Source organism: Mesoplodon mirus (genome assembly GCF_964341445.2).
Source record: "Mesoplodon mirus genome assembly, chromosome: 13".
Taxonomy (NCBI): domain Eukaryota; kingdom Metazoa; phylum Chordata; class Mammalia; order Artiodactyla; family Ziphiidae; genus Mesoplodon; species Mesoplodon mirus.
The window spans coordinates 52,032,046-52,608,761 of NC_138989.1; the positions used below are offsets into that span (position 1 = coordinate 52,032,046).

Sequence of the window (576,716 nt, forward strand, 5' to 3'; positions counted from 1 at the left end):
TCCATCTATGCACACCTTTGAGTCCCTTCTTTGTGCTTTTCCCCAAAACTGCTTAGCAAAGAAATGTCTCGGCACTTTGACACAAGAAAAATAGTGTTTCCTAGTTGGCTTTCGGTGCTGGTAGAACATAGGCGAGGGCTTGGGTACCTGAAATGCCCAGTTCAGAGATCACCAAGACAGCCAGTTCTGTGGATTCAACCAAGACAGCCAGAGACTCTATCCTGCCCCTGCTCCCCCAGTCAGCCTGACACCTTCCCCTGAACCAGGAGGCTTTGCAGCTCCCCTCAGAGACAGAGGTGGCAAGGACAAAATCATCACTCAACTGGCTCCCAAGCTGAAAATGAGCAAAGTAATCGTTGCCCCGATTGTAATAAGATAACCCTTGAGTCTAGGAACAAAGCTAGAGATGAGTAGGGTGAGGGTGACACCCTGGTCCTCAGAGGAAGAATAACCTGGCAGCTAGAGAGTCAGTTTCATAAATGAGTAGCCATCTACACAGTTCCTCAGAGTTTCTCAGAGTTGCTATTCAAAGTGGATTGTTCCTGAGCCCCTTGGACTCCATTGTTCCATTTAGAACTGGGATTGTCTACCCTCTCAGGCTTCAGCTCCATAGCTATTCTCCCTCCCATCCACCTCCACCACAGGCACACTCAGAATTGAGTGAGCACCTAGAAAATGCTCAGGGCCTTTTCTACCTCCACTCCTTACCCCCCGCCCCCGCCATCACCTTCCAGAGTCACAGAATTCTGTGGCTGGATTGGACCTTAGAGCCCATAGAATCCATCACTTTCATTTTACAGATGAAGAAAGTTCAGAGAAAGGTGAGCTCTTGCATCCTGTCAGTGGCCAGTCTGGCTGCCAAGCTGGTATCCTCCCCACTGCAGGACATCACTACCTTGATCTGGTATTCCAAGATGAACATTTTTAAGAATCTCAACTAGGACTGAACATTCTACCACCATCTGTTAGAAGTGAGCTCTCACAAACCACTTGGGCCAAGGGGGCAAAAATGCAGCATGTCCATTCCTCAGGGGGGTTTTAGGTCAGTAACCCTCAAGTGCCACTATCTGGAACTTCTTTCTGTTTGTGGAGGTAGAGGCCATGGGAAGGCTATCTCAAGAAATACCCCTGGGAAAAAGATAAATCTCTCCAGGTGGCATAATGGACATCACTGTCTTCTCTAAATAATAAAGGCTGTTACAGCCCTAGTTAAGACTTGTTCTGAAAAGACAGTGGCTACAATGAGGGTGAGGCCCACCTTCAATTGGCAGGGGAGGTGGCTAGTAAAACCAGTAGGAATGACCTATATCATATGTTGCCAATGGGGCGACCACTTTGACCATGACTTGCCAGAACCCAAGGCTTGTCTTCATCAGTGCTCTTGGCCAGCTGAGTGGCTCCCTGGGCCCAGTGTTAGATGTTGTTGATCCCACTAAGGAAGAGGTTAACAGCACAAGCTGTGGAACTCAGTAGACCTTATACAAATCTCAGTTACACTGCTTCCTAGCTGAATCATCTTAGGCAATATATTAACCACACTAAACCTAAATTTCTTAATCTGTAAAATTGGGATGATAACGCATACATCATGGGATGGTTGTAAGGGTGAAATTCAGTGAAATAATGTATGTGAAGGGCCTAGGAATAGTACCTGGCACATACAAAGTGTTCCACTAATGGTAGCTATCATTATTATCATTTATGTCTCAGTTAACTTACAGACTAGATAGAAGAAGACAAAGCTTCGTACTTTAAATTTTTAACAATAATAAAACAAAAGCCATCACAGTATGTCTTCCAGCAACTGGTAGGAAGCTGTAAACACTATGGCTTCAGAGAGCAAATTGCTGGGCTGAGTTTACTTAGGATTTGTGGGAGAAGGAGTAAAAGGAGGGAGATTTGACCTAGGCTTTGCCAGAGTATCTAAGATGGATGGAGAGTGGGGAGGGACTTGGGGGGTGGGAAGGTGCAGAAGTTGAGTGTTCATTGGCAAGAAAGCTCAAGATGTGTTTTGAAAGAATGCTGAGGAGATCACAGCTAGTAGGTGAGGTTCCAGAGAGAAGGCATCGACCTACACTGAGAGAAATATGCTGGGCCCAAATTGTGAAGAATGTTAAATGTCAGGCAGTGGAGTTCCATCCTTCGAGCAACAAAATCCATAAACTATCTTGGAATGACTTGTTTAGAAATATATACCTTGCAGTAGTGTCAGGCTCTATCAGAGGGGATGAGATAAGGTTGGAAGGAAACATCTACTGTGTGCCTACTAAGTGCTGAGCAAGGTCCATAGATACCTTCTTTCATTTAATCCACACAGCAACCCCAAAACATAGGTGATAGTATCCCCCTGTAAGAGATAAGGAAATTGATCTTGGAGAGGTTAGGTGTTGGGCCTCAGCTGCTAAATGGCAGAGCTAGTAAGTGGCCTGGAGACGAGCTGTCTAGTTCCACAGCTGTGCTCTTTCTACTGTACAAACCTTCCTCTAGCCTAAGCAGGTGGCACTTTAGGCAGAGACACCAATTGTTACGAAGCTATTGCCACAGGTCAGGTGAGGTGTTGAGAGACTGCCACCCCCATCTGTAGGACTGGATAGAAGGGTGTAGAGTTGATATGCCACTACCATCAGGCTTGCTAATACCTCCTCCCAAGTGCAGACCTTATGACGACCCACCCAAAGGAGAGTTAGGGGCTGCAGATCAGACAACCTAGGATCCACGTCACATGCCCGGGACTGAGTTGGAAAGAAAGACCTCGAATGCAGCACTTAGATCAGCCTTGCTTCAGTTGAGAATGTGCACCAAAAGTCAGATTGCCACTGGCTGAAAAGATAAATAATAGAGCATCGAGGAGGGAGTGATGAGCAGGGGATGCGGAAAGAAGTCAGAAATTGCTCCAGTGGAGCTCCCTTCACGGAAGCACTAGACAGGAGGGTTGATAAGGTGCTAAACCCCAGTAGTGTCAAAGAGGAAGATCTTAAAGGAAAGTAAGAAATGTCCATGAACCCTCATACCCTGCTGGTGGGAATGTGAAATGCTGCAGCTGCCTTGGAAAACAGTCTGTAATTTCCTCAAAAAGTTAAACATAAAGTTACCATATGACCAGCAATTTCACTCATAGGCGAATACCCAAGAGAAATAAAAGTATATGTCCACACAAAAACTTTTGCATGGATATTCATAGCAGCATTACTCATAATAACCAAAAGGTAGAAACAACCCAAATGTCTATTAGCTGATTAATGGATAAACAAAATGTGGCATATAGACATAGTGGAATATTTGGCCATAAATGGGAATGAAATACGTCCTACAACATGAATTATGCTAAGTGAAAGAAGCCACTCGCAAAAGACCACACATGGTAGGATTTCATTTATATGAAATGTCCAGATAGGCACATCTACAGGGACAGAGAGTCTATTAATGGTTGCCTAGGGCAGGGGTAAATAGAGGTAATGGAGAGTGAGTGCTAAAGAGTATGGGGTTTCTCCTTGATTGTGGTGATGGTTGCGTAACTGTGAATATACTAAAGACCACTGAACTGTACCCTTCAAATTGGTACATTGTATGGTATGTGAATTAGATCTCAGAAAGCTATCACAAAAGAAGTGTCCATGGGCATTGGTTGCTGGCCGGCCAAGGAGTGCTGGAAAGTCAAGAGCAAACACCTGATCACTATGGCTCCGAACTGGGCTTGGGTGAAGCCATTCTGCAAGGTGTTGGGGAGAGTGAGTCCAGGGCCGCTCATCTTAGAAATCAGCCTGTGAAAGGAAGGCGAGACCAGAATGGCTGATGGACGTGAAAGTTCGGGCTGGCTACAGGGCACTTTCCCAACTTGGTGGGGGCCTCCCCTTGATTCCCAGCCTGGTCGCCACAGGGGTTACCAGTAATCCGTGAGCAGTTTTCATGATTTTAGAAAGACTGATGGAAACCTTGCGTGTCTGTGGAGAAGAGCTGCACAGGCCAACTGTAACATTACTTCTTTATGTTCAACTGGAAATCACTCTATCAAGTCATGATGACCTCAGTTATTGGGGCAGGGGGGTCACCTCTGATTTGTTGGCATATCTATATGCGCAACACGTTAATCTGTGCTTAATAAACATGGGCAGATAAATCTATATATGCATTTCAGGAAACAGATTGTTTCCCAACGTGGGGTACTTGGGGGTATCATCAAAGGGGCTCCTTGGAGATGCAAAAATCAGGGACTACTTTCAACAAACAAAGGGGAGAACAAAGCCATGGATAGGAAGAAATAGAGATGGGGAAGAAAAATAACGTCACTGTAGGGTGATGGTGTGGGAGGGACAGAAAGAGCCAGGAAAGAAGGATGGAAACCCAGACCCTGTCAGGCATGTGAGTAGAGGCCGATGGGTGCCAGGAAAACATCAGAAACTCACAAAGCACTAACTGGGCACCAGACCCTGGGCTGGCCCTGTCTGTCTTATTCAGTCCTTATGAGATGGGGCCTCTTTTCATACTTAAAAGAAATCATTTCATCATATGGGGTTTTTCTTGTGAGCCACCTCAAATCCTTTATGGAATGAGGCTAGGCATACGTCGATGCACACCTAAAATTTGAGGGTGATACCTTTGGCACCAATAATGAAAGACTTAACCAAGACTTAACCAAGCTCGTCTGCTAGACCATTCCAAATGGATGGAATTCAGACTCAGAAACTGGGGTTTGGGAGGGTCATTTCTCACTCCTTCCGCCCTCCTACCCTCAGTCTCCAAGTAGCACCACGTCCTCCTACTTCTCAGCCTGCCCACTGCTCTCTCTCTCTCTCTCTCTCTCTCTCTCTCTCTCTCTGCTGACGCTTCTCTAGTACAACAGTCTCTTCACTGGCCTTCCTGTCAGGTGCCCTGGATTCATCCTTCAGTATGCGACTTCACCTCTCTCTGCCTCACTCTTAGCTTTAAGTGGAGACCATAACAGAACCTACCTCACAGGGTTACTGTGAAGGTTAAATGAACCAATGTGTGAAGAGTGCTCAGCAGAGAATAAATCAGCACTGAATATGGGTTACCTGTTATTACCATTCTCCAGAAAACTACCAGGGTCATCGTTATGTCACACCCCAGCTTAACGTGTTAGATAGTTTCCTATTGCCCTTAAGAGAGAGCTTGGACTTCTGAGCGCAGTGCACAAGGCTCCACTGCAGTCTGGAGACCTCCAGCTCCTTTTTCCTGCTCTTTCTTTCTCTTGACTTCTGTCCTCCAACCACCATGAGCTTCTCTTAGTTCCTGAAGGCACTGTAATGTTCGTTTCCTGACTGTCTCATGAGCTCTTTTAGCCCTTTGCGCATCCTTTATCCCTTTGCACACAGTAACATTTACTGTGCTAGGTTACCTATATATCTGATTCCTCCTTTAGACCATACAGTCAGACTAAGTTGTCAGTCTCATTTATCACTAACTCCCCAGAGCTTAGCGTGGTTCCTGGCACATTGCAGGCTCTCATTCATTGTGTATCACACAGATGGATAGGTAAGGTGCATGGGAGGAAGGGAGCCAGGGAGGGAAGAAATGAAACAGAGCTGTGTTTCCAAAGTCCAGCACTCTTGACACTATTCCAGGCTGCTTGCAACTCCCTCATGAGGAAGAGAGGACCGTGCTGAGAGGCCTCGGGGAGAGTGGGGCTTGGGACGCCTCTACTGTGTCCCCGCACTGACTAGGCTTCTCTTTCTGAAACAAATCTGAGATTTGTAACTTCCCTGCCTAAAATCCAAGGACTCGGCAGTGCTTTCGGGCAAGGAGCACACCCCTGAGAGGGGCGTCCCAGGCTCCCGGCGCCTGGCCCACATCCCCGTCCTCCTCACCTCCCTCCCTTCGTCTGCTCCCCTTGCACCTCACAGCCTTCGGCATCTCCCGAAGGCACCGCTCTTTCCTGCCTGCGTGGCTTTTGCAGACCCTTCCTTTGGGGTGAATCTTCCCAGAGCCTGGCTCCAGTGTCACCGCTGCCATGTTTTCCTCTCCGCCCCCCTCCCCCCAGGCAGCAGTATCAACTCTTCTCTGGGCTCCAACAATACCCTGTAGAGCCTTCTGTGACGGCCCACCTCAAACTGTGCTGTACTGTTTTGTGCGCTGTCTGTCCTCCCTATTAGAATGTTAAGTGTCTAAATACAGCATATATTGACCTTGGAATCAACCCAGCCTTACCATTTGTGAGCTGTGTACATTTAAGCAAGTTACTCATACCCACTAGGCCTCAGATATAATAACTTAGAAAATTATTTGCAAAAATGGAGATGATATCCCTACCTTACAAGTTTGGGGCCTGGCATGCTGACCTAGCCCTGGAAACTAGCCCAGAGGAAAGCCAGAATGGTGAAGCCAAAGTGTCCATGAAAGTAGGGCAGGCAGGGTGACCAGTGGGGCCAGAGGAGGCTCTGAGAGGGGCTCCTTGGAACAGGAGGAACCAGAGGCCCAGGAGGGAAGCGCAGGGCTGCGTTTGTGAGGAGTTGAAGAGGTGATTGGCCAGAAGACCAGGCTCCGGCTGAAGTCTGGACAGCGTGTGGCGCTGGCCTCTCCCGCCCCCTCCTCCGCAGCCGACGGCTGGCAGCCTTGGCGGGCACCGCGCTGGCACCGGCACGCAGACCTGACGGCACGGCCTGACGGCTGTGGGGATGCCCAGGACACACTGTCCTTCACCTGTGCAGCAGTTATAAACTCTGGTTTTCCCCCTCTTTGTCCCTCTCTTCCCCCTACTTGAGCCACTTTAAGCTCTGCTGTGGACTTGTCTGGTGCTGAGAGGAGGGGCTGTAGGAAGGCGAGTTTGCTCTCCTGCCTCTTGTGGCTGCCGGTTGAGACAGGATGAGCTTCAGCCCCAGTGGGTGGTGTTCGCCTTCCCGGCTGGAAGTGATTTAAGCTTGCTGGATTTATATAACACTGAGGAATGGTAAACTGTGTAAATTTGCTATGTTTTCCAGGGACAGTTATTTATGGAGGGGCATTTTTAACTCAAGTGCAGGAGTGTTAAATCATTATAATAAATTCGTGCTATTCAGACTTTCTTACATTGTAATAAATTTTTTCTAAGCATGAATGAGGAGATCCATGATTCCTCTAATAAACCATTGTGTATTTCTTCTCAAAATGACACAGCTTACTATATCAACTTTGAGAATAATAGAAGATTTACTGAGTTGGAGAAAAAAGAAAGTTGAGTAGCAATGAGTCTGAGAAGGGACTTGAGAGCGTGACCCCCAGGCAGACCTTCTCCCCGCCTCTCTGCTTGCTTCTCATCCGGCAGGTGGGGCAGCACATGCGGCCGCAGCCCGGGAGGGCCTGGCTAGGGACGCCTCCCCGGAATCTGCCAGCTGAGCCTTTGAACGGAGAAATGTGGCCAGGGACTCCAGCGGCCTTCTGTTCTGTCCTGTCCTGTCCTGTCCAGGGGGAGGTGTTAGAGTGGGGCTCTATTAGAAACGAAAGCTCTCTCTCCCCATGATGTGAAATCCCTTCCCAAAGCATCAGTCTGGCTAGAGAGCTGCCCTGCGTACAGCCCTCTCTCATTACCTGTCTCACCTCCCTCCTCACTTGGATGCTTAGCTGGACCAGAGAATTCATAGTTTTCATCAGATTCTCAAAGGAATCTGTAATCCAAAGAGTTCAAGAATCACTGGTCTTCAGGAAGCTCTGAAGCATCTTTGAACTGTCCATTAGGTACAAGACAAAGTCCAGTGATGTGGTTCCTGGCCTCCAGCAGCACCTAGGAACTGTGTCCAGCTGCAATTAAAGTGCCCAGAAGTCGGTGCAGCCCCAGAGGCCTGAACGGCAGCCCCTAGGAGGGGGACTTCAATCAGAATTTCCTGGAAGATAAGACATTGTTACTGGGCCAGGGCAGGAAGGAAGGGAGGAAGGTGCCCCAGAGAGAGGAACACTGTGTCAAAGGCATGGAGACAGGGACCCCAAGATGAGTGAGCTCATTGCTAGGCCTAGTGTTTAAACTTGGGGAGGAGCGGGGCCCAGTGGAAAGAGAACTGTGTAGATTCCGTTACTCAGCAACAGTTTCCAGTTTACCTAGTGCTCCGTCAGAGGCTGAGGTTCAAGTCCTTGCTGTGCCACTGTAGCTGTGTGACATGTGCAGGTCCCTTCACCAGTGCAAACTCAGTGCCTCTACCCGCAAAATGTAGGGCAGCACAGTCGTGCACAGCTGGCTCTCAGACTACGTGGGGATGCAGTGAAAGGATGCTCAGGCATCTGCTGAGTAAACAACTGCGAAGCACTTTCTACATATCGGGTGCTTTTGTCATTTATCTGAAGGCTGGCAAGGGGCAGCGGGCCCCTCCAGAGCACGGAGAACTGCGGGTTCCATGGCAGCCAGGCAAACCTAGGCCGGCCAGCCCCCCACCGTCTCGCTTACCTGCTGCAGGTCCCCACCTCACAGATGCTCCCAGCGCCCCCTCCTTGGTCTCCAGCAGGGCAGCCCACTGCACACCTGCCTGTTGCAGAATACTGTTTACCTCGGTCTCCCCCCTCAGCCTGGGCTGCCTTCCTGGGAGTCGAGACTGTGCTCTCACCACCTCATACCCTATGCAGCGTCCTGGCCACCTCTGCTTCCACAGCCCTGACTCTCCAGACCCCAGCCTTGAGGGCTGTCTGGAGCAGACAGAGTCAAGAGCTGTTCCAGAGCAGGGGCCCTGGGGCTGCGGTCCACCCACCTCCATAAGGGCACCTGTGAGCGGCTCGCAGCCCTTCCCTCTCCGCCCGTCTCCACTCTCCACCTCTAGTATATTCAAATCTGTCCCATCTCCCTTCAGAACTGATGATGATGTTGTTTTCTTGTTTTGCTAGTCAGGCTGCTCCTGGGGATGAGGGTGGGAATAGGCACCCCCAGGAGCCAGGGCTGGCTAGTGTTTTCTCAGTGGTCTACAGGCAGGAGCCACAGTGGCCCCATCAGGCAGCCCATGACACCAGCTGCTCATGTCCATGTCAGAGGGCTTCTCCTTTCAGATCCCCAGGACGTTTCCAGGGGAAGAAGGGGTGGGAGGGGTGCTGGTCCCTGGAGCACCCAATCCAAACGGCTGACAGCTCTCCCCAGGCTGACCCAGCTAATGCTCAAACGGGCCACATTTTTTTTTTCAGACATTTAATTTTGAAGTCAGACCTACAGAAAATTTTAGAAATAATACAAAGAACTCCTGTACACCCTTCACCCGTATTCCCCAGTGTTAACATTTTAACTCATTTGCTTTATCATTCACTCTTTCTCACACATATATAAACGAACACACATATTACTTTTCTTCTGAAATATTTGAGAGTAAATTGCAGACATAATACTCTTCTTTTTCCTAATAATTCAGCACGTATTTCCTAAAAACAAGGACATCATCTTGCATACCCACAGGACCATGATTGAAATCAGGAAATGAACATTAATAGAACACTAGTATCTAATCTACAGACCATATATAAAATTTTCCAACTTTCCTTTTTAACTTTTTAATTTCCTTCCCTCAAATATCCTTTTCGACAAAAGAAAAATAAAATCTAGCCAGGATGTAATCTATGATCATAAATTGCATTAGTCGTCAAAATGGCTATCATCAAAAAATCCACAAACAATAAATGCTGGAAAGGGTGTGGAGAGAAGGGAACCCTCCCACACTGTTGGTGGAGGTGTAAGTTGGTACAGCCAATATGGAGAACTAGAAATACGGCTACCATACGACCCTGTAATCCCACTCCTGGGCATATACCCAGAGAAAACCATAATTCAAAAGGATACATGCACCCCAATGTTCATTGCAGCACTGTTTACAATAACCAAGACTTGGAAGCAACCTAAATGTCTGTTGACAGAGAAATGAATAAAGAAGATGTGGTACATACATACAATGGAATATTACTCAGCCATAAAAAAGGATGAAATAATGCCATTTGTAGCAACATGGATGGACCTAGAGATTGTCATACTGAGTGAAGTAAGTCAGAAAGAGAAAGAAATATCGTATGATATCACTTATATGCGGAATCTAAAAAGAAATGATACAAATGAACGTATTTACAAAACAGAAACGGACTCACAGACTTAGAGAATGAACTTAGGTTACCGAAGGGGAAGGGGGAAGGGAAGGGATAGTTACAGGGAGTTTGGGATTGACATGTACACACTGCTATATTTAAAAAGGATAACCAACAAGAACCTACTGTATAGCACAGGGAACTCTGCTCAATGTTATGTGGCAGCTTGGATGGGAGGGGAGTCTGGGGGAGAATGGATACATGTATATGCATGGCTGAGTGGCTTTGCTGTACACCTGAAACTATCACACTGTTAATCAACTATACTCCAATTTAAAATAAAAACTTAAAAAAAAAAGTTGTATTTAGTCATTATGTCTCTTTAGATGAGTACAAACCACTTATTTTGTAGGATGTTCCCCAATTTGGGTTTGTTTGTTTTCTTATGACCAAATTCAGCTATGCATTTTCAGCAAGAATAGGTAATGTTGTGTCCTTCTCAGTAATTATACCAGGAGGCCCATGATAGCTATTTCCTTCATTCCAGGTGATATTAACTTTGATCACCAGGTTAAAGTGATGTCTGCCAGGTTACTCCACTGTAAAATCATTACCTTTCCCTGTGTAATTTGTTAGTATCTTGTGTGTGTGTCAGGAGGGGGTTACTTGAGACTATGTAAATACCATGTCTCATCTATCTTTGACCCACGAGTTTCAGCATGCATTGAGGATGACTGGGCACATTCCATTTAAATCCTTAGCCTTCTGCTGTGTTCCCACTGCCCTCTTTGACCATCCCAGCACTAGGAGACAGGTTGGAAAAGGAGACAATGCTTATCCTCAGGGCCTTCAGCTAGGAGGGAGCTACACACTCAGAGCAACGGAGAACAGTCTGAACAAGGGCCCAGTGAAGTGGTCCCCACTCTGAGGGCAACAGGAAGTCAGAAAATAGGTGCTCAGTTTGAGTTGGAGCCCCCCTGGAGCAGATGGACCCTGAACAAAGGGCAGGAGAATTTGAATGGTCAGAGACTTGGGAAAACAGGAGAATCTATGTCCTAAGCCATCTTTGAGGGCCCCAATAGGACCCTCATCCCAGGACGACCCTTGTCATCCCAGGAGCTCCCGGGTACTGAGAAGACCAGGCTTTCTTCTGATTTCTGGTCAGAGTTTGGGCAAGGTAGGGCAGAGGGGCCTTGCCGAGAGGGTGCAGGCGCTGGGTGCTTCAGAAGGGGCTCACAAGAGGCAGTCTCCCCACCCTGCACCTCTTCTCGTTCATTTAGCAAACATCATCGGGCATCGACTCTGTGCCGGGCACTGAGTTCGGTGCTAAAAGTACAAAATGCTCTCAAGTAGTTCTTGATTAAAGAGGATGCCCCAAGCCCAGAGGCCTCTTCGTGTCACCCAGCACTTGGAACAAGGTAGCAAGTGTCATCTGCCCAGTCGAGAGTGGAATAGAGTGGTGGGCAAAGCACTGCTCATCCAGGAGCTCAGTTCCCTCATGCAGGTGACTCTCATCTCGAGAGCTTGACTGAGGGCATTCGGGGCATCCCTCCTCTGCCCTCCCCCTTCTCCCCCCTGGCACTTAGCGGAGAGCTCTGGGCACATGGGAGCTGCGCCGAATCCTTAAGACTCAGGACACCTCACTTTGCAGAGGAGGAAACTGAGGCACAGAGGTCTGAGGCTTTCCAGGCCAGTCCCGACTCCACTCTCCTGTCCTGTAGTTAGGCTGTGCGTCTTTGTTTGAGGCTTGGAAATACAGTCAGTAAGAGGCTTCCAAGTGAAGAGTTCTTACACTTGTGCCTTGGAAAGGTAGCCCCCTCCAAAGTAATACAGTGATTACAAGCATGGAACCTCCTTTCGGGGACCAGGGCTCAAACCCCAGCTCTGCCAAACCATGTGACTTCCAGTACATCACTAAGCCCGCCTGTAAAACAGGGTCAATGCTTCTCTTCTCTCTTTTCTTTTTAAAACATCTTTATCGGAATATAATTACTTTACAATGGTGTGTTAGTTTCTGCTTTATAACAAAGTGAATCAGTTATACACATATACACATGTTCCCATATCTCTTCCCTCTTACGTCTCCCTCCCTCCCACCCTCCTTATCCCACCCCTCTAGGTGGTCACAAAGCACCGAGCTGATCTCCCTGTGCCATGCAGCTGCTTCCCGCTAGCTATCTATTTTACGTTTGGTACTGTATATATGTCCATGCCACTCTCTCACTTTGTCACAGCTTACCCTTCCCCCTCCCCATGTCCTCAAGTCCGTTCGCTAGTAGGTCTGCGTCTTTATTCCCATCCTACCCCTAGGTTCTTCATGACCTTTTTTTTTTTTTTTTTTTTTTTTTAAGATTCCATGTGTATGTGTTAGCATACGGTATTTGTTTTTCTCTTTCTGACTTACTTCACTATGTATGACAGACTCTAGGTCCATCCACTTCACTATAAATAACTCAATTTCGTTTCTTTTTATGGCAGAGTAATATTCCATTGTATATATGTGCCACATCTTCTTTATCCATTCATCTGTTGATGGACACTTAGGTTGCTTCCATGTCCTGGCTATTGTGAATAGAGCTGCAATGAACATTGTGGTACATGACTCTTCTTGAATTATGGTTTTCCCAGGGTATATGCCCAGTAGTGGGATTGCTGGGTCCTATGGTAGTTCTATTTTTAGTTTTGGGTCAAGGCTTCTTGGGAGGGTTAACTGGGATGGTGTCAGTGAAGTAGCCAGGACACTGCCTGGGCAATCAGTAATGGAGTCTTTTTAGACAAGGCCCTGTGTCTTCCCCAGCATATTCCCCACCTACCTGAGACATCTTGCAGTTCTTCAAGTCTGGGGTCCTTTGTTCCTCCATGTTCCCATCCCTTGGGGTCTGTTTAACCCCTGCGCACCCTCCAACACTCGGCCCAAGGGTCTCCTCCTCCCCAGGCTGGGCTACTGGGCTTCCCTCCTCGGGGCTACCCTGGGGGCCCCTGCACAATTTACCACGTCGTCCTGCAGCTGTCTTCTACCTGTCAGGGAACCCCATGGGAGGGGTGAGCACAGCTGATTTTGCAGTGTGACTTGGGGCAAGTTACTTACCTTCCCCAAGCCTCTGATTGGCCATCTGGCAGCACCCTGCAGGATGGCTTCTGGGAGTAGAGAGCCCACCCACAACACACCCGGCCTTGTGCCCAGAAGGCAGCTGCGTGTGTACGTCTTCATCACCCCACCCCCCGATCCTCACCACCCAGCTGGCACTTGGTATGTGCACTTGGTTGAGCAGGTGCAGAAACATATACACACCCATCCCGAGGTGATTTTCATGAAAAAAGCAGAACTAATTGAGGCCCAAGTCTCACCCAAAGAAAAGGGTCTAACCATAGGATCCCAGGCCCTGAGCAGGGCTGGAGTGCAGTGGGGCAGGGGTGTGGGTCTGTCTGGTGGCCCTCATGTTAGTTCCCAGGAGCTGCCTGTGCAGAGTGAAAATGCCCCTTAGTAGCCTTGCTTCTGAAACCCCTCTTCAGGGAGGGGAAGGGAGATCGGTTGACAGCACCTGGCTGTGCTGGATTTCCTGCCACCCGCACGCCCACGGCTCCCAAAGCCAGGCCCCAGGAGGAGGTAGGGAGAGCAGGGCAACAGCAAAGACGATTCATGTGGAGATTCTGGAGACAAGAGGAATCTTCATGCCTCAGTTAGTGGAGTGTGGGGCGTTCAGGATTGGCTACAATTTCCCCTTGAGCTTTAGTGACGGAGAACGAGTTTGCACTGATCTTAACAACGTGCTTGTAGTTTTTTCCAGAGTTTACCGTGCTGGGGAAAATCGAGCTGACACAGCTTAAAAGGGTTTTGAACTTCAGGTAGCTGCATAAAATGTTAACAAATTCTCCATCTATTTCAATTTCATTTCCTCTCCTTGTTCATAATAAAAGCTTAACCGGGTCTTTTTTCTCTCTCCCTCCACCCGTGCTCCCTCTGTCCCCACCAACAGGCGGGGAGGGTCACCTTCAGTAACCTGCACTCCCTCACCTTTAAGAGCTCCGGGCCAGCCCAGATAATCAAGGAGAGGAGGGAAGAAAAGGACAGGTACCTAAGTCCGTAGAGGCGATGCCATTCCCTAAAGGTAGAATTGATATTATTGAGGGAAAAAAGTGAGAAGGAGGGAAAGGAGATGGGAGACACGAGAGAAGGGCTGGAGGGGAGCGACTGTGCAGAGAAGTTACATCTGAGGGAGACAAGATGCTGACATTAAGAGCACAGCTCTGCAGACAGACCTGGGCTGGAACCCCGATGCTGGGTCATCTTGGCCAGGACTTAACCCCTCTGAGCCTGTTGCCTCATCTGTCAAATAAGGATGATGACACCAACCTCAGAGAATTAGATGAGATTATAATTAAGCAGCTCTTAGTGTCTAGCTCAGGGCAAGCACCCCAGCAATGACAGCTCCATCGGGCCTCAAAGGGAAGCACCCAGCTGATTAGTGTGGACTGGAAAGGCCCCAGTTCCTCTACTCAGCCAGGGGGTCGTCAGCAGCCCCAGGCCTGGGCTCATCTCCTGGGAATCCCACGGGCCAGCTTCGGGCCTGGGCATGGCACTGCCTGGCTCTGGGTCTCCCCCCCGAAAGTGAGGGTGATAGCTGAGTTCCTTACACCAAGGCACGTACATCTACACACTAAAGACCAAGTTAAACAAGAACAGCTGGTAACACTGGCTGCCTCTGGAGACAGGAATGGGTGGCTGGATTCAGGGGTGTGAAGAAGACTTTTCATTATACGCTTTTTCATATTTTTTTGAATTTTCAAATATATCAATATGTTACTTATTCCAAAAAATAGATAACACTTTTTTTAAAAAAATTATTTATTTGTTTTTGGCTGCGTTGCGTCTTCGTTGCTGCGCATGGGCTTTCTCTAGTTGTGGCGAGCGGGGGCTACTCTTCTTTGCGGTGCGCAGGCTTCTCATTGCGGTGGCTTCTCTTGTTGCAGAGCGCAGGCTCGGTAGTTGTGGCGCTCGGGCTTGGTTGCTCCGCAGCATGTGGGATCTTCCCGGACCAGGGATGGAACCCATGTCCCCTGCATTGGTAGGCAGCTTCTTAACCACTGCGCCACCAGGGAAGCCCCCCCAAAATAGACAGTACTTTTTAAACGCAAAGACCAAACTAATTTGCAGCCTGAGGCCACACGAACCGGGCGAGGATGGCTGCAGACAACGACAGCCACAGTGGTGTGGGGAAAAGAAAGGGAAAGGGCAGAGGAGTATCCGCGGATCGGGGTCCCCGGGAAGGAGCGTGAGCTGCGAGAGACAGAGGTGTGTGCACCCCAGCATGGCAGGCATTCTCTGGGAGTGTCACGGGCTGACTGAACTCAAGAGAAAACGACTGAAAGTGGTCTGGCGTCAAGTTCAAGCTCGTGTCGGTTGGGACGGGAATTGTCAGGGGAATGGAACTAAGGAAAGGGAAGGAAGAAGGGATCAGAGCCTGACCTACTCGTTCTGAGGATCTGCACTATTAAGGCGTTTACAACTCAGAGGACCCTTGGGATGTGGTCTGGCTGTGTCTGTCTCTGTTTACTGTTCACAACTCTTGGGGGCGGGGTGTATTATTATCCCCCTTTTAGAGATAGGAAACTTGAGGCTCAGGGAGGTTAGGTCATTTTCCAAAGTGACACAGAAGGTATATGCATCCCTGACGTCAAAGCCCATGCCTTTTTCACTCTGATACACAGTCTCCAACCCTCCTCCTGGTCTGCGCAAATCCTGGTTAGATGTCCACAGAGGGTGCAAGCAGGGATGGAGACATGCAGAGGCCCCTGAAGAGATGAGGAGCTAGGCTAGCATGAGGGAAGGGAAGTTGGGGTGATAAGGAGGGGCCTGGGGTGATGGCTGTCCACGAACCAGGCCCCAGGGCATCTGGGAGAGTTGAAGACCAGAGACTGATGGGGGAAGGGGAGATCTGCAGCAGAGAAAGGAAACCAGAAAGCAAAAAACGTATACTTGCAAATAGTTATCTGAGGGGAAGGGAGTGTTGGCTATCCGCTTATTCCACATGTGCTATTACTTTAAAAGCATTTCCCGAACACCTACCTCTTCGGAACATGCTTTCTGTTGTCTGCAGTTTGTTATTTCCTTCCTTCCTTAACCCATTCATTCCTGCAGGCAGTGAATCAACATGGACTGAATACCCGACTGCCTGGAGTGAAGAGTCTATTGAAGGTGGGACGTCAGTGGTGGCCAATAATTCTTGTTTGGGGGCGGATTCCATTTTGGGAGAGGGACAAACGGCACTCACAACCAAGCCTGATGCTGTTACCTCGGGTGGGGCTGGGCCCCTGAGCTCACTGCCCAGATGTTGCTTACCCACCTTACCCAGGGGAGGAATGTCCATTTGGCTTTAACCAGGTGTCATTCAAACACTGACCCTGCAGACCCTGTGCCAGGAGGAGCTGCGTATTTGCCCAGGCCAGGGGCGGCAGAACTTGGAAGGTGGATATTGGACTTGGAGGCACTCGTGTGGGTGGGAGAGCTCTGGGACATCCTGTGTCACTGGACTGGTGCTCTGTGTCCAGGAGAGGGTGGGATCTAGCTCAGAAACACTTTTCTCACATTAACATCAAACAGAACGGAGGGGGGAAAGGAGAGAAAGAAAGAGAAAAGCAAGAGAGAAGATATGAGTACAAAGGGGTGGATGAAGAGCTGAAGGTCCTTTGAAAGTGCTGCCGGAACAGAGGCTGGAGGGAGGCCTGGCCTCACACCAGGCGCCAATGACCACCCATGGATGAGGCTGGGAGAGGCCACAAAGCCCCGCAATTGCCACAGCAAGGGTGCAGCTGCCCGACAGGCCAGAGCCAGCCTGAACACATCAATGCAGCATCGAAACTGTTGCGGGGAAACTGAGGTATCTACCAATGAAATGACTTGATAACTTCAAAATAATTCATGAGTTGATATACGTTAAAGTTAAGTGGTGTGTGCACAGGGGTTTGTTTTGCAAGTTTCTCTACTTTCCATTATGCTTGAAATAAAAGGTTTATAATAATAAATAAAAAGTCTTTTAAAAATAGGGGAGGGACTTCCCTGGTGGTCCAGTGGTTAAGACTCCACGCTTCCAATGAGGGGGAATAGATTTGACCCCTGCTCAGGGAACGAAGATCCCACATGCCACGCGGCGTGGACAAAAGATTAAAAAAAAAATTTTTTTTTAATTTTAAAAAATTAAAAATAAATAAATAAAAATAGGGGAGCTATGAAGGAATCAAACATTGCAGGTAGAACATATCCGGCCCTCCATATCCACGGATGAAGAACCCACGGTTACGGAGGCCCGACTGTACTGCACCATTTTGAGCATCTACAGATTTCGGTATCTGCAGGGGTCCTGGAACGAATCCCCTGCAGATTCCAAGGGATGGCTGTACTAGCAGGGAAATAGAAGCCACAGAATATAAGCAGAAATTAATGAGAATTGTGTCTGGGGTTTTCTTAAATAACACTGCAAACCAGGGGTTCTTAATCAGGGGATGATGGATGAGCCGCGGGATCCCTGCACTCCCTGTAATCGTGTGCAAAGTGACCTGAGAGTTTTCAGCAACTTTTCAAGGAACCTATGGTTTTCCCCCCAGAGGCTAATAAATTACATTCTCTCTTGAATGCGCTGTGCATACATCAGTCACTTGGTGCGTGGTTTTAAATAGAGCTTTCTTTTATAGAACTGGCGGATTCACATCTGGGCCTGGTGTTTTCATCTCTCAGTCAACCGTGCCTGGAACAGAGCAAAGGTGGCCAACCCCCTGCACAGCCCAGCTCCTTGGGGGCAGCTCCCTGGGCCCCTAGTGCCCCTGAGCCGGAGAGGTGGAGGTGGCAGGAGGGCTGTGCCAGAGAGAAGCACCGTGGGGAAGTGGGGACAAAGGCACAGGGGAGGTCTGGGGAGGCCCGTGAGGCTCCCTGGGGTCTGAGAGAGCGACAGGACGCGGTATGGTTGAGGCTGTCATCCTCTGGCAGACTCAGTGCCTTTTGGCGGCAAATGTCCAACAGAAACCACGGTTTTGAATAGTCTGAGGCTCAAAACCCAGAGAACTCCTTAGAAAACACCTGTCTGTTCCTCACAGGGTAGCATAACCCCCAGTGTGACAACCACCCCTTGCAGTGAATTCCTCCAAGAAGTCCAGCCCCTCAGAAGCTCCCCAGAACTGGCAGGTTAAGCGTGGGTTATTTTCACATACTTATGAGGGAAGGTCTCATCTTGGAACTGTCTCCAAGTCTGAAGCCAAGGCTTGAAGGCTTGCCCCGGGTCCTGATGCATAAAGGTCTTTTCTCCCCAGGCTAACAATTCCACAGGCTAGTGTGGGAAACCTGGGATTGGGCCTTGGCCCTGGGAAGCGAGATGGGAGGAGAGGATAGAAGCAGGGTCCGGGTGCTGCTCTGTAGCTGGGGCTCTGCGCGCTGCCCTCCACCAGTCTTCCTGCAGAGAGGACAGGTGGGGCTGAGCCATGCCCCACTTTCTCACGGGAGGGCACAGACAAACACCCGGGTGTCCTAGGACTCTTGTCTTCTCCCCGCCCCACCACAAGGGTTTTCCAAGCTGGAAACCCTTGGTGGAAACTGCCCATTCCTAGACCGAGCTGCAAGGCTGGAGGCTGGGGCGGGGGGGACGAGATGGAATCGAAAGGGTTGTCCTAGGACAGAGTCTGATGAAGGCTTGAGGCTGGTGTGCGTGTCTGGGTTCTCACCTCAGGAGGACCTGTTCCCTCCTCTCCACCTCCCCTCCTCCAAGCCCTGTTTCACATTCTTCCTCCTTTGGAACCCTCCCCTTGACACCTCTCAAACCTCCTGTGGCATTCAGGGTTTGGACATCTCCCTATCTCTGTCTCTGTGTCACGATACAGAGATGGTGGCACCCCAAGCTCCTCTCACCAGAACCCCGCCTCTGAGGATCATCTAGAACCCTCGGCCCTGTCCACCCAGGCACACTGTCAATGCAGTGGGAAGTGCAGGGCAAAGTGCTGGGTGGCAAGTCTGGGGCTGTGTCCTCACCTTCCTTTACTGCCCAGCTCCTCGCAGCACTTCGTCCCCACCCCAGCCCCAGTCTGGTGGCTTGCTTTTCCCCCTGTCAGGGAGGAAAGGGCGACTTCCTGTTAGGTTTGGGCACTGTGGCCAACCCTGCCCAGGAACCTAGGGATGGGCTTGCAGTGGAGACTTTCAGAGGCACACACCAGTCAAGAGAGATTTTTCTAGAGGGTCCAGGTAGCAGACAGATTCCACGGAGGGAAGGATCAAAGCTGCTTCCAGTGGGCCAGCCCTAGGCCCCAGAGGCACGGCTGGCCAGATTGCATGAACCACAGACCACCACGGATAAGGCTTTTTTTTTTTTTAAACTGTGCTTTATTTAGGGCTAAGCTGGAGAAAGCGTCATCCAATAGTTACAGAAGGTTACAAGGAGTTTTAGGGAGTTGAGTGTGAAAAGAGCAGTTGTACTGAACTGCAGCTGTTTTGTTTTTTTCGTTTTTTTTTTTTTTTACAACATCTGGACATCCTAAAAGGAGCCAAGAAAAAGAAAAAGAAAATTTTAAAAATAATAATTACCCAACAAAATAGAAAGAAAGGAAAGGCAGAAGGCCTGAGAGGAACCAGACAGATGTCCTTCTAAAGCAAAAAAGGAAAAAACATGGTAGGTCCGAAGGCCCCCCAGCCTCCAGATGAACAGGACGTCAGTGAGGAGGGCGTCAAGGCAGAAAGCCAAAGCAAGTCCTCCCAATGGTGCAAATAAATTATAATAAATATGTTATACTTTAAAATATATGTGTTCTTAAATAATTGTGTTTTTTTCTGATTCTGAGTTTTTTTAAGCAATGTCTTTTTTAACTGCTCTAAAGTCATTTACCAAAGATAAATATCGTGCTTTCATTAAATAGTTTTCCTTGTTTTTTTTCTCTATCATTACAATTAAAAGTCCTACAAAATATGCAAATTTATTTACAGAAAAACAGAGCCGGCATCATTTAAACATCCCTGTTTTTCAAAATTCCTTGTAAACAGTTTCAGAAATTCTTCAAAGATTGTTTTTTTTTCTTCTCTCTCTTGTTTAAGGTTTTTGTGTGTGTGTGTGTTGCTTAGTTGTTTTAAGATGAAAGTTCCCAGGTCTCCCTTGCCCGGAAAGTCTCTGGAGCAAGCATGGAAGGCGAGTGAAGCGGAGGTGTCGAGGGCTTGCGGAGAGCAGGCGAGCGCGCGCAGCTCCCGGAGCGAAGCGAGGCGAGGGCGGAGGCGGCGGCGGCGGGCCTTCCTGCCAGAGGCGCGGCCTCCACCGGAAGTGGGCAGCCAGGGGCCCACAGGTCTGGGCGGGTCCGGCCTGGCCCTCGGGGTCAACGGCGTCCAACAGCACTCGCGGGGAGAAGGGATTGATGCTCAGTCTAAACTCTACAAAAGTACAGTCCTACAACATCTGGGATTTTAGCAGTAACGCTAACTTCTATAGGTTTTTTTTTTTTTTTTTTTTGCTTTCCTCTAATTTTTCTTCTATTATATAGGCATTTTAAACTTCTCCTTTTTAAAATTCTGTACAACTATTATGATTTTAAGAGGGGGAAGAGTTAGAAGCATTTACAGACTTTTCACAACAATTATCTTGCCTCGTCAGTCCCTTTTTTTCCCCTCCTTTTCTCACACTTCACAGTTAACGAGTTTTCATATTTTGTTACTTTCCCCGAATATCCACCAATTTGTTCATCTTAACAGCTCCATCCAGACATATAATACAGAAAACCATAGGAAAGTGTCATAGACTTGAATGACAGTAATCAAAGCGCCTCTCAAAGTATCAAAGAACTATTATCTTGCTGTTTTAAAAGCATTGAAGCATTATTTTTTTTTTTTGTTTTTTTTTTTTAATTACATTTTTTCATAGAATCGCTCTAAGCTGTTTCAAGAACAGCCATGAGGCAGGAAGGAGGTTCTCCTCCGTTCCCCCTCTATTTGACCTAGAGCTACACATCTGCAATAAAAAGTTTGGTCCTTTGGTCCCTAAATAGCTAAAGGAATGACAGATAGAGATGATCAGTGGCGGCCTCCCAGCCGCCCCCCTGGGGACCAGGCCCCACCAGACACACCGCTTACCCCAGCCTGCCTCAGGCGCCCATGGGCTGGAAAAGCCCCAGGGATCGGGAAGCAGTGGCCCTTCCCGGTTCCCAGCACTGCAGCCTCCCCATCTTGTCTCAAGTTATTTTGTTTTAAAGTTGCCTTTTTTTTTCTCGTTTTTCTTCATCTTCTTCTTCTTTATGTCATATACATTTTTCCCCCAAACACGTGCCCTCTGAACTCCATAGACGCTATACTTTCCTTGAAGAAATATGACAGTCACAGAGGGTGTCTGGAGTCTTCAGCTTGATTGATATTGGCTGATATGTCAAAGGTGTCATCCAACAGTTCTCATTTATAAATATATAGAGAGAGAGGTTTGTTTTTTAATGTAGCCCATTCAGCATCCTGCCCTAAAATGAAGAAAATCAGGGCTGATTAAGCCAAGAGAGGAAACACAAAATGCATCCAAACACCAAACGGAACCTGCCTCGGGGGTTAGGGCGGGAGCTCTGGGGGATAGCGGGAGAGGGGGAAGAGACTAGTATGAGAATTAGTCATGATCATGATACATAAAAAAGAAATCGACTCTTCTATTCAGAGTAAGAAACCACTGGGAGGTCTAGTGGTGATGGTTGTAGCTGAGGTTTGGTTGTTGGGAGAGGGTTTTTGATTTGGGTTCCTTTAGAGTTCTGGATTGGGGGACGGCTAGATCTAAGGGAAGAATTTGGGACTGTGGGATATGAATTCATCATTAAACTGATGTCTAAGGGATCTAGCCCAGATACAATATGTATACAGAAGCCTAGCAAACAAGATAGCAAAAATCTAGCAGCCCAGCCCACTCCCCCCCAAGATCTGTGACATGAATTTTGCAGGATTCTTGCCCAGTTTCCAAGCCAACCACCTCTTTCCCAAGGTCACTATTTGCGAGGCTATGTATATATATGTATATCTGGATATATGTGTAGAATATATTCACCTGCACATATGTGGATATACATGGATATGTGTGTATGTATATGCATAGATACACACATACACACACACACACACGTAATATTTTTCTCATACATGCCAGGGAATTTAGAGGAAATTCAGCACTTCGAGGAAGTGGATGGGGAGAACCTAAAAGAAGTCAGAACGGATTTAATCATCAAAGTTAAATTAACTCAGACAATTCTTGATTTTTGTTTTGAATGGTGGCTTTTTGGTGTTTTGTTTTGCATTTCAAAGAAAAAAAATCATGATCCGACTAGAATCAGAAGGAAAATGCTTAATCATTGTGAATTAACAAATGAGACTTGTCTCCATTCTAGCAAGCAGCTTCCACTTATACATGGGGGTGACCGGTTACATCAAGAGAGTTAGAACTGCAAAGCCCCCAGTTGAGGGGACAACGTCATGCGTATATCAATCCATGCTGGCAGGTTTTTCACACTGTTGATTCAACAAACAGCAAACCGTACACAGCAATCTAAACAATTACAACACCAAATAAAATAATAATAAAATTAAAAAACACTTGTCAAGGACCCTTTTTCAGTTGTAAACAAAAAAGTGCATTTTGCTTTTGTTAGTACTGTTTTTTCCAAACCGACCAAAAAGCCCTCCCAACTCCCAGGCCCCCACCTCCCTCCCCACATTTAATTTAGCAGAAGTGGCTACAATACAAACCTTACAATTGCTACCGGGCTCTCTCTCAGAGGCCCCGGGCTTTGAACTCTAGTTTTTTGGTTTAGAATTTTTTTTTTTTTTATCATTCTGTTACTGTAGAGATTTTGTTTTTGTTTTTTTCTTTTTGTTTTTCCTTTTGAAGTGAGATTTAAAATAGCCTAACTGGAAAAAGACCAGACCTAGGAAAGTGTCAATTGAAAAAGGCCCCCAAATTTCTAGAAAAAAATAAAATCACAATATTTTCAAGTGCAAGTAAATCAACCACGCATAGATACTTTTAAGATGTTTTCCTCATTTTTAAGAAAAAAAAATAATGGTTTGCACAGTTAAATGATCCCATGTCTGATAATTCGGGAATTCATCTTTATTTTTACTATTTTTTTGTTCTTTTGTTTTTTTTCTCTATGTGACATCTAGAGAAGCATAAAAAACGCTGAACAAGAAAAACCAAACAACAGAAAGTAAAACCACTGCAAGCACCAAGAACGAAACGAAAATGAGCACAGCAAAAAAGATTGTGGCAGCACAAAAGTCAAGAAAATGCACGTGTGATCATGACTGGCCAATCATCAACTGATACAACATCCAAGAAAAACGCTCCAATCACAGCACCTCCACGAAACTTGACGGCAATTGTCATGCAACCGATTCTTAGCCTTGTTACATGACGCCATCATGTCACACTGTGAACTTTGAGTTGATTTGAACTTACGGATGGGGGACTGTTTTCTCCACTCTCATGTGATTACGTGAACTTTATTCCTAGCTCAGCGCGAGACTGTGGTGGATTTGACTGGCCCTGGTTGGGTTGTTGGAATTTGATTGAATGACAAAAGAAGAAAAGATTTATATATATATTTATATATGTAGAGAGAGAGAGAAAGAGAGAGAGGACAAGAGAGTGTGGGCAAGGGGGGAGGAGGGGGGGCGGGTTGGGTCGGGGAGTGTGGGGGGTGGGACAGGGAGAGTCGGGTTGAGGGTGAAGAAGGGCAAGGAAGAAGTTAAAACAAAATTAAAAGGAAAAATATTTATACAGCACCAGACCACAGCATTGATCTAAAAGCTCTAATGAGAGAACAGCAGTCAAATCATAAGAGAACTGAAAAAAACTCAAAGGATGGAGGAAGCCGTCAGACAAACAACATGGGCACGTCAACACACACACACACTCACGCACACGCACACGCACACACGGTTGTTTGTGCAGACACATGATACACCGTGAACAGTAGCAGAACCTCACACAGGGCCACTAAGGGCATCCATCATGCGCTGGGAAGAGGAGGGAGGGTGTAGGCAGTTTGGTGAGGGGGCCAGAAAAAAATAAAACAGCCCCTCAAACCACCTTGGCCGGCAAGCAGGTCAGGGAGCAGGCTCTCTGCCTCCGACCACCCTTGATTCTTTCTCTCTCCCCCCCAGGTGCCGAGCTCTCCTCGCCTCCCCAGCCTTCCATGGCTTCAGCCTGTGGACCAGCAGGGGGAGCCCGACAGGGTGGCCCCGATTTGCCGGGTGGGTCAGAGGCTGATTAAGGCGACTGCTGTATCCGTGGGGTCCATCCACGAAACACCCTGCTGCCCAGTACAGTCCACGCAGACAGCAACTCAGCCCTCCCGCCCTGTCCCGTCCCGCCGTGGCCGCCATCCCCAGAGAAGGGCGCCTCCACTAAAAGAGCCCCCACCGCATGAGGTCGTGAGCCTCTCCCCGTCCACTCTGCCTCAACCCTCTTTCCTCAGAGCCTTCAGAAAATGAACACTTGTAGTTCTGAGATTTAGAGTAAATTACATCAACGTTCTCAGAATTCTACAGACACATCCTGGCACAGCTGATTTTATTTCATGATCGCCTTACTCTCTCTGCTTTGCTCTCAAGGTGGCCCACGTGGCCAAAGCAAGGCTGCTTCCTGGCACGTGAAGCCTTTAGACGGCTCTGCAGCTCTGACCCAGGAAACGGCCACGTGGAAGACTAGGGTGCCCTGCAGGGCTGGTCATACGGAACAGGAGACTCCACTGGACAGGGGCGGGCTATGGCCCTGTTTCCCCCGTCTCTCTGCTGCTGGCACTTGTGCTCTGCTGCCCTCCCCCACTCCACCTCCCCCTTCTCCATTCCTTCATACTCTATACCCCTCCACGTACAGCTTTCTAGACTGACCCATCTCACAAGCCCCGACCTGCCTTCTTCACTAATGGAGCCCTAAGTGGTGGAGGCTGAGCTCCCTTCTCTGTCAAGCATCATCCAATTATTCCGTTTTGAGTGGTCTGGAGCACGCTTCATCATTTGGGGTCCTTTGCCCCCACCCAGGGCACCGGGGGCCCCCAGCCCTACGCCCTCCTCACGGTTACCCCTGAGCTCACTTCCCAGTCCCTGCTCCCCTGCAGCCCCCGGGTCTGTGCACCAGGCTTGCAGAGTCTGCAGGGGTTTCCGATGCACCGGGCTTCTACACGCAGCGGCTTCCACTCTCAGCTTTGTGTTTTCCTACAGGGAGTGTGGAAGGGAAGCCTGAGATCATGACATGTCACTGTGGATAAGATGCAAAATAGCTGAGAGGTGACTATTTTAAGCCTGACCCCGGCCTCCAGCTCTGCCTTCTCAGAAGAGCCCCCCGCCCCTCTTCCTCCGCAGAGCCCTGCCCTGCCTGCCCGTCCTGCTCTTCCCACAGCAGATGTCCCTCACCAAGACCAGGGCCCACCAAGGCCCGTCTGCATCTCCAGCCCCTCCAGAAAGAAAGCCCTTAGACCCACCACTCAGGAGAGCCAACTGGCGGGCCCTTGGGGTGGGAGAAGAGGCCTAAGAACTGAGGAGGGGGCAATTCCCCGGCGCTCCGGTGGTTAGGACTGTGCCCTCACTGCCGAGGGCCCGGGTTCAATCCCTGGTGGGGGAACTAAGATCCTGAAAGCCTCACGGCACAGAGGGCAGCGCCATCAGGTGTCAGCCACGGCGACCCAGGGACACGTGCACCCAGTCCTGGGACGCCCACTCCTCCCCACTCCACTGTGCTCCTTTGCCGGCTGCCAGCTTTCCTCCAGCCACCCTTCAGTGCCTGGCACTGCCCAGTGCTGGGGATTCAAGCCTGAATATCACACAGCCCCGCCCCAAATCTCCATCTAGGGAACCTTCTCGTACCCACTCATCTCTCACACACGCTTGGCCCCCAGCACACAAACACTCTCTTAAACTCGCTCAGCCGCTAAGGAGGCTCCCTGGGGTTCTACCTATGCACTGCTGGCCACTTTCTTTATTAGGGAGCAGTGGCACCTCTGCCTGCACAGTGACCCCTGCCTGGCCACCCTCTGGAAGAGCCTCTCCGAGCACAGCCCTAGAGGTGGCAACAGAGTCACCGACCGGCGTAGGGGAGCTTGAATCAGGACTGGGAAGCCCCACCTCATGACCTGGGTGAGGAAATTATGGTCAAGCTGAGCCAGTTCAGATGCCAGGTCCTAAACACAGCTGGCCTCTAGCCAGAGAAGGCCCAGGCCCAAAGCCACAGCCCAGCACTGGGCAGGTCTGACCCGAAGCACCCGTGCCTGCAAAGCTCAGAGCAGACGCTGTGCAAAAGCACACTCAGAACCAAAGCCCAGGGGCCAGAAGAAACGGGGCCCCCAGGGAGTCAGACACACCACTCAGAGGGTTCTCCCTCCAAAGAGCCGGATGCCTGCGCGCCCACCCTCAGCTTGGGCCCAGAGGTGGAACAAGGGACTTGGGTGTCTGCCTGGACCTGGCCACGTTCGTGTTTCTGCCCACTTTCCCTGCCTTTGTTTCCTTCCTCTTAGTTTCCCCGTAAAGATTTCTGGGAGAAACTCCCATCTTAGCGTAAGATGAGGGGCAGGGGCAGCAATGAAGCCTGGAACCCACACTCCCATCCATCAGGGTGCGCAGACCCCACCCTACCCAGGCCTCATTTTATGGAACCAAAGCCCAGCCACACTCCCCCTCCCCACGGCTGCCCTGCCAGGGGCCCTCTCCTTCCCCAGAACCCCCTCACTCCAGTTCTGACCTGGCCACCTATTTGCCTTCTGTCTTTACCACTGGCCATGAGACCACCCTCCCGGTGCCTCTTCACACCTAACTATGGCCCCCGAGCCCCTGCTTAGGCGAGCCCCGCCCTTCCGAGCAACTAGGACCCAGCATCTGTAAACATCCTTTGCTGGCCTGTAAAATCATGCAGTTTTTAAGTTGCCTTTGCGTGCTGCTTCCTCCCTCTCTTACTGGCAGCAGCCACTGCCCACGGCACTCCCCGAGCCTGGCCCTATGGCACCTGCCTTCTGTTACACCCTCTAACAGTCTTGGGTTGGGAACCTGAATGCACCATTTGTTAAAATCCTGTGAATGGAGCTGAAAGGTCAACTTTACTGTAGGAGCTACGCGAGCTCACAGTTTTTTAGAAGACTGCCTAGTGGAGGGCTAGTCAGATGGCTGACCCCAGAGAAATGAGATGTCCTGATGTGTCCCCTCTGATATTCAGGACACTCTGGGGTAGGAGGGGTGAGGTGAAGATAGCAGAGTGGGGTTTATCCATCTCCTTACTTGAAGGGGTTAAGAGCTCAGCCTCTGGAAGTAACCACTCCCCCTTCAAATCATGACTCTACTGCTCGGTAGCTGATTAGCAAGTGACTTAATCTGTCTGTGCTCCATCTATAAAATGGGAATAATGACACTACCTACCTTACAGGCAGCTACAAGTATAGTTATGTCTTAGAGTTGTCACCTACAAGAACAGTCTCTTGCATGGTAAGCGCAGTGTGAAAGTCTGTGGTTCTCATCTTTCTGGCCTTTGTACTCCCTGGTGGAAGAACCACTCTGTTTTTTAGCCACTCCTCTCAAGCCCCCTCCCCAATCATGACTGCTAACTGGTTCTACCCTGAGGGCCACTTCTTACCTTCTGCCTCAAACCACAAGTCTGCCGTCCTCCCCCCTTCATCTGGGAATTTCTCTGACCTAGATGTTCTCTCCTTTCTTGGGGTTTTAGTTGCATCAAGGTCTAGGAGGCTAAGACAAGCTGTTTTGGGGGGAGCCACAAAACACACCCACAGGGGCCCCTCAGAATCTCAGGGCCTGACACTGGAGCATGCCGCCTCCTTAAAAGTCCTCTGATGGATCCAATGCCTGGGTTTCATCACTGAAGAAATGGAAGCCCAAGAGGGAAAGCACCTTGACCCACCCAGGTCATGCCTTCGTGGCAGAGCTAAGCCTGTTTAAGAAAAAGTGCTCCACGTCACGAAAGGGCTGCTTTCACTGCACCGTCCCTCCCCTCCTATGGAAATGTACCCATTGGCTGGCTGCCACCCTGTCGGCGTGAGCACAGAGCTGGAAGCTCCACGCGGGCAGCACGGTGACCATGCATCTCGGCATCCCGGCACTGAGCCAGCATCTGGCACAGGAAAGTGCCCACGCTCTGAATGAACACGTGCGTGTGCATTTCACACAGACCAAAGGCGGACAGGGGCAGGCAATGAGGAAGCACGAGAGGTGGACTCTGCTTTTCTAGCTTTGCGGCGAGTAGAGGCTCAAGCACCCTCTTCGAGAGAAGGTGAGTGTGGCTGCTCCTGCGTGGATGAAGGGGGTCCTGCTGGCAGCGGTGGGACTTGAGAGGAGACTGGGAAGCTGTGGAGACCTCCCTCCCAAACTCCAGACTCCGACCCTCCACTCGGATGTGTAACTGTCACGTGCCTCACCTTTCTCCCAGCCCCTCTCCATCTCAGCCCACGACAACTCTGCTCTTCCAGTTAATCGGGCCAAAAGCCAAGCGGCATCCTTGATGTCTCTTTCTCTCACATCCCCTCTAATTCCTTACAAACAGCACCAACTCCCTCACACCACACCCACTGCTGTCGCCCTGGACTGAGCGGTCCCAGCGCTAGACCTCTGCTTTGGGCCCTACGATCTATCAACATGGCAGCCAGCGAGCCTCCTGAAATACAAGTTAATCACATCACTCTTCTGTGCAGAGCTCTCCAATGGCTCGCCCGCAGCCCCCCATCTCTGAGGAGAGGCCGAAGTCCATGCAACAGCTTGTAGGTCCTACACGAGGTGGCCCTCCTCACCTCTGGGATCTCCTTTGCCACTACACCCCACCGTGCTCGCTCTCCTCCAGTCACCTTGGCCTCCTGCTGGTCCTTGAACACACCGCATTGCCCACACCTTGGAGCCTGTGCACTGGCTGTTCCCTCGGCGCGAGGACGGAGGGAACAGCCAAACCCTGGCGTGGCTCCCTGCCTCCCCTTCTTCAGATCTTTGCTCAGATGTCTCACTTCCTCAACAAGGCCTACCCTGACTACCTGATTTAACTGTAACCAACAATTTTGACACACTATACAATTTACTCTTTGATCCTGTCCTTGTTTGTTGTCTGCCTCCCCTGCTAAGGACAAGGATCCTGATTAGTCTTACTCATGCTGAGTACCTAACAGTGCCTGGCACACAGTACTGCTGAAGCAGCGGAGGCCTGGGCAGCCTGGCCCTGGACTGTGAACGAGCTGGGACGGGTGGAGCGCACCTCAATGGGAGAAACCAGGCTGGGGGTGGACTTCTGATGGCCAGGCACATCTCCTCCCTCCCCCCTTCCCCAGAAAGCTGCTTCACCCAGGGGAGCACGTGGCCTGGAAGAGGAATGGCCGACTCTGTGCCTTCAGCTGTAAGGCAGGACCCAGACAGAGAAGGGAAAGGTGACACCTGCGCACTCATCGTGGTCTCTGTAAAGAGGGCGGGGTAAGTGGCCCCAGTCCCGTACCATCACCCTCCTCAGCGTCTGTCCCATCCTCTTTTGCTTTTTGGTAAAGTTCCCTTTGAAAAGTCCTGTGCCTCCTCTCCAGACTGAGCTGCAGGGAACTGAAGGGGTGAAGGGGTCAAGTGTCTAAAAGCCACCAGCCCTTCAGGCAAGAGAGCTGGGGAGGGGAGAGCCAGGGAGTCTGGGAGAAGGCCCCAGCACAGGCCTACAGCTCCCCACAGGGCCTACTCCTCCCCCAAACTCTCCCAGCCCTGAGCTTGCCATCTGCTCACCCCAGGGTTTTCTGGCAAACAAAACTGCCGGTGTAGACCTTCTCACACCGGTTCCCTCACTCCTGCTCCTCTTGGCTCTGCGGCAGGGGGATGGTCATACCCATTTCTGACGGGGTGACCACAGCTCTGCGCCTGCCCCCTAGGCACCGGGCGAGGAGCAGGTCGAGCCGGGCGCAGCGGGTCCAAGGCACAGCGAGGCTCCATCCGGCCCACAGAGGTCAGGGGAGGCGGCGGGTCCGTCCGGTATCAACCTCCCCAGCCCCCCGTCCCCGCGCCCCGGCCGACCCCGGTTACCTGTGCGAGTCCTGGTCTCCCCCGGGGGACGCTCCCGCCTGCACTCAGTACGGGCGATTGGCGTCTTTGGGCCGCTTCAGCTGCACCTTGAGCCTCTTCATGCCGATCTGGAAGCCGTTCATGGCCTGGATGGCGGTCTGCGCGCTGGCCGGGTTGTCGAAGCTCACGAAGCCTGGCGAGACACGAGGGACGAGGGCCTGGGTTTCCACGGGGCCGCCCCGGCCGGGAGGGGGCGGGGGCGGAGAAGGTCCATGGGGGCCGAGGGCGGGGCGGGCGGCGGTGTCTCCCCGCTCCCGCCGCGCCTCCGGGCGGGGGCGGGGCTCAAGGCTCCTCCCCTTGGGGGCCCCGCCCCCGTCCCGGCCTAGTGCCCCCCACAGCCCGCGTGCTTGCGGCCCCTCCCGGGGCGGGCGCTGCCGAGGTTCCCGGCTCCCCGACCCAGGCGGCCCCGGGTCGGGCCGCCCCGGCTCCACCTCGGCTCTGGGCGGCGCCGCTGTCCCGCGTGCCCTCTCCCCCAGGCGGGGCGCCCGCGGCGCGGCGGGGCTCGGAGAGGCGCCCGCCCCCCACCCGCGCCGGCCCCGGCACCTCAGCCCCCGCCTGCGGTGGGAGAGGGCGGACACACCTGCGGGTGGAGGAGTTTATTGGACACTGTCCTCCCTGACAGGAGGGGGCCTGGCAGCGGGAGGGCACGGGGTGCCGGCCTGGGGAGAGAGAGGAGTGCGAGGGGAGGGAGGGGAGGCGCCACGGAGCGAACTTCGCCGCCGCCGATTCCGGCCGCCCCCCTCGCGAGCGCCGCCCGGCCGCGGGGCAGGGCAGAGGCAGGGTCCCCGCCGCCCCTCCTCCCGCTCCGTCCCTGCCGAGGCTGCCCCCAGCCAGGCTCCGGGTGGCCACCGGGGCCAGTCCACACCGGCTCACATTAACCCGCCATCTCGCTCCCTGGGGCCGTCTGCACCATCCTTTTATTTAGTAAAACTCCACCCCGGGAGCAGGGGCTCTTGCCCCGGACTAAGCACGCGCCCGTTGATGTGTCCCCTGTGAGTCCCTCTAACACTAATAATGGTATAACAATAATAGTACAAATTGACCCTATTAGCGAAAGTTAGCTGAGCGCCTTCTCCGTGTACTACAGACTGCACAAGTTCTTTTCACGTGTTCACTCCTCCCAATATCCCAGGACAGGATATAGAACCATCCGTGGCTCCCAGTCACCTTCTGAAACAAGCAGTTCCCAGGTGGGAACGGATTAGGTTCCCAAAGCTGATTTAGAAGTCACCTTTTGGAACTTCGAATGCATCTCCTTATAGACTACATCAGCATTTCCCAAAAATGGCCCTAAAAGGTGCTCCCTGAGAAAGGGCCTTTGGTGGTCAAGCAAATTTACAGCCAGGCCCCTCTGGGACAGTTCATGGCACATTCACAAATAAAAACATCCCTATACCACCCCAACTTCTCTCTTCTTTATGGCTTTGTTTAACCTAGTATTTCCTGGAATTTATTTGACTTTAGAAGCCTTTTCTCCTGTAAAATGGACTTAGATCCTGCAAAATATATGAAACCAAGCTTGGCGAAGTTCCCAGGCCATCCTGCAAATGCACTTCATTTGGGGTGCTTGTCTCCAAATGGCCATTAGATATATAAGGGATAGGTGTACAGACTCCGTTGAAGTAGAAAGCTGCTTTCTTGGTTAATTGTCTGTGGTACCTTGGGCCTGCCTGTGACCCCTCCCTTACTCTCCCCGTGTGGTGGCCCTTTTACCTCCGCCCCAGACAATGCCTCCACCGGCCTCTTTTCTCTTTCTCCTTCCTGCATTTGTGTGCATTTTCTCTTGAGGCCATGCATCATCAAAGATGGGGGAGGGGTGTGTGTACACGCACGTGAGTGTACTCAAGAGTGGCAGCATGTGAGCTCGGATGAGATTGGTCAGAGATGGGCCCAGGGCAACATAACCAACATCTATGTATTATGTATTAATCTATGGGCGAAAACACAGAGGAAAGATTTCTGATTATCCGTAGCTGGAAATCAATGTGAGTCATCTTTCCACCTCCCCCTCTCATGCCCTCCTGGCCCATCCCTTCCCCACCAACTTCTCTGACTGACTAAATCAAGCTGTCAGCAGAGCAGTTTTCAAATGTGTGAATGGTGAATCTGTTATACTGCTCTCGCCCAGATTAAAGAGGGTGGGCAAACTAAACGCCTCTCTTCCTCCTGGGACAAGATAGCCGAACTGTGGGTGACAGTTCCCCCCACAAAAGAACAAATACGAGCAAAGTGGGGAAGAGATGGGAGAAAGATTAAAACGGCTGGAGATGCTGTCTAGGGTGGAGGTGTAAAGGGAGAGAGGGGGTCCTGGAGGAAGGAAGAAGCCCAGCCTTTGGGTTGAGTTTCTGGAAGCCTGGGGGTTGGGAAGGATTCCGGGCTCAAGAAACTTTTCTTCCTGAACTAGTTTTGTTAACTGGCTAGCAGTCAGGGCAAGGAGCATCTCCCCTGCTGGCCCCCCCTCGGCAAGGCTCTAGGCACCATCTCCCACGTTCACAGTTTCCAGGGCTGTGTCCCTTCTCCCAGAGACCCCTGCCCCATTCCTCCCACTCCCGAGAAGATTCCTGCCTTCCAGACCGTGGGAGTATGTGCAGGTAGGATGCCCTCCTGGTGGCCCTCCAGCCCGTCTTCCAATGAAGAAACCATCTGTGCTGCACATATGTTCACGACGGCCTCTCAAAGATTCTGTTTATGCTTATAAAGAGCAAGCGGGGCCTTTAAGGAGTTCACTTTAACAGAGGACCACGTGTGCAGAAAAATGGCCCTTCCTTTGGGGAATAAAGGGGACCCTAGCACCTCCTGAGGGTCCGGCTCTGGCCAGGTCCCTCACATGGACCATCTCGTATGACCTTCACAACACTGCTGAGAGCTGACTGCTGAAATCCCCATTCCACAAATAAGGACACTGAGGCCCAGAGAGTAAACTTGCCCATGAGTGTGTGCTGGGGAGAGCTGCACAGGCTCGGTTGCCAGAGCAAGGGAGGGAACCCAAGAGGCTGAAGGAGAAGCCATTGGGCCAGCCAGCTTGGCGGGAGCCTGTCCTTTCTCAAGGCCAGTGGATGTTCAGCGCTAGATGTTTGTTCAGGAAGAGAGGAAAGAGCCAGAGTAGAGGTAGGTGGGGATGGACTCCCAGAAGCAGCAGGGCGAAAGCCTTTGCTGGTGAACTTGAATGAGCTAATGGCAAGGGTAGTCCGGGGCTGACTCCAGGGAGTCAAACGCACCCCAGCCCGGGGGCCCAGCATGTTCTGGGCTCTTCAGTTTTCTTCTGATTTATGGAACATCTGAGGCTTACTTAGAGAGCAAAGGCAGCTGATCCCCAGTTTGTCGTTTTTACATACATAATGTAATTCGTCAGAAGAAACACCAAACAGTGGAGGGGTGCAACCTGGTCTTTTCCTTTTGCCTTGTTTTCCCATCTCCCAGAGAAATGAGCTGCTGGGGCAACTCTGTGCCACTGAAATGCCACAGATTGTCAGTGGCAGCTGCCAGAGGGGAAAGGACAATGTGCAAAGACCTTGACTGCCTTGGGGAACATGCTTTCCACCCTGAAGCCCTTCCTGGTCCTGGAAAGCTGGTCTCCAAATTGGAATCTCCTTAACATGTGCTTCCTGGTGCTTCTGCATTTTTGTACCTTCTCCCCTTCCCCACTCCCAAGGGGGGACCCAGGTTCCCTGGCCAAAGCAAGATCCTATTCTGTCCTCACAGCCCCAGAATCTGGGGGTCAACCTGGAGATTCTGAGCTTCTGGCTGACTCAGCTCTGGGGACTGGACTCCTCAATCCTTGGGGAATCATGAGTGGGTCTGGCCCCAGAAAGAAGCTCCCATGGAGGCAGAAGAGGTGGGAGAGGGGCTAAGGAGGAGTGGAGAGGAGAGGTGTGGGGATGAGGTGGGTTTCCAGGAGGTTGGAAGCAAATTGAAACTCAGGATGCCCAGTTGAATTGGAATTTCAGATAAACAATGAATTACTTTTTTAGTATAAGTATATCCCCAATATTGCATGGGACATATTACACATAATATTTGGGATATACGTATGCTAAAAATGTATCCATTGTTTATCCAAAATTCTGATTTAACCGGGCATCCTGTGTTTTATATGACAACCATACTCCTAGATCCTCCCAAACCTTCGTCTCCTATCTAACACCCTGCCCAGGAGAATTTACCAGAAGTATCTTCATCCTGTTACTCCCACCATCTTCCACTACCTACCACACCACATGAAGCATCTTCACCGGAATGGCTGAAACCCTCCCCAGCACAGGCCCGCCCTCACAGCTGGTCTCCCCTGAACCCTCCTTTCTCCCCAAAGCCTCCTGCTTCCTCATTCACTGACCTTTGACTCTTCTCATCACAGCCCCCATGCCCTCATCCATTCTATTCCCCCTGCCTGGAATTTCCTCCCCTTCCTTTTTGTCTATTTGCATCCACCTGCCTTTCTCCTTCCTCCATTACTTGGTGCCTCGCAGATTTCACTGCTGTTGAATAGATGTGATTTTCATCTAAGCTCAGACCTGAGGCTACCTGAGGGCAGGAACCAGTTTCCTCTTCCTGATTCCTCAACAATTTGGCTCTGGTGGCCTGAGGGGGTTGGTAGGGGGAGGAGGGTTCATTGGATGGCAGGAGGGGAGCAAAGAGCAGGGTAGACAGAGAACGGGGGCAGGGGCAGGACAGAGAGATGGACAGAAGAGGCCACGGGGCCGGCGGGGTAGGGGCCTCGGCTGGGCGGATCTCCCACCCCAAGGATCATGCTTGGCTTTTACCCTGGGGCCACTGTGACCCTGAGAGGAGAAGGGCGCTGGGAGAATGGGTGTCGCCAGGCTCCGCTCCCTGCCCTCCCACCCCTGCCCAAGGTGGGTCCCTTCCCCTTCTCAGTCGGTGGGAATGGAACTTTTTGCCTGGGAGGAGAGACTATCTCTTGGACTGGGACAGGGGGTAGGGGGGCTGGATGGGGCGGGGGGGGTGGGCAGAGAAAGCCAAGAAGCCAAAAGAACAGAAGAGAGAAGAGGGGTGAGAGGTGGAGGCTGGAGGCTGGGCACAGGGAGCACTTGGGGGTGGGGCCGATGTGAAGGAGCAGGTTAAAAGCAGTTGGACACCGGTAAGTGGGTGCGAGCACCACCCTGTCCTAGGTGAAGTTGGTTTGTTATCTGTACCCACCAAAGCATTTACTTTGGTTAGTCGCCCGATCCACAAACACTTTCGAGGAGATGACATTACCGAGAGGGAGGAACATCTGCATCAGCTCAGCGTCCCCAAACTCCTGGGGCAGATGGTAGATGAACAGGTTACAGCCCTCGGGCCCTGCGGTGGGGGGGGGGGGCGGGGGAGGAGGGATGGCGGGGTGGGGGAAGAGAGAGACAGAGGAGAGGTGAGCGAGTTAGGCAGCGGCAGCAGGGAGGGGTGGGGGCGAGGTTAGGAGGGGGAGTCTCATTCAAGATCCAAAAGTGGCCACGGAAAAGGGGGGGCTGCTGAGCCCCGGGTCTGAACTCTGGTCTCCGCTCTGCCCTTGGGCAAGTCACTGAACCTCTCTGCGCCTCAGTGACCTTTTCTGCAAAGTGGGTCCATAACAGGGTGCCTCGCAACTCTAGGGCTCCAGGGGTGGAGTCAACCAGTGAATGGGGTGAATGTGCCAAGGCCTGATCAGTCATGGAGGGGAGATGCTGAGAAGAGGCAGGGGTAGGGAGACCTGCCGGGCCCCTGCTCAGGGGACATCGGAGGGAACTGCCCTAGGGCAGCCGTGCCTGTGGTGCTGGGGCCTCTGGAAGCCTCACGTCAGCCCCCAGAGGCAGGACTCTGGGGCCTGGAATCCCCATCCTCCTCGTGGCCAGCAGCCCCTGCTTCCCATCTGGTCTCCAACGGCCCTACCCTCTGCTGCCCCGAACTTTAAAGTCAGTCCTGATCTTGGAGGTGGAAACCAAGATTGATCCCACCGCCTCCAGCAAGCTAGGTGAGCAGAAGGGGCTTCACTGCAAGGCTCCGTGATGGGATACCCACAAGCCAGGGTACCACGAGCCTTATGGTGTAAGTCTTCCCGTTTCATTACAGCAGTAACAGCCCTGCCACTTCTGTAGCATGAATTACATGCCAGGCTGCTCTACACACTTTACGTGAATGTTAACTCACTTAATCCTTACAGCAGCCCTGAGGCTGTTGTCATTCCCACTTCACAGAAGAGAAAACTGAGGCCAGAGAAGTTAAGTCACCTGCCAAGTCACATAGCTAGTAGGCAATGGAGCCAGGATATGAACCCAGACCCAGGCTGTCTGCCTCCGTAGTCTGTGCCCTCCTCTCTCTCTACCTACCTATCACTCATCTCAGTGCCCCAGAAACCCTGAACCCCGCTGAGGTCTTTGGATTTCTGAAATTTGCAGATAGCTAAAGATTCACATGTTTCTTTTTAAATGACCAAAATGCTCAATTTTAACTCTTTGAATGGGAAATCTCTCCAAGCTCCTTCATTTTTTTCCTGCCATCTAAAATAGAGTATGCCACAGATAACTTAACCTTTTAAAGTGTGGACATTTCAATGTTTGTTTCCAGCCTATGGAGGACATGCAGAGGAAACAGCTGCACTTGCTAAGAGTTGGATAAGAACGAGGTTCTGATCAGAGGCTGGTAGAAACTAGGCAGGAACTTAAAAGTGAAGACCGTAAGGCACCGACGTGGGCTGCTGTGTGGCTTTCACAGCCAGCACCCTGGTTCTCTGGGACGCATGAGGCTGCCAGATAACCTGGGTCTGGAGCAAATCATCAGCTCTGGAATCTCTCCGCCCTTTTCTTCCTCTCCTCTCCCCTCCCGCTCTCCTAACTTCCTTCCTCCATCTATCCGCACCCCCTTGAGGTTCACAGCTGATAGCTAAGAGTCCTCTGACCACCAAAGCCTCCCTCTGAACCAACGACCTCCTCGGCCCTGGTCCCTGCCCTGCACCACCTGCCCACCCCCAGCCTCCAGCTTCCCCTCCCTGGACTGCTGGCTCTGCCAGCTGACGGCGCTTTCAGAACCGGCGCAAGCGAGCCCCTTCACCCACTGCCAGGGGTCCCAGGGCCGGATTCCCCAAGCTCTGGTGGCCCTGCCCCCTCCCCTCCAACCATGGAAGGTTCTCACTGGGTCACACTCTGTGAATGTGTCCCTTGATGGTCCCCAGCTAGATGTGAGTCCCCTTGCAGCAGGAACCAGCCTGAAGGCCTCACCTAATCCACACCTCCTCCAGGGTCCCACCCAGATCCTCCCCACACCCTCTCCCTTCCTGGGGCTCCCTGAGTCCATAGCCCATATTCTGCAGTCTGAGGCTCTTTCTCGGGTAGGTCTGGGAAGCTTTCTCTCCAGCCAGAAGCAGGTGCTCTCTAGGGGCAGGGGCATTTGCCTTCTCCCCACCCCACTCCCGTCCTCCTACTCCCCTCCCCCAGCACGTGCCTCCCTTCCTCTCCCATCCCAACTCTTCCAGACTTCCCCCACCCCTCCAACCTACGCTGACACCCGCCTTGAACTTGGGGCCCTCCCTACAAGTTCAAGTTCTGCAAGCTGCTTTGTGTGGATGTTATTTCTGTTCTCCTTAAAGAGACAAGGAGCCTTCGAGGGTAGAGCTTTGGGGCTCAGTCCCATCAGCATGGTGTGTGGCTGAGCCCCACAGGGACGGCTCTTCCAGCCCCCTGCCCCTCACCCCTCAACAGTGAGCCTACACACTGTCTTACTGGGGCTACCTCGGAACCCTAATTCCCAGATTATAGAGCATCCAGGTGGCATAAACGCAGGAGTTTGGAGATCAATCTGGTCCAAACCAGCCTTCTGACAAAGGATGAAACGGAGCTCCAGAGACAGAAAGTGACTGCCCTGGACCACACTGCAGCCCCTGGCACAGTAACCTGGGCTGGTCTGTGGGCAGACAGCCTCAGGGCCTTCAGGCATCTGTTTTCACGCTCAGCTCAAAGACAAGGGAGCTGGAAGGAGGGTCCTGCCCAGCAACCAGTGTGTCCTGGTGTTTCAGTGGCATGACACAAGGCGAGGTGACCACGGTGGAAAGAGGCTAACTACGGGCGTGGCTGGAGGAGCACAGCCTTCTTGTTCATACCTCACGCAATACTGGACACGGCTTTGGTCTGGCTCCAACCCACTCTCAGCCTGTCTCCACCCCATTTCCAGGCTCACCTCAGGCTTTGCAGCACCCATGCCTTTGCTCCTGCTGTTCTCCCAGCCTCAAATGCCCGTCTCCCCACCTCTATGTGCTGGAGGGGAGTCCTCATCCTTCAGGACCCCACAGATTTCCCCGAAGACCCCACTTCCGGCACCATGAGCTCGCCCTCATATGCAGCGTGTTTCTATAGGAATCTAGGCTCACATCTCACTGCTCCCTGTGGCCTGCTCGCGCAGCACACCGACGTCAGGGAGGATGGGGACAACAGTGGGAGATCCTCCTGCCCGATGGGAGGCTGGAGTGGGGACTGGCCACACAGGGTCTGCTCTAGAGAGCAGGGCATGGGGGTGGGGGTAGCTGAAGCTGCTCGGAGATGGAGAGAGGTATGTGAAAGAGTTCAGAGCTAGACTCATGGGTTGGTACAAAGTATGAGGTAGGGGGTGGGGCAGGGAGCAGATGGGGGGACTGTGTTTAAGGACAGTGGTAAGGGCTGTCATATGTGTTGGTCAGAGCAGCACTGACCTGCAGAGGTAGAGGGTGTGTGTGTGTGTGTGTGTGTGTGTGTGTGTGTGTGTGTGTGTGTGTGTGTGTGTGTGTGTGTGTGTGTGTGTGTGTGTGTGTGTGTGTGTGTGTGTGTGTGTGTGTGTGTGTGTGTGTGTGTGTGTGTGTGTGTGTGTGTGTGTCAGGGTTTAGAGACCTCCGAGCCACAGGTCAGAGTGATACAGGGCACTGACTACAAGGTGAGGGCAGGTCAGCCTGAAGCCAGTGGGGTGACAAAAGCAGTAAGGGCCATTGGGCACAGCTCTCTGCTCTGGGCCTGGGACAGGCAATGCTGGACTCTTGGACCCACTGCTTGTGGCCCTGACCCGACTGATGTGGTGCTGGAAGGCATCAATGGAGGGAGGAGGGCGGGGGCAGGGCAGGCTCCAGGGCCACAGCCCAGTGAGGGGACCATCAGGCAGAGGCAGGCTGATGGGCCATCGTCCACCCCCACTTCACCAATGGGCCCAGGTGTGACTCGGGGCTGCAGCATGGCTGCAGGAGTGAGCAGGGGGCCTCACCATGCACCCTCTGGGTTCCTGCAGCTTCATCCTCATGGGCCCAGGGAGGTGATGACACAGGTCTCAGGAGCTGCCCGGTGCATGTGAACTAAGATAATGCCTCACGCACAACTTTGGAGAGGGTGACAAACTGGTGAGGGGAGGGCTGTGTGCATGGTGAGAAATCCGCAGGCGATTGCTGGAGTTTGGAAGGCAGACTTGAGCTAGTCTGATCCTCATACTCCTCTAGGGAATGATCATCACTGTCCTCATTTTACAGGTGAGGACACCAAGGCTGAGAGAGGAGGGGCTGAGCTGGGAGTCAGACCCAGAAGGGTTTGCTTCAAAGACCAGCCTTTCAACCATCCAGGCTCTGGGGCCTGTTCGGGGCCTGTCTGACCACAGGGCTTTGGACCAGCAGACCCCGGGGTCCTCTTCAGGACTAGCCCACATCCCACAGCTCTGGGAGTCTGCCGCAGGGGCTACGAGCCAGCGATAAGGAAACCACTGGAACCCTCTGGCCACGTGGGCTACATGGGCAGGTGTGGTGGCCTCACTGGCAGGCTGACCCTCTTCACGGGGTGGAGAGACAGGACCCCATCAAACTGAGCTCTGTGAGCATCCCTGCACCCCTGAGCGTGGATCTGTTATCCAGCTCCTGTGGGGCTCCGGACTCTGGAATGGGAGGACTCAGATTCTTTATGAGGTTCCAGCCTCCCGAGGCCCACTGGCCTTGCTGCCCTGTTCACACCAGGGCCTCCAGATGTGACTTTCCAGGATCCCCTTCTTTCACTAGGCCTACACTGGGGCACCCCATCCCCTCACCTGCCCATGGAGTCCTGCCCTGGGAGCTCCAGCTGACTCTCCTTCTCACCTAGAAAGCACAACCTCTGTCCCTGATGAACTGGTATCCCCACTCCCACCCACCACCCCAGCCGTGACCATTCATATTTCTCCCCTTCCTTGCCACTGGACAAATGCTGCCCATCGAGGGAGGGGAGATTCTTGGACGCTGCCTCCTCCGGGACCCCACCTTCCTGACCTCCCTCCACCTGGGTTTACAGAGCTGCCCATGACAGTGCACCTCCGCGCCTGGATTGGAGGGCGCTGCCTCTCACCATCCCGCAGCTCCTCTCACCCTCCCGCAACTCCTCTCACCCTCAACACAATGCAGATGTGGTCACCTTGCCAATGGAACACCCCTGCCAAAGGCCCAGGCGCGCAGCCTCTTTGGGGGGAGAAGGGGGGAAGAGGCGTAAGAGCCCCGCTGGCAGACTCACCTTCTCTCTGTTGCTGGGGGATCATTGGAGGTGGCTGAGGAAAGGCCTGGCTTATCTGACCATAGGCAGCAGGGTAGGCAGCTGCTGGAGGGCCAAAGAGAAGAGGCAAGAGACGGTGACAGTGACACAGAGAGGGACAGGGTGAGAGGCAGGAAGAAAGAGAGAAATTTCAGTGTTGAGCAGTAAAAGCAGACCAGCGAAAAAATGCATTTTTAAGACAAAGCCAGTTTTCAGCAGTAATGAAGGAGAAGCGGCAAAGGGAAGACTAGATGTGTATGTGCGCTGGTGTGTGTGTGTGTGTGTGCACGCGCACGCTGGTGTGTGCATGGGGGAGGCGAGTTTAATCTGCAGTGGACAACCCACGTGTGGATAATCCACAATAACGAATAATCAAAAACATCAGAATGCCCTGGAGAGGATCACCCCACACCACCTGGAACCCACGTTTCCCCCTTCTCTGTGCCCCGACTGACCCCGGCCACATACCCTCAATCTCGCTCAGCTGGCGCCTGTGTGGGAGATGGGACCCCCCCAGGTGTGAGCTTGGCCTCTGGGATCCTGCCAATGGGTGGTTCCCCAGGGGCGGAGGGCTGAGTTGAACAAATCTGATGCTTTCTATACTCAACTGGAAAGGGTCAGAGGTGGGACAGGAGTGGCTAGCCCCCTCCTCAGCCTGGCCTGGCTCCCAAAGGGGCTCAGCAGATGAAGGAGAGAGCTTCCTCTGGACTCCAGATGTGAGAAGCCCGCTTTATCCAGGTCCCCATGGTGCCAGGAAGCTCTATCACCCTCAGGGGAGACACTGCTGGCTCCTAAACTCAGCAAGGAGGGACCCTGACCAGGCCAGACAGCAGGACACTGGCTGGGCGGGGATGACTGTGTGTGTGTGTGTGTGTGCGTGCACGTGTGTGCGTGTGTGTGTGTGTGTTTTGCCGAGCCCAGGGGAGGGACAGAAGCGTGGCTGACAGCGGGCCTTGGGCTTCCTACGGTAGCTCAGCACCTTCCCATTCAGTGACCAAAGGCCATCTGCTCGCCTCTCCTGTTTTCTACCTCTGGCCGCCTATCCTCCCTTGTTCCCTGTCCTCCTTGCTCGGGCCCCACTCCTGTTGCCTGTGTATGGCTACGACGGGGGGATGGAAACTGCTTGCCTTCCCTCAAACCCAGGCATCTGTGCTTTCTGAGCCAGTGACACCTAGCTCCGGCCTCACCCCAGTGCTGCTGGGAGGCTTGGTGCTCCAGGACAAGCCAGCCCTGGCAGCACCACGGGGGAGGGAAATCTGGCCTCAAAGATGAGTCACTTCACAGCAAGGTTAAAGCTTAGCCTGGCTCACCAACTCATCGCATGTTCGGACCACCCACCACCGCCGTGTTGGGTTAGGGTTAGGTAAGCTCTGCCTGAAGGCCCAGGGGCACCTGCAGAGAGGGAGGGAGCCCAGCGGGGGTGGGGGATCTCTGTCAGCATAACCCTCCCTCCTTCCACCACAGCTCCTGGCCCGTCCTGCCCTGCACCCCCCTCCCTCACAGTGCTAGGCCCAGGCCTGGCTGGGTAGGGGGCACCGGTGCCCAGGCATGGGGAGGTGCATACAGCCGGGGGACCACCGTGGGGACGCGTGGATACTAACGACCTGCATACTGCTGCACTCCGGCGTAGGCCTGCTGCAGGGGGTCCGCGGCGGTGGGGCTCTGCGCTGCAGGGGAGCCAAGGGGGCAGAGGTCAGCGATGCCTACCCAAACCAGCTCCTCTCCCACCACACCCCTGGAGATGAGGCTGTAGCTGCACTGCCTTCCCAGCCACTGTGGTCTCTGTCCTGGGGCAGGGCATCTGAGGCAGGAACCCTGAATGGGGGTTCCTCTTTCTTCAGCCTGGGGCCCTTGGTAGCGTGGAAAGCTGTTTCCCCTGGCTGGGGGATGCAGGCTGCCGCTGGCTTGGGTCGGGGGTGAGAGGTGTGGTTCATGCAGAAGGCTGGGAAGGGCGGGGAAGGAGACACCAGAGAAGGGCTTGACCATGAGCGGCTTGGTGGGGAGACACCTGAGGGACTTGGCCCTGGAGAAGGGCTGTGGGAAAGCGGACAAGGGTGCTAGAGGCTATCAGGAGGGTGGTTTCCTCCTCACTTATCCCTAGCAGGACTCAGGGGCAGAGCCCAGCTAGGCAAAAGAAAGGGCATGGAGGCCTCATCCTGCCATTCTTCCTGGGCCACCCATGCCTACTCAAATAGAGGGACCCCCTCCCAAATTCTTAGGGAGTTTGCACGAGGCACAGAGGTCTTTCATTCCTGGGCATGCCCTTAGTAGAACTGACCACACAAATAGATCTGCCCCACGGTGCCCACAGACACCAAAGAACAAGAAGACCAAGGACCTTCTGACACCTGATCTCATGACTGGGACATCTACTGTCCAGTGCGCAGGGGCTCTTAGGCTGATAATTTGGCAAGCAACCCAGAGACGCTGGACTTCTTGGTTCACTTCTGTTGCCTTTGTTGTGCCTGCAGATGTGGTGGGCAAAAGCCTGGCTGCAGCATGGACCGATGGTGGGCACTGCCTTTGGTGATCAAGGGCAGTGATGACTGAAGTGGGAGTGGGCTGGCCTTGGGGGCCCAGGGAGATGGGTGGGGACAGATCCAACCTCAGTATATTTGAGGCAAGCTGGAGAACACAGGGAGGCAGAAAGGAAACCATCCAGGCTTATCGGCCTGGTGACCCAGGCCAGCTAAATGGCAGTGCCAGGCTTTGGGGCCTGCAGACCAGGAGGAATTCCCAAATTTCCCTTCTGAGCTCTCTTCCCTGAGCCTCTCAGTAACATTACACTAGAACAATAGCTCCTGGGTCTCTGAGGGACAAGGGAAAGTCCTGGGGCAGAGGTCCTTAGAGATCATGTGGATGGTAGCACGTGAGCTGGGCCCAGGAGGGCACTGCCCAGAGTGGGGAGCTGAAGATGGGTAAGGATGCAGGCTCCTTCCCGCCTGGGGTTGTCCAGGACAAAACCCTATCCCTCTATTTCCCCCACGGTGGACACTGGAGCTCCCAGTGGTGACGTAGCAGTAGTGGTGGTGTTTGGCAGGTAGCCTCCTGCTCCCTCTGCCTGACTCTTCCACCAGCCTGAGCTCCCTGGAGGGAGAGCCACAGCTTGCTTGTCCTCTTGGGCTACCCAGCTGCTCAACCACAGAATGCCTTTATGCCAATTAGAAAAAAGATGTCTCTTCTCTGGGCAGAGTTTTGGTGCCCTGTGCAAAAGATAACCTGCACAACTTCTATGGCAGCTCCCCCAGCACAGTGCCAGGATCATAGCAAGTGCTCAGCAAATACCGTGACATAGGCAAGAAATAACCAGTCCCTATCATTTGCGAGAGCCACCCCTTCAGGGGTGTTTTGTGGCAGTAAAAGCCACACTGTGTGCTTCCAGCATGATCCCGATGAGTAAAGGGGAGAGCAGAGATGCTCCCTGGGGCTAGGAAGTGGAGAAAAGCATTTCTGAGACCCCTCTCTGCTTCTCTGCTTAATGACCTCATTAGTAACTGCCAAAGAATGAGCACTTTGAAGGATCTCGCTCATTACAGCAGCTCCAAACTCTGCATTTAAAGATGGTAAATTAATTTTTTTAATGTACTACTTTTTTCCTTCCCTTCCCTCCATCCCTCCCTCCTGCTCTGGCAGGGGATTGTTTATGGGATGTGACAGATTGTTACAAATGGGGGAGAGAAACGTTTCCAAATTCCACGAGGGAAATAGCTCACAGATGCTGGTAGGGGTGGGGAAGGAACAGGTTTGTCAAAATCCAGAGACCCAGATGGGCTTGTGGGCAGGCGAGGGAGGGGGTGGTGAAACCACCCAGATGTGCTGGGGACTGTATCTCCCAGCCCATGAGCCTGAGTGAGGAGGAGCCCAAGAACCTGAGATAGGTGGGCTCTCTCCCACCTCCAGCTTGCCAAGCCCCTCCCAGCCTGGAGCCTTCACCATTAAACAACACTCCAGAACCCCCTCCAGGCCCTGTCACTTCATTCTCTAGGCTTCTCTGGTCTCTTCGCTATGCACTGAGGGGTGAGTTGTGGGAAAAGCACTGAGATGGGATCATGAACAACTCCAAGTTCAAAGTCAGGAAATTCTCCTCTATTTCTCTCTGGCACACTGAACTTGTACTCTGCTGCTGGTACAACTTTTATATTCTATGGATGTCTGGGCCTCACTCCAGACAGTGAAATCAGAATCTCTGGGCTTCTGTGGTTTTACAAAGCCACACAGTAGATTCTGATGGACAACCAGAGTGGGAAGCACTACTTTGCCCCCCAAGGCTGAACCTCCTCTGCCCTAGTTGGGCCAACCTCCTTACCCACCCTGCCCCTGCCAGGACAGCCCCTCCATAGCAATGTGCTCCTTCCTCATCCGTACTTAATGTTTGATCTGAGCGCCTCCTCAGGAAGCTCTGTTGGGCTTCTTCAGCCTACAGAAAGAAAGAACTCTCCCTTCATTGGAATCCCTAAGCATCTCAAATCAGAGAACACTCACTCTTTACCAAAGTCTACTCTGCCTTATTGCCTCATTATTCTGTTGATGCATATTATGTTCCTGACTGGATTTTGACCTCCCAGGAGATAGGCCCATGTCCTGCCCTCCTTCTGGGCCACCCCCCTTTCATCTGTCATAGACTGGGCACTTACTAGTACTTATGGGGACTCTGTGGCCTCATCCCCTGCCCTCCAGGAAGAAGGACAGTATTCTCCTCATTGCTATTATGCTGCCTCTTGCCGGTCTACTCTAGGGCTTTGGGCCCAGCTTCCCAGCTCCAGTCCTCAAGACCAGGGAGATGAGCTGCTTAAAGTCAACTGGACACTCTTACCACAGGAGAACTGCTAAATTTTAGAGGAACAAAGTTAATCAGGAACAGGCCTCCTGGATCTTCTGGTGCACCAGAATTCATGAAGGTAGGACCCAGGAACTGTCCAAAGTTCTGGTCCTCTGTCCAAAGTTCTGACCGCGGTTTCGTATGCACCAAGGGACCGAACTGGTATGTATTGGCCAGATTGCCAATCTATATACCTCCACTTCCTTCCCAAAAGAGGCTTTTCCTATTTAATACTAAATATGATTATTCTTTTAGCTTCTATCCCCTCACTTCTTTTGGGTCAAATTCACTCTCAAGTAATTTGCAGTTATTAGCCTCTCTCTAGATGAGCTGGACAACTCATCTATTCTCCTTTCCCCTGAGGGAGCTCCAGGAATGGGGTTTTTTCTCACCCGTCAGACTGACAAACCCCCAGGGATCTGTCTTCTCTTCCATCAGGAGCTCCCTGAAGGAAAGCAGGAGGCTAGCTTTCCCTGATCACATTTGGGGTTCCACCAAGGAACAGAGGGCAGGGAGCCACACACTCCCTGTTATAACAGCAAGGGCATGCAGAGAATGGATGAGGAGTGCATGCGGAAGGGCTACCAGATGTTCTTACCTGGGTAGGGGTGAATGCCATTGGCAAACACAGCTTCTGCAGCAGGTTGCCCATTGGCCTGTGGGGGGAGGCCAGTGAAGCCGTTCACCCCAATGGGGGACGGGATGCTAGGCACGGCTGGGGCAGTGATGCCCGGAGGAGTGCTGCCACCTGGTTCCAGAAGTGAAGATGGGTGGAGAAGGGGAGGCAAACAGAACAAAGGTGATGAAGGCCAACCCATGGAGCTCCACCCTGCTGGCTCCAAGGACCTGGGGATAGACTTGGACCTCACACGTCAACTCAATCCTATCTGTGAATCAGGCCTTGGGTTATCATCTCCCTATATGTAATGACTCTACTTATCCCAACTGTATCTATACTTCAAAGCAGAGTCCAAATCTCACCTACCCCACAAAGACTTCTCTTACCACTGACTGCTTGACCTTGGACCTGTAGCACATAGACCTCTAAGTGCCCTTGACTTTGACCACAGTTGGTCTTCCTTTAGTCTTTTTCAATGATTCGTGCTCACCCCAGTTAAGTCAGGATGGACTGGTCTTTGTCTAGCCACCAAGGGGTTTCGAAGCTATGGCTCTGTTCTCTGCTATCTTAATTGGATCACTGAGGGGCTGATTTGCCTCCCTATGAGGGAGTCTTGATACTCAGGTGGAGGAGGTCTTAACTGTGGTGTTCCCTTGCATTGAGGGAGAAAGGCCTTTGCAGAGTCCAGACTCAGCCCTATTCACACAAAAAGTAGACACCCTGGCCTCCTCCCCTTAGGACAGTGGTAATGCTCATTGTGGCAGGGGTAAAGTTGGGGTCAGATGACAATATGCTGTGCCCTCCCTGTGCCATCCAGGTGGATGGAAACCAAGGTGTTGGATGGCATGGTGATTGTACTGAGGCCCCAGAGGCTGGAAAGGCCTTCCCCTTCATGTAGGAAGCAGGGTCTCTCTGCGGATAAGGACCTGAGGCCATCAGGAGTGTCCCTAGATTGGGGATCAGAGCTTTGGGGTGGTGTTCAAGTTGGGGCTAGAGATGGCACAGTCTTTTATAGCTTTTAGCTGGGAAAGGAATAGCTCCTGGATGTCAGGAAGGCTGCTGCTATGGCCTGAGTGCAGATAGCAAAGGAAACTTGGTGAATGAGAACTCAGCCCTTGGGGCTAGACAGGGGTTCTTAACTTTGAAACTACTGGCATCTGTAGCCGCACATTTCCTTGTAGGGAACTGTCCTGTGCATCGTAGGAGGTTTAGCAGCATCCCTGGTCTCTACCTACCAGATTACAGCAGCACCGCCCCCCTTCAGTTGCGACAACCAAAAATGTCCAGGACATTGCCAGATATTTGGGAGGGAGAGGCAAAATTGCCCTGGTTGAGAATCATTGAACTGGATTATAGCCAGGATCCAATTAAAAACATGCTTTGTAAGCGGAGCTGTTTCCAACCCCTCTGACCTTTAGTAACTCTTATAGTTCTCTCTTGCTTGTTGTGAAGCTGTCTTGGAAAAAGTCAGTGAATCTAGGTTGGGTTAAAGGGAAATGAAAAAATGGGGTTCCTTCTGTGCTTGGGCCAGGGGTCACAGGATGGGCAGGGCTGGTCCCCTCTCAAACCTCAAAGGGAGATGTGTTCATGTCAATTTCTTTCCAGATATCTATACCAGAGATCAACATGAATTGCTTCCTGATATGGCTAAACAATCTGAGTGAAATTCTCACCACTCTGAAATCATATCACAGACATCAGGGGTCCACATCCCATCTTCCCATGGGTCCTCAGGAATTAGAACATTTTTGAGACACATTGCCCAAGGATAAGGCCTGCATTGGGCCCAGACACCATCTGCTCTTGACACAGGATGGTCCACTGGTAGCCAAAATTGGCCAAACAAAAGGTACCGATGTGGGTCCAGCTGCTTTCCTGCCAGGCCAGGCCCTGTGTTGGTACCTGCCCACTTACCTGAGGTTGGGGTCATGGGTGCGGCCGCCAGGCCATTCATGTTGAGGGCCGCCATCTGCTGCATCTGGGCGGCGGCGAAGGCAGCCATGGGGTTCAGGTAACCACCCTGTGCGACTGACGCCATTAGTGCCGCTTGCTGCTGCATCAGCTGGGGCAGAGGGAGTGCAAAAAATATCATGCGCTTCCAGGGGGGGCGACCCTCCTCACCAAAGGGTTCAGCTCCCAGAGACCAGCCTCCTAGGCCCTGAACCCCAGGGAGCTCAGACACATCTCCCGACCCCCACCCCCAGAGAGCCCTGATGCCTTCCCCATACCTGCCCTAGCTTTCAGTGGCTGTTAGAGACCACCCCCCTCCCGCCCCCCAAGAGAAAACTGTGTTCAAAAGTAATAGTAAGGTCCTTGGCACTCTAAAGTTGTAGAAGGTGGGGAAGGGGACTGGCTTCATGGGCCTCATGGAGATGTGACATCCAAAGCTCTAGAATCATGTTGGATGAGCCTCTGTAGAACTAAGTTGGAATGGATGTCTGTTCAAAATGGTCCTAACTTGGAGTCTGTAGGGTAGAAGCTACAGGAGAATCACAAATAAAACCTCAGGCACCCCAAGGTTCTCACAGAGCTGAGTGGGGACTGGGGAGGTTGCTGAAAGTGGCCAAGTTTGGACCCTGCTGAACAAGTGAGGGGAGCTTGCATTTTTAGAAGCAGAACCCTGGCCTATCTTAGTGTCACCCATGTGGGGCTACAGGTCTGAGAGGCAGCTGAGGGGAGATGCTGGCAGAGCCCGCCCCAGTGTGGAAGAAAGAAGTTGATGGGCGGGGGCCTGAGCTGGGGCCTGAGAGGACTACAGAGGAGGTGTAGGGGATGAGGGCTTGGGGGCACCTCAAAGGACCCCTGCCAGGAGTAAGCAGAAGGCCTGAGGACACCCTTCCATGAGCGGTGGCGGGGGTGGTGTGGTGTCAGCAGGACACTGAACCTCTCTCCCTGTTCCAGTCAGTGCTTCCTAGGATTTGCGAAGAACTGCCGCCCCCCACCCCACCCTGCTGTGCCCTCACTTACTGCCTGTGCGTAGGCGCCATAGGCCCCGAACGGGATGGCCATGGGGTTGAACATGCCCATTTGGCCAGCCATCTGCTGCATTCGCCGCATTGTGCGCTCCTTGTCCGTGTCGGCGAACTTGACCACCAGACTGGATGAGGCTCCCTGCAGCCAGGACTGTGCGTGAGGCCCGCCAGCCCTAACCGCCTCTGCTCCCTGGCCTGGGCCCACCCAGTCCTCTCCAAGGGGTGCTATGGGGGCGGGGTAGGTGGCATGGTGACAAGCACCAACCCTCCGTCCAGGGGTCTGGAGTCTTAACCCCCCCCCCACCGCCCCGCACCTCAGGCTTTTTCTATCTGGGTGACCTTGGGCCACTTCCTTAACATCTCTGGGTCTCAATGTCCTTGTCTTAGAAGTGCGGATATGGGCAGTGCCTTCCGGTCTCATGGGGAGGCTGTGGGCACCCCAAGCGTTTAGCATCCTGTGGCCGAGCGCGCGCGAGGGCTGGCGGGGCCCTGCGGATGCGTGGGGTGGCCGGGATGTCTCTGTCCCTCATTGCCCCGTTCCCTTCCCCCCTCCCAACTACCCAGGGGCGGCCGCACTCACCGGCATGGTCTGGCTGCCGTGCAGAGCGTTGATGGCGGCTTGCGCCTCGGCGTGGGAGGAGTACTTCACAAAGGCGCACCCTGAGGGGACGGAAGAGGCTGAGCCACGGCGCCAGGGCCCAGAGGAAGGTCTGAGAAGCGGAGGACTGAAAGGCGGGGCACGGGAGGGGCCGAGGGGAGAGGGCGCCTCCCAGAAGAAAGCAGAGTGAGACACAGAAAGAGTGAGAGAGAGCCGACGAACTCAGAGCCACACAAGGAGGCAGAGAAAGACAGGGACCGGCCAGAGTCCTCCAAGGACCCTTAAGTGGGCCCGTCCCCCGCGACTTGGATCGCGGCCTTTCCATCCCCGCAGGCCCAAGCGCCTCGGCCCTTCCAAGTAGCCTTACCCCGCTTGCCCGACGGGGCCAGCCCCAGACGGCTCGGGACTCTGCCATCAGGCTGGCAGAAGACACGCGGCCTCGCCCCGCCCACCCACTCGCCCCACCCACTCCCCGCCCAGCCCCCACGCACCCTTGCTGTTGCCGTCTGGCCCGCGCAGGATGGTACACTCCTCGATGTTCCCGAAGGCCTCAAAGAGGCGGCGCACATCGTCCTCAGACTGCTGCTTGTTGAGCATGCCCACAAAGAGTTTTCTATCTTCTGGAACAAAATTAGGAGATGCTTACCGGGGCCGCGGGCCCGGCTGCGCGGGGTCGGGCCCGGGGGGGAAGGGTTACGGAGGGGAAGGGTAGGAGCTGGGTAGGGGGCGGGAAGGGGGCGCACAGCAGGAGGGGGAGGGAAAACAAAGAGAGGGAGGCGAGTGGGGCACCGCTAGAAGGGGAGGAAGGACGCGGAGTGAGGAGGTTAAGGGGAGAGGAGGGCAAGGCCAGAGGGGGAGGGGAGGCAAGAGGGGTTGGGTCTAAGCGGGGGCAGGATTGCAGCGACTCTGCCCCTTCCTGCCTAGAGAGCAGACCTCACACTGAGGGGCAGGGCCAATGGCAGGCACCTGCACACAGGTCGTATGGGCAGCCCTACGTTCTCTTCCTCCCTCCGCTTAGACACAAACTATCTTCCTCAGCCACTTTCACCCCCAGATGCCAAAATTAATTTCCAACTGGCAAGTCTGCCACAGGGCCTTTGCATATGCTGTTCTCTCTGCCTGGAGTGTCCTCCACATCACAGAGTTGAATCCTCTAATGCTAGGTCTCAGTTTAAATATTGCTTTCTCATCAAAGCCCCTCCTTCCACTTCTTTATTCTCTGTCTCAGCCCTTCCCATGGTCCAAAATTCAAAGGACAAGTATTTACTGCTTTGCCTGAGTAGTGGGTTTCTGTCTAGCTCCCCACCCCTCAATCTATGCTCCCTGAGGCAAGAGGCCAGGCCTCTGCTGGAGCAGTGGTAGCAGGCACATAGTAGGCCCGCAGGACTGAGCTATGGAATGAATGAATGAGTGCCCTATGCCAGTCCCAGGAGCACACCTCCTTTCTGCCTCACATGTTCTTACCTCCATCTGGTGCTCCCTCCTCTTGCCCCTTCCTATTCATGCTTTGAAATTCAGCCCTGGGCACTTTGGAGGGCCTGTTTCTGAAGACTGGGCTCCCTCAGCAGCCTCCCCCCACGCTTGTGTTGAGTACCAAATGGTTTGTTGACAACACTCAGATGTGTGCTTAGGGTGACAGGGATCACGTTAGGCTGTGTGGATTTGTAGTAGCTTGTGACTGCAAAAAGATTTCCCATCCCACGAGCTCTTACTACAGTGTGACTTTCACTCCTCCCAGGGAGGTGGGGTCTAAGTTCCCTCCCCTTGAATCTGGGCGGGGCTGTGACTGCTCTAACCAATAAAGAATGGCAGAAGTGACACGAGCTGCCTTCAAAGGCTCGGTCACAAAAAGGATCAGCTTCCACTCTCAGCTCTCTCTTTTGGGGATGGTTGCTCTGTGGAAGCCAGCCACCATGCTGTGAAGAACCCCCAACTAGCTCATACCGGGAGTCCACACAGAAAGGAACCGAGGCCTCCAGCTGACAGCCAGCATCAGCCACCAGACATGGAGTGAATGAGTCCTGAGATGATTCCAGACCCCAGCCTGTGAGTCTTCCAGCTGAGGCCCAGACATCCTGGAGCAGAGACAGTCCCTCCAAGCTGTGCCCTGTCTGAATTCCTGACCCACAGAATCCATGAGCATAATAAATTGTTGTTTTATACCACTCCGTTTGGGGCTAAGTTGTTAGGCAGCCATAGTTGCTGGAACAGGGTCCCCGTGGTGGCAGACACCCTCTAGATGCTTGTTGACTATTCAATAACTGACACACACAGCCAAAACTGCAGAAATGCTCACCCCAAAATTGCAAATGGCCATGTGTTCATGGTTTCCACAGAATGCAAGGGCACTCCAGGACCATGTCCTTCTGGATTCAGGGTGGTTGGTACCTCCTGCACCAGAGCACCCCCGTCACTCACACAGCCAGGAGAGTTAACATAGAGATGAGGGGCTGACCTGGGGTCTGGAGCAAAGCAGAGGAAACTTCCAGGCCCTGCCCTGCTTCACAAGCCACTGCAGAGTCCTCCTCCTCAGGAAGGCCTGACCACCATGCTGCTGGTACCCCCAGCCTGGAGCACTCAGCACTGGGCAAGCTGTCAGCGATGAGGTGCCCCTTCCGTGCCCACGGGGTATCATTGTCAGTTCCTGTGACCAATGCTGCGTCAGGGCACGCCAGCCTGGACCTCCAACATGGGTGGGCTTCAGCCAAAGCTCTGGGCCCGGAGCCTGCCCTAGCCTGGGCGCTCTGCCTGGTGGCTCAGGCGCTGGCAGGGCTGGGCATGCCCCCACCCCATCTCCAGGCATCCCCAACTCCAAGCTCTGGGCTGGGGGAAGCAGAGACTGAGAGACCAAGAGGAAGGAAGACAGAGGGAGTAGAAGGGGTGAAACTTCCTCCTGAGGAGGGACCGGAGGAGAAAGGGAGGGGAAAAGGCGGAGACAGAGGAAAAAGAACTAGAAACAAAGAGCAGAGAGAAGAGCCAGGCAGGAGGAGAGGGCAGAGACAGAGGCGAGAGGGCCGAGGGCTTACGTTTAACTCCCAGAAGCACAGCAGCATGAACATGAAGTGAATGGAGTTTGGAAGCCTTCAGGAGAGCCTTGAAATTCTGCTCCCCAGGTTGGCCAGGTGCTCCCCCTCCCCCAGCCCCTTTTAAAGGCTCCAATTAAATGGGATTTCCAGGAAGACCAAGAAGTGAAAACCTGCCCCCTGCTCATCCCTGACCCTCCTGCTCAAACATCTCCTCCCAGGAAGGAACTAGGAAAGGAAGAGAAGGCCGGTCCTGCACCCAGCCTGATTTAGATGCTGGAACAGCAGCTCCTGCCTCTCTCCTGATGTCGGAATAGATTCCTCTCGTTTCATTATGAGTCGCTTTCTGATTACATTAAAATTCATCCCCACGTGCCTTTCTATCCAGCCACTTCCCTTTTGCCAGGGTTTTTTTGTTTGTTTGTTTGTTTGTTTTTTCTAATTCCTTCTTCCACTCCCTGAAATCACCCCTTACTGCCAATTCTCCATTCTCCGTTCTAGGCCTGAGCCCTTTCTGTCTGAGGACTTTTCCAATGTGGAGGGGGCCAGGGTCCCACTCTTCCTGCCTGTCCGGACTTCCCCAAGGAAACTACAACCAGCCTGACCTTTCTGGAAGGCTGCCAGAAACCAAATAAACCTGGCTCCAGACTCACTTCTTCTAGGTGATCTGGATTGACCCCACCCAACACAAAGGTTTATTTGTTTCTAGGATGCTCTTTATTTCCAGCTGGCTTTGGTACTGGGTGAGTGATTCTAAGGCTTGTCTTTCAGACCAGGGAGGAGAAGGACTCAGCCTGAGGGTGGATCTCCTCCTTTGGCCCAGGACCACTGGCTCACACCCCAGCTCTGCTGCCTTCCAGCTGCATACCTGTTCGCCCCCTCAGGTTTTTCGGTCTCTAAAATGGGAATAACTCAGCCCTCCTCATGTGGTGGACAATAGGCTCCCAGGAGATGCTGCAGGACAGAGCCCGGCCAGCAGTAACAACAACAGCGATGACCATGACCTGGGGTTCTCTATCCAGGAGGAAGAGGAAATGGGGCTCCCCGCCCTGACTGGAGGGGACAGAGGTCACAGAGAGGGAGAGGCCAGAGGATCCACATCTGGGGGAGGAGCGCTTGAAGTGACAAGTGGGACTGGACTCAGGCTGTGGCTGCTCAGCTGAGATGGACAACCTTTCCTTGTGTCCCCACCCCCCATGCCCTCCTCCCCCCGGCCACTTTCCCAAGGCTCTGTCCCCAAGCTGTGTCAGATGACCAGTGATACCATTTGGCTGGCGTCTTGGATCTTATGCCAACCTAGCGAGAGTCTCAGAGAATGACTCCATTTCCCCAGCTACTTCCCACCCGCTCCATCATGGACACAGACCCCGATTTCCTGGCACAGGCTGAGCAGTCCCTGCCCTCAGCCCTCCTGCCTGAGTGACGCAGGGTCCCTGGCTGATGGTGGGGCTATGATGCTCTCACTCCCCGCCCCGTGAAACCTCAGCCTGAGCCTGTTTTAGGGCTGTGGGGCTGTCGCTGCTCCTCTGAGGAGATGTTCAGGCAGGTATTGCTGGGACTGGGCCACGCAGGCCACCTTGATGGGAGGTGAAGCCAGGACAGACCTCAGGGTCAGGGGGAAAATGGGCTGAAGACATCCCTGAGTGGGAGGTCGCTGAGACCGCATGGGAGCAGTCTCCCTCAGAGATGCAGGAGGCTGGTCTGCAGCCCAGTATCTGCCTCTTGACAGAGCCCAGCTTAGGGCAGGCAGACGGCTCCATTAAGCTCAACTTCTGACTTCCTGGGCTGAGCCCAGTGGCTGGCACAGGAAAGCTTTGGCTGTCACGGGCTCTGCCAGTGACCTGCTGGGTGATGGGCAAATACCCCAACTCTCCCCTGCCCTTGGGTTTTCACATGGGCTCCTCCTGGCCCAGGGGCTGATCAGGGGCTCATGCTCCCGCAGTGATTCAACAACTGTTTGCTGAGCAGCTTCTCTGTGCCAGACACTGTTCCATGCCCTGCTTCTACAGCAGGAAACAAGAGAGGTGAGTCGGCTCACTGGAGCTGACTTCCGGATGGGGACAGAGGCCGTCCACAAGAAACAAGTTCCAGAACAAGACAAAGGCCAGCAGGGCTGCAACAGAGTGGCCCCCAGAGCTGGTGTGCCCTCCCCAGCGGTAACAAGGCCGCAGAATGGCAGAGCTGGGCTGGACCCTGGAAAACACCAAGGCTCCCACCTTTTTTAGATGAGGAGGTCGGGGCAGCTGGGGCCGGGACTAAGCCCGGGTTCTTGGAGTCTCTTGAATTCCTTATCCTGACCCCCTTGCTGCTGCCTTCCTGCTCTTTTAAGCTACGAGTGCCTGTGTCTGCAGGGGTGAGGGAGCACCTGGGGTTCTAGGAGGCAGGGGTGTGACACCCCAGAAGGTTGGCACTAGTCCCGGCCCTTCCTGAACCAGAGCGGGCGACTCAGCTCTCTGTGCCCAGATGTCCTGCTCTCACTGCGGGGGGAGTGGGCACAGGTTATCTTCCTCCCCCTCCCCAGGAGCTGTGGGTGGGGGAAGCCAATAAAATAACGGGTGGGAAAAGTACCATGTTCTGTCAGGTGCACGTGTTTCCAACCACCTGAGAAGGGAATGGACCAGAGCCCCTGGCATCCCGCCTCTGGTCACTCCTTCAGCAAGCATCGACTGAGCACTTACTGTGTGCCTGGGACTCGGCTGATCAGAGAGTCTGGGATGAGCCTTGGGAGCCCTTCTGGTTTTCCTCTTTGGGCAAGTGTGTGTGTGGGGGGGATGCTTGGCTCTCAGATCCCTGGAGAATCCAGTCTTTGGCCCCAGAGCCTCTGCCACGGAGCCCCCCATGAGAGAGGACAGCCAGGTAATAGCTCTGGACCGCAGGTCTGTAGGGGCCAGTTGGGGCAGGGGGCAGTGGCAACACTCTGAAGGCTTCCAGGAGGAGGTGGCCTGGCATCAGGGTCAGGGGCTCCAGACCCACAACAGGATTTGAGCAAAGGCTGAGAGATGGGAGGGCCCTTTTTGGCTGTTCTTTTCACTTGCTCCCAAGTGGCCTCTGCCTGGGGGTTCAGGGGGAGCTGGACTTTGCTTTCCCAACTCCCTCTGGCCTGCCGTACCCCCCGCCAACACACACACATCTCCCAGTCCTCTGACCTCGGGAGTATTCTTCATTTTCCCAGAACCTCAATCTAATTCTGAGTTTCAGTTTCCCAACCTATTAGCATTGGAGGACACCTCCGGGAAGATTTAAGTGCACATGAAAAGGCAGAGGAGTCTAGTTGCCAGAATCTCATGCTTCCTCCAGTCCCTCCAGTTGGGAGACAGACGCCTCTCTCTTGTTCACTTAGAATGTCTGGGCATAGCACAGGGAGATCAGCTCGGTGCTTTGTGACCGCCTGGAGGGGTGGGATAGGGAGGGTGGGAGGGAGGGAGACGCAAGAGGGAAGGGATGTGGGAACAGATGTATATGTATGACTGATTCACTTTGTTATAAAGCAGAAACTAATAAAAAGAAAAAAAGAATGTCTGGGCAAAATGGGGCTCTGGCTGGAAGGATTTGCGTTTTCAAAGGAGAGCCCAGAAAACAGAGAAGCAAGACACTGACAGCAAGTCGAGGACAGGCCCCTCTTGGGGTATATCAGGGTGGCACCTCAGGGCCCCCAGACGTCTCTGCGGGGAGCATCCTGCTGGCTGTGCAGGATGAGTGGGGCCCCGAGGGGGGAGGAGGTGGATAGCAGCAGCACCACTTGACTTGCCAAGTGCCAGCACCCTGGCGCTAATGCTCAGATTCCGGGTTAGTTTCAAAATGTGATTCGCTCATTACCATGGGCATTAAACGATATTTTCTGCTTAAGGATAGATGGCTGCTGGGGCGCCGTGGACGAGTGTTCAGAGGGCTAATGCCTTTATGGACGCAATAGACTTTTACTGTTCTCTTCCCTCCAGCTGCCGAGGGAGGGTTTGTGGGGGGACCTGAGCTGGGGAGAACCGGGGGGCCAGGGGCAGGGGTGGGGAATAAATGGTTTTGAGTTCTGTGGCTGGTGGGGCAGCCAGAGGGGTTGCTAGGAGACCAGGAGGGCCTGGCTGGGGGTGGTGGATGTAGGGCCAGACCTGTAGGAGACACTCTTAAAGGGCCCTGGAGGCTCAAGGGCAGCAGTTTGGGGAGTGAGAAGAAACTTCCAGACACTCCCAGTGACTGAGCCAGAGGACTCTCTCCTGCTCTTGAGCCTTTGGCCCTGGGGGTGGGCAGGACAGGGCCAGAACCCAGAGCCCCGGGTACCCATGCACCTGCCCCTCAGCTGCTGGCAGAGGCCATGCCAGACCCTCAGCATCTCTTAGCCTCTTTACTGTGGGACCAGGGGACTTGCCGGACCACCTTCTGGATCCCAGGACCATCTGCTCTCCCTGGGGAGTGATTTCATGCCTGAAGGGCCACAGGCAGTGAGTCTTAGGGGGAAAAACCTGTTCCTTCTCCCTAACTTCACCCATAGATGAGGAAGGACCTTGAATCTAAGGCACACAGACTTGACAGGAGGGGCGGGGCCGGGGCGTCTTGCAGAGAGTAACTGAGGCTCTTTGTCAAATCCTGGTTGACTGGGCCCCCTTAGGCAAGTCACATACCCTCCCTGGGCCTCCAGTTCCTCATCTGTAGAAGGGGAGAATAATCACACCCACCTCATAGGGCTGCTGGGAGATGAAATTAGTTAAGGTACCTGAGGATTTTAGCCCAGAGCCTGGCACAGGGTAAAATGCTCAATAAATGCAGCTCTGTGCCAGTTACAGCCAGGACTACTGCTCATCCGCAGCAGTGGCAGCTGCTGGGATGGGGATGCCCACACCACCCCTGGGGTGTGGAGAGGACCCCAGGGACACTGAACAGTCATCTACCAGGGGTCAGCCTGAGAAGCCGGGCTTTCCTTTGCCTCCCCTGACCAAATGGCAGCATTTGGGGGCCCTCTGAGATGCTCCCCAGCATCCTCCACATGGTCTGCCTGGATTAATCCACAACAAGAGACATTTCCCCCAAAGTTACACTGAGACCCCTCTGTGCCCTTTCCATGAATTCTCTGTGTCCTGACCTGTCAAGCACCCTGGCTCCTAAGGGACAAGTAGGTGTCAAACTGGTTGTCTGAACTGAAATCTGTGCCATTTTCAAGGTCGCTGACCCCCCTCCCTGACCAGAGGCCTCCTCTTCCCCCTCCTGGCCAGCCCTGAGGTGGGCAGCACGCAGCCCCACGCCTGCCTTTCAAACAGGGGAGCAGTGGGTAGGGCTGGGGGTCTGCACCCCCTCTTCTCCTGCCTGGGGACCCACAACTGCCTGCTCTCCTGCTAGTGCGGGAGTTTCCAGCCTCACCATCCACAACAAGGTTAAGGGCCTGAACTGGGGTCCCTCTGCAGCCGTGTGACCATGTCACTGCCCTCCTGAGACGGGCCAGGCCTGGGAGAGCTCTCCACGTGAAATGCGCCAGTAAGGAGCCGAACGATGCCCCCCTTTGTCCCCACAACTCACACTGTGCCAGAGCCAGGGCCAGGGATGCAGCTGGGTGGGAGCAGCTTCCCAAGGATAAAAGCCTTCCTGCCTGGGAAGAAGGCTGAAGGAGACATCAAACCAGATGAAAGGCTACTGGAGATGGGGCGGTGAGAAGGGCCGAGATGGGGCTCTTGCTCCACTGGGGATGAAAATGAGCACCCTCAGCCGCTCCAGCCCCCAGGGCAGGCGGTGCCAGGCCTTGATCTGTCCAGCTCCCTCCAGACGGTCTCTGTCTGATGTCGGGGTGGGAGGATTCAGAGCACATCCAGTCTCCCCCACTCGCATTCTTTCAGCCAGCTCTGCCTTCCAAATGCTTCGGGGTAGGGCCCAGGCCGTGAGAGTCCCTTTCCTCACTGTCTCCCACCATCCTACCCAGGCCCCTGCTGGCCACTCTCCACAGGGCAGCCACAGGAGTCAGCTACAACCCAAGGCAGATCCTGTCTATCTCCTGCTCAGACCCCGCAGGTGCTCCTATCTCACTGAGCACAAGCCTTGTGAGGGGCTGCGCAGGCACCCCACACCCTGACTCCCCCGATCCCGCCATCCCTCTGCTCAGAAACGTAGGTCTTGCGAAGTCTCGGGAATGCAGGGCACTGTGTGCACTGCAGGTCCTCCTCTTGTCTCCAAGATCATGTCCTCGGCATCTGCAGGACACTGAACTCCAGGATTCCTCAGAAACTGGGAAGTGAGTGTCTCCTGGAGATGAGTGGGCAGCGGCCACGCTGCAGGCACAGAGCCTGCCGGCATGAGCTCTGGGGGTGTGGGGTGTCTAGGAGTCTTGAGCCAGGCCCTAGGGGCTGCACATGCAGGCTTTGCCAGGTGGAAAAGGCACGGGGCAGGCATCCCAGGTCAGGGAGCGTGGCATGTGCAAAGGCAGGGAGTGTGACAGGCACGTGGGACGAGGAGTCACAGGGACACACACACCCCTCCCTCCTTCCTCTTCCCCACCCACCATATTCTCAACAATTCCCTCAGGGTCCAAGCCTGCACCCTCACCGCTGACCACTAGAAGCCTAGCCTGGGACTCAGACCCTGCGTGCAGGCTCCTCCTTGCCTGTGTCCATACTCACTGCCCACCATGTCCTCTCTTGGCTCAGACTGGCTCCTAAGTCATAGCACCCAGGGATTCTCCTGTGGTCCAACTGGACTCCCAGGCCCAACCCCCTCAATGTCACCCCGCTGTCTTCTTCATGACAAGAGCCAGTGGACCGAGCTCCCACATCACAGAGCCTCCGCTGCCCCCAGACAGCACTGGTCAGACTGGCTCCCTCCCCAGGGCTCTGTGGTGCCCCTGCCCAAGGGAGACCACAGCTCTGACCACACCCACTCCTCCACGAGGTGGTTATAACCGCCACAATACTAATAATCAGAATGGTTCTCATTTATCAAATATTTACCATGACGCCCGCACTGAAATAAGCCCTTTGCAAGTATAATGGATATTTTATTCTTTACACCATACAGATGAGGAAACTGAGGCTCAGAGAAGTTAAATATCTTTCCCAAGAATACATAGCCGGTCACTGCGGAAGCCAGGACTCAGACCCAGGGGGTCTGAATGGAGCTGAGCTCTCGGGTCACCCTCCTTCCTGGTAGAAGACAGTGCTACCTGGAGATCTCTCTCTCTCTTCACTCTCCACCCCTCCATGTCTGCACAGACAGCTGGCAAAGGCCTAATAACCCCATTGCTCTGCATGGGCCAGGGCTTCTGTCCAGAGCCCAGAAGAGGGGCCTGGTGGGGCCCTGCTTAGCTCAGATGGAGCAGGCTCCGGTGGTTCCTGAGTGCCCGATGACCCGCAGACATGCCTCACAGCCCCTCCTCAGTTTCACTCGCCCCTCTGCCCAGCGCACGGCTGTCTTGAAGTCTCCCGGGTGACCAAAGATGTTAAGCTCTGTCCTGATGAGTCCCCAGGCCTTCCTCTGCCTGGGATCTAGGCTGCAAGGTCCTCTCCCCTCACCACACAGAGAATCGGACCTGCTGGCAGAATCCCCTCGACTCACAGTCCACACCCCTCCAGCCCCTGGTACCTGCCCAGGGCAGAGGTGTGGCTCTGTGCCCTCGGGGGCTTGCAGCATGACCAGGGAGGCCCAACCAGAAGATTGTCACCACCCTGGGGCGCCACGAATGGCCCCTGCACCCTCTTCTCTTGTGCTTTTCGAGTTGATGGACAGGCGTGGGAGCCCTGAGTTAGGCAAGAGCTAAGCCCTGGAGGGGCAGCATGGGTGAGGGGCCCGGAGGCCATACCCACATCCCTCACTACCTCCTTCTCTGGCCTTCAGCCCATGACCCTCATGCCTGTAAGTCTGCGCCAGGCCTCCCAGAAGGAGCTCAGGGCACGCGGTGGCACTAAGTAGAAGTCACCTTTCAGTGGGGCTGCGGCACGTGGCCGGCTCTCCAGGTAACTGATTATACATTAGATCTGCTACCTTATCCTTCGCAGGCGCGTGGCGCACGACAGACGGCCCTGCGTTCTGTGGGGACTTCTGCAGCCCAACACTGTTGTCTAATGGGGTTTCCGCTGGCGTCTGGCGCAGTCTCCAGCATTTCACCCATCACAGGATAATTTATAGCATAATGGGGCATTTTTTCCTTTATATCATGCAGGAGCATAAATTATGGCCAGTTTGTCCTCAGCTCTCAAGGAGACAGACAAAGCCGGGCTTCATTCCAGCAAAGGGAGGAGGTTTTTGCAGGGGGTGTGTAAGGGCAGGGTGGTCCACAAGGCAGCAGGGGCAACAGGAGGAGAGACCAAGGAACGCCTTAAGAACATCTCATTGACGGGGTGAGAATCTAGTTGAGGCGGCCACAGATACCGAGGAAGAAGTAACAGTACCCACTTGGAGTGCTTGTCGCTATTAACCGTGGAGGGGGCTTTTGTTAGCCGAGCCGTAGAGCTGCACAGTTGTCCGCCACCTGCACATGACCCGGCCATAGACCAACTTCTAACCCTAGCCACGGGCTGACCCTTACCTGGCCGCAGATCTTCCCACAGCCTCACAAAGAGAGTGGTGTTCATGGGTCCACCCCCTTCCTCCCCACCCCCTGCCACAGCCAGAGACAGAATGCAGTGCCCAGCAAACCTCCTGACCCTCTGAGCCATGGCTCATTTTTAACACTGAGGGTGGGGCTCAGCTTCTTGTGGGACGAGGGAGGAGAGGGACACCCCAGCTTCTAATGGCCTGCCCGCTGTCCTCCTGGGGAGGTGCACGCAGCTCAGGGTCAAACTGACTAGTCTAACACAGCAGGAGTCACACCCGAACCAGAGGCTACAACTGTGACAAGGACTTCTGGTGGCCCTGGGTGGGGATGGAGTCTTCAGAGGTCACCTGGCCAGCCTCCTGCAGTATGACCCAAGGTGAGGATGATGCTTTCTGGACACCCTGGCAGAAGTCTCCCTGGCCCCCATGGAGGCAGCCCAGAAGAATATTCCCTCTTTTGCACCCTGGAGAGCTCAACCCTGCCCAGAGCCCAAGTCCTGCCCCTAGAGCACCAAAGTCTGCTCCTTCCTCCTCAAGACACACTTCTGAGAATAATAGCAGGAGTCTTGGATCTTGTAAGATGGTGGTTCTCACCCCTGGATGCTATGATATTCACCTGGGGGCTTTCAAAATACAGGTGTGCCCAGCTGGCCCCTGAGATATGGATTGGTCCAGGCCTCTATGTTTTTGGTTTTTGTTTGTTTCAAAAGCTACTCAGGTGATACCAGCACACAGCCAGGGCCGGGAAGGGCTGGGATGGGTCTTTTCCAGGCTGCTCCTGGCCATCTCTCCTTGGGCACCCCATCTCTGCCCTCGGCCTCCCTGCAGAAGCTTAGCCCTTGAGACTGCAGGATTCTGTGTGTGTTGGTGCTGGTGGAGGGTAGCACCCACCTTCTCTGCCCTGACACCTGAGCCTGGGCATCCCCCCATCCCTCACGGGGTTATCCTTGGAAAGACACTGTACTAATCTGGGGGGGGGTAGACTGAGGGGGGATTATCTAGGTTAGCATGAGGCCCACCCCTCTAATGGCTTAACAGGCCTCCCCCTCTTCTTCTCTTCTCCTCTCTCATGCCCCTCTCCCCTCCATCCATCAGGCCAGGCCAGCTGTGAGAGGAGGGTCCCAGGCCCTTCTTTCATCAGCCCTCCAGTTTCCTTCCCGTCCATCTTTGTTCCAGCCACCCTAGCCCTCCTGGAGTCACCCCTGACCCCACCCCCGTCCCCTTGGAACTAGATGGTCCAGGTTTAAGTACACGCATACTCACTGTATTAACTCATGACTGATAATGGACTACAGATAGACACAGAGATGGACGGATGGCAGACATTATTAATAGATGCTAGATATCCAGATTAAATGTTGGATGATAGATACACAGGTGAGAGAAAAATGATTGCAGAAAGCAGATAGATTTATGATCGGTGGTACATAAATAGTGACAGGTAAATATGGATAGATGGATGGATGGATGGCCAAGATGTTTCTGAGGACTTCAGATAACGGGCTCGAAATGTAAAAGGTGAGAAAACTAGTCACGGCCACCCACACCTGTTGGGGTATCTGCTCCCAGGAACAAGGAACTCTGTTCTGCTCAAGACCTGTCTTAAAGCAACTTCTCTTTCAGCTCAGACCCCTGAACATACACTTGTCTGATGGGTTTGAGGTTAACTTAGGTTGCAGTAGGGCTGGTTTCCTGGGGACACCCGAAGCTTCTCTTTGACGTTTTGCCTCCTGAGTCCCTGCGATACCTAAGGAGGACCTCCCTTCCTGTCTGTCTCCCCTCTAGATGCATGCTCCTCAAAGCCCAAGGCCATGCCCTCCAACCCCACAGAGCAGGTTGGTTTTTGGAGCCGGGTAGGCTGGACTGGCCCCTGCAGTTAGATGGCAGGTGTCAGCCCATATGGTACATGCAGAGATTCATCCATTCACTCCCTCCATTGGGACCCATGCCCTCAGAGAGGACAAGGAGGGCTGACTCATCTGAAGCACTCGCCACGAGCCAGGCACTGCTCCGAGCACTTTAATTTTATGAGGTGGGTACCACTGTCACCCCCACTTTACAGGTGAGGAAACTGAGGCACAGAGAGGTTTGGCAACTTTCTGGACGTCCCAGAGCTAAAAACTGCAGGGCCCAGATTTGAACCCAGGTGGTCTGGCTCCCGAGCTTTCAACCACCACGCAGAAGGTCCCCCTCCCCCAACCAGATGGCTGCGACGCTCTGGTGAGCTCAGGAGAGCATGTGGCTCTGGGAACTGGAAAGAGCTGCACGATTTGCAAGATGTCATTATTTCTAATGACTAATGAGATTGTGAGGGGAGTGTCAGTTTCCTCTAGAGAACAAATTATTTTGAAGGATGGCAGCATATTAACTGTTGGTGCGTGGCTGGCACTGCTAACTACAGAGGACCCTGCTCTTGTCACCCAGAGCGGCCCTCCAAGGCCTTCAGGTTGGCAGTATTTGGTAACCATGAAGTTCAGTTTGCAGGAAGGCAGAAAGCCAGCTGTGGGGCAGCCCCGGACCCCTTCCATTATCCTTGAGTCAGTCACGCAGTCAGTCAGCAAACTGTGTGCAAGGTATACAGTACTGGGAGATGTAAGGAGTAGATCTGAGCCTTGGGCAAAAGTGTTTCCAAATCGGGGCTGGAATGGCCTAGCTATGGAAGGCAGAGCAGGATGGGGCTGATGGGCGGGGGGGAGTTACGCTGCAGAGCACGAAGACTTTGCCGGGGTGGACCATCATGACCATTGAGACCACGAGCGCTGAGGACAGGCTGTCTGCCTCCCTTTTCTGGGAAGAGATGGGCAGGAAGGGGTGGGGATAAGGAAGGAAACCCGGGATGGGAGCACAGAGGAGAGAACGCAAAGACTTTTACTCAACTCCAGTGCCTGTTTGCTGGAGAATTGTGTTTGGAAAAGCCACACTACCCTCCCACCGACAGGTCTGGAAGGTGTGTGGCCGGAAGTGACAGTGCTGTGGGCCCACTATGCCTGCAGCAGGCATGTCCGGAAGTGGAGGAGGGTGAAGACCCCGGCTCGTTGGCTGGGGCACCTCCCCCCGCCCCGCCCCCAGTCCTCCTCAGACTCTTCCGCAAGGGCTGGCGCTGGCTGGGCACTTCCAGCATTCTGTCCACTTCTCCCTGCCATTCTGCAATAACATGATCGTAACCCCACCTGACAGACCAGTCAGCTGAGGCTCAGAGAAGCTGAGGAACAGGCTCAAGCTCACTGGGGCAGTATGTGACATAGGTGGGACCAGAGCCAGGTGTCTCTGCCAGCTCTGGTGCACACGATAGAAAATGACTCCCACGTGTCTGCCCCAGGGCCTGGAACTCTTGTCTTTTGGGCTCTATGCCCTTGGACTCAGCATTGCCCTCTTCTGGGAGGTCTTTGAAATGTGGTGGCTTAGGTAACCTCAACAGGACTGATTTTGCTAGAAAATGTCCCCTATGATCAAAGGGACCAGATAAGCATTTAGGCCTGAGAGTGGAAAATTCGATGCAGGGAAGGCAGCATGAAGGGACAGGGCTGGGAAAGGATCAGAGGGGTCGGGGTCGGGGGTGGCTGGTGGCTGGGAGGAGGGCGATGATGGTGCTGAGGTGGGGGGAGTGGGGGGGGTGGCCACAGAGGGTGGGCGGGGCGAGAGGGGAGGGGAGGGGCTCTGTCATGTAACAGGACACGCAGTGGGGACCGGACGGGTGTGTATGGGCAGTGGGAAGTGTCCCATTTGCTACAGCAGCCCCAGCTAGGGGCCCCCCACCCCCCAACCCTGGGCTTAGGGTGAGAAAGAGGAGGCTGAAGGGGCTGATGAGAGAGGAACAGGAGAAGGAGAAGAAAGGGATGACAAGGACTCTCAGCCTAGGTGCCCCCTTACTGGCTGTGGGAGTGATCCCTGCCAGCCCCGTGCCCCTGCCCTCCTTCCTCTCCTCCTAGCACACAGCAGCCAGATGGCCTAGGGCAGTGGTGCCACATGACCTTGGGGTCCCAGGCACTCAAGCTTTGTCTGTTGACTGCATCAGAAATACTTCACTCCTGGGTACATGTGCCTATTTTTCAAATGCATATAGATGCTGTTGTGATTTAAGAAGTAGCAATTCATTTAAAAGCACTGCTGACTTCCAGGTAGCTTATTGCCATTTTGCATTCTCTCAAACAATGGATACTCAAAGTAAAATATCTGTGGGGGGTGGTGGTGGGATGCTGATGAAATTGTTGATGTTAAACATGGCTCTTAACCTTGAAAAGTCTGGGCATGCAGCTCCAAGGAGGGCAGCTGGAGCTCAAGAAACAGCATGTGCGGTGAGTGAATCCTAGGCCTGACGCCATCTCACCTGCAAGACTGCAGGGCTGTTGCCCAGGAAGGGGAACGTGGTGGACGCGGGCAGCACCCCAGACCTGCAGTTAGGAAACTCGCTTCTAGCCCTGAGTCCCCCAAAGCTGCCAGCTGGGTCGGGTGTCTGCCCTTCTCTGAGCCTCAAACTCAAGCTCATCCTTGGATGCAGCCAGAAGAGCTGGAAGGATTGAGTCCCACAGCAGCTTTCAGATAAAACCGTGAGTGGATGGTGTTCAATGCTGTCGATGCCAGGAAAGGAGCTTGCTGTCTTTCGCTGCTGGGAGTGCCTAGCTTAGGGCCTCACGTGGCACAGGCTCGCTTGATAAATGGTCTTGGAGTGAATAACAGTAACCCACGTATTCATGGGGAGATTTAGTCTGAGAGCACTAAAGGTTAGGAAGGGAGCCTGGGCCCACAGACGCATCTCTTTCTATCCCACACCCAGCGTGACCAGGGTCTACCTTCAGCAAAGGTAAAATGGGAACCCACATTGGGTTTAGTGGCTGGGGCCTGGATTTGGTTCTCACCCGCTGGGATCAGCTCTGTGATTGGGGTTGGGGGAGTCATTCTGGTCTCACCACCTCTCCTGGGTGATGGGATAACTAGGCCTGCATCTGTGGGGAGACCTGAGGCCACCGGGATTTAGAATCCCTTTGATCTAAAAAAATGATACAAATGAACTTATTTACAAAACAGAACTAGAGTCACAGATGTAGAAAACAAACTTATGATTGGGGGGAGGGGTCAACTGGGAGATTGGGATTAACATATACACACTATTATATACAAAATAGGCAACTAATAAGGCTCTAGTGTATAGCACAGGGAACTTTACTCAATACTCTGTAATGACCTATATGGGAAAATATATGTGTCTTGCTGTACAGCAGAAACGAACACAACGTTGTAAATCAACTATACTCTAAGAAAAAATAAAAAAAAATAGAATCTCTCTGAATAAAGGACTGCTCACAGGGTGTTTACCTCTACTCATCTGCCCTGCCTACCCCTACGCCACCACACTGGGGACATCCCTCCCAGGTCTCTAGGTCCACAGGTGTCACCAGGAACATCCTTTTTTGGCCAACTCTATTCAGGTGGCACTCATGATTAGATCCAGCCCCCTTTTTTACCTTCATAAAAAACTGTCCAGTCTCTTGTCCCAAAACAGTAAGGCCCTGTGCTCCCCTTGAAGGCCTTGTCACTTCCAGAGCAATAATGGTGGACATTGAGAGGATGAGGTTTTCTTTCTAAGACAGAAGCATTTTAACAAGGCCCTCGAAAGCCTTAATCCAAAGGAATGGAGGTTTATGGTGACAAGTCAGGCCCTCTGACTGCAGGGGGGAGATGTGTGATGGCTTGGGCAAGGAGACCTTCCTAAGACCCTCAAACTGCCCTTTGGAAGCACCCACCCATTCTGCCTTGGGTGGGGCTGTGCTTGGAGAGGGTTTCCCGGAGAGCTGCCTGCTGCCTGTCTCGCCTGCTCCCTGCCACCCGAAAGTGACCCACGCAGGCCAAGTACTTAGCACAGTCCCTGAAATGGAGGAAAGTTGCCTGGTTATTAGTGGTGCCTAATGACATTTGCATAGATTAACAGACTTTAATGCAATCATGGATGCCACAATCCCGAGAAAATAATGAAGAAATCCATTACAAAGTCATAAAGTAGCTAAGTCAATACAGTCATAATTTGATCCCATATTAGTAATAATTTCATCTCCTGCTGCAAGGCAGTTTTATAATGTGCACCGTTTCTGAACACTTTTATAAATTTCACCTTTGTTTGAGACAATTAATTTAAAAAAATTTACAAATACACTGCTGGTATGTTATACAGTAAATGAGTCATTAGTCTAAACTGGCAGGCTACGATAAAACTTATTAAGATGCTTGTGTTGGGATTGCTAACGTCTCTTCAAGTGGCCTGTAACCCTCTCTTTGGGAAACCCGGGGTCTACCTGGTGGCAGTGGCTCAGGTGGACAGTCTGGACCAACAGAAACCCATGCAGTGTGGTGGGTGAGGGCAGCCCCAGCTTCCTTCGGGCACTGTACTAGTTTCCTAGTGAAACAGAGCAGGACCGACCCCCCAACCCCACACCCCTGCCCTGAACACTGTCCTTCACCTGCCTTTTGTCTCTGGAAAAAATTTAGCCAAAGGATAAGTTTAATCAGAGAAGTGAGAAAATGCAGAAACAAAGGAAAACAGTCAGAGGACACCAAATAATAATAGTCATTAAACATAGTCAAGGACCTTTAGTTCCTCTTCATGGGCTGTAGATAAATATCCTGAGCCATATCCTGTGAGCTGTCTTGTAGATATTGAAACTCACACCAGGTGAAAGCAGTTAACTACATAATGGCCAGATTGTGGCCATGACATAAGCTGCCACAATTCCGAGAATTGGCCTCAAGGAAATGGGAACAAATCGGCCCTGGAACTGAAGATTAAACTGTACTTAAAACAATCAAGATGACGCTGGTCAGGCCACCGCGTGACCAGTTTCAAGGTGACTGTCAGAGCTGACTGTGCTGTTTCTGCATGTAGCCCCATCCCTCTGTCTATAAAAGCCCTTGCCCACTGATAGTCAGGGGTGGGGAGTTGGCCTTTGGACAGGAATCGGCCCTCACCGCCACCCCCCAACCCCTGCTGTTTGCCAGCATCTAAAATAAAGCAAACATTCCTTTCCACCAGCCTTGCCTCTTTAATGGCTTTGGAGCGGCGAGCAGCCGGCCCCCACTTTCAGTTACACTAGGGTGGCCAAAACAGAGTACACAAACTGGGTGTCCTAAAGCAACAGAAATCTATTCTTTCACAGCTCTGGATTCTAGAAGCCGGCAGGGCTGGGATTTCTCTACAGGCTCTAGGGGAGAATCCTCCCTTGCCTCTTCCCAGCTTCTGGTGTTTGCCGGCAATCCTCGGCTTTCCTTAGCTTGCAGTGGCATCACTCCAGTCTCTGCCTCCATCATCACATGGTGTTCTCTCTGTATGTTCTGTGCCTCTGTGCTTGAATTTCCTCCTTCTTCTAGGGGCACCAGTCCTACTGGATCTAGGGCCCACCCTAATCCAGTGTGACCTCATCTGCACTTGATTACATCCGCAAAGACCCTATTTCCAGATAAGGTCACATTCTGAGGTTCCAGGTGGACGTGAATTTTGGAGGGACACTATTTAACTCACAAAAGTCACCAAGGGATTGTATGACCATTGCCCCTCCTCTCCCAGGAAGGAAGGAATAGACTGAGTCAGGCTGAGGGGCTGAACCTGCCAGATGAGGTGGGGGCCAGTTATTGGAAATCTGTGGTTTCCTAGGAGGCTCTCTGACAGGCTAAAGGGGGCCTGTGGATCCCCTAAAGTGGTCAGCACCATTTCATATCTATGCGGATTTCTCCTGGAGAAAGAGTTCATAGCTTCCATCAGATTCTCAAAGGACCCCAAAGGATTCTTGTCTCATTATTTTGTGAAGTATGTAGGGGTCAGGGAGGGAGGGATCATAGAAACTAATCAACCAACCAGCCAGCCAACCGACAAAGAACTCGCAAATACACAATTTTACACAGTTTCCAGAATCTTCCAGTACTCTTCATCCCAACAGGAGTGTAGCTTCTCGGAACTCAGAAAGCAAGCAGTTGGAACCTCAGTACTATTATTGTGGCAAAGGCAGTGGGGAGGCACAGCGGCTCACACAACACTGCATCTGGAATGAGACCTTCACTGGGGAGATGTCTTTGGGTTTTGAATGTATGATCTAGCATCTCATCCTCCAGACCAGCTGTGAGTCATGAGTAATTTAAAATTCAGCTTGTATGACTTCCCCTCCCCCGCTCCCCATATCCTAGATAAAAATGTTCAACAGAAGGACACAAAGACAGAGGCCACGGTTGTCTCCAGGGACCTCCCTCCCCGTTCACCCAGCTCTGAGTGACCCTGGACAACTTTGTCATTTGCCCCCATTAGGTGACACGATGCCAGGTTTTAGGCCCAGCAGTGCCCACTTAAGACAGGCGCCCAGCCCCCAACCCAACCCATTCTGGGTGAACCATAGTGGTTCCTAACTCACCATCACTTTCCCCCAGTTTGACAAATTCATTCTAGAACGTTGCCAAAGATTGTCTTCAAGATTGATAAGCTGCCAGTTTTTGGAATCCAGCCTCTTCACCTTTTGAAAACTTGAATGTTGTTTATTTCCAGGCTCTGCTGATGCCTCAAAGACGACCCCCAGCCGCTCCAAGATCCCGTCTGCCTGTTTCATCTCTTTTCCCAGGGCCACGGCTCACAGTTTGCTCTGGCCTGGAGATTCAATCTAATTTACAGGGCTAGGTTTGATCTCCTTGCCTTGTTGGGATGTTAATTCTCTTTTTACAGTGTTTATCCACATTTCTCATCCTGAGTCCAATCTCTTTGCTGAAGAAGATAGGAGAGATGCAGAAGTTAAACTCTGTTTTCTCTTAGACAGTTTAGAGTTTGTTCTCCAAGCAGATATAATTGGCGAGTCTCAGGCAGGAAGGCACCCCCCAGAGGCATCGTACCAGCCCCGTCAGTGTCCATCTTCCTGAGCCATGTGGGTGAAGGGCAATTCTCTTGCCATCTCTGGGGCTCTGGTTTGACATCGGGGGTGGGGGGAGGCGTTTCCTCACACTGTGCCTCCTCTTCCCCCAGGAGCAGGTGGAAGCAGCTGTCTGCCCTGGATGTTGGCTCGGGCCATTCCAATCTCTGTCCTAGAGGCGGTGATTGAGGAGGGCTGTGAAGGTCCAGTCTCCTCCTCCTGTTTTCCTCAAGGACATCATCCAGTGGTCACTGGTGTCTAAGGCATGTATGATGCCTAAGCCCAGACTTGCAACTTTTCAAGGAGCTTGAATGCAGTTTGGGGTGGAGTGGCTAATAAGCTTGAGAGGACTATACTTTGGGGGTAAATGAGGGGCACTCCATGAACTCAATGCCAGTGACCCCACAGAGGGTTGTGATGAAGCTACACATATTGGCATGGGTAAGAGAATGCTCCATGCAGAGCTGGGGGCAGGGGTGCTCTCCTCCGGGAAAGGACATTGTCTATTTTTGAAGATCCTACAATGCGCCAGCCATCAGAAATGACATTTTTATGGTTACGGTTACTCTACAGATAAAGAAACGGAGGCACATAAAGGGATTAAGAGGCTCACCCACAGCTGCACAGTTAGTAAGGGGTAGAATTTTATGATCTGTACTCACACTCTGGCTGGAAATCCCAGGTTGGGCCTGGGGAGTCCTCCACCCCCAGCAGCAGAAGTGGGACACCCAGCTGTCACTCTTTTCCCAGGTAGATCTCTGTTAGTGATGGAGTGTGGGAGAGGAACCCGGGTTCCACCCTAGGTCATCACCAAAAGGCTGGAGCTGTGTGGTCCATGCTCAATGCAGTCACGTCTCTGGGTCTTTGTCTTCCCTTGGAAAGAGGCGTGTAGGATTGTCAAGACCCACTGGCTTGGGGAGCGGCCCTGCACGGTGCTCTGAGGCCTCCAGCCCCATCTCTGTCCTCCCTGATTGCTCCCTCCTTTTTCCTCTCCTCCTACAGGACCCCTCATTCCAGCTACTTGGCACACCTACGGGCATACCTGCCTCTCAGCTTTGTCATTCTGTTATCAGTTTGTTTTTAATGTATTGGATGACTATATAATTTATTGCTCAAACTGGGACTCTTGTTAGGTTGAAAGGGGACACTATTCGTAATTAGTCCTGGACAATGGCAACTCCGGACCTGTCCTGACTCACAGGGACTCATGGGAACCCTAGTATCGTGCTGTCTCCCTCTTCCTGCTGATTTTGGTCCTCCCCCATCTTGAAAGCCTGTGTAACACCCCTCCCTGGAATCCCTCCCTGACTTCTCCAGCCCACACCAATGCTCCACCCAAGGGACAGCCCCTGGCTCTGGTCCCACCCACAGTCCAGCATCATTTTCTTTTTCTTATTTTTTAAAAAATAATTAATTTATTTTTGGCTGTGCCGGGTCTTTTTTGCGGCATGCGTACTCTTCAGTTGCGACATGTGGACTCAGTTGCGGCAATCGTGCAGGGTCTAGTTCCTGGACCAGGGATCGAACCCCGGGCCCCCTGCATTGGGAGCGTGGAGTCTTACCCACTGGACCACCAGGGAAGTCCCCAGCATCATTTTCTTAAAGAGTGTTTCTCCTTTCAGCCTGGGCAGTGTGTGAGCTCTGGGGCTAAGTCTGCGGTGAGCTGGAGAGGCCCTCCCCGCCCCCGCTGCCAACCAAGGGCTAAATCAAGGAGCAAAATCTCCCCTCCAGGCTTCTCCCACGGACCCACAGGCCTCATCTGAGCAGGGTGAGAAACACAACAGGCTGAAACCAAACTGCAAGAGCTCTGACCTGGACCAGAAATCAATTAGGACGATAGCGACAGCAACTGGGAGATAAGAGGAGAGCAGGGGAAATCAAAGGCTAGACAGACAGGGCCCGGAGGCCGATGGAAAGTCAGCTGGAAGGAGAGGAATGCTTATAAAGTGCTGTCTCTGTCTCTCTGTCTCTCTCCTTTATGCCCATCGTGTTCACAGGGCAGATCATCTACAAGGTGTGACATGTGGCTGAGGGCACTGGGAGACCCCTACTCACTGCCTGCCAAGGGGTCTTGAATCCCACCATTAGGCTCATCTCTTTGGGGTAAGCATGGCTGTCTTCAGGCTTCCCTTTTCAAATGCAAAATCGCGCTATCCCTGTAGTCAACCTCTAACACTTCAACACAGATTCCTTTATCAGATCCCCCTGTTCCTCCTGCTGGCAGCTGCCTCAGAGCACTTGACAGGAGGTGGGGGGGCAGGGGGCAGGGGGCATTTTTCCCAGAGACGGGCATCCTTTTAGGCAGCTGACCCATCCTGGTTCTGTCTGGGACACACCATCCTTCTTAGGTCTCCTTTTTTTTTAAAGATAAAATTTACCAGTAGTGAAATGTATACATCTTAAGTGTATAATTTAATATGTTTTGACCTATACAAACACTGATGTACCCCACACTCCTATCAAGATATAAAACATTTCTATCTCCCCAGAACGTTCCCTCATGACCGTTTCTGGGCAGCATCCCGACCTCCTCAAAGACACCCAGTATTCTGCTTTTTTTCACCACAGTTGGGTTTTGCCTGTTCTAGAACTTTATTCATAATGTACTGATGCGTGTCTGGCTCCTTTCCCTCAGTCTGGGAGATTCATCAATGTTGTCTGGCCCGTCCAGGCATCCCCTGCCCTCTCCAGGTGCTCCGTGGAGCCTGCTGGGTATTGGGCAGGGGCGCTGCCACCAATGGTGAACGGCTCTTGAGGGAGCTGGGAATGGAGCCTGGCTGACACCGGGCTCACCTTCGCTCCACAGATGGCCAAAGGATTAGAGATTTCCAGTGCAGTTAGGGTGAGAGGCCCAGGGGGGGTGGGCTCTGAACCCAGGGCCACAAGACCTTAGGGGGACTATGGCTGAGAACTGGGGTCCTGCAGCATGTTGAGAGTGTGCATAAAATAGCCCAAGGATGCACAAACGCCCCCTCTTCCAGGGCGAAGGACTGTAGTTTTTCTCACCGTGACACCCACCAGCCAGGTTCGAGCCATGCCCATCTCTCCTTTGTCACTGCAGGGACCTCCTAACCGTCCCCTGCTTCCACCTCGTCCTCTATAGTGTCTCCACGCAGCAGCCAGAGCAAGCAGAGCACGTTTCTCCTCTGCTCAAAGCTGCCCGGTGCTCCCTGTTTCACTCTGAATAACATCCAAAGCCTCTTTAACGGTCTGCTAGATCCTACAGAGTCTCTCTCCCCGTGCTCTCTACCCATCCCTTCTGTGTCCTCACTTGTCCCTCTCCAGCCACGCCAGGCCCTGTCCTGACCTTGAGCGCTGGCTGACACACGCAGGAGCTCTGTGTTTGATTGGGGTTCTTGCTACTGTCTGCCCCCTCCCCTAACTGTGAGTCCCGGGAGGGCAGCCCAGCAGTTCGCACACAATTGAATGCATGAATGAAAATCTTCTCTCGGTTTCCCAAAGGAGTCTGGGACCCAGAAAGGTTAAGAACCGCTAGGCAGGAGCACAGCAGCCGGGTCAGCGCCAGGTCAAGGACAGAAGGCTCCCCCATGGGGCAAAGAGGCTGGTGGGAGAGGCCCAACCAGGCAGTCAGAGGAGGCACAGTGAAGAGAAAGAGTGGGGGGCTCCTTATCAGCAAGCGAGGCCAAGAGTACCTGAAGGCAAAACATCCGGGTCTCTTAATGCACTTGTTGCAAAGACTTCCTTGATTTACGCTGTTTTCCTGCGCCATCCGTTAGAATTGAGATGGATGAAGGGGGTGGGGAGGGAATGGTCAGGGGCCCGGGCATCTCCAGGCTGGGAAGCTCCTGAGAGCAAGGGTCCTGGGGTCTGGTGTGGGGACCAGGGACCAGGCAGAAGACCTGGGACAGAAAGGGAGTCTCGGGGACCACTTGGAAGCATCCCTCGTGGAGTGTCTGGTGCATGGGGACAGGAGGAACGAGTGAGAGAGTGGAGGGAAGAGAATCCAGGACGGAGACCCTGGGAGGAAGGAGAGGCGTGGCAGCCTGGCTGAGGACTGAGACACCGCTGGACTTGGCTGGCTCCCGCGGCTATCGCTGCAGCCTCCAGGTCCCTCCCTCCCTCCCAAGTGTCACTTAATGTTTGCAGTTATTTACAGATATGTTCCCATGGCAACCAAGGCTTCAAAGTTACTCTCACAATTCTGTTTTCTCAAATATGTTTCTCTGGTTGATTGCACAGAGTTTTCTGGAAGCTGGCCAGGCCAGTGAGTTGCATTTCCAGCCCTGGGCTTCTGTGCCTTTGACCCTCCGCCTCAAGATTCCTGTGTGGTTTGCCTCCACTTCTTACTTCTAAATAGACCCACTTGGGGCACATCTTCTCCCAGCTGCTGTCAGGCTGTCTCAGGACCTGAGCTTGGAGCCTGCTCCCTTCCACCACCTGGGGAGACCTGAGCCTGGGGACACCCTCTGAGCTCCTTTAGGTTCCTTGAAGGAGGGCCTTCCCCCTTCACTTCTGACCCCTGGCACCTGGCCCAGGGCTTCGTAAATGTAACCCCTGCATTGTAGACTGTCACTAACTGCCCCAGGTGGAGTCCCACACCCCAGCACTTTCACAGCACCGCCTGCGTGGTTCTTATCCTGTGCATCCACACAACCATTCCCGGGCCCCTGCTCTGGGCCAGGCACAGGGCAAGGTGCCAAGATACAGAGAGGAACAAATAGAGTCCCTGCCTGCACAGAGCTCACCTTTGAGTGGGGAGAGGAGGACGATGGGTGAGAAGAGATCAGGATGGTGGCCTGTGCCATGAATAAAATAAAACAAGGTGGCAGCTGGGGCAGCTGAGGCTACATCAGTTGGCAAGTCAGGCAGGCCTTGGTGAGAGGGATGCATAAGCTGAGACGCGATGAAAAGCGATCATGGGGGAGAAGGAAGAGGTGCTGCAAAGGCCGGAGCAGGGATGTTTGAGGAGCTAGGAGGCCAGGGAGCTGGAGCCAGGGAGTGAGGGAGGCTGGGGGCGGAGTCATGGAGGCTGCAGGACTGCAGGGCCAGGGGAGGTAAGGACCTTGGACTCCCACCTGAGTGAGATGAACAGAAGCCTCTGGAGAGTTAACAGCAGAGACACAGGCTCTGCTGGGATCCCTGTGTAGAGAATGGGCTGTGGAGGCCGAGGTGGAGGCAGGGAGATGGAAAGGAAGGGAGGCTCGAGCGGGCAGGGGATGAAGGAGAAGTGCCTCGGCTAGAGTGACGGGCCACCCCAGGGTTGCACAGCCTGCATGTCCTCATATACTCTTGTCCCTGCCTGATTCCTCGTCCCTGTCCTCCACCAGACCTGACGCGGCAAGGGGGCAGAGGCAGGGGCACCGTGCCCCTGCCATTGCAGCCGTTCACTGGTTGCTTGTTGCACTGGCTCCTGTACCCCAGCGCTGCATCCAGCACAGCACTGTCAGAGGCCAAAGCCATCCATCCGCTCCCACACAGCCCCCAAAGCAGTGCTCGCTTGGCCCGGCGGTGAAGCTTATGGGCTGAGGGCTCCAGGAAAGCCCTGAGGACAGGCGTTCTTCCTCCATCTCATTGCGCTCGTGGCTGCTTCAGGCAAGGCAGGGGTTTGGACCAAACGGTTTCTCCCAGCTCAGCCTTGCCTGCCTGCGCCTCCCAGGAGAGCAGACTCACCTGCTCCGTGCTGCCCCTCCTCCCGTTCCATGAGCCCCAGGAGCCCCTCTGGGGAGGTACTGGGAGCCTGAGCCCTGGCTGAACCATTGCTCTGTGTCGGACCCTGCTGAGATCAAGAAAGTGCTAACTCTGCCAATGGTTCATTGAGTGGCCATATCTCTATTAAAAATGATTTAAGTCGCAGGCATTGAATTGATGTTATAAATGTGATACTGGGAAACAATGCATTCTCTTGTCACTGTACATCACGGAGCACGGATGTCTCTCTGACATGCAAACCTTCCACCATCGGCCTTCTCCCTGCTCTGCTGTCCTCACCACCACTGTGCAGACCTCCTGCCTGCTCTGGGCCTGGGCGGGCAAAGGAAAAGGCGGGCTGTTGGTGCGGGAAGGTGGGTGGGCCTTCCTCCACCTTCCTTCACCTGGGCCCAGGTTTGGGGAGGACCTGCAGAGGGGTGTGTGGGCTGGGGCTACTCTCTGACCTTCAGGAACTTATGACCTTATTGATGAACAAACACACACACACACACACACAGCGTGATCAAGGTTGTACAGAGACTAGGAGAGGTCAGGGAGAGCTGATGCAAGCAGGGAAGGTTTTCTGGAGTGAGGAGGCTTTGAACTGGACTTTGTGCCTGGGTAGGATTTGGAGAAAGAATGAAGAGACAAGGGGCTGAGAGCCAAGACTTTGGAGTCACGCACATCTGGATTCCAATCCAGTCGTTACCATTTAATATTTGTGTGGCTCTGGGCAAGTAATTTAGTCCTTACGAGTCACAAATGCCTCATTTGTAAGATGGACCTGTGATCTTGTTATTAAAATAGAACCATCATCTCCTCTATCCTGGACACCATACTTCCCTTAGGATGGCCATACTGCAAGGTGAATCGCAATAGAACTCTTCATGCTGGCTACTCCTAAGTAACTCCATGCCCACCCTGTACTCCCATTGGAGGGGATGAACAACGGGCCAGATTGAGGGGTACTCTTGAAGGTCAGTCAAAGGGAATAGGAAATAGGGAAACATTGTAGATTCTTGCATTTGGGAATAGAGTATCAGGTTAGTTTGAGGAATGCCAATCTGGTGGAGGTACGTAGGGTGTCATCGTAGGAGGAGTTGGAGGCCAAGATGCCTGGCCAGGATGGTTGCTGGCGTCCCACCCCCAGCGCTGCTTTTTGCTCCATCCCTCTGGCATCTTACTCTCTGTAGCAACCTCATCATTTCGGACTGGTCTCATGCCCGCCTGCCCCCCCATCCACCTTTCTCAAGACCTTCTTGGGCAGAGCAAGGATTCCAAGAACTGGACTTGGGCTCAAAGTCGGGTCATAGATGCCACACCATGTCCCCCACCCCACAAGCCCCTCTTTGGACCTCCGAGAGTCCATCTCACCTCTCTTCTCTCCCTCATCCACTGAGCTCCTTTGTGGGAGGTCAAGGAGCTGCCACCCACCCCCAAAGCTCAATCTAGGAGGGGCAGCTGCTGAAATGACTTCTCAACTTCGCAGCTCTAGTTTCCCCCTCAAAGGCAGAGGTCATTCAAAATTAAGGATGATCTAAAAACTCAGGTGATCCAAAGAGTTGGATAGTACGCACATCGTTTTGTTTGGACTTTGGAACATATGTCGACTTTCATGCTGAGCATGTTGGATGCTAAGGGAATATGGCCATTTTAGAAAAAGTCCTAAGAATACACTGTCTGATGCCCATTGGCCACGCCTTCCTGGTAAAGATCTGTGGAGTTACCCACATAACACTCCCACCACAGCAGAGCCCCCTCCCTCACTGCTGCTTCTACCCTCTCCTGCCGCTGGAAGTGGATGGGGAGAGTGGAGCTCTGTCAGTATCTGCAGGACTTGAGCCCCCAAAGTACCCCCTCCATGTAGGGGTCAGAGGCCTCACAACGCCTCTATCCCCTGTCACCATGCCAGACAGCCCTCATGGCCTGTGGGAGCCCCCTTCTGATGTGGAGACAGGCTGAACAGCAGGCAGACTGCCCTGTGGTCACCTAGGAGGGAGGATGCAAGTCGGGGACCACATCGGAAGGTGCTGAGAAGACACCGGGTAGCACAGGACTCCCAGCCCAGGTTTCCTGGAGGTGGCGCAGGGGAGGAAGGGCCAGGACTAGCGAGGACAGAAGCAAGGGGACGTTCTGGGGGCGGGGGCACAGCAGAGTTTCCTGGGGGCTGTGGGGGCAGAGGACAGCGTGTAGAAGCAGTATGGGGGAGTGTGGTGGGTCCAGCTGGTGAGACCCTTCTCCCAGAGCCGCCTGTGTGAGCCTTCGGGAGAGCAGGGGCAGGGGCTTGCAAACGGCCCTCCTCTCCCAGCTTTGCTTCCTCTCCATTCTCCTTCCACATGGTGCTGTCCTGGAGTGGCCAGAAGCAGCCAGGAGCACAGGCTGCATGAGGACAGGGCTACCAGCCAGGTCAGGGCAAAGGGGGCATGAAATGGAGCTGTGCGGCTGCAGAGTGGGGAAGGGGCGCCATCCTGCAGGACCTGGGGGCCCCTGGAGGGTGCTGAGAAGGCAGGGAACTGAACATCACATGTGGATGGCCTCTGGAAGGAGAACAGATGAGGAAGAAAGCTGGAGGAGGAGGGCACTTCCCCGGCTCTTATTCACATGCTCCAGGGTGAGTGAGAGCCTGTTAGGCTGGAGGCTGAGGGCAGAGAGCTCTGGTCTGGGTCTGGCCCGTCCTCTCCTCCTGCCCACGCTGAGCCCCTGCCAGGCAGTGCTGAGCCCGCTCGGTCTTCTCTGTAGGAGAGGCTAACACTCGAAATCCTTGCGGAGGACTCCTTCCTTCACCCCCCACCCCTCACTTCCCCCCCAAAAAGGAAGATAGTCATTGAAACTGAAAAATGGTGCTCAGTGAAGGGTTTAAAGACATTTTGAATTTAAAATATATTTTAAAGGTCATTTTCAGCAGTAATTATGGTATAATGGTGGGGCTCTTAGCAAATGCAGAGTCCCAAAGGAGTATGAGACCAAATGGGAAGCAGCAACAGCCGTTCCACTGGAGCCCTTGGAACTGGGCACAGGCTGGGGTGGGGGGATAGAAGGGGGTGCAATACCCTCCCTTTTAGGGCTGGCTGGGTCACCACCGGCTCCCCAGGAACAGGGGACTAACAGTTAAATTTGGCCCTGGCACGGAAGGGTCCTCCAAGACCTCCCTGGAGTGCGGCGCCTGGGCTTCTGGGGCTCACAGAACCCTCATGGTGACAGAGACTGGTGGATCTGGCCCTCCTTTTGTCCTGCCTGTCCCATCCCACCCTTCCCAACCAGGAACAGCCTCTCTTTCTACTTCCAAGCGCTCACTCAGGGGGCCTCCTGGTGGCAGGCCAACTCCTTGCAGCCTCATGGTGAGGTGTATCCGTGGCTTCCTGAGCTGGGGGGATGGGCCTGCAGGGAGCCCACATCTCTGCACTTCTAGACCGTGACTGTGGTCTACATTTTTGGGAACAGATTGAGGACGTGACTACACTGGCTACTTATTTAAGCCTCAACGCTTTCTATCCTATATCCCCAGCGAACAAACCCACCCACCCCTTGGCCCACTTTTTTCCCTCTCAGCGATTGCACCCATTCTTTGCAGGAAGCCTCACCCACACAGATGCACAAGCTTGTTGAAGCAACACGCGCGTTTGAGTGCCTACTGTTAATTCTAGAAGGGTTGGCCAGGCCCCAGAGGGTTCCTGAAGAAGACTGGCCGGTAGGCTGTGGAGAGAAGAGACGGGGACAGAGAGAAGGCAGTGGAGAAGGGGTGTGTCTGGGCTTGTAGGAAGAGCAGAAAGGGCCATGGGCGGTAACCTGGGAGGGCTTCCTGTAGGAGGTGTGTGGGGCATGAGCACGTGGACAAGCCAACAAAATAATGAAGAGCCAAGGACAGTGAATAAAGATAAAAGTTGTGGCCTCGGCCCCTGGCAAGCTGCAGACACTGCCAGCCCAACTGGGGAGAGGCAGCTTCGCTCACCAGATTTCTGCAGGTCCCCAAAGGCAGCAGAGCCCTGGCTATGGGGTGAGGGGTGCAGAACGTGCCTCGGCCATCTTCTCTGCCCATCGCCCTGCCTTCAGCCTCTCCGTCCCCGTGGGCTTCCCTTGGGGGAGGAGCAACCAGCCAGGTGGTGGTCCCCTCTTCCGAGGCTTGAGACAGTGGCACGGAGGTGGGGGCTGGGGGTCCCGGGGTCCCGGAGAGGAGCCAGCGGGGCGCGGGGAGGGGATGATGGGGTCGTGGCTCTGGGACCGGAGCTCTGGAGGCGGCGGAGGGTGGAGGGAGGCAGGAGGAGGCGAAATATAAAAATATCCGGGAGAAGTGCAGCGCTGGGCTACAGTGTTGTTAAACTAAAGCATCTTATAAAACTCAGGCCATTAATAACAGGCTGCCGCCAAGTCGGGGTAATTTATTCAAACTGCGGGTCCCGGATAGAGGAGCAGATGTTTCAGAGCTGCTGGTGTCACGGAATGAGTTCCAAGGGAGGAGGGGGCGGTGCCGCGTTCCTGGGGAGGGGGGCGCGGGGAGGGGCCCTTCTCACAGATTAGCGACAGTCCCCGCCTTCCTAGGGGGTGGGGACCTCACCCCAGGCTGCCGGAAGCGGGGAGGCGGGATCCCGCGGAGGACAGCTAATTTAGCTCAACAAGTGCCAGGATAGAAAACCGGGGGTTGAGGACAGGCAGGCAGGTCCCTGCCTATAATGTTGCTGCTCCTATCCTATCCAGCTGAAATGCCACCTCCTACTCAAAGTTGTTTTAGGTTTTTCCACACCCACCGCGTGGTGCTGGGAATCAGAGGGACCTGGGTTCCTTTCCAGATGCACCAGCTAGGAAACCTGTGGGCCTCAGTTGCCTCATCTATACAATGGAGCAATGTTATTAGATGATATTATGGAAGTCACAGAACTGGAAGATGGGGAAACAGTCACCCACAGAAAGGACCTGGCCCAAGGCAGAGGGGGTGGGATAAGGTCTGTTGGTTTCTTTACCATACCCAATGGCCCCTTCGTGTGTTAGAGGTCTTTTCTGGTTTCCTAGTAGGCTCATTGTTTTTACCCCAGACCCAGCTAGACTATAAACTGCCTATGGCCAAGAATCATGTCGGCTGGGCTCCTCTGGACCCGTGTGGCGTGCACACAACGAAGGTTCAATCACTCAGCGCTTACAGAACAGAGTCCAGGTGAAGGGGGGCTACTGCGGGGGTAGGACGTCTGCGCCTTTCTTCTCTGATGGGGGAAGAGGCAGCAAAGCTTGCACAGTCCTCCCCTTGGGCTCCCGTTCCTTCAGCACCGTCCCCTGGGTCTTGGTCAGACGTGGGTCCTAGTGGCGGCGGGTGGGAGGGTGGGTGTCAGGGCCTCAGGCTCAGAGTCTGGCCACAGTTTCTGGGACAGAGACCAGGAAAGTCAGCAGGCCCCTGGGATACGGAACTTCTGTAGTTGAAAGCCCTCCTGCCCGATTTTGCCTTTCTGGCAAAGCACACATCTCCCCTATGAAGCTGTTTCAGACTCTCGTTGGCTCCCCTCTGGGAGTGTTAAACGCTGTGGGTGGGAGGGTGAGGTGGGGAGTCTGATCTCCACCAGGCAGGGAATACAGAAGGGGCCCAGCAAATTCTGGGTGCCCTGAAAACTCAGTATTTAAAATGGATGAAAAATGATTTTCTCTGTTTTGCAGATCTGGATGCCTGTTTATTGAGTGGGCTTAGAGTGGGACTCAGCTCAATCAAGGGTTGCTCTCTCACCACCCACCCCGGCTTGGGTGTCCAGCGTTGTGCTTGGGTTCCCATTGCTGACAGGAGGCCTTCTGGGCCCTGACGGCTTGTGCAGTGAGCGGCGCGTGGGTACGAGGGTGACACTCCAGAAATGTCCCAATTGGAGGCAGACACGTCTCTCCCCACAGGCCCAGCCCCGATGGTGCCACCATAACGTGATGAGAGGAGAACCAGGAGGCCCTTCTGTTCCTCACACAGCCCTGACCTGAGATGACACCACTAGAGCGATGTCCTGTTAGGGAGAGAGTGCTTAAGCACGGTCTGCCCTTGGCAGGACAGCATCAGTGCCTTTAGCAGATGCTGATGCCAGAGCAGGGGGCCACCCTTTGCCATCTCTCTGGTCTGGCCTGAGGGCTTCCCTGTATATGAGGGTGAGTGGGGGATTGTCAGACGCCTGGGGGAAACTGTGGAGGCCGCCAATAGCGCCCCCCCACCCCGCACACACCCAGGGGAGGCGAGGGGAGGTGGGAGGACTGTGATGGCAGGGAGGGCTCCCCCCACTCCCACCCTGGCCCTCCCCCAAAGTGCTCTCTGCCCACCTGGCTGGGAGGTCACCGGCCCTGTGCCTTTGCTCCCCTCGAACTGGACCTGCTCATAGCTCAAGGTTCATTTCAAATGAAGGAGAAAGTGCAGCCCCACACTCACGGGGCCATCAGCACGCTCTGTGATGAATGGAGCCTGTGTCACTCAGTGAAAATGAATATTTCTTTGCGATAATGGCCAGATGGTAGCAACTCTCCAATCCAAATTAAAACATGCATGATAAATGCCAGGAAAACAGAGGAAGACAAAACCCCAATCTGGAGTGAATTCTCTCTATAAATCTTCCCCTTGCGCCCCCTGCCCCCCATCACTGCGGCTCTGCTAATAGCCATTAAATTATTAAGACGCACTGCAAGGAGAATGCCAATGTCAGCGGCACCCACCCCGCTGCCCACATCTGCCCCCTGCTTGTGGGCCTGGCTTTGGAGGGGCTGGGGGTGGGGAGATGCAAGAGGGGGCAGCTTTTAGGCCAGCAGAGAGCTGGGATAGTAGAGAAAGTTGCTGTTTAGCGAGATGAGTGGGAGACTGGCCTCTGGTGCAGGGCTGGACACGCCTGCCTGCACCGAGGGCACAGTCTCGACGGAGAGATGGGAAACTAACAACCACTGCTTGACTTCACGGCTCAGACAGAGGACAGGAAAGGGGTTCTGAGCTGGAAAGACCAGCGAGGAACAGCTGGAGAAAGCATTCCAGCAGGGTGGACCCTGACGAGGGCTCTGACCACGTAGAGCTGGGCGGCTGGGAAGGGTCAGAGAGGGCTGTCCGAGGGTGGTCATGTGCCTGAAAGTGGGCATGTACCTGGAGGTCTCAAGGCAGCAGGTAGTGGTCAGGACACAGGTGGCTTTGGGGCTTGTATTTCATGGTGACAAAAGGGCTCTTGAACCTAGGGTTTAATTCCCATGGCCCCTGCCCCTCCCCTCACAGCTGGAGGCTGGAAGAGTCTCTCCCTGGTCTCCTTGACACCCTGTCCAATCCCCCCCTGCAGGTGGCCAGTCTTCCCACATCCAGCTTCCACCAATCACCACTTCCCCTCATCTTCCAGAAAACCTCCAACTCTTTAGCGGGGCCTTCCTTGGAACCCTCTCCTTGGGCCAGCTGGTTTCCTCATCTTACCCTGCATTCTTGTCTCACCGTCTTCTCAGCCTGAATCCCCTCCAGTAGGGAGCCTCCTCCAGAAAGCCTTCCCTGACTGCTTCCGCCTGCACAGCTCTCTCCTCTGCCAGCCGTGGCTCCTGCTGTCTCCACTGCTCATCTGGTGCTCTTGAGGCCGTAAACTGATCTCCTCACCAGACTGTGAGCTTCCCTAGGGTCCAAAGCTCGGCAAAGACTTGAAGACACCTTCCTGACCATGCATCTGACTTTCATGGTCAGCCCTCCAGGGGCAGGGGTCATCTGTCTGCACTTTTGAGTCACTTGCGGTTGGCTGTTCATGTCCAAGCCTTAAACCTCCTAAGTCACCAGGGCCTGTTACTCTGTTGGGATGTGGCATCCGTGATGTCAGGATCATGGGTTTGTCTCTGATATGATCAAAAAGAAAATCTGTGCTGGCTGGTCCCTGCTGACCTCCAGCCTCTGCAAAGCCTTCCTCCTCGTCAGGCCCGGACAGACAACGCCCTGAGTGCCCAGGCTGGCTCTCCTCTGCTGGGCAGACGTGGAGTTTCTCCACCTGCTCCTCCCTGAGAAGGGCCTCCACACTGAGAAGGGCCACAGACAGGCTCCTCCTGCTGCTGACTGGGTTTGCACCTTGGATAGTTCAGCTTCAGACCCTCCCCGATTCCTCCTACACCCACCCCCATTCCCAAAGGACATGGGGGAGGGGAGTGAGGAGCTGGAGGGCTCATCCTTAAGGCTGTGGTCCAGCCTCACCCTTTGTGCCTCTGATGGGTGGCATTGATGCTGGGAGAACTTCCTCTGGGTCTCAGCACCCCAGCCAGACCTGAGAGAAGGCAGCAAGGCATGGGTCCTGCCCAGAAGGGTTGAGGTGTGAAGGCTGATTACTGGCTGTGTGATCTTGGGCAAGTCACCTCTCCTCTCTGAGGAGAATGGGGGTGCTGCTCGATCCACCTTGCGGGGCTGGTGCAGGGCTTGAGGTACTCTTCCTGGAGGCTCTGGAGGACCTAATGAGAGAGCCAAGGCCCTGCTGGCTCTATCCATCTTCCTTCCAGAGCCCTGGCTTGGCTTTAGCAGCAGTTGCTGCAGGCTTTGCCTGGTTCCCCTGTGCGTCATCCTGGGCTGGGTGGGGAAGGACAGTGGACAGGCACATCAGATCAGGAAGACTGGGCCTCGTGAACTTGGACCGAAGGGTGAGAAGATACAGGGCCCCCCTCCCAGATTCAGACACTGTGCGTCCATGGGTGTAGGTGTCCACACCCTGGAATGCGAGCAGCAGTGAGACCCACAATGCATCACATCTGGTCTTCTGACTGCAGGGAGTGGACTCTCTCTTCTTTAGCCAAACCAATTCTTCTAAATTATTTTTTTTAAAGTCTAAGATGCCACATACTTGCCTTGCTTGTCCCTGTTTTCATTTCTTTGCCTGTGACACAGCCCAGATCCTACCTCTTGGTAAACCTGTCATTCCAATAATCACCTCCTCCAGGAAGCCTTCCTTGTCCCACCCCATTCTGGTAAATTCATACGCACAGTAGAGCTCTGGCCCTGGGCAGTATGATTTCTCTTTGCACTTTGTTGATCACACCTTGTCAGAGGTCCTCACCCCCGTCACCTCTCATTTCCCATGGACTGGACTCTAAGAATAAAATAACTGCAGCAGCTGTCATCAAGGAAGATCACACAGCTCACCAACTGTATTCCACCTACGGCAGCTCCAAGGGGCTGTCACCATCCCCTTTGTAACAGGAGGTGGCGAGACATCACTGTGGGAAGGGCAGGACATGTGGGTGCGATGCCAGCATTGGTCCTGCTCTTTCCCCTGCTCCGGCTCCCTTCCCCCATCTGGCTGAGTCTCCCTAAGCTACTGTTTCCAAAGCACGACTTATATCTGCCCCAAAGCCTTAGACGGCTTCCCTTTGCCTAAAGGCATCAAATTACAGCACCTTCTGGAAATCCCTGTTCCCATATCTTGCCCTCCCCCGACAGGAGACCCCTGATTCTGGCCTCTTGGGATCCTCCAAGCTTTCCTTGACTCGGGTTATTTTCCCACCTGGGAAACTCTGCCTTTCCTCGCTCAAATCCTCTCCCCTCTGAAGGTCAATCAGGTGTTACCCTTTCTTTTTTTTTTTTCAAAATAAATTTATTTATTTATTATTTTTGGCTGCCGTGGGTTTTCGTTGCTGGGTGAGGGCTTCCTCTAGTTGCGGCTAGCGTGGGCTACTCTTCGTTGCGGTGCGCGGGCTTCCTACTGTGGTGGTTTGTCTTGTTGTGGAGCACGGGCTCTAAGCGCAGGCTTCTGTAGTTGTGGCATGCGGGCTCAGTAGTTGTGGCTCGCGGGCTCTAGAGTGCAGGCTCAGTAGTTGTAGCACACGGGCTTAGTTGCTCCGCGGCATGAGGGATCTTCCCGGACCAGGGCTCGAACCCGTGTCCCCTGAATTGGCAGGCGGATTCTTAACCCCTGCGCCACCAGGGGAGTCCCAGGTGTTTCCCTTTCTGATCTCTCTGGTCCGTGCTGTCTCTCCCTGCCTCCCATCCCATCCTCCCACTGCACAGCCTCACTGCTCCCATACTGCTCTCAGGCTGTTCCAAGTGGGGTGTGTCGGGGGCCAGGAGGGCACTGGATACATCTTGCCCACGTCAGGGCTGCCTCGCTGAGGAATGCCTGGTCCAGGAAGGACTGCCTGTGACATCCTCTTGCTCATCCTGCCCGTCTCCTGAGGAAGCGGGCATCTTCCTCCTGCATTGTCCACACAGTGCCTGCAGCAGGACTCCGTGGGAGCGGCACGGAGTGGGAGACAGGGCCCCGTGGTTCCCTCTCTCTGTCATTCCTATTCCTGTCATCAGCCCCTTCACCCTGGGCAGCTTTTAAATATCATCCAGGAGCCCATTTGCAATAATTAATATCCCATTTCCCCTGAAACAGTCCTTTGCTAAATTAGCCGGGGCCAGAGGGATTTCGGTGAGGAGCCATGAGTCTCAACTTAACTTGCCGAACGGATTAAAAGAACCTTAAAAACAAAATGCAGATCAATCAACACCCTTTCCCCCAGCTGAAAACCTAAAGTCCATTTAAGCTTGGCAGGTTTGCAGTTAATTATAATTTCACACTTATGACAGGAGTTACCAAGGTATTTATAATGTGTGTCTGCCCCACGGGGCCCTCTCTAGGGACCGTTCCCACCAGCCACCTCCTTCCCTAACCACAAAGACCTGTCTTCATGCAGCTGCTATTTGGGTTCAGTTGTGTCAACCAGAGGACCGTTCTGGAGTTTTAAAATTTCTTTTTAAAAGGAGCTTGGGAAAGAAAGGAGACAAAGATCCTTTTAAGACAGAAGGAACAGGGGTTATGGAGAATAAAACCCAGGGCAGGGGAACCTTGCACCATGATCTAGGGAGCCTAACTTGGAAGTGCTTAAACAACAGTAGGAGAGATTACGGTCAGATATGTGGTAGAACTTCCTGCCCATCAAAGAAGCCAAGCCCTGGTGGGCCACTTGGCCTGGTGATGAAGTGTCTAATCCTCAGTTCTTCCAAAAAGCAGACGGCCGCTGCCCGAGGCTGAGCACCACCACTGTCTGGGAAGTAGGGAAGTGCTGTCTTAGGTCTGACATGAATTTCCCAAGCTGAACACTGTACTGCTTTTTCTTAAACATCAGTCCAAAATACATCAGGGATGCAAGTACTGGGAAGATCTGCCGGGACACTGGCTTTGGGGCTGGTGTTCAAGGGAAAACATAGTCTACAGCTTGAGAAATTCCAGTGGGAATAGGGCAAAGCAGGCTGACAAAACAGGGCTTCTGAGCTCTGATGGAGGCTGAGAGGCCCTGGGGTTGCTCTTCTTCTTGGTGGTTTTTGAAAGTGGGGGGAGCTGGGTGAGAGGCCGACCCACAGGGAAGGCGGACACAGTGGCTCCTTGGGCCCCTCCAGGCCACAGGGTGCTGTGTCCTGGCCAACAGGGCACTTAGCTCTCCTCCAGCCAAAGGTTCACCTTGACGTCTCGCTCCAGGCCCCTGGGCGCAGACACAGCTGCGGGAAGGGAGCACGATGTTGAACCGGAGGATGGAGGATCTGAGGATAGGGGGGCCTGCAGGGTCTGGGAGGGGGATGTGTAGAAAGGAAACACATCCCCATCACACACACTTCCAGGGGTCCACACACTGCCTGCTTCCAGGCGCTTCTGTGGGGACACAGAAAGATCGGGGGGGTGGGGAGGGCGGGGCGTTTTCTGCTCTGAGCTGCAGACCCCTCTCCTTTAGGTGGCTGCTTGGGGCCTCAGTCACTGGACCCCTTCTCAGCCCAGGGTCGCACCCTCTAGTTGGGGTGGGGTTGGCTCCACTCATTCTGAGGTCTCTCCAGCAGGGTACAAACCAGGAGCCCCAAAGTAGAGGTCAGGATGTGCTGGACCTGGGGGGGATGCTCCTGAGGCCCCAAAGTGGGGAGACTGGGGCAGAGGTAGTGGGGGTTCTTGCTGTGGGACTTGACTTCCAGACGGTGGCTTGGCTGTGGCAGAAATGGGGCTGTTCTTGGGGCCAGAGCCTCTGTCCACCCCGCCCCCAGGACCTTCTGCAGGGGTTCACACCTGTCCTCCAAGCCTTTCCTCACACCTTCCGCCTCCCCTCTCCCTGAACTGCACATCGGGTCAGGGGTCATCTAGAGTAACACCGTTTTTTAAAACCTTGTGTCTTACTGTCACGGTATCATTTCAGATGAATCTTCAGTGTGCTGTGCCCCACCCCCACCCTTTAGTCTTATGTTTCTTGTACCCCCTCCTGCCTGGGACAGGGGCTTCCTAGCAGAACCCTGAGGGGTTTCTGTTCACCCAGAAGCTTTTGTCAAGTGAGTCATTTATTGCCTCTCAAGATTGGAAAATGGGAACTTCTGTATATTGAATTTTCCTAAAGCGGGGCCATTTCATCTGCTGCTCACGAAATTGCCTACCTAGAGCATGGGACTAAATAGCTAGAAAAGTCTGGACGTGAGAAGCCCAGCATCGGGGGGTCACCAGTGTGGCCATGGGTCTCGGGGGCCCCAGGACCGCAAGGTGAGGCCCACACCCCTCAGCCGGTCCCCAAAAGACCCTTGAAGGCCTCCCGACAGCACATGGTCTGGGTCTGTTTAGAAATAAAATAATGCTTAGAGGAGAAGTGAGAAACTTAATAGGATTTTAAAAGCCACAGGAACTGATGGGGCTACAGATGGTGGAGGGGCTGGGAAGACGGAGTCAGCCCCGGTTTTATGGTGGGGAATGTGGCCTCGGGGAGGGCCTCAGAGCCACGTCCACATGCATCATGTCCAACCTCATTTGCTGGCCCAGCGGGACGCCGCTGCCACGTGAGCACCAGCTGTGATGAGGGGGACGGACGCCCTGAAGATGCTGTTAAACGGACAGGGAGCCGCGAGAGCCTGCAGGAGCCGCTTGGCTAAGTGACCGGCCCTCACCTGCCTCGGTGGAAATGAGTGACTCACGGGCTGTCGCACCCGCCCCCCAACCCTCCATGCCTTCCTCGCCCTGCCCTTCCGGCCAGAGAGAGAGGGAGACAGGAGCGGGAGACTGAACTGGTGGAGAGACGCAGACATGGGCTCCCAGGTCCGCAAAGGGAGGAGAGGGAGGCAGTGGAAGCTCGGGGGTGGGGGACTTCAGCCCCAGGTGGTTCTGCAGGACTTGGAGGGGTACATAAAAGAAGTTCCGTCACCCTCTAGAAGCTTCCGTGTGTGTGTGTGTGTGTGTGTGTGTGTGTGTGTGTGTGTGTAGGGGTGGGCGGGGGCGGGGGGGACAGTCCATGGCCGCTCCCCTTGACATCGCCCGAGCCTCCTCCAGGCCCTGCCGCCTGGGGCGGGGTCGGGTGGGGGAACCACAGGACTTTATAACGGGGAGCTCAGCCCTCCTGCTGTGTCCACCCTACACCTTTCCTTCCACGATCATCGGGCCTCCGTCCAGGCTCCCCTATCGGGTTCAGTCTCAGCTGACCCTTTGCCTCCCTAGCCTGGGCCTGACCAAGGCCCCCTCCGGAAAACACGCCTGATGGGCCAGAGAGGGACCGTGGGAGCCCCTCGTCGGTCCCCACAGTGGGCATGACCGCTTCCCTAGCTCGGGCTCACATGTCTCACACGTTGCAGGAGGCTGGAGCGTGTCTGTGCTCATTTGGTTTCCAGTCTGGGTGTCTGGAGGGGTGAGAGTGTGGTGGCCACCCGGGAGGGCTGCTTTCACCGTTGCTCCTGTTCCCTCGGAAGGGCTCCCCGGTGCCTCCCTGCTCCCTCTGGGGGGGCGGCCCCTTGGACCCTGAGGCCCCTCTTTCCCAGGACTCCCTCCCAAGCCGTCTTGGTTTCTAACTTCTCCAACGCCTCAGCCTGACATCTTTCTGCTTTGTTCTGTCATTTCATGTAGATGAGATACAAACGGGTGGCCCCAGTCTGTGCCCCGCCCCCAGTCACTGGATCCCTGGTGGGGACGTTCCGTTTCACTTCACCAGGAGTGTGGAATTGGGTGTGTGTCTGTGGGTGCCTTTGTCAGCGCTGAGCGGATAGCGTGCTGGTGGGAAAGGTGTGAGTGCCTCTCTCATCTGGGGCCTGGATGAGGCCTGCATTAGCTGAAACTTCTGACCTGCAGCTGGCTACTGGGAAGAGGTGGGGGTGGTTTCTGGTGATGGGGCCAGAGGGGGGTGGCTTCCTAGGGCACAGCTCACATTTGCTGCTCTGTGGCTGGGACTGGGGGAGGTGGGGTGGGACCAGGCCGACGTCTGCTGTACTGGCCCAGGTCTCAGTCACTCCTTACCTCCTCAAGGGCTCCTACTTGTTTGCTGACCCTCTTGAGCCCCTTGGCGGGGGTGGACCCCAGCCCCGGCCTCCTCCGGTTCAGCCCAGGGAGCCCCCAAGCAGGTTTGCTGCCTGAGGCCAGGCTGCTCAGAGCCTGACTTCCTGAAAGGACCCCCGCATTCTGGCTGCAGGAGCCTTGCCTGGGCGGTGGTGGGGGCGGGGGAAGCTTATCCTGTCTTCAGCTGTAGCACTCATTTGGACTGAGACCAGGGAGGATGGGGAGGGGGTCAGGGCTACAGGGCAGCACACTGCGGGCACCCACCCAGAGGCTGAGAGTGAAACGGAGAGGCTGAAGAGCCCCTGCAGCTGTGAAGACCCAGTTCAGATGGGGACCGTGAACCAGCTCTTGGGGCAGGTACGTCTGGTCTGCCTGCTAGGAGGCAAAGGAAACAACAGTGCACGCCCAAGAAAGCGTCCTTGCCTCTGAGATGGCCAGGGCAGGTGGGAGGGTGCCCTCTACCTGGTTCCTCTCTATCCCCAGCCTGCCTCACTCCCCTGGTGAATGAACTGGCTTGCTTATTTGGGGGTGAATCTGAGTTGATATACGACTTGCTCCAGCAAGTTCTGTGGGGTTAACAGGATCCTCCTTGCAGCAGGATGGGTCCTGGGGAAGCTCTTTCTCCTTTGGTTTTCTTTCTCCACCTAGCTGGAGCCCTGGCTGTTGGTGATGGTATCAGGGGCTGTCTCCTGTCTTCCTGCCCAGGGATGTTACAGCTGTGATGCCCTCTCTTTGCCTGGTCCTCCACGGGGTCAGTGGCTCCTGCTTCTGATGGAGACAAGTGCAACCCCTTGGCCTTGTGTTCAGGGTCCCATTTTCACTTTGGGCCCTCACTGTCTCCTGCCAAGTCTACACCTCTTGGTCCAGTTTTCACCTCCTCCAGGAAGCCCTCCCTGCTTGCTCCAGGCCACAGTGGGTTCTCTCTTCTCTGACCCCTGCAGCCCTGGTCTCTCACGTCTTATGGGTAGGTCCGGGAGCTTCTCGTCCAGCCTGGCCCTGCCTCCCTCACCTGGGACCCTGTTCCTCTCCCCTCATTTACCTTGAGGATAGCCCTAGAGGTCTGACAAACGCCTGCAGCACCTTCCCACTGTCCCCTGAGTCCGAAAGACTATCCTAGGAGTCAGAGGAATGCAGAGCACCTGGGTGCTGGTTACTGACAGGCAGGGCTTTGAATTCTGGCTCTGCCACCACCTAGCTGTGTGACCTGAAACAAGTTACTTAGCCTCTCTGTGCCTTGGTTTGTACCTTTAAGTGGGGCCAATAACTTCCACCTCCCAAAGTTTTTGTATGGATTCAACGTATTTGTTTCAAGTCCCAGCCCTCGGCAGTTGAGGGCCTGGGTTCAATCCCTGGTTGGGGAACTAAGGTCCCACAGGCTGCGTGATGTGACCAAATCCAATCCAATCCAATCCAATCCAATCCAATCCAATCCAATCCAATCCCAGCCCTCAGTGGGTGCTCCGTAAACAGCAGCTTTCCTGGATAGTGAGATCTCCCACCCCTGGGTGGGGGGGTGGAGGCCCAGAGAAGCAGTGTCCGGGCCAGAGCTCATTCCAGACAAAGATGGGATTAGAACCCAGGACCAGAATAAGAGCTGCCGTCCTGTACTCTTCCTGGGGAGCTCCAGCCAAGCACCTAGCCTGTGTAATCCGGGATGAGGAGAGCCCGGGAGGGGCAGACCCACCTCTCCCTCTGGGGCCACTTCCTCTTCCGGCCCCTCCTTCCTCCTCCCAGCTGTGCCCCCAGGTCTTCCCAGCTCCCTGCCGCCTTCCCCTCTCCCCACTTTCTCCCAGGCCTCCCTCCTCCCCCTGCCCCTTTCCCTTCACCTTTCTGGGCTCCTCCTTTCCCATCGTGTTCCTCCCCCGCCCCTTCCACTCCCACCCCTGCCTTCCATACCCTTCTCCTGTTCCCACTTCTTTCATCTTTTTAATGTTCACCTCTCCCCCATCCCCTCCCCCCACTGAAGAAGTATTTAATGGATATTAAATTATTTTAAACTTTCTTTTTTTTTTTCAAATAGCTTGGTGATGATGCTGACTCAGGATCATCTCCCTGTTTAATACCGAATATGCAATTAATAGATAGATGTTTAGGTTTGGCTCTCTTTTCCTCCCTTTCTACTGCAGGAAGAATAAAAAAGCTGATTAATCTGGTTTGGGGCAAGTGTCAGCACAGGAGATATATGGGAGAAAGGAGATGAGGTTAGCAACTTGAAGTCGGAGAGTTAGTGCCTCCAAGGCCGGTGAGGGGAGAAACGGTTTGCATTAGAGCGCAGCGTGGCCTCGCTGGCAGCAGGCTTCCCGACACCCTGCTCCCGTCCTGGGTTAAACTAGGCCTTCTTCATGCCACCCCGACTTCTCCAGGTGTGGAATATCCGCTCCTTCAAGGCAGCTCAGGTCCCACGTCCTCCGAGGTCTCTGGCTGCCCCCACCTCGGGGACCCCTCCTCTGGGACCGCAGGTACCACTTGCCGTCCGAGCTCCCTCCCCACCAAAGCCAGGGGTCTCTGCTGCTTCCTGGCCCTGCTACACGGACAGGGCGTTGCAGGTGAGTCACTGCCTGACAGGTGACCTGGGGGCCAGGTCCTGCTGGTCCTTTCTCCCGGAGACAGTCTCTGGGAGAGGCCCTGCCCCTGCCCCGTGTCACCGAGGGCACCTGCGTGAGGCCAGACCGCACGCCTCTCTCCGCCAGGGCAGGGGGCCTGGCCCTGGGTGTTTGAGGAGCCTCTTGTGCAGAGAAAACCAAGTAACTGGACTGCCAGGAGAGGGGCGGGAGCAAGCAGCGTGACCCAGGTGTCTGCAGCACAAGCCCTTCACACCCGAACCATTTTTACTCTTCAACCAACCTGCCCTCATGATCGGGGTCCTCGGGATGGGGAGCTCGCCTGTGCCCTGGGCACGGGGCCCCTTCGGGCAGCTGGGCTTGTTGGGTGGGATTCGAGGCCTGGGTCAGGAGGGCCCCAGAGCCATAGAGGCCTTGTGCCAAGGTGGAGGCCCTGTTGGGGCCCAGAGGGCAGAGGCCTGTGCTGGAGGGACCACAGGTCCCAGGGGTGGGCAGGCCGCCCGTGGCCACACTACAGTTTCCTCAGGACAAGAGCCTTGACTCTGAATTTGCAAATAGCTTTTGCCTATTTTTCGCTTTTAATTTCCTGGAAAATTGCTGGGGGAGAGAGGGGGAAGGAGAGAGAAGTTCCTCAGCGCCCGGTTGAGCTGAGCTGAGAGTGAGTGTCCAGGCCTAGCCAGGGAGAGCCCAGGGGCAGAGGGCACTGGCTTGGGCATGGTGTGGGCACGGACACCCGGACCAGAAGCCTGGAGGGTGGGCACTCGGCAGAGGAGCCAGAGCCTGGCCTGGTCGAGCCTCTGTGTGCAGTGTTGGGGGGGGGCGGGGGGAAGGCCCCCGCTGTGGACGGAACAGAGCCTCCCCTTGGGGCACAGAGGCCTGAGTCTGGGGGTGAGGCTCTGTCCCCTTCCAGACATCTGCCTGTCCACCTGTATGTAGGTCCAGGATCTTGACTTCGGCACCCCACCTCGCAGTGGGCAGCCCCCCTCAGATTCACCCACTCTGGCCTGAGCCTTCCCAGGGCAGGACTGAAACACATTTCCTGCCTCCCAGCCTGGCACCCTTTCAACTAGTCCAGTCCCATCCCAGTGGGGTTTTCCTTGGTGACACAGAGGTGGGCCTACCCTTTCGGGTGTCTTAAAGGGGGCAGTGGAGTGCCCAGGACATCCTACTTGTTTACTCATGGGAAGGAGGGAACCCCAGCATACGGCAGACCCCAATGCTCCCCCACTCTGTCCCCACATCCGTCACCCAGAGCTCCAAAGCCCTGTCCCAACCCTGGGCCATGAGGTCCCCAGGGGGCAGGGGGAGGCGGCAGGGAGTTGCTGCAACGCTGCATCAGGGGGAGGGAAGGGGGGAGGGAAGGAAAGGAGGGAGGGGGAGGGGCAGAGACAAGTGGGCCCTCACGTGAAGGGGGCTGGCGCAGGCAGCTACTACCTCCTCGGCTCTCGCTGTCCGCTGGCTTCACCTGGATCGGCCGGTTCATCTGCAACAGAGCACAGGGGGGCAGTGTTAGAGCAGACACACCTGCACCCGAAGGTACGCAGGTGTTCACGGGGACATAGCACACGGACCACACCACCGACACATACACCCGCGCACCCGCGCAGCTGCAAACGAGCGGGTCTTCACTAAAGCCCCACCCATCTCCCCTCCCCAGTGTGGTCCCCAGGGTCCCCTGATTTCAGGACGGTTTCTCAGGATTGGAGACCTCCAATCCTGAGAGGGACCGCCAGTGGTCCCTCTCCCAGCTTTGAGCAGCTCTTGCTGTGATACGAGAATCTGAGGTGTCCCCTCTCTGGCCCACCCTGGAGACAGATCGCTTTGCTGAAACTAGCTGGTCTCTGGCCAAAGACTAACTCCTGCCCAGGTTGGGGCATGGCAGTGAGTTGCACCCCATCCCTGCAGTATCCCGCAGACGCTGGCTATGGGTCCCAGGGGTGCCTGAGGCTCTGAACCACCCAGCTCCTTGTCGGAGCAGAGCTCAGGGCCGGGGCTCCTGCCTGCGGCCAGGCTGTCCCCTCGGGGTGTATGTGGAGTGGGCACAGCTACTTGTCTCACGTGGTGTCTGGGTGCCAGGACGACACCAGGCACGGCCTGACGCCCCCAGCCTTTTAGCCGCCGGCCTCTCTCGAGAATCCGTTTCAATGCCTCATTCAGGCCACTAGGGGGCTCTGAACTCCAAGGATCTGGGGCTCCGCAGCCTGTTTTTCATCCTCCGGATGCCGGAGGCATAAGGTGGGCTCTCAGGCCCTGACGATATTTCAAACAATAAAAATGGTAGGAATCACGCAAATGGAATTGTATTTTATGTCTTTGCCAGTGCTTTTGCTTGTCCTGTACCTCTCTTATCCCTTACTCTATTTGCATTTCTCTCACAAACCAACCCTGAGAGGCAGGCAGCGCAGGTACTAAATGCCCCCATTTTGTAGATGGAGAAGCTGAGGCGGGGCCACCTTGTGGCAAGATGTGCCTGGGAACCTGGGTCCGCCAGGGCTATTTTTGGGCTTTTGTCCTGCACCAGGTGACTTTCCGTTGCCAATTCCCCTTGTGTATGGAGGCTGGACTAGCCAGTCACAAGCTTCCTTCTGGTCTAGGATTCGAAGGGAGTTTTGGTTGCGTCAAGACGCTGGGTGGGGGAGTGTGGGTGCCCGTGACTCAGCAAGGTGAAGATGAGGCCAGGGGAAGGTCAGAGCCACGCAAGGAAGGACAGAAGCGGGAGGCAGGGCACAGAACCGAGGAAAAGGAAGCACAGGTGGCCCGGGGGGTAAGATAGGATTCTGCGGGGCCAGTCCACTAAGAGGGGGTCCGGGTGCCATTGTTTGCCAGGAGGTCCCCACTCAGCACCCCTTATGGAGTGGAGGGAAATGAAGGTACTTGGTATGTACGCTCTGCCTGCGGAGGAAGGTGTGGGTTTATGGGAACCTCCAATTAACAGGGAGAAGGAAGAGGGGCATAGGAAATTCCCAGCTTCATTTCGGGGGTCCTGGCTCCCCCATAGACCACCTCCTTTCCAGTCCTTGAGCGAAGGGTCCAGAAGGCTGAGCTTGCACCTGGCTGTGGGAGAAGGGCTGTACTCTCGGGTGCCCGTTCTGTGTCTTCGGAGACTCCACATCCAGCCCTTCCCTAGGCTGTCCCTCCCTTCTGGAACACCCCTTCCTCCTAGTCTCCCCCAAAGCTGCAATAGTCTCTTACTCCAGAAAGGCCCCACGGCTGACCTGGACCCAGTTCTCGACATTGTATTCTCCTGGGTATATTTCTATGGCTTTCTTGCTTATGTAATTATTATAATGCTCCACAGAGGGATTATTATCTCTCTCCTGCCAATGAAAAGCCAAGCTCGGAGGAGTGGCAGATCCAGGCTGCAGCCAGGGTGGGTAGGCACGGTGCTACCATGATAAGGTGGGTTGGACTTCCTATACTTCACCTCATTTGACCCCAAAGCTGCTCTGAAAGGAGGGGGTCAAGGGAAGATGTCCATCTGGCAAGGGTCACCAAATCGAATACAACCTTCTCAGCCTGGTCCCCCAAATCTGGCCCCCACCGCCTCTTGCATCATTCCATTCCTCACGACCGGGCACTTTCCTCCCCGATCTGTTCCTTCGGCCTGTGAGCTCTTTTCCCATACCCCCACCAGCCTCTGGCCCTTGACCCTGAAGCCTTCCTGGTACTTCCAGGGGGCCTTCCAGGGGGAAGGGTCCAGCAGGAATTCTCCCTTTTCCATATAGAATGTACAGTCAAGTTGGGAATGGAGGTGCAAGGGGGGCACCGCACTGCTACACCTGCAGGAACACGAACAGCTGCTACAAAATTATAGTGTTGGATTATCATCACTTCCCCTAGGATGTGTGCAAATAGATGATCCTTAACCAAGGAAATGGAGTTTCAGAGAGGTTAAGAAACTAGCTTGAGGTCACACAGGTGGTACACGGTGATCAAGATGAACCCAGGACTCTTAACACCAGCCTACATGTTCGGGAGATTCTGGGAACCAGACGTGACAGGCTTAAGAAAGGTCCAGGAAAGTTCAAAACAGAGTGTGGGGAAGGGGGTGAGTGGTGGGCTGGTTCAGGCTTCCCCGGTAAGGAGTGGGGCGTGAGGAGGGGCAGGCAGATGAGTGTGAACCAGGCTCAGCTGGGCTCTGCTGCTGTGGAGACGAGGGAAGGAGGAGGCCGCAGAGGAGGCTCCATCCCTGGGGCCAGAGCAGGCCCAGGCCGACCCGAATGCTTAGAGGTAATGCTGGGAGGAAAGGCAGGGACCCTGGGAGGACGCCTCCCCTGGCACCTTGTTTCTGAGTCCCATGGCAAGTCTCTATGGAGAGCAGAGGGGGGGAGTCCTATGGATGGACAAGGGCTGGGGTACAACTGTTTCTGTTATAATGGGGCCCATTTTCCATGGTAAATTAAACAAGGCAAATGGAATCTGCCTGTGCATGGAGCCTTCCACCCTGGGGCATGTCACCCTCAGGCAGCCAGCCACGGTCCCGCTGTCCTTGACACCTGGGCACTCGTGAATGCTCTGCCCCAGGCTCACGGACTTAGCCCTGATTCCCCTCAGTTCCCCCCTCCACCCTCCAGCAAGCCCTCCCTGACCAGGCCAGCCCTGGATGATGCTCCCAGACCTCCTCCATCACTGGGCTCCTGGCAGTGGGGACCCAGGGGCTCATCTAGCCTCCCACCTGCCCTCAGCCATGGTCTGGGCACCCACAATGGAGCAGAATTGCCCTGGTTCCCATGGACCTGTGGCTCCTGGGGTCATATTTCATGTCCTATTATTATCTAGGGATGGTCAGAGTCCATACAGCCTTTGCAGGGCTGTCAGGGTGGTGCCAGGATAGATGGAGAGAGAAAGAAATCCCGTGCTTTCTTAATTCTCAGCAGAAATAAAGTGTCAGGCTCAGCTGGGAAGATTTCTTAGGTAGAGCAGACTCTGTACAGATGCCTCGGACCTGAAGGGAGATCTCCCTCCTTCGGCCTGTGTTTCTCTTCCCTGTTCCAGACTCCAGCCCCATCTAGCCTTGGCTGGGCCTGCTTACATCCTGGGGGCAGAGGGCAGACCATGCCACAGAGATGGGCAGTAAGGCAGGAACGGTGAAGAACGAGAGAGAGGATACTGGTAGGAAGGCGGGAGGGGCATTTGCCATCTCCTTGCCTGTCTTCTAACTTTGACTGTGGCTTCAGGACCTCTTGGCCACATGAGCCCCAGGGCATCCCCTGCAGGTGAATGTCGAGGATGCTGGGGCCCATTTCTTGGTGCCTTTCTTTCCTTTAACCCATCCCTTGCTCCTCTGTGCAGCCATCCTGTCCCTCTCAGCCACTGTATTATCCTTCTGGGAGGGCCTGGGCCTGGGCCTGGGCCTGGGGGCTGGGTCATCAGCATCCCCATGTTCCCCTGTGGCCTTCAGCCCCGGTTGTGCCTCCAGGTGCCTGAGCTGGGCCGCCTTCCCTGGGTCAGGAACAGCTCCCTGAAGCCACCCTCAGGCTTCTGGGGTCAGCCCTCTGGGGACATCACTAACTTCCTTTGTCATCCACTGTGTTCCTGCTTCCAGCCCCAGGGGCCCCTCAGGGGGAGCGAGTGGTCCTGGCCTAGGTCTGGGGTCCTCTCTGCTCCCTGCTGCAGCCAGTGGTGGGTGGCGGGGCCTCCTTCCCTCCCAGGCTCTCTGCCCTGGCCCCGCCTCCCCTCCTCCTCCCCGTCTCTGCCACTTTTTGCATCAACACATACCCATGCATTAAACAAGACATTCCATTAATTTCTTCATCATCATAACTTAAGCTGGGACATACCCTTTAAATATTCATTCAGCTATGAAAACTGGGCATTAAAATTTTAATAATGTCAAGCTCATTTGAACTGGGTTCCTTGGGGACGATTACGATACAATTAGAATAAATACAATGATTGATCTGGTCCAAAGTCTTCACCTGTCCGTCCAGCGTGGCTTCCCGCGTAAGGAGAGGCCTGTGGCCAGTGGGCAGACAGACAGACTGATGGACAGGCCAGCTGGCTCTTTCTTGACTCCCTCTCCCCCTCCCAACACCCCCTCCCATCTCTGCTCCGGGGGCCACGTCTCCCTCCCACAGGGGTCTGCGGGTCTCTGCTGCCCCCTGTGGGCCAGGGTGCAGGGCCGTCCCTCCGCATCTGGGAAGCTGGCCCTGATTAACCCTTGTGGTTCCAGTTGCCGCTTTCCTTGTCCTCCTGGTACAACCTGGGCTGTGCCCCTGGGCTTGTGCCTGTGTGACAGCCATTCTCTTGTCTGTGCGTCTCTTCACCCCGGCCCTGAGAGGGGCTCCCTGAGGCTGGAATGAAACCCCACCAGAGCAGGCCCAGCCTGCGGAGGGGGCCCTTGGTCCCTGAGCGCCCACATGTGTTCTGCCACCAGACCACACTGTCTTCACTCGGCTTCCCTTCTGCTGCAATCACCTTCCTGAGGGCTGGCGTGGAGGTTTTGGGGGGTGGCTGAGCCCCCTCTGTCCCTCACTGCCTGGCACCTGCCTAAGCCAGTGCCAGGGTGAGCCCTGGGGACGTCCGGAGCTCGCCCCTGCTTCACTGGGGACAGCCCTTGCTGCCCGCAGGATCACTTGGGGCCCTTCCCCCTGGAGCTGGGTCCCCCTCCACCTGTTTTCTCAGGACCCTTAGCCCCCTGCTTCACACCGGGCCCCAGTGAGCTGACCCAGAGCTGTCTCAGAAAGAGCCTGGGAAGTTCCCTGTCACTCCTCAAAGGCCATCCAAACCCTCCTCTTCCTCAAAAGACTTCCTGCCCTTCCAATAAGACTTCCTTGGTTATCTCTCAGCCCCCCAGCCACACATGGCCCTATACCACTCTCTCTCTCTCTCAGTGTGTGTGTGTGTGCGTGTGTGTGCGCGCGCGTGTGCGCGTGCGCACGCGTGACTGCGACAGAGAGACACTTGTTTCTCAAGCAAGAGCAGGGCAATGATTTCCTACTCACAGACCCCCAGACCCTAACTCAGGACTGAGCTCCCCTGGAGTATGTGTGTGTGTGTGTGCGTGTGTGTGCGCGCGCGTGTGCGCGTGCGCACGCGTGACTGCGACAGAGAGACACTTGTTTCTCAAGCAAGAGCAGGGCAATGATTTCCTACTCACAGACCCCCAGACCCTAACTCAGGACTGAGCTCCCCTGGAGTATGTGTGTGTGTGTGTGCGCACATGCACCCATGCTCACGCTTGAGTAGTACTTGTGTGACATCACAGACATCATGAAACAATTCATTCAGCTTGGGTGTTGGGATTAACCGAGACGAGGGAGGAAACTAGTGCAGTGCTCCCAACAAACCTCAGCTTCCATGTTGTTTGCCAGTCTGTGACCCAGAAATGCCGCAGGAAGGGCTGGACCAATGCCCTGCACGGGGCTGGGGAGTGGGAGGACAGTTGGGGTGGCAGGGTTACTGGCGTGGCCTATGGAGATGGCCAGCATGCTCTCCAGCCGGCAGCTGAGCCCCCAGATGTACTTCCAGGGTGGGTGTCCAAACCTCAAAGCTGAGGGTCCTTTCTGGCTCCTTTTGGGATGTGTGGGTGTCTGGTGATACCCCGTTTTCTGCTCACCAGGAGGGCTCGCATCTCCCCAAACCATGCAGTAATCTGGTAATGCTGATCCTTCTTCTGCTCAAACCTGCAGTCTGCACTGGAAGCAGCTCTTAGCTCTGTGCGCCCACACATTCCTCAGAGCCTGGCCCCTGCTCTTCATCTGTCCTGCTGTTTGTTCTCATCCCCCCAGAGAACTCAGCTTTTATGCTGTCTGCCCCCCACCCCAGCACACACGACGGTCATGGAAATGGTGAAGCAGCAGACCCTGCATTCTGGAACTGTTGGGGCACCTGTGCCCCATCTTCAGTGGCACTGCTGCTCTGGGAAGAGAGACATAATTTGCAGGGCCCCCTGTTCAAAAAGCAAGGAAAAAAGCATCATTAAAGCACTAAAATATAAAGCTTTCCCTTTCTTTCATGGTCTCTCTCTTTCTTGACTTGTCATGGTATTTTTTTACCTGCTATTTGATGTCGTTTTAAGTAAAGAAAAATATAAATTTTAAATTATTAGCATGGATTCTACCATTCATCTTTATTTTGTGTGATGCCAGTTTTAAGTGCAAACATCAGAACATTTAACGCCTATGCAGAATCACCAAAATTATACAATTCGTTTTTGTGACTCATGCCTGGAGGGTGCCTTGAGCTGGCCAGAGGAGAGAAATGCAAGCCAGACTCAGGAAGGTTAAGAAGAAAGAGAGGGTCTCCTCAGGCATGGAGACCCTCACAGGTACCCAGAGCCCTGCCCTGCAACATGGGGGGCAGGCTGGGCCTGAGGACTGCTGGGTTCTCTCTTCCACTGACTACAGACTGACCTGGTACAATCCAGCCAAGGGTGTGCCCTGGGAAGTAAAGCCAGACTTCACTTGTGCCCATGGTACCCCCTGACCTAACCCACAGTGGGCAGGTGATCCTCAAGGGGATTGTAAATGCTGTGCCAGGGATGCATTAGTCAGCTGGGCAAGATGGTCACTCCTGCTAAGACGATGCCTCTGTTGACCAGACAGACATGCCACAGCGCTGCCAGCCTGGGGTACCACAGGGAAAGTGGGCCCCACCCGCTCCTCCCTATACCCCACCCAGGCCGTTGCTGGCTGGCCTAGAAGGCAGAGTGATTTCATGTGGGGACCAGGATGTAAATGGATCAGGCAGGCGGTGGGAGGCAAAACCGATCATAAGCAGAGGCCCCAAGCCCCCTACACGGGCTCCTTCATGCCACAGACTTCACTTATGAAGCACAAGTTCAAAGATAAAATTTTAAGAATTTCAAGGTGGCAACTGCAGAGCGCTAAACCCTAAGCATGAGACCCTTCTGAGCGTGGGGCCCTGTGTGACAGCCCTGAGCGTGATGCCCTTCTGGGTCCCCATCATCCTGCAAGCTTATCTCTCTCCGCCAGCTCCAGGCATCAGACATATCCTTGACCATCAGGTGTTTTCAGGTGGAGCTGTGCACAAGCTCCTGAAACAGAGAATGGTACTCAAAGATTTATCTTTAAAAAAATTTTTTAAAAAAATTATTTATTTATTTTTGGCCACGTTGGGTCTTCGTTGCTGCGCGCGGGCTTTCTCTAGTTGCGGAGAGCGGGGCCTACTCTTCGTTGCGGTGCACAGACTTCTCGTTGTGGTGGCTTGTCTTGTTGCAGAGCACGGGCTCTAGGCGCTCGGGCTTCAGTAGTTGCAGCACGGGGGCTCAGTAGTTGTGGCGCACCGGCTTAGTTGCTCCGCGGCATGTGGGATCTTCCCATACCAGGGATGGAACCCGTGTCCCCTGCATTGGCAGGAGGATTCTTAACCATTGCGCCACCAGGGAAGTCCCAAGATTTATCTTTTACAGGTGAACTTTGGGCAAGTTTGGGAGGATAGACTGAGAATTTCCAGACTTTGGTGTAAAAGGCTGGTGGTGAGGATGCAACCATCTGATACAGCTAGAGAAGAGAACTCACTAATGAGAGCATGGGGACCACAGGTGGGCGGCTCTACAGTGACCCTGCCCTCCACCAGGATTTTGTCTTCATGGCACTTAGCATTCATAATGAACAAATTAATTAATAGAGAAATTGTTTGTTTAAAGCCCCAGGAGGGCAGATTCTGAATCCTGGGCCCCGCTGGATTCCCCTGGCTGTGCACAGCGGGCCCTCAGTAACCTTGGAAGGAAAGGATGAACCCTTGCTGCAGGGGCCCCCCAGTCCCCCAGAGAGAAGGGATCGAAGGGGAATGGCAGAAGCAGCGCACATTATTTGTAGCTTGTTGTAAATGTATTGTTTTAATTACCTCCTTAATAAATTGTGTTAGGTTCACTCCACAGGGTGGGGTTAGAGATTCAAGGAATCCCGTTTGCTGTCGTCATAAAGTTTTGACTTAAGGACACCCCAGCAATGACTGCAGAGTGACATGTGCCTTTGCTGGAGGCACTCCCCCACCACGGGCCAGACTCCGAGGTGACCCTGGCCAGGCCAGTTGGTGGTGCTGCTCCCAGGGCCTGAGGGCAGGTCCCGAGCCTGCTGTGGGTGCAGCGTGCTTGTTCCCTTCTCGGCTCAGCCACCACCCATGCCTCCCTCAGGTCTCAGCATCCCCCGGCCTTGCAATAAATTAGGGGTCCCCTCAAGCTCCCCGTTCTTTCCTTCATTGCCTTGCCACAATCTGGGACAGTGATAAGCCATTATGGTTCTCAAGCTGTGGATTTATTTGTTTAATATTTGTCTCCTCTTGGGCCTCCCTGGTGGCGCAGTGGTTGAGAGTCCGCCTGCCGATGCAGGGGATACGGGTTCGTGCCCCGGTCTGGGAGGATCCCATATGCCGCGGAGCGGCTGGGCCCGTGAGCCATGGCCGCTGGGCCTGCGCGTCCGGAGCCTGTGCTCCGCAACGGGAGAGGCCACAACAGTGAGAGGCCCGCATACCGCAAAAAGAAAAAAAAAAAAAAAAAAAAAAAAAAAAAAAAAATATTTGTCTCCTCTTTACAAGGGAAGGTCCACACTTGTTCTGTTCCCACTGCACACCCAGAGTCGGGCGTGGCACCCAGTACACCATAGGTGTTCAATAAATGCTCACTGACCAAATGGATGACTGAATCCTCTATTGTGCCTGTCACTGGCACCGTTCCCTCCTGCCTCAGCCACGGTCTGGCGACAGGAGTGTCCAGAGGCCAGAAGTGGTCACCTGCTGAACAGCCCTATTTCTGATCCAGAGAGAAAGGCCCTTTAACCCTCCCATCCTCCAGCAAAGTGGCGATGTTGTACCTCCGGATTAGGAAGGGTTTACTGAACCAGTGATCATGGTTTAGAGAGACAGCCAGTGAGCGCAGACCAGACAGAAGAACCTGGAGGTTATTGTTAAAATATGCAAATCCACAGCCCATTGAAATGCAAACCCTCCAGATAAGATTTTTAATAAATCTGGTTCTGCTCCCATTCCCCGCATCCAGGAGGCCATCTGATGCTTGTTGGGTCAGGCATGTAGGCCCTGTCAGCTCTTCACCCCTCTCCTCATTTAGATGGCCCAGCTCGGAGCTGCCCCTGAAGTGGTTTGTGGGGGGGGTGCCTGCCAGGCAAGGCCCTCTGTTGGTCCCTTGGTAAAACACTTGAGGTCACCTCTGGATCCTTCCCCTTCTTCCCCTTCATCCTCACCTCCTCTCATTGGTCTGAAGGGCAGAGTCCTAAGCCCTTGTGCCCCCCTCCAGCGAGGCTTTGGGATGGGTCCCCCCCAGTCACACCTGTCACTCTGCCAGTCATGGCCTCTAGATCCCTTCAGTCAGCTGCTGTCAAAAGTGGCCCTCAAGGGGATGAAGGAAGGCGGCTGAGAAGCAGCACAGAGGCCTGACTGCCTTAATGACCATCAAGACAGGAGAGTGGGTGGACCTGCATGGCCTCTGCCGTGTGCCTGGATGGAGGACAGGGAGGCATGAGTGACCGTGACAGGTGACAGTTATCGAGTCCTTCGCAACTCCAGACCTTGCACTGACTGCGTGTCTTGGCTATGTCCTTCCATCCTCTCTGACACCAGATGAGCCCGGTGAGCAAACTCACGGGGTGGGGAGGATGTGGAGGGGCTTGGCTGGCAGGCATAAACGCAGACGACGTAGGTGAGTGGAGGGAAGAGCCAGCAGGGTGTCACAGAGTGTGAGGAAAGTCTCAGAGTGTGACGTGCAGGCAGGTCGGGTGGAGGCGGGGGTCCTGGTGTGGCCCCTGGAGGGTCTGAGCCTGTGCAGTGGGCAGTGGTGTCCCCTGTCAGTTTTTGGCAGGAACAGCATTCCACTAGGGCCACATTCAGAAAGAGCAAGAGGGCTTGGGGCAGTGGAGCCTGGTCGGGGGTGAACGTTTAGATCAGGAACGGCCAGTACTATCTTGGCATCTGGTCCCCTCCCCACCTGTAGGCAGGTGGGGTGGGGAGCTAGATGCCCGCGGTGCGGGGAGGGGAGCAGGGCACGGGAGCCTCTGCAGCCTGTACATCGTCCGTGGTCCAGCCCCACAAACAAGGCCCCAGGCAGTTGCTATGCAACAGGATGCTCTGCTCTGCAGTGTCCAGCCAACAGGCGGCGGCGCTGACGGAGCCTATTGGTGGGACTGCCTGGGGTGGCCCCCTCCCCTTCTCTCTGTCTCCTCTCTCTCTCCCATCCCTCTCCCAACCTCCACCCTCTCTGCTCTCTGGCATCTAAGTTTACAGAATGCTTTCCCCTCACCCACTGGGTACAAACAAAGGAGGTGCCCCCTTCCCTGGGCTGGTCAGAGGTCTCTTCTGCTTGTTTCCACAAGGGAGGGTGATCCCCAGTCAGCCTCTTAGTTTTCCTCGTCCCCCCCATTGCCATGGGGCTGGGATTGGGCCCCATCTGCGTGGGTGGAAGCTTCTCTGGGCTGTGGCAGGTAAGGAGATGGAATCCTGGAGATGGAATAGTGCCGCTGGGCTCAGCCCCTACCTGGCAGTCAGGGCTTCCCAGATCCACGTGGCCAAGGGCAGCCTGTCTCTTTGTCTCCAAGCCCCATGTCCTTCTCATCCGCTCCCACCAACGTGCCAGAGCTGCCCTGGCAAGGGTGGGCGGACCCTTGTGGTCCTAATTAAGATCTGCTGCCGTGGAAACGAAGCTCATTAGCCTGCACGGCCAGGCTGGGTCGCTAACCCTCTTCAGGGTGGGGGTGTGGGATTTTTTTAAAAACAGCAGTGGATAGATAATTCTGGATGAAACGAGTCCCGGTTTAGTTGAGAGGCCTGGATTTCAGTCCTAGCCCTGCCCCCTCCTTGTGCATGTGAGGTGGGGCAGTTACCTGACCTCTTAGGGTCACATCCCAGAGGAGGTGTGGGGAGCCCCTCGGCGCCTGGCGCCTAGTAAGTGCTCAAGAAACAAACAACAGCTATGCTCTCCGGCCTTTCCCCTCCCTTCCTGTCCCTGCTCCTTGTCCCCCCAAAGCCTCTCCTCCACCTGCCCCAGCTCTGCCCTCGCTGTGCCCTGTTCCCTGGCACGAGGATGGCACAGCAAACCTTCCCTGGGGGGAGCGCACCATCCAGTCCGCAGAAGGGCCTGGCTGAAAGGCGTTCAAGCCCACCCTTCCTGGACCCCAGCCACGCGGGGTGCCTTCTGCTCTCAGCACAGCAGCAGAAGCAATCCCCCAAACGCCCAGCCCCACAGCCCTGCACTTGGCAGGGCCTAGCCACCCACCACCTGGAAGTCCCTTCCTCGTCTCGGGCGCTGGCTCTTCCGTACCTGCTCCCACACCACAGTGGGAGTTCCTCTTGCATGGGTGTCCCAGTTCCACTCTGGCCAGCTCTAGTGACGAGAGAGAATGTGTTTCCAGCCCGAAAACCCCTCCCCTTTCCTCTCACCAGCCCTGGTACCAGAGCTCCACAGGGCAATGCAAGCCCACCTTCCAAGGCTGCCCTCAGCTACGTGGACCTGAGAACCTGTTTCTTCCATCCCACCATGAGAGCTCACGCCTCCCTAGGGCCCTTGGCTGTGGGGCTCTGCGCCTGGGTGTGACCTTTCCCAGGCCACAGTGGAACCACTGCCTTCTTCATTTAGACTCTGACCCTCCTAACAAGCCGAGAAGGGGAGTGGACACCCTGGCTCCGGGGGGCTGGATGGAGACCTTCGTCTATGTGTCCCACAGCCCACCTTCCCTTCTGCTTCTCCCCATCTCCCTTCAGCCTGCCCCTGAGTCAGATGCGCTGAGTCCTCCTCCACCACCTGCCCCACCAGGCTGCCCTGGACCCTGGACCCTGTTGCCAGCCTCAGCCTCCTCCATGAGCAGAAGGGGGCCTTTCCCACCGCCCTCCCCCAACCCCGGGCCCCTCCTCCCTGTCTCTTAGGGCTCAGTCTCGGGCCTGGAGGGACAGTCCCCACACAAGATAAAGGAAAAAACAAAGCCCACACCACATAAATGACAAATCTAGAGGAAATTGCTCTCAATCCCACACCATAGCCTGACGATGCCAGCCAAGCGCAAGCCTGAGTCATCCTAGAAACAGCACCGACATTGGCTTTTTGGAATTTGTCTCTGGGCTTTAGATTTAATCCTTCCTTCTCTCTCTCCCCCCTCCCCCCACCGCCTCCCTTTGCCCCTTGCTCCCGGTTTTCTAATATGAGGCTGCACCGCCAGCTCATCCAAGTCTGTTTTCCTGGCATTAATTAACACAGCTCTCCAGCCTCCAACAGGCTAAATGATGAATCAGGTTAAATTCCAGACAACAGCCGTGCACCGCCATCAATTAGCCATCTCCGGGGCAGCTTCATTAATAAGCATCGATCATGGCCCTTCTCCTGGAACACGCCAGGGTCTCTGGGTCACGGGCACTGCCCACGAGTGTGTCAGGCTTAGGCGTGAGTGTGATCGCGTGTGCGTGGGGGCTGAAGGGCTTGGCGGGGGTGGACACGTGAGTGCGTGTGCGAGGAGGCAGGGGTGCGGAGGGAGCGGGTGACTGGGAGGGTGTGGTGCCTGTGTGGTGGGTGTGTGGTTGTCAGTGTGTGTGTGTGTGTGTGTGCGCCGTGTGGGCGGTGAGGTGTGTGCGGGTGGGGTGCTGGAGTGCACGGGTTCACTCTCCACGCTGCTGTCCCCTCCTTGCCTGCACTGTGCCCTCCTCTGCTTGTTGATCCCTGTCCCCTGAACTGCGGGGGGGGGGGGGCGGGGTTCTCCCAGGTGCCGCTGGGCACTTACCCCTCCCCTGCTCTCCCCTCAGAGATTTTGCCCATCCCCTTCTCTTCAACTTGCGCCCCATGGAGGCGATCCCCAAATCCCCCTCGCCATCCCCACCCTCTTTCGCTTTGCATTCTGGATCCTCTTGGTCTTTGGCTCTTGGCTGTCCCACAGGTACGCGTGACCTCCAGCCCAAAGCCTGACTCCCTCCCTGGGTTGTCTGGCTTTAGGGACATCACTGCCGCCGCCCAGGGGCCAGGCTCACACCCTCCAATACCTTCTGCACCCGCAGGTTGGAATCTAGCCCTATTCCAGGCACCGCCTCTAACTGGATTGTCCTCTAACTGGAGGACCTCTAACTGGATTGTCCCCTCCTTTTGCCTCGTCCCACATTCCTTGCAGGAAGCAGGATGATTCTGAACCACGAGCCGCTGGAGACACCTCAGGGACTCTCCCTGCCCAGAGGCTAAAGCCCACCTCCTCACAAGGGGACAGGTCCCTGTTAGTCTGACGGCGCCCCACCCCTCCGGCTGCCTCGACGTCACATGCCTCACTGGGGTGGGGGTGGGAGGCTCCCTGCCGGGTTGCGCGCCCCCTATCGGCCGCGGCAGATATCTGCGGCTCTTCTTTCCTTTACCCTAAGTGTGCACAGCGCTACCTCCCCTAGACTTGCGGTGGTTCTGAGTTGGTAGCCTCTGTGGGATGAGTGCTCCAGAGCAGTCTCGAAAACCTGATTCAAATTGGGGGGCTGGAGTCACCCTCAGACTCGCGCGTGGGGCACTTCACTCTGCCCAAGAGAGCCGTGGGCCCTGGCGCGCACGAATGGGGATGGACATGGCCTCTCGAGGCGGCCACAGTGGATCATCTCCTTAAAGGTTAATTAAGAATCTGAAGCCGGACGGCGTGGTGTGGCTGGTGACGGCGGATGCGGCGTCTCTCCAGACCATTAAACACTAATTAGGTTTGGAAAGTCTATATCGAGCTCCCGAGGACTCATCAAGGCAGGCGCTGGCCCCCGGGTGCCCTTCGAAATGCCAGAGCTGTCACCCTTTGACCCCCACGGCTGACCCTCTGGACCGGCCCCGCAACCCCAGGCTTCGGGCGGAGTCCCGCTTCATTTCTCTCCATCTTATGGTGTCTCCGTGGCCCTGGCTGCATCACTGCTCCCCCTGGCTCTCTGGCCTGGCGGTGTCTGTCCGCCCGTCGGATATCTTCCTTCTCCCTGTGTCCCTTTGCACTCACCCGCCAGCATCGCCTCGGTCTCAGGGGCTCAGAGTGCTGATTCGGAAGGGGAATGCAGTGGCCCTTGGTCTGGTGGACAGGAAGCTGACGGTGCATGCAGAGCTGGCCTGGGCCCCGGTGTCCAGAGAGGAGGGCGTGGTAGAGAGATGGGGACACCCACTATCCCGCATCTTGAATCCCACACCCCCTCTTCGGGATCCACCCCACCATTAGAGCCTGATTTAAGAAAGGCTCCTTCCTGAGATGTCCTGGCCTCAGAGCTTCCCTGGGGCTGGACTCTCTGTGCCCTCACAAAGCCCCTCTCCAGCAGCCTGTTCCCCCAGAGACCTGGCTCCCCTGAGGCTGCTCTTCATCAGGGTCCAGTTTCATTCTCTGCCTCTGAATTCAACAAGTGCAGCCAGAAAGAAGCTGCTCCCGACAGCATCCATTCATTCCTTCACTCATTCCTTCATCCCTCCCTGTGATTTAAACCCTGCCTTGTTCTCGGAGGACCTAGGGAGAAAGTGCCCCTTTTAGGAAACTCTCTCAGTTACTGCTGCTCCCCAGGCCAACTCCTCAAGACGGCTGGAACTCAGGTGTGGGATCCTTGGACGTCGTTTTTCCATCACCCCCCCCCGCCCCTCGCTGCCACATCTTTAGCACAAATGGCTTGTCACAAAGTGAAGGGGTTTTTCACTCAGTGACAGAATGCTTATGTCCAGAGCTGCCAGGAAGAAAGATTGCCCCACACATTTCTGGGTCTCCCAGGCCACAGTGCAGAATTCTTGGTTCGGTTCTTCTAGAAATGTTGTGAAGTAGAAATGTTTATCCCCTGACTGTATTTTACCCTGACCCCCTGCCCTTGTTAGTGACAAACATGTCTGAAAACCATCACTGTCACCATCACCGCTGTCACAACTGTCACCATCACCAGTGTCACCACCTCTATTATTGTCACCATCACCACCACCACAACCACTGCATTTTATAAATATGAATAGGATATGGCTTAATTCAAAGGGATATTGCTAATGGTGGAATTCTGAATGCTGGGACAGGCAGGGGACATTTTGGGTGAGGTGGAGCCTTCTTGGGGCCCCTCACACCACATGGCATGGGCAGCCCCCTACAGCCTTTCTGTTTGTGTGATGTTATGGGAACAGCACAACTGGCTCTGCCGTGACTAGCTGTGTGACCTTAACTTAGACACTTCACCTCTCTGTGCTCCAGTTTCGTGGACTTGAAAATGCAGGATAGAATCCTCTACCGTCACAGGATATGTTGTGAGCAGAACAAGTCCTATGGGCAAAAGTGTGTGCCCCAAACCCGGCTTGATGTAGGTTAATTTGCTTCCTTCCATCTTCCTCTTTAGACAAGGCCCTGCACCCCTACTCCCCCCACAGACGGCAGGGGAAGGAGCTGGACAGTGTCCCAATCATTGGGGCCCCTCCACCCACCTTGGTCCAGTCCCCAGGGTCCCCAACACCCTCTGAGAGGCAGGACTGAAGTGGGCCTGTGGGCACGGAAGGCACAGCCCAATTTCACAAGCACAGAGTATTATGATTGCATTGATTTCCATCATAAATCATATTTCCTATCTTCTGCCTCGCTGTCCCGTGTGCCCCGAGTTAAGCCTTCGTATTTTCTTTAGCTGCTGCCACTGTCGATCTTCGAGATATTAGGAGAATGATGATAAATTTTACCCTGCAGCCAAGCCACTCTCTCTGTGTGTCGGAGGGGGGCGTTTGTCCCCCAGATGGATCCCTTTATTGGAACGCAGGGACTTCTGCTGGGTTTTGGGAGGGAGCTCACCTGAGCTTGGCTGTGAGGGTCCTTGCACCTGAACATGCGGACACAAAAGTGCCCGTGAGTCGAGTCACAGGCTTGTAAGTTTTCTTCCTCGATGTATTTTGTGTGGGCACGTGGTGATGCTCTGGCTAGTCACACTTGGCAGGAGGGAGCTGTGGGGAGGTCTGCTCTGAGCTTCCCAAGAGGCAGCTGTCCCAGCCTTGGGATTCCCAGTGACTTGGGATTCTGTGGGTCCCGTTGTTTTCCCCGTACAAGGCATCTCACGTTAACCCTCATGTTGACATCCGGGCTTGCAAGGTGGGTGTCAGCAGCATTTTTCTACAAAGCCCTGGATCACGAAATCCAGTTAACTCTCAGGCTGGGGCATCCTTTCTGACCTCAGAAATGCCACATCTGTTTGGAGGGCGAAGTTGGTTTATGGCTCTCTGAGTTTTGGGGCTTATGCCTCTGCCAGCTAGGCTGGGCTCAGCTCTGACTGAGCTGGGGGTCCCTTAAGAGGGTGACAAAGATACTGGGTCCTGGATGCAACACTGTAGCATTTCTCACGAGGCTTTGGGCTGTGCACCATAGGGTGGGGAGTCCCAGGGGAGCCTACTGGTTCTCTGACTTGGGGGTCTGCCTCAGAGCTGAAAGAGGATTCAGCAGGGATGTGGTCTTGCGGCTGCCCGTTCATTCATTCACCTGCTCATCCACTCAACAAGTATTCTTGAGCCGAGTGCCCTTTCCTGTCCACCAGCCCCACAGGCCTAAGGGTGGACCTCAGTGCCCTCTCCACTGTCTACACCGTGGCCTACTGGTCTGAGATCCCTGGGTCGGGGTCTGGTGAGTTTTCTCAGACGGTCGTGCTAAACATGTCTGGTTCTTGAAGAAAGTGCCCCTGCTGATGGAGATGACGGTGACAGTGAATCATAGACTCAGAAGATGACAGGTGTCTAATCCCACCAGCCTCGAGACACTGACAGCAATCTCACGGCATGGCACCCTCCAGTGCTCATGCAGCCCCGGCTTGGATGCCTCCCATGATGGCACCCTCACTCCACCCGTGAGTCTGCTGTCTCTACTAGACGCACTTTCATGGATGTCAAGCTGAAGCCTGAGCAACTGGAAGTTTCTACTCCTTTCATCTCTTGCCTTCATACAAGAAATGCCTAATTTCTCTTCTTGAGGATAATTGGTCAAAGTAGAGATGATGGTGAGAACCACCTTGGTGGCTAGGGAACAGCACCAGCCTTTGGGACACCCTGGGGCGGGGTCTCAGTGGGATGTGGTGGGCTAGGAAGCTAGGTGTCAGCAGATCTTACTGTAACAGGCAGGAAACTGATCCATCCGCGTGTGAATGGCCAGCTCTGTGGTGTGGCTGTGTGTTCTGCAGGCTGGGCTGTCCCTGGGAAATCAGTAGTCCTGGTGGTTCCAGAGGAGCAGAAGCGGTAGCATCCCCTCACGGCACCAGCTCAGGGTTCTAACTACTGCCGACAGGAAGGGAAGTCTGTGCTGTGGGATGCAGACATTCAGGTGGAAATATGCGGGGTGCTCAGACAGGGGACAAGAACATCCATTTGGACCTACATTGTCTGGAAGCACCTTACATGAGGGTGGTAGGGGCAGGGGTGGGGGCATCACACTCTCTCCAAAGGGCTGGAAAGTGGTGGGTGGAGGGTGTCAGGTTGTGGCTGGAGCATCTCCAGCTCCAACAAGGGGCTGGGCCACCTTGCAGCTGGGGGACTGCTACCTGTCCCATGAGAGGGCTCCAGCGGATCCTGGGCTGCATCTGCACACATGTTCAGTTGGGCCCAACCGCCACTTCGGTTCCTTCTGACACTACGATTATATGATGATGAAAGAAAGTTGCTCCCAGGAGCCAGAGTGGCTAAGGTTTCCATCGCGGCTCTGTCACTTACCGGCTGTGTGACCTTAAATATCTTACTTGACTCTGCTGAGCCTCAGTTTCCTCATCCATAAAAAGGGAAATGATAATTCCTACACGTAAAGATTGCTATGAGTATTAAATAAGGTATTCACACCAAGCTGCTAACGATGCTTGCCTCATAGCAGGTACTTATCTCTCTAATGGATTCCTGGGGCCACTAGGCTCAAGATCCTCCTCCTCCAGGAAGTCTGCCTTGATTAATCCCACCCTTCTCTGACTGATTTGGGTCTCCCTGCTAGGATTCACACGCTCTTCTTATTTGTGGTCTACCCATAAATGGTATCTGCAGGCTGCATTGTCTGTGGGGCTTGGTGTGTGTATATGTGTGTGTGTGTGTGTGTGTCCCAGTCTCTGAGGATGGAGGAGCATTGCAGCTCATCCTAGGTGCCACCCCCAGCTTCTTTCCTCCTTCATCCCCGTCTACCCAGCCGCCTAGAGCCACCCCTGGTTATTCTGTCCTGAGAGGGTTGCGGCCATTTTACATCCATACAGGAATTTAGACCGGGGGAAAATAGTAGTATGTGTGTGCATGTGTGTGCACACACACACATACACACACAGAAGCACGTGGCAGGCTCTCTACCTCCTCCTGAGTCCTCCTGCTCCCTGCCAGCAGTCCCTGGGGGCCCTCAGGGACAGCAACCTTCTCTGAGCAGCTTCAGCTAGGAGTGCAAGGTTGGGCCCTGCTGGTTCCAGGGGCAGCCTTCACCTCTAGCAGAATAACTGTGGCCACTTCTATTTTCTGTTGTGGCGGCCTTGGTGGGGAAGGGTCCCTGCCTCACAGGGTGGGGAGGCCTCCAGAAGGGAGCACAGAGCAGGAGTGAGGAGCTGGCCTCCACACCCCCTGCGCTCTGCAGCCGCACTCTGCCCACCCTGCTTGCACTGGAAACGTCCCTCGGCCTCCGCCCTCCCGGCAGCCCCTCCCTCCCCAGGGAGCACAGGCCAGAGTCCAGGGAAGGGAGGCTGGGGTCCCCGCAGCCAGCTCCTGATCTTGCAACCGTGGGCGAGTTCATCTCTCTGAATCTCAGTGTCTTCATCTGGGAAATAATGGGGGGAATGTAATAACTAGTGTTTGAGCTAGTGTATGTAAAGTTGCATGGTGAGTCTCATGGGACAAAACCAACGCAAGAAGCACTATTTACAATAGCCAGGACATGGAAGCAACCTAAGTGTCCATCGACAGATGAATGGATAAAGAAGATGTGGCACATTCGGAATATTACTCAGCCATAAAAAGAAACAAAATAGAGTCAGTCATACAGAGTAAAGTAAGTCAGAAAGAGAAGAAAAAATACCATATGCTAACACACATATATGGAATCTAAAAAAAAAAAAAAAAAAGAAATGGTTCTGAAGAACCCAGGGGCAGGACAGGAATAAAGATGCTGACATAGAAAATGGACTTGAGGACAGTGGGATTGGGAAGGGTAAGGTGGGACGAAGTGAGAGAGTGGCATGGACATATATACACAACCAAATGTAAAATAGATAGCTAGTGGGAAGCAGCCGCATAGCACAGGGAGATCAGCTCGGTGCTTTGTGACCACCTAGAGGGGTGGGATAGGGAGGGTGGGAGGGAGACGCAAGAAGGAGGAGATATGGGGATATATGAATATGTACAGCTGATTCACTTTGTTATACAGCAGAAACTAACACACCATTGTAAGACAATTATACTCCAATAAAGATGTTTAAAAAAATAAAAGTTTTTTTTCCAAAAAAAAATCAAAACCAAGGCAAGAGAGTGTGTTTCACTTTACCATTCCTATTAGTGAGAGGAAGCCCTTTGGGTGGTAGCATGTGATGGATTACGTGATGGGCACCGAGTGTCCTGTCCCCCATGTGGCCCCCAGGGTGTATGTGTGTCTGTGTGAGCACGCATGCCAGCAGGGGCTGCCTGCGGAAGCATCCCAGGGCTCACATCAAAGGAGGAGGTCCTGGAACCATGTGGACACAGCTAGATGTGCGAGCCTGAAACCGTGTGCAGTATGGCCACAGGAGAGAATGAACAATGTGCTGAAAACAGACCAAGGCCGAGTGGAAACACACAGAAGATGTTCACTGTGGTTATGTTTGTGCTGGGCTATGAATAGTGTTTTCTCTCCTTCCTAAAAATTTTATTTGGTGACAAGAGTAAAAAGAAGTGTGAATGGGAATGACTGTATCTGCGTCCATATGTATCTGCTGGAGTTTTATTGTGAGGCCCTGTGTGCATCTGGGTGGGGCCATTGTGTCATGAACGGCCATTGATAATTCTGTGTGTGAGGACCAGGGATGTCACTTCTCTGTGTGACGTTCCAAAGGCTCCAAGAAGCCAGAAACCTCAGAGGGTGCAGAATTCCAAACAACCACCAGATGGCGCCCAGGTGCAAGCCTAAGGTTCAGCGCTGTCGGCTTGGGCCAGGCTGGGCTTTGTGTTCAACCTCCGCGCCTGCCCCCCTCCCATGGGGGTGGGGAGCGCGCACGCGTGCGCGCGCCTGTGGGGTGTGTGTTGGGGGTGGGCAGGAAGGGACCGCCTGGCTGCAGGGCTGCACCTGCGCGTGTACACAGGGTGGCTATCCTGCACACGGCATCCTCCTCCTGCCATGACCCCTTGGGCACAGCCCACACTCCATGCCCTGCAAACTCTGGCTCCCCTGGAATATGTGTGACAAGCTGGTGGCTGCGTGTGTGTTAAGCAGATCCCATCCAGCCTCCCGCTCCCCAGAGCCTCACCTTTCACTCCTGCCAGGCTGCCCCTCACCATGGTTTGTCCCTCCCTCCTTTACCCACACTGAGAATGTTCCCCTTGCCGAGAGTGGTCTCCCTCCACCTCAGCTCCTACCCATCCTTCAAAGACTTCTACCTAAGAGGCCCTTCTCCGGGAAGCTCATTAGATCTCCCCAGATCAACCCCTTGGCCCTGCCACCCATTTTGCTCTTTCTCTAACCAGCCACGGCTCAGAACTGTCTGTCGGGCCCACACTGTTTAGCAACTGCCTGCTTGAGACAGTTCATTCCTGAATCTCCCCAGAGAGGTTGAGACCTGCAAGGGCAGGTGGTGCCCAGCCCGGGGCCAGGCGCCCAGAGGAAGTGCCAGGTAAAAGCCAGATCATCAAGGGGCACATTTCCCCAACTTGCCTGCCCCATGGGGCCCCAGGAAGCTGGTGCCAAGGACAGACTGTTGGAAGACTCCCTGCAAGCAGCCCCTGGGACACAGGACAAGTGACTTAAGCTGTGGCTGAGCCCTGGGGTGATGAGGGGCAGAGGAAAAAAGTGGTAATGTGGAGGACAGTGGCTCCTGGGGCTGTTTTTAAGACCCACATGTGGGCCATCTGCTTTCTAGGCAGGTACGGAAAGATGGCAGTATTCCTTGGCTGCAGCAGGAGGAACTCCAGTTAGACTCTGGAAGAACTGGTCCTTGCTGCGACAAGGAGAGGCTCTGGTGTGAGGCATGAAAATTCTTGCCCTTGGAGCTAACAAGGGCTTCATTGCCATGTCCATTTGCACGGCTTCCTGTAGTTTCTGATGTGTCTGCTCTCCATGTGCTGACCCCGCGTCACACTTTGGCAAAGGGTTTACAGAGGCACACAGCCACTCGTGAACCTGAAGACAGGAGCTGTCACTGTTCCTGTGTGACAGATGAGGGGCACGTGGCTGGAGAGGGGGACTCGCCCTGGCAGCCCAGCCTGCAAGTGGCCTTGCAGCCTCCTGGATTTCATCCCCGAGGGGTGCATGCAGGGGTCCTTCCCCCATTTTGAAGGCTCTAAGAGGGGAGGTGCCCTTCCCGATCCTGTCAGTGTCTGTAGCCTCAGATTCCACTCCACCCACTGGAACCTCTTCCTGTTTGTCCAGAGTCTGCATAAGGCCAGGTGTGGAGGATGTAGGACATGGGGCGAGGAGGGGAGAATTGAAGCAAGGAGGTGGAGAGGGGCTGTGGAGTGTGAGCCCCTCAGAAGGCAGAGGTAGCTCATCTCCAATGGGGCTGGAGTCCTAGGACTGCGGGCACGTGGGGCACCTATAAGGATCTGGTCCAGGTCTGCATCCCAGCAGGGGCTGCCCCCCCACCAAAGGGTAATGAAAGTAAGAAAGCAAATTGGTTGACTTTCTCTTATCTTAATTGTTCTGCAAAAGACTCTAAATGGGAGACAAAGTCGGGGAGCAGAGAAGGAGAGAGATGAAGGAGAGAGAGAGACAGAGAGAGAGAGAGAGAGAGAGAGAGAGCGCTAGGACTGAGAAAGTGAGCAGGAGAGCGAGGCAGAGATGCCAGGGGTCCGAGGGCAGAGCAAAGAGTCGAACCTGAGAGGAAGGTGTGGCCTGGAAGGCCCGGCCACCGCCAGCCTCAATCTGAACCTGGTGGGAGCGGTGAGGATCCCCTGAGGGAAGGCTGCAGCAGCCCGCACAGGGTAGACGGAGGATGCTTCACAGATGTTTAAATTAAGCAAGTGCTTTGGTTAGAGGATAGGGTGGGCTTTTTGCTCCGTGGAGTGGTGCCTGGGGAAGCACTCGGAGGACTCCTTGGGGAGTGGCTGGGCTCCTGGGAAGCTGGAAGGGAGGAAACTGTAGGGTGGGACCCCCTGCGAACACCTGCCTTTTGGGCGGGGCTCGGGCAGGCATCCTGATGCTCCGGGCTGAAGGGAAAATGGCAAGAGGCCCCAAGGAGGCTGGGGACCCTGAGACAGAGACGCAGGAAGCCCGCCCTGAGGCTGAGGTCTCTCCAGCCCCCCCACCCCCACCCCAGGGGCTTCTCTGGCGCCTGGGGGTTAGCACTTATTCCCGCTCACCCACCCACCCTCCTCAGCGCCTGGGCTGAAGACAGGTCCTGCCCCTCCCAGCATGTGCCGGACCTGCTGCCCCCCCAGGAGTTCTGTCCCAGTTCCTGGAATGGCAGCTGGGCAGGTTACACACATTTAATTACTAGTAATTAAAAAACTGATTACTCCAAATGGTGCCTTCCTGAGGAGAGGCATGCCGTGCCTGTCCTCCTGGCCCTCTGTGGACGCCATCCCTGGGGCGTGGGGCAGGGACGTCCCACAGTCACCTCCTCTGTGTGGGAGGGGAAGGAGGGGTTCCTCTCCTGTGCAGAACAGCGCCCCCCTTCTCCACCTGGCCTGCCCGGCGCCTGACATCACGCCATCTGAGCATCACCTACTGAATGAGTCACAAGTCTCCTTCTCCAAGTCTTCTTCTGAACGCACACCCCGAGGGAGGAGACATGCTCAAAGCACGGTACGTCAGAAGGAAGGCGCCTCCATGGGGAGGCCCAGGGAAGACAGGGCTCTGGGCCCTAGGGAGGAGGTGGGAGATGAACTCAGAGTGGGTCGCAGGTGTGACAGAGCTGTCAGTTTCCTAACCGGCCTCCTGGAATGGACTTGCTTTATCATCATGTGGCCGCCATGCCATGGGTACCTGCTGTGTGACCATTCAGCCCAGCGCAGGAGGCGGAATGCAAGCGAACTGTGTACGAATGATGATGGATTGTAAAAGGGCTGCCGGGCAGGATGGAGGAAAGCGTTGGGGGTCCAGTTTAGCTAGGGCAGTTGGAGAAGGCATCTGTCTCCGTGGTGACACTGAGGGTGAGCACAGGGAGACAGCGGGGGACAGCGGAAGGTGGGAAAAACTCTTGGGGCCACAGGAGCTGCTTGTGCAAAGGCTCTGGGGTCAGCGAGAGGTGGGGTGGGGCGGAGGGAGGCAGGGCTGAGGGGCTTCAGGAAGGCTGGGCTGGGGAATCAGCAGGGCCCCGGGATGCCACCCCAGTGAGTCCTTATCCCAGCAGCCCTGGGGAGTCTTGATGGGGAGCCTTGATGCGTGTGAAGGAGGGGGGCTCCTGACCTGAGCTGTGGGCTGGTGGGGAGAGGTGACCTGGAGATGGGCCTCTAGGACCTGCTGATGGAGGGGTTACCGCCTGAGGAAGCGGTTCCCAGCCGCAGCAAGAGCCTTTGGAGGAGACCTCAGGGCACTCGCTAGGATGCCCCATGGTGGGGCCTGCGGAGAAGCCTGCAGGCTCTGAGGCATCGCTGGGAAGAGAAGCGGGAGCCCAGAGCACTAGGGGCGCACCGGGAGTCTCCACCTCCCTGGCCAAGTGGGTTGGTGACAGTGGCCACGCAGGGAAGCTTTATGTGTGGTCTCATGTGGGAGATGCTGACACACGGCTGGGGCTCATCCATCAGGGGACCATGATGCCGATTCTTCATTTACTAATAAGGAGTTTAGGGAGCCTCCCCTGCCCTGCCCCGGCCTCTCTGTGCCTGAGTATCTGCTTTTATCCTGGAAAGTGTCCCGGAGACGATCGCTCTGCCCTCCGCCTGGGCAGGCTCTCCTCACCCACAGACAAGACTGAGCAGCTGCACACGCTCTGCTGGAGGGTCCTCCCGGCCCTGCCCCTGCCTCATTCCCACCTGAGCGCCGCTCTGGGGGCATCAGAGCCAGCCCTACACCTGCCTACACCTGCCCACACCTTCCCCACACCTGCCCACACCTGCCAGGCCTTCCTGGCCCCACTGGGAGAGGAGGCTCAACAGGAAGTATGAGGATTTGGGGTGTGAGGGTGCACAGGGTCTGACTCCAGGGTGGGGTGCTGGTTGGTGGTGGAGAAGCCAGTGGGTCCTGGGAGCAGGTGGAAGGGCTTCCTGGAGGAGGAGAAGGGCAGAGAGCAGAGTCTGACCCTCCTGGGCTCACCTGTTGCTGCCTGGCCTGCCAGGGCAAGCGTTGGTCCCAGAGCCTCAGATTAGGGCTCAGTGCACCCTCCCTGAGGGCTCCATTTGTCCTTTCTTCCGGCTGATTCTAACTCTCCCCGCTCAAATAGGGGCCAGTCAGGTGGCTGGGGGTGCCCAGGAGAGAGGTGGCGGGCCTGGCATGGGTGTGGAGGGGGTGCCCGAGGTCGGCTCGGGTGCTTCTCTCCCAGCCTGGCCTCCAGGCCTGCCCATCCCTGCCCGCTTGCCCGGCGCCCTGGACCCCCAGTTCCCCGCTCTGCCTCCATCTACCTCTGCCTTTTGCTTGGGCTGTTCTTTCTTGATCCCCTTTTCTCTCCTTTCAACAGCTTTGCAGAAAGAGCACAGGAATCAGCTGCCATTTAACCCCCCTTAGCCTCAGTTTCCTCCTCTGCTAGACAGGGTCACACGTCCTTCACCCGGGCGATGTGAAAGTCAGATCACACACACACACACACACACACACACACACACACACACACACACCTGGGACCCCCAAATCGTCCAGTGTCGTTATTCCTCCCACTAGGGTGTGTCCTCCCAACTTGCTCCCCACAGATGCGGAGCCCTGTCCACACGCACAGCAGGAGCCTGTGCAACAGGCCCATCTCACTCTATAGCCCCCTATGCCCCCCATCACGAAGGCTATCTCCTTCCCCTTTTCCCTCTGCCTGGATCTGCAGCTCAAGGGACAGGACCGGGGCCTTTGAAAGTCTGGGGCGGAATTCCTTTGTGGATTCGCTCAGCATCCAAAACAATCCAGGACCCCAGGACCCCAGGGCCGGTCCCCAGCTCCCTCGTTCTTCATTCTTTTCTCACCCCTCCTTCCTTTCCTTCTCTTCTTCAAGGAAGCTTTATTATCCCACATACAATGTGAGGCACAGGCCCACCCTCCGCTCCAGGAAGCCAGAGGGCAGTCACCCAGGGCGGCTCTCGGGTGGTACAGCCCTGAGAGCCACTATCCCTGAGAGGAGCGGGGCTGGGTGGGGAGAAGCTGCAGTCGGACGAACCCCCAACCCCAGCCCCTGCCCCCCGACAGTGCTGGCCGCGCTGCCCCACACACCCCTCCCCCGGTGGGTCTAACAGGAGCAGGACAGAGGTTGTGGAGAAACTAGGATGCCTCCAGATCCCGGGCACAGAGGCCCGGGTGGCCTGTCAGCATGCAGATGCGGCTGTAGAGGGGCTGGGTCCTTTCCACGGTGGGTTTATGGAGGAAGGAGGTGACAGGCAGAGGACGCGGGGCTCACAGTAGAGCAGGAGGGGTTACAGTGGGCCTCAGGAAGAATTCCTCTTTTTATCCAAAAGGCAATAGAAAGATGTACCCATTCGCTCCACAAGCACATATGGGCATGAATCATGCAGGCAGAGATGCACGAGGCCACAAGGCAGCAGGTGACGGAGGACCTGCTCTCGGGTGGGCGGTGCAGCTGACTCCTGAGGACAGACAGGAGTTGGCCAGGAGCACAGGCTGAGAAGGGCATTTGGGCAGAGGGGTGGCAGGTGAAAGCTTCAGAGACAGAAAACTGCACGGGGTGGGGGTGGGGGGCGGGGCTGCCGGGAGGGGGAGGGGAGGCGCGGCCCAGAGAGAAGAGAGGAGGTGGAGGCGGGTGGGGAGAAGCCCGGAGGGACCAGGGTGAGGCAGCTCTGGGTGTCAAGGCCAGGGGAGCGGGCTTGGTCGCTCTGACTGGGTTTGTAGGGCCACTCCTGCGGCCTCCATGAGGAAGGGCCCAGCGAGGTCCTGAAGTCAGGGGTGGGGCTAGGTAGTGGGATGTAGGAGAGGAGCATGCTGGGGATTGAGTTAGAGCAAGACTTGAGAGAATTCAGCGTCCGGCTGGGCGGACGGGGGCCGTTAGCAACCAGGACCAGGCACATGACGGGCAGAACTGTGTTCCCACCCTGACGAACGCGTACAGCTGCACCGCTGGATGGGCAGGGACCATGCCGTCCACATAATCGTGACCATTCCAGAAACTTCTCAACCCAGGAAGAGAGAGTTGCAAGTAACTTTGCGGTTTGTTCCAGGAACTTCCTGAAAAATCCACGTTTGTAGGTAGTAAACACCTCAAGCTCCCTTTCTTGGGACAATACATCACTCACCTGGGCAAACCTGCTCGCCTGCATGTGAGTGGCTGTTCCCTCATCCTCACCTGCTGAAAACCCTCCCCTGGCAGAAGGCATCATGTTGATTAATGCAATTTATCTTGCAAACCAGTGGCAATTCCAAGCCGTCATACCACGGGGCCTGCAAGGACTGGCTCCTTGACTCAACTTCAGCCAAGCGCCTCTAAGACCACTAGGCACTCTTGGTGTCTGTCCTTATGAGGCCTCATCACCCAATTTTAGCAAGAATCCTGTCAAGTCAGTTTAGAAAGAATTCCCCACCCTCGTATCTGACCAAATTCCTCACTTCCCCCACCCTCCAGGTGATGTCTGACCGCCCTGGCCTGCCTTCATCAAGAGCCCTGTCAAGTAGGAATCTCCCTTAACCCTGATGTCTCCCCTTAGGAATTTTCCATCCACTGCCCCCATCCCCCGACCCTTCTCCTTGGCTATAAATCCCCCCCTGCCCTACTGTATTTGGAACTGAGCTCAGTTCTCAGCTGAGGTCTCTTGTCTCCTACTGCAACAGTCCCTGAATAAAATCTGTTTTTACTGCTTTAACCACTGTCTGGCTCTGGTTTTATTTTGACAACCCTCCCCAATACCAATCAGGTAGGGATTAATCTTCAACCAGACCCCCAACCTTATAAATACTTCCCCCTTCTCAGACAGCACTAAGACCGCCAAGATGGTGGGCAATGGACTTGGCATTGCTTGATCAGTGGGTTATTTTGCTGGTTTTTTCAGGGAGACAGGCTGAAATCAGATGGCTTTTCAAGGATTCTTTGATATCTCAGAGTCTAGAAGATTTGAAATGTCTGGTTCTGGGATTGTGGGCTTTCCTCATCCAAGACCCTAGGATTCTGGGATCCCCATTCCCAGGGTTCATGCTGTGTCTGACCTGAGTCCTGCAGGTCACCCAGGGGTAGGAGGATGGGTCAGGATTCTACCCTGGCAAGCTGCAGGCCTGGTCTTTGATTTACCACCTCCTCCAGGGAGCCCCCACCCAGACGGCTCCTCCCTACGGCCTTCAAGGTGACCTGAGTCTTCCTATCCATCACATCCTTACCCATTTCCACCCTTCTTCCTTCAAGGTTTTATTTTTGGCCAGGTAATTAGCATAGCTCTTCTCATTCATTTCATATTTAAAAAAGAAAAGGTGATGGTGGGGGAGAGAGGGGGTTGGGAGGGAGGGGCTTGCACATGCCAGTAACTGTCTTGACAGCCCGAGATCCTGGTGCAATGAAAGTCTACTTTAAGTGGCCCAATTAGCATAAGAAACGGCTCCCCAAAAGTTCTGAAGTCATCGTGTTGATTAATGCAATTTATCTTGCAAACCAGTGGCAGACAGCTGAATCGCTACTAATGATTTTTTTAAAGAAATTTATTTATTTAGTTATTTATTTTTGGTTGCATTGGGTCTTCATTGCTGCACACATGCTTTCTCTAGCTGCAGCAAGCAGGGGCTACTCTTCCTTGCGGTGCACGGGCTTCTCATTGTGGTGGCTTCTCTTGTTGTGGAGCACGGGCTCTAGGCGCGCAGGCTTCAGTAGTTGAGGCTCGCAGGCTCTAGAGCGCGGGCTCAGTAGTTGTGGCTCACGGACTCTAGAGCACAGGCTCAGTAGTTGTAGCGCACGGGCTTAGTTGCTCCGCGGCATGTGGGATCTTCCCAGACCAGGGCTCGAACCCGTGTCCCCTGCATTGTCAGGTGGATTCTTACCCACTGCACCACCAGGGAAGTCCTAAGGATTATTAGGACATGCGGCCTCCTCTCCAAGAAACGGCACCTCTCCCCTCTCCACCTGCCTGTGCCACCAGCCTCGTAGATCCCCATGTGGTTCCACCTGCCCTAAACCTCCTGCCCAGGTCTCCAAAGGTGTCCTCACTGCCTGGTTGCTGAAATGGGTTGCCTGTGATATGAAGGGGCTGGTTTCACCCTGAGATTGAGCAGGTGTCTAGAAAAAGCTCTTTCAAGAAGACCTTTTCACTGCTCAGGTGAAGCTCCAGGTGGCCACAGGAGTGGCCAGCAGGTGAAGTCAGGATAGTGAAAACTGGACATACAACTAGGTTCTAAATGCTCAGCCAATGGCGCAGTTTGAACCAGGGGTGTGTGCCGTGGGATGCTGCCAGCAACCCTCCCTTCTAGCTCAAACGTCAAGTTGTGAACTGTGATCCTGGGTTCCACACCAGGGTTCTGGTAGCTGGAAGTGCAGGAGCCAGGCGAAGGCAAGGCCAGGGCAAGAACACCAAAGCAAGCCACCAGACAGAGTGACCGTGACGGCTGCCAGTTCTGAGTGTTCATGTAGTTCCAGGACCATCCTCTGAGCTTACACATACCACTCCATCCATCCTCCACATCACCTCCTGCCCATTCTACAGAACAGAAATGTATCTGGTGTGGAGCCCAGGGAGTCTGGCCTCTGAGCTGGTGCACCCTTGGTTGCCCTTCTCAGCAGCCAAATTCAGGTCAGAATCTGGGAGTTGGATCAGCGGTGGGGGAGGGTGGGGAACTGGCTCAGATGATGGAAGCTGCCACTTGGAGCCTCAGGTACGCAAGACTCCTGGGAGTGGGTGCGGGACTCAGCCAGCCGAGGGCAGGCAGCTGGGAAGGCAGGGAGATAGAGGCTATGGCACAGAGGTTGGGCTGGGCAGAACAATGCCGTTGGTGTGACTCTGTGCCAGGGCCGGGCGTTACAAGAAGGCATCAGGAAGGACCCTTTCTCAAGGGGCTAAGGGGCCAGAGGTAAACTTGATTGGGAATATGGTTTTACAGATAGAGTGAAACTCCCAGGGGGCCAGACTGAGCAGTCCCAGGGGACAGCAGTGGAGCAGTGAGGTTGGCTCCTGGGGAAGGGTCTGAGGTGATGGGGTGTGGACTTGGGAGAACCGAAAGGGCTTGGAGCTGGCTGGCAGCAATGGGGTAGGGGGGAAGGACCACTGGGATGGGTCAGCAGCAGGGGGGACCAGGAGCCACCCAAGGGGACTCAAATGCTTGATAGCAGCGATGCCTTTGACAGTAATAAGGACGTCAGGAGGGTGGGTGATGGGGGATCGCGGAGGATGGGGACGTGATGAGCTTGCATTTAACTATGCTAAGACTCCAGGTGCAGATGTCAGATGGACCCATGGGGTGGTGGAGCCTGTTCCTTCCTTAGGACGGTGATTGGAACCCGGGGTATGGGTTTGGAATTTTATTCTTTTAAGACTTAGACTCTTAGGGGAGGACCTGAAGTTTGCTGAGCACCTACTGTGTTCCAGGCAGAGCATCAGGAGCTCACTTCCCCTCCCAACAGCTGTAGGAGGAAGTGGTACTATTGTCCCATTTTACAGACAGTCAAACTGAGTCTAGGTGAGTAGTCTACCAAGTTCACTCCAAGTAAGGGAGAACAAATCTAACCTTGCCAGATGCAGCTTGGCTCCAAGTTCACCGCAGGGGAAATGGGGTGCAGGATGAGGGGTGGATGCATCAGGTTGGAGGGGGTGCAGGGGACTTGGACAGTTCCATCGTCATCTGGGGGAGCTTCGAGACACCTCCGTGAGGATGTTTCTTCCATGGGCCCATGAGTGGCTATACACAATGTAAACTGGAAAACACCCTGGTGCCCATGAGTAGGTAAAAATTCACCTATTCTCTCAGCAAACGCCTGGGCTGTTTTGAGCCAGGTTCTCAGACTGGAGGCGGCAGGAACCTTTTGGCTTCTGCATCCCTGACTCCTCACCCTGTGGCCTGCGGGGGGCTTGTGATGGTGGCGCTTTACAGGCTGAGCCGAAGCCCAGGCCTGGGGCTCCGGGGGGAGAGGGCCTGCGAAGGCCTTCCCCTCAGTCCACCGACTCTGTCCCCTTCAGCTACAGGTGCCCGGCTCAGCGCAGGGCCTGGTCCCAGGGCCTCTCTGGAAATGTTGCCATGGGTGTGCTGAAGACTCCTTATTTTCTGATTAGGTGGCATCCCCATGGCCCAGGAGAACACCCTCACCTTCTCGTTTTCTATCGAGGAGCACAGACCTGTGGGCAAAACCACCTTGGGGCCATCCTGGCCACTCTGTTGTTCAGTCTTTGCTTTTTAATAGGAAAATACAGTGTGGCACTCATCCACTTTACAAATGAAAAACAGGGAATAGAAAACCTGATTTAATAAAGACACCAAATAATAAAATATTCTTCTGTTCTGCGTTATGCTAATTGAAAGGAGAGTGACCAAAGGGTAGGGAGGCAGCAAAGAGAAAGGGGTGGCGGGGGCGTGTGGAGCAGGGGTCCCGAGAGAGGCTCAGAGAGATGGACATGGAAGGAAGCAGGGGAAGGACAGAGGTGCAGAGAGAGAAGGGAGTGGAGGAGAGAAAGCCCAGACCTAGGCACACGGGGGAACCCTAGTCTCTGGAGGGGCCCCACCAATGAGGGCCCCTGAGGCCCAGGAATGGCTGTGCATTTCATGCCTGTTCCACCCAAATCCTGTCCATGGTCCTGAAAGGCATCATTCTAGGAGAGAAGCGTGGAGGCCTTGAGCTTTGGCAACTCACTCAAACCTCCGGCTAAGCCACGTTCTGACCTTGGTCTTGCTGACCCTGATCCAGATCTCTCCACCGGCCGGTGGCCCAGCTCGTGCCAGGCTCTCTGGGTCACCCGTGTGCTTTTGTGGTCCAACGTTGGCCTGAAATGCCCAAGGGGCCCATGGAGGTTTGTGCAAGGCCCAGCGGGAGCCTTAGACGAGGTTGTGGAGGTGTCAGAGGAAGTTTCCAGAGGAGCTGAGGTCTGAGCTTGGGGCCTGCAGGCAGCTGAAGGTCCGAGGGCATCCAGGTGAGGGAACAGCAAGTGAAAAGGTGAGGAGGGTGAAAGTGTGGGCTACGTGGCTGGAGCAGGACTGGTGAGGGCAGAGGCAGGACACGGGGAGCCTGGCAGGGAGACCGGCCCCCCAAAACTATCCTTGTCTGTGCTCTCCTGAGCCCAGGTGTACTTTACATCTGGCTGTGAATCTTGGCTGGACCACACAGGCGCAGGCCCTCCCTCCAGGGCTGACCCACGTGCTTGCAGGCTGTGCCCAGTCAGCTCCTGGTTGCCTGGTAGACCGCAGGCTCCAGGAGTGCACACAGTGTGCCTGACTTGTTCCCTGTGGCCTGACACATAATAGAAACTCAGTAAAGACCGGTGAGTGAGTGAAGGGACGGTGAGCCTCAAGGAGAAAGATAAAGGTCAGGTACACTGGAGCCTTGGCCCATGTGGGAGGCTCTCAGGGGTGCCTGGGGAAGGGCTGCTCAGTGGCCATTTCTGAGCCTGGAGCTAAGCAGCCCTGGGCTGCCTGGACCCCAGTGCAGCCATCAGTCATTGCCTTTGAGGCTGGAGCTGCCTGCTACACTCGCTCAGGTCTGCCCAGTGCCCCCTCTCCACTCTCCAGCCACCGCCACCCGGGCTCTCACCATCTGACCCAGGGATGGAGCCTCAGAGATACCAGAGACCTGAGGGCTCCAGGCTAGCGCCATGTCATCACTGCTGGGCCGGGGACCTCACCCCAGCACCAGCGCCACCAGCTACACAATAACCAGCCTGCACTGAGCAGAGTCCAGACTTCCTTCTGTGGAGCCCTTCAAGTGGAGAAACCCCCAAGTGGTCTCTTGCTAATAACACTGTGAGTGAGATCTTACTGTGTACTAAGCCCCACTCAAGGGTGGGACTACTGATATCATCCCCGTTGGACAGATGAGGAAACTGAGGCCCAGACAGGTGAAATCACTTGCCAAAAGATATGCAGCTGGTCAGGGTGGAGGCTGTCTGGAGGCGGCAACCCAGCTCCAGCCCGTGCTCTTAATGACCACGATGTCCTTCCGGAGGAGGGAAGGTTCCCTGCTGGCTTGATGTCTGGGTTCTGGCCAGATCTGTGGGTAAGTTTTGGGGGAGCACCAGCAGGAGGGTGTGGGAACCGCCTGGGCTTTGCAGCCAGATGGGCTGGAGTTGACTCTCAGCTCCAATCCATGGGTCTCCATGGGGTCATCGCAGGTGAGAATGTTACCGCCTTCCTCGTGGCGGGGTGAGTCTCCGTGAGGGCACACACAGGCTGGCGCGTCACAGGGGCTCACTCAATTCCAGCTATTATTAGCAGCCCTCACAGCGTCCCCAGCAATGCTGGGCACAGACCAGGCCTTGAAAAATTCAGCTTGAGAAGGCCGTTCTTATAGGACAATGGCTGTCGTTTGTACAGGAGCGTTTGCGTTTCCACAAGAGCGTTGACCTTTGGAAGTGTTGCACTCCTGCCCTGGAGTTGGCTCAGCAAACTCATCTACCCAAAGGGCAGGAACTCGCCTTGGGCTATTGGGTTAAGGGATGCACCAGACCTGAAATGGCTAAATGGGGTTTCGGGGAACTCGACTCCCTCACCCCATTGCAGCTGCCCCAGTGGCTCGGGCTCATCCAGAGACGCGGGCAGAGGTCTGAGGTCTGGCAAACACCGGAAAGGCAGGCCGCCCATTAGCAAAGATATTTAGACTCTTGTGTTAATGACTTCCGAGGACCGCACTCCTCCTGGATGTGCAAATCAAGCCCTGGGGGCTAACAAAATTAGCCTGCTTAGTTTACAGTCGGAGGTGTGGCCTGGAGCGGTGGCTGGGCCCCACCCGCAGGTAGACCCCTTTGCAGCAAGGGGGGAGGCGAGCGGGAGGCGGGCTTGCCCTATGGCTCCCCTCAGCTCTGCGCTCTATTCCGGCCTTTTTTCTTCCTGAGGGGTCACTCCTGCTCATCAAGGACATTTTAAGTGGCTTTTAAAGACTTTGCTCCTGTCTTGACGTTAAGGCTCCCCTCGGAGATGCCCAGCCGGGGAGCAACCTGGCCCATTAGAGCTGCTCTAGTGGCAGCCCCTGCCAGGGAGGGCCGGGGAGGGGGACGGGGAGAGTGGGGAGGATTCCTTCCCTTCGCCTCTGAGACACCTGCCGGGGAGGACAGGTGAGGGGAGGACAAGGGGAGCTTCAGAGGGTGGACTGCGTGCACCCCGACGTCCGGGGGCACAAAGGCCAGGCCAGGCCATGGTGCTGCAGGAGTGGAAGCCAGAGGATCAGAGAAGCCCCGCGGTCAGACTCCCACCTGGACTCGTGGTCTGACAAAGGACGGCAAAGGCAAAGACTCTGTGTTTCGGGTGGGCCTGATGGGCAGTGTCTCTCAGTCCTGGCGAAAGGAGCGAAGAGCTTAAGGCAGCGCTGAGCCAGGAGGCTCCGAGGAGGCACAGAGGCCTGGCCACACCCCTTCTGGCCCTCCTCGCCACCTTAAGCCCCAGGACCAGAAAAGGTCTTCACTTCAGAGTCCGCGGAGCGGGCTCCTTGGGCCAGAAGACCCCCTGCATTCCAGCTCCGAGGTTTGTTTGTTCCAGCCCCGCTGCTGCTCCTGCCTCCTCACACCAAATGGCATTTAAATGTTAATCAAGTCAGGCTTGCCGCTGCTCCATTCCCCTACGGCAGCGGAAGGTCGAGGCCAAGCCTGAGAGGCAGCCCCCCCTGCCCACCAGGGCTGGGATTGGCAATTCCACGGGTCCTTCACCCAGGACCTGGGGCCGGCCACACTCCGGGCTCTCAGGAAGGGGCAGGGCAAGCTGGGGTGCGGCCAGGGAGCAGGTACAGCCTGCCCTGCTGGGCACTCCGCTGCCAGGACACAGGGAGGACCGCGGGGCTGCCACAGCCCGGAGTGAACGTACCCTGGACTTATCGGAGGGTCCCACATCCCTGCTTTCCGCTTCAGCCCTCCCTGAGTTCTCTGACCCTCGCTCCCCATCCTGTGTCACCCGCAGCCTTTCCCCTCCATCTCTTGTCCATCACCTCCTGGCTCTCCGTTTGCCTGCCTCCCCAGGCCCTCCTGTCTCACTGTGACAGATCTCTCTGCGTGTGCACACACTGGCTCAGGGCTCAGGAGCGGTCTGGGCAGCCTCCCTGTCTGGACGATGGAGGTGATATTTGCTCACGGTCCGTCCCCCAGGAGATGGAGAGCCTGGCACACAGTAGGTCCCCTCTAGACTCCACCTGGTTTCTTCCTCCATCTTCTCCTCTGATTCTCTCTGAAACTGTGTTCTTTCTTTTTGTCCCTCTAGGCACACACCCCACACAAGGTGGAATCCCACCTCTCCAGCGCAGGCTGGAGGCCACAGGAGCAGAGATGCCCCCTGGGCACAGGTGCTGCGGGGCCTTCAAGGAGGGCCCTGGACCTGCATTTGGAGGGGTGTGCATGTGCTCGAGGGAAGAGGCTGCAAGTCTGGGTGAGGCTGCGAGATGCTGAGCATTGCTTTTGTGCCTCGAAAAAGCCATTAGGAGCCTCACGACAAAGGAAGGGAACTTCCTACCCAGGCAGTATTTCCATGTACAGAAATTTATCACCTCCCAGGACACAGACAAGAAATAGGAAAGGGGGAAACATTTTCCCAGGTATCTAAAATCAACATAAAGAAAATAAGTTACAGGTTATGAAAAAAGAAGTACAAACATTTTTCATACTGTAGATTTTCTCAGGCCTTCTCTTAGAGCTTTATAACTCTTACTTTAGGCAGAATCTTAACATACAAGAGCTCTCAGCATACAAGAGCCTGGAATTAAGACTTATGAGGGGCTGCAGGTGTCAACCCGAGAGTAACCTAGTAGAAGTGGGAACTGTCAGCTGTCAAGCACCTTATAGGGAGAAGGATGTGATCTGGATTATCTTTAGTTATTCAAAGCAAGTTCCTTACAGAAGCTTCTAGATAATGGAGTTTTGGGCCCTAAAGCTGTCTCTGGGAACATCCCCTGAATGGTGCCCAGTCCCCTCCCACCGCTGGGCACTTCGCTGGCCCCCTAGCCTCATGCCCAGCACCCTCCCCATTCTCTGTTCTTCTCCACTTTGTCCCCCATCTGTCTATACTGAGGACTGTCAGGGTGGGGACCACATCTGTCACTGTGTCTCTAGGAACACACCACTCTAAAACCTAGGCCCCTCTGGGTGTGGAGACTGAAGAAAGGGGATAAACAGAGCAGCCTCCTTGCCCAGTGGAGGTTCCTTTGTTCTGTGAAATTCTTCACAGAGGGTGGGTGGAACCCTTCCTGACCACCCCTCTCCCACCCCACCAGGGGCAGAAACCCTCATCAGAAGGGGTAGCATGTCCCCAACCCTCTGACTGAGGTTGGGAGCCAAGGACTGGGGAGGGGTCTTGAGCAAGCAGAGGAGAGAGGGTTCCTTCACTTTCCCTGCAGGGGGATAGGACACACTGCAAACTAAGTCAACGGCACTTCGTGGGGACAATAGTAAAATCCCACTGAGCGTCCAGGTGGTCAACTGCGTGATCAGGAACGAGGGCTCCCTCTTGACAGTCATCTGTGTGAACATGACAAGGGGGTTTCAGTCGGAATTTAGAGAGAGGCAGCCTTTGGCTCAGCCTAAAGTAGAACTTTCGAACTCTTAAAACTGTCTGACCGGGCTTCCCTGGTGGCGCAGTGGTTGAGAGTCCGCCTGCCGATGCAGGGGACACGGGTTCGTGTCCCGATCCGGGAAGGTCCCACATGCCGCGGAGCGGCTGGGCCCGTGAGCCATGGCCGCTGAGCCTGCGCGTCCGGAGCCTGTGCTCCGCAACGGGAGAGGCCACAACAGTGAGAGGCCCGCGTACCGCAAAAACAAACAAACAAACAAACAAAAACTGTCGGACCATGGAATAGAACATCTTGAAAAGTCCATGTGCCCGTGGTCACTGGAAATGTTTGAGAAGGAGAGGACTCGGGTGGGCAATAACTATCACCACTAGCGTTCGCTAGTTCTTAGTCCTGTGAAGACCCTGCCGAGGGAGTTGGGGGAGTTGGTGGAGTTGGTCTCTGTTCTCCCCACACCAGACCTCGAGGTGCTCATCAGAATAGGGCTTTGGCTGGAACAGCGGTGGGTGGACCCAGAAGACCTCTTACAGTGCAGAGTACCACCTAGCCAAGCCTTTATATTACCCTGGTTCTTAAGCACATCCACAGTGACGCCCAAGTCGTGCCCAGATGTCAGCTTTGCTGTGTCCCAGGCCCTCTGCTTCTGACTTCTACCTGCTAGCTCAAAACCCCACCCAGGTCTCGCAGGATAGGTCCCTATCCCTTCTTTGCAAACAATGAACTGGGGCTCAGAGGTGGGCAGCTCGTGTGGAGGTGGCTGCAGTCTGCCCCATCCCATCTGCCCTACACTCTTGTCTGGGGCCCTTGCTTGGTCCACTCCTGGCTCAGAGGGACCTGAAGCTCGGCTCCCATGGAGATGGAGCCAGTAGAGGAGGCATCAATATTTCCAATGGAAGACCAGGAGGCTGAGCTTGAAGAAGGAAGTAGCATCCTTGGGGTCCCAGAACACCTGGGCTGGAATCCGAGACCCGCCTACTTCACGTGCTTCTGCTCTTCCCACTACGCCCGGAGCCTCCCCGTCTGGGGTGGATCTGGTGCCCCACTCTCACTCTGCCCTCCTCTTTTCTTCTGCTTGCACTCATCTCCCCGTTCCCCGTGGAGCTTTTCTGAGTGGCTCCTTACTGGTTTCCCATTTAAGAGATATTTACTAAATGAAAGTGCTAAGCTCTCCTGTATCCAGAAATAGAGGAGCTGGGATCCTGGCCTCTCAGAAGCTTTAAGCTGCCTTAGAGATGAGATCTGGGGGAGGAAACCCGGGAGGCTGTGGGGCCTGTGTCACTGGAGGAGGCGCTGTCACAGGGTGTTTGCAGGAGGAAGTGAGGAAGAGGGGACGCAGGTAGTGGTGGTGGTGGGCTTCCTGGAGGAGGTGTGACCTGAGAGGTGGAGAGGATGGGGCAGGTGGACAGGAAGGAAGCTACGTACTCAAAGGGGCGGGAATGATGGGGCCTGACTGGAGACAAACATGGGGAGGGGAGAGAGGCCGCTGCAAAGGGTTGGGGGCTGGGCCTTTCAACCTCTCGAGCTTGCTTCTCCCAGCCTTGGGGGCTGCAAAGGGTTCCTGAGCTGGGGCGAGGCTGGAAGGGAGGGAAAGGATGCTCTGGGGATGTCTTCCTTGTCCCGTAAGAGACCCTTGGGACAAAAGGCACACGGAAGCCGCATCCCACTTTCTCCTAAGGAGCTCTGGTGTTGGGTACCCACCAGGTGCAAGGTGCTGGACTGTTTCCATCCTCCCTGCTCTAGGAACTGGGAAGCAGAGGAAGGAAAAATGTAAATCAAGTCGGGGAGACTTTTTTTTTCCTTAAGAGAGAGAAAGAGAACGAGAGCACAAGTGACATTTGGAACCATAATACCTTAAAGTCAATATCATTACCTCTGATATTTACTGTCAGCTCCGTGGCGCCCACGAACTGGGAAAGTTCATCCATCTCTCCCTACGCCAACTGTGGCATCGCCCAGAGTTCCCCCGCCCCTTTGTGCAATTCCTGTTAATTGTTTGGCTGCATTAACAGCCCCCCCAGACCCAGCCAGCCTTCCAGCAGGGTCGGGGGAGGGTGGCCTTGGTGAGGAGGTGGGCCAGTGGGGTGGGCACTTAAAACCCAGGGACACAGGCTGGGTGATGTGGGAGGGGTGCCGGCCCTGGTGTTCTCAGAGCCAGGTTCCAGCCCCCACTTAACACGGCCTGTGGGTCATTTGGGTCTCAGAGACTCCATCTGTGACCTGGGTGCGGTGACACTAGATACAGTATGTCCCAGGATATAGATTTCATTCATTATTCATCGATCCGTTAGGCGAGAACACAACCTTCCCCCGCGCCCACACCCCTGTGTGCAATGCAGGTGAAACCACCGTGCGACCCCATCTCTCCTCTGCCTCCCTGCCAGTTTCCCTCCTCTTGCCCTTTTGCCCTCGTACTCATGGTGCACAAATGTCTCTTTCAGCCCTTTCTGCCTGTTTGGCCCTGGGGTCTTGATCCTTTCCCCTAACAGGCAGACAGCAGGGCCTGGCTCCCCGGGGAGGGGAGCGGAGGGCACTGTCTCCCCCACCCTGGCTCCTGGCTGGCCTCTCCGTCCACTGCTTGTCCTGACTGCTGCGGCCTCGGACTGGCCCTCTTCCCAGGGGCCTGGTTTGATTTCAAATCCAATTTTCTGCCATCAAACTTCCTCTTTCTCTGTGTCGGTGGCCAGCCTCCGTCACTTTCAGCCAGCAAAGTCATTTTTCCAGCCTGACCCCAGGGTCTGGGGCCACCCTGGCACGGAGGGAGCAAGCCACTGTGCCCTGCCCCCCAGCGTGTGAGCTCAGGACTGCCTGTCTGCTGGGCCCTTGCCTGGTGCAGGTGGGCGAGCACCATCTGTGTGCGAGCAGGTGCAGGGCTGCGAGGACCTGGGTGAACCCCTGGGTGCCCCTGTGTGGGCGGGCACGCTGATCCCTTCAGCACACAGGCCTGCACACAGGAGCCCGAGCAAACCTCAGAGGCATCTGCCTCCTGGGGGCCGGGTGCTTGTTTGAGCAGCGCTAAGGAGAGGGGGGCAGGCTGGGGGGAGGCTCGTTTAAAGACGCTGCCACAGGGATGAGCAAGTTCCTGCCCCCCAGGCCCTTTCCAATGCTGAGCCTCTGCCCTGGCCTGCAGACACCACCACTGGGTCCTCAGCACCCAAATCTGTGAACATGTAACTCTCTCCAGGACACCATGGGGTATGAGGGACAACAGGAGGCTGGGCTGGGTCCCAGGGTCTGGTGGGACCCAAACTCTCGTCCAGCCATTGCTTAAGGGCCATGCCTACCCTCAGATGCTTCCTCACCCTGATCTCCTGGAGGACTGGCTCTCTGGGCCTCTGGAAGAATCTATGATTGGCTCTGGGGACTCCATGTAGGAGGGAGAGAGATGTAGGGGTGACCCCTCCTTGTGACAGTGTGAGTGTGTGTTTACCCTGGGTTTTCTGAAGTCTCAGGGCAGGATCCTGACCGCTCCCTCTCCTTGCTGAATTGCCCCTTCCTCTCTAGTCTCACCATCTCTGCCCTAGTTTCTCTCCTTATTGCCCCACACCTATGCCTGATTCCACCACTCAACTGCTCAAAGACATGATATGGCTCCCCAGTGCCAGAGGATTAGCTCTAAATTCTCCAGCCTGGCGTTCATGGTCTTGTGTGGTCCGCTCCCAGTGGCTTTGCCAGAATGACTGCTTCCTCTAACCCTGTTCATACCTTCTGCTCCAGCCAGGCCGGGCCATGGTCTTACACTCTCTGGGGACCCAACCACCACAGACCACAGCATATTCTGCGAGACGCTGCCCAGGGAAGGCACCAGGGCACTGTGTCCCTTGCACGAGACCCTTGCTCAGCTCCTCTGTGCCCTGGGGCCTTGGGCTGTGCAAACTGCAGGAAGCCTCAGCTCCCCTCATCCCTGCCTCTGGGTGAGAATATGCAAAACCTTTGCTCTCTCTCCTCAGACCCTCGCCTGATCCCCAGTCAGTGCTCTTCCAAAGCAGACAGTACCTACTTCCTGAAGCAAGAGAGACAAGGATGGAGAGAGTGAGCAGACAAGAGAGACCCCCAGACCCTAACTCCCAAAGCCTACAAGTTGAGGGCCCACTAAGGTTCCCAGCTCCCTGCCCAATAGGTGCCATCCTAGAAAGCTTCTCTGGGCATACAGCCCTTTCATTCCTCCTTCTGAGGGACCAGCCACCCTACTTTCCTGAGCCCAGGGAGAAGCAGGAGAGGATGGTTGCCTCTTTCTGTCCAGGGTGGGGCTGTTTTCCCAGGGTTATATGCTAATGGATTCATTCTGCTGCTCTGAAGCAGAGGTGGAGGGTTCCACTCTTCCCCCCAGCCCCATCCACCTTGGTCTTGGACGTTATTGGAACAATTACACTTAGAAGGTGTATGGCAGGGTGGAGATGCCCCTGGGATTTCTCCACATGCAGGAGGAACTGCGGAACCCAGATGCATTTTGAGGGAACTTTGAGGCCATCTGGCCTCTCTGTGTCCTGACCATAAGTCCTCATAAAATGACCCCAACTCTGAAGTATCCACTTCATCTACGTACAGTAACTTCACCACCACAGTGGCCACGCACCCCTTGTATAGCCAAAAGAACGTCAGCATGCTTTCAGTGTTTACCCAAAATCTGACTACCAGTGGTTTCCATAAGTGGTCCTAATTTCATCCTTTGGAGCCCCAGGAAACTAGCCTTTTCTGTGGAACGACCCTTGCGTGACCATTTTTCCCAGTTGGTCCTCCCTCGGCCTAACAGTGCTGGTTCCTTAAACAATGTCATGTGTCACACGTGTAAATTCTTCCATGTCTTACCTCATGCCTCTGAGCACACCCAGTGTTTACCAGCCTCTCACTGGGCCCCAGACCCGGCTCAACAGCACAGAGCAGAGTTGGACCATGACTTCCTCCTTCCAGACACTGCACTTGTCTTAACACAGTCTGAGGTGCACCCGGGTTCCAGGGCAGCCGAGTTATACTGGAGATTCCCACTGAGCTGCCAAAGCTGCTGGAAGCTGCACCGTCTCCTTTCCGTGTGTCTGCAGTTAGAATGTCAGCTCCAAAGGAAAGCCCCCGAATTTCTCCCTGTTGAACTTGATTTTGTTGGAATCTACCCATCACTTTCATCTGCAGAGATATTTTTGCATTCTTATTCTGTCATCTAATGGAAATACCTTTCCTCTCAGTTTTAAGCCACCTGAAAATTTGGTCAGTCTGACCGACACATCTGCAGCCAAGTCATTGATAACAATGCGGGTCAGGGCAAGACCAAGGCCATAGGCAGCCGCTTGATCTTGGATACCTCTCCCTGGGTTGTTACCCTCCTAATTGCCATGATGCCCTAGCAACAGGTCTTCAACCAATTCCAGACTATACTTTGTTAATTGCCCACAAGATTCCTCATGGGAAAACTGGCTGAGGGTCCCCCAACTCAAATGGACTTATTTGCAAAGGAAACAAATTGTCCGGCCTGGCTGCTTGGGTGGTCTTTGGTAGCTCCAAGGTCCACCACATATTTGTCTAAGCTATCAGATGCCACCTCTTCTAGAATCTTTCTGAGGGGTGACATGTACACACTGGTTTGTTGCTTGAGGAACCACCCTTCTCTTTGGTGGAAATCAGACTTACATTCGCCTGGCTCCACCCCTCGGCATCTTTCCCACTTGCCATGATTTCTCAGAGATCATTAACCAAGAATTCAGTCAACAAACATTTACTGCCCATGCTAGAACAGGCAGTGTAAAGCCAAAAAGTTCATGGTACCAGGCCTTAGTTGTACCAACGTCCTGTGGTGCTCTGCAGGTCCTTTGGGGCATGATTACTGTCCCAGAAGCCCTGGGACCCTGGCCTCTGAGGATGCGTATGGCCCCTCCTGGGGAGGGCTTTTTGTGGACATCTCATCCAACATCCTCTTTTCTTGAGGTCTGTGGCCACGCTTGTCCTGATAGAAAGATCCCTTCTCCCATGCAGTCCTCACACTGAACAGCTAGAGACCTCTCATGATCTGCATGCAGAAAAGCTCCTTGAGCAGTGCCAGGATCCTAGTACGGGTTTTCTTGGTTTGTTGCTGGATTGAGAGGACAGGAGAGGAGAGGCCTGGTCTTGCTTCCAGGACCTGGGATCTTGGAAGCTGGGAGGGGGCAATCAAGGCCCTCTGCTACCCCCAGTGAGGGTGACCACTCACGGGCCCAGGAAGGAATAAGAACAGAGCCAGGGAGGGCTTGGGGCAGTCCTCAAGCAGTGCCAGGCCCTGGGGGTGGCATCGAGGGTGACTGAGACATTTACCCGATTCAAGGGCTCAGAGAGAACAAGGCTCTGGGGCCAGAGAGGTCACAGGACTGACCTGGGGACAGACACTGTTCAGACCCTTGGAAGCACGTATCTCTTTTACTTCTTTCTTTTCCAGTGTGCAGTTGGAGCTTGGTAAAAGCAGCATAAACAGTAGAGCCTTAGAAAGAGAAGCGTTCTCTCTGTGGCAGGGTCCTGCTTAGGCAAGTGACTGGTGCGGTCTGTTGAGGGCTGGGGTGGGGGATGTGCTGAGGCCAAAAGCAAGAGCGCCGAGTGTCAGAAGGTTTCAACCAAAGAGACTCAATCGACAGGACAAGACTCAATCTCCCTTTACTGGATCCTCTAAGGTGCGTCACTGTCTCCTTACATCTCACAGCAAGCCAGGAAGACGGGAAAAGATGACTCCATTTTACAGGCGGGGGGGATGCCTTGGTGGCCCTGAGAGACTGAGGCCGGATTGGACCCCACCTGGTAAGTGGTGGCAGAGCCTCAGTGTACCTCATACGCTCCACCCACCCACTGACCAGAGACTGCAAGAGCCCTGGACCTGGCCCGGACACTGAAGAGCCATGTGAGGGAAATAAACACCCACGAGGCAGAGCCTCTTGCTCCTGGAGGAACTTAGTTGGAGCAAAGACTTGTTACAGTAACAGTGATGATTAGTTACCAATGATCAGCAGATCTGAGTATTTACTCATTTGATTTTCACCACAATCCTGTGAGAGCAGCACTTAGAATCATCATTTTACAGATGAGGAAACTGAGGCACAGAGAGGGTCAGTAGCATGCCCAAGGCCGCCCAGCCCCAGAGCCCACTGTGTCCCCACACCTCCCTGCCTCCAAGGGATGCGGGTGTCAGTCGGAGGAGGCTGAAATGTGAGAACGGGTGGGCACCAGCGAGCCGGACAGGAGCTGGGCAGGCCATCCAGGTGGGGCATCGTGCCAGCTGGGAACGGAGGGCTGGGGGTGTCCAGGCATGAGTGCCCCGCCCGGCTGCTGATGGACATGAGAGGCCCAAGTAGGCAGGTCCCTCCCAGCACTGTAGCCTCAGGCGAGCTGCCCGTGGGCTCCGTGATGGAGGATGATCTACAGCTGCCGGGTTAAAGGCCTGCTTTAATCGAACAATAATACTGGGGAGTGATGAGCCACCATACATCAGCTCTCGTCAAATGAAAAATTCGAGAGGAGAACGTGGGAGGTGAGTGATGGACTGGGAGTGTGCATTTTACCCAAATCGACAGCAATTTACATGCTAGAGAGACAACTGTTCCCACTGCCAAGACAGCAGCTCCCAGCCACAGCGCGGCCCAGAAGTTCCCTGCAGGCCTCCACTGCACCCCCTCCCCCCTAGCCCCTAGCCCAGACTCTTGCAGGCTCAACAAGACTAAATTTCTTTCTTTCTTTCTTTTTTAAAGTTATTGTTTTAAGTTCCCCAATGGCAGAATTTTATTTTATTTTTAAAATTAAGAAATTGTGGTGAAGCACATGACGTAAAATAGACCATCTTAACCCATCTTAGCCCTCCCCTGCAGGAGGCCTCCTCTCTCATCTCCACCCTCTCTGGCCACCATGGTGCTCCCTGCCCCGAGGTCTGAGTGCTGACCACCTCAGGCTAGTGTGCAGAACTGGGGTCTCCCTGGTCTTGCCCTCAGGTGTACACAGGTGCCCCCAAAGTCTCAGGGGGGTTGTTTTGAATTAATCCTGATAGAAAAGCCTCAGGAAGGCCATTGTGTCCCTTCCTGCCTGGTTTCTTTTCCTACAGAGGGTAACTCCCCCATGCGAGGAAGGCACAGAGTAGAGTAATGTTATCCTTGTCCAGCGATGCCCTCAGACCTCACCCCTGCTTCTTACTGGCCCTGGAGCTCTGGGTCCAGCCCTGACTCTCCGAGCCGCGGCCCCTCCTTTGTGGAACAGAGACGGAGTGAACTGGTGGCACAGGGCCAGTCCGGCGGGACGAGGCAGTGCAGGTGGGCACGACTGCGGTGTGGGCCTGGCCAGCCTTGGACGTGTATTTTCAGGTCGAGTGTGTGCACAGGGTGGCCGTCACTCATCCACTAGCTGCAGCTGGCCAGAGAGGGAGGCGGGGGGACCCGAGGACCTGTGTGTGTGTGTGTGTGTGTGTGTGACCTCCAAAACCTCCTTGCTGCAGAGTATAAATATTTATACAGATAACTGCCATAAATCTGCCCGCCTGGCAAACAAATGAACTGCAAACGTAACTTTGGGAGTTTTTATGGAGGTGCTCGGCAGGGAAGGGGTTGGAGAACGGAGGAGCATTATGGTGATGAAGCCTGAAGCTGCAGGGTCCCGTCCCCGGTCCCGGGGCAGGCAGCTGGGTCCCCTCAGGGCTGGTCCCCTCAGCGAAGAGGGAGGGACACACCCTGTGGAGCCCGCCACAAACTGAACTGTGCTGGTGGCAGGGGGTGGACACACAAATTGCCCAGCCAGAACGAGCTGTCACTGACCGCCTGCCCTGTCTGTACAAAGTGCTCATTCAATCCTTCACATCCCCACGAGGTAGAGGAAACTGAGGCACAGAGAGGGAAGTGGCTTCCCTGGGCGGTGGAGCAGGACGCAAACCCAAGTCTGCGTGAGGCTAGACCTGGCTCCTACCAGCACCCGATACCGACTGCCACCTATGGCCTGGCTGGAGCTGGAGCCAGAGCCAAGCTCCTGTACTTTTTCACCCCCAGACAGCTGCTTCTGATGACCTCTCCCCACCCGTTCCCAGTCTCCCAGGTCACCAGCTCCGCCTGCCCCAGCCCAGACCCTCCCCATGGTCTGGAGAAGGTCTCTTTCACTGGGTCCAGGAGAACTTTATTACCTGGGAGCTAGTTCATTTGCTTTTCCTGTAACAAATTATCCTAAGGATGTGACCCAGGACCACACGTTAATTGCAATGGAAAGTAATCAATTTCCTTTACTGAGCCCAGACTTGGGGGCAGGTTAGTCCGGAGCAGAGACTGGGTTTTTAATGAGGAGGGCCCCTGAAGCATCCAGCGGGCTCTGCAGTGCACCCATGGCTGCCTCCGCCTCCCCCCCTCCCCATCAGCCCTCACCCCTTCCTGCAAGGACAACCCCCGCCCAGCCCTGTCCTGACCTGGCAGCCTCCCACTGCTCCAGATCATGTCCCCTCTTGGGACCACCTACCTCTCAGGAGCTTCTATGGCTCCCTGACCCTCATGGAATCAGCTCAGCCCTCCTTCCTCTGTGCTGTGCTCCAAGCCCCTTCCCGGCCTGGTTATCCTCCTTCCAGCTGCGTCCCCTCTGCAGCCCATCCTGGGCACCTCTGCGAACGCTGTACCCATGCCTCCTCTTGCTGCCTCCTGCAACTCGGCCCCACACGGGTGTGCTCCTGCCTTCTCTTATCCCTCTGGCCAAAGCGCAGGCCTCCTCTGGCCTTCAAGGCTTCCAAGGGTCCAGTGCTGGGTGCTGAAGAATTCCAGGAAGGCCTTGAGGAAGACCTGCCTGCAAAAGAGCCCCTCTCCTCTTCTCTCTTGCCATGATGCACCATCCCCGGGAATTTGGGGCTCTGGGCAGGAGAACAGGAGCCTTGGGGTCTAGCCTTGCCTTGGTTGAAAATGGGTCAGGTCCCTGGAGCCACCACAAAGCGGGTGGTAGTGCTGGCCTGGCTCACCTCGAGGGATGCAGGGGGAGGGCAGACCCAGCTTCCCTCTGGCCTGGCGAGATCTAGGGTCCTAACCTGCAGTTCAGTTCATAGGGGTGGATGTGGAAATTTGAAAGCAGAGCAGAGGGTCCCTCCCTACCTCTTGGGTGCCCCTGGGGTTCTATACAAAGTATTGGCTTTCAGCTGGGTGTGCAGTAGGGAGGGCCAGGCTAGAGGGGGGCAGAGAATGGACGAGAGGCTTCCTGAGAGGCAGGAAGGCAGAGGGGTCCAGGCAGGAGGGCAAAGGTCTGGTGTCTAGTGACCCAGGTGGGCATGGGTGCCCGTCCTCCAACGGCCCCTCGGTGGACCGACTGAGGACAGGCTCCGGCAGCTCCAGGAGCCGCCCACCCTGTTTAAGGCTCTGAGGTCTACACAGCTCAAAGGACTACCTCCGTGGGCCCCCGCCCCAGCTGCACTGAGAGCTACCAGAGGAACTCCAAGAAAAGAAAAGAAAAAAGAAAAACACCCATCCCAGACGAACTCAACTGGAATCTATATGTGGGACCCTGGCCTGGGATGTTTTTCAGCTCCTCGGGTGCTTCTCACGTGCTAACGCAGGATGCAGGGTCAGGCGGGGCAGATGCCAGCTGAAGGGTCATTTCTGAAGGCTTTAGAAATGAGGGGGAGGCACTGAGAAAATAGCCATGAGAGGAAATGGAGAAAATGAAATGAATGTACACAAATGGGATGATAACCCAAGTCTTGGGTCTGGGCTGTCAGGAAAAGACAGGTGTGCTCAGGGGGAAATGGTTTGAGTCATTCAAGCCAAATGCTTCTGGGGTTAGAGGAGGGACCCCTGTCTGAGATGGTGCCTGGCTGGTCTGGGACTCAGGCTGCCCAGCCAGGAAGGAGCACTCATTCCCCTGGGCAGGGGTGGGGGATAGAGGAAGGGCAGAGGAGAGGGAGGCATTCTGGGCCATCCCTTGCTTGGGTCACAGGACGTTGGGTCTGGCCTCACAGCGGCTCCGCGCGGGTGGGGCAGCTAGACGGGGGAGCCCAGGGAGGGAGGTGGGCACTGGTAGGCCATAGGGGTGGCCAAGGACAAACCCCCCAGACTTTACAATTTCCCTGAGAGTCAACAATTCTATTAAATAGGATAATGGATTTTAAAATGCTCCGAAAAGCAGAGAGTGCTGTAAGACGGGCAGCATTATTGTTATTAACAACCACATCCTTCTTGGAACGTGGAGAGGAAATAAATCAGACAACGCTTGCAATGAGCAAGTCCCTTGGAAGCATTCATTGCCATGACATAAACACACATATATTATAAACCCCAAATTAAAGGGAAATAGCACTCGGGGGTAAGCCCTGCTTTTATTTTTTAGAGTCTTATGAAAACCCACAGATGTTGGGAGAGCAGATCTTCAAGGAGACAGTGGTGGGGGGGTGCCCAGGCCTGATAGGGAAGGAGAAGCTGGAGGTACATGGCCCCACGTCAACATGGGGGTCCAGGAAGGCCAGACGGCCCCAGGCAGCCAGTACCTCCTGAGCGCCCGATTTCATGGCATAAGCTTGTCCTTTGTACCCTTCAAGGCTGACACGTCTCCTTCCCCAGAAAGTCCTCCACTGTCCTTCCCCCCAACTAACCTCCCGCTCTCCATTCTCAGCCTCCTTGGTCTTCCTGTCCTTGTGTCCGATCACGACACCCTGCTTTTCATCACCTCGTGTCCTGTCCTGGCCAGGAGACACACCTCTCGGCCAGACTTTCGTTAGCCGCTGCTGCCGAGGAAAGGCGGCGGAAGTGCAGGTGCGGTGGACATCCTAAAACGGACTGGAGGTTATTTTTTCCTCTCTTACCTCATTAAACTTAGCTTCCAATTATGTGTTAATGATGCTGGCTGTCTATTGTAGGCTGGAGCTTACTGCAGTGTCTTTAAATTTAATCACCTCCATAATGGCCAGGTCTGGCATCACAATGAGAAAAAAAAAAAAAAAAGTACAGCCCTTTGCTCCTGAATGAGCCAGCAAGATCTGGGGCCCCATTGAGGCCAGAAAAGTCCTTCAATGTCTCCTCGCCCTAGACAAATTCTAGGAAATTCTGAGAACCATCTTTTAGGACCTCCAACAGACTCCCTTTTGTTCTTCATTTGCAAGTGTACCAAGAGGGATGGAGGTGAGACTCAGGGAAGGACTTTCTGCCTGGGCTGGGATGAGCAGAGTTGGAGAGGCTTCTCCCAAGAGAGTGCTTGAGAGATCCCATGGCCCTGCTGCTCCCTCCTTCCTCTGCCCATTTTGTGTGCGTGGTACATGATGTTGAAGAGAAGCAGGGGTGGACTCAATATCAGGCTCTCAAGGAGCCCCAGTGAGGGAGGCTAAACTGCATTCTGTTCTGGGGCCTTCACCCCTAGACACTCATGCAGAGGGTTGATGAGTCCCTGATGTCCATGGATTCAGGACCAGACTTCATGTCTACATTTTCCACTGGGCCCAGAACTTGACATTACTTTCAGCTTGGGGCTGTGGCCCCCACCTTCCTGCCCAGTGCTGTATTTGTTCTGAACCCAACGGTGAGTCACCGGTGACAGGGTGGGCCCTGGGCCCTCCCCTCCCAAAACTGTTGTGATTTTGGAGATGCAGAGAGAAACTCCTCTGACCTTATCTCCTTCTCAGACCAGCTGCCCTCCCTCCCACATCCTGTCAAACACCACTCCCCACTCCCCACTGCATCTGTCCCTTTGGGGAAACTTCTGCTTTCCCCAGTGCCCTTGTGGTGCTGAGGTCTCTGCTCCTGGGCCTTGGATTTCAGATCTGCATGCAGGTTCCCTCTCCCCACTGTTCCCACCAAGCCATCACCCAGTGTCCTTGCCTAACTCCACACCCATATCTTCCTCTCTACCTTACTACTCCTGACATTATTCTACAAGTACTCAATCCTGCACCCCTCCACCTGCCATCCATCCATCCATCCATCCATCCATCCATCCATCCATCTATCCATGCATCCATCCATGCATCTATGCACCCATGCATGCATCCATCCGTCCATCCAACAACCAGTATTGAGGGCGTACTTAATGCTGGCTCCTGCACTGGTGCTGGGATAAGGTCCAGTCCCGGTCTTCAGGAGGCCATGCTGGAGTAAAGATTGTAGACAGTTTACTGTGTGATTATGTCACAAAACCAGGTAAGGCTTCTGGAGAAGGGGAGCTTTAAAGGACAACTCACCCTCTGCCTGGGCTCAACTCAGGCCCCCAAGCTCCAGGTTCCAAGCTCTCGGAATGCTGAAGGCTATTATCACACCATATGGGGGCTCCAGAAGGCAAGCAGGCTCCCTTAGGTGGGAGCCTTGCAGGTGCCCTAGGTCGGGACTGACTCATCCATCACGCTAGCACTCCTTTAACAGGAGGTAAAGGAAAGCCTTGCTTCTGCCATTTGAATAGGATCTCGCCGATGACAGGGGTGGCACAATTTATTCCTCCACATCTCTTCCCACTTCCCAGGCCAGGACTCAGATGCTAGAGGTTTTCTTAACCGAGCTCACAGGATATCTCGTGGCTGATTTGCTGACCCCCAGCTGCCATCTGGATTAAGGCTCACATTCTTGTTTGTCCTCCAACCCTCCCTCCGGCTCGACCCACTTTTTATTTTTTTAAATTTTATTTTATTATTTTTTTATTTATTATTTTTTGTGTGTGTGGTACGCGGGCCTCTCACTGTTGTGGCCTCTCCCGTTGTGGAGCACAGGCTCCGGACGCGCAGGCTCAGCGGCCATGGCTCACGGGCCCAGCCGCTCCGCGGCATGTGGGATCTTCCCAGACGGGAGCACGAACCTGTGTCCCCTGCATCGGCAGGCGGACTCTCAACCACTGCGCCACCAGGGAAGCCCCTGACCCACTTTTTACATCTAAAGAAATCATAGCAAGATCCTGCCCTGTCCCAGTCTCAGCCTGAGCTCTTTATCACCCATCAACACTGACTGAATATTTATCGATGGGCCCAGTGGGGGCAAGGACGGGGAGGGAAGAGGCAACCCAGGGTCTTATAAAGGAGGCCTCTACCTGCTCCAAGCCCTGAGAGCAGGAGCCTCAGGCTTGGGAGGCGGCCCAAGGGTAATAACTAGCACTAAAAGACCACTCTTTACATTAAATCTTGTGGGGTCCTTAAAATGACCTGCTAAGGAAGTTAAAGTGAAAAAAAAACCCGGAAATATTTACTTAGAGCTAGTTATGTGCCGACACTGAAAAGTGCTTGGCATCTGTTAACGGAGAACAGCCTGATAATGATGAGATGAGGACTGTTACCATCCCATTTCAAAGATGGGAAAGCCAAGACACAGAGAGGGTAGACAGCTTGCCCAGGCCCACAGAGCTGGTATCAGCCATCAAGCCGGTGCACTCTGGCTCTCGAACACTGAACCACTCTTCTCCTCTGTCTCTCTTGGTAGAAGCCCTTTGTAGGAAACGAGAAACGTGGATCCGGGGGGTTCAGGGTCTCCCCACCCCCACAGTCGGTCCATAACCCAGCCAGGCTCCATCTCATGCATGGCAACTGCAGACTGGGGCTCCTCCCACTCTGCCTTGTACCTTGGGCTTGGGAGAAGAAGGTTCACTGCTTCCAGAGGTCCTGTTTATTCCTTCCAAGGGGGCAAAGGCCAGTGAATTTACGCGTGTGCGCACACAACACACACATCACATGTGCACACTCATGCATGTATAATGCCTTTTCCATCTGCAGTGCAACTAGCAAGCAAGCTTTCCACACTTCAGAACACAAGAGAAGCAGGAAGTAGGTCATAAAGGCCCCTAAGGTTTATTAATCCCTTCATTGATTCGACAAATGTAAAATATTTATGGTCCATGTATTAAAACTCTTGTGTGCTTTGCTCATAGAAAACCTACTCTAGGGCTATTAACTGCTAGTTTACAAACAATGCTGACAAGCTGCTCCCCACTCCCCTCCCCAGAAATGTGAGCACCCTGATCGAGTCACTACTATTTCCCATGCCAGAAAGGAGCCTGGCACACATACTCCTGGATAACTGAGTGAAGCCTAGTGATTCTGGTTTCCATCACTAAAGCTGACGGGCAACTGATTTAATGAAAGACCAAGAGGCCGAGCAGAGCCACCACCACTGGGAGAAGCAAGAACCACCAGAACACATGGGCGGCCACTGCCTGCACAGAGACCGGCCCACCCGCTCTGGCACTTTTGACAACAGCACCCTGCAAAAGACAAACTCGAGTCAGGAGGAAAACTTTAGGTGATGTTTTTATACTGAATAAAAAAACAGGGCACTGGAATGCATTTTAGGAATTAAAATGAGTTTTAATTCCTAAATTAAAGGAGTTAAAATGCATTTTCACTACTACCCTCCAAGTAGTTAAAATGAAAGTTTAAAAGTTTCGATGCTTGGGCTTCCCTGGTGGCACAGTGGTTGAGAGTCCACCTGCCGATGCAGGGGACACGGGTTCGTGCCCCGGTCCGGGAAGATCCCACATGCCGCGGAGCGGCTGGGCCCGTGAGCCATGGCCGCTGGGCCTGTGCGGCTGGAGCCTGTGCTCCACAACAGGAGAGGCCACAACAGTGAGAGGCCCACATACCGCAAAAAAAAAAAAAAAAAAGTTTTGATGCTTGAAGGTGGCAATCCTCAACCAGCTGAGAACTCTATTATACATAATTCTTAATTTCCAGATGGTTCATGTATAATACAGAAGTCTGTAATATACAGCCCCAGGATTTCTTCCTCCCATGCCAAATGTCATGTGGCATCTGTAAACCCCTCCTTTCTTTTCAAAGCATGTCTACATCCGTTATCTCGTTTGATTCCCATGATAGTCCTGTGATGTGGGGAGTCAGGGAGAAACCTATTATTTTACAGAAGAGGAAATAGAGGCCCCAAAAGATCCCAGGTCTTGTGTGAGTTATGACTGAGACCCGCTCAGAGCCAGGGCTCCTGATGTCTCCTGAATCCCTCTCCTTGCTGGTCAGGAAGGCAGGACCCTCAGGATCTCCAGAAAAAATGAATTCTCCCTCAGGACACCATGCCTGTCCTGTCTGGGGGCCTAGATGGCTCTCCCTTCTCTGGTAGACCTTCCAGACACACCGGCCACGCTGACTGCTCCCCGCCAGCTCTGCACAGCTCTTCCGGGGTTCTGAGCTGGTCTCCTGCCTCTTCCAGCTAATTGTGAGACTGGGCTGAGAGGCTCAACGTTGGGCGTAGGGCGGGAGGGTGGGGTGGGGGGTTGGGAGGGTGGGATGGGGGTGGGCGGTGGGGGGGAGCAACCTGTGAGAGAGATAGGTAGATAGGTAGATAGACGGATGATAGAAGGATTGATGAGAGGAAGTTGTGCAGGTTGGGGGATGGGAGGGGGCAAGTTTGCCTTATCAAGTCTGTTTATCTCGCTTATGGAGGGGGGAGGGGAGACTCCCTGTCCTTCCTGAGCTGCTAAATGCTGTCACAAAAACATTTATTAATATGCAAATTCTAAGTGGCAATCTGGACCCAGTCGGGTTGTGCTAATTTGCACATTAATATCTGTCTTCAGGCCGGCCTCAGCTCTGGAGAGGGAGCCAGTGGGGCTGGGAATGGGGAGTGGGGAGGAAGGGAGCAGGTGGGGCAGGGTGGAGGGGGGCCTGTAGGGGGGCCTGTGGCCTGCCCTGACAAAGAGGGGTCTGCAGTGGAAGAACTGGGATGCACCTCAGTTCAGAAAGTTCAGTCCATGATCAAGGCAGGATGCGACACTGGCCTTTTGCCCTTTCTGGTGCCTGGAAGTCCTCAGGGCCATGTTGGGACTTGTGCAAGGAAAGGGAGGCTGCAGAAGCCTTAGCCCAGAGAGGATGCCGGTGCTGACAGAGCAGAGTGAAGGTGGTAAGAGAAATAAGTGGGGAACATCACAGGACACAGGCTGGACAGGGCTACTGCTGTCCCACTCACAGTAATGGGCATCTTGTGAGTGGAGGAAGGGCTAAGGGGCTCCTCCTGATTTACTTGTTCCTTCCTGGACCATTGCCCATCCTCCATCCCCAGAGAGGTGGCCTCCTCTCTCTGCCTTCCTCAGTGGACTCCTATCCCCCATTCTGTACCCATGAGTACAGAGCCATTCATCTCTGATGTGCTGGGTCAAACTCCATCCCAAACCCTCCCTTCATTTGTCCCAGTAAATACAGTTATATTTGTCAGACTCTATCAGGTTTTTATGTTAAGAAAATAGTGATCACTTGTAATGGGTTCAGCAATGGTGGTTTGGGTAGTGATGGGATGTCAAGAGAAAAGTGGGAGCTAGGTGCAGTGGCCTCCCCTCTACCTTAGCTGGTTCACATCCTCGGATAATCAGACAGGCCAGTAGCCATCCGAATTGATGTGCCCCTTCCCTTCAAACTCCCCGAACCTACAACATCTTCCTGTTGACTGGCTATGTTCTGATTTGATTCATTCTTCAAACCCTGCCCTGTGCTATCAAACCCTCTCAACGTCCTGTCCAGAATGGTTTTTTCTGTCACCTTGTGCCACTCACCTGCAGTTTTGAATGTTTCTCTGATCGCTTCATGTGTGAATCTTGTTTTTCTAGCTACATGGGGAGCTTCCTCCTCCACAGTATGTGGCAGGCACCAGACATGTGGCCTGGTTCAACATACACTTATCAATTTTCCAAAGCACTTTTGTCAGTTAACACCCTTCACCTTTGTTCAAGACTGTGAAATGGCCAGGCTGTTACTTTCAGACACTAAACTCATAGTGCTCAAGCGTGATATTTATTGTTACTTCACAAATTTAGATTTACTTCACTTAGTTTATCAAAATAGACTAAACTTGCAATTCTTAAGATGGCCACCAGGTGGTGATATGTGCCTTTGGTACATGCTTTGAGCATATTTTTCTGGAGACCATGAATTAATGTATTTCCCTTTCTTATTTTTCTACAATTTTAATTTACCTGCCTCTATGTTCCAGGTATAACCACCCCCACCCCCAAAAATGTGTCTGCTGTGGGGCTGACAAATGGACAAAGAGGAGGACAATATCATGTGATGTGTGTTGAAATAAACCAAGGGTTCTAGAAGCTTAGAGAAAGGGATAATCAGCTCAAAGAAGGGGAAGTCTTCACAGACGAGGTTAACATCAGAGTGAGCCAAGTAAGAAGAAAACAAGAGTTTGCAAGGAATGTGTGTGTCCATTGGAAGGGATGAGCTCTCAGCAAGAATGAGAAGTCAAAATGTGCAAAGAAATAGAGGTGATGACAGGAGGGATGAGAAGTGATGTGGCTGAAGGGAGAGAGAGTTTCCGGAAGAAGAGCAGGAGCTGAGGGGCTTCATCAGCTCCTGGGCTGGACCATCATGAGCCTTAAACACCTTCCCTTTACCTGTGGGCAGTGTGGAGTGCATCAAGAAAATGGCAATTGTTTTATGTCTAGAGAAGTAGTTCTGGGGCAGAGTGGGTGAAAGCTAAGCATGCTGGCCTTCCGTGGTTGGGAGCCAAGCTGGAGCTTCAGGGTTGCAGGGAGAGATGGAGGAAGGGGATGCAGAGACACAGAGAGGCAAGCCTGGGGAAGGGGGTTAGACTGGATGGTCAAAGAAGGAAGGGATGGGTGAGGCGGAATCAGCACGGATAACACTGAGCGATCTTGATCTGGAGACAGTGTAGATGATGGCACCATTAACCAAGAGAGAACACACGCTTTCCTACTAATTATCCTTAGAAAAAGTCAAAATAGAACCTTTGATTGAATTAAATTAACTTGAACATGGCGCCATTAAACAGGAGATTGGAAAGTCTTATAAAACAAGCCTACAAAGAAAAAACCACCTAGGTACAATTCAGTCCCTTTCTCAATAATCTTTAACTGTTATGGTCCTAAATAGTTTCTTTTTTCCTGAATTGTTTCCCTTCTAGGGTTTCACGAAGAAACCCTTGACTACACACTCACCCCTCACTCTGCTCTCACACCTCAGGGTGGGTACAGGGTTGGGTTCTGTGAATTCTCTTTGCAATAAAAAGGTTTTATTGCCTCCGATGGAATAAGTCTGCACTCTCTTGCAGTGACCTGAAGAAGAAACCACCAGCAGAGGAAAATGAAAAACGTGCCTCTCATCTGTTTCTGGAGCTTTCTCGGCTCTTAGTTTAACTGGTGATGTCAGAGAGGTGGGGTCCCCAGGGCTGCATCCATTACTCACAGCCCTTGGGGCCTCACTTGGGGATATGCGGATATTGCTTTAGCCCTTGCCCAAAGCACAGACTGTAGCAGCTCAGGGAGAGAGGTGACTCCAAGTCTAAGAGAGCAGGACACTATGGGGCCCTCCCCAGGTATACTCCTCCCCCATACCTTCTGCTTTAGCTCCACTCCGGAGCACCTAGATAATAGTATCTGATGCACAGCTCCTGAGCTGTTTCACAGGTGCTAAAACCCCCACCACATGGAAGAAATTAACTACTTGATGACGATGAGCATGTAGCCCCTAGACCTACTAGGGGTCTAAGGATTGATAATGCTAGGCCCTTTGACACTGCCCTGTTATCTCACCATGAACCAATCAGAGAATTGCTCACAAGCTGATCACATAACCTGGGACGCCCCTCCCTCACCGTGCCTTTAAAAATGCTTTGCTGAAACCCACTGGGGAGTTTGGGTGTTTTCAGCACTAGCTACCTGGACTCCTTGCTTGGTGCCTTACAATAAATGCTGCATTTTCCTTCGCCACAACCCAGTGTCAGTAGATTGGCTTTACTGCATGTGAGTGAGTGGACCCAAGTTTTGGTTCAGTAACACAAGTTCCTCTGGTCCCTTGTACTGGGCATTATTTGTGCCCAAGACTCTTTAGCAGAAAGCTGGAGGCCACCCCTCCTTTCCTGTCCTCCTCCTAATTTCCACTTTGCTGGCAGCTGGGTGGTCTGGGTTAGCTGAGCCCCTCAGCGAAGCTGAACTCACACAGCTGGGCCAGGTCCTGCTCCCCACTGAGCAGCAGTGGGGCAGGGGCCCTCAGAACCTCCCCCTGCCCCCACCCTCTGGCTGGCCTCTGCCTCTGTGATCTGGGCCCTGGATGCCCAAAACTACAGCCAATCAACTGCTTCCTTAACCTCCAAGTGCCCTCTTGCCACTCAGATGCTTGCGTTCAATTCTGGAGGTTCAGGATCTGGCAGCCTTGCTGGTGCCAGACCTAAGTCTGAACCAGGTCTCTGCTCCATGGGACTGAACGCAGCTGTTCCTGCTGAACCTCTTTGGGCAAATCTAGAGACTGGCTAGAAACCTGGGGACACTGGACTGGGGCCTTTTCTGGCCTCAAGTGGCTGGTGGAAAGTCCAGGGCTGACCGAAGCCCCTGTTTCTTCTTGTATCCTGGCAGCTCCTTGTGGGCTAGACCTCATTTTTGCAGTATCCTGAGCAGATTACCAAAGGGAGCCCGGGGCAGGGAGGGGCACTGACCCTACAGCTGAGCAGAGCCCTCTCTCCCCAGGCCCTCCTCTTCCCCATCCTATGATGATGCTCTGCATCCCTACTCACTGTCCTCACCTCTGCCTTAATGCAACACCCCCTGGGGGTTACGGTGAGTTAGTTGGTACTTTCTCTGGGGCAGATGTTAGAAAGGGGAGGGATGGTCTGAGGTGGGAACGGGGGCTTCTTAAAAAAGGAAGGTGGGGATGAGGGTGTCCAGGCTAACCTTAGCACATTTGTCAGGCTTGATCCTAGTGGTGCCAGAAGCTGTGTACAGAGATGGGGGTGGGGAATATTGTCCGCCTCACCGAATGGGTCACCCACTGGCCTCTGACTGCTGCTCTGGCTCTTCCCTCTCTGCTTTCCCCTCCTCCTCCTTCCTCTCGGCTTCCTCTACCCCCATCCTCCTCCCCTCTGCTCTTCTCTTCCTTCTCTCCCTCCTCCAGATGTACCAGCGGTGCCTGGGTCCCAGAGGCTACCCTGCAGGTTCCCTCTCCATTGGTCCTGTGGCTGGGGCCCCTCTCCTCCCCCACTTACATCCTTTCTGGCCCGTTGCTGGAATTCATTAGCATCACAGGCCACAGGATAGCTAGTGGGTGGGAGGAGCAGCCAATCCCCTCTATGCAGGAGTGGGGGCCTTTCCAGGCCCTCCACAGGACATCTGAGGGCCCCTCCTAAGCAAGCAGGCTCGCCCCCTCCCCTGGGTTCCCTCTCCCTCTCCAACCCCTCCAACCTGTACCCTCTGCTTCTGCCCAGAGCACCTCAGTACTCTCCATCCTGGTCCCTCTGGTCCAGGAAACCATCCCCAGTGCCCTGGAGAGTGACCTCTGTTCATCAGTGGACAGGGATGCCCTGGGTGCCTGCCATGCACAGGCATGTGGCTCCCTCTCCATAGACTTCCTGAGGCTCCTGCTGATGCTCCCCACACCGCCCCCCCACCCCACACCTGGGACAGAGTCAGCCCCTCGAGAAAAGGCCTGGGATCCTATGCACATGAAATAGAGTGGCAGCTGGCCTTCCAGATACCTCATGGTCAGTATAAAGTGAGAAGAAATGTGGAGGGAGAGAGGGGTCAACGAGTGAGCACTGGGGACACACCTGGCTGGAGCCAGATGCCCAGCTGTGACAGGGACAGCGGAAGAGGGTATGGGTGGGGCAGGCTTCAAACCTCTGTCAAGCTGCCCAGCCCTGCTCCCTGCTGGGAACCCACAATCACAGGCGGCAGGTCTAGCTGCTGAGCACGGCAGGCCACAGGAATGCAGGGCTCCTAAAATTTATGGCTAGACTTTATGACAATGGAAATATTTTTTTAATTGAGGTTTGTACCACCATTACACTGCTAATTTAATTATTCCTTATATTTCATCCATCACCATCTGATCCTCAGGAAGCAACTAGCTTGTCTTCTTGACAAGAAAGCACCAAATTAATTAAAAGTGTGTGTAGAACGGGGGTTGGGCTGTGACTTGCTCACTACGGCCGGACCTCTGGGTGCCCGGGGGGAGGAGGAAGGCGGCAGAAAGCAGAGAGCAGATGTCTACTCCCCACTCCGCTAGGTACCGTCACCTCCCATAAACCCGCACCCTGCAGCCACAGTCACACCCACAGCCACTCACACACAGACTCTCACCCTCACACACATGCTTAGACATATTTACAGACATCACCTCAAGTACACCAGCAAAACACTGGGCCCCACCCATACCCAATCTGTCATCCAGGCCGTGTGCAGGGAATCCATGCTGGTCCCCAATACACATACACACCTGGAGAGACTCACACGGCTGTCTTGCAGAGGACACTGTCGGGACATGGTTTGGGGCTCTCACCCTCCCTCATGCCCCCTGGATCCCTTGGGGTGGGCCCCTGGAGTGTTCTGGGGATAGAGCTTTGCTTCTGCATGGGACTCAGGGTCCTGAGCCTGCCATGTCCCGCTCAGGGCAGAGGAACCAGCAACTCTGGCCCAGGATCTCCTCCATGGTGCCCCTGCCTGCCCCTCCACGTGAGCCGGGGGCACGTATCCACAGGTATGGCTATGCGGGAGCCCGCAGTGTGTTGTGTGGAGGTGCCCCGTGTGGTGAGGCAGTTTCTCCACTGGATTCTTTCTCTTCGTCATTCCATGACACCCTGATGGCCCCTGGAGCCCCAAGAATGAGACAACTGGAAAACACTGGTGGCTGCCCCCCTAGCCCTGGCATGCACACCATCCCTGGGCCCTCCCAGGCTAGGTTTGATTTTTTAACAGTTTTGTGCAGGTGGGTCTTCTTACCCCACCTGGAGGGCAACTCTTTCTGGGCCATTGCTGGGGACGTGGCTCTCTCTTTTCCTCTGCTGGGCACACAGGGCCCGGCTAAGTCAACGCTGGTTGGCTGGGACCATCCCGCTGCTGGGTGAGTGAGGGCTCCTGCAGTGTGCTGGGGCGGATGGGCCGGCAAAGGCGCTGGTGAGCGGGGCTCAGCCGGGGGTGGGGGATGGAGCAGAAGCGTGGAAGGAAGGAAGGAGGGAAGGCAGGAAGGAGCAGTCAGAACCAGAGCCACTTGAGGGGGACCTGGACGTGGACTAATGGAGAGGAGGGAGGTGGAAGTGGGGGTGGGGGAGGGGCGGGGGCTGCGGTGGCGGTACTGCCATCCGTCATTGTGAAAGCTCCAGGTGCCCGGTGCAGGCCCAGCGGACCCCTGACCCAGCCTGATCAATCCTAATGGAATGGAGGAGAGGGGCAGCCGCCGGAGGGAGCGGGCCACCCGTCCTCCCTGACGTCCCCGTCCTTGTAACTTTGTCAGCTGTCGCAGCGGCCCAGAATGCACTGGCTGCCCGCCTCAGTCATGTCTGGTCTCATGGGCTGCCACCGGACAGGGGACATGAGGAGGAGAGGGCAGGGAATGGACGACCTTGGGATAGGGCCCCAAACCATAGCCATAGGTGGCCGGAGACAAAAGCATTAAGGAGCAGGCAGAGGTCCCCTATACTCTAATTCACACTTGTTTCCCAAAAGAAGCAGCGGGGCAGGGACCCCAAACCTTCCCTTAACCATTAGGGCACACGGACACAGCCTCAGGCAAGTGGTCCCTCTTCGAGGTGCAGCCCCCATGCCCACGCCTGCAGGAATCCTCCCTGGCGTCCCTCTCTCCTCTCTGAAGCCCCCAAATAGTGTCTGTCCTGCTTGCTCTGAACTCAGGGCGGTCTTCCGGCTCCAAGTCCCACTGGACAAGTCCCCTGTGCCATCACGATCTCTGTGCACGAGTGGTCCTGTGTTCCAGTCCGGGCACCCAGGAATGTTTCTGTCATTGCTGGGATCTGCTGGTGTGTCTGCCTCTCTCACCAGACCACGGCTTCCCTGACTCCCAGCACAGGGAGAGGAACCCAGCTGCAGCCCAATCAACGCTGGCACCGGAAGTGAGTCGTCCTCTCCGGAGCCCCCTGGGCTCTGCATGGGGCCAGGCACACAGTAAAGGCTGGAGAAGGGCAGGTTTCCTGAGGGTCAGGGGAGGAGCAGAGGGAGCACAGGACTCAGGTGAGGTGGAGGAGGGAGGGAGAGGCGGAGCTGGGCAGACAGGATGAAGGCAGTTGCGGGGAGCCTTTCCAGCTGCATTATTCTGCTTGCTGTACCCCACACTGAGAGCCCAGATCCAGGGCACAACTGGTCCCTGGGCGGCTTTTAGTGTGTGGAGTTAAGCCGGGAGGAGTGAGTGATGCTGCCTGCAACTGGGTCACAGGAACGGAATGTGGGGGACCCCGGGGGCTATGGGCCTCTCTGCTCCCCTTCAACTAGAATCACTTCTGTGATGATGATTCAGCTGCACTTGCTCAGATCTGCTCGTCGCTGTGGTGGGGGAAGCGGGAGAAAGAAAGGTTCTCCCTGAGAACAGGCTGGAAGCTGAGTCCAGTGGGGGCTCCATCACCATGACAGGACCATGATCCCTGTTGCCCACCCAGCCACACTCGGGCCGCATAAGCAAGTGCTTAGAACATCACCCTCAGCCATCCTCATTTTAACTGCTGGGTTTGCACTGGGCTGTCTGCTTTGCATACGGGGCAACCACTGAATGTGCTGTTGAAAGGCTCCTATTTATGTGCACAGCTTGTGAGAGATAGAGGGGGTGCCTGGCCCACATCCTGTTGAATCTGACCCCTAAGAACCCAGCTGAGCTGAGCGAAGAGAGGGGAGCCCACTGCAAGGCTGGGGTCTGCCTTCTTTAAAACAGCAGGCTATTTCCTGCACTTGGAAAATTCCTTTGTGCTCACAGGCAGATGAGATGTTGCCCAGTGTGGCCTGGCAACTCTCCCGAGTGGGCCATTTCCCAGGAATTCTTGGTCTCCAAAGCACTGAACCTGAATGTGCAAAAACCCATTCTGCAATTCACAAACTCAGACGCATTTTGTCAGTTACAGCAGCAGTCGCCAACCTTTTTGGCACCAGGGACCGGTTTCGTGGAAGACAATTTTTCCATGGATGGGGCCGGGGTGGGTGGGTGGGTGGGGGTGGGGATGGTTCAGGCAATAATGCGAGTGATGGGGAGCGGTGGGGAGCGGCAGATGAAGCTTCGCTCGCTCACTGGCCACTCCCCTCCTGCTGTGCGGTCCAGTTCCTAACAGGCCTCAGACTGGTACCAGTCTGTGGCCCGGGGGTTGGGGACTCTTGGTTACAGTGATGTGTTCAGGCACACACACATAGATACGTACACAGACACACACATAACACACACACACACACCACACTGCATCTTCTGTGGTTGGATGGAGCTGGGGTCTCTGTTTTGGTACATCTGAGAGAACTTCCTGAAGAAGGTGAGCATTGAAGGAAAGGGTAGGGTTCAAGGAGGTGAGGAAGAAGGAAGAGGAAGAAGAGAAGCAGCCTGTTGTGCTGCTGACCGTGTTGGGGCCCCATCAGGTCTCAGCCTAAAGTCTCTTCAGAGGGGACTTCCCTGCCACCCCAGCTCAAACTGCCCCTTCCCTCTCTGACCCCGTCACCTGCCTCATTCTTTGTGGTGGTATTAGGAGGTGGGGCCTTTGGGAGGTAATTAGGTTTAGATGAGGTCATGAGGGAGGGGCCTTCATGATGGGATTAGTGCCCTTATAAGAAGAGACACCAGAGGGTTTGCTTCTCTCTCTGCTGTGTGAGGACACAGTGAGAAGGCAGCTGTCTGCAACCCAGGAAAAGAGCCCCCCTCAGCAGGTGACCAACCCTGTCAGCATCTTGATCTTGGATTTCTCAGCCTCCAGATAACTTTCTGTTGTTTCAGCTGCCTATAGTCTGTGGTAGTCTGTTACACAGCCTGAGCTGACTGATTCAGGCACTATGCGTTAAACGAACACCTGGATTGGGGGAACAGAACAGAGGCTTGGGGAACAGCTCTGATCCCCTCAGGAAGACCCTGGTGCCCTCCCAGTACCTTCTGGGCAAGGGGTAACCAGTTTAGCTGGTCTCAGCTTAGCTTAGATGATGTAAATATTACATAAAGGGGACATTCTTTGCTTTCCAGGGATTATCACTCTTGCCAAGAATTCACCAAAAATCCCTTTGGAGAATCAGCTGTCTCCCTGCATACATGGGAATCTGACACAAAATGACTTTTTGGGGCCAAACTTTCACCATCAGGAGGGTCTGTGTAGCTACATGTGGAGGAAGTGGCCCGGGTCTGCAGGAACCAGTGCTCCGGGCACCCAGGCCCGGGTCAGTGTGGACAGTAGTGGACTTGGGCTGCCAGGGATCTGGGGGGAGCACAGTGCCCATGGAGGGAGGGCTTTGCTGGCAGCCCGAGGCCCCGCCCTCCCTGAGGTCCTCATCACTGACGCAAGCCACAATAGTAGAGGCCTGTGGGGGGGTGGGGGCGGGGAGGTAGGGCGTTTCCTGCCAGGGCGCTGGTTTTTGGAGTTGGGATTCGGTGCCCCAGCCCACTGTCTGAGTCTGTCTTGGTGATGGGGGTGCCCCTCTAGGCGGACTCCTTCACCTCCTAACCAGCACCCCCCACCCCAGCCTTGGCATCCTCTGAAGGTGAGCTGCACGCTGGGGAGCCACACACGCTCAGTGCAAAGAAAATTAAATAAGTGATATTCCTTTTTTTTTTGGAACGACACTAACAATTGCGACGGCAAAGGCCAAGGGAAGGGGAAAAAAAAGGCAAAAACACCCCACCTCCTCCGAGCGTAGCGCCAGCGGCCGGCTCTGGGATTTGCATGACAAAAGCACTCGACAAACAACAACAAATTGCCAGTTTGTCGGAGGCCGCGGGGAGCTCTAGACAACTGGCGCGCTCTCTGGGCGGCGATCGGCTCCCGGGCCCGCAGGAGGGGCCCGCGGCAGATGCTCGGGACCGGAGGCGGCCGGCCTCGTTGCCAACGCAGCCGTGACCGTGGCCACAGCGCGCTGCGCAAAGGCCGCCCACCACCCCGGGACCAGGCGCGAGGGGCGGGGCGGAGGGCGCGGGCTGCGGAGCGGCGGCGTGGATCCCGAGGGGGCGCGGAATTGTCCGCCTTTCTCCTCCGGTTCACAGGCCATCGCCTGGCCCCTGGACCTGGCCTGCGACCCCGGCATACCCGGACGCACCGCAGGCGTCCACCCCAGGCCGGCTGTGGGATGGAATCCCGACGACAGGCTGCCCTCAGTCCAGCGTCCCCACCTGTGGGCGGCCCGGGACCGTCTCTGGCCGCTCCTCTAGCCCCAAGGTTGGGCTGGGAAGGGAGAGCGCAGCGGCCCCTCCCTTCGATGGTCTGGCTCCCACCACGTGAGGCCCGGGCAGACGGCTGGCCGGAGCTAAATTGATTCATAATGATTTGTGTCTCTCCCCTGGCCGGCAAAGGGTAACTTTTCATTAGAGTCGCAGATGTCTTAATACCGCTATGCCAGTGTCCTCCCAGGATCCACACACAGAGGTCCGGGTGCAGAGGGGTTAAGGGATGGGAAGACTGGAGCGCGCCCCCTCCAGGCCCCAAATGTGTGTGGCCCATTTCCCTACAAGGGAGCTCCTGACCTGCCCCTACTCTGGCCACTGGGGCCACCTCCTAGCCTGTGGCTGAGTGGGTGCCCCCAGCATGACTCCTGCAGCCTTCTTCCCAGCCTCCCTGCCCTTCCCAAGGCATGACCCTAAGTGAGCCCCACCCTCCACAACTCCCAGGGCCTCCACTCCTGCTTCCGGATAATCCTCAAACTCCAGCCCCCCAAATCTGTCCAGATGAATGTTCTTCCATAATGGAAAATGGCACCCCAGCCTCACAGTTGCCCACTATTTCTCTGTCTAAATATGCCCTCACCGGGGCACCTCCCCTGTGGCATGTCTACTCTTCTTCCCAGCAGAGCCGAGCCGCAGGGGGAGGGTGGGGATCACTCCCATGGTGGCTTCTCTGCATCCTTCCCGTCACTGTGCCCCAAACCTGGTGCATGCTAGGTGCTTAGTGGAGATGTGTCGACAAAATGAGTGGTTTCCCCACTAGCAACTCATCATTTTGGGATTGGGATCTCCTCTCTGGGCTCCCCTTGTAAAATATCAAGCCCCCTGAGAGGTCGGGTCAGGGAGGGGTGAACACTAGGGTCCCCACCTCCAAGTGTGACTGTGTCACCCAGAGGTCTCCAGCCTGGGGGGAAGACTCCTTCAGCTGCTGGGGGTACTGAAGGCCAATCCAAGCCTGCGTGATTGGCGGGGGCCAGCTCTGCCTGCCGGGTGAGAGGACTCCAAGGACCACACACCAGTACCAGACCCAGTTCTGATACCCCTGCCCGTGGTGGCGATGCTCCCACCAGAGGAGGAAGGAGCAGGCATCAGGGCGCTCTGCCTTCAGTGCTCCCCACAGCCCGTGGTGCCAGCCTGGGAGCCAGGGCCCCCAGCCCCATGCCACATCCTGCTCTCCTGTTGCAGTGCCGCCTCACGGACCCCCAGCAATTGCCTCTCACTCTTCCATGGAATCTTTGCTTTGTTCCACCTGCTACCTCTCCCTGTTCTTGCCTGTCTAGGTAAACCCAACTCACAGTTCCAGGCCAGGTTATGGACCCTGTTGTATTGTTTGTGAGGGCAAGTTCTTTCTCTCCATCCAGACCATGAGCACAAAGCCTCTGACTTCTTAAATTTCCCTGGAGACCGGAGGTATATTTGAGTGAACTCGTGGGATGCCTCCTGTGAGGCTGGAAGCTCCTTTACTCCCCCCACCGACTCTCCCCAACCCCACACACCCTGACATCTGGCCTCGGATTCCCTTGTGCAGCCCCCTGGGTGCAACCACACAGTATGTGCTGCAAGGCTCCAAGAATGTGTGGTTACAAGACGGGAACCCAAATTCTTGTCCTAGCTGTGCTGCCCTTTTCCCATCTGTAAATTTTGGCTGTTGAGAATATTCCTGAACATGGTAGATGGGAAGAGGCTTTGAAAGGACTAGAAACAGACGGACACAAACAAGGGTGAGTCACATCTGAAGGGCAGGGAGCTTGCATGGCTCACTGCTATGGCTCCTGAACTGGGCTCAGCTTAGTAGGTGCTTAAACAACCCTGATGGAGGGAATGCAGTGGCCCTTGTGAGAGGCGGCAGGGATGAGGCCGGTGGCCAGACAGAATGAGGGTCACTTGGAGGCCATGGTTGGCGTCAGTCTCAGACAGGGGATTTGGGTTCTTTCCCTGTGCCTTGTGGGTTGTAAAACGTGACTTCAGTGTCACTGACAGCACGACCAAACCACCAAGTGTTCCTTACAGACAGCCCTCCTGGAGGAAGCCAAGAACCCATCCTTTTCACCTCCCCCGGCATCTCCCAGGCACACTTGCCCTGCTCATGTCTTTTGTTTTTCTTAATTAAAGTAGCACGAGCCAGGATTCCGTCTCAGAAGGTGCAGCCTCGTGTCTGGATGTCTTCATTTTGGCTGTGCCATTGCTATGCCCGCCTGCTCTGGCAGCTGGACGCTGCGGCTCATGGGACCGGTGGGGAGGTGAGCGCAGGAGCCCTGACCCACTGCAGCTTGGCCCACAGGCCTCCCCACTGCCCCCATCACCCCTAGCTTCCTGCAAACCCTCACCCCTCCCAAACCTTAAAGGGCCCGGGGCTCTCCCCTCCGTGATGCGGAGTGGCTGTTCAGTGCTGGACGCCTGGCCGTGGCCCTGACTTTCTGAGCTCCCTCAGTGCCGACACACCCAGCCCCTCACCTCATTCAAGGAGGTTGAGGTGCATCCGTGCACAGGGAGTCTTGGAGGACCCTTCATTCTTTCAGGGAGGTTTGCAGGACCCTGTGGTGTGCCTGGTGCCGGGCTGGACAAAGCATGGTCCCTGCCCTCTGGGAGTTTCCAGTCTAAACTGGGAAGGGGTGGGACTGGCTTAGTAGCTCAGGGAGGATCTCCTGCCTTCTTTAGGCCTCCATTTCCTCACCTGCAGATTGGAGGTGTTGGTTGGGATCTGTACACTGTACCTTGAGGGGCCCTGGGGAATCCACGGAGGTGGGATCTGGGCTCTGAGCCCCTTCTGGCTACATCCTGTTGAGCCGCACAGGTCATGCGGAACCGGAAACTGGACCCAGCGTGGGGAGACACTGCCTGATCGTAAATAATGACTGTGCAAGAACCCAGGTCTGTCTCTGAGCCCGGCGCCTCCTGGGAATCCTGTGCCCCAACCCTGGGGTGGGGCGGTAACTTTGGATGTGCTTTGCTCCGACACAAGGTCGCTCTGCCTTTGAAGCAGGGGCTTTTCTGGCCCTCTGTCCTGATTACGGGCTGCGTCCTCCCTCCTGTCCCTCCCAGGCCAGGCCTGGGCCAGGCAGCAGGGCTGTAAAGGGGCCCTGGGCCCATCCAGAGTGTAAAGGGCAGGCGCGTCAGGGAGGACGAGTGTGCCAGGTGAGGGACGGGAGCTGCCAGCCCCCGCTGCTGGGAGAGCTTTTACGGCCCAGGAGGCCAGGCTTTCCTTCCCTTTTAATAATAGTCCGGCCAAATTGCTTCCTCCTCTAAAGTTCTGGAGTTTGGAGGTCAGAAGGGAGTGGAGCTGGGAAACATTAGCCAAAGCATGCAGGGATGACAGTGAAGATCCTGTCCTGGGAGGATGGGCTGGTGCATCCCGACCAGGAGAGCTGTTCTATTCCGGACGATGACTTCTGCGGAGAAGGGATCCTTCCTGCTCGGCCGTGGCACCATGCACAGGGCTGCTCCATGGCCTGGCTCTGGACTGTGAGGGGCCGTGGGGAGCAGACCTGCTTCCATCTTGAGGAAGAAGCTGGCCCATGATCCGCGGGAGGAGGCTTTTTGCTGTGGTCCAGGAGCGGGGCGGCTGGCTCCCCAAAAGCTGCGGCCAGTTGCCTCCATCTCCTCTCCTCCCTGGTCCACGGGGTCCTCCGAAGGATAGGTAGGTGGAGAGGGGCAGGAACAACTCCACCATGGACACTGCCTGGAGTCCCCGGCCTTTGCCTCCAAGGTGTGGGGACTCACGGAGAGGTGGGCTTGGTGGGCAGAGTACCGTGCTTGTAGCCACCCAGCTGCCACCATAAGCCGGGCCACCTTGGGCAGTCCCGTGCTCTTCAACTGTGCAGTGGGGTGAACACATACCCCCGGGGCGGGTGGGATGCTGAGAGGACTAACCGTTATGGCTCCCCCGTGTGGTAGGCCTGCCCCTCCTTTCACGCCAGGAGACCCTCTTTTGGGTCAGCAACTATGAGGCTCCGTTCTATGCCAGGCGCTGTGCCAGACGACACGGCACCCCATCTGATTCATGAAGAGAAGAATAGTTCGCAGTCGTTTTTATTCAGAAATACTCGATCGCCAGCACGATGGGCATGCTGAGGGGGCTTTTAGTAACAGCTGGATGACTGTCGGTCAAAAAGTCCCCAAACAACAGAAACACTGGGCGCCCGAGACCCACCAGTCATTGTCCGCTGGCCCAGGGTTGGTGTGTAACAGAGCCACACACGTGGAGCCCGTGCGCTTCCCGTGTCTTCCTAGACGCTCAACCCTGTCCAGGACCGAAGGCAGGAGCAAGTACTTCGTCCAGGTGGCCAGTGAGAACACTGTGGTCCTGGCCTCTGAACACACCTGCCCATCTAGGTAGCCATGTGACCTGAGGCAAACAGATTCAGAGCTCTTGGCTTTAGTCTCCCCAGTCACATCCTCCTGGGGTCTGCGCTGTCACACACCTTCCCTGATGCGGTGCTTCTCACCCATGCAGGGGGGCCTCACTGGTTTAGGCTGGTTGGGGGCGGAGACACCAAGGAAGAGCAGCCACCAAGGCAGACCTGGAGAGGTGGTTCATTCATGGGTCAGCCTGGCGAGGCTCTGGCACCCAGTTAGCTAACCACACACTAATCTAGGTGGTGTAGTGATGGAATTTTGAAGATGTGGGTAACATCCACATCGATTGACTTTTTTTTTTTTTTTTTTGCGGTCCGCGGGCCTCTCACTGCTGTGGCCTCTCCCGTTGCGGAGCACAGGCTCCGGACGCGCAGGCCCAGCGGCCATGGCTCACGGGCCCAGCCGCTCCGCGGTATGTGGGATCTTCCCGGACCGGGGCACGAACCCGTGTCCCCTGCATCGGCAGGCGGACTCTCAACCACTGCGCCACCAGGGAAGCCCACATCAATTGACTTTGAGTAAAGTCATATTCTCCATTATCTGGGTGGGCCTCATGCAACCAGTTGAAAGGACTTAAAAGCAAGCAGAGGTTTCCCTGAGGAGGAAGAAATTCTGCCTCAGGACTGCAGTGATAGCTCCCACCTGAGAGCTTCTGTCTGCTGCTGCACTGCAGACTTCAGACTTATCACAGTCCCGTGAGCCAACCCCTTGAAATAGATCTTTTAATATATATTAATATATATTATGTATGTATATATACTTTTAATCTATATTAACATAGATATATGTGTATGTGTTTGTGTGTGTGTGTGTGTATATATATTTCCTATTGGTTCTGTTTCTCTAGAGAACTCTGCTGATATACCTGGGCCCAAGAACTCTTCAGAGAAATGCGTTTGTTGCTTTCACATTCTTTCAGCAATACCCAGAAAAACAAATCAGGTGGACTTCGGTAATGGAGACTCATTTGCAGTTGGGTGCATCCACTGGTCTTAAGTATGTCCTCTTCTTCTTCAGTGAACCACTTGCCCAGCCCATTTCTCAGGCCAGACTTGGAATTCTTGGTCCACCCTGTCTGCTTAGATTCCTAGAGGCAACCCGGATTCCATGATCCCAGACCCCAAATGCATGAGGTTCCCTGGGCTATATTTTTTAAAAAATTTGGTATCTATTTTACTGTTCTGAGCAGATGATGTTCTTTGTTTATGAGAGAAATTAGGCCAAATCCAACTTTTCCACAGATGGAGAAGCCTGAATTATTTATCAGAGGATCATGAATTTGGTTCTGGCAAATGGCAGGGCTGAGGGTGGCTGATTTGTGTTTCATTGTTGGAACAGCTTGATCCCAGCAGGTCCTGGGCACTCTTGACACAGAGCTGGCTCCGGGCAGAGGCTGGTGGTGGGGACCCTTCTGCAGCTGTTTCTGCTGGACTCCACTGGTCCCAGAGGCTGTGGGAGGGGCCCTGCCTAGGGATTTGACCAGCCACTGGGATGCTTGGGCTTCATGAGGTCCCAGCAGGTGGGCCCAGGTGGGTCTTCTTCAATTAGAAAAGAAAGTGATGGAAATGGAAAAGATGGGCATGGCAATTTCCCTTCTCCCATCAGGCCATTCTTTCCTTTCAAATTGAACCCCTTCATGCGGGGGCTGTGTCTGGCAGCTCAGCAAGCAACTACGAAGGCCTCATCCTCAGCTCCTGTTGGGCACAGCATCATCATGGAAGTGAGAGTGGGCTTTGCTTTTATTGGGGAAGACCTCAGAAAAGCACCTTTCATTGTGACCTGGGCCATCTTAGGAACTAATACTAACTCATGTTGACCTAGCCCTGATCACGGGTCAAGTGCTGTCCAGGCATGAACTCATTTAGTCCTCAGAACAGCCCTATGAGCCAGTTCCACAGACAACATGGCCAGGGAAAGTTCAGGTGCTTGTCCAAGACCTCCCAGCCAGTGAGACACGGGGCTCAGCTCCTGCTCCCATGTGACGTGGGTCTGGGGGTTCCCTGGCACCAGCCAAGGGCCAGAAAGGCCCCAGCCTTTAAGGTGCTTGCAGATGATTGGGGAGATAGAGGAAATAATCCAGAATCCTTCCCAGCCACTGCACTCACAAGGGGCTGACTCCCACCTCCCTGGCACAGCAGGCTGTCACTCAGCCCAGTAAAGAGACGAGAACTTTGTGCTTCAAGCCCAGAGTTGCCTTGACCAGGGCCTTCAGTGATCTGTAAGGAGGCAGAACCAGACCCCAGGTCTTCCTGCTTATCCAGGTATGTCACTCCCTGGCCATGCCTTGGCCTTAAAACCTCAGAATGAGTTTTCCACCAGTTTGCTTGTGGCCTGAGACAAATCCCTGCACCTCTCTGGGCCTCAGCCTCCCCCATTCAGTCCCTGGGCATCTGGACTCCTTGCCTCTGGGCTTCCTTCCTTTTTTATTTGCAGGGCTGCCTGGAGGGGGCCGGTCCCTTCTCATGATTTAGTGGGAAGGAGCAAGGAGTTTGCCAAGAGGAGTCTTTAAGTGTTTGATTTGAACCATTTTCATTTGCATTCAAGTTTGATTACCATCTCCTTTCATGTTGCCAATGTGGGAGAAGAGGCATTTGGGCCCCCTGGATGCTTGCTCCTGCTTCTAAACCCTCCTTCCCCTGTAACTGCTTGGGATGTATGCCTGGCTTCCCACCTCCGACGGCCCACCGCCTTCGGGCCCCATCGGGCATGCTGACCCTTCCCTGACCCCTCCTGCGCTGAGGTGCCACTGGCTCCTCCTCTCCTTGTGGCCTAAGCAGGAGCCCCCTTCCCAATCTCTGCAGCTCAGAAGTGGCAGATGGGGTGTGGGTATGGGATGGAGTGAGGCTAGAAGCTCTTTGTCATTCTTTATTTCAGCGAAGAGCCAGGGTCTGGGTGGGGAAAAGGTGAGGAGGAAAGACAACAAATAAGTATAGGAATAAATCCAAGTTCAAGTCAAAGGGAACTTCTAAAATTCAAAATGGTCTTCCTTCCAACTTCACAGAACTCATCCCTGATCCTCCATGCCCAGTTCATTCCGCCCCGGGGACGGTGATGCTGCTCCTTCTCTGGGCAGCCTTGTGCCCTTTCATCACCTACCAAGTTCAAGGTCCCTTTCAGGCCGAACTCAAGTGCCCCTCCTTCCGTGGCGCCTTCGCCGGCTCCTGCCCCCACCTCAACATTGTCCTGACCTCCCCGCCCTCCACGCACACCCAGGCCCCCACCCCACTTCCTGTGGCTGGTGTGGGGTGGCGTTTTTCCCTCTCTGGGCAGCCTTGCCAGCTCCAGGGGACGGGGGGCATGACGGGTACCCAAGAAGGGAAGGAGGCGGGTAGAGAAAGATGCTTGGGCTGAGACAGCCAGAGCAAGGGGAGAGAGGCAGGGAGCGGGGCAAAGGGCAGAAATGGGGGAGGCACAGAAAAGGAAGAGGAAGGTGAGGGAGGAGGGATGAGCCAGCAACGCTTATTGGACTAAACACAGTCCCGGGACAGCAAGTAATCCAGGCCTGAGTCAGCAAATTTCACCCATAATTTCTTAAGCATCTGTCAGGCCACTGCCTCCCCACCCCCCGCCGTGAAAGGAGCAACCGTTTCTAAGGGAGCTAGAGCGAAAGCCTCATTTAGCAAATGAGGAAAAGGCTTAAAAATACCTCAAGGAGTCACCCTCCATGAAGGCGAGGCCACCCCCTTTCCTGCTGCTCTCCACACCCCTCCCCCAGTTCAGCAAGGCCCATGAGAAGGGCTGGGGACAAATGGCTGGAGTGGAGGAGCGGGTCACAGTGTTTGCATGTGACATTGTGTGACCCCGGGACCGTGGGGTCGTGTGCTGCTGGGATGGCCTGTGTTGCTGTGCCAGCGTGTGAAGGTGCAGTGGGGAGAGGCCTGGCCCTGCCTGTGTGGGGCTGAGGGGAGGGGCTTGTAACAGGGTGTGATAGCACAGGCGGAGGTGACGGATGCCATCTTGTATGTTCCCGCCCGGCAGACGGGTGGCGCTGGGCACATGCGTGAGTGACACAGGTCAGTGTTTCCATAAGTACACATTCAAATGATGTGTGATGGGTCATGTGTGTGAGACAGACGGACAGACAGACATCGTGGCAGGGAAAGAAGCACATAGATCTTCTGGGCTGGGACTGTCCTCAAGAAACAGGCCACCATCCCCTCTTCCGAGATGGTCTTGGCTAAAGGCTCCCCCAGATTTGGCCCCAATTCTCCCATCCTGTTTCCAGAGGCCACTCCCCAACTTCGGCTTCAGTGCCAATGGCTGGCCTTGCTCTGGTCTTGCCCCTGCTGTGAGGCCATCTGTCCAGGGAGCCAGGATGGTTCAGAGCCAACATCTTCCCCCCAAGTGGGATCTTGACCACCGTCTACTCATCCTTTTTTCCCTCCCAGGGCTTGGCCAGGCCTCCACGTGCCTCATCTCCGTTACTCCCACGACAGCCCCACCACCAGGTGAAAACTGACCGTGTTTCATAGACAAGACAATGACAGCTCAGCTCGGAGAGGCCACGGCACACGCCTGGCGGCAAACATGAGGACCCGCCATGCTCCTGCCCAGCTCGTGGCCAGTTCACTATAAAAGGAGAAGCAGAGGGTCCCAGCCACATGGTGGGGACTTCTCGGCTCTCTGGACCTCACCCTGCAGAGGAGGATGCTGCCTTTTCCAAATAACTCACCCAGGATTCTTCTGAGCAGGCCACTTCTGGAGTTAAGTTTTTGTTTTCAGATTCTTAATTTGCTGACAAAGAGGCTGGATGTGGTCTGAGATGGGAGACAGGGGAGGAAACTTGGAGAGCAGGGGTCCCGGCTTCACCCGACGGAGCATGGGAGCACCTGGATGCCCAGGAACAGTGGGCCCTCCCACACCTGGGTTATGCCTGCTCATCACCCAGCCCTCTCATCCCACACACTCTGGGCTCACAGAGGATTTGGAGGTGTCCCAGGAAGGCTCAGAGAACTAGGTTGGAGGGTGTGTACCTGGCAGCCAAGGCCAATGAGGAGACCTTAACAGTGCAGTCTGAGGTACCTGGAAAGCCCTTGCCCTTCCAGTATTTCCCCTGTGAGTCTGCCCTGGTGGCTGACACACTGCCATTAGCACTTAATTTGGAGGTTAAGCATTGCCTATCCCTTACGCCATGCTTCTTCTTGCTGCAGTATTGCCGTATTTTTATTCATTCTGCAGAATGAGCCTTTCTCTTTATAACCATCGTTTGCTTCATCGATGAAACCGGGTTAAGAGTGTAACCCTGGCTGGGGGGGCACCCTAAGATTGCTTCCGGGTTCAGAGCCCCAGACTGCGTCCTCCCCTCTGGAAAGCAGCAGGAGCCCCTCTCTCTACCTGCTGAGAGAGCGGGGTTGTGGCAGAGGCTGGGGTGAAGCCTGAGAGCAGAGGCAGTGTAAGCCAAGCTCCTGCCTTCCTGGGCCCCCTTCCGTTCCTGTCCTTCCCTTCACACATCATTTCCATCATTTTAGTCAAGAGTGGGGTTGGGGGGGCTGGTCTGGCCCCCCTCCAGCCGGGACTGGGAAAATCCATCACGCCCCTAACATATATTTTAAAATAACTTACACGCAGAACACCCCCATGCTCCCATTTCTGCGTCTCAGATCTGATTATCTGCAGCTCTCTCTCTCTCTCTTTTTTAATAAAAAATTGCTATAAATCTCTTTGACACAGGAGATATAAGAGGCAGGTTTGCTGGAGAAACTGCCTTGCTGAGTTGTTTTGTAGGTGGTTTGGTGCCCTGCTCTGTTTTTTTTTTTTTTTTTAAACTCTCCTACAGCTCAAGCTGAATTTCAAAGAAGATGAGAGTAAAGGAGAGATGTCCCTGGTTGGCGTTAAAGGAGGGAAGGAAGTTAGCAGGTCTGACGAGGCCCGTCCCTCCTCACCCCAGGAATCCCATGCATGTGTCCACACCGCTTCTGGATTTGGTCGGTGGGACCGAGCCTATGTGATATAGCTCGTTAAAAACACACAAAGCGAGAGAGAGGCATGGACATATATACACTACCAAACGTAAGGTAGATAGCTAATGGGAAGCAGCCGCATAACACAGGGAGATCAGCTCGGTGCTTTGTGACCGCCTGGAGGGGTGGGATGCGGAGGGTGGGAGGGAGGGAGACGCAAGAGGGAAGAGATATGGGAACATATGTATATGTATAACTGATTCACTTTGTTATAAAGCAGAAACTAACACACCATTGGAAAGCAATTATACTCCAATAAAGGTGTAAAAAAGAAAAACACACGTTCCTTATATACATATGTATAACTGAATCACTTTGCTGTATACCTGAAACTAACACAACATTGTACATCAACTATATATACTTCAATAGAAAAGAAGAAATATTAAAAAACCCACCCATTACTGTTAGAAAGAATCCTTTGCCTCCCATATCCGTCCCTATCTTTGGGCCTAGGCTGACCGTCATGTGCTGTGGGCCCTTTGGGACTGAGAGGGAAGGGGGGTGGGATGTTGGGCATTGGGGAGCCTGGTCCGTGGAGCCACCAAGGACCTACATCACAAACGATCCACAGATGGACAACTGGCAAGGGAGCTGTTTGCTGGGAAGTTGTCCCAACACACCTGACCCATTTGTTACCCCGTCCACAAAGCAGGTTAAAGGGAGAGAATATTCCCTCAAATGCTCCACTGGAGGTCAGGGTTGAAGAAAAGGAAAACCCAGTGATGCTGCACATGGACTACGGCCCTGTGAGTGCAGGGCCCTCCAGGCCTTGTGTTCCGCAGGTGCTCAGCGGGCGGGGGAAGGGAGGTGTAAGGTGTTCCTCTGGAAGAGAGGCTGGGAAAGGGGTCGTGGGGTGGGAGGGGGAAGGTGGTGAGCCAGGGAGTGGAGGGGGGCATGGCTGGGGGGTGGGGAGAAAGACCAGTCTGAACAAAAGGAACATCTGGGAGAGCTGCCACTGGTCCGCATTCCGGTTCATCCGTCCACGCAGAGTGGACGTCAGGCCCCACGTGGACACCCCTCAGGGCAAAGGACACGCACCTTAGGGTGCAACACATCTGCCACTCACTGTTCTTTGGACCAGGGCCAGTTTCTTTACATCTTTGTGCCTCAGTTTCCTCGCCGGCACAACGAGGATGATGATAGTGGCTTCAGAGTTGCTGTGGGGCTTAGAGGCACCCTGAAGCTACCCCACACACCTAAAACTGGGCGCACGGGGACTCAGCAGTTGTCCCCGCCCCCAACATCACTCCAGGGAGGGCACTGCAGGGCGTTTGTTCCAGGCCCTTCCAGGCCTTCTTTACAACAAGGCGGGTTTTGCCAGCACACCATAAGTGAGCAGGACACAGCGCCACCCGGCCATTCCATGGCCTCTCTGTCTCGCCGGCCGCTGCCAGAGGAGGTGTATTTCATTTGTATTTAATGAAGTCCAGTAACGCGGCAGTATATGAATCACAGTGTAACGCACAAGAGAGGATACCAGATAAATGTATAGGTCTGCGCGTGCGTGTGTCTATCTATGTATACACGCATGCACACATTTATTGGGGTTTTCAGGCCCACTACAGTTATTAATCTGATTCAGAGCCTGCGGCCTGGTTTAATATATTAAGTGAAATGGCAAGTCTGTATCCGTCTTTCCCTCGTCTTGCTCCCTACCTTCTGTCTGCTCTCCAGGACAACACCATGCATATGCCATATTAGATTCCATTTTGGTCCTGTTCTGATAAGCAGGAGATTAAATAATGAATGAGATTCCCATTAGCTGAATTTTTTTTTTGGCATATTTCAGGCAACCTTTTCCCTTTTTAATCAAATTGGCTCTGTATCGCAGAATATTTTTACATTGATTTGAAAGAAAAGGATTTCTTTTAAAAGGCCCGGTTACACTGACATCCCAACGTGTATGAAACTTGGCCGGCACAGGCATCGGTGAGGGGAAGGGGCTGGGGTGCAGCTGGAGGGCAGCGAGTGGGATCTGGAAAAGACCCTGCTCCGTCCACCTTCCCTCCTCCCCACCTCACTCCTTTCCTCTTCTTTTCCAGATTCTTCTGCTCTTAGACTAAGGGGCTCGGGGAGACACGTGGCTCCTTTATTTTTGTTAGAAAGCAGGACTGTTCGTGGAAATGTTATCCCATGCGTGATAAGAACTATGTGTAAGGCACCCATCCTTCTGGAAGCTTCCTTCATTTAGTTGAGGCCACCGCCTTCCTCTTAGGAAGACCCCGAGACACATCCTACCTTTCAGAGAGCTGTGCAAGGGACCCAGTGCCCAAATTCCCAGGAACACAGGGCACGAGAATCTCACTCCTCCACGTGCTCCCCTCCCCCGACACAGGTGCTTGTCATCCACCCTGACTAAAAACATGTCCTTCATGGAAAAATCAAGTTTTGTTTTTCTTTTTTCCCCCAGGGGGGTGGATAAGAGAGGAGAAGGCTTGGTAAATCTGAAGACCTCATCACACCTCGCTATTGGATCCTTCCGCTTTCTAGCTCTGCAGGCAGAGTTCGGAAGACCCAGGTTCCAGGCTGCTTTCTCCTGGGCCCGGCTCACAATGTCCGGGGCTCCCCTTTACTGAGTCCCAACAATGCATGAGGGGGTGTGATAGGTGGTTGAGGGCTAGGCCTCTCCACAAGCTTCAGGCAGGTGTAATCAGTATCACCACTGAAGTGACAGAGGTGACCTGGGCTCACCACACCCAGGTCACTTGTCCACAGACCACAGCTAATAAGTACGAGAGTCTGGATTCAGGCCCGGGCCAAACTCAGGTGCACACACTCTCCCCCGACCCGGCCTTGCTGGTGGTATCCCGTGGTCTTCCTGGTGCAAAGTTCCCATTGCTTCCTGCTCTGTGGTGTGTGAGGTTGTCTCTGTCCCCTTCTCTGCGACCCCTGTCCTCAGCTCTGGTCTCTTGGCTACAGGGGACTAACTGAGGGGGTCAGGATGAGAGCGTGGTAGCTGCAGTAGCCATAACCTAGTCCCGCAGGGGCCCCTCCGGACAGCAGGCGGGAGTAGTCTGCAGGTTCACCACGGGACCCCCTGCACCCAGTGCTCAGGACATATGGGTTGACTGACCGTAAGTGAAGGCTCAGGGGGGCCAGGGTGGGCCCGGCCTGCTGACTCTCCTCAGGTATCTGAGGTCATGCAGGAGAAACGCAGAGCCTGACCTGCCTATCTCGTGTCTTGGGGAGTGTGGCTGTCCCCAGGGATTTCCCACGCGAACAAACACTCCCATGGGCTTTCAGAGATGCCTGGACCAACCCGGAATGCGGTTAGTGCTTCTCCCTCCCCTGAGAACCTGGGCTGCTGGCTGATGAGGGGCAGGTGGTGTGATGCGCTGGTTCCCACTGAGGGGCAAACTGGGTCCTGCAGACAACGCAAAGCGTTGGAGTCGGGAGGAATCAAGGGGGCCTCACGGCCCCCTCGGAGATGCTTCTAGGCTGGGGCAGCTGTTCCCTGCACAGGAGGCTGCCTGTGCTATGGGACAGCCCTGCTCTAAGCAAGCTCTTTTTTTTTTTTTTTTTTTTTTTTTTTGCGCTATGTGGACCTCTCACTGTTGTGGCCTCTCCCGCTGCAGAGCACAGGCTCTGGACGTGCAGGCTCAGCGGCCACGGCTCATGGGCCCAGCTGCTCCGCGGCATGTGGGATCTTCCCGGACTGGGGCACAAACCCGTGTCCCCTGCATGGGCAGGCGGACTCTCAACCACTGTGCCACCAGGGAAGCCCTAAGCAAGCTCTTTACGCTGAGCTAAACCTGCCCGCTCATCCCTCCTACACCCCGGCCCACTCTAGGATATCCTGATAAGGGCTGGGGACCCCACCCTGACCCTGCCATCGAGGTTCCGAAAGCCTAGGGAGGGGGCTGCATCTGGAAGGGGCCGGATGTGGAGGGGGCAGGTCGACAGAGTCTGGCAGCGATGCCCTCCCAGCCTTCTGATTCCCAATACGCGGGCAGTTCACAGCCGGTAACAGGAGTAGGGGGTGGGGAGCTGAGGGTCTGCTGGGGACGACAGACGTACTGGACACTCAGCACCAACACCGGAGACCCACCGCAGGGACGGAGAGGCAGTTCACAGGCGGTTTCTTGCGTTACCCTGCCCAGGCCTAACCGCCATCCTTCCCTGGCTCCCTCTGGGCAACCGAGACACACTTTGTTTTACGAAGTCACCCTTCACTCACGGTGTGTCAGGGCCATGCACACCCCTGGGCAGAGTGAGCTGCTTAGGTCCGGCCTGAAAGTTGTTTTGGTTGTTAGAACTGGGGATGAGAAAGGCCATCGGAGGCAGAGACGGCCTCGGGGAGATTTTCAGGCGTTGACCGGACAGAGGCTGCCCCTCCCTGTGAAGACACACGTGAGATCCTTGGGAGAGTGTGACAAGTAAAGGACAGAAGGAGGAGATAAGAGAAGTGAGCTGTGGATGCCCCGCCCCTGCTCCCCTGGCAGCCCGGGCTTACACAGTCCCTGGTCCATGTTCCAGGTCCAATTAATCTCCTCTCTCCCCTGTCTCCTTCCCCCTCCAGCTCCTGAAGACAAGGGAAGGAGAGCGTGCCCTTTTGGCTGATGCCTCCGCTGAATTATTTGAGAGATGAGACTTTAAATGGATGTTTAAAGGGCCAGAGGCCCAGGCCTCCATTCCAGGGCGCCTGGAGGTCTGGACCTGCAGGAAGGTGTGGGTAGGCAGCCCTGCCCCCTGCCCACCCCTCCCTGTGCTGCCGGGACCTCAGGCTGACGACCCAAGGATGGGGCGTGACATCACCGGTGTGCTCGTGTACACAGGTGGGCATCCCTGCACGTGTGTGTGCTGGTGGGCACTGTCTCAGCACACAGGCCCATACACAGTTTGGGCACACAGTTTTGTGGACGTGTTGGGGAGGGATGGCTGTGGCACGTGAAGGCTCCATTGTGTGCCCGGCAATCACCTTTTGTGTGCACGCGTGTAGGCGTGACTGCATGAATCAGGGTGTGCAAAACTAAGTGAATGGGCATGTTTCCTTACGTGAGCAGAGAGGGGAGGGTCTGGGCAGTGGCTGGCCCCATGGCCTGGCAGGAGCTGACCTGCAGGGAGTGCCGCCCCCTTGTTCTTGGACTTCTGCTTCTGTAACATCCAGAGACAGGGAGAGGGGCTGCTTTCCCAGAGACAGAAACCAAATTGCCCAAATTTTAAGGAGAGAGTCTTGGGATTTATTCTGAGTTCAGAAAGCTAGAAGAGAGAGAGTGTCCCAAAATGTGAGATCTGTGCTTGTCTGTGTGTGCACGTGACTGCAGCTGTGAGACTGTGTGAGTTTGGTACACCCTGATTCCACGTTAGCCACTGGCTCCTGGTCCTGTGTGTGTGTGTATGTGTGTGTGTGTGTGTGTGTGTGTGTGTGTGAGAAGGAGGAGACTGGAGGGCCAGCTTTGGTCAAACCCTCTCCAGGAGATGAGGCTATGGGGCAACTTGTCTGTGGGCGTCACTGCTCTCTCCTTCTCACGCTGAAGTCTCCGGTGAGTGAAAAACTTTGGGAATTGATTGGCACTCAGGAGAAGTAAGATATGTGAAGTCCTACGGCGTCCATCAGGTCCAGCAAACTGAAGGTCTCTGAAATCCAGGAGAACAGCCACCACTGAGGCAGCGCTCTCCTCAGGGTCTCCTCTTATCCAGAGGGACAGCCAGACTGGGGTGAAGACAAGGCTGGGGCTGGATGGGGGGGCTGGCACGGCTCCCTGCGTGCCTGGGTCATGGCCCTCGGCGGTGGGCTCAGCTGTCTGACCGTGCCTCCCTCCCAGCCAGGAGCTCTGCCCACAGCTGCCCCTCCCGGCCACCATTTCTCCACGTTCTGGTGGCCAGGCCTGTGGGCGCCTGCCCTCCCGGTCTACCTCCTCCAAGGAGCAAGTCCTGCCCACTCAGCACCCCTTTCTTTGCTATGTGTTGGGTTTTTTTCCACTCACTTACTCCTATTCTACTGATCAACCATACACACTGCTGCCAGCCAGGTGCTGGGGTTGAGAAAGGGCGAACTTCAATCTCATACAGGTTCATTAAGCGTTCATTGAGCGCCTACTGTGGGTGAGGTGCTGAGGGTCCATTGCTGGACAAGACAGCTATGATGCTTTCTTTCACAGAATTTATAACCTGGTGGGGGAGATTGCTAATGGTGTGGTTATAAACTGGAGTGCCTGGTGCTGTCTGGAGTACAGAGCAGAGGGTTGGAGCACACAGAAGGTCTCCAGGCTGGAGTTCACTGAGTCACACATCTTATCCCAATCAGAGTGGAAACTTCCAGGAGCCCAGGACAGCATTTATCTTCATCACCTCCACAGCCCTTATCTCAGGTCTGTCTGGGTTTTCCTAGACTATGAAGAGATGGATGGATGGATGGATGGATGGATGAATGGATGCATGGAAAGATGGATGGATGGATGGATGTCGCTTCTATCACATTCTGACCTCTTCGCTTTGGAAACATGGACTGCATGACCAGGTCAGAACTCAGTGCTAAGTGGTAGCAGCGACGCTCACTGCCTGCCCCTGGCTCCTCCCAGGAGGTGGCGGCTGGGCAAAGAAGCCTCCCCTTCCAGCCCAGGCTGTGCACACACATTATTGGCTTGCTCCTCAATCATGCCTTTTCCAGCTAGCTGCTCCTGTCACAGCACATCTTGTTAGCCCTGGAGGCTCAATGAAATGGAAATTCATGTTTAAATTTAAAAACAACATATTGACCCTGGGCACCAGCGATGTCTACGTTTTTAATAACTTACTCGGAACAAAGGCTTGGATGAGCATGTGTGTTTCTTCATGTCTGTGTGTCCCAAGTGTGTGGACTTGTGTGTTTCATGGGGTGCCTTTCTGCATTTATGTGGGTGTCTGTAGTGTTTTCACCTGTGTCAGTGAGCGTCTCTGTGTGTGTCAGCATTTGCTCTGGTGCGCCATGTGTCTCACTTTGTGGTTAAGGCTGTGCGAGGCTGTTGTGGGATGTGTTAGAAAGGTTTGATTTGATTGGGGCGTGTTCAGGGAGCTCAGAGAGCCCTTCACCCCTTCCATCTCTTGGCAGAATCAGCATCTACCCCTTGGGACAAATGCTTCCTTCCCACTGAAGCCCCGCAGCCTTCCAGGGCCCCATTCCTCCTTGCTAAGGGACCCATCCTCCTCCCTCTCTGTGTCACCCTCTGCTATGAAGGAAGACCAACAGTCTGATGGTCCAGAGGCCCAGGATCTGGCCCTGTACCACCAGCTGTGTAGCTGAGCTAAAGGTCTGCATCCTCTGTACTCCAGGTCTCCTTTGTAGGGTGGGGGGCGCCACAGTAAGGCCTCCAAAAGGCCCATCCTAGGGTCTGTCAGCTGTCATGTTATGATTTCTACTCTCAAACCCAGTCTGATAACTGTTATCCTGTTCCAAGAACACTCAGTGTTGGGTCATTGACACTTTTTCTGATTTCCAACCTGATGCAGCAGAGATAAACACCAACACTAGATATATGGCAGGGGCTCAGCAAACACTTGCTCATTGACTGAAAGCAGTATGATGCCAGTTTCAAGTGTCTTATTCTTTCATCCATCTATCCATCCACCCAGCAATGGATTCATTCTACAAACATTTCTTTCTTTCTTACTATTGATATATTCAAAGATGTAAAAGAAAGCTTCCACTCCTGAGATTCTTGCAGCCTACTAGGGATGATGGTGTGTAGGGAAGAGCAGGGTAAGAAAGGGCCAGAGTGCTCTGGGGAGGGCTTAGAGGAAGAAAGAGCCTGTTCGAGAGGTGGGATCAGGAAAGGTTTCATGAGGGAGGTGGTGGGAGCAGAACTGAACCCAGAGGGCTGGAAGGGTCAGACGGGGAAGGAAGGAGAAAAGGAGGGGCCCTCCCTGGTGGGCTCGTGGAAGGCATGTTTAGAGAAGAGCATGAACAAGTAGGGGGCAGCAGTGGAGAAAATTCAGCCCACCTACCCATCCATGGCCTAGAGCACTTTCTTTCCCATCACCGTGCAGTTCTTTCATTACCCTTAGGACAAAAGCAGAGAGGCCCAATCACCTCTCTTTCAGAGATGGGAACCTTGGTCCAGGAGGGTTGAGTGTCGAGGCCAAAGTCATACAGCAAGTGTGTGACAAAGTAGGGACCACAACCCAAGTCTCTGGACCCTGTGACCTGGGGTCTCCTTCTCAATGATGGGCTAAAGAACCCATCCAGAAAGTTTTTAAAAAGCCTTATTTTTTAACTTCAAGAGAAGTGGGAAAGGGTCTGTGAGCACTTTGTTTCTATTACCTCTTGAAAATTGACATAATGCCTTGGCAGCTCCCCTTTAATATTCTGCTGTATATGGAGCCTGACGATTTCCACCATCGAATGTGACAGGTTGGGAAGATTAAAAAGAGGAGCTAAACTAGCACCAGTTGGAACTGAGGAAAAGTATCACATTTATGAATAATTTCAGCTGAATCCTCACAACACGACACTCCCTGGACAGATCACATTCATTATCTTATTCACCACGACTACTGCAATATTAGTGATTTGTTACCGAATCAATTATTAATTCATACAGGAGAACGAGGCTCTGTCACTTAACTCTTCTCTGAATGTTGGGCCCAGGGAGGGGCAGGGAGGGGGAAACAGCCAGATTTAACCTTCATTCCTTGGTTTGGGCTCTTCTAGAACGTGGAAGGACAGCTAAGGGTGGTGGCAAGTGAGACATGTGGTTAGGGGGAGTGTGTCATGCCCCTCAGAGCTGTGGCCTGAAACCACAGACATCCAATACAACAGAGCAATGCAGAGCCCAGAGGTCTGTCGGGGCCAACTGAGGACATCCATCCATCCATCCATCCATCCATCCATCCATCCATCCATCCATCCAATCATCCATCCATCTAATCATCCATCCATCCATCTGTCCATCCATCCAATTTATTGCTAGCCATTTGAAGTATCTGACTCAAATAATTTGCTCTGTAATCCTCCCTGCTCTGACAACCCATGCAAATCCTCCCAACTTTCAGAGCCCAACTCAAGTGATCAACCTCCAGGACAACCCCCCACCCTCGGTTTTCCAGCTCTCCAGCTGCTATCCCAGGAATTCCTCAGCCCTTCGCTTGAGGTGGATCCACACTTGACCGAACACAGTTTTCACATGAATGTCTTGTCTCCTTAGCCCAAGATTCCTCAAAGTATCTTGGGACCTGTTTCATATCACCTGGTCTGTTCCTTAAGAAAGCACATCCTGGAACCCCATCCCGGACACACTGAGTCTGAGCTCTGGGGCTGAGGCCTGGGAACCAGCCTTTTAAAAGAGGACCCAGGGGATCCTTGGGCACACTGCTGGGCCAGCCTGGGAGGTCCCTGTGTCTTCTCAGGCACCACACCCAGGGCTGGGCCTTCAGGCAGCTGAGGGGCTATAGGACTCTCGAGTGTCCAGGCCTTGTTAACAGGCTGTGGCCTTCCTCCTGCTCTTCCTCACTCTGCATATCCCCTGTTGTTGCAACACATCTGCCATGTGTTGAGGGGCAGAAACGCACACTTCTGAAATCAGGGAGGCTTGGAAGCAAGGCAGGTGGAAATGTTAGGGGCGGCAGTGTCTCCCTGGGGAACTGAGAGGGGAAGAGGGAGGGAGGGCAAGAGAGGAGAGAGAGAGAGGAAAGGAAAGGAGAAAGTATGGAAGAAGAAGGAGTAAAGAAAAACATTAACGGGGGAAAGGAAGAAAGGCAGGAAGGAAGGATGGAAAGAAAGCAACAGGAAATAAAGAAGCCGCCTCCGTCACGTGAGGCTGCCCGTAGCCTTTGGTGAGCCGGCACCATTGCAGCTTTCTGGACAGGGAACCTGGGCTCCGAGGGGAGGAGGCTGGGAGCCGGGTCTACGTGTGAACAAGCCCATCTGCAGGGGTGGCTCGTGATGAGTGGGAGCTCCCTCCAGCTGTTCCCTTCCTCACAACCCGCCCAAAGACAGTGCTGGACTTCCCCAGCTTTTCCCTCTTCCTCCCTGTTTCTCTGACTTGACCTGTGGGCAATCTCCTTTTCCGCAGGTTTAGGATCCTTCCCCACATCTTCCCAGGGCCCTGCCAGCAAAATACAACAGCCCCAGTGAACACCTGCCATTGGCCAAGTGGTGCTGACTCGCTTTGGCAGCCTGAGGGCGGGGCCCACCGGGGCCCACCCTCAGGCCTCCCGGGGTGCTTCTTGCCTGTCTGACCAGTAGCTGGAACCCTCTCCCAGAAGCATGCCCTGCCCCAGAGCCCACCGGGAAATCAGGAGAGAGATAAAGCTAGGAGGAGAGAGTTACAGGTACCAGGGTTATGAGCCCAATCTGATCCTAATCTTGGCCACCTCCGGACCCTGGCAACCCCACCTCGTTGTCCCGTCAGACCCTCTGGGCATCCCAGTCTTTCTGCAAAGACCACTTAGAGCCCAGACCCACAGAGGGGCGGGTAAGAAATGTCACCTGCTCATAATGAGTTGTGTGGGTGACAGTTTATCTGAAGGATGGTCTGAAGGATGTTTTGGGGCCAACTGAGCTCCAAGCTCCTAAATCCTTCCTCTTAACCCCTCAGTTCCCTCAGTTCAACGGCTGGCACCTGGCCACACCCTTGGTGGGTCTGATCTCTTGGAAGTGCCACCAGTTAGGGATATCATGGAAACTCTTCTCTCCTTCAAGGCAAAGCGGTTTGACCAAAGGCCCCAGTCATGTCCCCGCCCGGCCTCTCCGTCTGTCCCCCTCCACACGGTGGGGATGCAGAAAAGTAAGCATGTGGTTGGAGAAGGCCAGAAACTCCAGTGCCCAGCTCCGCCGGCTATAATTACCGCTGTATAAATAAACCAGAGGGGGAACATCGTTGAAAAATCTAATTACTGTGTGGCTTGGAGGTTTCAACCTTGGTCAAGTTCGGGCAGGTCTACTTTTTTGTGGAGTCCTAAACCCCGAGCACTTAGGCCGTCCTGGCTGGTCACTCCTGGTGGCTCTGCTTCCTTTGTTCAGAACCACTGCCCCCTCCGAGCCTCCAAACATAATTTTCAGAGTGAAAGGGGCTTTAGAGACCACCTAACCCAACCCTGAAAGAGCCATGAAGAAGGAACCAGAAGTTTTGGGTTTGGCTCCAGTCCCCCCGTTGTGTGGTGCAAGTCGAGTCACTTGCCTCACCTATGTTTTCCTCATTTTCAAATTTTTTTTTTTTTTTTTTTTTTTTTTTTTGCGGTACACAGGCCTCTCACTGTTGTGGCCTGTCCCGTTGCGGAGCACAGGCTCTGGATACGCAGGCTCAGCGGCCATGGCTCACGGGCCCAGCCACTCTGCGGCATGTGGGATCTTCCCAGACCGGGGCACGAACCTGTGTCCCCTGCATCGGCAGGTGGACTCTCAACCACTGCGCCACCAGGGAAGCCCTCATTTTCAAAATTTAACGTGGAATAAAAACATATCCCTGACTGTCTCATAGGGTTGCTGTGAGGATAATCAAAAAATGTTGCAAAGCATCTCTCAGACAGGAAGAAGACCACTGAACATTCTTTTTAGAGGAGAAACTAATGCCCAGAGAGATTTGGTAACTTGCCAGAGGCACAGAGCTTCTCGAATCATCAACGGGGCGCCCACTGTCAGGGAGTGTGTGGGTCCCCTGAGAGCCAGACTGTCCACCTGAGCCAAGGTTAGGTGCACTTGACACTTCCTTTCTGGAAGGCTTAGTTGACTTTCATGCTAATCTGGTGTCTGGCATGGAGCTGGTGCACAGAGTAGGGTGGAAGGGGGGCCGGATGGAAGGGACCTACTGGATTCCTTTGATGAGGCTGAAGGGTCCAGCTGTGAGCACCTGGGATGCAGGTCCCCTCTGTCCTCAAGGGCGGGCAGTGCCCTAGTCCTCTTTATTTCCTCAGCGCCTAGTGCGGGGCCTCACACCCAGGAGGGGCTCAATCAGTGTGATGGAACGTATAGGCTAACTGCTAATCAATATTGGTTTTACTCTTCTATGTTTGATTACATGGGTTTACAAATGAATTGCACATTTAAGTGATGAAACTGCATTTCTTTAAAATGATGCCAGAATTATCTTCGTGGTTGCAACTCAAGAAAGATGTACTGGGGAGGGGTTTAATCTCCCGGCAATGTTCTACTTGGGGAACCACAGGCACTCTGAGAATCAGGACAAAAGGCAGGGGAGAAGGGGCTGGGGCTGAGGTCTGTGACCCCAGAGAAACCTCCCACCAGGGCCCCGGCGTCAGGGCTGCTGGGAGCTAGAGCGGAGTCCAAGCCTGAGGATTCGCAGCAATTCCGGATGGGTGGAGCCCCTATCCCATCCTTCCCAGGGGGAGGGGGCAGGGAGAGACCTTGGTGCTCCCACTGGGGAGAGGCCCAAAGAGCTGCCTCAGGGTGTGGTCAGGGCCAGGAGGGGAGGGACGTGGCTCTGTGGCCTGGACCGCTGGTCAGGAAGTCAGCTGGGTGCCCTCTCCCTGGCAGAGTGGAGACAATAAAACCCTCAGGAAAACTCTCGGGTACCTACAGTACAGGACCCAGGGGCCAACACGGTCCACTCTACACTGGGAGGGTCCCTACAGGATTTTTTTAAGGACAAAGAGAGCAACAGTCCTGCTGGGTTCCTGGCCTGTCTGCTTCTCCTCGCAAGTACCCGGACCTCTGGCAGGGCCAGTTCACAGAAGGATCTCAGGGAGGGACGGAGCCCTGTGGTGGCACAGCGTCAGTGGGAGGGGTGTCCTCTGTGAAGGACTCACAAAACGGCCACTCTGGGCTTCTGGCAGCTGCATCTCGTGCTCGTGTGAGCCATCTGCTATCCTAATCCAGCAGCACATCGATCCACCAGCTTTTGGCACCCTGCTGTGAGGCTTGGGGGTGGGGACGAGGACCAAGGACCGAAGACTTCGCAGCCCTGATCTTGCCTGAAAGAAGACGGCCATGCAGCGAGGGGAAAACTGGCCCTCTGCAGGGAAGGAGCTGCAGGGGCTGATTCTTGTCTGGTGCCTGATGGCCGGCAGCAGCTGTGAGAAGCAGTGTGGCCTCACCATGAGGGTGCGGCCCTCACCGGCCACGTGACTCTGGGCAGCTACTGCACTTATTGGCGCCTCAGTTTCTTCATCTGGTAAAAGGGATGACAGCCCTTAGCTCACAGAGCTGTTAGGAGGAGTGAATGAAGCGTCTGAGAATGGGACTGCAGGCCTGTGGACGGAATCCTCAGGGAAGGCTGTGTGTAGGAGGTGGGACTTGAGCCGGTGGCGAGAGAGGGAAGTGCAGGGAACTGCCTGAGCCAAGTGTGGAGGCGGGACAGGCCCTGGGAGCCCTATGGGGGGGGCGCCGTGTCCCCCTCCTGCCTGCAAGGATGCTCTGCACAGCAGAGCAGGGGTCCGGGTGGCGTGGGCGCCATCAGGATGGCCCAGCTCCTGGCAGAGAACAGGGCACAGTGCTTGTCCCCTGAGCTTGGGGGCTGGGCCTGCCCAGAGGTATGACTGCTTCAGCCAACAGGCAGAGCAACGGTTTTCCTGAGCCTCACGAAGGGAATTTTCGGAGCACAAGCCGCAGGCCCAGAGCGTTGCCAACACTAGGAAAAGTGCAGTGCCCGCAGCAGATCAGTTTCCTCCCAGCTCCTGGAGCCCTGCCTCCTGGTCTCCCTGGGAGCCTCAACTGTCTGGATGCCTGTGAGGGACCATAGGGCCTAGCCTTCCCCAGTAAGAGCCTAATGCCATGTCTGATTGCCCTGCTCTGGTCCAGCTTGAGTACGGACTTGGCTTGAGCCTGGGACATTCCAAGTCTCCTTGGCCAATTTTCCCCCTTCCCCCAACTCGCTCTTTCCTGTAGGATCTGCTGGTTCTTCAGTCTTGACCCTCCCACCTCTGACCCCATCACCTCCCTCCCAGCCCTCTCAGGGCACATGCCAGCCCGCATTCTGCCAAGAGTCTCCCAGCCCATGGTTGGAGGCAGGATCTCCCCATACCCCTAGTTTGCAGAGGTGGAAACTCAGGTTCTGAGGAAGCATTATAGGCAGGGCTGTAACCAGAACACGGCTCCCCGGCTCCCCAGCTCCCTGGCTCTTCCTGCTCAGCCCGCCTTCTCTACCTCCCTGGGCTCTGGCTGGCCCGGCTTCAGATGCCACGGGGTCTCTGCCACCTTCTTAAATACGGGGGACCTCGTCGCTGCCACCCCGGGCCCCGCAAAGCTTTTCTTTAACCACGTCAGCACACACGCACCTCTGCCTGCAATGGAGGAGGCACTTGGAGTCCTCCTGCTCTGATGGATGGCCGCCCCTGCTCTTGCTTGTGTCATGAGTGTGAGTCATGTCTCCCCAGCCAGACAGTGACCTGGCCGCCTGCCGTTGCAGCCACGCGCTCCTTTCTCCAGAGTCCGGGGGCCTGAGCGCACAGTGGGGACTCAGTGGGAGCCACTGAGTGATAAATGGACTGGAGACTCAGGCGTGAGTCTGCGTCTGAGGCGTGAGGGTGATTGAGGTCGACCTTTGCTCTCTGCGCAGAAAATGCACTCCTGGAGCAAACTGATGGTCAAACCACCCGAGGACAGTCACGTGAAGCCTATGGAACGTGAACTGTAAACATCTGATGTGAATTCAAGCTTCCCTCAGTCCGTGTGGATTAGTGTGGCCTGATTCTCTCCGTGGAAGGCAATCCTCACGTCTCTCTCCGATCACCCACGTTAGTGTCTTTTTAGAAGGAACGCAGCAGAGTGTGAGCAAACACGGAGAGGGGATATTCCTGGGTCCTTGCCCTTAAGAGCTCTCATTTCCAAAAGCCAGCCCTTTGTGTCTAGCTCAAATCCCTCTTGCTGTAAGAGACGCCACTGTGCTGCTGGTAACAAATTACTACGTCCATTCGACAGGTGAGGAGACTGAGTCTAGGGGGCAGGTGATTCCCTCAAGATCACAGAAGGGTTTAGTGCCTGAGCAGGGACCAGACTCCTGGCCTCATTAGGCACTTTCAGCATCCCTTCTTTCATCAGCAAGTGCAGAGCAGGAGGGGATGGCAGCCTGCCTCACCCTGGGAGGGCCGGGCAGTGGCAACCCTTGTGGCCCATTAAGAAAAACAGCTGCCTTTTCCCCGCTCCAACAGGCCGCCAGTGAAACAAACAGGATATTTACCAGGGAGAAAGGAGGAGCCTCTTGGCTCCCAGTGCCCCCTTCCCTCACACTCCTTGTAGCTTTGACACCAAACCCCTGCCTTTATTAAGTGCACCACTCAAAAGGCAAAGTCATTCCTGCAAGTGTCAGGGATAAGTGGGGGAACCGGGAGAGGAGACTGAAGCCTGGGGGAGGGAGCAGCTGTACCCAAAAACGTGAGACTGAATGTGTATTATTGCACGTGGGAGCCTGTGAGTGTGTATGTGAATGTGTGTGAGTGCATGTGAGTGTGTATGTGAATGTGTGTGAGTGTGTATGTGTGTGTTCCTGCACATGGGTGGGGTGAGGGAGAGTCCTGTGACTAGGGGACGCTGCCTCTTACAGTTGCCCTGGTGACATTCATGGCCCGTACCCTGCCATGTTTTGCCAAGGAAACTGGCCAGAGACCACCCCCATTGCTGCCTTTCTCAATGGAAAAGACTCCCTTGCTTTACTTCTCCAACAGAAATGACCCACAAATGCTCCTGTTCCTCCTAGCTTCTGCAATGAGCACAGCCCACCCCCAAACCTCTCCTGGGCTCTTCAGAGGACACGCAGTACCCATCCCTCTGTCTCGTTTTCCCAAGCCACGTTCTCTGATGCTCAGTAGGGCTGGAAAGGATACAGGAACAGCTGGTGCTCCTAGTGTGCAGGTCTTCCAGTTAGAATGGACACTCCTCCCACACACAGGAGCTTGCTCGTCAGCTCAAGACAAGCCCGTGTAATGCCCCAGTGCAGTGCTGAGAGTTCTAGCAGGTGGGCTGGGGGCAGAGGAAGCAGACAAGTTGGGCCCGGTCCTTGGCTCATCCACATCTGATTGGGCTGTGAGAGTCTTCCTGGTGAAATAAACGGCACTAAAGATTTGACTGGAATTTCTCAAGTCTTGTGGGGTGCTGACTCCAGCGGGGACTGGCTTTCACAGGGAAGGAAGACCCTGTGGGACCAAACATGGGCTGGGAAGGCTGCCTGGAGGCAGTGGGGTTAAGAAACGTTGTTGGCAGAGGCGGGGTCTGAGTGCAGCGCCCTTGAATTCATCCTTGGCAGACAGCGGGATGCCTGCCTTCCTACTCTCCCCCTGTTGTTGGCACATGTGTCCTTGGGTCACTAGCCTATTGTCCCCGCCCAAACCCAGGGCTGAGAGGTGGTGTGAAACTATTGCAGTGAGAAATCAAAATAGTGGAGGTACCCATAGTCCTGGCAACAGTCGTGGCCTTGGTCTACTGAAGCCACCCCCAAGCCCTCTGAAAAAGTGCAGGAAGCCTGCCTGTCCTCCTTTCTCCTTCTCTCCACTCAAAACCTTCAGGAGAATGGCTTTGGGAGGCTCAGGGAGACTGGCCATGGCTGAGACCGTCACGGATCTTCCACTGGGGGTCATCGTGCTACGCGGTCTACCCCAAATAAGGAGCGGCTCCTTGGCCAGATGCCAGACTGGTCATATGCCAGGCCACCTCCTCCTCTTCTCTGAGCGTCTCCCTCCTCCACCCTCCTAAGTCCTCTCCTTTGAGAAGCCCTCCAGGACTCACATCTGCCCTCCCGTCCAGCTTCCCAGCCAGGTGATTAGGATATTCCGCCCCCGCCCCGCCACCAAGCTCCCGCTGTCTCCAGCCCCTGCCCCTTCTCATGCCTCCTCCATTCTGGCTAGAAGAGGAGGTCCAGACTCCCCACTCAAGCTCTCAAGTCCGGGGCCCTGGGCTCCAGAGCCTCCTCTCTTGCTCCTTGATTTGCTGTCATCTGGACCCCTCCGTGCCACCCCTCACTCTGCTCTTTCAGACCCAAGTGCTTCCTCTGTCCCTCCACATCTGGCCATCACCCCACGCAGGTCCCCCCGCGCCCTCTCCAGGAGTGTCCTCTGAGCACTGTGGTCCACACGGCAGGCTCTCCGTTCCCGACACTCCTGTCTCTTAAAGCCTACGCTCCTCTTTGGACATCTGGTCTCGCCCCATCTTGTCGTGGGACCTGTCAGGTGTGAATGTGGGACTCCCTAGGAGAGAGACAACTTGTTCCAATGATCTGGGTTTCCCATCCTGCCAAGTCCAGGGCTGGCACCTGAACATGCTTTGCCCATGACTGAAAAGATGGATCATCTGACCATGTCATCTGTCCCTCGCGGGCTGGTGACGTGGGCAGAATCCCTCAGGTTAAAATGGGGAAGCTGTGTACACATCTATTAATATCTTGGCTTTGCAGCAAAGACAAGGCACTTCCAGGGTTCTAACTCTCTCCCTGTGCCTCAGCCAGGCTGACTGAGGAGGTCTCTGAGAGCGGCCACCTCAAGAAACCCCCATGCCTCGCCTACCAGCTTGCCACTTAACTTTATTTAATTGCCCCCTGGCTTTATTGGTACCTAGAATACCTGAGACCTGGAAAATCCATAATCACATGATTTCTTTAAAAAAAAGAAAGGGGGCTTCCCTGGTGGCGCAGTGGTTGAGAGTCCACCTGCTGATGCAGGGGACACGGGTTCATGCCCCGGTCCGGGAAGATCCCATGCTGCGGAACGGCTGGGCCCGTGAGCCATGGCCACTGAGCCTGCGCTCCTGGAGCCTGTGCTCCGCAACGGGAGAAGCCACAACAGTGAGAGGCCAGCATACCGCAAAAAAAAAAAAAAAAAAAGAAAAAAGAAAAAAAGAAAGGACAGGAGAAAAAAAGAAAGTGCATTTCCTTTCCACCGACTTGTCCATAATTACCTAATTAGAGCGGGCACCGTACAGTTGTCCGTGGGGAAGAAACCTCATGTAGATTCAGGAAGGAAAAGAGTGGGTTCCCTGGGAGAGTTCTAGGGGCAAGAACCAGCTCCCCTGGCACAGGTCAGACCATCTGTATCTGCAAAAGCTAAAGCTGTTGGCAAAAGCCCTAGGGCTACTGTCCTCGCCAGCTTCGGGACACGGTGGAAGATGGGCACGCCAGTGGGCTCAGAACAGGGCTGCCTGTTGAGGGGACCTTTGTCCATACGTTGGTTCTCTGTTAGGTGCTGGGGGTAGGGCCTCCATCACTCAGAGAGGACACAGGTGAGGGCAGAGCTGGCTCCTGTACCGCTGACAACGGCTGGAGGGATAGAAGGCAGGTCAGCAGTGATAGACAGTGGCCACGGCGGGAGGAGGAGGACACAGCCCCTTCCCTCAGGTGAGTGTGGTCCCAACTCTGGCTAGGGGTTGCCCCCAATAGCACAGGACTGGCACCTCAGCTCCCAGCTAGATCTGCCCCCAAGCACGGGTCCTGGCTGTGGGGAGGGGTGGCAGGCTCTCACTCCCTCATCCCGGCTACGTGGCCACGTCCTCCCACTCCTGAATTTGGCTCCGTGATTCTACCACCGTAAGAGCTGTGATGCGTGCTGGCAGGTGGCAGCCCAGACTGCCATTTTCAGTGTTCTCAGAAGAGTGGGACTGGACGGAGAACTGGGTCGGGGTGGAATATGGGGGCACTGGTCCTCTGCCTGCCATGGACACTCGAGGGGAAGCCAGGTCCCCTCTCTGGGCTTCAGTTTCCCTTTATGGAAAGCGCTGGCCCCAGGGGCCAGTCTTTTCAGCCCCAGCTCTGGTCCTAGGGTTTGGTGGCAGGTTGAGGGCTGGACAGGATCAGGGTCTGGAGGGAGACAGACTGTCCTGTGACAGAGCCTTAAGGCAGGGCACAGGGCCACACGAGACCTTACTGGTGACCACATGGGGGCTGAGCTGTGGGAGAGCCCATGGAGGAAGCCACGACGGCCCACAAAGACAATAACAAACCTGCAGTAAATTGAGAGGGATGATTGCCTTTCCTGAGTGCGCTGAGCAAGGCCAGGCTTCATGGTTTCTAGGGCACCAACCTCCTTCCTCCATCAGAAAAACCGCGGAACCGCTCAGCTTAGGAAGGTGAGGAAGGGGGTTGGAGGGTGTGGAGGACTGGGGGCAGGGCAGCCTAATGGGGGTCCTGTTTCCCTAAAAGTGTCATTATGACACGTGGAAAACAATTTGCCTGGTCATGTTGCGTTACTGCCTGTGCGGTTTGCTACACATTAAATTCATTATTTTAACAGGTCAGTGCCTCTGACAGATATTCATTTGTGGGAGATGAGCACGGCTGCTTCTTTAATCCCCGTGGATTACTTGGCTCTTCTGAAAAGCGATACCAGTAACTTGCAGAGACTTTAATCCCGATCACTCCAGACTGTTTACAAGGAGGAAAAAAAAAAAAAAAAAAACCTGCCCGCATGGAGCCAAGTGCCCGTCTCCCAGTCCTGTCCCCTCTGCAGGGCAGAGACTCAGCCTTAGCAGGGACACGTATGGACACGGAAGCTGGGCATCCCAAGGGAAGCCCCCAGGCCCAGCAGCCTAGAGCACATCCTGGTGGGGATCCGGGGAAGATCCTTTTTCTGCTGAGCCCTCTTTCTTCCATCAGCTGGAAGCTGGTCCCACCCAAAGCGACTGTGCAGGATCACTGGCCTGGGTAGGAGGTGGGCGTCCTGGGGTGACATTTCGAACACATTACCATTTTTCTCTAAAGGTCTCAGTAGCACAGGTGGGAAACAGCACAGGGGGCCGAGCAGTTGAGTGACAGGGGACCGCTCCAGAGGGGCTCCCACAGGCCAATGTCCAGCTCCTCCCAGGGCTGCTGGGGCATCTGCTCTGTGGACAGTGTAAGACCATAATGGATCTGCCAATGTCCCCAGCTGGGTCCCTCTGGGGAGCTGAGTCCCTCACACAGTCGCAAAGAGGAGGGGACCCGGAGAGCCGCAGTCCTGCAGAGTCCTTAGTGTGACAGCAAGAGAGACTGGCCTGGTGCCAAAGACCTGCCGTGCAACGCTTTGCTCTCCTTGCGGTCTCCCAGCTTTGCACAGACCCACTCTACCAACCAGGCTTGACTTCTACTGGGGAAGGCGTCCACGGTGTGTGTGTGTGTGTGTGTGTGTGTATGTGTGTGTGTGTGCACTCACGCATGTCCGCATGCATCTGTTGTGTGTGTGGCCTCACCTACCTGTGACTATGTCCATCCATGTTCTGGGGGTAGTGGCTAACTGTCCAGTGGATGAGTAATTAATTGGAGAGTGATAAAGCAATTAGCCCCAGAGCTTTCGAAAATAATGAATGAGGGTCCTGTAGATGTCAATATTTGAAAATACTAATTTAAGGCCTATTAGCTGAAACAAATTTTAATTAAACAGGGAATAATCAGGGTGATGAGAAGAAAATAAAAGCTTTGGCCAGTGACTGAGTCCTCCTGAACGCAGAGCAAGGGAAAGGAGCAGGACGGTTTAGATATGAAGCTTGGACCTGGCCAGTCGTCACTTGGGCGATGAGCCAAGGGTGGGCAGGGGTCGGATAGAGAAGGCGATGCCACATTTCTGCTCTGGGTCTCAATCTTCTCATCTGTAAAACGAGAGGGGCCCCCAGGGCCGTTCTCAGGTAGACTTTTGACTGTGAGGGCGGAGGCACAGGGTGGGGGGTAGGGGGGTAGCAGCTGAGCAGAGAGGTTCTCTTCTGTGAGCGTATCCACTGGGGTGTGGCTGTGTTTCCAAGGATGATGTCTATGGGGTGTCACCCCACAGGAGCTGGAACAGAAGAGCGTCACCAGCAGTAGTTGATGGGACACATAAGCCTTTGGAAAGACTCACTACTTGGGTTTTCCTGAACAGGATCATGCAATTCCCTAAAATCTCAGCTTGGTACAAACTTCAACTCTGCACCCCAAGGAAGAAGATCTGCTGTCAGTGGGGTTACGTGGGACAAGAGGGTCTGCTGGAAAGGTCACTCTGTACCCTGCCAGGGGACACCTAGGACTCCTGACAGCATGCTTTTCCAGGAGAGCACGTTTATTCACAGTTCCCTCTCCCCACACTCCAACCAACCTTCTCTTGGGAGAAGGCTCCCCACCCCCCAGCTCTCCCTGCCGAGGGCGGAAAGGTGTGTGTATAAGTCTGTGTGTGTGTGTGTATTTGTGTGTGCCTCTTTATGTGTGCCTATGTGTTTGTGTGTGTCTATACCTGTGTTTATGTGCGCAGATCTGTGTGTATTCGTGCCTGCGTCATTGAATATCTCTGTGTGTCTACATGTATGTTGATGTGTGTCTGTGTGTACATTTGTATGTCAAGGGTCCTGGAGTTTCCAGGCAGGCAGTGCCACCCCCACAGGACTGCCCTCTCCCCAGGGCCTCAGCCCTAGAGGACAGAGGCAAGAACTTCAGCTCACACCACAGCACCTTTGTTTGGTTATTTATTTATAAGCTACCACGTTCCACAAATAATCGGAGGTGGAGATCTTGGATAGCCTGGGGCTCCCCTCTGGCCGTGCATGGAGGCTGTCCTCTAAGGCTTACTTCAGGAACCCAGAACAACCTCATCTCCTCTGCGGACTGATCTCTGCTGAAGACAACACACTTGGCCTCATCCCTCCGCCTCCTGAGTCAGGCACCTACCTGCAGTTTCTGTTTCCCACTTAGCCTCCAGCATCCCTCCCTGCCCAGGCCCTCTGTCTCCTGACTCTGAAACCAAAAGTCTAGGCTGGCTCGTTCCTTTGAAGATCGTGCCCTTTTCTCGGATTTTTCCTCTGGCAGCATCTTGCCCCAGGGGCTGTGGCTTGATGCTCACTCTCCTCCTGTCCGACCCTCGCAGGAGGTGGACTTCGGATCTGCACCCTGTCCCCAGCCACCCCAGCCTCACCTCGAGCCTGGCACGACCTCCTGCCCAATCCCCTGCCCCGATCTTTGCAGCTGAGCGAGGTTGGGGGCCCCATGCACTCAGTCAATGCTGCTGGAATTGAAAGTTGCATAATAACCTGGGGCCCCTTGGAAACTTTTCATCTCAACACGGAGACTGATTAAATAGCAACAAAAATAAATTATGTATACACAGGGTTGTAAAAGCATCCAGAGACTGGAGACTTGGGGTCTGTGCCTCATATAAATGCAAATACTGTAATAGCATTGCAGTGGGTCCCCACCCCCATCCCACACACACCTGGGGAGGGGAAGGTCGGAGCCGGGGAAGATGGTGTACAGCACAGAGTGCCCAAGAGCTCAAGCCTGCTGGGGCTTTAAACAAAACCTAAAGCCAAGCATGAAACCCAACCCAGTGCAGAAAGAAACTGACCCCAGATAACTAAGGTTTAAGGCCTAGTGTGCAAACAAAAGGCTGCAGAAACAGTTTATATGTCTTGAGTCTGCTGGGCAGACGGGGACCAAATCCCGGAGGTGGAGGTGGAGTGATGGGAGGGGTGATGAGCAGGGAGTCAGGGGGCCTGTTTTCCTGGCTCCTTATCAGTTATCGCCTCCTGGCCTCCGCCAGTGACCCCCCTCCGGGGGCGGAGCCAAAGTGACCCCCCCTCCCCAGGATGCCCTGTCCATGCTGCTCCCCTCTTGGGCACCCTAGGGATCTTGGTAGGGTGCTTGCATTAACAGCGTTCACTTGGGCTGAACGGGGGGCGGGAACTTCTTCTAGCTGCAGGTGTCTCTGGGCAGGGCCGCCTCCCCCATGCCCCCTCCATCGCCAGCTTCCCCCTCAGTTCTGGTTCTGGGGCATGAGTCCCTGGGCTCAGCTGCTGGAGGCCTGGGTACTGGGTCCGGCCTGGGTCTGGGGATGAGTAAAGGGAGGAAAGGACTCCATACCCCATTCCGGTTGGGTGTCATGGTGAGCTGTGTGCCAGGAGGCCCCTCCGCTGCCCTCTGCCCGGGGACAGCTCTCTCTTTATTCATCATTGGCCGGCCCACCATCTAGTCACTCTCTCACATACAGTAGGCACCCAATGAGAACTGGCCAACTGACTGATTACAAAGTCATTATGCTGAGGACTAGCACTTTTCTTCATGGTGGGCTATTGTCCCCTTCTGATTTGTGTGTCCCCTTCCCTTTCCATTACACAGCTGCTCTCTCCCTTAAGCTACGTGAAGCCTTCATAAACCAGTCACCGTAATAAGATTAAAGTATTAAATTTCCATGGCAGGTGAGCACCGTACTTTATACTTTTCAAAGTGCTATCTTATTAACTCTCTCATCTTCCTAACACATCTGCAAGGCTGCTGGGGCAGGCACCATCATGCCCAATCTACAGATGAAGAAACTGAGGTCCCAAGAGGCTTGTCTGTGCTCACATAATTAGGCCTCCTGAGTCCTAGACTTCCGTCCTGGGGAAAAGCTGTAAAGGGATGAAATAGGTCTCCCTGCCTTGAACATTTAATTTTCCACTGATTGCAAGGATTGAGGGGCACAAAAGATGCCTGTCCATTGCCATTTCTGCCAGGGCAGGGGGGCTGGGACACCAGGTGGCTCAGCCTTGGGTCCTGCCTGGTCATCCCTTTAGGTCCGCTCTTGCTGTGTCCCCAGGACACTGGCTGAGGCACAGCCAGCACTGCAGTGGACCCCACCTCTCATCTGTGCACCTCATCTCAGTGGGGGGCTGTTGTGAGGGTCACCTGATGGCATGGGGACTCAGCCTCCAGAGCTCACCCCGACGGGCCCCAACCCAGGAGCCCCCCAACACCCCTGCATCCCACTTGGGCCCAGAGAGGGAGCTGGGAGATGGGAAAGAGGGCATTTGCGCTCCTATCTCTTATTTGAAAAGACTGAATTAGAGAAAGAAGGGAACAAAAATAAGAGAACTCAGAGCAGGTGGCACTGACCTCCAACTTTATAAACCACAAGAAGAAACAAAGTGCAATGAAGGCTGTGTGTGGACCAGGCAAAGCAAATCCCAGCAGCAGAGGAATGGAGATGAGTTGTAAGATGCCACGCAAGCATTTTTAGAGTGGAAAATGCAGGGGAGAATACAACATATTCTCACTCACATAGTTTGATAGAAGTGTCCATACAAAGACCACGTGTCCATGTCATACTGAGAATGAGGGGCCGTCGACACTTAGTGTTTCAGGGTTAGTGGTACCATTCAAGGCAGGGTCCTGGGTGTCTCCTGGAAGCCCCAGAGGACACTCTCAGGATCCATGCCAGGGTACCTCGGTGAGGCCCCCACGGAGAGACTGGCTCTGCTGTCCCACACCCGTGGCCGGTGCCTCCCGGTTACTGCTTCACACCCTCCTCAACATCTTCTTGCAGGAAGCCTTCTTGGATTGACCTCCTACCTCCGATGATTTTCTTACTGTGTCCTCCCAGCACCTTCATACTCTTTATATTTTATGCTCTTTTGATTTGTTCTTGGTTAGAAGTGAGCTTGCAAGGACTGCGAAGTTTCCTTCTAATGTCCAGCTCCTGCCCTAATCCATGGGACATACAACACAGGAATGCTATTGCCACGTACAAGTATTTCTGAGCTTGAATGGACTGAGTGAACTGGATGAACCGCCGTTGGAGGTGAGGAGTGATGTAAATTGTGCCCCAGTGGGGCACTGCCCTTCCACCTCCAGGTTCAATGCCCCCCGAGCTGAAGTCTCCCGGAGAAGTGACTGTGCCCCCAAGGAATGCGAGAGCCAGGGTGGGCTTGAGAGAACCTCTGGGTCCCCTCCTTCCTTCTGCAGGTAAGGACACTAGGGGCTGCCTAGGGAAGGAGCTGCTTCACACCACCCAGCAGTTAGAGGTGGGCTGCCTGCAGTCCCGGGCTCTGGTCTTGCCAGCACGGTGTAGCAGGTGGTGTTTCCTCCTCTGCGGGGGCCATCCTTTTTCTATTGTCTGGTCCCCAACTAGACTGAATGCTGCTTCAGGACAGGATCACATCTTTTGCTCTGTCCCCAGGGTCTCCAGCAGAGCACAGAGCACACAGTAGGCAATGAATAGTAACATCAGAGCCATTGTTTTGGACATAATCTCAAAATGCATGTCTTGGCCATGACTATCTTTGTCTGGGAACATCTAGTAAGCACTAGCCAACAGCAGAATGGGTGACCTGCCAAGTGTGGAGTCCCTGTTGGAAGGTGGGTGCAAGCAAAGACCAGTGACCACGCATCAGAGATGGCCCCCAGAAGGGGATTCCCAGAGCGGGCATGGGGATGGACCACAGAGTTTCAGAGTTTCATTCTCTCCCTTAGGTTTTACGATTCTGTCCCTCTGAGGACGAAGGGACAGATAGAAGTTGCCTGGGTGGCACATGTCTGGAGCCCTGAAGACGGCTTGCTCTGTTGAAACCAGTCCTTGAAGTTGGCTAGATCCTTCAGGACTTGAAATGCCTGTGAGAGTTCGGAAGGTTTTAAATAGAGAAATCTCAGCTTTCCCGATATGGGGGGCGTTATTTAGGGCCTCGTTGCCAAGGGTAAGGCAGAAAAATCAGGCCTGGTGTCTGACTTCACTGAGCTTATAGTTTTCTTGGGGAGAAGAGAAGTGAAACATAAACCATAAAAAGCAAATTAATAATAAAGAGTTCAGAAGAAAGAGAGAAACTGTGTTGCAAGGCCATACATGATTAGCTGCCCAATGACAGGCACAGACAACAAGGCCTGGGGTTACTCCGAGGAGGAGGGAGCATCCACTTCTGGCTGCAGGGCTCATGGAAAGCTCTGAAGGCTGGTGTTGGGCATTTTCAGTCTGTTAACTGCTGTTGTGACCACTGGGATTTGACTTCCAAGGACCATCCAGCAGAGCCCGTCAATGGTCCGGAAGCCCTGAGCCACTCCTGCGGCTCCCCTGGGGGACAGGGCGTGTCACCCATCCTCTCCACCGGAGTGGCTGCCTGTGGCTCCGGTCCCCAAGGGCAGAGCTGACAAACAGGGGGCGTGGCCATTGTCCTCCCTGCCCTCCCCGTCTCTGAGAGTGAGGTCTGCCGCCGCATTACACCAGCCAGGTATGGGGAGAGTGGCGTGGGCTTGGGGGCATGCTGCTGCCTCTCCTCCCCAGTGGGTTGAATAAGCAGTGGAGAGGCTGGACGTGCAGGGGCTGGTCTGTTGATGGCAGGAGACCCAGCCGCAATCAACGAACACCTACGGCCAGGAGCCTGTCCCAGCGGAGGGGTGGGGAGGGGACTCTGGTCCCTATACCCAACTCCCCCAAGTGTCTCCATGCCTGGTTTGGGAGGCAGGTGGTAAGCCCACCCTCGAACACCCCGGCCCGGTCCCCAGCCCCACATTCACATCCCGGCTGAAGCCCTGAGCAGGGAAAGTGAGTGTGTCTTCCTTTGCTGCTTCTTGTCACCCCTGGGGGAGGATGGCAGCTCGGCGGTGGGGGCAGTACGGATCCAGATCTTTGGACCGTCTCCTCTGGAACCCCGGGTGGGAAGAGTGACAAGTCCACTTGAGGGGAAACTCTAGGGGGTGTGGTGAGGGTCCAGAGCAGGCCCCGCCCTCTCTTGTGAGGGTTCCCATCTCCCCCAGCCGCCGTCAGGGCTTCCCTCGCCCCCCCCCTTTGGGGGCTCAGGGGTGCTGCCCCTCAGCACATCCCACGTTTCAGGACTTAGATCCTCAGCCTCCTGGTTGCTTGTGAACAAAACCTCTTTTTAGCTGAGCTGAGACAAGGGGGAATTTTTCCAGCTGAACTTTCTCCGAGAGCAACACGGGCATCTAGAAGCCATTGGGGATTGCATATCTCGCAGGAGGCCCAGGGCTTGGCTGGCTGACCAGTTTCAGCCCACTGCCTTGTTCCCTGGGCCTGGAAGGTGTGTGTGCGCGTTTGAGGGGCTGCTTCTGGCTTGTGTGCTGTGTCTGACGTGTCACTGCCCTGTTGTGAGTGGTTCTAGTCTGGTTGTGGTGAGGCTGCCACGCCTTCCCCTCTCCACACCCAGCGGCAGCTCCTGCACCTCGTCTGATTTCTGCTCCCTTGGCCACTAAGCTTCTCTCTCTTGTGGTAGGAAGGTCTCCGATCCTCAGTGTTCCTTGCAGAGCTGAATGAGACGACTGACAGGTTTTGAACTTAACAAACGATCAAGCTCTTCTCAGCTCAGGATCTCAGCAACACCCACTTGCCTGGGTTCTCTGCGGTGATTCATCACTCAGGTGCCTCCCCCCTTACCCCACCTCATCACACACCTACCAAGTCCCACCTCCCTGGCGACTCCCAGCAGAGGAAGCTGCTCCCTTTGGTTCAGCCTCGATGGACACCCTGGTCCTTGGCCCACTAGCCCATCCTAGTACGTCTCCCCAAGGGACAGAACCCTGGAGGAGCCCCCAGTCTCCAGGGCAGAGCCCCACCCCAGCCCTGAGGGAGCCTTCAGGGAGGGGAGGAGAAAACTAATGGATGTGAGGAAATGGGCCCAGACAGTCGCAGAGTGCAGGGGACAGAGGGCAGGTGGGCAGTGCTCCGGGACCCCCAGACTGGTCTCTCCACCTCTGCCCTCACCATCCCAGGGGCTGGGGAGGGCAGGCAGGGTGAGCTGGAGGCAGCAGGAGTGACTTCACATCTTTGTTGCTGTAGTTTCTGGGCTGAAAATAGTCCTCTCTAGGGCAGGCTGGCTCAGGGTGTGAAAAGCTCCACTCCCAGGGAGCAGCAGGAACCAGCCAGAGAGAAAAATTAACCACAGGTCTGGAGCTTGCTTGCTTAGCTGAGGAACACAAGTGTCAACCCTGCCATCCTGCTTACCGTTAAGTTTGTTTAAGGTGGGGGGACCACACACTAGCCCTGCACAGCTCACTGGGACTCTCGTCTGTGCCTCCCCATTTCCTGACGGCTTCCTGCCCTTGGCGCTGAGCTAAAAGCTGCACACCTGGTGGCATCTAACCCTCCAGCTGCTCTGGAAACAGGTGGCAGCGCCCTCATTTTACAGACAGAAACGGAGACTCAGAGAAGGTAATTAGCCTGCCTAAGGCCCCCCAGCCGCAGAGGTGGGGTCGTCTGACCCCAGTACTTCCTCAGCAAACACTTCCGGCTGTAAAGGGTCTCCAGTTTCTGTTCCTATCTCCCAGCTGCTGCCTGCTTCCTGAGCAGGAGGCCAAGTGATGTGAGGAATTTGTGTCCCTGGTTCTCCCTAGAGGAGTGGTCAGAAATGGAAGCATCCTCCCCCTCTGCTGGAGGGAGTTTCTGGGGCAAGACAGAGCGGGGCACTTCCCTACCTCAGCCCAGGGGCCGGCATCTCAGCGCCTGCATCGGTGTGATCACTGGTAACTGTGTCTATTCCCAGCACGATTCCCAACATTCATTTCCACCCTAAAGTACACCAGATAATTAAGTCTCTCTCAGGCCTCCTCAGTATAATGCAGATTAATTTATTATTTAAATCTGAATAGAATATTAGCTCATTGTCTGAATAGTTCTGATAAATATTGGGGGGAGGTACACGAAGGAAATCCTCCCACTCGCCCCTTCCCCTCATCAGAATGGAAAGACCCCATGGGCCTGTGAGCAGCTGGCAGGCTAGGGGGCCGGCTCCAGATCCCGGGGCGCACAGGCAGCTTTGAGCACGGGGTCCTGTGTGTTCACTGATCGGCTCTCGCAATGCAGGCCGGCCTCCGGCCCAAGAGAGAAGGGGAAGGCGGGGAAAGCAGGAACCACGGAGCAATTTCCCAAGCTGGAGGCCTTTCCCCAGCTATCTGGACAGGATGGGGTGAGGGGGCGGGGCGAGAGCACTGGAGACACTTTCTGAGCATCCGCAGAGGGGACTGTGGTCTGAGAGCCGGGAAGCCTCTCAGCAGCTCAGCCTGCCCTTCTCAGAAATGGTTCTGGGATAAAGACTTCTGCACCAAATGATCCAGAAGGTGCTTTCGGTGGGGTTGGTTGTGTGTGTGTGGGCCTACAGAAACAAGGGGCATGGGGTACAAACTGCCTTGGCTTTGCCAGCACTCTGCCTCCCCACGCCCAGCCCCATCCCATGTCCCGGGGACCAAGGCAAGGCCTAGGAGGGCAGCCCCTTCCTTGCCAGGCCCACCTCCTCCCCTGTAACAATCTCTGGTGAAGGGGAATTCAGGCTCGTCCTGCTGCTTCCATCTCCTGCAGAGACATCCTCTCGGCCTCCCGATCTCCACAGCAAGTACAGTGATAATAGGACCCTTAACATCTGGAGTAGCCCACAGCCGTGGGACAGGAGCTGTGGGCCTTCTGGCTGAGCACCTCCGTTATGGACTGAATGTTTGTGTCCCCCCAAATTCATACATTGAAGCCCTAACCCCCAAGGTGATGGTATTAGGAGGAGGGGCCTTTGGTACGTGGTTAGGTTTAGATGAGGTCATGAGGGTGGGGCCCTATGATGGGATTAGTGCCCTTGTAAGAACAGGAAGAGACCAGAGCTTTGTCCTTCTCTGCCAACTGTGAAGGTGACTGTCTGCAAGCCCAGAAGTGGGCTCTCACCAGGACCTGAATCTGCCAGCACCTTGATCCTGGACTTCTCAACCTCTATAACCATGAGAAATAAGTTTCTTTAGTTCGAGCCATCCAGTCTGTGACATTTTATTACAGCAGCCGGAGCTGACTAAGACAGCCTCACTTCATAGATGTGGAGACTGAGGCCAGAGAGGTCAAGTGTTGCCCTCTGGCTGCAGAGTGGGTGGGTGGTCACAGAATAAATGATGTTACTGGTGTTCCAGGTGACACGTTGCCCACTGACACAGGAGCAAGTGTCTACCTTGGGGGTGCTTGGCAAGGCGGGATGGGGCACGAGAGGACTGCCACGTGGTCCTGTGCTCAGAGCACTGACAGAGTAGAAGGCATCTCTTCACAGATAGAATAGACACAGCTCAAGAAGCTATCCTGAGGGATGAGGAAACCTACATGAGGTCATGGCTTGTGGAGGGGAGGGAGGCACCCTGCCTCCTAATGCCATGTGCCCCCACCAAGTCTGAAGCTCCCCTGGCTGCGTCCTAACTTGCGGACAGTTGGTTTAGGGTCATGTTTACCCTAGTGCCCCCTGCAGGTCTGGAGTTGAGTGGGCACCCTTGGCACAGAAGGTATTGAATCCAGACAGGAAAAATATATGGGACACATCGTGGGGCTGTGGTTTCTTCACACCATCCAGGCATACAGCTGGCAATTAATTTCCCCTATAAATGAAACACCTTTCATATCACTTTATCTGGAGAGCTTGAATTGACAGCAGCGGGTGTAATTTATACATACTTTTTACCCATCTGTTAGCATTCAGGCTTCAGGCTGCTTGCGTGTTTTTCCTTCAATTCTCTCCCCAAATTGAAAGGATTAGGTGAGTGTTTTAACCAGATATTCACAAAGATGGATGGCAGTGTTTCCAGACGGCCAGTGCCCAGGGGAGGCCCTCACACAATGGTGGCCAGGTGGGGCTCAGTGATCTGGGAAATTGCTTCCACCTGAGAGCCAGCAGCCCTGCAGTCCGATGCTGGAGCTACAGAGGGCCTCGGGGACTTTTCAGGCCGTCCTTCATCTTACAGACGAGAAAACTGAGGCTCGGAGTAGCAAGGGGACATGTGCGAGGTTGGGCAGCTGGTCCGAGGCAGAGCCGGAGCTGGGCTGGGGTCTGGCTGGAGAGAGCACCCGAGAGGGGAGTTGCTCTGTTTTACCCTGAGAGGGGCAGAGGGGTATGGATGGGGCCCGGAAGTACTTGGCCGGCCAGGGCACAGTTCTTCCTGCCCCTTGATATCCATGGAAGTGGACACGACTCTGCCTCGGGCCCTGGGAATGGCCCACCTCCACCTCTCAAGGCCATCGCAAGGTGTCTGTGGCCACTGCCTCCTTCATCCCCTCCTTCTTGCCCAGGCTCAGCCCTGGAGCCATTAGCAGTGTGACTCTGGTTAGAACCAGTAAGATAGTTCTGTATTAATGCAGGGGCCTGAGATGTGGCCATTAAATGTTACATTAGACCCAAGGTGTCCTGTACATGCTCCCAGTGGAGTTTTTCAGGCAGCCTTGGCTGGGGGGCCTCTGCGAGGGGGAACGTGCTGGAACTGACAACCAGGTGGAGAGGGGGGATGCTGGGTTGCACGCTCCCCCTGGAGCTCTGAGGACATTCTGGAGAACCGCCGAGGAAGGGCAGGTATGTCTTTGCCTCCCGTTCAGCCCCAGTGGCCCTGCTGGCCATGGCTGGGTGCCCAGTTTGTCCCCAGCCCAGTGGGGCAGCAACCCAGCTCACCTTGTCGTCCCCGGCAGCCATGATTTCACGTCTCCTACCGTCTAGGAGCTCATCCTCCTTATTGGGCCAGATGTCCTGAGTTTTAGCTCCAAAAATACACACGTGGAGGTGAAGGAACAGACAGAGGAGAAGCTGTTTCCCTTTCCACGGAGGAGGTGAGACCCGCAGGGAATAATTAGTGAATAGCACCGGCTTAATTCAAAATACAACTAACTGCATCCTATGGGGCACGTGATTACTGCTCTGAGTGGCCAGGAGGGGAGAGATGGCTATTGGCTGAAGTCATCTAGTCTTTCTGTCATCCTAACTACCCAGCTGCCTAACCACCTACCTCACCCCATCCAAATACCCATCCAACCTGATTCCCCACCCACCCAACTAGCCATCCATCTGCTTGTTCTCCTAGGATCTTGGGTAAACCGTGCAGTCTCTCTGGGCCTAGGTTTCTCTGTTGAAACAGAGATAAGAATTCTCCTCTGATCTTCTCCTGAGCTTTTTAGAGAATCTGATGGACCTGAGGATGATTTGTAAAGTGGTGCAAAGAATACAAATACCAGATGGTGGGTATATCACGGCTGTTGTTACCATTACTACCAGGCTGCTGCTATCTAAACCCTTCCTGACTTGAGATCTTTTCCTTCTCTCTCCTCCCTTGGACCAGTGACTCGGCACATCCACTGAGGGAAGCCTTGGGAATTTGTTTTAAAGATCTCCTCCCTAGGTCCATCCACCTCATTACAAATAGCTCAATTTCGTTTCTTTTTACGGCTGAGTGACAAAGTGAGAGAGTGGCATGGACATATATACACTACCAAACGTAAGGTAGATAGCTAGTGGGAAGCAGCCTCGTAGCACAGGGAGATCAGCTCGGTGCTTTGTGACCACCTAGAGGGGTGGGATAGGGAGGGTGGGAGGGAGGGAGACGCAAGAGGGAAGAGATATGGGAACCTATGTATATGTATAACTGATTCACTTTGTTATGAAGCAGAAACTAACACACCATTGGAAAGCAATTATACTCCAATAAAGATGTAAAAACAAAACAAAACAAAAAACAAAACAAAAAAATAAAAAATAAAGATCTCCTCCCAGCCCTGCAGGGCGGGGCAGATCCTGGAGGAAGCTCCAGTTGCCCATACCCCTCCTTGTGTTCCTGCAGGTTTCAGACACTGTACGGGGAGCTGGCTCCTCCCTGTCTCCTAGAACCCAGCGGGATGAGGAACAAACAAGGGGGCAGGGGACTGGGGAGCAGGTCTGCGGGGGCTGTAAGAGCATTAATGGCCAGGCTGGTTGCAGGGAGACCACAGACAGATGCTGGCTGTGCTTGTGTTTTGCAAAGTTAGGGCCTCGGAACCAGAGAAAACAAACTGGGAGCTTTAAAGCCAGGAGGTTAATTGTTCGGATGGGGAGATATTATTTACAGTAATGGGGCAATTAGGAAGGAGGAGTGCAGTGAGCAGGGTGGTTTGGTTAGACTGGCCCAGTCCAGCCAGGGGGCCATCCTCTTCAGCCAGGCCATCTGCCTTGTGATCACCTTCTCTCTCTCAAGGTCACTCTCTTTGGGAGAAGGTGCACATAAAACAGAAGGGGGGCCTCCCTGGTGGCGCAGTGGTTGAGAGTCCGCCTGCTGATGCAGGGGACACGGGTTCGTGCCCCGGTCCGGGAAGATCCCACATGCCACGGAGCGGCTGGGCCCGTGAGCCATGGCCACTGAGCCTGCGCGTCCGGAGCCTGTGCTCCGCAACAGGAGAGGCCACAACAGTGAGAGGCCCACGTACCACACACACAAAAAAACAAAAACAAAAAAACAACAGCAGAGGGGGACACCTACTTGCCCAGGGTTTCTGGAGTGGCAGCCAGATCCCCTCCCCAACCAGCACTAAACGTGTGGCCCTGGGAACCTTCTTTCTTTAAGGCCCAGTTCAGTCCCCCTCTCTCAGGAAGCCCTCCTGACTACTTCAACTCACAGGCGTTCTCCTCCCAAGCCCCCTGGATCTCCAAGTCTGAGCTGCAGAGACCCTTGATCACACAGCGCCCTCTCTCTCGGAGCTTCTCCTTGCGATGGGCTCCCCCGCAGTGCCCGGCACAGGGCTGGACATGCTGCTGGGCCTGCAGACTTGGGAAGGGAGAATGAATTACACAGGGGCTTTAGGAAAGTGGCTGGAGTTGGGGGAGTGGAAGAGGGATACAAATCATCAGCAGCAGTTTAGCTGAAGGAACAAATTAAAAAACCGGGTAACAAGGCCTCCATGGGGCCCCTGGCGTCCCTCATTCATCCGCCAGCTCACTGGGTCTTGCCATGAAGAAATGAAGATGGAAATTGAGAATCCACACTCCACACGCACAAAACTCTTGATCTTAGATTGATTCTGGCTAGTCATTTGAGAATATTAGAAAACTGCAGATCTCAGAGAAAAAAAATCATCCTTCCTTTGAAGCAGAAAATGGCCCATTTGCAAATTAATGGTTGGGTGGGCCAAAAGCCCCTCTAGGAAGGGAGAAGGGATGGCCCGTCAATATCTCAGGAGGAGCAGGAGGGTGTGGCTGGGGTAATGGCATCACAGTGCCAGATACTGCTGAATGGGGCTGGACCCAAACCACACATGAACGTGAGAAGGCCCTGTGGTGACTCTGGGGGAAGGAAACCAGACAGACTGTGTTCCATCGACAGGGCCCACTTCCAAATACCAGAAAGCAGATCGTGCTGTGCTTCTCTGGACGTTTGTTAGGAAGCCAGTAGCACAGGCTGCTGGAGGGCTGGGGGCCACGTGCACAGGAATGGAGGCGACTTGGAATTTCAGCCTTCTCCAAGGAGCATCCAGGCCAGGCTCCATAATCTCCCTTCTCTGCTCTGCTAAGCTCTCCCGCTTTCCTGCACAGTGCCTGCTACCAACCACACAGCCTTCTCTGTCTCCTGATGCGCTGGGCTAGTTTACACCTATCTTCGTGTCTTCTCCATGCTCCAAAATCCTACCGGGTCCATAAGCCCACCCTGACTCCCCCAGCACACAGGGTCCTAAAGCACCTGTGGCCCAACACTGGGTTACGTCTGTTTCCAGTGAGCAGTCTCCCCAAATGTGAGCTAACCAGGGGGCGAGAACCCCGATTCTCCGTGACACCCTGTGTCCCCTGTGAGACCTGGTGGGTTGTGAGGCCCCGTCTCCTGTGGATTAGTGCCAGGCTGTAAGGCTTGCAGGGGGTGAAGCCCTCACCTGTATCTGCCTGGCGACCTCCCGGGATTTCTTTCCTCTCCTTCCTTTGCTTACAGAAGTGGAAGAAGAAAAGACTGGAGTCATCCTTCTGCTTGGTTAAAGGTAGATGCACAAGGCAGGCTCTCGGTTAGTTAGCAAAGAGGTGAGGGCGTCTCCCAACTGCACCCCTGCCCCGCCCCTACCCCATCCCAATACCAGCACACTGATGTCTAGAGTGGGTGGGGACCAGAGGACGAGGCATCAATCCCCTTATGGCTGGAGAGGGGCTGCCAAGTTCTGTCCCTCAAAACCCTCAGGCAGAGGGGCCAGGCTCCCCTGCCCCTGGATTCATGAGTCTGGGAGAGTGGGGAGCAGACCCCGAGCCCCTGCATCTCCTTCCTCCCCATGGGGGTCACCAACATGGAGGCCGAGCCTCTTCCCACACTCACAAGCTCAATCTCTTTGGGGTCTAATTCATCCAAGCTTCATCTACCAGATATTTACTGCCCACCACAAAGTGCCCGGCAAGCTGTCAGTTCACAAACACTCAATGGGCATGTTCTGAGCACAGAGCCCTAAAACAAATGCTAAAATTTAGAGGTTTATGTAACTGAATATAGGCCCAATGATACACAGTCAGGTGTGTCCGTGAGATTCTCCTCCTAATCTGTAATGCCTGGCCTTGAATCCCAGCCCCGTCGCTTACTGGTGGTGCAACCTGGGACCAATTACATAGCTTCTCCCTGCCTCAACGTCACCATCTGTGAAATGAGCCACTGTGCCAATTAAATGAGTTAATATACATAAAGTGCTTAGACCAGACCTATTATACTTTTGTTTCCTGAGGTCCTACTATGTGTGAGAGTCTGGGTGAGATGCTGAGCCCACTGCCCTGAGGCCCATGGTGTTTACCCTGCACTCAGGGTCCTCACACCCCTACAGACCCCCTGCGCAGGTGGGATGGAGGAGACCAGCATCCAGGACAGGTCTGGGGACACGATGGGCGGTCAGTCAGGAGCTGCTGCTTGAGCTGTTGATGAACTCCCTGAGAGGCCACGGCGCAGGGAGGTGTAGGCCATCATCTCTGAGTCCTTCTGTAGCACTGGAGTCCATTTATGGTGAGGTCACTTATGAATATTAAATGCTTTGCTCCAGGCTCCAGAGAGTCCCACTGCCCTGCTCTACCCAAAAGCCAAGGTTACAGCCAAAATAAACAAAGCTGCCCTTCTCCAGAAGAAACACACACTCTCTCTCTCTCTCTCTCACACACACACACACACATCCTGAAGTATCGGAGGAGAGAGGAGGAAGTAGAAGTGCAGGGTTTGGGGCAGCAGTTGCCGCACCCCTGGCTTGCTGGGGAGGGGGTGTCCTGGCCCACAGGCTCCAGATGAGGCCCCGCCCCTTCAGCCTTCCCTGACTTGTCTCCCCAGAGAGTTTCTCAGACACCAGGTATGGTCCCCCAAAGCAAGCAGAGTCTGACGCTCCAAAAAATAGAGGGAGTTTCCAGGAGAGGGCGCTGTTGGAACAGCCTGTGAGTGGGATGCGCTGGGGCGGGTCTGCAGTGGGCACACACAGCCCGCCAGGCTTCATTCGGGGGCACAGGCCTGGGCTGGGGCCCGTCCCGGGGCCCGCGTAATTCTAACTTTGGTGCGCTTGCCAAAGATGCAGCAAGCCTGAGGGTGGGGCCTGGGAACCTCCAGCAGCTCCCAGCTGGCTGACTTAGGTGGCCGGCTGAGGCTGAGAAAGGGTGGGTGAGACTCTAGGATGACGCAGCCTCCCTACCTCCCCCGCTTCAGACCCCTGAGACTAAGGCCCCAGGGGCTGGTCTGGGCCCCAGCTAGCTGTCCTGCCCCAGGGAGCGTGACAGGGGTTTGCCCCCTCCATTCCTCCCCCGGGAACAGAAATAGAGCCAGGAAGGGTTCATCAGTGTTTTGGGAGGCTGAGTCCCTGAGGAGAGCTTGGGGCCTGCTGAGGAGGGGTCTGCAGGCTGGCAGTCAGTGCTGGCATCCAAGTGCGTGTGTGTAACTCAGCGTTGTCACCCCGTGGGGTGCTGCTACGGCCAGACAGCCAGGGCTGAGTTACAAGGACACAATGATTAAGATGATTAAGCAAAGGAGAGAGTGGGGGGGAGGGCAGAGAGAGAGAGGCCCATACACAGACCTGCCGACGGGGTAACAGAGACAGAGGCAGAGAGGGGGGCAGGGGGACAGAGAGACAGGCAGGGGGACAGACACACCGACAAGAACCTGGAAAGAAGAAAAGGGAGGGACGAGTCTGATTTATTTTGTTATCTTCCACAGAGCTTCCCCCGAGAAGCTGAAAGAGGATGTTTGCTGAAGAAGACAGGGCAACAGGGATGCCTGGAAGTTTCATGTGGTCTGTTCGACTGTCACCACGTCACCATCCTCCCCACCCCGTCGTCCTCCTCATTATTTCCTACCCTTTGAGAGTCTGAGCCAGGCACCACATGTACGCCAGCTTTTATCCTCATAAATACCCACCTCAAGGCATGTATTAATATCTCCACTTTACAGACAGGGAAAGGGAGGCTCTGACCTGTGACTTTCTAGCATCACTTCCCCTCACACTTGCTCGCTGCTCCGGAGAAGTTTCCAGGCAAACGGAAGGTTTGCCTCACCAGGAAGAGACCAAGCTAGGCTGTGAGGGTCTGTTCCCAGTGGGCTGGACACGTGTGTGTGTGTGTCTGTGTGTGTGTGTGTGTGTGTGTGTGTAGGGTTTGGGACACTACAAATACTGCAGCCACCCGTTCACTTTTGCCCCCTCGCTGTCCACAGGCAGGCACCAAACAGATCCGGAGAGTGGCTCCCCCGGCCAGTGAGAGCTCAGTGGGCTGGGTGGCGCCTGTCCACCTTCCCCTTGCACAGCCCCAGTCTGGAGGGGCCAGGCCAGGTCTGGGTGACTGAAGCCAGCCCTCCAGGGTCCACACCCCCCCTCCCCTGGGAGGACGTGGACAAGGAGGCAGTTAGAACCGGAAGAGAAAACCTCTTGTTGCTCCCCCGTGAGGCTGTGTGTGGGTGCCCACCACCAGGCTCCCTGTGTGAAGGAGGGCAGAGTAGCCTTGGGCCGCGGATCCCGTAGGGTTGGGTCTGAGTCCCAGCTCTGCCACTTAAGAGCTGTGTACCTTTGGTTAAAGGTCCTTAACCTTTGGGTGATAGTGTCCCCACCTATAAAATGGTCCCAGCCCCCGAAGTGGATGATCAGATGAGAATCCATGTGCTGTACTCAGCACAATTCCTGGCACAGAGCGAGCACGCAGTACATACGCACTGACATTTCTTTAATCACCAGCATCATTGCTTTGGCTTTTCACCCCTCCTCTCTCCCTACTCCTTAGCTCCATCCCCACTCCCTAAACCGTTGAGGCTGTTTTCAGGGGGATTCCAGGTGCTGTGCCTCTGCTACGCTTAGACCACTCATGGCAAGGACACGGGGTTGCTGGTGGGAAGGGGCAAAATTAATTCAGTTCAACACCTCTGAGCATTTTCTCTGCAGAAACTGCGATCAGCGCAAGACACATCAGACTTTCTTTTCCCCTCAAGGAGCTTCCATCAAAGAGGAGGAGCATGGCGAGTACACAAGCGACTCTCACGCACTCATTCATTCACCACTAAGCATCCCTTCAATATAATCAGTGATCCAGCAGGCTGCGATCGGTTGCAGAGGTGAGGAAACAGCGGAATTCTGCCCTGGCCTGAGCAGTGGACTAAAATACAAGATTCAGTCTCAAAAAGGTGGGGTCCCATTCTTGGGAGGCTAATGACACGACACGGGGAGCTGCCTGTGCAGCCAGCTGCCAAGGGGCCCCAGAGCCCAGGAGCCCCTCACCAGACATGCGGAATCTCAGTTCACAGGTGCCCTGGTGTGCCACAGAGAGGATTCACCCTGATTGTAATCCTCACCCTCATGGTCCAGGTTTATGAAGGGCCTTGTGTGCGTTTTCTCACTGCATCTCTCAGCAGCCTTGGGAGGCAGCCAGGTTGGAGCTGAGTGTCCCCAGCTGTTGGTATAGACACCGCCCAGGGAAAGAGAGCAACTCGCCCGCAGTCCCCCGTGCTAACAGAGCTGGGACAGACCCCAGCTTCCCTTGTGCCTGGGACTCCCTTTAGGCCCTATTGTCCCCACCTGGGCCTTCTTCTCCAGTAGCTGAATGCAGGTAACTGCCTTTGTTTTCCTCCCTGGGCAGCTTGTCCCCCAGCCTCAGGAGACCCTGAGCACCCCTGGCCCCCCCTGCACATCCTTGGCCACAGGAAGGCACAGAACCCTCTTTGAAGCTCAGCTGCATGCCCTGCGGGCCCCGGGGGGGCAGGCAGTGGTATCTGCACCCTCCACTCCTCAGGACTTTCACCTTCTCTTCTGATTTGCATCCACTCCATTTCAGGTTCGGACCAGTGTTCCAAACTTGTTGATTGTCTGCATTTTCTGGGGCACACTCATGTATTCAGCCCCTCGTGCCACCCCTGCTCACGCGTGCCACGCGAGCTGACTGAGCACCCCAGTGAGCACGCCGACGGCCAGCACCCCTGGGTGTGCGTCCCCCTCACCTCCCCACACTGGCAGCTCCACGTCCCCTCTAGGCTCCCTGGGCCCCCGGCCCCCATTCTGCTGACAAGAGCGTGTCTTCTCAGGGCCACCCTCCCACCTTAAAACTAGCTGGAGCCGTGAGGCGGTTGAAACGCCAGTTGTACAGAAGCTGGCAGAGTCAGTAGATAACTTCAGGATCTCTGTGGCATCACCACACATCTGCTTCCTGCCTCGAACTGGGGGAAACGAGCGTCCTCTCACCAGAGGCCTCAAGGCCGTGATGATGATGGGAGCCTGAGGTCTGGGCAGGCCTAGAGGACCCTTTATGTCTCCTCTGGGAGGTCACAGGCCCTTCTGCGGAGAATGCGGCAAGGCTCCCCCCCCTGCCTCCCCCGAAGCCTCTCTGACTGGCGCAGCCCCTCCACGGCTGAAGCCCCTGGCTAGGCCCACCTCCCATATGGCCCTGCATTGTTTCCCCAGGAGGGTTTCCTTCTTTTCCCAACTCTGCTCTCAGCGCTCACTCAGGGGGTGCCCAGTTAAGAGGCCTTTGCTGGCTAGCGGGGTCGGGGGTGGCAGCCACCCCTGTGCCCTTCCTCTTCTGCGTGGGCTCCGGGAACAGGCAATGGCCCCCAGCCGTGCTCCAGCATCTGGGAAGCTGGTGGGAACTGCTGCGAGCCGCTCTGACCGCCTTCAAGGGCACTGCCAGGAATAGATGTGGCCATCCCACCGCCCGAGTGGGCCTGGCAGCCTCAGCCTGCCCTTTCTCCAGTCTCTCTGTGCGCTTCCCAAGGAGCGCCCAGCCCCAGTGGCCTGCTTCCGTAGGGATGAACGCGCAGGAGGATGCCTGGTCCCAGCTCTTCAGGATGTGCATGGCCATCTTCCCACGATACAGCCCAGCAGACGCTACCCTGCCCACCTCTCGGCCAACAAGCTTCGGGCCCCGGGCAGTCACCCAGATGTGGAACCACTGACCGCTCGATGCCGGCACGGTACAGGCATAAGACCCCAGGGGGTCTTTCTGAGCGGGAGCCCTTATTGGTGCAGTTGCACCCCTCCGATTTGTAGCCAAGAAACAAAGTCAGGGAGATGAGGTGACTTGCTCAGTCATAGCTGGCCAGTAACAGAAGCAGCCCACCAACCACAGCTTCTCACCTGGGCCAGGAGCCTAGGTGTCCTCAGGAAAGGCGGGGCTCTGGGGCTGGAGCAGGGCAGGGCTCCAGGGAGAAGGGGACACCTGAACCCCTTTGGGCCGGTGACATTCAGGTCATGAGAGAAGAGGAAGGACATTATCCCAGGACATGGGGAAGCATGGGTTACCTCTGAGCACCAGTGAGCAGATCAATGTGGCCTGGACAGCAGGCCCATGCAGACAAGGAAAGGGAGAGGGTGGGCTGTGACTACGTGGAACCCAGGGGAAGGGATGTCAAGGCACTGAGAGCTCAATCTCGACTCTGCTATGAGGCCGCCTGCGTGACTCCAAGGGCGTGGGAGAAATTCTGCCTCAGCCACTGCTGTGAAGGGTTTACTGAGTGGCTCCTCGACACTGTGTGGCAGGTCCTGTTCCAGGATCCTGGGATAGAGCAGAGAACAAGGCCCCCATGAAGCACACAGTCTAGAGGAGGGAGACCAGCATGCAGGTCAGGATGGGATAGGCTGGGTGGGGATGGAAACAGCGAAGCAGAGTAACGGGGAGAGGATGTGGGCCCTGGGGCCAGGGGCCAGCTGTTTTATATTGAATGGCCAGGGAAGATCTCTCTGATAAGGGGACATTGGAGAAGAAACCTGAAGGAAATGAGGGAAAGAACCAAGTGAGCATGTGGAAGAAGAGTGTTCCAGGCAGAGGGCATAGCAAGTGCCAAGGCTCTTAGGCAGGAGTGGGGGCCAGCTGGGGGAAGAGCCATCTGCAACCTGTGGAATGAAGTATGGCACAAGAGTGTCTCAGCTCACCCTCCCGAGACCAAGCCTCCTCAAACAGGGCCGCTCCTGCATTCATGGCCCCATCTTTTCCCCAGCCAGGCAGGAGAGCTGAGATGCCTTTGCCAAAGGGTGATACAAAGACAAAATATGTAATCTGTGGCCCAGCCAGGAAAGGAAGAAATAAGACTCTGAATTCTTAACCTCAAGATGTGTCCCTTATTAATGTGAGGCTCTTTTCTCTGCCCACTATTTCTTCCTCCACACGCAGGTCCTGAGCAGGGCTCTGTGCCTGCCCCCTATCAGGGAAACCTGGGCCAGAAGGGGAGCTGAAGTCTCTGCCTGCAGAGGGAGTCTTGGGGAAGGCACGAGGGCTTCCTGGAGGAGGAACCCAAGGAGTGTAGGCCTTTGGAGTGGCCAGGCCAGGGCAAGAGAGGAGCAAAGGCTCAGAGGCTGGATGAGTGGATGTGTGTGTCAGGAGGAAGGGGAAGCCAAGAGGCCCCACTGTGGCCGGAAAACATTCCCCTATAAGAAAGGGGGCGGGGGCGTGGCAGTTCTGGCCCTGTGTTTGTTCCTTTCTCTGTTAGGAGGTCATTCTCCCTCTCTCTCTCTCTTTCCCTCTCGTGCCTGTGTCTGTGTTCCTGAGTCAGTCTGTGAGTCTGTGTGCGCATCTGTGGGATGTCTCTGTCTCTCTCTGTCTCTCTCTAGGGCTCTCCGTCCCGTGTCTGTGCCGCCTGCAGTCTCTCAGTTTCCCTGCGGTGCTTCCTTCTCTGCCTGTCTGTCTCTGTCTCTATTGGTCTCCATCTCTCTCTCTCCCTCCCTCTCTCCTCCCGTCCCCTCTCCTCTTTCTCTCAGAACAGGAAGAGGCCTGCAAAGGACTGCGATTTCCCTCCCGTCCGCCTCCCCACCCCCTTTCCCTGCCCAGGTTTTTTCTCTACCCCTTATTCAAGACAGATAAAGTGCACACAGCTGCTCCCAGCTGAAACGGGCCTTAATTGCACCCCTGTTGCCATGGCGATCCCTGATGATCTCCGTGGCTGGAATGTTGCCCTCCCAATCTCCCTGCTGGGGCCTCCGGGCTGCACAGCCTTGCTGACCCCAGGAGGCACCCTGGCAGGGAGGTGAGGCGGCCCCAAGTGCCTTACCCCTCCCCCACCCCGTCTACGTCACTCCTCAGGACATTCCGGGGTCCAGTGCAATAACGCACATGCTCCTGGCCAGGGCCAAAGCATTCCTCTGTCACAGCCTTGGCCCTGGTTTTAAGGGTGGGAAGGAGGGGATCCGTATCAGAGCTCTGTGCTCTGGGCCCCATCCCCTCACCTGTGGACCTGCCACAGACACACCCACGGTGAGTGTAGGAGTCTTGTCAACGCAAAGCGGCCCTTTCATTGCAGTTTCCATCTGAAGGAGCCCTGGGCACAGGGAGGTGGTGGGCACTGCAGAGGGGGCCTCAAAGACCCCTTCTAGGGTGGCACGGTTCTGCAGAGGGGCAGTCGCAGAATCAGGCTGCCCCAGCCCCGCTGCAGAAGGAGGAAGGATGGTGACCCCACTGGGCACCTCAGGAGGAGAGGAACACTGAAGAAACCCTGGGGGGATGTGCCTTCTGGTGCCTGAGGGCCCAGCGGGGCCCCCTGTAGTCCAGGAACGTGAGCCCCATACAGGGAGGTGGGGCGGTGTGTGCATGCTTATTGTGTGTGCACGCGTGTGGTCTTGCCCACCTCTTTTTACACTCCTCGCCATAGGACCCTCCCTTGGAATCCAAGCTGGGCCACATTAGAGTGTGTGTTCACAGCTCAGTGGCTCCTGACAGGGGTCCTGGGGAGGACAGCATACTTAGCGCCCCAGTCAGCACACCCTGAAGAGCCATCAGGGGAGAAGTGGGACGGCTCTGCGCAGCCCAAGGAGGCCCGCTGCTGCTTCTGTTCCCCCACCATCACCGCTTCTCCCTCCGGGTACCCAGCTATAGCCCTAATCTCGCGGGACCTGCGATGGAGTGGGGTTCCGGTACCCTGGACCTCATGGGCCTCCACAGGCCCGCTTCCTCCAGGCAAACCTGGAGGTGGGGGGCGTCCCAGCACCTTCTGTCTACCCGCCTGCCTCAGTATTTGAGCCCTCCTCTTGCCAGGCAGGCCGGCAGGCAAGGCTCCACCCTCTAGCCTGTGCCAGAGCCCAGGACTCTGCCTGGCTGCCACTGGCCCCATCCCTGGGTGGCATGTACTCCCTGCTCGCCGGCCACTAGGTGAGCCCGGGGGATGCCTGCCAAGTTCCCCCAGGATGAAGCGTCTTTGGTGGCCCTGCTCTCCACCAGCGATGGTGGCAGTTGAATGCACATCACCCTTAGTCCCGCTCGGGGGTCTAATAATAGTAATCATAGCAGTGGGAGTAGTGACAGCTACTGCTTTTTAAGTGGCGGCCACGTGCCAGGGGCTGTGGGTCGATCTCCACACTTGCCAAGGCCAGTCCTTGAGGTCAGCACTGTGAATTGCTCACAAATGGGAAATGCGTCACCTGCCTAACCAAGGCCACTTGGCTCTTGGTGGCTGTGTGTGTGGCACCCTGAGGTGGACCCAGAGACCGTGTCTGTCCCGGCCCAGCCTTTGGTGAGTAGTTCACCCACAGGCTGGGAGGCTCTAGGGCCCAGTGCCTCCTGCCTGCAGCAAGGCCACAGGTGTGAGGGTCTAAAAGGTCACCTGCCTTGCGTTGGAAGCAGAGAGAAGGCTTTCTGCATGACGGTCTCTGTCAATGGTGCCCCACCATCCAAGCGCCTGCCCCGCCATTAACCCCAAGTCCATTGGACACTGCTTTCAGAACATCCTTTCTCTCTCAGACCCCACATTAGTAGGTTTTCCATTAATATTTGCTAAGTACGTACGGGAGCGGAAGACTAATCCTTGTCTTGACTTGGGGCCTCACCCTGACTTCCCTTCTCTCTCCCCTGAAATTGGCTCCAGAATTCATCTCCTTCGCTTCTGTACAGCTGGGACTCCAACACAGTCCCAAGCCAGGTCCCCACTGCCTCCCATCCCTTCCTAGTCTCCACAGCCAGAGTGAGTCTGAGACGGGGCCGGCACATCACCGGCCTGCGCAAGTCCCCTCCGGCCTGCAGAGTCATGCTGCCTCCAGGCCGGTCCAGGTGCTCCAGAGGAGGCCGGGCCCAACCTCCCCTCGAATACCCTTCCTGTTTCCTGAACACTCTTCCTACACCTGGCCATTGACCTTGAGGCTTCCTCTACCTGGACTGCCCTTCCTCCTTTACTCTGACTATAGAAATAACGTTCCTTTCTGGTCTTAGTTGCCAGCACCTCCTACTGACTCCTTTTACTAAACTGACCACCTTCATGCCACGTGCTATTGCTGTTTGCTGGATGAACAGATGAACACCAAGGGGTGCTCACAGAAAACAGACTGCATGTCTGGGGTGCTCCCTAACCCTCGGCTCAACACTACTACTCTAACTAAGCCCCAGTCAGCCCTCGGGGCCATGGGGAGGGGATTCCAGGTGGAGGCACCGGGTGCCGTTCTCTGGAGGAGAACCAGTCGCCGCCAGAACCCTTCACTTGGCCTGGAGGTGCTGTCCAGACTCTAAGGGCTATAGCATTTAAGACAAAGGGCTGACACTTGAACTGGGAAATACTTGGATGGAGAGGTCATTTCAGGTGGAGGGACCCTTAGGGCAACAGCACGGAGGAGGGACAGTGTAGAGTGATTGATACGGAGGAGGTCGGCCAGCACAGGGTGATGATCAGGCTGAGGGTAGGACGCAGACGGACCACTGAGGGCCCCTAAGGCACTGGATGTCACTGGATGGATGGCAGCTTGGGGACAGGGGTAGTCACTGAAAGAAAATTCCCGGAGAAGCCTCCGTCTCACCTTTTCTCCTGATGATTAATAAGGCAAAATAGAGAAGCTTATTTCCCTAGAAGGAATCATAGACTCGCCAAAGGCAGGGGCTGATTTTCTCCCCCTCCTGTCCTTCTTCCACCCCCTATCTGGTCTAACCCAGGTCCTGTCACTCAGGCTGACCTTGGGCCTTGCTTGCAGTTGGACGGGGAGCCCTTGGAAGGCAGCTGTCCAACAAGCCAGCCTCACGTCATGCCCCCCACCCCCACCCCATGCTTTTCTCTCCATTCATCTGTTTTTCTAGCCAAAAGCCAATTTACTTGCCTCAGACAAACCAATCATATTAGGAAAGGGAGGTTGTAATTCACACAAAAACAAAATGAAACAAAACAGAAACTGGAAACTCTGTAAAGATCTGTTGGCTAGGAAGCAAAAAAGGAAATCCACTGGGCAGAAAGCAGCCTCTCACTGTGAAAGGTGCTGGCAGGTGCCAGAACCCGACCACACCTGGACGTGGTGGCAGGAGGCAGGCGAAGTGGCTGCAGAGGACCCCGGGAGCCCAGGGGCTCACTCTATTCAAATGGTCCCAGGCAGACCACCTGACTCCCCAGTGACCCTTTCCTGGCTGGACAAGGAACAGCAGCTCTTTGCAGGTCTCCTTCCTGCACCCTTAACGGTCTCAGGACAGTGAGCCCCTCACATTTCACCAGGCTCATGAAACAGGCTCTGGATGTGCTCAGAACCTTAAGGAGGAAAGCAGCCATCAGTTAACTAATAGCCATTGACCCCCTTCCTTGCTACGGCCACACTGGGAGGACACAGGCACCCACCACTGGTGTCGGTCCCTACAGGGCCTGTGTCCCATTCCACCCCTGCTGATGAGAGCGTTCTCCAGGATACGCAGGGTTTGCATTACTAAGTGGTACTTTGGGAGAAAAAAAAAAAAATCTACATTCGTATATATTTCTCTCCCTCTCCACTCAAAATCTCTGGGCTTTTAAATATGAGAGCCTTTTATTTCCTTAAAACAGCAGTTGCTTTCATTTAGTTTGATGGATTTAAAGCATTTAGAGGCGGGAGGAGTGGATGGGAGGTGGTGGATTTCTCAGGCTACCTTCTCACACCCTCCAAAGGATGAAGTGTACCTGGTACACAGCAGCTGGGATCTGGGCAAAAATGAATCCTCCCTTCTTTTGTCTTAAGGCTTAGGACTTAATTTGTTCCAAAGGTGCTTGTGAGTGAGATTCCCTCTTTTAAAAACTTCTCTAGGGCTTCCCTGGTGGCGCAGTGGTTGAGAGTCTGCCTGCAGATGCAGGAGACACGGGTTCATGCCCTGGTCCGGGAAGATCCCACATGCCGCGGAGCAGCTGGGCCTGTGAGCCATGGCCACTGAGCCTGCGCGTCCGGAGCCTGTGCTCCGCAAAGGGAGAAGTCACAGCAGTGAGAGGCCCGCGTACCGCAAAAAAAACAAAAAAACAAAAAAAAAACTTCTCTGCCTATTCTTTTCCCTTCCCCCCTCCTCCTCCCCCTCCCCCTCCTCAGTTCCAAGAGTTATTCATGGATCCACTTGCCCTTCCTCCTGGTGTTTCCTTATCCTTCTGGGAAAACACAGCCAGAAGCTGGGGCCACCCCTGGGCTGTCCTCAGTGTCACTCTCCTGGCTGAGAAGGAACAAGCCTGGGGGCGGGGCCTCCTCAAGGGCCGAGAACCCCTCCCTTTCAAAACCTGGTAGTTGAGGAACAGGGGCTGAAGCACTGAGCCCCGAGTGCTTCTGCCTCAATCTCAGGGAATCAGGGCTGTGCAGAGTCTCAGAATTTGCAACGATGTTATGACGGTGGAGGACAGATGGTGATCCTTGCACAGACCCAGACACAAGATCTCAGGTCATAGGGTCATGGGGCATCCTCACAGAAGGGCCGATCATAAACTTAACTGGGAAAGGCCGCCCCATCTCCCCAGGGCTCTGTGGGGAGGCCTCCCTTGACCCCATGGGGGAATCGGAGGGTTCTCCACCGCCGGCTCTTGTGGCTTCCTTCCTTCCTCTTGGTCTGTCTGCCCAACCAGACCAGAAACTCCCCAAGGGCTGGACATCTTGTTCCCTCTTGTATCTCCAATGCCCTGAATCGTGATGAGCGAGTCCTGTGGCTGATTCTGGGCCCCGAAGCTTTGGCTCTCATCCTGAAGGCCTGTGGAGGGTCTGGGACCGCCCTTGGCACCTGTGGCAGAGGGGACCCCGGGCCTCCAGCCTGCTTCTGTGCCAGCACCTTCCTCTTCAGCTGCCCACCTTCCCTGAGGCTTTTCTGAGCTCCAGTTTTCCCTGGGCCTCTCATCCTTCTCCAGGGGAGCTACCTCGGCCTTTCCCTTCCCTTCTGAGGCCTCACCTCCATCTCTGTGTCCTGAAACTCACCCTCCATCATGGTTCTTGGTAAGAACTCAAGAAGGGGGTTGGGCGGGGGTGGGCCCAGCCCACTCAGGCCTTCTTTCTGGCTTCCCCTCACTCTGGCCGGCACTTTGTCCGTCTCACTCCCCGTTCTCCTGGCCTCTCAGCCCAGGCCATTTCACCTTCTTCTTCCACAAAGACTCCAAGCTGGTGCTGGTTTGTTGACGGGACCGGCCTGCTTCCTCCAGCCCAGGCGCCGCCCTCCCTGGGTGGACTGAGGGGCTGGGGCTCTGCCTCTCTGTGTGCGGGCCCTGGGTTAGCAGCCTGCCTTGTCCTGCCCTGTCCAGCCCTGCACTCTGACAGCACACAGTTGCTAAAGGAACCTTAATCAAAGGGCTCAGGGCCACCCAGCTCCTTGATTAACTTGACTTTCTTACCTACAGGGCCATATCTTGCCAAATGGCTTCTACTGCCATCTTCTGATTGGATTCTCTTGGGTCAAAGGCAGGGAGGGTCTCCTTCTTCTTTTTTTAAAAATTTATTTATTTTATTTTTTTGGCTGTATTGCCTATTTGTTGCTGTGCGCGGGCTTTCTCTAGTTGCAGAGAGCGGGGGCTACTCTTTGCTGCGGACTTCTCATTGTGGTGGCTTCTCTTGTTGTGGAGCACGGGCTCTAGGCAGGCGGGCTTCAGTAGTTGTGGCACACGGGCTCAGTCGTTGTGGCAAGTGGGCTCTAGAGCACAGGCTCAGTAGTTGTGGCGCATGGGCTTAGTTACTCTGTGGCATGTAGGATCTTCCAGTACCAGGGCTCGAGCCCATGTCCCCTGCATTGGCAGGAGGATACCTAACCACTGCGCCACCAGGGAAGCCCGGGGGGGGGGTCTACTTAGCCCCCATTTACAGCTGGGGAAACTGAGGCCTGGGTGATTGGATGACATGCGGTCATGAATAGCAGAACCAGGACTGTACCCTCCTGTGGATGTTCACTCTGGGGCCCATTCCTGATGAACCACAGTGATGCCCAGGTGGGAGGTGGAGACTCATACTTCCTCTCTGGGCTGCCCGTCCAGCAATCACTTTCACCAGGCAAGGGGCAGGGCCTGAGACCGGGCCTTGGGACTCTCCTCCAGCTCCAGGGTTCCATGTTTGGGGATGCAGCCTTCATCCCATCTCTCCATTCCTTCCCTCATCCTTGGATGAGACAGTGACCCATCCTCAGAGGCTTGCAGAGTACCACTGGCTCACAGGTCTCCCTCTCCCAGGCCCTTCTTGGAAGCATCTCTCCTGGGGTGGAATCTCTCCTGAGAGAGCTTTGGAGACCTGCCCCCACCCCAAAGGTACAGTTTGAGTGGAAAGAGGCTCGCTCGATTGCTGGATGCTTGCAGAAGCCGGGCGTCCCCTTCGGACTGGGAGGGCCTCTGGGTATCTGTGGCTTTCCTTAAGGGGCAAGGAGCTGGCTTTACGTGGTGCTGTGCCCTCTGTCGCCTGCTGTGGTATGTTGCTGCCTCCAGCAGATGGCCAATGGTGGCCCCTATCTGCATCCTGGGCCACTGCTGCATGTGCTTGGTCTTCCTCCTCTTCTGAGGGGTGTCCCCTCCTGAAAGCCTCCTCCAGGGGCACCCTGAGACCTATGGCTGAGTGTCCTGTTAGATCTCTGGGTGTGAGCAGAGCTTGGAGAGAGGAGGGGGGAGGAGGCTTCACCAACCCACCTCCCAGGCAGCTGCTGAGCAAATCCAGGGAGTTAATAGGAGGCACACAAAGCCCTTGATTTGCTCCAGAGATCAAGGGTCAGCCTGAATCACTCATTAATTAACCGAGCAAGGCTTCCTGCTATTGACAATGTCTGGGAGCTCGGCCTGGGAGCAGACCTCACATCCTGCAGCCAGAGGACCATTCCCAGCTCCCCCTCCCCCTCCTTTCTTTTTCCTACTCAGCACCCACAGATCTGGGAGACGCCAAGAAGGCCATTCCACTCTCTGATCTCAGCTTTCCTGAGGCCCTGGCCTGGCAGGATTGTGAACTTTGACTCTTCCGCTTTCAAGCCTGACCCATGAGCTGTCTTCTTGCTCCAATCCCGCCACTCCTGCCCGGCCCTCACGGGCATCATAGACGTTCCAAGGATCCGGGCGTGCGCCGCTCCCACACACCTTCCGACGCTGCTCTTGGACGTCTATCACCAGGGAGAGGACATGATGAGGTGATTCACACTGAGGCTGCGGGCTGACGGTGCTGGGAGAGTGGGTGGGTGCTAATTTCATTTCAACAAGGTTTGCGCTTAAACTTGAACAGTGTAAGCTCTCATGGTGGGATTTCAGCAACAGAGATGGGCTAGGCAGCAGGATTCTTTTGGTCAAGAGTCCTTCCCAGTGGCCACTAAGATCACGGAATAGGGGCGGCCTCTTTCTGTGCCCATGGCCAAGGCTTCTCTGTCCCAGGCAGCTTTTCCTTCCATTAGGGTCTAGCTTCTTTCCCACAGGTGTGCATATCTAAGCATCTGCTTTGGCTACCTTGACACCCATCCCTGGCACCACCTCTGAGTTTTCAAAGTGCATACTGCAACTCCCACATCTGGGAGTGTTCTCTGCTCTAAAAGGGATGCACCACTAGAGGAGACTTCTTCATGGAGGAGACTGGCCACCCTAGTGTTTCTGGAGAGAGGACCCTATCATCCCCCAGAGGCCCACATGGAAGAAACACTGCAGGACTAGGTTTGATAGAGCTCTTGTGGCATGGATAGAGCTTTCTTCAGCCTGCTGTTTCCGGAGACCAAGACATGGGAGACCTTGATGCAGTTTGCAGCACCTCCGTTATTACTTGCAGAGCTCAGCTCTGCCAGTTGATATTTGCACAGCCCACTGCTGCTTGTAGAGTCAGCTGTTTCTGGAAGGTCTCGTCACTGGCTTTAGAGCCTGTTGCTGTTTGTAGAATCTGTTGTTAGCAGAACCAGGCCTTGCATGGAGAGCTCATGAATAGCCACAAAGTTGGCTTCCACTTGTAAAGTTCCTTGGGGTTTGCGGAGCCTGATATTGCTTGCAAAGCTCACGAAAGTTTGCAGAACCCATAGCAGTTTGTAGAGCTAGGGTTTGCAGAGTCAGTCCTTGCTTGCAGAGTTGTTCACCAGCTTTAGAACCAGGTACTGTCTTATTGTCTTTAGCAGATGCTGGCTTCATAAGCTGAGCTCATCAGTAGCCACAAAGCTTACTGCTGTCTGCAGAGCTTGGCTCTACTTGCAGAAACTTCATTGCTTGCAAAGTTCCTCTTGGTCAGAGAACCTGGGGTTATTTGCAAGTCTGACATTGCTTGCAGGGTTCATCACTGATGATACAGCCTGGGACACTTTCTGATTCTATTTCCTACGCCTGGATTATCTGCTTCTTGGTGAATTTTTAAGAACATGTGCCCACACTCTCGGGTTTTGAAGTGTTTTCTTGCACTTACGGGTTTCGAGTTCTCTCCAAGACGTCTACCAAGTCTCGGCTCCATATCATTCCCTCTGGTCTCCGTGTCTCCCCGATGCTGGCTCAATGCCTAGACTCAGTTCCCTCTCTAAAGCCAACACGCTCTGAGTTTTCTCCTTCCCACAGCTAACAGTCTGTGTAACCAACTCTCCGATCTTTGCTCAGAGCTCTTGAACGTCCAGCCAGGTGCCTGGGTTCTCTTCACCGCTGGCTCAGTAAGACCTGATGTCCTTCAGTCTACATGCTCTCCTTAGCACGGAGACCTAACGCTTCCGTATTCCTGCATGTTTATAGAATTCCTGCACATCCTGGCAAACGCCCCAGAAGCGGGGCATTTGTGTCACATGTGAATCCTACTCTGGGCCCCAGGGGCCATGTGACCTTGCCCTCAGAACCTGGAAGGAAGATTCCTGACTATCTTTGTCAGCGCTGGCTTGTGGGCCTCTGTACCCCTCAGGGACTGGTGGGGGTGTCGGTGCTCGTACAAGGCTGTCCTTGGCCGCAGCTGGTACACCCCGATTAATCCTGGTCACCCGTGGACACATTCGGTCCCTAAAACCAACTTAGGAACGCTGTGCTGGGCTGGGTGTTTTTTGCGGGGACACAGTCTTTTAAACACACATGTCCTTGGAAGGCAGGGTTGGAGGCATGATTTGTCATATTGAAGGACTTTTCAGAAACCCAGAAGGAAGGTCAAATAACAATTTCCAGGTTCTTCTTACGAAAACCCAGTAGTTCAAATTGTAAATGGACAGGCAGCAGGGAGCAAGGGAGATGGAGTAGAAGGAACTGACCCAGATGTCACCAGCATTTCTTCAGGAATTTTCCGAAGCATCACCACTGCCCAGGACTTGCCATGTCTGAACATAAGTGGGTCCAGGTAGAGACCTTAACACCCATAATTTCTGCTCTCAGGAAGTCCATGATAGGAAACCTCAAGTCAGGAGGAGGAGATCCCTCCTTTTTCATAGGGACTTCTTCAAATACATTTAAAGTGGAACACGCTCCTTTCCATAGCCCAGCTATCAGTCCAGCTCTTACGCTGCCAGGGCCTCCTGACTTGCCCTCAGTTCTACCTCAGAGACCCCAGGAGGCTGCCACTGAGGACCTCGTCTGCGCCAACAACTATCAGTGATGAGGCCTGGTCCTTCTGATTTGTTCTGCCTCCCTGCCTTGGGAGGGCCAGCGGTTCCACTCACACAGAGAATCCACAGTCCACAGAGTGGGCTTGAGGCAAACTCCTTCCCTTCCTTAAAACTCCATTTTCTGTCCTTTGTTCTTAGAAGAAAATGAGCTCTAGATCCACTCACTGTTGGCTTCGTCCACAGGGCCCGAGGCAAGCACCGCTCAGGAGATAATTCAGAGTGCTAATGGCATACAGATGCATGCTAATTCATGTGCACACACACAAATTAGACTGCAATTATCACAGGAATTATTTGCTAATGCTGGTTACCATTTGAACCATGACTCAGCATTGGTTACCACAGACAGCTGGTCAGTATGACTCAGCAGGAGGCCAGCCTCTCAGGCCAACTAGGAAACTAATGGAAACTTGAGTCAACAGTCAAGTAACAGTCTTGCACTGCTGCAACGTGGGAGGTGGGTCTCCCAAGGTTGGCTGTGGGAATGGAACAAGCCTGCTGGAAGAGGACACTCAGATCCCAACAGGGGAAGGAAAAGCCAGTGACAAATGCCACATAATACACCCTGGTGTGTGTGTGGAAGGCCAAAGGTGTAATGCATAGGTATGGACACTTGTTCGACAGCTCCTTCCTGGCTGTCTCCTGTGTGCCCCAGGAAGTGTGAGACTTGGAGGACGAGATGTAGGCTGATAAGTGACTTGTAAGACAAGAGCCACCCACAGAAGCAGCCAGCTAACCCACAGGCATGGAGGCTGATTCACTGTAGAGTCCTGGAGGAATTCACTGGGATCCCCTTGAGAAGGTGGGGCTTGAGCTTTGTAATCAAGGATGGGGCCAGTTTTGGTGCAGGTGGGAGGAAGGCAGCCAGAACTGCCCGCCAGGCCACATGATCATACATCAGAATGGCCACCGAGTCACAGTGGGAGCCTCTGCTCTGTCAGTGGCTGCCATTACCACCTCCTTTTGAGGGTCCCGCCAAAGGAGGCTTCATCATGCATATTTTGTAGGAAAGGAGCCAGAGGCCCAGAACAGTTAAAAGATTAGCTCCCAAGCCACACAGTTGGGCTGGCTGGGCTGGAATTAGATCCCACATATGTCTGGCGGTGAGCACACTAAGGACAAGGAAGGATTGGGGGTAACTGAGGGGCAGTCTCAGTGGTACTGCTGAAACAACTCCTGGGAGGACCGAATTCCTTCCACTGGAGAGGGAAGTATGGCCCAGTAAGTGATGGATGCTTGATCCACAGTGAGTGGGCAACAGAGCAGGGCAGGCAATGAGTTTCACACTTAGCACTGAGTGCTTGATTCCATGGAGCCCCCAGAGCCCAGCAGAGGTGGGAGGGGATCTGGGCATGGCCCTTGTATCCATTTGGCCACCCCTGTCCCAGAAGGGCATCTCTGGCACTACCTGGACATCTTAGGCAGGGAAAAGGAGAAGGGAGGGTTGCTGATCTCCTGGGTGTGTCCACTTCCTTTCCGGCAGAAAGCTGGGGTTCCCACTGCTGACCCTGGTGTCACATCTCTTCTCTCCACCCTCCTTCTTGCTTCCCAGGAGGACTCCCTGTCTGGTGGGCCAACTGTGGGCCCTACAGGCATCCCAACTTCTCTGATAATCTCTCCCTGTGGACGTGCCCCGAAATCTCCAAGCTGTAGCTGGATGAGCTCCTGGCTGCCAGAGATCAGAGCCAATGCTGAGGCAAGGCACTGGCATCCACTTTTCTATGTTGAGGTGGGAGCTGGAGCACCCTGTTTGCATTGCTGGGAGATGGAAGAGAAGACTGTGTGCATGAATAGATGGCCCGATGTGACTTATCTTGGCCAACCTGGGGCACACAGTGTGGAAGACCCAGGCTAAATGCCGGAGTTCTTTGCAGGGTGCTTCAGGGAGCCCAGCCTTCACTTTGTGGATGGACAATGAATACACAGAAGTCTAGGAGGCACAATGAATACACAGAAGTCCCCCAAGAATGTCCGTCCTCAATGGTTCTGACAGGAGTGGGGACATAATTTGTGGGTGCAAATTGAAAAATTGGAACCCACTGTTCAGAACTTATTAAGAATTTTGAGCTGGTGATGGCAGAGCATGAAACCAAGTGCCAACCCTCTGAGCACGGGGCACCTGCCCATGAAGCTGGCTTGGGAAGAGCAGGTCAGAAGAGGAACCGTCCTGCTCCCCCCGGGGGCTGCCCACCTGTTCCCTCCTTGACCCGCCAGGACCAAAGTGGGATCACCCAATGGGGCTTGAGACCTTTCCTTGGAGGGACCTTCTCAGGGCGATGGGCTGTTTCCCAACACACTCTCCAGCCCCACCTCGCCCAGCGCTCACCCTGACACCAGGGCAGTGCCAGCTCCCGCCCTGCACAGCGCCCAGGCCCATGAATGATCCTGACAGCCTACCACTTTTTTACCTTTGCGGCAGTTTTCCCATCTGCCTCCACCCCAACTGACAATCTATAATCAGGTTCCTCCCTCCCTCCCCGCAGGGCCATCGGGTCCCTCATGAGGCCTCCCCTGGTTGATGCTGATGGCGCCTCCTGTCCCCTGCCCCACACGGACACACCGTACCAGGCCACCCCCAGGCCCCTAGACCCCTCCGCTTGACCCTGAACTCCAGTTACCCTCCCTGATAGGCCTCCAACCCCGTGGCATATTTACAGAAATGCCACTCAGCAGAACCACCCAAATCAAATGAACGTTAGCGGGAAAGCTGCGAGCTTCCAAATTAGCAGTGCATAATTAGTTTCATGCAGAAACCTCTCAGAAGCACGGGGCGCTGGCTGGTGAGAGAGAATTCGTTTTTGCGAGGATGAAGGGAACAGCAGAGGAGTTGGGGGGAGTGGGGAGGGGTGTTGGGAGAGGGGTGTCGATTGAGTGAAACACGGCTGCATCTGTACAGCGGAAGTCCACACGCTGCCTGCCTGCAGTGCCATCCCGGAGCGCACAGCCCCAGGCTCTTAGAGCCCACCCAGCAAGGCCCAGCCCTGCTGTTCCTGGGAGTTCTAGCTTCAGGACACACTCAGGTGGGCCTTCCCAGGCCCCTGGCGGGGGCGCTGCACCGAGAGACTCTTTTGATCGTGCTTGGGCCCTCAGGGGAGATGTCCGTGGTTCGCCCACATCTGCCCCATGACACAGGAGTCTGCCTGGGGTGAGCACAGCCGCTCTGGCTGACCCAGTGTTCTGTTTCGCAGATCAGCTGGCTGAGAATCACAGCCCTTGTGAATTCCAGAGCTCCTGGCACTCCAGCCCCTCGAGGGGAGGCATCTCACAGCTGGGGAGTACGGAAGCCCAGCTGCAGCTCGCCCCGGCAGGTGAGCATGGAGCCGGGGCAACAGCGTCATCTCCAGATGACCCTCACCTGCTGTCCGCAGACACGCTCCGGGAATAACCACCTGCTCGGCTTGTACTCCCAGTGGGTGGACTGGTCCCCAAGGACTCTCCGGGGACCCTCCCAAGTCCCCCAGGACTGCTCTAGCCACTCAGTCCAGGCCCCGCCATGCCCTCTCCCCTCTCTGCTCCCAAACCTCAGGGTGCCTGCACTTCCCTTGGCGGATTCATGACAATATTCCCTGTCCTCAGCCATGGCTTGACCAGCTCCCTCTGCCTCCCTCACGACTGCCTCTCCAGGCCCAGCAAGGATGACAGTGACAATCTTACCCACTCAATTGCATCCTCTAGACGGTGTAGGGGAGGGGTTTCCGGCATGATGATGGGGGAGGAGAGGTAGGTTCCGAGTTGGGCTGTGGATGTTTGCTCTCCCCCCTCACCCTCAGGTAACTGTGAGCAGGCTCTGAGTTGACCCTGGGATGGCAACACCAACCTTGCGTCCCTGGAAGAGGTTCCACCTCCCATCCCCAGCCTGACCCACCTGTGCAAGGTCAAGGGGCCCAGGGCAGGACAGTGGTGATCTAGGCGTGGCTGCCTCTCCCTGTGGTCCTGGGCAGGTCTCTCCACCTCCGTGGGTCTTACCTAGTTTCCTCATCTTATCAGTTGGAGGTAACAGTACCTGCCCTCCCTTCCTCAAGGTTTTGTGGGGTCAATGGCAGCAGAATTTTAAAGGCTCTCTATCAATGCAGGTGTGCTTCCCACTCCCAGGTGTTATGGCTGAGCCACGTGGGTGCTAAAGTTCACCACAACGGTGAACCCGGCTGAGAGCTTGGGAGGGTGGTGTCTCTCAGGCTGGGTCTCCAGTCCCAGCCGCGGGAAGATGCTGTGCCCTGCCCGAGGAGAGCTCTTTACATGGAGGCGTGCTGTCTTTATTGCTTATTATATATTATTTATTTAGTCTTAGTTTATAACTGCATGATTGCCAGAGGATCTTAGTGCCATAGGGACAGAAATGTGATGCCCAGTCCTCAATAAAGAATGCTTTTCCTGCCATAAATAAACAGAATAGCCAATCAACTACCCATCAGATTGCCTGGCCCTGGCACAAACAGAACGCCACTAATGAGACACAACATGCATTAGCTTAATGCTTTACCAGGGGAAGCAGGCTGGCCTCTGAGTGCCAGCCTGGGCCACAGTGGGGACTGGAATGGGTGGGTCTCCATACGGGCACTGAGGGAGGGCTCCACCTGCGAGCACTCCACTGGCAACCAGGCGACCCCGAGGAGCTGGGGCTCATCTCAGTGGGGTCACTGCTGCAGCTTCACTTTGATTCAAGACAGCAGGGGTTGACTGTGTGCCGCTGTGTGCCCAGTCCTGTGCTGGGTGCTGTGGGTGCCATCTGGGGAGTCTTGTGTCTGTTCCAGGAGATACAATTCATGAGTACGATGTGAGTTAGAGCAATGAATGAAACAGCGTGATCCATGTGGCGAGGGCCGTGGAAGGTTGTTGATGTGGGTGGGGGAGTCAGGGAAGGCTGCTCGGAGGAGGAAGGCATGAGCTCCTCCTTCGAAGACAAGCAAGAAATGCGAATGAGTGTGTTCAGATAAGTGTCACAACATGAGCACAGGCGTGGAGGGAGGGATGAGCAGTGAGCTGGCAGCAGAGATGGGTGCCCAGGGGCTGAGGCAGACGCCGATGCGGGGAAAGGCAGGAGGCTGCAGACTGCCAAGGGCTGGGGTAGGAATCTGGGCTTTGTTTGGCAGCACCAGGGAGTCATGGAGGGTCCTAGAGTTCTGGGAAGATCAGTGTGGCAGAGCCAAAGCCACTGCAGAGCAGGTTTACCCGGGTTCCTTTCCCGACCTGCCTTCCGCCGTCCCCCTCCCAGGCTGCCTGGGACTGGGCTCCGGGAGGGGCTGGCACAGCTCCCTCTTGTTCTGTCTGCTCTTTATCACTGTCAGCTGCTTAAAGCCAAGCCTGAGCGGCCGCCTCCCCACCAAAGCTGAGCTCCCCAAAGATAAGATGAATGTCTGCAGGCCACAGAGCTGAGATGCTCTAGAGGAAGTGGAAGAGCAGGAAGAAGGAATAAACACCCGTCACATTACTAAGAGTTTGGGAGAAGTGAGGGGTTGAAGCCAGGAGTCTCCAGATGGTGTTTAGTGAAATGACAGTTTGATGCTTAAGAGGAAAAATGGAACCGTGGGATGCTGAGAGCTTCGATCTTCACGGGGTGGGGGTGAGGGGTGGGTACATAGAACTGGTGTGGGACCTGTGCTCACCTAGGTCTGACCAGAGCCCACTTCAGGTCCCAGCAGAGAGGGAAAAACACCTCTAGGATGTCCGCTAAGGGGCCCCACGAAGCGGCCCTTGTCCCAAGGATTCAGGTGCACACCCACCCATGCATTCCAATGTCCCCCCCACCACTGAGAACTTAGCAGGCTAATCCTTGTGCCAACGCCGAGTCCACAGGAATGGGCAAGACCCAGACCCTGTCTCCAAGAGCACGTGGTCCAGGGTGAAGGACTGGCCAAGAGGTCATGTTACATTCTGGCAATTGAGGCATGCACAGGAGCTTCTGGGAATACAGGTTGGGGGCATCTTATCCAGCCTTGTCCAGATCGGGGAAGGCTTCCTGGAGAAGGTGGTGGCCAGGCTGAGTCTCAATGTAGACCAGGGCTTAGGATGTAGGAGGATGCCAGGCAAAGGGAAGCAACAGAGGAGAGCACAGGATCTGATGCTGCATGGGAAGTGGGGAGTGAGGTGTTCTTGGATCCTGGGGTGTTCCTGGATCCTGGTGTCAGGTGACAGCTGTGGAGAGGAGCTGGGCTAACGGTCAGGGATGGGTGGGGGAGGGCTTGTCCCGTTCACCGGGAGTGTGGGTGCAGGATTTCCCCCGCCCCCATCCCCCATCCATATGTGGTGTCAGCAAGGGCATCAGAAAGCTCTCCCTGACTTGCCTCCCACGGTGCCTGAGACTCCACCCTGAGTGCCCTTCCTCGGGTTAAACAGAGCATGTTTTCAGCATCCATCCTTGATGGTGCAGGCACTTTCTCTGCTCTCCCCTGAGGGGAGAGGCCTGGAGCCTAGAGCCCCCCAACCCAGGGGGCCCAGGGGAGCAGTGGGCCCAAGTGGTGGGAGGCCATTTCTCTAATGCAGAGAAACTTGGCCCTGGCCATCCTGGCAGAGGCCTTGTTTGTTAGCCCTGGGGAGCTGTGACACTTTGGGACCGACAGTCTGGCAGAGTCGAGACCACGGTGGCCAAGCCTGGGGATGAAGTGGCAGGGAGGCTGATGCTGGGTGTAGGCCGAGGGGGCAGGCAAGGGAGAGGAGCGGGAGACAAAGGAGAGAGCGAAGCAAGGAGAGTCAAGGAGGAGTCGCAGGCTTCCGAATCTGTTCCGTGTCGATTTCCCCCCAAGTCACACAGCTGCCAGGGTTCAGACAGATGCTGTGATTAGCATTTTAATGCATTTCAGAGGACCTTGTCCAAACTGCTGTGGAAATCAGAAATCAAGAGTTTATCTTCAGCTGTCCCCGTAGAGCTATATTCTCGTTCAGTTCCAAAGGAGCCAGAGGAAGAGCATGCGCGCACATGTGTGTTTGAGTGCCCACATGTGGGTGTGCGCCTGGATGCCAGTGTGTGTACGTCTTCCCGCGTGTGCTAATGTGTACACACGCGTCTCATATTCCTGCATACATATATGCCATGCACCCCGGTGTACGTGTGTGTGCACCTTTGAATGTTGAGTGTCGGGGGTGCATCTATGCATGCACATGGACGGTTTGCACATCTGTGCTTATTTTACACCTGCCTTTGCAAGAGTGATTTCATCGGGGATCACTCACGTGGAAGAGGGAGAGCTTGACGCTGGATGAAAACAGGTCAGTGCTGAGTGACTTGGGCTGTCAGGGCGTCTGGGCCTCAGGTAAAGGGAAGTGCATTTCCAATGCCGCTGCGGCTGCCTAGGCTCATCCCAAACCTGGATTTCCAGACAATACCGGCTACCGGTATTTTCGAGCAACGTGGAATTTCTGGAGCTAAAATTCCACTCTCTTTGGACAGTGCTGGCATCCAGCCCAGCCTCTGAGAGGTCTCTGGAGCCCCACGCAGGGGGTGGGGCAACTCCTGGTAGGTCAGGGCAAGCCAGGAGCTCCTCATGACACACCCTGTGCAGAGTGGGCTGCCTCTCACCTTTGGGCTGCTTGTCACCAGCCAATCAACTAGCTTCAGGTGGAAGGATTTCCTTCTCCTTCCTCTGTGATCCTCCTTGGACACACTCCCCTTGGGAGGTGTAGCTCTCAGCCCCAAACACAGATTTCCAGGACCACCCTCCCAGCCCAGAGACAATGGGACATCACTTTCCTACCTTAGGGAGAGGCACCTATTCACCTGGCAAGATCGTGACGGCCCTTAGGGATCTGGGCAACACCAGTGGCTCCTCTCTCGGGGTCAACTAAAACTCCAGGTCTTTAACCCCTGCCAGGGCAGCTCCCCACTTACTGTCATGATGGTGGAGTAGCTACTTGTAGTTCCATGGGGCCCCCCAAGGTTGCTCGACTCCACTGATGGCACAGTGATATGAGGTGGGGGATGCTTCCACTGGAAGGGGGGCAGGGAAGCAGCAGACAGCTCCTTGCGAATTTGTTGAATGTAAATACACCCTCTATTTATCTTTGGCTGTTAATAAATTCATGCATTATTACAAAATCCCTCATACCAGCAGACCACGCTGCGTTAGATCAGCTCGTTTTTAAGAGATTTCCTGTTGGCAGGATTCAAAGCCCACACCTGCAGCCAGCCCAGGCACAAGGATTTAACTAAACGCCACAAATAATTAGATGAGTTAACCTCGCAAATTAAAACAAGCACATCGCATTAGCTCAGTTTATCTTAAAAGAAAATATTAAGTTCCCCAGATAAGTCGTTTAATAAGAATAGAGGGAGATGACACACACTGCCTTCCCAGAACCTGTGGGCGGGAGGCAGGGAGGCCCAAACAGTGGCCAGACAGCGGGTCTGCCTGATGGGTGACCGATCGGGTTCTTGCCCGGTGATCTAACAAGGTTGGAAGTGTTTGCGGAACACCCGGGCAGGGTGTGGGCCAAAGCACGCAAAACAGTGGCAAAGCTCCATGGGGTCTGAGAGGAGTGAGGGACGTCAGTGGGGTCTAGCCTACTTTGCTAGTTCATAATGCAGGACAATCCCCCGTGACACCCTAGGAGGGTGAAAGAGAATGGGGGTTCACTCCATTAGGGGAGGCTTTCTGGAAGGGTTGTGACCCACCCACTGAAAGTTCCTTCTGTGTGAGATGCTCGGCCCTTTAGGAGTTGGTTGAAGTCTTTGTAAATTTCGAGCCCACCAAGTCAGAATGGAAGGTAATTTGGACTTTAGAAGCCAGTCTTTGCAAAATCCATGGCGTAAAACATTTTGATCAGCAAATAAAGAGTGGAGACAGCATTACTGTCTGTAGGAATATGTGGTCTACCTAAGAGACCGACAGCATTTGCAAGTGGTTCACTAGTTTCCACTGTCACATCATGGCGTGCTAATTACACACACTTTGTATCTGTCCATTAAAGCAGGCTTGGCAGGACATTAACTTGGAAGCACTGTTGGACTGTCTACTCAAAAGTCATAAAACTGCACTGAGCAACCCCATCATACAGATGCTAATGGGAATGGGTGTCCCCCCAGCTCGTCTGAATTGGGGCGGGTTGACCAGTTTACTGGATCCATCAATCTTGGAGTCTCTTTGAGATAAAGGCCGTATTGCAAATGAGAAAGGACCCAAATGTAGCATCTGGACAGAGCTGTGCCCAACTGTCCATGGACCTTCACATGCCATGCGCCCTCTTTGGGCTACTGTGTCTCCCAGGCAAAATGGTGGGGAGTGCTAAGCCATTGCCTTTTCTACTTTTCTGAGGTTCTCTGGGTCTCAGGAAAGAAACATAATGGTGGAGAAGAGTCCCATTCATGGATCAAACTCCTCTAGCCTGAGAGGAGGAATTAAGGTTTCCCAACAATGCCAGACAGAGAACGGGGGTGCCCAGGTCTCCCGGAGCTGCATGGGCACTGAAATCACTGGGGGAGCGTTTGCTACATGTGGATTTGTAGGCCCCATCCTGACCTCCTGCCTCTGTGTGTGTGTGTGTGTGTGTGTGTGTGTGTGTGTGTGTGTGAGAGAGAGAGAGAGAGAGAGAGAGTCTCAGAAACTTCCATGTGCAGCCAGGTAGTTTGAGGACCTCTCCAGCACTCTCCTCCAGGTAGGAAAAGCCCTCCCAGTGGTGGTGTGGCGGGAAGCCAAGTTCTGAACCAACTTCCGCACCCAGAGGGAGCCGATTTTCCCCCAACCCTCCTCCAGCAGACCTTCTCAACACCAAGAGAGTAGCCTCTGCCAACCCATGCCCGAGCTGTGCCAGCTCTGCTGATTGAGGTTGTCACTCTCCTACTCTGGAAGCTTCAATAGCTCCCAAGTTTCCAAAGAAAAGAGACCAAGTTGCTCAGTGGGATGTTTAGGCCTTCCCCACCGGGGTCCCCAGCCTTCTCTAACTCGAGACCTGTAACCTCTTTCTGAGCGCCCTGAACTCCAGGAGTGCAGTCTCCCTCACAGCCTCCCTCCCTCCCTCCCTCCTCCTTTGCATATGCCTCCTCATTGGAATGCTGTCTCCAGCCACTCTCTATCCACCCAAATCCGCCTGTCCTTCCCAGGACAGCGCCCTGTACTCAGCGCACCACAGCTCATGGAAGTGCTCAGTAGACACGGCCCTGCAGTGCTCCCTGATCACCCAGAGCTCTACATTTCAGCCCAAAGTCTCGATCCATTGTCCTCTAATTGGTTGGTATGTACATCGATTCTCCTCTGCAGGAGGGAAAGCCCAGGGGCCGCAGGGTCCTTGACCTCTCCTCGTGCCCACCTGCCAAGCAGCACCAACACAGGGCCGGGCTCCTGGTGGGTGCTCAGGAAACACTTACCAGTTGAATGAAAAACCATCTCTCAGGCTCTGAGCGGTCCGGCCCCAGCTGTCAGATGCCAGCTGTCAGAGCTGCTGGGAGAGGCCGAATGCATATTCATTTCAGATCCCTGGATTGCCCTGCCTGGAAGGGCCTCCTGGACCATCCTAAGCCGTGTGGCTACCAGGGCGAGATTCTGTTTCTGCTCTCACTGGTTAGGGTTTTAAATCTCCTGGGCTCCCCTCACCCAGCTTCCAGGGCTGGGGGGTTGGTGAACGGGGTGTGGAGAGGGAGGTATATAAGTGTCACGTGGGGATTGTGCAAACCGTCAGGGCAAACTTAGCTAACACCTCTTAGGGGCTGAGGGACAGGAAGGGGTGATCTCGAACCCCCCTCTTCAAGCACAGCCAGGCCTTGGCAGGGACAGGACCAGCAGTCTCGAGGGATGTTCCCGCCACTCCCACACTTGGCTTCCGCTCAGTGAGGTATGTCGGTCCCCCGTGTGGCCGGCTCTGTGTTAGCTATGTGGCTGGGAGGGTTTGTTGCTGTGCACCCTGGGCCAGTCGTCCTCCAGCCCAGGGCATTTAGGGGTGGGGACGGATAGAAGCGGCCAGGCCAGGAGACCTGCTCCTCGGCAGGGTGGGGGTGGGGTGGGGGATATGGCTGCAGCAGAAGCAGTGGAGAGACCATCACTTAGTTCCCATGTGTGCACAGTGCGTTCAGTGCTTCGCTGGCATCACTTCACGCATCCGTCCCTGGATGAAGGCACCACTGGCATCCCAGGGTCAAGAGGAGGAAACCGAGGCACAGAGAGGTGAAGTGATTTGGGAAAGGTTCCACAGCTCGGAGACTGGCATCGCAGGGTCGAGAGGAGGAAACCGAGGCACAAAGAGGTGAAGTGATTTGGGAAAGGTTCCACAGCTCGGAGACTGGCATCCCAGGGTCAAGAGGAGGAAACCGAGGCACAGAGAGGTGAAGTGATTTGGGAAAGGTTCCACAGCTCGGAGACTGGCATCCCAGGGTCGAGAGGAGGAAACCGAGGCACAGAGAGGTGAAGTGATTTGGGAAAGGTTCCACAGCTCGGAGTGGTGGAGCTGGGTTGGCTGAATTTGGGGCCTGAGCCTGCCCAGGGAGGTGGTGGGTTTGGCCTCTAAGTCCTGAGGGTCCTCAGAGAAGGGAGAGATTGAGAGGGCTGGAGTGGACCTCCTCTTGGATGGAGGCTGGGAGTGCGGGCCAGTGGGTTTAGGACTGGGTTGGCACTGGCGCGCTGTGGGGTTATCTATGACGGAGACACAACTGAAACACGGAGATAATCATCGGGTCTTGGCTCACCTCCTAGAAGTGATTTGTCCAGTGTGGGAATTACCTGCCAAGCTGCTCCCCCTTCCCCTCCCCGCACCCCCAGGTGACTCAGACCCGGCTTGAACACTTCTGTAGCTGGAGGTTCACTACCTCTTGGGAAAGCTCATGCCCTGGGGGATGGGGAGGGCTGGGTGGGACTTTCTCCCGCTGCAGGCAGAGCCTCGAGGGAGGGCCTGAGGAGCGGAGGGCCGCACAGGCCAGCTGGGGTGTCTCTGGCCCCTTCCCTCTCTACTCTCAGCGCAGCCAGTTGAAGTTAATCACGGGGGCAAATTCTCCCCTCCTCAGGCAGGCTTGGCATAGAGCACATGTGCCTTGCTCCGCACCCCCCAAAACAGGCTTCCGTTTCTGAAAAGTCGACTTGTCACCTGGAAAACCGGTGGGGCCATTTTCAGAAGGTGTGCACCCACCAGGCCACAAAGTGAGTGTGGAGGCGTGACCATGGAATGCCTGTGACGTGGGGACAGCTGTCGGGTGGCACAGTGGCCTTTGACTCTTTGATGTTTAAGCCACATACCTAGGCACAGAAGGATACAAGTTCAAGAAAGATGCAAGTTCAAGAAAGCTGTAGAAGATAAAAATATGATACCTAAGGGGCTGAAATCTTCATCCCCCGTGAAGAATTTCATGGAATGAGAAACCATGTCAGAGTTGGATGAACACGCTGAGTTAGCAGTGCTGTGCTGAAGCAGCAGCTCTTAGAACACACTCTTTCTGAACAACTCTTTCCCAATCAGCCTCCTCATATAAGCGCCGGGTCATGATCTGAGGTGAAGGCAAACACTGCAGGTGTGTGGGCTGGGCTGCTGCTCTGCCCAGCTTGCTCCCCTGTGACCCCCACCCATGTCTAGGAGGCTAATAGGGGCGACTCTCTTGGCTCCAACCCATTATCCAGCTCCTCTTCCCCCTCACTGACCAAAGCACAGTTTTGATCATGGCAGATATATACCTCATCCCTGGCCAGATATCCCCTTTCTCGGCCTCCCTTGCAGCTACGGTGGTCAGGGAGTTCCGGTTAATGAGACCCACGCAGAATTCTACTGGGGAGGTGCCTATGAGAAATCTTTTGCATTCCTGATAAAATGGACAGACACAGCTGGACTTACTCTGCTTGACTGTGGGTATGATGCATGGAGCTAGGGCAGCCATTTTATAACCATGAGGAAAGAGACTCAGATGCTGACATTGTCACGTTGCCAAGCCAACACCAGACCCCAGACTCCGTGATATGCAAAAATCCAAAGCTCCATTTGTTGAAACCACTGTAGCCAAACGTATTTCTAACTGACAGGGTAGTCACTAAAACTGAGGTTCAGAGAGTTTAAGTGGTTCCCCAAGGGCACATAGGCTCCAGGCAGACCTGGGGCTGGAATTCGACCCTGCTTCCCATGCAGAACAAGACTTCTCCAATCCACAGTCAGGTCTGGCGTGTGGTGACACCTGTGGGGGCACCGCCCTGCCTCACGTGGCCCCCTGGGGGTCTAGCAATCACGCCAGAGTCTCCTATGGGAGCAGCGTGGTCTTGACCTTGGGGTGACAGGAACAGAGGAAGGTGACACCCTTCCTGCCCTTGTGAAGCTTGGGTTTTCCACAGGGTTAGCTCCACAGGATGTGGTGGAAGGAGGGGGGGCCCTGGAGCCAGACTGCTCCTTAGTGAGCGAGCCCCCTCCCCTCAGTCTCCTCGTCCATAAAATCATGCTGGTTTATGGGGAGCGGGAAGGGTAAACTGTGACAAAGCGAGAGAGAGGCATGGACATATATACACTACCAAACGTAAGGTAGATAGATAGTGGGAAGCAGCCGCATAGCACAGGGAGATCAGATCGGTGCTTTGTGACTGCCTGGAGGGGTGGGATAGGGAGGGTGGGAGGGAGGGAGACGCAAGAGGGAAGAGATATGGGAACATATGTATATGTATAACTGATTCACTTTGTTATAAAGCAGAAACTAACACACCATTGGAAAGCAATTATACTCCAATAAAGATGTAAAAAAAAAACCACGCTGGTAAACGCTTACTTGAGAGCACCCATGTGACGCTGTTTTGACAAATAAATGAGAGAATACTTGTGAAGTGTCTGGCCCATAGTGAGTCCTCGGTGAATGGCAGTTGTCATCCTGTGGCACTCCTTCACTTCCTATTCGTGTTTCTGGGGTCACCAAGAAACACTTGCACTCTAATGCTTTTCTGAAGTCTGCTTCTGGGAGTACTCAACCTAAGTACCTTTCAGAGCCTAAAGTTAGGCCAGTGGTCACCAACTTTTATGTGCACGTTTCTCCTAGAAATCTTGTTAAGATGCAGTGGAGCACAGTCTGTGTGATGTGGCTCAGATGCTCTGGGTGGGGCTTAAGGCTCTGCACTTCTAACAGGCAGCTGGTGATGCTGATGCACTGGGCCCAGGTCCGCACTCGGCCAGGGTTTAGACCTCTTGCTCAGACCAAGGGAAGGCCAATGCTCAGACCAAGGGTTGGGGGGGGCACTGTGGGTTGGAGCTGTCTGGGAGAGCTTCCGAGATGAAGATGGGGGCTTGGAGCTAAGTCCTGAGGCTCTGGGAGGACTGGGGTGTGTGGGCAGGGGGAGGCAAGACCCTCCCAGGGAAGAGGGAAGCTGGGGATTGCTGGTGCCCAAACCATGCCCAGAGTGAGCCGTATGTCCGGGACTCATTTGCCTGGAGTTGCCCAGGGCCGGCAGGCTGTACAGGCTGGATGTTCGGAAGGGTAGCAGTGCCTTCTCCCACCACAATCCCCCCATTTTCATCACTAACTCCAGGAGGAAAATCCAGACTTTCCAGGCTCCCTGAAGTCTACCCTCTTTACTATCTTTCCAATTTCCCCTCCCTGCCACACACCTGCCTCTGTCTCCCCTCCCTGGGGTCCTTCATGGTCAATCCACTCACGGGCCTTCCCTTTTCTGAAACGTAATGAGACTTAGAGTACAAATCGCATCTTTGACCATTTCATATTTTTATTGTCCTGTTACTATTTCATGAATGAAGTAGGAGCCACTGGACGTAACTGTGGCAAAGCACCCAGAGGTCAACCACGCTCACATCCCTGTTTGTCATTCGTCATAATTATCCCTGGATTGATAACAATCCATAGCCTACACATAAGGTTTTCACTATGGAATTAGGAAACAGGCCCAGAAAGGTCATGAGGCTTGTCCCAAGTCATCCAGCAGGTTGGTGTCGTCCCCGCAGGCTGTAAGTGCTCTGAAGGATGGAACGAGTGTTCCGCTGGGCACAAGAGTTGGGCACAACACGCTCACACTTGCCTTGTCCCCTCTCAGCCACCGGGAGAGGAGGCCACCTGCCTGGCGCCCCCTGGTGGTCACGTCGAGACCATACTACAAATACCTTAGATCAAAACACACTGGAGCCACAGTAAACTGGGGCCCTGAACTCCAGCCCTTTTCTCTTTACAACTATTTTCATGAAGATGTGAAGAACAAAAAAACACACTGCTTTCTGCCATCATCCCCCAGGGTTGCCCATCTTTGGTGGGACTTGGCAGCCCACCGTTCTGGAACGATGCAGGCCCACAACACAGATGCCTGGCTCTGCTCGCCTAGCCCACGTACACACTCTCTAGAAGAAACCCTGCCAGTCCTAAAACACATCCATCCCAGAGCAGGAGTTCACACAGACAGCCTGCTTCCCTGCCTCGTGCTCTGGCGAAAGGTCAGCAAACCCTCAAACAGCCTCACATGGACTCACTAGGGCGCGTCCACCGAGGCCGCCTGGGAAGCCCCCTCACTCCTGTCACCGCCGCCCAGGCACTCACGCCCGTGCCAGCTGCCACTGCCCAGGCCAAAGCGCCTTCCACACAGCGTTTCCTCCAAGTGCCCACGACCACAAAGGGAGACCCTCCTGTCTTTCCAAGTGTAACCCCGCAGGGTGAGCTCAGCTGAATACTTTCCAGGGAGCAGGGGGGTGATGTGGATGGAAGAGGAGCCCTGAGAATGGATCTGCTGGGACGCCGCTGGGTGATGCCAAGGCTGGCCAGGTCAAGGGGCAGAAAGGGCTCTGCCCTGAATCAGCTCTGGGCGAAGGAGAAGGTACAGGAAGCACTGGGGGTGGGGACTCTGATAGCTGAAAAGTAGAGTTAACGGAGCAGTGTGGAATCAACGGGCTGCACCGGGTGCCACGGGGCATCGGAAAGCTCTCTGAGAGCCAGAGAGACGGTACGGAGGAAGTGGAGTTGGATTTGAGCCTCCAAGGATGAAGAGAAACTCTCTGGGCCGAGGGGATGACACGGAAAGAAGAGGAGGCTGAAGGAAGGCGACGTACTTGGGTGAGAGCTGCGTGGATCTGTGGCCACTGGGGGAGGGAGTGTGCACCCAGCCGAGTCCCTCGGGTGACCGGAACCGGAGGAGTTTCCAGGCGGTCAGATCTTTTTGTCGCCATGATAACCTCGGCCAGCCTAGGAAGCATGTCAAAGGGGAGAAGCCTGGAAGCAGCCTGCGGTGGGGTGGGCTGGGCTCCCCCAGGACACCCTGGGCTGTGCCTTGAGGTCTCTCTCAGCTGAATTCCTGGGCACTTGCCATCACGACCAGTTTTTGGCACCTAAAGCTATTTTCTGGATCGTGAGCTCTCTTCACACTTGCCTCCCAAACCTTCAGCAACGGGCTATGTCTCACTCATTTTTGTCTGATGCCAGGTACCCTACCCCCCTCAAAAGAATTCTGCATGGGGCAGGTAATCTGTAAATGTTGCTGCTGTTGATCTGGGTGATGGCCATCATGGTCCAAATTGTGCCTGGGCAAGTGCTGGAGAAAGCTGAGAAATGTCTGCCTTGTTTCTTTAAAAAGAGACTTAAGCAGAGGGCAGGAGGAAGGCTTGGGGCCCAGGGGCAAGGATGGAGACAGGGGGAGGTGGAGCTCCAGCCCTTCCCTGAAGCCCTGTCCTGGAGCCGGCCCTCAGGGGCAGGCAGTTTGGCTGGTCTGCATCAGGGAGAGACCGAGCTGACGCGAGCTTTATTAATTATACTTGTCACAAATGGAGTTGGGCCGTGGAGGCCAGGAGACACTTATCTTCCTCACCCTCCCACTCTCCCCTCCTCTCCCTGTCTTCTTCAGTAATGTGAGTAATGTGAGTAATGCCAAGTCTATTATTCTTAGAATTTTAAAGAATGTCAGAGCTAGAAGGGGCTCCGGAGGCAATCTGGCCCACCGCCTCCTTCCACAGTCCAGAAGGGGGAGGCCCAGGGAGGCTCTGAGCTGAGCGCTTTGCCCAAAGTACCTGGTTTGTTTGGGGGCAGGTGGGACCTGGTGCCCAGGTTCCCTGACTCCAGCCCAGGCTCTGACCATCACCTCACATGGCCTCTTATTTATCCCTCCAAGTTAGACATGGTGGCTGTGGACATAAGGCTCTCTGGGTCCTTGAGACAAATCAGTGAGGGTGTCTTGCTGAGGACAGGCCACGGCTGGTCCTGGGTTCTGTCATGGAGGCCACAGAGAAGGTGTGAGAGTCCCTCGCCAGAAAAATGGGGACACCTCCGCACTCAGGAGAGTGTGGGCAGGGGCAGGGAAGAGAAGAGAGCACAACTTAGAACACAGGGCACAGCCCCGGTGGGAGGAGGGCTTCAAGACGTTTCTGTGGGAAGGGGGAAGGGGAGTGAAGATTCTCTCCATGGAAGCAGAGGGAGGTGGGACCAAGGACCGGTGTGAAGAGGAGAGACAAGAGCTGAGCGTGCCGCGGATGCAAATGTAGCTCATCTGGCACCTGGAGTCCGGATTTAAAGCATTTCTGCCTTCTCTCCTGGAACTCAGTGCTCCCTCCTGCTGGGAGAGCCAGCCGGGAGGGGTCCACGTGCGCTCAGCCGCAGCCTGGGGCGTGGTCTGTGGCGGGGGTGAGGGGCTGATGGCTGGACACGTTCCCGCCAGGCCTGCTTCCTGTCAGGATGGGGACTCTTCCAAAGGGAGAGGCTGGAGAAACCCCACATGTGGGTGGGCTGTGGAGGCCTGGGTTCTGGTCCCAGCTCTGTCACAAGCGAACTTCAACTCATTTCCCTCGGATCACAGATTCCCTGTGGGTAAAATGAGAAAACTGAGCTAGAAGTTGGTGCTGAAACTAGGCCTCCTGCAGAGAGGAGTGTGTGAATGGCCTACCAGAAATGATCTCTAAGCCTGGAAGGGGGCTTTGCCCTCTCCTGCTGCCCACGGTTCCCTCTGTGCTTACACCGTTTGAGTGTGTGCCCCTTGACAAACCCTCCCACCTCTGACACTCTAAGGACCCCTGGGGTTTGTCCCCCCAGGTGAATGAGAAGCAGTGGGTAAGTGAGAGGGAAGCTCCACCCCAGGGCCTCACTGTGCGTTTTCCATCTGCCTTCGGTCCCAGCACAGGCTCTTGGGCACTACTGACATTTTGGGCCAGACACTTCTTTGTCGTGGAGCTGTCCTGTGCATTGTAGGATATTTAGAAGCATCCTAACCTCTACCTACTAGATGCCAGTAGCATCTACAGACAGTGTCCAAATGTCCCCAGGGGGGCAAAAGTGTTCTCTGTTAAGACCCAACGCCCTAAAAGGACAGATGAATAGTTCTCTTTAGAGAATATGGGGAAAGAGGGAAGATATTTCCCCAAGAGGGAAAGAAAAGAGCATGAGGACGGGGGTGGGGGGAGATGCAGAGGAAGGGCTGGTGGGACTCCCCTCCCCCTTTCCAGTGACTCAAACACCGTTGAAGCCCTTTCTCTCCCTGCCATGGAAGAGCCATAGGGCTGCCCATTTTTCAGTGTTACGGGTTGAATTGGGTCCTCCCCTCCCCACAAAAGATATTAAAGACCGAACCCAAGGTACCTGGGAATGTGACCTTATTTGAAACAGGGTCTTTGCAGATGTAATCAAGTTAAGATGGGGGCATTAGGCTGGGCCCTAATCCCATATGATTGATGTCTCTATCAAAAGGGGAAATTTGGACACAGAAACAGGCACGCACACGAGGAAGTTAATGTGACGACATAAGAACACCATCTACCAGCCCGAAGCTACCAGAAGTGAAGAGAGAGCCACGGAACAGAGCCTCCCTCCCAGCCCTCAGACGGAACCAGCCCTGCTAACACCTTGATCTTGGGTCTTCTAGCGCCAGAACTGTGAGACAAAACATTTCTGTTGTTTAAGCCACCCAGTTTGTGGGACTTTTTTACAGCAGCCCCCCAACCAATACACTCAGGAAGAAGGACCACAGGACCAGGAAGCTGGAGCTATGCAGGGATCTGGCTTGTGACCCCACCATCTGAAGCAGAGATACGTGCTGATGGGACCCAACTCACCGTATAGAGACAAAAGCCAACACTGTGCCTACAGGACAGACAGGTGGAAATGCATCACAATGCATCACATCTCTAAAATGAAACACTTTGGTTGTGCTAATCACTAGAAGTTGTAAAACTACCCTGAAGAATTAACAGCCTCCACACATGCTAACTACATCCATCATAAATTCATCTTTAGTTTCTGTTATCATATCAGTGTCTCTGGGGACCCCTGTCTTGTCATCATTTGCCCTTTATAATTTATTCATCTTGTTCTTGCCTGCATCCTTTCTACTTATCATTCATCTTTACAGTTGTACATAAAATTAGATGGATCCTTCTATGGTGGGGCTGTCAGGAGGGAGATGGGCCTCAGCAGGGAAGTCCCAGTAAAGCTGGTGGCGGTCCCACGAGAGCCTCCTGTGGGTGTCAAGGTAGAGGTGGGGTGGGTAGAAGGTGAGAAAGGGAGAGTGTGAGGGAAGGAGGAGGAGAGGAGAGGGACGGGAGAGGCAAGTGAGAAGGATAAAGAAGAAAGGATGGGAAGTGAGAGGGGAAAAGAGGAAGAGGAAAGTGACCAGAGGGAGAGAAGAGAGGAGGAAACAGGCATAAAGAGAAAAGAGGAGAAGGAAAGGAAGGGAAGGTGGGACTTAAGAAAATGAAAATGGGAGGCAGGGGGAGAAAGGAGAACATCCTGAGAGAGCAGTGCTAGAAATCCAACTGAGATTGTTTTTTTTTTTTTTCCATTTTAACATCTTTCCTGGTAAACTCAAAGAAGGTCACACTGAATTTCCATGGAAATGACGTGTCCTGAGTGGTGGGGACCTGAGTCGGGAGCTGTGATGGCAGCGATGCTGCTTGTCTACCAGGCTGAACCGAGCGAGGGGTGCGGGTGGGAGACAGCCATGGAGGACTGTGTGCGTTTGCTTTGTATTCTCAGGTTGCCGGAGTGAGGGCACAAAAGCCAATCTTTAACTAGTGAATTGGAACTTTACTGTTTACCAAGCAGATACAGCTCCCACTCCCCCCCTGCCAGCTCTCTCTCCTCCCCGCTTTCAGGCCTCCCGCTAACTGAACCCACCTCTTCCCCCCTCAGCAGCCCTGGTGAGGAGCCTTTTCTGCTTCCACAGGAGCAAAGTGCTGGCCACTGCTGGCCACGTAGCCTGGTTTTCTCTGATCGGAGTCTCTCCCCAGAGGTCCTACCTTCCTAACTTTGGAAACAGATGGGCTCTTCCTGGAAGACAATTCCCTGAAAAGTCCCAAAGGCAGGGGGAGCTGGGACTAAGCAGCAGGGGACTATTTTAAGGAAGAGGATTCTTCCAATAGGCCTCCCGTGCACACTCAGACAGACCCCAGGGAGCTCTCCAAGTGGACCTCTCCTGCCTAGCTCACGGCTCCTGACCTGTCACGCGTGCCTTGTCTTCTAGGCTAGTTCTCAGACCAGCGCTCTCATCTGACACACCCATCTTCCTCCCAGCTCTCTATTCCCACCTTGCCCATGTCCTGAACACACTTCTGAGCAACTCCTACACCCCATAGCTACCCAGGTCCCCTCTAAAGCAACTGGTGGCCCTAGAAAGGAGGGGTGGATTTTGGTAGTAGATCAGGTGCTGGTCTTGGCTTGGCCATTTATTAATATTGTCACCTTGAGCAAGTTGCTTAATCTCTCTAATCCCAGATCTCTTCATGTGTGAGGGATACGCATGATATCTTCCTTATAGGGTGGTTGCGAAGATAAAATGGGGTAATGGAGGTAACGTGCTTGCATCACGCCTGTCAGACAGTGAGTGCTTAATAAATATTAACTGTTATCATTGAACTGTTTCCTACTCTACCCATTTTATGATAACGTGCTGTCTTGTATCATTGATGTGTGTGTGGCTTCTGTCTCCAATTTGATGGACAGCTCCAAGAGGGGGTGGTGATGCATTTTTCTTATCTCTGTGTCTGCCTGGATGCCTAGCACAGTGCCCAGCACAGACTCAGGAAATTTTTGCCGATGAACTGAGAAACCATGTTGACTGTACCCTATAAATGATGGAACAAACATTGGGAATGGAAGAAGGTGGGCTGGAGAGGGCTAGGGGCCAGGAGAGAGAGTGAGATTGAGAGCATGAGGGAGAGACGGTGAGTTTAGAAAAGTGGAATCACTCTGCCTAGATGCCGGCAGAAGGCCCTGCTCGAAGGGACCCTGATGAGGCTTTGTGGTTTAGTAATCTCATTCCACTGAAGGCGTGTCAAATTAAAAAACAATAATCCATTTGTAACACTGGTCCAGGGATGACTCGGTCAGCCATCTGAGAGACTTTGGTTAGGTTGGTTCCGAGGGATACTGACCTCTGACTTGTAAAAACAGCCACTGTGATCTGGTTTCTGAGCTTCCACTTATCCCAAGAGAAATGTCAGCTCCCCTTCCCAGTCCCTAAATGGGGACACGTGGGAGCACTGTCTCTAGTTCTGTCTCTGTTGTTTTGTTACTGTTTTTGATGGTGGCAGTGTGTGCATGCATGAGCTTTCGCATGAAAACAATGGGATCGTGTTCCTTGCTGCCAACAGGATGCTAACTCTGTAACCTGCTGGGAAACGAGTGGGCTGCCTGCACCATCTTCTCCCCTCTTTCTCTCTTCAGTGAGAAAGTGGAGGGCTAATTTTAATGGATTGATTTTAATGGATTTTGAAGTCTGGAAAAGTGCCTAAATTGCTGAGGTTACCAGTTTCCAGGTTCTTTTTAAAAATTTTTTTTCTCCTTAGTCAGACATAGAGCGCACTCACCAGGGCACCTAGTGTGGTCACCCCAGACAAGAAGAGGTCTCCCTCTGCCCCCTAACCAAGCAGGCAGCTGTGAGTACCACCTCAGCTGGTGGGAACACCCATTATACAGTTGGGTGGAGCATTCTGCTTGGGCCACTTCCCAGCATTTGCGTCTCACTCTCTCTGAGCTCAAAGGAGAGAACCAAGCAACAGTAGTAACATCAGTTCTGCTTTCTGGAACCCAGATGACTCCACTTTAAAATCTGGTCATTTTGTTTTTCATTAATCCCCATGTGAGTTTGTGGGGGGGGGCAATGTGCCCTGGGAAGTTGGAGCTGCAATCCTGTCTTTTCTCCCTGTCCCTCCCCCTGTGGGCTGTGCCTGCCCTGAGAATTGTGTTGAGGTCTTTGAGGCCATGAGTCTCCCCGTGAGGCCTTTGAAGAAAGGACAGCGTTCCAAGCACTGCAAGGGGACTCCAGGCTATGTTTTAGTTCCATTGTTGGCCTCCCTCCATCACCCCTCCCACCTCCCAACATACATTCATGGTTTGTTTTTCTTTTGGTCCTTTCTCCCAGACTTGCCCAACTTGTCTTTGTGGTTTCAGAAGAATGCCACTGGATCTCCCAGTATGAAGGATTAGCACAGATTATGGGGAACAGTGTTAATTATTGGTGGAAGGGGGGCTGGCGCGTCGCTCCAACATGCTCCTGATTTCCCTTGGGCCTTTCTGCCTGGTAATAAGCCTTCTTTAATCTGGCAGGCCCCTTGGTGAAATCAGCACCACGGACAGTGGTATTGATTGCTTCTGAGAAACCATCACAGCTGCTCAACCAAATTACCTTTGATATGTGACCTTTAATGTAATTACTGCAACATCAAAGTATTTCTATAAATTATTAAAGAACTAATACACTCCATCATTTAGCTATTCTATTATATGTAAAATAAACAACCACAAGTTAATGTTAGATCCTGAACAATCCACACTTGCTACTGAAATTCTCCCAGTCCCCAGTCTCTCCCCCTTCAAAATCCCAAGCCTCCCCCTCCCACCTTCTCTTTCGGTTTCCCCATCTAATTCCAGGTTTTTAGCCATCACAAAACTCCCCAGCAATCTCTCTCAAGCTGATGAAGGACCTCCCATAACAATGTGGTATTTTCTATTCCATTTGGGTGGCTCTAAAATATCTATCACAATCTCCCCCAAAACAAAGTACCACAAACACTTTATTAATCAGCACAAACCTTTCTCAGAAGCCTTTGATTATCTTACAATATGATTTTATGCTTCACACATAACATGGGGTGATGTGGAGCATATTTCTGCCATCTTACAGAGGGCACCCAGAAAGTAATTACTATAATATACGTGCATGTAGCTGCGCCACTGAAAAACCAACTGGGGAATGGCCACCTTGCCAGAGCTGGGCCCCACACAAAAACCTGTGCGGTGCACGATTTCCATACATTTGCATCCGCGGGTGTGTTATTAAGATGACTCAGCCTCGTGCTTTGCAATCACAAATACCAAAATACAATACAAAGGCTATCTTAATGGAAGGAAGGCCCTCCCCACCCCTAAACGGGTAAAGAAGGATCTCTGATGCAAAGGAAGACTGCTCCCGCCCCTGGTTGCGCTTTCTCTCTGTCTACCTGGTTAACCTTTCCCGCTGTGGGGCAGAAATGGAAGCGTGTGTTTACATACGGTTTGCTTGGTAAGAATGTAAACATGCATGTGTAAATATTGGTGAGCATATATACAGAACACATGTGCTTCCCTGCAGTGTCCATTGTATAAGCTTAAACACGGTACATTTTAAAATTCTTTAAACTACGCCCACAAACACTCACATCTTTCCATTTATCTTTAGATACTCGGTGAGCTGCATATCTCCCCTCCTTCCGCACCACCCCCATCTCTCTGAACCCACAGGAGAGACCGCGCAGACCCTTGACCCGGGGAACACTTCTTATTTTATGGTGATGAACTAGCCTCGATAATAGCCATGGCTGATATCAAACCCAGTTAGGGGGGCCATAAATAATTCTCTTCTCCCCCGCACAGAAGCTATAAACCAGGGCTGAGGCACGATAGTTTATCAAAGACGAGGGCTGGCTCCTTAAATAAAACCGCGGTGATCTCACTCGCGGCGCCGAGCCCGGGCGGGTAGGCACTCCCTCCCTCCCTCCCTCCCGGCCCGGCCCCCACCCCAGGAAAGGCGAGGGTCCGACGTCGCTCGGTGGGTGTTCGTGCAGCCTTGCCGCAGGCGGCCCGGCGAGCCCAATGGAGGCGGCTCCGGGGCCTCAGGGCCCCAGGCACCCCGCGTCCCCACCCCGGGCTGCCCGCACGGGTAGTACGCAGAGGAGAAAACCGATCGGCGGCGCCTCGGTGGGTCAGGGGAGGAGCCGCGCCCGAGCTTTGTGGCCACGGCCGAGTTCGTCCCCCGCCCGGATTCCGTCGGGCCTGGACGGCCGAGTGCGCAGGCCGCCAGGCGAGGTCTGAGCTCGGCGCCCACGCGCCCGTTTCCCAGCCCCACGCCTCGAGGCTTCTGGGGGCCCAAGGGGCGACGCACGAGTTCCCGAGCGAAGGCCGGCGCCGCGCACCGGGGCCCGCGAGCCCCCGCCGGCTGCGCCGCGGCTCGGCCTCACGAAGTCGCCCCCTGTCGGCGCGCCCGTCGCTCGCGCCTCGGCGGGCGCCACTTACCCCGGGCAGAGTCTTCTGCTCGTGCAGCGCGCTCTGGGCCTTCAGCGCTGACTCACGCTCGCAGTAGGTGAGGAAAGCGCAGCCTGGGGAGGGAAGCAAGCGCCGAGAAGGGTCAGTGGGGCGCCCTCGGGCCGCCCACGCGCCCTCCCGCCCGCCCTCCGGTCTCCAGCCCCTCCCCGCTCTTGGTCCCTCTCGCCACCTCTCTTTCTCTCCCGTGCGCTCTACTCGAGCTTTCCTGCCTCGCCGTTTTCCCGTGTCTGCTTTTCGTCTCTCTCCTTGCTTTTCTATTTTGCTCCTTCGGTGAAGTCTCCCCACTCTGCATCTTCTCCCCGCCACGCCCCCTCTCCCCGCGGGTCTCTTCCTGTCCGCGTGCCAGGTGCCCGCCTGCCTCCCTCCGGATGCTGTTCTGTTTCAGCTCCAGCCCCAATACCTCCCAGAAGGGGCAGCTTCCACCCCTCACCCCATCACCTCTAGTTATACTCCATCGTGAACCCTTGTTCTGGCCCCTTAGGAGGGATGATGCAGGGACCCTCTCGGCCTTTCAAACAAAGGCTCCATCTGTAAGGAGGACCCCAGGCCAGGCTGTCCTAATAAAATGAATGGGGCTGTCCATGTGTCCCCTGCCCCAGTCGGTTGTCACATCTGCAGTGATATCCTCACACCCTTCCTGGAGGGCTTGGAGACTCTTGTTCTGCCTCTAATTCCCTGGGTGACTCCAGCAGTCTCCTGTCCCGCCTCAGTCTCCTCACGTGTGAACTGAGAGGGTTGATCCAGTGGTCTGCAAGGTCCAGTCCAGTTTTCCCCTTGCACGATTCTGACAGTGCCTCACCGGGGAATCTGGATTTTACAGAACACTGTTGTCTTACTCAAGCGGTGACTTTTTAATGCCGGCCCTTCAGGCACGGTGACAAGGCAAAGAGAATACTTGTTGGTGGGAGAGGCTTTTTGGGAGTTCCCCCAAGCTGCTCAGTGTCAGGGCCTCTTCCTCTGTCTCCAGATGTGGCTGTGTGGCTTGGGCGGCCCTAGGGTCTTACGGAAAGTCAAACAGCCAACTTCAGCCAGCAGCAGGCTTGCGTCTGGAGGGGCATAGTGGCCTCAGACTTCCTAAAGCCACCATGGCCCCAGAGAAGGCACTCTGGGCGCTGGCCACCACCTCTGTCTCACTGTCTTCTTTCTCTCCCTTGTTTCACTCTCTCTCCCAGGATCTGGTCTCCCAACCATCTGTGTTCACCACTGCCCCCCTTTCTTTGCTCTCCCCCTTTCCAATCTCCTCACCTGGTATGCCTTCTCTCCCCATTTTCACATCTACCAGTCCCATCCATCTTTCAAGAATCTGATCAAGATCCACTTCTTCCCGGCAGACCACCTTGACTGGTCTAGTTCATCTTAAATCAACCTCCCTTCTTGACTGCCCACAGCTGACCAGGTGGTCATCCTCCTGGCCATTTATCAACTATTTCCTGAGTGCCCTTGAGCCAGTTTCTGTGACAGGTCCAGGAGCCCAGGCCCTCTTCTCATGAGGCTTGTAGGCTTCTGGTGCCAGTCTGGTGCCTTGTCACCAGGCTCGCTCTGGCCTCTCGTTCGTTTCCCTCGACATAAGAGTGCTCCCAGCATCCTCTGCAGTTCCTGACTCCTCCATCACCCAATACAAACTCCCTTCCTCTTCTTCCAGTGTAAAAATTGGTCCTGCCTCCCTTCCTCTCTTAGCTTCAGAGAGGAGATGGAAGGGAATGTATGTGTGAGGGAGATGTAGAGATGGGCAGAAGGAAGCAGGGAGAGAAAGCTGGGAGACAGAGTTCTCAGCTGCCACGGCTCTCTGCCTTCCCTGCCTCCAGCTCTGTCCCAGGCTGGGAGGAGCTATGAGTGCCAAGGAGCCTCCATCCCACTCCATCTCATGCCTCCCCATCCAGACCCCAGATCACCCCTCCTCCCCGCTCCCCACTCCTCCATCCTGGTTGTGGCAGACGGTTATTGATGGAGACACTGGGGGACTAAAATGAACAGCAGTCAGAGGCCCCCATGACGTCGTCCCTCGTGCTGCCGCCTGCCTCTGCCAGGGCCTCTTTCCTCTTGTCCCCTCACTGGCCTTGTCCTCCACCCATGCCTGCCTGCAACTGGGAGGCAGCCGCTGTGCAAGCCAGCTCAGGACAAGGTCAGGGCAGGTTTGGAGCGGGAGGAGGAGAAGGGAGGAAGGAGAGAAGATGACCACATTGTTTCCATGGACCAGGATAACAAGGAAAGGGCTCCAGAAAGGAAAAAAAAAAAAAAAAGAATCTGTTGCGTTTGTCCAGCTTCCAGGCATTTCTGCCACAGTTTTTTTTGAGAGCGCTCACAGCTGTGTTGTGAACCAGAACCTTTGAGGGACCCCCAGGCCCCGTGTGACTTCCCCTGTCATCTGCACCCCGACTTCACCTTCGTCCATTCCTCCCCTGCTCACCCACCCAACTCATTCCAGCCTCGCTGCCCCGCCAGGCATACTCTGCCCTCGGACCTTGGCTCTGGTGGTTCCCTCTGCTCAGAAGGAGCCCAACCTGCTGTCTGCACGTCCTGCCCCTTCACTCCCTTGAGGTTCCGCTCACACGTGACCTCCTCAGAGATGCCTCCCCTGACGGCCTCATTTAACGCAGCCTCTCCTCCCCCCGCCCCCACCCCTGCCCAGGACGCAGGCCTGCTCTCTGACCCCTCGTCTTGTTTGTGCTTCTCTTTGGCACCCCTCACCCTGACATGTTAATACTGTGTGTTTGTTCCTTGATTAGCGTTTCCCTGGGCTCAGATGAGGTCGGGACTTGATTTTGTTCTGTTCCTGCTTAGTTCTCGGTGCCCAGAAAGGGGCAGGAGCTCAACACATATTTGTCAAGAGCATGGAATCCTGAACACTCTGGCTACTTTGGGGGTGCCGGGAGGTGCGGGGACATGGCAGTGGTGCTGGGAGCTGATCAAGGCCCCGAGGACACAGAGCCACACTGGACTTCCGTAGTGGGAGGACAGAGGTTGCTGGTGAGAGCTGACAGGCTGCTCTGGTGGGAGGGCTCTTGTCCCCAAGGCCTCCTTGAGCCCATTTGCTCAGGGCTTGACAGTATGGTAACTGTCACCGTCCTGCTCTCTCCCCCATCAGATCCTCCCCTGAAAAGGCTGATGCGTGGTTCCAGACAGGAAGCTGTGCTCAGCCAGGGGTCACTTACTGATGCCTCTCTCTGAGTCCCAGTTTCCTCATCTCTAACTCCCTTCAGAGGCTGGCGGGGACACTTACTAGCCAATGAGCATTAACAACCTCTGCAGGGCTCTCTAATCGCAGAGCACAATGTAAACACAGTCACTCCTGTGGATGGGGGGGTGAGGTCGGAGAGGCAGAGTCCCTCCCGTCCCTCTACGCCTCCATGAGGAGGGACCAGCCTTACACAGGGGCCAACTGGTGCCCACCCACCTGGCCTCCTCAAACTATGTCTTCAGCCAGCCCGGTGCCACGTCTGACAGTCCACTCGGAGAGAGCTGTCTCGCTGTGGCTCTTTTAAAAAGGCGGACACAACACATAGTTATTAACAGCTGACTGTGTGCTTGAAGGGACCACATCTGCTCCCTTGCTGGGGGCAGAACCCTGAAGGAGCGGCAGCTTGGCAGGGATGGGGGGGCTTCAGGAGGGGAGTCTGCCTTCACAGGGTGCTGCAGAGGGCAGCGGGCCTGGGTGGGGGCCAAGGTGGGCACCCAGGGTGGCCAGGGGAGAGAGCGCTCCCAAGCCTCACCCATTGGACACTAGCTGAACGAGCTGTGACTTCCTGTCCTCATCTGCACTTCTCCTACGAGTGGAGGAGGGGGCTTTGAGCTGTGAGGGCGGTGCAGGGGGGCCTCAGCTTGGCAGTCACTAAATCTGCCAGGCTCCCTCTCCTGTACGGAGCTGAGGTGTCCCCAGAGACACACCCAGTGAGGCCCCTTGGGAACTCTCAGTCTAGTTGGGAAATGGGGTTCTCTCAGGGAGCAGCCACATTCTGATCCAAGGCAGCAGGGTGGGGTGGGCAGGGGGAGTGGTACAGGCTCTGCACCTGAAGGCTTGAGAAGGTCTGACAATGGAGCGCCCTTCCTGGGGATGGGGCTGGTGGCACAGACATCTCTTCCTGCCTTCAGGCCCAACACTTCCCTTCCCAAGCCTGACCCTGCCTGTATACTTGTGCTCACAGGGGAGGAGACATGGGTCCACCGTGGCTCTTGGGAATAGCAATAAAATTGAAAACCGTCTAAAGGTTTCTCAGTGCCAGAATGTTTTTATGTTTAAACTGTGGAATACTCTACAACAACTAAAAAGATGAAATGGTTCTAAATGTCCAACACAGAAAGACGCACTGTCAGATGGGAGAAGCAAGTTGCAAAATAGCAGACGCCATGTATACACATCAGAGACATCTCCCCGGCTCCCATATGCACCCAAATTTGTGCCTACACCATAGCACAAGGTCTACAAGGGTCCCATCAAGCTGAAAAGAGGGAGGAAGGGGGGGGGGTAGGTGGTGTCTCCCATGACTTTAACACTTTTTGTTTTGTTTGACACATTTAGACCCAGCATGTATCATGTATCATTTATATAATTAACTTTAAAGAAAAAAAAAAAACTTTGCTAAGAGGGGAAGATGGAGTGAAAAGGGGGGTGGGTGGAAATGGGTGAGCCAGGCAGGATGCAGGACCCACAGCCCGTTCTGAGGGCACGGACGAAGATCACTGGACATTAGCTTCCTGGCAGGTTCTTCATGAGGGAAATTATCACGGGTGGGTCCTGCTATGGCCCTACCTCAAAGCTTCCTCTGAGCTCTGGGAGTTGAAGTAGGTTCTCTCCACCCAGCAAGCTGTAAATGGTATTCATTTGGGTCCTGTGGCCCTGAGTCCCAGAAGTTGCTGTCTGGGGGGGGGATAGAATCCATGATGGAGCACAGAGGCCCACCCTCCCCCCACACCTGTCTCGCCCTCCAGGTGTCCTGAGGCCCAACCGGCTGTGTGGCGCTGATGGCAGGATCTGAGGTGAAAAGGCGCAGAAGTGACTTGAGAACCTCTGGGTGAGGTCCAGCCTCGCCCCTCAGCTCCCGCCTTCCCCGTCCTGTCCCAGTGCCTGGGATGGTTCTCCCAGCACCAGCTCATCACCTGAGTCTCCCCGCCTCAGGGTCAGCGCTTTCTAGCACTGACCTGGTGGAATAGAATTGCAGCCTGGCGGAGCAGGACCGGACTTGGGAGATCATCGGGGTGGGCATGGGGGCAGGGAAATGTCACAGTTGCAGAAAAGTCATACCACAGTGCTGCCACCAGCTGCTGATGGCCTGGCCTCCCTGAACGAGGTGGACCCCTCTGGCCCACCCTGACCTGCCTCGCCTCTGCTGCTCCCGTTCTACTGTGTGCACTGGACACTGGTCCACCCTCACATTTCCTCATGCTGCCTTCTGACCCTTTCCCACTCACTGTTCTTCTTCTTATTATTATTATTTTTGCGGTACGCGGGCCTCTCACTGTTGTGGCCTCTCCCGTTGCGAAGCACAGGCTCCGGACGCGCAGGCTCAGTGGCCATGGCTCACGGGCCCAGCCGCTCCGTGGCATGTGGGATCTTCCCGGACCGGGGCATGAACCCGTGTCCCCTGCATCGGCAGGCGGACTCTCAACCACTGCGCCACCAGGGAAGCCCCTCACTGTTCTTATTTACCCATCCTTCTGTTGATCCTTTTCATGTCTTGTGTCTCTGAATAGACTGTCAGCTCCGTGAAGGGTGGAGACAGAGTCTTCTAAACGGAACTGAAGCTTCATGGAAATGGAAGCTTCTAGCCCAAGGAACTGAAGAGGGTGGGGGGACCACGACTGGGGGTTTGGGGCACTGAAGAGAGATCAGGAAGCACTGTGGGCAGAGAAGGAGAGGGAGGAGGAGAAGGGTAGGGCCAGGGGAGGTTAAGCCAGCTGGGGGAGGCAGGCAGAGTGGGCGTTGCCGGCTAGGATGCAGGTGGGTGGGTGGCAGACACCCTCCTCCAGCAGGGCAGCCTGGGCTGATGGTGCAGGGGGCGCTGCTGATTCCTGAGAAGGTGGGCGGGTGCCCTCTCCCACAAGAGGGAAAAAACACAGCGCCGCAGAATTAATTGCACGGAGATGGCAGTAATTTACAAAGCCCCCGTGTGTGGGGATAAAAGGCCCTTGTCATTGTGAAGTGAAGGAAGTACAATTTCCTGCCCAACTCTGAACAGGGCTGAAGCCTGGGGTGTAATCATCACGGAAAGGAAGGCTCCCGAAGCGCTTCCTCCTCCCACCCCAGCCGGGCCTTGGCCGCCTACTAATTGAATTACAGAATTAGCCAGAGGAAGGTGGCCCTAGAATAGGAAGATCTGGACTTTAATAAAACATCAGATCCTCAGGCCCTGCAATTGACTGGCCTGGAGGAAGTGAGAGGAAGCTGGATGTGGGAGGGGGTGGGGAACAGGAAACCCACCAATCAGCCAGACCTAAGGGTCAAGGAGAGGCTCCCTGTTCGGAGTGATTTTCTTTGCCCTGAATCTCCACCCATCCACCTGCCATGGGGCCTGAAACTCCACCCTCAGAGCATCATTCCTCATCCCAGGGTTTACAAAACGGATGTGGTCCCCACTGCGGAGAAGTTAAGGCAGACTGTGTGTGGGTGGATAGAGGGAGGGGGAGAGGGGATGTCTTCCAGTTTCCCTGGAAAGAGGGTTGCTGGTGTTCCGAGGCCATGTGTGTCCCGCCATCGAGCCTCTGTCGCTGATGGTCTGGGTGGGCGAGGGCGGCCTCCCCAGTGCCTCTGGGGCAGATGCCCCCTTCCCTCGTGTGGGAGGGACAGCTGCAGAGCAGTTCTTCACATATATGCTCTTACTCTGGGAATGTCCCCCCACCTCTGGGCCTGCCCCAGGTTTGCACCTCCTCAAGACCCACCGCTTGGGTCCTGCTCTTCAGTGAGGCCCTAAGAGCCTACCTCGGCCTTGTGGTCTCACCTTCTGTGGATTCCTATGTGGCTGTACCCTTGACCACTGCTCGTGGCTTGCCCCAGGGGTGAGCCTCGTCTCCTCTTCTAATCTCTGAGAGCCTTGAGAATCTGTGAGCTCCTGGTAACAGGCAGAGAAAGAAACCATGGGGCTGGCCCTGCCACTCTCTCTGCCTCTCTTTCCCAGTGCCCGGCCACGGGGTGACGCTTCTGCCAGAACTTCCCCAGGACCTGCCCTGGCCATTCCAGTCCCTCCAGGCCTTCCTACCTGGACTATACTCCCTCCCTCTCCCTTTCCCCGGGGACTTCTCTGCTGATGTTCTCCTCTCTCCATAAGAGAAGGGCAATGATCGCTCACCCATAGAACATGACTCTGACTCTTGCTTCTCCACCTGCATCGGGGGAATCCAGGCCTCAGAACAGTACCCTTTCTCCTGCTACCTCTTCCATGCCTCCTTCCTTTGGAGCCCACGTGTCCTAGAAGAGACTAAGCCTCCCCTCCTCCAGGAAGTCTTCCTTGACTACACCAACCCCAACATCTCTTAAAGCCCTTAGCAATGGTCCCTCTCATTTGGCAGTTAGAAGACACATCTTTGTCTACACATCTTTGTCTACCTCTGTGCCCCATGGTCTGTGTGGGCAAGGGTGGCCTCCCCAGTGTCTTCTGGGTGGTGTGTGTTTGCCCACGTGGAAATATTCTACTACAGGAGCTGCTGACTCCAGGGTACCCTCCCCACCCAGACATCATTGAATGCAGTGGTTGTTAAACTCCACTCTGGCCCTGGCTGGGTGACAGTGAGATGCAAGGCTGGGGAGAGATGGCTGACCTCAGGGGAAGCAGTGTGTGGAGAGGGTCTGGGGTGGGATGTCTGCCCTCCGGCTGAGGCCCGCAGAGGTAGAAGGAGCCATCCATCTTCCTCTGAGGAGGCCTGGGGGGTGGGGATGACGGGGCGGCCAGCAGGAGAGGGAGATGGATGGTGCCCTCAGCCAGTCAATCAGGGCTGTTGGCCTGCTCCTTTCTTCAGGGCCCTCCAGTGCTGAAACCCCACCCTCAGCCCACAGCCTGCTTTTGGGCTCAGCACTGCCCTCCTGCGTCAACTCTCTTTACACCAGAAACTCCAGAGGAGTTTGTGCTGCAGGTGAACTCCAAGTTCAAGAGTTTCTCAGAGTTAAGCTGGTTGTGTGATGTGGGGAATTGGACCCGGCTCACTGTGATGGTCTCAGCCTTCCTGCCCTTGGCGGCCACAAGATACAGATGGGCGTGGGGCTGGGGAACATCCCCAGACCTAGACTGGGAAGCCCCAGGGGATGGGACCAGCCCTCTCTTTCTCTTCCTGGGGGCACTGGGCAGGGCCCAGTAAGTTCAGACCCAGGGACCTAATTGGCTCAGACCTCAGAGGATGGACCAGGAGGTGGGCCTTTGCCAAGGGTCTGTCCCTTCCAGTTACCCTTGTTCATACCCTCAGTGCTGGAGAATTTCATGTCTGGTGTCAGCTGCAACATCTTTATGGCACTGTGAAAAAGTGGACATGACATACTGATGGCCTCTCCCCTTTCTTAACAAAGAGTTCTTGGTCTGTGGCTGGGCTGATGGGCCCATGAGGCTCAGGGGTTGGGGACGGGCCCAGGGAAAGTGTTAGCCTTTCTAAGGCCCAACAAGACAAGTACAACCTGCTTCGTGACACGTGCTGGCTTTTCTTCCCACAGCCAAGGGGCTGCCCTTGTGCCCCTGCTCTAGGCTGGCAGCGCCTGCTGGTCCCCAGGACAGCACAAACTGCTCCCTTTCATTCACACATAGAGCTTTTACTTGCCACTGTGCTGTCATGCCCGGGAGCTCATGATGCTTGCACCTTAGAGTAGACAGGGGTGTTACCAGCATCTGACAACTAGGGGGGCCTGTGTGACTTGCCTGGTGGTAAAGCAGAGACCTGGTTTGGGGCTCAGTTCCTGTCATCCCCTCCCAAGGCCCTGGGCAGTGTGTCAGGAAGTGTGAGTGGGGACCTTGGGGGCCCTGATGGGAGATGTGCTCCCTCCACACCCCCACCCCATGGCTGGGATTTGGGGTGAGGGGCTCAGGGATGACCTCATTCTCTTCCTCCAAGGATCCAGGTGGAGAGCGCTGAGGTCTCTGGGGCCTCCCTGGACCCCATGCACCTGACCTCCCTCTACCCCCGATGGCGTCTCCAGTGTGAAAGTCAGGTCTCGGGCTCCTCCACAGAGGGCTCTATCTGAGCACCAAGGCTGGATCTGAAATGCATGTGGGGTATTCGTTCCTCATACAAATACCAAGATAAACGCTAGAGCCAAGACACCGAACTGTGTCCCCTTCTAACTAACCTGGCCTGGGAGTTCAGATCTTCCTGTTTGGAATTTTCTCAGATCAGGATGCACCTGCTGAGAAGCTGGGCGTGACTCCCTGGGAAGAGACCACTGCTCACCGAGCACCACGTGAGAGGGGCTCTGGGGTCTCATTGGTGTGACCCCACCAATGGCTAAACTGCGGGACATGGGCAACAGGCAGAGCCTCTGAGAAAGCAAGGCCCATATAACTGACCTGAGAAGCAAAGCACCTCCCTGGTCTCTGCCTCTGCCCTCTGCCTGCCCATCTCCACTCCTGCCTGCCCACGATCGTCTCTCTCTCTCCTTGCCTGTTTGGCCGGAAATGCAGAGCCTCGCTGGCTTACTTCCACCCTGCTGCTGGCCTCGGACTGATTCCTCAGTGTGCAGGAAGGACACGTGCGGGATCTGAGCCCCCAGTGACCCCAGCATTTGCTGGACGCGTGCAGGTCTTATGCCCACAGAGGGAGCTCAGTGAATGCTTTGTGAGTTGCATAGAATTCCTCTTGTTGGAGCTTTACATGGTGGTTGGACAGCTCCAAATTGGCGGGGAGGGGGTGTCATTTTCCCCAGTAGCATCCCCTTCCGCATGCAGAGGGATGTGTGGAGGAATCCCTCCTTGGTATGATCCTGGAACCTCGGGACCGCAGCCTGGAACTGTCCCCAGCACACCCACATAGACAGCTCTCTACCCCCATGATGTGCTGTGTGGTGGGGCGGTCAGTCTCTCTGACTCCTTTCTCCCATGGAAGGAGAGGTAAGCAGACTCACAAGGCAGGGGGCTGACGAGTCCCTTTGTCCCTTCATCTGTCACCCTGAACCACGCTCCCCCACAGTGGGTGTCCCTGTCACTCCTGGGCCTTTGCTCCTGCTCTTCCCCCCACCAGCACGCCTTCCCCGCACCTGGGTCCTCTACCAGATTCCTCCACCATCGGAACCCTCCCCAGCTTCCCAGCCTGTGCTGACTCTCCTCCCAATGAGCCCTTCCACATCCAAGTGTCCAAAACATAAAAACAAGTGCTTAGTTGAACAGCTTTCTGCTGTTCTCATCTGTGGGAACTCTGTCTCCTCAACTAGACTGCAGCTCCTGGGGCTGTGCCTCTCCTTCCGTATCCCCGACCAAGCCCCGGGATGGGGGCCTCACAAGATCAGTTGAACTGCTCAGAATTAGGAGGGGAGGGTGCACCACTCCTCTTTGATTGCAAATGGGCACCCAGGACCCCCCAGGTGAGGTGAATTAATCTCACCTCTCTTCTCCGGCTCCTTCCTAACAGGCCCTAATTCACTGAAAGAACAACTACAACAAAAAAATAGAAGCACACCAATCAAGAAATTCCGACCTCAGCATCCAAGACAGACTATTTTGAAAAGACCAATAGCCAGGAGTCCTATATTACAGGATCAATGTTTGGAAAATGTGATTTTCTTTTTAAAAGCAGAAAAACAATCTCACTCAGTCCAGGCAGGCCATGGTCCAGCTCTAGGTGGAGGATGCCTTTCCCTCATGATCTCACCACTTAAGCCACTCTTCTGGCCAGGCTTTGCACTTTACCCAACATCAGTAATATAGGTTCAATCACCGGCATTTAGCAATATTTAACCTGAGGACTGCGGCAAGGGAGTAGTCAGCAAACGTGATTGGGATGCTGGCTTCAGTGAGTCAATCCCTCAAGCCCGCGAGCCTAGCAGAGATATTGTTCACAGTGTGTGTGTGTGTGGGGGGGGCTCTGGCTTTTGCTTTAGAGTCAGCTGTCCCTGATCCCGGGAAGAGGCAGGGCCATGCACCGTCACCCTTCCTTCATTGCTGACCTACAGGTAGTGCCCAAGGTGGTGAAAGGCAGTTGGCAAGTGGGGAGGATGACATATGGGGGTGGTGGGACAGAGCCTGGCATTCAGTTCTGTCTTCTTTTCCCAGAGACCCACTCACATGTCCACAGAACCCACCAAGAAAGAAGACTGAACTCACTGATCAGTTGACTGGTACTCAAGACTCAACAAACCATGTGACTGGGATCAGGGATCCCAGGGTACTGTCATCTGTGGATGGAGTGAAAGATGCCTTACTCATTCATTCATTCTACAGCCATTTACTGATAGTCTACCATTTGCCAAAGGATGAAAGACATACCCCCTGCTTTGAAGGAGACGCTGGCTAAATGCACTTGCAAGGCCAGGTGATATACCTGCAACAAGCACACCCACTAAGCTGAGGTTTGTGTAGGGCTTATCAGTGGCATAAATGATAACAGCAAACACTTAGGGATTGGGGGTTATATGTTGGGCATTGTTCTGAGTGTTTTACATGTATTGTCTCATTGAATACAATAACTCTATAAAATAGTATTATTATCCCCCTTTTACAGGTAAGGAAACTGAGGCACACAAAGATGAAAGACTTGCCCAAGGTCTTATGGCCAGGTCCATGGTGGAGGTGGGCTGTGAGCTGGGGCAGGCTGCCTGCAGGGCCTGTGACTTGAATCATGGAGGAGGATACTCAGCTCCGCCCTGGGGAGAATCAGTGCAAGGCTGCCTGAGTCTTGAACCCAGCATGGCCTCTAGGGAAGGATGTGCTGGGAAAAGGGCTCTGCACGGGCAAAGGTGAAGAGGTAAGGGCAGCAGGGTGAGTTTGGGGCCCCCCCAAGTGGTTTAGAAGGCTGGAGCCCCTGAGAGTGCCAGCCCCTTCAAAGCTCCTCCAGACACCTTCCCTAGCACCTTTCCTTGGTCTTCCCCTCGTCTGTTCTTCCTTTCCTCTTCCTCTCTTTACTTCCTCCCTTCCTTTCTTCCCTTGTTCCTCTCTTTCTTTCCTTTCTTCCCCCCCGCCCACTTCCAACATCCTCTCCCTTCCTCCTTCCTTCCTTTCTTTTTTGGCCTCATGGCTGGGACCCCATATTCTCTCCTGTCCATCTATTTAATTCCCATCCTGACTACTCCAGGATATACCATTTTTTTCCATCTCGAAATAACTGTGACATCTGACCCCCTGGTTTCTGCCGTCAGCCAGCTGGTGCCTCTGGGAAAACCATTTAACCCCTGTGGCCTGATTGTTTCCATCAGCAGGATGTCTGGAGTCCGGGGAGAGGGCTGCGACCTCGGAGGGAGGGGAGGTGGATCTGGTTCCGACAGTAGCCTCTGTCTTGTGCTAGAAGTTTGCGTAGCCCCCTGGGCCTCAGGCTCCTTACCCGGGAAATGGGGATAAGGACACTTACCTGCTGGAGTAGTGGGTGTCCAGCAGAGCGCCTGGCATATACTTAATGGAGGGGATTACTATTGCTACCATTTTCAGTAGCAGCAGTTGTGATGTGATGCTAAAGATTCCCTACAGTGTGAAAAATAGCTTTGGCATTTACGCTGTCTGGTGATGTCTGCTTTCCTTGCATGGGACCTGCACATCCCCCCTGCGACACAAACGCACACAGACGTGGACCCCGTGTGTGCTTCCTGCCCCGGCACAGGCCAGCACGCTGGGGGCAGAGTGACAGATGGCTGGCATTGAAAGTCTGGGATGTGTGTTTTGTTTACCTCGTGTATCTAATATGCTAATGACAGGAGGCAGTAATGAGCTGGCAGGGACCTGGGTGACAAAGAGCTGGCTACATGCTTCCCCAAAGAGGCACCTCAGTGTCAATTGTTTCTTTTGTGAGAGGGATTGTTAAGACCTGGGAATGTGGGCTGGGAGGGTTGGGGAGAGGAAGGCTGGGGGTGTCTCACTCAGGAGCAGTGTAGGACCTGGCAGTGTTGTGAGGGGACAGCAGGGGAGGGGTGGGCACCCCCTGAGGGTGGGCACGGACTACTCCACCCTCGTGGGGAGGGGATGGCTGTGGACTGGGCACTCTCACCCGTGTTCCTCACTGACTTCTCTCAAGGACCCTGTGAGCTCCCTGACGGCAGGGCTGACCCTACCACCGTGGACCCTGGTAAGCCCTGCTCCTGGCACAGGGCCTTGCCAGCACAGGGTGACAGATGCACACTGGTTTGGCATTAGGATGCCGACTGAAGGCGATCTCTTGACTGGTAAACCACAGCCTGCAGCAAGTCACCAGATCTCTCTGGACCTCAGTTTCCTTTTTGTGAAATGGGTTTGATATCCCATGAGTCTGTGTCTCCAGCATCAGCACAGTCCTGGCACAAAGTGGGTCCTAGCGCATATGAATTCATCAGTGAGTGAACGGGGGGGTGGCGAGGGAGCAGGGGGTGTCCACTGTTCTTCTACTGAGGAGGAATGGGACGCGTCTGTGGGTCAAGGTGAGGCACTCATCCCAAGAGCACACAGCTGGTCAGTGAGAGAAACAGCTCAGGTCCACTGCCTGGCCTCTTGGAGGGCAAGCCTCTGAGAGGGCTGTGGAGCCCAGTGCAGCCCTGAGGAGGGGTGAGCGGGCTGGTGTTTGGTGGCCAGTGTGGAAAGCCCCAGACAAAGCATGCAGGGAGCAGACGGTCAGCAGATGGAAGAGTGTCTCCAAGGCTTTGCATCAAGTGGAAGGTAACAGGTAGAACAGGTTCACGGGCGTGGGTGGGGGTCGAGTCCACGTAGCACCCCACCCCCACCTGGGAGAGTGGGGGGCAGCTGGAGTGGGTTGAGAAGGGGGTTTTGTGGGGACCCAGGGCCGGGGGGAGCCAACCTGAGGCCCAACCTTATCACCTCCGTGATGGGTCTGACTCCGTAGCTGCCCATTTCTCAGTCTTTGCATCCTCAGGTTTTACCCTTTCTCTGGGCTTCCTAGACATTTTCTTTAGACCTTTGCTTTGTCTTGGCTAAGCTAACTGTACCCTGTGGCCAGGAAGGCCAGCTTGGTGAGCTGAGGCTGAGGAGAAGCCAGGCATTGGGGTGGTTAAAGGAACTGCTGCTGGGCCTCCTCCTGGACAGCTGTGGCCCTCATTTGCGACTGAGCAGAGGGCCCTGCCCTGGCTTTACACACCCTGTGAAGTGCCGGGCTGACCTCCCCAGTGGTACCAGAAATGTGGCCCAGAGGCCAGGCTACATGAGAGCAGAGGGTCCAGGACTTGGGGAACAGAGGCAGGAACAGCAGGAATGCAGAGGGAGACCCTGGGTGCAAAGGCCACACAGCACGGAAGTGTGAAAAGTTCCTGGGGGAGCTGCAACTTGCATCAGAGGCCAGATGAGGGTCCTGGTCTCCTGGGGACCCCGACTTCCTTGTCTGTAAAATCCCGGCTGGAGCAGCAAACTTCCCAGGAATGAAGAAGGCAGACTCAGAGTTCTGGATTTTAATCCAGCTTCTACCTGTTCCTCCCTCAACCTGAAGGCCCAGGTGGACAAGGTGGAGTCCCCAGTTCCTGGCAGGCCTCCGGGACCTGCTTCCCTCAGTTTTTCCCTAAGTGTCCAAGGGCACCTGCTCTTTTCCCAGACTGGCCTGGGGACAGAGGGCAGGACACGAGAGGAAGATGGGCTGCCGGACCTCAGTGACACCCAGCTTGGGACACAGGGACACAGAGGAAGTCGAGAAAGGTGGCATGCCACCCAGTGACCCAGCTTCTGAATGCAGAGGCCTGGGGAAGCCAGCAACAGCATGGGCGAGCAGGGGACCATTGTGGAGGCAGGCATGCCCCTAGGCATGCCCCCTTGACAGAGGGTTGAGGAAGGGGGGGGATGTCATTCCTAGTGGCTGGAGTGAGTGTGCTCTGTGTGGGGACCCGCGGGGCAGGGGGCATTTGCAGTGGGATGGTACCTCAGTGTTGGCCAGCACGGGCTAGCCCAGCCTTGCTCTCTCCTCCCTTCCCCTCTCCTTCTTTTCTTTCCTCCATCACCAGGTGTCTGTCCAGGCCAAGCTGGGGTGGAGGGGGTCCAAACTGGGGTGGCGGGGTAGGAAGGAGGGAGATGCACAGGGCTCAGCGGGCGGGCGGCAGTAGCCATCAAGTTTCTGCATCCCCCGCAGTTTCAGCAGCACAGGCCGCCTCTGCCTCCCAGGACCAGTTCCCCCTTGAACTGCGAGCCACAGCGCTGCCTGTTTTCGTCTGCGGGTCTATATATAGCGATGGAGATGCACACTCTGGAATTGGATTTGATGTAGCCCTCTGGACTCAAGCTAACTTTTGGGGAGTAGTTTTCTTGGGAGCCTGCCAGTCCAATTCCTCCCTCATGAACACTAATTACTGCACAGACCTTCTCCATGAAATCGGTGCTGAAGCCATTTCCATCCAGGCGGCTCTCCAAGACGAAATTTTTCTACTGGGAACCGACAGCCGCAAATAAACCTACCATCTACTTAGCAACGGAGAGCAAGAGCGGGTGGGAGACGGGGAGGGAGGGGGACGCACGGAGAGTGGGAGGGAGGGAGGGAGGGAGGGCTCGGAGGAGAGGGCTCGGCTTCTTTTCTTCCTTCTGTTCTTTATTTTTCAGAAAGGGTGTAATCAGCGCTCTCGGGAAAGGTGGTACAGGGAGTCTTGGAAGACAGCGCAGTGGCCCAGGCCACCTACATGGCCAGTACCTGCTCTTGGCTGCTCGAGCCTGGCCAGGGCCCTCACTGGACTGCTGGGCACTGCAGTGAGAGGCACCCCCCCCACCCCGGCCTCTCCAGGGTTTATTCACTCCTTCCCCACCCTAGCCTCCCTCCTACTCCCACAGGTCTGGCCCTTGCCTCGCTCCCTTGGTCTCACCTCACAGAGGACAGCTTCCTTCCACATCTCGGCCTGATGAGTTCCCACTCATCAGCCAGGGCCTGGGTACCATCCCATCTCTACCAGGCCATGCCTCCCTGACCCTGTTAGGTAGCACCAATACCTCCATTCTGAACTCCAGAGGCTTGTGCCAGGCACCCAGCAATGGGGTCTATTCTCCTCTCTGCCCCCTTGAAGTCTGCACATCGGCTGCCAAGGAAGGGGTGGGCACCAGAGTTCGGGGGGGAGCCCTACAAAGCCAGGTCCTGCCCGGTGCATCACCACACCCCTGAGATGCAGATGCCTTCTCTTCAATTTCACCTAAGACAAGCCTGAGCTCAGAGAGGTCAGGGAGGATGTTCACAGTCACTTATTACCTAGGAAGAAGCAGGGCTGGGATTTTATGACCATTGGCCATTTGCCACGTCCTCGCACTCTAGCCAATAAAGCCAGAGAGGCCCTCGGAGCCTGCTGGGGGTCATGACACTCTGTACCAACCTGGCCCCGTCAGCAGAAGTGCTGCTTCTTGCCTTGGTAGAGCTCCCTCTGCGTCCTGTGCCCAGGGACACACCACGCCAGGACCCCAGCCCACAAGTCACCTTTCCCAGGTCCCTTAACTTCTGTTTTCTGAGATCCAGAGCCCAGAATAGGGCACTCCCCAAAAGTCACTTATGCCACCAAGACTTGGTGAGGCCCTTCACCTCTCTGGGTCTCAGTTTCTCCATCCATAAAATGGGCACAGTGATTCCTGCCCTAGCTCCCTTACCTAGGGGGGTGGTGTGGGCATCACTGGAGATGGCAGTAGTGCTACTAGGCTGCTGGTCGTCTCCCTCAAGGCCCCTGTTCCATGCGCCGGCTTCATGCTCACCCTGGACTCTCCTGTCCCTGCCCGCCCATCCAGGGTGGATGAGTGAGGTCAGAGCTCAGCCCTCTTCTCCAGCGGAAGCCACGATAGAGAACTCCCACTGGGGGGTGAGGAGGGGAGAGGAGCCCCCCGGAAGAGCCCTCTCTTAAAAGAGCCCTGGGCTGGAAATCATGAAAGTGGGTTGATGCCCGGGGCCTTATTTGTAAGGAGGGCAGTGGAGGTGGATGAGGTGATCTGCGCGGCCCTTCCCTTGCAGGTGTCGAGAGGTGGTGAAGGATGGGGCTTGCACACCACGTGGCTCTACCACCTTAGCTGTGTGGTGTGGGGCAGGTTTCCTAGCCACTGTCTCCCTCAGTTTCTCACCTGTAAAATGGGAGACTAACTCTCACTGGGTTGCTAAAGGCTGAATGAGAACGTGTGTGCCCGGTCCAGGGTCAGGGCACTGGTCCGTGTCAGCTTCTAGTCCGTAGGCCGTATAGTCCTGGCCAGTGACGAAGCACCTTCCCAGTGAGTACTGTGCACGCATTTCCTCACTTAGTCCACTGGCTCTGCTTTCAGTGTGTGTGTGTGTGTTTGTGTGTGTGTGTGTGTGTGTGTGTGTGTGGAAAATGTGGAGTCCCAGAGGCGGGACCAGAGAGTTGCGTGGAAGTGTGGCTGTCACTCGGCATCTACAGAGCGGGTTCCAGCTCCTGGCATCTGGCTGCTGTGAGAGGCCTCCTCAGAGGACGGGCCTGAACTACTAGGGAGGCTGGTCATCGCCACAGCTGGGATCCCCAGGAGCGGCCGTCCTCAGGCAGCCAAGGGCCACCAGGCTGAGCCTGATGAGGTGAGGGAGGGTCTGGCGGGTTTCTGGTTAAGGAGAGGAGGGAGCCAGCTGTCCTAGCAGGACGTGGGATCCTCTCACTAGTTTAAGTCTGAGTGGCTTCACCTGGCTGAGACCCTTGAGGCAGATGACAGGCCAGCCAGGCTGAAGACACATAGCACCAGGGAAGCAGTCTGGGGTCCACATATCCTTCCTTTCAACAGCTCTTATCTTTTTTGGTTTTGCCTCCCCACTTAGATTCCTGGTTTATCTTCTTTAGTAAAATTCTAACCTCCCTTCATCAGAGCTAAGGTGAAAGGGACACACCCATCATGGAGGCTGCCCTGAGGTAGGCGTGGCAGTGGGCACATCTGTCCTGGATGGAGCTCAGGCAGAGTGGGCTTTTGGGGGCCAGGCGGGGATGACTGTGGAACCAAGCCCTTTCCACCTAAGGTAAGTGCTCTCTTCCCAGGGAAGCACCGCCAGGGAGCATCCTTGGGCAAAAGAGAACCCCAGAAGCAGGCAGGGGAGCAGGGCAGTTAGACATACAGGCTTTGGCATCAGACAGATCTGGGTTCCTGTCTGAGCGCTACCATTTCTTGGCTGTGTGATCTCAGGTGAGTTCCTTAACCTCTCTGAGCCCCACTTTCCAAATTGTACAATGGAATTGATACAGGCCTGTTGTGACACATGTGAAGCTCCCAGTGCAGTGCCAGGTCCCACATGTGTCCCTTTTGTGATGCCACTGAGCAAGGGTATCCTCTGGATTTTGCAGCTCTCCCTGAGCTGCCCTAGGACATACCTGGGACAGTAGAGTGGTGGCCTTGGCCCCATTGGTAGGTGTTCCCTCCCGGGCTGTGGGCCCGATGCGCCTTCCAAAACTTCAGCCCGTATCTGTGTCTCCCCCTCCCCTGCCCACCCCGATGCTGCCCTCCTCTTCTTTCAGAATTCTCCGTTCCTTCTCTCAGGCAGGCAGCTGAGCAGAAAACAAATCAAAGTTGCCTGCATGTCTTGGAGCCTGCAATGCTCCCGCGAAGCGATCCCTTGCTTCCCATTACCCACCCCAATAACTCTTGTATATGGAGTGTGAAATAATTAGCAGTGGCAAAAATAATTTAGGAAACAAGAAGAAACTAATTGTATGAGCTTGTTTGGGGAGAACACAGCCAACCAAAAAGCCCACTGTGTAGGGAAGTATGGACAGACAGACCAGTTCCCCTGAGGTCAAGCCCATGGCTGGCTCACCAGAGGGGTCCATTACAAGGCCCTCTCTCAGGACCAGCTTCCTCCACCAGGATCCTCCAAGAAGGGCCCACTGGTGCTGTAGCCAGGACAAGCCATCCTCATGGGCCCAGGGGTGACTTCGCAGAACACATCTATAACCTTGACTCAGGCCATCCCCTGGAGGCAGGTGGGTGGGGAGCAGTCTCATGTGGTCAAGTGGGCTTGGCAACCTCCCTGAACTTGAGCTGGGGCCACAGGTGGGCTGGAACGTTCTTGTTCCCTCTCCCACCCGCTTGCCTTCACCACTCAGACTCTCCAGCCCCAACAGACGCCCACTGCACAGTCAGCGTGCAGCGCACATGAACGACACAGAGCTTCCCTGGGAAATGGGCGGGAACCTTGGTGCCTCGTAGTTTACAGCCCTACTAACTCTGAAAAGTTTGCTTCCTCCTTGAGCACTTTTCCAACGCCTGAGCTCCTGCCCATCCTCCACCCCACTGCTCATCACTTTCTGGGAGGGGGAGGGTCAGGCGCCCTAAGTTTCCAAGTGACAGATGAAAAGGAGTGAGGACTGGACGGTCTCAAGGTAAGGGAATGAGGGGCCAGAGAGAAGCAATAATCTGCAGACGGTCACAGTCACCAGGAAGGCAGCTCTGGGTGTGACCAGGGCTGCCGTTTCTCGCCTCCCCTGCCATGCTGGAGACCTCAAGGCATCGGCTGGATCCTGGTTGAGCACAGCGGCGGCCACCTCTGCTCCCCTGGGACCCTGCTCAAGGCCCCCTGAGGCCCCCCTCCCCTCATCTGAATGAGAGCTGGGCCCAGAGTGGGGAGGAGTCCTCCTCTTCCCTTCACCCCCGCCCGCCCTGAGACGAGGAGCATTTGCATTTGTCTAGAACTGGTCTATAAAGTTATTCCTAATGACACAAGTCTCAGCGTTCGCCCCGTGAGCTGCTGTCTGATGTCTCCTCGCTCATCTCCTCTTGTCTGGGCTGTTACGACAACCTCCTAATTTGTCCCTTGGCCTCCAGTGTCTCAGTCTCAGGCCAGCACGGCGATCGTCCTAAAGCCAGCTTCTGATCTGTCACTTCCTTGCCTTGAAAGCTTCTGTGACTTCCTGTTTCCTCTAAGATCTGCATATATTTCTCAGCCTGGCCTCCTCGGTGACATTGGTCTCTCTCATTCCCCTTAGCTGGTCTCGACTTTGGAGGAATTACTTTAAATCTTGGCTCCTTGGTGAGAAGGCAACTGATTGAGAGCCAGCCTGGGTTCATACCTGGTTGTCCCTCCCCTTCACTGCTTTCACCTGGAATCACAGTGGCTCCCCTGAGGCCCTTAAGCCACAGTGGCCTAGTGTCCATCTCCCAGACACACCACTATCTGCTGGACGTCGCTGCCTGGAGGGCTCGTGGTGCCTTAGGTATAACCTGTGCAAAGGAGTGGCCATTATTTTGCCCACGCCTGGACCCGTTCTCCTGGATCCCAAGCCAGAAACTTGGGAGGGCTGCCTTCTCCTTCATCCTCATGTGCCCCACAGCCATCTCCAAAGTGGATTTCTCCTCTCTATCCTGCCCCTGTTCAGGCCCAGATTTTGTCATCACCTGCTGAGTTTCTCTCCTGCAGCTCCCGAGACTGGCCACTTCCTCCCCAGTGTCCCTGTGCGGGCCTCACTGGGGCCTCTCCTTTCTCTCACTTCTTTTCCCTGATTAGGCTGAAATCTGGTTCTAAGTTGCCGTGGCAGATGAGACAGAGTGAGCTTGATCAGGGCACCTCAAAAGCCAGACTAAGACATCAGAGGCTTTGGAGCCAATGCAGACTGTGGTTGCTGAGCCAGGGGCGTGGGGTGGAGGGGGTGAGTGCTGTGTGCGCACTGTCAGCCTGGAACCGGCACATGGGATGAGGCAGGGGAAAGAATTTGGAGGCAGGAGGACGGCTCCCTACAGGCAGGCCCCTTTGGGCCCATTTGCTGTGCTAATTGCGTGACAGAATTACAGGGCAGGTGTCCAGGACTTGGGCTGTGGTCTCATCACACACTTGGCAGCTGAGGTCTTTTGCCAGGTGGGGGTCGGGTGGAGTGGTCCCCTGCTCCTTTCCCCACCTCCTGCTGGGCTGATGGATGGCACTAGGTATGCATAGGTCGGGCACGCCTGTTCACCAGGCTGACAAATGCCACAGGTGCAGCCGCAGGGGACACGAGCCAGCTGCTCCCATCACATCTGCGGTGTGCTGTTCAAGGTCACTCTGTGAGCTCAAGTGGTCTGGTGGGCTGCAGGCTTGGAGCCCCCTCGTTGCCATCGATGGGTCCCTTTAGCTAACCATCTCTTCCTGGCTGGGGAAGCAGAGGTGGGAGGTGGGGAAGGTCCTTTTCCTCGGAGGCAAGCCATCTCAGCTGTGCACGTGCCGATGCAAACCCTGAGATTAGAGTCTCTGTGCTCTAGTTAAGAACAGTCATCTCTGCAGTCTGCAGCTCATCTGCCCCTGGGGTCACCTCTCCTGCTGCTGCAACCTGTACTGCAGTCTCCTGAGACTTCTGCCTACATTGCTCCTGCCCTGATGTTGTCTTCCCAACTCAAAGTCCCATCTTGACTTTTCTGGGATACTAGTCTCCTTCCCTCTGGCAGAGCTTAAGGGCTCAGCCATTGAAACGGACTTCAGCTTATCTTTCCCCAACTCACTTATATAAAAATAAATTTGATGGAAGAATGTTATCAATTTCATGTCCTCCCCTCCAGTTAGAAAAAATATTAGCACCTGCAACTGTCTGTAGTAGGATCTAGAAGATACTGATTTCACGTGGAGTTAAATATTTAGACATTTTGGGTTCTGGAGTGAGCACCATAAAGCTGGGACAACTAGGCACTAAGTGGCCATGTGGGAGAGCCATGTGGTACCTTGGGAAAATCCAAGAAATGGCACAAAAGTTTCTGGCACCTCTCAGACCTGCTCTATCTGAACCTTAACTTTGACATCTGTAAAATGGGATAGAACTTATTAGACAGAGTAGCTCCTAGATCAGTGAGGGCATGATACACAGTAGGCACATACTAAGCGTTGGGCTAATCTGGATCAAGGTGGAGACCTTGAAACAGACAAGTCAGCTTGGAAATTTACAAAAAATAAGAAGATATTAGTCATATGATCCAGCAATTCCTCTCAGCTCTATATTCCACAGAATTGAAGACAAGCATTCAAATAAATATCTCTACACATATATCCACAGTAGCACAATTCTCAACAAACAACCCAAATTTGCATCAGCTGATGAATGGATACACAAACTGTGATATACCATACAATGGAATATTATTCAGCCCGGAAAAAGGAAGGAAATTTGGATCCATCCAATGTGGATGAACTTTGAAAACATTATGCACAGTGAAAAAAGCCAGACAGAAAAGTCACTTATTTTATGATTCTATTTACATGAAACATCTGGAATATGTAATCCATAGAGACAGAAAGAAGACCAGTGGTTGCCAGAGACCGGGAGGAAGTGGGAATGGGGAGTAACTGTCTAATGCATATGGGATTTCCTTTTGGGGTGATGAAAATGTTTTGGAACTTGATAGAGGTGATGGTTGTACAACACAGTGATTGTACTAAATGCTGCCCAATTGTATACTTTAAAATGGTTAATGGTTAACTTGATAAAGAAGAAGAGAAAAGAAATGAAAGTACCAGGGGGAAATTAATACATTAAAGCACACAAGCACTGCCTGCCCTCCCTCCCCTATGAAAGAGCAGAATATTCCAGCCTGGGATTCTCAGTGCACACAAGGCATGTCCTTGCCCGAACCTCTCAGAATATTATTTAGGCCCACTGGCCAAACCACTGCAGGGACACTGACCTTCTCCCCCAGAACTGGCATGGGTCCGTCTTCCAAGCATGGCTCCCGAGCACTTGGGGTGCCTCAGCTCTGGGGCTTCACTACGCCTCCAGGCTTCTTTAGTGACGCCAGAAAACTCTCTTCAACCACAGATCAAGCTCTGGCCAAAGAGGTACTCCCATTTCTGTAGGGGAAATCCTTCATGAGCTCCCCTGCACTCTGCCTGGAGGATGTCTGAAGCCCCAAGATGAGCTGGATGCTCATGATGGCTCCATACTTAGAGAATGAGAGTCAGCTTGCCCTTAGCCCTTGCCTGGCTTTCCTGCTGGCCCTGTAGTCTGAGCGGGTAGACTTCACATTGCCAAGGCCCCTCCCTGTGGGATTGTACAACAGTAACTTCTCCTCCCTGGGCATCTGTTTTCTCTTTGGAAATGTCTCTCTCTCCTTTTCCAGGTGCTCCCACCTGGCCCGTGCACATGTGACCCCTCCCATCACAGCACTGAAACAGCCAGGAAGACATGTGAATGGTCAGAGCAGACCCTAGGCTGTGCCTGAGAGTGAGGTTGGGGGGTGGCCCCTGGGGATGGCTCTGCAAACAGTCCAGCCTCTGGGTCTTTGCCCAAGGGCACCGCTTACCTGCCATCATCCCACCTCCTGGTCACGGAGGGCTCCCCTCTGTGTCCCAGTCCCCAGGCAGTGCTGCTGCATAAGTATCTGTTGAATGGGTGAGTGATGAATAAATAAAGGGGATGGCCTCTTTCAGGAAGTGCTCACCAACCTTCCCCTTCCCTGAAATCCACGTGTTTAGAGCCAGAAGCACAAGCTTCCCCAGTGACTCACTCACCCATCTTTCCAACACGCAAGCAGCAGTCACCCTTGCAAGCCAGTCACCGTGCTTGGCCTGGTCCCACTCTGCGCTGGCCAGGTGACTGATGCATGAGTCTGGACTCCCTGGGCGCACCAAGCTCCCTGCGAGGGAACAGTCTCCCCACCTCCAGGGCCCCTGCACAGGGCTCTATCCTATCACTCTCAACCCAAGGGCTTTGCACCCCCATGTTCTCCTCTTAGGACCCAGCTCAGCCTGAGCCTCCCTCAGGGCATGAGGCTCAGACCGCTCACACCACACCTGCTCTCTTCCAACTCGGCCTGGGACCCTCTTGGTCTCACACATCCCTCTGACACATTCATACCCTGTGCACTGCCTCTGATTACCCAGGTGTGGGTCTCTCCAAACTGTGAGCCCCCTCAGGGCAGGAGCACAGATCGCTTCATCCCCGCATTCACCGCAGCACTTAACACTCAGTAAATATCTCCAGCTGGTAGAAAAGGAGAGTGGGTCTGTGAGCTAAGTTGCTGGATTCCTCTTCTCCTCATGGCTCTCTGCCGTGTTTTTCCTTTCTTTCTTTTTTTAACCTGGAGGGAATACAACTTCAGCATCTCCACCCACTTTATAAATACTTTGACAAATGGTTTCCCTGCTGCCGTGCTTACCCCAAGCAGGGGCATCTGTCATTTTGGAAGCAACTGTGTATAGCCCTTGCTACCTTTAATGCAGAGTCAGCGGCTGGGGACGAGGTAGAGGAGAGGGCAGCCAGGCCACTGGAGATTATCAGGCCCAGAATTTAAAAACTGAAAGAGAGAAAGAGAGAAAGAAAGAAAGAGAGAAAGAGAGAAAGAGAGAGAGAGAGAAAGAAAGAGAGAGAGAAAGAAAGGAAGGAAGGAAGGAAGAAAGAAAGAAAGAAAGAAAGAAAGAAAGAAAGAAAGAAAGAAAGAAAGAAAAAGGAAAGAAAGAAAGAAAGAAAGAAAGAAAGACCCTACCCAGCTCACAGAGTAATTACCATCTCCTTGGCAACGAAGCAGCAGTCTGGGACCCTGGGCTCCGTCATCCTTCCTGGGTCTGGGAAGGCGAGGGACAGCTGGGAGAGTGTTTCACACCCTCCTGTGGCATTTGGAAGAAGGATTTGTTTTCAAGTAACTCTTCAGCCACCTTTATTGTTTCCCGTTGGTCTCTCAGCTACAGTTCCTACTTTCCAGCCCAGTGTCCTAGGCTGGAAGAGACAGGAAACTATGTGGGAAGCATGGTGAGAGGTACCATCAATAGGACCCACACTCTGGGCCGGCTACCTTACCAGACATCTCCCCACTGTCGGAGCTTAGTTCAAGGAGGTTACTGATTCTCCACCCCCTCATCCTCTCTGATGTCGTCTTCTCAGGAAATGCCCTTCGCCCTGGGAGTCTTACAGAAGGACTTGGCCTTTGGGGGCCGTGGGGTGTGTCCTGTGGGAACAAGGAGCTTAGGTAATGGGAGTCCTAAGGCATGTGTCCCAGAGGCTGGGAGAGGTCTGGTGTGATCTCACTGGCACAGGGACTGAGGCACAAGTGACAAAAGTGCCTTCCCCAGAGGTTCAGCTGGAGAGGACGAAACTTCCACCTTCCTCACCACCCACCCACCACTGGACTGGCTGCGTGTGGTCCTGCTGTGGAGACTGGAGATGGAACAAAGGCCTCCCTTCCCTGCCCCAGTATGGATCCCTTCAACCTCCAAGGGTAAGTGCCAGTCTCCCCTCCTCCAAGAAGCCTTCCCTGGTTGTGCCAACTCTAACGGCCCATCCTTCCCTTCTGCCTGCCCGGCCCTCTCATTCAGTGCCTGTCTGTCATCTGGGAGGCGGGGCAGCCCCACCCACAGGGTGGGAGCAGCCCAGGAACGGGCCGAGACTTGTCCTTATAGGCTTCTCTGCAGTCACGTGGCTGTTCAGCAAAAGTGTGTCCACGGGTAGGCCATGGTGTGGGCTTCCTCCAGTCTCACTCCAAAGAAAGGCTTCTAGAACCATTGGGCAGGGCGAGGGCTGTTCTTACTGAATAGCTTGATTTTCTCTATTCTTACATTCACCCCAGGCCCTCCTTAACCAGGACCAACCTGCTCTCTCCTGTTTCACCTACTAGGCTATCCTATGTAGCTCTTCTTACTGTTCCTGAGACATACCTGCTCATTCTCACCACCATGTCTGTGCTCACACAGATCCCAGCCCTTGGAATGGACCCTCCCTAGTCCTCATGCTTATTTTTATCCAACCTGTGCTTTCAGGCCAAGTTCAAATGCCCCCTCATCCATGGAGCCTTCCTTAGGTGTTCAGGAGTCTTTCCACCCCTTGTCTTGCTGCAGTGGCAACAGTCCTAACTAGCTTTCTTGTGTGTCCTCCAACTGGTTCATGAGGCTCTGAGTCTGTCCCTCTCCCTTCCATGTGGGTGAGGTATGTGTGTGTGTAGGTGTATGCCTTCTGACAGGTATGAAATGGGCACCTCTGAACTCAGCAAACGGAAGAGATGCTGAGGGCAAGTTTCTGGAAAGATGGTGACATCAGTGTGTCTAGTTTATAGCACCTCTTGGTACCTCTGTCTGCATTTTCTGCATCCCAACCCATTGCAAACAGCCAGAGCCCTTAGGCTCCCTGGCCCTAGTATTCAAGGTAATCTGCTTTTTGCTCGTCTTCCCCTCAACAGAAGGGGTCTTTGACTAAGAGCTAAAAACAAGCCCCCCACCCCCCGCTCCCACTCCCATGCAGGAAGAGGATGTTATAACAGGAACCAAAGCTGCCTGTGAAGGTAGCAATGTTTTCTGGTCTCCAGTTGGTTGGGGGGTTAGGGCTTCTCCACAGTGTGGCGCATCATTGCATCATTGACAAACATTAACTGAGCACCTACTGTATACATAGCTTGTACTAGGTGCTGAAGAGAGGGAAAGGGAGATTTCTCCCTCAGGCATGGTATTGACCTCAGGGAGCTCGGAGTTCACTTGAAGAGCAAGGCTGATGCACGAACAGACAAATCACATGAGGAATCAGGGAAGTGAAACTAGGTTGGCCACTCATCTGAAACTGACCCACTGGGCCCCAAGCCCAGGCCCAAGGAAGCCCTGTGGTAAATAAACAGATTAAGGAAAGCAAAGGGAATTAGAATTTTAAAAACCTTCCGGTGGTAATAAAATCTGGGGTATAAAATGGGTTAGGAAATTTATTTTTTCAATATATGATTTTTTTTTCCTCTCTCCTCTGAAAATCCACATATCTATTTCACTTCAGGTTGGGGCTCCTTTAAATGGTTTTATTAAAAAAATAATTTATTCTGGACTTTACAGTTCATCTTTAACTGGACCGGGTGGAAATTAAAAAAAGGATATTTTTAAAATAAATTGTATAAATTATGGCCCTAATTATAAAAGAACTTTTAAAAATGTATCTAAGCAGTACAAGAAAATCTTTTTTTTTTTTTTTTAAATGCCCCATTTCCCTGTTCCATTGCAGAATCATAATTTAGATACTTTTAACAAATCCTCGTCCTTTGGAAGAAGCGGGCACTCCAGGCCCATTTGCCTGTGTCTCTTTCTGCGTGCTATTATTATTTGATAACTTTGGGCTTAAATCTGCATGAGAGCCAATTATCTCTCTTTGTCATCCAGCAGGCTTGCTGTTCGGCAGTGGTTTTTACAGTACAGTGAAAGCCTGACAGAGCCTGGAGGAGGCGGATTTGCGGTTTAGATCACACTCGTCTTGCCTCCCCCGTGACTCCCCTTAGTCTTTTTATTCTTTCTGCTTTTCACCATTCTCTGACGCAACAAGTCTTCCTCCGCCCGCCACATGCTTCTCTCTGCCCCCCACGCCCCCCCAACTTCTCCCCAGCCTGACCTCCTTCCTGGAGGATCCCATCCCAGCAAGGGCTTTCTCCCTTCTCCCCATCTCTTGCAGACTGAGGCTTCCTGCGTAGAGCTGGGAGGAAGTGGCATTTCTAGGCCCACCCTCCAGTGGGGGCCGGAGCACGAGTCTCTTATCTCTTCAACTAGCGGAGGGACCATAGCGTCGGAGGGAGCCTGCAGGGTCATTCATCGTGGAGCTCACAGTCCGCCTGGGAGACAGAACAGACCCAGCCAAGGATGGAAGGAAGGCTGGTGTCGGATCAGAACCTCAGCAGTGAACTGAGCCCCTTACAGGCGGGAGGCTGGGCCTGGCTCAGGCCTGGGATGTTGCTGCTGCCGTCCCTCCAGCAAGAAGACAGGCAGAGGTAATGACCACTAAGGACAGACAGAACTTCCAGATTGGGGGGTGGACCTCAGCCATGCCCTGAAAGACTGGACTGGGTGGAGGATAGGAAAAAATCCCAGGGTGGGGGAGAGAGCCGGAGCAGAGGTGGGCCCACACTGGATGAGGGTACTTCATCCCACAGGAAAGCAGGCACTCGGTCCCTGACACCTGGATTGGACTGTGTACCTGGAGGCACTAGATACACTTTGGTGGAGTGAATGAATGAATGAATGACGATGCTGTGAAGGGAAAAGGGCGGGGAGGCTGGAGATGGATTAAGGGAGTTAGCGTGTGTTAGATCTTTCCTGTTCCAAATGGCAAACTGCCTCTTCAACCAAACAACAACAACAAAAATTCATTTCCTGACTTCCCATCATCCTAAGCACAGGGCCGCCAGGCTCTGCCTCCTGGTACCCCAGGCCTTCTCTTCTCCTCCCTTCCAGGCCTGCGCACATGCTGTTCCCTCTGATGGGGGGCTCTGCGCCCATCCACCTGGATCTTTCTCTCACCACTTTTAGACATTACTTCCTCTTCCACTGCCTTCTTTTTTTTTTTTTTTTTTTTGGCCGCACCAGGCGGCTTGGGAGATCTTAGTTCCCCAACCAAGCATTGAACCCAAGCCCTTGGTGGTGAAAGTTTGGAGTCCTAACTACTGGACTGCCAGGGAATTCCCTGGAATTCCTTCTTGACCTCAAAGTCCAAGTCAAATGACCGATGACTCCAGTCCTCACTAACTCTTCTATCCCCGTGCTCACCCTAACCTGGTTCCTGGCCAGCAAAGGAAGTCTGGGGAAGAAAAAGCCCTGACCATGGCCACAGACTAACCCTTATCTCCAACTGGGCATTTCACACAAAATATAAATGACCCTCAACAGTAGCTAGAATTAACTGCATGCGGACCAGCCATTGCGGTCAGCATTTTATAAAAGCTGAGACGTGGAGCTGGTGAATAACTTACTCAAGGCTAAACACCATAGACATGGCAGAAAGCTGATTTAGAACCCAGGCAGGTCTGGCGCCAAAGCCTTAGCTATTTCCGTTACACTACTGGCCATGAGGGCCTTGGGCTCAGAGAGGGTGGCTCACCCCACAGCTGGCATGGTGTGGGCGGCGGGCTCCTGCTGCCGCCCTCTTTGGCTGAGAGCTTGGTACACCACCTGTTGACCAACTTTCCCTCCCCCGGGGAGATGCATTAGGACAACAACATGGCCTATATTGTCTCCATTTGAGACTGCAGAGGCCTGAGAGGCTGTGGGGACTGTGACTTCTCCTTTTGGTATCACACACCCCTCACACGCACGCACCAGCGCGCACACACACCCCATCCCAGCGTGGGGACTGGTGGGGGCAGCTGGTTCTGGAGGCCTCTCTCTTCTACCCAGCCCTGAGCAAGCCATGAATGCTGTGAGAATGAGTCGCTCCCCGCTTGTCCTGATTGGAAGGCTGGCACTGGCCGGCTCAGTGCCCTGTTCTCTCTCCCCACTCAGAGAGTGTCCAGCAAGGGGCCAGCTGTTTGCGTTTGGGATTCGGGTGTACGTGTGTTCCTGCTGGAGGTCATACATTTTATTTTTCAAATGAGAGCTTCCTGGGAGGTGATGGGAAACTCCATGATTTTTGCAAGAGGCGTTTGGGGGAAAGTGATATTGTTCCCAGAGTGGCTGCCAGGCAGGGGCAGCCTGGGTCCTCCCAGGAGCTGCCCAGTGGAGGTGAGCTCCACCCACCTTCCCCGCCACTCAGCCCACTGCATGGACCATTCAGTCTTTTTGCTGCAGCTTGAGCACAAAAGGTCAAATGTCCAGGAGCCCTCTCAGTCTGGGGCAAACCCGGACGGGTGGTAACCCCCCTCATCCAACACACTCCTCTAACTGTCTCCAGGGTACAGATCCTCAGCTTGGCTGTGGGCACCCCCTCCCAACCTTCACTTGCCTCCCTCAATAGTGGAGTCTGGGAAATGGCTTGTCGTGGGTGCCTGAGGGAGCACAGCTCTAGTTCTGGTTGGGGTGTACACTGTGAGGTGACATCGTGCTCTGTGGACCCCCTCGGGCCAGGGAAGGCACCTTCGATCCCAGGTCTGGGATTCCCTGCAGCAGATGACCTGAGTCTGCTGGAGGCTTTGGGGAGGCAGGGTTTGGCGGGGTGGGGGAACGGCTCAGCATAGGTGGGGGGCTCTAACTGGGGGAGAGTTTGTAATGGTGCAAGACAATGCTAGGACTCTGGGAGTCCCCAGGCCTCTAAGGCACGGCCATCACAGCTGGCTGTGTGGGGACAGGGCCCCATCAAGCCCTCCACTCTCCTTTCCCTGGCCACACAGCTCTTGATTCAGTGCTGGCCACTCTCGGGACTCTGGCCCCTGGGGAAGGCCCTCTTGGTGGCTGCTCTCTGGCCTCCCACTGCTGGCTGGCAGGCAGGCGGGTGGGTGGGCAGGCAGAATATTACCCCTAAGATAAATGAAGAAGAATTTCAGGCCTTATTGGATTATAGTTTTTATTGAACTTTATAAATTCCAATTAGCAGACCCCTGGGCAATAAGCAACACGCAGCCCATGGCTCACTTTATGGTGTGATTATGACCCTGTTTATCCTCCCCTGAATGAGAAGTATTAATGGAGGAAAGCGGGCCCGAGAATACATAAAAACAGATATTGGTGACATGGAAATAAACAGACAGGGTCAGGGAGAGAAAATAACCTCCAGGCAGGCAACGGCGGACAGAGTACCAGAGATGCCGGGAACCCACGTGCTCAGAGCCACAGCCAGCTTGGACACCCTCCTGGCCTCCCTTCCAGGGCAGGGAGCCCCCTGAGCCCTGATAGCTGCTGGGTCCTGGAGAGCCCCCCCACTCCTGCCACCCCCAGGCAATCTTGTTCGGGCTGGAGTTTGATTTACTAAGTGCAGGGCCTTGGTTTGTGCGCTTGTACCGCCGGGCAGCCCACTGCCTCATGAGGCCCTGACTCCATAGCTGAGTAGCTTGGGGGCAGCCTAGTGGTTTCTTAATGCTTCAGAGGCATCCCCTGCCCTTTGAGAATGTGATGGATGCTGAAGGCATTCTTCCTAGAAAAATGTCCTAGTGCATGCACATGCATGAATGCATCCACATGCATATGCACACAAACAAGCCATTTTGCATACAGTTTCGGGGGGGGAATGGGATGCCTGAAAACTGATCATGGATCCTCTCTCCCCTGGGAGCATCAGGTGAAGAATCCTTGAGTTGGATGGAACCAAGACCCGTCTCTTGTTAGTTCTGGGTGGAGGTGCTAAGAGCCCACAAAGAGTTGGGCAGCTTCTAAGGGCCTGCCCACGGGGAGGGAGGAGGGGGTACCCCTCTGATCCCACCTGATTTTCCTTTCTTCCTGGACACTCGGGTTTGTCCCCACCCACCCAGCTTTAAACCTTTAACAGCTGGGACCCAGAACAGCAACTGGGGAGAAGCTGCCTCCCGAAGAGTGTTGGGGTGAATTGGCGGGTTTCTGAGCTGGCAGGGTCAGGCGTGGCCACACCTTCCCAGATTGAAACCCTCGCCAGACTCGCTGTATTTCCCAGGAGAAAGAAGCAGGCTCAGGGCTGCCATGCCCTCCTCTGGCTTTGTTTGTTCCTTCCTCCCCCTTCCGTGGGGCATGTTTCTTGGAGGCTTCAGTGGAAGATTAAAAAAAAAAAAAAAAAAATCCTCCTATCAGCATTTTGCCATTGTACTGAAGCACGAACACAGAAGTACCCAAGGAGCTTTTGTAGTCTGAACAGAATGAAAAATGCTTCAGGTGCTCGTCAGTCTGCAGTGGCATGTAAATAAGATGCTGAGATCTGTGGGCAGCCCGGCGCGTGTCTGGCTGGCTGGGTCCATTAGGAGTCACTGAGGATCTCCAGCCGCAAGTGTCCCCCCAGCTCGCCTGGGCCTCGCCCACCCTCTGCGCCTCTGTGATTTATGGAGCCCCGCCAGGCCTTGTCTTACTTCAGATAAGAAGTGTGGATGTATGTAAGCTCCAGTGGTCATGAACCACCGCAGCCAGGACTTTCCTGAATCCTGTCCTCGAGAGGGATAGCGACCCAGCAGGCCTGAGCAGGAACTGGGGACCGAAGTGAGGGGGCTGGCCGATTGGTGGGAGACCAGGTGTTCTGTCGAGGCCTTAGGAGAACCCCAGGGGGAAGTAGGTCCTGTGGATACTCAGGCACCAAGATGCTGCTGCGCCCACCTCCTTGGGTAAGGCTAGGGCTTCCAGAGATCTTATGAACCCCTGAGGAGGGAGGGGGGCCTGCAAATTAGGGAGCCTGTCCCTCATCTTCCCAGGTCTATATTCTCTCCCCCCATTCCCTGGGCGCCCAAATCGGCCGAGCCTGACCCCAGAAGAATAGGCTGCCCTGGCCCCTGGCCCAAGCTCCTGGGAGCAGCCCCTCCTCTCTGCCCACATCCTGGGCCCTTGGCCAAGGCCAGCAGTGCAGAGGTCCAGGCCCAGAGCTGCAGAAAGCACCGCAGAGTGCTGTGGGCATTTGTACCTTTCAGAGGACATTTTATGGGTGTAGAAAAGGAGGCCCAGGGAGGACTGTTGGGTCAGCCAGTGTGTTAGAGCCGAGCATTTAAGAGAGCAGGCTTTGGATCTGGTTTCTCTGGTCCAGAAGGCCTCTGGGTTGTTTGTGGACCCAGCTGGTGGAGGCCGACAGACCTTGGGTTTTTTTCCCTGTACAGTTGAAGCAAGCTGGGCCTGGATGGGCAGGGGGATGACAGGGCCTGGATGGGCAGGGGGATGACAGGACCTGAGAGCAGAGCGGGAGCCTAGCGGCCAGTGGTGCTCTCTGTTCAGCCCCATCTAGCTCGGCCGGCTCCCTGGAACCCAAAAGCTCTTTTCAAAAACCTCAGGGCCTGCCTGGTGCTGCTGGCACCAACGCAGGCTAGGGCAAAGGCTTCGGCCCAGATCCTAAGATGGGTCTGGGATTATCCCTTCCCACTCAGAGGGAACAGTCTTACGGCATCTTACATTTCTTGGTGGTCACTTTGTCCCCATCAATCTGCCATGGCCCTAGTAGACGTTCAATCCGGTATTTGAACAAGTAGAGGGTCAGTGCCAGGGCCTCAGGTGTTGGAATGCAAGTGGGCACGCATCGGGGGCTTGGGGCCCTCTGCAATCACACTTCCATGGACCTCCAGGCCCCTTGTCATGCAGAGGAGTCCTTCAAAGGACCAGGGGACCCCTGGGATCCTTTGAAACTGAGGAAGAAACCATTTGCCCAGGCAGCCTCCTGCAACTGGGGATGGAGGGTGGGGATGGGCGTGTACCAGGGAGCCCTGGGGCCTCTGCCAACGATCAACCCTCTGCAGCTTCTGGAGCCCTGGGCCGCATCGTGGAGAGTGGGCAGGGAGGCAGGGCTGGCCATCACGAAGCCTTGGCTCTAGTCCACCTTTGCCACCAACTAACCGGGTGACTGTGGTCCTGTCAGTCCCCTAGCTGGGCCTTTGTTCCCTCACAGCAAAGTGAAGGAGGTGGCATGGCTGATATCCGAGGCCCGTGCCAAGCCTAAAATATGCAGATTCCCCTGCTCTGATGTTTCAGGCTCGAACACAAATTAGCACGTGTGGAAAACTGGGGGCGAGTCATAATGGCCCACCAGCCTCCACCCCAAGCACACACTTTCTTCTCTCCATTCATGCCCCCTGTAATAGATCATACAGGATGGATTACATTAATTTTCTATAAACTATATCAACTTGAGTGACATGTCCTTAAGGGTTGGCTGATTGATATCTACACTGCGGTCTTATAATCTAAAATCATATTAATATTAATATTAAAGATTTTCTGTCCTTTACGTGCACCATTAAATCTGGAGTATAAGGTGAAATTGACAACATACATTTTGACAGCTTATCTATAATAAATATGCAGTTCTTGATGCCCACATGTCATCACAGATGCACCGCAGCTCTCTGAGGATCAGAGCCTGCCTGTCTCCTGCGTGACATCTCCAGCGGAGGATCAGAGCACCCATCTAGGCAGCAGGAGCAGCACTGGGTGAGCCTTTGCCGGCGGTGACTCTGGCCTCTCCTGTCTGCCTGTGAAAGTCCGTCCTTCATCCTGCCAAGCAGGCAGGAGGGCTTGAGGAGTGACAGTCACAGAGAGCAGGGGACGCCATCTCATATACCTTCTGAAACACAGAAGAATCCAGCTTCCCTTTTTTTAAGTTACAGAGGGACTTTTTGATGTCTTCTCTACCCACCTCTCACCTTGTTACAGCAGGTTGTCACCACTCAGCACCCAGTGAGTTTAAGAACTGGGGCTCCTGAGTTGGCAGCCCTGGGTCAAACCTCATTCTCTGCCACTAACCTCTGTTCTTAACCTCCCGTAGCCTGTTTCTGCATCTGTAAGCGGAGAAAGGAAATGGTACCTCCTTCCTGGTGGAAATGTGAGGACTGAATGAGATCATAGAAGCCAGGCGCCCTGCACACACAGTGAGGCCTCGTAAAGGGCACCTCTTAGATTGTTTTCTAAATGAGTCCCACTTCCTCTGCCTCTGCAATCCTTCCTGTCGCTAAATCCCTGCCCTTGTCATACAGAACCTACCACTTAGCACACTGACCATCTCAGATTCTTCTCTGCTTCTGGCCTGTGCCAGATGTGAGTTCCAAGATGGCAGGAACCATGCGCCCCCAGCCCTGGCCCAGGACCCAGGTAGAGCTGAGATGGGAGATGGACTGAGATTGGGACAAAGAAATCAATTGCAAGGAGAAAATCTGGTCACCTCTGCACTGAGACTGCCAGGTCCAACTAGATAGTCATGTGTGTATGTGTGTGTGTGGGGGGGGGGTTGGAGGGGGTCAATGAAGTGAGCCTGGAAAATGCCTTATCCCTCTCACATTAACGGGCAGGTTGACAGAAGAGCTGAGGAAGAGGTGCAGAGGAATTTCAACAGGTGGAGGACTGTTTGTTTGAGAGAACTCCAGGCCATCTCAGTGGTCCCACCCTCACTGGACATCTGCTGACAGGGCAGCAGAGCCCACCAGAGGCCCTGGGGCCATATTTCTGATCACTGGCTTCCTTCCAGCCTCTGTGAGCACACCTAGCCGGGTGACATCCAGTCTCCCAGGTTTAATCCATCAGTTTGAGCCTCCTCAAATTTCCGGCATTGTATTCACCCCTTCCCTGTCCACCCTCCTCCACAAAACCATCCCACGTCAGGCCAGCTACTCAGAGCACTTCTGTCTCTGAACTGCAGGATTTCCAGTGTGAAGAACCAAAGGACAATGTTCCTTGTCACCTCGTTGCACTGTTCTGTAATTGCTTGGCAGTGGACTGATCTGTTTTCCACAGCTAGACTGAGAATGGAGGGGGTGGGGACTGCTTCCTCTTTCTGATTCCCTGGACAGCTCACCATGTGGCCAGGTACACGTGCAGATGTGCAGGTTTGGACCCTTCAGTACTCTGGATGGCAGTAGGAACAGACATGAAGACTCATGGATCCGGAGAAGTCTTAAGAGGTTCATTTGTCAGGCATCTCTTAAAAGGAAAGGTCAGAGTTGACCTGGATCCACTCTCATGTTCCTCTGTGTTTCTTTTCGGGCCAGGAGTAGGGTTCAGAGGGATCCCAGATGTTCTTCTGGGATATCAGAAAGTCCATTCACACCTCCTACCTCCCCTGCAGGGTGATGTCCTGGAGGAAGCTCCATTGTTTACCACTTGTGCCTGTCAAATGTCTCCACCCCTGGGCTGCCCCCAGCTCTGGGATCCTGAGCTACACACCTGCAGTCCTGACCAAGGGTAAGAAGTTCGGTGACCCAGGCTGGGGAGACAGACTTGGGGGCGGAGAACAACTTCTGGGAGAGCCGGCTAGCAGGCACCGGCCCAGCCTGGTTCTGGGAAATTCAGGCGCATCGTGGGCGGCTCATCAACTGACTCCTGCAGCTTAGGCTGCAAGCAAAATGGGTCCTGGGGAGATGGCGAGACCCCATGGCCTGCTGAGGGGGACCCCACCTACAGGGCTTACTTGGTTCCCCTACCCTTTGTCTTGCAGACTTTCTTACCACCAATTCCTTCTGGTCCTTCATCCCGGTGTGAAACTTGAGTCTCTACAGTGTCTTTAATACAGAACCACTGATCAATCATCTACAATTAATCAGTCAAGGAGAGGTGAAGACCGGAGGAGGAGTGATGGAGAGGAGACTGTGTAGCTTTGGGCAACTCAGGCTCGCTGAGTGTCCATTACAGCTGCCCTACCATTACTATCATTCGTTTGTAGCTTCATTCCATCTTTCAACAGATTTTTACTGGCTCTGAGTTACACAGGCTGCACTGGGTGCTGCGGATGGGCTGAGGCTGGGGCAGGAGACAGACCCTGACCCGCACCCATGGAGCCAGTCTTCTGGGGCTGTTGAGGAGGTTAGACGAGCTAATATTTGATGATCACCGGCATAGGGCCTGATATATAGCGACAGCACCGTGATGTTGGTTCCTCTCTCTGCCTTGAATGAGTCTCTTCTGGTTGGAGAGAAAAGGCCACTTAAAGTAGGACCAGATAATATTATGGGGGAGGGAGAGGTAAGGAAATGGGTCAGGTTGAGGGGTGCCTGTGGTCGTGGTGTTGGTGGCTGGGGTGGGTGACAAGGTGGATGGGAAGAAGGAAAATGGCTTCGAATGCCAACCCCAGGAATAAGGATTCCACGCCTTTTAAAATCCCTTTCTTTCTCCCTCCTCATTCATCTCGTCCCTTCCCTGCCTCTCTCTGCTTCCTGCTCCCTCCTCCTTCCCACAATTAACCCCCGGCTGTCGTGATTGCCCCCCGCGTTGACGAATGTCTCTCCCCTCTCCCCATCGCCCCCCCCCCCTTTAAAATTTGTGTTGACTTGACTCGACAAGCCCTAATCCCTGACTCAGCTCCCACTTCTCGTTAAACCAAAGGTAAATTCTCGGCGGCCGGCGGGGCGGCCTGGAGCAGCCGCGGGAAATATTGATATTAGCCGACCTCTGGCGCCGGCCGCCCTCGGTGAAAATAGGACTCGGGGCCAATCAATTACCGAGCCATTAAGGGCAGGGAGGCGGGAGGGAGCAGAGAAAAGACGGGGCTCCCCCGGCAGGGCATCGCCCCCTGGGGCGTGCGGAGCTGCATCCCACGCTGCGCTCCCCGGCGAGAGCTCCGGCCACGCCCCCCCAGGCGGTCAATGTCAGTGACCTCATCGGCTTGCCTGGGAGACCCGGGGGGCCGGGAAGGGGGGCGCTCCGAGCCTCCCACGCGGGCCCATCCCGCGGTCGGTTGGCGCTCTCTTTGTCTGCACCTCCCGTCCTCTCCCGGGGACTCCTGCTCTCCAGCTCCCCCCCTTTCTCTCGCTGCCGGCCCTCCTCCTTTTCCTCTTTGTTACAGCCTCCCCTCTCTCCTTGGTGCCTCTTGCTCCTCCTCGGACCACCCTTCTGTTGCTTTTGTTTGTCTCTCCCTTCCTCCCGACGGCCACAGGGTGGCTTCTGCTTCCCTTCCCCCAGTGTGTTCTGAGCGCCGCTGGGACTGGTCCCGCCAACCTGGCTGAGACGTTGGCCGTCCCTCCCTTCAGATCTCATGCCCGTTAGCTTCCGTGTTCACCAACAGGAACCAACATCAGGCCCTTCTGATTTGGGGTCAATGACTTCTGGGAGCCCTTTCCATTTTTCGTTTGCCCCTTCTAACTCAGACAACAGCCCCATGTTAGGAGAGGCCCCCCACATCTAGACAGAGAACCAGCTGTGCTCGTGGCAGAGTCCTTGGCCACTGGGTTTCTGGGGTGCGTGGAGCAGAGCGGGAGCAACCTTCCGTGTCTGGGTAGCTGTGGGTTCTGTGTATCTGTGACCAGGTTTGTGCAGGTGGAGGTGAGGGGGTGGGAACAGACAGGTTGTGCACTGGAGCAAGCATCTCACCTTTCTCTTCTTGAGCTGACCATTCTTACAGGTGGGGAGGGAATGAGCTGCTGGGCTCATTTGGTGATTGGTTGATGAGTCTAGAATATTTTCTGAAACTTCCATACGTTCTTAGACAAACAAATGGCGTGCACGAAAGCTTAAATTTATCAGATATGGTGTTGGAGGGAGTAAGTAGTACTTTCTCCACTTTAAAGAAAGATCCTGCATTTTAGAAAACTTAAAATAGTGGAAGCAATCCCTTTCACAAGTTCCCTTGTTCACGGTTCTGAGTGTGGCCCCAGACCTTCAGTATGGGCCCATGGGCCTCACCTGGGAATCTATTAGAAATGTATATTCTCAGGCCTTACTCACTGGTTGGGTCAGAAACTCTGGGTAGGGGCCTGGCCATCTGTGCATAACAAGCCCTCCAGAGGACTCTGAAGAGCACTAAAGTTTGAGCACCACTGACCTCAACTATCCCGCAGCTCTGGGAGGTAGGTGGGGTGGAAATGATTCTATCTTCCTTTTACCTCTGGAGGAACGGTGGCAGAGAACCATGGCATGGCCAGACGGTAGCAGGGTCAGTGCTAGGACCGTTCTTGGCCTCAGTGTGAGACAGGCTTTAAGAGTGTTAGAGGTGCGTTTTATTTCATCTCACAAGCACCATTTTATGGAGGTAAGTATTCCGTCTGGAGCGGTGACTGGCATTTGCCTGGCTGTGAATCTTCTTTTGACCTGTAGGAGTTGGAAAGGTTTCAGATTTTTGAGGCTCCTCTAGCCTCAGTGCTTGGGGAGGGGACTAACTTGGGGGTATAGCCACTTGCATTGAAAAGTAGGATGATTCTTTTTTTTTTTTGCGGTACGTGGGCCTCTCACTGTTGTGGCCTCTCCTGTTGCGGAGCACAGGCTACGGACGCGCAGGCTTAGTGGCCGTGGCTCATGGGCCCAGCCGCTCCGCGGCATGTGGTATCTTCCCGGACTGGGGCACGAACCCGTGTCCCCTGCATCGACAGGCGGACTCTCAACCACTGCGCCACCAGGGAAGCCCGGGATGATTCTTTAAGACTGATTTTTTTTTTTCGTTGGACCATTGAAAGTAGCTTGTAATAGAGCTGTATCTTTCACATCTACAGCCTACCTCAGGGTTGTGTCAAGTGCCCTTTAAAATATAGGCTCCTAGGCCCCCTGCCTGACAAACAGTTTCCAAAGCCCAGGAAGAAGGAGGTTCCGGGGCTTTGGGGACCTCATGGGAGACGCTTTGGTGTCCAATGGATACAGTTTGAACCCCAGCTCTGCCCCCAGTGGGCTGTGTGTAACCTAAAAGTCATAAAAGAACGTGAATTGTAGAGTGTGGTCACCACCCGAATTGGGAAACTAGCTTCTCTGGGCCTCAGTTTCCTTATCTATAAGGTGACCAGTTGGACCAGGAGCCTCTCCAGCTGTAACAAGCCATACCAATACTAGTAATGAATATAAGCCCCAAATAGCATAACATCCATATAGCAGAATCCTCAACCTGCTGCAATGGTCTTCCCCCTGTCCCCACCCTCTTCTCAGGAAGATGAGCCAAATTGCCTGCAAATGAGCACAATCAAGAAAACAAACAAACAAACAAACAAAAAAACAAGCCCTGTGCTTTGTAGAGCCGATCAAAAGCCAAAAAATGACACTCGAGTTCCCTGATATCAGCTTGTCACCATCAATCCAACCTTTGACTCTGGCTACAGGAAGCCTGGCCGAGGGTGTGGATCCCGCAGGTTCGGATCTCACACAAGAGAAGGGTCACCCACCTGGGCTGACCGAAGCAGGAGAGGAGCTCAAGCCTCCAGAAAACTTTTTTTTACCCTCTATTACCCAGAAAACAGAATTAATTAGAATCCTCCATTTTCTGAGAACCCGGGTTAATCAAGGTTTATATGTAATAATATTTTTTCCCCCAGAACAGTACACTGAAGCGATGTCTCCACAAAGAACACAGTACTTAGTGAAACTGCTGGGGTGGGAACGGATCCTCCCCAAACTGGAACATCAAACCAAGCTCTGAGACAAACCTGATGTTTCACTGGGTTTCAGCTCATGGTGGGAAAAGAAGCAGACGGCTGGGTGCCTGGGGGAGAGAGGACCCGCGGGCTGGCTTTCCAGGCTCGGGTAGGGGTGGATAAAATGTTTCCCATTGTCCTGTCCAGCAGAGCATCTGGGCATTTTCCTGCTCATTCCATGCAAGTTCTGCCTTCTCCAGGATCTGCCCCAGCCATGGCCCCTTTGGTCACTCTCCCACGACCTTCTACAAGCCCATAGCCTGAACCACACAAATTTGCACTTGATTTCAGAATGTCCCAAGTTGCTCCTTAAATCTTCTCTGGGTGTGTTCCGCTCACTCCCCAACTGGGTTTTAGGTTCCTTTGGGCTAGGAGAACTCATGGGTCGCAAACAGTTTCAACGCACAGCAGGTACTTGGTAGATACTTAAAATGACAGACAGGCAGTGCAAGAAGGATCCTTACAGATCAGCTTGTCCAACCTTCAGTTCGCAGGTGAGGAACCTGAGGCCCAGAGTGCAGAGTGACTTGTTGAAGGCATCATAGCTAGTTAGTGTCAGGGCAGAAATTGAAACCCAAGTCTTGGCAAACAGTAAATATTTATGATTATACATTATGTTAGTAAGGAGTTTGGGAAAACAAGAATTCAAAAAAGATTTAGTGAGAGCTTAACTTGGTACAATCTCTTTGGAAGCAAATATCAATCAAAATGTGGGATGCTCAGAAATGATTTCACTTGTAAGAATTTATTTTATAGGTGGGATCATACATGTGTGCAGTTGGTATGCGCGAAGATATTGACTGTTTGTGCTTTGTAATAAAATAAAACACAAAGCTAGAAACAGTCGAAATGTCTCTCAGTGAAGGTCTGGCCATGTAAATTAGTGAATATCTGGAAAACAGAATACTGTGCAGCTACTAAATGGAATGGAGTGGATCCACACAAGTGTCGATCGGGAACGAGTCAGGATATACTGCAGAGTCAGAAATCAAGGTGCACAGCAGTGCGGGGAGCATATCCCAATTTCCACAACAGAAAGTGTCTGTGGGTGTGTTTGCGTGTGCGTGTCTGTACTTGACATATTTTTGGAAGAATACACAGGAAACCGCTCCCCATCCTGGCGAGTGGGATGGGGTCGCGAGTGGGAGGGAGAATCACACTTCATTGTATACTCCCTTGCACTTTTTACCACATGTGTGTGTTATTTTTATAATAATAACAATTTTAAAACCTCAACACCTGGTCTCCTAGTTCAATGTTTCCCTTCACTGTACCAAGCCGCCTCTCTTGCCATTATTCTGTAAATCGGTAACTTGCAGTCTAAGTGTCATAATTTCAAGTAGGTAATAAACAACAAACAAGCCGTCTGCCCTTAGCTCATCCCTTTACTTTTTTAAGCCCCAAATTGCTGCTTTTCCAGGGGACTGAGGCTCTAGGGTGGAACATCCCATGTGGAGGAGGTGCAGTACGGGGTTAAGAACCAGGCTCTCAAGCCCAGATTTACTAGGCAAGTTCCTCAAGTGCTCTATGCCTCAGCCTCCTCATCTGTAAAATGGGGATAGTAACAGTTCCAGCCTCCCAGGTGAGCAGGAACAGAGCTCCCATCTGTCCAGTGCCCTGTCCCAGACAACATGGGTGAAGGTGCCCATGAGCTTGAAGACACCGTCTCTGACCTTGGGGAGTTCAGACCTGGCTGGACGCAGCACAGCCGGCCCACTGCATGAGGGAGACCCACGGGGGAAGCAGCTAGACAGGGGCACGTCCAAGAAACCTAGCACCTGCTCCCACATGGCGGAAGGTGGGAAGAGGAATGGGGGCAGGGGAAAGGAAGAGGGAGGGAGGAAAGACCCCAGCAGGTGAGACAGCTGGTTGCCTCACCCTCCTCCAGGCATGGGAAGCCACGCGTCTTTGGATTTTCTTTGCAAGCAGCTGGCAGATTTCTGGACAAGCCAGGGATGACCTTTTGAGGGAGACTGTGGTATGATACTGGTTGTGGAATAGGAAACTAGATTCTGTTCCCAGGGGTCCAGTACCCAGTTACCACCCAACAGCCCACGGAGCATTGGCAGGAATTTGACTTGGCCCTAGTGTCTCCACCTGAAAAATGCAGGTGCCTGGGCCTCACATCCAGGGATTCTGATTCTGTCAGTGCCGAATGGGGCCTGGAGGGGGCTGAGACACGCAGCTGGGTCCTCGGAGGCTGCTGGGGACAGTCCTGTGTGTTCTCGGTATAGGGTCCAATCACAGAATGGATGACAGTCAATGCACAGAGCCAAACGTTTTTGGTTACAGCAGAGTTGACTCATGGCTTAACCGTTGTATTGTCCCTGAAGACTGCATCCCCCTGCCCCAGCCGGAACCCTGTCCATCTTGCAAAGAGGACAGTGGGCCAGACTCTTTTCTGGAGTTTTGGATGAAGGTGTAATAATGACTGTTTATTAATAATAAGACTAACACTCAGGGTCTTCATACAGATAATCTCAAATAATTCTCACCATGACCCTCTAAGATTTTGACAATTATTGTGTCTGTTTTATGGGGGGAGGGAACTGAGGCAGAGAGAGGTTAAGGAACTTGCCTAAGGTCTCTGGTGGCTCATCCGTCTCCTCAGCACCCCTGCCGAATGCCACTACAGCAGTCCCCCGGTCCCAGACAGGCTTCCCCATATTGGACGGGCCTGGCTGTCACCCCAGTGCTGTCCCTGATTGTGGGCCTCCCCAGGCAAGGGCTCAGGTGTCTGTGGCCCCAGGGGAAATGAAAACTCATCCCTGCCTGCTCAGCAAGGTGCTTTGAGAATGGAGAAGGGCTGGCAGGGGGTGGGCATGGCCATCACCATTTCCCCCCGCCCCCTTCCTGGATTCCCATCCTGGATGGATGGATCACAGTTGCTTTCTGGGGCAGCCACTCTTTGTTTCCCTTCCTTTGTTCCCCTTCCTCCTGCTGGTGACGTGGTCACCTTCCCAGGACAAAATGCCCACGTGGCTCTGTCCTGACAAGCCCTTTCGGCCCTATCTCTAATCTTCTCTGGGTTTAGGATTAATAGACTTTTTCTTCGTTTGGGATCAATACGTACAGAGAGAGAGAAAGAGAGAGGAAAAAAAAAGGAAGGAAAAAGTCAGCAGGATTATATATATAAAAAAAAGGTCTGATAAGAATCTGGTCCAGGTCGTAAACCCAGTGGTTGCCAGTGGTATCTCTCAGCTGGGGGGGGGGGGTGGAGGGAGTTGTTGCAGGCAGGGGTAGGGTGGAAGGTAGGAGCTGAGGGGGCACCTGTGGGAGACAGGAATGGGGTGAAGTCACAGGCTTGTGACTGAAGCCCCAGGATCCTCAACCTCAGGCCAAGGCAGGTTTCAGCCTGAGTCTTGGCCCAGGAAGGCTCTCTGAGTCCTGGCCTGCCTGTCCTGACTCCTCCCATGTTTCAGAAGATCCTTCTCTCCCGGCAGCTAGTCCCCACTGTTCAGGAGCCAGGTCCCCAAAGTGCCATTTTCTAGGCTCCCAAGATCCCTCAAAGGTGTGGACTGTTTAGCAGAGGTTGGCAACCTTGAGTCTCAGAACCCAAGCTCTTTCTCAGTATTTCACAAAGCCTAATGGAGATTGCACATGTCCCCTTGATGAGTCTGCACAGGGAAAACAAAAATAGCACCTCGCTGCTTTTAGCAAGAATTATATCCACTCCGTGTGGCTGACACTGGTTGCCGCATGCCGATCTGCAGCTCTGATTAGCCTTTGATTAATAAAAAATGGGGATGGGAATCAATTATTTATTTAATAACAGCAGTTTGTTTTAAAGGCAAAACCTTTAAGAAAGCGGAGGACTCTGGGGTGGGGTTGGTGGGGTGGGAGGGAACCGATAGAGGGTCTTTGCCAGGAGAAGTTGGGGAATGGAGGATTTCCCTCATGGACTTGGTGGTCTCCTGTGCCCAGGCTGGAGGGCCGGTTCCATCAGGCTTTCAGGATGTAGGATGCAGCCCTGAGTGAGGGGAGCTGGGCCCCAGCACCCCGGGATCTGGTGCGGCTGGAGTCACTGAGTGCAGGGAAGCCGGGGTTTGGGAGGGCAGGGCACTGGTCTGCCTTGGTTACTGTGGGGTGATGAGTGTGTGAGGCCAGCCCCCCTCGGGCTCTCCCAGTTGTCTCCGGCCTTCATCTCTGGTGTGCCAAGCCCAGAAAATCTCCTTGAGCAAGGCCAGAGCGTGTGGTCCCGGCCCATCAACGACGGCCCGCCTTCCTTGGCCAAGCATCTAGGCCTGGACCGTTTACACCAGCTGCCCTCTGCCCCGTCCACGCAGGGGCCTGTTGCCCGGCCTGGCCAGGCTCTGCTCGTCTCCGCCGTTACTCAACCCGCTTTCTCCTTGTGGAGGGCACTCCTGCTGATCTCTGCATTTCACAATCATATCCATTCATCAAGTCCAAGATTGAAGGACACCCTGTGCGTCAGCTCTCCAAGTCATCCCTCAGGAGACGGCCTTTCTTCTTCTGAACGTTCCCGGCACTTTGAATTGTGTGTTCCTGTGGCAGTTTGGGAAAATGAGGTTTTGTACTTGATTTCTTTGTAGGTATTTTGAGGGCAGGGACCGAATCTCAGTCACCTTTGTAACCCCTGCCCAGGGTGTGTGGAATAATGGATGGAGGGGTGGAGGCTATCTTTTGGGGAGACTGTACCCCATTTACATCTGAAGCAGCTTGCAGATTAAGAAACAGACCTTTAAGGGAAATGATAACAGCCTCTTTGGGGGATGCAGAGGAAATATACGCTTTTGCACTTGAGATAAGCAGAATAGGGTACCTGGTCACGATTTTAAATTTTTTTATTTCTGGAAAATAAGACAGAAAAAAAAAAGTTGAGTGACAGAGTGTGAATTTTCTGACAAAAACGAAACTAGCTTTTCCTTCTCCCTTGACACTGATATTCAGACTCAGTCTTCTCATCTGTCAATTGGGATGGTAATCCCTGTTCCACTACTCATGGGGCAGTTACAAACCGTGTATGAGAGAAAGGTGAAGAGAGAACTTTGCAAAGGAGAAAGTGCTCTATCCACGTGCATGTATTGTCCGTTTAGGTGATTGTTGATTACCTAAAGTTTTTGTCTTTTGTGATCCTTTGGAAAGAGGGATGCTGCACAATTGTTCAGGCGCCAAAGTCCTTCTTCCAGTCTCCATTATCTGTATCTCTCTCATGGAAGTTAAATTTCCCAGAATGGTCTGTGTTGTCGCCATCACTTTCTTCCGAGCTTACTGGTGTGGGTGGCCATTTCCAGCGTGGAGCTTTCCAGCAAGCTGGCTTGGCCACTCCAGATACCATGCCCTTAGCTTCAGCCAGGGCTGGTGGCGCAGTTTTGAGGCAGAACCGCACGTTTGCTTATGCACAAGTGTCTCCTTCTCATTGGTGGAGTGCTTTGAGTTTTCCAAAATGCCTGCTTTCACAGACGTTATTCCATGGGCTCATCCCTGGATGGGAGTCGGGGAACCCCAGAGATAGGGCCAGATTTGCTGTATTTCACACAGAGCCTGTGAGATGTTCTTTTGCCTCCAGAGTCGAGGGTTTCTATCATGGAGTTGACGTTCCTGCCCCCCAAACTCCCCAGCCGTTGCCCCCTACAGTAGGGAGGATGACCTGAGTGAGGCGTTTCTGATCCAGAGAATCAATCAATCACCTGATAATTCAGTGGGTGGCTTTAAGAAACATGGCCGTGTGGGAACCCTAAGCTCATAAACCAGATGAATTAAAGGGCGACTATACACATGGGAGAGGAGTCTTTCATTTCTAAAAGGATTCCTTATAAGGCTCTTCTGATGAGCAAACACAGCACATCTCAAATGGGATTCATTGTTAAAAAAAAAAAAAAGAAGAAAAGGAAGATGACAAAAAGAAGATAATAACAATTTGCATTCACTATCTCAGGAGCCGCTCTTATGAGAAGTGAGGCCCACCTGTTTCTCATCAAAGCGCCTGCAAGTCCCTCTCCTGGAGAAAGTGGGGAGCTGCAGAGACAGGGAGAAACTTGGGGGACAGGGAGAGAGGTGTTGCCATGATCGAATCTGTCATTCTCTGACTTAGAAGGAAACCTGTCATCTCCCGGCCAGGGGGGAGTCTTGGGTTGGGGGGCTTGGACTGGCCAGTTCCCCACTGTGAGCTGCCCATCGGGATCTGGCTCCATGGTGGAGCATATGGTGGAGTTTTCCCACAGATAGATCTGCTGACCCTGCCAGGGCCATGGACCTAGCCACTGGGTCCTGATGGATTCCTCTTCTCTCTTTCATTACGGACGGGCTCCCGGCTTTGGCGATATTTGCATTATGGCATCAGTGCAGTGTTTCCCGTATTCACGTAGTTAAATTAGTTAGCTGGATGGAAACCTCAGAGATGATGTATCTAGTTGTCAGTCGTGACTTGGTGCTAATGGCACTACAATTTGGTTACAGCCCTCGCCATCATTAATCATCTGCCCCCAGTCGGCTGCATACAGGGTGCTGGGGACGGGAGGGCGGGGCTGGCTCGGGCAGAGAGGTGCCAGCACCCAGGCTGGGCCTCTCGCTCTTCCTCTGGGCAGCGCTCAGGCCCAGTCACTGGGTAGGCCACCGTCCCTCGGTTCCCTCCGCCACCGCCGCCACCAGCGCTGCGCACCTCTATTTATTAGCATCATGCTACTTATGCTAATAGCAGACCGTACACTATTTCTGAGCATTAACATCTGCTCCAAGCAGCCGACTTTCACTTACGGAAACTGATTTCAGCTCAGTCAAGCAGATAAACAGAGAAATCAAAGCAGGTGGCTGAAAGTGAAGGAGGAATTCTCAATTCCTGCATTCAACCGATGAACTTCACTAAAGCCATAATTAATATTCAGATAACTATATTCCGACACATAGAATAAACAAGATCATTTAAAGGATGCAAAATACATCCCCAGGGCCAGAGGGGAAGGAGAGGGAGGGGAAGAGAGGGAAGGGAAGGCAGAGGAATGAATATGAATGCAGACACTTCCTCACTGGCCTATTGTCTGCATGGTTTCAGCCTCACAGAGCCGACAAGCTGGATGTTTGCAGAGCCCCTTCCACTGCCGCAGGGGCCCGGGCTGCTCACAGCACTCTATGGAATAAGGGGACAGAGGTGCAGTGTCCCCGAGCAGGGCTGGTGGAAACTGCCCTCTGCAGTAAGGACAGCCAGCCCCAGGGCCGGCTGCTGTGGCTGCCTTCCTGCACCCAGGCTTTCTCCTGTATGGAATCCCCTGCTGGCAATTCTTCCTCCCCATGATCTGCAATCTTGGAATTCGAAATAACATCTCTGTATGATATGGATGAGGCTGAATCCAATTCTTTATACTCAAAGCTACAAGAGAGTATATACCTTATTAAGTCTTTTCATTGTTTTTCCTAGTTGGTCATTGCAGAAATGAGACTAACGCCACCATCCAGAACAAATTCGGAAGGCAGCTGTTCCCGTTCTCTGAAGACCGGTGGCCCCAAGGCTCTGAGAAGCAGACTTGCCAACCAGAAGGCAGTCCCCATGTGACTCACGGATGCACGTGGCAAGATCCCGGACCCGATTCACTTTATCATGTTAGCACAGAATGATACTGGGAATAACAGGAAAAGTTAACGGAACCCGTCACCTGATACGGTGCACTCCTCTGTGTGTGTGTGTGCTCGTGCATGTGCATGCGCATGCATGCGTGGGCCATAGGTAGATAATTTATAGGAGTGAATTATTTGAGTGTATATATGTACTGTGAGCTCCGAAGGGACAGTTAGTGACCAGGGTCCTGCATGTGCGATCCAAACCGACCCTGAGCCCCACTGACCCAGAGGAGCCAGCACAGGCGAGCCCTGCTCATGGGGTTCCGTTCAGGCTAAGCTGGGCCCAGTCTGAACCCCTTCACGTTGGCCCAAGCAAGCGCCAGATTTCATCCCTGGTGAAAAGGCCCCTGCTAACTTTTGCTCAGCTCTTTTTCAGTTCCGGTAGCTGCAAGGGCCCTGTGGCTAAACAACAATGACAACAAAATGTTATTGATAACTTTAATTTCCGCTTGGGGGAAACATTCATCTCCCTCCCCATGCCCTGCACATATGTCCTGCTTATGTCTCTTCCTCTAAGAATGGTGTTGACAATGCCGGGAGCCCCAAGCTGCATCCTGGGTGCCGTCAATGCTCCTCTGGAACTACTTGCTTTGTGGTTGAAATTTCCCCTGACGCCTGGATTTTTTTTTTCGTTTCCTTGGAAATGACTGTCTTTCTGAATCACAGCTGTTTGCGGCAATGGGGGGAGGTGGGAGGATATTCCCTGGAGGGGTGTTGGGAGGGGTGGGGGGCAAACAGGCTTCCCCAGGGAAAGCTGAGCACTGCGCAGGCCAGCATGGCTGTGGGCTGAGGCTGCTGGTCTTCAGGGAGCCCTGGGGACAGGCTGCAGGGCCAAAGGTGGGTTGGAGCCTGGCAACCAGGGACTCTTTCTTGCCTGGAGCCTGACTCGCTTCTGTGTGCTTTCCTGGCTGTTCATCCCTCCCTGAGCGGCAGCCATCTTCCCAGCCGGGGCTGGTATCCCAGCCACAGGTCCATCGCGGGCCCCTGTATGGGCCTTGTGGCTTCCTATCCATCTCTGCCTAATTTGAGCAACACAACATGTGTATGAGGTTAGCCAGGCAGGGGTTACTGATTGCACTCACAGAGGCCAAGGCGGAGCCATAGCGATGTGGTGACACATCTGAGACAGGGGGTGAATTAGTGAGACAGGTCGGCAACCCTGGGCCCTGACCTCCAGCCTGCAAGTCTGATGCCTTTGCACTGGCTCCTTCCCACCCCTGCACAACCCGCAGACATGCGCCACTCCCCGGGGCCTGCGTCTCTCACATGCACTGGTGCACACACAGCTCCAAGGCAGGTGGAGAAGGATGCCTCCCGGCCGCAAGGAGCCGTGGGTTGCCGGGGACGGAGGTGGAGCCCCGCCTTGCCAGGTGACTGACTTCACGAGACTCATACACTCAGCCGATGCAGACGGGCCCAACATGGCCTGACGTGGCCTGATGTGGCTCTGTGCGGCTCAGCCGTTGTGGGCCTGGTACCGTCCCCCGGCAGGCCTGGCTGATGCAGGTCCTCAGCCTGGCGTTCCCGATGCACTTCCGGCCACTCGGCGCCCCCCTTTCCCCCCGCTCTTTCTCCTCTGCCTCCACCTCATCCTCCATCTCTTCCTCTTCTCCCCTCACATCTCCTGCTCTGTGCTCAGTTAGGCACCTCGATCATCACTGTCATCTGAGTCTCCAAGCTGTCATCTTCCGAACCAGACATATGCTGGTTCTCAGAGCCAGAAGAAGAAAAGCTGAATTCAGACCCACACCCTTGGGAGTTTTGAATTTTACCCAGGCTGGACTGAGGCGGGCCTGTGCATGCTCTGAAGACCTGGGCTGCTCAGCTGGGAATGGGGGCTCTATTCATGAGAGGGGGTCCCTGGGAGGTCTGTGGGGGTGTCTTCTGCAGAAGAGCAGCCCAAGTGCTAACTGCCTGTGGCCTTTATCGTTGGGCAGAAAGGCTGGTTCCCGGTCAGGTTTATAGAAGAGGACATGGTTCCTCTCTCTGAAAAGGGACATGAAAATGGCAGGTCTCTGGGGTCTGTTTCGGACCACTCTATCCATCCTGACTCCACACATACAAACTGCCAGGACCTCTTTCTGTCCTCTTGGCTGGCTGTGGGGAGGCTGGGGAATGAACCCCAGAGGTGGTGACACGTGGAGAGTCCCCTCCCTCTGCCTTCTCCAAATGGAAACTACTTAAAGCACATCCAATTTTATGCCACAGCCAGGCTCAGGTTCGTCTTGGGAGAAACCTCTTTTATTCAACTGCAGGTGCCACCTTTAGGGATGTGCCTGGATCTGGGAGGGCCGTGAGATTTCTCTTGCCCACCCAAGCATGTCCCTGTGAGCTGCTTGTGTAGCTCGCCTATCTGGTGTTCCAGAACGGCTGCACCCTGTGTGGGTGTGTGAGTGTGCGATATCTGTGCCCTGTGCCCGGAGGGCCCCAGGCTCTGAATCCAGAGCCCGGGGTGGCCACTCTCTGGTCGAGGCTGTGCAGTAGTCCTGGTGCCCTCTGCTGGCCACGTCTGAAAACACATGCAGCCTCCAGTCCGCTTCTGGGTGGGACCTTCCGGGAGGGAGGCTTCCAGGACAGACAGCACTGGCAGAGCGGGATGGCTCTGGTCTCTCCCTTTGTGCATCTCTGAGGGCCCCACTGTCTGAACCACACGCGTAGGGGTAGGTCCCTTTCCCTCATCTCTCCATGGGGGAAGGACCTCGTGCCTGGTTCTGGTCTTTACTAGCCGTGTGGTGTTGGACAAGTTGTCCCACCTCTCTGGACCTCATTTTGTGCTCTGTCAGATCTTAGCCACCCTTCAGAGCCTACTTCAAATGCCAGTTCCTGACTGCAATCTTTCCCACACAGGACCTCGCCCACCTTGGAATGTCCATCTCACCTTCGGTTGCTGAGGCCTTGGGCCTCTTTCTCAGGCCCTCACCTCCTTGAGGGCAGAGATCCTTTCGTATCTTTTCTCTTTCAATCTCCTGCAGCACCCACAAGCTGGCTTTACACAGAACAGGCACTCCACAGATACCTGTTGAAACCATTTGTGTTCAAATGTCTGCCTTGGACCAGAAATTCCCTGAGGTGCCACCCTGGCTCTGATTCTTTCTCGTTCCAGTTGGCGCTTGTGGGTTGGCCTTATCTCCCAGGTACGACTTTAGATCCTAGAGGGCAAGGTACGAGGGAATAACTGTCTCGCTGCCTCACTGAAGAGAGAAGGCAGTTTGACATTGTAAAACAGTCATGTGCATGACTCTCTCTCCCTTCCAAGCAGTACATCTTCAGAGCAAAATAGAAAGGTCTAGGCTGTAAAGAACATGCTAAGGCCCAACTGGTTGTCCATTTTTATCCTCCTCCTCCTCTGTGTGCACCTCTTCTCATCGGCACCACCCGTCCCCGCACGCACAGGGCCGTCCCCCTGCAGCTTCTCACCAGCTCATTCCCCAGTCCCTGAACTGCACGAGTATGAGGGGATCCTCGTGCCTCATCAGAGTTCTCAGCGCACTCCCTTACGTGACTCTTCTCCAAGGCTGCCCCAGCACAGCAAACACACTGCCTCCTGGAAACGGCAGTAACAGCTAACATTTATTAATAGCTCACAATGTGCCGGGAGTCATGCTGAGAGCTGTGTGCGTATTATCTCACGGAATGCTCTTAACAACCCTCTGCCACGGCTCTATTATTATCTTTGTTTTATAAAGAGAAGGCTGAGGTACAGAGAAGTTAAGCCACTTGCCGAAGGTCACACAGCTTGAGAGGGGGAGAGCGAGCATTTGAATCTAGGCAGTTTGATTCTAGAGCCCGTGTTCATAACACTGCTTCTGGTGGCAGGTCTGGGGTGGTAGACAAGGGCTAGGCACCTCTTGGACACACACACACACACACACATACAGTATAGTGAAGCCCACACCCACCTACATCGTTTCCACACACGCTCAGGTTGGCACGTGCACGTGTGACACTCTCACTGCTTTACCCGCCTGCAGTGTTTTAGAACAGCATTGTCTGATAGGATTTTCTGCCCTGCAAGGCAGGTTCTAGGTCTGCATTGTCTAGCATAATAAATTACCACTAGCTGTGGCTACTGAACACTTGCAACATGGCTAGTGCGACTGAGGAACTGAATTTTTAATTACATTTCAATAAACGGGCATGGAAATAGCCACACATGGCTGTCAGCTGCCCACTTGGTGTGTCATGGGGTGGTTAAGAGGATGAAGAGCTCCCCTGCGGCCATGTGGGTAGCGTGGCCTGGCGTGTTAGAGCGCTTCACAATGGGTACATGTTTACTATTGTCGCCAGATCAGTGATGCACGGGGTCGTCTCCTCGTCCACCTGTCCTCCCATCCAGCTACCCACCACTCTTTGATAGGGGGCTTTTGAAGACCACCCTCCTGACAGCTCTGACCCAGATGTATGTATGAAGGTGACAAGGAAGGAGGGTTTGGCTCTGAGGTGCCTGGGGGAGCAGCTGCAGGCCAGCGGAGGGTGGTCTGTGGCCCTGGAGGACCTTCTACACGCAAGCTCCTTCACCCCAGTCCAGCCTCTCAGAGACTCCCAGGTGCCTAGGGAATGATTTCAGCTCTAATTTGTAAGTAAAACACCAGCAGCTTATTCCATTGTGTGTTGCTTTTATTAGCTTTTAACTTTAAAAGAGAGAAAATAGGGCCAGCAGTCTGTCTCAGGTGTTTGGTGGTGGCTCTGGGGGCCACACAGAAGTCCCTGCAGGATGCTTCTCTTCCAGGGGTTCAGAGCAGCCACTAGTGAGATCAGGCTGGTGGGGTGGAGGGGCAAGGGTGTACAGGCCACAAGGACACGGTTGGTGGGGCAGGCGGGGCAGGGAGGCCTCAGCCACTGCAGAGCAGGGAGGAGGGAGCTGGGCGACCTACATCTTCGCTGTGAATCCGGCTGACTCACCCTAGAGAGTTCCTGCTCTCCCTCCTGGGTGGAATGCAACTTGGGCATCCTGGGAAAGAGACACTCCAAGAAAGGGCAGTGGCAGTGGCCATGGCAAAAGCTGGAGGGAATGAAACTACAGCGGGAGGGATTTAGGTGGGAGCCTGGGAAGGACACACTCAAGATAAGCTCTGTGAGATGGTCTGAGGGGGAACTGAGGCAGGAGCAACAGTCTCCTTTGCTGCCTTCATTAAAGTGAGGGCCAGGGGCGTCTGGTGTTGGTGAGCCCCTGCTGAGACATTGGGGAGGGGTGGGGGCTCCCAAGACCCCATCTCAGGCTCCATGCATGCCTGACTAGGTGTGTATCACACAGTCCATGACCTCACGGATGCTCAGACCACGCTGGGGAGGAACAAGAATCACATGTATGAAGTCTTGTTTAATCTGTCCTATTATAAATCACTTTAAGTACCACGATACACGAATGCCTCTCACATTTATACCTCCAGCCCAGATCTTCACTCAGCTCCAGCATCCTAATCCACCTGCCTTCTTAATGTCTCCACTTGGATATCTAATTGGCATCCTACCCCCAGCATGGCTGAAATGGAAGTTTGATCATTCTTTGTGAATGAATGAATGATTTAATCCTGATGGTGTTTGAGAAGGCTTTTTGCCTGGGGTAGAAGTGTGAGCTCATGAATGTGTTTCCTGGACCGGCTCTTGTGTACGAATTGCAAGACTAATTAAACTCATACATATTTGTGGAAATGCAAATATAATTTTATTTACCAATGACTGTAATAAAGGTAAATGCTCCTTACTTAAACAATTCACTTTGGGAACAGAGCTGTAAACAGAAGCAATAAATAAACACTCATTATTGAATGCTTATTGTGTATCCACTGAACTTCAGGAGCTGGCTTTTCTGATCTTCCATCATGGTGTTTACACGTGAAGACTTTCTCATTCCCGGATGTGGGACTTGACCACAACCAGGACAAGCACTCTTAACCAAGCCCGTGACTCTTGGGGGCCCTGCTTGGCATTCTGGCTCTGCCTTTTCCTCACTGTGTGACCTGGGAAGTTACTTAAACTCTCTGTGCCTCTGTTTCCTTGTCTGCAAAATAAAGTTGGAAACTTAACCTTCCTTCTAGGAGAAGTGGGAGTATGAAATGACATAGCACAAAGGAATGCTTGGTTTTGTGCTGAGCACTTGGTAAATGACAAAGGCATGTTAACTATTTCTCTTATTATTCTCTTATTATTCTGCTTATTAATTATCCAAGCCTGTTCTAGATGTTTCTATATATTCTCATTTAATTGCCATGATAACCGCGGAATCTGTGTTGCTATTCTCAATTTACAGGATGGGAGCTCAGAGCTCAGAGCTCAGGAAATAAAATGCCTGTGGTCATCATCCACCTCTCAAACATTAAAACTCAAGTCTTTGGACTCCAGATGTAGTGCTCTCTCCACGGCACCACCACCGCCTCCCCTTGTTCTTTGGGAGAACCTGGTGCTAGTGAGGGCCAATCATCACACCCCATTTCCATTTCAACTCATGACCAAGTCTCAGCCACAAGCTCTTCAATCCCTCCGTGGACTCATCATTTCCTGTTACCTCTGACCCCTGATTGTGGTCTCTGAGCGACTCCTCAAATCTTCGCACACTTGTCCCCAGCCTCCAAGAGTCCCTCATTCTTGTGCAACCCTGGGCTCTAAATCCAGCATGCACTTCACCTGGTAGGTGATAGACTGTGAAACAGGAAACATGCTTAGAGGTGACCGATTCTATCTCCATGCCCAAGTGAGAAAGTGGAAATCTAGAAAAGCCCAATGACTTACTCCAGGGGCCCCTGGACAAGAACCCAGGGATTCTACCCACTTTCAAACCCTGGCCACAGGAGCTGCACATCCCTCTATGACCTGGGCACACAGTGGTATCTGCTGGTGATGGGTGGGGGTAGGTTGTGTTTCATTTGTGCTTTGGGCATCATTTTCCCCAGTGTTATTTCCTCTCGAGCCTGTGAGCCTCCTAGGGGGTCGGGGGTGAGTGTGAGTGGCTGTGGCTCTTCCTTCTGCTTCTTACACAAGGTGAAGCCCAACATGGGGTGCACTGTAGGCAAGCGAGCTCAGTCTGTGTTGCTTCTGAGTGGACCTGCCAGCCAGACCTAAGTAAAATCACCATGACATTCACAGGAGCATCTTTGAGAGGTGGGACTACGGGTACCTTCTCTTCTCTTTTCCCATCTCGATTATTTTTTCTATGGTACTGCTCACAATGGAAAACAATTATAATAAAATTAATATTAAAAAAGCAACTGGCCTGTGCCAGGGCCAGAGTGATTGTCCCTCTAGGTGAGTGAAGGTGGCCACCATGGATCTGTGCCTGAGGTGTGTCCAGCCGAGGCCCGCAGGGGTGTCTGTGGGGAGCTCACTGGGGAAGGAGAGGCTGGATGGACCCAGATGGACATGCAGTGGCAGGAGGTTGGCGCAGTGGGTCTGAGGCCCTGGGTGCGAGGTTCGAGCTGCTGCTGTAGGAGGCTTCCTGGAAGATGCTCAGCGCAGTCTCTGCAAAGGGACAGGCTTTGGTCTGGGGGAGGCAGAGGGAAGAGGTGCACTGTGTGGGCACAGCTGAGCAGAGGTGCAGTTGGAACTGATCCCCCAGGAAGGGCAACAGCAGCAAGGCCAGAGGTGAGTCGCTGGGATGGGAATTCTATCAGTTCTTTTTCTTTTTCACTTATTATACAGCTACAATTCATCTCAGGCTTACTGTGTTCCAGGCACTGTGCCAACTGCTTTGCCTAGATTACTGCATTTCATACTCGAAATAAACCCATTTAGACAGTTTGTATGTTCCCATTTGCAAGACGAGGAAACTGAGGCTGGCCCATGAAGTAAAGTGACTTGCCCAAGGTCACACATCTTGTCTGTGGAACAGCTGGGGTTTGACCTCAGGACTGTCTGTCTCACAGCCCCTGGCCACCTCTGGAGACACCACCTCCCTCTGAATGGGGCCTGGAAAGCCATGGGAGGTGCTGAGCACAGCCATGACTCCATGGAGCTGGGAACAGAATAGCGTAACCCATGTGTGTATGTGTGTCTATGTGTGTGTCAGTGTTTCTGTGTTTGTCAGTGCACCTGTGCGTATCTGTATGTCTGGATGAGTGTATCTGTGTGTGAATGTGTGTGCGCCCACATGTGTGTGAGTGTGTGAGAGGAAAATGTGAGAGTGTGAGGTCAGGACCCCTTCCTACTGGTGGGAAAGACGTGTGTTTCTGGCAGTGACGATGGCAGCCTGAGGAGGGGGATTTATGTGTGATCCTGTGGTCCCGGCTGTGCAGGAGGTCATTCCCCTGGGGAAGAAGGCTGCACCCCTGGGGGCCATGAGGCAGGGTGCCGGAAGTTAGGAGATGCTGGGAGGGTGTCCGGCTTTGAATCAGGAGGGAGCAACAATCTGGACTGGGTACTGACCATGGGGCTGGGGGTTGCCACCGGGCGGCTCTGGGGACCGGGCATTGGAGATTGCTGAGCTGTTCTCCAGCTGCAGAGTCCCAGACCTTGGGAATTCCAAGGTCTGAGGCAGAGGCCAGGATCTTCATTTCTCATCAGATTTCCAGGGTATTTGGACACAGGGACCTAGGAAAGGCAGGGGAGGGTCAGGGGCTGTCCTCGGCTGCGGGAAAACAAGGCAGATTTCACCTAAGGGCTCTGTGTGCCTGGGGGCTACCTGCTGAGGATGTTTCAGGCAAAGCACAGATGACGACCCTGGATTTGAGTCCAGCACGGTGATTCCCTCCTGATGAGCCCAAGACCTCAGAACCCATGGAGGCAGGTAGCACGGCTTTTCTCCTGCCAGGCCTTGGAGCAAAGTGAGTTCACGCCGGGGTCAGACTTAGGAAGAGCCTGCGCTTCATGTCTGCACCCCAGGAGCTGGATCAGCCTCAAGTGGCCCAGAGATGAAGCAAAGGAACAGGGCCCCTGCAGCTAGACGCGAGACAGGGCTCAGGGACCCTGGGTGTCTGGACAGAGGACGGATCCGGGAGGGCAGAGATGAATTCAGCCCGGGAGCATTTCCCGGGAGCCCCACCCTGGCCTCCTTTGCGCTGTCCCTCCCTCAGGACACACTGCGTCCAAGCCCTGCCTCTGGGCTGGTTGAGTTTGGGTACCATCTGCTCCCACCCAGATGGAGGCAGTGGGGAGGGGGCCCTCTCTCTTCCCATAGCCGCTGCCCCTCCCCGCAAGCTCTCTCTCTGTCTCTGTCTCTGTCTGTCACGCGTGCACACACACACGCACACACACACACACACAGCCCCACACTTTCGGTTGTCTCCGAGAGGAGCTGGGTGCGCAGGGCTACCCGGAAGTTGAGGAGTCCCGACCTCCTCTTCCTCATCTCCCAGGGGAAGCTGTGGGCAGAAAGTGAGAAAAATGCTACAGATGGTCCAGCCGTGCATCCACGAAAGCAGCGAGGTCTCTGGAGGACAGTCTCCCTTAGCGTCCCACCCACTCAGGCTGCCCATACAACACGTGTGTGGGACCCTGCCTCCGCCAGACCTTCTCCCACCCCTCTCCCACACCCTGGCCAGAGGCTCCTCGAGACACCCCCCGTCACACACATTTGCGGGGAACTGCAGGAGTGCCCGCCCAGGGAGCTGGACCCATCTTTTCTGCCCTTTTTCACGTGCACTCGGTAGAAACTCTAGCCATAGACTTACAATCTGTAACTTAGAAACTGGCCCACCTGGGCCCCTGACGTCCCCCATACGCCGGCATCCCCTCAGCACTTCTGAGCATACACGTCCACACGGCTCCTTGCCTGGGCCTCCCCAGCTGAGATTGCAGTGTGCTTATATGGAGGTGGTGTGCGTGCATACACACACACACACACACACACACACACACACTGTTCTCACAGAGGCTACAGGCAAGGGCTCCAGATCCCAGAGCTCTGCTCAGACCCAGAGCTTCAGGATGGGGGCAGAGGCGTTTCTGGCATGAGATCCCCCTGGGCTGAGAGAAAGGGGGGACCCTCCTGGGTAGCAGGTCCCAGGATGAGCGAGCTTTGCAGCTGTGCAGGAACAAGCAAGAGCCCCCTCTGCACCCTTACACCCCTTTCCAGAACCAGGGCAGAAATCACTGCTCTCCTGTACCTGACACGCACCCATGACCCATACAACATGAGCATACGTGTACACGCATGCAGGAGACTCACAGGACACAGTAATGCCAAACACAACGAGACGACACGCATCCACACAGCATGCCTCGAACAGACACACCCTGTGCCAGCAGCTAGCCATGCCGTGGCCGTTCATAGCTGTCTCCATGGTCCCCAGGGCTGCCCACGGAGCCTCACCCCTCACGGCCCATCAGCACAGTATGGTCACGTGGGACGGGGCAACACATACACACCACCTTCCAGGGCAGCCCAGAGCATCTCATATCCAACACACCCGGCCCAGGTCCGTGCATGGCAGAGCAGGCCCACCCCATCGTCCCAGGAAAGTCTCAGTTTCCAAATGGTTTGTTCGTCCTTCAGGAGGTGAACATTTAGTGAACTCATTCCCAAACCCTCAGGATTTTATCCTAAAGAAAACCATATGTTTCCCATTCTCTGATGAGCTCCTTGTCATTGCATCATTGCTAACCCTTTGCTCCATGTAGTGTGTGTGTGCGTGTGTGTGTGTGTGTGTGTGTATTTTCTTAATACAGATGGACAGGGCCACTTTGTCTGCCAAGCCTGGGAAAAGTGTGGTCCCATAGACCGACAGGAGCCCTGCAGGCCAGGAGCAGGCCTGGGTGGACAGCAGAGGTTCGATGTGGGAAGGCATCCCCCCTCATCGCTAGGAGCCACAGAGGAGGCAGCCCGAGTGCTGGCCTCCAGGACGGATGAGCTGCAAACCTACACCTGTCGTCTTATCCCTTCCAGTCACTCTTTCCTGGAGGTGCCTCTTCTGGTCACAGACCTGGCTTTACCTGTACTAGACCTGCCCAGGGCAGATGTACAGGGCTGGGGGGGTCCTTGGAAGGCCTGCCCCAAATTTCTCTAGGACCTTCCTTTGGTCTTGGTCAGTTGAGCAGAAACTTGGCCAGGATCCTGGGGGTGGATGCGGAAGAAAAATTGCAGAGGGAGCATTCTCAGCAAATGCCTTCCGTAGATTTGTTGATTTCTAATGAGGATTTGGCCTTGACCTTTACGGGGCTCCCGCGCCACACAGGCGCTGGCGAGATGACTTTTGGCCCCTGGCCTAAGGCTGAAAGGTGAGCTGAGGGGGCCACTGGGCTCCCTCCCTGCCTCCAAGCTGGGCCCTTGTCATCCCTTTCTCTAAACCAGCTGGTTTTGCTTCTCCTGATAAAGAGTTATGGGGCTAAATTGTGCTTGTGGCCTTAGGTTTCTTAAGCCTTGTTGAGGTCTGGTGTGTGAGTGTGTGCTTCTGTGTGAGTATATGCATCTATGTCTGTGTGTGTACCTCTATGTGTGCATGTCTGTGTGTGTCTATGTGTGACTCGGTATGTTTCTATACATGTGTGTGTGAAATGTGTTTATGTGTGTGTGCTATATCTATATTTTTGGGTATGTGTGCTTGTGTACGTGGGTATCTAAGTGTCCTTATGTGTGTGTTCCTATGTGTGTCTCTGAGTATATATTTCTTCGTGTGTCTATACATGTGTGTGTGTCTGTGTATGTGTGTATCTGCAAGAGGGTGTGTTTATGTGAGTTATCTCTGTGTGTCTGTAATGTGTATATGTACTTGTGTGTGTGTGTGTATGTGTGTGTTTTCAGAACCTCTGTAAAATGTGGTGTGGGATGATTTAAGAAAACGTTAGCTTTTAATGTCACAGGGCTTCAGTATCCCCATCTGTAAAATGACGGCGATGGAAGAGGTGATCTTTTTATTTACTTCCATAAAGGGAGCTGCAGTCATGGAAATGTGGGGGGGTTGAGAATATGACAAATATGGCTGCAAATTCTGGCTCTGTGTCTCCATAGCACGTAAGCTCCGTCGAGTTCCTGCTCTTCAAGCTTCTGTTCCTGTGGCATTCAAAGGGGCACGGTGACATCTCTGTCGCAGTTTTGTCACGAGGATTTGATGAGATAAAATAAGCAAGAGCCCTACGTGTACGCCATGTAGTAGGTGCTTTGTCAATATTCCCTCCTGTCCATCCTGATGTCAGCCCCAGCATCCTATTTCTGAGTGAGCAGGTGATGGGGGTGCTGGCACTTAATACATGACAATGCCCCTGGAGATTTTTAACTTTTACACCTCGTTTTCCCTCCTTTTAGCTCATTCCATCCTCACAATGACCCTAAGAGGTGGGGTGAACAGGGGTCACTGCAGTGATTCGAGAGAGGAGAAAGCTGAGACTCTGAGCCAGAGGGCTGGGCAGGGCGAGGACCAGGCGTCCAGCTCCATCCCTGGTGCACCAGCCACCTCTGCAAGCAGGCAGTGTCCAGAGCGCCAAACACTGCCTGCTCCCAGGGGCCCCTCTGAGGATCCAGGCCTCCCTTGCACTGTCAGGTCCAAAGAGAAGGAGCTTTCCCGAGACCCTCTGATGCATGCAGCTCATCTGCTGGACAGATGTGAACAAGCAGACTTTTGCACAGGAATCAGAGGGGAGACTTCGTGAAGGGTGGCCGGCGCCTCCCAGAGCTGGCTCTGATCTGCCTGCAAGGAGCTGATTCCCCCTCCCCTCAAACAGTCGGGGGTGTGGACACCCAAGGTCAGATTCCATAGCCTTGTCACCCACCTTATTTATAGGATTTGACTCTAAGTGATGATTGCTGGTTTCCCCAAATCCAAACCACTGCAGAGCAGAGTGGTGTGGCCCCAGAGAGCAGGGGAACAGACACCCTGATTTAATGAACGGACTCAGCCTCCCAAGAAGATACACTTAGTATCCCCTTTAACTTTGGGCAGGTTGGTGGGGAAACAAACAAACCAATCATACATTCCTTAAATCATCGCTGCCCTTTGGCCAGGGGCTGCCCAGGCCAGGCCCCAGGAATCTGCCTACTTGGCCATCGGCCAGGCATCTGCCCCTCTGGTTCGCCCAGGCCCCTTCCCTGGCTTGCTGGCATCTGTTCTGAGCCTGAGCCGTTCTGCTGTATCCTGGCAGGATTTGACCAGGTTGTAATTTTCCTTCATGATCCCTTTTCCATTTTTCTTTATAAAAAAGGTATCAACTGTACCTGGTTGCAATAAGGATGAAAGAGGTAATAGACAAGAAAGCACTTTACAGATTAAAATGCTATGTAAATGGAAGGCATACTATAATATAAATGAAATATATAATTTAACATGTATGATACAGTCTATAAGATACAAGATCTGACTTTAAATGACCAAAACACCTTTGGTATATAGGTTATTCAGGTACGGTAAAATATATGACTTAATTTGGTATATAATGTGATTTAGAGTATATACTGTGATCTATCGGATTATGTAATATCTTATGACATATCATATTCCGAGCACAGAGGAAAGTAGAATCAAAATCAGTCGACATTAGGCTATTTTGGCATTCAAAACACGAGCCCCAGATTTGTGATTTTAACAGCTGAAGCTGGGAGGGAGAAAACTAAAAATACGAATGGGGAAGATATCTCCATCGACCGGCAATGTGGCCCACTGGGTGGGGGGGATCCGTGGGAAGGCAGAAACCCCAAGAATAGGTCTGGGAAAGGGGAGCAGTGGGGAGAAAGCCTCTTGTGAGGAGGTGGAGGAGTCACGCTTGGCAGTGATTTTTCCTACTATTTATGAAGCCAGATGAGGAGCTATAGGGTTTGCGGTGGCCCCCGAGTCTGCTGATTAGCTGGAGATTATACTGATGATGTAATAAAAATTCACTTTGTCTATTAAGTTTCACCAGGACAATCAGGAGAGATTAGATAAAAATCAGAGGAAATGAATAACAGAATGGAGGAGAAAAACCATGAGCCTCCGTCCCTGCCATGGTCCCTGTGTGTCTCCCCTTTTACTGCCCACCATGGGGCATGGGCCCAGAAGCCCCCAGCCCTGCACCCAGGCAAAGCTGAGCTGACAACGTCCCTGAGCTGGAGCTGGGCTGCTCTCAGGAAGGGACCCGGCACTTCAGATACGGCACTGGTTTAAGTTTACTGACTGTGTTTAATATTTGATTAGACCTCTGACTTGGCAGCCTCCTGGGTGCGCCGGCCCTGCTGGGAGACAGGCAGGCTGTGAGCCCCTCCGCTGCCTGCTTCATCTGGTCCTGTGGCGTGGGAGGGGGTGGTCCATGTCCTGGCCACACAGCTTTACGCCAGGCAGGCCCATGCCCAGGGAGCAGCCAGAGGCCTCTCAGCCTCACGGCCTCTCCCTCTGGTTTGGCTTGTGCCAGAAATCCCACCATAAGAGATGTTTCTTTGGGTTATGGCCTGGGCTCTAAAAGGTCCCCGTACGAGGCACATGTCACCAGTGACGGTAACTCATTAGTGTCCATTAGCCGCTAGGGATGCATCTGCCCAGTTTGATTTGTCAGATCAGCAAGGGGCAAGACTTGGAAGGGATAGGAAAGGGAGGTCATTTGGGTTGGGGACCATTGTGCCCTGAGAGCCCTGGGGCTTGGGGTTTGGGGCCTGGGGGCATCGGGGGAGTGTAGAGTAGGCAGGGGGGTGGGCACTGGAGGACTCCAGCTCCGTGACGGGGCCCAGTTCTGCTCCCCCCCTGAGAAATCCCAGGGGTCAGGAAGATGCCGCGGGGTCAAGCTCTGTGGAAGGCCTGAACGAGGGGAGTTTTCCTTCCCCTAAAGAGTCAGCCACAAACACTCCTGTGTTCCGGGCCCTAAGGGTCACCTCATCTCTTCCTGCTTCTCTGGGCTGGGTTTCTCTCCCAGAGATGGAGGAAGCACCCCAATTGCTCCCATGCAGTAAACAGGCTGCCCAGGGAGCCTGGCACCCTTGCCCGGGTGTGCTGTCCACACTGGGAGTGGTTCTTCCTGGGATCTGCCAAGATTCTTCCAGCCACAAGACCAGTGTCACCCCAGGAAATGCTGTCCCGGGCTTTACCCACTGCCCGGCTTCCTGCAGCCGCTCCTGAACTGGGGGCCAGCACAGAGGAAGAGCAGAGGGCCAGGGGCAGGTTCCCACCTCTAGAAACACCCAGTTTACTGCTCGGGATGTTCAGCGGAGTAAGCTTTGGGGACAGTCTGGATGCCTGACTAGGTGACAGGGAACATGGGCACGGGTTGAAATATTCCACGAGTAATTTCTCAGCCCAAGTGGGCTGCCGTTCGGACAGCTGAAGGACACTGCAGCCCCAAAGAAGGTGAGGCCTGTCCTTGCAGGTCCTATGTGTGTCACCTCCTTCCTCAGACATATCTGCAACCCACCCACCTACGCCTGCCCCCAACTCTTCTCTCTCAGCCGGGCCGGTGGTAGGTCGAGATTTATTCAAAGTGAGAAATTCCTCTATCCACCAGCCTGAGAACGAGACTTTACTGCAGTGGGACAAAAACGAAACATAATGGAACAAAATGAAACAAAACAAGCAGGCCGGCAGCAAGCTGGCCTCCGGGCTCTGCTCTGCCTTGTTCCCATGTCCCAGCCGGGCTTCGGCCACCCTCTCTACCTGGGAGCCTGGGGCCAAGCCCCTTGGGCCGGAAGCTGGTACCCCTATCTGATTACTCCTCTTTGGGGGGGTCCATCATTCCCCACACAGGACATTCGCATTGGGTAGTCTTATATTTGTGGGTTTGCTGCTTCCTAGCACACCCAGTTATTCTCGGTGGTGAGGGTGGGTTCCTGCCTTCCGAGGAGAGAACTTGACCCTCAGGGCACCTGAGTCGCACATGCATCTGCCTCCTTGAGGGAGGCGTGTTTCCGCCCCACCCCACCCTGCTCTTCCCTGAGTTTCTCCCCCATCAGATTGGAATGCTGCACTTGCTCTCTGCTTTGCAGAAGGCTGCCCTGCCCCATGGGGGTAGTAATGGCACCCTGCTCTCCGCATGGGGCTGGTATGCCCTAGATGCAGACTGCAGCTGGGTCGGTGACTCCCCTGCTCTTGCCCCAGCTGGATTCTCCTGCCTCTGCCAGCCTTGGGGAACCCTCTCCTCCCGGCTCTGTGGCCTCTGCTGTGGACCAGCCTGGCTCAGCTGACATAAGTCAGAACATTCAGAGTTAATGTTCTGCTGAGAAACTTGAGAAACTCAGGAGAAACAAAACAAGGCTTTGGAGAGAGTGTGAGTCGCAGACGGGGCGCCTCGCACAGAAGGGAGCAGGAACCTGGCGCCCCCAGCTGCAGCTCTGCGGCCACCGCCTGGGCCTGTGCTCCTGTCCTCCCGTCCAGCTGCCTGCCACTGTGACCTGGCCTGTGGAGTGGCTGCTCACTGCCGCCTTCGGGTGCGCTTTCCCCACCGAGACACCGCCCGGTTATCTGCATTCCTCTCCTCTCTCTGGGGACCTGCTCGGCTGCCTCGTCCCTTCCAGCCCCAGGCTTCTTTACTTCTTTACTTCTTTACCCAGCCCCTTTACTTCTCATTCCAGTGGATTTTCAAAACTGCCCAACACAATAACAACAGAATTGACTCTAAAATAAATCTAATAATTTACTTATTGAAATTATCAAGATGAGAGCAAAGCGGAGGTCTCAGTTTTCAAGAAAAAGAGTTTTAAAAATTGCAAGAGAAAATGAAGCCTGGAAATAAGCCAGTGGTGGCTCTCCCACTCTGTGCCTCTCACTCCGATGGCCCACCGAACTTTGGTGCCCTGGAGCTGGTGCCCTGGGGTCTCAGCTGGACCTGGGTGGCAGGTGTGCCAAGTGATCACTAACTAATCAGTCCTGTGCCCAGGCCCGGGTGGTCAGGCACAGGGTTGAGTGTGCGTGTGTGTCTTCTGGGGGCATTTGGAGAGTCCTTTGCAAAAGCTGAGGGATATAACAGTTTGGAGTTGGACCCATGTCAGACCCCTAAGTATGGAAAAGATTCTGGTGCCGCAACATAGGGAATGAAGAATAAAATCCATACTAAACCATACACGAATTAATCATTTTTGAAATGAAACCAAACGCACATGCATACTGAACTACAATACTTTCTGGATTTTCTGATCCTCCTCTCTTGTTTCACGTTGGCACTGTTTTGCTGGTGCCCCAGCTTTGGGCTCGGGGTCCCACGCAGCCTACTCCTGCACGGGGCTCCCATGCGTAAGAAGAGTGCCCCCCCTTGTCCTGTAGGGGTAAGGAGTGGTGTGTGGGAGAGGTTTGGACACCGAGCCAGGACTGCGGCAGGAGCAGCGCCTCGGCTTCAGGGGCCCTGCTTGAGAGTAGGAAGTTCTCCCTCTCACGGTCAGAGGGCAGGCGACCGCTGGAGGAGAGGGGAGCCCCTCCACATGCACAGTTTGGGGATCCCTCCCTAAGGTAGGGAAAGGGTCTACAGGAGGGTCCTAGCCTCTGGGCTGTGGGCTGTTCTCCTAGAGTTCCTTAGACCCAGGCCTTTGGGGTCGAGGCGGCGGTGTGGCTCTGTGGACAAGGAGGGTACGCCCTCCCCACACACCTCTGTGGCCACGCCTCATCTGGGCCCGGGTGGTGGGCAAGTCCAGAGATCTGGGAACTGTCCAAGGTAGCCTCAGCTAACAAGGCTGGGCCATTAGCATGGGGGAGGGAACAGAGACTGGCCAAAGCCCTTGGCCCCAAGGGTTGGGGGTAAGTGTCTGGCGGGACTCTGAGTGTGCCTGAGGCCAGGATGGGGAGGCAGGTGACCTGTCTGCTGGGTTCCAAGTGCTCCTACCCCAGCCACAGGGACCATTTCCTCTCCTTCCTTTACATCAAAGGCACCTCCCCTGCACCTTAGCAGTTCCTTTCCTATCGTCCATCATCACCCCACCGGGGGACCTGACCTCTAAGGCAGTCTCCCTTCCAGCTGCCTGCACAGGCTCTGGGAACAGAGAAAAGAAATGATCCAAATTGTCGGCTCTGTTCTGTCTCTCTCTGCCAAGCCCTCGGCCACTGGAGTCTCTGCTGTCCACTTCTCCCTCAGAACCCCTGATCAGGTGCTGCCCAGCGTGGCCAAGGAGGACCAGGAACAGCCTGAGCTGGGCTCCAGTGTGCAAGGCCATGAGAGGCCAGGGGCAGGCCAGACAACAATTCCAAGGCCAAGGACACATGGCCTTCCCTTTTCTTCCTGCTCACTGTGCCTGGAGGTGAGCCTGAGTGAGCAATGACCTTCTACAGTCCAGACCATACCAAGCTGACCAGCAAGGCTGACAAAACAAGAGCCTGGCTCTGCTGGTCTCAAGAACCCAGTCACATGATTGATGAGATTGGGTGCCTTTCTTCCCGGGACCTTTAAGCTGCAAAGGGTGCACACTGACATCCCCCCCGAGGCCAATATCCAGCCATGTAACTGGGGATGCTGCTTTAGGCTCACACCACCCCTGAGAGATAGACCTCTTCACACGGCGGGTGCAAGGATGCTCTCTGTGCCCCATCCGGTGAGACCAAGCCAAGCCAAGTATTGATTTGACAGAAAGATGTGGATATGTCGGGTGGATAATGGTTAGGGGATCCTATTTCTTTCTTTTCCTGTTCAGAGAACACCTCTCCTCTACCTCACCCCGCTGGAAAGCGGAGGCCGGATGAGGGAAAGCGTTCTTTTTGGTGTACCTGCCAGGCAAGAGGTAGCTCTCTCTGGGAGCAGTATGGCCAGAAGCAGCTATGGGGAGGTCCGCCGACGGCCACGCTGCAGACTGGACTTTGCTACTCCCAGCCTCAGTCTCTTTATCTGTGCAGGGGCAGCCATGCATTCGGATTTCTTCAGGCCAGAGAGGGGAGTTTGACTCAGCTCAGTCTCACAACCTTCTGCACGGAAACTCCCAATCATAGGAATGCTTGACACTCCATAAGGCCTTGTTGTTTTGTACACGCTGGGGGTGTGGCCTCTTGCCTATTTGAAGGTTGCCCTGGTAGACACCTCCTTCCTGGGCGCTTTCCAAGGGTTCAAGACCAGGGAGCCTCTGGGAACAAGGTCCCCCTTTCCCACCACGGCAAGAGCTCTCAACATCTTCACCTCTCCGTATATTCTTAGAACCAGTCAATATGATTAATTTTACATGGGCATAATTTCCTGCTATTGCAGAGGAGTCCTCCTAGCCTTGCCCATCAGCAGCGACATGATACAGTTTCTGGTTACATTGGTCAACCAAGATATTGATATTATTAATAATGGATATCTATATGCTGACCTTTGTCCATACCACTGAATCACCCTGGGCTGGCTGTCACACTTCTTTAAGAGCTATTGATAAGCCCATTATTGGAAGGGCATGTATGATCTTAGGTGTGTGATTTCACTCACCTTCAAGCATCTCCTGTGCAAATCTACCTTTGCTGGATGAACTGGTGTGGGTACAGTGCCATGTGCAAGAGAGAGACTGCATGCGTGTGCTCGTGTGGTGAGTGTATGTGTGTGAGTGTGTGAATGTGTGTGAGTCTGTCTTGAACACTGGGCCTTTTAGAGCTGATCAAATAGTCAATTAGAGCATTATAGGGAGGTAGCCGTATCAGAGAGTGCTTACAAATACACTGTGATGTAGTGTTTGATCTTTGGATGCCTCTTGTCTCCTAGGACTAGCACAGGAGGCTTGGCTTTATAAGGATATTATTAGGTTGATCCTTGTTCTCTCAATGTACCTACCAGGCAAGAGGCGGCACTCTCTGGGAGCAGTATGGCCAGAAGCAGCTATGGGGAGGTCCGCTGAGGGCCACGCTGCAGACTGGACTTTGCTGCTCCCAGCCTCAGTCTCCTCTTTATCTGTGCAGTGGCAGCCATGCATTCGGCTTTCTCCAGAGAGGGGAGTTTGACTCAGCTCAGTCTCACAACCTTCTGCACGGAAACTCCCAATCATAGGAATGCTTGACACTCCATAAGGCCTTGTTGTTTTGTACACGCTGGGGGTGTGGCCCGTTGCGTATTTGAAGGTTGCCCTGGTAGAATGCATGCATTGTGTGCTCACGTGTGTGCACACAGGCACACAGATCTCATCGCTAGCCTCTGATTTCTGTCATCTCTGGAATTGCTGTCATTCCTACGTGGGTGGACAGTGCCTTCATCAAATCTGTCTACGGTGATCCGTTCCTGTTTGGACCCGGACACGCTCACTTGCCGGGGGAGCCCCCTCACTCGCCCCTGTAAAGGGAAGCCAGCTAGCTAGAGAGATCTTTTGGATCCTCAGACTTAGTGTATGAATAAACCAGACATGGATTAATTAGGTGTGACTGCATCATTAAATTAGAATAATGAACAAACAGCCACGTATGGCATTCAAATCTGCCTAGAATGACTCCAAGGGTTGCTTTCAAGTAAGTCACCTGTCAGTTTGGAGGTTTGGGGGACTCTGGAGAGTGAGGTTCCTGTCATATCTTGAGAAGTAGATTCTTTAGGCACCACCTACGCCAGGCGAGGACCATCCTTCAACGCGCACCCGGACTCCGTAACCGAATCCAAACAATGGCTTGGTTCAATATAGCATCATCTATGCACGCTTCAGCTCCGAGCATTTCTCAGAGTGAAATACGACGGTAGCACAGGTGCTCAAGAGACAGGAGGGAGAAGTTAAGAGGTGTGGGCAGCGGATGTGAAATGTATCGATCCCATAATATTTATGTGGATGTGCACACACTCGCTTGTGCACGTGCCTACACACACACTCACACACACACACATACACACGTCTCTTGCATTTCCATGAGCTCTGTTTTTATTCTATTGACACTCCCCATTTCAGCCAGATGGATATGAAGGTGAACCGAGTCTTAGTCGTGTAATTTTAGAACCAGCTGCTGAGAGGAAGCCCCATGCCCTCAGTGGGCAACACCCCTCACCATCCCCATCCTAGGACAGAGCGGCTGTGCGGTAAGATCCATTCATCTTTAACAAAGAGGAGGAAGCCACAGCTAAGAGGAAAGAAAATGGGAAGGAAGGTTGCTTGCCTCACCGTGAGCAGTAGGATAGCCTAATGCATGGGGGCTTTGTCAGTAAGATCTGCTAAGTATCCAGAAACCTTTGATCTGGAGCAGCTCTTAACAAAGGTGATTAATTAATTAAAGCAGAGTGTATTGCAATAAAATAACATCGTGGTCAGTTTATGCACTGTCCAGAGCTGGCCTTCAGAAGTCTCCGTCAATTAAACTCTTGTTGGAGGCCAGCTCATTATCAATTTTTTTTTCCTGAGCTTTGATCAATATTTTTGGCTGTTCCACCCTCACGGAACCGGAACTATGTCTGTCTCCACGAGGGCACCCATTTATTTACATCTTGCAGAGGGCCACGTAGGATTTGTTCCTGAGCTGAGCTGCTGGGAATTGCTTGGTTTGAGTGTCAGTCAGCTTATGCTGGAGCGGAGATATACAAGGGAGGATAAGGGAAACCAAAGGTGGAGTGAGTGGAAGGGAAGCAGCCCTGTGACTCCCTGGTCCTGAGCACATCCCCTTCTGCTCCCGGAGGGACACAGAAAGGAGGGCAATCACCCTGGGGCTGCCCACCTGGCTGCTTTGTTGGTTTCTGTGGGCAGAGCTGTGGCTTCGGCTTTATACCCATCCAGGGACCACTGGAAACTGGATGAGTGGAGATGGAGGAAGCCCTTAGGGCAAGCACATCAACTCTGGGAATTCTTCTGCCACCGTTTCTACCCCATCATTGTCCTCTTGCCCTGGCATCTTTAACCGTACCCTCACGTTGCCAAGTGGAACATGTATCTTTCTCTTCAGACCCACTGTGGGTTTTCGAGGGCATCTTAAATAGCAAGGAGAAAAAAGAAAAGAGGGAGGTGGAAGCACATGATAAAAGGGCTCCAACTAAGCTGGGGGCTCTGTGCCCCTTCCCTAGGCTATTTGGGCAGAATTAGATGCCTTCTGTGATTCTTGGAGAATATGTGTATTTGAGGGGCTGCAGAAAAGGTGAAAGTAAAGGAAGTGATTTCCTTGTAGAGAGCCCAAAAGGCGGGCCACCAGGTCCCTGCCACCCCTGTGTGCATTCAGGCTAATGCAGCCCTTTGCTTGCCAGGGCCTAACTGGACTGACTTGGTCAACTCCCCTGTGTGTGTCTGTGTGTGTGTGTGTGTATGTGTGTGTGTGTGTGTGTGTGTGAAAGCACTACAAAAGAAAAGTTGGACAGGAATGCCAAGTGGCAGCAGGTAGGGTAGGGAATGCAGAGAGTGGAGGGAATGATCTCTGCAGAGAGTTGGGCTCTGTGGCTGGCCACTCAGATCTCAGATGGAAGGTCATTTCTAAAATGAGTCAGTAGGTGAGCAGAAGTGGGCAAGCCTCTGAAGAGTGGTGCGTGGGGGGCGATGAACCCTCTCCCCAGCCTGGACTCCTGAGTGGGGCTATCAGGCAGATGAACAAGAGCACGCCTCCACACTGGAACTTAGATCATTGACAAATCCAAGCCACGAGTTCCGAGGTGGAGCATGTACATAATCACAAGGACAGCGTCATTCTCCTCTTTTCTCTATCAACCACCTCCCTGATCACACATATAGCCTTGCAAGATGAAACTACCCCTAACATCATCTCCACGACACTTGAATTTGTCATGTCTTCCCTGCACACACACACACACACACACCCCCCCACACGCATGCACTCACACCAACACCCACGCAGGCTGCAGCATCTTCCCTCCCCCAACCCTCCAGTACCCAGAGACACACACAGATTTCACACCCCCGAGCTCTTCTCTCAGCATGTCACATGGGATTTCCCTTCCAAGTTCAGAAGCTGCTGCAGTTTCAGCCACTGTCAACCAGTGATCCCAGCTTCCGGCTGTCATTTTGGCCTTCCAACTTTCGGTTTTCCTTTTTTCTGCCTACGATGTTGGGGCTCATTCTCTATTGCATCTTCCTCTCCTCTACAGAGTACTCATTCCAAATCTTCTATACTGAGATCCCTCCTGGGTCAGTTTGGAAACTGACCACCCTCTGGTGACTTGGAAGGTGTGAGCTGTGCAGTGTTTTTCCTAAATCCATCAGAGGCAAGTGAGACCAGCTCTTTTCTCAACCAAAGAGTGGGTGTTTTGGATATCTCCTCAGGCATCACTCAGAAGCTCCTCTCCCATCCTCGTCTATAAATTATAATAATGAGGATGATGATGAGAATAATAATAATGACAGCGATAATGGCCTTTGCTCGAGTCACCGGGAGAGTGGTGAGATCACTGGGTATCAGGAAAGCCCCCCAGCAATCAGCTCTTTGAAAGCACTCTGAAAACTTTACAATACGCATGAACTGAGGGGACGTTTGCATATCTATGGCATACATGTTTGTAATTGTTTTCCTTTGGGTTGTTTTTAAGCTATGACTTCATTCAAGAAAAGCTTTTCTTTTTGTTTTATTTTGTTTTTTGTTTGAGAAGTCACAAACATCAGCCAACTGGAGCAGGTGGAGAGAGTGAAAGTATGCCAAGGGGGTTCTTTCAACCCAATCTAGAATTCCCCATTAAAGCTGAGTGGGGCAGGGTGGGGGAGAAAGAGTGTTAACATCTCCCTGTTGAATTGCAGTAAAATCTAGGCCAGCCCTGGTTCCCATATGTGTGGGATGCGCTTAGTCATGCTTGCACATGGATGCATATACGTGCACATGTGCATATTAATTTATCTCTCTGTGTGTGTGTGTGTATGTGTGTGTCGATTCTCGGGAAGTCTGTTTAAAAGATAAATGAAATCATGCACAACCAGCAAATAACCACGAGCGTCTTAAATAAACGAATCAATTCCCAATAGTACTTTTTCTTTGCTACTAAATAGAATACTTATCAACATCTGGAATTTGGAGGTGTTTTTCTTTTTTAAAATGGGGGCAGTTGTTTAGATTTATTTTAACTTTGCAACAATTACTATTGCTAATTTTCTTTAGTGAAACTTATTTTTAAATGTTTTTCTTCTTATTACAGCTATCTCATTTTCCACATCTCTGTCTCACAAGGCAAATCTTTCTTTTAAAAGCTATAGGTGTGTGTCCAGCCATTCTGCTAGTGTTTTTCCCTGGACAGAACTGAATTTTTATTTTTCCAAGTAGTTTTTTAAAGTTCATCTTACTTGAGCTGATGCCCATGCTGATATTTCGGCTTCCCTGTCTCTTAGACTCATTTGAAAACAGAAATCAGATAGAACCTCACTAGCTTTAATTCACCTATCTCAGGAAAAAAAAAAGACAAAACAACAACAAAAAAAAAAAACCCCAATGAGCTCTTTCAGCTAAAGTCAAGTGGCAGAAACTCGATGTTTTGAGAATTGTTACCTCTTACACAAAAATACCGGACATAATTTTATGAAGATGGTCACAAATCACCCAAACATAATCATAACCCTTGCCCTTTCCCCTTCTCCCAGCTGTACCCCAAATCAAGGGGCTTGAGGAATTTACTACTCAGATACTGTTGAAATGAGAGGTTGTGCAGCTGATGATGAGTATATTTCTAAAAGATATACTCTCCAGAGCTCAATGCACACAAGGTTCCATTACTCTGTCCTCATCCTCCCTCTGGATGTAGTATGACAGTATGAGGGCCCGACGTCCCTGAAGCTGTGGCTCCTAGGTTGGGAGCCCCTGGGCTGCCACTAGAGTAGATTTTCCTCCATGCAGCAGGGGAAAATCTCAATGCAGAGTGGTTATCCAGGCCACAGATCTGTTCTGACTGGTTAACAAGAGGGATTGTGATGAGGACTTGGCTGTTTAGATTAAAATGCATCGCAGGCTCCGGGAACAAGCACGTATCAGTAGTAAAGGCTCTTTAAACCTTTGGGGACAGCCCTATGCTTAGATCACATGAATTCATAAATATTATACTAAATACCACTTAAATTGGACTTAAATGACTTCAAAGATAATGCATTATAATATGGCTATCCAGAGAGCACTAGTCTTTATGTCTCCCAGTAACTCAGTCTTTGCTGCCTCCTATCCTGCTAGATAAGACCAAAGTTATGAATGGATTGTGGCTTGTTCATGTGTGATCCACTAACTGCGTATGTGTGTGTGTGTTAGCAGTTGTGACTCTGTGTGTGTGTGTACGTATTTTCAGTCACTGCCTTTGTTTTCCAGGAAATACAAGGAATAAAATACAAATAAATAAAAAGTGATAGAAGGGAAGAATTAGACAAGTGGATGACCTGTTTCCTTCTCCAAGGGAGAAAAATTCTATAAGAAGGGGCAAAATTCATCCTCAGTTCACTTCTGCTGATACCCTGGGAGTTTGCCTCTCTCTTCTTTAATCAATAGCACAATGTCTTTCTCTTTGGAGCCTGGAAAAACAATCTTTCTCGAAGTGCTTCTAATGGGGGAGAAAAGGAGACTCTGAGTTCGCCGGGAGAGTTTGCATTAAACTGGGTTTTCTTCCTTAGGTGTTGTTTCTTCAAATTGTTCTGGGCTTTTTCCTTTCTTTCTCTCTCTGCCTAGCACCCAGATCTCCCCCTGTCCATTTGCCTTCTGTTCTCCAGGGGGTGAATTTACCTTTACGGTAATCACCCCAGTCCACAACTGCTATTTGCTGCCTCCCCAGCCCAACAGCCTTTCTCGGATACGGCTGGGTTTTCTCCACAACACACACCTACTCCCTCCTCCAGACTCCCAATTTGACTGGAGTAATTGCCTTTTAAGGTTCACTCTACGCATGGCAGGTATTCCATTAACCCTTAGAACTGTTTCCTTCTTTAGTTACCAGAAATGGCAGGTGGCCAACAAATGGATACCCACCTGAAATCTCATGTACTTAATTTAATTTTTACTTATTTTTTTCTTCTTCTTCTTTTAACCAATAGCATACATATTCCATCCACACTGAAGGCCAGTATCCTGTCATGTCTCTCAATTTTATTCCAGTATGATTCACTAGAAGTTAGAAATTCAAGAAGGGGAAAGAAAAAGCCACAAATATACCCTGAAACCAGGCTTAACAAAGGCACGTTTCTATCCCTAGCTTCATGTTATAATTTAGACTTGGGGGAAATCTAGAAGCCAAATGCAACCCTCATTCTTCAAGCCTCATCATGCTTTTGACTTAACAGTAATTAATCACCAATGGCAAGCAAGTAATTTTTTAAGGTGGCCGGAAGCTTATTTTATCAGGATTAGCTAATAAATCAGGCTGTATCACTGAAGGAGGAGTTCAAACTCTTCTAGGAATGAATAAACCAGGCCTCGGACACTGTCTCATTTATTCAGCTCTCTCAGAGCTTCCAAGCACTGTTAGGGACATTGTGGGCCAACCTTGCCTATAAAAATCTGAGGGATGGAGAGGCAGGAAGTTTCATAGGAAAAAAATATATGCTCAGGCTCTGAAGGGTGAGCTTCGACAATGAAGCACCCAGGCTTCCAGAGCCAACGGGCCTGCCTGCCCCTGACTGAGCCAGTTTAGAGGAGGAATTATTTAGAAAATGAAGTTTTGCTTGTCATAGGAATCCTGGCCAGATATGTGTATGTATATATATATGATATGACACATATGATGCAACTATATCTTAACCTTCTCTACCTCGCTGATGCAAATGATGATAATTCTACATCTTTGCTATAGTAAAAGGGAGCCCCAAAAACATCAGAAACAGAGTGATGATCCTAGCAAGGGATCGTGAGAAGAAACCAAGGAATATTGTTTAAGATTATCTTCATTGGAATAAAGAAGCAAATAACGTGCTCCAACCCAGATCTCATAGGAAGCTCAGTTCTTCACAACTGTCTTTTTGCCTCTAGTGGATACTGATTTTTTTAAACTTTAAAATCTCAAATCCCCACAAGAACCTACCATTAAGATGGGCAAAGTATTTCCCTACCTCTGCTTCTTAATTTTCATCATTGCTATCTTAAAATCTGGGGACATATTAAAATGACAAAGGTTTAATACAAACCTTGATTAGCTTCTAGGGAGCTTGATTGGAAAGGGAAAAACTACAGAGATATGGTTGACTTGAGAAAGAGGGTGAAAAAGGGGGAAACTGATATTATTTCGAAGGCTGCCTCCCCATTCCACCTTTCCAGTTTCTCTTCTGAACAGACATTTTCTCCATGTTGAATAAAGGTTGGTTTCTCTCTCCATTACAGCTCCCACCCTCACCCCACCCCAGCAAACCCAGTATATTTCCATTCTGCTATGTTTTTGTGCAACTCAACATGCCATTAACTTTAAGATTTACTCCTCAGCAGGCAAGCTGGAAGATGCTAAAGCCAATAAAAACTGCTCTCTGGGACTCCAACTATGAAGAGTTCGGAGCTCTGCTTGGTATTCGGATGAAGGGAGGGCTGAAGGAGGGAGGCTGTGATAGTGAAAACCACTGCTGCTTAGAGAACCAGACAGCTCCACGCTCTGCACCTAATGTGCCGGAGGATCAGCTCTGTTCATAGCCCATTTGTGGCCAAGGATGAGGCTGCCCTCTGTGTGTGGGTAGGTGTGCATGTGTGTGTGTGTGTTTTCATCTTTAAAACCACCAGCTCTAACATAGCATCTTCAGCAGCTTTCCACACTACTGTTTATTAAAAAAGGAACGTCCATACACATCCCTTACAACTTCCTTAGCCCAGTGCTCCTTCTCTGCCTGACGATCAATCTCTCTCAGAAAGCATTTAACTTGCCTACACAGCTCCAGCCCCGATTAATTCCCGCTGCACATCCTATACATTACTGTTAGGGAGCAAGCACTGGGCTAATTTCGTCACCCACCAGCCACCCACACACGTTCTACAACTGAACACGTTTGGGGCTCTGCCTTAAAGATAATAAAACAAGGAGAAAACAGGCAGGCTGCAGACAATTCCCATGACCACTTTCCTAAAAAGTTGCTGGGTTTTAATTCTTTGATCATTCTGTTTCCCCCTCCTCCAAGCACTCACTAGTAATGATTGCTTCAAGGGAAAGAAACGATGTACTATAAACCTCTCTGCATGGTGAGTTTGGGATAATTTAGGATACACCCTCCAAAATGCATTATCTTTCACACACAGATTTTTTTTCTCGAAGCCCTGCTTTCTGGAGGAGGGGATCATCCAGGCTTCCCTGACCCCCCCCCCACTCCACCCAGGGGATGGCTGGTTCTTTGCTAATTCTTACCTTAGGTTTTGTCCCCCTTTCCTTCAAACAACTAACCCCCCCAACCCCTCCTCCGCCACTCGCACCACAACCGGATTATTCAGGCACACAGCTCGACACGGAGAGTTTACTGTTAAATTGATAGCGAAATAAAAATATATCTTTGAATCTGTCACCTCTCTTCTTTTTAGACGGCTGCGCTCCTGCTACTCTGGCCCGGAGCGGAGAAGGAGAAAACCATCTCCGCTTAGTATTTCAGCACCACGGCGATGGACAGCACCCTTGGTCCCCGGCCGGCTGAGAGCCCGCCAGTCTGCTCAGCGTCCCGGGCTCGGCCGGTGCAGACGTCCCCATCCCAATCTTTCAAGTCGCTGTACCCAAAAATCCAAGCCCCGTTTTCCCTCGATCCTCTCTCTCTCTTTCTCTTCTTCTTCTGCTCCCGCTTCTCTCCCCACGAAACCGCGTCTTTCAGCTTTTTGCCCAAAACCCAGCCTTGCCCCGGCGAACAGCTCCCCACGCACCCCAGTCCCGGTCTCTGCTGCCGGAGCGCCTCCCTCCTCGGCGTCCGCCCGAGGCTCCCTCTCGCGCCGTCTCCCGCTCGCTCGTTCGTCGCTGGCCGATCGGCCCGCCCGCCCGCTCTTTCTCCCCGGCAAAGTTGGGAGCGAAAGGTGCACTCACCTTTGTGCATGCCTGTGAACCTGTCCTTCAGAACCGTAAGCTCGTAGATCTTGCCGAACTCCTCGAAGAGGGGCTTGAGGTCCTTCTCATCCAGGTTGCGGGGGATCTGCCCAATGAACAGCTTGATGGCATCGTGGTCCTTCATGGGAATGGTCGACGGGTTCCCCGGGCTGTGGCTTAATCCGTTCATATGCCCGGCGCTGCCCGGGCTGCTGCCGAGCCCGTTGGTACTGAGGCTCGCGTTGTCAGCCTGTCCGTTTGCTAACGTGGCCATCTTTATATACATAGAGAAAATCTTCTTTCCTTTTATTCTTTCTTGCTCGCACTCTCTCGCTCCTCTCCCTCGCAAGCTCGCTCGCGCTCACACACGCACACGCATACACACACTCGGGTTCTCTCCCCCTCGGTTTCTCTACACCTCGCTCTCCTCTCGCTCTCTGCTCTCTCTCTTTCTCCTCTCTTCTCTCGCTCGCTCGCGCTCGCGCTCTCTCTCCTCTCCCCCCTCTCTCTCCCTCCCTCTCTTCTCTCTCTCTCCCTCTCTCTCCCTCTCTCTCTCTCTCTCTCTCTCTCTCTTTCGGTCTGATCAGATTTTTTTTTTTTTTTTTTTTTTTTTTTACATTGAACAGACAGGATCTCTGTCCTTTGCGTTTAAACAGGCTGGACCGGTTCAAGTTCCCAGTCAGACCAGGGGTGGGGGCGGCGAGTGTGCGCGCGCGGAAGAGGGGGGCGCGGGGCCGGGAGGGCGAGATTTAGGCGGGGGGGCTCAGCGCGGCGGCGGGCGGCGGCCGGGAGCAGGGTGGCGTGGGGCGGCGCCGGCCCCGCCGCGCCTCCCCTGTCGGCGGCCCCGGCGAGCAGCGGTGGTACAGTCCGAGACGGCCCCCGGCTATAAATAGCGCCAGGCGCATGGCTCTTCGGGAGGCGCTGAGATTCCGGGCCCGGCGGCCGCGGGGAGCGGGTGCCAGTTAGGAACGGGGCTGCTGGCTTCCTCTTTGCCTTTCGGGGGTTCTTTTTGTAATAGCAGCAGGTGCAACTTTTGTTTTTGTTTTTGTTTTTAAAAACATTGATTTTCATTTTTCGTGTGGGTATGTAGGGGGGCGTTATCCCCCGAGCTGCGCTCTATTAGAGCGCCAGGCGGGCGAAGCAAAGGCAGGGATGGCGGGCGGGGCGGCGGCGAAGGTGGAATGGGCGCTTTTTTTCTCCCATCTGGTTCCCTTTATTTAGACTTGAAAAAGCGAGCCGGCTTGGAGGAAGTCCGCCCAGCAATCCGAGTGCGCATTGATCAGTGTCGAGAGAAAAAATGCTACATAAATATATGTTATGTGGATAAATCGGTAGACAAGAGCTCTCTCTCGCGCGCGCTCTCTCTTTCTCTGCTTTTTCCCTCCTCGCATCCCCAACCTGCCAGAGCAGCCCCAAATCTTCGCCCTCCCGCACGGCATCTACCGCCACCCGAGCTACCCGGGGAGGACGGGTCTGGGGAGCGGTTGGGCAGCGCTGGGGGGACGGGGCGTAGAGATTCGGGGCCCGACCCTCGTCCCAGCCCGCCCGCGAAGGCTGGAGGTGGGTATTCCGTCCCGGACGGCCTCCCCGCCCCAAAGCGCGGCGGCTGGACCGGCAGGCGGCTGGCGGGAGGAAGGTAGGAGCCGGGCGCCTCGGCCCGCTCGCCCGGCTGGGAAGGAGGCAGGTTCTGGGCGCGGTGGCCGGTGAGCCAGCACGAGGGACTGGCTTGCTTTTGCCCTTGTCTGCTTTACTGGTTCAAATTGAAAAAAAAAAATTTTTTTTTTTTCTAAATCCACCATCAAAGAAATAAACCCCCCAAATCGCTCTCCGGGCTGCGGCCGGACCCAGACTCCTACGGCGTGCTTTGCCCTCTCGGGCTTCGTTTGCAGCACCTCCCGCTCCAGAAGTGCGAGGCTGGGAGTCACGTCTGCGGGCGAGAGCAAAGGGTCCCGCCGCCCAGCCCAGACTCCGTAAGGTTCCCCATCAGGCCCGCCGGGGCCAGGACGTCGGCTGCGCGGGAGAGGGAGTGGCTGGCGCGGGAGCCGGGTTCAAGCAGCCCCGCCTCTGGGGGCTAACGCTGGTGGTGAACTTTGCTTGGGAGAGTAGATAGATAACCCTTTTAATGATATTTACCTGCACCCCTGCTCTCCCACATTTGCGTTTCTAGGGCAGCCTCTTCTCGGCTTCCGGGCAAATTAAAATAACGCGCCTGCTCCCTCGCGGGTTGCAGGGCAGAGCTGCTGGCTTGACCCTGTCCTGGTGGCCACCGGCCCCTTTCCGGTGTTGTGGGTTTCTCTTTTCTTGCCCTCGGATTACGTGATGTTACTAGACAACATCATGTTTAAAATTTTATTTAAAGAAATGATACCCTAGCTGCCTGAAAACTGAGACCAAGCTCCTTTGGTACAGCCACAACGCCGAGCTCTCCAGCGCCGGGAGGAGGCCCGAGGAGGCCCCGAGGTTCCGCTGCCCCAGGCCCCGAGCCCACCCGGGTCACCTCTCCCCGAGGATCCAGGGTCCAAACCAAACAGCAAGTACAGTTCTGAGATCTGTGGAACTTCATCCTTTCGTTTTAAGATACTCCTGCCTTTGCTTGATGGAATCCTGTGTAAGTATAGTTGATTCATAACTCGGTTCAGGGCTTACGTTATCCAGTGTTATCTGACAGTCTAAGAAAAGCCCAAGTTGAAGGAATGGAACAGAAACTCACACACAGAGCTTCTTTGCCATGTGGCTGTAGGCTTTGTGTGCCTGTGAAGTGCTGTAATAAGGCAGCACGTCCCTGGTAGGCACACAGACGGTTTGAGCTGGTGGCTTGGAGGTGTGTGCATATGTCTTGTCAGGATTGTGGGTGCTTGTGTGGATGCATTGTGGATGTGTACCTAGACCCTGTTTATATCCACACTCTGCCTCTGTGTGTGTGTGTGTGTGTGTGTGTCTGTCTGTGTGTATGTACACCCACTCGGCTGAGACCTCCTCTTCCCCTTTCCCACAGGACACGTCAGCAGAGCCAATAACTGTTCAAAACATCTCTTCCAACATCATCTTGTGCCACTGACACTTAACTCCCAGAATCTCACAAAGGAGTGGAATGTACTTTCTGCCTTAACAGGGGAGTTTAGGAGAGTAATTCCTCCTTGAGGTCTCTTTTTCTCCCTGCCTCGTCCTCCCCACAAAGTGAAGTGAGGACAAGGGGAAGTAAAGAAAGTGAGCTGAGGGGGGCTGGGAAAAGAGGGACCTGCACAGGGGAGGGGGCTGAGGTTCACATCCACTTCTTTCTGACCTCACCTCAACTCCTTCCCCCCAGGTTCAGGTAAATTATTCACAGGTGTTTCATTAATAATAATAATTGCCAATACATAAATAAAAGCAACCCCGGGGCAGGAGTGAGTGGGAGAGTCGAGTTGTTACTGAAAGGGGGCATCTGGTTATTTCAGATACCCGCAGAGACTCCTCCATGCGGTAGAGCTGCAACACCCTCCAGGGCTGCACCTCTCCCCCCTGCACCGAGGCCCCCTCCCTTTCTCCCTCCACGTCTGGACCCTGGACCGGAAGTTATGGAGAGCCCCTTCTTCCGTAGGGAAGATTCCTCACACCCCCTCTCTCCCACCTTCGAGTGGCCGATTTTGGATCTGGGCTGTCTCCCCTCAGGGGGTAGCATGTTCCTCAACTTTCAGCTCTCTGGAAGGTGTGTGGTGAGATACCCCACCTCCCCCCAGCTTCCTGGGACAGAAACAACTTCTGCCAAGGCGTGATCTCTTAAAGGCGCAGAGCAGGATCTGTTCGGCTCCCACCTCTCTGCCACAGCATAGTTAGTGTTAGGGATAAAATAACACAGACAGGTGTCTCAGAAGAATGCCATAAAGGAGTAGGACCCCTGAGAAAAGAGTAAGGAGCATGGTTAGGTTGGTGCTTTGGTCTCCTTGCCCTTGATAGTCTAGAAAGACTTGAGTTAAATTTTTTTTAACCTTAAATCATCAAAGAGAAATGTAATTAGGGGAAGATAGGGGCAAAGTATTACTCACTGTGACATTTAAACAGATTTAAAACTTTTTCTCCAAGTGCCACTTCATGGCCACAATTGTTCCATCCACTGAGAGGGAGAAGGCTGGCAAATGGAAGGGGGAGCTGGGAACAGTTGCTTCTCATTTGCTCTCTTCATTCGGGGTTTACACTTTGTTGCTGATTCATCTTTGGGGATGTAAGGAGCGCCGTGTGGTGGGGATCTTGGTTCAGGTGGTGTCCGTGTGCAGGCCTCTCCGTTGCCCCCTGCTCTTCACTTCCTTTGCTCCTCCTCTTCCTCAAGGAGGGAGGAGGCCCTCTTTGTGCTCAGCTTCCCTCCAGTTTGGCCACCATTATTCCCCTCCTTCTGGCACCCACTGAACCACATTCCACAGCCTTGGCCATGGCCACATACCCTCAGATGGGCACTGGCTCTCCTGACTGTGAATCTTCTCTCCATCTAGATTGAGAACTGGTAGAGGGCAGGAACCAAGTCATCTGGCCCCGCCTCTCCTCGACAGCCCCCCTTGACAAGCAAGGGCACACAGTAGGTGCTCAGGTTGGAGTTTCTAGACACCAGTGGCTAATCTGACTTTGGGGGGCAATGCTGTATTCATTCAAATAGACTCTAAGAATGGCGAGCTGCAGGGCCCCAGGCAGACTCTGTCCCAGATGTTCCGAGCCCAGGATGAGAACAAGTAGTTTAGAACACACACAGCAGCTTGACTTAGAAGCACCACCACGCAGTCATTCCTGTGTTGATCTAGCCCTTCCACTCTCCCACTGGAAGCAGCAGAGAAAGGACAGACCTGGGAAGAATCTGGCTGTCTTGTTAGAGAGACCAAAGTCATACCAAGTGAAAAGCCCCAGAACAGCGAATGGCAACAGATGGATAAGTATCTTCTAGGCCCAAGGAGTTCCACATTCACATGCGAGAAAACAGAAAACAGTCCAAGCTGTGTGTGGTGATTTGTGATGGGGGTAGCAGCCTTGAGGAAAAAGGGGTCCTTGTGAAGGCAGGGTGCCGAAGGGGATAGATGGCCAGAGAGCTGGGTGATGGCCTGGCCTTAGCACTGGGAGCACAAGAGGTATCTGAGTCTCTAAGGTTTTGTTGAGAACCAGCTGAAAACAGCTTCCATCTGCATGGGCTCCCCTAACAGAGACCAGACCTCCAATTAAAATCTTTCTGGAGTGACTGCTCGGCCCAGCCCTGCAGAGGGCAGTGAGGGGAGGCTGGAGAGAGGGAGATTGACTTGCTTGCTGTTTGGGCCAAGAGACTGACTCAGAGAGCTGAGTAATCACACACAGGCACGACCCAATCCAGGGCTAGAGTGAAAGGTGCCAGAGAGTTGTGCCATGGGACCCTGAAGAAGGCGGTGCTTGTGTGGGCAGTGGCACCCGGGAGAGGCTCGCTGGTGGAGAGAGCTCTGATCTGGTTCTGCAGGAAGGGGTGGATCAGCTTGGGAAGAGAGGAGAGAGGTTGAGGCAGTGGGTGGAGCTGCTGGGCCTGGAGAGGGCAAGGGGCTCTGGGCTCTTGCGTGGTGGTAAGGAGGTAGAGGCTCCTGTGCGGAGCTGGGTGGGGAGGGCAAGATGAGGCTTTGAAGGCAGCCTCGGAAGTCTGTTTTTTTTTTGTTGTTGTTTGTTTGTTTGTTTTGCAGTATGCAGGCCTCTCACTGTTGTGGCCTCTCCCGTTGAGGAGCACAGGCTCCGGACGCGCAGGCTCAGCGACCATGGCTCACGGTCCCAGCCGCTCCGCGGCATGTGGGATCTTCCCGGACTGGGGCACGAACCCGTGTCCCCTGCATCGGCAGGCGGACTCTCAACCACTGCGCCACCAGGGAAGCCCGGAAGTCTGTTTTTTATCTTCTTCATAAGCCCAGGGGTTCTGTCCTTGAATAATTTGGGAAGGAACAATAACTGAGGCGGGAAAGAAGAGGAAAACAGCGCCTGCCTTCTCTCAGTTAACATTAACAGCCTCCTGCCACCCAGAATGCACGGTCAAAGGGTTCCCCTGTCCTGTCCCGAGCCCACAGCAGGCCTGGCCGCAGGAGCAAACCCCTGGAGGGAGGAAGAAAATTGGGGGTGGGATGCTGTGTGTTTTGGGAAACCCAGGGGCTCCTCAGAAGAGACTGGCTGTCTCTCGGAGCTCAGACTAGTGCCAGAGCTGGTGAGGGCGGGGCCTCTGGACTTCTTTCCTGGCTGGCTGAGCCCCCAGGGACACACAGCCTTGGTCTTGTGGGGGCTCCTGGGCTTGGGCAGCAGTGGGAAATGCTTTGGGGAGTCTCTGACATTTGGGTCAGCGTGGATGTGCCCTCGAGGCTCCTGTTCCAGGCTTTCGTGCCAATCTGGGCTTTGCCTCACTTTGGCTGAGGGCGGGCAGGAAATGGAGAGGCAGGATAGAGGGACCTGGATTTGCAGCCCAGGCATCCTGCATCCCTTGAGTTGGGCTGGGCGAGCCTGAGCTCAGTGGGAGGGATCTGAGTCATGGCTTTCCTGGGTCTCAGCTTCCTCCTCTGTAAAATGGAGACCGTGATCCTTTCTTCCACCCTCCTTTCCTTCCTCACATCACATCCTAGAAGGGGAGACCGTGGCATATCTGGGAGGCTGACTCGGTTCTTATGTGAAAATTGTTAAGGTGAGAATAGAAACTGAGGGTCACAATGGGCTACAAAAAGGTGTAGAGAAAGTTAACTTATTTGAACTGAAGGGTTAGGAATTTACTCTTTATCTTTCACAGAGAATTTACATTTTTTCAAAAGGAGACAGTCTGGGCCAGGCAGCACTCAGTCCAACAGAAGCAGGTACTTACAACTGCGCTTAGGTAAAGCTGGCTTCAAGTCATGCCTCTCCCACTTACTAATTCTGGGACCTTGGACAGGTTTTTTTTTTTTTTTTTTTTTAATCTCTTTGTGGCTCAGTTTCCTCATCTGTAAACTAGGAAGAGGAATAGCAGCTACTTCATCCAGTTGTTGTGAGGAGTAACTGAGTAGATGCAGGTGAAGCGCTTAGATCAGCATCTGACCAGCCAGTGTTGTCAGAGCATCACCCATGGCCTGTGCGGTGGTGGCTGTGGGGCTGTCCCAGGCCCCTCCCACATCCTACAGAGGAGGCGGTGCACCCCCTCCAGCTGGGGCCTAAGTGGGCCCTACAGTGCGTGCCCTCACTTGCTGCACGACTGTTTGTCCAGGTGCTCCTGGGAGCGGGCAGCCTTCCGGGAGTGCAAGGCATCATCAGCACCCCTACCTGGGGCCTGCCCTGGGTACCGGCTGCTGGCACTCCGCAGCCCCTTCTTACCTGAGAGGTGTTGCCGCAGCAATTCCTTTTAATTGCGATGGTTTACCAATTCGTTTTTTTTTTTTTTTTTACCAATTCATTTTTAATCATGTTAATTTACTGTACATGAGCCCTTAGGTTTTCAGACACTGGACTCACTTTGGAAACTGGACTAGTGCATTGCATTTATTACACACCCAATGCTGTGCATAAATATCACTTTCTTGTGGCCACAATTTCTCTGATAATGTTGCTAGATGGACAGCTTCTATCTACCTGGGCTCTCTCACCTGAATTCTCACCAGAGCCGCCAGGCTCCCAGGCTGGCACATCGTCCTTCAGATAGTGCTGGGGTTAAGAAACCCAGTGTCCACCGGCTATGCAGGTGACATGGAGTGAGGTGGCTGGGAGGGGACAGGGACACACCAACTGGATGGGGGCTTGGGAAGGTGAGACTGCAGGACATGTACACTGGGCTGGATCTTCAAAGGGTTGTTATCTGGGGGCTTCAGACTCACCCACCTATGTGGATCCTTCCTGCTCCCTCACCCAGCAGCTGGGTGCTGACAAGAGCTTGACAAGAGGGCTGCGGCTGCGTGGCCTGGGGAGAGAGAAGGAGAGGCGTATGATGGGGATGGAGAGGGCATGTGGGCAGTCAGGTCCGGCAGTGAAGGCCATGGCAGGTTGTAGGCTGGTGTTCGGGGTGGCAGGTGGCCATGGGGCAGGTGTTTGCAGCAGGCTGAGCCCATAGGAAAGACAGGGTAGGCACTCACTGACCATCTGCTAACCTGCTGCTGCTTCTAACACAGAAGAGTGTAATCAATGACACAAGAGCAGGACAATGAAGGTAAAGACTGGGTATTTATGAAGAAGGAAGAAATCACCCTCCACCCCCAGGCCAACACACGTGCTGAGGGGGAGGGTCACTTTATTGGACCCATTTTCCATAGGTCATTTCTGCATTCAAAGGATGAAGGTTTGCTACCACTAGGAATATTTAAAGCAGGTGCCGTAGGTTTTCAAGAACCATCCTCCTCCCACCAAATGATTTCCAGATGGCAACCTTCTTTTAATAAGTTTAAAGTCTTCCAAAGTGTATAAGCAAAGTTGTGTATATAAATTCTGGTCTCTTACTAAACAGGCACATTAATGTAAATTTTGTGCAGAGTAAAATTAAATAAATACAGTCTATAAACACAACTGGGTATTTATTGCTTTAAAATAAGTATATAAAACTTAAGTTACGGTAGATACATATAGGCATAGTACATGCATTGTGTATAGAAAGAGTCTGAACTTTGGAACCAGACAGATCTATAAGTTACCAGCCATATAAGTTGTGCTCTCAGCCTCAGTTTCCTCATCTGAAACATGGGCATGATAACACTGCATATGATTGTCGTAAAGAGATAATAAATTACTAAAAGAGGTATTAAATATATAGTATCTGCCACGTAGTAGATGCCCATAAATTTGTGAGCTGTGATTGTTATGAGTGTATCCATTAGAAAGTAAACTAAGTCTCTCCTTTCCAGGGATAAATATAAGCTGTAGCAGAAAATAGCATTTAGACTATGTGTGATAAGGACATGGAGATTTTCTAAGGAAGAGGACAACTGGGGTTTCTCCTCAGTGGTCCTTCCAGTGTGTTGGGGAGAGAAGAGACCTGACTGTGGGTGCAATGTTGTTGTGAGGGAGTTTGGGGAAGCAGAGCCCATGTCAGGGAGGGGCCCCGTGAGTTTCTTCCAGCCCAGCAGTTCAGGGATGCCCACCTCATTCAAGCTTTAGGAAGGGCCCGCGCTGTAGCGCCCCCCACTGCCTGGGAACCTGCCTCCACACATCTGCGTGCCCAGACCCCGGGAGGCTCCCACAACAGGCCTGCATGACCGACCCCCCCTCCCTGGGAAGGAGAGGGTGGGCAAGCTCTGTGACTCACTCCCTGGCTCCATGCCCTCTCGCTGAGTCACAATGTAATTGATCCCTCTCTGTGTGAGGTTCCTGCTCTCCTGTGACCCAAAGCAGGGTCATTTCCAGACTGGGGCTGGGGAGGCCTGGCGGGGGGTGGGAGGGAGGGCCTGTCTGGGGAGAGGCAATCCCCGGAGGGAGGGGCAGGTCGTCAGATCCTGAGGGTGGCCCTGAGCCTTGTGCAGACTTTCCTGGATGTCTGCTGAGGTGCTGTGTTTGGAGGAGTCGGGGGCTGGTCCATTGCCCACCACCACACTTTGGTGTCCCCGTCAGGGCAGGGCTGTCTCTGTAAAACTTGCTGCAGGAAATAATGAAGGCAGTGTTTGACCTGTGGGAATCTCCTTGAAGATGTCCGTGGTGTCTGTGGGTCAGGGATGCGGGTGCCTCCTTCTTGTATCCAAACTGAGCTGTGGGCTTTGAGGAGCTGAGGGGTGGGAGGTGGGAGGTGGGAATGTGTGATCCACACATCATACAAGGGCAACCTCATGTCATCCTTGGCCGAGAAAGAAAGACCCTCCTCTGATATTGATGAAATAAGAAACTCTGGCCAGAAGGGATAAAATCCCAAATCCTTCTGGCCTGGTGTCAGAAGACGGGGTAAGGTTACCTCTGCCAAAGTCTTCCCCAATAGACAGATCTTGAATGTGGTCTACAAGCTCCCAGACCAGCAATTGTCACACTGGCCCTGCCTTTGACAGCATCACTGCCCCACCTGCGACAAGTCACGGAATCGCTTTTGGTCTCTGTATCCTCATCTAGAAAATGGGCTTCCACGTCTCCTTCTATCCCAGAGAAGGAGCTAATGAATATATAAAGCTCTAAGAAATAACCAATCTTATTGTTATAAACCTGCCCCCTCTGCATTTCCCAGTTCCTTGCTCATGTCCTGACTGAGATCCACACGGAAAGATCGGTGCCCCATTGGGTCTTTTTTTTTTTTTTTTTTTTTGCGGTACACGGGCCTCTCACTGTTGTGGCCTCTCCCGTTGCGGAGCACAGGCTCCGGACGCGCAGGCTCAGCGGCCGTGGCTCACGGGCCCAGCCGCTCCACGGCACGTGGGATCTTCCCGGACCGGGGCACGAACCCGCGTCCCCTGCATCGGCAGGCGGACTCTCAACGACTGCGCCACCAGGGAAGCCCCTCATTGGGTCTTAATGACTGTTCCCAGTCCCAGTTCTGAGATGATCCCTGCTCAACCTCATGACCACCCCACTGAGAGCAGAGCTGGGACTTGATGGACTTCGTGCCAGGAGTCACTTCTGTGGCCATCAAATAACAGAGAGGCTCAGTCCAGGCTCTGATGGGACTCGGGAAAGACTCGCTGTATGATTGGGTCGGCTGCTTCCCCTTTCTGGACCTTATTCTCTGAATTATGGGATGGGGACAGTAATCCTTGCTCTGCATACATCGTGGGAAGCAGGGAGGATCCGAGGCAAGGAACGATGGAATTGCTTCCCAGGGTGTAGGGTGCTTATACTAATAGATGGGCTCCTGCCCCCACCCACCTCCATTCTGCCTCTGCACAGCCCTGGCCTCAGAGCAGCCCTGAGAACAGAAAGAGCAGCTCAGTTCTCACATCCATCCTCCTTCTCCTGATTATTTCTCCCAATCACACTTAATAGCTGCCTGGCTTTTGGCTGTAGCCCGGTATATAATAACCTGCAATTATTGTCCACTTAAGCTGTCTCCAGGGCCTTGTCTGTTGCGCTGCCCAGGCCCACACCGCCGGCCTGCTGATTTCCATCAGAGTCAGGACCAGTGGGAAGAAAGCCCTGAAGGGCTGGTCTGACAACTTGTTTGGCAGCGTTGCCAACTCCACGGCTCTAGCTTCCTCAGAGATGGGGCCTCAGAGGTGTCCCCTCCAGCCACACCCTCGTCCAGCCTGGGTGCCCCACCTTTCTGGGGCGTGACCGTCTGGGCAGTCCCCAGCCATCATTGTCTTCTGGCCTCTGCAGTTATGCACACACTGTCCTCATTTAAGTCTCCTTGCCTTTGTTTACCCTTATCTGGTGCTACCAGCTGCTTACGACTGCCCAGCCCCCACAGCGGCTTAGTTCCTCCTCTCTGCATCCTTATAAGGGAGGCACTGGCATTTTACATACCAGGTTACTGAAGGTCAGAGAGGTTAGGTGTCTTTTCTAGGGTCACACAGCCAGGAAGTGACAGAGTGGAAATTCAAAATCAGGTTGGCTGATTCCACGCACTTAGGCTCACTTATTTAACTCATGCAGTTCTGTCAGCTCTCTTCATAACAAGTCCTACCCTGCCGTCCCCACCACTGTGGTAGCACTGGTCTCTGCTACTCTGAATCCTTATAGCCCTTGAGTTGGAACCAGGTCCCCTGGGTCCTATGCGGGCACAGCACACCTGTCTTCCACCATTTTGATTCACAAATCATCTCTTTGTGCAGATCGGATAAAGTTGAGCTTTCATCATTGTTCACATCTCCCCTTCCCAACTTTGACTTGTATTCTCCTGAGCATCTCTCCTAGGGCCTGATCCTTGCAGCTCCTGATGAGGGCACTCACCCGCCTATTTGGATTATCTCTCTGAGGCCACTTGGCTCTGATGGTGGTGATGGTGATGACGATGATGATAAAAGTCAGTTTCTAGACTGTGAAAGAACAGGTGGGTTCCATGCCACCTCTGAGAGACGGCAGAGCCTGAGGCTATTGATATTTTCACACCCCTCAGAATCTGATAATAATAAGATGACCAAGGCCACAAGAGGGAGGCCTGACTCTAAGTGAGGCCCTTTATCCAGAGTGCTGGTCATGTTGACATGTGTCTGTGTGTCTGTCTGTGAGCATGTCTGTGTGTGTGTGTCCACATGGTCTAGAGCACAGCGGTGACGATGGGCTGTGGGGCCTGTCAGGGGCTGTGATGAGTAGATTCAGGGGTCTCCTGGGCTGTCAGGCCACAGGGACCCAGGGGCTGAGAGCTCTGAAGACCACTGTGTCCAGAGGGTCCCCTGGCTGTGATCTTATTGGCAGTCACACTGGGCTCTGGGGTCCATGGAGGAGGTCCGGGGGCCGGGGTCCACCTGTCCAGGTCCCAGGGGATACTCCCTGCCTCCTTCCAGGTTCACCCTTTACCTGAATATTCTCACAGGCTACTGTGTTCTTCAGTCCTTTGCCTTGGAAACAGATTCTCAGCAAGAGGGCTTTGCTGGGAAACAGTTCTGGGGTAGCCTGAGGCCTTCTCTGGCCCCTCAAATCTTACAAGCTAAGTCTGAGGCTGGCCTGAAGTGGTCTGGTGCCTCCAGAAGGAGCCACCCCTCCATCCTCTGCGCCCCATAACTCATAGGTTCTGAGCGGGGCAGAGGCCTTCAGCCAGCGCCCAGTGCCCACACCCTCCCTCCTCCCACACTGACTGGTGCAACTCCCTGGCCTCTCTGAGCACTGCCCTGCCTCTCAGGCTGGAAATGCCCCTGCCCTCGGCTCCCTGGCCCTGAGCCCTGGGGTGAGACCTCCCAGGAAGGGCTGGGAAGATCCTTAGGGGCAGCAGGGGCAGCAGGTGAGGAGAGGGCCAGAGCCAGCTATCACTTGCAGCAGCATTCAGGGACTTAACACTGACAGGGGCAAACACGCAGTGGCCTTTATTTTCTTTAACTGCCATTTTACTCTCCCGGCCCAGGGCCCAGGCTCTTTTATGCCAGGGGAAGAGGAAGGCTTCAAACGTGTTAGTTAGTGGTCAGTCATTTTCTTTCAGGGTAATCAGTCTTATATGGGCAAATCCTCCGTCCTTGGAGGTTTTTGCCCTCTCTCTTCTAGCCAGGATGGCATCTGAGGTAGGGGGAAACTTACACAACCTGTGCTGGGGAGGGGGCCTCAGGCTGTCCTTGTGCTGTTGTCTGGGCCTTGATGGGCTCCTGGAGGATCTCCAACCTAGGGGTCCTAGAGTGGGAGCTGACAAGTTCCCCTGCCCACCAGGCCCCAGCTGGACGTCATGGTCACAGGCAGCCTCCACGTCCCCCCATCTCCTACACCCAACTAGAGCCTCTCACCCTCCCTCACCCAGGGGGCGGGGGAAGACCCTGGCTTCTAGGTCTCTTCCTGTGTTTCCCACCCCAGACAGCAACCAGATAGCTTCTGGAATTCTCCCACACCTCAGGCAAGTGGGATGGACAGGGAGAAAGAATTGATGGAATCTGTTTAACCCCATCTTTCTGCCTAAACCCACTCTCCTTTTATACCCACCCACCCCAGTGGTGGCCCCAGGTTGCCCAGAGCCACCCAGACAGGAGGTGTTGCCCAGCGCCCAGCTTTCAGCTTCCTTTGAAAATGTTATTTTTCTCCCCCCTTCCCCCTTTCCTGTTTAAGGTCCAGCTCTGGGATGGAAGGGATGTGCTGTGTAGTAACACCTTCCTTGTCTCCACTCCCAGCTCTTCTCCCCAAATCAGGAAGGCCTCTGTGGTCTGTTCCCTCCTGCTGCTGTGCCTGGGGACACCAGCCCAGCCTGGCACAGCTCTCAGCAATAGGATAACCAGCGCTATTGGGAATCTACAGTGAACCCAGGTTCGGTAGTCTGATTATAATCCAAAACACCAAATATGTCCCTCTGGGGTGGCTTTTAAAACTAGTTTTGATCATTTGAAGAGTAAATCCTTAGCTACTTAGAGAGCTTGAAAATCTAAAATGATTCATTTTTCAAATATTTAGGTTAGTTGAGATTTAGCATTTCCTAGTATGTAGAAGAGGCGTGACTGTAAATTGATCAGATGAGTTTAATGTGTAAGCTCTAATGTGCTCTAACCGCATCCTTCGCTGAGAGGCAGACCCTGAAACAGAGCGCCCACCCTCCTGTGTGTACGTGTGTGTGTGTGAGAGAGAGAGAGAGAGAGAGTGGGCGTGCGCACGTGTGCGTGTGTTTACGTGTTTGCCAGACACACACATGGGTGAGCGCCTCGTCCTTATTGGGGTTTATTATATTTTCTTTGTGCTGCTAATGCTTCTGGCCTCTGGGGGTGCTATATATATACAGATACAGAATTTGAGAAACACAGGATTTTCCACCTGAAAGGAACCTTAGGCATCTTCTAATCCACTTTTCTCATTTTACACATCCGGCAATTAACATCCGAAGAGGTAAAGTGACTTGCTCAAGGGTCCGATATACAACCCAGGGCTCTCTCTCATTTTCTCTCTCTCTCATGCACACACGCTTACCCTTTAGTTATAAATGGCTGTTTCTTCATTGTTCAGCACATCTCTGTTTCTTTCTGTCTCTCCCTTGTACTTCCTTTTCACCCTGTCTGTTTGTCTTTCCTCCTCTCTCTCGCTCCTCTGTATTCCTGGGCCAGGAGCTGAGGCCGCATGGGTGGCGGAGATGCTGCCTTCCAGGAAGGCTGTCTCAGCAGCTGGCCAGGCCAGGGCCCATGGGTGCTGGCGGAGGTCGAGGCACAGAACACTGTCTGCTTCCCAGTTCACAGGGAGCCTGGGGGGCAGTGCCTCCGCCCTGGGGAAAGAGGCACAGAGGTGGGAGGGCGGGTCAGCTCTGCTGCTGTGCAATCTGTTTTCAGCCTGATCCTATTTCCCTGGCTCCCTCCCAGGGGGAGCTGATGTTCTCTTAGAGGGAGGGAATGGGTTCCCTCCTGAGTCCCTTTCTCTAGCCTGAGCCATGTGACCTCCAGGTTTGTTTTTTTTTTTAGGGAAGATATACATGTTCCTTGACTCATAGCCAAGATGCACAGGAAAGTGCTCCCTTCTAATCCTGACGTCCTGATGCTGATGCTGAAGTATGGCTCCCTATCCTCAACAGACCCTGTGAAAATGACTGTTTTGATGTGGCTCATTTTCCAGAGAGGCGTGGAATCTCAGATTTGGCATGGAGTTTCGAGGTCGTCTTATTCGCTGCCACACGCCTTGGAGGAATCGATCCTCTAGCATCCTGAGGTCTCTTGGGTCTGCCTAACAATGGGCCAATTCCTTTAAAAAGTCCTGCCATGACTCCTGTCTCTCAAGATGTCCCCATCTCTCTCCTGTGCTAGAGGTCTTGAAATAGGTGGCTACCCTTGCTTTCTCTACTTCTTTGTTTCTCATTTGTTCTGTAATATGCTCAGACTGGCTTTTGTCTCTCCCACTTTACCGAAATTATTCTTACTAATGTCATCAGTGGCTTCCTTGGCCAAATCCAGTGGCTACGTTTTTAGTTTTCGTGTTAATGCTACTAATCACTTCTTCGAACCATCTTCTTTCTCTTTTAAGAAATACACTGTTCTCTCTTTGTTCACCTACTACTTGTCATTAGTCCCCCGACTGAGCCCTTTCCCTGTCCAGTCCTTAAATGCTGGGTTACCTCAGTCCCAGCCTTGAATTTTCTTTTTTAAGGCTTCACAGTCTCCTAGGGAACTACATTCTCACACAGGATGGTAATTCCTTGTCCCAGGCTGAAGGTCCCAATCGAACATGCATCGTCAGTCTCCTCTGCCTTCCTGAGCTTCAGCCTCTTACTTACAACTTCTGGAGGTTTCCATCAAAAGACTCTCAGACTCAGGGGTTCTCTCTTCCCATGAGAAAAAATATCCCCCCCACTTGAGTTTCTTATTTTGGCCCCATGATCTATCCAGTCATCTCAGCCAAAATGTGAATCACTCCTGACTGTATCCTGTATCCTGACTGTATCACTGTATCACTCCTGACTGTATCCTCATCCTGCAGATGCCCTTGGCCACCAAGTCCTGCCAGCTCTCCACATCCTCACCTCCTCCCTGTCAGGCCTCCACTCTTGCTCACTTATGCTATCGCTGTAGTCTTCTAACTGGTCTTTTGCCATTGGCTTTGCCTTCTCTGACCCACATGCACTTCCTTCTGCAGACAGAATGGGCTTTCTGAATCCTAGATCTGGTCTTGCCAACTCCCTCCTCAAAAGCCTTCAATGTCTCCCCATTGCGTCTGGGATGGAGCCCAACTCCTAGGCTTGTTATTCCAGGACCCTCATAACTCACCCTGTCCCCTCTGCTTTTCCTTCTAAGCCTGTCTCCTGTCACTTCCCCCTTCCCCCTGTGCTGGGTCCCTCAGCCTCAGATGGTACAATTCTCATCCTCACTCTCCTTCTTATAGCCATCTGCACAATTGTTATTAATCGATTAATTTACTGGTTGATTCCTCCCTTCTCCCCCCAGCCCTGGTAGACTGTAAGCTCCTCAAGGGCACAAGTGTGCCTTTCTTGTTCAATTTTGCACCCCAGAGCCTGGCATCCTGTGTGCACAATAAATGCTTATATGACTGGAGAGCTTCCAACATGTCAGTCTGAGTAGGATCTCGATCTTGTAGTTGAGGAATAGGGTGCAGAAGGTTGTCCCCGTTACAGTGGTGACTTGATGAGGTTTTGAGTTTCAGGACGATTGGCTGGGGAGCTTCAGGTACGGTGGGGTGGAGGCAGGAGGTATCAGGGACTGGAGATTGGTGAACAGGCGTGAGGGGCTGGTCTGAAATGAGTGACTTTTCCTCTCCCATCCCATATGCTTCCAATGGAGAGTCCAGGAGATGGAGTCAGTTTGTGCATAACTGAACAGAATCCAGGAATGGGCTTATAATAAGCTCAGCACATAACTGTGAAATGACCTTACCTGATTGTGGGAAGGCTTTCTCTCACTTTCTGCTCCTTCTAAATCTGTTCTTGTTTCATTCCTTGGTCCCCGTCTCCACCTCTTCCAAGGGTAGAATCCAGAAGAGATGCTTTCTGTTTGGAACAATGTTTCTATCTGATTGGCTGCTAATTTATTCATACTGTTATTAGTCTCTATAATACATGTGCACCTTTCAGATATCACATCTGGAGACTTCTACCCCAGAGAAGAATAAAATTGCAGTTGGAAGATTCCAAAAAGTGGCTTGGGTTCTGAGGTTCAGACTGGCTAAATTGGTAGTTTTTCCCGGCTCTGATTTCTGTGATAGGAACAAGAAGCAGCCGCTCATGCCTCTCTCTCTTCTGGCCCATGTTCTCCAGCCCAGTGACAAGTTAGGAGGCTGCTTTTCTGCTCTTTGTTATACTGGGTTCTGCCCCATCTCGCTAAAGCAATCTTATAAATCATTGATGAGAATATTTCTATTTTTGTCTTAAATATCCTAGCCAAGAAAGCCTTATGAATACTTTCCAAATCAAGTGCTGGCATTGCACGATGCTTCCTCATTGATGGCAGCCCCATTTGATTGTTTTTGCACTTCTTGGCTCTGCCATCCATGCCAGCAATGCCAAGTCTGAGCTTGGGTGTGGGGGCTGACCCTGGCGCAGAACCCTCTGTGGCCTCTATTTCTTGGGCAGAGGCTTCTTCCCTTACTCCTTCCCCATGGCTGCCCCCAAACCTCTAACCCTTGAAATGCTATAAATTATGATGGATTTGGTCTCAGTAAGGTTTCCTCCTGCCATCCAACCTGCCTCTGAACCACCACCCTTCCATCCCAATCATCATCCATTCTATGCCTAGGAATTCAACTCACTTGAATATCAACTTACATTTGAAGGCATAAAGTTCCAAAATTAAAAAGACCCTCTCCTGTAGTATATTCCAAACACCACTAATTCATAAAGACCATGGAGTTCACCACCATATTCTGGGCATTAGCACAGGGTCTGGCATGTGGTAAGTACTCAACAAATATTTATTGAGTAATGAATTGGGAAATATGTGAATAAGTGAAAGGCCTAAAGGATTAGATGCCCTACACAGAGTATCTCCTTCTCCACCAGAACCATCTGGACCTGACACCTTAAGATGGTTAATACAGGGATTTTTGAGGCTCATTACTTGTCTCTATTGAGAAAGTAAGATGATTCCAATGCATCTTTCCTGATTACTCTCAACTTTTTGGACTTTTCTCTTACTTTGATTTTTCCTCAGCATTCATGTGATTAATTTACACCTTGCTTGTGTGTTGTTTAGCTTGGTTTTTTCATGAGTAAGTCTTGTATTCCTGACCAGAGCAGAAACACCTAGAGGGAGGAACTGTGTCCATTTACTTCGTAACCCAGCTTCAGGATGGTGCAGCAGGTGTTTAATAAATGATTTCCAACTGGCTGATGGAACAAATGGGTCTCAACCCTGACATCCACTTTTATTTTTACCGTTAGAGGTTGGAATCTAAGCCCAAGAGGGAATGCACAGTATAATTTTGATCCTCTTCATTGTGGCTTGCATATTGGCTCTGTCTGATAGCACTAAGTGTTACAGATTCACATAGTCTGTTTAATTGTGTAGGTACATGATAGGAAGTATGTTAGATAAATCAGAATTATCCAGGACACTGAATGACTTCTATTATGTCTTTGTAATAATTAGATGCTTCAAATAATTCATACCTTGATACTTTGGTGATTGTTTCAATAATATTCTTTGTTGTGCTTTAAATGCCAGTGGGGAGTGATGACCCAGGAACTCTGGAATTGTCCATTGGTGCATACAGATTGGACTGAAGCTCACCATGATCAATGATGGGGCTCGTGGCCATCAATGCCATACTCTCTGCCCCTATGTAGTTTACAGGGCTGGAGGAGGCAGATGTATGCCTGTGGTTCAAGGCCAGGTGTTATAAATATTTGAGCACATAGAGAAGGATGAAGTTACTTCTCATCAGGAGACTAATGAACACCTCATGCAGAAGTCAGCCTTTGCACTAAGTGTTGAAGGATAAACCTGATGTTACAAGCCAATGCTGTACCTGATTCTTAGTAGGTGCTCCACAAATGTTTGTTGGCAGCCTAAGAGAAGACAGTGGTGTTTTAGGAGAAGGGAAAGAAGAGTGGGAAGAGCAAGGCTCATTTGGGATGCAGTGAGTCATGTTCTGGGCCTGAAGCTGAAGCCTGGGGTGTCTGAAACAGTAACGGGGTGGGGGGCAAATCTGGTTGGTTGGTTGGTTGGAGGCTGAGTATCAAAGTCCTTGAGCTGAGCTGCTGATTTGAGACTTCAATCAGAAGGTAGTGGGAGTCTCTGAATGTGTTGGAGCACATCCGGGCTGTGCTTCAGTGAGGTCAGGCTGTGTTGAGGAGAGAATTGTGTTGGGATGGATGGGGCTAGGAGCAGGGGAATCCTTGTGAGGCAACTGCAGACAGTTGGTTGGGGTAAGCAGGGTCCTGAATCCCAACAGTAGCTGCGGGTGGCAGAGGGGCTTTGTCAAGACAGAATCTGCAGGACAGGGAGCTGCCTTCTCCAGCAGCTTCCACTCAGAGCCTTCTATCCTCTCCCCCTCCCACCACCTGCCTGTTCCCTAACGTCATCTCCTTCAGGAGTCTGGCACCTGCACCTCCCGCTCCACAGGGAGGCTCTCGCTAAGGGGGAAGAATGGGCTTTAGGCAAGTGTGTGTGGATGTGAATTTACTAAAATCCCTATTTATAATTACTTATTTAATGCCTTGTTATGGTCTGAAAGGATTTGAGGAAGACAGTGTAAATGTGCATAAACATGTTTTCCCACCAAATGAAACCTGCAGTTTCAGCCTGATTTCTTGTTCGACAGCACAGTGGAAAGTAAGAGCTTTGGGGTAGATGAGTGGGTTTGAATCACGACTCTTCCAGTGGCCAGCTGCATGACCATCATCAAGTTATGTGTCTTCTCTGAGGCTCAGCATCCTTACCTATGGAGTTGGGATGAGTATAACTTCCCTCCTAGTTTTGTTGTATGGATTGAATGAGATCAGACATGTCAGATGCTTAGTGTAGCACCTGGGCCACAGGAAACACGCAAATGGATAGTCAATATCACCAGACTCTTTACCTTATTGTGACTATTATTACTCTTTTGGGCGTCAGTGGTCAGGTTGGGAGGGTCTCTCCATGTGGGTATCCTACCCTTCCTAAGGCCTTGCCAGTTTATACTGTATGTGGTCACCTACCTCACTGATGAGATAAAGAAGCATGTCTGTTCCCCCAAGGCACGCTGTCCTGTCTGGTTCCTGATACTCTCTTGCATCAAATCCTGCCCATTTTCACAAACTGGCCCAGGAGAAATACCAGCAGGAGATAAAGGTATTAGCATTTACATTTAGGACTCAATCATTAGGAATACAAAATAAAACATGACCTCTGTTCTCGGAAACTTCCTGTGGGGGAAAGGAGGCACAGGCATCTACACAGATCATCCCAGAACAATGAGCCAGGTGCTAAAGAGGGATGGATGCAGCACTGTGGGAGCAGCCAGGCTAGGTTTCATCTGAGTCAGGAAGGAGCAGATGTCTACGTGGCAGACAAGGGAAGGAGGCATTGTGGCCAGTAGAAGGATTGGTGGCTGGGGAGCATGATGTGTTGGGGAATGTTGGGGAAACCCCAAGTAGCTCAGTAAAACCAGACTGCAGTTTCTCATCAAGAAGACAAGAGAAATAAAGCGCCGGTGAGGGTGTAGAGAAAGGGAACCCTTGTACACTGTTGGTGGGAATGTAAATTGGTGCAGCCACTATGGAAAACAACATGGAGTTTCTTCAAAAATATAAAAATAGATCTACCATATGATCTAGGAATTCCACTTCTGGGTATATGCCCAAAGGAAAGGAAAACAGGATATCAAAGAGCTATCTGTACCCTCATGCTCCAGTAATGTTGCAGCATTATGCATAATAGCCAAGGTATGGAAATAACGTAGTGCCCATCAGCAGATGAATGAATATGGTAATATATATGAAATATTATTCAGTCACGAGAAAGAAGGAAATCCTGCCATTTGTGACAAGATGGGTGCACCTTGAGGACACTGTATAATATGATACAATATCACTCATATGTGGAATCTAAAAAAACCAAATTCCTGAAAACAGAGAGTAAAATGATGGTTACTAGGGGCTACAGGCTGGGGGAGTAAAAAGAAGTGTTGTTTAAGGGTACAAACTTGGAACTAGTAGATAAATACATCCTAGAGGTCTAAAGCACAGTATAGTGAATATAAACAACAATATTGTGTTATAATCATCAAACTTCTAAGATACTAGATCTTAATTATTCCCACCACAAAAAAGAAATGATAATTAAGGACTTTCCTGGTGGCACAGTGGTTAAGAATCCACCTGCCAGCGCAGGGGACAGGGGTTCGAGCCCTGGTACGGGAAGATCCCACATGCCGTGGAGCAACGAAGCCTGTGCACAACTACTGAAGCCCGTGCGTCTAGAGCCCATGCTCCGCAGCAAGAGAAGCCACCGCAGTGACAAGCCCACGCACCTCAACAAAGAGCAGCCCCCACTCGCCACAACTAGAAAATGTCTGCGTGCAACAATGAAGACCCAACGCAGCCAAAAATTAAAAAAAAAAAAGAATTGATAATTATGTGACATGATAGAGGTGTTAACTACTGCCTACAATGGCCATCATATTATGGTATACAAATGTATCGAATCAACATGTACACCTTATATTTACACAATGACACATGTCAAATATAGTTCAATAAAAATTGAAATACAGCATATTAATCCAAAAAATACCTGTGGAGTTTGTAATGGGGCATTCGTGTATCAGTAAGGGTCTAATGGAAAAATGGAGTGAAGGCATGGGGGCTGGTGGACTGGGGAGACTCTTCATGGGCCATCCAGGTGATCCTCGGATCACTCCCAGATCATTACTGCTTTCTCCTACAACTGGTCTTTACAGTCAAGCTACATACCATATTTCCTGGTATGCAACGAAAATGAAAAATGAATAACTTATTTTACCAGGTTTATTTTCATTGTCTTAATTTTAATTTTCTTTTATCCCTCTTATACTCTGCAGAGAGGTATTCAGTATCAAAGAGTTTCTGGCTCCATCAGCTTAGGGCATCACCTCCATCCAGCCCCATCTCCTACCCTTGGCAGAGGGAGACGGGGCAGCCGTTAGACAACTGTCCCCAAGTGAACCCAAGCAGCCTGTCCCCACACCTACCTGAGGTTCTGTAACCGGCCAGGTGCTCCTCGTTGGTGCTACCACCACTCGTGTTCCTGCATGGTCAAGGTTGGAGCTGCCTAAGCACGGCCATCTGAGAAGAGCTTGCAGCGTGTTGGGGGAGGCACCGTGCAGCATCAGGACACTACCGGCTTCCAGAACTGCCCTAGTGACTACAGGACAGACTGGATCTGCCCTGGGACCATTTGCAAGGGCCTTGGGTCCCATACTAGGCCTTGGTACCATCCCGGTCTTCGATTTCCCGTCTTGCTTGTGTTCCTTTCCATTTCCGCTAAATGCCGAAGGACCAAGGGGGAGCCGTTGATGTTGTTATCCCTTCCAAGTGGATGAACAGGTCAGCTTCTTCCTCATGGCATTCAAGGGCCATGTGATCGGAACCTGCTGACCCTCCAGTATCTTTTCTGTTTCTCAATTCAAACCTTTTACCCTGGCCAGGCAGCGTCTGATGTCTCATTTCCAACTGGACTCCTTTGAACTGTAGCTCTTGGCTCTGCCTGTGACGGACCCCTGTACCTCATCACACACCCCATCCCAACCTGCTCATTCTTTGAGGCTCAGGCCCAGGTTCAAACCTCCCATGAAAGCCCTTCTGGCTTTTGTGCCCTCACATCTTTTCAGAGATCTGAACTGGGAGCCCCGAGAGCATTTAAGGGATGAGAACTCCGATGGGAACCTCACTGTTCATTCATGTCCGTGAACGTGTTGACTTCCCAAACTGCTCCGTCAGCTTCCAAATGGTGGGCGCTTTGTACTCCTGTCTTCTCTGGGATGGTTGGCCCAAGACAGGCTGCAGGAATGTAGTCAGCTCGCGTGGCTTAGCAATGGGCTGATGTTTTTTGTTCTGTTGACTTTTTTCTTCCCTTCAAAGTAAGCATTTTCACGTGCAGAGCATGAAGTATGAAATCCCGGCCTTGGAGCTTTAGGGGCGCTGGGCAGGCATATGCTTCATTCTAAACTCCAAGCAGGGGTGTGTCCAACCCTCTGAGCAGATCCCTGCCCACCCCTTCCTGGAAACTTCTGCGGGCTGCCCCCACCTTGGAGCTGTATTTGGCAGAATTCGAGGGACTCTTCCATATGCTTGACCACAACCTCCACCCCAGAGGGCCCAGTGTATAGCCCCCTCCATGCTAGGTTCTGAGGGTAGATGGGAAGCATCTAAGCATCTAAGACTCAGACCCTGCCTTTGGAAACTTGGGATATGGCTTTCATCCTGAGGGCAGTGCTGGGGAAGATGGAGGTTTGGACAGGCAGGGAGACCCAGGAGTGCCCTTCCAGATGTGGGAGAGGAGCCACGACCTGTCTCCTTTTGCCTCTAGCACAACTCCTTTGTGACCTCTTCTCTCTGGACCTCTGTTTTCTAACCAGCTGCTCCCTGGCCTACAGGATTGCCAGATAATGATTTGAGGTGATGTGAGGGGAAATGCACTTTTGAGGATGAAGGCAGGCTCTGAGTGAGGGGTCAGACCTTCCTCGCCTTTTGTGTGAAGTTAGTGCGGCCTCACTCATATTTCAACTCTATTTATCACCAGCTTTACCTTTCTCATTTTCATAGATTGTTGAGCTAGTGCATTGTACTCTTTTTAAAAGCTTCTTTAAAAAAAATTGCGGGATAGATTTATGGTTAATGCATTGTTAAAACATGCAACTGTATCAGTTCGTCATAGCAGGACCCATTCTCTGAGTGTGTGTGTGTGTGTGTGTGTGTGTGTGTGTGTGTGTGACAGTCACACCATGGGGGCTTCTCCTGGCTGTAAAGGAACCTGGAAATGTTGAGGTACATCATTCAGGAGGTCTGTGATTCCCTAGTCTATCATTTTTTTTAAAAAAAATTTATTTAATTTATTTATTTTTGGCTGCATTGGGTCCTTGTTGCTGTGTGTGGGCTTTCTCTATTTGTGGCGAGTTGGGGGCTACTCTTCGTTGTGGTGCACTGGCTTCTCACTGCGGTGGCTTCTTTTGTTGCTCAACATGGGCTCTAGGTGCGCAGGCTTCAGTAGTTGTGGCACACAGGTTCAGTAGTTGTGGCTCGCAGGCTCTAGAGCGCAGACTCCCTTGCCCCTCCTGCAATGCAAGGATGCAGGGAGAAGACAACCGTCTGTGAAGCAGAGAGTTGGCCCTCACCAGACACTGAATCTGCTGGCACTTTGATCTTGGACTCTCAGCCTCCAGAACTGTAAGAAATAAATGTTTGTTGTTTAAGCCACCTGGTTTAGGGTACTTTGTTATAGCAGCCCAAACAGACTGAGACACTGGGTGTGATCCATCAGCCAAGTGGGCTTGGGCAAGGGAGAGGGCAGGGCTGAACTTGGCTGGATCCAGAAAGCATTAAGTAGGGGGATCAGTTTTAAAGGTGGTTCACGTAGGGAGTTGCAGAGTGGAGTTACAGATCTGTCCTGGGCTGGAAGTCTAAAGGGAGGCTTGGTGAGCTTATAAGAGTGTTCCATATTTGAAACCCCTTTTGGCTCTTCAGATACACAGTCTCTAGAAATTTTGCCTCTGTAGAAAAAAAGATTTTCCCCCCATAGTCATAAAAAATGTGAGAGAAATGAAAGTACATGTAATCGTACTTTAAATATATTTTCCCATAATACTGTCACTTTAAAAAATTATGAATGTAAACACTTATTAATTATAAATTGTTGATAATATATGCATAGAGATATGAAAACATAGGCCAAAGTCATATGCTTTCAGTGGAGAATGAAGAGATCTTTATTTAAAAAGCCATATTGGGGCTTTCCTGGTGGTGCAGTGGTTGAGAGTCCGCGCGCCGATGCAGGGGACACGGGTTCGTGCCCCGGTCCGGGAAGATCCCACATGCCGCGGAGCGGCTGTGCTTGTGAGCCATGGCCGCTGAGCCTGCGCGTCCGGAGCCTGTGCTCCGCAACGGGAGAGGCCACAACAGTGAGAGGCCCGCGTACCGCAAAAAATAAATAAATAAATAAATAAAAATAAAAAGCCATATCTTTTCTAGAACAGAGCACATCCATTTTAGATACTCAGAGTTCTAGACCAGGGGACCTCTTAAGGTCCTGAAGCTCTGAAGCTCTATGAAAATGCATCTCCTTATTTTCCATTCGGTGAAATGGTTAAACAATTCTGTAAAACTGTCTGTTCATCAGTTATGTTGTCTCTGGCTGTGCTCTAACACTGCACCAAGAATTGCATTTTTCTCTCTTCTGACTTAGATTTAAATCTTGCAATCACCACTGGGAAGTGAGCTGTATCATCTTGAGAAATCAGACCACAGAGACGGGCCTGCAGCTGGCAGGCTGGGTCATCTTTAATCGCTTAACCCTTCATATCAAAGGATGGGTTGTAGCAGCAGATTCCTCCTCGAGAATTTGCTGTGGCAGATTTTCTCAAGGAAAAGCTGAAAGCTAAAATGAAACGGAGTGTGTACAGCAAAAACCTTGCCTTATAAATGGTCTTTTGTGCCTATACACATGACCAGCTTTATGTGTATCTCCATGTAACTCTCTCCTGTGGGTATGTGTCCGTGTCTGGGGCCATGTGTAACTATGATGTGTACATACATGTGCTTTAACATGAGAATATGCAATGAATCTTTGTGTGCACGTGTGGACGTAAGTATGTGAGTGTGTATGGATGTGTGGTGTGTCCAAGGAAAATTCTTTCCTATCTCATAAAATAAGACCCAGGCTACTTAAGGCTGGTATAGAAGATAGTTTAAAAAAGTGGCTGTGATAATTCCCTTCTTGTATTTATACCCTCCTAAACTGACTCTGGACTTGGCCATGTGCTTGCCTTTAGTCAATGGGACATTACTAAATGTGACACAGAGACCTGAGAAGCAATTGCACCGTGAAGTTGTCTTCCCTCGCTGCTCTTGGAACCCTCAACCAACACACTGTCAATGAACAGGGCAAGCCTGCTGGAGACATGTGGCCCAGTGGCCCTGCCCACCCCAGCTGACAGCCACCACCAGCTGCCTGACATGTGAATGAGGCCATCCTAGACCAAGAAGCCCTCATCTCACCTGTGAGCTTTATGCAGCCACAGAAGTGATCCCAGGGAGACCAGCAGAAGAACCACCCTGCTGAGCCTGGCCCAGATTGCCCACCCACATAATCGTGAGATAATACGAAATAAGTGGTGTTTCAGATCACTAAGTTTTGGAGTGGGTTGTTACACAGAAAGAGCTAACTCACTGATCTAGTTGGTAGTAGTGGGAAAAGTCTCTGCATTGGAGGAAGGGGTGTTTGGTAAGAACTTCTGGTCATGAGTCATAGGGAGACGTTATTCCATGTTCAAACATTCTTTATAATCCTGTTTTCACTTTATGAATTTAAAAACATAAAAATTAGCCCTTATTGGAGGACCCACCACTAATTCTCACATAGGAATGCATGTTAGCAAGACAAGCATGGGAACAGGAGGATGGTACTGGTGTGCTCCAACAATTCTTTACTGAGTCCTTGGGAAGAAAGCCAAAGAGAAACAAGCCCAGGGAGGATGCTGCACTACAGAATCTATGTGTAGCCTACAGCTTGCTCTTTGGTTATGAAAGGATTCATCTCATTCTGGCTCCCAGCCTGTCTCCATGGGCGGGGTGGGGGGGGGGGCATCACTTCAGCATCTATTACCCAGGAGCTCACCCCAGGCGTCTTGACTCCTTGAAGAACAGAGCCTATAAAATGAGGTTCTGAGAGAAACAAGATTCTCTTCCCTGCCTGAGGCTTGCCTTTCGGGAACCTGCCATCTCTTTGGATAACTGACTCTGGGATGATTGTCCCTCTCAAGGGAGACCATGTGTACTTCCAGGGACAAGACCTTTACTCTGCAGGCCACAACAGGATGTCAGGATACAATGTTCAGCCTGTTCTAGATGGCTCTACTTACATGTAGAAGCAGAGGTTGGGTGAGAAAATTCTGTGTGTGTGTGTGTGTGTGTGTGCGTGCGTGTATAAATGCAGGAATATTGGCTCAGAAGTCAGGGCACATGACTTTTGCATTCCCAGCTCCAGTCCTGTTTTACAAGAAATTTCTACTTGGTGTGATTTGAGGGGGTTTAGGGCAGAATCTAATCTGCTTTTTATATCAGGACTTTGGATCTGAAAGATATTTTATTTCTAAGAATCCTCTCTCAAAACACAGGAATACTCACAAACCTCTGTTATCTGTTAACTCCTAAATAGGAAATAGCAGAGATAAGGCAGCAGGTAGAGGCTTTGGAGCTCTTAGGGAATGCCAATGGATGTGTGGGCACCAATACTTATTACCTTTCATACTTTAGGTTTCATCCAAGCCTGGACCTGCCCAGCCTTCTTGTAAGTAAATACATCTCACACACTGCCCCAAAGCATGTGCTACATTAATTCGGTCAAAAGGCTCGATGTGACTGACCTGTTTTTTTTTTTTTTTTGGTAGATGTAAGGACATTACATATAGGAGAAGGAAAAGAATTGGATTAATTATATTATTATTAACAGAAAAAAAACTTGGTTTTTAAAGTAATAGCTATTGCCAAGCCCTGTACGATGTCCTTTACACATTGGTGTGTATTATTACTGCTCCAGTTTTCCACATAAGGAAACTGAGATCTTTAACTGGGAAGTTCAAGTGTCTCATCTACGGTTGCTGGTAAGAGAACGAAAACTCGAATACAGCAGGCCTGTCTGATGTTAAAGTACTGCTTTTAAAATAATTTATTATGAAATATTTCAATCATACAGAAAACTTCAGAGAACAACACAGCAACCACCCATGTGCCCAATTTTATTAGACCCTAATAGTCTGCTGGACTCACATGGATCTTGTGCTCATCATCCCCTTTAAAAGATAGTTTTATTATATATTAAAGTTTTCAGAAAAAGAAATCATGTTGTCTGTAGTCTCCTGGAACTAGCATTTTTCAACAATATGGTATTGCCAAGAGTCAACCGCATAGTTGTGTGTAGCTGCCGTTCATTAGTTTTGAGTGCTTTACAATGTTTCATTGTGATGTACTCTAGAATTTCCTTATCCATTTGGAATGGTTCCAGATTTTTTCTTCTGAGAATAGTATTGCTATGAATGCTTTTGTACATCCTTCCGGGTACACATATGTACCAGTTTCTCTTGAGTATATACCTAGAAACAGAATTTGGGCATTGTAGGATATATGACTATTTAACTTTATAAGATAATGCCAAATTCTTATCCAGTGAGGTTTTACCAATTTTCTCTCCCCCTGGCAATCCTCTGGATCCATATTGTCTCTAACATTTAATGTCATCTTTTTTTTTTTTTTTTTTTTTTTGCGGTATGCGGGCCTCTCACTGCCGTGGCCCCTCCCGTTGCGGAGGGCAGGCTCCGGACGCACAGGCTCAGCGGCCATGGCTCAAGGGCCCAGCTGCTCCGCGGCATGTGGGATCTTCCCGGACTGGGGCATGAACCCACGTCGCTTGCATCGGCAGGCGGACTCTCAACCACTGCGCCACTAGGGAAGCCCAGTGTCATCTTTCTTAATTTTGCCAGTTAAATGGAAATCAGGTGCAACTCGTTATGCATTTCCTTGATATTTCCTCAAATGTTTATTGGCCATATGTGTTTTGCCTTCTGTGAGATGGTTCTTTACGTCGTCTGTCCTTTTCTTTCTATCATCTTGTTTGCTCCTTTCTTACAGACCTATAGTAGTTCTTTGTATATCCTCAATACTAATCCTTTGTTGGTGGTATGTGTCCCAAATATAGTTTTTCGATTTGTAATTTATCTTTTCCTCTATTTTGTGTGTAAGATCCCATTTTGTTACCTTCTTTCCCTCTTTGACACCTCCCCCCAGTTAACACTATTAACTGTCCCCAGAACAAAACCATCTTGACATAGTCTTGCGTTATATTTCTTGATGTAGTGGCATTTTGCTTCCCATGATTTCAAGGAACCGTCTGTTAAACACATGTTAGTGTCCCAGTGGTAGACAAATATCCCCAAGGAACTTAGTTGAATTTTAATAGGGGGCTTCTGAGCCCTAGGTAGTGACTTGGAAGAAATATTTCTGAGCTGAGTGGCCACCATCCCTCAACCCTTACCTGTCTACACCCACCGCTCCATGGGCAGCTGAAATATGTTTAGGGTTCACATATTATAGAACTCTTCTGAAATACAATTCCCCAGGAAGCTTTCATTTTTCTCCAAGTAGTAAAACTCCCACTTCCTGATAGTTACGAAGATAGGTTTTGTTGTCATAATGCTTTCTCTGTGTGCTGCTTTGCAATCAGAGTTTTCACCACTCAATGGATCCATCACCGAGCAGCACATTACAGCAAACGCGTATCCGTTTGCCTCTATTATTGTCATAATCAAAAGGCGGGGCTACACTGAAATATTTGCTTCGTGCATGCATATCTGTTATCCGAAGGGCCTTTTAACCTAAATGGTGTGCTTTCTGTAATGTCTTCGGTTAATGAATGGGTCTGTGAGGGCCTCAGAGCAGTGCAATGTGGGAAGAATGCTATAATTTCTTTTTAACATGCAGGAATTCTGAATACGAGAAAATGCATGCCAAATTTTATTGCTTCTAAATCTGAATAATTGTATTTCTGGGCTGTGCATCTGGGTAGATAATAAAGCCACAAAACAATTTAATGAAACATATAAAAAATAAAATGACATTACTAAATATTATAATATGAAGAAACTGTTTTTTGCATATTGTCACCTAATCTTTCAACCATATAGCAACAAATAATGCAACCATAATTGAAAGTTTTATTATCCATCTGAGTAAATTGAGCTCAAATTTACCTTGTTCTTGTTAGTTGGTGGGCAAGCCTATTGGGGTTACTGACAGGATTTCATTTTCATGGTGGATTATTTTTTTTCCTTTTCTATGTAATCTAAAGTGGTCAGTAAATAGCCCTATGCTTAATTGATTCTGAACCCAGCTCTTCAGAAGCCACCCCTCGGCCCTGTGACCCATGCTGGCATCCAGCCCTGGGTCTGCTGAGTTTCAGAAACTGGCTCCACACCTCATGAGTCTTCCTAGTCCTAGAGCCCCGTAGACTCACCAAGGGCCTAATGTTTTACTCTCTGCTGCATGCCATGTTCCACTCATATTCCACTCCTGCAGCCCCAGAGGGAGATGCTCCATCTGCTATGGAAGGAATTTGATGGGATTTCTGGAGTGGAGACCGGGAATATGTTGACTAGTGTTGGACTACCAAAAGGATCTTTCATTCCACTTTACAGAAGGTCCATGAGCCACCTCCACGGTGTGGGGTGGGGTGGGGGCTATGCCACCGGAAGAAACCCACTGGCGCTTCTGATCTTGAGACCCACACATTAGCCCACACTGCTGGAACTGAGGCCCCCGAGTTCTCAGGGCAGGCCGTGCGGCACGGGGGATGCCAAGACTAAGGTAAAGATGGCACATCTTTGTGGGAAAATCTCTACTGATTTCAATAGTAATTTTTTGTTATGTTTATTATAAAATATTCAGCCTTTTCTTGGAGCCTCAGTTTGGAGAATCAGTCTACCTAGCTTTTCCCTGCTTCCAAGGCCACTGCAGTGGGCCTCTTGAGATTGTCCAAGCTGTGGACGGCCGCCTGGGAGAGAGGATGCTTCTTCATCTGGGAGACTCTGGGTCACCTCATTTCAAGAAAGCCCGGGCTGCAGGCCTCACGACCCTTCTTTCTTACTCCCAGGAAGCCTTTTATCCCCCTTGTCTGCATTAGGGAGAGTGAGTTAGCAGGAGGGACAAGCAAGTGACACTTCCTGAACTGTTCTCCCTTTACAGAGCTCTGGCATGGAGTCTGGGCCCTATTCCATTAGAGCCTTTTTTTTTTTTTTTTTTTTCAGGGAACTTGCCCTCCTTTCCTGCCACTCGGTCTAGGTCAGTCTTACTCTAGTCCATCTGGTGTGTTTCAATAACTCCATGCTTCAAGGAGAAGGGCTTGGGGACTTCCATCTCTTTCCTTCTGAAGCCCTGATGTGCTTATGCAGATGTACCCAGACCCTTAGCCTCAACCTCCAGCTGCAAATACAAAAGGGTGAGTTGGGGGAGGAGACCCAGCATCTCTGGCCTCACTGCTCCTGGACGCCACTGACCAATCAAAAGTTCCCTCCACACGGGCTTCCCTGGTGGTGCAGTGGTTAAGAATCCGCCTGCCAAGGCAGGGGACACGGGTTTGAGCCCTGGTCCGGGAAGATCCCACATGCTGTGGAGTAACTAAGCCTGTGCACCACAACTACTGAGCCTGCACTCTAGAGCCTGTGAGCCACTGCTACTGGGCTCACATGCCACAACTACTGAGGCCCGTGCGCCTAGAGCCGGTGCTCCACAACAAGAGAAACCACGGCAGTGAGAATCCCACGCACTGCAACGAAGAGTAACCCTGGCTCACCACAACTAGAGAAAGCCTGCACGCAGGAGTGAAGACCCAATGCAGCCAAAAACAAACAAACAAACAAACAAATAAATTCATTAAAAAAAAGTTCCCTCCACACACGTCCCCTCTCTGGGCAGAGTAAATCTCTGGGGACACATTGGTTATGCTTCCTATTTGCACACAAGTCCTCAGTTTCTTGAAGTCCTTAGGCTTCAAAGATAGTGAAGTCCCATTAGGATTAAGAAAAGCTCATCACCAAAAAACCCCACACCCCATTGACACCAAGGTCATGGTGATACTTTGGAGCAATTATTTTCAAACAAGACTTCTAAAAATTATGGTGCTTGCTGTGTGCTAAGTTTTTGACTCATCCTCAGATCCTGTGGAGGGAAATGGGGGTAACCAGGAAGGGGAGATAAAGAAGACTGTTTGCTTTCTCTTGCCCTTTGTGTAATTCTGTACAAAACTTTGAAAACAGGGGTTGGGGCAATTTTTAATTTACCAAGTAGCTCTTCGGGGGAGAATATATACTCCTCATTGCCTCAGTGGAGGGACAGCTACACTCCTGACATCTCCCCAGGCTCCCTTCGATGGGTTGGGGGATGGAGATGAGAAGCTGGGGGTTGGGGGTGGAAGATGCTGAGCTTAGGTCTTGCTCTCCCTCTGGTCAGAGGCAGCCAATGTGCAGGATTCCAGCCCATGTGTTCTCCACCATGGTGTGCAGGGCAGGGCAAGCCAGAGCTTGTGCGGCTGTGGGGACTCTAATTTAAGGGTGAAGGACTGGCCAGACCACTTGGCCACAGAGCTGAGCTATGTTAATCTTCTGTCAACACTTAGGTTGACTCCTATGGCTCTGAGAGGACAATGGGGAAAAGCTGATACCGATGTGCCTGACATTGTGATGGAGGAGAAAATGATCCCAAACTGAAGTTTGGAAGCAAAGCTTCACAGCACCATCATTCTTTTAGAAACATTTTTTTTCTCAATTGCATTAATTTTTTTTAACTGAGGTAAAATGCACATAACATAAAATTTACCATCTTAACCATTTTTAAGTGTACAGTTCAGTAGTATTAAATGCATTCACATTGTTGCACAGCCAACATCCCTAACTCTTTTCATCTTGCAAAATTGAAATTCTGTACCCGTTAAACAATTCCCTATTTCCCCCTTTCTCCATCCCCAGACAATTACCCATCTGCTTTCTGTCACTATGAGTTTGACTCCTCTAGGTACCTCACATAAGTGGAATCATACAGTATTTGACTTTTTATGACTGGCTTATTTCACTTCGCATTATGTCCTCAAGATTCATCCATGTTGTAGCAAGTGTCAGAATTTCTTTTCTTTTTCAAGCTAAATAACATCCCATTGTTTATCCTTTTATATATCCATTCATCTGTCAAAGAACACTTGGGTTGCCTCTACCTTTTGACTATTGTGAATAATGTTGCTATTTACATGGGTGTACAAATATTTCTTCAAGATCCTGCTTTCAATTCTTTTTGGTATATACTTAGAAGTGGGATTTCTGGATCACATGGTAATTCTATGTTTGATTTTCTGAGGAACTGCCATGATGTTTTCCACAGCAGCTGCACCTTTTTACATTTGCACAATAGTGCACAAAGATTCCAAATTCTCTATACCCTTGCATCTGTTTTTCTTGGAAGTGACCATTCTAATGGGTGTGAGGTGATAATCTCATTGAGGTTTTGATTTGCATTTCCCTAATGATTAGTGATATTGAACATCTTTTCATGTGTTTGTTTGCCATTTGGATGTTTATTTTAAGAAATGTCTATTCAAGCCCTTTGCCTATTTTTAATCAAGTTTTTTTCCAGTTGTAGGAGTTCTTTATATATTATGGATATTAATCCCTTATCAGGTATATGATTTGCAAATATTTTCTCTCGTTCTGTGAGTTGCCTTTACACTCAGTTGATTATGTCCCTTGATGAACAGTTTCAAATTTTGATATAGTCCAGTTTATTTATTTCTGCTTTTGTTGCCTGTGCTTTTCATAACCATTACTTAATTCAATGTCATTAAGTTTTTCCCTATATTTTCTTCTAATACCTCTTCTGTTTAGGTTTTTGATCCATTTTGGGTTGCTTTTATATGGTATAAGGTAAGGATCCAACTTCATTCTTTTGCATGTGGATATCCAGTTTTCCCAGCTCTGTTTGTTGAAAAACACTTAATCATATATGTGAGCATTTATTTCTGAGCCCTGTATATGACTACATTGGTATATACATCTGTCTTTATGCCAGTACTGCATTGTTTTGATTACTGTGGCTTTGTAGTAAGCTTTAAAATTAGGAAATATGAGATCTTAAACTTTATTTTTTCTCAAGATTTTTTTGGCCATTCAGCCTCCCTTGAGATTGCATATGAATTTTTGGGTGGATTTGACTATTTCTGCAAAAAACATGGTTGTAATTTTGATAGGGATTGCATTAAATCTGTAGTTTGCTTTGGGTAGTACGAAACTCTTAACAACATTAAGTCTTGCAGTTGATGAACATAGGATGACTTTCCGTTTATTTGTGCCTTCTTTAATTTTTTTTCAGGAACACTAGTTTTCAGTATACGAATCTATCATCTCCTTAGTTAAATTTATTCCTAAGTATTTTATACTTTTTGATGCTATTGTAAATGGAATTGTTTTCTTGATTTTTGTTTTGGGTTGTTCATTGTTAGTGTATAGAAATGCAATTGATTTTAGTGTGTTGATTTTGTATCCTACAGCTTTGCAGAATTTGATTATTATCTCAAATTGGCTTTTTTCTTTTTTTTTTTTTGGTGTGGAATATTTAGGATTTTCTACATATAAGATCATTTTTAGAAACATTTAAACAAGTAGTTTCTAAATCAATCCTCCAAGGGTTTTTCTTATCTCTCACCTATCTTTCTTCCTGGTAACCATTTCTGCCCTCATGGGAGCTTTCTTTGTTTCTAGTCATGTCACTTCTCTGATTAATTAACTTCAGTGACTCCAATGTCTTTCTGGTAACCTCAGGGAAATGCCCCAACTCCTTAGTGGGGCTTAGAAGGCCCTTCAGGATCTGGCCCTGGATCCAGAGACCCTGAACTATTTTAGTTCTTTGAACATGCTTGCTTGCCTAGGGATCTTTGCACTGTTCCCTCTGCCTGAATGTCTACCATCTCCCTGACCCCTATCTCTGGTTTACTCCATGTGTCAGAAAACCTTTTGACCTGGTATAACTGGGTTAGGAGACCATGATACATGGCCCCATGGGACGCTGTGCTTTATCCCATGGTATAGCCACACAGTATTTTGGTTGCCTACTTCTGTATGTCTCCCCATCTAGATTGTGATGTTTGCATACAGGAGACTGTGGCTTGCTCCTTAGTGTATCCTCAGTGCCCAGCACAACTACAGACACAGAGAAGGTACTCAGGAAGAACACACAATGTGCAGCTTTGGGGAGGAATGATTCTATTCTCTGAGGGAAAGGAGGCAGTGTGGGCTACAAGTGAGGGGAACTTGGGAGGGGGCAGGCTTCCCTTTCTGACCTATTAACGTGGGGGTAATTATAACTACTTCATGTAGTCCACACCAAACCAAATTCCATGCAAATAATGTTTATTGAGCATCTACTACAGTTCTCTTCCAGTTGGCACACAAATATGGACATGGGTACAACAAGGAGCAATATTTACCTGGAAATTGATTAGGGTGAATCATCCCGGGGAAGAATGCAAAGGAATGCAAGGACACAAGACACAGTAAACACAGAATTCAAGAAATGGTGAGGGGGATTAAAAGAACAAAGGAAGGTGGAAGAGGTTTGACAGTGTAAAGAGCAGACCTTAACCCAGTGTCATGGGGCGAGTGCCTCCAGTGAAGGCTGTGGAGTGCTTGGTGTTCAGACAGAAACCACAAAAGAGACAGGAGTCCTGCTCTGTGTTCCAGTGTTAAGGAGGGACCTCGCTGGGGAGAGCAGATGGCCCTTTTCATCAGCCCAAACTTTTCAGTCACTGTCATCACATGGAGTTAGAACCAGAGCCTCGAGAAGGAAAAGGATGTAATTTGATGTGATACTGTGGTTTATTAAGCTGCTGTTTTGCGCTAGGCTTCGTGCTGGCCCTTGATTGGCTGTCTCATTGTTTCCTCTCAATAAGGCCCAAAGGCACCAGCCCCATGTGACAGATGAGCAACTGAAGGTTGTAGATTTGATCCACTTCACAGTGATAGGTACTTCTGGAAAGAGTTAGATTGACTGTATAAAACATTATAAGGTTACTTAGGGACTTAATAACCAGTTTGGGGCTGGAGGCAACTTTTTTTTTTTTTTGAAGTATAGTGAAGACAACTTTTAAAAAATGTTTTTTTTGAAACTAGAGAAAACTGTTAACATTATAATTTCAAGGACTCCTATATCTTTATCATTAATATTTTAAAAAATCAGGTAAATATATCTTCTGCTTCCCTGCTGTGTGCACCATTCTTGGTTCAGCACTTCGAGAGTTAGGAGAGAAGAAGCTGAGTCTATGTAGCCTTACAGACCTGATGGTGGATCTATTTTCCCACACGAGTGTCGGCTCTGAAATTGCTGGGGTTTTTGTTTTGTTCACAGCTGTATCCTTAGAGGCAGAAGAGTGCCCAATACATAATAGATAATAAATACTTGTTGAGTGAATCCATCAATACATGAAAGTTCACTCACAAGAGACAGTTAAAAACTGAAAAATAACACATAATCCAGGTCTAGGATGTTTTGCCTGTGCATTACACGCCAAGGGTCATCCAAAATGAAAATGCCGGTACCACTGCCATTACTGGAGAAGGTTAGGGGCTGCCACTTGCTTGTCTTAGATGTGGACCTGGAGTTTGAGTGTTGAAGGGTGGACAAGTGGCTAGGAATAGGAAGGACAGTTCTGGATGTGGGAGAGGCTTGAGCTAAGCATAGGATGTGGGGAGGATGCTGAGTACAGATGAGCAAACTGAGGCTTAAAGACCTGCTTGGGGAATAAGTGGATTTAAACCCAGGCAGTCTGATTCCAGAGCTCAGTCCATGTTTCTTTGATAAAACTAGATGATGGCTGGGAGGAGGAAGGCTGTGAGGATCTATCTCAAAGGCAGGGAGGAGCTGTGAGGTGCGATGTCCTCTGATTTACACATATTTCCTGTCCTTTGAGGTCTTCTCCACTCAGGAAGTGGAGACAATATTTACCTGGACATTTCTAAGTAGGTGGGTATTAATTAGAGAACCAGTTGGGAATTCCTAGGTGAAAAGTAATGCACAAAGAGCATTTCTGTACCAGCCAGTGGTGAAAAATAAAGGGCATTTCAAAGAATATTTTCATACAACTTGATTTTTGCAGAGAGGATTCAGACAGACTGCTTTTGCAGACTTAAATAATCCCAGGATAAAAGGTACTATATACATGCAAAGTATTATTATTATTATCCAGTGGTAGAAAAGAAGGACATTTCAAAGAATGTTTCAGTAGAATACAATTTGTTTTGCACAGAGAGTTCAAGGGAAAAAGCTTTATTTTATAGACTTAAATAATATTGTTATGGAGCTACAGTAAAATAAATAATACAGATATGATGTTAAGATAAATAATACAGTTAGGAGGCTTAAATAAATGATGGTGGAGAGAAAAGAGAAATTAAGAGTCCTGGGAGAAGGTGGGGGGAGATGCAATTTTGAATTAAAAGTGGTAGAGAATTAAGGTCCAAAAGTCCTAAAATATTCAGGATGTTTCCACACTGATAAAAAAAGATGGCATTGGACTGTTCACAATTAGGGGGTTGATCTGACAGTGTTTTTATTTTTTAGTGATAGTTTTTCCCATTGTTTCAATGAGTGCAATATCAAAACTTTTGGCTGAAAAGTTAAAATAATTATATTCACCATTTTGTGGCATTTACACAAAATGACATCCCACGCCTCCTTCCCTAATCCTTGTTCCTTAATCCTTTATTTCCTTGTCCACTTATGGAAAAAATGACCTCATTTTCTACAAAATTCAGAGCTGTTTCCTTTAAAAAGCCCTGTCTCATCCAGTACCCCAGAGGGCATTGCCCACCTTCCTCCTCAGTGGGTGTGGGTCTTGTCTGCATTTTGTGGTTCTGATGTTTCTTTAGGGTCTGGGTTCCCATCCTTTTATAGGGACAGGGTTGCAACATTCCTTGCAGAAAACTGAACCACTTCCTCAGCCATAAGCTTGAGCTGGGAGACTTTTTAGACCTGAGATCCGAGGAGAATGAGATGATTGCTCTCAGGAAGGAGGAGGGGAGGAGTTGCCATTAGTACAATGGCTGGTTCTGAGCTTGAGATGAGGACCACCGGAATGAGGCTCCTGCAGATGGGAGAGTTGGAGCCAGAAGGGGAACAGAGGCCAGAGAACTGAAGGCAAGGTGAGTATGGGAGTCCCCCAAGAAGAGTGTGGGATTCTCCCAAGGAGAGTGTAGGATTCTGAATTCTCCAGACTGTGGGAATAAGGAATTACTGCAAGGTGAAAAGGCCAGAAGAGCCTCAGACCTATGCTTGGAGGACAGACAGATTCCCAAGAGGCCATGCCCTTGAGGTCTGGGGCAGTTCTGTCCTGGGAGAGTGGAGAGGTCTGGGCTGGAGGTGTAGGATTTTAGCATGGACTAAAATCCATGGGTGCATTCCACTTCCAACCCAAAGGCTGGCAAACTGGGCCATCCCTGTATTGAAGAGACATTTTCAACTCTTGGGACAAGAGAAATTCTTGCTCAGAAACATCAATTCCCTACTGGGGACGCTTGCTGGAGCATTATTTTCTCATACTCCATCCCGATGTACTTAAACACCCAGGTGCCACTGTGTTTGTGGAGAACAGCATAAAGGAAGCCTCATTTTCCAGAAGATGAGGTGGAGTCCCACTGCCCTGAATGTCTCTGTCCTCTACCTGTCCTTCAAAGCCTAGTGTTAGGTCACAGCCTCCTTTAACCTGACCTTGTCTCCCTCCAGCCAAGATTCTGCAGCCTGGTTGGATAAGTCTCATGTTGTCACTCCTCATATACTTACTTTCTTTTTCTCTTTTCTTACTCAGTAACTAGACGATGGACTCTTCTCTTCTCTTGTCTCTTCCAGCTCATCTTGCTCAGGTGTAAGGCATTTGGTATTTGTTCAGTGGAGAATTATGGATTTGAAGAGAGGCAGGAAGCTGTGGCTAGCTCTGGAGTTGGGGAGGAATGGGAGGGGGATGGAGCAAGCCTCAACCCCAAGCCTCCTGTCCTCAGGATGTGGCAATGCCCCTTTGAGTTTCCTCCTTGGCTCTTGAAGTTACAGGTCAAGTTGGACAATCCCACAGGGAGAGAGTCAGGAAAAGCCTCAGGAGGCATTGTTTCCCTGGGAGCAAGGAGTTGGATGTGATGTTATGTAACTTTGAGGGGAAAGAAAAAACACTACAACAAAATAGAAAGCAGGGAAAATATATATAAAAAAGTGCAAAGTTTTATTGTCAGCTGCTGCTGTTACCTCCTGGAACTACAGTCTTATCTAAGAAATGTGTGACATACTAACAGGAAGTAATTTACTCAAGGATGTTTTTGTGCCTTGAATTGCCTTCCCTGCTCAGCTGTGGGAACTTTGCGAGTGTATATGCATGAGAGCCGGCACGGTGCTTCAGGAACTTCCCAATTTGTGCACAATGTGACTTTTATAAGTCCATTAAACTCATCTTGGGGAAAAGCGCTCTGGAAAACAGTGATCCATGGGATCTCAAGGAGCCCATGAAGGCAGACAAAAATGGCAAAACGATGACCAAACCTTCTTGGCTAAAGTGACTTTATGGTGGTTGCTGTTTCTCTGCTCACCCTCCCGCCCACCCATGATTTCTTCCTCTTCCTCTGCCCTTAAGGTTCTGCTGTAGCTGGGTAGGCCTTCATCTGTACTATCTTTGATCCAGAGGGCACTGTCATTTTTTCTTGCTGTGGTTGGGTGGGACCTGAGGTTAGGACCCAGGTACATGGGGCTTACCTCTCAGCCTGGAAAACAGGTCAGAGCTGTTTTGACCTCAGGGAGCTGGTGGTGAAGCTCTGATGAGACCCCTTGCAGGCTGTGCCCACAGATGGGAATGAAGGCATTTAACCAGCCCGCGGATCCTCAGTGCTTGGGGAGGAAGGTCCAGAGAGAAGAAAGGTATAGGGAAGGAGAATGGAGAGAGCAGGGCGGGTCGTAGCGATGGTAAGAGAGTGCAAAGAGAGAGAGAGGGGTGAATAAGAGAGGCGTATAGTGGACGCAGAAAAGGAGGACAAGGAGGAGAGAAAAGGATCAGGAGACTGTCCTGCTTTTGTCTTTCTCCTGAAAGGCCTTCATATGCTTGTTCGGTAAACATAGGCTGGACCACCATCAGAATATAGTCAGATTATAGAAGCCACGAAGAAATGAATAGCACTAAACACAAGAGAGCTGCCCGCCAGGGTGGGCGTGGCCACAGGGAGAGCAGAGAGCACTGCTGAGGTCTCCCTGCATGTTCTTTCACCTCCTGCCTCCTGCTCCAGTCGTGGCGCCTCGGGTCCCACCACTGTCTGCCTCGAACAGGGCATGCGCAGTCCACCGTTGCTGGAGGCTCCGTAAGGCATCCTTCTAGCTGCGCCGGGCAGCTGAAGGCCGTCCGGCTTCTGGCGTGGTTGGGAGATGAGCTGAGATAAGAAGCCAGGGGATGGGTGGTGTGGGGGTTGGGAGGGGGTGGGGCGGGCCTCTCCAGCCTCATCGCTGGACCCCGGAGCGAAGAGCCACTGGGAAGGGGGGACCCGAGGGTGTTCACTGGGTATGGGTGACTGGGCGGGGACAGGGAGGGGAAGGAAGTAGGGTGCCTTTAATTTGTACTCCGGCCTGTATATCTCTCTGTGTGTCCCAGCTTGGGAAAAAAGAAATGAGCCCTTTATCAATTTTTAATAAATTGAAATGACAAATAATCCATTTAATAAATTATTAACTGAGAAAATTACTGAAAACTGAAATATCAAACAATCGTAAGCAAATGCTCGAAGCATCGTGTTTATTAATAACAAAATCTGCCTCAGGAGAGCGCTGATGCTATGGCTCTGACGTGGCTTCTCTCCCCACACCCACTTCTGCCCAGCGTGTGCGGGGCTGGACGCTGGGGCATCCGCGGGGGGGGGGGCATGCACAAGTGGAGCAGTTGCTGTAGCCTCGGAGCCCACAGATTGACAGCGCAGACAGCTCTTGAGGAGGTGGTACCTGGATGTGGCACTTTGCTGGGCACCAGGACGAAGTCCCCAGTTTCTGCCATCATGGTCTTGGAAAGGAGCCAGAAACAATCCCATCTCCGGGGTTTAGTTCTTTAAATCGAAAACTACATGTTCAGAAAAATTGTGTGTGTGTGTGTGTGTGTGTGTATGCACGTGCATGAAATTTTGTATATATAAAGGATGACATCAACCCACAAGCTGCCTGGTGTTATGATCCACTGAGCTGGCTGTCCTACAGCAGCCTGACCGCCCACGACAGAGGTCTGGGACGCTTCATGGTGGCAGAGGACCCGGCCTCTGGGCCTTGGCTGAAGAGGGCTCCAGCACTGTGCGGGGAGGGGGCACTGGTGGCAATTTTGGGAGTCCTTTCACAAAGCGCCCTTTGGTGCTCCTGAAAGGCCTTTGGATATCATGGAATCCAGGCCATCATTCACTCTGAGAAACAGAGGTTCAGAGAGGTGGGACTATCCTGCAATGTCAGGGCTAGTGAGGGAGAGGCAGTGCCAACTAGGGCCTGGATTCCTGGGCAAATGCCCTTTCTATCGGGGCTCCAGATTTTCAGGCCGGTTCTAAGCTGCTGGTGCCTGAGAAGCCTCCCTCTCACCCCGTCGCTTCCTCTCTGCCCTCTCGGGACTCCTGCTTCCACATGGAGTCACACAGATCTGTCCAGGGCAGCTGGCTCAGGAGGCATCACTGCAAGGCTGACCGTGGTCTTCCTTGCGTTGCCCTGGCCTCTGGTCAGAGGCTACAGGCATCATCTCTTCCTAAACACTGGATGTTTCCAGAAGTATAACCAAGCCTGCCCGCCTGCCTCTGCTCTCCCAAGGCTAGGGTAACCAGGAAACATGGTTTCTTCATTATAGCCCTGCCCTGGGACTAGGGGCCAGGCAGGTGACCTCCTTGTGTCCTAGTTCCTTTATCTGTAAAATGGGGATAATAATAAACAGGGTAATTTGATGACTGGGATTGAAACAGTCCCATTATAAAAATACAATGCAGCAGTTCGGGATGACAGGCTGTAGGCTAGAAGATGGTGCTGCAATGGGTATTTTTAGGAAGGAGGGAAGGGGGGAAGGACGGGTGGTTTATAAATGTTTGTTGCATTAAAAAATGTGCTAGTTTGAATTGTGCAGAACAGAGTATCATTTGTTTCTAGAAAAATTCACTGCTGTAGAAATGAATTAGTTTACATTGAATATGTGACGGTTCACAGAAAGGGATATTAACCCAATTTGCATTTCTTTGAACTGAAATAAATTATTGCTGTGTTTGCATTAGTTGGGTCAACTGGATGTGGTCCGGCAGACCCACAGTAGGGAGGGCCGGCCCTGGGCTTGGAGGGTTGCCATAGGATTGATGAATGCAGATCAGCAAGCACCTTCACATCAGGGCTTATTAACCTTTTGCGGGGGGTACTGTGGACCCCTTTTGGGGTCTGATGAAAGCAACTGGCAGACCTACCCCACACAATTGTGTATGGACCTCAGCACTCTCTGAGTCCTTTAGCCTGTCATGATCCAAGGAAACCAGTGTCTATTGTCTTGGTGTCTCAAACCCAGATCATAACCTAGGTTGGTTAGAATGTAATTTCTGAGGCCTCTCCCATCTGTGGAAGTAAAACAGGACTTTGACCCTGAAGAGGGGGACAGCCAAAGACAAGCTTATATTTGTACTCAGAGCTGGGGACGTGGACATTTCTGACCTATATAAGACAGTCCCAGCTAGGAGAAGGAGCTGGCTATGCCACCTGCAGCCCTGTCAATCACCAGAATTGGTTTGGTGGGCCTGGCTGGCAAGCCTTGGCCCCCTCTACCCTCACTTCTCCATGCCCATGTCTGCTTCAATTGCATGCTAAACCAAATAAAGAATGCCCCCCCCTCCAAGGGCAAGGAGGTTCCAGTGTCTGGGTTCCTCCAAACCTGGCCCTGGCCCGCCCCCAGAAGTCCCCTCTCAGAGTTGAAGGGCAACATTGGCATAGAGCCAGCCAGCCCAAAGGTCTGTGCAAGCCTTGGCTCTTTAACGCCTGACAACTGGGGCATGGAACAGTGAGGGGTAATTTGTGAACTCTGACAGCATATGTGGACAGTGGTGCCTATTGCAGATGGACATCAAAGATAAAGGTAAATCCAGAAGAAATGGAAACTATGAGTATTCAGAGACACATGCCTGGAATTTGCTGTCATCTGTCAGACCAGAACAGCTTAAGTGACCCAAAGCCTGTAATATGGGGGGGAGAGAGATCATGGAACAGAAGAGAATGGAGAAAATCATCTTACCTTTCCCCCAGTAGAGGGTGGCAAAGCTAGCTCATTAGCAACCAGTGGCCAGAGAGCCTTATTTAATGAGTCCCCTACCTGAACTCCCTTTTATTGGAAAGAAACAACGATAGGACAATAAGATGATGATAAGCAAGAACTTAATTTAAAAAAATAACTTGAGGGTAAAAGTCCTCTGTATCACCTATGCTGCAGGTGGAATAGCCAGCTCCTTCTGCTTAAAACCCATTGATAGTGCTTTTGTGATGTCAGGAAAAAGCCCGAGCCCCTTGACTCAGTATCCGACTCACCCACCCTACTTGACTAGTGGTACTGAATTTCCTAAATGTTTCACGCCCTCCAATACCTCCAAACCTTTATTTCTGCTGCTCTTTCTGCTGGGGACATCGTCTCCCCCTTCTCATGGATGCCATGCCCTCAAGGCAGTTTTCTCTGGCCCCTGGACCAGGTTTGGGCATCTGTGATAATACTCATTGCATTATATCATCAGCAGTAGGAGAGGCTGATGGAGACCAGCCAACCAGTGGGCTCCTCAGGGCAGAGCCACGACTGATTCTCTGTTGGGTCCTGTGGCCCGCCAGAGAGGTGGGAGGAAGTTGGTAAATGCATCTTGAATGTGTGCATCCCTAAGGTAATGACTCAGTAAAGAAAAGGACTTCAGTCTCAGTGTCCTGCATTTCACCCAACTGATTTCCTCTACAATGTCAAATATGGCTTGTATTTACTAAGCCTCTCTCATCTATAAAGTGGCAATAATACTGTCTACCTGATGATTTTCGTGAGGAAGAAATGAGTTAATTCACCTAAAAAGCAGTGTGCCTGACATTCAGTAAGTGCTCAATGAATGCTTGGTATCATAGTTCTCCATAAATAAGTTGAGACACACCAAACCCAGTGTTGTCCTGGAAACGAGAAACTTCAGTTAGACCCACCATTAACAACTAGTTGGTGAAAATGCTTTAGAAAGTGACCTCTGGGAAAAAGTAGCACTCAGACCTGAGACCAGGAATCAGACTTTGGGGGACCATCAGGGCCCCCGGAGGCTGCCAGTGTTGCCAGATGTCGCCTGACCAATGGTGGTCAGGTGGGGATGGAGGAAACTCCCAGTGGAACTTGTGCCAGTCCCTGGCTAGGCTTTACTTAAGTCAGGGGAAGGAATTCATGCTGGGTAAATGAGGTAATGAATGTGCAAGTGCTTTGCAAACTGCAAAGTGCTATACAAATGTGAAGCATTATTACACTCATCTATTTCTCTTCTTTGTGCTCCTAGGGTTTCCTAATAAGAGCTCTTTTTGAAAGTCCTAGGCTGGCTTCCGGTTAACTAAAGGGAAAGGGTGTGTGCAGTGTGGTAGGGAGGGGGGCCTGTGTATCCCAGGGGTAGCAGAGGTCTGGGCTAGGAAAGGGGGGACTTGCTGGCAATAGGAACTAGGAGATGAAAAGGCTGAACATTGCGTGGTGATTAATCCCTCCCACCTGGACCATTTCCCAGGGCCAGGGCCATCCTGGTGCTGCTCAAATCATTCTAGACAAACAGAATGGCCTGTGCTGAGAAGGGTGAGAGCAAAACCTAGGGCCCCAGTGGCTGTGAATAAGTGTAGAATGTCATGGGCAATGTCCCTAATTCCTGCCTCATGGCTTGCCCAGGCCACCACAAGCCATGTCCAGCTGCTTTGTGCAAAGGACACAGACTGGCCTGGAAGAGGGAAGAACTCTGACCCCTAACACCCTAATACCAGGCTCATTTGCTTCATTCTGTGCCCAGCCTGCTCCTGTGTCTCCTTCCCCACCTCACAGCCATGGTAACCAGGCAACCACAGGCACTTGTCATGGTTTACATCTCTGCTTCAGCAAGGCACAGCCAACCCGGACAGAGGAGCCAAGGCACCAGGCCCATTTCCCAGGCAATTATTCATGAGTTTATGGTTAAACTCCACTTGCCCTTTGTTATATTTTGCCAGGGGCCGAGGAGCCCCTCCTAGAGAGAGTCACGTGAAATCTCAGCCTCTTACATCCCACTAGGGTATGAGAATGAAACCCTGGATGATTGCATGGATAATCATCAGAATAATGTCTGTGATTCTTCATGAGATCTCTGTCTCCTTAAACTCTTGGGAGCTGTCTCCACCATTGACTTCCCAAAGCGCTAAGCTGGAAGTAGCAGATAGCTCTTAAGCTATGAAGCTTAAGCATGAAGCAAGGATTGTGTCCCCATATCTGCTTGTTCACTGCTCCATACCCAGCACCCAGCACAGTTCCTGACAGAATGGGGTTAAATATGTTTGTTCACTTAGTGAATAAATTAGTGAATATGAGTGGACCATCCCAAGGCAAATTTTAAAGGTCTCAGTAAGACAGTGTTTAAATAGGTTTTTGCCCAAATGTCAACTGATTTTCACATGATTAACCATATACATCATTTCTGCAAACACATGGGTGTGATTTGGAGAGGGCATTGAAGATGCAAAAGACAGTGTAGGTGGTTGAAGAATTCCATAAACCTAGGACAGGGGCAGGGAGTGAGGATGGCATGCTCAGTGGACGGTGAAAACTAGAGGGGTCAGATGTTAAACTCGCACTATTTGAGTTACCGGTTTTGTTCAAGATTTTCTGAATTCTTAGAAAACTACATCCATTCTTTCCCACTCCCCACCCCCCCCCAAAGGCATTTAAAAACTGCACTTAGAATTGAAGTGGGGGGGGAAGGCCATAAGTCATTGTTTGGCCCTGCTGTTCTCAATTTTCAGAGTGTATCAAAATCATCTGTGAAATTTTAGGAACCATAACTGCCCAGGCTCCATTACAAACCTATTCTATCAGGCCTTCTAAAAGTAGAGCCTGAGGGGTAAGTTGCAAAAACTTCATGGATGATGTTGATGCCCTGAAAACAACTAGCATAGTTGTTCATTTCATCCAATTCACTGAGTACTTCTACAACATAAAAAGCATTGCTTACTTATATGGCACTACCTAGTTTCTGGGGTTTCTTAAAGTGTGTCCCCAAAGTGGTTTCCACATCCCATGTGCCCTCTGATCAGGGTAGAGAGCAGAGGGATACTTAAATCGTCCACAAAGAGCAGCATGACCATTTGCTCTTGCTTTCTTAGGTTGGTCATAACACTGAGAGCGTGGGCACAGCACAAGTGAGTTTGGATGGAGGTGGAAGGAGAGATGTAGCCCAGGGCTTTGGCCAGAGGGGCTGCCCAGAGTAGGACACCTGTGGCAGTTTTTCAGAAGTGTCAGAGGCAGTATCCTCCAGGCCTAACTGATTCACTCATTTACGTTTCCTTCATTCATCAGTTGTTTACTGAGTGTCTACTACACACCAGGTGCTGCTCACACCACGGTGTGTGAGATGGCAACTCTCTGCCTAATGGAACTGATGTTTGGGATGGGGTGCCATGGGGAGACAGAGATAATGAATAAGTCAACAAATGAATAACATTTATGCAGGTTTTAGTAAGAATGACAGTCAACAAAGAAAGCCTCAAACTATTTTCACACTGTTTTGACTCCACCCAACCCTATATGAGTTGGTGGGTATGGCCACCTGTGCCCTATGATGTACTGGCCCCTTGTACCTCGTTCCTGCCCAGCTCTGCATCCTCCTGCATCTCCCTGACTTTCTCTGTATAATTTACATTTTAACATTTGGTGATGCTAAATATTTTACAGATAAGGCAGCTGAGGTCTGCAGAGCGCATGGCCAGTGAGTGGGGTGATGGGCTTGGCTTTGGGCTTTGAAGCCCACCTTGTCCTTCTCCTTCAAGCCTTTACCCACCTTGGCCTCTCTTCAGACCCAGAGCAGGTTGCCTCAGTTCCTTCTCTTTCTTTTTAATTTCTTTGATACAAAAGACTTCAATTAACTTTTCTCTGTAGAACGACTGTATTAGGCAAAAGTTTGTGTGGGATCCAATAAAACGTCAGATGATACTGAGCCTACATCAGGCAAAGCCTGCAGCATGATAAGTTATTATGTGTAAATGTTACAACTTTATTTTGAGGCGAATACATGTGTACTATCAAGCTGTTTTACGGCTACACAGCGTGATTGATTATAGCATGTGGATCTGTGGCAACAAGATAAACTCAGATAGAATAATCTGTGGGTAGTTAGGCCTCAGCAATTTGTTATCAAAAGACAACTCTAGAAATGATAATTCCTCTCATTTCAGCAATTTCTCGATGCCAGTGACTTCTGACGCTGGGGGGCCGGTCCTCTTCTCGCTTGTGTCTTTTTCCAGTTGTTCAACAATGAGCCATGGAAAGTTGTGTTCGCCATCAAAGCCATAACCACAGCTGGGACTTGGCCCAAAGTGGGCAGGTGTTAGGGTAGGGGACCTGGGGCTGCTGCCCTAAAACAGCCTCTGTTTATCAGCTAACAAACAAGCAAACATAAAAAAATGGCCGTGATTTGTTTAGCACATAAAAGAGTTTGGGTAAAAATGGATTACATCAAGTAGCAGACTATTTTGCAGATCAGCCCCAAGCAACTTGTTGCTAAAAAGTAACTGGATGGAATTTGTCAGCAGCTTTTCAAATAACCATTCGCGAAACAAAGAGTTGCTTGAATGAATTAAATCAAACTCAAACCCCCAGCTCTTCCTTGAGGCCATTGTTGACTCCGTGGGGGATTCGGTGACCTTCTTTGGGCTCCTCTAGGGTCTGGCACCACTGTTTTGATAATGAGTCACCCATGTGCATTCCCTTGGATTTCTGTCCTTATTTATGACTTCTCTTTATTTGTTACATGCTTTTCATGATTATGGAGAGGTGCCATGGCCCACTGGAAGGGAATTCTAGATCTGGAGGGCAAAGTCCTGCGTTGGCATCCTCCTCTGCCTCCCATGGGTTCCATGACCCCGGGCAAGGCACTTCCCCTGAGCCACAGCCCCATCATCTGAAAAGCAGAAACAATGACACCAGTCCTACCCATCTTGCAGGGTTATGAGAAGCAAACAGACAAATAAAATATTTGAAGGCACTTTCTAAACCATGCAGTTCTACGCAAGAAATACTTATGAAGCCGCTGAGACCATTTCACTTGCTTTGGATGCAAATACAGTCACTTCTGTTTTTATCTTCCTGATCAATCATGTAAGACCTCAACTTCTCTTATCATCAGGAAGTCCGTTTCCTTATTTCTTATCCCTGACCATGCACATTCTCCCAAAAGCAGGGAGAGAAAAAATTGAAAGCTCCGTCTGACCATGACACACCTACTTGGGGGTGGTGTCTTTGCTGCATTCTGGTCTACAGGGCCTGTGTTGTCTGTGGGCCCTTCCCTGGTACCCTCCTGATGCCCTTGTGGGTCCAGATCCCTGTACCCACAGCCATTCCTGGGGTTTCCTATACTTGGATCCTCACTCTCACATGCTGAGCCACAGTTTCCCCAAATTGCTTCTCCAGAGGGACTGGGTCCTGAGGCATTTCCAGTTTCCACACGTTCTGTGCCAAAATCACCTTGTCCCCATGAAACCCCATAAGCTCTAGGACTGATCCTGGGTCACCAGGTTGCATCTCCCTTCCCTGTTGGGAGATGCCCTTTTGGGTCCAGCCATCATTTCTTGCCAGAGGTTAGCATCCTGAGTAAGAGCAAGGACTCTGGAGATCAGCCTGCATCAGACCAAACTCCAGCCTCACCATTTCCTAGAGTGGGATTTTGCGAGAATTACTTAGCATCTCTGAACCTCAGTGCTATCATCTGTAAAGCAGAAATAAAATGGTACCATCTCATAGGGTTGTTTTGAAAATTAAATGAGATAATAGATGTAAAGCTCTTACAAGTGTCTGGCATGAAGTAAGAACTATAGATGCGTTTTTAGATATTATCTATTATGACTGATCATGGTCACAGATATCCACATATACAGGTTTCCCTAACCTAAAGCTGTGCTGCAGGGATTAGGATGTGGGCTGTGTCTGCCTCAAAAGGCTCCCGCACTCCTGATACAACTAATACAACTTAGTCCATGCCCTTTGCCTCCATGATACTAGCCAAGAGTTAGATCTGCTAAGTTGAACAAAAAGGGGTAGAGGAAAAGTTGTATCAGTTAATTTTCACTCTGTAAGAAATCATTACAAAAATGCAGGGGTTTAAAATGACAACTTTTTATTTAGTTCAATGTTTATCTGTCCTGGGTTGGTTCAGCTCATCTCTGCTGGATTTTCTCAGGTGTCTCTGGTCATCTGGTGGGTTGGCTGGTGGCTTGATGAGCTGGGATGCTCTCACTCACATGTCTGGAAGTTGGTAGGCTATTGGCCAGGAATTAGCTGCCTGTTGGCTGGGGTGCCTTGTTTCTTCTCCTTGGGGGCTTTCAACTTCCAGCAGGCTAGCTGGGGCTTCTTCACAGGGTTGTCTCAGAGTTCAAAAGGTGGAAAGATAAGAAGCTTACAAGACCTTTCGAAGCCTAGGCTTGGAAATCACACATTCCCTTGGTCAAATCCAAGTCTTGATGGAAGATGCTTGGCTGCTAAGAGTTTGAGTTTATTTGTAGTTAATCACAATAGTAAATCCTTTGCTCAGGGCAGTGGGCTCTTTCTTAGTCTCCATTTGCATTCTAAGAGAGCTGGTGATTCCACCTTTACTGAGAGGACTCTCTCTCTCTCTCTCCCCTTTAATTTTAATTAATTACATACCCACTCTGTGCCAGGCACATTGGCTATAGAAAGATCAGGTGATCACAGAGCTCTTAGAGAGAAGAGGGAAGGAAGGCTAGAAGTGCTTTGTTAGTGTCTGGAGAGCTTTAGCCTGGCCTAAGGGAAGTAGAAAGGCCTCCTTGAGAAAACAAAGTTAGGGCTGAGTCTTGACGGATGTCAGGAGATAGCCGTGTTTGGGGGTGGGAGGGGAGTAGAATGTAAGGATCAAAATGAAGTTATAAAAAAGGATCACCCAGTCTTGCTCCCTTAGTTACAAGAGAGAACAGTGAGGCCTGGATACTCCCAGTTGCACCCACATTTAGGGGAAGAGCAGGGACCCAGGCTTCCTGGCTGGTCTGTCTTGATTTGTGCCCAGAATTAGGTCAAGAAAAACATTTCAGTTAGGGCTGCCTTGGAAAGTCCATCACAGACTCAGTCATGTTTCCTTTTCAATCTCTGATTCTACCCTCCCTTTGGAGGAACTCCACATTCCCTCCACTCCTGGCTCTCATATCCTCTATATCTGGAAAAGCAAAGATCTGCTCTAGGACTGGCTGGTGAGGAACACAGACAGATGTCTCCACTCACACCTGGCTGTGTGGCCCGTAGACCCGTGTGGCCAGTGAGGCACCTCCATGCAACGGACAATGCCGAGGGATGAACCCCAGACTCCAAACTGCATGCAACATGTCAGAAGATGCAACCACACAGTTTCATCAGGTATTATTTTTCTTTGGAAAAAGGTACAAGAGGCCATGAGTCTACCATTAGGCTTCTGGAACACTCAGTTCCTGCCTGAATTAGAAACACACTTCACAGCAGAGCGTTGGCTCTCCTTCTGGCCTTAATTCCCAGCTAAGGACCTGGACTATCCCCAGTCAGACAGAAGTCAACCGTGATCTCCACCCTGGGCCATTGTGTAGCGCTTTGCTCTACAGCTTTCAAAGTATCCTCAAGTCCTTCATTTCATGGGATTCTCATGGGACTCTATGCAGAAGCTAGATAGAAAAGTCCTCATTGAATAGATGAAGAAATAGAGGCTCAGAAGGCCTAGGAAACTTGTTTGAAGCCTCCAATTAGTGAGGGCTTAGAAGGCCAGGCTTTGAGCCTTCAAGAGTAGATCTTTCATGGAGAAATACAGAGCAAACAACCTCTGGCTTGACATCAGACCACATCCTCAGGGTCTCCTGCACCCTGTACATGTCTTGCCAAACCCAGTCAGCCCAGGTGTCAGTACATTCTTGAGCCCTCCTCTTTGATTTGACTTCCCTGCACATGGCCTTATCTGACTGTAACATCCATGTGATGCTTCCAGCCCCACACTGCCAGAACAGGTTGTCAGTGGGAAGCAGAGAATAGAAGACTTATTGCATGGCACAGACACTACAACTTCTACCCAACTAGAGGCCAGTCTTTGGTGGACAGGCAAGGAATCCTGGAGTCATGCCTTATTTAGCCAAATCAATGCGCACAGATTGTCCAGCTGTTAGACATGGAGGAAGGACTTCGGGGAGCTCCTAGGGTGAGGAGGCCTGGCTTAGAATATCTGACAAGGAGATGCTAATTAGACTCCCTTTGTGTTGTTGAGAGCAGACCTAGGGCAAACTGTTGAGAGTGTTGGGAAGCAAATTTTAATACACTGAGAGGAAGAACTTTCTGCCCCTTTAGAGCTGTCCAGAAGGAGATTTTGTCTTAAGTGATGGCTTATCTGTCTGTCATTCAGGGGAATTGCCAGTCCCATTATGAAGAGCAAGAACTGACAGAAAAGCCTCTTTCAGTCAAACTAAAGCCCATCAATTTTTCTTTATTAGGCCCAACCATTGGTCCTAATTTTAGATTCTGGAGTGGCATCAAATAAAGCTAATCACTCTTGCACATTTTACAAGAGGGGCTTGTAAATGAGTTTCTAATTGGTGGAATTTCAGGCATGGTTATAAAGTGCAATGAAGAATTTCAGGCCAGTGGGGAGATATTTTGGGGCAGTGTGGCCTTCTCAGAACCCTTCAATCATGCCGCAAAGCTGACCAGCTACCATCCAGGGTTGGACGAATGTATGAGAAATTCATTTAATTTTCAATTACTAAAGATTCTTTGGTGGGGACAGAGTCGCATCAGTAGGGCTTTAGAAGTTTTCTTGGAGTCTTGGACAAATATCCCTTGCCCTTTAGAGTCAGATTGTGAAGTTGAGGTTCCCAATTTAGGAAACGGCTCTGCTGGATGGGGCAGGGGCATGAGGGGGCTTGCACATGATCCCTGCATTTGGCCCACTTGCTTGGGGATCTTTGTGGAAAGAATGAGTGTAAGCAGTGCTGACGGCACCCGCAGGCTGGGCCTGAGAGGAACTCTACCCCTTCATCAAGCCCCTGGTACTGGCCATGGAGGGTCATTGTCGGAGGCGCCCTGGCCTCTGCCTTCATGATCACTGTGAGCTGAGAGCAACATTCCGTAGCACCGAGAGGTATATGAGCTTCCTGCTCGAAGACATAAGCTGGGAACAGGTGCCACTGCCAGGAAGTGTTTAGGGTCTCTGCCTCCCCCTTCTGTATCACTTCCCTTTTTTTACCCTCTTCTGTGTGCACATTGGGTCCCAAGTATTGCAGAAGCAAAAATATAGTTCTTTAGCTATTACTGAGGTTCTAGTGGCTTACTCTGTGCAACCTGTATGCCTAGCCCGGGGAGGGTGGCCCAGTCAGTATCCTATGTATTTCCTGTTCTCCCCGTCTTCCTTGTTTATTTAAACAGCCAGTATTGCTCCTTCTTTTACATGACAGCTAGGAAACACAGCCTGGTTCTCTATGCATGCATCCATGTGTCCATGCATGCATGCATCCATGCGTCCATGCATGCATGCATGCATGCATCCATCCATCCACTCATCCATCCATGCATGCCTTTCTTTGACATGCACTTACAGGACTTTGATATAGAGCCAGACACTGTTAGGCACTAGGGACACACTCAGAGTAAAATGAGGTCCTTGCATGACTAGTTGAGAGATAGGCCTGCAAACACACACGCTCGGTACAATGAGATAGTGGCTGCTGGAGATTTGCACAAAGGGCAGCAGGACCCAGGACAGGCCTGGCTGCTTTGGGGAGTCAGGGAAGGTGTGAAAGGAGTCTCGATAATCCAGTCAGCATTTTCCAGACAGACAAGTGGACAGGGAGCACTCTGTGCAGGGTCCAGAGGTAAGAGGCAGCATGTCATTTGAAAAGAGGATCCAAGAGGGCAGGGTCTGCATCTGCTTTTGCTCCCCATTGTACATCTGCTCATAGTGGACTCTTGCCTTTTCTAGAATACGCAGCTTTGCATATATCATTAAGTTTATACACATGAATTAATTTTTTACTTTCTAGCAAACTAATACATGTACATGATTACAAAATTCAAATTTATGACAAAACTTACAAAAAAAGCCTAGCTGTTCCTTTGCCTCCTATTCCTTACTCATGAGTCTTACGCCCGAGAAACACCATTTTCAACTTTCGGAGCTCTTAGTGCTGCTATTTACCTTCATATTTCTAAATAATGTTATTATATTGCTATATCTTCAGGACACGATTTTTTTAACTTCCATCTGCAGAAGTTCAGGCTTTCTCTCTTTCAGCCTACACACCACCCCTTCTCTTTTTTCCATTCTCCCAGCCTAGTTATATTGCAGTTTTCTAAGTGAATTTTTAGTATTTTCATATGTATATTTATGAAAATATTCACAAAAGAATACAAGTACGATTACTTCCTTTCTTAAACAACTTTTTGTTTTTCTAAGAGCTAAAAATGGTCAGATTTAATAATTTGTCTAGTTTTCTATGTACCAACCATTGATTCTTTCCCAGACTTCCTGCTAGAGCTACCAACATCCCAAAACTGTCAAACCCATTGGGTGACTGAATGGTGTTGGTTTTTTTCTTGAGACCGTCCCTCTGGGGTCCCCAGCCTTTCGCTCTATTCGATTTGGACTGGCCCCTTCTAGGCCTGCTGCACCCCTCGTGCCCCAGGTTCCACTGTACTGTCTCCTCTAATGACCTCTTCTTTCCTGGATCTTGTGTTCTCTTTGTTTCAGTCCTTGATTTGGTGAAGATCCTCTTCCAGAAGTTTTTGTGAAAACACGCAAGGGGTAAAATTTTAGAGCTCTTGCATATCTCAACATGTCCTTATTATCTCTTCACATTTGACTTACCAGTTGGCTGGATATAGAATTCTAGGATGGAAATACATTGTTCTGCTGTATTTTAGGTTCTAGTGTTGCTTTTGAGGAGTCTGATGTTTTCCTGATTTCTAGCCGTGTGTGTGAGATCTCTTTTTTGTCCTTCTGTGAAAGCTTTTATTTCTACTCTTTATCCCAGATGTTTTGAAATTTCACAATGAGATATGTAGGTGTGCATTTTTATTCATTCATATGTTTGACCTTTTGATGGAACCTTTATATCTGAAATTTCATACCCTTTAGTTCTGAAAATCTTCTTGGGATTTATTTTTTGTAATCACCTTCCTTGTTCTCTCTGGGCTCTCTTATTGAAATGTTTATTAAAGGCTACTGGATCTCCTTTAATTTTCTTATTATTTCTCTTCTTCACTCCATCTCATTGTTCTTTGTCTACTTCCTAAGAGATTTCTTAGATTTATCTTTTAGAAGACTTTAATTTTCCATTATAGTTATTCCATATTTAAAATCCATACACTTTTATTTTCTGACTGCTCTTTTACAGTAGCTTTCTGTTCTTGTTGCATGGCTACCTAGTTTTTCTGAAGATATTAACTATAGTTTTTTTTTTAAAGGAATTCTTTTGCTTCCTTCTTTACCTTTGTTTCCTGAGTCCCTTATTTACAATTTTTGTTTTGTTTTGGTTTTTGTTGGAGTTCTTCTTAAATGTCTGCTGATCCTTGGCTATCGCTTCATATTTCAGAGTGAGGAACCATGTTGCTGACTGGAATTCTGTGGTTATGGGTAGGCCTTGTTGACTGATGGGCTTCAGTGTGGAGTGATTGGGTCCTGGAAATTTTGTTAGTCAACTCACAAATGCAGACCCTCTAGAAACAAACCCTCTAGCTTTCTGTCTTATTGTCAGTCTTCTGAGGCCCCAGACGAGGAAGGAAGTGGGGTATCTCATCATTGTGTCTTTAGACTTGACTTTATGTGGCTGCTAGTTCTGAAGGAGACAGGCCTGAGGTCTGACCCTTGGACCACCTGCATTTAGGGAAGAGGAATAGGGTGAAGTTAATGAAGGGAATAGAGGAGTGGTCAGAATGTCAGGAAGAGAACCAAGGAGAGGCAGATGATCAATAGTCCAGATGTCCAATCAGTTTTCTTTAGGCAACCATTGAAGATCTTCAATGTTACAGTGGAGGTAGAATCCAGCTTGTGGGAATAAAGAAGGAAATGGAGGAAGGAAAACTAAATGTCCCTGTAGAGACTAAACTCTCCATCTCACTGGAAACTTGTCCTTCCATCAGCATTTCTGGCTCCAGTTCGCATTCTTTCCAGAGGATCTGATATCCTGGGGAAGTAGGGGATGCATTCACATCAGCCATCAGAAGTGATTGACAGGAGACAAGAGGGATTCTTAAATGTATGAAAGTAAAACAAACAATTTATTTAAGGAAAAGGCAACTTGGAAATAAAAGCCTAATAAATAACTCAGTACAGCTGGCTTAAGCACTTTAAAGCCAGTGTCTGTGATAAGCAATGAAAACATTAATATAAAATGCTTCACCATAAATGAGTACAATTCAGGCTGATGTACTGCAGCTGAGCCGGCTGTCGGATGGCATGCTTTTAAAGTGGTGTTTACAATCAGTATTTTTTTCTTTGGTAACTAGAAGAAGGCAGAAGTGGCTCGAAACCTTACCAGGGTGTGGCTCTGAGCCTCGGAAGGGTGGGAGCCCTGCCAGGTGGGTGGTATTCCTCTATGTATGGCCCCAGTCCTAACCAGCTCAAGACAGGGCAGGCTGGAAGTTCAGAGCAGGGTGGTGCGGGGCCTGAGTGGAGATCTGGGAGCCTGGGTCCAATCAGTGGCCAGCTGTGAGGTCTGCAGACAGTGGGTCCAAGCTTCTGGGCTCTCTGTCTCCTCACACAGGTCGCACAGGGTGTCTCCGAGGTGCTCTGAGACCAGTGCCTTCGTGCCCCTGCTGACTCTCCTTCTCTGTCCTGCAGCCTCTTGGCAATGATGCCCACTGAGGTCCTTACCCCTGAAGTCCATGCAAAACAAGTACGTGTTCCACTTTGACATTTAAAAATGTATAAAATGGAGGGGAAAATGCCACCTGTCCTACCATGTCAACATGGTTATGGAAGAATCAGATAAAACAATCGTATGACAGAATGTCAAGCTTTTTTAAAAAATGTGAGGGTAATCTGATAATCATCCTCTAAAGGACATTCTTTCTTATTAGTAATAATGATAATAATAAGAGCAGCTCACGTTTGCTGAGTGCCAACTTCATGCCAGGCCTGAGCTGAACACAGAGTGGTCCCTTCTGGGGATGTAGCCACACGCTTCCTGTGGTCCTGGCTCCGTGCCTGTGTGGACAACCTTCTTACAGCCTGTGAAAGCCCTTTCTTTCTCCCTGTCTCAGGCTCCACCAGGATTCTGCTTCTCCCTTGTTGCCAACAATTGTTTCTCTACCCCAGGTTTCTGGCAACCCTGTTGGTTGACTGGGGAATTGAAGCTGTTTTGTTTTGTTCTTTAGCATCGTTTTGCATGAAGTAAATCACAGAGCCCTTTCCTTAAAGTGTTCAACTGTCAAACATTACAAGGAAAAAAAAAAAAAAACAGGAGAGGTGGTGAAGACGTCAGAGATGCCGGGTCTTCTCGGTGGCTGTTACTGGCTAGTGGTTCCTGAATTCTTTTAAACGATGACTCCAAAGCTTCCCAGGGAGAAGGCTGAGAGCCTCTCGAGCTGTGTCTGGGGTCTCACCGACAGCCGTTGATGGCTTAGGAGTGAGACCAGCCTGCTCAGACTCCCCTCTAACTCTACCAGCGGCACCCTGCCTGGACTGGGTGCTGCCCCCCTCCTCCCAGCCCCACATCAGGGGAGGAATTCCGTGGCTTCTCTGGACCCCACAGAGTTTCTCTCTGTACTTAGACAACTTACACTGTTTCCTACCAGCTTCCTATGGCTTCTGCCACAAGTAACCACAAACTTAGTGGCTTAAAACACAAATGCATTGTTTTACAATTCTGGAGGTCAGAAATCTGACACAGGTCTCACTGGGCTGAAATCAGGGTGTTGGGAGGGCTGCATTCCTTCTGGAGTGTCTTGAGGTGAATCATTCTTTTTTGCCTTTTCCAGCTTCCAGAGGCCACCCACATTCCTTGGCTCATGGCCCCCTTTCATCTTCAAAGCCAACAATGGCCAGTTGAGTCCCCACATCCTGTCACTCTGATGCTGACACTCTGTCTCCCTCTTCCTTCTTTTAAGGACCCTTGTGATGACATTGTTCCCACCTGAGTAATCCAGGCTCATCTCCCTATATAAAGTCAGCTGATTAGCAACCTCATTTCATCAGCAATAGCTTAATCCCACCCTTACCTTGTAAGGGGACATATTAGGACATGCTTTGGAGGGGGTTGGCATTATTTCCTCTGTCATAACTGTCCACAATTGGCTTCTCCTCCTTGAAATTCTTCCTTTCTTGGGCTATTGAAGATCAGCTGTAAAGACTGCTTCCACTTTCAGGTAAAGCTAGCCTTGTCACCTGGGGTCCCTAGATGGACAGACTTGCCTAAACTTCTCGGGAGGCCCCACTGGTAGGCAGGTGCCAGCTTTCCAGGAAACTCCATCGCTCAGCAACCAGAAGCCTCTTCTGGGGCTTCAAAGACCCTTTGTTCCTATTAGGCCTCACTCTCAACTCATCCTTCTGGTCTGAGGAGCCTCTGTTCACAGCACAGTGTGGCTGAGGGGCTGGTGTGCCTGGAGCACCACAAAGGGTCCTGCTGCCAGCTCCACTCACTCGCGGGGACTTTGTGATGATGTGCTCCAGTGTTCTGCTCCTGGAAATGGTCTCCTAGAATGCTCACTTTTCATCTAAAATGGTCTGAACAATCAGAAACAAGAAGTATATATATATATATATATATATATATATATATATATATATATATATATATATATAATTTCTAAGATGGAGGGAGAAGGATCATACTGGCAACCCCCTATTGGCGGAAGGCCAGCTGCTCCCCCAGACATGGTCAGGCTGCCGTTACATCCAAGGCACATCAGGCAGCACTGGGACACTGTTTTTGATGCACCGCTATGTCACCTTGCACAAGCTACTTTACCTCTTTGGCCTCAGTTTTCTTGTTCCTCACATGGGAAGACCTAATCTGAAGAGTGAGGAAAAAAAGTACCAGATGTGGAATTCTCTCCTCCTTCCTTTCACCACTTGCCTCTCCCCACCTTTCAAACTCAGTTATCCACTCTTACCTCTCTTTGTTCTCATCATGCTTCATTTATTTCTAAAAAGCCCAGAAAAAACATGTTGCTATTTTCAGCTCCCCCACCTCCATCTCCCTCCCTCTCTCTCTCTCTCTCTCTCTCTCTCTCACACACACACACACACACACACACACACATACACACCTGGTTTGCGAATGGAGAGGAGCTAAGCCCACAGGAGGAAAAACCTGAGGACACAGTGGGGGAGGCTCAGGCAGTGGAGTTATGGATGGAGGAGGGGAAAGTCTTTGGGTCCAGAATCATCTCAATTAATCACTCACACATCTTTCAGATTTGAGAACCCATTCCCCTGCCCAGCACTGTTTCCCAAGCTCTTTCTTTTCTTCCATAGGGGATGGTGACAGCTGAGCAGCATCATAGAGTGAGGGGCAGAGTGGGGGACTTTTCAATGGCTGAATTCACCAGAGATGATTTCTGGACCAAAAGCAGCCCAAATAACTCCCTTCCCTACCAGAAAACCTGCACACAAAAGGCCGGGAAAACTCAGCTCTTTGGCACTCCCTGATCACCACTGCTTTTTTTCAGACCCCAATTATAAATTTGAACTGAACAGATGTATTCTATGGAAATGCTTTAAAATATTATTAGGCACAGCTTTTGCATTAGTGGTAATAAATCCATACCTGTAGTCACCTTTCATTTCTGCCTAACTCGTTGATAACGTGAAAAATGTAAATTCTGCTCCAGTGTAAACTTAAGCAAGTGGATTGGTGTTCCCCTTTCCTCACTCTCTGCTCCTGTCCCTCCCCATCCACTCGCCCCACTCCCACAAGCCTGCCGCATAGCACCATTCGGGATGGGGAGGAGGAGACTGGAGAGCTCAAAGCTCCAATCATCGACCCCGACCTCCAATCCACTGCATGATCTTGAAGGACCGAGGTAGCTTCAGTGCCCTGTGTGGTCACCTGCTTCTAAATGGGTCTCAGTGACCTCTGCCTGGTGGAGTTCACGCCTTTGGTGTGGGCTGGACCTAGTGAATTGCTTCTAACAAACAGAACATTGTGAAAGTGATGGGAGGCCACGTGTGAGATTAAGTTATAGCAGACTGATTTTCATCTTGCTGGCCCTCTATCTCTTGCCTTCTTGGCTTGCTGGCTATGATGAAGCAAGGTGTCCTGGTGGAGAGACCCACATGGCAACGACCTGAGGGTAACCTCTGGTTAACAGCCAGTGGGAAACTGAGACAGACCCTCACTCCAGTGGCCCTGAAAGAACCTAATCATGTCTACAACTGCTGTGTGAGCTTGGAGCCAGATCTTGCCCGCTCTGAACCGTGAATTGACTGTGGCTCTAGCTGACACCGGGATTGTAGCTGGTGAGAGATTCTAGAGCAGAAGATATGCCCAGATTTCTGATCCACAGAAAAAGGAAAATAGTAGAGATAATAATAAATAATAAAAGCAGATTGTTTTAAGCCACTTATTTTTGGGGTAATTCGTTATGCAGCAGCAGATAACTAACACACTCTTTATGTCACTAATCTGTAAAATGGAACCATTCCCACCAACCCTTCTAAATATAGCAGGAAGAATGGGGTATTAAGACACATTTAAACACTGAAACTTTATTCTAGTTGCATCAATAGCAGTCATTAATTTATTCCATAAATACTTCCTGAGTGCCAGTTATAGTTAGATGCTGTGCTGTGAACATAGGCTACAGAAATGAATACGATATTCTTGTTTCCTTTGATGAGGTCATGGCCTTTGTGAGGGCAGTGATGTATAGTTTGGAAACAGAGTGAAATACAGTATATTAAAGGTTCTGAAATGCCCTCAAAATGGTTTGGAAGTCCAGATGCCATATACAACCTCATATAACAAAAATGTTTACAAAGTAGCAAGAATTCTTGGAAATCCTATTCCTCCTTTCACAGTGGGAGTACTAACAAGAAAGAAAGCACTGATAGGGAGCTTCAAGATGGCGGAAGAGTAAGACGCGGAGATCACCTTCCTCCACACACATACACCAGAAGTACATCTACAGGTGGAACAACTCCTACAGAACACTTACTGAATGCTGGCAGAAGACCTCAGACCTCCCAAAAGGCAAGAAACTCCCCACGTACCTGGGTAGGGCAAAAGAAAAAAGAATAAACAGAGACAAAAGGATAGGGACGGGACCTGCACCAGTGGGAGGGAGCCGTGAAGGAGGAAAGGTTTCCACACACTATGAAGCCCCTTTGCGGGTGGAGACTGTGGGTGGCGGAGGGGGGAAGCTTCGGAGCCAGAGCCGCAGAGGAGAGCGCAGCAACAGGGGTGCGGAGGGCAAAGTGAAGAGATTCCCGCACAGAGGATCGGTGCCGACCGGCACTCACCAGCCCGAGAGGCTTGTCTGCTCGGCCGCCGGGGCGGGCGGGGCTGGGAGCTGAGGCTCGGGCTTCGGAGGTCTGAGCGCAGGGAGAGGACTGGGGTTGGCGGCGTGAACACAGCCTGGAGGGGTTAGTGCGCCACAGCTAGCAGGGAGGGAGTCCAGGAAAAAGTCTGGACCTGCTGAAGAGGCAAGAGACTTTTTCTTCCCTCTTTGTTTCCTGGTGCGCGAGGAGAGGGGATTAAGAGCGCTGCTTAAAGGAGCTCCAGAGACAGGCGCGAGCCGCGGCTATCAGCGTGGACCCCAGAGACGGGCACGAGACGCTAAGGCTGCTGCTGCTGCCACCAAGAAGCGTGTGTGCAAGCACAGGTCACTCTCCACACCTCCCCTTCCGGGAGTCTGTGCAGCCCGCCACTGCTGGGGTCCCGTGATCCAGGGACAACTTCCCAGGGAGAACACACGGCACGCCTCAGCCTGCTGCAATGTCACTCCGGCCTCTGCTGCTGCAGGCTCACCCCGCATCCGTACCCCTCCCTCCGCCCTGCCTGAGTGAGCCAGAGCCCCCGAATCAGCTGCTCCTTTAACCCCGTCCCGTCTGAGTGAAGAACAGACGCCCTCTGGCGACCTACATGCAGAGGCGGGTCCAAATCCAAAGCTGAACTCCGAGAGCTGTGCGAGCAAAGAAGAGAAAGGGAAATCCCTCCCAGCAGCCTCAGGAGCAGCAAATTAAATCTCCACAACCAACTTGATGTACCCAGCTTCACTCAATGACCAGCAAGCTGGACACCCAATGCCAAACAACTAGCAAGACAGGAACACAGCCCCATCCATTAGCAGAGAGGCTGCCTAAAATCATAATAAGGCCACAGACACCCCAAAACACACCACCAGACGTGGACCTGCCCACCAGAAAGACAAGATCCAGCTTCATCCACCAGAGCACAGGCACTAGTCCCCTCCACCAGGAAGCCTACACAACCCACTGAACCAACCTTAGCCACTGGGGACAGACACCAAAAACAACGGGAATTGTGAACCTGCAGCCTGCAAAAAGGAGACCCCAAACACAGTAAGTTAAGCAAAATGAGAGACAGAAAAACACACAGGAGATGAAGGAGCAAGATAAAAACCCACCAGACCTAATAAATGAAGAGGAAATAGTCAGCCTACCTGAAAAAGAATTCGGAATAATGATAGTAAATATGATCCAAAATCTTGGAAATAGAATAGACAAAATGCAAGAAACGTTTAACAAGGACATAGAAAAACTAAGAGCAAACAAACAGGGATGAACAACACAATAAATGAAATGAAAAATTCTCTAGAAGGGATCAATAGCAGAATAACTGAGGCAGAAGAACGGATAAGTGATGTGGAAGATAAAATAGTGGAAATAACTACTGCAGAGCAGAAGAAAGAAAAAACAATGAAAAGAACTGAGGACAGTCTCAGAGACCTCTGGGACAACATTAAACGCACCAACATTCGAATTATAGGGGTTCCAGAAGAAGAAGAGAAAAAGAAAGGGACTGAGAAAATATTTGAAGAGATTATAGTTGAAAACTTCCCTAATATGGGAAAGGAAATAGTCAGTCAAGTCCAGGAGGCACAGAGAGTCCCATACAGGATAAATCCAAGGAGAAATAGGCCAAGACACATATTAATCAAACTGTCAAAAATTAAATACAAAGAAAACATATTAAAAGCAGCAAGGAAAAAACAACAAATAACACACAAGGGAATCCCCATAAGGTTAACAGCTGATGTTTCAGCAGAAACTCTACAAACCAGAAGGGAGTGGCAGGACATATTTAAAGTGATGAAGGAGAAAAACCTGAAACCAAGATTACTCTACCCAGCAAGGATCTCATGCAGATTTGATGGAGAAATTAAAACTTTTACAGACAAGCAAAAGCTGAGAGACTTCAGCACCAGCAAACCAGCTTTACAACAAATGCTAAAGGAACTTCTCTAGACAAGAAACACAAGAGAAGGAAAAGACCTACAATAACAAACCCAAAACAATTAAGAAAATGGGAATAGGAACATACATATCAATAATTACCTTAAATGTAAATGGTTTAAATGCTCCCACCAAAAGACACAGACTCACTGAAAGGATACAAAAACAAGACCCATATATATGCTGTCTACAAGAGACCCACTTCAGACCTAGGGACACATACAGACTGAAAGTGAGGGGATGGAAAAAAATATTCCATGCAAATGGAAATCAAAAGAAAGCTGGAGTAGCAATTCCCATATCAGACAAAATAGACGTTAAAATAAAGACTACTAGAAGAGACAAAGAAGGACACTACATAATGATCAAGGGATCGCTCCAAGAAGAAGATATAACAAAATTGTAAATATTTATGCACCCAACATAGGAGCACCTCAATACATAAGGTAAAGACTAACAGCCATAAAAGGGGAAATCAACAGTAACACAATCATTGTACAGGACTTCAACACCCCACTTTCACCAAAGGACAGATCATCCAAAATGAAAATAAATAAGGAAACACAAACTTTAAATGATACATTAAACAAGATGGACTTAATTGATATTTGTAGGACGTTCCATTCAAAAACAACAGAATATACTTTCTTCTCAAGTGCTCATGGAACATTCTCCAGGATAGATCATATCTTGGGTCACAAATCAAGCCTTGGTAAATTTAAGAAAACTGAAACTGTATGAAGTATCTTTTCTGACCACAGTGCTATGAGACTAGATATCAAATACAGGAAAAGATCTGTAAGAAATACAAACACATGGAGGCTAAACAATACACTACTTAATAACCAAGTGATCACTGAAGAATTCAAAGAGGAAATCAAAAAAACCTAGAAACAAATGACAATGGAGACACGATGACCCAAAACCTATGGGATGCAACAAAAGCAGTTCTAAGAGGGAAGTTTATAGCAATACAATCCCACCTTAAGAAACAGGAAACATCTCGAATAAACAACCTAACCTTGAACCTAAAGCAATTAGAGAAAGAAGAACAAAAAACCCCCAAAGTTAGCAGAAGGAAAAAAATCATAAAGATCAGATCAGAAATAAATGAAAAAGAAATGAAGGAAATGATGGCAAAGATCAATAAAACTAAAAGCTGGTTCTTTGAGAAGATAAACAAATATGATAAACCATTAGCCAGACTCATCAAGAAAAAAAGGAGGAGACTCAAATCAATAGAATTAGAAATGAGAAAGAAGTAACAACTGACACTGCAGAAATACAATGGATCATGAGAGATTACTACAAGCAACTCTATGCCAATAAAATGGACAACCTGGAAAAAATGGACAAATCCTTAGAAATGCACAACCTGCTGAGACTGAACCAGGAAGAAATAGAAAATATGAACAGAACAATCACAAGCACTGAAATTGAAACTGTGATAAAAAATCTTCCAACAAACAAAAGCCCAGGACCAGGTGACTTCACAGGTGAATTCTATCAAACATTTAGAGAAGAGCTAACAGCTATCCTTCTCAAACTCTTCCAAAATATAGCAGAGGGAAGAACACTCCCAAACTCATTTTACAAGACCACCATCACTCTGATACCAAAACCAATATGTCACAAAGAACGAAAACTACAGGCCAATATCACTGATGAACATAGATGGAAAAATCCTCAACAGAATAGTAGCAAACAGAATCCAACAGCACATTAAAAGGATCATACACCATGATCAAGGGGTTTATCCCAGGAACACAAGGATTCTTCAATATACGCAAATCAGTGAGTGTGATAAGCCATATTAACAAATTGAAGCAGAGAAACCATATGATCATCTCAGTCAATGCAGAGAAAGCTTTTGGCAAAATTCAACAGCCATTTATGATAAAAACCCTGCAGAAAGTAGGCATAGAGGGAACTTTCCTCAACATAATAAAGGCCATATATGACAAACCCGCAGCCAACGTCGTCCTCAATGGTGAAAAACTGAATCCATTTCCACTAAGATCAGGAACAAGACAAGGTTGCCCACTCTCACCACTATTATTCAACATCGTTTTGGAAGTTTTAGTCACAGCAATCAGAGAAGAAAAAGAAATAAAAGGAATCCAACTTGGAAAAGAAGTAAAGCTGTCACTGTTTGCAGATGACATGATACTATACATAGAGAATCCTAAAGATGCTACCAAAAAACTAGTAGAGCTAATCAATGAATTTGGTAAAGTATCAGGATACAAAATTAATGCAAAGAAATCTCTTACATTCCTATACACTAATGATGAAAAATCTGAAAGTGAAATTAAGAAAACCATCCCATTTACCATTGCAACAAAAAGAATAAAATATCTAGGAATAAACCTACCTAAGGAGACAAAAGACCTGTATACAGAAAATTATAAGACACTGATGAAATATATTAAAGATGATACAAATAGATGGAGAGATATACCATGTTCTTGGACTGGAAAAATCAACATTGTGAAAATGACTCTACTACCCAAAGCAATCTACAGATTCATTGTGATCCCTGTCAAACTACCACTGGCATTTTTCACAGAACTAGAACCAAAAATTTCACAATTTGTATGGAAACACAAAAGACCCCGAATAGCCAAAGCAATCTTGAGAACGAAAAATGGAGCTGGAGGAATCAGGCTCCCTGACTTTAGACTATACTACATAGCTACAATAATCAAGACAGTATGGTACTGGCTCAGAAACAGAAATACAGATAAATGGAACAGGATAGAAAACCCAGAGATAAACCCATGCACATATGGTCACCTTATGTTTGATAAAGGAGGCAAAAGTATACAGTGGAGAAAAGACAGCCTCTTCAATAAGTGGTGCTGGGAAAACTGGACAGGTACATGTAAAAGTATGAAATTAGAACACTCCCTAACACCATACACAAAAATAAGCTCAAAATGGATTAAAGACCTAAATGTAAGGCCAGACACTATCAAACTCTTAGAGGAAATCATAGGCAGAACATTCTATGACATAAATCACAGCAAGATCCTTTTTGACCCACCTCCTAGGGAAATGGAAATAAAAATAAATATATGGTACCTAATGAAACTTAAAAGCTTTTGCACAGCAAAGGAAACCATAAACAAGACCAAAAGACAGCCCTCAGGATGGGAGAAAATATTTGCAAATGAAGCAACTGACAAAGGATTAATCTCCAAAATTTACAAGCAGCTCATGCAGCTCAATATTAAAAAAACAAACAACCCAATGCAAAAATGGGCAGAAGAACTAAATAGACATTTCTCCAAAGAAGACTGCTAACAAACACATGAAAGAATGCTCAACATCATTAATCATTAGAGAAATGCAAATCAAAACTACAATGAGATATCATCTCACACCAGTCAGAATGGCCATTATCAAAAAATCTAGAAAGAATAAATGCTGGAGAAGGTGTGGAGAAAAGGGAACACTCTTGAACTGTTGGTGGGAATGTAAATTGATACAGCCACTATGGAGAACAGTATGGAGGTCCCTTAAAAAACTAAAAATAGAACTACCATACGATCCAATAATCCCACTACTGGGCATATACACTGAGAAAACCAGAATTCAAAAAGAGTCATGTACCAAAATGTTCATTGCACTTCTATTTACAATAGCCAGGACATGGAAGCAACCTAAGTGTACATCGAGAGATGAATGGATAAAGAAGATGTGGCACATATATACAATGGAATATTACTCAGCCATAAAAAGAAATGAAATTGAGTTATTTGTAGTGAGGTGGATGGACCTAGAGTCTGTCATACAGAGTGAAGTAAGTCAGAAAGAGAAAAATAAATACTGTATGCTAACACATATATGTGGAAACTAAGAAAAAAAAAAGGTCATGAAGAATGGACTTGAGGATATAGGGAGGGGGAAGGGTAAGTTGTGACAAAAGTGAGAGAGTGGCATGGACATATATACACTACCAAAACTAAAATAGATAGCTAGTGGGAAGCAGCCGCATGGCACAGGGAGATCAGCTGTGTGCTTTGTGACCACCTAGAGGGGTGGGATATGGAGGGTGGAAGGGAGGGAGACCCAAGAGGGAAGAGTTATGGGAACATATATATATGTATAACTGATTCACTTTGTTATAAAGCAGCAACTAACACACCATTGTAAAGCAAATATACTCCAATAAAGATGTTTAAAAAAAAAAGAAATCACTGAAGAAGAACAGAAGGCTTAGAATTTGATGGGACCCTTGGGTTTAATCCCAAAGTGTGTATGGATACACTCTGGCCTTTTGAACACAAGTCCTAGGACACACTTTTGGTAGGGGCACCTATACCATTCTAGACACTCGGCTCTGGCCCCATGATGTGCTCCATCCATAGCAGCCCCTGTTCTTTTACACTATTCCTAATTCCTCAAAAGTTTTCTGTGAGTTCTCCTTCTCACTAGACCTCCAGGAGTCCCTGGAATACTAACTAATATTCCAGCACCAGATTCTCTATGGTTTCATGTATGTTGTTTATTCACCCACTCACTCCTTTATACAACAAAATGAAATGGAGGCTCCAGGCCCCCCAGAAGGTGAGAGCAAGTTCTGGGATTTTTAAAAAGTGGACTAAAAAAGCATTTGTCAAAATTTTGTTTGAGGAGTGGTTGGTCACCTAGAATCACTCCAGCGCCTAGATTCACACTGTGAGAGGAGAAGGGAAGTTTAGTCTCTGGATAAATTGAACCACATTGGCCCAAACTCTGCATCACTGGCCACAACAGAGGGTGAGTGTGTGATGCCTTAATGAAAAGAATGCTTAAATGCTTAGCCTATGCTATTAGCTTCCTTACTTCCATGTGGATGAGACTTGAATTGGATATCTCCATCTCTAATCCAGTATTGACCACCTGAAGAATATCTCTGCTTGGAAATTCCAGCAGTATTACAATCACAACCATGTAAACCCATGCAAGTTGTCTCAGCATCACTTTGGTCCCCACACATCAAGGCATCAAGTGCCTCAGGAACTTTGCACTGGCTTTTCTCTCTCTATCCACATATTGCCATGGCTTCTTCCACTTCAAGTCCTTGTCCAGACTTCACCTTTATGATGAGTCCTCCTCTGATCATCTTATTGAAAATTGCAACCTTGAACAACACACTGCATGTCGTCCTCACTGAATACATGTTTTTAGAATGGAGTGTTTGAGCAGAGGCTGGAAGCCCATTTAGTTTTTGTATGTGTGGTAAACTATACATAAGATAAAATTTGCCATTATAACCATTTCTTAAGTGCACAGTTCAGGGGCATTAAGTACATTCACATTGTTGTGCAACCATCACCACTATCCATTTCCAGAACATTCCCCGTGATCCCAAACTGAAACTCTGAACCCATTAAACAATAACTCCCCATCTTCTTCCTCCCCACCTCCCAGCCCCTGGAAACCACATTCTACTTTCTGTCTCTATGAATTTGACTCCTCTATGTATCTAATGTAAGTGGAATTATACAATTTTTTTTGTGAGGTCTATTTCACTTAGCATAATGTTTACAAGTTTCAACCACATTGTATCATGTGCCAGAATTTTCTTCTTTTTACAGCTGAATAATCTTCTATTGTATGTATAGATCACATTTTGTTTACCCATTCATTTGTTGATGGTGAAAGCCATTATTTTTGCAGAGATGATGCCCAAAGGACTAGAGCGTGGGATGGCAGGTGGGCTCGGTCACCCCTTGTGTTCCTCCTGACGGATGAGATCCACTGAATACTTGTGGTGCTTACCTCACCAAAGGAAAGGGACTTCTGAACCATGAAAGGAAGCCCCAAAACTTTGGGTATGGAATTATTTTCCTTTCTCCAGTACAACAATGGAAGCTGGAAATAGAATTTAGTGAGAGCTGTGAGGATGAGTTATCTACCTTATGGTTACGAAAAAAATTACAACATGGATTCTCTCTCCAAACATTAATCATATCAATTCTTTACTGAATAGGTGACTTTTGGCTAAACACTAAAACCAAAAACCAAAACTTGAAAAAACAAACAAACAAATAACTATAGTCAGGAGCAACGGAGAAATCACCTTGCTAGCATGCCCGAGGGAATTTCCACCCAGTGCCTAAGCTGCTGTGGGCTGGCAGGACCCAGAGGCATGCTGGCTAATGGGGTGCTCTCTGATCTCCTGAGAGGGCACTCACTTTCACTCAGCTATGGCATCTCTTCCTTCACCTTCTCTCATTCTGTCTTGTTTCCTCTTGTTTATTCTGTTTTTCACCTAATAATGTACCCAAGGATGATTATCATTTGAAAGGGACGTGTATCTGTTTTTCTTCTGTTTTGACCTCATACCCTCATGTATAGTTTGTTCCTTCTTTGATGTGTTTGGCCCAGTTCTGTGCACTAAGGGTGCTTCTTAAGACAATGGAGTTATTCTTAGACACACTCCCACCTACTCTCCTTGGGCCTCCTTCTCCCTCTCCACCAGCCACCCAGGGCTTGATAGAGCACACAATGCGAGCCACGCTACATGCCTCCCAGGTGAGGCCTTTCCCCACTGCTCTCCTCTCTAAAGGCAGGACAACCTGGGTGAGCATCTGTCTGATTCCCTGCTTTGGATTGGTGTGTTGTGAGGAAAAACATCATTTAACTGTGAATAGCAAGATGTGGAAGAAAAGCAGAAGACTGATGAATTCCAGGGGAGGTGTTTGGAACTTGAGATGGAACTTGAGATGCCTTGAGGATCCATTTCTCTGGGAACTTGAGGAGATCCTGTGACCAATCCCACAACCATCAGAGGTGGGATTTGGAGGGGAGGAGGAGTCCCCAGTTAGAACTCCAAATGTGCTCTCATAGGAAATGTTGGGGTCTAGGGTGTTATTAGGACACTATTGCACTCTAGTTACATGGAGCTTCGGCAGGCTTCTGTGGGCTGCCTGGGGCCCTAACCACCATGCACAACATGGTTTCTATGGGAAAATGCATTTTGAGCATCAGAAAACTGACATCCACTCAAGCTTTTGGAACAGAGCACGCTCTTAAGCTGGAGACTGCTTGAATACCACATTCACAGCTAAATTATTTGGATAAGCCTATTTTTAAGATATATGCCTATTTCCAAGACACTCAGCTTACATAACAATGGGAATCGGAAGAAAAAATTGGTAGAAGTCGTGTTCTTGGTGGAGAAGGGGGAAGATGTGAATATTCACTGTATAAAATATATTTAATTCTACAGGGAAGGAGAGTAGAAGACACAGAGGATATCTAAAATATTCTGTAGGTTTGTATGTTTTGACCCACATAGTCTTTCTTTTAAGCAACACCACACCCATGAGGTTCTTAATTTTAAGATCAGCATTTGAATTCTATATTAACAAAGAAGATTGAATTAAATTTAGAGGTTAGGGTATGAACAAGGTCTGCATGCTACAAGATTTGCCCCAGTCATGAAGCACCCCTAGTTTCCTGTCCCCCTTCTGTGTGTGGGGTTCCATGATGATGCATGATGAACACCCAGAGCCAGACCTAGATTCCCTGGCCCCAGATGGGCCTTACTTGCAGAACCCAGCAATTACATTGTGCAGGACCCTGTCTGGGTGCCAGTTTTCCAGAACAATTATTTACTGAAGGTCAACACCAGTATCCATTGGTCATCAACTCAGTGTTAAGGACCTTGGTTATTCCGAGTCTAAAAAATGAACTAACCTAGATTCACTTCATTTTACTTTACTTCAAATAATTCAACTCAGTAATTCATGGAGTTAAATTAATTCATTTCAATTTAACTACTTTAAATCAACAAACCAAATCAGTTCAGATGAGACCTGAATTCAATATTCTAAGAATTGGTTAAACCACTCTAGTTGGCTGGTGGTATGTTCTTAACTATGGAAAGTCACGAAGTTGGTTCAGTTGGCCTTTGGGTTGGCAGAGAGATGTGGGATGAATTGTCTCCTCCTCTCCAACTGTGTGTATTATATTCATAGACTGCCCTTGTATCCTAGACAAAAATAACTAACGTAAATGCTGTTGTTTTTCAATTGTGAATTTAAGAAACAGAATTTTAGTTCTGATTCATGCCTCATGTTTGGAAGAGTAGTTGGTGTCTCATGACAATGAGAAAGATATGGAGAAAAAGTGGGCAGGACCAGTATCTGAATTCTTGGGGAAAGCTGGCTCTTCTCCATGGCATCCACACCCCTTACCTGTGCCTTAGTGAGGAGGTGGCCTCCATATCCAGGAAGGGAGACTCATGCAGGCGTATAGCTTCTCCATGCTTGGCCTGTTCATTGGTACAGGTCTGTTTCCCACAAGAAGAGCTACCCAACCCTAGAAGAATAGGTCTGTGTGCTGATGGGGCAGTGAGGAAAGGAGCGAGGTAGTTATGGATGCTTTCTTGCATCCTGATCATCACGAGGATGAAGAACTCCAGCAGAATGGCAAGAATACTAGGCTCTGGGTTCGGAGGCCTCCGTTCTGATTCTTGCTCTGTTACAAACCAGCTGTGTGATCTTGTGCAGATCAGTTTCCATGCATGGGCAAGCTGATTGCTAATGTGTCTTTTAACTCTACAATCCAAGCCAATGTGGTACATATGGGAGGAGTGATAAGCTGCCTATGTCTCTGGGCACAGCTTCCGCCAGCTCTAGCAGTGGATAGCTGGAGTGAGAGCAGCTTTCAGTCTACAGTTCTTCACTTTTTGCATTAATCCTGACCCAGCAGTGTAGCTTTTAGTCACCTGGCCCCATGAGCCAGTAGAATCTGAAATTGACAGTTTGGTTTTCAGTAGCTCTAGATGTCACTGTTAATATTTTCCCTTCAATACCAGCAGCCCTATCTCTGCCATCAGCACCATCATGATACCATAAATATATGCCTGGTTTTGTATTAATCACTTTTCATTCATTATCACATTTAACCTTTACAATAGTTCCATAGGGAGGTATTCTCCTCATTTTTCAAAAGAACAGGCTGGATTTCAGCCCACATCTACCTGATTTTGAAACTCAGTCCCATAGGCCCTAATTATATAACCCTCAAGAGGATTTTCTGCTGCCGTTTTCTAACCTGCCATCCAGTTCTTTGGGAAGGGACAGAAAGCTGTCTTGAAACTCAGGCCTCTTGGGTTTGGCCTTGACTCTCCAGCAAGTTTTTGCCTAGACTCTTTGTGCCTGAACTCAGTTCCTTGCCTCCCAAGCTAGTGGACAGTTTCTGGCTCTAAATGAACCAAACACCTCAGGCAAGGATGTTGCCCCCACCCAAATTTGATAACACTGGCCATCCAGCCCATGCTGCTGGACCTCCCCATCCTCTGAACTGGGGATCTCAGGGCCTGCTGGAGCCCAGGTTGGCTACATCACAACTCTTTGGGGCTCTTGGTCACTGATGTGAAGTCACCCCTATAGCTCTCACAATTTCCTTCTCCCTCCCCTGGGCATCCTCCCCTTCACCACATGCCCTGTTGCTCAGTGCTCAGCAGGAGTCCCACCTGAGTTCACTTGACCTATGACATCTGGGACCTGTGGGAAAGGACATCGTGAAACATGGTGATCCAGCCCCAGACTGGAAGGTGACCCCAGGGGTCAAGCCAGCAGGGGGTGGTGAGGGGGTTGCCCGACAGAGCTCCATAAATATAACTTTTGTTTTACTCCTGTGTTCCCTTCTGCTCTCACTTTTTTTTTTTTTTTTTTTTTTTTTGCCTGTGGGGAGCTCTTGAGCTCAGAGCCACAGGGGAGAGAGGACTTTTCACTGAGGTGACCCAGTCTTGTCCTGCTGCTGCTCCTTGTAGGGTTTGGTTGTTTTCCATCTTAATTATATTCCTTGCATCGGTGGCTGGCAGGCACACAACATTTAAAGGAATTTATCTTAAAAACCCACTCTCTGCTGAGAGGAATGGGGAGCCGTGAGATTTCTAAGGATGTTTGCATATGTGTGCATGTGTGTGTGTATGTGTGTGTGTGTGTGTGTGTGTGTATAGGTGGTGAGGGCATGGTGATGGTGGGGAGGGGGTAGTTGCTTTCTTGCTTACCATAACCTTGGGAGGTCAGAGCTTGATAACATGGGCTGGGGTTACTCATATGCCCCTTAACCTTGAGTCTCACCAAACACACAGACTTCTGCTTGTGATACCACTATCGAATCAACTGGTGATAGTGATGATATTGTGAAGAGGAGCCAGGGCTTGTTAATGGGTTAAATGGGTTACAGCACCATGAGCTTAGGTTATATTCATCTAACTTAATGACTCACTGTAACATATTTTGGGGGGGCTAATACTCTAAAGGTCCCTGACTGAATGCAAATGTCATCCTGCAGAAATATCTGTTTGTAATCATTAGCCATTCACATTTTAGTATAAATTAACCTGTAGATGACTCACTTACCAAATGCAAGGCCTTTCCATATCTACAGTAACTAATAGATAATCCATTCATTTACCCTTTGATTTACTCATTTGAGAATTGTTTTTCTTAAGCTCCAACTGTGTACTCTGTCTTATCCAAGGAGACCAAGAGAAGGAGAAAACCTTGTCCCTTGAGGGAAGTTTCTGGGGACATAGAGTTCCCCACAGGAAACAATAGGCATGATAAAGGTAAATTATAGTTAGGAGCTAGACCGGCATTATAGACAGTTGCACATTGTAGACTGAAGCAGGTTTAGATGGAGCTGAGGTTAGCTCTGAGGAGGAGCTGAGATCTGCACTAAATTTTTACTCTTGGAATTGCCCAGACAGGGTTGATGTGATTGAAGTCAGAATGAATAGTATAGAGTAAATAATGCAGAAGGAGAAAATAGGTGGATGGCAGAAACTGGAGAAAACAAAAGGCTGGCATTAAATGTAAGGTAACCTTGAGTGTTTGATTCTGTGATGGTGATGCAAAGAGAAATCCCTTACTCTTTCCCTGACTAGCAGCCTGAGTCTATTCTTTCATTAGCAATGTCCATGTCGGATGTGCATTTTCTAGCTCCCACCCAATTCCGCCATCAACTTTGTGGGGAGGCATGATTCTCTGCTTACACATAGTAGGTGCTTAATAAATGTATTGAATCATTAAACAAATGATTAATAAATAGATAGTCTTGAGCTTATCTGCTAAGCCAAACTACTTCAGAGGTTTTGGTGTGATTCTTCTGGACTAAACTTGGTTTATCCCAAACCTGAATCTGGTCAGGAGAGGATATTCTAACAATAAATGCTACTTTTCAAACACTGGTCAATGTTCCTAGTCTCTCTCTCTGTCTCTCATCAGTGTTCATTCAAATTCAGCCAGACACAGCAATTATTTATTTTGCCAATTATGCAGTTAGATGCTGTGGAACAATCAAGCAAAAAAAATGTCACCCTTGCCTTCCAAGAACTTAAAATTAGTTGTTAGTTTTCTATGATGAGCAGTGAGAATTTCCTCAGGAAGAAACATTTTAAATCTAATCATATAATAACACGTCACTGAAAATGCATATGACTCTAATTTCTTTACTAAATATCAGTGCTGTGACCGCCTCATTAAATTATACCTTTCACAGGGTAAACCTTCTGGGAAAGAGGATTGGATATTCCTGACCCACGTGTAATAATCTTTCTGGCTGTGGATCCCTCCACCCAGCCAAAGGTCAGGCCAAGGATGCTTCACCCCCACCCGACCCCGCACTTCAATCCAGACACTAGACCTCCTAGAGGAACGTGGTGACTCAGTGTCCCCTTGGAATTCCCTGAGCTCAAACTTGTCACCATATCCTAAAACTCCAAGATGTGACTGAATGTGCAGTCCCACAGCTTCTACAAAAGGGCCCCATCAGAGGGGTCTCAGCCTCCAGAGGACAGCTTCCTATCCTGGAGATCCCTCTGTGTTTGGGCCACACCCTAGGGCAGAAGTCTTGCTCCTCAGTTGAGTCCCCAGCCACATATGAGGAATCTGGGACTGAGACCAATGCTAAGATACTTTCATAATCCGTTCTTCCCTTTCTCTTTCTCCCCAGCCAGAACAACGGAATATTTAGACTTCTGCCAAACTCCCAAGAAGCTGACCTTCAAGCCTGCACTATCATTGCTCTGGTGTTTTCCCACAGGGAGGTGCTGGACTGACCATCATGATGGCGCCTGGAAAGGGTGGACAACCGCTTCCCACACACCATGATGATGACAAGTGTGCCAACCCTCCAGTCTGCTCTAGCTGGGTGATTGTAAGGACAATAAATCAGACAGCCTTGAACTTTGTGATGGCTTTTTACTCCAGTAAATGTCCAGTAGGACAGCACTGGAGGTAGCAAGACTCATATTGGAGAGGTAATGAACAAAATCAGATACCACCCAAGAGGTGAGGGCAGGGTCTCACTAGTGTTGGGACAGAAGATGCCCAGGTGAAGTGGGACAACATCCAGGACTGGACCTGCATGGAGTCCAAACCAGTAGAGTCAGGGGAAAGAGGGCGGCTGGACATAATTCTTATGGGTGGAATCTCCCCAGGTGAGCTCTTCCCATTAATTCTATGGGCCTGATAAAATGCACCAACGTTTTATCAAGTCCTGTTGCTGGGGTGAGGTAGCTCTCTTCTGAGCTAGACCCTAGCTTTCCCTTTCCCGAGGGAGGCATGTAGGGTTGAGGACCAGAGCTGTGTCTGCACCATCTCCCACTGTTTCCTGTACTGGATTAGGGCCCAGCCCACACTCTGTGTATTCACCACCCACACCTCCTTCTCCCAGCAAACCCTCTCACCCCACCCCGCCATTTGCCATTTGGGGGGGATCCCCCCCGATCCTCTTGTACCCCTCCACAATCCAGGACAACATCACCGGGGCTTAGATTAATTGATGATTATTTCGTACATGACCCTGGCTTCCTCATTATGCTAGTATTTGCCTCCTTTTGTATTTTTTCAGCTGGAGATCTCAGCGCTGTCTCACAGTAGGTCCTCTGTCATGTTTGTTGAGTGATGGTTTGATGTTTCTGCTTTTCCACACCACTTGCACACCTTCCCTCGCCTCACTAATTTCTCATGACAGTTGGGAATGGGGTGGGGCTAAATTAATTGACCTTTTCTGTCATCCATTAGAACTCTGCTTGAGTGTTGATCTTCCAAGCTGCTTTTTGGTTGGCCTGAACTGACTCCAGTGCATCAGAAATGACTATAGTGCCTTCACCCTCCTGGGTATAAAACTGGTTTTATCTGTGTATCATGTTTGTAATTTCTGTTGGGTCACTCTGTTGGTAACATATTTGAAGGTAGCCAGCCATGGGCTGGGAAAACTGGGATGAGGAAGAACTAGTGTGAATAAGATCCAAAGCCGCCAATGGAGGGACTGACCTACCCCACAGAAAGTTCGGGAAGGAGATTCAGGCATGTGAGTAAAGCACAGTGCCTACTGGTACAGCAATCACAGGCCACATTTCAGTAATAGGGGCTGGATCAGCAGTGTGGTACCGAGATAGGGAACGCTTATGAGAGAGAACAATGTTTGGCGTGGATGACTAGGAAAGCTGAGACTTGGAGGATGAAATGGAGTCTGTCAGGTTCAGAACGTAGAAGAGAGAAACCCAGTGGAGAGAACAGCATATACAAAGGTCCTGAGTCAGAAGAGCCTTGGCTTGTTGAAGGAAGTAAAACGGGGTCAGAATGGTGGGAAAATGGGCAAGGGAGAGAGAACAGGTTACTGAAGCTGGCATAGCAAATGGGGCCATATCAGGTAGCTAGCTTTTGCAAACAAACAACCCTAACATTTAGTGGCATAAAACAATGATTTATTATTTCGTATGATTCTGTGAAGTTCTTCCAGTCTGGGCATGTAGCTGGGGCAGGGTGGTCTAGAATGGCTTCCCTTACATGTCCAGGGCCTCAGCTAGGATAGCAAGGATGGTGGGGGCAGCTGGGCCTCCCTCTCCAAGAGGTCTCTCATCCTTCTATAGGAACCCAGGCTTATTCATATGATGTTTGCAGGATTCCTAGCAAGAGAGGGCAAGCTCCACTGAGCAAGTGTTTCCAAGCCTCTGCTTGGGTCACAGTTGCTAATATTCCATTGGCCGAAGCAAATCACACAGCCAAATCCTGTGTCAAAGGCCAGAAAAATCCATCTTTTGATGGCAGGAACTGAGCAATATGGAAGTTTTCACTACAATCTCAGGAATGAAAGCAGAAGCTAGGTTTGTTCATTGGGTACAAAGTCCAGGTTGGGGTTCATTCAATTATTTCTTCCTTCCTTTCTTCCTTTTCTTAAATAAAAAATGTGTGACAGGCGCTGTCTCAGATCCGCTGCTGAGTAAGCATGGACCGTGCAGTCAGGTAGTTTGTATTGATGTGGGAGGTACATAAACAGCCATGTGCAGTGCAGACATGCACCTTGCACAGGTGGCCGCATCAAATAATGGAGCATCTCTTTTGTGGAGGTGTGCCTGGGTGTAATGATAGGAGACAGACGAGAACGCCCGACCCCACAAAGGGGTTTGGGAAGGAGGCTTTCCTCAGGGAGGTTGAGCTGAGTCCTGAGGAATAAGAAAGTGAGGACAGGCATTCAGGGAGCAGGAGGGCAGAAAGGCAGACATCTGAGGCCAGCGATGACTGGATGCTGAGCCTGGACATGTGGACCTGTAGCTTCAACCCCTCCTGCTTCAGGCCATGCTGGGTCCTGAGCACCATCTGAATACATGGTGGTGATGGTGAAATTAAGGGAGCCCAGCAGCACAGACAAGTTGGGGCAGGGCTGAGTCGAACAGTGACTACGGACGGTCCTGGTGTCTATGTCTGCACCCTGTGCCCAGGGCTCTCTGCAGCTTGTGCTAGGCATCTCCCAACAGATCGCAGACCCCTGAGACGCAGAGTCAGTGCTGACAGACGGCTCTAGCAGAGCTCCAGGACCTTTTTGCTAGAAATAGCTTCCCAATTCCCTAATACAGATTGTGTCCTGAAGGGACGACGTGGTGTGAGTGTATCATTCTCTGCCCTCTCCATGTGTAGGAAGGGAGGGAGGTTGGGGGGGAGGTGCTGCTGAGGAAGAGAAAGCGTCTCAGGAAATGTGTATATTTATCCTGGCCTCGCCTTGAGAAAACCCAGCCACCGATCCATCAGAAATGAATTTGAGTTTGGATAACGTTAGTGTTTAAGGCGATGCTCTTCTCTTGTATTGATTCTCTGTGGGTTGAAATGGAAACAATTTTAGAAATGTAGTCTTAGGTTTCCTTAATCTGTGTGGCTCAGGGAGAAAAAGGCTGTTGTCACTCGTGCTAATAACCACAAGAAACACTGTTCTAAAGTGCTTAGCTGGAAAATGAATTCCAGAAGCCAGTCCTGCCATGCCTCCGGGGAAGTTGTTTCCTAAAAATTTAGCCCCCCCGCTTTTTTTCCTTCAAGGGAGTTGCCTCAGGTGCAGGACCACTTGGGAAATAAAAATTTACATGCAGAATTGAGGATTCCCAGGAAGGAATGAGTTGTCATGGGGTGGGGTCATCATTGTCATTGGCCGGGTGAGGGCCGGTTGCTTGTGCAGTTGACTTTGGAAACCTAAAGGAGGTCTCTGCCTCTCACCATCCAAAGTATATATCTGTATAGCACAGGGAACTCTGCTCAATATTATGTAATAACCTAAATGGGAAAAGAATTTGAAAAAGAATAAATACATGTATATGTATAACTGAATCATCCCCCCACCCCCTGCTTGCTGTACACCTGAAACTAACACAACATTGTTAATCAAGTATCTTCCAATATAAAATAAAAAGTTTAAAAAACCCTCAAAAACAAAACAAAACAAAATATGTTTCTTCTTGGAGTTTCATTATGAGACGCCTATCTTTTAGATTAAGGCACTGAAGGTACTTGTTCAGATATGTATGATGCTTGACTGTCTTAGAAAGAAATGTGTGCTAAGTTAGCATTAGTCACCTCTCAGGGTGCTGAGGTGAGGGAGAAGGTGTGTGGAGAGCAGAGAAGGGAGAAAAGTTTGTCGCATGGGGCACTTCCCTGAGAAGAGAGCAGGGTGGAGCCAGCAAGGGACAGCAAGCATGGTTTGTCTGGGTTCAGGGTTTAAATGCACTGAGTATGGCTACACCCAAAAGGAAGCTCTGGTCCTGCTAAAGGAAGTCGTATCTGTTTGTAGTTTGGGCTGAGCTTCCTAAAGACCCAACATTTGAAGACTTGTGCTCCAATCCTTTGACTGTATGGAAGGTAGGGAGGTCAAGAGCTCTCTCCCCTCAGAACTTGCCTTTTTGCCTCTGGCAACTAGTAGAGCCCTTGTCGGTATTTGCATAAATATGATCTTTGTTTGCATAAAGTTTTGGCACAGTTTTCAGTGTCCCCTGGAGAAGCAATCTGTCCTGTGGCCTTTTCCCCATTTGTCACCTGAGGTTTGTCACTTCACACCTCTCATCCTTCTCACCTCCCACTTGTCCTGACCCAGATCTGTGGGGCCAGGCGTGGGAGGAGGTTGGAGGGTGATGAAGGAAGGATGACCTGTCTTCTAAGAAGGATCCAAGTTCTGTCTTGCTCAGGGAGTGGCCTTCCTTTTCCTCTTCCCAGGCAGCCATGCACCTCTAGAGTAACACCTGGCTTCACCATAAGTAATTTGTTTCTAACAACTATGATCCACGTCTCCATCAGCAGCCTGCATCGGGGCATGGCCTATGTGAATGGCGGGCTCAGACCTCAGGATGCGGATGGGGTAGCCTCCCTGAATACCCACCAGCTGGCCAGAGCTCTGGGGAGTGGGAATCTCCTGTTGCATCGTTCAGACTCTTTAAGGTGGAAGATGCTCAGTTCACAACAAGAGTTTGGGTTTACATCATGTGGGGTTCCCACAGGCACAGGCTGAACCTCCCAGGACAGAAACTCAGGAGAGTGGGGCCATGCTGAGGCTGTGATACTCAGGGTCTGGGAGGACTTTCAGATTCCAAGCAGGCTGCTCTATTGCCCAGGTTATCTTGGTGCCCCCTGAGAAGCAGGAGCTTATAATCTCCTGTTCTTTCCATTAATGACCAGCCACATCCTCCACTATTCTGTCTCATTTTGGAATTTTTGTTTACTTGTAGCTTCTGCTTATTGGAGCAAACTCAAGACTTAAGGGCTTTGCAGACTGGCTGCTTTTGGTGTGATTTCTGTGGTCCCATTATCAACGGGCCCACTTTCTTTCTCCCCATAAAAGTTTTTCAGCAGAGAATATATGATATATTCAGCTGATTACCAGTGAGCTTATTTGCTCACAATTTAGGTGCCCACCTCTTCAAAGGCTGGCAGTCAACACAGAGATTGTCTTTCCTGAGTTAGTGCTCACCCCAGATCTGATCCAATCCAACAAGCTATGGCAGAGGGTTGTGTGGGAAGGGTGTTATGAAACCATATGGACCCATGTGGGAAGAGCCCTTGGAAGGGGTGTATACTGTAGTCTTCTGTTAGCTTGTCCTTTTGTCCTAGTGGCTTAGGGCTTCTGATGTCTAGTGCAATGCCCAGCACATCCTCAATACTCAAAAACTACTTGTGGAATAAATAAATGTGCACTGATTAAGTTATCATGAAAATATCTCTTTTTCACTGACATAGATTATAAGCAAACTTGACATAGGAACCTTATTTTAAAAAGCTATAATACCTAAGGACCAGGTATGCAGCTGGAGATTATTAAATGCTTACACTCCTTGGTAAACAAACTGAGAAATATAGCAGAGGTATTAGAGCATATGTCCTGCTAGCCCTCCTGATGGGGACTTTGGAGGACTTAGGTCAGTTTGTCCAATAGGAAATAATTAGACCTTCAAATGAGGAGACTGAGCAGGTAGGATAGAGCTTGAGGAAATAAAACAAGGTCTTACTCTAGGGGCCTCATGGGCAGAGCATGGACTCATTTGACTACATGGAGAAAAATGACCCTCTTAAACCTCATTAAGTCAAACTCTACTAATTTGGAGTAAGCAGTCACTCAGACCCACTGAGCTGAATTTTACTTTTACACTTTGAAAAATGTATCTGTGAAGTCAGTGAGCAGCGTCAGAAGAGAAGGAGGTGGGGATGGGGGCAGGATCCAGCTGACTGCTGACTGCCAAGAATAGGCCCAGTGTCAATGCTCAGAAGCCCTCTTGGACTTCTTATTCCATAGATGCTCAGGCCCTTCTGTGCTTGCTACCCTCCATCATGGCCCTTAGCACAATGCAACAGACTGGGAACCCCTCAAGGACAATCCCCCAGTCCCTTTTCTCTGTATCTCCAGGTCAGAGCCTGCCTAAATAAATGTTTTATTTCAGTGAATAAATAAAGCAAAGCTTCCACAGAACAGTCTTTACATAAAAATGAATACTGTGTTTATTTTAAATAGGCTTTATCTTAGGAGTAAGCTTTTATAGTTTTTAGTTAAGTCCTAGACAAACTGGTCTCCTAGACCTAGTATTATCACTGTACAGTCAATGTTGAAAAGGCAACTTGATGGTAAGATTAAAGCCAATAGCTTTTGAGTAGTTAAGCTATTGGTAATTAGAAATTTAATGTTATGTCTTACTTACTTACAAACATGCCTACCCCCTCCCTCACTCTGGGATCCCAGGTCATGAAGATGAAATGTCAGTAGATGAATGAATGAATGAATCTTTTATAGTCTCCCTTATTGTGGTTCAGGTCCTTCACCTCATATTATGGCCAGGTTGCCTCCTGGTGGGATTGGGTGCACAGATGGAATTTGGCAGCCTGGACAGACTCAGCTGGAGCCCAGCTAAAGGCAAGAACATCCCTAGATGGGTAAACCTAAGGGCAAGGGTAGGCGGAAGTCTAGCTTTTCAGGAAAGACTCTTACGGTGAGTGCTAGGAGCAGCCAGATAATGCCCTGACAAACAGCCTCAGGGAAGTCCTATAAAGGACAGGAAGAGGGATCAAGTGTCAGCAACTGAGGACCTGGCCAGCAGGTGGCATCCCAGGAACACTGGCAGGTTCCAGGGTCCTGGTTTATACCCATAGAGATGCTGTAGCCTCTTTGCAGGAGACTAGGAACCTCCTGAAAAGGAGCAAGGTGGAGATCCAGTTCTGGAGGGTATAGAGAACAGGGAATGCCTTTAATTGTGAAGAAAAAGACATGAATGTGTTTACCAGAACTGTGGTGGGTATTATTTGGTTACAAGGATAAGATAATAGCCCATTTACTAGTACTGAGACATGAAGCCAAGGCCAGACTGGGGCAGAGGTGACTTGGAGCTGAGTCACTGGATAACAATCTACAACTCTTCCAATTCCCTTTGGTAGTAACATGTGTCTAGCTAAGGGGTGGAGATGGGCAGAGGTCTCTCTGGAGACAGAGGCAGTATAGGATTCCTAGGTGTCAGATGTGGGACAGTGTCAGAATTGAGGGACTAATTAATTTGGACAAACCCTTCTGTTGAGGACTAGAAGAGATGAATAACAACAAAAAGGAGCACTCTGAAGGCACTGAAAATCTAACAAAGTGTTAAAGAATTTCTCAGGAGAGGATAAAAATCCAGAGATGAAGCACTGGTAAATCACTCTCATTTTGGGGTGGGACTTTGAAAGGACAGGTGAAGTAGAAGTAAAAGAATCCTCTTAACACTCCAGCCTAGCTGGAGTCACTGGATAGCCCAGAAATTCTTGATACTTGAAACTGGATTAAGGCAATCCAAGATTATTGTCCTCAAGTGTAAAGCAAAATCAAGTAAAAAGTCACCTATGGAGGAAAAAACTGACATTCTAGGTGTCAAATTATTTCTGTAAATAATTTTTCAAATACATTATCTGACATACAGTCAAAGATAACCAGACATATGAGGAGGCAAAGACAACATGAATAAGAACTTGCCCAAATAAAGACTCACAGAGTATCCATATACTGAAAATATCAGGCACAGACTTTAAAATAATTGCTTACTATTTTCAAGCAATTAAAACAAGATAAGGAGATTTGTTCAAGATGGCAGAATAGAAGGATGTGTGCTCACTCCCTCTTGTGAGACTACTGGAATTACAACTAACTGTTGAACAATCATTGTCAGGAAGACACTGGGACTCACCAAAAAAGATACCCCACATCCAAAGACAAAGGAGAATCCACAATGAGATGGAAGGAGGGGCCCAATCACAATAAAATCAAATCCCATACCTACTGGGTGGGTGACTCACAAACTGGAGAACACTTATAAAACAGAAGTCCACCCACTGGAGTGAAGGTTGTGAGCCCCACGTCAGGCTTCCCAACCTGGGGCACCAGCAACAGGAGGAGGAATTCCTAGAGAATCAGACTTTGAAGGCTAGCAGGATTTGATTGCAGAACTTTGACAGGACTGGGGGAAACAGAGACTCTACTCTTGGAGGGCACACACAAAGTAGTGTGTACATCGGGACCCAGGGGAAGGAGCAGTAACCCCATAGGAAACTGAACCAGACTTATCTGCCAGTGTTGGAGGGTCTCCTGCAGAGACGGGGGATGGCTGTGGCTCATTGTGAGGACAAGGACACTGACAGCAGAAGTTTTGGGAAGTACACCTTGGTGAGAGCCTTCCTAGAATCCACCAAGAGCCCCACCAAAGAGCCAGGTAGGCTGTGTTGTTGGGTCGCCTCAGACCAAACAACCAACAGGGAGAGAACTCAGCCCCACCCATCAGCAGAGAAGTGGATTAAAGTTTTACTGAGCTCTGCCCACCAAAGCAACATACAGCTCTACCCACCACCAGTACTTCCCATCAGGAAACTTGCACAAGCCTCTTAGATAACCTCATCCACCAGAGGGCAGACAGCAGAAGCAAGAAGAACTATAATCCTGCAGTCTGTGGAACAAAAACCACATTCACAGAAGGATAGACAAGATAAAAAAACAGAGAACTATGTACCAGATGAAGGAACAAGCTAAAATCCCAGAAAAACAACTAAATGAAGTGGAGATAGGCAACATTCCAGAAAAAGAATCCAGAATAATGATGGTGAAGATGATCCAAGACCTTGGAAAAGGAACGGAGGCAAAGATGGAGAAGATGCAAGAAATGTTTAACAAACACCTAGAAGAATTAAAGAACAAACAAACAGAGATGAACAATACAATAACTGAAATGAAAAATATACTAGAAGGAATCAATAGCAGAATAACTGAGGTAGAAGAATGGATAAGTGACCTGGAAGACAGAATAAAGAAAAAGGAATGAAAAGAAATAAAAACAGATGAAGAGATCTCTGGGCCAACATTAAATGCAACAACATTCACATTATAGGGGTCCCAGAGGAGAAGACAGAGAGAAAGGACCTGAGAAACATTTGAAGAGATTATGGTTGAAAACTTCCCTAACATGGGAAAGGAAAGAGCCACCCAAGTCCAAGAAGCGTAGAGAGTCCCAGGCAGGACAAACCCAAGGAGAGACATGCCAAGACACATAGGAATCAAATTGACAAAAATTAAAGACAAAGAAAAATTATTGAAAGCAACAAGGGAAAAATGACAAAAAACATACAAGGGAACTCCCATAAGGTTAACAGCTGATTTCTCAGCAGAAACTCTAAAAGCCAGAAAGGAGTGGCATGATATATTTAAAGTGATGAAAGGGAAGAACCTATGACCAAGATTACTCTACCCGGCAAGGATCTCATTCAGATTCGATGGAGAAATCAAAAGCTTTACAGACAAGCAAAAGCTAAGAGAACTCAGCACCACCAAACCAGCTCTACAGTTAAAGGAACTTCTCTAAGTGGGAAACACAAGAGAAGAAAAGGACCTACAAACAATCAAGAACCCATAACAATCAAGAAAATGGTAACACGAACATACATATCGATAATTACCTTAAACATGAATGGATGAAAGGCTCCAACCAAAAGACACAGGCTCACTGAATGGATACAAAAGCAAGACCCATATATATGCTGTCTACAAGAGACCCACTTCAGACCTAGGGACACATACAGACTGAAAGTGAGGGGATGGAAAAAGATATTCCATGCAAATGGAAATCAAAAGAAAGCTGGAGTAGCGATACACATATCACATAAAATAGACTTAAAAAAAAAGAATGTTACAAGAGACAAAGAAGGACACTACATAACGATTAAGGGATCAATCAAAGAATAAGATATAACAATTACAAATATATATGCACCCAACATAGGAACACCTTAATATATAAGGCAACCGCTAACAGCTATAAAAGAGGAAATCGACAGTAACACAATAATAGTGGGGGATTTTAACACCTCACTTACACCAATGGACAGATCATCCAAACAGAAAATTAATAAGGAAGCACAAGCTTTAAATGACACAATAGACCAGATAGATTTAATTGATATTTATAGAACATTCCATCTAAAAACAGCAGATCACACTTTCTTGTCAAGTACACACAGAACATTCTTGGGTCACAAATCAAGCCTCAGTAAAGTTAAGAAAATTGAAATCATATCAAGCATCTTTTCTACCACAACGCTATGAGGATAGAAATCATTACAGGGAAAAAATATGTAAAAAACAAAAGCATGGAGTCTAAACATTATGTTACTAAATAACTAAGAGATCACTGAAGAAATCAAAGAGGAAATAAAAAAATATCTAGAGACAAATTACAATGTAAACACGATGATCCAAAACCCATGGGATACAGCAAAAGCACTTCTAAGAGGGAAGTTTATAGCAATACAAGCCTACCTCAAGAAACAAGAAAAGTCTCAAGTAAACAATCTAACCTTACACCCAAAGGAACTAGAGAAAGAAGAACAAACAAAACCCAAAGTTAGTAGAAGGAAAGAAATCATAAAGATCAGAGCAGAAATGAATGAAATAGAAACAAAGAAAACAATAGTAAAGATAAATAAAACTAAAAGCTAGTTCTTTGAGAAGATAAACAAAATTGATAAACCATTAACCAGACTCATCAAGAAAAAGAGGGAGAGGACTCAAGTTAATAAAATTAGAAACAAAAAAGCAGAAGTTACAAGATACACTGCAGAAATACAAAGCATCGTAAGAGACTACTACAAGGAACTCTATGCCAATAAAATGGACAAGCTGCAAATTCTTAGTCAAATTCTTAGAAAGGCATAAGCTTCCAAGACTGAACCAGGAAGAAATAGAAAATATGAAGAGATCAATAACAAATAATGAAATTGAAACTGTGATTAAAAATCTTCCAACAAACAAAAGTCCAGGACCAGAAGGCTTCACAGATGAATTCTATCAAACATTTAGAGAAGCACTAACACCCATCCTTCTCAAACTATTCCAAAAAATTACAGAGAAAGGAACACTCCCAAACTCATTCTATGAGGCCACCATCACTCTAATAGCAAAACCAGACAAAGATACTACAAAAAAAGAAAATTACAGACCAATATCACTGATGAATATAGTTGCAAAAATCCTCGACAAAATACTAGCAAACAGAATCCAAAAACACATTAAAAGGATCATACACCATGACAAGTGGGATTTATCCCAGGGATGCAAGGGTTCTTCAATATACACAAATCAATCAATGTGATACACCATATTAATGAACTGAAGAATAAAAGTCATATGATCATCTCAATAGATGTAGAAAAAGCTATTGAGAAAATTCAACACCCATTTATGATAAAAACTCTCCAGAAAGTGGCCATAGAGGGAACCTCTCTCAACATAATAAAGGCCATATACAACAAACCCACAGCAAACATCATTCTCAATGGTGAAAAACTGAAAGCATTTCCTCTAAGATCAGGAACAAGACAAGGATGTCCATTCTCACCACTATTATTCAACATAGTTTTGGAAGTCCTAGCCATGGCAGTCAGAGAAGAAAGAGAAATAAAAGGAATACAAATTGGAAAAGAAGAAATAAAAGAGTCCTGTTTGCAGATGACATGATGCTATACATAGGGAATCCTAAAGATGCCACCAGAAAATTACTAGAGCTAATCAATGAATTTGGTAAAGTTGCAGGATACAAAATTAATGCACAGAAATCTCTTGCATTCCTACACAGTAATGATGAAAAATCTGAAAGAGAAATTAAGGAAACACTCCCATTTACCATTGCAACAAAAAGAATAAAATACCTAGGAATAAACCTATCTAGGGAGACAAAAGACCTGTATGCAGAAAACTATAAGATGCTGATGAAAGAAATTAAAGATGATACAAACAGATGGAGAGATATACCATGCTCTCAGATTGGAAGAATCAATATTGTGAAAATGACTATACTACTCAAAGCAATCTACAGATTCAATGCAATCCCTATCAAATTACCAATGGCATTTTTTACAGAACTAGAAGGAAAAAATCTTAAAGTTTGTATGGAGACACAAAAGACCCCGAATAGCCAAAGCAGTCTTGAGGGAAAAAAATGGAGATGGAGGAATCAGGCTCCCTGACTTCAGACTACATTATAAAGCTACAGTAGTCAAGACAATATGGTACTGGCACAAAAACAGAAATATAGGTCAATGGAAAAGGATAGAAAGCCCAGAGATAAACCCATGCACCTATAGTCAACTAATCTATGACAATGGTGGCAAGGATATACAATGGAGAAAAGACAGTCTCTTCAACAAGTGTTGCTGGGAAAACTGGACAGCTACATGTAAAAGAATGAAATTAGAACACTCCCTAACACCATACACAAAAATAAACTCAAAATGGATTAAAGACCTAAATGTTAGACCAGACACTATAAAACTGTTAGAGGAAAACATAGGAAGAACACTCTGAGACATAAATCACAGCAACATCTTCTTTGATCCACCTCTTAGAGTAATGGAAATAAAAACAAAAATAAACAAATGGGACCTAATGGAACTTAAAAGCCTTTGCAAAGCAAAGGAAACTACAAACAAGACAAAAAGACAACCCTCAAAATGGGAGGAAGTATTTGCAAATGAATAAATGGACAAAGGATTAATCTCCAAAATATATAAACAGCTCATGCAGCTCAATATTAAAAAAATGAACCAATCCAAAAATGGGCAGGAGACCTAAATAGACATTTCTCCAAAGAAACATACAGATGGCCAATAAGCACATGAAAAGCAACATCACTAATTATTAGAGAAATGCAAATCAAAACTACAATGAGGTATCACCTCAAACCAGTTAGAATGGACATCATCAGAAAGTCTACAAACAGCAAATGCTGGAGAGGGTGTGGAGAAAAGGGAACCCTCTTGCACTGTTGGTGGCAATGTAAACCGATACAGCCACTATGGAGAACAGTATGGAGGTTCCTTAAAAAACTAAAAACAGAATTACCATATGACCCAGCAATCCCACTACTGGGCATATACCCTGAGAAAACCATAATTCAAAAAGACACATGCACCCCAATGTTCATTGCAGCACTATTTACAATAGCCAGGTCATGGAAACAATGTAAATGTCCATCGACAGATGAAGGGATAAAGAAGATGTGGTACATGTATACAATGGACTATTACTCAGCCGTAAAAAGGAACAAAATTGGGTCCTTTGTAGAGACGTAGATGGATGTAGAGACTGTCATACAGAGTGAAGTAAGTCAGAAGAGAAAAACAAATACCATGTATTAACGCATATATGTGGAACCTAGAAAAATGGTACATATGAACCAGTTTGCAGGGCAGAAATAGAGACATGGGTGAGGAAAACAAATGTATGGACACAAAGGTGGGAAAGTGGCTGGGGGGGTTGTTGTGGGATGAATTTGGAGATTGGTATTGACATGTATACAGTAATATGTATAAAATGGATAACTAATAAGAACGTGCTGTATAAAAAAATAGATAAAATAAAATTCAAAAAATAAAAATAAATAAATAAACCATTTGTGAAAGAGGAAGTCACAAAGTAATATAGAAATTATTTGGAATTGGATTGTAATAAACATAAAATACATACAGTTGTGGAGTGTGGCAAAAGAAGTATTTAAAGGGCAACTTTATGTCCATAAATTTATGTATTAGAAAAAAGGCTGAAAACTAATAATAAATCATTTCAAATGTTAGAAACAAAACTTGAAAATAAACACAAAGGAAAAGATTGAAGTAAAGATGAAACAAAAATATAGAAGTAAAAACTAGCATACAAAATAAAAGATAAATGAAACTAATAGTCTTTGAAAGGAATAACATAATTGATAAACTCTTGGTGTGAGTAAGCATGAAAAAAGATAACTAGCACAAATAATGAAAAAATGAATATTATGGATTTGGAAAACATTAGGAAAAAAAGAGAATGTAATATAAAAACTCTGCAAATAATTTGAAAATTTATTTGAAAAAGACAAATTTCTAGAAAAAACACAACCTACTAAACATAACATAAGAACAGAAAATGCAAGTTGATCTATAACTAATAAAGGAATTTATTTTGTATTTTCCCAAAAAAGAAAACTTTGGAAAGAGAAAGTGTCATCAAAAAAAATTACCAAACTTTTAAGAAAGAAATAATGCCCGTTTAACCAAACTCTTCTACACAGGGAAAAGAAGGGGACATTTTCCAACTTGTTTATGAAGCCAGCATAAACTTGATACCAAAATCTTTGAAAAAGAAAAGAAAAGTATCAGGTAAATGCCAGAATCTCTCCTAAATATTTAGACAGAAATCCTAAACAAAAAGCAAACCAAACCCAGTAATATATGGGAAGACATAATCTGTCACTTCTGAGCTGGGTTTATTCTGTGAGTATAGAATTGGCTTAATATTTGAAAATCAATGAATATATATTACCAAATTAGCAGACTAAAGTAGAAAAAATTATGTGATTATTTCAATAGGTACAAGAAAAATGATAAAATTTATGATAAAAAGAAAACTTTAGCAAACTAGGAATAGAAATAAACTTCCTTGCCATAAAGGATAATCTTTTTGATAAAGGAGGTGTACAAAACCCCTACCTTAAACAATACTTAATTTTACTCAGTGTAATGTCTTCCAGGTACATCCATGTTTTTTGCAATTGGAAGGATATCCTTTTTTATGGCTGAATAATATTCGTGTGTGTGTGTGTGTGTGTGTGTGTGTGCTGACATTTTCTTTATCCATTCATCCAGTCATGGACATTTAGGTTGCTTCCACGTCTTGGCCATTGTAAGTAATGTTGCAGTGAACATGGGAATGCAGATATTTCTTCAAGATCCTGATTTTAATTTTTTTTTTTTGAATATATACCCAGGAGTGGAATTGCTGTATCTTATGGTAGTTCTATTTTTAAGTTTTTGAGGAATCTCCATATTGTTTTCCATTGTGACTGCAACAATTTACATTCCCACCAACAGTGCCCAAGGGTTCCAATTTATCCTCATACTTGCCAACACTTATTTTTTATTTTTATTTATTAAAAATAATTTTTATTTTAAAAAATTTTAATTTATTATTATCATTTAAAAAAGTAGCCATCTTAACAGGTGGGAGGTGATAGTTCCTGCAATTGTGATTTTCATTTCTCTGCCAATTAGTGATAGTTGAGTATCGTTTCACATACCCATTGGTCATTTGTATACCTTTTTTGAAGAAATGTATATTTATTTCCTTTGCCCATTTTTCAGCTGGGTTGAAATAAGCCAGTACCAAGGGCAAATACTACATGTTATCACTTATATGGGGAATCTAAAATAGTCAAACTCATAGAAGCAGGATGCAGAGTAGTGGTTGCCAGGGGCTCGGGGGAGGTAGGATTGGGTAGGTATTAGTCAAAGGGTACAAAGTGTCAGTTTTACATCTTAGAGATCTGTGAAGCATAGATCTTACAGTTAACATGACTGTACTGTATACTTAAAAATTTGCTGAGGTTGTGGATCTTATGTTAAACATGCTTATCACAAAAAATTAATATAATTAAGAGGGCAGGAGGAACCTTTTGGAGGTGATGGGTATGTTTATGACACAGATTGAGGCAGTAGTTTCATAGATGCATACCTACCTCCAGACTCATCAAGTTGTATATGTTAAACATAGACAGCTTTCTGTATGTCAAGCTTATCTCCATAAAGTGTTTTCTTAAAAATAACAATTATTAATTATATGAAAAAAATGCATGACAAACAAAAAATAATACTTTATGTATAAATGTTGACAGATTTTCTTTTGAGATCATGGCCAAGGCCAAGGTGCCCACTATCATCATTTCTATTCAACATTGTATAAGATACCCTAACCTATGCACCATGACAAGTGGAAAAATAACATTATTTTAATTGCAAGGCAAGAAATAAAATTGTCAGTATTTATTCATAGCTTATATTGTTGTATATGTAAAAAATACCTAAACAAATCTGCAGATAAATCATTAACATTTACAAATCACTTTACTGAGCTTTCTGTAAACAGGTCACTACTCACAAACCAGTTGATTTTGAAATACTGGCCATAAACAATTAGAAAATTAGAATTTAAAATATAAATATACCATTTATAGTACCATCAAAGATATAAAAGGAAATTCTAAGAATAAACCTAAAAAAAGACAAACAAGATGTAAATTATGCTAAGAATAAACAAGATACTCTTGAAGAGGAATAAGAAGATTTATTCTATTGAATTTTAAGATTTATTTTAAAGCTACAATAATTAAGATGGTGCAGTATTGTTGCGGTAAGAGGTTAATAGATGAATGAGACAGAATAAATGGCCTAGAAACAGACCCGTGTACATATGAGCACTTGATTTATGACAAATGTTACACTGTATTGCAGTGGGCAAAGAATGGTCTTTTCAATAAATGCTTGCAGAACAAAATAGATCTCTATAAGGTTAAAAAAGAAAGAAAATGATTCTGACCCCTACCTAACAACATTAAAAAAAAATTACAGATGGATTGTATATATAAATGTAAAAGGCAAAATAATAAATCCTATTGAAGACAAGATAGAGAATATCTTCATAATCTCAGAAGAGGAAAAGGTTTTTAAACAGGAAACAACACTGATTCTATGGAAAAGATGGATAATTTACCTACGTTCAAATTTAGAACTTCTGTCTATTAAAAGAAACCACAAGAGAGTGAAAATGCAACCCCAAGAATGAGATAAGATGTTTGCAACACATAAAACCAACTCCAGAAGAAAGAACTCCTAGAGATCAATAATAAAAAAAAGACAGCACAACAGAAAAATGGACAAGAGATTTCAACAGGTTTTCCACAAAAAGACCATGTGTTCATCTGACATGTCCACTTTCATTAGTAATCAATAATAATAGGGAAAATGCAAATTAAAACCACAATGAGACATGACTACAGAATGGCTAATTAAAAAAAAAGTTAATAGAAAGTTTTTATAAGGATGTGGAGCAGTGTGAGCTCATATACAATACTGGTGAGAGTGTAAATCGACACAACCATGTTGGAAATCAGTTTGGCTGTGCTTCCCAGAGCTGAAGATATCCAGATCCTGTGACCTAACAGTTTCACTCTTAAGTGTACAGTCAGTGGAAATTCATGCACACACAGGCCAAGAGATAATTTGCAATAACCCAATGCCGGAAACAATCTAAATGCCTATCGCCAGTAGGATGGATAAATAAAATTTAGTATATTCATCGAGTGGCATACTATTCAGCAAAGAGAGTGAGCAAACTACTGCTGCATGCAAAACCTGGATGAACTTCACAAGCCTAATATTAAGCAAATGAATCTGAACATGAAAGAATATATATGTGATTCCTTTTATATAAGGCTCTAAACAGGCAAAATTAAACTGTAGTGTTTAGGAATTCCAATTAGGTGATAAGATTATAAAGAAAAGCAAACAAATGATTATCATAAATATCATGATAATGGTTACCTTTGGTTGGAGAGAGAGAGAGAGGCAGTTGGAGGGGATCCTGGATGCTGGAAATGCCTTTATCTTGACCTGGGTAGTGTAATTATTTATTAAAGTATATACTTATATTTTAGGTACTTTTCTGTATGTGTGGTATAATTTTGCAATACAAAACAGATGGGACAGAGTTGAGAGACAAACAACACTTGCCTTCTACTTCCTTCTTTTTCTCTTCTTCCTCCTCCTCCTCCTCCTCTTCCTTCTTCTTTTTCCTGTGCCTTATATAGGTCCATAAGTTCTAGAACTATTTTATGTAAAAACAAAATAAACATCTTTTCCTAAAGAGTTTTTTCTTTTTACAATTTTATTCTCCAAAGAAAAGTATCCCAGAAGATATATGATAAGAAAAAAAGAACTGCCTCGAATCGTTAGTCACCTCAGGGCTCATCTGTAGTACTTTCCACATTCCATTAGTCTCTGCAGTTGTGGCGGTGGGAAGAATCATACCGTTTGGTGTTTGGAGCTCTGAAAGCAGTGAATAAACTCTGGTTGAGATTTTAAAATACTCCTTATTAATGGTGATATTGATGCTCTGAAATCTTCTTGGATTAGGAATATTACCTACCCATTGTGGATGCAGGCAGATCTGATGAATGTTGAGAATGCTGAGAAGCCTTCTCTGACCCTTGGAAATGAAGGTAAGCAAACCCTTTACCCACCTGTTAAAGTACCTGAAATCTTTACCCACACCTGCAACCTCTTAGAGATTTATTACTTTGGTTTATAATTTTTCTCTCAAGACTCTCCTAAAGGCAGTTGCCCTTGGGAGGAAGATGTTAGAGACATATTCAGTGTCTGGCACCTCTGTGAGAATGAAATCCTTGATATTATATTCCCTGCCTGATCTCTGAGCACAGGGAGAGGTGAAGGAGGGAACAGCCTCTATGACATAAAAAAGGGAGGGAACCAGGGAAGGTTTAGAATAGTCACCTGTCCTTTTGATATTGAGTTGTAACCCCTTATTAGATACATAATTTGCAAATATTTTCTCCTATTCTGTGGGTTGCATATTCATTCTATTGATTGTTTCCTTTGCTTGCAGAAAATTTTTGCTTCGATGTTGTCTGTTTCTGCTTTTGTTGTCTGAGCTTTTGATGTCATATCTAAGAAATCATTGCAAAGACCAATGTCATGAAGATTTTCGCTTATGTTTTCTTTTAAGTTTTACAGTTTCAGGCCTTATGTTTCAGTCTTTAGCCCATTTTGAATAGATTTTTGTGTATTGTGTAAGGTAAGGGTCCAATTTCATTCTTTTGCAAGTGGATATCCTGTTTTCTCAACCATTTGTTGAAGAAACTATCCTTTCTCCATTGTGTAACCTTGGCACCTTTGTTGAAGATCAGCTGACAATATGGCAAAGGACTTGAACAGATTCTTCTCTAAAAAAGTCATACAAATGAACAGCAAGTATATGGAAAGATCATCAACATCACTAATCTTCAGGGAAATGTGAATCAAAACCACTATGAGACATCAATTCACACCTGCTAGGGTGGCCACTATAAAACGGAACCAAACCAAACCAAACCAAACCAAAGCAAACTAAACCAAACCAAACCAAGTGTAGGCTAAGATTTGAAGAAATTGGAACACTTGGCACTATTGGTGAGAAAATAGAATGGTGCAGACTCTAAGGTAAACAGTATGGCATTTTCTCAAAAAAATTAAAAATAGAACTACCAAATGATCCATCAATTCCACTTCTGGGTATTTATACAAAGGAATTTAAGTCAGGGTCTTGAAGAGATATTTTGTGCTCCCATGTTCACTGCAACATTATTCACAATAGTGAAGATGTGGAAGCAACTTAAATTCCACTTATTGTTGAATAATGAAAATGCAGTAAATACATAATATAATGGAATATAAATTAACCTTAAAAAAGAAGGAAATCCTCTCATGTAACAACAGGGATGAACCTCAAGAATATTATGCTACGTTAAGTAAGCCAGTCACAGAAGGACAAATACTTCATGATTCCACTTACATGAAGTATCTAAAGTAGTCAGGCTCACAGAAACAGTAGAATGGTTGTTGCCAGGACCTGGGGGGAGAGGGAAATGGGGAGTTCTATGGGTTTAAAGTTTCAGTTATGCAAGTTGAAAAAATTCTAGAGATCTGCTGTATAACACTGTGTTTAGAGTTAACAACTCTGTACTGTACACTTAAGAATTTGTTAAGAAAGTAAATTTCATATTATGTGTTTTTGTTACCAAGTCTAAACTCATACTGCTCGCTGCACCACAGACCAATAATCGAGAGACGAGTTGTTGAGGCAAGGAATAACGACCTTATTCGGAAAGCCAGCAAACTGAGAAGATGGTGGACTCATCCCCCAAAGAACCATCTTGCCTGAGTTAGTATTCAGGCTCCTTTTATATTAAAAAGGGAGAGAGTAAAGTCAATCACTTCCTGGTTCCCATCAGCCTCCAGAGGGGATGTGTTAATTTCTTCCTCCCTGCAGTCATTCACAGGTGGGCCTAATCAGGATGTTTCCTGTGAGCTAAAGAAAGGTATTTTAGCTTAATGCTCATTACCTGGGAAGAAGGGTTCCCAGAGATGGGCCATTATGCATAATTTAAGCTTATAGACAACATCCCTTTAGTGATTAAGTTGTAATAGGATACAAAAGCTTCTTCCCTGTTACATTTTTATTACAACCACACACACACACACACAATCTTCAGACCATCATCCAAATCTGACTTTGTGAAGGAGATGGAGACAACATTGGGTGGAAGCATCCTTAGATTAATTTAAGGAAAGTTCTACAAAGCCTCTGGGAGTCCTTGAGCCATAGTCCATGGATTTAAAATATTAGGAGTTGGAGCCCTTAGTAATTTATGTTCCATTAAGTCCAGGATGATCATTCTCATGGCTACCACAGTAAGGAAGGAGAGGGAAGGTGGGATTCTGACGACAGTCCCCAGTGCCTCCCCCAGGTGGGGAACTTCGAAAGCTGGCTGACTTCCTCTTTGCCCCTTTGAAAAATCGCCTTGGGACATGGAGGTAACGCAGTCACTAAGGCTGAGACCCAATGGCTTCAGCTGCCCACATCCTTCAGCCTCTGTGAGGCTCTCCTGAGCTTCTTGTTCTTGGGGGTACCCCAAGGCACCCTGGGAGTTAGACTCTAGGGGCAGAGAGAGAGGCTCTCAAAGGAGGTGTGGAAGGCTTATTCTGGGTACAATTTCTTGCTGACAATGAAGCTGCTGAAAGCATGTACCATGGTCACATAAGAACAAACCCAGAATCCTGCCATGGGGAGACTACACCTGGCTCTGTTCTGAAAGAGAAGAGAGAAGAAGTCTAGGTTCCGAACATTGGTTCTGGTATTCTTTTTCTCAGCTCCCTGAGCCAGCCCCATTGGACATATCCCCTACTGGATCTCAGCATTTCCCTGTCTCATCTGCCTTTCCTCTGGATCTCTTCTGATGCCTGGGAACAGGATTATGCTTTTATCTTCTCTTCCCTCCCCCCAGGGCAGGCCACAGAGCCTTCTCCTCCCAACTCAGCCCTCCCTGCCTCCAAGGCTCACTTGAATCCTCTTCCAGGAAGCATCTTTGACTTACTTCAACCAAAGCTTGTCATACCCGTGGCACTTGCAACGTGAACTGACAACACAGGGTCTGGGTTGTTGTCTAATTGTTTCCCTGTTTTGTGGTCAGGCGACTCAAAGTGGCTGATCTCTTGCTCTCTGTACATCCCCTGCTCTACCCATGGGTGCCGAGCTGCTTCACTTATACCCTACTCACTTGACTGACATTCCTACATACTTGCCCCAGGCCCCAGCTAGTGGTTGTTCTTATCAAAGGGGCAGTGAGGGGCGTGTCCTTCTGCTAGTTTCTTTGGTAACCGATGAGCCAACCTGACATCAATTCCCCTGTAACTGGCAATCTCCCTTTTCCTCTGGGAGTGAGGACTGTTGCCATGTCCTGCCCACCATCTGCTGCACACAGTGGGGTGTCGCTCCAGGACGTTGCTTCAGACGTGTAAGCTCCCCGACACATTAAACCATTGATGTCTCTGTTGCTGACTCCGGTCTCTTTCTTCCGTCTTGAAGCTGGGCAAACACAGGGTTTGCAGGCCTGCGGGGTGAAGCCCAACACCTGTGTATCTCATCCTTTCACTTTACAGCACCCCCACCCCCCAGGAATCTGTTCCTTATCTCTGCCAGATCATCCAACACATGAATGATAGGGCCCCCTTTAACACATATAAGAAACTTCAAATTAACAATCAACAGGAGTCCAGGGTCAGGATCAAAGCTCATGATTACCTTTGGAGTCTGGGAGAATTACATTGCCTCTGAAGCAAGAGAAATATCTAGAAGAAAGCTAGTTTTAGGGGAAGATAGTAGTATTTTCAACATGAGGAGTTTGAGAAGCATGTAGAACTTTCAGGTGGACAGTCCTACAGCAGGATGGGACCTGGGGCTGCAGCTGGGAGTCATCATCATGGGTGGAGACTGTTACTTTTATCAAGACATAGTTGCTCATTGTGGCCATTGAAACACTCTCAAAACAGCTGGGAGCATGTATCAGACATAAAAGCTCTCCTCAGAGGTAACTAATCTCTGCAGAAGAAGAAACATTGATGTGCTAAACAATAACCTAAGATTATTTAAATAAACATCCAAGGTAACAGAAGTGATGTGCAACCCAGTGCATAATTAGTTGACAAGTGAGAAATGCAACCAGTAAGTCCTATTTGTTCCAAAAAAGGAGAAAACATTTTAGGCTGGAGAAATCCTAGGTACAGACTTAGGCTGAATCTTTAAAAATGGCAGAGAAGAGGAGAAAATCCCAGGTGAGTGCATTTCATTAGCAAAATGGGAAGGTGGGAGTGTGAAGGTCAACTTTGGACATATTCAGAAATGTCCAGGATGTTCCAGTCATAAGGAGATTCCAGGATAAGGCTGTAGTTACATCAGGGAACCTCACCTGTCTGACTTTAACAGACCTTTGCAAAACATGGTGTGACGTAAGGCGAGCGTGCCTGGGTTAGAAGCCATGGGTCTGCCCTCTAATCCTACTTCACCACTTACCTGTGGTATGACCGTGGACAAGACATTTAATCTTCCTGAGTCCCTTCTGTAAAATCAATCCCTGTCTATGTTAAAGGGCTTTTGTGAAGATCCGAAGAGAAAACATTTGTGAAACTCCCCCAAACACAGCCGTTAATAGATATTGGTTACTATCAAGATTTCTGACCTCTTTAATACACACAGCACCTTCTCTGAATTCCCGAAGCCACTTAATGCTTGTGTCATTAATTTTGACCTCCCTGTACCACCTGTTATTATCTCTTAATTGCTTCACAAGTTTGTAGGACTTTCTTAATTAGAGAAAATACTCACTGAGGGCAAAGGCCTTATCTTAGACATTCACTAAATACTCAGAATATTGTGGGCACGTACTAAGCGCTCAAAATGTTGTTGCCATGATTTATTTCTATGTCCAGGAAGACCAAAATAATCCCCAAAGATTTCTCAGAGGAAGTAGATCTTGGGGTTGACATTGACAGATGGGTAAGTAATGACAGGTAATGTTCAAGGGGCAGGATACCCAGTGAGGGGAATGATGTGAGCAGAGTGGCAGATTTTTTTTTTTTTTTTTTTTTTACTTTTCCGGATGCCTGATTTCTCTAGAACATTCTACCAGGTTTTGAAGTCATTTATCACCCGGGTGCTTTGTGAGAAAAACAAATGAAACAAAACCAAAAGAGAAAATATCCATCCAGCAGCTGGACAGCTCAGTTATTTTTAGGGACAGGGGAAGAAGCCAGCGTTTGAGACTCAGCAAAATATCCCACTCTGTTTGGGGTGGACCAGTCCCTGGGAATGCACAGATCTAAGCATTTTCTCAGCTGTAACTCTCCAGCACATGTGTATTTGAAGGGAAACTTAGCCCATCTGTTTCTAATTCATTTACATTGAACTCATCAAAAGAGCTGTTGACATGTCCTTTGCCCGGCCAAGTTCTCCATGGGTTTTTGGGAAATCCCAATATATTATTGAATTCTTTTTTGGTGTACTGGGGTTGTTGGGTTTTGTCTTTACTGGGGGCCCAGGGAGAGCAGAGAATGCTATGAACTGGAGTCATTCCAAACCTGCTGAGCTCTGCTCTTCCCTCACTGAGTCTCAGTGGCTCTCAGTCTGATCAGCTTGGAAAGAGAACAAAGTACCAGGCATCCCCAAGGTCTCAGGTCTCCTCTCCTTGCTCCTAGCAGAGCCTGAGGGATGGCTCAGGAGAGGGAGAAAAGTGCTTTAGAGGCAATTTGGCCAGTAGACTAATTACAGAATGAAGAGAGTTTCAATTCTAGATACTGTGTGACCTTGGGCAAAAGAAGTTCCTTTTCTGTTCTTCACTTACTCAAAATACAGTAAGAGAAATAGTATTGAAAATTTTGATCCATCTACTAGAGATGGCTTGTGTGGTTGGTGTGGTTCGTAACTTTGGAAACAAAAATATCACAGTAAGAAATTACGATTTTCCAGATCCCCAGATGGCAGTCCAGACCCCTTTGAGTAGAGTGTGTTCTCCCATCTCTAGTACTGGGCATGGACAATGCTGAATTGTCCATCCTTATTTTCTCTTAGGCTTGGTGAGTGGTCCAGCCTGGGTGTGTAGTCCTGAGTGATGCTGACTGATCCTCAAAGGGTTGGGTTGTTGATATCGGAGTCCTCCAGCCTCTCCATTCAATATGCATACTTGGGCAAGCATGGAAGGAGATTTGTGTTCCTGCCAGCATAGACATAGCTAATACTCCCATCAGAGGAGATAAATGTATACATTCTAGAGAATTGAAAGCTGAAAAGGAACTTGGGAGTTCAAAACTCTCCTTTTTATTTTACATATGAGGGAAACTAGGGTTCCAAGAGGCAAAATACTGTTCCCAGTACTTACGGTACATTGATTTTGTGCCAGTCCTGTGCTAAGTTCTATCATATTTGGCAGCACTGGATGAAGATATTATTATCCCCATTTTGCAGGTGAAGCAACTGGGGTACAAAGAGGCTGAAAACTGGTCAAATTCACTAAGTGAGCAAGTTACAAACTAGAATCTGAATACAGCTCTGCTAACTTCAAAGGTCAATTGACACAGAGATAGCTAGTGAGGGATCAGAACACAGAATCCTGGATCTCCCAGCCAAAGAATGTTTTAAAATGTAAAAGTTAGGTTCTTCCTTCAGTGTTCATGTCCTCCCCTTTACAGCACCTCCCTGGTCCATCCACAAGGGGTTGGCTGCCTGGGGAGAGGAGCCCAGTGGCAGAGGTGTAGAGGGTGATGAGAGGGTAAATAGGTGGAGGGGAATCTGAATCTCCCCCTTGAGGGCACTGTGCAGGGGTAGGCCCTGTGAGTGGCTTCCAGAGATGCCGCTGTGGTCACCACGATTGAGCAAGTGAAGTGTAGAAGCCAACAGGCAGCAATGGCCTGTCAATTCAAAGGACTACCATAGCACCACTCCTGTAAAAGACACTTGTCACTTTCCATCTTTTCTATCCTTTTTGCCCCAGCACATGAGAGGTGGCAGGGGGTGGGCGTGGAGAGTAGGAGATGTCTTAAGAGTAGACCAAGCTCCCTTTATCATCTCTTTGTCCTTTAGGCAAGAGCCTGGCCAGTGTTGGAGGAAGGGAGGAGATGATGCCTTATTGGATGTATGATGGAGTTCTGAAAAAGGCTCAGTTCATTTGTGCTTTTTTAATCATTGGAAGTGATTAGCCAGCAATAAGATATGCCTGGGTTATCACTGAGGATGGGAAAAGGGATTTGACAGGGATCGTCTGAAAACAGGGGTTGGGAAAAAGGCAAATGATTTCATGTCTGTGCCCTATGAGTTCCAACTGTTCAATGGGCTGATTATCTTCTCTTTTCCCATCCATCTATCAAATGGAGGGAGTATGAGAATGGAATGTGTCCTTAGATGAGACAACGTGTTCTTAGATGAAATTTCTCCTCTTCTCTTATGCACATTTTGCTTGTTCTGCACTCCTGTTTTTGGCCAAAAGGAAAAGACCCAGACACTGCCAGGTCGGCTGTTCTTCCCAGATGAACTACTCAGCACCAGAAAGTCCAGACGTGGAGGGAGGGAAGGAGAGAGGGAGAGAAAGAGGGAGGGAGGGAGGGAGAGGGAGAGAGAGAGAGAGAGAGAGAGAGAGAGAAAATGCCAAGGAGGGAAAGGGGAAAGGGACAAGGTGTAAGGGACGGAGTGGGTGAGAATTGCAGCAACGGGGAGGAAAAGAGGTGGGAAGCATAGGAAGCGGGAAGGGAGTAGGGGATAGGGAAGACAGGGAGAAGGGTGGACAGAAGTGTTGAGAAGGGGGTTGGGGAAGAGGCATGGATTTTGGGGTCAGCGCTGGAGCAGTTTCCTGCCAGGCCTGCTGCCCAGCCAGCTGCTGGAACATCTGCATCCTGGTGGGGGTGTTTCCAAATGGAGCTACCTCTTCCCGGGACTTCTTGCCCCACACATTGGCGTGCCTGCCCCCTTAGGCCCCTCCCACCGTGCTTGCTTTTCCTCTTATTAATCAGCCACTTGTGTCCAAACAGCTAAATCAGCTCTGGACGTAGGCAATGGATGAGCAGTTGGGGCAACCCTGGGGTCAGCCAGGGGAAGAAGCATTTGCTCTTAGACATCACAGTTCCAGGCACAAGAGGAGCTGACTGGCTGTACCAAAGCTGCCCTAACCTCCGCTTGAATGAGTTTATGGAAAGAACATGGAAATGGGACTCAGGGTCTGGGGCGACAGAGTCACTGCATGGTCTTGGTGAGTCTTCTTGAGTGGCAAATCATCAGCTGTAAAATAAGGACCTAAAGTCCCATCCTGATGACTTTGGGGAAAAAAATATTTCATAAATCTCATTTTAGCATCCTTTGCTACCTGATACCTGAGTTTGGATAGAGGGGGTTCAGATAAAAGTTGAAAGCTCTCATCCTCTCCTCAATGCCTTTCATCTTGCTGCAGCACCTCAGGCCTGGTGGGGTCTGACCGGAGGGGTCCCTGCAGCAGTGCCCTTCCTGAGGGAGTGCCAGATGGTTTCAGGTGTCAGGGCCAACTTTCAGCCCCTGAAGGAGGGAAAGCTTGTCTCCCAGGCCTCCATGGTTTCTGTGGTGTCCTCTTAGTCTCTTCCAGAGTCCCCCATCCCCTGGTGTCACCCTGGGGCATCCACCCCCCTCTGCCTCTCAGCTGACAGATAATTAATCTCTGAGAAGCTGCCACAAGACCTGGAAGGTCTTAACTGCTAATTTGATGAAAAGAGGTTCTGGTTTAGCTCTTCCCCGGGAAATCTCACTTTTAAAGGCCATCCTGCTCTTTCTCCAGATGGCTGCTTTGCTGGTCCTTCCTTTTCCTCTTCTGCCTCCTTCTTTTCCCAAATCCCATGAAGATGTCCTCAGGGCAGCCAGGTCAGGCTAGGCCGCTTCCATGGCCTTACTTCTGTGAGAGTGGGAGGTGATTTCAGGGGACCCACTAGACCTGGTTAGTGGGGAGAGGCTGGAGGAGGGGGTGGACAATGCCCAAATCTCAGCTCCTGTTGTTGTCCTGGCCCTAGAGGGGTCCCTATAATTTACCTTCCAGAGCTGTCACAGCCAGACTGCTGGTGAAGTCATCCTGGGAACCCCAGGCTTTCCCAACACCTCCTGCCCTGGGGAGCCCTTCCACCTTTGGGCTCTCTGCTCTCACCCATCCTGCCAAGACCCTCTTGTGGTCAGTGATGGTAAAGTTAGGACGCCGCTCTCCCTGCAGCCTTGCACGTTTGTGGGGGATCTAAGCTAAATTGAGGAAAGTCCCCCCTGATATTTCTGGCCTCTTTCAGGGTTAGGTTCACATGGCCCCTTGAAATCACATGTTTTCAGTCGCTTTAATTGTGGCCTCTTCAAAGCTCTGCACGGACCCAGAGAGTTTATATGTGTCCTCTGATGAGCAGTGGGACTTGGGGGCAGACACTGGAAGGGTGTGTCTGAACATCAAGGAAACTCCACAGATGGTCCCTGGAGAGGGGATTGACTTTGGGATTCACTACCCTCCTGGAGAGGGGTGTGCGGTGAAGGTTGAAATGTAATTAGATGCCACAGGTGTGTTTATATTAGTTCATGGGACATAAATCCCAAACACCAAAGTGGAACTACAGGCAGAGAGAGGCTTGCCATTTGTTGAACACCTACTGTGTGGCCCTTGATAACTCATGTACCCCTCACAACAGTCCTGCTAGGTAAGCGTTGTTATGCCCTTTTACAGATGAGGGCAGTGGGGCTCGGAAAGATTGTGAAAATAGCCTAAGATCACAATGTAGCAAATGGCAGAGCTGGGGTTTCTTGGCTGGGATTTTTTTTTTTTCCATTTACATTTTTTTTTTTACATCTTTATTGGAGTATAATTGCTTTACAATGGTGTGTTAGTTTCTGCTTTATAACAAAGTGAATCAGTTACACATATACATATATCCCCATATCTCTTCCCTCTTGCATCTCCCTTCCTCCCTCCCTCCCTATCCCACACCTCTAGGTGGTCACAAAGCTGATCTCCCTGTTCTATGCGGCTGCTTCCCACTAGCTATCTATTTTACGTTTGGTAGTGTATATATGTCCATGCCACTCTCTCACTTCGTCCCAGCTTCCCCTTCCCCCTCCCCATATCCTCAAGTCCATTCTCTAGTAGGTCTGTGTCTTTATTCCCATCTTACCCCTAGGTTCTTGGCTGGGACTTTAAGGGGAACTTGGCATGTTTGGATCCTGACTGCCTTGGGGAAGTGTGATGAGGGGGCCCCAGGCACTGCTTGTCCTCTGCTCCCAGTGGACCCCCTCTTACTCCCAAGTCAAATTCTTTTTGCTTCTCAAAGCCAGTTCCAGACTCAGCCCTGCTGGGAAGGTCCCTGTTTCCTGCTTCTCAACCCCTCTCCTCTCCCCCAACTGTCTTGAGCTCCTGCAGTGAGCACAGGGAGACCAGAGGAAGTTCATTCTCCCTGTGGGGCTCCTTCCTCTATTGGGACAAGGCACTCCTGGTTTGCTCAGATAAGGCCTTCATGGTGTCACCCCCTGACCACTCTTGCCGTGGTGGTCCACGCTGATGAAGAAGCCAAGTGCTGCGCGTAGCTAAGCCACAGGGAATTCTCCCAGGCTCCTGTTTGCCAGCTCTGACCTGAACTAGCTTTGTCTGGAGGCAGGGCAGGGAGGGCCCCTCTGCCTGGAGGTGCTTAGCTGAATCCTGACTGAAGACAGTGAACTATACAGAGGATGCCCAGTCACCCACATGACTTCACACTGCCACGGGCAGGCCTGCTCTCAGTCCCACATCCCTAACCTCAGTACCAGCCAACTTCCAGTGTTCCTTCCTTTCCCCTCATCCGTGTGTGTCAAGCTTCCTAGGGCATGGTGCTGGTGCATAAATGGAGTCACATTCACTATAGCCGCTTGCTGATGCTCACAAACATCTTTCTACCAAGACACTTAGCTTCCCGGATTACATTTCATAATATGTACTTTCCTGTAAATCTGGGTAGCGGCCCCACCCACCGGGCACTGCTGTCGCTACTGTTGGGCACCGCTTCCTCTGGGCGCGGCTGCCTTCTCTGCTCTGGGCCCATGCCCACCTTCACTCTCCTGTCCCATGCACCCCTGCAATCTGCCGCTGGGCACCACTGCTGCTGTGGCCACCTCATCCATTGCCCAGGTGACACCAGGGACTAAAGCTGTGCGCAGTCAACATGTCAGAGGATGTCTCCCTACCCCTCTGTGTCCTTTTGATGGGGGTCACAAGTAGAAGCCTGTGCTGTGATGCCTGGCAACACTTTTGGTGAAGCGGCATTTTCTGGTTTTGCCTTGTAGCTGAAACTGTGCACCTCAGATTGGGACTTGAACCAACGTGCCTGGACTCAAACCCAGCCTAAACCCAGATTGGGACTTGAACCCATGTGGCTGGGACTTGAGCCCGGCCAAAATCCTGATTGGGACTTGAACCCATGCAGCTGGGGCTCAAACCCAGCCAAAACCCAGTCTTCCAACTGAAATCACACACCTGGTTTCAGGGCTCAATGAAGCTCAGGGTCTTTTTTTAATTTAATTTAATTTTTTAAAAAATTATTTATTTATTTATTTATTTATTTATTTTGTTTTTTTTGTTTTTTTTTGTTTTTTTTATTAGTTTCTGCTTTATAACAAAGTGAATCAGTCATACATATACATCTGTTCCCACATCCCTTCCCTCATGCATCTCCCTCCCTCCCACCCTCCCCATCCCACCCCTCCAGGCGGTCACAAAGCACCGGAAGCTCAGGGTCTTGATGTCTCATCACAGAAAGAATTCAGTGAGAGACAAAGTGATAGGTGAGAAGTAGATTTATTTAGAGAGAAACACATTCCACAGACAGAGTGTGGGCCATCTCAGAAAGTGAGAAAGGCACCAGGGTATGGGGTTGTCAGTTCTTAGAAGAGTAGGTAATTTTGTAGACTAATGAGTGGGATGAGTATTCCAGCTATTTTAGGAAGGGGCGGGGATTTACAGGAATTTGGCCACCGCCCACTTTTTGATCCTTATGGTTGGTCTTGGAACTGTCATGGCGCCTGTGGGTGTGTCATTTAGCTGGCTTATGTGAGCGTATACTGAGGCTCAAGGTCTAGTGGAAGTCGACTTGTCTGCCATCTTGGATCCATTTGGTTCTAATCAGTTTATGTCATGTCCTTGGACTATGTCATTCTTTCAAAGGTTGTGCCCTGTCTCCTTCCTTCCTGTTTCATAGCCACTTTTCCCCTTGGACCTGAGAGATGGCTGGACTGGGAGGGGCGTGTGAGGAATGAGGATCATGCTGCTCTCAGCCTGATCACAACAACTACTTCTCTGTTCCTGGGCCAAGCTTGGCTTCCTGATTTCTGCTTATTTTAAGAGAGTTCACTGCCGGGAAGCTTAGCCCCTTGTGAAACAGATGCTGGATGGGTTCGCCTCACCTGGTTCCTAGACCTCTCTTGATCCCAGCAAGCTGAAATGGGGAATTGCCACCCTGACCCCATCTGCTTCTTTATCATCTCCTCTGTTCTTTCTGCCCCCAGACCTCCATTATGCCCTTTCCTCTGCCTGGAAAAAGTACAGATGTGTGCCTGTGTTGTGACGCCTGGTGGCAACTTCTCTCCTCTCCATCTAGCTAAATCCTACTTCTCCTTCTGGGCCCAGCTGAGACCCCCCCACATCGGGAAGCTTCCCTTGATTAGCCAGCCCTGCACCACAGCTCCCTCTGTCCAACCCTACAGCCCTTAGTCAGAACCATCCATACTGTCACGTGACCACTATACCCAGCTATAGGTGGGATGTTTATGTCCCCACCCCCTGAAATTCCTATATTTAAACCTAATCTCCCATGTGATGGTATATGGAGGTGGAACCTTTGGGAGGGGATTAGGTCATGAGGGTGGAGCCCTCGTGAATGGGATTAGTGCCCTTATAAAAGAGGCCCCAGAGGAACTGGTGAAATGTTGGTCAAAGGTAATGAACTTTCAGTTGTAAGATGATGCAGTACTGGAGATCTAATGTAGAGTATGGTGACCAGTTAATAATAAAGTATAGTTGAAATTTGCTAAGAGAGTTGATCCTGAGTGTTCTTACCACTCCCACCACCCCCCCCATACAAAAGGTAACTATGTGAAGTGAGAGAAATGTTAACTAGCTGATTGTGGTAATTATTGCATAATATATGTAGATCAAAACATCTTGTGGGCTTCCCTGGTGGCGCAGTGGTTAAGAACCTGCCTGCCAATGCAGGGGGCATGGGTTAGAGCCCTGGTCCAGGAAGATCCCACATGCCACGGAGCAGCTAAGCCTGTGTGCCACAACTACTGAGGCTGCGCTCTAGAGCCCACGAACCACAACTACTGAGCCTGCGTGCCACAACTACTGAAGCCCACACTCTTAGAGCCCGTGCTCTACAACAAGAGAAGCCACCACAATGAGAAGCCCATGTGCTGCAGTGAGGAGTAGTCCTCACTTGCTGCAACTAGAGAAAGCCCATGCACAGCAATGAAGACCCAATGCAGCCAAAAGTAAAAAATAAAACAAACAAACAAACAAAAAAGCATCTTGTACATCTTAAATATATACAATTTTTATTTGTCAATTATACTTCAATAAACCTGGTGGGGAAAAGAAAGAGAAAAATAAATAAATAAAAGAGTCCCCAGAGAGCTTCTTGCCCTTCCACCACGTGAAAACATAAAAAGGAGAACCAGGAAGCAGGCTCTTAGCAGACACTGAATTTTCCAGTGCCTTGATCTTGGACTTCTAGCCTCCAGACTGTGGACAATACATTTCTGTCATTCATAAGCCACTCAGTTAATGGTACTTTGTTACAGCAGCATGAACAGACTAAGACAACCCTCAAGCAGTTCTCTACCTGGTGTCGCTTCTCTCCATCTAGACTGGGTGCCCCTTGAGGTCTTGGAGTACATGCAATTTGCTTCTCTTGCTTCTTGCAAAGTACTCACCATTTGGCTAGGGCTCAGCAAACCTTTGATGCCTGATTGAGTAAAATCGGGGACATGGTTGATGTGGGCTTGGGAGGTCTCGGTAGCCCCTTTCTTTGTGCTGCCCTAAAATCCTGACTTGGTTAATTAAGATGCACTAAGAAGTCTGGGGAACTGTCATCTTCTGTTTGCAAATCACACTATGTTCTGTCCTGCCCTCATTCCTCAAGCCACCTGGTTGGCAGCCCTGAAAGCAAAAGTGCCTGCAGGTCCCTTCCAGGTGTTGCCTCTCCACCTCTAAGGAGAAAGATTTAGTTGTATGGATTTTGGCAAAGCTTTAAAACCCTCAATAAATAAAAAAAATTCAGCCTACCATTCTGCATATTTTATAACTCAGCCTAATAAAGAAATAATCCAAGATGGCACCTGCTAAGAAAACTTAGTTTATTGAAATATGACTGTAATATAGAAAAGATGGCTAATGCACTAGGCTGCAAGATATTAATGCTCTACACTTCTGTTGGTGTGTTTAAAAGAAGTCTCTCATGTATTTTATTTTATTTTATTAGGAGCCATAGCATTAGCTTTTAAAGACATTGTGAATGAGAGAGAGAAGAAAAGAGATTTGAACTATTAAAAAAAATAAACCCTCAGCAACTCAGCCTGCCTTTCTCTACAGACAAAACAAACAAACCAAAAAAAAAAAAAAAAGAAAAAAGAAAAAAAGAGTTTTTTTCATAAACATTTTTTTTTTTTTTGCCTGGCTGGGATATTAGGACAGTATATTAAATTCCCCCAAAAGGAGGCCCTAGAACTATTTACATAATAATATCTCCACTGTGGTTGTGACAGATGGGCTCCACTGACGCAGACATACTGTTAGGGGCTTAGCAATAGATTAAAAAAAACTACCACAATACTGTGTAACATAATAAAAGGGTATTGTAATGTACATCATAACTTGTGGCCAAGGTTAAATTTGTAGTCGGAGTATGAAAGTCGTATTCCATTTTACAAAATAGATGTTACAGAGAAAAGCATTAAAGATGAGTTGACTCAACCATTTATTTTTAGTTTATATTTTATTCTATTTTCCTTGGTCCTACTTATGCAATATTTTTTTAATCATATGAAATGACATTGTTGTGTACCCCCTACCTACCCCCTCCTCATTGTGAGGGGCAGCCTGGGATCTACAGACTTTCTTAGTTTTGTGGATTCATGTTTTGGGGGGCCCTTTGCTCTACTGGAAAATGGCTGTTTGTGGTTTCCTTTTTTTGTTTTATTCAAAGCTTCTTGCTGGAGCTGAGACAGGCAGTGGCCTCTGAGGGTGGCCTCCTTTGGCTTATGTGGAATCTTTGGAGACAAGCTATGGTTCTAGGGCAATGTGGCCATCAAGAGGTGACATGGATATGAGAGCAGAGACCAGTGGGAGCCATCCCATGGAATATGGACTGTGAACACCTTCCTAGGCAACCCCGTCTTTCTTGTCAAGAAATTGACCATTGACTTCATCCCAAAAGTCCTACCCTCCTGAACCTACCCTCTCTCCACCAGCATGCACACTAAGGCATTGGGTGAAGGGGGAGGCACTCTCTTTACCTCAAGAACTATTTATGGGGTGGGATATCTGCTGAAGACATTTCATTGTCATCTACTGTCCTAAATCTCCAGGTGCCTTTCAGTGCCAACAGAAACAAAGATATTTTTTATGAATCACAAGATAATAGAATTTGGAGCTAGAACAAACATTTGTGCAAAAAGAAATCCTCCATGTGCCTCGTTATTTAATCTGTAAAATAGGAAACATTTAGTTCCTATTTCATGGGGGTGGTTATGAAGTTTTAATGAAATATAAGTGCTTAGCACAGAGCAAGTACTCAATAAATGTTAGATGTTTCATTTAATGGTTATAAATATTATTACCTCACTTAGAGATGATCTTCTGCAGACTAAAAAGGGCAATTGAAAACCTGTGTATTTCCTTTTTCTGAACCATCTCTCTCCCTGGGTCTCTCTTTCAGGCCAGAAGTTAATTCACCCTCCCTTTGTTCCTTCCTTTCTTTTTGCATTGGTTTATTCTATACTCTTGCTTTCTGCAGGTCCAATATGATCCATTATTCAAGGCTGCACTGAAATCTCCTCCCCTCCCTGGATTAGCTGATCACTCCTCCATCTTGACAAGCCCTGGCCTCCTCTGAAACCTAGAGCAACTAGAATCTACTCAGCCATTTGGTACCACTTTGCAGGTGGAAGTTAGAGAGAGTATAAGGGCAGCTCCTTAGAGGAAGATCTCTGAAAAACCGTAGATATTTTTCAAGGAGGGAGCTCTATGTTACCAAAAGTTTGAAACAGTGCCTGTGGGCCTTTGTGGGGATGCTAAAGGTTAGATTTCAGCATTCAAGGAGGACAGAATTACACGTAGTTAAAGAGATCAACCAGTCCACACCTCACCTTTAAAACATGATAGAGGAAACCAAGGCTCAGGTGGACAGGAGGCTGTTCTGCTAAGGGTCCCACAGCCAGTAAATCTGACTCCAAGCTTCAGCTGGTGTTCAATTCCCCTTCCCACCACCATGCCACAGAGGCTGTGTTGGGTGTGGAAATTAACTGGAAGACTTCTAAACTCTAAGATAAAAAGCTGTCCATTGGGCTTCCCTGGTGGCGCAGTGGTTGAGAGTCCGCCTGCCAATGCAGAGGACACGGGTTCGTGCCCCAGTCTGGGAGGATCCCACATGCCGTGGAGCAGCTGGGCCCGTGAGCCATGGCCGCTGAGCCTGCGCATCCAGAGCCTGTGCTCCGCAAAGGAAGAGGCCACAACAGTGAGAGGCCCACATACCGCAAAAATCAAAAAAAACAAAAAAAAAACTGTCCATTGTAGTCTTGAGGTTATTTTTTTGTCTTGAGTTGCGATTATTTAAGTCTTTGCTTATCAATGAGTGGTCTTCTAACTGTTATATATTTGAGGAGGGCAAGTCTATATTAACTGCTTCTATGTGCCCAGTACATGTACTGCACAGGAAGACAAACTTTACCAACAAGTGGTCAGTTACTCTTTGTTGATCCAACTTAATTTGTTCTAAACCAGCCTGAGTTAGGATCTTCACTTTGGTCAAAGTCAGCAACCTCTTAAAAGACATTGGAGATTCAGCAGAGAGCATGCATAACCTCTCAGTACTCCATGGCAGCATGCAGAATGTTAAGGCATGACTTTAACTAGCAGTCCTCCCTCTGGGGCCGGGCTAGAGTATGCAGGAAGACAAAGGGACTAGAGAGGTGCCCCACCCAGGCAGTGAGCCTGGCCCAGGGAATTCAGTCAGGGCTTGCTCAGCTGGGAATGCTGAGTGTTTCCGTGGTGGGGCAGACCATCAACCCTGGGAGGTCAGGGAAGCTGACTGCTAGGGGCAACTTTTGGGAAGAAACAAGTACCATCTTCTCAAAAGACGCTGTTCTGAATTCTTATTGCTGCATCTAATGGGACCTCAAACACAATCTGAGCATATGGCTACCTGCATGGAGTTATTTGAAGAGTCCTAGAAATTTGAAGTGTATGAGCCACACCAGCACTGTTGAATAGAAATATAATGTGAGCCACAAATATAATGTAAAATTTACTAGTAGACATATTATAAAAGTAAAAAGAAGCAGGTGAAGTTAATGTTATGAATGCATTTAAATTTAATTCACTACATCTAAAATATTCTAATTTCAATATATCTCATAAGAAATTATTAATAAGATGTTTTACATCCTTTTCTTCAAAATAAGTTTTTGAAATTTTGTGTTTATTTACATTTAAATTATATATCAATTGGATGGGAAGTTGTCTAATAGGTACAGAGCTTCAGTTTTGCAAGATCAACAAGTTCTAGAGATTGGTTACACAACAAAGTGAATATAATTAATGAGAAACTATACAATAAAATGGTTAAGATGGTAATTTTTGTGTGCTTTACCATAATTTTGAAAAGTGAAGCAGATTTATTTACATTTATATGGAAAAAGGTTTAAAATATGGTTAGGTAAATGTTAAATAAAAAATAATAATAGTGTTAAAAAATAAAGTATATATCAGTTGGAATTAGCTATTTCTCAAGTACTCAATAGCCACCATATTGGATGGAATGGGTCTAAACCATCTTTTTCTTCTGAAATTCTGCCAGTTGGGCCAGGAGAGGGGAGTGGATTAAGGGATCATTACTGCTCTAACTCACATCCCCTTTGAAGTGTTCATATTTTAGCACTAGTTTTAATAGTGTTAACAATAGTGATCAAGTTTCTGAACCTCTTTCCAATGTGGCTGGAGTAGAAATACGACCAAGGATTTAGCACCGCTGGTGGGGTTTTGGAGATCAAGGGAAGTTAGAAGGTAGACGGAGGGACATCACCTGGAGGGTACTGGGTGCGAACAAACAGTTGAGATGAGGATGTGAGTGGCATCAGGGTAACACCCAGGCCACATACAGTAGTGAAAAGAGTGTAGGATCTATAGAATCAGGACTGGCTGTCTGGATGCCCTCGCCTGACTACTTGACCTTAGAGTAAATCACGAATCTCCCCGAATCTCACCTTCCTTAATCTGTAACGTGGGGGTAATAAGCCCTTTCCTGGTTTCCTCAAAGGGGAATTGTCAGTCTCCGATTATAAGATTCACAGAAGTGGCTTGATGCAAACACTAAAGTCCTCAGCTCAGGTAAATTTTGAGCCATCCAGCTGTGAGTCTTCCAGCAGGGTTGCTACACTTAATTCAACAGAAGCAGGATTTATTAAGGGCCTGGCCTAAGGCAAAGACCGTAGCAAGGGAGGAGGTGTCAAAGAGGGAAGCACATTTGCAACCTCCTGCCTCAGTTGGAGAGAAAAAAATCCAGCTAGAAACGACTAGAAGACAGAATATAATTTGTCTGTGCAAACCAAAGTGGTTTGCACAGACAGTCTGAGGGGAGACAGTAGAGAGGCTGCTGTGTGGGCAAGGGGATCTGGGGGGTGTCAGTTGTGGGGTGGGGAGATACCCCAGGCAGGATGCAGAGTCCAAAGGGACAGAGAAGGAGAGGAGAGAGTGTTCCTGGTGGAGGGCACAACACAGACAAAGGCCAGGAGTGGGAATGAGAGGCCACACCCTGGGGGCGATGAGAAACCTCCTGGTCGGGACAGAAGTGAGGGCCAGAAAGGGGTGGCCATGGGTCTCTTCCCTGCCAGCACCCCTCCCAGTGCATGAGGTGTCAGGCAGAGACCAAACGTCTGACGCTCAAGCCTTCTGTCTTGCCCTGAAAGTGGGTCACCCACTGCAGAGGAGACCAGCCCACCTGAGATAAATATGAAATACAACCACAGCCATGGCGGGGATGCTCAAATAATCCCCGGGAAGGCCTTGGACAACTCAGAGAAAAGGGGCTCTGATCTCAGACCATCTCTCTGCTGCACATGCTGGTACCAGGAATAAAACTGAACAGAGGCCCCACAGGAAACCAAATTGTCAGATATTTCCAAAGATTCCAGGGATTTCTGGCTTTCGAGCCAGTTCTTTATTATCAGTTTACTATTTAATATCAGTTTTTTTTTTTTTTTTTTTTTTTTTTTTTGCAGTACGCGGGCCTCTCACTGTTGTGGCCTCTCCCGTTGCGGAGCACAGGCTCCGGGTGCGCAGGCTCAGCGGCCATGGCTCATGAGCCCACCTGCTCCGCGACATGTGGGATCTTCCCAGACCGGGGCACGAAGCTGTGTCCCCTGCATCGGCAGGCAGACTCTCAACCACTGTACCACCAGGGAAGCCCTAATATCAGTTTTTTGATATGAGTGTTTTCCATCATGAATCCACACGGTTTTATACACACACACCATTCAGACTCCACCTGCATGCACTGTAGGTGACCCTCAGTTCCTCAGCAGGCACACTGATGTCCTTTCCCAATACTCACATGTGCACGCACAGACATACATGCACACACAGGCCTTGGGAACATGGCGGACACAACAGCTTTAATTGGAGAGCAGTGAATGGATGAAGACTCAGGGCTGAGCTGATGTTTAAGACTGTTAATCAGACACCCAATGGGTAGCTATAGAAATGACACTGGGGGCACTCTTGTCCCTTATTCTTTCCTCTCCTGTCAATTTCCTAACCCCTCTAATATCTTTCAAGCTTTGGGGTCCTTGCTTGCCTGTCACTTTTCTCTCCATTCTTAGGTACACCTTTTTCCAGAGTTTGGGTAGGCTAGGAATATGGATATTGGAAAAGGTCAAATTAGTTTCGTAATTTGCTTTGGTAGTTTGTGTGGAGATAGGATGGTTCAAAAAGTTCCCTCTGCCCCAGGAGCCCTCTCACCCTGACCATACTATTTCCAACTCCACCTCTGGACTACGCTTGCCCTAAGAAGAGGAAACGCTCTAACTGGATTTGAATGATGGACTATTTTCTAGTATTCTTTTATTAGGCAGAAACTTCAGGCTGGGGCCATTTTCTTCTTTCTCATGTATCCCTTATATTTAGTGCAGAACTGGGTCCAACTTCGTAAGTGCAGGATGGATAGGAGGATGGATAAACCCAAGATTATTAGTTTACAAAATCATTTCATTTGCCAGCCAAATCTTGATCTTAAATCCTGCTCCAAGGGTCTGAAATGAAGCTTGTTTTTGTCTAGAGGTCTAACACCAGCCAAAGAATGGCAAACCCAATTCCAGACAAATTCTTAGTCCCAGCCTTGACTCCCACTGCACCGTGATGATAGATAGGCTAAGCTGTAAGTACCACCTTAGGTTAACTGAAATGACCCATCAAAGGCAGCCAGGTGCAAGAATGGCTCCATCAGGCTGGAAAAATAAAGCCGACAGAATACCTGATTAATTCAGGAGCAAAACCTTGTGCCATCATCTGTGGTTCTCTGACTCCCACTGTTGGGACTCTGCTTTGCCCACTGGGTGATGTGTTCCCCAAGAGTAAGGATTGAAGTCTCCCAGCTTTAAAGTCAGAATTAGGTTCTGGGGATTTCTCCAGCCTTGGAGCTAAATTTTACCTCCAAAATTAGAGTCTGGCTAGTTTGCACCACAGTAGAAGGGCTCCATGGACTGCAAGGGTCCCAGTGACCATGGCATTATGACCAATCTTCAGGAAGGGAAACTAGCATATATGTGTACTAAGTGCCAAATATTGTGTCAGTTATTCTCAAATGCATTATTTTTCCTAACTTGGACAACAATCTCATGGTTGAAGATTATTTTAGAAAGGACTGAGGCTCCATGAGGTAAGCAGCTCACTGAGTGCCCCACAGATTTGGCTGTCAAACACCCAAACCTGACATCTTGGCCCTGCCCCTGTGGACAGACTTTGGATGGAGAAGAGTGGAATGGACTGAATTAGTATCAAATGTGGTGGGAAGCACAGGGCAGATTAGGATGCGATTAGACTTCATTTCCACATTTCCCCCTTCCTTCTCCCCAAGAGCATCTGACAAGTTCTTCCCATGGTCAAGTGGGACAGCGCAGTGGGCAGAGCCTCTCTAGAGGATTTGCAATTCAAGGGAGATTAGTGGATTGAAAGAGAAATATCTCCAGTGGTAGAATGTCAGGCACCTAATGGCCAGTGAGAGGACAGCTGGAGGTGGGTGGATCAGTCCTAAGGACTAGAGAGCCTGGGCCTAAGGCAGTTTGCTCCTGGTATCTCCTCCCTCTTCCAGACCCACTTCCCTCTGCCCTTTCCTGTCTGGCTCCTTTGCTTTCTCTCTTTCTTTTCAGGACTCTGAGTTGCTAGGCAACCCTGGTCTGGAGCTGGTATGGCGAGCAGTCTCCACACAGGGATGGGGAGTCGATGGAACCCATGATTACAGGTATCTGTGCAGAAAGGAAGACGACAGCACCCCCCTCATAGCCCCCCAGAGATACAGGAAATGACAGGTCTGGGTGAGAGAAGGAAAGCTTTGCTCAGGCCACTTGCCACCTCCCCTCCCTGTTCTCCTGCTCCCTTCTCCCACCAGCAGGACTTCCTTCCATGCAGGCCCCAGAATCCTGGTGCTCTTGGCCTCCTAGTGCCCCACTCAGACTACAGTGATCTGGACCACCCAGGCCCTAAACACCCCGCCTGGAGCTCCCTCAGCTGTTCCCCCCTTATGGGCGTGTACTCATTTAGGCAGACCTCCAAGGCTTAACTTTGCCAAGTGTGGGTAGGCCCTGGAGGGGGAAGGGGAGAGCAGGACCCCTCTGTACCTGCAATCTGGAGAGGTGAGAGCTATATCAGTCTCTGTTGTACTCCAGTGATACAGGGGAAGGGATGTGTCTGATCGTGGTCAGCCTAAGCTGCTCCTGGAATCTAGAGGGGCAGTGGCAGTGCCCGAACTGAGTAGGGGTGAAGCTCAGAGGACAGCCTAAAAGACACACTTGTTGCTTCAGTGGTACAAGCTTAAATGTTTACTGAGTTTGTATCCTGGGCCAGGTACTACCCATTCTGGGTGCTGGGGATTCCACAAGCAAGGAAACATTCAGTCTCTGACCTCATAGAGCTAATATTTGTACCCGACAAGAACGCCAGCAAACAATAGACAACTAAACGAATAACGCTACTTCGGATAGTGGTTTTAACAGTTCCCTTCCCGAGGAACTGTCCTGCTCAGAACTGGGGGAGCCCTGGGTTTCTTTCCAGCAGTTTGCACCCTGGAGCATCTGGATCCCATCACTGTGACATTTCCCAGAAGAGTGCTGGGTAGTCCTGGTGGCAGAGGTGCTCCTAAGTGTGTATGTGTGTGTGTATGTGTGTGTTTGTGTGTCCTCCAGGGACCCCCATCGTGTGGCATAGGCTTGAGGACGTGAGGGGCAGGGCTGATGGCACGGCCCAGGCTGAATCGGCCTCCTGAATGAAAGTTGAGGCTGTCAGTCCAACACAGCTCTGGGGAAGCACATGATCTAGACCTGGCTAATCAGAGCTCAGTGATTAAGGGGCACGTGGTCTAAGGTAGCCAATCAGAGTCCACTTCTGCACTCCGGGGAGGTGGAGTTCTTTTTCTGTAGGGGTTGCGGAGCCGCGGGGGGGGCCATGGGCATTCTTTGCTGTCCTGGAGGAGGTCTCAGCCCACCCAGAGGAAATCAGTGCCAGGCAGAGAAGTGAGACAGCTGAGCCTCAGGCCAGTGCACCTTTGGACCTTTGGGTTTCATAAGCCAGTATATTCCATTTTATTTTATTTTTAAATTTTGTTATTTTATTAATGCTTAAGCCAGTTTGCATGGGTTTTTTACTACTTGGCCCAGTTAAGATTTCTGTACCCACATAATGTCATCACTGCTCCTCTCCCCTGCATCCCTTTGCTGCCCAAGTATCCAGGACTGTCCTCCAGACTGAGGAGTTTCCTTAGTCTAAACTCCTAGTTTCAGGCCAGGGACCACTTATTCCCTCTTGTTTCTGGCAAAACACACCTGTGCTGTGCTCCATCTCTTCAGGGCCCTGCCCTCTGCCAAGGTTTATTTGATTAAGTTATAGTAGGCTACTGATGGCTAAAAATTGCTCTGGCCATCAATAATCCTGTGTGGCACTTTCACAATTGCACTGCAGTCCTCCGTGCCATAATCCATGGACCTGGATACCTGATGTTGGAAGTTCAGGTGCTGTGGCAGGCTGCAGGGAGGTGGCTTCATAGGATGCTCCACCTAGTGACTCTGAAGTTCCTTGGCTGTATGTTCAGTTTCTCTGCCTGTGTCCATGGCTGAGGGCCAACTATCTTGGCTTGCAGTGAAATGCCAGAGCCTCTACCACTGTGAGGAGGTCACGTCCTTCTCATAGAAGGAGGGATAATTGTTCTGAAGGGAAGGGTTTTGGAAACAGGCATCGGATGAACTTCTGAGTCCTGGAGTGGCCTGGACTAGTGAGTGGCCTTGCAGGGCATCACTCTTCTCCTTTATAAAATGTGAGCTGACCCCCAAGTCCTCTTCTGGCACTCACATCTTGCCTGTAACTCTAAGTGGTCCGTGGACCTTTGTGTTTTAATGTGACAAGTGTCCCCATAGGAGTGTGAGGTATATTTAAATGGATAATTTTCACAGTTCACTCACATTTCACAATCCACTCATAGTTTTCTTGCTCCCTTCCACTGGTTTCAGGCTCATTTTGTGACTTACTCGTGTTCATTCCATGCAGGGCAGTGAGGGGGAAGTGTAAGGAGTTTAGCCCCAGCAATTAGGACATATGGGTTCCAGTCCCAAAGTGGCCGCTATCCAGATAGCCAAGACCTTGAAAGAGGTACCTACTACTCTTTTTTTTTTTTTTTTTTGCAGTACGCGGGCCTCTCACTGCTGTGGCCTCTCCCGTTGTGGAGCACAGGCTCCAGACGCACAGGCTCAGCGTCCACGGCTCACGGGCCCAGCTGCTCCGCGGTATGTGGGATCTTTCCGGACTGGGGCACGAACCCGTGTCCCCTGCATCGGCAGGCAGACTCTCAACCACTGCGCCACCAGGGAAGCCCGAGGTACCTACTACTCTTGATCTGTGTTTTTATTTGTAAAACGGGATAAGACCATTTTGCTTTGCTCACAGGTTGTGGCTTATGTGACACATTAAATGCAAATGCAATGAAGAGATAGAGACTGTGTAAAAATACCAGGGAGCTCTTGGCTCTTGACTTGGAGGAGGCCAAGGTGCAACTTTCTTCGGTTATCCTTCATCTGAGTTCATCCTACCCCAGCTGCCTCTGCCAACTGCCCAGGTTTGACCTTGAGGAGATTAAAGTCGCGTACCTGAGCTGTATCTGTGGGGAAGCCAGTGCTATGTCTGTCATCGGCCCCCTGAACTTGTCTCCAGAAAAGGTTGATGATGATGTCACCAAGGCAGCAGGTCGCTGGATGGGTCTAAGGTTACAGTGAAACCAGCTATTCAGAAGAGACAGAACTATATGGAGGTGGTACCATTGCCTCTACCCTGATCATCATCAAGAACAATATTAAGCTCAGTGGAAATACCACTTTTGATGACACTGTCAGCATTGCGTGACAGATGCAGCACTAATTTTTAGCCAGAGAACTCTCTGGAGCCATTAGAGATGACTGCATAGTCTGTGGGTTGCGGTGTTAATGGCTGCCTTCATGACATCATACATGACATCAATAGTGTTACAGCAGAATGCCCACCTAGTTAAGAACTACAAAGGAAAATGTTTCAATAAAAAACCATTTGACAATTAGAAAAAATTAAAAGAAAAAAAGAAAAAAATACCAGGGGAAAGTGTTACAATTTGGTAATATGCATTGGAAAACAGAGTTTGTCTTCTGACACATCCAGGAAGCAGGTGGTGCAAAACACTCTCTGACAATGGGTAGTGAGATGGGGGCTCAGAGAGGGAAGGATATCAGCCCAGTATCACACAGCAAGTCCCTGGACTGAGGTGTAATCTGAGGGCAGAGCAGGAGGCCCTCCTACTGGTGTCCTGTTGGCTTACTCTCCCAATTTCCAGGTTAGAGATTTGAATCAGATACAAGGCAAATGCTTAGGCAAGGAAAAAGTGTTTCGCTAGCTTGCTCCACAGGGAGAGTCTGTGATATGATATGAAGCCGAAAATAGAGTGCCTCAGGAAAGAATGATCAGCTGCTGACTCTCTTGTGGTGGGTGTGGGGGGCCTCCTCCAGGAAGACAGGAGTTGAAATGAGAATAGAACGCGGTCGCTGCCATGTTGTACTGCTGAGTGCAGACGCTTTGGGCTGGGATTTGGAATCCGTGTCACAAGAAAGGGGTCCCGCTGGAAACGCTCGTTTAGCAATGCTGTCCTGCTGGGGTCTGTGGAACATCCTGACACAGTCCAGGGCTTGAACAAGGGCCAAGGATTTATCCAGAAACAGCAAGCCCTGTACAAAGACGATCCTGGATTTAGAACAGATGAAAGGTACTTTGAGGGAGTTCAAAGAACGGGCACATGCTCCCCGATGGCTTCTTGCTGGATATTTTGAGAGGTGACTGGGGCACGCTTTCCCTCAGCTTCTCCCAGGGGTCTTTTCCAATACGGTTTCTCTCTATTAGTATATTCCAGAGCTCACGGGCTCAGAAGTCTTAATATGGAAATTCCTGCAGTGGTGGGAACAGGCCTCTCCCAGTTGGGGTTTGCTAAGGCCATTATTCTGATGATGTTAATGGTGATGATTAATTGGCACTAATGATGGAGATGGGGAAAGTAATGAGACCAACCTGATTGGGTGACGGGAAAGATAGAGCTTGTGGGCACATGGTGAGGATGATGATAGTGACAGTGGTGACAACAGCAGGGAGCTAGGTTTTAGAAATTTGTTGGGAAATCTAGGGGACAAACCTTAACTTGAACTTTACTTTCTTGTCTGGGAAAGTAGATTATTGGCAAAAAAAAAAAATCTACCTCTGGGAAAGGGGAAAAGAAAATACCTTTTTCTGTGGTCAGTTCTATCTAACCAAATACTTAGTGTCAGTTCTACCAAGTATATGACAACATGGCACCAGCTTTCTGGTGGGCTCAGAGCAGTGTGCACTGAGATACCAACTCACGCTGATACTAGTGGCCGAACAAACCACTGACCTCCCAAATGTAAGGTTAATACAAGAAGGCACCAATCATCCTCATTTTCCTTCTCTGAAGTGTGTCTAGGGAGGAAGGATGTGAAAAGTCAATCATCAAACTCTTCTTCAACATCTGAGACGATCCCACTGCCTTTGGAGAGCATTTCATGTGAGGTTGTGCTCGAAATAAGTCCTCTACCCCTTATTTCCACCCTTGAGTCCCAACATCCTTGCTTTTCCTAGTAATTGGGTCCAACTGGTGAGATGGCAGCATTAAGGCAAAGGAACTCTGAGGTCTGACTTCTTATGTCACTGACAGCATCCTCAACAGCAAGGGACAAGTTAAGGTCTCTGAGGGCTAGTGAAGGAGGGGGCAACATGAGTTCCAGGTAATCCCAATTTCACTGATTCCCAAAAGCATTAAAAGAAAAGAGATTAACCCAACTTAATCAGTTACCATCAAGTAAAGAGAGGCACTGGCAACACCACTCAATTTTGGTGAGATCGTAAAACGTGAGAAATTTGATTTCAGAGTTCCTAGCCTTATTTTCCTTTAATTTTTTTCTTCTCTGTGGATGTCCTCACCCATGAACCCCTGCCTTAGTTGTGCACAGTTATCCCTCCAGTCCAGGGACAAAATCCCAGGGACACGTTCTGTGATGTTAGGACAGAATAACAATAGTGCTGTTGCTGGTTCTGTCACACTGTGAACATGTGCTCCCTTCCCAGGGAGCTTTCTCTGTAATGAAAGAGGCTGGAGAGGAAAGTGCTTACCCCTTGAGGGGATCTGAAATGATAGATTAGCACAGAGAAGGCCCTTTGCCCTACAAACCACACCACAAAGGTGGTGCCATGTGCTAGGGCTGTGGCAATGGTGGCTTAATGGAATTGAGGGCTCTGCCCTTTGGGACTCCTCCTAGTGACTCTGAAGTCAATAGCTTGCCTCCCTATTGACTGGGGGAATGAAGATAGCAATATCCTGCTAACATGTTGGTTGATAAAGAGGAACCACCTTTTTCTAGAAAGTGGTTTCTTCCTGAGAAAAGTGTGAGCTCAGTGCTGTCAGTTTGTTCATTGGTCCTCTTGTTTTATTAGCTCTTCTTTTTTAGCGAATGAAACTTTTGTGCATGCTGGATAGCTAGAGGAGTAACTGAAAGAAGTTATGCAGAAGGAAACGAAGTTCAGACTCTAAAAGGATAAAAAGGATTTGCTTTGCTGGTTCTCTTAGGTCAGGAAGTTCTTAAGAATTGACTCATCAGCATGCATAAGTTTGAAACTAAGGAATACAGTGGCATTTAGAACTCCCGTTCATTCACTCATTCATTTGTATAATAAATATACATGGATTAATTTTTATAGGGCCAAAGGATTTAGGACTGAAAGTGTTCTTGAGAGGAGAGCTGTGAGGCAGCGAAGGAGAAGAGGAAGTATAAGTAAGTTCCAGTTATCAATTGTTGTGTGACAAATCTCCCCCAAACTTAATGACTTAAAATATAGCAATCATTTTATTGTTTTCATCTCTGCAAGTTCAAGGATCGACTAGGCTCAGCCAGGCAGTTGTTGTTCAGGGTCTCTCAGGTATTTGCAGGCAGATAGTTGGTGGCAAGGGGCTGGAGTCATCGTAAAGGCTTTCTCACCTGCATACTGGTGGTTGTTGCTGGCTGTTGACTGGGACTTCAGCTGAGGTTCTTAGTCAGCTGATCACCTACACTTGGACTCTCCATGTGGCTTAGGTTTCCTCACAGAATGGCAGCTGGTTTCCAAAAAAAGGGCATCTCAAGGAAACTGGGTGGAAGCACTATCCTCTTGTATGTTCTGCCTTCAGGAGTCACCTAGTATCACTTCTGCTGTCATCACAGGCTGGCTCAGGTGCCAGGGCAGGGGACATGACTTGCCTATTCACTGGAGGAATGTCAATGCCAATTGTAAGAAGAGCACATGGGATGGGAGAACTTGTTGCAGCCATCTTGAAAAAGGTAGGTAGATCCAGGTGTGAGTGGTCTTGAGTGAAATCTTGCGGAAGAACTAATACTAATTAATGAAGACTAATCTGGAATAATTAGTCAGCAATACTAGGAAGCGTATGATCAAATGGGTGATTGTATCACATGGATAATTATGGCTGAAAGTGGGAGTCAGGACAGACCTCATGGAAGAAGTAAGGCTTTGAGCTGACTTTGAAGCCTGTGTAGGGTCCATTTGGTTATGTTTAGTTTGTATTCATTTTTCACCAACACAGAAAAGAAATTATAATAAACAAAATTATACATTGGTAATTCCTCCCATTACCAATGAGATAATAATTACTTAGCATTTCCAGGTCCATCTCCCCTAGTTTTTTTCCCTGGGAATGTATTACAAATTTGCAATCCTACTTAACTTTTTTTACTTAAAATATTTTGTGAATGTTTTCCTAAACTTTTAAATATTTTTCTAAAATATAATGCTGAAAGGCTACAGAACATTCTATTCTTTGACTATGCTATGATTTACTTTTAAATCACTTACTGTTGGAAATTTAAGCTGTTGTTTTTTTTTTTTCTATTGCAAAAAACACTGATGAAAACCTTTATGTAGAGATCTTGGTGCTCATCTGTGATTATTCTCTTAGGGTTAATTGCTAAAGGTAGAATTATTGGTCAAAAGTTATCCATATTTTAAAATTCTTTTACATATCTTATCATAGTGGCTTCTAGGACAGGTCATGCTGGCTGCCCATCCTGCCAGGGTGAGTCCCTGTTTATTTGCTGGTTTGCCAGTATTGATTGTTACTGGCTGCAAAGGACAGTTTCCTATCTGAGAGACCAAAGTGGAACTTTGGGCTTTACTCCAATTTTATCTTATTATTAGAAGGGTAGCATTTTCTTATATATTTCTTTAGCATCTGAGTTTTATTTTTTAAAAGTGATTTGCTAGTTTAAATTCGTTGCCTATTTTTTTCCATTGGTATTTTCCTCCTATTGATTAGTAACAGCTGTTTATAAATTATTACTCTTTTGTTTAGCATATATGGTGCTTTTTCCTCATTTGATCTTTCTGTTTTCCAGGTTTGTTTGTGATGTATTTTTTAGATGTAGGGAGGTTTTGAAGCTTTCGTGTGGTCAAATCTAGTAATCTTTTTATGTATTTTTCTTTTGCTCTTATGTATGAAAGGCCTTATTACAATAATAACAGATTAATTTTACCTTGTTTTTCCTTTGTGTTCACACATGTACCCACATCCATACTCATACATAAAATACTGAATTCTCAAATCAATCTGGGCTATATCTTAAGATACATTCTGAGGAGGGGGTCTCCTAAAGATCATTTCCCAAATATTTACCCAGATGTAGGATGACAAGATATAGGTCAGTAGTAGAGGGAGAAGCCAGCACCCTTAAATGGAGAAATTGTGTCATTCTGGCTGAAGCAGAGGGGGGACTTGCGGGGGTTGTGTAGGGGGCAGAGCTGCAGGGGTGATTGCACTTACCTTCTGGAGGTCCTGGGATGCCAAGCAAAGGGAGGTGCCTTGTAGGCATCAAGAACCATTTCAGGTTAGGGAACAGGGAAATTATTGTTTTCTGTTCCTGAACATCTCTTGAGGACTTGTGAGGAGTCAGGTACTCTGGTAAATATATATAATATTTCATTTAATTCTCACCACTGCCTATGAGGCAGGTACTGTTATTATCATTGTTTTATAGATGAGATGATTGAGGCTTAGTAAATGGTAGGGCTGGGACTGAGTCCAACTCTGGCTATTTCTAAAGCTCTGTGTGCAACCACTGTGTTTATTCATTTCTCAATATAATTAACGTAAGAGTTTCAGAAAGTTCATCTGGAAACATTATACAGGTTAGAAGGAAGCGGGGAGTGATTGAGGTCAGGAGCTTCTGAAATACCGGAGGATGCAGTGATGAGGGCCTAAACTGAGGCGAGGTTGGGGATGGACCATGACGATGCAGAGAGAGGAGGAGAAGCTCAGAGCAAGCAAGGCAGGGAGGGGAAGGGGAGTTTGCTGGGTTTAGTATCCTTCAGTTTTAGCTTTTATTCTAAATATTTGATGAGGGTCTTGCCCAGGGTCTTCATCAATTGATCTTAGCAGTTACCACTCTTCTGAGACTTAAACAGACATTTCCAAGGACCAGACAGACATTCTTGTGTAGAAATTGAGAACAGGACCCAAATTCTTTTTTCTCATTCATCCAGATCCTCAAAGGAAGCCAGTGTGATTAAAGCAAGTTTTCCCCCAAGGGATGGAGCTGTATCTTCATTCTTTCAATGAACATTAATGAAACACACAGTCTGCTGTGAGGGACCCAAAGACATGTTAAAACAGAGCCTGCCTGCATGGAGGTGAGAGCTGAGCAGAAGTAGTAACTTGCACTTGTACATAAACATCACACAAAATGGAAAGTTCCAAATCGTCCCAAAGAAGCATGGTTAATGGGTTATGGGAGGTCTGAAAAGAGAATTATTCTTGTTGGAAGGGCTGGGAGCAGATAGAATCATGAACTAATAACTAGTTCCTAAGTCAGGGTCATGCTGGGCTTGCTAGAAGGAACAGATAAGAATCTTGTGTACTGAGAACTTAAGTGCTTTGTTTGCAAGCCCCGCGACCTGCCCTCCTACAGGCACGGGTGACTGCCTTGGCATTTGTCCCTCCTTCCCCAGCCCCTGAGGTGGTTTACTCTTCAATTACAGTCCTATCATGCTGTAATTACAGTAATAGAAGCAGCTCAGTTGTTTTCTTTCTTTATGCATCTAAGATGTTCTAAGAAAGAGGACCGAAACAGATGAATAAGAAATAAACTACAGCTCAGTACACAGAACATGCATCTTAATCAAAAGAATTACAGAACGGATGTTGCTTTTCTTCTCCACCCAGGGACAAACTGAAGTCCTAACTGTATTTCAAAGTCTTCTCAAGTAACTCAAACTGCATAGATCACCCACAGCCCTTATATTTATAACCCCAATTTGATCTTGTGGTTCTTGGTAAGGGAGCAATCATAAATAGGCTTAGGTCTGCAAGTCCCTACAAGAGGCTCTTTTGCACCACCAGACAGGCCCATGAAGAGAGAGAGAAGGACCCTCACTGCTTAGGAGGTCCTGGGTTTGAGTCACAGCCCTGTCAGTTCCTAACTATCAATTCCAAGTTTTACTAAATGTCTCTAAGCACCAGTTCATTCATCTGTGAAAAGGGGTTAAATATCAGCACTCACTTCATGAGAATGTTGTGAGAATTATGTGAGGTCGTGGAATAAGCATTCAATACATAGGTAGGATTAATGCAGAATGAGGACAAGCAGACATCCCAGTTGGATACAATTCTGTCTGTTTCATTGAGTTTTCATAGTGCTGGACCATTTCCTTTTGGGCTGGAAGTCCCCATTCCGGGGTTGTGTCATCAGAGTACTTGGAATGTGTCTTTCCTATCTCGTGACAGGGTAAGTACACCCTGATGAATATGTTCTTTGTGTTATCATTTGAAATCTCTTCTGAGGTTTTTACAAGTGCCCTAGGTTTGGGAACTGTAAGTTTGAAAATGCAAACTGGCCAGTGTTCCCTTTTACCCTGTACATAACCCACCAGGGCAAGCGGCTCACTCTGCTGGATCTGCCAGTTTTACTTATCTGTACCCTTTACTAGACAGTGAGTCCAGGATGGAAGGGATGGGTCCATGTTGTGTATCTCGGCATTTCCAGGACATAACATAGAACCTGGCATGTGGTGGACATTCACTGAATATTTATTGAATGGACGGCATGATGCTGCATCAGTGCCCAAGGATTAGTGACAAACACATGTTGGGCCTTTTATTTTTTAACTTATCTAAACTTCACGACAACCTTATGAACTAGGTACTTTCATTTCCAATTTATTAATAGAGAAACAGAGATTCAGAAAGGTTTACCAACTCACCCAAGGTCAAAGAGTGACGTGCTTCCTCTCTCTATACATTGTCTCGTTCATCCTTAAATACTCATTAGCATTATATCACTTATTAGCCATATGGCACCTGGCAAGTCACAAATCTTAGAAAGAATCACATGTTCTTACGATGAGAGCTGCCTTGCTGTCTTGGGAACGTTTTAATATTTTCTGGATATTCACGATCCTGAAAAATAAGTGACTCATCATGATATTGTTTTGATGAAGCCTGAAAATGGCTTGTCTATTTTTAACATTGAGTGGCAGTAACTAATAATATTAGGTTCTTTTCTCGTATTCAGAGAGGAGAGAGAAGTGAAAGGTCATGGGGGTTAAGGAGTATCTGTAAGGAAGGAGGGCTAGGTCTACACAGCACCCAGGAGAGAAACTGTCTCGTTATCTCAAACACCTTGTCCCAAAGCTGGGTGCTCCAGGCCACATCAGGGTCTGCTTTCTGAGAACCTTCACAACAATTGTCCCCAGCACTGTCTACTTTGTGATTGTTCTCAGTTTCATCTTGGACACATCTCTCTCTAGCTATACTCTTTCTGTGTTTTCTCCCTTTCTGGTACCCTTCTGTTTACATAGCTCAGGTTCTTTTTCAGCATTTCCAGCAACTTTCAAATTATTGGCACTGTGTGATAATCAACTTTTAGTTTTTGAAAGTATGAATGATTGAACAAATGAATGAATAAGTAAATATATTTGGAGAAGAATTCAGAATATGTCCAAGCAATGTGTAGTGCAGAACAGAGAAGGCAAGAAAGGGGTTGGTGGAGTTTCCTGGTGGTTAGCATGTAGGCTCTGGGATCAGAAGGCCTGAGATGAACCCTGGCTTTACTACCCACCAGCCCTGAGATCTTGGGTGGATTACTCACCTTTGCAAAGCCAATGTGAAACACAGCAATAGCTCTATCACTTATCTATTGCTGTGTAACAAACCACCCCAAAGATCGGTGGCTTAAAACAACCATTTTTACTGATCATGTAGCTGGGGGTCAAGGAAGTCTGTCTGATATAGGCTGGGTTTCACTGAAGTGGCTCCATGTCTCTTATTTTTCTCTCGTACCAGTGGGCCAGCCCGGGCACGATCCCCTGGGGATTACAGAATTGCAGGAATACAAGAGGAAACATACAAGGTTTTCTAGGGCCTAGACTTGGAATTTGTTGCTGTCATTTTCTCTCATATATCATTGGTCAAAACAAGTCACATGGCCACACTCAAAGTTAAGGGGAGAGGGAATACACTGGGCTCATAAGGGCACCTCAGTGGTATGGATGCTACAGGTGGGGTGGGGATGAAACACTGGATCCAGTAATGCATTTTATCATACTACCTTTCTGAACCATGGGAAAAATTGAAAGAGACGGTCCTTGTCATGGTCCTTGCCTGGTGTATTGTAAGCACTTCACATGTGATTGGTTAGGTTACATATCTTGTAAGCAATGCATAAGCCATAGCTTCTGTAGCTGCTGTAACTGTTATTGTCAGAAATGCAGGCATGTTATCCCAAAGATCAAGACTCATCGAGAACTAAGCTGGAAGGAACCAGTGAAGCAGGCTGTGTTTGGGCAGAAAAAGGAAAATTTACTCACTTAACAAACATTTATTGAACACCTGTGTGCCACACACTGCACTTGGCATACATTTGAGGACAAAGGAAACAAAGATTTTTGGCCATGTGGAGATTACATTTCAGCAGGGGAAGATATAAGCATAAAACAACAGGAAAATAAGTAAATGATACAGTACATTGATGCTATGGGAGAACATAGAGGAGAGTAAGGGGATGGGGCATGATGCTGTGCGGGCAGGTTGCAGGATTAAATAGGTTGGTCAGGTGGGCCTTCTCGAGGAAGTGAGAGCAAAGACTTGAAAGAAGGAGATGGAGGGAGCCAAACAGACATTGGGGGGAAGAAAGTTCTAGTCAGGGGACCCCAGAGCAAAGAGCCTAAGGGATGCAGAGTGTGCTTGAGGAACAGCATGGAGTTCAGTGTGACTGGAGACCATGAACGAGGGGAAGAGTAAAGGAGTTGAGGTTGGAGAGGTCATAAGGAGGAGGGCCTTGCTGGTCATCACAAGGGCTTCAGTTTAGTCTTAGTGGAGTGAGGGGCTCCTGGAAGGTTTTGAGCACATGACATGGTTCTTATGTCCAATGCCATGAAACATGTTTTAAAGCACATGGCTGCTGTGTTAAGAATACTTCCAAGAAGGTAAGGGAGGCTGTGAGAATACTCAAGGAAGGACGTAATAGTTAATTGGGGTTGGGTGATGACAACAGAGGGGGTGAACATCTTGAATTTGCATGTGTTTTGAAAGTCAAGCCCACAGAATCCACTGGCAGATTAGATATAGGGTGTGACAGAAAAAGAAGAGCCAAGGATGATTTCACAGCCTGAGTAACTGAGACAGGAAATGGTGTGGGCAGAATAGGATTTGGGTAGGAAAAAATTGGGTACTCAATTTTGGACACGTTGACTTTGAGAGGGTTCTTAGACATTCAAGTGGAGATTGTCACCTAGGCAGTCAGAGACACACGTCTAGAAACCAGGAGCAAAATCTAGACGAGAGATGAATGTGGGATTCATGAGCCCACATCAGTATTTGAAGTCATGGGCCTGGTCATATCAGCAAGGGGGTGAGCATTGTTAGAAAAGAGGACCAAGGTGATGTTCAAAAGCCCTCCACATACAGAGGGAGTATGGAGTCCCAGGAGGTGTTGTCCAATGCTGCTGGAAGGCAAGTGTGATGAAGATTGGGAATTGATGGGTGGACACAGCAACGTGGAGGTCACTAGGGGTCATGATGAGAAAAGTTTTGGTTGAGAGGTGTTTGTGAAGAGCGGGTTTAAGAGAAAGTGAGGAGAGGAATTTGAGAGAGGATAATCCTTTGAGGAGGCCTGTTGCAGAGACAAAGAAATGGGTCAGTAGTCAGAGAAAAGCTGGGTCAAGAGAGTTTTATTTTAATGGAAGACATGTGGCTTAATGGCATGTTTATGTGCTGATGGTAATCATCCAGTAGAAAGTGAAAAACTGATAATGCAGGAGAGAATAGGAGAAAGGATAGTGACATGGAAACCACCAAAGGAACTGCTCAAGCTTTTCCGGCTTTTTACTCCTGGTATTCTTTACCCCAGTAGGGATATTCATTACACTGTTATGATTCTCTCCTGTCAAATGATTACATCAAGTCCCCTTGGTAGTCTCAATCCCATCATTAGCATCAGTGTTTCCTCTGTTGTTGTCTATTATCCTTCCACTCAAGGCACAGCAGCACCAGGGCATTTATTTTCTAAATATGGAACCCTGAACCATTTCCTGTGCTTCCCTTTGTTGCAGAGAGGACCATGAGAAAGCAGAATTGGGCTCTGTGACCTTAGTCCATGAAGCGATACAGACAGACTCTATTTTAAGACACCAAGGTCATGTTGAGACGAACTGGGACTGACCATGAAAGAAAGGGATAGGTAGGGTCAATGGCTTTGGAGATTGTAATGAGAAATGGGTCAGGTGAGGGCTGTCCTGTTCAGAAGCAAGGTGGGGACAGTGGTGTTGGGAGGGGTGGGGTCTCCAGTGTCTGTGACTTCCAACTAAAGGATCTTACTTTTTTCCTTGACTTTATCCACATCCTACCCTACAGCATGTTCCCCCGCCCCAACTGAAATCACTCTGTGTCCTAGGAGCAGTTTCTCTCTCAGCCCCACATGGTCTGTGAGCTTTCTGAAGCCAAGGACTATACTTCTCATATGCTCCAGGGCACTAAGCCCCTGTCTGGAGAAGGACAGTGGACTGATTAATACTTGGCAATTCTCAGATAAGGGATGACAGGGGTCAGTTATGAGCAAAGCCTACAAACTGGAAGAGGTTTCAGCCCCATCTTCAAGTCAGCTGGGAAAAAGGCAGGGTGAGTTTGATGGGGAGATTTCATCCTAACCGTTTATATCAAATTTATAGTGAGACTGGATTCTGATCTTTCTGATCTATTCATGTATCAAGGGTCAGTCTTTTCTCCCCTGTCTCATCATTCCACACCAGGAGCATGGTGGTCAGCCTCTCTGAGAGGTAGTGAGATCTCCCTCCCTGGGGATAATCTATTGGAGGTTGGTAGTTACCAGTCATGGATGCTGGGGATTGCTACATTGCTGTAGATGTTCTCTTAGGACCCTGTTGTTTTTCTTTGATGTGCCCAGTTCCACCTGGATGGGTGAGTGATGGGTTCTGGGATGCTTACTCCACCCCAGCCTATATCCCTCAGCTCCACTTACTCTCTAACCCTGTAACCCTATGGCTGCTGCTTAGTTCTCCCAAGTCTGCAGTTGACTTCTGCATCCCAAGCTACACACTCCCATGACCCCTATCTGAGGCCGGGGGCACAGGAGAGGGATATGGAAGTTAGTGTCAGGAACAAGATAGACTGAAGCCATTTTTCGGCCACGTCCATGGGCAACAGGTCCATGGGTATCTGTGTTCTAATGACCAAACTGATCCCAGGTGTCACATGACTGAGATGCCACCAGTGAGCACTTGTGTCTGGGTCTGGGTCTGGGAAGTGGGTCTCCCAGTCTGTCTCCACTCCCAGTATCATCTCTAAATGTTGGTTGATGCCTGCATTCCTACTACGAGAACATAAGATTTGAACATCATTAAAATGCCCACACCGGAGAAAGAAGTCGAGATTTATGTTTTATTATTAGATGTCACTCCTGAGTGTGAATAAATATGTCAGTATCCTGAAGGTGCTACTATAGAGGGGAGGGATCCTGAAAGGTAGAGGGTCCTGCTACAGGAGAGCAGAAACAGGAGAGGGTCCAGAAAGTGGTGATTGGGGTACCCCAGAAGGAATTTTCCACTTCCACCATTTTGTGGAGGGTGAGTTCTGTACACCTGTTGCTCCTCCCAGCCCCTGCCCCTCCTCGCACAGCGACTTCCAAAAGGCCTCCAGACTCCAAATGCCACCCTCATCAATAAGCTTGCATTGCAAAACCACATTTTGACAACACATTTCCCAAATTTAGTCCCCTAATCCACTCCCAGAATATATTATGCTTTGCACCCAACAGATGGATTAGAAGCTTAAATCTTCTGCTTGTTCAGAAACCAACCAGACACCAAAAATACAAATACTCACACCCCTGCAGGTGTGAGTGCCATGGCAGGGGTGGGGGGAGAAGCACGGGTGTGTGTGTGAGGACGTGTGCACATCGGGGAGGGGAGGTGAGAACCACTGCAGGTGGGCAGACTGGGGTGTCATATGGGCCTGAGCGGGCTGAGGGGCAACCAGCTGCTTTCTATACATCCTTCTCAGCTCCCCTGGTTTAGGCCTCTGTGTACCAGGTGGGTGTGTAGGGTAGCATGAGGTCCAAAACACAAGTCTGAATCCTTGAGTGTGGGGACTGGCAGGTGTCTCTCCCCTACATAACTGCAGAGTCAGAGGCCGAAGCAGGGGGACAGAACCCACAGCCCCCGCTCAGCGCCAGATTCAGGACCAGATGCTGGACTCCAGCCCAGGGCTTGCTCCTTTCTCCCAGCTTCTATTGGAGCCTTGGGGACTCTCCAGTTTTTTGGGGTCCCAAGTTATGTCAGAGACCACACCTCATCTCCCCTCTGTGCATAAAATCTGCTGTAATCTCTGCAAATGAAGGCAGCTGGGGGAGGGGATGAGTGGGAAGAGGGGGTGCCAGGGGCACTTACGGGGAATGCAGGGGGAGCACCCCAGGAGCTGGTTCATTAGGGGAAGCAGAGGAGACCTCTGGGAGTCCCTGAGAGATTCCAGAATCCCTTCTTCACTCTCTTATTTTTCTCCTCATCATGGAAAAATTGCTCAGAAGGCAATAAAAACAAGGTGTTCTAATTAAACAGTTTTGTTTATATGCTGTGGCAAGAAAAACTAATTCAATCTGATATACTTTACATTTCTGCTGTACTGTTTCTCCTTTCCTTTATATAAAACTGCCCATTTTTAACTAGTATTGTACTTAAGCATCTTAAAAAGTGTCCTTGATTAAAGAAGATGAGCAATTTCCTACTTCCCACAGCTTTCAAAGGGTGGTGTCAACAGGCCAGGTGGTGCAGGAGGCTCTGAGATTTCACTTGCCATTTCTCATGACAGTTCTTGCCATGTGATGCCCGGAAACATAGGCTCTCCTGCTAGGCTGGAGCCTTCGATGGGTTTCCCACTGTGACCAAGGCACAGAGGACAAGGGTGCTGGGAGCAGGGGCTTCCCTGATCTGAAGTCCCTGCACCCGAGAAAGAGTAGGGCCATCAGAGTAGGTCCTGCCCAGGAGGACGGTGGCCCCAACATTCTTGCAGAGTCTGCTGGTGTCCTGGGAGAGTCCACAGAGAGAAGCGGGCATGGAGAAACTGAGAGGCATATTCGTAATAATAATCATGTCATAATCATGATGATGATTGTGACAACAAAAACAACATTATTTCAGAGCAACTGGGATGTTTAAGTTATTATAGAACAAACTTTCTATCAATTAAAACTGTCCAAGAGAGAATCAAGATGACCCTATGTCAACCCCTATCTGGGGATGTCTGAGCAGAAGCCAGGCTACCAGCCTTCCAGTGTTCCTTGAGAAGAATCTTTGGTTAAGAGGCCTGGCTAGTTTCTCACCTCTCCTAGATTCTCAGAACTGGTAACGATCTGGCAGCTCTGGAGCGTAGGGACTCTGTCTTTCTAATCTTCAATCCCTTGTACCTTGGCCAATCGTGGTGTGTGTGTGTGTGTGTGTGTGTGTGTGTGTGTGTGTGTGTGTGAATATTTGTAGATGTGAATTGAGAGCATCTGCTCTGGACACAGGTCTCCTTTGTTCTGACCTCCTTGCCTTCATCCAGGCCGTATCCTTCACCTGGGAAACCTTGCTCCATTCGCTCATCCTATCAAAATAGAATGCAATCCTTTGAGCCACTCAGTCTCACACTCCCCTGACCTGTACTTTGCATGCATTCATTTTTTACATTTATGACCAGTTCCATGTTACTCAGCCTGCCATTTAATAGTGGTAGTTGGTGAATGCCTTTTAACACAGTCTTGTCCCCCAACTGAACTAAGCCTTCTTTTCCTGTCTTTTCTTTTTTTTTTTTTTTTTGCGGTATGCGGGCCTCTCACTGTTGTGGCCTCTCCCGTTGCGGAGCACAGGCTCCGGATGCGCAGGCCCAGCGGCCATGGCTCACGGGCCCAGCCGCTCCGCGGCATATGGGATCCTCCCAGACCGGGGCACGAACCCGCATCCCCTGCATCGGCAGGCGGACTCTCAACGACTGCGCCACCAGGGAGGCCCTCCTGTCTTTTCAACAGCACCCTGTGTTGTCCTGGAGAGACATGAGTGATAGTTAGGATATGCTACTGATGGGCTTGGTGTGGGTAACCATTCGAGGACCCCCTCCTCCCTTCCTGCCTGCCTTCTTCCCTTCTACTCTGTTCATTCCATGAATATTTAATGGACACATCAGCACAAGGTCCCATGGAGACTCAAACAAAAAGGAAGTAGGATTTCTCTGTGTTATTACACTGATGGTGGAGAGTCCCAGCCCTGAGTGTTAATTTGGAGCAGGGAGAGAGGAAACCCTTAGGTCTGAGGTCGAGGCAGGAGCCTACCGGCACAGTCCACCTTCAGACTGTGGTCTAGAGAACCTGCCTCTTTGCTTGGCTCCCTCCTTACTCTTTTCTGCACTGTTGTGCCCTCTACCACCCAGAAACCCTCCTTCCAGTAATCCCAATGTAAGTGTCTTGGGCTACTGCTCAAGATAAAAGTGGGGTGAAAACCCTAGAATTAGACTCTCTTTGAAGGAAATGTGGCTCTGCTGGGCCTCATTAGGCTATATCTGCCCTGATGGGGTATATGCCATAACGTTCTGCAGTAGGGCAGTGATTCCACAAAGAGAGGCCAGGAAGAGGAAAAGGCACGAAGCCTGTTCTCCCTGTTTGCCTGCACTAGCTCCCCTTCCCATGTAGGATCTAGGGAGGGCTTTCCTTTGCTGCACCCCACATTCTCATAGCCACGTATTTAATGGTTGTGCTGCTTTATTTCTTCAAAAAGATTTATTGAGATCCTACTATGTGCTGGGCATCATGCTGGATGATCTGATGATCTAATCCATGATCCAGAACATTTGGCCTAGCCTCAAATCCCACTCTTCCCCTACCAAGCCCACCCAGCCCAACGAAGCCAGTTTTCTCACCATCCACTGCCTTCTACTGGTCTCACATCTTCATTCTGCCTTCAAATGCTGGCTCCCTCAACTTTCTTCTCCTGATCTAATGAGTCTCCAATCACAATTCAGAGCCCTCTACACTGTATATCTCCCATTGGCCCTCCAGATCCACTGCTCACTTGCCCTCTGCCCTGCAGGATGCCCTGTACATCAACAGGCACGTGAGCCCTCTGGCTTCCGGTTGGTTGGGCCATTAAGGAAGGACTTAATGTAGAGTCAAGGTGTTTCCTTTCCTCCTTCCTTCCCTTGGGACCACATTGCCTGTCACTGTAAGGTTCTGCCCCTGTCAGTGTTCTACACAAGCCTCTCTCCCTTTCAGTGACCCTGACCCCTCCCTCTCCTCATTCCTTTAGTCTGAGGCCTGTCACAGCTCCACTGCTGCTCCTCCTGGCCCTCCTTTTGCTTCCTTGTCACCCTACCTGCCCCATTGTAATAAATGCTCTGCAAAGAAACCCTCTAATTTGAGTGTCCCATCCTTTCCTGGAATGGCCCTGACATACATCCCCAATATCTATCTTCCAGGTCTTACTCTCTCTTCTTATTTTGGAAGTGCTATAGACCTTCTTAAACTTGGAACACATCTAAAAATGTCCTCTGTATTCATTAAAACAATAATTATAATGCTGACATTTCCCTTGTCTCTCCTTCATCAACTGTTCAGAAGAGGGCCTCGGAATTTTTTTCTCATATCTTTTCTAGGACTGGGTAGAAAGTAGGTGCTCCAACAAGTGCCTGTTGGTGGAGAGGTGACTTGTTACATTAGTGAGGTCAGGGTGGAGGGTCATGGGCTTGGAGTCAAATTTCAAATTCAAAGATAGGATTCAAACCTTTCCTCTCTTTTCAGGGGGCTAGGCCACCTTGGCCACATCATTGGTCTTAGATCCTTAACTTGAAAAATTGAGATGATAATACAAGTTACTGCACCTCTCCAGATCTCATTTTCATCATTAAGAGAAGTGTAGTTGTGGTAGTGATTTTATGAGGATTCAATAAATTCTTATATGAGAACTTTTTTACTCTATGCATTTGAATTAAATCTGGAGATACAATTTGTGGCCAAATATTGAACACTTACAAGTTGATTCAAAAATATGAAAACTGCGCATATATGCTACAATTGCTAACAGATAACATTTAATGTTTTATGTAAGAGTTTTATGAATATTTTCTCATTTAATTTTATGCAGTAAGCACTACTAACCCTATTTTATGGAGGAGGAAACTAGTCTTAGACATTAAAGAACTTGCTTGAAGCTGCAGAGTAAGAAAGTAACAGAGTCCAAGTTTATACTCAGGCTGTCGCCTCCAGATCAGGGCTCCTGACCCTGGCTGTGTGATTTGCCTCAGTGGGACTTAGCCAGAGCCTTCAGCAAGTGATGTCTCCAGGAAGTCATCTTCCACCTTCCACGTGTACTGTGTACTTGCTTGTCGCATGCATCTTCAGGAGGGAGGTTCGTTATCTGGAGCTTTCTTTTAGAGCCTTCTGGGCTGGGAGGTGTGGACAGCTGAGAGGAAGAGAGAGGGAGATGTTAAAGAACATCTTTCCTTTTTTACAGCCTCATCCTCCAGTTGAACTCCTGGTTTTGTTCTAAACTATAGAAAGGGATCCCAATAAAATCTTGGAGATGTGGACGGTCACCAGAGATCAGTCCACTGGTATATGTACACAGAGGAAGTGACCTGGTGGGATGTCCAGGGATTTTGAAAAGAGATTCATCAAAGTATCTAGACCATAATGTACAGATGTCAGGAATTTTATAATAGGAACTTCATTGTATTAGTAATAGACTGACTCTGACAATATGCACTTTCTTTGGTGGCAGCCAAGGCAATATAACATTTTGAGCTGTTGTCATTATTTGTCCACCTTAATGTACATGGGTCTCAGCCTCTGGTTGGTGCTGTTAGGGCCAGCAGACCCCAAAGCCAGAATAGGCCACAATACAAAGCTTTATTTAGCAAGGACGCATTTTTATTGGAGGGTTGACCAATAGAGACCAAAGTCCAGGGATTGGTCAGACTCTGTATAAATTCATCTGAGTTCAGAGTGACACCTGCCTAGTTCTAAAGCAAATTTAAGTACCAGCCGACTCAGTAGCCTAATCCCCATGAATCCAGTGGGGTAACGGGGTATTAGGGAGAGGGGAGTATGAACTTAAAAGTAGGGACCAGAGGGCTTCTCTGGTGGCGCAGTGGTTGAGAGTCCGCCTGCTGATGCAGGGGACGCAGGTTTGTGCCCCGGTCTGGGAAGATCCCACATGCCGCGAAGCAGCTGGGCCCATGAGCCATAGCCACTGAGCCTGCACATCCGGAGCCTGTGCTCCTCAACGGGAGAGGCCACAACACTGAGAGGCCCGTGTACCGCAAAAAAAAAAAAAAAAAAAAAAAGTAGGGATCAGGGTATGGGGCTCAGACCAGAGACATGTAAGTCAGAGTAGGGTACTCAGGGCACAGCAGCTGCAAGGAGGGCATTAAAATGGGTTTTAGGACAGGTGCAGTTGCCCTCTGCCATGTATTTTAGTACCTGTGTCATGGGTGCTGATCCACAGAAGCTGAGTGGGGTTACTGCATCTCTGAAGCATGTTCACAGACTGAATACCATTCTTAGAGGACAGGAATCTGAATGAAGGAGCAAGCCTGCTTGGGATTCTCCAAACTAAGGGATAAGGTGGACAGACACATGCAGTTATCACACAGTGGTCTATGATACTGAACTGCTGGTCTGGAATGGTGGTTATGCTTTGTAACTCTGGAATTATACTGCCGTCATTCAAATTTTACAACTAGTTCTCGTTATCTATTGCAGAGAATCATAAGGGAAAAAACCCATATTTTATTGGTTCTCTGGATTGGCTGGGCTCAACTGGGTGGTTCTTTGTTGGGGTCTCTTTTGTGGTTGTAGTCAGAAGGTGGCTGGTGCTGGCGTTAACTGAAGGCTCAACTGGGCTCTGTTTCCAAGGTGGAGCCTTTAATTACATGTCTGGGACCTTAGTGGGCATGGCTACAATAGCTGAGGACCTCCTAAGCATCTTTCTTTTCCTACATAGCCTCTCCATGTGGCTAGCTTGGGCTTCCTCACAGCATGTCAGTCTCAGGGTAGTTGGACTTGTTACATAGTGGCTGGCTTCTCCTAGAGGAAGTGTTTGCAGAGGCCTGGGCAGACTGTGTAAGGCTTCTTATGATCTAGCTGCAGAAGTCACAAGCCACCACTTCTGCAAGACCCTTATTGGTCAAAAGTGAGTCACAGAACAAGCCCCGTTTCAAGAGGATGAGTCCACACAGTGGTGTGAATGCCAGTGGGTATGGTTCATTGTGGGGCCATTTCTGAGGACTGGTTATAACATATCTTATCAGTTGTGTGAATGTAGACCAGGTATGGAGCACTCAGTACTTCAGTTTCTTCCTCTGTGGATTGGGAAAGGAAACTATAATGCCTACCTCCCAGGGTTGTTTACATATTAACATACACATGTCAAGGGATTCTTACAGGGACTAGCACAACTAAGGGGTTCAACCACTTTTGGAACTTATTACTCATGCTTTGATCAAGCATTTGAATTTCCCCCTAATATTTTAGTATGTCTGTGTCTTGTCTTCCCAGCCAAGCTGTAAGCTCCTTGAGGTCAAAGATTATCCTATACTTTTCTCTTTAAATTTCTTTTAGTTGCCCTCAATAAATGCCAACTGAGAGAAACTGAGAAGGAAAAAGAGATAAGGGAGCTGGGGGTCATGCAAACAAGCCTGGGCATTTTTATAATTTTCTCTGGGTTCAGCATAGCCCCCAGGCTCCCGAAGAGCTGACCTTTGCCTTTTCTGGAAAAAACTAATAAGTTTTCTGAGATTGTAAAGGGACATTATTAATCTAGTTAATAGATTGCACTGTTTTTATGAGGACTTTAGCCCATTAATTGTTTCCATGCAAATGGATGCCATTAATTACAAATTAATCTTATCTTTTTGTTAAGGCAGGGCCATCAGGACCTCCACTTGGCAATACTTGTTGGCACTTGATATGAATCAATGCTTATACTTGAAAGTAATAAAACTGCATTTCTTTAAAGATGGTTAATAAATCAGATCTTCATTAGTGCAGATAGACCAGACCCCCTACTTGTCTAGTTTAAAGAAGTTCTAATTCATTACTGTGATTCATGTGTCACCCTGGGGATGGTGGCCAGTGGGGCAGGGCACATAGTAGGAAGTTAATAAATCCTGTATTTTTCAGTTTCTCCCACAGTGGGAGGCTGTCCACTAGTCTCTCTCCTCATCATAAAGCATCATTTGGATACTCTCCAGCCTTAGTACCACTTTTCAGATGGTCATACAGGACCTTAAAGAGGAAGCATAACCTTCTAGCAAAGCCTGTTGCTTTTATGGTACGTTTAAGCTGGGAGATCGTGTCCTCAGTTGAGAAACTAGGGGTGGGGGACATCAGAAGCACTGTTGGGGTCAGAGCGATGGCTGTTTAGCAGGTGCTCGTTACTGGTGGAGGCAGTTGGATGGGGACTGTCTGTCCTCCCTGTGTCATCTGCCAGCGCATGTTGTACAAACAAATGGGCGATGTGAACCAACTTTTGCCCAGGACCCATTAGTTATCCATTTTCCGGTGATACCTCTAAACTGTTTCTCAGCCCATTACTCTTCACTCTTCACAGGCACGTTTGTTTCCCTTTGCAGGAGAGCTGGTGCCTCCTCATCATATTTATTGCCAGCCTGGGACTGGGCTTCCACCCACCTCCCTCCAGCCACTGGGATCTCAAGAGCCAAGCCCTGGCTTCCTCTGTTTGAGGAATAAGTGCAGGCCAGCAGAAGCAGGGGACTTGCCTGTCCCTCTCCATCTGACACACCAGCCCTTTGCAACAGGGAGAGGTCCAGATGCACCACCAAAATGTAGGGTGAGGTGTGCAAGAGTGGGTGGGAGAGAGGAAACGCGGCTTCTGTTTTGGATATGGGGAACCAGCAGCATGATGAAATGCATGCCTCTGTTCCATCGAATTCATTTCTCTAAAGTTCCACTGTGCACAGAACCATTTGTTTCCACATTGTTTTTATTAAACAAGAAAGGCGAGCTTTATTACTGCGCAAATGAAAGCAGCTGGCAAAGACAGATACTCCCCAGATTCTTATTAATCTCCAAGAGTTATGGGGCCTCTGAAGTCCACAGAAATTAACATACTCCATAGAATTCTCTTAGCAAGTCACCCGGGGTAGCTCCTCTCCCCTGTGGGCAGGGATCACTGTCCTGCCCAACCACCTCCAAGAGGGCTCTCTGTGCCTGTCCAGGACCCCTACCATCTCACTCTGTCCCATGACCCTATCCTCTCTTGGGTTGCATGTGTGCTAACCTCATGCTTCAATGCACAGTCCTGGATTTATTTGTACACCAATTCTGGGCATTGTCTGGAAATGTGGATTTAGGTGTCATTCACTTCATTTCCATATACAATTAAATATGTGTGGATTAGTTACTATTGTAGTATGGGAAAGTCTTGACATCTGTGAGATTATATCCCGAGGCTTTTGTGAATCTCAAACACATGAAAAACACAGTCATGTATAATTCCCTCTTTCTACAAATGCAGTAGCGATCAGTTATTAATTCTACCAGTATTTACTCAGTACCATCCAGGAGCTGTCCACAGTACTCTGTGCCCTCAGACAGCCCCGGATGTGATGGGGAGGCTGGGGAGACATGGGAGAGTTTGAATGAAGGGATGACAGAATCTGTCTTATGATTTTCAAAAATACCAGCCACTGTGTTAAGAACAGACCATCAGGGATGAAGACTAAAAGTAAGACAACTAGTTAGGAGGGTGTTGCAACAGCCCAAGGGCGATTAGTTAGATCAGGGTGGGCAGGTGGAGGAACTCAAGACATGTTATGAAGACAGAGGTGACACACATAGAAACTGCCATTGCTCTTCAGATTTCTAAAGAGAGGTGTGGGGTGCACTTGGGAAGGATGGATGCTGGGCAGTCAGCTAGGCTCACCCACTAGGAGCACAGATGCCTCAACTTTATTGGCCCCTGAAGGAATTCAGATCCCAGCAGAATGGTTAATTCTTGTCATACCATGGGATTTGGGGGTCTCTTGCAAGCAGTCAAAGATGGAGCATAGAGTGTGTGAATGCCAAGTCTGTAGTACCTAAGATTTGAATAGTGTATTTTAATTTAAAGCATTTTCAAGCTGATTTTCCATTAAAGAAATAAAGTAGCTCAAGTGTCACTTTATAGGTGAGGAAAGAAAGGTTCAGAGAATTTAGGTGACTTTCCCAGAGTCACAGGATAATTAGGTCCAGGGTTAAAACCCAGGTTTCTTGCAAGCCTGCATCTCTGAGTCTGGCTTTTCCCACAGTTACAGCATGTGACCTCCTTACCGCACACCCAGCGCTGCCTTTGGATGGAGGGGGTGGTGAGAAGGAAGAGCAATGCCAGGGGAGATCTGGTCCTTGTCCTAGAGGAGCTAATAGTTTCTTTGCAGATAAGACTCATATATACACACAACTCTTAAGGAGAAGTGTGTTCTAGAATGGCCCTGCTTAAAGTTTAAAGCAGTGTTTGATCAGGTACAAGGGTTGGGGATCTTACTACAAATGCTCCAGCCATTAAGCTCATCCCCATGGAATGCTCATAGGGTGAGGGCTCCATGGCAAAGCATACAGGGCTATGTTGTGTCTAAATAGTTGAGGGTCAATGTGTTTTGATAATTTCTATTCTCTCATGATGCCTCCTTCCTGCCTGAACCCTTTGGCTCCAGTGAGCCCAGTGGCCCTGGGCCCTTTTCACAATAAACTCACTTCTTCCATCAGTGCCTTTGCTTACCCTGGTTCCCTTTGGAGGGAGGACCTTGTCCTCCCACTCCTCTTTCCAGAAAGACACCAGCCCCACTGTCCTAACAAGTCATCCACTGCTAAGCACCAAGTAGTCTCCCAGAGGCACAGAGGAGAAAAGTGAGGAAAAGCTTGGAGGGTATGTTTGTGGGTAAGAAACACATTTGGAGAAGCTTGGGCCTGGAAGGGGGAAGGGATGTGCGAAGAAGAAGAATGTTTTGTTTCTTAAACACCTAGACTTGGGCATTTCTGTTTGCTCAAAATAGGTTACAGCAGGGTGAAACCACAAAGCAATTTAGATCATGGAGGAATGACTTGTTCTCCTAAGAGAGAGAGAGAAACCAATCCAAAGGGTTCTGTGGACTTCTCAGAGGGGCTCTGAGGGATTCCACTTGCAGGGATTGGGGAGGGTGCCAGGAGCAGCTGAGTGAGAAAGGATAAGTCTCGGCCCTTCCAGGGGCAGGGCCTCCCAGGGGCCAGGCTCTGCAGCCCCGGAGCAGAAGTGAGGCCTCTCAGAGCTCTTATTCTTTCTTTCTTCCCTTTTTTTTTGTTTTTTGCTTTTTAAAAAATTTTTTTGAATTTATTTATTTTTTATTGCAGTATAATTGCTTTACAATATTGTGTTAGGTTCTGCTGTAGAACAAAGTGAATCAGCTATATGTATACATATATCCCCTACCTCTTGAACGTCTCTCCACACCCCCATCCCACTCCTCTAGGTCATCACAGAGCACTGAGCTGAGCTCCCTGTGCTATACAGCAGCTTCCTGCTAGCTATCTATTTCACACATGGTAGTGTATATTTGTCAATGTACCCCAGTGTTCATTGAAGCACTATTTACAATAACCAGGACATGGAAGCAACCTAGATGTCCATTGACAAATGAATGGATAAAGAAGATGTGGCACATATATATAATGGAATATTACTCAGCCATAAAAAGGAACGAAATTGGGTCATTTGTAGTGATGTGGATGAACCTAGAGTCTGTCATACAGAGTGAAGTAAGTCAGAAAGAAAAAAACAAATATTGGGGGCTTCCCTCATGGTGCAGTGGTTGAGAGTCCACCTGCCGATGCAGGGGACATGGGTTCGTGCGTCGGTCTGGGAGGATACCACATGCTGCGGAGTGGCTGGGCCCGTGAGCCATGGCCGCTGAGACTGCGTGTCTGGAGACTGTGCTCCACAATGGGAGAGGCCACAAGAGTGAGAGGCCCGCATACCGCAAACAAACAAACAAACAAAAAACAAATATCGTATATTAATGCATGTATATGGAATCTAGAAAAATGGTACTGATGAACCTATTTGCAGGGCAGGAAAAGAGATGCAGTTGTAGAGAATGGACTTGTGGACACAGCGGGGGAAGGGGAGGGTGGGATGAACTGAGAGCTCTTATTTCTTTGGGAATGGTTCACGTCTCTGGAGAGCACATCAGGCCCTGAGCTCTCTGAAGTGCAAATTGGAGTGGGAATCAAGGAGGCCAGGACCCTCTGTCCCTGTCCCTAGCGCTCCAAATGGAGGTTGAGCCAAGGCTAAAGTTTCTAAGAGTTTCCACTTCCCTGTGCCTGGGGACCAAAGGGAAATGAGGTGTGTGTCCTGTGCAGCATTTTCGTCCTTTTATTTGGCCTAAGGCATGGCTCTCCATCAATACATATATAACCCAGGACAAAGACTTGGAAGTCCCTTTCTTATGCATTGTCACCTGTATGGGAATGAGATTGTCAGCCTTTCCAAGTGAGGCATCGCAGAGGAGGAGATGAGGGTCTGGGGTGAAGAGTTTCCCAGCACAGGGTCCTGTTCCTGTGTCCTGTCCCAGCACAAGGTCCTGTCCCACAGGTGAGTGGGATGGGATACGTGATGTGTGCGTGCGTGTGTGTGTATGTCTGAGACATGGTGTCTGTGGCAGCATCTAGGATTCCTATGGGGTCCTCCAAGCCATGGAAGATTCTAGAGATCACTGCATGAGGGGAGGCCTCAGAGACCAGGTTCTCTCTTTCTACATTGAGCACATGCCCAAGCTCTCTGAGCCTTGGGCTGGGTCTGGTCCCTGGGCCAGGTGAGTGGCCAGGAATGACTATCTGACAGTGACATTTACATATGCAGCCTGCCATTTTCCTCCTCAGGGATTCAGTTCTTTTTCTGTTTATTTTTATTTATTGTTACAGCCCTCTATGTGCATTTAGATCCGTGAATGCAGGTGACCCAGCTGCCATACTGGCACTTCCTCTTTCTTGTGCCCATTATTTCCCAGGGCCCCCCTTTCTCTCTTCCTTTTCCTGTCTTCACCCTGGGACATCATGTCCTTGACTCAGCAGATGGGTCTTCTGCGAAGGACTCCCCTCTGCCTCAGGTACACTCTACTGCCCAGTGGTAAGAGAATGTGTACATGCAGGTTCCATCCCTTGAGCAGGAAGGAGATGGCACATGGGGAAAGGTTAGAGTGATTGGGATCCAGGCCTCCTGAGAGAGACTGAAGGGAGGTATAGGTTCAGAGGGCACATAGGAGCCCTATCCTAGATGCCTGACCAACCTCTGTACAAACAGGACTGACAGAGAAGGAGAGAGAGAAGGAGAGAGAGAAGGAGAGGGAGAGGGAGAGGGAGATAGAGATAAGGATAGAGGTGGAGATAAAGATGGAGGTAACCATATTGATGAGGAGAAGACAGATGGGGAGGGGGAAAAAGAGGAAAAGAAGAAGAAAATGAAGAGGAAGGAGGAGCAGGAGAGGGTGAGGAAGGGGAAGAGGAAGAAGAAGAGGGAGAGGAGGAGAAGAGAAAGGAGAGGGAAGAGGGGATCTGGAAAATGCATTGAGCCTAGAATCAGAACTTGTGGCTTGAAATCCAAATTCCATATTTACTAATCTAATGAGCTAAACAAATTACTTCTCTCTCTCTGCTTGAATTTCTTCCCTGTGACATGAAGAATCATATCATATCTTGCTAATCCAACAGATCAGTTGTGAAAATCAAATGAGGTAATTTGTGTAGATGCATTTTATAGTATGAAATGTCCTCTAATATAAATAAACACGTATGTATGTATGTATGTCTGTACCCCACCCCCGGCCGATTTGCATGTCATGTCATTATAATTGTAGCACTACATCCTCTACAGGTGCCACATTGATTTCTCTTGCACCTTTGCCTTTGCCAGTTCCCACATCTGGGATCCTCTCGCCATTTCTAACTGTTGCCTTACATGTTAATTGGAAGCACTTCTCAAGCATCTCTAAACTCCTCTGGGCTTTGGGAAGCATTTCTTCATTGCCCAACCACCTCTGATACCTCCTTTCTCTGAATTGTGAGCCTGTAATGGGAGAAAATGACTCAAGAAGGACTCCTTCCTCAGCCCCACCTTGTTCCTGCATCTGGTTATCTGGTTATCAGTTGGAATTGTGAGTTGTTTTACATGTGAGCACAGGTGGGATGGTGTTATTGAAATGTTTAGGAGTTATCATATTTTTACACAATGCCCTGTGGTGTCCTGGGGTGAGAGATTATGTGTGGAAAGAAAACAAAGACAGAACGTGTTCTTGTTGGCCTAAGATGAAGAGGCTGTGAGTTTCTAACAAAGGATGGCAGACAAAGTGCCGGGTGGTTCGTCCCACCTCCATCCTGGGCTCTGATGGGGAGTAGACCTGTTGTGCAGGCTGTTGCCCTCCCTCTAGAGAGAAGCAGTGGCAGATTGGAAGCCCAAAGCCACCTTAGCAAGTTAGGCTATTTTGAGAGGTGTTTCTTGACTGTTTAATAGTCAAGCTCGAAGAACTTTAATAAGGGAACACCTCTCAACCCATTTTCTGCATGGCTGGGCCTATAGGCCATAGTGGGAAGCCCCAGGCTTCAGGACAGAGGAGTGTGGGAGGGAAATGTGTGGTGAAGTCAAGTTTCCCCTGGACATCATGACACCCTGATATATGTGGACTTTGCTTCCATGGTTGCCCTACTGCATTCAGGCAAGGAGGGAGTCATACAGGAAGGAAGGAAAGAGCTGAGCACATGTGTGGAGTCCAGCTACTCAGGGCCAGGAGCTGCGCCCTCTGATCTGACCCTCAAGCACACCCTAGAATCTTCTCTAGTTAGTCTCTCTCTCTCTGAGTCTTGTACTCCCAACCAGATTATCACAACCTCAAGGGTGGAGACTCTATGAAATTCTCTCTGTAGTCCGTAGCACTAGCATACTGCAGGGATTCTTCTAACCACCCACTGAATTGACAGGCACACAGTAAGAACCATAACCGAAACATAAGACACAGGTTCAAGCCAGGTACTGTTCTGAGTATGTTCCACACATCACTCCGTCCAATCCCTGCAAGAGCCTTATGTGGTAAATACCATGACTGGCCCTATTATTCAAATGAAAACATCACAGCAAAGGGAGATGGAGTAACTTGACTAAGGTCACAGATCTAAAGAATCAGAATGCTGAGTTTGAACCCAGGGAGGCTGGTTCCAGCATCTAAGCTCCTAACCGCTGAGCTGAACTATGCTTTCATGCTGTGTGTGTGTGTGTGTGTGTGTGTGTACGTGCGTATGCATGTGCGCAAGGCAGAGCTTCTATATCAGTATAGGAGGAGAAGTTAGAAATGACTGGAAGAATGGAAGCTCAATAAGGCAGAAATCCTGGTGGGCTTCAAGAGAAAAAAAAACTCTTTTTCAAAAGGTACATCCCTCCAACACTTATGCAATTCCCACGGATAGGAATATTCCTAAAATAGACCATTTCTTCATGTGCTATGTTTGTATCAGTCTCCTCCCAGTCTCATTTTTAGAACTTTAGGTAATCTTTACTCCTATTAGTTGTCTGTGTTTTCAATTCTCTCAGGAAGTTCTTTCTAAGATGGCTCCTCTTTTTGGCCGTCAAAAGCACCTGGGCAAGCAGGCTGTGATGCCGGGGCAGCATGAAGGGAGCCTGAGTAACATGGCTGCTCTCAAGGCACTGTTAGCCTCCTTTCCATGAGAATTAATTATGTGTCCTCAGATAGTGCTGTGAGGAATGTGGGGGCAGACCCTCTTCTGCTTACATATTCCCTGGTTCCCAACACATGTCCTAGTTGATCCCCTTTGTTTATTAATTATAGACCCACAATGAAAAGAAATGGCCTCAGCCTGGAGCCCTCTGCAAGTTTGGTTTGGTTCATGGGCAAGTCTGAGGTTTGCTCAGACTTAGTGAACCCGACTTAGTGAACTCCAAAGTGAAATTCTTAGCGTAAGCTTTTTGTGGAATTTTCCTTATTGAGGATGATGCCACTTCCAGAGGACAAATGTTCTTTTGGCCTATTACATTTGTTATCAGACATCCTTTCACTTGAAACACTGAGAGAAGATGTGTTTTCTCAGCTGTAGGGATGTTGTCTTAGGGGAGGAATTCCATGCAATAGAAGTTCAGCAAACCACAGTGATATGATTTAGAAGCAATTCACTAGGTCAGAGACACTTTTAAATCAGAAATGTGGCAAGGGGAGAGGAGAGAAATCTGGAACAGTTACTTATTTTGTCTACAAATCAAGAGCAGTAAACGTTCTCACTTTTAACTTCTATTGAAACAAGGACAATAAACAATATGCAATGCTAAAAACTAATTAAACAGCCATCCTAAATCAACAAAAAAGGGTAAATTGAATTTTAAGTAACATTTGCTCCTGTGAAATGTGCGTGGGGGCAATGGGAGGGGAAATGTTCTTCTCTTTGCTGGGCTTGTCCTGATGCTGATACTTCTGTGAGTCACGCTTATGAATTAGTGAGTTGATCAGCCTGTCCTTATTACCTCAGCTGTCTTTGTTTTTCATGAACACTCCCATCAATGGCCCCCACCATCACTGTTAACATCATCATCATCATCATCATCATGTCTTCCTTCAAGCCATTTGTCCAACTAAAACGTTCTCTTCTTTTTTTCTTCTTATCTAAATACGACTCATCCTTACCATGCTCTCAGTTCTTTCATTCAATCTACCCAATAGCTCTCCAACATTCCTGCCTCTCCATGGACACCTCAGTGATCGTCTGGACCACTTACTGGCCACTTGTTACATCCAGCTTCATGAAAGCTATTTACTCAGTTCTTATCATTCTTGTGTTTCGTAGTCCCCCTACACCCCATGATAATCAGGAAGGGCTATGTTGTGCAGGAACAAAAGATTCCCAAATCTCAGTGGCTCAACACTAGAAAGTTTTCTTGTTTTGTTCAAGGATCCAAACTTAGTGGGTCTCCTCCAGCTAGTAACTGTATCTTGGGGTACAGGGCCACTTTAGTCACTGTCCAGGGGTAGCTGATGTTTTTCACTGACTCATCCTGGATGTGGCCAACATCATTCTTGCTCAAATTTCATTGGCCAATTAGTCACACAACTGCCCATCTTCAAGGCAGTTGAAAAGTACAGTTTTCTAGGTGTCTGGGAGGGGAGGAGAACTGGGTATTGGGGAACACACCCCTAGCTACATAATTACTTTGTAAGAGTAGCTTGGATATCTTATATTTCTTAGTGTCTCCCATCATGTTTTAGGTAAAGTAGGCTCTCAATAAATGTTTGTTGACTAAATGACATCATCAATTATCCTTTATGAAGCATTAATTTGTGACAAGAATTATGCTAGGAACAAGCAGAGTGGAATGAAGACTCATAATTAAGGTCTGACACATGGTAGAGCATTTATTCATTCTTTCATTCATTCAACAAATGCCTACTTAGTGACTATATATTCCAGGCACTGTTCTAAGCATTTGTGAACAATGTATGAATCATTGTCCTTGCAGAGCTTTCACTGTAGTGAAGAAAACAGACAACAAACAATAAGTATAACAAATAAGGAAACTAAATAGTATGATTGAATGTGATGTGTAGTGGAAATAAAAGAGGGAAAAGTAGATAAAGGGAAAGGGTATAGAGACTGAGAGGGTTGGGGTGAAGGTAATTTTAATTAGAGTGTTCAAGGCAGGCTTCATTGAAATGATTTTGGAAAAGAAGTAGGTGGGCATGTATTTGGAGGAAGAGCAACTAGGAAGAGGGAACAGCCTATTATGCTAAAGCCTTAGGCTGTGGCATGTTGGAGGAATAGCACGGAGTTCAATATGGCTGGAGTGAGATTGTGTGAGCAGCTGGAGATGAGTTTAGAGGGATGATGGGGGCCACATCATGAGGGCTTGTAGGCCATTGTAAGGCTTTGGTTTTTCCTCTGAGTCAAATGAGAAGTGCCATTGAAGGGTTCTGATGCTTAGTAATACATAACTGCATGTGTGGCTGTGTAGGTATATTTTGATCCGAAGAGGAAAATTTCGTTTTATGTCTCATTTGCATATGAAGTTACATTTCTTGGCTCTTATAATACCTTATATTTATTTACCTTTTCAGGGCACTGTTTCATGAATTATATCACAAAATAATAATTATAAAGGTAAGAGGGTCTGGTACTATTCTCATCTCCCCTCCCATTTATGTCACCTTTATGGGTGACCTAGTTGGAAATTTTGCCAAGAGTCCTTGTGGCCCAGCTACTTAAGGGATGAGGCTTTTAGGGACTGACTTCTCCCTTACCAGCCTCCCAATACTCATTTCATAAGGTCTTAGAGAAAGAAACTGGGTGCTAAGATCAGTTCCACATAATCCCCACTCTCATAGAATCTGAGCATCTCTTAATAAAACTCACAGTTGTTGTGGGGAAGGGATATGGGGCTCTAGTCTCTCCAGCCCGCTGAATCACCACCTGCTCCTGGCAGGGGCTGCACTGCTAATCCCAGGAGCATCATTGCTTATTTCCCAGCCTGATTTCCCTTCCAGGAAGAAAATAACCACTGGTCTGTGAGTTTCATCAGAGTCTCTCCCCAGTTCCATCAGGGCCTCTGTGGTCACTGCCTACATCATGCTACCAGTGACCCCGGCGTGTCGACCTCTCTCCCCTGGAATTTCTAGGGGCGTTTTCTTTTTAACTGACGGATACCCACTTGCTCATGTTTCATTGTCTCAGGTCTGGTGAGGGTAGGGCTGCTTCCCTTCCTCAGGCCAGGCTTCAGTTTATTTTTAGCTATTTATTCCATTGCTGCATGGTAGTGATTGCTGGATATGAGGCTAAGACTGGAAAAGAAGGTTTCATGATCATCCCTAAATTTGCTATTGGACACAGAGTCATGAAATTCCACATCAGGCTAGCACTGCTCCTACTCTGCCTGAACGGGCACTGCTTGGTTTTCCTAGTGTGTCTCCAACAACTATTAAGCAAACACTTAGTCAGTGATCGTCATTACCTCCTGTCAATCAGGTGTCCAGCCCTTTCAGAGAATATTAACTCTTTGATGAATATGTGGTCCACATTCCCTCATCTGGTTCTTAGTCTTTGCTAATTGTGATGATTACACTCCGCCTTTTTCTGCCCTTTACTGTCCTGCTCGCTGCCCTTGATGCTGAGCCCTGCACACTATCTCCCCCAAGCTCCCTTGCAGCCTCTGTCTGTCTTCCTGTTGAGTTCAGCGATGGGACACAAGCAGGATGCTGGAGGTGACAAGGAGAGTGCGGTCGGGGTGTTTCTGTCCTGCTCTCTCTCTCTTTTTTTTATTAGTTTCTGCTTTATAACAAAGTCAATCAGTCATACATATACATCTGTTCCCATATCCCTTCCCTCTTGTGTCTCCCCCCCTTCCACCCTCCCTATCCCACCCCTCCAGGCAGTCACAAAGCACCGAGCTGATCTCCCTGTGCTATGCGGCTGCTTCCCACTAGCTATCTACCTTACGTTTGGTAGTGTATATATGTCCATGCCTCTCTCTCGCTTTGTCACAGCTTACCCTTCCTCCTCCCCATATCCTCAAGTCCATTCTCAAGTAGGTCTGTGTCTTTATTCCTGTTTTACCCCTAGGCTCTTCATGACATTTTTTTTTTCTTAAATTCTGTATATATGTGTTAGCATATGGTATGTCCTGCTCTCTTATACTTGGGAAAACAGTTCTGGTTGTAGCTGTTTCTCTACACCTGCAGCTCCTGCCACGCGGGCCCTCTTCCAGTACTGTAGCTCTCCCTGGGTTCTGGTAATGTCAATTCCTCCCTCCCCTGGTCCCTCAGGACCCTGCTATTTGAATCTTTGGATGCCTTGACATCTACTGTTGGCTTCCTGAAACCTGTCCCTAGTCCCATCATCAAATTCTTTTCAAAACCCCAGTTTGGTTACCTTCCATTTCCTGATGGCCCTCAGTGATACACTGAGTTTGTCTTCAGAGAGAAGACAAACACTTCTCTCTGAAGGTAGGGACAGGATTTGGCTGTAGGTACTGGGGCTCCCTGTTGTCTCCTCTCCCAGAGTTTCTATCCTCACACTTTTCTTCTGGACAGTTTGGTTAGGTGACTTCAACCATGGTCACCCTCAGGGTTGGGAATAAACTGAAGGTCATCTACCACTGCAGGCAAACTGCCACGGGCAGGAGGAGGGGTGCAGGAATGTTGAAATGATAAGGTGTGTTTATTGCCTCTGGGGAGTCCACAGGCTGGCTGGGGATATAAGAAATCACATACCATTGAAACAACACTAATCATGATCATGAAAAAATGGTCGTTATTATTTATTGAGCACTTAATATGTGTCAGGCCTTGGGGCATGAGAAATTTCATTAAGGAGGCATGATTTGACCTGTACCTTGAAGGAAAGAAATTAGGATATGTGGAGGAAGAGAAAAAGGGGAATGAGGACACAGTGCCAGTGCTACATTCAGAAGTAATGGCTCCCCAATTTAATGGACTCGGGAAGAGCCTGCCCATGCCACGTGATTCTCCCTAAGACCCTGGGCTCAGTGGGCTGCCCTGTGCTGCGATCTAGGGCATGGCTGTAGAGGTGAGCTTTCCTAGGGCACAGCTGCCTGCGCTAAAGGCTCTTCACAACCTTTCAATAACCCATTCTTGGATTCCCTGTGAGAATGTGGCCTGTGAACTCCTGCTTTGCCTTCTTCCTTGCTTCATGATGGTTGGATGGGGACATGTACTCTGGGGGCCACATTCAGGGATGTAATCCATCTATCCAGCCACCCATTTCTTTACTATTTACTTACTCACTCAAATCAAAACACCTATCTACTTTATTCTTATCCCATCTAACTGTATATCCACACAAAACCTTCCTGAAAATCCTCAGCTGTGGACCCAGCCATACACCTAGACTCAAGCTGAGGGGTGCAGCTGGAGAAAACCCCACCACAACCAGGCCAGTGGTGGAGCCACAGCCTCACTAGGTCCTCAGCATTTCCCAGCAACCGCTTTGTGGGTCCATGATATCCTCTTATCCCTAAAGATTGTCATTTCAGACCCTCATCACTCTCACTTCTGCCTCACTCACCTCAAATATCCATACTACCTTCTCTATTCCTCCTTAACAGCCTCTTCAAGACCTTGCTGCCTCATAAGCTCAGTGTGAGAATAATTCATCTCTCTTCCTTGACATCACCTTTCGCTGTGAGGATTGTCACCTCTCTCATCACTTTTCTTTTGCCTAAGTCCCTGCCATCTCCCCATACCAATTCATGGACCTAAGTGTGAATTTTCCAATGACCTACAGGTGGCTGAACCTGAAGGACATTTTTGGTTCTTATCTTGCTTTCTGCAACGTATGGCATTAATGTCCTTCTTCCTGCAGGATCTTGGCAGATATTTTCCTCTTGTGATTTCCAGGATTCCACTTCCTCTGTAGTCTCCTCCTCTCTCTATCCACTCTCTACATCTCTTTCACTCTCTGTTCTTCCTCTCCTCCTTTCCTAACTCAGCTTCTAAACTCACACTCATTGTCTTTCTCTATCTCCATCTGCATCTAGAAGCATGAACTCTAGACCCAGTTGATGCGGGTTTTAGCATTTGAATCTTGGATCCACCACTTCCAAATTGACCAACTTTTCTTATCCTGCTGTGCCTCCACACTGGAATAGAGCCTAGCTCATAGTTGGCACTTAATAAACATCCATCATTATCCACCCAGTTGTCCAAGCACAAAGCTAGAAGTCATTCCTGACTTCTCCTTCTCCATCTCTTCATCTTGTCCATCAGCAAGGATCTTGATCTTCTGATTGCTTCTTGGAGCTGCCCATTTTTTTGCTTCCTTCAGAGCTGACCCAGTTCAGGGACTCAGGTAGAGTCTGATTCTTAACTGTTCTATATGTTTCCAGCTTTACCTGCCTGATCCAGTTTTTACTTTGCAACCAAAGTAATCTTTCTAATAAATAATTATGGCCTCATCCATGCTTAAAATACTATTAGGATTGCTACTGCTTTTAAGATGGAGTCCAAATGCCTTGGCATGCAGTAGAAGGCACTCATAGATCTGCTTCCTGCTTATTTCAAGTCATATTTCCTGCCTCTTTCAAGTCATATTTCCTGCCTCCTGCAAGTTTCCCAATATCCATTCCATGACCTAACCACCTAATTTCCTAAAGATATTCATTAAACATGGTTCCAGACCTGCTGGATGAGACTCACTGGCATTGAATGTCCCAGGAATCTGTGTATTTGACAAGTGTCTTCCATCTCATATGTGTCTGAGCACTACAAAAATTGGAAACCACTGCTTTAGAAAATATAGCAAAAGCATGCACAGTCCTTACCCTTAACAAGAGGTCAAAATTAAACTAATCAATGGCTAGATGATTTAGTCCTGGCTATAAATGCCATAGGAAGGAGGTTATATATATGACTTTCTGCCTCTTTGCCTACATTTTGCCCATTGTTTCTTCATTCTATCACTCATGATGCCTATTTTTTCCTAGCTTTTGGAGATAAATGTGCTCTTGTGAAATGTGGGAAGAAAGAATTACTCCATCCACTCTCCATGGACACTCAGATCTTCCCTCCTCATCATGCCTGAAACAAGACCCATGTCCTCATAAAATGAACAAGTATTATTTAAATCCTGGGTTTCTTTTGCAGGCATCTCAACTGGATCAGGATGTGAGCTTTGTGGAAGGAAACACAGGAACCCTGCCTGAAGTCTGAGGAGAAAATGAGATGAAACAATTATTAGTTTTGGAGTCAGAACTCCTAAGATGGAACTTAAGCAAATCCCTTGGACAAGTCATAGCTCCTCGGGCATCACATCTGGTAACTTTAAAATGGGTTGGAAAAGGTGATTATCAAATTAGTATCATTAGGTACCTTCTTGATGGGATCAATACGAGAATCTAACAAGATAAGAGCTGTGAAAACACCCATAAATCTTAAAATGCCATGATGCAAAAATGGATTAAGAAGGCTTGAAAACAACACTTGACCCTCGGATTGTTAGTATAATTGGTATTTTTCTTCCAAATGTGAGGTGGATCTGGGGTGTGGGTGGCAGCGAGGATCAGGGGGTTAGGTGTCTGAGGAGGGATTACAAAGGGCCTATCTTTTTAAGTGAATGTTAAGAGTAAGAGGAGCCTATTCTATGAACCATTTTCATTATGTTCCTTCTTCATAAAAGGACCATGTCCTTGCCTGCATTTTGCTCTTTATTTTGGAGCAAATTGAACTCTGTGAATCTTAGAATTAATCTTCTTGGAACACCACATTTAACATGTTAATACTTGCTGAAAAGTCTCCAGTGGAGATGTTTCCCACCTTTGTCCCCATCCACCTCTCAAACTTAAGCTCCCACTGGTTCCTAAAATCCATCTCCATTATAGCCCAAACAGTTTGGTCACTCTGGCAACTCCGAGCATTGCCTATTTTGTTTAAGACAGGCTGACATATGGTAGGAAACGTCCAGTACATGTTTCTTTGGAGGTGAAGTATATCACTTTGTTAGGCTCAAAGAATTCCTTTAGAGAGAATTCTCAGTACCACTTAGGAGGGTTGAGTCCAAAGTGGTCAAATTAGATAGCAACTGGGAGGCAATCAGAGCTTTGCCCCCAGTCGACAAAATCCATACACTGTCGGCCATTTTTTACTGCTTATCTTTGGTAATCCTCCGTTCTCTCTCTCCTCTCCTTCCTCCTCCCTTCTGGCTCCATGCACCCAAGAAGGCCAGGTTTTCTTCTAGCAAACTTGGGTAACAATAGATATGATTGTCAGCCTCCCTGGGGCTGTCCAGGTTTTTATGAAATTAGACATATTTGTCTTGATGTTTAGGAGTGAGCATGAAATTCAAATCTCTGTGTTGGCATTCCGCGGGCTGGCCCTTTAATATTCCATGACATGACTTCATTGCGGTTTTGACAACACTGTATAGAAGCTGTGCTTACCATTGAAAATTAAAGCCACTGAAAGCGTTGACAACAGCAAAATTGTGAATGCTTCCCAGCTCCTGAAGTGATTGCTATTCCAGTTTGTCTAGAAGTGCTTATTGTGTTTGTAATGCCGTCAGTTCCACTTAAAGATGACTTGAAGTCGATGCCAGGTAAGTACCAAAGAAATCTCCATCTTCCTTCCTCTCTCCACTTTTCCATCACCTCCCACACAATTTTTCCACCCAGGGCCTATTTGCATTTGGTTATAGAGCTCCTGATTCCCTCAACTTCAGAGCCGGTTGATTGCATTTCTCTTTCAAGTTCCTAGGTTAACCAGACTTTCATTTTTCCTTTTGTTCATTTGCCTTTTCTTCCTCTTCTTTTCCTTCCATGTGAGTATCAGGGAAATTGAGTTTTAGTGACTTACTGTACAAATCCCCTGAGCATCTGACTCATCTCCTCTTGTGTGTAAAGCACATCTTAGGTGGGGGATGAGGAGGATTTGGTATCTGAGGAAGGATTATAAAAGAAACTCTCCTTTGAAACTAATGCTAAGTGTAAGGAGAGACTACTCTATTAGCTGTGACTTTAGTTTGGGTCTTTATAATGTTGAAAATGGTAAAAAGAAAATTTAAAAATAACTATTTAATACTGGTCAGCTCTGCTGTTTTTGTTGTTGGTGGCCTTGAAGCAGATGAACTAGCAGAGAATTCTGACAGCCTCCTTCCTATGTTGGATGCTTGGTTTGGTCTTTGAAGGAGATTTCCTCCCCTGTCACAAGTTGACATAGGATGATTTTGTCAGAAAAATTTCTTTATACAAGCCTTTCATCCTCAAGCAAGCTGAGATTCTTGGAATGTAAAACTAAGATGCAAATAAGAGAGCTGAGAGGACTGTCTGGGGTGCTGAAAGCAATGATCCTGGAGGGACTCTGTGGCAGATGGAGGGGCAACATCTGTAGGAAGCGTCCAGGGTGAGAGAACAGCTGTATGGATGCCCACATCGGTGGTTTTGGGGAGCCAGTGAGGGGGCAGCTACCAGGCTTCAACCTCCTGCTTTCCACAACACACTCCTTGTTGTAATCCACTTTCCCACTTTTTCAGACCCTGCTGGATAAAAAGAGGTTTATGATGATGGATGATGAGCATTCCTTTCCATTTCCAAACAACCTCCTTGGATTTTGGAAAATAACCCCACTGCCAGAGCGAGGCTGCTATGGGGGCAATTTGAATGGTGAGGGACCAGGATACAAACATCTGTACCCTGTACTCTTCCTGGACATGTCATAACTCCTGAGAGTTGGCACCGTCTCTTGTGGTCCCTGACTTTTCAGAAGGACAATGTCATTAAGGGGAGCCTGGTACTCAGATACCTTCCCAGGAGGCCCTGGTACTTAGAGGTACTGTGTTCATTACTTTTCAGCAGCCCTTTGAAGCCTTAGCAAGTTGTTGGTGTCAAAAAGATTCAGTTGAATTAAGGAACACAGCTGGATTTTATAATTTAAAAAATATATTTAAATTAGAGGATTTTTGTTGTTGTTGTTGTTTGGCGTTTATTAGCTTTCCCAGCCAACCCACACCCTGGCTTACTGTTTATCTCCTTAAATGACCCACACAGATTTTGGTCTTGTTTGCTATATGTGCCATCCTGCTGTGACCATCCACAGGACAGGTGTTGTGGTCTCTTGGAATGTGGATTGGGGTGGATTGGAAGCTTGGGGTGGGCCCTCATGATTATTTTCTGACTTTTTACTATCAAATTAGTTCTTTGGTGCCTAACTTCTCTTACTTTGGGGATCATGTTTTTTATTTTTAAAAGTTGGACTTTTGTCCAGATCTTTGAAACATTGGCATTGTTCCATAGCATTTTGAATATGAATGATTTAGACATCATCAACATGTGACTTTATTTTTGTTTTCTGACATTGTTTTAAACTTCCTTAGGGAGAGTAATTTTCCCAGTGCTCAATGAGAACTGTGGCAGTTCTCATGGCTTTTCTGCTCATTTTTAGATGCTATCGTTGTAGGCCATAAACACAGGCTGGAGCCAATAAATAGTATACATAGTCTCATGTGATGATCAAAACTCTGAACCAAACTTGGAATTGCCTATACTTCCCTTCTCTGATTTGAACTGCTTCGGGCTGGAAGCCTGGGTGGGACACGAGGCACAGTTCTTTGGCTATCTGCTGTTCCCTTGTTCCTTACTCATATCTTCCCTGACTTGGTCACGAGGCCCTGTAATGAATCTCATGAGGTTGGAGGCATGGGAGGGAGTGGTGAGTGGATCAGACTGTATCGGCTTGGCTGGGGACATCATGGTCTCTGGTATTGGCCAGATTCTTCCTCTTGAGGGCACTTTCTTGTGATTTTCAGAGTTTCCCTGCTGGGTCCCTTTGTTCTGAAGTTTCCCTGACCTGTGTGTGACCCCTGTCTAATTCAATTGGACACTGTGACATCTTCTTTTTCCATGGACATCCAGTGGTACACCCTGAATCTCTTTCTACTGAGGACCCTGTTTCCTTTAGGCAGTTTCATTGGCTAGGATGCAAAAAGGCCCTAGGTAGCCTCTCTCCACCTGGCCCACATCTGGTCCCCGAAAAACACTCATGCATATCTTGCTCTCTTCTCAGAGAGAAGGCCAATCACGGAGAAGCAGCCCTCACCACTGGAGTCGTTGGTCAACTCTGTCCTCACCCGGCAGATTTCCAGGTGGGTGTCAGACTCCTGCCTCTAGTCCCCTTAATCTTCTCAGGTGTGAGTCAGGTGGCAGCGCTCTGTGTCTTTTAAGTGCAGAAATAGTTTCAAATTCCTGCATGTGGCCCTGTTGGAGAACCCTCTGTTAGGTCTGGGGAGAGAACATAGCGTTTTCCACTTTAAATCCTTGACTGAGCTGAGGGGTGTAAAAGTTGCAAAACCATGTTCGATTTCTTTTCCTTTGTAAATTCTGCATAAAGGGGTACGGTTGAAAAATGAAGCAGGAAGTGTCCTGTTCTATCTTGTTTCACATCCTTGCCCTTCCAAGGGCCTTACAGTCTAGATGAGGGACCAAAACAAAATGAGAAAAAGGTTAAAAATCAAGAAAAGAGACGTTACAATCAAGTAGCCTGAAGCCTCAATTGCACGGTACAGATGATGAGCACTGTGGTTCAGGTTAGGGTTTGGGTAGGTGGAGGAAATGGGGACACAGGGTAGAGTCATAACTGTGTTTTTTCAGAGCATTCAAGTTTAGCCTTATTGGAATCTTACTGCTTTTCTACTTGAAATTCAAGATCTAAGCACTCTGAGGTGATGAGCCAAACTTCAAGGGTTCTCCTGCCTGGGAATGACTGGCTGAGAAAATGCATCCAGGTCCAGGCAGCCCCTGCAGAGAAGCACTGAAAATGATGAAATACACACTTATATTAAGCATCATATGCATGGAAACCTTGTTCTTTTAACCTACGTGTGTTTTTGACCAATTCTAGAAACCTCCTGAGAAACTCGGCACATGGGAGAAGGGATGAACTTGGGTCAACAACAGTCGCTTTGCAAAAACATTTAGACACCCAATTCCTTCAATACGTATAGACACAATGCACCATATTACTTAATATGGTGTACAATGCACCATATTGCAAGACTCTATTCCAGGCATTGTGAGATACAGTCAAGTCTCTCAGGTAGCTATGAGATGAGAGTCACATAACCCCCCGCTCCCCCCGACCCCAACTAGACTTACTACTGGGGACAGTGTAATGACACATTTGCGTGTGAGGACAGTGAGTACCTGGTCAATTCAGTAGGAAAGATGCCTTCCTGCTACCATAGTCCAGGAAAGCACCAGAAGATGGGATTCACTGTGTCTCACTTTGGACTTCACCTCCTCAAGGGCTGGCTCCCTGGCTGTGCTCAGTCATGGCCTCCGGGATCCCCAAATGCACAGGTATTAACTGTATTTGATGCTGGCAAGGACTTTGGCAGGGTCTCTGACTCACCATTCCATACACCTGAAGAGTCCAGCACTTCCAGAATTTTTAGGCAGTGCTTAATAAGTACCCAGTGCATTTCCTGGCACACAGTAGGTCTTCTCTAAGTATTTGTGGGTTGATTTAGTGAGAACCTGAGTGGGAACGTCTGGGGTCTTATGATGCAAGGCATCTCTGGCTTTGACTCTGACTGGGATGGGGCCCCAGAGGTTGTGCTGGGAAAGGCAAAGTCAAGCCTTACAGGGAGGTACCAACAGAACAGAGATGCTCTTCAAGATCCTTTGTTCTCTGGGCATTTCTCTCTACCTTCCTATTCCTTGGCCTGGCATCTCCCTTGGAGGAGTTGCTACACAGACTTTCTCCTTCTGGAGGAAAATGACTGTATTTGTTATAAGACTCTCTGCTAGGGGCATTTTAAATTGAAGTGGCTTTGGGGATAGAGTGTCAAGAGAACTCCCAGCTTCCCACAGCCTCAGTTCTTTATTGCCAGAAGGTTCCTCTTTATGAATATACTAACTTTCTATTCCTGGAATGGAGGGTCATTTTCTTGATTTTTGGTCCTGCTGGGAAAGCTTCCCACAGACCTATTTTCTGGCATGGCTCACCTCCCTGGGGACATGGTCAGGGCTGAATGAGGAAGTTCTTCATCAGCTTTCAACTTCCCTTCCCTGTGACCTTCCTCAGGAAGGTTCTTGCACTCTCCCCCAACTGTGGAATCAGCAAGTAAAATTCCAGGGTAAATGGGGGATACTTTCCAAGGGGCATCTGCTCACCAATGTTTGTATAAAGAAACCTGAATTGCTACTGTTGAAGGTTGGGAGCCCCAGGTCAGCAGCTGGAGGACCTCCAGGTCTCTGAACTCATGCCACCAAGTGACTTCCTGGTGTGCCCACATCGGAGAGCAGCAGAGCTCAGAACCTCCACACGAGTGGACTTGGCTTCCTCTCCTCCCTTAGGCAGTCTGGACGTTTCTGAGGTTATTTAATTTCTAACTTCCCGTGACTCCCAATTTAGGGCTCACCTATGGGGTCCAAACACTCAATTAGGGCAGGCACGCAAGGTGGTGGCTGCTTTGACAGTGTAATGTGGGAGGTGATAGCACATGCCCCACCCAGGAGCCGTTCATTCCTCCATGACAGCCTCCTTCAGGATTTCTTTATCTGGTAGAATCTTGGTTGGCCGGTTAATGCCATGGCAAATGTCAGGTACCATTGACCTGAGGACAACACTGGGACATGGGTTAGGCCTTGAAAAAGTGGGGCAGTCAAGGGAGAAGTGCCCCGGAGTGGAGACAATGGAAGCTAATGGTAGAATTGAAGACAATAAAGAAAAATCTTCCCTAGTTTGGACATCTGCCAAAAGTTAACACTTGTGGTCCATCCATCACTCCCCTCTCTGCAGGGTTGTAAACCACTCGCTCTAATTTTCTAATAATATGAATAGCTACTCTTTGTGGAGCGCCTACCTTTTAAGACAGGATATTTTTCCCTCCTTCTTTACCAATGAATGATGGAGACTCAGAGAGGTTAATAATATTCCCAAGGTGCCACAGCCAGCTGGTGGTGGAACTGGTATGAAATCCAAGTGTGTTCCCAAATCTGGACTGCCCCACAGTCACTCTGTCACTGCTTAACTCTCACTCCTGTTTTCCCTCCCACTCTCTCTCTCTTTCCAGTCTGAACTTGGTACTGACTCGAATTTTAAGGTAGCTGGAGAATACTGATTTATCTTAAAGGACCATTCATTTGCCTCAGTTAAGAGCCATGGAGGAAGAGCATGGAGAGGGCTGGGACACAGTCTAGTACACATTTTGTGAAAGACCCACAAGGTTTGTACACTCTGATTCTGTTGACTCTTCTCTCTCCCTTCTGTTCTTGGCAACTGTCCCTTAAGCCCGTCTGTTCTCTGCCTCTAATATATTATGCTGATATTTTATTACCAAACAATTACATCCACTAATTTGAAAAGGAAACGAGCAGGAAATTGCAATTATAAGAGTAAAAGCAATGCTCTTTTATTTCTCTCCTTTATGCATATGAAATATGGTTTGTCATTGCTGCAAAACAGATTTTCCTCCTCTTCCAGGGCTCTTCACTGCCTTGTCTTTAATAATTGAGCAGAAACAAGAGTCATAATTAGATTACTGATAACAGAGGAGCTATCCATGGGTTTGCAGATGTGGAGACTCAGCTTGGAGCCAGGGGGCCGCCACCATGCTGCTATGGAAGAAAACATACTTCATGCTGTTTCACTTGAGTACCTTCCAAAGCATGCTTTATATCCATGGTCTATGTAGATTATTTGTTCACAGTTATTGTTTCTTCTTTGCCCTTGCCATGCTTTCCTACCCCACTGACGTTGGGTCTGGTCAAGACTTGCTTTGGTTAATGGAATATGAGTAGATGAGATGTACACCTTGTTAACTGAGCAGAAGTTTTCAATGTGCTTGCACAATTTGACCCTGCTTCCCTTGAGCGACACTCAGCATGGTGGCTGCTCCGTCTTGGTCCCTGAGTGATTATGGTACACAGAAATGTCCTGATGACTCCTGATGGATATGTGGCCACAGCAAGAAGTAAACGTTTGCTATTTTAAGCCTCTGAGATTTGGAGCTGTTCTTTAATCACAGCATAGCCTAGCCCACCCTACTGATATATCTATGATCTCATTTGGTTCTCATTATATCCATGGGATTGAGAAAAGGCTGACCACACTGGGTGGTATGTGGGAAAGAGTGTGTGATGTGCAATCAAAGGGACCTGAGTAAGAATGCTTTTTCCGTCATTGTTGGCTGTGCAGGCTTAGCCAAGCAATCTAGTGTCTCTGAAAACCTGTCCCTTTTAACAGTACTTTCCTTGAAGTTTCCTGAGAATGAGTCAATGCATGGCAGAGGTCCTGGCATAGTGCCCATCACAGAATAAACACCCAATAAAAGAGATAATTAAAAAACATTATCCTTAAAATCCACTTCTGACATTATCTTCATTGAATAGCTGAGAATGTGGAAGCTAAACCAGCTGCAGGGACCTGCCCAGGCAAATTTCATAACAACTGAAATGTGAGTTTCAGCTTCTAGACCCTGGGTCCAGAGTCATCTCCCTGGACTAAAATGTATTCACTGAATTTTATGCCTGGAACTGTGCTAAGGGGTCTGGGATTGGGGTTGGGGCAGGGGACATGTCAAGAGGTGAAAACACTGATCCTTGAAGGAAAGCAGTCTACATAGTGGGATGAGCTAAATTACAGAGTCAGCCCCAAAGAAGCAACCCGGTTATCTGAAGCACACGCTATTCTAAAGTTCCAACTTTGGGTGCATAAGAATCACCTGAGCAGCTGCTTAAAATACAGATTCCCTGGTTCTACCCTGAGAATTTCTGCCTTAATACTATCCTGTATGATTAGAGCATAATAGGCTCTAGTGTCAGGGTCCCTGTGTTCAAGTCCCTCCTCTGGCACCTACAAATTAATGACACAACCTTGGGCAACCACTCAATACCTCAGTTCCTTCATCTGTGAGATGGGGGTAATATGAGTAGTTATATATTACAGTGAGAGTTAAGTTAGGTAATACATGCAGAGCTTACGGCACTAAGCAAGCACCCAATAAGTGCTACCCGTTAGTACTCCGATGCAAGGGTTCTGAAAACCCCTTGTCCAGATATTTCTCTAAGGAATGTCCTAGGGCCTTCCTCTGGTTCCCTAGCTGGGTACACCTCCATGGAGATTTTGGGGACAATGGCCTCCACCATTGTGTGGTCTACTGGGGGGTTTCAAGTCATGGAAGCTTTGAGTGTGGAGTGTATTTGATTCGACCAGTTCTTGGTGGCTGTTAAATTGCATGTATGCTGCCTCCTTCTGCTCACTTTTGCAGAGGTTCGCTCCTGGAAGAAGACCCTCATTAGCAAACTTTGTTTGGGGAACCATCTCTGGCTGGCATGTGGGCAGCAGTCTGGTGAAGTTCCTGGCACTTGGTGGCCCGAGGTTGGAGTCAGTGTTGGATTTGTTTCAAATGAATTGTTTCACTTATTGCTCTTGCCTTGTGCCAAATGCCTCATTTTCCCCCTTGCTAATCATCAGATAAGAGTCAATTTACTAGCTATCGGTTTTACATTTGGTAGTGTATATACGTCCATGCCACTCTCTCACTTTGTCCCAGCTTACCCTTCCCCCTCAAAGCAGAAACTAACACACCACCGTAAAGCAATTATACTCCAATAAAGATGTTAAAAAAATAAAAGAATCAATTTACTGCAAGAGTGGTTTTCTTCTTCTTCTTCTTTAATTTCTTTGAATAATTCATGTCCAATTTAGGAGGATTGAATATGGTGTGATCTCCCACTCCATATGCCTGTACTGGCTCCCCAATTATTCTTACTCTTCAAGGTCCACCCCTTAGCAAGCCATCCTCTCAGTATGATGTGTCTGGGCTGTGAGAAGGCAGACCGGGTCTTCTTTGGGGAGAGTTAGGCCCTCAGCTGGGAAGGGCTGCCCACTACCTGGGCCCAGGTGGTTGCTGACACAGATGTTCTGCCCTGAGCCAAGAAGGAGCCATAGGACATACAGAGCACGGCTACTAACCAGATTGGCTGTCAGTTTGCAAATTCCAGCTGTGCAACTACTTTGGGGTGGGAACTGTAGGCAATACTTAATCTTTCTATTGCTACACTGTCTTTACTTACAGGATGGATGAGAACAGTGCTTCCTCATCGTGTTGTCCTGAAGATGAAAGTGAAAACATAGAAAATACAGAAACATACAAGAAGAGAAAACGTACGTAGAAACCACTTAGAACAAGGTCTGGCATCTGATAATCTCCCGATTAACATTAGCTGTTATCATTATGTATCCTTTAGATCAGACTTTGAAGTCTGATCTTGTAAAAATTAAAACATTACAGTGAAAATTATTTCCATATGACTACTCTCATTCCTAGCTCCTCCCCAGCATTTATCAGTTTTAAGTTTGGTATGCAGCCTGCTAAGATTTTTAAGAAGGCATCTACGTACATATATGTGATCGTGGAAAATCATAGAGTATATGTAAGTATCATCTATCATATATCTAATCTAGTATAAATGGTATATACCTATATGTCTTTTTCACTCAACGTGTGTCTTAGAGATTATTTCATTCCAGAACATAGAGGTGTACCATATTTATTTTAACAGCTTCATACTATTCCATATTATGGGGTGATCACATTTAACTTAGCCATTGTTTAACATTTCCCCTTACTGTAGACAGTGCTGTACTAAGCGTCCTTGTAGATGTTTTATTGTATGTATACATCTTAAAATTTTCTCAAGGGTTGTCATTTTTCTCTCCAAAAGTGGTTGTGCAAACTTACACTTCCCTCAATTGTGTACAAATTATGTTCTTTCATACCACATCATCATCCTTGTATATTACCGAACTTTAATTTTGCCAATCTAAGATGTAAAAAGGATACAGAATTTTGTTGGTGTTTTAATTAGAACTTTCCTTCTTCCTAGTGAAGTGGAGCCACTGTATATATTTATTGGCTGTTTGTACTGTATCTTTTGGGGATTACTTGTTGTGTTTGTTGCCTATTGTTTCATTGAGTTAGGTTTCTTTTTCTTATTTATTTGCTTGTTTATTTATTTTAGTATACTTTACTTATAATATTATGTTAGCTTCAGGTGTAAAACATAGTGATTTGATATTTTTATAGATTATCACCGTACAAACTTATTATAAAATGTTGACTATAGTCCCTGTGTAGTACATTACATCCCTGTATGACTTATTTATTTTATAATTGCTAGTTTCTACCTCTTAATCCCCTTCATCTGTTTTGCCCCTCCTCTACCCCCCTCCCTTGTGGTAACCACTGGTTTGTTCTCTGCATCTGTGAGCTTGTTGCTGTTTTGTTATATTTGTTTGTTCTGTTTTCTAGAGTCCACATATAAGTGAAATCATTTGTCTTTCTCTGTCCAACTTATTTCGCTAAGCATAATACCCTCCAGGTCCATCCATGTTGTCACAAATGAAAAGGTTTCATTCTTTTTTATGGTTAAGTAATATTCCATTGTGTGTGTGTGTGTGTGTGTGTGTGTGTGTATAGGGCTTCCCTGGTGGCGCAGTGGTTGAGAGTGCGCCTGCTGATGCAGGGGACACGGGTTCGTGCCCCGGTCCGGGAAGATCCCACATGCTGCGGAGCGGCTGGGCCCAGTGAGCCATGGCCGCTGAGCCTGCGCGTCTGGAGCCTGTGCTCTGCAACGGGAGAGGCCACAACAGTGAGAGGCCCGCATACAGCAAAAAAAAAAAAGAAAAAAAGAGGTTCTGACTATATATATATAATATATATATATCTCACATTTTCTTTATCCATTCAGATAAACTCAAAATGGATTAGAGATTTAAATGTAAGACCTGAAATCATAAAGACTCCTAGAAGAAAATATAGTACACCCTTTGACATTGGTCTTAGTAATATTTTTATGGAACTGTCTCCTCAGGCAATGGCAACAAAAACAAAAACTTACAAGTGAAACCTAATCAAACTAAAAAGCTTTTGCACAGCAAAGGAAACTATCAAGAAAATGAAAAGGCAGCCTGCCAAATGGGAGAAAATATTTGCAAACAGTATGTCTAATAAGGGGTTAATATCCAAAATATATAAAGAACTCATACAACTCAATATCAAAGAAAACAAACAACCTGATTAAAAAATGCTCAGAGGACCCAAATAGGCATTTTTCTAAAGACATTCAGATGGCTAATAGGCACATGAAAAGATCTCAACGTTGTTAATCATCAGGGAAATGCAAATCAAAACCACAATAAGATATCACTTCACACCTGTCAGAATGCTATTATCAAAAAGACAACAAATAACAAATGTTGACGAGGATGTGGAGAAAAGGTAACAATAAAACACTGTTGGTGGGAATGTAAATTGGTGAAACCACTATGGAAAACAGTATGGAGGTTCCTCAAAAAATTAAAGACAGAGCTACCTTATGATCCAGCAATTCCACTCCTGAGTATTACCTGAAGAAAATGAAAACACTAATTTGAAAAGATAAATGTGCTCCAATGTTCATAACAACGTTATTTACAATAGCCAAGATATGGAAGCAACCTAAGTGCCCGTTGACAGATGAATGGATACATATCTTTTTCTTAATTATTTTTGCAGATCTTTTAAAGACATATTTTGTGTTATACTTGGTGACAATATTTTCTCCCATGCATTGTTTGCTTTTTGTCTTGTAAGTGTGCTTAATTTTTTTTTAATCTGTTCTGATTCTGCTTTTTTTTTTTTCTTTCAGATGTTAGGGGTAGGAGTTTATTAATTAATTAATTAATTTTTGCCATGTTGGGTCTTCGTTTCTGTGCGAGGGCTTTCTCTAGTTGTGGCAAGCGGGGGCCACTCTTCATCGCGGTGCGTGGGCCTCTCACTATCACTGCCTCTCTTGTTGTGGAGCACAGGCTCCAGACACGCAGGCTCAGTAGTTGTGGCTCATGGGCCTAGTTGCTCCACGGCATGTGGGATCCTCCCAGACCAGGGCTTGAACCCGTGTCCCCTGCATTAGCAGGAAGATTCTCAACCACTGCGCCACCAGGGAAGCCCCAAGTGTGCTTAATTTTGATTTAGTTCATTTGTATCACCCTGTTCTTTAATGACTTGCTTTTGTATCCTATTTTAAAAGTAGACTTTCCACATCCTCAACATCATAAACACATTTCCCGATATTTTCTTCTATTTTTAAAAAGTATTAAGCTTTTCATCCATCTGGGCTTTATTTTGTAAATGATGTAAAGTAAGATGTAATTTTTTGCACATAGACATTGATCTAAGAGCTTTATATGTGTGATCCCAGTCATTCAAGCTACCTGAAAAGTTAGTCATTCTGACACTCAAGCTGAAAGAGATTCAATAATTTGCCCAAAGCTCCCAAAGGCCAATGCAGAGCAGCCATCTGAAATGACACCTATCTGTGGGATTGCATAGGTCTTTGAATGTCCAAATGCCTCTCTGAGAGCTCCCTGCAGGCTGAGCATTGGCTGATCACACTAAAAGGAGGAATTTGGATCAGATGGAGAAGACCCTCTTTCCTTTAGGACCTGATATCACTGAGCGCCCCTGAAGGTCAGGAAGACAGGCACTAAAGGGGTGGTGGACTTCTCAAAAGGACGAAGAATCCTATAGTCTCAACACCACTGCTTATGTGAACCAGCTTTGGGCAGTGCTATTCTCTAGGATATGGGAGGGTCTCAGTGGGCATCCCACACAGGCAGATCCTGTCCCCTATTACTAGGACTCTGGTCCAGGGTTTGTCCTCTCTCTTTATAGCAGAGGAAGGTAGGAGCACAACCTTTTCTTTGTTACCCATTTCTACTGTACCCCTCACGAGGAAGGCTGAGTATGGGGTGGGGTCTGGAGAGGGACAACAGAAGGAGGAGGGGAAAATCTCTCTCTGGTTTTACCCTGCAAACCTCACTGCTCCCACTCAGTCACCTGCATGGGCTGGAAGCCTGGCTCAGCTCTTCTGTCTCTCCCCAAAGAGCTGTGAAGCACACACTTAGCAATGCAGAGAGATGGCTCCAGGCACCCTCAGCGTTTATTATAAATCACTGAGACAGGAAAGATATGAGTCCCCACCTGCAGAATCACTGAAGCAATGACTGTGGGCACATCTTACCTGGAAATGATTTTCCTGCTTTCTCTACAGCACATGGGGCTTCGGGGGCCAAACCCAGAGGAACTGTGCCCTGGAGCAGCATTCTCAAGTCCTGGGACAGTTTTCTTGTTATGATCCTTACATCGAGACCCTCTTAAATGCTGGCATTTTCTGACCTCCCTTAAACTGTCTCTCCTTGAAAGTACGCCCTCCACGCCCTTCCTCATGTGCTGTGGTGTTTTCACCTTCAGGCCTGAATTAGGATACATTTTTGTTATTTTCTACCTACTGATAGATTTTAAACCCCTTAAGGGAAGGAGTGGTCTTCTTTGTGTGAGATCAATGAAGAGAAATTTAATTTCTTTTTGTAAAAAGTACAGGGAAAAAACCCCAATCTTTTTTCTTCTAATGAAAAAGAAGCTGATATTCAAATCAGCTGATTTCTTTTCTGTCCCTAGAACACAACACGATCATTCCCCCCTCAAAAACCTTGTCAAAGTAGTTCTTGCACCTGTGATGCCCTCTCTCCTATGTCTGAGCTGATATTTAGACTCTCAGTTGTGTTGGTCAAGCTGCCCTTGATTCACTTCAACCCCAAAGCACGTGCTGTAAAATAGGAGAGGAGGGGAGAAGTGGCCTTCCCTGTGTGGTTTGCCCTGGCATCTCTCCCTTGGCCCTGGAGCTGACTCTACGCGTCCCAGCTGCAGGGGAGATTGTGCGGAGCTGTTCACCAGGCAGGCCTGGCCTGTGGTCTGGACCAGCCGGTGCTGCCCTCTGCTATTCAGATCAAATCCCATCATCATCAGGCGGGGACGCCCTCCAGATGGCCCCACACATGCACAGATGCTGCTGGGAAGAAGCAGGGGAGGCTCCTTGGGCCCAGCCCGTTAGCACATCATCCTGAATCACTTTACCAGACTAACTAGTGCATCCTACTGGCTCTGTCACTTCTTGGTGGGCAGTTTCTTACTCAGATCCCTCAACTTCTCTTTCTCAAACCCAAACTCACATGGTAGAGTTCATCCCCCAATACTTTGGATTTAGCAGACTTCTCTATTGATGGAGTAGTGGGAGAGAGAGCAGTTTTCCCTGTACTGAAAATGACTGAATGAAGAAAAGACTATCATAAGACATCCCCCACCTGCCTTCAATGAAGGCGGCTTCCTCTCAGATAAACGTTGGCCTTGTTGATTATTGTATTGTTTATGGTGGTCCCTTGAGGTCATAGGGCAAGGTCACACCCTGGATGTCCTTTGTGTCCAGGGCACAATAATTTTCAGAATTGACTGCAGAGAAGTGAAGCATCTACAGGAAATGGGAATCTTGGTGGGAGTCCAGTGGGCAGGGTCTCTCTGGCATTGCATCTCTGTCTTGGCCGTGGATCATGTGAGGGTCTCACTGCACTTGACTTTGCCCCTGCGTGGAGGGAGTTACAGGCAGCCTCCCAATCCTGGTCTCTGATGCCTCCCACCATCACCATCCTGGTTTGCCTGATCATCCAGGTGCACAGCAGCTTATTTCCCTTATGTAATCTCTGACTCTTGGAGTGATCCTGCCTGGGCGGGATGCAAACAAGACTTGTGCTTGCCCTACCAGGCTGTGGAGATGGTGGTAAGGTGAGTTTCTGGAGGACCAGCTGACTCAGTGGTGGGTGCTGGTGTACAAGGGCTAGCTTCTCCCCGAGCCCTGGGGGAGAGTCTCCAACTTTGCCAACCCTAGAGGATGATGGGTTTCATGTCAGAGGAGGTGGTTTCCCTATCAGTTCCCTATAGGATGCTTTAGGCGGGCGTCTCCTTTGCTACAATTAGACTCCATTTATTCCCCAAACCTGAATGAACAACCTTATGGGAAAATGTGGCATAGACCGTGGTTTTGGAACAAAGTCTGCTGGGAGACTAAAGGGAGACTTTGGGGCTCTGGGAGGTTTCCTAAGGAGAGACTAGGAAGAACACTTGGCCTTGAGGTTGGGGAGTGGAAATCCCACAGGCTGTCGGCCCAGCAAAGCCAAGAGTGAGCAGTGGGGGAGGGCTGGGCTGTCTGGGGCACAGGTGGGAGTTGGGGGAAGCGAAGGGCCAGCAGGCTCCAGTGGCATGCGAAGCCTTGAGTGTGACAATGAATCTGGATTTCTATCTGTCTGTAGAAGGGAGAGCACTTCTGAAGACACTACAGGCTGATTTGATTTAGAAAAGGCACATTGCACATGGCTTTTGGGCAACAGAGTTACGACATAAAAAGGATGCAGCTTCACAACAAAAGGGCTGTTTCAGGTGCCTTTGGTTCAGACTGAGCCCCTCACTGAGGGAGGGTCTATGGTCACGGAGAGCCAAGGGCCACTGCTGTCAGATTTCAGAATTGGCCCCCATGAAGGGGCCTCTGGGAAGTGAATTACAGTTATGATTCAAGTCGGGACAAGCAGAATGTTCAGAGTTCATGGTGAGCCCAGCACACTCTCCTTTCGAGGATTCAGAAGAGGCAGCAGAGACTGTGAGCCTGCCCTGGCAACAACCCTCTGTGCAGGGGAAATAGCCCCAAATCCCCAGCACTTTAATAATCAGGATGGCAGGGCGTGGTTGGCTCAGACTAGCAGGCAGTGCTGTGGGAGGGCAAAAAAAATGGGTCAGAAGGAGGTTTGGCCTCTCAGTGTGGGGAGAATGGGGTAGGACAGGGATGGGTGAGGTATTAAAAGATGGAGAGGACAAAAGTTATCCCTCGAAAGAAAACCATCCAAATAGTTTTTGCAAGTGCAATCATCCAACATGTGAGTGAACATCTTTATGTGCAGAACCATGCTGGCGACAGGTCAAGACCTAAGTGAAAGAGATGGAGCCGCACTCTTTTGAGAGCTGTCTGCCATGAAAGACACATTCATTTGTTCATTCACTTATTCATTCATCCCACAAACACTGAACTCCTGGTATGTGCCAATCCTGTGCTGGTGCTGCGAATATGATCCCATGGGAAGCACACACAGTAAGTCAACTTGAGAAAGGGCCAAACCATCTCAAGACTGCCTATGAGGTTCTAGAGGGCTGGAGTGATGAGACTGAATTGTGTTTGGCCAAGAAGAAGGCCTCCTTGAGGAGAAGAGTGATTGAAGGAAACAAGCAATCAACATTTATTGGCTCATAGGCTTGGAGGTAGTCTGCAGGGGGTGCCCAGCAAGTAAATACATACTTGTGATGTGCCATGATGAGGGTGACTGTCAACTATGAAAGAGTGCTGAGAAAAAGGGATGAGGGTGGGAGATGTGTAGGGAGGAGTCAATGGTATGTGTGTAGGAAGGAGCCCCAGGCACCTGGAAGGGACCGTGTGCTCCTGGTGCTGGGCTCTGTGACACTGATGCTGTGAAGACGCACAGATCACAGAAAGGAGGAAGAGCTTCAGCTCTCATTCCTGGGAGTTACTCTGTGTCTCAGAAAAGGCATTAGGGAAGTGGGGAAACTGCTTTCTGAAGCTGATGCTGCAGAAATGGGCTTCCTGGGGACAGACGTGCTTTCATGCCCTGTTAATAGATGAAGGGGGGTGAGTTGAAGGTCTGAAGTCTCCAGTCCTCTGCTGGGACCCAAACCCCACCCTGCAGAAGTAGACCCAGGCAGGGAACCCACCTGACCGCGGCCCCTGAGGACAGAGCAGTAAGTGGGGAAGGCAGAGAGGAGGAGGGAGTGGAGGGCAGTTTCTGAGACCTGGGAAAACAGCTTCCTGAGGGGCACTGGCTACCTCAGGTTCTGCTTTTTCATTTGGTTTACACAGACCACTCACAAGGCTGTCTTAAATATCCTTGGAGTGCACGGTCGCCTGGTGCTAAGATTCCCATCATTCTGTGCGGCTCTCTGCAAGTCTGCCTGAGGTGTTTTTCTCGCTTGGCTTAAACATTATATCATTTGGGTTAAACATTGCCCTCTTTGGGGCCCTCTTTGAGTCTAATATACCCATTTGTTTTTCCTGGAAGGTTTCTGGAGCTTCCCCACACTGTGCCTCAGGGCTCCTAGGCCGTCTTCTGGGGAACGTGATTATTGCACTGAATAGACTGTACCATAAGGGTCTGTTGACTGAAATGTTGCAGCCCTGTGCCTCCCACCTCCATATGTGGTCCCCCTCCCGAGGCACCCAGTGTGCATGCCCACTGGCCCATGAGCACTTTGAAGCCTGGGTACTTCTCACCCCAGGACTGCCGACAATCCTCGGTTGGTGCTGGCCGAAGGCCCTGGGACAAGAAATACCTTCAGGTCCAGCTCCACAGATGGGCTAGGTTCATTGCAACACCTTTTATTTCCTAATAGGAAAATAAGCATGAACACCTGTGAGCAAGCTGGGTTCCTAAGGACTGGAGTGAGTGGGACAGTGATTGCCTTAGTCCGTTTGGGCTGCTATAATGAAGTACCACAGATTGGGTGGCTTATGAACAACAGAAATTTACTCCTCACAGTTCTGAAGCCTGGAAGTTCAAGATCAAGTCACTGACAGATAAAGTGCCTGGCGAGGGCTTGCTTCCTGGTTCATAGAAAGCTATCTTTGCTGTGTCCTCATATGGTGGAAGAGAGTGAAGAATCTTTGGTTCTCTTTTATCAGGTCACTAATCCCACTTAATGAGGGGTCCACCCTTGCAGCCTAATCACCTCCAAAGGCCTCACCTCCAAATACCAACACATTAAGAATCGGGAGGAACACAAACATATAGCAGTGCTGGAATGAATCAGAGAAGAAACAAGGATCACCAATTTCACTAGTTTTCTAATTTTAAAATGAGATTCTGTCTCCCAGTATAGCCTCCATAAACAATCTCTTGATGGCAACAAGGGCTTTATATGTAGGAACTAGTGACATGCCAATGGGATTTCTCTCCAGGGTACCTTCACTGTAGACCCATTTTCCCTACAACACGGAGAAAGTCAGTCTTTAAATAGGTTGCTGGGATAGGTGACCAAATTCTACCCATCTCAGTCGACCCAGAGAGCTTGGCCTTGAAAACTGCAGACATTCAACTTTGGGGGGAATCTAAATGTATACAGTGGGTTCTATTTCAGGGGGAAACAAGACTCCTTTTTGCTGTAAACTTACATTGTGATTTTTGAGACACTCTATGAGTGTATCAGACTCCAAGCTCTTTTTTTTTTTTTTTTTTTTTTTTTGGTACGTGGGCCTCTCACTGTTGTGGTCTCTCCCGTTGCAGAGCACAGGCTCCGGACACGCAGGCTCAGCGGCCATGGCTCATGAGCCCAGCTGCTCCGCGGCATGTGGGATCTTCCCGGACCAGGGCACGAACCTGTGTCCCCTGCATTGGCAGGCAGACTCTCAACCACTGCGCCACCAGGGAAGCCCCAAGACTCCAAGCTCTTTGAGAAGACAATTTCTTCATTGTATATCCTCCCATCCGGTATAGTTCTTGGCACATGGTACATGCTCAGTAAATGATTTTTGGATGAGATGGCTTGTATTCAGTGCTGTTTATCTATAGTGACTTAGGTGAGGTTGTGGCTAGGCCTTGGAATTAGATTGGCCCAGTTGCATGAGGCAGACATGGGGGGTGGTGGTGGGGTTCAGTGCAGTAGACAGAAAACTTGTTGCTCAAAGGGGGTGGCTGGTCAGCAACAGGAGTGTCCCAGTGGGCAAGAAGCGCAAGGTGGGGAGAAGCCTATGAGGAAGCAAACAGCCGGCCAGTGCTTGTATGTGCCAGGCACTGTTCTCAGCATGCTACATGTGTTAACTCTTCTTCATCACAGCCAACCTGTTATTGAGACAGGTAACATCGCTCTTCCTCTTATAGATGAGGAAGTAGTCAGAGTGAAGCAATGACATTCTCGGGTAACTCGGTTGGTAAACGGTACCAGGACTCCACCCCAGGCTAGCTCACTGCAGATCCCATTCTTTTTACAACCTCCCTCTGTGACTTCTCTGCAGAGTCGGGACCTTGGGGTGGGCAGCACAAAATTGAGGGACCCAACAGTCAGCCAATTTAGGCAAACTCAGCAAACAAGAATGGGGTTAGTGAACAGCGGGCTATTCTGTGGGGTCTGGAGCAGGGTGAACCACATCCTATAGTGGCCGGATTGTGTTGATGATCGAGACCAGTGATTCACACACAGGAACAAGGTAAGAAGGCAGTGACCAGAATCAGGTAAGAAAGTTCCCTGGCTCAATAGCTAGTCCACCCTAAACAAAAGCCAACAGCTTTGAGTCCCAGGATCTTGTGAAAGACCTCTGAAACACTCTTTCTTCAGGCTTGGTGTTGGCCAAATGTTAAGGCAATGCCAAGCATCCATCTTAGAGAGTTTTCTTAAAGTGAGAATTACCTGACTAGGGGAGGGGAAGAAATCAGAAGCCACCCAGCCTTATCTGATACACAGACTCCTTTGATTACTTTTTGGTGAATACATTTCTTTAGGCCTCTCCTGTTTTTTCAGGCCATACAACTAGAGCTGATGTGTATTTCCAAGGTTGTGTTATATGATGGGGAAAAGTTCTCTGGAGAAAAATTATGGGGCTCATTAAACAATGGGTAGAAGAGGAGGAGAGAACGAGGGAGGGAAGTAAAGAGAAAATTATAGCAGGATTATGTTTTCTTTTCCTGTAGAAAAGGACCTAAAATAATTGCATCTCCTGTTTGGAACTTTTTATTTTCCACACTTCATTCCTGTTTATGCAAAACAGTGTGTAAGGAGAGTACATTCTTCAGGGAAATTCTCCCCAGGAAATGCAGTACTGGGTTCACAGGACCTACAGGTCATTGTGGGAATTGTTTAGAAACCAGAATTTACTTACAGTGGAAGATGGACCAGAAGTTCCTTCTACCCACCCACCTTTGCTATTTAAACACTTTGTACTTACAATTTTTATTTGGACAAATCAACTGGCTTCATTTGGAGTGTAACTGGAGAAACTTGGGAATGCCTGTTCAATAAAAGCCCATGCTGGGAAATTTCCCTGTTTATTTGTTTGGGGGCTTTTTGTGAAATAAGACAGGAGATGCTGGCCATTACTTTGGAGCAGCAGCCTCTTTGGGCAGCAGGCCTTCTGCAAGTTCATCTTTTTCTTTTAAGTAGCCAACGCCTTAATTTTCTCCAACAACCATTAATCAAACCAGCTCATAGAACACAACTTCATAGCAAATTGACCCTAAAATATAAACAGCATATAATGGCTTTGTTTTCACATTTCTTTGGCACTGACATTATAACAAAGGCCTTGACTAACACCCAAGGATGTTGTGGATGGTTGAATTTCAGGCACTGGCCACAGGCTGGCTTTCCTCAAGTTCTCTGAATAGCACCACTACTCCACATAAAATTAGCTTTCCATATAAATGTCCTCTTACTCATTTCCCTCCATGATTTTACTAAGAATGAGCCCAAGGGGCTGGCTGTTTTGGAAGGACTTTGATCAACTCTGTCTTCACAAATGAACTAGACAGAAAGGGTAGGAAGATGTCAGGGAACAGATCTGCAGGGTAGGTTTCAATAATTTTTCACAGGGATGGAAGTTTCCTAAGTTCTGTCCTGTGATATCAGTATTTAAACCTGGAGGGAAAGGGAGCCTTTGAGAATGTTTATGAACTCTGATGTTGGAGGAAATGGAGGAATAAATTGGAGAGAGAAATTGAAAGAAGGCAGAAGGATTTGGGGTTGAAGTGTGGCTTAAACAACAGATATTTATTTCCTCCTAGTTCTGGAGGTGGGAAGTCTGAGATCAAGGTGTCACCGGGGTTGTTTTCTTTCAAGGCCTCTTTCCTTGGTTTGTAGATGACCATCTTCTCCCTGTGTTGTCACATGGTTTTCCTTCTGTACATGTCTATGTCCTAATCTTCTCTTCTTATAAGGACACCAGTCGTATTGGATTAAGGTCCATTTTAATGACCTCATTGTAACTTAATTACCTCTTTAAAGGCCTCATCACCAAATACAGTCACATTCTGGTACTGGTTAGATTTCAACATATGAACTTTGGGGGAACACAATTCAGTCAGTCCACACAAAGGGTGAATTTGGAGGGGCTTCTGCAGCTACGAGTCACTTTGGTTTTTCTATGCACATAGGGGGCCAGCTCTTGGCTACAGAGCATAGACACTGGAAATCTAGTGCATGGATATTAGACATCAGTCCAGAAGGGGCCCCAAGGACCATGTATTAGCCTTTGGTTCTCCAACTCAGCTGCCTGTTAAAATTACCAGGAAGTGTCAAAACAACTCTGATGCCTGGGCTCCTACCCTTTGATATGCTTATTCAATTGGTATGAGGTGGGGACTAGAGTTGGATAACTTTGAAAAACTTCTCAGGCTATTTTAGTGAGCAGCCAGTAATCATAACCACTGATGTATTCCACATCCTGATTTTACAAATAGCTAGAGAGATTTGATGACTTGTCCAAGATCAAAAAACATGTGTGGATTAGCACACAGGGCTCCTGATTTGGGTCCCACAACACTTCTGCTAGTACCTTTCTATCTGTTCCCTAAATACCAACACTCCATTGAGGATTCTGTGGCAGAGGTTGCAGACCCCCTGTTCAGCACTGAAGGACTCCTTCCCCCAGCTGCTGGCAGTGTTGGCACCCTGGGCTAGCCCTCCTGCAGAGACTTGTGGATGATGGTGTATAAAGATGGGGTATTAGCTCCAGAACTCCCTGGAGTGACTGTACTGCAGTTCAACTCCTCCTGCCCAATCCTACTTCTCCTGCTGACTCACAGGTGTGGGTCCCAAGGACATCCCAATAAACCTTCTGTCTGCCAATCTTCATCTCAGAGTCTGCTTTCTGGGGAACCCAACCTATAAGAAGTTCTCCCTGTGTTCATAGATTTTTTATTAGTACTCATGGAGTGCTTACCACATCGGGCTCAGTGCTAGGTACTTGGAATATGAAGAGAAATAAGACCCAGCTGCTACTCAAGCTACTTGCCATCTACCAGAGGTACCAGTGGTCGACAGCCAACTCCAATGCCCTGTGTGAGCTACTGTAATAACAGTGTAGTAAAAGTGCTGCCAGAGCACCCAAGAAGGGGGTGCTGATGCTCTGACCAGAGGACTGGCTGCTCTTGCTCACCTCCACAATCTTGCCTCTTCTAGATACTATTTATTACACTTGGGGTGGGCAGTGGAGGGGAAGGTGGTGAGCAGAGGAGAGGTAATAAAGAAAGAGAACAAGAACCAGGATAGGTAGAACATAGCATGAGGGTCCAGTTTGGGTCTCCCATCTGTTACTCAGTCTTCCTTCCTGGAGGTCATTTCCCCTGCACCTTCATCACGAGTAGGCCCCCAGAGCTCTTGTACTCATCCCCTCCCTCAAAGAGGTGATGGAATCAGACACTGGCCTGTTAGAGGGAATAATGTCAGAGTCATTGTATCATCTTCCAAGAGAGACTTGTCCTCTGTGTTTTATCTCCAGTGATGGAAGAAAAACTGGGCATTAACCAGCAGATGGGCAAGGTTTTGGAGCATCCAAAGGGTCTTTCTGGTGCTTCTGAAACTGGACCCATGTGGACAGATGGTTATGTACGCCTGTGTTACCAGACCTGGTTGCACAAACAGGACTGGGCCCTTGTGTGCACTGGCTGAAAAGAGGACTGGAAAGCACACCAGTACCTAGGAGGAGGGGGTTCATAGCTCCCCTGACCTCAGACAGTCTCATGCCTCCTATAGAGCATCTGCTGTGTGCCCAGCCCTGATGTGGGCCTGACAGAATACCTGGTGAAATAGAATTGAAGGGCCCAGCCTTGGAGCAGCCTCCAGCATAAGGCATGGCATCACCAGGTGTCTCCAGGCTGGTGGAAGACAAACAATCTGAACCCTTGGGGAACCCCAAGCCTCCTGGCCTAATTTGAGACATGTGGTTTCTGCCGCAGGCCAGTATTTAGGGCACACATGCATATTTAAAAGGCCCAAGAACAGATACAAATAAGACATTAACTTGTACAAATGGTTACACATGACTAGCTAGAGCCAGGGGACAGGACAGAGAGGCATGCCCAAAGCAGGAGGTCCAGAACACATGGGGTCAGCCCATCAGCCCCCAGTCAGATCAGGTGGCAATGGGGACAGGAAGAGCTCTCGGCAGCACCAAGCACATTGTAGAAACCAGTTGGTAGGAAACTTTGTCCTCCCTTATGAAACAAAGGCCAGGTTGAAAATGAACACTGCATAATTGTGTGCACGTGTATGTGGAAACATGGACATTATTAAGGGGGCATATCTGAGGGGCCTCTAATAGCATCACTAGAGTGGTTTCTATACATAAGTTCATGATTGGTGAACATGATTTTGTGTGTCTGTGTAATGTATGCATATTTACATGTGTGTGCACACACTTGTGGGGGCTTCCCTTACATTGGGGTGAGGTTGAAGATGCCAGTACACAAATTAGCCAATCCACTCTCTCTCTTCATCCAGGAAGCTTTCCCTCTTAACCAAGGTAGTGACCTCCCGGTGTCCTGTGGGAATCGGTCCTCTCCTGAGGAGTCAGATCTCAGGACTAGCTCTAGACTATTTCTTGCTTTCAGGCCTGAAGATGAGAAGTATTTCACCAGCTGACAGGTGTTAGAGGACACTGCAGAAATGGAGTGTGATTTGCCCAGGCTGGAGCCCAGGTTTTTTGTCTGGGTAGGTTGTAAGTTTCCTCAAAATAAGTTTAATCTGGAGAAGCTGAGACTGTTGGGCAAACTTTTTTTTTTTTTTTTTTGTGGTACGCGGGCCTCTCACTGTTGTGGCCTCTCCCGTTGCAGAGCACAGGCTCCGGACGCGCAGGCTCAGCGGCCATGGCTCACGGGCCCAGCCACTCCGCGGCATGTGGGATCTTCCCGGACCAGGGCATGAACCCGTGTCCCCTGCATCGGCAGGCGGACTCTCAACCACTGAGCCACCAGGGAAGCCCTGGGCAAACTTTTAGAAGCAGGTGAGTAGGAAAGTTGGAAAGACAAGGCTCCTGCACTTACAGAGAGGCTGGGAAATGAAGCTTGATTAAGAAACCACCTTAATTTGGGGCAGAGAGGGGGTTACAGGAAGTTGGCTGAAGGGAGTAGAGCTTCAAGTAGAGTTCATTTCCTGAATTCTTGGGATGAAGACTCCCATGGTGTCCCTCCCATAGAGGAGGCTGCAGGTAAAGAGGGGTTTGATCCAGGGCAGCAGATGGCCCAGCTGCACAATGGGCAAAGGGACCTGGGTCCTGGACAGCCCTTTCTGGGCCCTTTGCTTGATGGGGTTGGGGAGGGAGGAGGCAACAGCTCTGGATGCTCAGGCCTGAATCCTGGTGCATCTAGGGTGTCTGAGGCCCGGGGGAGACAGTGGGCTGTGGAAGACATGGTCAGCCCCTTGCTGGTGGCCCCCAGTGCATGGGCAATGATCCCTCTTCCCGCCTGTCACCACTGATCCTCACTGCCCCGGCCCCACTCTGAGTCTTTCCTCACACTTTTACATCCACCTGGAATGCCCATAACTGCTTTACACTGATCTAAATCCCACCCCATTTCCAAGGCTTGGCTTAAATACCACTTGCTTCAGGAAGCCTTTCATGATTATTTCGGCCCATTGGCGCTCTGATTCCCTACTCTTCTAAGTTTCCACCTGCTTCACTGACCACACCTGGCTCATCTTTGCTGGCTCTTCTGACCCACCCCAATGTTGATATGCCTGGGGCATCACCCTGGGCCCTTTGCTTCTTTAATTACACTATCTCTTTTCAAGGAATTCCTTCACCTTAATTCTAACCCTCTATCAATGACCCCAATATTCAAATGGGTAGGCCTGGCCTTTTCCATCATCTTGAGATACATGTATCCAACTGTCTTTTCATCACCTCTTCTTGGATGTCTAGTTATGAACCTCAGACCTCAAACACCCAAATGGGAAACTCTTTTTTCTTTTTTTTTTTTTTTAAATTTTATTTATTTTCGGCTGTGTTGGGTCTTCGTTGCTGCACACGGGCTTTCTCTAGTTGTGGCAAGCGGGGGCTACTCTTCATTGTGTTGTGCAGGCTTCTCATTGCAGTGGTTTCTGTTGTTGTGGAGCACGGGCTCTAGGCACATGGGCTTCGGTAGTTGCAGCACGTGGGCTCAGTAGTTGTGGCTCATGGGCTTAGTTGCTCTGCAGCATGTGGGATCTTCCTGCACCAGGGCTCGAACCCGTATCCCCTGCATTGGCAGGAAGATTCTTCACCAATGCACCACCAGGGAAGCCCCAAAAAGGAGACTCTTGATTTCCTCTGTTAACTTTTATTTTCCTGAACTCTAAATGGTGTCACCATATATCTAGTTGCTGAAACCAAGCAGAAGCCTCATCCTCATTTACCTTGCTCTTTTATTCCCTGGATATCTTTCACTGGCAAATCCTACTAACTTTGCTTAAAATAACATTCTACATCCCTCCGAATTTTTCTTTCTCCACCAGGGACAGGTCACAATCTTCATAATGGGGAATATTCCAACAGCCTTCTTACGACTCATCTCCTTGCTTCTACGTCTTACCTAAATCCACTCTTCACAAAGCCAATGGCATTTTTAGAATGTAAATCAAAGCATGCACTCTTCCGCCCAAACCCTTCTATCACATTGAGACAAAGGTCTAAACTCTTTATCCTGGCCTGCAAGGCCATCTCATAGTTGGGCTTCATGGGGTCCGGCCTCTTACTTCACTCCCCTCTTGCTCATCCCACTCTCCCTACACTGGCCTTTCTGTTTCTCGAAGCCCCAGGGTTGTCCCTCCCTCTGGATGCTCTTCCCTTGCATCTTCACGGGGCTGCCTCCTTCCTGTCAGGCAGGTCTCAGGTCAGACGTCACGTCCTCTTAGAGAACTTTCCTGACACCAAGTGTAAAGCAGCTCCTCAGTCTTCCTCTGTCGTACTACCCTGTTTTGTTTTCTTCATCGCACACACCACAACTTGACACTGTGTTGCTTGTTTATTTTGTATTGTCTATCTACCCCTCGCTAGAATGTAGCCTCTGTGAGGACAGAAAGCCTCTTTCGTTAATGACTCAATAAATGAATACACCCCAAAGAGACACTTTGATTTACAATACTTTGCTTTTCTTGAGAAAACATTCTAGCTTTGAGAGTGGGCTCTGGTTGACAATAATTTTTATTTGAAAGGATTCTGTCTGGATATTTTATCCAAACTACATACATGGAGGTTCCTGTCTTTTCCTTAATATTTTGAGATGGCTATTACTATTAATTATTTCTTTACTATTGAAGAGATAGGCCATATCTGCTCTCCATGTTTTTGGTGATGGCTCTCAGGCATTTGGAGACCTGTGTCCAGCACGCCCTTCAAGCCTGAGTAGCCTGGTGAAGAGGCACTGCTGTGCGGGGGAAGTAACACCGAGGCAGGACCACAGGGTGGGAGGCACCAGGCTAGTGCCATAGATGAGTTACTGCCCACTGGGGAAAGTCATAGATCCAAATCTTGTTTTCTATCTTATAAAATGAGCTTAATAATTTCAGTCCTGCACAGACATAGAGAACAAACTTCTGGTTGCCAAGGAGTAGAGGGGTGGAGGAGGGATGGATTGGGAGTTTGGGATTGGTAGATGCAAGCTATTACATATATATATATATAATGGATAAACAACAAGGTCCTACTGTATAGCACGGGGAACTATATTCAATATCCTGTGACAAACCATAAAGGAAAAGAATATGGAAAAGAATGTATATATAAGTATGACTGAATCACTTTGCTCCACAGCAGAAATCAACAGAACATTGAAAATCAACTATACTTCAAATATAATAAATTAAGAAAAAAGAAAAACCAACCAACCAACCAAACAAAAAATAATTGCAGTCCTTCTGTCATTATGAGGCTATTGAAAGATGAAGGAGATAGTAAATATGCATATTTAAAGGGGAGGTGGCTGTCACTCCTAATTTATTTTTTCACTCATTCATCCACCAAATATTTCAGACAAGCTGCTGTGTGGCTAAAAGGACGGTGGGATGTGCACTTACACCCCATCATGCATCTGGTAGGGTTGATGCACACAGATGGTGGTGGCTGGAAGGGACCAGGTTATGTAAGAGATGTGTAGCAGTGCACTGTGGGCTTTAGAGGCAGGGCTGTGATCTTAGCTAGGATGCTCCTGAGACTGGGGAAGATGACATTTTGAAGAAGCTGGATATTATGCAAAACCCTCAGGGGTCGGCAAGAGTGCCAACCAGGGCTCAGCACAGCCCCAGCAGGCTGCTCAGAGTAAGATGACAGCTCCCGGCCCAGGCCACCCTCCATGACCCTTTTAGAGTCTCTTCAGTGGTGAAGCTTGAATCGTCCTGACCGGCAAGTCCTGAGGCTCTGGAGCAAATATTCCTCCTCTTATAAAGACTTTAAAATTCGCAGAGAGACAGGAGAAAAAAGACACAAACATTGATTGCCTTATATTTGCTGATAATTGATTCATTCTGAACTTTTTCCGCCTTGCCTCAGTGGAGATTCAGCCTTGTCTTCTCTGGGGGAGCCAAGCTGGAGTCAGACCCTTAGTTTCCCAGGGCTCCTTGAGCCTGAGCTTGCCTAGAGCTTCTATTTCCAGTTGGCGAAATCTTTTGCTCCAGTTAGCACGGTCTCTGCTGCAACCCAGTTCCCTCTGTGCTTGTTTCCCTGAGTAAAGCTCCCCAGGTTTGGGGCAGACAAGAGCCTGAGCCCAGGGCCCTTCTGGAGTCCCTGGGGGAAAAGCAGCAGGCGGGAGGTGGCTGAGGGAGTTTCTGCCAGTGACCCCTCAGTTGTACCTTCACACAGTACCCCCAGAAAGGGAAGGCATCCCCTCATTCCCTCCTTTTCAGCTCAGAAGAGCCTGTGACAAGGAGGAAAAGGGCCAGCGTGATATAAGCACCATGTCTCTGGAAGAAAAAGAAAATATGGATAAGCTTGATTTTTTAAATTGTTCATTTTCTTTAAAGTGTAAGTTGTATTTATTGGGCAAATGGAATGAATGTCATCTGAGATAACATGACTGCTTTTCTTCTTTTTTGCATAAACAAACTTTCATGACAAGTGGGAGGCAGTCAGGGTGAATACCCAATCCCCCAGCCCAGCACTGCCAGATTTAGCAAATAAAAATACAGGATGTCTAGTTAAATTTTGAATTTCAGATAAATAAGAAACAATCTCTCAGAGAAGAGTCCCCTTTCTCAGGACCCAGGCCAAAGTCCCTGGCTCCTGGGGTCACCTAGGGGAAGATCACTGGGGGGACTTAGTAACACCAGTGTGCAGGTGTGGTCTTCGACCCAGAAACCCAGTGTACAGTGTTTTCTGTGTTGGTTGCACATTGGAAATATCTGAGGAGCTTAAAAAAATACTGATTCCTGGGTCTCATCCCCAGGGATTCCAGATTAATAGGTCTAGGGTGTGGTCTACCTACTGGGGTTTTCAAAGTCTCCCCTGGTGATTCTAATGAGCTTTCAAGGTTGAGATCAAGGACTTAGATGCAGAAAAGTCCAGGTCCAGCCTGTGATCTCGGGTGACAGGGACTTTGAGAGAACCACCCGTTCACTGAGCATGCTTAGTGTTCCAAGAGGAAGGAAAGCCAAGTACACTTCTCAGTAGCACCAGGACCTACTAGTCATTTTTTATCTTTTTGCTGTTTTTGGTTGCTTTTCTTCTATGATTGCAATTTTTAAAAAGATTATTTTAATTTATTTATTTAACGGAGGTATGGTTGATTTACAATGTTTTGTTAGTTTCATGCACAGCAAAGTGATTCAGTTATATATATGTATGTATATATATGTTCTTCATTTATTTATTTATTTTTGGCTGTGTTGGGTCTTCATCGCTGCGCATGGGCTTTCTCTTAGCTGTGGTGAGCGGGGGGACTCTTCACTGTGGTGCTCAGGCCTCACATTGCGGTGGCATATCTTGTTGTGGAGCACGGGCTCTAGGTGCTCGGGCTTCAGTAGTTGCATCATGGGAGCTCAGTAGTTGTGGCTCCCGGGCTCTAGAGCGCAGGCTCTGTAGTTGTGGTGCACAGGCTTAGTTGCTCCACAGCATGTCGGATCTTCCTGGACCAGGGCTTGAACCCATGTCCCCTGCATTGGCAGGTGGATTCCTAACCACTGTGCCATCAGGGAAGTCCCTATATATATGTTCCTTTTCAGCTTCTTTTCCATTATAGCTACTGTAAGGTATTGAAGCGATCTACCGGTCATTGTTGATGGTCTTGGCCCTCAGACAGGTGTGGGATTTCAGGACGTGAGATCTGAGATGTCTGTTCTTTGCTGTCCAAGTGTTCTTGGGGCATCTGGAGAGAGATGCTTCCTCCTCCCTCCCCAGCAGCTCTGAAACATGGCCTAACATGGAGCCCTGGAGTGGGGCCAGCAGAACTGTGTGTGTGTGTGTGTGTTTGTATAGGAGAAGTCAGCATGTGCTGCATTAGCCAAGGAAGATTTGTACGCGAGCAAGACCCGTGGATGGCCTGGCACTCATCCTACTGGCAGTTGTGATTTGCTTCAGTCCCTCCTGAGTTGGGGACGGTGCAACGAGAAAGTGGGGATCTGAGGGGAAGGAAGAAGGGTGGCGTGTGAACTCTCCACCTTGGCTCACGCTTAGAGGTACAGGCTAAAGGGGCAGGGAGTAGGGTGTAGTGATAGTAACAAGTGCTATCACATTATGACCTAATCAAATTGTGATCCTCATTATGACATATCCTATATTCTTATTTTTTTTTTTTTCTTTTTGCGGTATGCGGGCCTCTCACTGTTGTGGCCTCTCCCGTTGCGGAGCACAGGCTCTGGATGCGCAGGCCCAGCGGCCATGGCTCACGGGCCCAGCCGCTCCGCGGCATATGGGATCCTCCCAGACCGGGGCACGAACCCGTATCCCCTGCATCGGCAGGCGGACTCTCAACCACTGCGCCACCAGGGAGGCCCCTTATTCTTATTTTTTTAAATAAAAACTACAGAGAGTAATAGTTATACTGGTATGCAATTCCTTATCCAAACCCTTGGGGCCATATATGTTTCAAAATTCAAGACTTTTCAGATTTCTGAAAGGTAGAGCGATAAATATTGTTTAGAAGTAAAATCTTGGTAGCAACCGGGCAGTATCCTAACTGCCCACACTGAGTTCTGCAGCAAAACCTACTAATACTGATGCCAAGTGAGATAAATAAGCATCATAAAAGCTTCTATAAGTCCAGGCGAGGTTATGAAAATTCTTTTGGTTTTCAGATCCTTTTGGATTCTGTGATTGAGAGAGTGTGGGCTTGTAAACCCACCCACCTCATTTATGGAACATAAGCTATTCGGTTGGCAGGGTACCAAGTACTTTAAATCCTTTACCCCATTGAAACCTCACAGCAGCCTTACCCATATTATTACCACCATTTTGCAGATGAGGAAGTGGAGGCTTGTGAGGTTGGGTAACTTGCCCAAGGTCCACGGCTCTTGAGTGGAAATTAGAACAGCAATTCAAATTCCATTCCCTCTGACTCTGGGCCTGAACTGCACTGCTCCGGGGAATGCAGGTGGAGGGGCAGGGGAGGAGTGCACACAGCACTGGGCAGACGTGGGTGGGTGTCCTTGGCTGTCTTGCTGGGAAGGTTGTGTGCGTGTATATACTGAATGTTTGTGGATGTTATTGTGGGACACTGGGTGTGCATGTGTGTGTCCCATAATCTGTGTGCTTGTGTGTCTGTGTGTGGGGGATTTGACTGGTGTAGAAATTTTCCGGGTGTGTCATCGTGTGCCTTTGTGTGTGTGCTGCTTTCTCTCGTCTCTGTATCGGTGGTTCTGGAGCAGGGAGGGTCACCCTTGTCACATCTCTGCTCTCACACAGACTGCAGCCCAGGAGGAGGGGCCGAATTTAGTGAGTTTCTCTCATTCTCAGGAGAGATGGAGCCTTCAGACTGGGATCCGGTGATGGAGACTCTTCCTGCAGGGCCCCAGTGGATGAGTGGATCTGAGTCAGCCCACAGTCACCGAGTGGCCCAGGGAGCCCCCAGGAGCACCTCGGCAGGGTCAGTGAACTTCATCTTGGTTCATTTGTTTTTGAGGAGATGGTTCTCTGATTAAATGAAAGAAATGCAGATTTTCCAAAGCTTCCTAAGGGAAGTTGCCTATTTCTTAGAAGAAGAGATAAAGATGGAAACCTTGATCGAGTCCTTAGTTTGCATGGTTGGTCCGCGCACTGGCAGCCAGTGGTGCTGCATGCAGTTCATGGGAAGGCTAGTGGACACCTGTTTGCTCTCCTCCCAGACTAAGCTTTGGGGGTGACTGAGACACGCCCCATCCAGGCAAGCAGGGTCAAGCAAACGATGACCTTGAGGGCTGGGAATCACAGTTTGGGTCTTGGGGCAGCTGGCCTTCCTGTTGTCAGATATTACTGAGTACCTATAGGATGAGAGAGAATTGATTTTATGGGTGTCTCTACTGAACTGAACTGGGAGAAGGGGGACAGGGAATTATAAATGAGAGAATTGTTAATAACTGTCCCCACTGCACCTCCTCATCACTCTGCCCAAGCTCAATATAAATCTCCTGTACCTATGGTCCCCTCATTTTGCCAACACACACACACACACACACACACACACACACACACACACGCACACAGCAACTACATTCACCTGTGGTTTCCATTTCATTTCTTTTTGGCATTGCAAAATTCTATCAATCTACTATGACTCGGGACACGTCTGTGAGGCCTTCGATCGTTCATCAAATATGTGCAAGGAGTTTGTGTGTGACTGTGAAAAGCTGAGGTTAAGGTCAAGATGGTAAATTGGGGAAAGGCCTAACCTTGGGATTCACCCCACTTCCTGCGGGGTGAGATGGCCCCAGGGGCAGGTCTGGCTCCACGGAGATTGAATGGAGTGGAAGTCCATACTGCCCAGGTACCCGGGGATGGGATCGGAATTTGTAGCCCACCACAGGCACCTTCTCCTGCCCCTTCCTCAGCCTTCCTCTTCTCATTTTGCTTTTCCCTTGCAATCCCTTTCCCTCATAGCCTCTAGTTATCATCATTGTACTGACAATTGAATATATGCTTCATCTCAGTGGTCCTGAGTTTAGACTGGTTGTCCTGACTTGCAAGCACCTCAAACTCAACTTCTTTCAACCAACCCCTTCTCCCCCCAAAAGAAGACCCTCTCCTATGTCCTCTGTGTCCTTCTTCACACTCACCCACCAATGTCTGAGATAAACTTGGGATCACCTTCAGTCACCTTACCTCTTACTTTAGCATCTAATCAGTGAAGGGCTAAAAAAGAAAAAAAAATAATAGTAATTAAATTTTAAAAAAATTAGTGCATTTTTATAAAATATAACAAAAATGCAAAAGATTTCCATAAGTGTGTAACATGATGGGATTTTTAAAAAAGTGAATATATCTCTACAATCACATGCAGATCAAACAACATAACTTTACCAGCAGAAGTAGCCTACCCGCCACCTCCCAGTCACAGCTTCCAATGGTAACCATTCCCCTGACTTCTAACATCAGTGACTAGTCTTGTCTGATTTTGGACTTTATGTAAATCACCTCATACAGTGTGTATCTTGTGATTCTGGCTCCTTTCACTCAACATTATGCTTGTGGGATGCACCTAGGCTGTGATATGTTATCAGTTTTTTTAAATTTCTCAGTACCATGGAGTATTCTTACTTCATAGTAAGAGAGTTTTGTTATGAAGTTTGTATCTTCATAAGGGCTTTTGAAGATATCCTGAATAAAGTCATGTCATGGGAAGTGTCCTTTTATAAAGTATGTCTCTAAAATCAGAACATATCTGTTTGTGATATTTGAAGTAAACCAATAAGGAAAGTGAATTACTCTGGAGAGGACCAGACAGTCAAGGAGCCAGGAAAAGTAAAAGTAAAATTTCTTCCATCTTCCAGAGTTTGTGCACTTTGTTGTAGTTTTGAAAGGAAAGTCATGCTTCAATTAATAACAGACAACGAAGTCAATATGATGGGAGCAGAGACGATGATGTGATCAAATGCCAAGAGATGACTGACGGCTGAAAAAATATCATGTGAGCCAAAGCAATTTCTCTTGACTTCTAACTTTATTCATCCAGCGAATAACATTTCACCACAGTTTTATCAATGGAATGCAATTCTACCCAGATCATTCTGTCAACAACAAGAAACAGCATCAAATCATTTTTTCCACACAAATAAATCAATCGTTGATTATTATTTTCTCCCATTTGGGATCCAAGTAGGAGAACAAAATATCTTGAGTAAAAACAAAGGAAAGAAGAAAAAAGTGATTTCTTTGTTGGCAAATCAAGTTAGGTAAATGCAATTTAAGCCTTTTTCTTTCTTTCTTTCCTTTTTTTTTGACACATGCTGTTGTGAGGAGAGATAAACAGTTTTTAAATTTAGATCAGAGACAAACTGTAATAATAAACACATGGAAAGAGAATACAACCACTCATTGCTCCCTTTAGATACAATAGCATTTCCAGTTCTTCCTTTTTGCTTGTGTAGTTCTCTTTACTGTGATTTATCTCTTATTCTTTGAATGTATAATCAAGTTTTCAGAAAAATTAAATTACAAGGGCCTACAAAATCCAAAAGGGGGAGGTGTCATCCTTAAATGACAGGCTTGTGTGGGGAGCTCCTACTTTTCCTGGTCCTGCTATTTCTTCTTGCTGCCACATCTTGATGCTCATGAAAGGTCCTCTTTCAGAGTCCTTGTTGGTGGTGCACTACTGGATGGGACAAAATACGTTTTCTTTTACAGATTGAATTTCATATTCATGCTATACATGATAAAGTTATACATCAGGATTTTTTTTAATATAATGGACTTAATGTTTCTTTTCCCCCAATTCATATGCTGAAATCCTAACTCCCAATGTGATGGTATTAAAAGGTGGGGCCTTTGGGAGGTAATTAGCTCATGAGGGTGGAGCCCTCATGCATGGGATTAGTGCGCTTATAAAAGATTCCAGAGAGCTCTCTCACTCTTTCTGCCATGTGAGGATATAAACACAAGTCAGTGGTCAGCAATTGGGAAAAGGGCCCTCACCAGAACATGACATATTGCTGCCCTGATCTTGAACTTCCAGCCTCAGAATTGTAAGCAATAAAATTCTGTTGTTTATAAGCCATCCAGTCTAAGGTACTTTGTTTTAGCAGCCTGAGCTGATTAACACATACATTAGATCATGAACATCTCTGTTAAATTTGCCCGGGCAGGGATGAAGATCTTTACCAGGATCTTGTGTGGAGAAGGATTCACTCCCTGGGCCAATCAAGTCAAGCTTGTCCCTTGTCATAGTTCCCTGGGCCACAGTTCTCTTACTTTACTGGCTCACCCCCATTTATGACTGTCTCCTAAGGCCCTAGCTGTGGTGTCAGAAAGGGTCCTAGTGTCCGAAATACTGTTCCTTTTTCCTCCCCAGGATGACCATGGGGGGAGGCACTTTCTCTTTGTCAGAAGCACAGAAACGAATGGTCTACTTACTGCCCTTGCCTGATGATGAGCCATTTTTTGTCAATGAAAGCAAGTCATCTTTGTTCCTCAATTATGATTTATCCTTGTAAGGAAGACTAAGATTATTTCTAGAGAATGAAAAATGAATAAAATAAATACAAGTTCAATGGGGCATCATGTTCCACATGCAAGGCCAAACAGGACTTCAAATTCCTCAGTGTTAGTGAATTTATTATATATTTGAGTCTCCAGTATATACCACCTACCTGAAATGAAGAGGGGCTTAACAAAGGAGTTTTTGAGCATAAAGATGGTGATGATTATTTGTGGGCACTACACTGAAAGCATAAATAGAGTTCAAGGAGATTTGACACTAATCCAAATACTTCCACCTAAATAAGAGTTCTGATGCAAACAATGACTATTTTTAAAACAACACACTTTTCCTGATATTAAAAGCAATGTTTATTTATTAAATTAAAAAGCGAACACTCAGGAAGATATTATATAAAAAGAAAACAGAACACATCTATATTCCCACCTCTTAGCTAACATTTGTTATGTTTAGTCTCTTTCTCTCTGTTTCACTGTCTCTGTCTCTGTCTCTCTCATCTACCTTTGCTGTGTTTTACAAACTTAAGTTCACATTCATGCTATACATGATAAAGTTACTCATCAGGATTTTTCACCCAATCTATTACAAACACCTTTGTCAAAATTTTGGAAACATATTTTACCAAAGCCCTATTTGGAAGGCATAAAATTTATTCTTTATTCATTTTTTTAAGTTAAAAATATAGCATTTGTGGGCACATTTTACACATTTATACATGGGGCAAGTCTCAAATTATTTCCTTGGGAAATATTGCTACAAGTAAATTTAAAAAAAATCAAAATCAAATCTTGATACTTTTTGGTATCCGGAAAGTCTGAACCAATTTAGACTCCTGTTAACAATATTTGGAGGCATATGTTTCCAGTGTAACCTTGTCAGAATTGAAGAATGGAATTTACAAAAAGAAAAAGTAGTATTTTAGTCTACATAAAATACTAAATACTTTCTTCTTATTTTTGCTTATTTTTCATTTCCCTTTTGAAATTACCTGCTCATATCCTTTGTTCGTTTTCTATTAATCTTATTTCTTTGTAGAACTCTGATACATGGTACAAATATCTTCACCAGATATTTGCTTTTGTTTAAAAATTAAGTAGTGATTCCCCCTTCCTCTCAAAAGAAGTTTCTGATTCTTATATATTAAAATTTACTTATTCTTTCCTCTAACAGTGTCTTTGTTTTTAGGTTTAGATTACATTTTAAAATAACATACATTTTCTTCTGTTTTATCCCCCTTTTCCCCCTTCCTCCTTACTTCCCTTCATTTTATAATTAATGGATCTATACTTATAGGATATGATATATATAGGACAGAAATCTAACATTTTCTTTTCAAATATGTAATCAGTTGTCTAAGAGCCACTTATTAAATATTCTCTTCTTTCTTCCTGATTTTGAATGTGATCTTGGTCAAATGCTGAACTTTAATTTGTATTAGAGTCTATTTCTGGAACTGTTTCCCTGTGCCCTTGATTTACTTGGCAATGAATCCAGCACCATATTGCTTTAGTTACTGAGTTTTATGATAAAATAAGTGTTATTATCTGGTGGTGTTAGTCTCCATTCATTACTCTCTTTTCATGGGGTTTCCTTGTTCATTCTTCGAGGTGGATTTTTATATTACATTTTCAAAGGATTTTGGCATTTTGATTAAAAGGAACTGAAACTTATGAGTTAGTTTTGGAGGAAATGATATATCTATGATATTATTTCAAACAAAATATTTCTTCCTGTCCAGAAATACTATTTGTTTCTTATTTATTCAAGACTCTTTTATGTCCCTCAGTAAAGTATAATAGTTTTCTTCATCAACTGCTACTTATTTCCTACATTTATTGCTAGATATTTCATATATTTGCTGATATTTTTTGTGGAAAGCCATTGTGGAGTGTGTGTGTGTGTATGTGAGTGTGTGTGTTTTGTATTTGTCCATAAATATTTTGGTTGCTTTTCTTAAGTTTTCCTTTTGCCCTCTTTATTTAAATATAATAATTCATTATTTTTTCTTGTTTTGCTGCATTGGCTACATCTTCCCAAGTATTATGTAAAAGCAGTGATATATGGTATCCTTTGTATTGATGTTCACTCTAATGTGGACTCCTACAGGGTTTCTCATTTAACCAAATGTCCACTACTATTTCAAGATAGAATTTTTTTAAAGGAAGAAAGCTTTATTCTTAGTATCCTTTTATATATCAGGAATATTATGTTTTCTATAAAAGTTGAAATGATATTGATAGATTTAAAAAGATCATCACAATCCTTAAATTTCTGAAGTCTCATTTATCTGATCATGTATATTTTCAGTAGTATACTTATATTTTTGATTTGTGTTGATATTTTATTGAGGATTTTTGCATTTATATTGTCACTAAGTAGTATTTGTAGGTGTGTATGTGTTTGTATGCAGTATGTGAGTATGTAAGTGTGTATGTCTACCAAGTTTAGGTATAAGTGCTATGGAAAATAAACTAGAAATATTCCATCAAAAATAAAATCTGGAATAGTTTATAGAGCATGGAAATAGTCTGTTCCTTGAGGGTTATAAAGAACACACATATTTTTCTGTGCCATTTGGGAGATAATAAATATTTACATTTTGAGATTTTTCTCATTGTTTTTGATCAGTTCAGCTCTTTTTTCTCTTCATGATTAAATTTTGATTCACTTATATTTTCCTAGAAAACTGTGCCCATTTCATCATTGTTGTATAATTTTTTTAAAGCTTATGGATATATTTACTTCCTCTTTTCTAACTTTTTGTTGTGTCTTCTTTATTATTTACTTGAACATACTTCCAAGATATTTAGGTATTTGGATTTTCCTTTCAAAGCTTTATTTCTAGGATTTATCAGTTTTCTCATTTCTAATTCACTATTTTTCATTAATTTTTAAATTTCTGCTTTTATTGGGTTTATTTTTCATCTGATCACTAAGTTGGATGTTTTATTCATTTATTTTCATACTTCATTTTAAATTTTATTTAGTAAAATTAATTATATAGACCTCATAATTATCACTGAAAAATTTTTGGTTGTAGCACAGATGTTTTTATATATAATTTTCCATTCATTTCAATTTTCTAAATAGTCATTTAAACATTTTAGATGTAGTATGATTTAGAAAGACTTCTTCATTTTCCAAGTGGTTGTATTTTGTTGTTTCTACTCTTTGTAATTCCGTTGCAAAATGTCACCTCTTAGCAATTTTTTCAGATTTTATTATGGTTAATATAGTATGCATTTTCATAGTGCTTCATGCACATTTGAAAAGATATACTCTATTAGTAGTATATAGCGTTAGCTACGTGTCTGTATGGGAAATTTAGTCCTAAACGTTTTGAAAACATAATAGAAAGGTAAAATGTTTGATTGGTATCACTGGTGGGACCAGAGCACACCCAGTTGTCGAAGGGAGTGATTCCATCTGAAGCTGATTGACTTTCCCATGGTCAGCCTGTGCCTGGAACAGGGGTCAAGCCTGGGGAAACCAAACATAGCCTAAGGAGATACACTAGAGCACAGCTGGACAGGAAGGTGAATCTCCAGGATAGAGCAAGAGTGGAGCAGGGAGAGCAGCTGGAGGGACCCTGTGGGTAAGCCTGGGGTCACTCTCTGGAATGGCACATCTCTTCATAAGAATAATCTCTTCTCTCTTTCCCTTTTTATGAGCACTAGGTAAAGCCTTGGTAAAGCCTGGAGTCTGCTCTTGGCCATAAGGCTTAAAAGAAAGGTCTCTTCTAGTTTTCTTGGTCTTCTGTATTGATGTAGCAACCCTGGGGATGAGGAGCCCTGAGGGGCTGTAAGGAACAGCAGGGAGGCTCTTCAAGGGTGTTATTGGCTGCCTGGGCATGTGGGTGCTTAAAATGATCATAACTGGTGCCATCAATTGAATTTTCTATTTTTTTGAGGCCCAGATTAGAGCACTTAGAAGACATTTAAATTATAAATATGTTAAATAAACATTATTAATTATATTATCTGGAACCCTCCACTCTTCACTGGCAATATGATCAGCCAAAACCTGGTCGATACATGTCCAATTTTTCTGTGATTACTGTATGGCTCTCAGTGTTCTTATTTTCAGAGACTGTGCTTTACATTCTATGATGCTATAATATAATGTGAGATGAAGATGTGCATTTGTTGCATCCTAATTGTGGATTACACCCATAATCAATTTAAAATGCCCCTCTTGGCCTATTTAATGCTTTGTTTGCAATTTCTATCCATGTTTCCTTTTGTGTACCTACATCTTGACTAAGCATTTAACCTTTATTTCTAACTTTGTTTGAGTTGTGTATTTTGTATTTTGATCAAACATGAAAAGCCTTTGTCTACTAATGAGGGAGTTAACTAGATTGATAGTTTTTTTCTCAAACTGATACCTGTAGTAGACATTGCTGTCCTCTGCCCAGCATCGGTTCCCTCTTGCTTTGTCCTAATGGAGCCAGATATTTCCAGGAATTCACCCCAGGTTTGGGGAGAAACTGACTCCACCCCAGCTCTGAGGTGGGCCTGATTGCTTCAAATGTAATCCCAACCTGTGCTAGTGATTGGCTCAGGAATGGGCAGGTAACTCAGTTCTGGTCGAGACACTGAGAAAGGAAATGAGTTTGGGTTTTTTTCTGGAGAAAATGTCTTTGTTTCTAAGGAAGCCACAAGAAAGGGCAGTCTCTTTTCTCCTGTGGGTCTTCATCATGTCTGACGCTGCACCTGGAGCTGCCATAGAGCATGGGGTACCATCTTGCTGTCTGACTGAAATGGAGTCCTCATAAGGATGGCAGAATAAAGAGATGGGAAGAACCTGGATTCTTGGAGATTTCCCTGAGCTTCTGAATCAATGGCCCTGTGGCTGTCCTTATACCTAGCATTCTTGTTACATAAAATAAGGCAGTTCTTTTTTGTGGTTTAAACCAGTTTACATCAGAGTTTCAATACATGTAGCCAAGAGCACCTTACTGCCACAATGCATTCATTTTTCATCTTTTTACCTTTTATTTCATGCTTCTTATTCATTATTTCTCTTTGTGTTTTGGTTTTCTGTCATTCATATTTAGATTGTACTTTTTGCTTTTGTTTTCTCTTGTGAATTGTTAAGTATGCATCTGGTTTTTAATTTTACTAAGAATTGAAAAATTGAGCAGCTTAACATACTTACACCTGTATTTTACAAGTATCAAACTCAATATAATAATAATAATTATTATGATATTATTATTGTACATAATGTTTGCTGAGCTCTTAATATATGCCATGCACTGTGCAAAAAATGTATGTGTTTTTAGCCATTTAGTTTTCACTGCAAGAAACATAGACAAAGAAAGTTGAAGGAACTTGCCCAAATGAAGCAGAAAGGCCAATTGCCTGCTCTGCAGATGAAGAAATTAGTACTGTTTTACTTCAGCCTATACTTTTAGCTTTCTATTCACTTCCTGCTTTTTTGCAGTTACTGGGAAATTTCAGAACCAGAATATTAATAATTAATTATTTTTATATTATGTATATTCTTTTGATTAAAAAATGTTTTCATTTTGTTTTGCATCCACATTTCCTACAACCATTTAGACTCAATTCTATATTCAGATGGTTTTGATACTCACCACCATCCCTTTGAACCCCAATTTTTTTATTCTGAATTATTTAACATGGTTTATTATTGAATTAACTGACATTTTTGGAGCAATTTCATTCAGAAGATATGTCATTTTCATATAGTTTGCACAGAATGACCACTTAGTTGATTGTAGAATTTCCCCAGAAATTCTATGTATTTCTTTGATGTGTCCTCATATTTAGTGCTGAATGGATATTTGAGCCTGTTCTTTCTTTCCCCTTAAAGTCTATCCAGTTCCCTTCTATCCAGATGATAGGGGTGTGTGTGTGTGTGTGTGTGTGTGTGTGTGTGTGTTCTTTTTTCACATAATTAATTTTCATTGCACAAGTAATTCTTGAAAATAGTCTCCTTCCAAATATAAAGATCTTACATTAAAAACAAAATCCTATTTGACCAAACCTTTCCTCAACTCAGGCCCTTTCCACTGAGGTAACTTCTGTTAGCATTTTGTGTGAATCCTTCCAGAAAGTTTTCTATGACTTTGCATACCTATATCCATACAGCCAACACATAGCTTTACTCCAGGGAAATGGTACTCTGAGAATATATGTTGAAGGCACCAGTGAGGGGTTTATGGTGGGATGAGGTGGGGAGTACAGAGCAACCATGTTACCTAAGAAAAAAGACCCCTCTCTGCAACAGTGGGTGTGTGGCCCAGCATCTGGTGAGGTAGGGCTCAGATCTCTGATTTAAGATTTATTCCACAAGAAAAAGCAAGGCCTCCCTCTCAAACTTGTGGCCTTGTTTTCCTCTTCAAGCTCACCTGCCAATTATTCTTCATCTCAGCTTCAGACTCATGTAACTAGTGGAGGGTCCCCCCAGATTGTGACCAGTGTGTATTTATTAGTTAACACGGTTAAGTTTCTCATTTTCTCATATGATTTCAATAGGGTTGACAAAAGCAAAGTCCCAAACTTAGCTTGCGAGAGCTCATCTTGGGAAGCAAGCAGGCCAAATTGCTATGAATGGGCAGGTTGCCTGGAACTCTGGGAGAAAATAAGGTAGATTCTAAGCCCTTTGCCAGTGTACCTCTAATCCTTTGATTAGAAAAGAGGGAGGTCTCCGTTTATGAGAAGTCACCTTGCCTAGTGAGGGGGGTGCTCTGAACCCTGAGCTAGAGAAGATCCAGGGAGTGAGTGGGGACCCTCCCTGGCCTGAGCTCTAGGGAAATGATTTCCAGATTCTGCCCACCAACTAAACCTCCTGTACCCAGCTCCTTATGGATCCCATAGGATTTGTTTCTCAAGTGAACCAATTTAGTAAAACTATGTTTCCCATTTTAATTATTCCCATAACTTCCAAAGAGCAAGTGTTGCTCCAGATTACCACACAAAGCTGTTGTCATTCTTGGCAATGACAAAGGAGGCTGATGAGCCCAAGGAGCTTGTGGTGGGTAGACAATCTGGGCCAGGCTTTTAGAAGTTTTGAAGATAGAGCAATTGACTACCTTTATATGATATACATTTTGGTGTCATTCATGTCTGTAAAAAAGGAGCAACCAAAGAGACGGGGAAGGAAATGCTGACTCGTGAGTCTGTTGGGTTGGCAGCTCCTAGCCTCGCTTTAGTTAGTGAGTGTCTTCTGGAACCGCTCAATCTAGTGGTCCTCTCTCCACCCACATCCCTCTTCATCTTGCCATTTGCTTTATTTCCTTGAAAAATTTCTGGTCTGAACTTATCTGGGGCATGTACTTCTTTCTTGTTCATCTCCCCCTCTGGAATGTACCCTCCATGAGAGCAGGGGTCTTGCCTGTCTCATCCACTGTGTAGCCCAAGTTCAGAAAACTGCTTTCCATAGAGAAGGCTTTCAACAAACATACATTTAACTTGTTGAATGAACCCATAGGTTGAATTCCTAATGGTGGAAATTTAGAAACTGTAGTCCCAGGTGGGGAAAGAAAACAATGTAAGACGATCTCAACTACATGGGGATCCTGCTTATGTTAGAAAAGCTTCTAGATTCTGTGTGTGGTCAAGTCCTACAGCTCATAGCCAAGGAAGGGTCTTTTCTTTTACACCCATAAAAGATGATACTTATATGTTGGACAAATGAGCCAGAAGATAAACATGAATACAGACAAATTCTGAATTTGGATTTGAATTACAAGTTGAAAAAATAGAAAATAGGGGACATGTTTGCTTGATGACAACTAAAACAAAAATTTGTGTTTTGGCTGACTCATCTTTTGTGAATTAACAGCATGAATAGCTGTTAAAAATTTTAAACTATTAATGGGATATCATGTCTAATAATGCAAATAACACCAACATTCATTGTAACCACTGTTTATTTTCCACTAACCATGTGCCAGGCACTGTGCTTAAGGCTTTTTATACATGACTACACTGGCTGACAATCTTATTATTATGCCCATTTTATGGATGGAGAAACTTAGATTCTGAAAGTTTAACTTGTAGCAGGATACAGAGTTAAGACGTGGTGGAACCAAGGGTATCTCATTGCAATACTTGCTGTTCTTAACCACTGGTTGCCTCACTGCTCTATGTTATCTGAACATATTTGGGGCATTGGACTTAGTTCTAGGAGATGCATTTTAAGACACACAATAACCAATGTGGCTTCACGGGGAGGTCACTGGCATGGTAAATTGTATAGAAACCACAGCATGTGGGGGGACGTTCAAAAGGAAGGAAGGTTTTTAACACAGAGGAGGGATGATGGGAGGTGGGGGTCAGGAATGAAAGGGTATCAAATGGAAGTGAGCAGACCCGCTCTGCCCAGCTCTAAATGGCAGAACTCGAAGAGCAGATGGAAGTTACAGTGAAGCAGATTTCAGCTTGACACAAGAACTAACTTTCTAAAGATTAAAGATATGGGCTGCAGCTCTTGAACCCACCCTCCTCCACCCTCCAAGCCTATATAGCCATCTGTCAATGATGTTGGATTTCAGGAAGGAGTTCCTTCCACTTCTAAGAGTCTGGGATTTTCTAGATAAGTTTAAATTTTATTTAAAAGAGAAGTAAAGATCATCTGAACTGATTTAAGGTGAATCTTGTCTAGAGGCAGGGAGATTATATGACTATCTGTGTTCCTTTCAGCCTTTTGAGCATGTAACTCTTCCACTAGGCAATAAATGGGGTACATCTGAAGTCAGAAAAGGGGACTTGTATTTGTTCTGAACCTAAATCCTCCTTTAAAATAATAATTATTTTATTGCATACTTGTATTCAATTCATTTCAAAGGGTATTTCTTATATATTTGTGTTGAGCTAGGTGCTACTTTTTAAAGCACACTCCCTCCCTACCCCACTCCTCCTTAATCCCATCCAAGGTCAAGACTATGCCCCATCCTGCCTCTTATGGCCTCTCCAACTTCTTCCATCATTAGGTATACACAGAAAACTGCAGATAAAAAGTACCTGTGTTTATAATTCATGAAACCCAAAAAGCAGTGTGAAAAAAAGGAATGAATTCTACATGATTACAAGGAAGGAGCGGGACAAAGCCGGCTCCAGGTGCATTTCTACAAGCCAGTGTGAGTTGAATTTTCTCTTGAGAAAGTATGTTTTTTTGTGGTTCCCCACCAGCCCCTTGGTGCAGAGAGCATCTACAAAGTACTAGATGAAACAGGCTTGTGTGCAATTTCACAAGGTATAGAAAGGGGAGATAGAATCTTGAGGCAAGTTTTGAAGAGCCCCAGCCCCTGAAATTGTCCTTCTATGGGCCTGAAATCTTAAAGAGTATTGCTCTTCTGAGTTAACATTTCTCATGGCATTCTTCACCCGGGAGATGAAATGCCTTGGCTCCTGATGTCATCATCAGGAAGGGAGTCCTACAGGTTGCAGTAGTTTACTGATTACTTGTTTCATACCAGGCACTATCCTAAGCCCATGACATATTTATCTAATTTAGTATTCACAGCAGTACTGTGATTATATACTGTTACTATCTGCATTTTACATAAGAGGAAACTGAGCCTTAGAAAGGTTAATATTTTGACAAAATTCACACAGTTAGTAACCGGTTGCTATAAATTGAATGTTTGTGTCTCTTCTCAAAATTCATGTGTTGAAAATTAATCTCCACTGTGACAGTATTTGAAGGTGGGGCCTTTGGAAGGTGATTAAATCATGAGGGTAGAGCCCTCATGAATGGGATTAGTGCCCTTATAATAAAGACCCAGAGGGACCCTTAGCTCCTTCCACCATGTGGGGACACCATAAGAAAATGGTCATCTATGAACCAGAAGCAGGCCCTCACCAGAGGCTGCATCTGCCGGTGCCTTTATCTTGGACTTCTCAGCCTCCAGAACTGAGAAATAAATTCCTGTTGTTTATAAGCCACTCACTCTATGGTATATTTTTAGAGTAGGCAAGATTCAGACAATGATGGAGACTGTATTTGACTTCAGAACCTATACTCTTAACCAGTATATAATATTGTTGCTAACACTCTAAATATAGTAATTATCTTTCAGAAATAGGAGACAGTCTGCCATAAGGACACTATGTCTGCATGCATGCATGTGGGAGGGTGGTAGGAAGTGTTTATTGTGAATTAACTCTAATCCTAACCTAGGTAAATTACTAATCTAGAATTTATCTGAGATGGTTAACATAATTCTGACTTCTGATTCAGTAGGTCATTATTAGCATTTTATTATTTGCCTCAAAGTCAATTGAAGGTACATATCAGGAAGTGATTTAGTAACCCAGCTGCATTCTACTTCCCTCCACCACTCCCTCCCTCTCCCCCTCCCTTCCTGCCTCCCTTCCTCCCTTCCTCACTTCCTCTTCTTTCCTTCCTTCTCAATTACTCAATTATTTCTGAGTATTTTCTCTGTGCCTGGCACTGTGCTATACATTTGTGTTATAGAGATGAGTAAGTCTCGGTCTATATTTTTTGGGACTTCACAGTCTGAAAAGGGAGTTAAAAAATAATTACTATTCAACATCATGGCAATGTTTATAAAGGAGCAGATTTTCTAAACTAGTGTTTTAAAGAACACTCTTTGGCAGAATGTTAAGTAAGAGTATCATGAAAAGGAAGTATTTTGAGTTAAAATAAGTTTAAGAAATGCTGGGTTAAATAAAATTAAGCAAGTTGTTTCTTACTGGGGGAATTTTCAGACCCTTTAATTTGCTAATGTGCACTGTGAATCTCCGAGAAGGAAAGAGAACTTATTTTCCAAACCCATTTGACCTCAGATACCTTCTTTTTTCATTGCACACTTAATAATTCATTCATTCTTATCTCCCTCTCACCTTTCCCTCTCTCCATCTATCCATTCATCATCCATCCATCCATCCATCATCTACCCATCTATTCATCTATCCATCCCTCCCTCATTCCATCCATCATCAATCCATGCTTTCATCACCCATCCCTCCATCATCCATCCATCCATTCATCTATCCTTCCTTCCAGCCACTTTGAGTGTCCTCTATGTGCCAGACACTGTGCTACAAGCTGGTAATCCATCAGTAAACATATCTGTGGAGTTAGCAAGCAAACAAAGTATAATATTATAATAGTGTGGTAAGATTCATGTAGGAAATAGTGTTCCAAAATGAAAAAAACAAAAAACAGAGTGATCCACTTATGTAGGTGGTTAAGAAAGCCCTCTGTGAGCAAAAGCCATTTAAAGCAATTACCTGGAGAAAGAGAATGAGCCAGCTTTGCAAAGAGCGAGAGGAAGAGCCATCCACGAAGAGGAAACAGCAAGTGCCAAGATCCTGGAATGCAGAACGGCTTGGCAAGCGCCAGAAATTGAGCTTCCTCCAGGATTGTAGGTCTGCTTAAAGGCAGAAGCTGAACCTGACATATTTTTAAGAATTAGAATCTCATAGTCATGATATCACAGAGTTGGAGGAGACCCCTGACACCATCTCTTCCAAGTTTCTATCCAAGAGGGTCACATCTTTTAAGATATAAGGCTGCCTGCTCTGCTTGGCTCTCTTCACAGGGTTTTCCACTTTAGGTGGGAGGTTAACTTCAGTCCCAGAATGTCGTTAGGGAGGGTGTTCCTTGTGATATTTCTCTTTCATATGAAATGAGGACTGGTGAAGATTCAACAAATTGCTGTGTTTTTATGGAGAAAACTTCTCTCAGGGGTGCAAATCCCGATACAAGGAATCATAGTTACTAACCTACATTCCAGTTCAGAAATAGGAGACAAGACTGAAGGGGGAATATGACAATGAAACTAGCTGGTTATTCTTGAGTCAGTGGCCAAGGAGGGGAATGAGGATAACTTTGATTCTTGGAGCCCAAGTGCCCTGCTCCCCAAACGTTCATCTTTCAATTTTCTCTGCAAGATTAAGAATCCCCAAACAGCACTTTTATGGTCACTGCCTTGGTTCAAGGAGTTACAATGGATCATCTTTATTGTTAAATCCACTGAAAACCTCTCTGCTAGACATTCAGGACTATCCATTATTAGCATAATTTTCTTCTGGCTGACCCTCTGCCTTCTTCTTGTCCCCTCATCCCCACCTCCCAATACAACACACACACACACACACACACACACACACACACATACATATACATGCACAGGCACACCATGCAATGAGGGCCACAAAGGACTAAAGAAGATAATTCAGGCTTTGGTGTCACAACCCTGTTTTGATCTTCTGCCAGGTGTTGTCTGCCTGACTGTGTATCTTGCAGACCTTCAACTTCCTCATTTTCATGAACAAATAGTAATAATAATAATGATATTTTCCAAGTAATAATGGTACTTATATTGAGTTGTTTTAATTTGAAGTCAACAGTCATCTGTCACAGTATCTTCCCTACTATAGGCTAGAAAGTGATCCCACCTCTGGAAATGAATTCTTCCATCTTGCTTGCTCTCTGCCAGGGTCCCTGCCCTTTGGTTCTTGTAACCTCATTTAGACTTTATGGCCTTTACTTAACTATTCACAGTTGGTCTTTTTTTTTTTAACATCTTTATTGGAGTATAATTGCTTTACAATGGTGTGTTATTTTCTGCTTTATAACAAAGTGAATCAGCCATACATATACATATGTTCCCATATCTCTTCCCTCTTGTGTCTCCCTCTCTCCCACCTTCCCTATCCCACCCCTCCAGGCGGTCACAAAGCACCGAGTTGATCTCCCTGTGCTACGAGGCTGCTTCCCACTAGCTATCTACCTTACGTTTGGTAGTGTATATATGTCCATGCCTCTCTCTCGCTTTGTCACAGCTTACCCTTCCCCCTCCCCATATCCCCAAGTCCATTCTCTAGTAGGTCTGTGTCTTTATTCCCATCTTACCCCTAGGTTCTTCATGACCATTTTTTTTCTTAGATTCCATATATATGTGTTAGCATACTTTATTTGTTTTTCTCTTTCTGACTTACTTCACTCTGTATGACAGACTCTAGGTCCATCCACCTCACTACAAATAACTCAATTTTGTTTCTTTTTATGGCTGAATAATATTTCATTAAAACACAGACTTTAGTTCCCATTTGCTGCACCTCTCACAACCTGCTTTCCTCCATTCCTAGTTCTTGTTTGCAAGTAACCTAGCATGGTCAAGAGCCTGCAGCTCCTGCTTGTTTGGGAGGGAAATTTGGAAAGTTATTCTCTGAGGTCTTATCTTGGTAAACTGAGACAATCAAGATCTAGTCCCATTCTCTTGGCTGGATTTTGCTCAGCCAAGAACTCCCCTGGTTGACTGCAGAAGGTACACACAGGGTTTCTGGTCTGTTTCATGGTCTTGTGACTCTCATAAGTCACTGATGCATACTCTGGCTAGAGATACCTTCTAGTCCCTTGACTTATTGTGACCTAAACTAATTCAAAGTAAAGATGGAAGAGTTTTGTTCCAAACCTAGAGCCCAGCATACCTTAGTTCTCACCATAGCCTTCACCACAGCCATTGCCATGCTTAAAGAGACACTTGCAGATCATCTGTGTATCCTTCCTCCTTTCCAATTGTGTAGATGTCACAAGTTCATAGGTGAGTAAGGATAGGGTATGGACAACTCAGATCCTTTTCCTGGTGTTGCTAGTGCTTGGGGAAACAGTGAGGTAAGAGGTGCCTCTTCTCCTGTTGCCCAGGCTTCCTGGATGTCCTGGCTAAGTAGATGGCAACTGGACTAGCAGAAGATGGTCATAGCACCATCCCAGGCTCTAGCATACACATAGGTCAGTGGCTTCAGCATAGAAGAGGTCTCTTTCCTTGACAGTAGCTGCAGAAAAATGACCAAGGAGAATTCATTCAATTCTGGAACATGTCTGAGGATGTTCTTGTCCATGAAATGGTGATTTCAAGCCTCTTGTTCTTGTTGCAAAAAAAAAAAAAAATTGTTTGGAACTTGGAAATAATGAGTAATGAAAGAAGGTATATTTTATGTATATCTCCAGAAGAATTTCACTAATATCTCGTTGGTTACAACTACATCACATGATTGTCTTAAATAGCAAGATAGGCCAGGAAATGATCTTTGAAACTGGGTACATTGCCTCCATGAATTAAATTGTCGTTCTGTTTGTAAGAAGGAAAAGTGATAACATTTGATAGGCAACTATAGTATCTATCACTGCCATCAACTCTGGTCAACCTATCCTGCCTCTCACTTCTCTGGGCTCCTCCTTCAGCAACTTTTCATCCCATACCTGCCTCTTCTGTGTGCTCTCTCATATCACCAGCACCCAGATCAGGACTCTAATGGATGGCAGGCCACCCCAAAGGAACTATAGAACACTTTCTTGTGGTCGCAGGTCTCATATAGGAAACATTCTGACCAGTTCTGGATACCAGAGACTATCTGATAGGGAAAAAATGACTAGCTCTTCTTCTGGACAGATGACCATTTGGAGCCCTTTAAACTGATAGGAGTCAACCCAGTGGTGGTGTGACCCTGCCATCTCCTTGCATACCCACCAAGACATCTCCAATGTCTTCCTTGTCCAGCTGACCCTGAGCCCCTGATGCTAGGTCACAAGCTGCTTCTGAATAGAGCCATGACCCTCACAGGTACAAAGAACAGGTGTACATTAACCATATTGTGGATTGATTAGTTGGAATCCAGAGCAGAGCAGAATTTCACTTCTTCAAGGAAGCGTTTACTGATTAAGGAAAAGCTAAGAGATGCATCTTCCCTCTCTGCCTTCTTCCAGCATTTAAGTTAAAACACTCTTGCCTTTCTTTCCATTCAACCCCATTGCCATTATACATTTTACTGTACATACTGTTGTTGGTAAGGTCCTGCTAGGTGGGTTAGCTAAGTGGACTGGCACACGGATCAACTGAGGCCAATGTCAGTGGCTCAGTTTCCTAATGGACAATTTTTTTAAATCGAAGTGTAGTTGATTTACAATGTAGTATTAATTTCTGGCATACAGCAAAGTGATTCAGTTTTATATATATATATATTTATATATATATATATATATATATGTTTTTTCACATTCTTTTCTATTATGATTTATTACAGAATATTGAATATAGTTCCCTGTGCTACACAGTATGACCTTGTTGTTTATCCATTCTACATATAATAGTTTGCATCTGCTAGTCCCAGAGTCCCAATCCATCCCTCTCCCTCCCCCTTGGCACCAGCAAGTTTGTTCTCTATGTCTGTGAGTCTGTTTCTATTTTGTAGATATGTTCATTTGGGTTGTATTTTAGATTCAACATGTAAGTAATATCATATGGTATTTGTCTTTGTCTTTCTGACTTACTTTGCTTAGTATGGTAATCTCTAGGTCCATCCATGTAGCTGCAAATGGCTACTGGACCATTCTATCCATGATCTCTTGAAAGGTCAGAGGCTCCAGACCACGTAGCATCAGGTCCTCTTAGTGGAGAAACCCATTCTTGCTTCAGGTAAAAAGACTCCCACATATGTCATAGAGGTGGATTAGGAGCGCTGTTTTAAATCAAGGCACCATATTGTGTGTATGTGCTTTTGAGTGGCCTGAATCAGGGCCCCTGGGATTAGAACACAGTGCTTATAAAATGAACTTGCAGGGCTCCCCTGGTGGCGCAGTGGTTGAGGGTCCGCCTGCCGATGCAGGGGACACGGGTTCGTACCCCGGTCCGGGAAGGTCCCACATGCCGTCGAGCGGCTGGGCCCGTGAGCCATGGCTGCTGAGCCTGCACGTCCGGAGCCTGTGCTCCGCAACGGGAGAGGCCACAACAGTGAGAGGCCCACGTACCGCAAAAAAAACAAAAACAAAAACAAAAACAAAAAAAACCTTGCATCATTCTGGAGCCCAGATATCTTTTCTCTATTAAGACGCCATAGCTTTACCCCCTACACTTGCAACTCCAGTCACAGAACACCCTTAACTCCAGATACAAAGGATTCTTTAGTTCCATCACTCTCTGACACCCTAACCCAGGGTTTTCCACTAAGACCAAGGCTCTAGGATCACCAGGCTTAGCTGGGATCTAGGCATTGGCACTTTTATGTCCCCTCCCCTTGTAGGTAACTCCAACATGCGACGCAGAATGCAAAACCACCTCCAAACCCTATCAAGAAACTGAACTGTAGGCTCCCTTCACTCCCACTGCAAACTAACCCCCCCAAGTCAGCCACAGATGACCTGACCTCAACTACACACTGGCTTCCAAGGGTCAGTCACTGAGCTGACGTCATACTAGATCTAGCACACTGTCCACCCCATGCCATTGTCACAGAGAATACCCACAAATCCCTCTCCATTTGGTCACCAATTTGAATTTTAGCTCTGGAAGTAGATACTTCCCTAATTGATGGCATAGACCATCTTCAACTTCCGAAAGAATGAATTCTTACTTTGGATCCAGACAGTTTCTTCTTAATTCCAACTTCCTGCTAAGCTGGCCACAGACTGATCCCAAGCCGAGACCCAAAGTTATACCCTAACCATGCTCATACAGTCTCTTGTTCTGACCTCTCCTGCACTCTTTATTTGGTCATAGATTGCTCCCTACCTGATAAATCATGAATTTACAACCCTTGTCACAAATGGAACCCAGGACTCCAGCCTCAGTACAACCTCAAACCCTGGCCATAAACTAGCAACCCAGCTGCAGAAAGACCTCTGCCATTGGCTGACTGCAAGTCATAACCATCATCATTTTTTTTTTTTTTTTTTTCAGTACACGGGCCTCTCACTGTTGTGGCCTCTCCCATTGTGGAGCACAGGCTCTGGACGAGCAGGCTCAGTGGCCATGGCGCACAGGCCCAGCCGCTCCGCGGCATGTGGGATCCTCCAGGACTGGGGCACCAACCCATGTCCCCTGCATTGGCAGGCAGACTCCCAACAACTGCGCCACCAGGGAAGTGCAACCATCATCATTTTTAAAGGAAAAATTTAAATATATACAAGAAACTTGTATATTGAACCCTATGTAGTTATCTCCCAGCTCCAACAATGATCAGTACATGGCCATTCTGGTTCCTTCATTCCCATCCTTACATATCTATTTTCTATCCTCTCCTTGGATTACTCTGAAGGAAATACAGACGCCATCTTATCCTAACGTCTGTATGTATTTTGGTTTGTATCTATAAAATGTAAGGGCTCTTTCTGAAAATGATAGACAAGTTATAACCACGAATGATCACACCTAAAACTTAATAAACTTAACAAAAATTCTCTATGCACAAGTATCTAGTAAGTGTTAATATTTCTCCAATTATATATTATAATTATATCTAATTCTTTAACTATATATTTATATAAAACTATATAAAATATAATATATTAATATTATATTAATATTATATTAAAATATACATATATATGTACACTTCCAGTTTGTTGGGTGATACAAATAAGGTCTGCACTTTGTTATTAGTTGACATGTTTCTTTGTCTCTTCTAATCTATAACTTTCCTCTTTATCACTTTTATTGCATTTTTTATTGCTGTTGAAAGAACTTCCAATGATTACACCCTAAACTTGGGGCCATGTTGACCATTACTCCCGGCTACTGATGCACCAGAACAAACCGTCCCACAGAAGGAAGGTTCTGATCATTGCGTGCAAACCAGGGAGTGGGTGGGGGGGTGTCCCTCTGTATAGCCACTGACTGTGTCACCAGTAAAGCTTCTGTCCTCCAACGAGTGAAAAACGTGTCCCTTTCACATCAAATGATGGGCTTGTCTTGCGTGTGTTGTGGTCATTTTATCTTCTTACTCCTGCTTCCTGACACAGGGTCATGGCAGCAAAGATGCAATGAAACAACCTGTGAATATATATCTTTTTCCAAGTTCTTATTTTTAATTTTTTTTTACAGTAGGTCCTTATTGGTTATCTGTTTTAAATATAGCAGTGTGAACGTGTCAATCCCAAACCCCCAATCTATCCCTCCCTGGGTATACATATTAAAAACCTAAAATTACATGCATAGAATAAACTGGCACCATCCTTGCCATGCCTGGTTATGGCAATAAGATTCACACAAGACAGGATTCACAATCCAGAGCTGTGACCACTAAGGGGCCTTTAAGGGGGCCAGTGTCATCACTTCTGGGAGTGTAGAGAAGGGAAGGGGTTTGAACTGAGGAATCACCTGAAGTGAGGGAGGAGCATCCAGATAACAACCCATTCTGGAAAAGAAGGGCCCTAATCTCAAACCTGCCAGGCTTTGGGGATGAGGACTTAACTGTTTCTCAGAGTAGCAAGTTTTCCTTTGGGTGTTGAGATTTTTGAAGCTTTGGTATGATTTGTGTTGAGTGAAGTAGCAGAAACAGCATCTTCAGCAACTCCGTGCTGCCTTCAGAGGAATGATGCTTTAGCTTCTTGGCTGCTATTCAAGTCTCTGTCCATCATTTCCCAGTCTATTTCGACTGTCACAGCTTCCTCTTTTCTCTTACTGGAATCTTCTCCATTCAGATTGAGTTTGTTGCTTCCCAAACAGGCCATGTGTTTCCTACTTCCTTGCATCTGTGTGTGTTGTTCCCTACTCTTGGAATGCCCTTCCCACAGCCTCCCTGAGCACATGCTATCCCGAATTCAGGATGATAACTTTCAGGCCAAATAGGAATTGTTAGGAAGCAGCAGAAGCCTGAGTCAGATTGAATATAAAGTAAAAGAAATACTAATTCAAAATGACCCAGAACTTGGTACTAAAATGTTCCTGGATGTCTGAAGAGCCAGTAGAAGAGCGGAAGCCAGGAGAGATGTCACTCCAACCTGGTACCCACACTAATGCTCAACTTATCTTAAAGGAAAGCTTGATGAAAACATGTTCAGCAAAATTATACATGCTCATTCTTAACTTAGCTCTCAGATTTAATCGTAGGGAATGTTTGTTTTGGTTTGAACTTCTCTCATTTTTAGATACCATTTTCTCTCCCAAACTAGGTCATTTGAATTATCTGCTGATAGTTCAAATCTGTAGATAATTTGCTTTTACTCACACTCCTAAGAACTAATTACCTGTACATATAAAATGATGAAATCTCATTATATTTTCTTTTAAAACTCTGACATGCATTTAATTACATTAGCCAATTATTACTGTACATGCTGAGGATTTGCTATTGACCAGCTCGTGCTGGAATATTTACGGCACAGATGTGTTACTTTAATTAAACAAATGTGATTACACACATATCAATTTTTATTTGGTTTCAAAGCCCAGAATCTAGCAGTGATGCTGTTGGCAGAGCTGTGCAGTGTGGTGCTGGTTCCCAGGAACGCAGCAAGAGGCTCTTTAACTGAGAGAATGCTGAGTGCCTGCAACACTGTGTGGAAAACTTCAGCCACAAGTGGGTTTTGCCAGTGTGTAAGTGCCATTGAGTGGATCCAAGAAGGGAACAACAAACCAGCTCTGAATCTTTCTAGAACATCTTCAGCTTTGTTCTCTTATATATAGAACAATGAGGGATCATGATTGGAGAACCACAGGAAAATGAATCTAAAGGTCAATCCATCTGGGGGTGGGGATGGCTTGGGATTGGTGCTTGGATAATAGGTGAGCCAATATTTGTTTTTGAAATCAGGGGAGAAATGGAACAAACAATTGAACATTGTACTTGGTCTCTTGAGCTTCTTCCTTTCATAAACAACAGTATACCCACAAACCATGTGGTTAGCATCAAGAAAGATGGCCATCTTCCAATGCTTAGTCCCAACCAAGCAGTTCTGAGTAACAACAGGAAGACTTAGAAAAATGAAATGTGCTTTATGAACTGAAGTAATGAAAATTCTCTATGTCTCCTGGTACAGTGACTGCACATATCAGGTACGTAACAGCAAATAGTCTTGGGTAGTAATAAAAGCAATAAGTCAATCCATTAATCAACAAACACCAAGTGCTATATGAACTGGTTGCTGGTAGGCACAGACAGAAAGGAGGGAGGTCTGTTCACAGTAGTGCAGACTAGCTGTTTTCCATCATCTCATACTGTGTTTTTTTTTTAACTGAAGTCTAGTTGATTTACAATGCAGTGTTAGTTTCAGGCGTACAGCAAAGTGATTCAGTTACACACACACACACACACACACACATATTCTTTTTTAGATCCTTTTCCATTATAGGTTATTACAAGATATTATTGAGTATAGTTCCTGGGGCTATACAGTAAGTCCTTGTCGATTATATATTTTATATACAGTAGTGTGTATCTGCTAATCCTAAATTCCTCATTTATCCCTCCCTTCTTTACCCCTTTTATAACCATAGATTTGTTTTCTATGTCTGTGAGGCTGTTTCTATTTTTTAAATAAGTTCTTTTGCATAATTATTTTTAGATTCTATATGTAAGTGATATCATATTGTATTTGTCTTTATTTGACTTACTTCACTTAGTATAATAATCTCTAGGTCCACCTATGTTGCTGCATATGGCATTATTTCATTCTTTTTTATGGCTGAGTACTATTCCATTGTATGTATACCACATCTTCTTTATCTGTTGATCTGTCAATGGTCACTTAGGTTGCTTCCAAGTCTTGGTTATTGTAAACAGTGCTGCTATGAACATTGGAGTGCATTATCTTTTCGAATTAGAGTTTTCATGTTTTCTGGATATATACCCAGGAGTGGGATTGCTGGATCATATGGTAACTCTATTTTAAGTTTTTTAAGGAAACTCCATACTGTGTTGTTTTGCAAGGCTGTCTCTGTCTGGGCCTCATGTGCATGGCACCTGAAGAACCAATCCAATTAGTCAGCTCAGGCAAAAGTTATGCTTAAACTATAAGTCTCCAGGTCTCCTGGATGCAGACAGCATATCCAAGGATGAGGTTGGGGAACAAACAAGATGGGACATGCTTGGTTTCCCCAGTCCTCCCTGAGAACTCACTGAAATGAGAATGAGTGTGCCATCAACTCTAGGTTCAGAGAGTTTTGCTAAAAGAGAGGCAGCAAGTTGTTGCAAAAAAATAGAGAAGGCCCAGCATTCAGGGTGAGAGAGAGCTGGACACCCACCTGAGACAAGACACTCGGCTGTGCAGCTTTAACCCCTTGTGATGGTTTCCTCACCTGATGATGATGAGGAAACCCATCTCATAGTGCTATTATAGAGATTAGAAACCATGTGTAATTCCCAGGACTTAGTAGGTTCCCAGGAAATTGTTGGAGATTTGGGGAGTGAAAAGTAGTGTGGACCAGATGGGAGAAGCTGGTTGTTGGAAGAACTTGTTTTAGGTCAGTTTGCCTGTGCCGTTCTTCCTTTTAGCAGGTTGCATCATATCACTGGTCCCATCCCACCTCAAGAGCAAAACCCATGGCACAAGAAGTTGCAGAGTTTTAAGAGTATGAAGATTCTCTGGTCCAGTCCCCTGGAAGTGAGTTACATAAACTCTTTCAGCTATTAAGTGGCAGTTAGGGAACAAACCCAGATCATTTTCAAGATAAATGCTCCTCGGGCTTCCCTGGTGGTGCAGTGGTTGAGAATCCACCTGCCAGTGCAGGGGACACAGGTTTGAGCCCTGGTCTGGGAAGATCCCACATGCCACAGAGCAGCTAAGCCCACGTGCCCAACTACTGAGCCTGCGCTCCAGAGCCTGCGAGCCACAACTCCTGAAGCCCGTGCACCTAGAGCCCATGCTCGGCAGCAAGAGAGACCACCACAATGAGAAGCCTGCGCACCGCAATGAAGAGTAGCCCACGCTCACCGCAACTAGAGAAAGCCCGTGAGCAGCAACGAAGACCCAACACAGCCAAAAATAAATAAATAAAATAAGTAAAAAAATTAAAAAAAAGATAAATGCTCCTTGCATTACATTTCTTTATGGGATGAATATTATACACCATCCACAGAAATATGCATATAAAAAGAGGGATTGGGGAGGGCAACAATTGATCCAAACTGATTTGGAATTTCAGAAGTGCCACATTTCAGGCACTTCCATATCACCCAGTGTGACACTGTTGGGATATACTCATCTTCCTGGTGGGTCTCAGATTATCTCTACAAGAGGCCACCATTTTTCCTATAAACTAGACTTTCCAACCCATATAGCTTGAAATATTAATCCTCTCACCCAGTCGGGGGTTATGCAAACTTCTCTAGGTTCCAAGTCCCCTCTTCTTCACTCTGAGGTTCCATAAAAATACAGTTGACCCTTGAAGAACACAGGCTTGAGCTGTGAGTGTCCACTTGTACATACATTTTTTTCAGTGGTAAATATTACAGTACTACAGAATCCCAGGTTTGTTGGATCTTCAGATGCAGAACTGTTCATATGGAGGGATGACTGTAAATCATATGTAGATTTTCGAGTGTGCAGAAGGTTACTGCCTTTGACCACTGTGTTGTCCAAGGGTCAGCTGTATTATCATTTCCCACGTGTGCCATGAAATAAGCAAGTTTGGGAAGTATCGGCCGAACTAGACTAGCTTGGTTCAGAAGACAGATTCAGTCTTGGCTTTGCCTTTTAATAGTTAAATAGCCCTAGCATAGCAAATTGCTTGAGCCTAAGTTTCCTCATCAGCAAAATGGACATAATTTTATCTTGTAGTTTTGCTATAAGGATTCAGTGAGATTGTCTAATATAGGGTCTGAAATATCATAGCTGGTCAATAATAGTGAGTTGAATGTGTCACTTTTTTTTCCAATTTTTATTGTTCTTTAGAGGGTTCAACTTCTAGATTTCCACTACTCACAGCTTGGTAGATGGAGTCAGGAGATAACTTGGAGCTTGGAGTTTTGTCTGTGATCCATCCCTGCCTCATCTTGAGTTCCATTCTGTCTGCCAGCCAAGCCTCTGGTCTGATGTGGTCACTGCTTAGAGTGGAGACTGGGACAAGGCCCTGCTGGCTTCACCTCCCAAAAGGAGCCCAGTTCAGGCCCAGCAAGTCACCCCTAACCCATCCAGCTCCCTGGCTGCCGATCTCATCATTTTGCTGGAGCTAATTACACTTAAAACCAGATTTGTAGGAAGCAACACGCGTGCACACACAGCCAAAGCCTGAAATTGCTTACCCCAAAAGAAGTTCCCTCCTCCTTCTCTTCCAGTTTGTTGTCTTACCAGAAGCTCGGGTGGGGGTGGGAGAAGAAACGTAGCCTGCACCGCATATGCAAGGCGATTCCAGAGTCATCCTTCACCTGACCCCATCCTGGAACTAGCTCTGAATCTGCAATTGCAAATCATCAAGTGGAGAGCAGCCCTGCTGGGCATTCAGACTTCGCGTGGGTCAGTGTGGGTTGAACCCAGCTCTGAGGGGGTGAGGGCTGGGCTGCTCGCCCACTGTACCTCATTACGTATTCCTTCATTGTTTCCTATGCAAATTAAGTTAATGAGAATTAGGAACATAATGGAGCCCATTCACCGTTCTAGTCGCTAGAAAATGGGTTTGACTACCAATTTTCCATTACAGCTGTTTTGTAATTACTGTGGAATACTCTGAATTCTAATGGAGATGCGGAGATGCTTGACAGACTGTGAGGACTACTTTTTTTTAAAGGAAGTTTTTTTGTTTTTAAATAGAAGGAAACCCAAACCCTGTAACATAAAAGCCTTTCAATCAGAGTGCTCCTGTGAAAATCTCCCCCACTGCTGCAGGAAAGATCTGCTTCTACTGGTGGAGTTACCTGACCTTTCCTAGGGTTAGGTTCGTTATCTGGCAGTCCACGAGTTATCTGTTGCCTTGGAAGCAAGGAAGGCAGAGTTTGGGGTCACATTCAGCTGGGAACCGCCCTCTGAAGTGGTCAGAGCAGCCCAGGGCTAACAGCAGGCACTGCTTTGGGGCTTGATCTGACCATCTCCCTACCCCTCCCATCGCAAGCCCCAGGACCATAGACCTTACTCACCTGTTGCTAAGTTCTGGACACATCATTATATGTGTATGATTATAAGGGTATTCCTTGATGTGAAGAGTCCTTATTTTTTAGCACTTAAGACTCTAGGAGGAAGAACATGTTAAAAGTACAAACGGTTCAAAATTTGCCAATAGTTCAAAATGACTGGAGCACAAGAGGCAGGGGGATGAGGGTGGGGCTAAGGACAGTGAGCACTGAGGCAAGAGAGCATGGATTCTGCTGTGCTTGGCTAAAACCTCAAGATTTATTCTTAAGGCCTCTTATGCAGGGGGGAGCCATGATGAAAGTTTTAGCTTAGAAGGATATTCTGGTTACAGTACGGAGAAGGGATCTGAACATAGGTATCTTGGGGTGGGGTTGTTTTGGTTACAGGACACATGAAACCTAGGTAAGGGGCGATGGCAATTGTACACTGCTTGTGATCAATGGGGGAATCATGAAGGCTTGAACTAAGGAGGTGACAGTTGGGAAGGAGAGAAGTGGATGGATTCTGAAGGTGTTTAGGAGGTAGAACAAGTTCGATGATTAATTGAAGAGTTGTGTATTGCAGGGCAATAGGGGAGTTCAAGGATTATTGGATGATACAATTCATGACGATATACCAATATTGACAGATAAAATTTATGGAGAATATAATATGTGCCAAGTACTGTTTTCTTTTACGTGTGGAACTCATATTAGCTTCACAAGACCTAAGGATATAAGAACTATTATTAACCCGAGAGAAGGTGAGACACAGAAAGGTAAAAAAAAAAAAAAAACAACTTGTCCAAGCTATCACAATCAGGTAAAGCTGGAACTCAAATGAGGTGAATTAGTTCCAGTCAGGTGGTCTAGTTTCATAGACTAGGTGGTAAGTCTTAGAAAAGGAGATTTGCTCTGGTGTGTGTTTGTGTGTGTGTGCGTGAGAGAGAGAGAGAGAGAGACAGACAGAGGGAGAGGGAGAGGAATATCAGTTCTGGTTGTGTGAGCTGGAGACGCCTTTAGAACACTGTTGTATAGATTTCCAGTGGGAGGCTGAGTAGATAGGCTGTATTTTAGGAGTGACGACGGGGTTGAATACAAGTTTCAGGTGAGGTGTTAATGTGCAAATTGACATTTGAAGCTGTGGGATGGTACAAAATCCCCCTCTAGGAGAGGTGAGTGAGGACCTCTGGGCAACACCAGTTTCTGAGCTAGACTTAAGAAAAGAACTCCACAAAAGGCACTGAGAGACAGTAACCCAAGAGCAGGGTGACAGCTAGGAGAAAGTGATGGCCCAGAATCTGAGGGAGAGCTTCAAATCCCTGGAATTTAGAAAAAAATAAAGATGCATTTTAGGTTGGTTCTCAAAGAATTAGAGCATGAAATAAGTAGCTTATCAGAGGTGATTCAGGAAGCTCTAGGAAGGGAGTGGCTTCATCCTTAGATAAGACTTCAACTCTACGCCCTGTTTCCCTGATGTGCTCGGAAGTTATTTCTTAGTTTCAGCATGTTTTGCCACCTGGAGAGGCGAGAGTTTTCAAAACCATCAAGTTCTGATTCCTTTCTATTTAACAGTACTTTCCTCAATTTCTGTCTCCTCTCTCGTGTTACTGTAAGCAGCAGGAAGAAACCTGGCAGTGCCTTTGCTTGGAAATCAGCTAGATAACCAGGTTCATCCCTTATAAGTTCTGCTTTCCCCTTACAGCAGAGGACAATTTTGCTAAGCTTTCTGCCACTATGTAACAAGGATCCCCCTTCCTCCAGTTTCTAATAACATGTTCTTCACTTCCTTCTGAACCGTCACTAGCATCGCCTTGTGCATGTCTACTAATAGTCTACTCAAGGCAATTTAGGTTTTCTCCATGATACTCCTCAAAATTCCTCTAGCCTCTACTCTGGTCCCAAAGCCACTCCCACATTTTACGTGTTTGTTACAGCAGCACCCCACTTCTGATGAGGATTCTGTATCGGTCAGGATTCAACCAGAGGAGGAGAACCAGTAAGAGATATATACATGTATATATATTAAAGATTTTGCTACACGCTTACACAATTGTGGGAGCTGGTTAAGCAGTTCTATGAGGCTACAGTGTCCTCATCTGATGCTGGAGGTTGAGGTCTGAAGTCAGGTAGTCAGGGAAGGAAGATCCCGAGAAGGCTGCAGCTCGCAAGCACGGGCTGAGACCCATGAGCCCAGCCTGAAACCTGTGCTTCAGAGGCTTGTTACCTCTGATTTTGGTGATGACTTTAGAGTGCAGGAGCCGGGGCCCCATCACAAAGCTGGGCAGAAGCCAGAGGAACTGAAGGCAGATCGGAGGGAAAGTGGTGAAATTGCTCACCCGGCTGCTGCTTTAGGACACTGAGGTGAATCAACAGATCAGCAACAATGTGTGAATTATGGAATGGCTGTTGCTTCACTTCTGCATCCCTACCCCCAAATCTCCCAGGAATGTCCCTTGTGGCTCACCTTGACCATAAATATACAAGAAAGGAAATTATGGGAAATGTAGTTCAGCCTGTCAAGTGGACATATTACAAGGGCATCATGCCTATACCCCAGTTACCCCAGCATCTCTGTGTAACTGAACTCTTTTCCTGCAATATTTTCCCCTCTGTTCCTATCTCTGCCCTTACCTATGCCTCAGCTCCAACAGTACCTCCACTCTTATTAGCCCCAATATGTCCCCACGATATTTGATACTTTCATTAGAGCACCAGTCAGATGTATGGTTTTTATTTATTTATGGGTCTATCTCTCCCACTGGACTCTAAGCTCCTTAAAGTAATATGCCATCTTTTCCCTGACATTCTTGAAATTTATAGCCTAGCACATAGTAGGTGCTTCGTAAGTTTGAATGAATGCAAGAAGTCACAATGTTTCTGATCTTTAGTGTGTTTTGGATAAAATAGTACTCCAACTTAGGAGGCCATTGCAAAGGTGAGCTCTGCTAGTGCTCTCTTCCTGGTAGGTTATTACGGAAGCTCCAGAATTCTCTGCTGGCCTAGCCCTATGGTGCGTCCGATGGCCGCTGAGGGGGCTCTGGCAAAGTTGTCATCCTGGAACCACCCAGGTCAGGGAGGTGGCAAAATCTTGAAGAGTGCTATATGTTTGCAAAGCTCAGGGAGGAGATGCATTGATAGAGTCCCCTTTTTGAGGGAAGACACGTATGATACTTACATATGAGAATTCCCCAGTTAGTTGGAGACTAAATGATCCCAACCTTGGGGAAACCATGGTCAAGGGGACATGTTGTCCAGGGAACTGAAGAGTTAGTGTGACATTTGACCTAGATCTTACCCAGGTAGTGAGCATGTCAGGTTCAGATCCAGGTAAGCAAGGTATCACCTTTCAGTATATTTGCTTATTGAACACATATTTACCAAAGACCTACAATATTTCTAGTGCTGCATTAATGCTGGGGATACAGAGGAGTTAATACATGTAACATGCTTAGCGTAGTGCTTGGTGTCTATAAACTCAAATATTTGCTAATATTGTTATCGTTATTATTGCTACATATTGTTCTCAATTTATGCTCTATCTTTGTAGGCATGAGGTTGTTGTCTATTCTCTCTTTCCCTGTATTTGGTTGGATCCCATGATGTGTCATCTAGACCGATTATCTGATTCTTGACTAATTGCTATAATTTACTGAGTTCTTATGTACCAGGAACTGTGCTAACTAATTTCACAAAAAATGTGATTAGATTCAGTTGCATAGAATGTAAAAACTCATCTGATTTCTTTCTACCATGTACAAAGATGCCTGGAAGTAACAGCCAGGGCTAGTAAGATGGTTCTACCATGTCATTAGAAAGCCAGGACTTTTTCCTATTTTTTTATTTTACTAGTTGCAAGGAAAGCTACGAAAAGTGGTATTTTAGCTGGGCGGGGGGCATTGTTGCCCTGAATAAAAACTGGACTCTATTACCAAGAAGAAAGGGGAGGATGGCTATTGAGTGGTGTCTTGTAGACCCGAGCACCTGATTCTATCAAAAGTCAAAAGATGACCTCTCCTCCTCTGTATCTCAGATTCTTTTGAAACCTGAGCAAAATAAGAGATGTCCATAAGTATTGTAAAGGTAAAATTCTTGCTCAAACATGGCTTAGAGGGGAGGCTGGGTCACTCTCAGACCTGTAATAGGAAGTCTGGCAACATGGTGTACTGATCCAGGAATGAATTTTGAAAATTGACTTGTAGAAATTTCAAGGGTCTAAAGATATGACATTGTCCAGACCTGGTATTTCTGTTTACCTCTGCTCCAGCCACTGAGGGAGAAACTTCTGCTCTGTGTCAAAAGGAAGACAGATGTCAGTTTGAAAAGAAAAGAAGCAGAGGGCCAGTTGCCACCTCTCACCAGGACCTAATTCACACTCAGGGAACATTTGATCCTCTGGGCTCTGAGGGAAGTTTAATTGAAATGCAAAAACCAAAGGTCAAAGCCATGTAAAATTTAAAGGCCATTTTTACTATTTGACAAGGAACAAATTGTAACTTTATATTGCTTTTAGATGCAATTTTGCTCAGTGAAATTAGATTATGCTCAACTAAAGCACCTTCTTTAGAGCTTTTAGATTAAATATTAGAACTTATTAGAAGGACCTTGATTTCGTCAGTAAATACCAAGGAAAATATTTGGTGAGAAATGCAGCTGCCTAATTTGCATTAATACAAACGAGAACTATTAAGCTTAGTTGATTAGCATATTCATATGTACTGTAGTCCCCATGTATTTAAAATAGATTCTGTTAGATTCTGATTACAAACTCAGTGTATGTATAACGCTGTGAACCAGAGCCTTGGCAATAGATTGCATACCGACTGAGGGTGAGGGCACCAGTGGGAGGTAAATATCGAATAGAATACTGGTCTCAAGATTGTTTTCATAACCTGATACCATGCAGAGCCAGCCCCCTCCTGAATGCTCTAAGTAGCAAATGAACTGATGGATCGTAACCCAGGATAGAGCTTAGGGGAGCAAAATATGTCCAAATAGATCTTTGTGAGTACATGTGTATTTCATTTATTTACTTGTTTGTTCCTTCACTAACTCAACACCTATTTATTATGTTCCCATCACACTCCAGGCACTGGTGCTGGTGCTGGGGTGAGTGCTGAGTACAAGGCCCACCCTAAGAACAGGACTCATTTCTTCAAGGAGCTCCAGGAAATTACTGCTGGCTTGCCAGATCTGGAGCGGATCTTCTGTCTTCCCACCTGAGTCTGTGACCTGGTCCTTTCATAGCTGGGGGTGGGAGGAGCCCGGGGAGACAGGGGCGAGGCAGACTAGAGCATATGGCTGTTCCTGTGCTGGGGGCCTGCAGATGAGGCCCAAGCTACTACCACTGCCCTAGGAGGAAAAGGCCCAGCCCGAGGAAACTGGGGAGGGGGCCATTTGAAACTGGCCTTGAAGGATGGACAGGATTCCAGAGGCCTCTCAGTGGGAACGAGGGAAGAACGTAAGCATAGGCATGGGGAGAGAGCACAGAGTCTGGGCTGGGAGCTGCAGTGAAGGAGGGACTGGAAGAGAGAAAAACGCCTGTTGGCACCAGAGATTGGCCCATTTCCTTTCCTGCCAGCTCCCTGCTGCTGGGGTCTGATTTGGTTACTTGAAAATCAGTTTATTCTTAGTTTGTGTAAACTGATTTTTTTCTTTTGCAAATAAATTAATAATCTCCCTTGGACTTAAAATTTAATTCTAAGATGATTTAATTTTATTTCTGATAGATCTTTTAGGATCTCTGTTCCCACCCCCATTCATATCCAGTAGTTATTATATATATTATAAATATCCTATATACATAGAACCTATAACAAAGTATATAATAATATTTTATAGAATAAATAATCATGCCCAATCCCTGATCTGGCATTTCCATTAAGTTTCCGAGAGCAGAGAACAAGGTTAGGCCTCCAGGAAACCTAGGACCGTGGTGGGTGTGACACTGGGTAGGCATCCTGGGCTAGCTCTTTCATCTCTTCTCCTGCCCAGGCACATTCCCCATGACATAGAGGACCCATGCAGTTTGGGACGTTATGCGCCCCCCCCCCCCCCCAGGAAGGTCACTTTGTGTTCTCTGTTCCACCAAATGCATTTCTTCTGCATTTCTGTTTCACGGTTATGACTTGAGGTGATGTTGTTGGTCAGTGCGCAGCTAGTACACTTAAATGTGTTGACACATACAGCTCACAAATAAGGTCACTGCCCATGAACGTATAAAGGTCAGAGCCCTCTGGGGAGGACAGCACTCTAAAGGAGGTTGGCACTTCCTTGTCCCTGTGTCTGTCCTGGTCCCAGGGCTTCCAGAGCACGCATGTGTCAGGTAACACCTTCTGAGATAGTGGGTGATGCTGGGCCCACACAGCAGGGTAAGAAGGTAGCAATCATCACTCTCCTGATGATTCCATTTATTTTCTCTGTTCTTTTGTGCTGTCACGTTTCTGGGACCCAACCTGTGGAATCCTAGAGTTTTGGTGCCAGAAACAATTTTAGACATTATTTCATTCTACAGATAAAGAAGCAAAGGCTCAGGGAGTCCTGAGGTGTGCCTCAGTGATACAGTCCACCCAAATGTCACATCTTCTCAACCTCAGCCCAGAATGAGTTACTGACGATGCCCAGCCTTTACTTGGTTTACATCGATCTAAGCTGCCCTGTGTGCATCGTGACGAGATGTAACAGGTTTTAAAGCGTCCACAGGAAGAGAAAAGCTCCACATTTTGTGACTTGCCTTGATTCTGGACATTCGTTCATTCACTCATTCCTTCATTCTTCTAACAATACTTACTAAGCACCTCCCATGTTCTAGGTCCCGGAGATGAAGCCATGAGCAGAAAGAAAAAGCCCTGGGCTCGGCAAGCTTACCTTCTAATGAGTGGAGCAAGGCAATACAAAGGTAGCTGCCAGGTGAGGATACCTGCTCTGAGGAAGGATCCAGCAGGATAAGGGGGGTGGACGGTGAGCAGGATGTTGTCCTGAGAGGGGGGTGTACAAGGCATTATTAGGAAGCATCTGAAGGTAATGAGGAAGGAGACATAAGGTTACCTGGGGAGAGAGGGTTCCAGATAGAGGCAGAAGACACAGCTGGTGGGGCAGGGACAACTAGGCTGGGGGAGGGGAGAGAAGGAGGATGGAGGGCACCAAGGAACAAAGACCAGATCACGGACGTGCGTGTTGGGGGGACGACACATGATGCATTATCCAGTGGGTGTCTTTTGATAGTGAAAGGGTGTGGTATTTGGAATCACACAAGGACAGATGTAAACGATAGGGTCCTGGACAGGCTGGGGTGCACGGCATCTGCTGTGAAGGTCGGTGTGAGGCCCTAGCTCCTGCTGTGGGTGCATGAGGAACTGCCATCCTGACAACAGGCTGAGGAGGGGTGGGGGCAGAGGCAGGGAGAGTCAGGATCATTGCAGTGATTCAGGAGGGAGATGAGGGGCTGGGAGCAGACGGGGCATGGAGGGGGAAGAGTGGTTGGATTTCAGAAACATGTAGGTGGTGGGGCTGATGGGATTTACTGGCAGGTTGATGGAGGGTGGGAGAGAAAAGAAGAGACAGGAATGACTTCATGCCTGAGTGACTGAAAAGACAGTTGCCTCTACTGAGATGCTAGGATACTGTCCGAAAATCAGGCTCGAGGAGAAATGAAGAGGTTGGTTTCCTCCAATGCAGCAGACTGAATATTTGCATTCCCTCAAAATTCCTATGTTGAAACCTAATCCCAAATGTGCCAGTATTAAGAGGTGGGGTCTTTGGGAGGTGATTAGGTTGTGAGGGTGGAGCCCTCATGCATGGGATTAGTGCCCTTTTAAAGGGTCCCTGAGACCTCCCTAGTCCCTTACACAATGTGAGTTTACAGCAAAAAGACAGCTGTCTATGAACCAGTAAGCAGGCTTTCACCGGACACCGAATCTTCCAGTGCCCTGATCTTGGACTTCCTGCTTCCAAAACTGTGAGCAATACGTTTTTGTCGTTTGTCGTAAACCACCCAGGCTGTGGTATTCTGTTACAGCAGCCTGAATGGATTAAGACAACCCTATTATCTTTGATGTAACATCAAAGTGAAGGTGTCATATGTAGTAGAGGTAGGAGGCATCAGGATATATATTTGGTATTGGAAGTCCCCAGGGACTGGATGATGTCCCTGGGAGAGTGAGTCTAGACAGGAAGAGAGGACGGACTGGGCCTGGGCTCTGCAAAGTTTACAGGTTGGGAGAACCAGGAAGCCCCAGGAAAAAAAAAGGCTGAGAAGGAACAGACAGAGGTGTAAGTAGGAAGCAGGTGCTGTGTGTTCTAAAGTCAAGTGAGGAAAACACTTCCGGTTTCCATCCTTATCTACTCACTATGGCTTTGCTGTCACCGGGACAGTGACTTGGGGGCAGGATTTAGTTTCAGGAAGAGGAAATCAGCATGAGGTCAAACCTGAGGCCTGAGCCAGTGGCCGTCCTGAGAAGACAGTGACTGCTGTGTCATGAGCAATGTGTACATTGAGGGGAGGGAGGATGGAATAAGAGAAAGTGCCTTGAGCTCACCTCTCCTGGGGGAGCAGGAGTGGTGGGTGTGGAATGTTCCATCTGGTTGACCAGGTTGCAAACATTCCTTGTTCTGTGGACCACTAGCATGCTATGATCTGGCCCGAGCTGCACTTGTAAGGTGTGCCTGGCGGAGAATGAGAGCTTGTGAGTAAGAGGCCAGACAGACAGCAGGCACCTAACTCTCTGGAATAAAAGAGTGGAGGAGAGATGATGTCAGGCCTGTAGGGGCAGGGCTAAGAAACAGCACTGGGAATTACAGGCAAGCACCAAGACCAGCAACTTATAAAATAAGGAGAATGTGGGGTTCAGATTCGAGGACCAGATCTAGCTTTGCCACATCCTATTTTGGCCTTTCTGAGCCTTTGTCCCTTTGTCTCTAGAACTGGGTATATTCCTGCTTCATCTGGGTTTCCGTAAGCGTAAAATGGAATAAATTATGCTAAAATCAATCTACGTACACCCAATTCATTATAAAAATACAATCATTCATCTTCTTTGTCTTTGTAATTTGTGTTACCCCTTTCTGTTTAAATTGAAACAGATGTGGGGGCTTGTTTTCTAAGGGGAGAAAGAAAACAAGGAACGGGGGAAGTAGTCGTTGGTTGGTGGGTAATGAAATCTCAGGGGAAAAAAAGAAAAGTGATTACAACTCCAGTAAGATCACTTCCAGTGCAGGGTTGACAGTGGTGGTGAAGATGTCATATTTATACGTAGCTTTGTGGTTGTCAACAGGCTCCTTTACACTTTGTCTCATTAAAGGAGGCCGGCGCTGATCTGCCCTTCCAGAGAGCCTGAGATGGAAATACTGGTGGGCCCGAAGCTAGAACAGCTTGCCGAGCAGAAGTCTAGTTCATTCCCCCATGCTTAAGAGGGTCGCCTAGGCGCCTCCATCTCCCTCCTTCACGCCTCCATCTCCCTCCTTCTCTCATGACACCATCTGAGGCTGCCTATGAGAGGTGATGGCTCTGGGAGCCCCAGCACTGCCTTCCATTCTCACGTAGGGGTGGGAGGGAGCACAGCCTATGAAGTGAGCAAGCCCTCAATCCCAGGGAGCATGTGCCCGAACACAGGGACACAGTGGAGTGATGGACTTCCCAAATGTCTGCTCCCTGTGGCCAGGCCATGTCCACACCACGTGTTAGAGGATGGCATGTAGCCCTCTATGGACTCTACCACTAATCCACCCTCAGATCCTGTGGCCTTTGACACCAGCAGGGTCTCTAAGGAATATGATAACCAAGGTGAGGTTCTGACTCAGGAAGGCTTAAGTAGGGGCATCAGCCTGACCCAGATCCCCACCCTGGGGGTCCAGGGCAGGGGTGTTTCACTGTGGGGAGAAGGGAGGGGACTTGGTGGTGGACTCAGACTCTGGAGTGTACAGCCTAAGGCCTAAACAGGAAGGTCAGAAAGGTCAGGTTTGCAGCAATGGGCCTCCCAGGATGGTGGCTGAAGCGGGTTTTCTCTGACTAGCACCTGCCTTGCACATGGCAGTGCCCCGAGGCCAAGGTTTCCCCATGAGCACAGGGTTCTCCTTTGGTCCTTCTTGCTGGAGCTGTATGATGCTCACAGCCTGCAGCGTTCTCTCCCGGGGCTGGCCTTGTAACCCCTTATGGTGCAAAATTCTGCACGGCCTCGCCCACATGTGCAGTGATTTCCTGGGTGAAACTCGGCTCTTCCAGCTCCGGAGGCAACAAGTGTGTCTCCCCTTCTCTGTGTGCGGCTCCCAGCAAGAGTCTGGCTCAGGGTGCAGGAAGCATCCAGGAACGTGAAACCCTGAGGCAAGGTGGTGAGGCTCCACTGTGACAGCTCCAGCATCAGCGAGGAGGTGGTGATGGTGCCAGGAGAAGGGGGGATTTTAGGTTCCACTGTGTCAGAAATCGGCCCTCGTGGGCCCCTCCTCCCTTCTCCACCTATGGCCCCGGGGGCCTTGTGTTCGCTCAGAGCTGGATAAAGCCCAGTCGGGAAAGAGACTGGTCCCCTTCCCAGACAAGACCACCAGGGGGCAGTGGAGCACACTCGCAGACAGCCTGCAGCCGTGGGACCAGGAACCGGGAAGGTCCGCGGAAGCTTCGGACGCAGGGGAGACAGGCCCGGCAACCCGGCGGTCAGAAACCATCCTCAAAGCACACTGACCCCTCTCAGAGAATGGGAAAAGTGTGCTTGGCTTCAAATCAACCAGCTTCTGTTTTTCCACAGAAACTGGCCATCCTTAGTAGCCTCATCATCATTTTGTTCTGGACCGTCACCTTTATTTCCTTGGCGTGAAGAGCCCAGAGAGGTTGTGTAACTAAACTGAAGACACACAGCTATGAAAACTCGGTTTTTCACGGTGCGACTTTGATCCCCTGGGACCTTCCTCATTGCTCCCCAAAGATGAATCCAGTCCTCACCTGGGAATCAGATGTCTAGGCCCCACTTTATACCTGTACCAGAATCTCTTGGTGGGGGGGAATGGTTGCCTGGAATCTGCATTTTAAACAAGCTCTCCAAATGATTCTGATAAACATGCTAAATGGAACCCTGCCCTTGTGGGGGGACCTGACCTGAACCAAATCGTAACGAAAGTGAATTTTTCCTTTAGTCTCCCTGCACCCCCTCCCCACTCATGCAGAGCTTGCTGTCACCCTGCTCCCGCCAGCCCGTGGTGGCAACTGCTCACCTCTGAAATCCCCCTCCGCCAAGGGCTTGTCTCCACCACTCCCGGCGTCTCTCCCCGCCCCGCCCCCACCCCCCCCACCCGAGGCTGATGGTGAGCCGCCTTTTACCACCATTCCTTCCAAAGTGACAATAAGTTAGTCTGGTTAGAAAACTCAATTCTAGTGGGATTAATATAGAAAGTGGCCCCCACAACTGGTCAATGCCAGTTATCATGAGAATTTAAAGCAGGGTTTTCTGGACAGAACATCACAGTCTGGGCTCTTAATCCAGAAGTGCTGGATTACATACAGTCATACAATAAGGATGGGAATTTTGGGGACGCGTAGAGATTCATCCTGAAAGATAGAGATTCTTGACATGGGGGTCGGTGTTTGAAGAGTGTTTTACCTACCTCGTGGAGGCAACTTTTGTTGAAAAGAGTATGTATTGCTTTTTTCATTACAGAGATAATATATGTGCATGCAAAATAGCCACACAACATAGAAAATTATAAAGAGAAAATTAAATATACAACAATTGCTATCACCCAGCTGGGTTAAGATATGAGACAACATATGTCCAGATGTCTCTCTATAAATGCAGACACGATGAAAATAGCTGGACCACTTTGAGCACCTACTATGTGTCAGAAATTGTGTTAGGTGCTTTCCATGCATTCTATTATCTAATCCTCACATGGCCCAGGGGCTGGAGGTGACAGTTTTATTTTTAATGGATGAAGAAACTAGAAGTAGAGGAGTTGTCTAATCTCTCCAGGTTGCACTATTATGTGACAGGGCAGGAACCTAACCTAGGCTCCCTTCACTCCTGAGCCCAGGTACTTATTCACCTTCTGATCTTACTACCTAGGCAGGCACCTGCACACACTATAGACACACACATAGAACTTGCACAACCTGGCAGATACACATGCAGGTTTCATACACACACCCTGCAGACACCCCCCCCCAAGAGACACACAGAACTCACATGCAGATACACCACACATGCACACACAGAAGTCACACACCCCACAGACACACGAACATACCCTTCAGGTACACACATACCGCACACAGCAGTCCCTTACACCCTACAGACACACAGAGAATTTACACACAGACACTCATGACACATACAGAGCTCACACACATGCACAAGATACACACACATGCACACACTGCAGGCACACATAGATCTCTCATACACATACTGAAGGTATGCATGCAGAACTCACATACATGAACACATTGCAGATAATCACAGAAAACTCACATACACCACAAATATACACACAGGACACACACATTGCAGACATACATGCCACACAGACACACCCACACCAGACGTAGTCACATCCACACAGAGATGCATAGACCCACAATACACACACAAGCTCTTCTGAAATCTGTGTTTTTTTGATATTCAATATGTATATAGATCTTTTATTCTTTTGAAAGCCTGCATAGTATTCCATTGCATAGATCTATCATAATTCTGATCAAATCCTATTGATGGCTATCCACATATAGGAAAAATATTTGAATTCCAATAAGAGGACAATAATGAAAAGTTACTGAGTTTTCATTATGTGTCAGGTTGCATGCATTATATTGTCTAATCTTCACAACAACCCTGTCTGTAACCCCATTTTGCAGATGCAAAAATGAGTTTCAGAGGGTTTTAGAGCTTCTAAGTGACAGAGCCAGGAACCAGAGCTAGAAAATATCTCCAGACTTACCCACAATATGAGTTGGTTTTCAATGAACATCCTCATTCATACACGTCCCTGTTGGAAAAATTCCTAGAGGAGGAACTCCAAGTCCACGGTTGTATGCATTCTCCATTTTATACAGGTTGCTAAATTGACCTTCAGAGAAGTACCAATGAGTAAACTCCCTAAGCCCGTGTGCAAATGCTTTATTTCCCTTTAATTTTGCCAGGACTGGGCATTTTTAATCTTTGTCTATTTGTTAGGTGAAAAGTTATGTCTAAGTAACAGACAAATCCTTTTAGGGAATCGGGTTTTGACTGACACAGTCAGAGAAGTGTTTGTGGTGGAGGAACAATGTGTGGACATTGAAAGAGGAGTATTCGTTTTCTTGGAGACAGGGACAGTGGACTTAGCTAATATTGTACAGTTCTTAGTGGTCTCAGGGCTTCGAATGTGTTGAGTTGCACGTAGAGGCTCTTGAAGCTTTCTTGTTATAGTGACCTGAGGTTCAATGTTTGGAAGTTTGCATCCTGTAGGCATAGACCCAATGAGTTGTAGGAGGTGGAGGAGAGCGTGTGAAGGTGCCGCCCACCTCATCTGTGATACTGTACCCGGATGTCTCCTGGAAAGATGGAGGGTGACATAAGAAGCCACCTCAAAGGCACATTGGTGGTGATTTTGGACTCTGGGTGTGGACTATTTATTCTTGGCTGCTTTTCAGGCTCCCTTGCAAAGCAGGCATTACCAGAGCAGCTACATGGTACTAACTGCTTTTGCCCTCCAGCTTGAGCTGGTTGCTGCCAGCAGATTCCGTCTTGCTGTGTGTTTCAGGCCTGCCTCTCACACAGGTAGCTGCTCGCTACTCAGGTTTGACTAGAACATGATAGAATGGTATAGGCAGCTTTGGAGGTACAGCTGGGTCTGTGTCACATCCCCAGCCTGCCCCTTGCCTCCTCTTTGGAAGGTGCCTGTACTAGTCCTGCACTGTCTTCATCACCACCTGCCAACCTCTTTAGCTCAGTTCAGCACCCCTAGAGCTGGGCAGTGCCAGGCAGCTCCCAGAGTTCACTCAGCCATTGCAGGTTTGACACACAATTGAAATTGCAGCTATTCCCGTCTCAAATTCGACCTTCCTGAGCTTTACTTGCAGCTTTTTCTTCTAGATTTTTCTTGCCAAAGAGATTGGATTTCCTGCTTCTGTTGTAAATTACTTCTAAGTGGGTTCCTTTGCTGTGCTGGAAGAGAGAGCAGAAAGGAAAGTAAATGCCACCAGGGAACCGTCCCTTCCATAGTCCAGGTAGCCTGAAGACTTGCATTTCTACAGAGAGAGGCTTTTGTCCCAAGAGCTGGAGCCCCAGAAAAGAAGCTGAATTAGAGCCAGGAGAGAAAGCATAAATTCTTTCTCCAGTGTCTGAAAAAATATGTCAAGGACTCCAGAGAAGTAGGCAGCAGGAGTAGATAAGAATAGTTGGCTTTCCTTTCTCCTTGGGCTTGTCTTAGGAGGAGCTTTGCAGCCCTTGACTCCAGAGGGTGATCAGGGCTTCACCTTGTCCAGCCTGGGTGCTGAGAGCGGCTATGTCTGGTGCACTTCTGGCCACCCTGGTAGTTCCATAGGAGGTGGGGGGGGGTGGTCCCAGAAAGCCTGGAGTTCAATATTTTTCTTAAATACAATGGACTCTCTTCATTCACATGAATGTTATTCCCAATTTCTCTTTCATATCTTTTGTATTATTTTTATCGTACATTTTACTTTAACATATGTTGTAACACAATTCATTGCTACTACTTTTGCTTTAAACAGTTATCTTTTAAAGCTATTAAAACAAGAATAAAGAAAAATTTATTTTACTTTATTAATTCCATTTTCATCCCTTTTCATTTTATTTTGTGTTGAGTCCAGTTTCTGCGTGGTATCATATTCTTTCTGCCTTTACAAATTTCTTTGATCTTTCTTCAAATATAGGTGTTCTAACAACGAGTTCTCTATTTTGCTTTGAGAAATATTTGTCTCATTCATTTTTAAAAGACTTTTTTTTTGGGTGAGTATAATGAATTGACAGGTTTTTTCAGTACTTTAAAATGCCATTTTATTTTCCTCTGGTTTGCGTGGTTTCTGATGAAAAGTCTATTACTGTTCTTTTCTTTTTTGAATTTTATTTTATTTATTTTTTTATACAGCAGGTTCTTATTAGTTATCCCTTTTATACATATAGTGTATATATGTCAATCCCAGTCTCCCAATTCATCACACACCCCCCACCACCACTTTACCCCCTTGGTGTCCATAGGTTTGTTCTTTATATCTGTGTCTCTATTTCTGCTTGCAAACCAGTTCATCTGTAATATTTTTCTAGATTTCACATATATGCATTAATATACGATATGTGTTTTTCTCTTTCTGACTTACTTCACTCTGTATGACAGTCTCCAGGTCCATCCAGGTCTCTACAAATGACAAACTTTTGTTCCTTTTATGGCTGAGTAATATTCCATTGTATATATGTACCACTTCTTTAACCATTCATCTGTCTATGGGCATTTAGGTTGCTTCCATGTCCTGGCTATTGTAAATAGTGCTGCAATGAACATTGGGGTGCATGTGTCTTTCTGAATTATGGTTTTCTCTGGGTATATGCCCAGTAGTGGGATGGCTGGGTCATATGGTCTGCCCATTTTTGGATTGGGTTGGTTTTTTAATATTGAGCTGCATGAGCTGTTTATATATTTTGGATATTAATCCTCTGTCCATTGATCCGTTTGCAAATATTTTCTCCCATTCTGGGGGTTGTCTTTTCGTCTTGTTTGTAGTTTCTTTTGCTTTGCAAAAGCTTTTAAGTTTCATTAGGTTCCATTTGTTTATTTTTGTTTTTATTTCCAATACTGTAGGAGGTGGATCAAAAAAGACCTTGCTGTGATTTATGTCAAAGAGTGTTCTTCCTATGTTTTCCTCTAAGAGTTTTATAGTGTCCAGTCTCACATTTAGGTCTCTAATCGATTTTGAGTTTATTTTGGTGTATGGTGTTAGAGAGCGTTCTAATTTCATTCTTTTACATGTAACTGTCCAGTTTTCCAAGCACCAATTATTGGAGAGACTGTCTTTTCTCCATTGTATAGCCTTGCCTCCTTTGTCATAGATTAGTTGACCATAGGGGCGTGGGTTTATGTCTGGACTTTCTGCCCTGTTCCATTGATCTATCTTTCTGTTTTTATGCCAGTACCATATTTTCTTCATTACTGTAGCTCTGTAATATAGTCTGAAGTCAGGGAGTCTGATTCCTCCCGCTACGTTTTGTTCCCCTCAAGACCACCTTGGCTATTTGGGGTCTTTTGTGTCTCCATACAAATTTTAAGATTTTCTGTTCTAGTTCTGTAAAAAAATGTCATTGGTGGGCTTCCCTGGTGGCGCAGTGGTTGAGAGTCTGCCTGCTGATGCAGGGGACACAGGTTCGTGCCCCATTCTGGGAAGAACCCACATGCCGTGGAGTGGCTAGTCCCGTGAACGATGGCCACTTAGCCTACACGTCCGGAGCCTGTGGTCTGCAACAGGAGAGGTCACAACAGTGAGAGGCCCACATACCACACACACACAAAAAAAATGCCATTGGTAATTTGACAGGGATTGCACTGAATCTGTACATTGCTTTGGGTAGTAGAGTCATTTTCACAATGTTGATTTTTCCAATCCAGGTACATGGTATATCTTTCCACTTGTTTGTGTCATATTTAATTTCTTTCAGCAGTGTCTTATAGTTTTCTGCATACAGGTCTTTTCCCTCCCTAGGTAGGTTTATTCCTAGGTATTTTATTCTTTTTGTTGCAGTGCTAAATGGGAGTGCTTCCTTAATTTCTCTTTCAGCTTTTTGATCATTAGTGTATAGGAATGCAAGAGATTTCTGTGCATTAATTTTGTATCCTGCTACTTTACCAGATTTATTGATTAGCTCTCAAGTTTTCTGGTAGCATCTTTAAGATTCTCTATGTATAGTATCATGTCATCTGCAAACAGTGACAGTTTTACTTCTTCTTTTCCAATTTGTATTCCTTTCATTTCTTTTTCTTCTCTGATTGCCATGTCTGGGACTTCCAAAACTATGTTGAATAATAGTGGTGAGAATGGACATCCTTGTCTTGTTTCTGATCTTAGAGGAAATGCTTTCAGTTTTTCACCATTGAGAATGATGTTTGCTTTGGGTTTGTCATATGTGGCCTTTATTATGTTGAGGTATGTTCCCTCTATGCCGACTTTCTGGAAAGTTTTTATCATAAATCAGCTTTTTGAATTTTGTCAAAAGCTTTTTCTGCATCTATTGAGATGATCATATGGTTTTTCTTCCTCATTTTGTTAATATGGTGTATCACAGTGATTGATTTGTGTATATGGAATAATCCCTGCATCCCTGGGATAAATACCACTTGATCATGGTGTATGATCCTCTTAATGTGTTGTTGGCTTCTGTTTGCTAGTATTTTGTTGAGGATTTTTGCATCTATATTCATCAGTGATATTGGTCTGTGATTTTTTTTTTTGTACTATCTTTGTCTGGTTTTGTTATCAGGGTGATGGTGGCCTCATAGATTGAGTTTGGGAGTGTTCCTTCCTCTGCAATGTTTTGGAAGTGTTTGAGACGGATGGATGTTAGCTCATCTCTAAATGTTTGATAGAATTCACCTATGAAGCCATCTGGTCCTGGACTTGTGTTTGTTGGAAGATTTTTAATCACAGTTTCAATTTCATTACTAGTGATTGGTCTGTTCATATTTTCTATTTCTTCCTGGTTCAGTCTTGGAAGGTTATACCTTTCTAAGAATTTGTCCATTTCTTGCAGCTTGTCCATTTTATTGGCATAGAGTTGCTTGTAGTCGTCTCATAGGATGCTTTGTATTTCTATGGTGTCTGTTGTAACTTCTCCTTTTTCATTTCTAATTTTATTGATTTGAGTCCTCTCTTTTCCTTGATGAGTCTGGCTGATGGTTTATCAATTTTGTTTACCTTGTCAAAGAAGCAGCTTTTAGTTTTATTGATCTTTGCTATTGTCTTCTTTGTTTCTTTTTCATTTAGTTTTGCTCTGATCTTTATGATTTCTTTCCTTCTGCTAACTTTGGGGTTTGTTTGTTCTTCTTTATCTAGCTCCTTTAGGTTTAAGGTTAGGTTGTTTATTGTTTCTTGAGGTAGGATTTTATTGCTATAAACTTCCCTCTTAGAACTGCGTTTGCTGTATCCCATAGGTTTTGGATCATCTTGTTTTCACTGTCATTTGTCTCTAGATATTTCTGAGTTCCTCTTTGATTTTTTCAGTGATCTCTTGGTTATTTAGTAATGTATTGTTTAGTCTCCATGTGTTTGTGTCTTTTTACAGTTTTTTTCCCTGTAATTGATTTCTAATTTCATAGTGTTGTAGTCAGTAAAGATGCTTGATATGATTTCAATTTTCTGAAATTTACTGAGGCTTTATTTGTGACCCAAGATGTGATGTATTCTGGAGAATGTTCCACGCGCACTTGAGAAGAAAGTGTAATCTGCTGTTTTTGGATGGAATGTCCTATAAATATCAATTAAATGTATCTGGTCTATTGTGTCATTTGAAGTGTGTGTGTTTCCTTATTAATTTTCTGTTTGGATGATATGTCCATTGGTATAAGTGAGGTGTTAAAGTCCCCCACTATTACTGTTACTGTCAATTTCCTCTTTTATAAGTTTTAGCAGTTTCCTTATGTATTGAGGTGCTCCTATGCTGGGTGTGTATATATTTATAATTGCTATTTCTTCTTCTTGGATTGATCCCTTGATCATTATGTAGTTCTCTTCCTTTTCTCTTGTAACATTCTTTATTTTAAAGTCTATTTTATCTGATATGAGTATTGCTACCCCAGCTTTCTTCTGATTTCCATTTTCATGGAATATATTTTTCCATCCCCTCACTTTCAGTCTGTATGTGTCCCTAGGTCTGAAGTGGGTCTCTTGTTGACAGCATATATATGGGTCTTGTTTTTGTATCCATTCAGCAGGCCTGTGTATTTTGTTTGGAGCATTTAATCCATTCACATTTAAGGTAATTATCAATATGTATGTTCCTATTACCACTTTCTTAATTGTTTTGGGTTTGTTTTTATAGGTCCTGTTCTTATCTTGTGTTCCCCACTTAGAGAAGTTCCTTTAGCATTTGTTGTAGAGCTGGTTTGGTAGTGCTGAATTCTTTTAGCTTTTGCTTGTCTGTAAAGCTTTTGATTTCTCCATTGAATCTGAATGAGATCCTCACCGGGTAGAGTAATCTGGGTTGTAGGTTCTTCCGTTTCATCACTTTAAATATGTCATGCCACTCCCTTCTGGCTTGTAGAGTTTCTGCTGAGAAATCAGCTGTTAACATGATGGGAGTTCCCTTGTATGTTATTTGTCATTTTTCCCTAGCTGCTTTCAATAATTTTTCTTTGTCTTTAATTTTTGCCAATTTGATTAGTATGTGTCTCGGCGTGTTTCTCCTTGGGTTTATCCTGTATGGAACTGGGACCCTCTGCCCTTCCTGGACTTGGGTGGCTATTTCCTTTCCGGTGGTAGGGAGGTTTTTGATTATAATCTCTTCAAATATTTTTTTGGGTCCTTTCTCTCTCTCTTCTCCTTCTGGGATCCCTATAATGCGAATGTTGTTGCATTTAATATTGTCCCTGAGGTCTCTTAGGCTGTCTTTATTTCTTTCCATTCTTTTCTCTTTATTCCACAGCAGTGAATTCCAGCGTTCTGTCTTCCAGGTCACTTATCCATTCTTCTGCCTCAGTTATTCTGCTATTGATTCCTTCTAGTGTAGTGTTCATTTCAGTTATTTTATTGTTCATCTCTGTTTGTTTGTTCTTTAATTCTTCTAGGTCTTTGTTAAACAATTTTTGCATCTTCTCGATCTTTGCCTCCATTCTTTTGCTGCGGTCCTGGATCATCTTTACTATCATTATTCTGAATTCTTTTTCTGGAATGTTGCCTATCTCCACTTCATTTAGTTGTTTTTCTGTGGTTTTATCTTGTTCTTTCATCTGATACATAGCCCTCTGCCTTTTCATCTTGTCTATCTTTCTGTGAATGTGTTTTTTTTTTTTCTGAAGGCTGCAGGATTGTAGTTTTTCTTGCTTCTGCTGTCTGCACTCTGGTGGATGAGACTATCTAAGAGGCTTGTGCAAGTTTCCTAATGGGAGGGACTGGTGTGGGTAGAGCTGGCTGTTGTTCTGGTGGGCAGAGCTCAGTAAAACTTTAATCTGCTTGACTGCTGATGGGAACAGCTGGGTTCCGTCCCTTTTGGTTGTTTGGCCTGAGGTGACCCAACACTGGAGCCTGAAGGCTCTTTGGTGGGGCTAATGGCGGACTCTGGGAGGGCTCACACCAAGGAGTACTTCCCAGAACTTTTGCTGCCAGTGTCCTTGTTCTCACAGTGAGCCACAGCCACCCACCGCCTCTGCAGGAGACCCTACAACACTAGCAGGTTGGTCTGGTTAAGTCTCCTCTGGGGTCACTGCTCCTTCCCCTGGGTCCCAATGCACACACTACTTTGTGTGTGCCCTCCAAGAATGGAGTCTCTGTTTCCCCCAGTCCTGTCAGAGTCCTGCAATCAAATCCCACTAGCTTTCCAAGTCTGATTCTCTAGGAATTCCTCCTCTTGTTTCTGGACCCCCAGGTTTGAAAGCCTGACGTGGGGCTCAGAACCTTGACAGCAGTGGGTCGACTTCTGTGGTATAAGTGTTCTCCAGTTTGTGACTCACCTACCCAGCAGTTACGGGATGTGATTTTATTGTGATTGTGCCCCTCCTACCATCTCATTGTGGCTTCTCCTTTGTCTTTGGATGTGGGGTATCTTTTTTGATGAGTTCCAGTGTCTTCCTGTCAATGATTGTTCAGCAGTCAGCTGTGTTTCTGGTGCTCTCGTAAGAGGGAGTGAGAGCACGCCCTTCTACTCCACCATCTTCTATTATTGTTCTTATCTTCACTTCTCTGTAGGTAAGATGTCATATTTCTCTGGAGGCCTTCAAGATTTTTCTTTGTATTTGGCTTCTAGTAGTTTTGATATGGCATGTACAGTTTTGTTTTATTTTTTTTCCCTGCTTGGTGTCATAATTATCATTAGTTTTGGAAAGTTCTCCGCTCTTTTTTTTTTACATGTATCTTTTTCTGTCCCATTGTCTCTCACTTTTCCCCTTCTCTGTATTCCATTTTCTTTCATTTGTTTGTTTTGTTTTGTGTTTTTGACCCTCCTCCTCTTCCACCAATATTACTTCTATTACTACTACTAACCTTACTACTTCTACTACTTTTACTACTACTACTATTACTACTTCTCTTACTACTACTTCTTCTACTACTAGTACTTCTACTACTACTGCTACTACACCATCACTACTGTTTTATTCTCTTTCTGTTTCCATTTGGGTAATTTCTATGACCCTATCTTCAAGGTCACTGATTTTTTCCTCAACTCTGTCAAGTCTACTGATGAGTCTTCATCTCTGTTACTGTGCTTTCATTTCTAGCTTTTCCATTTGACTCTTTTTTCTAGTTTCCCTTCCTCTGCTAAAATTACCCAACTGATATTGCATGTTATACATCTTTTCATTAGAGTCTTTAAGATATTAATTATCATTATTATAAATTGCCTGATTGTTCCAACATCTGTGTCATGTGTGTTTCTGCTTCTTTTGATTGCATTGCCTCTTGAGAGTGTTTGTTTTTTTTTTTCCTTGCTTTTTGGGGAAAAGATATATCTTTTTTTGTGTTGTTGTTGTTTAATTATTTTTTAAAATTAATTAGTTAATTTTTTTTCTTGTTAGGCATAATTTATTACTTTTGTTGATGTTGCTATTACTATTTATATATATGTTAAAAATAATAATTCCTAAATTATTAAAAATATAGAATTACATTTTTTTTATCCACTGCCTCTTGCGTCTCCCTCCCACCCTCCCTATGCCACCCCTCCAGGCAGTCACAAAGCACCGAGCTGATCTCCCTGTGCTCTGCGGCTGCTTCCCACTAGCTATCTACCTTACATTTGATAGTGTATATATGTCCATGCCTCTCTTTCGCTTTGTCACAGCTTACACTTCCCCCTCCCCATATCCTCAAGTCCATTCTCTAGTAGATCTGTGTCTTTATTCCTGCCTTACCCCTATGTTCTTCATGACTTTTTTTTTCTTAAATTCCATATATATGTGTCAGCATACTGTATTTGTCTTTCTCTTTCTGACTTACTTCACTCTGTATGACAGACTCTAGGTCCATCCACCTCATTACAAACAGCTCAATTTCATTTCTTTTTATGGCTGAGTAATATTCCATTGTATATATGTGCCACATCTTCTTTATCCATTCACCCGATGATGGACACTTAGGTTGTTTCCATCTCCGGGCTATTGTAAATAGGGCTGCTATGAACATTTTGGTACATGTCTCTTTTCGAATTATGGTTTTCTCAGGGTATATGCCTAGTAGTGGGATTGCTGGGTCATATGGTAGTTCTATTTGTAGTTTTTAAGGAACCTCCATACTGTTCTCCATAGTGGCTATACCAATTCACATTCCCACCAGCAGTGCAAGAGTGTTCCCTTTTTTCCACACCCTCTCCAGCATTTATTGTTTCTAGATTTTTTGATGATGGCCATTCTGACTGGTGTGAGATGATATCTCATTGTAGTTTTGATTTGCATTTCTCTAATGATTAAAGATGTTGAGCATCCTTTCATGTGTTTGTTGGCAGTCTGTATATCTTCTTTGGAGAAATGTCTATTTAGGTCTTCTGCCCATTTTTAGATTGGGTTGTTTGTTTTTTGTTATTGAGCTGCATGAGCTGCTTATAAATTTTGGAGATTAATCCTTTGTCAGTTGCTTTATTTGCAAATATTTTCTCCCATTCTGAGGGTTGTCCTTTGGTCTTGTTTATGGTTTCCTTTGTTGTGCAAAAGCTTTTAAGTTTCATTAGGTCCCATGTGTTTATTTTTGTCTTTATTTCCATTTCTCTAGGAGGTGGGTCAAAAAGGATCTTGCTGTAATTTATGTCATAGAATGTCCTGCCTATGTTTTGCTCTAAGAGTTTGATAGTGTCTGGCCTTACATTTAGGTCTTTAATGCATTTTGAGCTTATTTTTGTGTATGGTGTTAGGGAGTGATCTAATCTCATACTTTTACATGTACCTGTCCAGTTTTCCCAGCACCACTTATTGAAGAGACTGTCCTTTCTCCACTCTACATTCCTGCCTCCTTTATCAAAGATAAGGTGACCATATGTGCGTGGGTTAATCTCTGGGCTTTCTATCCTGTTCCATTGATCTTTCTGTTTTTATGCCAGTACCATAATGTCTTGATTACTGTAGCTTTGTAGTATAGTCTGAAGTCAGGGAGCCTGATTCCTCCAGCTCCATTTTTCGTTCTCAAGATTGCTTTGGCTATTCGGGATCTTTTGTGTTTCCATACAAATCGTGAAATTTTTTGTTCTAGTTCTGTGAAAAATGCCAGTGGTAGTTTGATAGGGATTGCATTGAATCTGTAGATTGCTTTGGGTAGTAGAGTCATTTTCACAATGTTGATTCTTCCAATCCAAGAACATGGTATATCTCTCCATCTATTTGTATCATCTTTAATTTCTTTCATCAGTGTCTTATAATTTTCTGCATACAGGTCTTTTGTCTCCTTAGGTAGGTTTATTCCTAGATATTTTATTCTTTATGTTGCAATGGTAAATGGGAGTGTTTCCTTGATTTCACTTTCAGATTTTTCATCATTAGTATATAGGAATGCCAGAGATTTCTGTGCATTAATTTTGTATCCTGCTACTTTACCAAATTCATTGATTAGCTCTAGTAGTTTTCTGGTAGCATCTTTAGGATTCTCTATGTATAGTATCATGTCGTCTGCAAACAGTGACAGCTTTACTTCTTCTTTTCCAATTTGGATTCCTTTTATTTCCTTTTCTTCTCTGATTGCTGTGGCTAAAACTTCCAAAACTATGTGGAATAAGAGTGGTGAGAGTGGGCAACCTTGTCTTGTTCCTGATCTTAGTGGAAATGGTTTCAGTTTTTCACCATTGAGGATGACGTTGGCTGTGGGTTTGTCATATATGGCCTTTATTATGTTGAGGAAAGTTCCCTCTATGCCTACTTTCTGCAGGGTTTTTATCATAAATGGGTGTTGAATTTTGTTGAAAACTTTCTCTGCATCTATTGAGATGATCATACGGTTTTTCTCCTTCAATTTGTTAATATGGTGCATCATGTTGATTGATTTGTGTATATTGAAGAATCCTTGCATTCTTGGAATAAACCCCACTTGATCATGGTGTATGATCCTTTTAATGTGCTGTTGGATTCTGTTTCCTAGTATTTTGTTGAGGATGTTTGCATCTTTGTTCATCAGTGATATTGGCCTGTAGTTTTCTTTCTTTGTGACATCCTTGCCTGGTTTTGGTATCAAGGTGATGGTGGCCTCGTAGAATGTGTTTGGGAGTGTTCCTCCCTCTGCTATATTTTGGAAGAGTTTGGGAAGGGTATGTGTTAGCTCTTCTCTAAATGTTTGATAAAATTCGCCTGTGAAGCCATCTGGTCCTGGGCTTTTGTTTGTTGGAAGATTTTTTATCACAGTTTCAATTTCAGTGCTTGTGATTGGTCTGTTCATAGTTTCTGTTTCTTCCTGATTCAGTCTTGGCAGGTTGTGCATTTCTAAGAATTTGTCCATTTCTTCCAGGTTGTCCATTTTATTGGCATAGAGTTGCTTGTAGTAATCTCTCATGATCTTTTGTATTTCTGCAGTGTCAGTTGTTACTTCTCCTTTTTCATTTCTAATTCTATTGATTTGAGTTTCCTCCCTTTTTTTCTTGATGAGTCTGGCTAATGGTTTGTCAATTTTGTTTACCTTCTCAAAGAACCAGCTTTTAGTTTTATTGATCTTTGCTATCGTTTCCTTCATTTCTTTTTCATTTATTTCTGATCTGATCTTTATGATTTCTTTCCTTCTGCTAACTTTGGGGTGTTTTTGTTCTTGTTTCTCTAATTGCTTTAGGTGTAAGGTTAGGTTGTTTATTCGGGATGTTTCCTGTTTCTTAAGGTGGGATTGTATTGCTATAAACTTCCCTCGTAGAACTGCTTTTGCTGCATCCCATAGGTTTTGGGTCGTTGTGTCTCCATTGTCATTTGTTTCTAGGTATTTTTAAATTTCCTCTTTGATTTCTTCAGTGATCACTTCGTTATTGAGTTGTGTACTGTTTAGCCTCCATGTGTTTGTATTTTTTACAGATCTTTTCCTCTAATTGATATGTAGTCTCATAGCATTGTGGTCAGAAAAGATACTTGATACAATTTTAATTTTCTTAAATTTACCAAGGCTTGATTTGTGACCCAAGATATGATCTATCCTGGAGAATGTTCCATGAGCACTTGAGAAAAATGTATATTCTGTTGTTTTTGGATGGAATGTCCTATAAATATCAGTTAAGTCCATCTTGTTTAATGTATCATTTAAAGCTTGTGTTTCCTTATCTATTTTCATTTTGGATGATCTGTCCATTGGTGAAAGTGGGGTGTTAAAGTCCCCTACTATGAATGTGTTACTGTCGATTTCCCCTTTTATGGCTGTTAGTATTTGCCTTATGTATTGAGGTGCTCCTATGTTGGGTGCATAAATATTTAAATTGTTATATCTTCTTCTTGGATTGATCCCTTGATCATTATGTAGTGTCCTTCTTTGTCTCTTCTAGTAGTCTTTATTTTAAAGTCTATTTTGTCTGATATGAGAATTGCTACTCCAGCTTTCTTTTGGTTTCCATTTGCATGGAATACCTTTTTCCATCCCCTTAGTTTCAGTATGTATGTGTCTCTAGGTCTGAAGGGTCTCTCGTAGACAGCATATATATGGGTCTTGTTTTTGTATCCATTCAGCCACTCTGTATCTTTTGGTGGGAGCATTTAGTCCATTTACATTTAAGGTAATTATCAATATGTATGTTCGTATTCCCAGTTTCTTAATTTTTTGGGTTTGCTATTGTAGGTCTTTTCCTTCTGTTGTGTTTCTTGCCTAGAGAAGTTCCTTTAGCACTTGTTGTAAAGCTGGTTTGGTGGTGCTGAACTATCTCAGCTTTTGCTTGTCTGTAAAGGTTTTAATTTGTCCATCAAATCTGAATGAGATCCTTGCTGGGTAGAGTAATCTTGGTTGCAGGTTTCTCTCCTTCATCACTTTAAATATGTCCTGCCAGTCCCTTCTGGCTTGCAGAGTTTCTGCTGAAAGATCAGCTGTTAACCTTATGGGGATTCTCTTGTGTGTTATTTGTTGTTTTTCCCTTGCTGCTTTTAATATGTTTTCTTTGTATTTAATTTTTGACAGTTTGATTAATATGTGTCTTGGCCTATTCCTCCTTGGATTTATCCTGTATGGGACTCTCTGTGCCTCCTGGACTTGACTGACTATTTCCTTTCCCATATTAGGGAAGTTTTCAACTATAATCTCTTCAAATATTTTCTCAGTCCCTTTCTTTTTCTCTTCTTCTTCTGGAACCCCTATAATTCGAATGTTGGTGTGTTTAATGTTGTCCCAGAGGTCTCTGAGACTGTCCTCAGTTCTTTTCATTTTTTTTTTCTTTCTTCTGCTCTGCAGCAGTTATTTCCACTATTTTATCTTCCACCTCACTTATCCGTTCTTCTGCCTCAGTTATTCTGCTATTGATCCCATCTAGAGTATTTTTCATTTCATTTATTGTGTTTTTAATTGATGCTTGATTCATCTTTAGTTTTTCTATGTCCTTGTTAACTGTTTCTTGCATTTTGTCTATTCTATTTCCAAGATTTTGGATCATCTTTACTATCAATATTCTGAATTCTTTTTCAGGTAGACTGCCTATTTCCTCTTCATTTTTTAGGTCTGGTGGGTTTTTATCTTGCTCCTTCTCCTGCTGTGTGTTTTTCTGTCTTCTCATTTTGCTTATGTTACTGTGTTTGGGGTCTCCTTTTGGCAGGCTGCAGGTTCGTAGTTCCCGTTGTGTTTGGTGTCTGTTCCCAGTGGCTAAGGTTGGTTCAGTGGGTTGTGTAGGCTTCCTGGTGGTGGGGACTAGTGCCTGTGTTCTGGTGGATGAGGATGGATCTTGTCTTTCTGGTGGGGAGTTCCACGTCTGGTGGTGTGTTTTGGAGTGTCTGCGGACTTTTTATGATTTTAGGCAGCCTCTCTGCTAATGGGTGGCATTGTGTTCCTGTCTTGCTAGTTGTTTGGTATAGGGTGTCCAGCACTGTAGCTTGCTGGTCGTTGAGTGAAGCTGGGTGCTGGTGTTGAGATGGAGATCTCTGGAAGATTTTCGCCATTTGATATTATGTGGAGCTGGGAGGTCTCTTGTGGACCAGTGTCCTGAAGTTGGTTCTCTCACCTCAGAGGCACAGCACTGACTCCTGGCTCCTCAATTTGGGATGATTCGTTGTCTATTCATGTATTCCACAGGTGCAGGGTACATCAAGCTGATTGTGGAGCTTTAATCCGCTGCTTCTGAGGCTGCTGGGAGAGACTTCCCTTTCCCTTCTTTGATCTCACAGCTCCAGGGGCTCAGCTTTGGATTTGGCCCCGCATCTCCGTGTAGGTTACCAGAGGGTGTCTGTTCTTCTCTCAGACAGGACAGGGTTAAAGGAGAAGCCACTTCGGGGACTCTGGCTCACTCAGGTCGGGGGGGAGGGAGGGGCGTGGAGTGTGGGGCGAGCCTGAAGTGGCAGAGGCTGGCGTGACATTGCATGATCCTGAGGCTCGCCGTGTGTTCTCCCAGGGAAGCTGTCTCTGGATCCCAGGACCCTGGCAGTGATGGGCTGCACAGGCTCCCCGGAAGTGGGGCGTGGACAGTGACCTGCGCTCGCACACAGGTCTCGTGGCGGCGGCAGCAGATCCAGCGTCCCACGCCCGTCTGTGGGGTCTGCGCTTTCAGCCACGGCTCACGTCCATCTCTGGAGCTCCTTGAAGCAGCACTCTTAATCCCCTCTCCTCTCACACCAGGAAACAAAGAGGGAAGAAAAAGTCTCTTGCCTCTTTGGCAGGTCCAGACTTTTTCCCGGACTCCCTCCCGGCTAGCTGTGGCGCATTAGCCCCTTCAGGCTGTGTTCATGCCGCCAACCCCAGTCCTCTCCCTGCACTCCGACTGAAGCCCGATCCTCAGCTCCCAGCGCCGCCCGCCCTGGCGGAAGAGCAGACAAGCCTCTCGGGCTGGTGAGTGCCGGTTGGCACCGATCCTCTGTGTGGGAATCTCTCCGCTTTGCCCTACCCAGGTACGTGGGGAGTTTCTTGCCTTTTGGGAGGTCTGAGGTCTTCTGCCAGCGTTCGGTAGGTGTTCTGTAGGAGTTGTTCCACGTGTAGCTGTATTTCTGGTGTATCTGTGGGGAGGAAGGTGATCTCCGCATCTTACTCTTCCGCCATCTTCCCCGGAAGTCTAGTTAATTTTTTTTAACATCTTTATTGGAGTATAATTGCTTCACAATGGTGTGTTAGTTTCTGCTTTATAACAAAGTGAATCAGCCATATATATACATACGTTCCCATATCTCCTCCCTCTTGTGTCTCCCTCCCTCCCAACCTCCCTATCCCACCCCCCCAGGCAGTCACAGAGCACCTAGCTGATCTCCCCATGCCACGTGGCTGCCTCCCACCAGCTATCCACCTCATGCCCAGTAGTGTATATATGTCCATGCCACTCTCCCACCCCATCACATCTTACCCCTCCCCCCCATATCCTCAAGTCCATTCTCTAGTAGGTCTGTGTCTTTATTTCTGTCTTACCCCTCGGTTCTTCATGACCTTTTTTTTTTTCCCCTTAGATTCCATATATATGTGTTAGCATACAGTATTTGTTTTTCTCTTTCTGACTTACTTCACTCTGTATGACAGACTCTAGGTCCATCCACCTCATTACAAATAACTCAATTTCGTTTCTTTTTATGGCTAAGTAATATTCCATTGTATATATGTGCCACATCTTCTTTATCCATTCATCCGATAATGGACACTTAGGTTGCTTCCATCTCCTGGCTATTGTAAATAGAGCTGCAATGAACATTTTGGTACATGACTCTTTTTGAATTATAGTTTTCTCAGGGTATATGCCCAGTAGTGGGATTGTGGGTCATATGGTAGTTCTATTTGTAGTTTTTAAGGAACCTCCATACTGTTCTCCATAGTGGCTGTATCAATTTACATTCCCACCAGCAGTGCAAGAGTGTTCCCTTTTCTCCACACCCTCTCCAGCATTTATTGTTTCTAGATTTTTTGATGATGGCCATTCTGACTGGTGTGAGATGATATCTCATTGTAGTTTTGATTTGCATTTCTCTAATGATTAATGATGTTGAGCATCCTTTCATGTGTTTGTTGGCAATCTGGATATCTTCTTTGGAGAAATGTCTATTTAGTTCTTCTGCCCATTTTTGGATTGGGTTGTTTGCTTTTTTGTTATTGAGCTGCATGTGCTGCTTGTAAATTTTGGAGATTAATCCTTTGTCAGTTGCTTCATTTGCAAATATTTTCTCCCATTCTGAGGGTTGTCTTTTGGTCTTGTTTATGGTTTCCTTTGCTGTGCAAAAGCTTTTAAGTTTCAATCACCTTATCTTTGATAAAGGAGGCAAGAATATACAGTGGAGAAAAGACAGCCTCTTCAATAAGTGGTGCTGGGAAAACTGGACAGGGACATGTAAAAGTATGAGATTAGATCACTCCCTAACACCATACACGAAAATAAGCTCAAAATGGATTAAAGACCTAAATGTAAGGCCAGAAACTATCAAACTCTTAGAGGAAAACATAGGCAGAACACTCTATGACATAAATCACAGCAAGATCCTTTTTGACCCACCTCCTAGAGAAATGGAAATAAAAAGAAAAATAAACAAATGGGACCTAATGAAACTGAAAAGATATATCTTGTTGAAAGACATACCTTGTGTAGGACACTTGAGGCTGAGGTAAGTAGTTTGAATGCTTGAACATAGGCATGCCTTTCCTTCTGTTAAAACTTTGGCTTGGGGATTTGCATAAATGTAGTTAGGTCATCTGGATTTAAGATTTGTTATTGCTATGGTTACCTTCCATACATCACATGCTTCTGATTCCTCAAGCACTGCCCTGTCTTGAGTTTGGGTGTTGATTTACTGGAGAATTTTTCTCAGTGTCTCATCTCCTCTTAGCTTTAGGCCTTCCCTGTATACTGTGCTTCAGAGAGAGTTTCTTTTCATGCTCTTGTCCATCTGCCAGCAGTATTCAACTATCACTTGTTACCTCATGATTCTTAGCCTGTGGTGGGGAGCAGGTGTATCCTCTGTTCTTCTCATTAAGTTTCAGTCTTACAAAGGCACTGTCCCTGGGCCTCAGGGCTGTGGTCTTCTCAGTGTTCCTGCCCTTCTCTGGGGGGAAGTTCTGGTCCAACTTCAGATCTTTGCTCCTCTCATAAAGGAGAAATTGTTTTGTTTTCTCTGTGCTCTTCCCCCAGATGCAGGGGAAGCCTTCCCCATTGCTCTAAGTAAGATAGTGTGTGTTGCCTTCTCCCAGCAGTTTAAGACTTTTATTGTGAAGAGGTGCCAGACAAGGAGAACATGGATGGTGTTTTATGACTTTCTACAGCTGCTGCTGATCTCTCTCCTCAAGCTTGCACTGCAAGGGGACACTTCTTCTGGACTTTCATCAATCTTTTTTTGTGATCACTGGTTAAGGGCATACAGCAGAGCCTGTGAACAGTTGCATGTTTCCCCAATATCTACAACCTCACAAGTTCTGTATTCTCTTGAGACACATTACTTGGCCTTAACAGTTCAATAAAAATTTCAGCTGAATTCTCACCCATGTCCGGCAGCATTTGCCCCAGTTAAGCAAGTGCTCATATTCTATCTCTTCTTGTAAAAACACACTTGTATTTACTTAGATTTCAGATTAGTTGTCTGTTCTGCAAGCTCAGATAGGTGACAAGTTCAAGCAAAGTTATAAATTTATAGATTGTGCAGCATTTTTTGTTGTGAGAGTAGGAGTTACACTCTTTCTACCTTTCTACATCTCAAGCAGAAGCCAGAAGTAGCACTATTGTCAATACTCCTGAACTGGAAACTACAAAAATGCCCATTAGTAGTCAGATGGGTAGATATAGGGTGGAACATTCACCCAAAGGACTACTATATAGCAATGAGAATGAATGCAGTGTAACTACATGAAACAATGTGGATATAACTCATACATATAATGTTGAGCTAAGGAAGCCAGTCACGAAGGAGTACATACTGGATAATTCCATTTATATAAAGTACAAAACTAATTCATGCCCTTAAAAATCAGGGGAGCAATTAATTTTGGAGGGCCAGAGGCTAGAATGGAGGACAAGAGGTCTTCTGAGATACCAACAACGTGCCGTTTCTTGACATGCTTGTTGTTTCCATAGCTTTATATTTCTGAAAATATAATGAGATATACATGTACCACTTTCTGCATGTATTTTATACTTCATCAAAATATTTAAAACATTATCTATTAATACAATTAAAACATGGATTTATAACCTTTTAGATAGTTAGAAAAAATAAAAGCAGCTAAATTACAATCCAGCAAAAGATAGGAAAGTAAGTGAATGCTAAGACATCTTATAAAGTGCTAAAGCCTAAGAACATCAATTACAGAAATAAATATAAATGCTTATAAATGTTCCCCATTAAAAGATAATAAAATACAATAAACCTCATATATGTTTTTAATGATGTGCAAATGTAAAAAGGACGATAGGTGAGCACTTTCCTCCCTAGTTTCCATCTTCTCTTCTTAAATTATAATTGTCATCATGATCTTCTTGAGACAATGTACCTAATTTATTAAACGGTAGATGGGACAAAGATTTTTGAAGACTGATAGGAAAGAACAAGTCAATGAGGGTGATAATTTGGGACACACACAAAAAATGTATAGCCTCTGCAGATCGAGCTGGTTCTGAGCTGGACCACCCTTGGAATGTCGAAGGGAAATTGTTTTCATTAATTTAGTAACAAACTCCAAACCTCCTGACCCTCACCTCAATTGTCCACACTCCAGAACACTACTTCCATGACTCTCAGAAAATTCTAACTCTATGAATGAGACTGGGCACGAGAAGATAATGCCACCCTTTTCTAGACCCCAGGAAGGGAGAGTCTCATAGTGTGACTATTACATAGGGACATGTAAGGGGAGAGATGGAGAAGTCAGGCCTGGAGGATTTGGCTCAAGGGAGATGGAGGCATTATAGGGGAATTAAATAGACGTGTTTGTTCACCTAGTAGGGAGAGTCCATGGAATTAGACATAACAACTCTCCTTATCAGGAATTGTTCTGTGAAGACAGTGTGGATTTGGGTGTGTTTTCTCACAGTAATTGTTCAAAGACATCCAAGAAAATGGAGACGTAGGTGAGGCTTTGAGTAATAAATCAATCTTAGAATTCAATTGCTCCATTTTTTAAAATGGAAAAGAAAGTGATTTGGGGAATTCTTTTCAAGATATTAAAACATCTTACTTAAAAAATTGATCATTATAACTTTCTAGAAAATTCCACATCCATTATCTAATTGAAGTTATATGAATTATCTCTTTAGGAATGTACAAATTATGTGCATCTCAGATGTTTCTTAGATCAAATTATTATTATTCGACAAATACATTTGAGATCCCAACTATGTGTCATATACTAAATAAGGAGCCTTATAACAAGTCTCTTGTCAAGAAGTTCAAAATCTAGTGGCAGAGATAGACAGTCATGAGGATAACAAGAGCTCAGTGTTATAAATACCGTTATTGCAGAAAGTTCTGTGTTGGAAGACAGATCTCAATGGGTCTCTCAATTTTGTGCATGTCTTTTAAGTGAGGCATTCACTGTCTCTTGTTTGGGGCTATCTTTTCAAGGATGTTAGTGTAACACACAATCTTGGAAGATAGAGAATCTCTTCCTCTGGGGCAAAAGGCAGGTGGGTTTACAGCCCATTATAAAATATTTGGCTTCCATAAGATTTGGGTTCTTCTCCTATATCACCCACTATGTTTGTAGATGCCTTATAGCCCCCTTTGAGGTACCCTATAGGAATTGGAAACTGGAGCAAATGCTGACACTCTGGATATTGCAATGTTATGAGTGATAAACTGTCTCTCATTATTGACTCAAAGTCTTATGTCTCCTCCCAGCATCCATGAAACTGTGGCAGGCTAACTTGTTAGTTTGTAGATAGGATAAAATTTCAGACCCTTCATAGGTCTTGACATATGCTACTGTGAAAATACGAAGAAGGTGTACCTATTTTAGCTAATACAGTAGCAGTAATATAGTAGGATATGAAGAATGTTAGGAAAATTGAGTATGTGAAAATGTTGGTGAGAAAAAAGCAGGGAAAAAAGAAAAGTAAAAATCCAGCTAGAGGAAATAGTATTAGTAAGGGCCAGGTTGTGAGGATAGGGATTTTTGAGGGCTGTTTTAATTAACCAAGAATGTGGATGTTTTTGTGAATGCAATGCAATTGAGGGATATTAAATAGAAGATAATATCTTAGATTTAACTTTTGGAAATGTCACTTTGATAATAGTAGAGAATGAATTGACAGGGCTACGACAGAGACAGGGATCTCCATAGACCAATTAGGAACCAATGAAATAATCCAGATGAAGCATGGTAAAAGTTTAAAATAAGGGAAATGGATAAAGAGGAGGAAGATTTCAGAAAATATTATGGAAGTAGAATTAACTGATGGTGTTTACAGAGTAGGTTTTGGGGTTTCTCTAGGCTAAACTTATTTCTGTTACCTGAATAAGTAATGGGGACATCTATCATGGTAGATTGTGGAGGAATAAACACCATAGCATCCATAGAGATACTTGGACTTAAGGTACATATATTGGTATAGAAAGAATGACCACTCTAGGAGGGAAGAGTGTGTATTACTCTCATTTAACAATTAAGGAAATTGTGGTCCTGAGGGTTAAGTGGATTGCTGAGAGCTATATGTCAATCAGTTAATAGTGAACCTGGATAAAATGAATAATCCAGTAACCTTTTCATTCTGTTTACTAGAGCCAGTTGTCAGCACTGTCACAGAGTTCTTATCCATTTTCAAAGGATGTTGGCTTTATCTGGGAGATGCAGGAAACAGAAGGGAGAGAAGGCTAGGAAGTGTATATTTTCTTTCATTTGACAGATATATTAGATCTGTTGATTCATTGCTAGAAGAAAGGGAATAGAGGATTTGTATTTGACAATGTGGGTCAAAGAGAGTCACCTTATTAATGAAATAGCTCCCCAAAGTACATTCTTAGGAGTGCTTATCTTAGATGACCCAAGAAGAAATATGTTCTGCCAGAAGGCAGATACTCATATTTGAACTTCTAATCATTAGACTAAACTTGTTTACAATTGCACAAGTCTAGAGCACTGAGTTTGTGTCTACACAATCTTAAAACGTCCCACCAAACAACTCAGTGAAAACAGTGAAAGGCCATGTAAGTCATATTTCTCGTTTGAGTTTTGTTGTTATGGACAGAGATTTATTACTGGTTCCAAACCTGAGTTGTGGTATGATTTCAAGAAAGTCAGTTATTCTGTTTGGGCCTTGGTTTGGTACTGGAACACAGTAGGGTTTCACGGAGCATTCACAGAATTGTAAGATCTTTTTATCATTCTAACACTCTAAAAGTGGCTGAGTATTCCAGGGAAGACTATGCAAAGAGTATAGACAAGGACCAATGTCAGAACATTAAAGACATTCACATTTAGTTACTAAGAGGACAAAGAGGAACTTAAAAGAACCAGTGAAGAGGTCAGAGAATGAACATGAAAAGGGTATTTCCATTTGTCTTTTTCTAAAGAAAGTATACTGCTAGGTATCAATGAACTTTATGAATTGGCTGGTTTTCCATGTCTGTAGAGGGTCGTATGAAAGAAAATTAAAGCCTGGGAAATTTGAGTTGGGTATAAAACATTTAAATTTCTGTTTAACATAAGAAGAATGAGAAGTCTTACTACCATTTTAATGACTTATTACTTGTTTTTAAACAAGATAATTTTCCACTCTCTGTACTATTACTAACCTTAGAATTTCTTCAGTCCTGGCTGTGTTCCTCTTTCATTGGCTATGTTTTCATTACTGGGTGTCTTGTTTTTCCAATAAAGATGTCAATTTCTTAAAAGCAGAGTGCCAGCACATATTGAGTGAGCAATAAATGTATTTTAACTTATTTGTTTAGCAAATTCTCAGTCTTCTGAGAGTGATGGAATCAAAATTGGAGCTGAAGACTCAAGAGGAGTGGAAATGTTTAGAGTTCACTTGACTAAAGGCAAAGTGCTTTCAAGGTCCTTGAGCCTCTGAGAACATCTGAAATAACTCAAGTGGACCTGAATTTCCAGAGTCTCAGTTTGCCGCATGAACTGCCCATTACCCTCTTGCCTTCTATGCATCAGTACCTCTGAGAGAGGCAGCCTGCTTTTTCATTTTGTAGGAAACACAGTCTCAGAAAACAGCTGCACTCAACTGTGGGACTCTAATAGTACACATCACTCTTGGTCTTTGGCAGGAGTTGGCTCCCAAAATAACCTTAACCACAGGGTTAAGACTTTCCCATAATTGAAGAGTACTGAGAGAAAGAATCAAATGTATGAGGGCTGATGGACACTTAATCTCACTGTACTGAATAATTTGGACTTCATTTGTAGTCACATTGGTTATGGCAGCCAAGGCTTAACCTCTTGGGATCCAGGCTCCCAACATAGGAAGATGAGGAGTCCTACAGAGAGCTGACACTTTGATAGAGGTCTCAGTCAGTGATGGAGAGCAGTCACATAGCAGGATGGCTGAGTAAGACCTTCCATTTTGAATCAGAATGTATAGTTGTAAGTAATGCTCTCATACTTGGGTCATTCCAGCACATTGAGTCTTAAGGTTTACTGGTTTTACATTAGTGAATGCCTTTAAGGTCTCCTTGGTTTCCTGCTCCTTGACACTTTTTTTTTTTTTTTTTTTTTTTTTTTTTGCGGTACGCGGGCCTCTCACTGTTGTCACTGTGGAGCACAGGCTCCGGACATGCAGGCTCAGCAGCCATGGCTCACGGGCCCAGCCGCTTCACGGCATGTGGGATCTTCCCGGACCGGGGCAAGAACCCGTGTCCCCTGCATCGGCAGGCGGACTCTCAACCACTGCACCACCAGGGAAGCCCTCTTTGACCCCTTTTTGAGACATCTCTCTCTTTCTTTTCTTGGATATTTGGTAACACACACTGTTCTTCCCTACTTCAAAACCTCCTTCCATGTTTATCCTAAGAACAAAAGCCTAAAGAGCATTATATAGCATAGCTGTATGCATATGTTTGCATTTTAATAAGTGAAGTTTTGAGCAAAATAAATGTTTTGGCCTCTGGTGGTGGAGTAATTGTCATCAGAGAGCTAGATAGGGCATCTTGGGTAAGGGGACTTCTCAAATGCATATTAACTTAATTTCTCAGCCTTTGCCCCCATTATCCTCCTATAGGTATCCTATGAACACATACTGGCTTTCAGACTCCAGTGCTCTTGCTGGAGCTGTTCCTCTGGAAAGCTATTCTCACCATTTATAACTCCTACATTTTACCTTTCAAAAGCTAGTTCATTTATCCAATCTCAGCTCGGAAAATGCTACCTTGAACGATTTTCAAGTTTCTGTACTTGGACGTCTTCATTTCTTTCTCTTAATTCCCACACTAACGTGTTCCTCTCTCAGGGTTTGCATCCCTTTCTACATACTCTTTCAATTGTTTGCATCATATTTTGTGGCACTGCACTTACAGAATCTAACACACTGTCAGGCACATAGAAGTTATTTCACTTTGTATGTAAAATTACCTTTGAGTCTAATGTGCCAGTCACTGTCCTAGGTGCTTTTTTTTTTTTTTTTTTATGTACGCGGGCCTCTCACTGTTGTGGCCTCTCCCCTTGCGGAGCACGGGCTCCGGTTGTGCAGGCTCAGTGGCCACGGCTCACGGGCCCAGCCGCTCCACGGCATGTGGGATCTTCCCGGACCAGGGTACGAATCCACGCCCTCTGCATTGGCAGGAGGACTCTCAACCACTGCGCCACCAGGGAAGCCCTGGTGCTTTTGAATTCATTATCAACAAATGTGTGCTGATTTGGGTTGAATTTCTTTATCACATCCCTTATCATTAGGAACCCTCATTGTACTATACGTGTTTGCATTTGTTTATGTTCAACTCAGTAGTCATGTATTATGATGGTGCTTAAATGGACGTACCCATTTGTAAAAACTCATCAGATTTTACACTCAAAATATGTGTAGTATATTTGGGTAAGTTATACCTTAATGAAGTAGCTTTTAAAAATGGAAATAAACATTTCCTCTGTTGAGGCTGACTTGTGAAGGATCAGGAGATCATTTCCTCCTCACAGTCAGCTCACCAGTTACCCAGGCAGGGAATATGCACGGCCTGACTTGGCAACAGGGAACAGAATTTTACAGATTAGACCTCTGCCTGAGAAACCTTTGCCTGGAAGCAAAAGACCCTTCAGGTTTAAACATCTGAAATGTGCAATTGTTAACTAAATCATGTGTTTGTTTATAACAGAACGGTTTTAGCTTCTAGTGTGCATTGTATATTATATATAACGATTATAGTTACAACCATTTAATTTTATTTTAGTAAGGCAATTAAATATAAATCATCTGTTTTACTAAGGACAATTAAAATTATCAAAATAATTTATTATAATAATATATGTAATATATATATAATATTATATATATAACATTATAATATATATAATATATAATAATTTATTATTATAAATATGGATTCCCTGTGTTTTAACCATTGTGTTATTATTTGAAACTCAGATTATAGTTCTCTATAGAGCAAACAAAGTCCCAGTCAAGAAGAACCTGAGTCCTAACTAGTGGAGCCCTGCTCAGGGTATCTGTTCCTTGGTCTGGGCCATTCTTCCTGGGGCCATTCGAGGCCACTGAACCTGTGAGGTACCTCTGACTCCTGTGCTACTCCCTTAGGGCAGCGTCTGCTGAACTCCCTCCAAATGACTTGTTGCATGGGTATCCAGACTTCTCAGTGTCCAACCTCCTGTTCAAATTCCCTCTTGTTACTCACTTCTACAAGGTGAGCCCCAATCATCTGCCCATTCTGACTTATGTTTCCAACTTCCATTTCCCTTTTTTCCTCTTTGGTTTGTTCCCAAACTGCCAGTACCTCAGTTGATCCCAGTTTAAAATAATGCATCTTTCTAATTTCATTGACTGCATATATCTACTTGGTAAAAAGCAATCCTAGTACTGTTGTTTATCAGTCATATGGATGGGAACCAATGAGCTAACTTCACTGCTGATGATAATATTAGCTCTCTCTTTAAGGTTTATTGTGAAGATTATATAGGTTGATCTTTGTAAAGCAGTTAGAACAGTGTCTGGCATTTAGGAAGTGCTATACAAGTGTTTGTTGCCATTATTATTATTATTAGATTCAGTGACTCAGTATTAAATATCAAACACAAAGCATACATCTCATCCCTGGGATGATGAATAAATATTGGCATTCATTACATAATGAATGATCTTGATGCCTGTCTGAGGTTGGCCACATGAAGGTTTTGGAAGTCCTTAGGAGATGAAAGGAAGGAGATGACTTTAGAGGATGGGACACCAGAGAAGGGATGTAGACAGGGTGATGCCACAGGGGAGGGAGAGGGCATACACATTTTATGATTTTGTTTAAGGTCTTAACTTCAGTTATTTCTTATGTCAGTAAGACTAATTTTTCTTGTTACCTTCAGCCTTTGGGCTGAAGGTTTGCTGATGTCACATGCCTCCTTGGCTTTTATGAAAAAGTTCCTCCACTAAACTCTGTCCGTGGCCTTGAAGAGCAGGTTTCCAAATGGGGCCTGATCCACGACAGCCGGAAAATGTGACAAGAAGGTTGGTGTGATATTCACATCATGTGGAATTCACACAAGTGTGATAATCACACATGATATGTAAAGTGCAAAGCCAAACACTGAATGAAATGCCAGAACACGAGATATCCTGGAGAAGGGGGGTCAGCCAGGAGTGACCAGCTGGGCTGAGAGACACTTCAGTCAGTCCAGCCATCTTTATTATATCCTTAGAAGAGAATGCATGTCCTGGGAAGGATTAAATTGCCTTTCTTGGGGTGTCATGAACCATTGAGTTGGGGTTATGACTCGTGATGCTTCTCAGTTACCAGCAGCCCCTGCAGGGAAGAAAAATAAAAGCTAGTTCCTACTGGCAAAGGTATTTGGATACAATCCAGTGATCTACTACTTATTAATAACCTAGGAGGTGGGGCTCAGTCTGTGGCACTGCAAAGAAGAAGAAAGCATGGTTTCTGGCCCACAGTGGGAGTTGTCCTTAAATCAGCAGAGAATGGCAGAAACATGGTGGACATTTAGTAGTCAAGACTCCATGGATTCCCGGGGGAAGAAACCAAGCTCAAAGTAGCTTAAGTGAAGAAGCTTAATTTATTGGATCCCCAAACTGGGTAAACAGGGGTGGCTGTCCTTAGGGACTCATGAGATGCACACAGTTCTCTCTGTCTACTTTCAAGTGCTTTCCTCATTCTATCCTGATCTGAGGGGCTATTGCCATGCACTGGGGTGGCCACTGCAGTTTCAGCTAGGTATCATGCCAATTTAGCAACATCAGAGGGAAGAGAAAGCACCTTTTTCTCAGAGTTGATATATAAAATTCCAGAGAATGGCCCATGTTGGAGTACCTTGGGTCATCTGCTCATTCCTGGTCAGTAATTGTAGTCAGTTTGTTGAACTACTAGGGTAGGTGGGCTTGGGGCATGGGACCACTCTTATGAACTGGAAAACAGGGTTCTGCCCACAAGAGTCACCTGGAGTGGGAGAAGGACAACTCTCTAAAATAAAAAGTGGGGACTCTCGTTGGAGGAAGGGGTACAAAGACCTGGCACATCCTGAGAGTGCAGGTGCTCTGTCAACAGGCCGTGAGGCCTTAGCAGAGGGGAACACATTGTGAGTTAGTGAAGGCAGGATGACATCCTGTGAAAAGTGGTGCCTTTGGAGGGGAAGCTGTGTTCCTCTTCTCATGCAGGGAGAGCAGATCAGGAGCAGGGAAGCTGGCCCTCTCAACCAGCAAGTGGTGGTTATCTAATAGGGGTCCCTGATGAAGCCACTTAGTGGCATGCACGCTAAGCATTGATGACCTCCAACCCCAGAGCCAGGGCGCCCTGGCGAAGGCAACCTGTCACCATCCAGAGTGTAATTTGTCAGGGACATAAAGGTTAACATTTTTCTTCACAAAAAACATCTTTAATGACCATCAGCAATCAGGACCTCCAATTTCTGTCTCATTTGAAAGCTTTTAATGCTTTCAGAGGGATAGATGGGGTGACCGAATAGGTCTCTTCCATCTCTGATTTTCTATGACTAATGAAATTCAATTGTGCAGAATAAAATGGTGAGTTTCTTGGTGTCAGTTCAGCTGTATTCCCTTTCCTCCTCCCTCTTTCTTTCCCTATTTTTTTTTAAGAGAGATAATAATCATACACATTTTCTCTTAATGCTTCAGGGGAAAAATGGACTTTTATTCTGAGCCAGGCTTTGAAAATGTCAAGATGGGTGTATTTATCTGTGGGGTAAATTGTTGCCGAATGCCACAAGCCACCCCTCATTTCCCCACCCCCAGGAGAGATTGGGGCCTGTATTAAGGGCACTAGGAACAGTGTAAGTGTGAAAACATGTTGTATTTGTAGAGTTTATTAGACTTTTTTTTATACAGCAGGTTCTTATTAATCATCCATTTCATACACATCAGTGTATACATGTTAAGCCCAATCTCCCAATTCATCACACCACCATCCCCACCTGCCACCGCTTTCCCCCCTTAGTGTCCGTACGTTTGTTCTGTACATCTGTATTTCAATTTCTGTCCTGCAAACTGGTTCATCTGTACCATTTTTCTAGGTTCCACATATACACGTTAATATACGGTATTTGTTTTTCTCTTTCTGACTTACTCTGTATGACAGTCTCTAGATCCATCCACGTCTCTACAAATGACCCAATTTCGTTCCGTTTTATGGCTGAGTAATATTCCACTGTATATATGTACCATATCTTCTTTATCCCTTCATCTGTCGATGGGCATTTAGGTTGTTTCCATGACCTGGCTATTGTAAATAGTGTTGCAATGAACATTGGGGTGCATGTATCCTTCTGAATTATGGTTTTCTCTGGGTATATGCCCAGTAGTAGGATTGCTGGGTCATATGGTAATTCTATTTTTAGTTTCTTAAGGAAACTTCATACTGTACTCCATAATGGCTGTATCAATTTACATTCCCACCAACAGTGCAGGAGGGTTCCCTTTTCTCCACACCCTCTCCAGCATTTGTTGTTTGTAGATTTTCTGAGGATGCCCATTCTAATTGGTGTGAGGTGATGCCTCATTGTAGTTTTGATTTGCTTTTCTCTAATAATTAGTGATATTGAGCAGCTTTTCATGTGCTTCTTGGCCATCTGTACGTCTTCTTTGGAGAAATGTTTATTTAGGTTTTCTGCCCATTTTTGAATTGGGTTGTTTGTTTCTTTAATATTGAGCTGCATAAGCTGTTTAAATATTTTGGAGATTAATCCTCTGTCTGTTTGCAAACATTTTTTCCCATTTTGAGGGTTGTCTTTTCGTCTTGTTTATGGTTTCCTTTGCTGTGCAAAAGCTTTTAAGTTTCATTAGGTCCCATTTGTTTATTTTTGTTTTTATTTCCATTACTCTAAGAGGTGGATCAAAAAAGATCTTGTGTGGGCTTCCCTGGTGGCGCAGTGGTTGAGAGTCCGCCTGCTGATGCAGGGGACACGGGTTCGTGCCCCGGTCCGGGAAGATCCTACATGCAGCGGAGCGGCTGGGCCCGTCAGCCATGGCCGCTGAGCTTGCGCGTCCAGAGCCTGTGCTCCGCAACGGGAGAGGCCACAACAGTGAGAGGCCTGCATACTGAAAAAAAAAAAAAAAAAAAAGAAGATCTTGCGGTGCTTTATGTCAGAGTGTTCTTCCTATGTTTTCCTCTAAGAGTTTTATAGTGTCCAGTCTTACATTTAGGTCTCTAATCCATTTTGAGCTTATTTTTGTGTATGGTGTTAGGGAGTGTTCTAATTTCATTCTTTTACATGTAGCTGTCCAGTTTTCCCAGCACCACTTATTGAAGAGGCTGTCTTTTCTCCATTGTATATCCATGCCTCCTTTGTCATAGATTAGTTGACCATAGGTGCATGGGTTTATCTCTGGACTTTCTATCTTGTTGCATTGATCTATGTTTCTGTTTTTGTGCCAGTACCATATTTTCTTGATTACTGTAGCTTTGTAGTATAGTCTGAAGTCAGGGAATCTGATTCCTCTGGCTCTGCTTTTTCCCCTCAAGGCTGCTTTTGCTATTTGGGGTATTTTGTGTCTCCATACAAATTTTAAGATTTTTTTTCTAGTTCTCTAAAAAATGCCATTGGTAATTTGATAGGGATTGCACTGCATCTGTAGATTGCTTGGGGTAGTAGAGTCATTTTCACAATATTGATTCTACTAATCTAAGAACATGGTATATCTCTCCACCTGTTGGTGTCATCTTTAATTTATTTCATCAGTGTCTTATAATTTTCTGCATACAGGTCTTTTGTCTCCATAGGTATGTTTATTCCTAGGTATTTTATTCTTTTTTTTTTTGCAGTGGTAAATGGGAGTGTTTCCTTAATTTCTCTTTCAGCTTTTTGATCATTAGCATATAGGAATGTAAGAGATTTCTGTGCATTAATTTTGTATCCTGCAGCTTCTCCAAATTCATTGATTAGCTCTAGTAGTTTTCTGGTGGCATCCTTAAGTTTCTCTATGTATAGTATCATGTCATCTGCAAACAGTGACAGTTTTACTTCTTCTTTTCCAATTTGTATTACTTTTATTTCTTTTTCTTCTCTGATTGCCATGGCTAGGACTTCCAAATCTGTGTTGAATAATAGTGGTGAGAGTGGACATCCTTGTCTTATTGAATTTATTAGACTTTTTTCTAAGGACCTTCCTAAGATACATTTAATAACGTGCTGACTTCTTGTCTTCTGGGGTATGAGTGATGGACTTCAATACCTTCTTCTGTTGAAGGGAAACTCGGGTCCAGAGCAGTGATGGGGCTTGTTTAGAGCTGCCCAGCTTGGGGAAGGTGCATGCCTCCCTTTGGATTCCACTCTGCCACAACTGGGGGTTTTAGTGCAAGTTTTTAAAGCATCTCTTGAGGAAAATTCTAGAGTAATTCAGTCGGGCCTGTGGTCCTCTTTGCAGCCTGTGGATTTTTCTAGGCTGAAAATCCTCTGAATTATGAAGAAGCAGACATCTAGAGAACAGTTTCTGGAGCTGGAGGTTTTTCACCCTCACACACTCCTTGCTTTTGGAGGAAAACACTTCAGGAATGGGATTTGTTTAGGTCTGTGTATTTAGCTTCTGTTCTGGTTAAAGGGCACAGATCGGTCTCCTCAGAATTCCTGGATGTGCTTCTCAACATGGAGGGCAGTAAATGGACTTCAGGCAGAATTCCCTCCTGGGAGGGCAGAGACTCACTGGCTTTACATTCCTGTCGCCTAGGAGTCCTGGGGCCATCTTAGAAGGAGTTGACATCTTGATGTGTAAAAAAAATCTATCCAAAAAAAACCCACCCCAAATGGCTGAATTAGACTAATTCTTTGATTTTGAGATCCTGGAAAGTCACAAGAAGAAAAGAAAATGTCCAACATCTCATCAGTCAAGGCACTCTAACATGAATTATTCTAGATTCCAAGCAATGGGGTACATGTCCTGACTTTTCACTGTACTTTCTCAAATACCCTACCTGAGCTAACCATGCCTAATAAGACATGGCCATGGAGGTAGTCCTGCAGCTGACCTATGTCCTGGGGATGGTTCCTCTCTCATTAGAGGGGGAAAAGACCTCTTTTGGGTCTATATCCTAGGGAGGAGTCAGCTTGTCTGCATCCAGAGCTCACTCCTTTGTGCCATGGCTTTGGAGTCACCTCCATGTAAGTAATATAGGTGTGAAAGCTCATCTCCACCACTCTGCCTCTTCATAGCTTGGAGCCCCATTGGGTTTAGAAATGAAGCAGGTATTGCTGCTTGAAGCTGCACAGGGAGGTGTCTCCTTTTTATGTTGGAAACTGACTGGAAGGTGCTCCAGTGGTACGGCCCCTAGTGGAGAAGGTCAAGTGAATGGAGCCTGGTGCCCATGGAGAGCTTCAGTGAACAGTTTCTAACTGAGAGATTAGGCAGGAGGTAAAACCAGAGGCCAGGTCTGGGGAAAAAGGTACATTAGGAGGATTTTCTTATGCACACTGAAAGGACTAGTTCAAGGTGTAATTCAAATCTGCTACTTCTGTGAACTCTGCCTGAGAACTGCAGTCTACCTTCCAGTCTGTACTGCTCTTCTTTCTGACCTGTAGTATAGGACCAAAGAATATAGAATAGCACTAAGAGTAAAGTTTCTCAGATGGGTTCCTGAGACCACTGGCATTTTAATCACCTTGAGTGTGTGTGTTAAATACAGTTTCCTGAGTGAGACTCTGGATGGGCCTTCTGAACTAGAATCCCCAGAGGTGGGTCTCTAGGATCTGCATTCAGCTGGTTCACTCCCATGATGATTTTGCACACCCAGGTTTGGGATTGATGGACAGGAGTTTTTATTTTTAATTGGATTTTTTTATTGTGGTAAAATATACATAACAAAATTTACTATTTTAGCCATTTTTAAGTGTACAGTTCAGGGGCATCAAGTCCATCCACATTGTCCTACAACCTTCACCACTGCTATCTATCTCCAGAACTTTAAAAATTTTTTGAAACTGTGTGCACTAAACTCTAACTAACTCCCCACTCCCCTTCCTCTCCTTCTCTAAGTCCCTGGCAACCACCAATCTACTTTCTGTCTCTATGGATTTGACGACTCTAGGTGTCTCCTATAAGTGGAATCACATAGTATTTGTCCTTTTGTGATGGGCTTAATTCACTTAGCATAATAGCTTCAAGTTTCATCCATGTTGTAGCATGAGTAAGAATTGCCTTATGAAGGCTGAATAATATTCCATTTTATGTACATACCAGATTTTCTTTATCTATTCATCTGTTGATGGACACTTAGGTTGCTTTTGGCTCTTGTGAATAATGCTGCTGTGGACATAGGTGTAAAAAGATCTGAGCCCTTCCTTTCAATTCTTTTTGGTATATATCTAGGAGTGGAACTACTGGAGCATATGGTAACTCTATGTTTATTTTTTGAGGAACTGCCATACAGCTTTCTACAGCGGCTGCACCATTTTACATTCTCACCAGCAAACCATAAGGCTTCCAATATCTCTACATCATCACCAACACTTTCTATTCTTTTGATACTTGCCACCCTAATGGTGTCAAATTATACCTTATTGTGGTTTTGATTTGTATTTCCCTAATGATTACCTATGTTAAAAATCTTTTCCTGTGCTTGTTGGGATGGTCATGAATTTTGACCATATCTGGCATGATGATGCTCAACTCAAAATCATTGTTTGCATATTAGAATCTCCCTTGGAACTGTTTAAAAAAATGGTGATCCATCAATTAAATCAAAATCTTGTGGAGCAAGGTTTAGGCATCAGCATTTTTATAAGTAGGGTTGGGGTGCTCTGGGTCTCACATCACTGAACCTGAGTAGAGTCTGGACCTATCACTCAGTATTATTCTAGTTTGGACAGATACTTTTAAACCATCTTTATTATCAAATGGGAATAATAACAACAACTACCTGGCAGAATGATTTTGAGTTTTAACTGAGATAATAATATCATATAACAATAAAGAGTATTACTTCTAGCAGATGCATATCATGGGAGAAAAGGGAAGGGGCATCTGTGCTATTCTCTGCACTTTGATAATAATGATGAGAGACATGAGCACCTTGGAAGAGAGAGCAAGACACAATGACACTGACAGGGACCAGAAGCAGTAGTTCTTATCCTGGCTACACATTCAAATCACCTGGGGACTTTGAACTCACCTGTGGAGTCATTCATCCACCTGCTTTCCACAGAGCTCTAGAGTTCTGGTCTACGTCCTGAGGATAGAGGGGTCACAACCTTCTGGGCCAGATGAGGGAGAGTTTGTGTTCTCTGCTGTCACAAGAAGTAAATCTCATTGTAGAACCACAGGAGACAGAGAGGTTGCTTCAACCTCCAAGGGCTTCTATTTAAAAAATAACCCAAAAATATTATGAAGGGAAAACAGTGCTAGCCACTCTCTAAATCTCCTTGGATTTAATGTCTATTAGTCATAAAGCAGGTAAGTAATTGATTTAAACATATGATTTCTCACTTGATACAGTATTCTTTTAATTTCCAAATCCTATCTTGCAATGCTTTCTCATATATTTGGGCTAATACCATTATTATTATTCTTTAGTCTTTTAGTATGACAAAGAACCAAATGGCTTGATTTAAATCAAAAATTAAAGTTAGGCTTTTTGTCTATTACATGCATTCAGAAAGGATTTCCTTTGATCTCATAAGGCAATTATTGGGTTTTAATTAAGTGATAGGTGATTATGAGAGCAGTAATTTTTGGAGCTTTACACCTCAGTTCTACAAAGCTTAAAACAAATCTACAATGCTTTCTGGAAAACACTACATTTCATACCCAACCAATGGAGAGTCTGTTTCAGATATATAATTTTTCGACAGCTAACCAGCAGTAATCAAGCAAAAGTGCGTCCTGAATTATGTTCTTTTGCAGTCCTGTTTACCTCCTTGTTGTGTTCAGTTCCTTTTTAATTAAAAAAATGTTTGTGCAGATGGATTTGAATCAGAAAGATTCTGGGGATAAAAGCTGTGCCCAGAAACAACTCTTGGCACAATTGGAAAATGGGTCCTGTTGACCTTAATCACACTCAACCAAAGCCAACCTCCAGCACACTCCTTCTTCCTTGTTACCCACTCACTTCAGACCCACAGAGCCTCAATTTGTGGTTTGCTGTTAAATCAGTTTTTT

The 576,716-nt window shown here is 49.6% G+C and overlaps 1 protein-coding gene across 27 annotated transcripts; it reads right to left on the reverse strand.

Moving 5' to 3' along the window:
- Positions 1–20,806: 20,806 nt before the first annotated feature.
- On the reverse strand, positions 20,807–319,146 carry CELF4 (CUGBP Elav-like family member 4; the record flags this gene model as incomplete). 27 transcript variants are annotated; one of them, XM_082640191.1, is made up of 14 exons in its annotated part: positions 20,807–21,435; positions 29,987–30,158; positions 30,606–30,684; positions 35,240–35,323; positions 40,474–40,554; positions 42,093–42,158; positions 45,909–46,058; positions 47,844–47,988; positions 48,897–49,040; positions 49,482–49,561; positions 49,991–50,116; positions 93,743–93,791; positions 243,115–243,197; positions 318,861–319,146. In XM_082640191.1, 14 exons carry the CDS (start codon positions 319,144–319,146, stop codon positions 21,409–21,411), a joined length of 1,572 nt encoding a protein of 523 aa, XP_082496317.1. The 27 variants fall into 27 exon arrangements, with proteins under 27 accessions (XP_082496317.1, XP_082496324.1, XP_082496316.1 ...); XM_082640198.1 differs by having other exon boundaries at positions 35,180–35,323; XM_082640190.1 differs by having other exon boundaries at positions 40,474–40,557.
- Positions 319,147–576,716: the final 257,570 nt, after the last annotated feature.